The sequence below is a fragment of the Cydia fagiglandana genome, chromosome 13 (genome assembly GCF_963556715.1).
Source record: "Cydia fagiglandana chromosome 13, ilCydFagi1.1, whole genome shotgun sequence".
In the NCBI taxonomy this organism is placed as follows: Eukaryota; Metazoa; Arthropoda; class Insecta; order Lepidoptera; family Tortricidae; genus Cydia; species Cydia fagiglandana.
The window spans coordinates 17,002,187-17,538,572 of record NC_085944.1 but is presented as its reverse complement, the minus strand read 5'-3'; the positions used below and the strand labels follow the sequence as shown (position 1 = coordinate 17,538,572).

General features: G+C 37.7%; 8 protein-coding genes, 2 long non-coding RNA genes and 1 pseudogene across 14 annotated transcripts; 5 read left to right on the top strand and 6 right to left on the bottom strand.

The window, feature by feature from the left end:
• The first annotated feature begins 311 nt into the window (after positions 1 to 311).
• LOC134670399 (alpha-amylase 4N-like) lies at positions 312 to 11,961 on the top strand. 2 transcript variants are annotated; one of them, XM_063528239.1, is made up of 11 exons: positions 312 to 487; positions 2,304 to 2,483; positions 3,034 to 3,191; positions 3,567 to 3,738; positions 6,232 to 6,347; positions 6,868 to 7,057; positions 8,398 to 8,571; positions 9,229 to 9,360; positions 10,049 to 10,249; positions 10,736 to 10,897; positions 11,822 to 11,961. In XM_063528239.1, the coding sequence occupies exons 2-11, from the start codon at positions 2,307 to 2,309 to the stop codon at positions 11,840 to 11,842; spliced, it is 1,503 nt and encodes a 500-aa protein (XP_063384309.1). In that variant the 5' UTR covers positions 312 to 487; positions 2,304 to 2,306; the 3' UTR covers positions 11,843 to 11,961. The 2 variants fall into 2 exon arrangements, with proteins under 2 accessions (XP_063384309.1, XP_063384310.1); XM_063528240.1 differs by lacking the exon at positions 6,232 to 6,347 and adding an exon at positions 4,914 to 5,029.
• Positions 11,962 to 22,369: 10,408 nt separating this feature from the next.
• On the top strand, positions 22,370 to 28,398 carry LOC134669912 (alpha-amylase 1-like). The gene is made up of 8 exons (XM_063527528.1): positions 22,370 to 22,399; positions 24,186 to 24,361; positions 25,049 to 25,200; positions 25,432 to 25,612; positions 26,175 to 26,290; positions 26,661 to 27,168; positions 27,589 to 27,789; positions 28,207 to 28,398. The coding sequence occupies exons 2-8, from the start codon at positions 24,191 to 24,193 to the stop codon at positions 28,396 to 28,398; spliced, it is 1,521 nt and encodes a 506-aa protein (XP_063383598.1). The 5' UTR covers positions 22,370 to 22,399; positions 24,186 to 24,190.
• A 15,148-nt stretch (positions 28,399 to 43,546) lies between these two features.
• Positions 43,547 to 46,634, bottom strand: LOC134670366 (uncharacterized). Its single transcript, XM_063528184.1, has 2 exons — positions 46,196 to 46,634; positions 43,547 to 45,839 (listed from the first exon to the last, which is right to left on the bottom strand). Exon 2 carries the CDS (start codon positions 44,944 to 44,946, stop codon positions 43,549 to 43,551), a length of 1,398 nt encoding a protein of 465 aa, XP_063384254.1. The 5' UTR covers positions 44,947 to 45,839; positions 46,196 to 46,634; the 3' UTR covers positions 43,547 to 43,548.
• Positions 46,635 to 61,912: 15,278 nt separating this feature from the next.
• On the top strand, positions 61,913 to 73,232 carry LOC134669822 (alpha-amylase 2-like). The gene is made up of 8 exons (XM_063527442.1): positions 61,913 to 61,941; positions 62,945 to 63,122; positions 68,625 to 68,776; positions 69,268 to 69,448; positions 70,610 to 70,725; positions 71,227 to 71,734; positions 72,569 to 72,769; positions 73,058 to 73,232. The coding sequence occupies exons 2-8, from the start codon at positions 62,952 to 62,954 to the stop codon at positions 73,229 to 73,231; spliced, it is 1,503 nt and encodes a 500-aa protein (XP_063383512.1). The 5' UTR covers positions 61,913 to 61,941; positions 62,945 to 62,951; the 3' UTR covers position 73,232.
• Positions 73,233 to 74,511: 1,279 nt separating this feature from the next.
• On the bottom strand, positions 74,512 to 438,205 carry LOC134670424 (uncharacterized). Its single transcript, XR_010099056.1, has 2 exons — positions 438,070 to 438,205; positions 74,512 to 74,636 (listed from the first exon to the last, which is right to left on the bottom strand). It is a non-coding gene; the product is annotated as an uncharacterized LOC134670424 (long non-coding RNA).
• On the top strand, positions 85,790 to 263,369 carry LOC134670405 (fibronectin type III domain-containing protein 5). 2 transcript variants are annotated; one of them, XM_063528248.1, is made up of 9 exons: positions 85,790 to 86,206; positions 172,292 to 172,402; positions 179,786 to 179,918; positions 201,891 to 202,030; positions 219,172 to 219,266; positions 220,567 to 220,704; positions 224,982 to 225,056; positions 258,116 to 258,303; positions 258,586 to 263,369. In XM_063528248.1, the coding sequence occupies exons 2-9, from the start codon at positions 172,327 to 172,329 to the stop codon at positions 258,797 to 258,799; spliced, it is 1,059 nt and encodes a 352-aa protein (XP_063384318.1). In that variant the 5' UTR covers positions 85,790 to 86,206; positions 172,292 to 172,326; the 3' UTR covers positions 258,800 to 263,369. The 2 variants fall into 2 exon arrangements, with proteins under 2 accessions (XP_063384318.1, XP_063384317.1); XM_063528247.1 differs by having other exon boundaries at positions 85,791 to 86,206; positions 201,885 to 202,030.
• Positions 117,125 to 128,042, bottom strand: LOC134669855 (uncharacterized). Its single transcript, XM_063527473.1, has 4 exons — positions 127,753 to 128,042; positions 125,443 to 125,864; positions 124,265 to 124,875; positions 117,125 to 118,540 (listed from the first exon to the last, which is right to left on the bottom strand). The coding sequence occupies exons 1-4, from the start codon at positions 128,040 to 128,042 to the stop codon at positions 117,125 to 117,127; spliced, it is 2,739 nt and encodes a 912-aa protein (XP_063383543.1).
• LOC134669854 (tryptophan 5-hydroxylase 1-like) lies at positions 265,565 to 283,032 on the bottom strand (annotated as a pseudogene).
• On the bottom strand, positions 317,953 to 355,073 carry LOC134670403 (serine-enriched protein). 3 transcript variants are annotated; one of them, XM_063528244.1, is made up of 9 exons: positions 354,750 to 355,067; positions 344,939 to 345,132; positions 338,683 to 338,818; positions 337,606 to 337,644; positions 336,357 to 336,474; positions 325,357 to 325,514; positions 323,178 to 323,309; positions 322,552 to 322,734; positions 317,953 to 321,843 (listed from the first exon to the last, which is right to left on the bottom strand). In XM_063528244.1, the coding sequence occupies exons 2-9, from the start codon at positions 345,124 to 345,126 to the stop codon at positions 321,679 to 321,681; spliced, it is 1,119 nt and encodes a 372-aa protein (XP_063384314.1). In that variant the 5' UTR covers positions 345,127 to 345,132; positions 354,750 to 355,067; the 3' UTR covers positions 317,953 to 321,678. The 3 variants fall into 3 exon arrangements, with proteins under 3 accessions (XP_063384314.1, XP_063384315.1, XP_063384316.1); XM_063528246.1 differs by having other exon boundaries at positions 321,676 to 321,839; positions 354,750 to 355,073; XM_063528245.1 differs by lacking the exon at positions 337,606 to 337,644.
• On the bottom strand, positions 409,695 to 421,207 carry LOC134669853 (putative polypeptide N-acetylgalactosaminyltransferase 9). Its single transcript, XM_063527472.1, has 11 exons — positions 420,991 to 421,207; positions 420,209 to 420,292; positions 419,946 to 420,096; positions 418,875 to 419,041; positions 416,672 to 416,836; positions 415,946 to 416,233; positions 414,107 to 414,273; positions 413,474 to 413,671; positions 413,104 to 413,211; positions 411,655 to 411,780; positions 409,695 to 409,880 (listed from the first exon to the last, which is right to left on the bottom strand). Exons 1-11 carry the CDS (start codon positions 421,205 to 421,207, stop codon positions 409,695 to 409,697), a joined length of 1,857 nt encoding a protein of 618 aa, XP_063383542.1.
• An 89,868-nt stretch (positions 438,206 to 528,073) lies between the features above and the next one.
• LOC134670365 (uncharacterized) lies at positions 528,074 to 529,506 on the top strand. Its single transcript, XR_010099046.1, has 2 exons — positions 528,074 to 528,574; positions 529,296 to 529,506. It is a non-coding gene; the product is annotated as an uncharacterized LOC134670365 (long non-coding RNA).
• The last annotated feature ends 6,880 nt before the right edge of the window (positions 529,507 to 536,386 follow it).

Sequence of the window (536,386 nt, the reverse complement as noted above, 5' to 3'; positions counted from 1 at the left end):
AAAATATTAACTAACTTCACTTCAGTAAAATGTATCAACCTCGTAAAAAATAAGTCGTAATTAAACCTCAGTGAACAAAACGTCGGTTTCTTCGACCGCGACCAATTGAAGATAAGTTCGAGATAAACCATCTGACCCTCACAGAATCACCTACCTATTCTTAATTTTATAGTGTATAGCTGTCAACATCACGCGTTCGGAGCGGTAGTGAATCATTCTTAAGTAACTGTAGGTATAACATTGTATTGCAAGTAACAATCACAGGTACTTACCTACAATAATTGTGTTCTATTCAGTGTAGGAAGTGTGGTAAACAGTGATTGAAACAGTAGTTTTGCATTTGAACTAGATCGACTTGTATTGTTTACAGTTGTATATTGATCATTGTATTTGAAAACCGGTTGCAAGGGGCACGTACGTAAACAAACTATTATGATATAAATTGTTATGTGACTTGGTTTGTGGGAGAACTTGACGGATATTGAAGGTAAGTGGTTTATTATTGTATCATTGCTCACTAATTTCATCCAACTCATGTTTTAGGTACCTAAGTACCTATTTCATTTGTCAAAGTCTATGCAAACCGGGCAAGTGCGAGTCGGACTCGCGCACGAAGGATTCCGTACCATAATGCAAAAAAAGGCAAAAAAAAACGGTCACCCATCCAAGTACTGACCCCGCCCGACGTTGCTTAACTTCGGTCAAACCACCAGTGGCGGCGCGTCCATAAAAGCCGATTCCCACCGACTTGCCTGTTTTTGGACGTTTGAGTAGAGTTGTAAAGGAAATATGTAAGCCAAATTAGCCCCGGCTTGCCTATGGATATGTTTGACGCGCCGCCACTGAGCCCCACTTAAATCTTTATTTTATTCTGTTTTTAGTACCTATTTTTTGTTATAGCGGCAACAGAAATACATCATCTGTGAAAATTTCAACTGTCTAACTATCACGGTTCGTGCGATACAGCCTGGTGACAGACGGACGGACGGACAGCAGAGTCTTAGTAATAGGGTCCCGTTTTACCCTTTGGGTACGGAACCCTAAAAATCGATATTAATACCAATAATATTTTTTTAGCTAAATATGCAAGGTAGGTATATAGTTAAGGCCATAATTAATGCATTGCAACTAAATCAATGTGCAAAAATTTTGTAAATAAAATTAATCGATTTGCAAGATTGGACCAAGAAACGTCAATAAACTTTATATCTTAGGTAATTTTTTGTAGGTAATAAAGAAATATCTAATGAGTAGGACATACAAATAAACAATATAATAGAAATACCTAAGATATATGCTGCCGGCTGGGTAAAGCTCGTTATACTTACGTAGACAGATATTGGGCAATTAAAAACAATAAGTCTTCTAGTTCGATGAATCATTAGCAATAGATTAGAAATAACCATTGTGACCGACTTGGCTCCCTCCGCTGAATACGTAATTATACTCGGGTTTCCTATAAGATACTTAACGACTGTTTAGAAAGTAAATGCTACCTATCTCTAAAATACTTCTATGAAAGTTTCTTGCAGTTGCCAATTATGTGAATCAATTTCAATTGCATAATATCGTCTTTTACAAGCTTTTATTTACTTTCACCTAACCGTTGTCTGTCGGTCTGTAATCAAATCTTGCCAGTTAAATTTGATCCACGTCCCGGTTTGCGATTGAGCTGAAATTTTGCATACATACGTAAGTCGGGTGACAATGCAATATTATGGTGTCATTGAGCTGATCTGATGATGGAGACCGGAGGTGGCCATAGGAACTCTGTGATAAAACAACGAAACCTTATTGTGTTTGAGGTTTTTAGAATTGTCTCGATGAGTATTAGTTGCCTGTGGGAAGAAAAGTAGTCAGCGATAAAAGCTTGTACCAAAAATGAAATTTTTGCCAAAAACTTATTTATTAGAATTTCAAGCAATGAATAGCGAAGACTGAGATATTACTGGTTATATTGTTACGTTGAGTTAGAAAACCGGTACCCTTACCAAGAGTTTGACACAATTGACACTGACATACTTATATACCTACCTATTCGCTAGCTCCTACGTAAACTAACTCACAATGCATTTCCCTCTTACTAACAGCGGCGCAAGAGAGATGCATTGCGTTTGAGTTAACGCAGTCGCTAGCGTTTAAGGACGCGGAAAGCTCTAGTGCAACTTGGACCATGGTATCCATCCAATGTGTAACGTTGATTTTGCCTCTGATGATTCGTCTATAGTAGGTAGTGATTTTTGGAAGTAGCTACCGACCAGAGGCTACCTTGTTGTTTTCTACATACACCTGTTTTTTTTCAGGAGATGTACATCCGACTAATATTGCTGGCCCTGTTCGGAGCAGTGGTCTGCGACCACCATAGCAGGACCAACCAGCTTCCAGACCGCTCTACTATAGTGCATCTATTTGAATGGAAGTACAAAGATATAGCGGATGAGTGCGAGCGGTTCCTCGCTCCGAAGGGGTTTGGAGGTGTTCAGGTATACCTACCTGAGTTTGTATGAAACATTTCTCGTTACCAATACTTGATCGATAGCCAACCTCGATTTAGGAGTGAGTTCTCTGGTATGAACATGAGCCTACTAAATATTCCGGTATGGGTTTGGTATAAGGTCGGGTCTTCAGTGCGAAACGAAGGTGCGCAAAATTTGAAGACTGTAGGTACCTTATTAGTCTGGTGTGGTTTCTCAAGTACGTAGTTACGTAATTTTGGGAGAATTTCGTTCAACAGGATGCGTCTCACAGGAGTTTTCTGGTTAAAACATGATGATCATCTTCCTCGCGTTATTACGGAATTTTCTCACGGCTCCTGGGAGCCTGGGGACCGCTAGGCAACCGATGTTTTTCTACACAGAAAAGCGACTGGTAAATATGTAATGATAATTCGTACATTAAGTTCCGAAAAACTCCGGTTCGTAAGCCGGAGTTTGAACTCGCAACTTCCGGATTGAAAGTCGCACGCTCTTACCGCTAGGCCACCAGCGCTTCTGGTTAAAACATGATAGGTATTCGTAAATTGTGGACTTCCAGATATCACCGCCGTCTGAGAACCTGATCATACATCTGGACAACGGCAAGAGGACTTGGTATGAACGCTACCAAGTGATGTCCTATAAGCTTACGACTCGCTCCGGCAACGTTGAGGATTTCCTCAACATGACTCGCAGATGCAATAAAGTGGGAGTAAGGTACAGCTTCAATACAAGTATATTACGAAGGTTTAATGAAGAAGCTTCAAACAGCTGATGTCCCGAACAACATCATCATACTATTAGAGAATTACCTGATTGATCGCAAAACCTACGGACGCTTCAGAACTACCAGCGGTGACGAGAAACCTGTGTCAATAGACTACTAGATGTGAACTATACATCAATAACATAGTTAGACAAAGACGAGTAGGTAGTCTATCTCGCCGCGAGATACTGTCACGCCAATCGTGTGCTAAGGCCTACCTACAGTTTTTTTTAAATTCGAAATAGCGCAATCATGGGCTTTTGCGAGGTACACATCAGCTCACAGAGCCACTATTAGTATATTGTCATTTTCTGTAAATCCCACAGAATTTACGCTGACGTGGTAGTAAACCACATGACAGGCGACAACCCGAACAACGTGGGCACAGCGGGCAGCACGGCCGACTTTAAGAATTACTCATATCCCGCTGTTCCGTACAGAAGGGAGCATTTCCATTACCCGTATTGTTCTGTTGAGGATTACAATGATGCTTCGCAGGTGAGTCAGTAATTCCATAGAGAAAAATATAGTAAGAATAGAGTGCTCACTCCATATACATATCAGTTTTGGTACCAAAACGTCTATTATTTTCGCTGTCGACATCTAGCATCGAGTAGCTGAATTATCAGTACCGCTACTTGATACTAGATATCTCTAGTGTCGCGACTCACAAAAATTGTATTGAACAACAATTTACAACTAATATTAAAAGCAGAAGGCATTGAAAATAGAGTTCCGGTTAATCCGGTTATAATATTAGCTGAAAATTGTTGATTGTTGAGCATTAGATTATTCGGTCGTCGGGCAGTACTGCCAAATACCGCTACCTGACGCTAGATGTCGACTATGAAATAACCCACATTTTATTAAGTAAACTGATGTAGGTAAGTATGGAGTTATCACTCTCTCTTTACCTATATATATTACTCTATGCTCAGAGTAATTAACAACGGAGACGCCAAGTCTAAAATTTTCGGTACAAAATAGTCTGCCGTTTTTTGCGGGGGAGGGGCACATCAAATGTATAGTTACGTCATGTCAGATAAACCTCAGTCCATACATATGGTTGACATGTGGTTGACCATTGGCCGCCTATTTTCGACAGAGGGGAACGCCTGTTAATGGCGGCTCCATTGTTAATTACTCCGAGACTCTATGCTACTATTACCTACCTTACCTACCCTACTTAGTTCCATATTTTTATACCTAATAATGTAGGTACCTACAAATAAGCACGTCCTGATACCGCCCGATTGCGATATGATACTTAATGAGATTTAAAATTGCACAACAAGTATTATTTTAATGTATGAATCAGTCTTTCTGCCGTCAAGCGATTAATGAGACAGCTAAGTAGGTACCTACACCGTCTGACCACAATAACGGTACAGTCAGGCGTGGCTCACTCCGCGAATTCGTCATCCGTTCTACACCAATTTTGGTGGCTAGCCATAAGCCGCGCGTGGCGCTGTCGCCACCTAGCGGCCATATCTGTCCATATCTGTCTTTCTGTACCTAGTACTATTATTTATTCTGTCGTACAGTCAGCAAAAGTAACGCATGAAACAACGCACTAAAAATACTAATAAAAACTTACAAAGAGTGACAATAGTTAGCGTAATCAAAATAATGCAATTTGTGCAAAACTAAGTTATTTATATACGTACCTACAGGTCCGCAATTGTCAACTGGTAGGGCTCAAAGACCTGAACCAAACAATACCGTACGTTCAAAGAAGGATTAGACGGTTCTTTAATCGACTTATCCACTACGGTGTCGCCGGTTTAAGGTAGTACTAGCGATAAATAGCCTATTCGACTCGTCAAATTGATGTTTAAGCGTCACTTGCACCATCCCACTAGCCGGGGTTAACCGGTCAAACCGTTAACCCAATGTCAAATTGTAACCATGGTAACTCCAGTTTTAACCGATTAATCCCGGATTAGTGAATGGTGCAAGTGGCCCTTACACGTCATTCCACTTAGTCCACTTACCCGGGGTTAATCGGTCAAACCGTTAACCTAATGTCAAATTGTAACCATGGTAACTCCAGGGTTTAACCGATTAATCCCGGATTAGCGAATGGTGCAAGTGGTCCTGAGTATCCACTGATATGAATATGACACAAAGCTAATCTACTGCGTTGAGCGAATACCTACAATTTTTCTCCTTTTTGAAGTCGGTTAAATACAGAATAGTCCGCAGCAGATCAACTATCTCAGTGTTTTTCATTTTAGACGCAATACGTTCAACGCCAACCAATAATAATACGTTAACTTTTCTGATAATATTCAAAAGTAGAAATTTGTAGCTGCGTCACAAAATGTTATTCGAGCGAGTCGAATAGGCAACTAGATTACTTACTTGTATTGTTGTTTTGTTTCGTGTTTTGTGCTAATATTTTCTTAAAAACAAAATGCTGTGTGTATGGTTTGGTTTGCAATGGCTTCGCTGTAGGCTGCTGCACTATTATCTTCTTTTCTCTTGTTCTTACATTTTTATGTCGCTTTCTTCACACTACCATACTTAGCACACCAACTGGAAATAATAATATCTTTATTTTACTAGTCTGTGCGGAAAGAGAAAAGTGTATGGGACACAATACCAGGGGTGCGAAACTCCTGAGATCGGCCAAACTCGGCTCCGCTCGGTTCAGCATTGCTCCGATCAATTATTTTATTAGGGTTGGCACCACTTGACTTCCTTTTGCGTGCACGACCACAGATAACACTTCACCCTCTTCTCCTTTCTTTTTTTTCTTCTTTCTTTTTTTTCACTTCACTTCACTTCACTTGAATTTTGACAACTCTAAATAGCCGAAATGGATAGTGCCATATAGAAAGGGATAGCAAGATTCGACCCTGAACCGCTGTCAAACTTCGGTATTGTAGGAAGTTTCCTTTCTGTACGATAGTACTATTATTTATTCTGTGACAATACATTCTTCAACTCTTCTCTTTCCGCACAGACTACCCTATCTAAACTTTCTAGGTGAGGTATTGTAACCTAGTCGGCTTAAAGGATCTGAACCACGCACTTCCTTACGTTGTTGAAAAACTATCTTCGTTCCTCAATCACCTCATTTCTCTTGGTGTGGCGGGATTCAGGTTGGTTTTTATCATTTTTCATATTTTATTGCACGTTCTCTGGTATGCTAAAAAAATTACGTATTGGTAGGTACTAGTTATTTAAGCTGAATGTAGAACAAAATTTCATTATACATAGTTGTATAAAAGTAAAGAGCTAATGTAGATGGCTCCTTATATTATGTGGTAATAATTGAGTTACCACAAAACATATGACGTCGACTGACGTCGTACTAGCACCATCTTTGTCCGTCAAACAGGGCATGATTATTCTTTAGATTAATTAGTTTAGATTAGAGACTTATCTCATACAATCATTGAATTTGACTTAGGACGCATAGTTGACTGAAGACCTTAACTAACTTATTTATATTTACATAAACTTCACGTCTTTTTTTGCTTTCGTTAACAAAACATAAAATAGGTAAATCTTTAATAATTATCGCACCTTCCTTTATAGAACAGATAGCACATTTATTCACCTGCGAATTTCAGCACAATACGCCTTTGTTCCATTACTTCCATTCAAAATTGCTTACAGAGTCGACGCGGCCAAGCATATGTGGCCGAACGATTTAAAGGAAATATACAAAAGACTGCACAATTTGAATACCGATTTCGGATTCGAGCGTGATTCGAAACCGTACATTTTTCAAGAGGTTATATATTATGGCAACGAAGCCATTCAACCGAATGAGTACACTAGTTTGGGTGACGTCACTGAGTTCAGAGTAAGTATTTGAAACCTTTCAACGACATTGGTATTGTATGATATGAATACTAATCTATTTAAATCGAACTATTAGGTACGTATTCAAAATGGCAACTACTTTCTTTCCATACAAGCTTATTTCACAGAACTCTGACGTAGCAACTTCTTTAATGTATTAGGTATTCAATTGTTCAAGTTAATCGCGTATTTAAGTTCAAGTTGATAAACAAGACCCAAGTGCGGGTAGTTCGATAAACTCTAGCTCTAAGATGTTGATGTCAACTTTAGCCAGTCTTCTCCGAGACCACGGGGACAACGCCGTACTAGAAACGTCGGAGGTAAAACTTAAAACTTAAATACGCGATTAAGTCCCGTTACACAATTTAATATTGAGTAAAAATCGTGAAGTCGTTGGTAAGTATAATAGAAAAACATTACACATTTTCCAGTAGCATTCGAATAAATAAATGTCTATAATGTGTAAGGCCAAGGGATGGCGCCTCGACTGTCGTTAACAGATTTTACGATAACGGAGTGTTGTATAAAATACAATAGGCAAGTTTATTAGTCCATGAAATCTAAGTATCATTGGACTAAAGGGAAATCACTATTTAACAACAACATCGTTAAGAAACACCTTTTGATAACGGCATCAATGTGCCCTAGTGGAGGTCTTTGATATGTTAGGTATTTGATCTTAATGCACCTGAACCCGGGCTTGATTAATTTGTGATTTAAAAAAATGTATCAATAGAGCAACTTGTATTGCACCGACGCCGACGGTCCATTTGCCATTCAATGAGCCGGTATATAAAATTATAACGTATTATGACCTAATATACATATGGAAGTCTCTGTTCTTCCTGAGACCCAGGGGTAATTGTTTTGTTTTTGAATTTGGAATCCTTAGTACCTCAGCGTACGAGACGTAGGCGTAAGCGTCGCGTAATAAGGCTTACGCCACGCTTACGCCTACGCCTCGTGTGCTAAGGGCTTTAGTTGCATAATAAAAGTTCAAAATAAATTATGGAATACGTACAAAGATTTAGTACCTACGTATGGTCTTAGGAGGCTATAACGCGGCTCCTAGGTATATTGACAATGGGGAGTTGATTTATGCTCAAATTATTCATTGGAATAAATATACCTAGCCAAAACGTAGGTACCGCTTTGATTTTCCATCCCTTACATGGCTCCCTGCTTCAGCTGCCATAAATGCGGTCGCAGATGCCGGTCCCGCATTGGCTTATACAGCCACGAGAGACGTTCCTCGCTTACAGACGCTGCATAAATCATCAGTCAAGATGTTAAAGGAATGATGTGATATCAATACAATAGTTACTAATGGAACTTTCACAGGTAGGCTCAGAACTGAAGAACTGCTTCCGCGGCCAAAACCCGCTGAAATGGCTAGTGTCCTGGGGCCCACAGTGGGGCTTGTCACCCAGTGACACGGCATTGGTGTTTATAGACAATCACGACACACAACGGAGCAATGATGTGCTGACTTACAAGGAATCAAGGGCTTATAAGGTACATAAGTACATCAACATCATAATATTGAAGAGCATGGCTCTTGTCGGTGGAGTATGCGCCAGTTTTCGCGGTCCTCGGCTAGGTTCTTTGGGTCCAGTGGTGGTAGCTGCGAAATTACATGGAGAAATTTTGAATGAATTCATTAATAAAGTCGCCATGCACTTTTGGAGCTGATGGTACCTACATTTTCGTAGAAAAGTGGAAGTGAACATAAGATGTAGGTTTAAAAGATTTCCGGATTCTGAGAAATTGTAGGTTTTTAGAAAGATTACTAGGGAGTAAAATGAATAGTACCTGCCTACTCACGATTCTGGGAATACTTCACGGTTATTATTTAATTAGGTGTTTGCTATAGCCCAAACCCTCTCGCGCATGAGAGGAGGCCTGTGCTCAGCTGTGGGACGTAAATAGGCTGGAATGATGATGATGATGAGGTGTTTGCAGAATGGAGTGTGAGAGCGTTTCCATACTCCGATAATGGATGTCTAAAGTTTTAAAGTTTTGGCTGTTCGCATATTATGGCAATTCCAGGTGCATGCTCTTATATACTAGGTATTTCAGCTTAGGTTCTATCAAGCTAGCAGTATCATAGATTGCCATCGTCACTGTAAGCCAATGGAGATTATAAAATGATACATTTTTGTTTTTTATTAGGCAGCAATAGCGTTTATGCTGGCACATCCTTACGGTGAACCTCGTGTGATGAGCAGCTACTTTTTCGACTCCAGCGACCAGGGGCCTCCTGATGACTCCAATGAGAACATTGTTTCTCCCAGCATCAATAGCGTGAGTAGAATTTTATGTTCTTGCTTGTCGTAACCTCATGGCTGAGGGACGTGACAATTGCAGACACTTCACCAGTGCTCTCCAAGCCGGCGTCTTGGGCCAAGTGCGTGCTAGCCTGCAATGTGGCGTTTGTCTCTGACGTTATTCTGTCCGTCAAACGCGTGACCATCGTCCATCCCTACGCTTCATTGCCATGCGGCCAGTAATTATCAGCTTATCCAGGCTATCATAGCCCTGTCCTGCTCAGATAGCAGGATTCGTCGTTATGGATATCGTAAGCTGTATAAAATTCTGCATGCTCTAAGTAGTTCACCCGTTCCTAATCCTTTAAATCACCGATGCAAATAGATGAACCAATTTGAGAACCGAAAAAAGTAGGTAGGTATTCTTTTTTTTCGACTAGAGGATGACTCACATTAGACCGGGCCGGGTCCGGGCCGGAGCTTCCGGCGCTTACTTTTCTATGGCAGATGACCGGTGGTCACGTGATGCTTTCCGTAGAAAACGAAGCGCCGGAAGCTCCGGCCAGTTCTAACGTGAGTCATCCTTTACTCGCTTTTGCTCGGTTTGAAAAAGCACCTCGGATGTTCTACAATCTATACCATTGTTGATTTAGGTACCTCTGCAATCCAACTTTTCAAATCGGTGAAACAGTCTTTAATATCAAACTGCTTTCTTACTAATCCAGGATGATACCTGCGGCAACGGCTGGGTGTGTGAGCACCGCTGGCGACAGATCTACCAGATGGTGGCCTTCAGGAACGCCGTAAAAGACACACAGATCCAAAACTGGTGGGATAACGGGAACAACCAGATCGCTTTTAGCAGGGGGAACAGAGGATTCATCGCTTTTAATGTGGAAGGAAAGGATTTGAATCAGACTTTACAAGTAAGTTGTCAATATCTTTGAGTTGCTAATAGTTTAGTTAGACTCTATGCTAGCACGGTTGGCGACAGATCTACCAGATGGTAGCCTTCAGGAACGCCGTAAAAGACACACAGAGCTAGAACTGGTGGGATAACGGGAACAACCAGATCGCATTCAGCAGGGGAAACAAAGGTTTTATCGCATTTAATGTGGAAGGAAAGGATTTGAATCAGACTTTACAAGTGTGTTGTCAATATCTTAAACTTGACGTTAAAAAAAAACAATGCGGTCTTGTGCCCGTTGTTCCGAACGTTATTTGAGCAACTAGACCGACGTGTGTAAATCAAAATAGTTACTATTAAATATGTACGAAGCTACCCGTGCAATAGGGAAACTATGGTCAATATTAATTTATATCTGAAAAAGGATGTGGCAAAATATGATGCCTGACACCCACATCCTGACTCTCCTCTTCTCTCTGACTGGCCTCTTGAATTGTTTTTGTAGACTGGTCTGCCTGCTGGTGAATACTGTGACGTCATCACAGGAAAGAGACAGGGCAGCGAATGTTCCGGCAAGAAGGTGACAGTAGACAACAATGGTAACGCCCTAATATATGTAGCGGCGAATGGCGAGGATATGCACTTGGCTATACATGTTGGGAAAGAGGTGAGAATCTACCCAGGCCATCGTTTACGAGTTATTTACGAAAAATTATAAAAAGGGACCTTTAACTCCCCTCTACCCGTCAGCTTCACTTCTACCCTCCGGTACTTTTAGTATGCTGTTTAATACACCTTTCCCTACAGCCGGTAAAGGTTTATTTGACGTTCATAAGCGCATTGTAATATGCCTACTTGAATAAACTATTTTTTATCTTTATCTTTTACAACTATGCCAAAATACGCTTATACACGAATTATTTCCCCCGATTGGCAATATTTGGTTTTCGTTTAGTGTACTAATAGAGGCCGCTGTACGATTCTAGTCATTCTGGTTGTCAAAAGTTGTCGTCTGAATCCATCGCTTTTCATAAGAGCGGACGCCCGATACTTAAGAGCCCTTCAACGTGAACACTAGCGCCACAGCTAAATAATCGTGATTATTTAAATTTAACGAAATATATTGAAAAAAGGGGGCTGCTACGTACTCTATTGTGTATTTACGTACCTTTTGAATACTTACATCAAACTAGTTTTTATGTTGCTGGTTTCATCGATCTAGGAACTTAAATCAAAAACGGCCGTTTTAACTTTGGACGCATAAATTGACAAATCCAGCAACATAAAAACTAGTTTGATGTATTCAAAAGGTACTTAAATACACAATACAGTACGTATAGCGGCCCTCTTTTTTCAATATCTTTCGTTAAATTTAAATAATCACGATTATTTAGCTGTGGCGCTAGTGTGCACGTTGAAGGGCTCTGAATATGTATGGCGAGAACCGGGAATTCCCGGTTCTGGGACTAATCTTGTATAAAAATCGGTACCGGGGGTATACTCTACTTTTTAGGGAATGGTCCGAAAAAAAACATCATATTAAGTAGGTACTTATGAGTTTTATAAACCACTATTTTTTATTTTGTTTCAGTCTCAGTTGCTGTCATTGTGATTGCCTGTGATTGTAATCAAGTAATCAAACATCGTACCTAAAGTAAAACTGAATCGCGAGCCAAAATTGTGTGATAACAACTATGTATACCTACCAATAAAACACATTTGTAAACTTTATTATTTCGTTTTATTTATACAATAAGAGGCAGTAGGTACTATACTTACCTAACCATCTTAAATAAGTTATTACCTTAACATAAACATAAAATAACATTTAAATTCATTCTGTGTCCACATTAAGAATACGTTAGTCCGGGCCGGAGCTTACTTTATTTTATTTTATTGGGAATCCAAAAGCTTACAATAATACAGGATATAGGTAGATATTATAGTTGGTCAAACCAAATTTGTCAGTAAATAATAACAATAAAACTATACTCATCCTTTTCTTTTGGGTGCTAGTACTAGTTTAAGACAAATACATGATTTTCTCTGTCTATGTTTGAAATGAGACAGTCCTTTGACAAACTATATAATATATGACTAATATACATGAAACAGTTTCCACTAATGGAATAAGCTCAAAAGGAACTTTGAGGAGTGAAAATACGTGACGTTTAATCAATGACCTTTTATTTATGTAGACGGGTGACGTTCATAGTTGACAAAACTAAAATTTGATCCAACGATTTTGACATCTTGACAGGTTGGCGTCACCCATACGACTAACTAAATATAGGTTCCGGAACCTATATTTAATGGCTCACGATCGTGCGCCTGGTACCATATCTACCTCAATTTACTTACATCTATGCGTTTAATATGAGATTTCAGAAAACTATCTGTGGAAGGTTGGAAACCAAATATCAATAATCTCTATTTTGCTTAAAATATGGTACAAAAGATGGACTTCCAGCAACTGGCATGCAAAAACACAAATCCTAGCTATGCTATGCTACATCTATTAATGCTAATAAATCGAATATAATACGACCAACACATAACATGAAATTAAACCGATTCAATAAATTCAATTGCAACCATTTCATTTGAATTTGGACAAATCTCGCTTACCTTTAAAATATGATATTTTTATTACAGAAAATAGTTGAGGCACGGATATTGCCAAATGGAAATTGGTTAATTGCAAAAAAAAATTAACTGATTCCATTGCAGTCATTGTGCTACCAAAAGTTCCTACTTATGTACTGGGTTAAACAAGGTTGACGTGAAATATGTGTGAAATTAATACTGTTCGGTATGTGACAGGGGACGAGTGAAACTAACGGCGGCTGATATCACACTACCTTTATTCAAGTAAAGTGTTAACTTAAGTACGGGGTCGAGGCACCGAACCCACTATAGCTATGTATACATATACAACATCTCCCCCTAATAGTTTTACAATGCGTAGTTGATTTAACAATTAAGAACTACCACCTAAATTACATAATACAAAAGAACGGTTTATAATCGACCCTAGGGACAGGACGCAACGACATTTGTCCAGCCGTTCTACTCGGACTTACGGCTTCGAGTTGAGTCTCTGCATCTTGTGCACCTTCTGTGCCGTGGCTCTGTTCTCGTGCTTCGAAGAACTCGTCGTGATCCGCGTCAGCTGTCGCGGCCGGCGGCGCGACCTCCGCTGTCTGCAGGTCTCGTAGCGTCGTCGCAGTAGATGTCGGCGTGGTTCCGCTCCCCTCCACAGTGGGGGACTGTGGTGACTGTGGTGTGATCCCTGGAGGAGTCATCTCGGGTTCCTCACCGCATAGCTCAGACAGAGAAAGGTCAATTTCGTCACCCGATGTCGATTCAATGGAAGTATCTATAGTGCCACTATTGTTTTTGTTGTTTGTCACTGTCCCTCTAAAAGCTACCAATTGATTTTTATGTTTTTTTAATTGCAATGCAGTTACACTGTCTTGCACAATATATACAGTTTTACCCAATCTCTTAATTACTACACCCCTATTCCATGTAAATTTACTGTTACTTAAATATTTTTTAAACATAACTTTATCACCCGGCTTGAAACATTGCTTATTGGTGCCACCATATGCTTTAGTCTGCAAACACTGTTTATAATTTACAACGTCAGCGAGAGTGTCAGGTGAGGGCGGCGCGGCGGCGGCAGGTACATTAGGTACAATTAAATCCAGGCGCGAACGAAGTTTCCGCCCGAATACCAGCTGCGCAGGCGAAACGCCCGTAGTGGTATGAACTGAGTTTCTATAGTCGAATAGGTATTTTAATAAATTTTGATCGACTTCCTTCGCACTACTACTCAGTAAACATGCCCGTATACCTTTTTTTACCACCTTTACGAAGCTTTCCGCCTGCCCGTTACTGGCCGGGTTATAAGCGGGAGAAGTTATATGGGAAATCCCATTTACCGCACAAAAACGCGCCAACTCATTTGACGAGAAACAAGTGCCATTATCACTAACCAGAGTATGCATAAGACCGAATCTTGACATGAAGTCATATAATTTAGCTATAACTGCATTCGAAGTTGTATTGTTCAAAAAATACACTTCTACCCATTTAGAATAGGCGTCTACGACAACTAAGTACGACTTATAGTGAGGATGTTAAGTGCAAACACCTTTTTTTTCTTGATTAAAGCATGAAACTTGGCACAGTTGTTCCTTATATCAAATAAAGCCGATTTCGATCGGTAGCCCGAAGGAGCCCCCCCTCTGGGGCCCGAGAGGGGGGGTCAAAGTACCGCTCCGCCCGGCTTCATTCTTAAAATTCTAACAGGCCCCGTTAAGCTAATAGGTCATATTTGGTATCAATTTCGGATAAATCAATAATGTAGAATTCATTTCTGATATAAAAAAATTGCAATTTGTAGAAAAAAATTAAAAAAAAATTAAAAAATCTAATTTTTCAAGTGTAATATTTATTTTTTATTTAGTATCAAAATTAAACTGCCTGGTTTTTCTACATATAAAAAATATGACAATAAAGCCTATTTAATGCAGATTTTAAAAACGTAACTTTTCCTTACCTTTATTAAAAGAAAATTGCATAAAAAAAATCTTATATCGTCTCGCGCGGTGAATATCTTTTTACCGACATCGGCATCGTTATGGACAACATCCGAAGTACACACTCTGGAGACCGATTAAATGTATTGTTTGTTGTTGTAGATCCTTTATAGATCCTATTATAAAGATAGAAAAGTGTACAAATACTATTTTTTATGTGTCGTTCAGTAAAAAAAGGGACCTAGGAATAAATTATCATAGAGCCTCGCGTTTGTATAGAAGCATACTCGTATTTAATTAGTGTAAACCACTCCATGGACTACATGGTCGCTATTCTCAATGAATAAGAAGTAAACTGTAAGTATTATTAAATATTTTTATTACATTATGATCATCATCATCATCTCAGCCATAAGACGTCCACTGCTGAACATAGGCCTCCCCCTTGGACCTCCATACGTGCCGGTTGGAAGCGACCCGCATCCAGCGTCTTCCGGCGACCTTAACAAGATCGTCTGTCCATCTTGTGGGTGGACGTCCTACGCTGCGCTTGCTAGTCCGTGGTCTCCACTCGAGCACTTTTCGACCCCATCGGCCATCTTCTCTGCGTGCAATGTGGCCTGCCCATTGCCACTTCAGCTTGCTAATCCGGTGGGCTATGTCGGTGACTTTAGTTCGTCTACGGATCTCCTCATTTCTGATTCGATCACGTAGAGAAACTCCGAGCATAGCCCTCTCCATAGCTCGTTGAGCGACTTTGAGTTTTGAGATGAGGCCGATAGTGAAAGACCACGTTTCGGAGCCGTAAGTCATCACTGGTAACACACATTGATTAAAGACTTTCGTCTTGAGGCACTGAGGTATGTCGGACGAAAAGACATTACGTAGTTTCCCGAACGCTGCCCAACCGAGTTGGATACGGCGGTTGACCTCTTTCTCGAAGTTGGACCTACCTAATTGGACTACTTGTCCTAGGTAGATGTACGAGTCAACAACTTCGAGTACCGATTTCCCAACAGAGACTGGGATGGGCACAACATTGGCATTTGACATAAGTTTCGTCTTGTCCATGTTCATTTTCAAGCCCACCCGTTGTGAAACTCGGTTGAGGTCATCGAGCATCATGCTGAGTTCCTCCATCGACTTTGCCATGACTACGATATCGTCGGCAAACCGAAGGTGAGTGATGTATTCGCCGTTGATGTTGATGCCAAGTCCTTCCCATTCCAGGAGCTTGAAGGCGTCTTCCATTACGGCAGTAAACAGTTTCGGAGAGATAACGTCTCCCTGCCTTACGCCTCTTCGCAATGGAATCGCCCTCGTGCTCTGCTCCTGTACTCGGACCGACATGGTGGCGTTACTATACAAACACTTCAACACTTCGATGTACCGATAGTCAATATGGCATCGCTGAAGAGACTCAAGCACCGCCCATGTTTCCACCGAATCGAAGGCTTTCTCATAGTCCACAAACGCTAAGCATAATGGCAAGTTATACTCTTCGGTCTTCTGTATAACTTGCCGCAGCGTATGGATGTGGTCTATGGTACTATAGCCTTTTCGGAAACCGGCTTGTTCGGGAGGCTGGAAGTCATCAAGTCTGTGTTCGAGACGGTTCGTGATGACCCTTGAAAACAGCTTATAGACATGGCTCAGAAGCGTGATGGGTCTGTAGTTCTTCAATAGGTTATTATCACCTTTTTTGAAGAACAGCACCACCTCGCCTCTATTCCATGTTTCAGGCGTTATGCCCTCGGACAAGACGGAATTAAAGAGCTTCTGGAGGACTTTAAGTACCGGTGTTCCACCCGCTCTCAGAAGCTCTGAAGTGATTCCGTCTTTGCCCGGCGCCTTGTTGTTCTTAAGCTGCTTCAGGGCCATCCTAATCTCGTACAGACTGATGTCCGGGATATCTTCGGTATAATGTCGGGACAGCTTGGCTCTTGGATCTCCTACCAAGCTGTCAACGGGCTTTGCGATCGAAGAGAAACGAGATAGACTTCATCATGACCGACAAGAAACGGATATTCAGTGATGTCTCTGTGATCAACAGGGTAAAGACCGGTAGTGATCACCGAATCGTAAGAGGCACACTGAATATCAATATTAAACTTGAAAGGTCCAGCCTGATGAAGTCTACGCTCCGACCTACTCGAGCCCATGTTCAAAACCCCGAAAGCTTTCAACTCGAGCTCTCTAACCGCTTTGCTTGCCTAGAGATCTTGGCTTCAGTGGACGAAATCAACGACGGGCTAGTGGAAACTGTCCACACAGTAGGGTTTAAGTTTTTTAGACCCCGCCGTAAAGATAGACCTCAGAAATTGACCGAGCAAACCTTAAACCTCATGGCTGAACGACGCTCGCTACAGTTGCAGTCTCCCGATGACGCGGAGTCATATAGGCAGCTCAATAGACGTATATCTAAGTCCTTGCGACATGATCTGCGTCTCTTTAATACTAACCGTATTAAAGAGACTATTGAGCGAAACCAAGGCTCCAAAGTGTTCGCAAAGGACAAGTCTATTGGGCAAAGCCAGCTGACAAAGTTGAAACGGGAAGATGGCAGCATAGCGTCGAGCAAAGCGGAGGTTTTAGGTGAGATCGAGAGGTTCTATGGACAGTTATACACTTCGATCGCAAAGCCCGTTGACAGAGAAGCAGCCTTATCAGGATAGAATTATATGTTTGGGGCTTGGGGGTCAGACGTTAGTTCCTCTTTAAAGTTGCTCAGTCCGTCTTCTTGGGAATGGAAGCAAGGAGCAGATGACTGTTTCCAAACTGTTCTGACAACCCTGCTGTGGCCAGAATATGGTTGAAACTGACATATATACGTGAATTATGAAATGTATCCATTCATGTGTCGGGGGAAGGAATTGCATTAATACACAAGACGCAACATTAAAGTGTGGTATAATGTAATAAGTAAGCAGATTAAATAATACTTATAGTTTACTTCTTATTAATAGGGAATATTACGCAAAGCTCTGCGTAGGTAGCGCCACTACCACTATCTGTCAATCACTAACAATCTGGGGGTCTGCCGCGAAACAAGAAAATCGAAGTTTCGTTGTCTAATCCCTCTATCACTCTTGCATATTCGATAAAGAGGCAGATAACTTAATTTCGATTTTCGCTTTTACCGATAGGCCCTGGTTAACAAACCGCCTTGATGCATCAATGTCATATTTTATTGTCTGTGAAAACTTATCAAAAAACAGTTTAACCCTTAAATTGGCATTGTGCATCACAGTGTACGTTAGTTAGTAAAAATTCCTGTCGTAAACATATCTAATTCCCTAAGCTTTTATTAACAGAAACTACTTAATAATGATGTTATCAATAGTAATTAAATATGTGATATGGCATAAAATTAAAATTAACGTCGCTATCAAAAAATCTGTTCGAAGCGGCGACGCTCGCCAGTACCTCTAATAAGTTTTATTAAATTTTAACAACTTTTCTGTAGGCAAGTTATGATTATTATGTTTTGTGTTTCATAAGAAAATGGTAAAGTATATGAATAATTGGTCATTTTGTGTGCATAAGGCATAATAATAAAGATAATCACTGGTAAATTGGAATGTACACCACGGTTACCGTTGACAAGTTTGTAAAGATGTAACTACGGTAACCACCGTGTACGTTGCCAACCTATCTGTACTTAACTTTTGTTTTGAATCTATCGATTTTACGTATCCTTGTTTATTTAAAATATTTTTAAACAGAATGGTTTCCTTTCTTTGTCTGTAGTATTTAACACTATGTAGATCGCATAAGATTTTAGCTTTAATTCACGTAAAAAATGTATGTTCTGATTATTAATCAGATTCCGATGAGGAACCAACGCGCATTCAAACAATACTATTCTGACGATAGCCCTGATCCACCTTCTTTAAATTCTTCTTTGGAGCGATTAAATTTGCTAGACAGCTTGTCGGACGAGGATGAGGTCGATAAATATAATCAAGCACGATTTAATTCCGAAAGCACGTTGATTCTCTTTCGAGCGTATTAGAGTTCTGTAATCTCCATCTACAGTTATTTATGATTTATTGATATTATTTGCCTACATTACACTTGAACACTCATCGCCATTAACTACATACTAGGGCAACAAGAGGTTCATATAAACACGTGAAATGTACCAGCCTGAAAAAAAAACAGAATTAGATACAGCTTTAGGTTACTTTTAGAACTTCCGGTTTGAGCTATTCGAAGGACATTGTAAAGCGACGAAGATTGGTAACCGATGAAATGAAAGTTGAGAAACTGTGCCATAAGAAAAAAAATACAAAAGGCTCTGAAATAGCGTCCTAGAGTTACAGACTTTCTTTGGTTTAACAACATGGGGCATTTTCCTGAGAGTGGACCGTAAAATGTACACTACTACAGGGATAGACAAAATTTTATAGCGTCAAATGCAATATGCTCCTTTGTTTAATTGTCGGAGGAACAAAAAAACTAAATTGCTTTTAACAATTTCACACTAAATTATGTTTTTTCATAATAATTTACGTTAATTTTTATATAATATTTTACTGGCTTCTTGGCAGCGGTAACCAGCGTGTACATAGAACAATGTTACTTTTCTTGTTATAAAATTGGCAACGTGCATGGTGATGTACATAGATTTTCTGAAAAACCGATAATACTGGATTTTTTCAAACATTTTTCTGTAGACCCCCAGACGGTATTAAATAAAGGTATGCTACTATATTACTTGTTTTTACAAATTTTTACTCTTGCCAATTTAAGGGTTAAGGTACAGTATGTATAAGTTAGTTTATGAATTTACTAGAGTCGGTAGTGCTGCACTTTGGCGGCAGAACATTGCAGTAATATCCCCTATTGAGAACAGCGACCATGGAGTCCATGGAGTGGTTGGCACTAACTAAATACCTACGAGTATGCTTCTATACAAACGCGAGGCTCTGTGATAATTTTTTCCAAGGTCCCTTTTTTCACTGAACGACACATAAGAAAATATTTGTACGCTTTTCTATATTTATCTATCTACAACAATAAACAATACTTTTAATCGGTCTCCAGAGTGTGTACTTCGGATGTTGTCTATATCGATTCCGATGTCGGTAAAAAGATATTCACCGGCGCGAGACGATATAAGTTTTTTTTTATGCAATTTCCTCTTAATGAAGATATGTAAAAGTTATGTTTTTAAAATCTGCATTAAATAGGCTTTATCATCATATTTTTTCAATGTAGAAAAACCAGGCAGTTTAATTCTGACAATAAATAAGAAACAAAAATTAAACTTAAAAAATTAGATATTTTGAGTTTTTTTTATTTTTTTCTACAAATTGCTAATTTTTTATACCAGAAATGAATTCTACGTTATTGATTTATCCGAAATTGATACCAAATATGACCTATTAGCTAAACGGGGCCTGTTAGAATTTTAAGAATGAAGCCGGGCGAGCGGTACTTTGACCCCCCCCTCTCCGGCCCCAGAGGGGGGGCTCCTTCGGGCTACCGATCGAAATCGGCTTGGTTTGATATAAGGAACAACTGTGCCAAGTTTCATGCTTTAATCAAGAAAAAAAAGGTTCGACCTTTTTTTGTCACTTAGAACCCTAGCTATTATTATTTACCGGTCCGAGTATATCTGTGTGTATTCTGTAGAAAACCTGCTGAGGGTAGGGCCACACAGCCAACGGCGCACGGGGAGGTGTTGGCCGGAGCTGGGAACATACAAGGCAACTCCCAATAGTACTTTCAATTGCCTTATCTATGCCTGGGAACCATAACCTACTCCGTGCTTCCGCTTTGCACTTTACGATACCTAAATGTGATTTATGAAGTTCAGCTAATATTTTTGTCTGCAATCTTGTCGGTATCACTATTTTATGGCCTCGCATAAGACATCCGTTCTCAACTGAAAGTTGGTTCCTACATAAAAAATAAGGCCGTATATCTGAATCAGACACTTTCCTAGGCCACCCGTCTTGAACATATTTTATCACTTTCCTTAAAGTTACGTCACTAATACATTCCTCACGCAATGTGTCGAATGTGACCGGCAATGTATCATCAACGACGAAGTTAATATATGAAGCCCGATCGTCAATAAACTCCGACTGCGAACCGGTGCATGAGTCATCGGGTAGGGTTGCGCGGGAGAGGTAGTCAGCGCTGTTATCAGCACTACGTATGTATTCTATTTTATAATTATAAGCACTTAGAAACATAGCGTAGCGTTGTAATCTGTTTGCTGACACCTCTGGAATTCCTTTGTATGGACCGAATATTGATATTAGGGGCTTATGATCAGTGCGCAAAACAAAAGGAATCGTCCTGCCATATAAATATTGATGAAAACGACGGACTCCGAAAATTATTGACGTGGCCTCTTTCTGTAGTTGGGAATAACGTTTTTCGGCTGCATTTAACGTTCGAGAAGCATACGACACTGGACGTTCGACGCCATCAGCATCAATAAGTGATAAAATAGCCCCAAGGCCGTACGGGGATGCATCCGTGGTCAAAATTATGGTCGCGTTTGGATTAAAGTGGGCCAACAGCTGATCTGAACTTAAATGTTTTTTTATGGCCATAAAGGCGTTGTTATGTTCAGTATTCCAAACCCATTTACTCCCCTTCTGTAACAGTTGGTATAACGTCACTAAATTAAAAAAAAATCGGCCGTTTTGATTTTTTTTAATGCAGTTTTTTTTTGTCTCGAGGCCCTCTATGAGATTTGGTCGAGCACCCCCCACCTATCACGCACCGTTTAGAAGTTGCTATACAAAATAAAAGTGAGTAGTTTTCCCGCAATTGTAGCATTTTTCCAAAAAAAAAAATTCATAGGTATCTAAGGGATTCCGCGACCAAAATTTCAGCGCGCTAGGACAAACTTGAAAAAATTGTAAAAAAAGTCGGCCATATTGAAAAAAAAATGGGGGCGTTAAAAACTACCAGGGTCCCTCTATGACATTTGGTCGAGCACCCCTCACCTAGGTCTGACCGTTTGGCCGGACCGTCATACATTTTTCTGACCGGAACGTGTAGACCAAAAGTCGGAATTTTCTGGGGGTAAGGACTACACCTTAACTATCGAATATTCATGGTATAAACTACGATAAATAAATAAATTCTCGTTCTCGAGAACATTCTCAGAAGTTACCGAGAAATTCTCATGTGGAAAGTTTCGCAACTTTGGAAAGTTCTCGTGAGTGCATTGTTAGATGCGTTTAGAATAGTACTATCTAAAAGTGTCAAACTCAAAACATGATTCTCAAAAAAATGGAGTTACGAGGTATGCGATTTAGGCCGACGTTATGATTTTGAATCAATGATGGCTAGAACTGAAATTTCCGTCCATAACAATGGTCCTACCAATCTCATTATAAACTTAACTTCCGTTATAGGGATTACGTAGGTACCTTAACTACGTATTAAAATACTCGTAAATAGGATACAATGAAAATCAATCTCAATCAATCATTTTTATTATTGTTATTAATAAACAATTTTAACCTACTGGAGATTTGCACTGATTAATTACCGATTATTGATCTATTGATATGACGATATGTCGTATAAATTGAATATCTCGGCGGGTGGGCATCAGATTCGCGACTGCCGTGGGGTATAGCAGTCTGGAAGTAAGTACCTACCTATTGATTATAACATTATCAGTGATAATAGTCATTTTACTTCAAAATTTCGATTGTTCATTATTCGAGTTATCGATTAAGTACAAGTAAATTTTATAGCATTTTCGGTGCAGCGGAGTGGTGTTAACGGAATTGGTAAAAACAATTTCAACCATAATGATTAATTTGGGTTAAATAAGTTAATATTAACGTAATGCCGTGAGTATTATGGGCACTTTTGCACCGGAAGCGATAAAGAACGGGTTTGACTAATAGTTACTGTGTAATTATTTTTCAAAATGTAAAATTCCTATGTATGAAAATTTAAATAAACATTTCTAGACATAAACAGTTATTGATATTAACGTTAATTTACTACTTTAGTTGGAATTATCTATTATACCTGCTATAAAGTACTATAAAATTTACGATATCAGCTAATTACTTTAGCGTCCTATGGCCTAGCCATACAAGAAACTAACTCAAAATTTGGCAGGGATTGAAATAATTAATAGAATCAGGTGTTACTTTATTCAAGGAAATCCAATATTACTTACCTAATAAGCGAAAGAAATGACGCGCTATTCAATTAGTGCTAACCCATTAAACTTACTGGCGTCTTTTTATATGTAATTCACCCTCGAAAATAAATACGCAAATACATATAACATACCATCGCCGAAAGAACGAAACTCAAAACACGTGTCGAGTTTAATTAGTGAAATTTGAACCTATATTGTAAGATATAGAGTTGATTTTGGTTAGGCTCAAATTAAACGAAACAAAACAGATGCAAAACTCTATTCCGAATGAAAATGATTTAAATTTTATCGAATTAAGTGTATGTACTATAGGCACTAATAGGTAGGACCGAACCTTACGAAGGCTAGTATTCACATAGCTTGGGTACCTACTATAGGAATTTCATATTTTTGTGGTATCGTCTTGGGTCGTCCTATTCGTTTTTCGTCAAGTTCTTAAATTAGTCCTATTCTGCTTTCGTCACCCATTCTACATTCGTCACAATCGTCGGTGGCTTTCAATGTAGAATGAGTGAAGAAAGCAGAATAGGACTAATTTAAGAACTTGACGAAAAACGAATGGGACGACCCAAGACGATACCATTTTTGTCATTGTGACAAGGCACAAAGTGGCACAGAAATCATATTTCTATACCGTACATTGTGCAACTAACAAGAAAGTTTTTTTTCTACAAGTGCTGAGCAGCACTATAGATTCTCGAGCAAACAAATACTCTATTACATATACCTTATCGTACTAACTGATTTCAGATAAGATAAAAATAAGTATGTTTATTTAACAGAATAAACATTAAATAAATTACATAATTGCTATTATAATTTAGGTACCAACAACTAGTTGGTTTTAGTTAAAATTCTTGGGGGTCTGTAATATAAAGCAAAGTTTACTGGAGCCCTAATGTTACGAACTGGTTTTGATACGACCTACGTACACCATTTTATTTCTCATGTACCTACCAATCAATCAGAGGGCCTACCGCGAACCACCTTCGATGTGTTGCCTCTCTGTTCCACTTGTACATTCGTACGTAAGTGTAACTGAGAGGCAACACGTCGAACGTGGTTCATAGGCTCTCAGCGTGAGCAATCTTCAAGAGTGTATCAAAATAAGACTAAAACAACAAATACAACAACAACAAATAGTTAAATTGTTAATTGTTAAACATTTAATGCAAATAAAGAATTTACTTTACTTTAAATCTAAATCGGATTCCTGGCCGTCATGGAACCCTTTAACATTTTTCCTATTTCAGGCAAGATGATGCGCCTCATCGTTCTGTTGTTCGGCCTGGGCCTGGCCGTGGCATACAAGAACCCGCACTATGCCGCGGGCCGCACCACCATGGTGCATCTGTTCGAATGGAAGTGGGACGACATCGCGGCCGAGTGCGAGAGATTCCTTGGGCCTAGGGGCTTCGGTGGTGTTCAGGTAAAGTTTTAGATAAAAAACACGGAAATATTTGGCTCCAAGGCATTCAGGAAAGCTAGGGCTCATATTGTACGAGAACTCAGCAATTAATCCATAGAATTTAACGCTGTACTCGTGTCGGTACGGCGTCGTAAAACCGAGGTCTCAGTATTTTGATACAGTGTATTCCATAAGAGCTGCAGTTGAGGCCTAACATTGATTTCATTTCACAGTTTCATTCATTCATGCATCAAAAATTAATAATGCCTTTTGTCTGGTAAAATTTTAACTAATTTTAAAATAATTATAAATGTTATAATTATGATCATCATGCCTTAAATATTATCCCATTATCTAAAGTCCGCTATCCAGACTCCTTGTTTGCCTATTTAATTCCAAGGTTCCGTTTTGAGGTACAATATTACATATATAGCCATATCTTTATCAAAACCTTCAGTGGGCCGCTTTATGAATTTCGATCTCCGCTTAAATACTACTAGGCATTTAAATTCTACTAATAGAATTGAAAACGAAAGATCAACACCACTAGATTCCCGAATCTATCATTCGTATTCTCAAAAATAACAGTTTTCCACAGTTTTCTAGTGACGAAATCGAGCGTTCGAAATTCAAAAATCATCCTCGTCGTCGTCTTCTGGCTGGTCGTGCAAGTTCTGGGACCCTAAAATTTGCTGATTTTTTTTACAGATTTCCCCGCCTAATGAGAACCTTGTGATCTGGTCTCATAACCGGCCGTGGTGGGAGCGCTATCAGCCTATGTCGTACCGTCTCATTACTCGCTCCGGTAACGAACAACAGTTCGAGAGTATGGTCCGCCGATGCAACAATGTTGGCGTCAGGTTGGTTTCTCCTCCTACGACTATACTTAGATGTGCCAGTTGCTTTATTGAAAGTGCTAATTCTCCACTTAAAGGACCCGTTTAACTACCCATACGATTGTCAGTTTTGTGTCTTCATAAGTTCGACTTACCGCTCATCAATCCGTTAAGCTATCCTTTCCTCCATGCTGATTGCGGTTTCTTGTCAACTTCCCTTTACCAATTGTCTTACTAAAATATTGTAAATAACAGGATTTACGTCGACGCCATCATCAACCACATGTCAGGCTCGTGGAACGAAAACGTTGGCACTGGTGGAAGCACAGCCAACTTCGGCCAGTGGCACTATCCTGCGGTCCCTTATGGCGGCAACGATTTCAACTGGCCCCACTGTGTCATCTCAGGAAATGATTATGGCTGCTGTGCGGAGAGAGTGAGTGAAACTGTTTTTCTTAATAATGCTAATGTTGATATTAGAAGCACGTAGAAAAATAAAGAACGACCAAGCTTAGTTCCTTGTACCAAATTACTAATAGAAAAAACGTGCGTTCAAGAGAAATACGTCTGATAATATGTCCAAGAAAAGTGAAGAGGGAATTTTAGCAATAAATTTAATCTGCATCCGTGTTGATCCGCTTACTCTCTTTTGCATCCGAGTGAAGCTTAGAAGTCTCCTAGACACGGATCTCATCCATGTTTAGTCGTATACAGATACCTTACAACTTTAATGATTGCCAAATTTTTGTCATTGATAGGTACATAGCCAAATCCTCAACAAGTTTTATATTAACTACTTTTTAACCGGGGTATATTTTACGGGGTGGATAATGGTATATAGTATTTTTATATGATTTAGTTGAATTACCATGTCATGTACTTATTGCTGGATTGAAATTTACATTGTGTTTTAAACAAGATGTTCCACTAGTATTAGTCCAGTCGTTGTAAATGTTAATGACAATGACTCAACTGATTTATAATGATAAATATTTTAGGTCCGCAACTGCGAGCTATCAGGCCTGAAGGATTTGAATCAGGGCACCGAATACGTGCGTCAGATGATTACCGGCTATATGAACAGACTTATTGATATGGGTGTTGCCGGATTCAGGTGCAGTGCATTTTATTATTAATCATTATGCAAAAATTATCTAAGATCTATTTGTTTTGATTGAATATAATCTTTGATCGATTTATTTATCTTTTGTTAATTATCTAATGGTTTTTATTTACGTTGGTATTCATGGAAACGTAGGTAGTTAAAAATTTTATTGATTAATATAAAGATTAATTTTATTTCTAGATAGTCCGTACCTACTACTATAACATTAATAAAATACCTACATAATCTCCACAACGCTACGTCACGTTCGCAAATATTTTTTCCAGTGATTAACTTTCTTTGAAATAACTAACTAAAGAAGTAAGATGTGCAGTGCAATCAACATCAAATATAAATTCCTTGAATGTTTTTCGTACAGAATTGACGCAGCCAAGCACATGTGGCCTGGGGATCTCCGTATCATCTACGACAGACTAAACAACCTGAACACTGCTCACGGCTTCCCATCCGGGGCCCGTCCCTACATCTACCAAGAAGTCATCGATTTAGGAGGCGAGGCTATCTCTAGAGACGAATACACCAGTTTAGCAGCGGTCACAGAGTTTAGATTCGGGATGGAGCTGAGTCGTGCCTTCCAAGGTGGTAACCAACTTAGATGGCTGGTTAACTGGGGACCACAATGGGCTTTATTAGCTCATGAAGATGCTTTAACCTTCATTGATAACCACGATAACCAGAGAGGGCATGGCGCTGGCGGTAGTATTTTGACTTACAAGACCGCTAAACAGTACAAAGCCGCGATTGCTTTCATGTTGGCGCATCCGTATGGCGAGCCGCAGCTGATGAGCAGTTTTGATTTCACTAATACTGAAGCTGGACCGCCTATGGACAACTCTGGGAACATTATTTCTCCATCTATCAATGCTGTAAGTGCTTACATTTATTTCTCATCAATCAATTCATTTTATAGTTTCTCCATGCAATTTTGCAGCTTATTGTACATCGATTTTTGATCTCGGTGAAAGAGTTTCCTTAACTGGAAGATGGAAATTAATGACAACATTTCACTCTAATAGTCAATTTAGGTATTCATTGTTTATTGACAATTTGCACAAAAATATTTAGTCTAGGCTATTTGATCGGGGACATAACAAGAAAAGAAAGCGAAAAGGGAGGAAGCTGTAGGTATTATACATATACTGTTGAATTGAAAGCTAAGTTATCAAACTTTATCATGCTTAATATCAGTTTCTTAGCTTTATCAGAAGTATTACGTGCCAACGTACCCGACACTTTTTTGGGATGCGTCTATTTCGGCAGTGAACTTTAGGATATTTTTTATTCAGGATGGCACTTGTGGAAACGGTTGGGTCTGCGAGCACCGCTGGCGTCAAATCTTCTCAATGGTTGACTTCAGAAACGTTGCTGGTAACACCGGCCTTAACGACTGGTGGGATAACGGCAGCAACCAGATTGCCTTCTGCCGTGGTGGACAGGGTTTCATCGCATTCAACAATGATAATTGGGATTTGAACCAGAGTCTACAGGTAAAATATTCAGGTCTTGGATTATAAATTGTTGGTTTTATGTAGGGTAAGATATTAAGGTCTTCTTCGATTCTAAATTGCAGCCTTTAACTAGCAACTACGTAGCAAACAATGATGTCAACGGCTGGTAGTTTAACAGCAACCATCGTTCTTTACCGCGGAAGATAGGCTATTACTGCATATAGCTAAAACACGGAGAACTACGGATGTGCCGCTGTAAACTTTCCCAAATTGCGAAACTTCTCGGAGATTGAAACTTTCCGTTTCAAAATTTAAAAGTTCTATGAAATTTTCCTGCTATTTCTGAGAACATTTCCAACTTTTAGGAAATATTTTGCAACATGCACCTTTGAATTTTTGTAACTTTACGTGTTTTGTGGAAACTATCAGGAAATTAACCGTCTTTCTTTTGTACAGACTTGCCTACCAGCAGGCACGTACTGCGACGTGATCAGCGGTTCCAAGAGCGGCAACAGCTGCACTGGCAAATCCGTGACGGTTGGCAACGATGGCCGCGCTAACATCTACCTCGGAGCGCACGAGTTCGACATGATACTGGCTATACACAGAGGAGATCAAGTAAGTACAGAACGGCGTAGCGGTTTGTAAAGTATAACCCCCTTAGGGCCACTTGCGCCATCCCACTAACTCAGAGTTAAGTGATTAAACCGTTAACCCAGTCAAATTGTACTGGTAACCACATGGTAACGCTAAGGAGTAGTTATCTCACCTAGAGACATGTGATGAAAGTATACTGTATAGTCAGCATCAGCAGCAATAGTTGCTAAGCGGACGAGGTGTTCAAAATGATCTTGACTCTTTTTTTTTTGTGCTCTTCACGGGTCTTTAAATCCCGGTCTTTTGATTGGCTTGCGTGGGGATATAAATCCAACACGTAGAGGCCCCTTGGAGAACTTTAATGTCATGTAGAACGCCCGAGGTGTTCAAAATGATCTTGACGCGACTTTATTGTTAAGAGAATAAGAGCGCGTCAAGGTAATTTTGAACACCTCGCTCGCAGTAACTTCTCCTGCTGACTATATCAATGCAAATAAATTATTTATGTTTAAAAAAACATGAAAAAAAGATACATTTGCTGATATCGTCTAGAATATACTATTTCGCTACTACTAATATTTCGACGACCGGTCTGGCCTAGTGGGTAGTGACCCTGCCTGCGAAGCCGATGGTCCTGGGTTCGAATCCTAGTAAGGGCACTTATTTGTATGATGATACAGATATGTGTGAGGGGGCAGGTAGAGGAGCCTCACAGGGATGATGGGAATGAAAAGGCAGGATCCAGAGCGATGAGGGGTATTTATTATTTAAATAAAAAGGCACCTGTAACAATACAGGTTACGTGTTAACAGATAGGTATGTATAAAAACACTTTCGTAATTCAGAAGGTTAGAAATCAAATAACTTACAATATGTGCCTTGGTGATGATGTAGATATATATCTGGAAGGTGTGCAGGGCCACAAAACGAGCACTATACTGAACTGCACGCACTTATGAATTATTACGTTTACTAATAAAAATCACACTTAAACGGTCGTGTTTAGAAACTTGGGAAGTACAGTCCGTTAGATAAAATGATGTTTATCGATCAAAGTATGTGATCGAACTGAAAATAAAAATCATTGAATGGAATTTGGAATAGGATTTGAATTTCAAAAAGGAATTTAGAATTTGTATGGTGCCAGAAATAGTATGAAGGTCGATAGTGTAACGCTTCGTTACACGCACCGTTACACTACCGGGGTCGCCCTGGAAGGGAAAATCCTGGGGCTTATGGCCGAAGGATTTTTCCGTAATGTAAATATAATGTAATGAATATGGGTATGAGTGATAAATTTAGAAGGTGGGGATGTTATATACAATGTTTATCATACAAGAGAGGCGATTTAAACATGCATACCAAAGGTCATTCATACATCATCTTATAAAATTTTGGTTAATTGTTTAACCAAAATAAGTTTCAATAGAGTACTCCTTTAAGTAGAGGACGTACTCATTAAATCGCTCTCCATTAGTATTAAGGCTTATTAATCAGTAACCACCCGCTGAATATTAATGAATCTAAATATAATATCTACAATAATGTGTACCTACAAAGAGTACGATTGTTGAAATTTATTCAACAAAATAATGCCGTATGGAATGTAGGATTACTACAAAATATCATAAGATAATTCCTTAATGGAATTAATAAATGTACTGTACGGTACGTATGTACCTAAGTACGTAAATATGAACGTTATGTCAAGGGAAGAAATATATAAATAAGTATTGTTCTAACTCTGGTAGAGTTAGCTTTGAATAACGTTATATGAATGTAATATAACGTTATATAAATTAAATAGTATAAATGAACGTATAAATTCGTACTAAGTAGGTATGTACGAAATGTAATGAGTCCGAAATGTATAATGGGGATGAGATATAATTATAAATGTATAACATTATATACAATATTTTACAAGTTAGGAGCTTAGGAGAAAAGTAGCTAAGTTTGAGCCAAATAAGAATCTAATTAAGACTGCGTCGTGCAAAATCAGCGAAAAAGGCAGTCACCGTTTAGTCGCTAGCGTCCACATCGTTTGATAAAAAAAATTATAATAAATATCATTATTATCCCAAAGAGTGTGTTTACAACGAATCACCCTTGAAAATTTGAAATCTTTTACAATATAATAAATACACTCATGCAAAGTTGTACCTAAAACGTGATGAACGAGTGTCAGCGTTTAGTAAAATTTGTATAAAAAAATCGATGCTCATGCTACAAAATCGAGTGATTTCGAAAGCCAGATAACTAGACTACAACGAATCAGGCTTTTCCTATTTTTCCTCTTAAAGGCTACAGAGAAATTCAATCGTAAACGTAAACTTTCGTAAAATTTCCATACATCCGCCATATCTGTCAAATTCTCCTTCTCCTCAGATGCCCGCTGTGGGCCGTTGGAAGCGGACGCGTACATGCTTTTTCCAAATTGACAGTTCAATTTGGCATATATATTGACAGAAATTCATGTCCGTATACGAATGATGATACCAGTGAAAAACTGTGTTCAAAATAAATAGGGTAAATGAATAATGTCACACGGAGATCCAGAGTCATTAAAATTTTGATTTGTTTTTATTCATAAGTCATAATACTTTAAAAATATAACAAATTATTTAAAATATATACAAACACAACCAAATCAGCGTAATTAGTTTCTTCCTAATACACTAAAAATTAAAAAAGTTTGAAGATTTGTTTTATCTTATTGGAATAAATTTTCATTGTGCTGGCATTCATATTACGTCATTTTAAAAACATATATGACATAATGTCAATATACTAGATAGACAATTTATCAACAAATTTCTTCACATTTTAACGTAAACAATATAAATTATTAAAATTTTATTTATGAAGACGAAGCAATGTTGTTCACATAATATCAGCAATAAAAATTTTAGTTTCATCCAGTTTTGTTGCTATTCTGAGCTATCACGTGCTTTGAAAGTTAATTCAATGATATATCATCAAGAAATTGAAACCAAGACTCGACCTGCAGTCTCAGCGAGTTTTTGTGGCTATATTATCAGTTGAAAGAACGATATTTCCATCGCAGTGGTATGGTTTACGAGTACCTATATTGGTTTCATGTGACGATGTTTATATAAATGTATCTATCAAATAACAACGTGCTTTTATTTCATTGATATTCGGTGCAAACGATAACTCAGTAACGAAAAATAATTACTTTTCAGAAATGCCTTAAAGTTTTTTCAGTGAACGTTTATTTATAGGTATTTATGAGGTCTTATGTCTTATCAGCGTGGCTTTGGCCTTTGGACATTTTTGTAATGCTTTGTAATAAGGTAGGTGAGGTATCTATATCCCTCATTTAATAACCTTTTTTTGAATGAATTACAATTTAATTATTTAAATAAATAAGTGGTCTACAAACATACATATCCGCTCGGTCCGCTAAAATAATTTAAGTGCCCTACATAATAGGTATATTTAAGATTAACAATCAATAAACATCATTAATTACGCTCAAATGCTTGTTTCAGTACAAATTGGCTGAAATACTTCCGACATAAAACCTAAAGGTATAAAAGTACAATTTGCTAAGTAAACTGTCAATCTACATTAATTATAATAGATAGACTCTTAGAAGTCAGCTTACTGAAGATTATGAACAACATATAAGTACTTTCTAAATAAAATACAATTTGTTTTTCCATTACTCATGTAGGCCGTATTTTACTATAGACCATTTTAAATTGAAGATGAAATTAATTCATGATAAAAGCTAATAAGGCCCGGTAATATTTTCTGTTATTCTTGAACTTCTGTTCAAGTCAGTGTTCAACTGTCAGTGCAAGTAACAAGGCCCGGTTCCGAACCAACATGGTATGGTTTTTAGGGTTCCGTACCCAAAGGGTAAAACGGGACCCTATTACTAAGACTTCGCTGTCCGTCCGTCCGTCCGTCCGTCTATCTGTCACCAGGCTGTATCTCACGAACCGTGATAGCTAGTGACAGTTGAAATTTTCACAGATGATATATTTCTGTTGCCGCTATAACAACAAATACTAAAAACAGAATAAAATAAAGATTTAAATGGGGCTCCCATACAACAAACGTGATTTTAGACCAAAGTTATGCAACGTCGGGAGTGGTCAGTACTTGGATGGGTGACCGTTTTTTTTTTTTGCTTTTTTTTTGTTTTTTTTTGCATTATGGTACGGAACCCTTCGTGCGCGAGTCCGACTCGCATTTGCCCGGTTTTTTTTATAAAACGTGTATTTTTCAAAAGCGCTGGAATATTTATATAACTATTTTGGTATATGAAGAAACATGAACAAATGAGAAATCTATATTGAATTGATTTGTTAATAATATCCTGATTATTAATATAACTATTTCAGTTAAAATAAAGGTGGGCCTTATATGCTTCACCTGGCCTTATTCGTCCACATTTAGATCCTATAGCTATATTTGGTCACTTTGGCCGTCACTATCTATTTGATGCCGATTGTACTAACAATTAAAAGTACAGCTCATATGTACTTTTACCTGTACTGAAACTTAAGCATTTGAGCGTAATTAAAGATGTTCACTGATTATTAACATTACCTGTTAAAGAACAGTGTCCCGATGGTGCGTCCATTAATGAATCGCATACTAACGGATAGAGGTTTACGAGTACATTCACGGAAAAATGATCATAGGCAACCCAATACTAGTGGCTTAGTTGCCGTTTATAAATCGTTTGTGTCGAGCAAAATCAGCGGAAAAGGCAGTCACCGTTTAGTCGCTAGCGTTCACATCTCTTGATAAAAAAAATTATAATAAATGTCATTATTATCCCAAAGAGTGTATTTACAACGAATCACCCTTGAAAATCTGAAATCTTTTACAATATAATAAATACACTTATGCAAAGTTGTACCTAAAATGAGATGAACGAGTGTCAGCGTTTAGTAAAATTTATATAAAAAAATCGATGCTCAAGCTATAAAACCGAGTGATTTCGAAAGCCAGATAACTAGACTACAACGAATCAGGCTTTTCCTATTTTTCCTCTTAAAGGCAACAGAGAAATTTAAGGTTAAAGTTAGGTGAGGAATATAAGGCCCGACGGGTAACAAGGCCCAGCATTCAAGAATAGTAGTTAACATAACAATTAAATAGCTGTAAGCAGTACTGTAAAATACTGATAAGTGTTTGAGGCCTCCTCACTGAGGAGATTTTGTAATGTCATGACCGAACTGGACCAAACGTTGGAATGTTATGATAAGTCTTGTCATTCATGATAGTGTCGGGCCCGTATAAAGTAGTATGAACGACAGCCTTACTGCCATCCCAACTCTGTAGGTTTATAACATTAAAAATGTTTATCAGATCGTTTTCGTGGGAGACTGTACATTTTCAAAAGTTACAACGATAACAAAAGGCAGTGGTATTAAAAGATGCAGGAGTTTGCGGAGCATCGTAAGGTAGGTAAGGTATTAACACTATTAACACAATTATCGTTACGAAACACAAACTAAGCTTTTGCGATGTAGTACAATTTAAATCAATTCTAAAAGTGAAGTTTGTATAGGTATGTATATTCTTCTGAGAATAAATTGTCTTATACCTGGAATCGATTGTTTCAGTAAGTTAGGTAACAAACACTCTATATTACAATCTTGTACCTATTACAAATGCAAAGTATAGATCGTGTCATTCACGAAAACGCGTGCCTTGACTTGTATTGCCATGTTATTAAAGGTTAGATTTACCAAATCAGCGCGTCATCGTGGATCACATGAAACTATAAAACAAAATGCCAACAATCAAATGAATCTAGGCCTTAATTTAATATACAGGGTGGAAAGATAAGTCGGGCCCTGGAGGGAAATTACCTTAATTATACCTTATTTTTAAAAAGAAACAAAACTGCATTCAAAGATTTTCTAAAACTCGCTTGCCTCGCCCGGGACTCGAACTCGAAAAATTCCAAAAAATAAAAACTCGCAAGTTTATTCTACTAGTCGATACAGTTAATGTTAATGATAACATTTCTCCAAGAAACATTAGGTCTTACACTCGTCTGTCGTACAAAATATCCATAAAATCTAATATTTAGTACTTAAGATTTCGTTTGACAAGCCAAATTGAATAAAAAAAGAAAAATACTTTTAATGCAGTTTTGTTTCTTTTTAAAAATAAAGGAATGTCTCCTTTAAGTAAAATGAGCCAGCTTAAGGATTTAAGGCTCCCTCCAGGGCCCGACTTATCTTTCCACCCTGTATACCATTTTAAATTTAAGGCGTAATTAATTCCAGATAAAGGATAATAAGGCCTAAAGGGAAATTTTGTAGGCCTTATTACCCACGAACAATGTATGTGAACTGAATAGGATAAAAAGGAACTAGATTATAACATATTGTTCTCATGTTTACCACAGTGTAATAAATAAATATTTTTTTATAACAAAAACGATCGTTATATGATAAGTACCTACACGCTGAAATGTATGTACATTTTACCTGTGTGAAAATTGTATAATTGAGATAGATAAACTAAATTATCCTTACTATATTCTCTGTTATTCTTGAACTTGTACTTGGGCTAAAAAGGCCCTCTGTCTGTGCGGGTGACAAGGCCCGGCCCCGGGCCTTATTGAACGTGAGACGAAATAGTAAATTTAATTATTTTTATATAGGTAATTATGAGTTCTTTGATTTCCCGATAAGCATCACTTACTGACTTACAAAAGTATAAATGTAGTACATATAGATGGTCAAGCAAATCTTGTCAGTAGAAAAAGGCGCGAAATTTAAATTTTCTATGAGACGCTATCCCTTCGCGCCTACATTTTTCAAATTTGCCGCCTTTTTCTACTGACAAGATCTGCTTGACCAAGTATATGTAGTACCTGAATTTTATTAGAGGTTTTTAAAGCCTTATTATCAATTAAGTTATAAGTGAAATATAATAAGCGTCTTTAGTTGTAAAAAAATATTACAAGCCCTATAACTAATGAGGGGATCATTTTAGATATAGTCCACTTTTTTCGAGTAGGTAAATTCGGACTATGTTTACAAACCGCATACCATCGCCCATGACCACACTGTTAACTGACAGTTCGTAAACCTTATTACAAAAGGCATAAGGTCCACCGATGGACAGTTAAGAGCATCGCCGTTTGTACCTATCTTAATACAAATAAAAGTCAACAACGAAAATAATTAATTACCTAATACGTCACATACCTATGACATGACATGAACAAACAAGGAAAGCTATATATAAAAAGTGATTTTTCTCTGTCTTCTCACAAAGGAAAGCTTTGACAGTTTAAATTCCTCAAAGAAGGTCCGTAGATAACACTAAACTCGAAACAGCACCTTTAAAAAAACATTAGGGGTCACTGACCTGTCCCAGTAAATTGAGGTAGTGTGTGTGAGCTGCGTTTGTGTGTGAAATGGGGTAATTTGACAGAATCTGAAAATTTACCCTCCTCGACGCCCTCTTAAGGAAAAACAGTATATTATTTATTTTAGAATTTTGGGGAGAGGTTTAAGGTCTCTAATATGCCATCGTCCGAGCATTTTGCCGGACATGTCTTGTAGGACATATACTAAGGGTGATATTTTTTTTTGGATAGAACATTTAATAAACTTGGGTGCAAGTTTAGCAGAATAGTGTTTAGGAGAATTACTAATTGCGTAATTTCGTTTCCAGACGATGTCATTTTCGTTGAATTCGAAATGTTGGTGATGTTTATTATACGATGAAGAATTGGTTTGGTGCGCTCTCCAAAGACGGGCTTGTACTTCGGAGAAGACAGGCTGGAGAAGACCAAGATTATCAGCGTATTCGTCTCTGGGCGCGAATATAATATCATCTGTGAGATCAGATTTATCGTATGCTGATCCACATGTGACTAATTCGCGACCAAATACAAGGAAAGAAGGAGTATAATTTGTTGTTTCATTTACGGAAGTATTAATAGCAAATTGTATCTTATGTAGGTTGATATCCCAATTCCTGTGGTCATCCTGTATGAATGAGGATATTGCTGTGGTAACAACTTTATTATATCTCTCCACGGGATTTGGTTGGGCGCATTTAATTGCGCAATAGTGTATTTTTGGGATCTGATAGGAGTGGAGTAAATCCGTTGTCTCTTGACTAACGAATTGAGGACCATGGTCAAGAATTATGGTCTGTGGGATTCCGTACACTAGGAAAACTAGGTTTTCTAGAATATGAACGATTACTGATGACGTAGCACGTTTAATCGCAAAGAGGAGGCAGTATTTTGAAAAACAGCAAGTAACGACAAAGATGAATCTGTTGTGTTTTAGTGTAGTAGGCAAGGGGCCGATCAAATCTATTGAAATGCATTGAAAGGGTCGAGAGCATTGCTTAGGTTTACCCATTAGGCCAAGTTTTAGTTGGGTTTGGTGTTTGCAAGCTAAGCAAGTCTCGCATTTGGCAATAAAATTTGAAATATCTTTGTACATTCCTGGCCAAAAATATTTCAATTTAACTTTATTGTATGTTTTAAATGTTCCGAAATGAGCGCAAGTTGGGGTGGAATGATTTTCTGTGATAATGGGTATTCTGTACTCTAGTGGGATAACTTCTTTCCAATTATACTCAGATTGGAGTAACGAAGGGGTTTTTGAGTATCGGTATAATTTATTATTATGTATTATGTAATCTGGAGTGGTGTTGGGGTTAGAACTGCATTTAGCGTAGATATTATTATACCAGTCGTCATTGGTATTAGAACTATTGTAGTTAATAACGTCTACTGAAGGTAAGCGTGATAAAGCGTCAGGGATTAGATGATCTTTACCACGTTTATGTTTAATTTCGAAGTTAAATGTAGATAGACGAATACTCCAGCGGGCTAGACGTCCGGTTGGATTATCTAGATGGAGAAACCATTGTAATGCGGAATGGTCTGTGTAGATTGTGAACTTTAAGCCGTTGTCAAGATAGCAACGCCAATGTTCTAGGGCTAGTAAGACACTTAAGAGTTCTCTTTCTGTAATTGAGTAATTTCTTTGGGGACCAGTTAGGGATTTGCTCATATAAGCAATGGGTTTCTCAACGCCATCAAATTCTTGGGTCAGCATGGCACCGATGCCGAAGCTGGATGCATCACAGTGGACTGCGAAGGGTTTTGAGAAGTCTGGGCAAGCAAGAACAGGGGTAGAGACTAGAGCTTCTTTAATGGATTTAAAGGCATTGTCTTCTAGTGATGTCCATTTAAATGGTGGTGCTTTTTTGGAAGTGGAGGTAAGTTTAGTTAGTGGTGCAACCTTTGTGCTTAAATCGGGGATAAAGCGTCTATACCAACTTGCTGTACCTAGGAACTTTTTAACTTCTCGAGGAGTTGTGGGAGGTGGGATGTTAAGTATTGCCTTAACCTTGTCAGGATCTGTTTGAAAGCCGTGTTCATTAACTATGTAACCAAGATATTTAAGTTCTTTTTTGAAAAATGAACACTTGGGGAAGTTTATAGTAATGTTGGCTTGTACTAGCCTTTGGTAAACTTTATTAAGTAAAGTGATGTGTTCATCGAAAGTATTACTTATGATGATAATATCATCTAAGTAGGTAAATACTGAGTTATCAAGGTTTTCAGAAGGGAATAACGCATCCATAAAGCGTTGTTGGGTAGCAGGGGCATTAGTCAATCCAAAAGGCATTACGCGAAACATGTACATGCCTTTTGAGGGTACATGGAAACTAGTTTTAGGTCTATCAGAAGGGCGTAGGGGTATTTCCCAAAATGCTTTTGCTATGTCTATCGATGATAGATATTTAGCATTTTTTAGATTATCTAGAATGTCAGAAATGAGTGGGAGTTTGTAGGCATCTTTGCGCGTAATCGAATTTAGTTTACGGCTGTCGATGCAAAAACGCCACGTTCCATCTTTTTTAGGAGTTATTATGACAGGGTTTAGCCATGGGCTTTCACAGGGTTCGATGACATTAAGCTTTAGCATTTCATCAACTTCTTTGCATAAAGCTTTTTGTTTCTCTGGAGAAAGCCTATAGCATCGCTGTTTGATTGGTGGATGGTCACCGGTATCTATGTGATGTTCAATGAGGTGGGTTCGTCCTAAGGGTTTGGTTTCTGTTGAAATATTTTTAAATTTTTCAATAATAGTATCTGAAATTAACTGTTGAGTTTCAGAAAGGTTGTCATAATTAGTGATGTGTTGGTCGCAGGTGGAAATAACTAGGGTATCTATATGTTTATCAGAATATGACGTTATGTCAGGTAATATGTGGGGAGCTATATTGAATTTTCTCCAAAAATTTGTGCCTAGAATCAAGGGTTGCTTTACAGTAGGGATAACATGAGCGGTAATAATAGCCACAATATTTTTGTACGAAATTGGTAGTTGAATTGTACCAATAGAGTATATAGGGTAGCCGTCGGCTACAGAGCCTACGACTTTATGGTCGTAATTTATGGTAAAATTGTGGGATAAGAGAATTTTATGGGAATTATTTCCGAAAATAGTTAAAGCACTGCCACTGTCTAAGAGGCCACATAAAGTTAAATTATTTGTCTGGATGTTGACATAAGGTCGTTCATCGTATGGATCTTGAGTGAAAAGTGCTGATGTAGTATTGTATGATGACATTGTCACGATTAGGATCTTAATTACCTTTTAGAAGAGAGAAATGAGTAATCTCGATTCGTGCAAAAGAATATTTAATTTAACTAAAAAAAACTAAAAAAAACTAAATGGCCAAGTGGGTCGTAAGTTTGGTTTTATAAATCCACACAATATCCCTTTACTCTGCGGTTAGGTACTCTCGCCTGGGTGTGCGCGGGCGCTGAACTGTGGCCGACTGTACTCAGGGCCGCCCGGTGTTTGAGACGGGGTGGTCTTCCGACTGACGAGAGAAGTGTAGCGTAGTGTAGGTGTGGCTGCGGCGAGTGTACTACCCAACGTAGTAGTAGGCTGCGGTGGATCCTCCACCACAAAATTCAGCCCGTACTTTGGACCCTGGAACGCGTCATCCAAACGCATGAGATTACAGTCCGGCTACGTAATTTGTGAGCATCCCCGGCGAGCGGCAGGAAAAGAAAGCACCTAAAATGTAGCAGTGATGCCGTGGATGTTCACAATCAGAGTCGGAGATTACAATTTGTAAAGATGATGCAATAATTTACTATTTCAAAATGAGGGTGGAAATAATTTCTGATGCAATATCGTTACAGCAGCATGATCGAGCAAAATCATTATACACTTAGTATTTAATTGTGAAATGGTTTGATGAAGTAAAGTAAAAGCACTAAAATTATCTTAATATCTAATTAGCATGGAAAATCTACATTTGCGTTAATAAATTTACCACTTACCCAATTTGGGGTTTACTTTCACTCGCGATAGTACAAGTTAACGTATTACGACGTTAAGGAAAAACATTTCGAGGAACGTTAGGGACGACAACATATTAAGTTATATCGGTTACATTTTTATAAATTGATGTACGTATCAGAGACCGATGATTAGTGTGACGTGCGTTCTATTTCGAATGAAGATCGGGAATGGTGGACGGGCGATCCGCTAATGCAACTGACCATACGACAAACAAAAGAACTTGTTTCCGTGAGCTCTAAAATGTTGCATTCACAAATCTATCGGAGCGCTAAGACGGCGCTGACGAATACTTGTTGCATTTTTTATGTTTTAATATAGTTTTAATTGTAAATATTAGCTCGTAAAATTAGTTTTAAGTGGTATTTTTATCTATATTTGTATTTTATTTTAATAATAATAGTTCGTGTAACGCATAACGTTACATATACCCGCCTCGTCTGGGTAAGGATTTTGGTCTTAAACAAAATCCGTCTCAGTATCCCTAGCATTTACAAATTCATTCTATCATCTTCTATACAATCTTTCAAATTTCACTTTCACTAAAACAGCAACAACTTTTAAAACGCTGTTGATGCACACATTTATGAGATTCGAGGCATCAGCTGGCATAGCTTTTGACTCATGCTAGAAACTAGATGTTCTTGGGGTCGTACCTATCTATACTACCTATTATTATAAAGTTTAAAATCTTTTATATGCCAGGCTCCAATATTCTTGCCTGCCATATCCTCCAAGATATACACTAATGGTGAACGCTTCTCAACTACTCTGCATTGCAAATATTTTGGTGCTAATTTCTTACTAAAATATTTATCCTTATCACTAAGAACGTAAGTTCGCTTAAACACTATATCGCCTACGTTATATTCTGCTGGTTTTCTACGCAAATTGTAATGCATGGTATTCTTTACATGTGCATTCCACAATGAGGCTTGTACATCATTGAATACCGAAGCGAGACATCCTAAGTTCTCAGCATAAATATCACGCGGCAAGAACAAAACTTCATCACCTAGGTCCGTATCAGTGTAGTGCGATCCACATGTGACCAGCTCCCTACCATGTACTAAGAAAGACGGAGAGTAATTAGTCACTTCATTTACGGAGTTGTTCATCGCAAATTGAATCTTTGGGATAAAAGTGTCCCAGGATCTGTGGTCATTACCTACAAACGTGGACAAACAAGTGACAAGAGTCTTGTTAAAACGTTCCACTAAATTTATTTGTGGACAGTACTTTGGTGTATAATACACGTTTGGCACCTTGTATTTCTTAAATAACGCGTCTGTGACAGAGCTAACAAATTGACTTCCGTTGTCTAAGAAAATTGTTTGTGGTATACCGTATACCAAAAAAATTGAGTCTTCTAAGACTTTAACAACTGCGTCGGCAGTAGCGCGACGAAGAGGAAATATGTTACAATACTTTGTGAAACAGCAGGTCACGACAAGTATATAGCTATTCTGTTTTCGAGAGACTGGAAGTGGACCTACAAAATCAATGGAGATCATTTGATGGGGGCGGCTGCACTGCTTGGGACGTCCCATTTCTCCCAAAGTAGTGTGATTTTGTGACTTATATGACAGGCAAACGGAACAAGAGTTAACAAACTGAACGACGTCCTGATGCATCCCGGGCCAGTAATATGATAATGCCAGACGCTTGTACGTTTTGAAAATGCCGAGATGTCCAGCAGTCGGTTCAGAGTGGCTTTCGGTTATGACCTTCTCACGATATTCGCTGGGAACAACCTCCTTCCAAGCGAACTCTGAGGCGAGTTGTGATTGTGATACAGTTTTGGAGAGCCTATATAAAGAATTATTTTTAATTATAAAATTTGGAAAATTATTTGGACTGTTTAGACAACCGTTATACATTTTAATGAACCAATCGTCCTTAGTATTGGCTACCGCGTTTGCAAGGGAGATGGCAGACATGGGGACAGCACGTGACAGAGCATCTGGGATCACATTGTCAACGCCACGACGATGCTTGATTTCGAAGTTGAATGAACTTAGACGGACTCCCCAGCGTGCAAGTCTACCGGTTGGATTCTCCAAGGAAAGAAACCATTTCAACGCGGAATGGTCTGTATACAGTGTAAACTTTTGGCCATTCTCTAAGTAACAGCGCCAGTGCTCGAGCGCTACTATTGCACTGAGTGTTTCCCTCTCAGTAATGCTGTAGTTTTTCTCGGCACCGGTGAGAGCTCGGCTCATGTAGGCTACTGGGTGTTCCTTTCCATCTATGGTCTGGGTCAGCATGCCACCAAGACCATAGTTGCTAGCGTCAACGTGAACCTCAAAGGGCTTAGAATAGTCCGGGCAAGCGAGGACCGGCGCGGAAACTAAACAATCCTTCAACGCATTAAAAGCCGCTTCAGCTTCGGGCGTCCACTTGAACGGCGGTGCTTTCTTGCCATTCGAAGTCAAACTATTGAGCGGCCCGGCCACGGTGCTGAAGTTTGGAACGAAACGTCGGTACCAGGTTGCCGTACCGAGAAAGCGTTTCAGTTCAGTTTTGCTTGTCGGAGCAGGAAAATTTAAAATGGCGTCTACTTTATTTGGGTCCGTACGCAAACCACGAGAATCTACAATATAGCCTAAATATTTTAATTCGCTACGGAAGAATTGACATTTCTCGAAATTAACTGTTAAGTTAGCAGACTTAAGCTTATCTAGAACGCGCAAAAGACGAGACACGTGTTCTTCAAAGGTCGAGCTAATAATGATAATATCGTCTAAGTATGCAAAAGTCTTAAGTTCCATGTCGCCAAACAACAAATCTACTAGGCGTTGCTGCGTCGCAGGCGCATTGGTGAGGCCAAAAGCGGTGGTTTTAAACCTTAATGTTCCGCGACCTGGCACATAAAAAGCAGTTTTATCGCGATCTGAAGGTTCTATGGGGATCTGCCAGAACGCCTTAGAAAGGTCAACGCTGGACAGGTACTTTGCGTCTCGAAGATTATCGAGAATTTCCGAAACGTATGGCAAATTGTACGCGTCACGTTTAGTCACAGCGTTGAGCTTCCTACTATCGAGGCAGAACCTAGGCTGTCCATTCTTCTTAGTCACTATTAGTACTGGAGAAGACCACGCGCTCTCACATGTTTCAACAACGTCTAAAGACAGCATTTCGTCGACCTGCTCCACTAGAATACGCTGTTTTTCAGGCGACATCCTGTAATAACGCTGCCTAATAGGTTGAGCGTCACCTGTATCTATTTTGTGCGTTATCAAGTTCGTCCTACCTAAACCTTTTTCTTCCATAGATATGGATTTGAATTGAGCTATAACATTATCAGCAATTGACTTCTGCGATTCGACTAGGTTTTCATAGGAGTTAATGAAAGAATCTGGGTTGTCAACGTTTACCTTGTCAAGAGGGCTCTCAGATAATGTTATACTTCCTACATATTTGGGACAAATGTTAAATGCACGCCAAAAGTCAACACCTAATATTATGTTAGTGGGGTCCTCAGGGACCACATAAGCTGTTATTACATGGAACTGACCTTCAAAAGTGATGGGTAGATTCATGTACCCGATACAGTTTAGAGGGTGATTGCCAGCTGCTGTTAAAGGAGGACGGACATTCTGTTGCAAGGTGCAGTCTATTAAATTGAGATGGGCATTGTTACCGATTACAGTTACTGCAGCACCAGAATCTAGCAAAGCACAAGCATCCATATTGTTAATTTTAATATTTACATAAGGCCTAGTATCAAAGAGAGGCTTATTCTGCAGAATTGTAGATATTTGATAAGATGTAGAGAATGTTTTGATGAATTTAAGCCAAGAGTCCCAATCTTGCTTATCAAAATGACTACAATTCCGCTTATCTAGTTTTTTGTATCTGCCTTTTTATTACAAACCGGACAATCAGGTGTTTTGACATCTTTCTTGCCACATTTAAAACAAAACACGTCCCTACTAGCCGTACATTGCCGAATATGATGATTATTACTACGGCACCTTGGGCAATACGGTTGTTGTTTATTGTTTTGAGCAGCATTGGACACAGAATGTATATAATTTTGTTGTTGAGACTTGTTTTGATTTTGATTCTGGCTATAATTTGTGGTGTTTTTAGAATATTGCCCTTTATTATAATTATTGTTATATGTGTAATTTTGTTTATTATATGTATTGTTGTTAAATTTATTTGTACTTTTATTTGATTCCCTAGAGTACGCAAATTCGGGTGCAACAGTGTCAGCAGTCACTCTTGGTGGCTCCTGAAATTGTGAGTGTCGAGAATGATAAGTCTCGTAATTGCGACACAATGAGCGTAAAGAATCAATTGTCCTAATTTCGGTAGATGATGCTGCTAGTGTACTTGCGTAACACGGCCTAATATTGTGAAGTAAGGTTTCGAGCTGCTCCGCTTCGCTTGGGGGTGTCGAAAGACGAGAAAACATACCACTCATAATGGAAAGATAAACAGTTATGTTTTCATGTTCACCCTGAGTCCGAGAGCGAATCTCCGTCGTAAGTCGGTAATCATAATTAGATTGATCGAAGTCCTCTTTCAATTTAGCAGCGAGTTCTGGCCAGGAAGAAATATTGTCCCGTACCGAACGGAACCAATGCAGAGCGTTGTCTTGAAAAATTTCGGTGGCGAAAGCTAATACTTTTGTTGATGCAATGTTACGTGCAACAATAAATTCGTCGACGCGCTGTATAAATGAGCGGACACAAGTTTTGCCATTAAATTTTAATTTACTCAAGTCAGCTACAGTGCGATCGCATGTCACCGAAATCAAGTTCTGGACCTCTGGGGCCGCCGTCGAGGTCTCACTAGAGGGACCCGCGCCTAAATTAGAAGAAGTTGTCGCTATTTGTGTAGGCCTCTTAGCTTGAAGAGCCGCGAGCTTCTGGGAGGCGACTTTATGCCCCTCTAGGATATCCTTATATTCTTTTCTGTCGTCACCGCACGTTATCCTCGCTAAACGATTATGAAGGTGATTTAGCATATTTTGCGTTCTCATAATAGTAGGTACACTTGGTTCAGAAATATCAAGATTCAATTGTATTTTTGTAAGAACTTCTACGCAACCCCTAAGATCCTGTCGAATATCTAGCGGAGACTCTAATATGTGTTCAGCTGGGTGCTCCGCGGCTAATTTTACAATTTGTCTTCGCAATTCCTCTACTGAAGAACCGGCAGTAGCACCTCGGATCTGAACCTCATATTCCAGCTCCGATTTTTGAAGAGAAAGATATTTGACAGGCAGCATCGTGAATTTAAATTTAATTAGAGGGTAAGTGGTAAGAAGCAGAAACTAATAAGCTTATATTAAAAATTCTCCGATCTGTTACAAAAGTTGATGAATGATGAACGTTTGGTTTTCCCAATTAGTAGAAATAAAAATAAAAAGAGGTTAGTTGCAAATAAAAAGAAGAAAAGCGTGCTACTAATGTGTACTTTCCACTCGATAGAAACAATTAAATAAATAATAAATAAATAAATAAATAAATTACTTATTTCACTTACTAATTTCACTATATTTGTGATACTAAGCGTAATTTAACACTAACATAAAATAAATTATAGAATTTGACCATATGTGGGTAGAAATCAATTTACGAAACACCTTACAAAATTACCAAATTACTTTCTACTAATAGTACACCTTAGTAGCAAATGAAACCAAAAAAAAACGTTGCACAGAAAAAAGAATAAGCCACAAACATACACTAACTACAAAAGCCGAGAAATAAATAGGATTTGTGTGAATTTAACCACGTTAGAGGGCGCCAGTGTCACGATTAGGATCTTAATTACCTTTTAGAAGAGAGAAATGAGTAATCTCGATTCGTGCAAAAGAATATTTAATTTAACTAAAAAAAACTAAAAAAAACTAAATGGCCAAGTGGGTCGTAAGTTTGGTTTTATAAATCCACACAATATCCCTTTACTCTGCGGTTAGGTACTCTCGCCTGGGTGTGCGCGGGCGCTGAACTGTGGCCGACTGTACTCAGGGCCGCCCGGTGTTTGAGACGGGGTGGTCTTCCGACTGACGAGAGAAGTGTAGCGTAGTGTAGGTGTGGCTGCGGCGAGTGTACTACCCAACGTAGTAGTAGGCTGCGGTGGATCCTCCACCACAAAATTCAGCCCGTACTTTGGACCCTGGAACGCGTCATCCAAACGCATGAGATTACAGTCCGGCTACGTAATTTGTGAGCATCCCCGGCGAGCGGCAGGAAAAGAAAGCACCTAAAATGTAGCAGTGATGCCGTGGATGTTCACAATCAGAGTCGGAGATTACAATTTGTAAAGATGATGCAATAATTTACTATTTCAAAATGAGGGTGGAAATAATTTCTGATGCAATATCGTTACAGCAGCATGATCGAGCAAAATCATTATACACTTAGTATTTAATTGTGAAATGGTTTGATGAAGTAAAGTAAAAGCACTAAAATTATCTTAATATCTAATTAGCATGGAAAATCTACATTTGCGTTAATAAATTTACCACTTACCCAATTTGGGGTTTACTTTCACTCGCGATAGTACAAGTTAACGTATTACGACGTTAAGGAAAAACATTTCGAGGAACGTTAGGGACGACAACATATTAAGTTATATCGGTTACATTTTTATAAATTGATGTACGTATCAGAGACCGATGATTAGTGTGACGTGCGTTCTATTTCGAATGAAGATCGGGAATGGTGGACGGGCGATCCGCTAATGCAACTGACCATACGACAAACAAAAGAACTTGTTTCCGTGAGCTCTAAAATGTTGCATTCACAAATCTATCGGAGCGCTAAGACGGCGCTGACGAATACTTGTTGCATTTTTTATGTTTTAATATAGTTTTAATTGTAAATATTAGCTCGTAAAATTAGTTTTAAGTGGTATTTTTATCTATATTTGTATTTTATTTTAATAATAATAGTTCGTGTAACGCATAACGTTACAACATAAATAATTTAATGGTATCTAACCATTGGTTCCATTCTGTAGCAGTAGTTTTATTTAAGTTACTTTTCTCCTTTATGCGTTTTTTGGAAATTTATGGCAAACTGTACATTTTGCAAAAGTGACATTTTGTTTGCCACAGCGGAAGCATACTATATTTTTACTTGTACAAATATCTAAAGAATGATCGTTTGTTCTGCAACGCGGACAGGAGTAACGTAACGTAGAAGGTGGTGCTGTTACAGTATGGACCGGTTTATTAAATGGGAATGGTGGTATGTACGGTTGGGAAGGGGGGGTATGGTTAGAATCTTGTTGAATGTTGGTATAGTTGCTAGAGCTATAAGTAGAGGTAGTATTACAGCTTTCGTACCATTTGCACGATTGGAATAATGTGTCTATAGACGTAACATCTGTAGGAACTAATCTGGAACTGTAATAAGGGCTCATGTTTCTACGGAGGATATCTATTTTGTGTTTTTCAGAAAGGGGTTCATGTAATTTGGAAAAGAGGGCCATGGCTGAAAAATACATTATTATTCGTTCATGTTGTTTTTGTTTACGGGAATGTATATTTTGTAGTAAGTTGTGGTCATGGTCATGCAATTCGAAATCTTTTAAGAAGTGGGTTTTAAATGATTTCCAATCTGTAAGGGTTGTTTTCTTTGACCTATACCAATCTAAAGGAGTGCCTGATAAAAAATCGTATATATATTTGTGTAAGCGTTTGTCGTCAATGTTACGCGCAATTGCAAACTCTTCGATGTTTCGAATAAAATCATAAGGGCAACTATCGCCTTTATAGTTGAATTTTTTAAAATCGCTTGGTTTTGCTTCAGAGAGGTTGGTTAATTTTCGAGCAAGTAGGTCTAAATTTGTGGAATCATCTATCAAAGAGGTTGCTGACGCGTAAGTTGACGTTGTTGTTGACGGTTGTGACATGTTAAATTTTGTTTGACATTTTGACAAAAATTCGCATATTTTCGAATAGTTGTCAATAATTTCTGGAGATAATTCAGTGGTAATATGGAGACGTTCTATTCTGTTATATAAATGAAATAAGAAAACTGCTATTCTATCGTGCTTCGCTTGGTTGGTGGTCGCAAGCTGTAGCTGAGAAGAAACTATTGTGAGGCATCTGCTAATTTCGGTGATATCCTGTTCAAGATCATATGGGCTGGAGAGATTCGAACACGGGTCTGCGAATAAATTTGGAGTGAGGAGCTGTCTTAAATCATCAGCCTGCGCGGTGGCTGGGAACTGAATGTTCCTGAGTTTGAGCTCATAGATGAGTTCAGGTTTATTTAATAGTGCTGGATTCATTGTTTATTAAAGTGGATACCTATCACGAAGAGAATAATTGATGTTATCAATATAAATAAAATATGTAGTTATTAAATTTTATTTTTTATTGAATCGAAAGGAGAAGTTTATTGTGATATTAGGCTTAGTTGTGTATATTTATTTAATCGGGTGAAGGATAAGCTATCGGATTATCTCCAACAGTACTGCCGTAAGTCAGGATTGGTTCGCACTTCAGTGACTCCAAGGAGTTTTAAAAACACTTAGGATTGAAACCAATTTGTGAGATTTCAGTGGAAATCTTGGATTGTGTAATTGTATGTGATAGATGTTTTGTGTAATCACTATGTTAAGAGTTTTGTTACGTGGCGCGACAAAAAGCGTAGGACGTTGGCATAATAGGGATTAGAAAATAGATATAGATAAATTGGTATAAGATGATGAATGATGATAGATGTATATGTAATTGGTTATTTAAGGGGGGAATTTTGGTTAAACGGTTGAGGATTAGATAAAGGTTGGTTGTAAAATAGAAAATTAAATAAAATGATGTTAGGCCGAGAGATATTGCGAAAATTTGAGTTGGGTCGACTATAACCTTTTAGAATTTTGAAAAGATCTTAAAGCTAGCAATTACAAACAATATATAAAAAAAAAAATTGTTAGAAAAAGGAAAAATGTAGGACTGGAACAGCTCGTTGTGGTTGTTGGGTAGGAGCTGGTGCTGGCACGGAGGTACTGGAACGGGCTGCTCAGCGTCGTAGGGCGGGTGGGTGTCTTGTCAGGTCCGGGTTTGAGCACGTTGATGGCGCCAGTGTGAGGGGGCAGGTAGAGGAGCCTCACAGGGATGATGGGAATGAAAAGGCAGGATCCAGAGCGATGAGGGGTATTTATTATTTAAATAAAAAGGCACCTGTAACAATACAGGTTACGTGTTAACAGATAGGTATGTATAAAAACACTTTCGTAATTCAGAAGGTTAGAAATCAAATAACTTACAATATGTGCCTTGGTGATGATGTAGATATATATCTGGAAGGTGTGCAGGGCCACAAAACGAGCACTATACTGAACTGCACGCACTTATGAATTATTACGTTTACTAATAAAAATCACACTTAAACGGTCGTGTTTAGAAACTTGGGAAGTACAGTCCGTTAGATAAAATGATGTTTATCGATCAAAGTATGTGATCGAACTGAAAATAAAAATCATTGAATGGAATTTGGAATAGGATTTGAATTTCAAAAAGGAATTTAGAATTTGTATGGTGCCAGAAATAGTATGAAGGTCGATAGTGTAACGCTTCGTTACACGCACCGTTACAATATTTGTTCCTGACGCTACGTCTTACGTAGGCGAACAACGCGTGAACGCGGCGCGGCGCGGCGCGGCGAAAGCGGCCGCCGCCGCGCCGCGCCGCGCCGCGCCGCCTGACATTCGCGTGCAAATCGCGCCGCACCGCGTTCGCAACGAGATCGCTTACGTAGGACACTTCTATGGGCATCAAAGGATTGATTTCGCCGCGCCGCGCCGCGCCGCGTTCGCGCGTTGTTCGCCTACGTAAGACGTAGCGTTAGTCATGGGTGTTTTCTATGTATTTAAGTATTTGTATATTATATATATCGTTGTCTGAGTACCTACAACATACAAGCCTTCTTGAGCTTACTGTGGGACTTAGTCAATCTGTGTAAGAATGTCCTATAATATTTATTTTTATTTTATTTATTTATTATTTATTATATACCTTGGTGTCGTGTTATAATTATGAGTTCGCTTTAAGGCGTGCTTTTTCCGTAGGAGCTAAGCGAACCAGTTTTTTGAATCCATTAGAAATATAAGAAACAATGTTTTAAAATTGTGAAAAAAATATATCTTATACTTAAGGATCTGGCAGATACGTTTTGGATCTCAAAAACATGATTAGATAAACTTTGCTCGATAGAAAAAAATTCCAAAGTTACGCCTTTTTTTAACAATAAATCCAAACTATATCTACAATACAAACTTTTTTGACTTGTTTTTTACACAAATGTATAGGTAATAAGATGATCTAGACGTTTTGGATCACTTTGTCTCGGTAACATCATTAAAATAATTTCTATGTTTCAATACCTACTAAATCCGCAAGCGCAATCACTCGCGAACGCACTTACGCCCTCTTCAGTCGCGCGGCAGCGCTTGTAGAGGACGGACCTGCGTCAGTGTGTTCCACGCGGTCACGTGATTTTACCATTTACAAACAATGGGAAACAAAGCATATGAAACGTAAGAAAAAGTCACTAAGTGCTATAAAAACACACTTTCTGATAACAGAAGCATCTAATACTTTACGAGGTGGTTGAAAGCGCCTAGCTTTACTACATCAACAGTTAAAATATTTCAGTATTTTCACTAGGTCAGCAACCAATTTCAATGTAGGTAAATAATATTATATTCCTAGATAATATAATTGTGAGTATGTAAGTATGATATATTTACAGTATTTCACTTTTACTGATATACCTACGTCCGATCTGCAAAATGATTATATTCCTTCGTGCTCTTTGACTCCTTTGAAAATCAGAAATTATTTATTTGGATTGACACGGTATGGGGATGTTACAATATATGTATAGTGTTACGCTTTTAGTATGAGGATGCCGAAGGCGCCCGGCTTTGGATCGCATGTAACGTGCCAGGCCCGTCAAGCGTGCAAATTCATCATCATAATCATAAATTTATATAAATATAAAATGTCAAATTGAAATAATTTAAAAAATTACCATAATAGGCATATCGCAATACAATTATTTAAGAACTAAATACATATCACTAATTTTAATATTTGACCACGGTCGACATGAATTAAATATAATTGAGAGTTCCAAGTGCCTACAGGCAGTTCATCTTGTGCTTGGTTGTATTAGTCTTGTTCGAGAAACTGAACACGGTGAAAAATAGAGATAATACTCCTAAAAATACGTGTGATACCTCATTAGATTCGTCATAATGCCTAGAAAAATGTCTTCGAAGCGTGTAGTAGCACACACAAAATATCAAAAGTTATAAGCAAAAAAAGGGGGGAAAAGTAGAAATCTTTAATTTCCACAATATCTCAAAAAGTATTCATATTACGGTGCGAGATGGGTGGGGGGTGCTCGACCAAATGTCATAGAGGGCCCCAAGACAAATAAAAAATACATTTAAATTTTTTCAAAATGGCCGACTTTTTTTATTTTTTTTTCAATTTGGTCCGAGCGCGCTGAGATTTGGCATGGCGGAAGATAGAGGCCCCTAAATTCCTATGAAAAAAATTTTTTGGAAAAAATCCAAGATGGCGGAAATAATGGTCATTTTAATTTGTATGGCAACTTTTAAACGGTGCGAGATGGGTGGGGGGTGCTCGACCAAATGTCATAGAGGGCCCCAAGACAAAACAAACTGCATTAAAAAAAATTCACACAGGGCGACTTTTTTTTTAATTTTTTTCATGTTGGTCCGAGTGCGCTGAGATTTGGCATGCGGCGAGCTTGGAGGCCCAAGATTACTATGTGAAAAAAAAAACTTGGAAAAATCCAAAATGGCGGCGGACACAGGCCAAATTCAAATTTCCAAGTAGGTTAGGCGAGCCCGAAGGAGGCTGAAGGCCGACCCCGCGGAGGGTCGTCAGGCCCGGAGCTTTATCTCGAATGTCCAAGCATGCTCCACCCCCAGTAATTTTGGGCGAGGCCGAAAGTCGAGCTGCGGGAATGACGAACAAAGCAAAATCCTATACAAAAGTTTATAGGATTATTAAGCGATTTGTTAACCCGCGCGAGGCCGGGGCGGGTCGATAGTAATAAATAAACATAAAGCATACGCTAGACTGAATAAAAATATAAAAGTTTTACTAAAATTTACTGGATTGTACAGTCAGCAGCAGAAATAGCTACGGGGCCTAGTAATCAAAATGATGACACGGAAATGTCAAGATAATAAGGTCTGTGTCGATCATTTTGAACATGTTATTCTGCTTATCTATTTCTGCTGCTGCCTGTACTGGTTTTAGAGTCTGGCTAATTTAGGTAGAACTAGAGTTTAGCTAAGAAAGGTAGAAGAAATTAATTTGACTGAACCATATCTGGTAGAAAAAGAAAGTGATTAATGTTTTAAACCTGTTCAAGGACGTGGAATAGTAGATATTAATTCGGCGTCCTTGAACAGGTTTTCAACAACAATCAGTTAATTATTTAATAGATATTTGGAAGAAACAAAACATAATATTGAAAATAATTTGTTACATTACGGTATGCACGTGTGGCGTAAAGCCAGTGGACTGTAGTTTTTAAGTTAGTTCCTTCGCTACACTATACTGCTTTACCAGATTGTAGAAGGGCTTACCGGGATTTTGTGGTCTGCAGCTGGCAGAGGCCTCGGCGGGTGGATTGCTCGCTGCTGGCTTCCTCGTTATTTCAAGGCACTGTTTTATGGTATATTTTGCGAATTCAGATATCCTTTCTGTCGCGATGTTTTGGTGACTCTGACACCGTTAGTTATTACTTTTTAGACTATTGCTTGTGTGTCGCCGGCCAGTAGCCTCGCTACCTCAAGTAAATCAGTATAGCAGTAGGTATTAAGGATGAATACTAAACACCCCCCACCGAAAGCACAGTGGCGTGCCTAGGGTTTCGGAGTAAGGCAAGCCGAAAGATATGTTTTCGTAATAAATGTCCAATCTGACTCTTTGGACTCAAATGAATTTGCTAGCATATCGCGGCGAGCTATTATAGCGCACAGCACAGGGCATACTAGGTACTACCATAACTACTAGATAGAATTTTACAAACATATCAGAGGGCCCACAAGGTGGACTGATGACCTGGTGAAGGTCGCGGGAGTCCGCTGGATACGGGTGGCGCAAGACCGGTCATTGTGGCACTCTTTGGGGGAGGCCTATGTCCAGCAGTGGACGTCCTCTGGCTGATATGATGATGATGATGATGATCAGAGGGCCTACCGCGTACACTGAAATTTGCAAATTGCATGCTTCTTTCTCTGTCACTCTAATTACGCCTTAATTGGAGTAAACCAACAATCCTTGTGTTTTGTAAACGGCCGTACAGAATTTTCTCTTAATGCGACTGACTTATCTGAGAATATACAAGTCGGGTGTTGGTTTTGACGCGGAAATGATATATATCCCGTTTTTTTACAAAGTTTAACGATTTTACCTTGCTTTCGTTGAGTAATACGTGGACGCATCTCATACCGTCACAAGGAACAACTTCATCCATTGTTAACACTTATAAACGTCACAACAAACGAACAAATCCACATTCACTACTTAATTCAAATTCACTTAAATAAATTGACCTTTCGTGACTTTCGACTCGACTAAACAATAATACGCTTGAAGTAAACGCGTGCCCGTGTGAACTTATGCAGCTAACTTTACACCAAAAGCTCGGCTTAAATCGCCTTATAAAATTGCTATACATACCAACAAATAATTACATCGTTCTATGGCGTTTGTAGGCTTAGACCGCCTAGAGCGGGACGAAAAAGCAAGCTCGCACTCGTCGGCTTGCAACCGCAATCCGACGTGTGCGAGCAGGATAGCTAAATTCTCAGCAGATATTCATCCTACGCCTGATTTCTTTCGCGCGGAGGAGGCGCCACGGCAAAATTTTGCAACACGCTGGCGCCGCGGTCCGCGCGCTGTGGCTTGAATTTAATAATACGGGTTCATTTGGCGCGCGGTTTAAAAATAATCTATATTGATTATTGATCTTATCACTACGTAATTTCGGTAAGGCAACTAAGGCAAGCCCGGCTTTTGGGCTTGTATGGAAGTACCGCCACTGCGAAAGCACTATGTGGCTTTCTCATAATATGAAAAAAGAGAGAACAGAACTTGCGCATGTATAGGCGCGAAAAAAATAAAATATATGCAATTAATGCGATAAAAGAAGGGGATTTAGTGAGTATAAGGCAGAGGACACAGTTTATTAACAGGTCTCAAAAAGGAATTGTTAGCTCTTGTGCGCAGAGTAACCTTGCGCACAATGCCGTCTAAACCGGGATGTGTTTGTTGGACAATTGCAAGTGGCCAACTGCAAGGAGAAACTCGGTCGTCCTTGACCAACACTAAGTCTCCTACATTAATATTGGGAGGCGAGGTAAACCATTTTGACCTTTGTTGTAAGGTATGTAAATAATCTTGGCTCCATTTCTTCCAAAACAGTTGAGAGCAATTTTGCAAATATTGCCAACGCGATAGATGATTTACAGGTACGGACAAGTGATTGTTAAATAATTAGACTGTTTCTGTACTTTGTGTTTTCTTTTGTAGGTTTCTATACCCACGGGTGCCAAACGGAACCTGTTACAAATATGTTATAAATACTAAGCCTATAGAGTTAGACCAAATCGAAATCGTTGCAGACTTATCTTTGTCTAGCTCTGCCAATCAATTCAATTCCATCATCCACTCCTCCATCTGACCTTTAACTGAGTTTTCCCTAAACCCGATAAAAAAAAAATTTTTTTTTGTGAGTACCTCTTATAATGAAGGATATTTTTGCTGAGTATCAACATCCTACTAGTGACAGTTTTTGACTTATGATTTTATTATTATTTTTCTTTAATGTATTGTTTTTCGGGATGTATTCAAGCGATTTGCTGAAATTTATTGAATAGTGTTCTTTATTTAGGTATGCCTTGATACTCAAAAACCGAATACCATTTGTCATATAAAAAAAAATTACTCTCTACTCAACCGGTGTTTTACAATGTAGTATACAAACTCTTCGATTATGTTTGCGTTTTCTTATCAGGTTGTCGTATTTAAGAGTAAAATGCTAATCTTTCACCCCGATTGATTAAGGTTCTACCTACCTACCTACCTACCTACCTACCTACCTACCTACCTACCTACCTACCTACCTACCTACCTACCTACCTACCTACCTACCTACCTACCTACCTTACCTACCTACCTACCTACCTTACCTACCTACCTACCTACCTATACCTTACCTTTATATGAACAATACCTTACCTTAATTGACCTTCACCTTAAAATGTTTATTTCCTTTCGGTACTTTAATTCTACTACGCTGCCATTAAATTAAAACGTTGTTACCGATCACTAAATAATAAGTACACATGGCTCTGTAAAAATAATAATTCTAAATATAATGATCAGAAACACGTAATGCAAAAAATATATATGTACATATACAATAAAAACTATAAAAACGTGACCCTTGCACGGTATGGTTAAAATACTGCCATCATAAGATCCTTATACTGTGACCCGTTTGCTATCGCCGCCGCGCACAGCGCGCGCTCACGAGCTCGTCGAGCGGGTCGGGACGCGCGGGCGGGGCTTCACGGTTTGCCGCGCACCTCACCCCCTCAGATTCGTTGATGAGTCGAATCATATCGCCTTAATGATTTTAAAATATTTCTTTTTTTTTTCAGTCGAGGCTGTAGAGAAAGATAATACAGCAAGATATCATCAGACTACGCTACCCGATGAATCATTTATTTTTGTCTATTATTTACTTACATAACTATATACTTACTAATGTTTGTTGTTAAATAAATAATAAACTTCATATACATTGTTTGGAAATTACATTACCTACTACCTTCCCTACATTCTTACTTATTGCACTCTTGTACCTAAGACAGCATACCATACCTTCTAAGATAGCATACCTTCTGGGCGAGCTCGCTCCATCGTAGGCCACGTCTACGCCTCGGCTAGTCTGTGGCCATGAGTAAGCCCATTCATAATAAAAAAAAAAAAATATAGGCCGTGTCTGTTAGATTAGTGTAAGACTGCGTTTCCACCAGAGATGTGCGAGGGTGTGTTGCAAGGGATGTTTGTCAATTAATCCTTAAATGCATGATTTTTTCTTTTTGTCCGAAATTAATATATGTATCACATAATTATTTGCTGATTCTAGGAAAAATAGTAAAAAAAATATAACTTTGATTTTCACTGCGAAATCAGTGTTAGAAGTTGAATTAGCTAAATCATATTTATGTAAATATGTAATTTTCAGTAATAGATATATAATTTTTTAACTACCATTAGAAAGGTACACTATTTGTGATAAACCTAAGATAAAGTTTTTAAATATAAATAAAATAAGTAATTACAAACCCCGAAAACACCGTTCACAATCACATACTAAACAATGTTTTGTACGGAACACTAAAAATCAATATCTGGACTTTTCCAAGCTTTCCGACTTTTCGTCGTAAAACGAATGTAATTTTTATAAATTAAAAATATTGCGTAAATTTAACCCTTAAATCTATGACCCTACTACTTGAGGTTTGGTATGAAAAGGGAATACGAAGGGATACGGTGGTATTCAGGTAAGATAGTTTGTATTATAACACGTTTTAAATAATAATACAATCTGATGTAGGTACCTGTATTCCTCTCTTCCGTACAATAAAGTGTTACTTACTTACTTACTTAAATAAAGTTGTTTTTAAAAACAGTAGCATTATAGTATTAAAACAAAATCATTCAAGAATTATTTGCAATTAAAATCTCAAATGGTTTGCTCCCTCTCTTTTAAAATCCAGGCTGACAGTTTTCATGCTCGATCTTAGACCGACAGTGCAGGTCGATTTGATGACATTGGAAAATGATCAGATGATGAGAATTGATCACATATATACAGGGTGTAAGCGTTAAGTGTAGCCAGGCTATAATTCCGTAAATATAACAGATATCAGAAAACTTCAAATTGATATCGAAAGTGCGTGCGTGCGTGCCCAATGAGTAAAATTACATTAATAGCTTTTTTAAATAAAAGCTGAAATGTCCCAAAAATTAACTTCAAACCCTCCCATACATTTAGTACGACGACTCAACCCTCAAAGAACGTTGGTGTCGTAAGAGATAAAACTCACAGCCAAGGGTCACATAGTAGTTATCGAAGTTGACGCGGGCCGCACTTTGTCAGACATTGTAGTTAGACAATATTACATACAGAATAGCCAGGGGGCTCGCAGGCCGCAAGTGTGAGGTTCGTCGGGCCGCCTGTTGCCGACCGCTGCTAACTACCTACATGATTAAGTCGCATGTATGTATGTATGGCGGCCTCATAAACAGTAGGTAAGTATTGGGATACTTTATGCGCATATTTTATACGCCGAATCTAAGACCCTTATTTTCAATAAGGGGTCATCCATTAATTACATCACACGTTTAGGGAGGGGGTCAAGAAAATGTGACATATTGTGACATGGGGGAGGGGGGAGACACAAACTTTGTGACGTCACTTTAAATAACTTAAATTCATCAGTAACCGAAAATTTATTTAAATTATTTTATTCGCTGTACATTTAAATAACAAGTTTTTAAAACGATAATCGTTTTTATTCGTTTAATTTTCTTTCCTAAGCAGTTTTGGGTTATAAAATTACTAATAAGTATTTATATCATCAAAATATTTTGATAAAATACTAATAATACTTAGGTACTTATAGTGATAGAGCTTAGCGAAAAGAAACTGCATTTTTGGCAGAAAGCAAGCCGCTTTGCCCAGTGATACTAGGGACCAATCTGAATGATTTCATCCGAGGAAACACAAATTTCATTCACTAGAATTCAAGATGGCGGACATTTTCCAAAATGGCGGCTGCAATATTTTTAAAAATTATAGACACAAAACGGCTGCACCGATTTTGGTGATTTATATAACGATCAATTCGTATTGACACCTGTAATCGAATAAAAAATATGGCATTTAAGAAATTAAAGATGGCGGCCGAATATTAAGAAAATTGTGTTTTTTTTCTTTAATTTTTTTCCTTCTAATTAAAATAACAACTAAATACTCTATAATATGATCACATATTCTTTAATTTAAATGAAACCTGATAATATTATCTGCAAAATAAAAAAATAATCTTAACAATCCGTTGAGTAGTTTTTGAACTATACGCATTTCAAAAAGCGCGTAACTCATACTTGGACCATTGCGGCTCTAAAAAAGGCTGCGAAACAATGCGCTGCACGTGTCAGAGGGTGGGTCTACCCTGCACAGTGCAATGCAGCACTTGCAAAGGCAACTGCAAAAACGGAAGGTACTTATACATAAATCACGCCAAACTGTCCCGCCCTCCATTACTATTTCAATACTACACACATTGAAATAGTAATGGAGGGGCGGGACAGTTTGGCGTAGTTCATCTCTATATATTTAATTTAATTATATTAGGTATATTTTGTTCTGATTTCATATGAATTTTCTTTTCTTTCTGTTCAAACACATCGGACGAAGATGATAAAGAGGAATAAATTTGAACCCACGGGTGTAGGTACCTTAGGGCGGATAGCGCTTATGCTATTATTAACGCTGCTCCAATACTATTCCGGTGCTAAGCGACGTAAGCGCCAGCCTCCATACCTTTTCCCGTGAAGGTCACAAATAATTAGCGGAAATACAATTTATTTATTAATTTATAGCTCAATAAATATAGTAAACATGTTTTCAGTTCTTTTTTTGCCTTTAAATCATCAAAGTTCTCAGTTTTGACGCGAGCCGCGCGAGCGGGCCGTTTCGGACGGCAGTTACGCGCTTTTTGAAATGCGTATAGTTCAAAAACTACTCAACGGATTGTTAAGATTATTTTTTTATTTTGCAGATAATATTATCAGGTTTCATTAAAATTAAAGATTATGTGATCATATTATAGAATATTTAGTTGTTATTTTAATTAGAAGGAAAAAAATTAAAGAAAAAAAACACAATTTTCTTAATATTCGGCCGCCATCTTTAATTTCTTAAATGCCATATTTTTTATTCGATTACAGGTGTCAATACAAATTGATCGTTATATAAATCACCAAAATCGGTGCAGCCGTTTTGTGTCTATAATTTTTTAAAATATTGCAGCCGCCATTTTGGAAAAGGTCCGCCATCTTGAATTATAGTGAATGAAATTTGTGTTTCCTCGGATGAAATCATTCAGGTTGGTCCCTAGTATCACTGGGCAAAGCGGCTTGCTTTCTGCCAAAAATGCAGCTTTCGATGTAAATATCGCCGTAAGCCCTACTACTATTACTTAATTCGATTTGGCGATTTCGTAGAAAAAATGTGACGTCACACTAGGGGGGAGGGGTTTGCCAAATGTGACCAAGTGTGACAAGGAGGGGGGAAGGGGTCAAAAAACCTAGAAATTCGTGTGACGTAATTAATGGATGACCCCTAACATATAACACAGCAATTACTATTATTTTCAATAACAGTAGTAATTGTTATCAGATAATTAAAAATTAGGTGTTTGAAAACTGATTGAAAATATTTACTAACGCTCCTTTTTTGGACAATCGTAAAACCAAAACAAATTACTAATTAGCGATCACTTAACGTCACTATGAATAATATTTAATTACCTACGTTTCTTGTCAAAATCCGTGATCAGCGAGTAGATAAGTAGGACTATAGGTATACGTGTATAATCTTTTCATGTCGATAAGTACTTTGACAGAAAGAAACAAACAAACGAAAGTAATCAATCAAACCAAGACCACAAGCAACTGTGAATTTATACCGGGTGTGGCCTATAACACGAGCAAATATTTAAAACATAAATTGTGCTCCTCAAAGGGTGACGCTTTTGTTCAACAACTTTTAAAAATTATGAACTATTTAGAATTCCTATTTTTCATACAAAATAAATATTATCTTCAATGGACGCCATCGCCATGCCATATCATTTGTGATTGTCGTTGCTTGTCATAGTTGTCATGCCTTAAACATAACAAAATTCGCAATACATTGCGTCTTAGAATAAACTTCAATGTGTATTAAAAATCAAACCACAAGTTATTTTTAAAAGTTGCTGTACAAATGTTGGTCAGTATGAGGAGTACAGCCTACAGTTAAATTTTTTGCTCGTATTACAGGCCACACCCGGTATATGATAGGTACAGTCAGCCAAGAAAGTGGTCTACCACTTTTCGACTCTGTTTGATAGAGTAGAAAAGTGGTAGACCACTTTCTTGGCTGAACGTACCTACTCGAGAAGATAGGAACTAAAGCTTAAAAGTTTGTTGATGATACTGACCAACTGTAGCCTATCCTTGCCTAATGATCTGACATTGTTATACTCGTATGTTAGAGCAGTGAAGAACCTATTTTTGGCACTCAACTTTCCATCCAGAGAAAACCTAAAAACCGGCACACCGGCAGACGAGCCGATATTCCTTTCTGTGCCCTGTTTATCAAAAGCTTGTAACTTGTAATACAAGTGGAAGTCCCTTTTTGACAGTTTTTGTTAGAAAGGGACTTCCACTTGTATTACAAGTTACAAGCTTTTGATAAACAGGGCACTGGACGTATGCCGTTCTCCCGCTGCTACCAGTGCCCTGTTTATCAAAAGTTTGTAACTTGTAATACAAGTGGAAGTCCATTTCTAACAAAAGCTGTCAAAAAGGGACTTCCACTTGTATTACAAGTTACAAGCTTTTGATAAAGAGGGCACAGATATATGTGCAAAATGGCGTCTGCCACACGAGGGTTTATTTGATATATTATGAAGATATTCTAGATTTGACTAGGAAGTAATTGAATATTAACTAATTTTAGCAACTCATATATATCTCTCTCTCTCTCTTATGATTTATGATAGATTTACCTAAAGTGTCATTGTATGGAACTTGCTAGCTATGTAAACAAACCGCCATATTGAAATTGTCTCTGAATGATGAATTTACTAGTGTTTTTGTTTACATAGTTAGCATGTTCAATAGAATGACACTTTACGTGGAGTAGATTACTTTACGTGACACACGTAAATTGTTTGTGGATTTTTAGGGTTCCGTACCCAAAGCGTAAAACGGGACCCTATTACTAAGACTTCGCTGTCCGTCCGTCCGTCCGCCCGTCCGTCCGTCTGTCACCAGGCTGTATCTCACGAACCGTGATAGCTAGACAGTTGAAATTTTCACAGATGATGTATTTCTGTTGCCGCTATAACAACAAATACTAAAAACAGAATAAAATAAAGATTTAAATGGGGCTCCCATAAAACAAACGTGATTTTTAGGGTTCCGTACCCAAAGCGTAAAACGGGACCTTATTACTAAGACTTCGCTGTCCGTCCGTCCGTCCGTCCGTCCGTCTGTCACCAGGCTGTATCTCACGAACCGTGATAGCTAGACAGTTGAAATTTTCACAGATGATGTATTTCTGTTGCCGCTATAACAACAAATACTAAAAACAGAATAAAATAAAGATTTAAATGGGGCTCCCATACAACAAACGTGATTTTTGACCAAAGTTAAGCAACGTCGGGATTGGTCAGTACTTGGATGGGTGACCGTTTTTTTTTGTTTTTTTTGCATTATGGTACGGAACCCTTCGTGCGCGAGTCCGACTCGCACTTGCCCGGTTTCTTTGACACATGCGTTTACACCATTATATTTTACGAGTAGACGGAGCTTGCGTTATTGCGGTCTCATACCACCGTCTAATGCGCAATCTTTCTATACTAGTGTCTGTGTGATCTGTAAACCTTGCAAGCACACCTTATAACTAAATAAATGTATAGCTCCGCCATTTAAAAACAAACCGATGTTTAACTGAGTCGAAAATAAAAATTTTTTGATCATCAAACCTGATCACTATACGAGAATTGGTTGAGAATTGTGACCTGTCTCCTCTTCAGTCCGGACATACAAAAGAAATTTTGCCCAAGCTGAAACGTATACCTTCGCTAACGCTCGGTCAATAAATGTCATACATATGACCTAAGGCACATCCGTAAACACTGATAAAGTTGACATTACCTAAAAAATCTATAGTTTTAAAATATTCAGGTGCAGCGAGAGCTTAACATACGTCACGGTGCAATAGTCAATAATTAGTAGATAAGATATAATGTTAAAATCCGTGATGCACGTATAGATTACTACATATAAAAACAAGCCGATAAGCCATCCAGGAGGTAACAAAACAAACAGATAGATTAGTATCAAACATACTGGGGCTACAAGCAGGTGTGTATTTGTGGAAAACAATTGACTGTAATATGAACCGAATATTTTATGAAAACTGTTAGGATTTATGTATCTGAGTGTTCACTTTTTATGTATGTGCAGGAAACATTACAAAACAATAGAAGTGTCTTCTTGTACAGTCACCACACGGGATTGTTATGCCATTTAGGGTTCTTGCTAAATTGGAAATTCTATAGCCTAAGTATTGAATAACCAATTTAGCTAGGATCCTAAATGGTGCAACAATCGCGGAGCGTGATGGTATTTAAAATTTTCCCCAAAATACGTATTATCCTGGGTGAAGTCGACGTAGCACAAAAAACAAGTCCCATAGTAAAAGATGTTCAAAGACCAATAATTATAATAATAATCTGGAGGATATAAAGAGGGAACCGTTGACAGATTTCGCCGAATTCGTAGTTTAAAATATTCATTTAATTTGGTACTAATCTGACTACTGTTTTTACTGAGCGCTGATAAATTGCATACTCAGGTTAACAAGTGTAACTGTGATTTTCTTCTCCGTCTTCTTCGTTAGGTACACTCTTTATAGAGTGATCGTAAACTTTTGAGCGATTTGTGAACTGATTTTATGGGTACATAAATCCGTGCTCTCACCAAATGCACTTATCAGTGGGCACGCTTAGTAAAAGATTGATTAGACCTAACACCGATAGTCTCAGGGAAACAAATATTATTTCGCTTAGCTGTTCACAAGGTTCTTGTTTCTCTTTACAATAAACCAATGCGATTCTTCGAAAATGTAAATTGCCCTGTTTATCAAAAGCTTATTGTAACTTGTAATACAAGTGGAAGTCCCTTTCTAACAAAAACTGTCAAAAAGGGACTTCCACTTGTATTACAAGTTACAAGCTTTTGATAAACAGGGCACAGAGAGATACATAGATTTAGAGAAATTTAGAGTAGGGCGCCAAAAATCCAGTAAAAGAGGATATTGAAGTACACATGCCTTAAAAAAACTTAATAATGTCAAATGTTCTAGGTCCGGAATGTTCCGTATAGCCGTCCTTCTCCTGGGCCTAAGCCAAACATTGGCCTACAAGAATCCGTACTATGCGGAAGGCCATTCCACCATGGTGCACCTATTCGAGTGGAAATGGGATGACATCGCTGACGAGTGCGAGCGATTCCTCGGCCCGAAGGGATACGGTGGTATTCAGGTAAGATAGTTTGTATTATAACACGTTTTAAATAATAATACAATCTGATGTAGCTACCTGTATTCCTCTCATCCGTACAATAAAGTGTTACTTACTTACTTACTTAAATAAAGTTGTTTTTAAAAATAGTAGCATTATAGTATTAAAACAAATCATTCAAGAATTATTTGCTATTAAAATCTCAGATGGTTTGCCCCCTCTCTTTTAAAATCCAGGCTGACAGTTTTCATGGTCGATCTTAGACCGACAGTGGAGATCGACAGTGCAGGTCGATTTTATGACATTGGAAAATGATCAGATGATGAGAATTGATCAGATATATACAGGGTGTAAGCGTTAAGTGTAGCCAGGCTATAATTCCGTAAATATAACAGATATCAGAAAACTTCAAATTGATATCGAAAGTGCGTGCGTGCGTGCCCAATGAGTAAAATTACATTAATAGCTTTTTTTTAAATAAAAGCTGAAATGTCCCAAACATTAACTTCAAACCCTCCCATACATTTAGTACGACGACTCAACCCTCAAAGAACGTTGGTGTCGTAAGAGATAAAACTGCTTGAGATTCATTTTTTGCGATAATAAACTGTAATAAAATAATAAAACTACCGTTTATGAAATAATAAATCTAACATTTATTTTGCGATATTTCTGCTTTTATTTAAAAAAAGTTATTAATGTAATTTTACTCATTGGGTAACGCACTTTCGATATCAATTTGAAGTTTTCTGATATCTGTTACATTTACGGAATTATAGCCTGGCTACACTTAAGAGCGCTCTTACAAGAAAAGTCTAAATAATGCAAAATTGATGATAATAGTCGACGAAATTCAGGACTTTGTGCTCATTATTAGAAACAATGAGTACTTGTTCCAGTAAAAGCGTTTTCTTATCTTTTTAAATATCGTTGTAAATATTAGAAAAAGGACTTATTAAATTAGTAATGAATTTTTTTCTGATGGTCGTTTCCGAAAAACCCCGTGAAGCACTGAACGGCAAGCTCTTATTTGGAAATGTTGAGAAGTTTACTCTGCTAAACCTGGCTATTTTGTATTACTAATACCCTGTACTTTAGGCATATCAAACGATATTTTTCCTACATACCTTTGAGAAAGAGAAAATCAAAGTAAAACGAACTCAATTTTCTCTCCGAAACAAGTATCAATTTCTACGAAAATCTACTTAATATTGAAGTCATTTTCATACTCAAGCAATCTGCAACGTTTGCTTATACTGTTGGTATACATTAGTGTTTATGAAATTCTACTATAATTTTTTGGCAATTTTTTGAAAACTACTCTATATTACTGATGACGCGCGCTCGCCAGCTCAGTGCCGCGGCAGAGCTTGTACAGGCAGGACGTGTGTCGGTCGGCTCCGCACATTTTCAACGGCGACGACGAGGTTTTTTATCATTGTGTGCGGCGGGCGCCGTGTAAAACGCTATACTGTGTGCGTGAAAACCGCAACGAGAGACTTTGATCCTAGCACTGTTTTTATAGTATTATAATTTATAATGGTACAGTTTAATAAACTACCGGACAGGATTAAAAATATTTGAAACGACCTGACATTCTATATGTATTTATTTGACTCAAGATAGTACTCAGGGTCTGATGATGGAGCCGGAAGGTGGTCACCGGTACCAATCAACCATGCAACTAAACCACTTCGTGTTTGGGCACGTTTGATTCGGCTCAACAAGATCTTTGACTTAAGATAGTACTCAGGGTCTGATGATGGAGCCGGAAGGTGGTCACCAGTACCAGTCAACCATGCAACTAAACCACTTCGTGTTTAGGCTCGTTTTATTCGTCTCAACAAGATCTTTGACACAAGATAGTACTCAGGGTCTGATGATGGAGCCGGAAGGTGGTCACCGGTAGCAATCAATCATGCAACTAAACCACTTCGTGTTTGGGCTCGTTAGATTCGCATTCGTCTCAACAAGATCTTTGACACAAGATAGTACTCAGGGTCTGATGATGGAGCCGGAAGGTGGTCACCGGTACCAATCAACCATGCAACTAAACCACTTCGTGTTTAGGCTCGTTTTATTCGTCTCAACAAGATCTTTGACACAAGATAGTACTCAGGGTCTGATGATGGAGCCGGAAGGTGGTCACCGGTAGCAATCAATCATGCAACTAAACCACTTCGTGTTTGGGCTCGTTAGATTCGCATTCGTCTCAACAAGATCTTTGACACAAGATAGTACTCAGGGTCTGATGATGGAGCCGGAAGGTGGTCACCGGTACCAATCAACCATGCAACTAAACCACTTCGTGTTTAGGCTCGTTTTATTCGTCTTAACAAGATCTTTGACACAAAATAGTACTCAGGGTCTGATGATGGAGCCGGAAGGTGGTCACCGGTACCAATCAACCATGCAACTAAACCACTTCGTGTTTGGGCTCGTTTGATTCGGCTCAACAAGATCTTTGACTTAAGATAGTACTCAGGGTCTGATGATGGAGCCGGAAGGTGGTCACCAGTACCAATCAACCATGCAACTAAACCACTTCGTGTTTAGGCTCGTTTTATTCGTCTCAACAAGATCTTTGACACAAGATAGTACTCAGGGTCTGATGATGGAGCCGGAAGGTGGTCACCGGTACCAATCAACCGTGCAACGAAACCACTTCGTGTTTAGGCTCGTTTTATTCGTCTCAACAAGATCTTTGACACAAGATAGTACTCAGGGTCTGATGATGGAGCTGGAAGGTGGTCACCGGTACCAATCAACCATGCAACTAAACCACTTCGTGTTTGGGCTCGTTTGATTAGTCTCAACAAGATCTTTGACACTTAAGATACACAAGGTTTGATTATGGAGCTGAAAGGTGGCCACGGGTACCAGTCTATCATGTAACTGAACCACTTCGTGTTTAAGCACGTTTTATTCATCTCAACAAACTCTTTGACACAAGATAGTACTCAGGATCTGATGATGGAGCTCGAAGGTGGCGACGGGTACCTGTCTATCATGCAGTGTTGGCATCAATCTGAACTAAATCAATCCGGATTGATCAATCGAATTGACGCGTCAATCCGAATTGATCAATTCGAATTGATTTAATTCTGATTGACGCGTCAATCCGATTGAATCAATTGGAATTAACGCATCAATCCTCAATTCGGATTAAATCAATTCTCAATCTAGATTAACCTAGGGTCCCTTTCCCTTCCCTAAGATTAGTTTTCAAAGGTGTCCTTTTTAGGGACTTACTTACTGGACTTAAAGTCGATATCTGAGGTTCCCAGAGGTTCGAAAACATGTTCCTGATGTCAGTATTGACTTATAGGGACATTTTTCGAAATTCGCCAATTACGTTCATATTCGTAATCGATGTCGACCATAGGTCGCGAAAAATGTTTCTGACGTCAGTATTGAAGGATGTCCCTTCCATTTCGGGACATTTTTTTAAATTGATCGTTGGCACTTTAAAACGATATCTGAGATTTCCAAAGGTTCCGTAACATGTTTCCGACGGCAATACAGACGGAGTTTCCTTTTTTTTCTGGACATTTATGGGACATTTCTTCCAATTAACCGATTGCGTTCAAAATCGATATCTGAGGTGCCCAAAGGTTTCGAAACATGTTTCTGACGGCAATACCGAGAAATGACCTTTTTTTAGCAGGGTGGCGTAATGCAGGTAGTAAAGTAAGTACGCGGCTAAAGTGTAGAATCTAAATATTGCCGTTGAAACCATATTTTGCACCTCAGATATCGATGCAATATTGCAGTTGAAAAAATGTTTAGAAACCTCTGTTTACCTCAGATATCGATTTTAAACGCAATCGGGTAATTTCTAGAAATGTCCCAAAAAAGGACATCTCTCAATATTTCCCTCGGAAACAAGTTGATTTTTGAAACGAATTGATTTTTTGCCAACACTGCTATCATGTAACTGAACCACTTCATGTTTGGGCTCATTTGATTCGTCTCAACAAGACCTTGGACACAAGTTAGTACTCAGGGTCTGATGATGGAGCTGGACTGTGGCCACGGGTACCAGTCTACCATGTAACTGAACCACTTCGTGTTTGGGCTCGTTAGATTCGTCGCAACAAGATCTTTGACACAAGATACTACTCAGGGTCTGATGATGGAGCTTGAAGGTGGCGACGGGTACCAGTCTATCACATAACTGAACCACTTCGTGTTTGGGCTTCGTGTTTGGTTTATCACCTAGTGTCAAAGATCTTGTTGAGACGAATCAAACGAGCCTAAACACGAAGTGGTTTAGTTGCATGGTTGATTGGTACCGGTGACCACCTTCCAGCTCCATCATCAGACTCTGAGTATCACCTAGTGTCAAAGATCTTGTTGAGACTAATCAAACGAGCCTAAACATGAAGTGGTTTAGTTGCATGGTTGATTGGTACCGATGACCACCTTCCGGCTCCATCATCAGACTCTGAGTATCACCTAGTGTCAAAGATCTTGTTGAGACTAGTCAAACGAGCCTAAACATGAAGTGGTTTAGTTGCATGGTTGATTGGTACCGGTAACCAACTTCCACCTCCATCATCAGACTCTGAGTATCACCTAGTGTCAAAGATCTTGTTTAGATGAATAAAACGAGCCTAAACACGATGTGGTTTAGTTGTATGGTTGATTGGTAATGGTGACCACCTTCCAGCTCCATCATCAGACCCTGAGTACTGTCTTGTGTCAAAGATCTTGTTGAGACGAATCAAACGAGCCCAAACACGAAATTGTTTAGTTACATGAGAGACTGGTACCCGTGGCCACCTTCCAGCTCCATCATCAGACCCTGTGTATCTTCAGTTTCTTGTAACTTGTTTCTTGTAAATAAGCGAGTACCTATAATTTCTTTCGAGTAATATACGTTCATAAGTACGAGTATGGGGCTATTCATAAATTACGTCGTTTCAAATGGGAGGAGGGGGGGTCTGGACATCGGATGATGGTAGCATGACGTAGGAGGAAACAGTGTCATCCGAAGCATGATTTTTGGATGATTTGAGGGATGGGGGGGGGGTCAAAAATAGATGACGTAATTTATGAACAGCCCCTATGTACATTTGCACTGCATTTAGTATTTTCGTACTTATCAAATAACAGTTTTAGGACTTTACAAGTTAAGTACAGTTAGTGTTGTTATGGTTGATTTCAATATGCTTCGCGAAGGATCAAGAATGTTTAATCCATCATTGTAGTGCGAGTGTGGTAGAAGGGATCGGAATACTGAGCTCTCACGGCCTGCCGCAGCGCGTAAAATACCTAAACTCGCTCAACCCCGAAATGTAATAGCACTCTTAACGATTACAACCTGTATATCACGTATTATACAAAAAATTAAAGGAGCTTTCCTATAAAATAAATAAAATATAAAATTAATAATGTAAATAAATGATTTTAGTTGATAATGACCATGATTTACCAAAGGTTAATACTAGGTAGTAGGTACACGCAGGACACATTCATGAGGTACCTACTTTTAAACTCATGATGCAATTATAATTTCAGATTTCTCCACCCAACGAAAACGTAATAATCTGGGCCCAAAACCGCCCTTGGTGGGAGCGATATCAGCCAATTTCCTACAAATTAGTAACTCGATCTGGTGACGAGCAGCAATTCTCGGACATGGTCCGCCGATGCAACAATGCTGGAGTAAGGTGAGTCTTAACTCACTTCTTCTTCTCTTCTCTGTCGTATCCATAGACAGAGCGAGATGTCACGTTGAGGCGTCCGCATCAGTAGTATAGGCGGACACAGCTCTTCGCACGATCTCCCGCCATCTCTCCCTGTTGGCAGACTGTCTGGCACAGTCAGATACGCGGTTTCCCTTTGTGGATTTTATTTGGTCAGTCCTGCACATAGCTGATCTGCCGCGCGATCTGGTTCCCTCCACTCTTCCTTGTACTACCAGTCACTCTATGGAGTCGTTATCTCGCCTAGAGGCTCACTTAGGTAATTGTTGTACTACGGAGGCCGGGAAATTAGGGATTGCCGGCCTAGTTGTTAACCGGTTAAACCGTTAATTCAATTAAATTGTATTGGTAACCATAATAACTCCAGGTTTAGCCCTGGGTTAGAGGAATGGTGCAAGTGGCCCTAAATAAAACTACAATAGTTATTCATAGGCTGAACGTTTTTCTGTTTCTAGAATTTACGTCGACGCTGTCATCAACCACATGACAGGCGAGCCTCCAGACAACGTAGGCACTGGAGGCAGTACTGCCACCTTCCAGGAATGGGATTATCCAGCTGTACCGTATTCTGCTCAGGACTTCAACTGGCCAATTTGTGGCATTGATTGGTGGGATTATGGGTGCTGTGCTGATAGAGTAAGTACAAAGACATTGGTTAAAATTGCAGTACCGTAAAATGGGGTGAGTTGGGTGAAATTTGACTTTCAAACCTCGATAAAATTTTATTTTTACATGTGAAAACTGAATGGTGTATATAATAAGTGGTTCGGACGTTTGTATTTTAGTTTGTGTTTTATTTTGGGTAGTTCCATTTCATAACTTTGACGATAAAGAGGAAAACCCACCTCACCTTGTAGTGCCTCGTATTTGGGGTGAGAGGGTTTTTCATACAAAGGTGATTTTGGAGGATTGTTGGATCGATTTTTTTTTATTATGCGTATCTATAGCCCCATTTTAAATTGGAATACATTATTTTTGTAGCAGTAGCCTTAAAATCCCTTCTCACCCCCCTCTCAAACCTTCTCTCCCCATTCATAAGCCATCTCTCCCCGCGAAACCTACTCACCCCGTTTTACGGTATGGGGTAGATGAATCGCTAAATTTAAGTGGCAGTGAACGAGGCACATTGCCCGTAGAACTAATCGCCATTTGAATGGGGGATTGGGTGAATTTTTCATTTTACTTGTCATATCCTTAGAGTATTTAGTAACTGGAGACGTCATCGCTGTCATTTTCTGTACGAAACAGTCCACCGATTTTTGCGGGGGAGGGGACGTCAAACGTATTGCTATTTCTACATGAATTGTACGTAACGTACAAATAGCCATGTCAGTCCATACAAATGTTTCCACAATTGTGCAAGATTTTCGGCAGAGGGGTAAGCTCTTAAATACGACTCTAGTTATTAAATGCTCTAAGGTCATATCGCATGCAGACGTGTCTGCTAAGAACAAAAATAATTAATGATTAGACTTTTATCTACTTACTTTTTATCATAATTCCTTAATCTATCTCAATTAGTTTAAGTACTTAAATTTCCCCGATGGGGGACATACAACAAAGGATGACTCACGCTAGACCGGTCCGGGCCCGGATCGAGGCGTCCGACATGTCATTCTCTATGACGGCTGATCGGTGATCACATGATGCTTTCCATAGAAAATGAAGCGCCGCGCCGGAAGCTTCGGCCCGGATTAGCGTGTGTTATCCCTTAGATTATCTTTAATATTAATATTGATTGATTTTGTACCTATCATACACTTCATGGTGATACGATAAAATAATTTTACATTTCAGGTGCGGAATTGCGAGTTGGTGGGACTAAAGGATTTGAATCAGAAATCAGAACATGTGCGTCAAATGATACTTGGTTTCATGAACAAACTTATCGATTTGGGCGTTGCTGGGTTCAGGTAAATTTCGAATGCAAAGAAAATGAAAGAAAGAGGAATCTCGCTAGAACGGTCTGTTTGCTATAGAAAACATCATAGGCCAAATTCGACATGTGCAACTGTCAGATTTCGCATCCACGTCAAATCAACAGTTGATTTTATCGCATACTGAGTGTTGATTCCATCAACGGTGGATAATATCATTTGGTACAACGAAAACTCAACTCTAAACTAAGGGTGGTTCGGTTTGGTTTGCTTATCACCCTAACTGTGGATTGTTAATGTCAAATTTTGACATTGTACGTATTCGAGAACTTATGATTTTTCCCACATCAGCGGGAGATCAACACGATACGTCAAACGTCGCTTGTCGAATAGGGGTCCATGTGATCATCGATCATCTATCTTAGAAAACAAAACCTACCTCTACCTGGATCCAGACTGTTCTAACGTGACGTGAGTGATCAATTACTGATCTACTAATTTGACTTTAAGTATTCATAATTAATTATTTTGTTACAGAATTGATGCAGCCAAACATATGTGGCCAGAAGACCTCCGCATTATCTACGACGGACTTCACGACTTAAACACAGACCACGGTTTTCCATCAGGAGCTCGTCCTTACATCTACCAAGAAGTCATCGATTTCGGAGGAGAAGCTATTTCACGATACGAATACACCAGCTTAGCTGCTGTAACTGAGTTTAAGTTTGGACTTGAACTGGGCAGATTATTCACAGGGTTGAACCAGCTGAGATGGTTGGATAGCTGGGGCCCTGTTTGGGGCCTTCTTGAACACGAAGATTCACTTGTTTTTATTGACAACCATGATAATCAAAGAGGCCATGGAGGGGGTGGTGAAATCCTGACGTATAAAAGACCTAAAGAGTATAAAGGGGCTACTGCGTTCATGTTGGCTCACCCGTATGGGGAGCCGCAGCTGATGAGCAGCTTCGACTTCACTGATAGTGAAATTGGGCCGCCTGCGGACTCTGATTGGAATATTATTTCACCTTCCATTAATCCAGTAAGTATTTTTCTAATTGAGTCGACAAGGCTTGCGGATCTAAAATATTTGTTCGCTAGTTAAGCGTGAGTTGGGTTTACCTATTTGTTTTTAGCTCAAAAAAGTAGACTAAGAGAAAGAATTGTTTTTGACGATGTACTTATTAGGTGTATTATTGTGGTATGAAATAGGTATGTAATAACAAATAGCATGACAAGAGACAATTACGTAGAGATTGAAAATTATACAGCTAGAATTAATAAAGTACCCGAAGTTAAATGTTTCAACGAAAGAAAAAAATATCTACGAGAGTAATTGTAAATAATGAATGGCCACCCGAATCATGAATAGAAGCCCGAGGAGGCAATTGTTGATAAGAGTACGTGGAAATTCGTGATTTCTGTCTCACTTTGAACAACTATATTTTTAATAAATAGTAATTTTGTAAACTGGCAGAAAAAACCACTGCTTCACATGCTTCGCTTCCACTCACCGCTATGCTTAAATGAAAAAACGGTCACCCATCCAAGTACTGACCACGCCCGACGTTGCTTAACTTTGGTCAAAAATCACGTTTGTTGTATGGGAGCCCCATTCAAATCTTTATTTTATTCTGTTTTTAGTATTTGTTGTTATAGCGGCAACAGAAATACATCATCTGTGAAAATTTCAACTGTCTATCACGGTTCGTGAGATACAGCCTGGTGACAGACAGACGGACGGACGGACAGCAAAGTCTTAGTAATAGGGTCCCGTTTTACCCTTTGGGTACGGAACCCTAAAAATTGACACAACATTGCCGGTTCCTTGAGATTAAAATTATCCAGGTTTCACTGTATTTTGTGTGCGTTTTAGGATGGCACTTGTGGAAACGGCTGGGTATGCGAGCACCGCTGGCGTCAGATGTACAACATGGTCGGGTTCAGGAACGTCGCCGCCGGAACCAACGTCAATTACTGGTGGGACAACGGTAGCAACCAGATCGCCTTCTGCCGAGGAAACCGGGCTTTCATCGCTTTCAACAACGATAGTTGGGATCTGAGCCATACTATACAGGTACCTAAATAATTTAAATCTGTTTAAAATGGTTGAGTACCTAATGGTATTAAAACTAGATAAGTGGTCAAAAAATGATGCATCCATTAGGTATATTCTTATTTCATACGCTCACAAACTGAGTAAAACCTTTAATATATCGGTGTTTCCGCGTAAATCCCTCCCAAAAAATGTTCTGTCACCGAAGTGATTATTTGTTTCTAATAATATACTTAGTTTCTATGTTACCTATTTGTCTAGATGTAATGTATTATTATTGGTTTGATTCTGACATCATAATTTCCACAGACATGCTTGCCACCCGGCATATACTGCGACGTGATCTCGGGATCCAGGACAGAGGATAACCGCTGCTCGGGCAAACTCGTGGCCGTGGCCAGTGACGGCCGGGCGTATATTTACGTCGGCACGCACGAGATGGACATGATGCTGGCCATACATGTTGGCAGTGAAGTGAGTTAACTAATTCAAAAGTCAAAAAATCAAAATATACTTTATTCATGTAGGCTTATAGTCGCACCAAGAAAAGTCTGCAGCGGATTTGATAGCCCACGCAGTGTAAGTGTTATTTATACGTCATAATTTCATAGAAGTTTGACGTTTAAAATGATACTTGCACTGCGTGGGCTATCAAAATCACTGCAGACTTTTCACGGTCACTTATGAACGTTCTATGAGGTTTTTAAAGTTCATCATTTCAGCCTATATACGTCCCACTGCTGAGCACAGGCCTCCTCTCATGCGTGAGAGGGCTTGGGCTATAGTCCCCACGCTAGCCCAATGCGGATTGGGGACTTTTAAAGTTACATACCATAAAAGGAAAAATAACCTAGAATCACTCGTGCGTCTGTCTGTCCGCCAGTCACAGCTTGTTTGCTCCGAAACTACTGGACCAATTAAGTCGAAATTTAAACACGTACCCTGTCGTTAGTCAGTAAAACAATCTCCATGTATGTATGATCATATTTCTTTCATTAACCATCTCCTTGTCAGTGATACGACAACACTACGTTAACTTTTTGTTTCACTTCATGCATGTTTGCCTCTCTCGGCTTCCATTTCTTCTCTATTTTTATTAGGCAATAGTTACAAACTATTTTAGTGCCGTCTTAAAAGTACGGAAAACGTAAGTAACTTAAAAGTAATTTTTTATTTGAATAAAGGATGACTCGCGCTAGAACTGACAGAGTCTGAGCCAATGCGTCCGACAATTCGTTTTCTATGACGGGTCATCGGTGATCCCGTGATGCTTTCTATAGAAAACGAAATGTGACGAAACGCCACGGCCCGAACCCAGATCGTTCTAGCGTTGGTCATCCTTAAGGCAAAGCAAATAGAATGATTTTAGAAGTGTGTACCTATTCTAATTTTGAGTACCTATTCCAGATTAGCGTATAAACTAGTGACCCGATATTTTAATTGTTTTTATTTATTTTTTTCAGTCGCGCATAACCAATGAACAGTAGCCGTGGGACCTCTCAATGTACCTAAATAAAACATTTTTACTTTTATCCATGTGTATTATTTTTCTAAGTATGGGGTTGCCATTAGAAAAAAAAGCGGCCAAGTGCGAGTCGGACTCGCCCATGAAGGGTTCCGTAACAGCAAGTAACACAATAAAATTGCTGTTTACGGTTTATGACGTATTAAAAAAAAACTACTTACCAAATCTTGTTCAAACCAATTTTCGGTGGAAGTTTGCATGGTAATGTACATCATATATTTTTTTTAGTTTTATCATACTCTTATTTTAGAAGTTACAGGGGGGGGGGGGACACACATTTTACAACTTTGGAAGTGTCTCTCGCGCAAACTATTCAGTTTAGAAGAAAATAATATTAGAAACCTCAATATCATTTTTGAAGACCTATCCATAGATACCCCACACGTATGGGTTTGATGAAAAAAAAAATTTTGAGTTTCAGTTCTATGTATGGGGAACCCTAAAAATTTATTGTTTTTTTTCTATTTTTGTATGAAATCTTAATGCGGTTCACAGAATACATCTACTTACCAAGTTTCAACAGTATAGTGCTTATAGTTTCGGAACAAAGTGGCTGTGACATACGGACGGACAGACAGACAGACAGACAGACAGACAGACATGACGAATCTATAAGGGTTCCGTTTTTTGCCATTTGGCTACGGAACCCTAAAAATGGACATCACAAACAAACATCACCTTAAAAATCCTGACATTTCCTGGACGGTCATATCCCAAAGATCCCGAAGGATAGGTTCGTTAGGTTGCTTCAGATGCCCGAAGGGAAAACTGCCCAGAAATAGGAGCCCCGCGTAGCGGGGCTCCGTCGACTTAGGGAACGAGTCAAAGATTTTCACGTTTCACGATAGGAATTTCACGATATGCCTGATCTTACGATCGGCCGCCGACAGATATACTCTCTGGTATTAGAAAAAATGGTAGGCAACTTTCATTACTTTATCGAGTATCGTGTCAAATACGGTATCAAATTCCTTGCTTCAGCTTACAGATGTTTTACTCAAATTAAACTATAGTTATATACGATACAAGTGCGGAAAAGAGGAACGACCGAAGGGAGTGTTTTAAATCGACACGAGTTGCGAATTACCTATTCGCACGTGTACCTATCATACAACGTTTTACAGGATATATTTATGGCCCTTTAAACTTTTGATATACGCACGAAAAGTGCTATTTTACGCACTAGTGCGGGAAAATAGGACCATATGTACTGTAATAGTACATTTCGATGCTAGTGCGGAAGGTATGTCATTACTTCACGAGTACCGAGATATCTTGCCACGAGCCGCTGGCGAGTGGCAAGACTCGGGACGAGTGAAGAATGACATTTCCGCACGTGTATCGAACGACGTTTTTTAATACAGTTGCGAAAAAATAAGAAAAACATTGTTAATCGTACACTAAACAAAAGTGGTAACAGTGACAGCTCGGTTAGACGTCGTCTTTAAGTATATTATATCTATGGGCGTTTGGCAGCTATTCCGTTCCATTCAGTCAACTTATTAAGAACGGAATTTTCAATATTGAATATTAAAAAATAAACGTGTTATAATGATGAAGAGGTAAGTAATTAAATATGAAATATGTAATATTTTTCGTATTCTTACATTAACAGTAGGTTTTTATGCTGATTACGACGTTTAAAGGAAACTAATATTAACACTCATCAATAAGTAGTCGTGAATTGGAACAAGTATAAATTTAAAAAAATTGGAAAAGTAAAAAGCACTAGTTCGAGATAACCAACTTTCCGCACGCTAAACAGCTACGTAAAGTAGCACTTTTTGAGCAACTGTATTAAAAATTCCTTTTCAATGAGAACACCGCTTCCAAAACCGACAAAACAAACGTGGGAGGAAATAATGGAATTTATTATGAAACCCGATATCACAGGAAACCCATTCTTAGCCATAAATAGCTCTTATATCCTTGTAATAAAGGTTACAAAAGGTCAGTTAACAATGTCGACGGTGGTAGTATTGCCTTGACCCAATGTATTGGGTTTTTCTTGGTAGCGGCTAATTACAGTAGGTAGGTTTAATTCGAAGATAGAATGGGAATAAATGGTATCGATTGGGTAATAGTAAATTATTGGCATCCGTACCCTTTTGATGGTGGTCTGAAACAGGAATAAGGTGTATTATAATATATATAATATAACCAAGACGGCGGTGGATCCTTGATTATTTTGTTTCGTATTTTGGTGCTCGAACGGAGTAAACCAATAGTTCATTTTTGGAGAAGAATCAACATATTATCAGCCCTTTCCCGCCCACTGCTGAGCATAGGCCTCTCTTCTAGTACGCCACTTGTCCCGGTCCTCAGCTAACTAATCTCATCCAGAAATGACCCGTGACCCGATGTCATCCACCCAACGAGCCAACGAAGAATACTCATTGCTAATTGTTAAAAATAAATGTACCTACCGTGAAATGAAATAACTCCCCAGAGCCGAAATCACTTTCAACCCGCTTTCTAGATATAGAATGACCCACTTTCAGAGCATAAGAAATGAAAAGTGAATGAATAGACTTGCATCAAGATTAATAGCTACGAGTATTACTTAATAAGTAAAGGAGTGTTGCTGTTGTAACAAATGGGGGTCGGTGTTCTGCTGACCCGCCTGCAACATTAATGAGACAGTGTAATCCCACCAAAAACATTCTGTAAAAAACTAGCCAAGTCTCGATGGAGCTGCTTGTTTATCTCTAAAAAGTAATGAAATCTAGACAAAGTCGTGCCAAGTCTAAGGTTCCTTACTGCGATTTCTTTATTATTATAGTTAATGTTGTGTGACTTGGCCGTAGAAGGGTACACAAGGGTACAAAACCAGGTGCTCCATGACACCATTGCACCAATCTGCCATTGCACCAAAAAGAAGTGTTTGTTTCAGGCTCGCCCATACATAAGTATTATTGAAATACGCAGCTTTATCAAGCCTACAATTGACTGGTTATTGAATCAACGTTTTCCAAGTGGCAATTTTCCATCGTCAATGGGTAGCGGTTCTGGCGACAGATTGGTGCAATGGTGTCATGGAGCACCTGGTTTTGTACCCTTGTGTACCCTTCAACGGCCAAGTCACACAACATTAACTATAATAATAAAGAAATCGCAGTAAGGAACCTTAGACTTGGCACGACTTTGTCTAGATTTCATTACTTTTTAGAGATAAACAAGCAGCTCCATCGAGACTTGGCTAGTTTTTTACAGAATGTTTTTGGTGGGATTTCACTTCTTTTTGTAGAAACGTGGGCATATTGATTTATTTGATTAGATTTTCTTATTTAACACATTTTTTTCTTTTTAGGAGTAGTTTTTTTATTATTACAAATCTTTCTTTTCTTTTTTTCCGGTTCTGATTCTTGTACAGTAGCAACAGTTTTTCGTATTGCCCATTCATTAAATCTAATAATTAAATAATAATCAGTAATCCGTCACTAATCATCATATAATGACTTGGCAATCGCACATAATGCTTTACTCGTACCGTACTCGTAAATATGTGTAATGCTCAAACTGCAATTAGCGCTAGCGTTATGTTCAATTAGAATTATTTTTAATAGGTGACGATGATCCTTTTGTCATTATGCAGCCGTGCGATGGCCAAGTCATTACATACGTATTACAAATTAAAGATATCTTATTGATACGGTTTTAACACCCCCTGGCACTGATTAAAATAATCGACTTGGTTTCACATTACATCTCAAAACTTTTTTGTAGTAAAAGCGTTGCGAGACTTGCACCTTTTTACATGTAATGTTTTTGATGGGATCTCATCTCTTTTTGTAGGCAGTCCTTCTTTTCGGGTACTCATACCCATACTATGTATACACATATCATAACTAAACATATCTTCTTTCATACTCACATCGTACATCGTAGTGTACCTTTACTTTACCTACTATTTGTAGGAACTGCAACAGTAACTTTGTAATATCATATATTTATATGGGATTACAAACTTACTTATGCAGTTCTTAGATCTTTAAAACGTGACTGATATTGCAATATTTTTAGGTTTTCCCTTTATGTGGCCATTAAACCCTAACTCTGTACCAAATTTCAGCTCTCTGAGTTTATGGGAAGTACTAGTTCTATTCTGATGATCATGAGTGAGTTTCATAAATGGGGCATTTCACGCCAAGCGGGCAGCGAAAAAAGTGTCAGGTCATAGAATTTGCTGAAATTTGGAATAATTATACTACTCGATATTCTAAAAATACGCATTCTTTTATTTTTTTTTTATTTGGCACCGTTTCCGGTTTGGAAGCATTTAAAAAATGGACGAAAATTGAGGAGAGCATTTTACAAAAGCTGATGCAGCTATTATTTAATAAACTGAAAAATAAGTTTAATATTGGTTTGTATACAATTTTAATTGCTTTATCTTGCAGTTATAACAATTTTGATATTTTTTAATTTTTTCATACAAAAAACCGGAAATGAAAATTTCAAGTCAAATTTATATAAAGTTCGGTATTTTTGAAATTTTTTATTTTTGCCTCAAAATGTAGCTTATAGTCCATCAAAAATACATGGAAAGTTTGAGAGTGGGATCTGCATTAGTTTCGGAGATACATGAACTAAAGTGCAAACGTGCCGGTCTGAGCGTCGTACTGGCGATTCCTTAGTTACCCAGTCAAATAAAGGTTTTGTCCCTGGAATGACAAATAATAAGCTGGAAACTCGTATAACCACACCTTCGTTTCGGCGGTCTTTAAGTTACGATAAAAGTCATAGAAAACCTCGTGTTCGCGCCGGAGTTTATTCAAGGTCAAAGGTCACAAAAATTGCTTTATCACGAATATCAAGGTTTCTATACCTCCAACGATGTTTACATATAAATGAAGATTGTAGAGCATACAATTTTTCCCGATCCTCAACCGTTTTGTAGGAATTGTCGGATAATTCGGATATAGACGGCGCAAAACGCGTAGCGGTCAGCCATACGCTCCGTAATGCAAGTTCACCGTGAATTCCGGTTAATAATAACTTCTATAAAGTTATTTATTTCATAAGATGCTATTTACGGATCATACGCTGATTTAAGAACAAAAGTTGTCTCTCCTGTGGACAATAGTTAACAGCTTGTGTGATTTGATTTGATTTTGATGAAGCTTTTATCGCGGACTGTACTTTTTTTCAGTTATCTGCTCAATTCTGCGAATATATTTTATGGCCATGATGATGGGCTGATGTCATTATATATTCTTATTTATACATTAAAAACGACCAGCTTCGCACGGGTTAATAAAATTATACATAAACCGTCCTCTTGAATCACTCTGTCTATTTAAAATACACAGGGACAAACAACGGGAAGCGACTTTATTTTAACTTATGTAGTAATGTCATTAAAATATTGCATTGTCATTGGTTTTTCATAAATATGCCAAATTTTAACTCAATGTAAAACCAACAAATAGTCAACGTTTGCAAATGTTGAAGACAGATCGAAAAGATACATATTTCCATCGCCAGTTAAATAAAATATTGTGGAAATGTTAACTTGTATTATTTGTACTTCAACTTTACCTCTTTTCTGTGGACACTAGAGGCAACAAACCCTAATTTTCTAATTAATCCTAATGAAGGGGTACTTCTTTTACATATTAGCCTATTTCATAAAATGAATGCATAAATGCACAAAAGCTGTTAACTATTGTCCACAGAAGAGACAACTTTTGTTCTAAAATCAGCGTATGATCCGTAAATAGCATCTTATGAAATAAATAACTTCATAGAAGTTGTTATTCACCGGAATTCACGGTAAACTTGCATTACGGAGCGTATGGCTGACCGCTACGCGTTCTATGCCGTCTATATCCGACAATTCCTACAAAACGGTTGAGGATCTGAAAAAATGCCCGAAATATGACTTGTCACAAATTGTATGCTCTACAATTTTCATTTATATAAAAACATAATTGGAGCTATAGAAACCTTGATATTCGTGATAAAGCAATTTTTGTGACCTTTGACCTTGAATAAACTCCGGTGCGAACACGAGGTTTTCTATGACTTTTATCGTAATTTAAAGACCGCCGAAACGAAGGTGTAGTTATACGAGTTTCCAGCTTATTATTTGTCATTCCAGGGTCAAAACCTTTATTTGACTGGGTAACTAAGGAATCGCCAGTACGACGCTCAGACCGGCACGTTTGCACTTTAGTTCATGTATCTCCGAAACTAATGCAGATCCCACTCTCAAACTTTCCATGTATTTTTGATGGACTATAAGCTACATTTTGAGGCAAAAATAAAAAATTTCAAAAATACCGAACTTTATATAAATTTGACTTAAAATTTTCATTTCCGGTTTTTTGTATGAAAAAATTAAAAAATATCAAAATTGTTATAACTGCAAGATAAAGCAATTAAAATTGTATACAAACCAATATTAAACTTATTTTTCAGTTTATTAAATAATAGCTGCATCAGCTTTTGTAAAATGCTCTCCTCAATTTTCGTCCATTTTTTAAATGCCTCCAAACCGGAAACGGTGCCAAATAAAAAAAAAATAAAAGAATGCGTATTTTTAGAATATCGAGTAGTATAATTATTCCAAATTTCAGCAAATTCTATGACCTGACACTTTTTTCGCTGCCCGCTTGGCGTGAAATGCCCCAAATGCGAAACTTTGCTTTCGCTTAACTTCGGAAGTAAATGACCTACAAACTTGAAATTTTGGATTTTAAGTATGTGATTATAGCTTACTGGATGACCAAAATTTCTGCGTTCTGGTCTTATCCAGAGGTTCTCAAATAGGGTCCTGAAAATGCGGCGAAATGGTTCCAGTAAAGGATGGTACGGCAGTGTTTGCTTCGCGCTCGACTTGGCGGGGGCACTGCCGTGCCCCCCGATTTATACTGCAATTGGCCCGGCGTGAACCTGATAGCCTGGAAAAGGCCTGTTGAAGGCCATCGAAAACAGGGATACCCACACGCTGGTTCAACGCCATTCAAGAGGTTACGCGCGAGGGGTTCCAGGGTTCCTTAAGGAAGGCAATGAATCGGCCAGGATGGAGAGCACTACAGCACAGAGCGACTTATGGTGGTCACGACCCTCAGACATGAGGATTCGACTAGGAAGAATACTGCAATTACATTAAATTGTAAATTGATCGCTGTCCGCAAGTGACACGAAAATTCTCATAGGGGCAGGAGGATTAATTTACCTACTTGTATGGATAGTCTTGGAGGGTTTTTTTTTTGAAAACATAGAAAGCAATACGCCGGAAGCTCTGGCCCGCACACAGCCCGGTCGTGAGTGACAGTGTTGCCAACTTGGCATAAATTATGCCAGATCTGGCATATTTTCACTGGCTTTGGCACCAAAATTTTCCATTTAGCATCTGGCATATTTTTTAGCATAATTTAGTCTAAGCCAAGTTTACACCAACTTGGCAGCAAATATATGCGCGTTCATATTTTCATATGAATTTTGACTTTTGTGGACGGATGGACGTCGACGGACTAGGTATATAAAGTTGGTCAAGCAGATCTTGTCAGTAGAAAAAGGCGGCAAATTTTAAAAATGTGTGTGTTTTAAAGTGTCTAATTTCATGTGACATTTTGGCATTTTCTTAGCATGTTTCAAAAAACTTTGGCATAATTTTGGCATAATCTAGACATTAGTCTATCATTTTTTCAAAATCCGAGTTGGCAACACCTCAGAGTGATGCTTGAGCTTAAGACGCCAACTCGAATCCAACCTCTGTTACTGGAGGGCTTGGTTACTTTTCTTTACAAGGTATATGACATACACACACACACACACACACACACACACACACACGCACACGCACACGCGCGAGCGTTTTTCATGCATTTACATTTATTATTATATTTAAGCTACTTACAATAAAATAAATCTGTTAAAATTTAACACCTAATTATAAGCGTCTAACGTGTAAGCTAAAAATGGTCATTGTTGTTATTTTAGTTTTAGAAATTATATTTTAGGTATTTATGTTTAGATAAAAAGTTTGTTGTTAACGTAGGGAAGAGCGGTGCCTCCCAACACAGGCAATTCTTTGCTTACCGGGCGGCTCCATCCCCTAAACCATGGCCACGTGTATTTAAAAGAAATAAAGGATTTTGTATTTGTTTTTTGTATATGTAATATTTCAGTTTACAAGTAAATCATCCTAAATAAAACTTTCTTCGAATTTCACAGTTGCATCCACAATCAGTGTTTTCAAACACCGTATCGCAAATACTATGAAATCCGTCTTCCTCAATCAACAAAACGCTGCGCAAAATAAACATGGATCCCGTTGCAGCAGTAAATTGTACATTATCGCAAACAGACCGACGCCCGTGTAAACATAGCTTTATTGAGTGACTTGCGTAAACTTTATTCTTTTCTAGATGCGTGTACAGCTGCGGTTTTTTAAGTCATGTGACTGATTGGCGTGTCTACATTTCTCTTAGAGCATTTAATAACCGGAGTTGCTTTTAAGAGCTTACCCCTCTGCCGAAAACCTTGCACATTATGTAAACTTTTGTATGGACTGAAGTTTATCTGACATGGCTATTTGTGTTCCAATAGTCATAATTTGACGTGAGTGGCACGCAAAAATCGGCAGGGTGTTTTGTACAGAAAATGACAGCTAAGGCGTCTCCAGTTATTAAATGCTCTAAGCATGTGACTGATTGGCGTGTCTACATTACTTCATGTCTACAAAACGTCTACGTTTGTAAATTATATAAACAGTGTTTTCACGGTCTTGTCAACGTCATCGTCAACACAATCAAACTATGAAACTACAATCTTTAACGACGGTGAGCGACAGTCCGGTGCAAATGATTTTAATTTTTTAATATCACAATTTCAAACCCAACCCATACGCTAACCTAACGGTAATCATTAATGTACTTACAGCTATATTAGTCTTTTACATTTCAGGCAACAACCTTACATTTCAATTTGCTCATACGAAACTGCCGACCCATTCATTTAGGTTATACCTACAACGAAGGTAGAAGCCAGCTAAACACCATGCAAAATTAATCACCCATGCGCTCACTTGGCGTTCAGTAACGCACAGCGAACATACATTCTTGGCTCCTAAACAACCTAAGTTCGGTACACAAGTTAAATGTTTGTAGCATTTCACATTACATCGGTGTAAATGGGACGAGGACGTGTCTATGTCAACGAACACGTTAGGTGAAGCGTAAATAAAAATTGAATATTTCAGCCCTTCGACGAAGGCTTCAGTTGACGTAGGCTTTCCATTTTTGAGTTTGGTTGTGACGTAAAACGGCAAATCTTGAATCGAATGGTGACGTTGGATTCCAAGGGTTTTACCGAATTTATTTTTATATCGAGTTGGTTCAAGGTAGTTCTTTCCATATGGCAAACATACATGCTCTATACCCCAGACTTTAATATGGTGTCTTCTTCTTCCTTGTCGTATCCTTATGGCTGAGGATCGTGACGAATGTGGACACTCTTCACCGGTGCTTTCCAGGTCGCTCTGTCCTGGGCTCAGAGCATGCTGCCTGGCTGCGGGTACGGGACAGTCCCAACACCATCTTGAGAATGATAGCGGAAAAACCAGACTGTCCCATAATGCTCCCCTGTGAGGGACTACATTCCCCTACAAGTGTGATACAGTGATAGCAAAAATTAAGAGTTTGGCTATCACTGTATATCTATTTGTCAATTTTAATGTGTATACGGTGTGTTTATGTGTAATTCTTGTATGTTTATTGTTGTGTATGTGCTAAATCTAAAGCTATGTGTGTAAATCACATGCAAATAAATAATTTTGCATTTGTATTATTTTGAATATGGCGTTTGTCTCTGACGTTATTCTGTCCGCCCAACGCGTGGCCATACGTCCCTACGCTTCCTTGCCATGTGGCCAGTAATATGAGCTTTTCCAGGCTGTCTGGCCCTGTATACTGCTCAGAATATGGTGTCAAAAGCTACCAAAGTAACGAGGAATCTCGCTCATTTCTCCATTTCAAAGCTTGTCCTATTTTCAGATTAACATTTTGTCGAAAGTAAGGCGCTGCTAGTTTTGAATTCTTGAGCAAAAAGTAATCCATTGTTTCCATTTTATTGTCTGCGAGCCCGTTGTTCTTCTTTAGAAAGAATCTTTTACTACTATATTGCACTGAAATATTGAATTTAAGTAGCTACCAAAAAGATTTAGTAATGCCAAATAATAGGCACATCTACTAATTAAGAAATCGTCCTTTGCTTAAGTAGGTAAGTACATATTTAAATCTTAAATAAGTAAACATAATGATGATCAAAAATCGAATTTAAACTGTTGTGAGACATACTAACATTGAATAATTTTACGGTTTAGATTCACTTGTTTTTTGTCACTCGCGCGACCACAACAACAACAATGTGTGAAACGTGTCGCGCGAGTGACTAAAAACAATTGAGTCTAAACCGTAAAATTATTCAATGATCAAAAATACTCAATTTTCTATTGATATAAAATTTAAAATGTTTTCGCGAACGTCTTAAGTGTGCTCGTAGCTCGTCATGGCATGCCATGACATGGCCATGGCGTTGTTCAGTAGAACAGTTGCTTTTAGTAAAAAGTGATAGCTGGCCTTTACAAATAGCAACGATGGATTGCCGGGTATCGATTAAAGAATGGTTAAACGCGTTCTGAGGCTAATTCGTCATTGATTGGACACTTCATCAAAACAAAATAAATACACTTTAAACAAAATAAATGCGCAAAAGACAAAAAATATTCTAGAGGCGACTTCGTCATTTTGAGGTTCAACTGGAAATCAATTTAGTCAAAAGGTATCGTAATGTTATTTGTCATTTATAGTTACTTGACATTTTACTATTACGGTGACAGTCCATTTCCAACGACAGCTGCAATACTGTTCATTTTACTATGGAAACGCGTCGCTGTCATTGTCAATTTCCATAGAAAATGAACAGTATTGCAGCTGCAGTTGGAAATGGAATGTCACTGTTACGGTGACAGTCCATTTCCAACGACAGCTGCAATACTGTTCATTTTACTATGGAAATTGACAATGACAGCGACGCGTTCAGTACCGGTAGTGCAGCTGCGGTTAGAAATGGAATGTTACCATTAGTTGTAATTAATTAGGTACTAATTTGTATCCTTAATGTAGCAGATAAAAGTCCTAGTAGAGGGCACTACTATCGATTGTGGATAAAACAATGCACCAAAAGTGTTTGCCAATCTGGAATTCTTTCCAAATAAATACTATATATCTACAGTTTGCGTTCAAGAATATCTGTTACAATATAATGTTTCTACACATACAGACATATCACTTTTTGGTAAGATATTAGAGAATGGCAGGTACTTTTGACGTGTAGTCTGATCCACTATTTGTGATGCTAACTGTACTCGCTGTAGATAGCTGGAGAAATCTATTTTCCACATAATGTAGCTTTACATGAGAAAATCAAGGTACTCGTAGTAAAAGCTTTCTGTAAACTAAAGCTCAAGACTATTGTTTCATCACTTTACTTACGATTACCTGAATCGTGTACTAACATCGTATAACTGACCAATTTTAGACCTTAACCAGTCGCAATAACGTTGAAGAGTGTTCAGGCAATTGCGTCGACGAGACAAGTAGACTGCCTCACTTGTTCAGGCAATTTCAGTCTCTCGCTGTGTGTCGTGGCGAGCACGCGTGTCGCCCTCCCGTCGCCGCGTCGTGAATAATTAAAACCCCGACCGATATTCTTAAGGTTACAGCCTATTTCCACACGAAAATCTATTATACTTAAAAATTATACTTTAATTAACTTGTGATTGTGTAGTGGAAACTTATGGGCTACTGATGTGTGTGAGCGTGCGTCGTTCGCCTGTCGATTCGGTGTGTTAAGTAAGTTTTTTGAAGTGTTCGCGAGTGTGTACTTGTGGGTGAGCAACCTGGTATTTAGTCTGTGGAAAGGTGAGTTAGTTTTAAACGGCTTGGCTGTGTTTGTGAACTTTACAGGTGGAGCCATTAATTGTAATGAGGGGTTAACGATTTTCGGAAACCTGTCGTTTTTACCTACATTAGCAGGAGTTACTTATTACCTACATTTGAAGTCTATTTATTTAGTACTTAACGATCTTCACTGTTACCTATCTATTTATTATGTAGCTGCCTACGTAAATCGATAAATCATAATTATTTTTTACACTGTAAGCAACTAACTTATTTTAAGATAAAAAACTTTTATTCGTGATAGATATAAAACATGTACAAACATGTACAGACAACAAGAACAGAGAAATAATAAGATTATTAGGTGCGCATCACGAAATGGACCCATCTCAGCATAAGCTTATTCATTAAGCCAGCGCTGGTGTTCCGTAGGGCCCATTCGGTGATGCCACGACAGATAAAACATAAAGGTTTTTTTTTTTTTTAAAGTGAAAACAATATAAGATGTTTTACTATCAGAAAATGGTTTTCCGACTCGAAATGTCAAGAATAAGAATATGACAGCGTGTTGTACTAATAACCATCGATAACATGGATATTACGTATTTAAAATTTGAAGCTTTCATAATTAAATTAGAATAAATACAAAACCTATATCCAGAAGATCTTTGAATTTCACGTACCTAGCATATTGTGTATTAAGGGCGGTAAACAAGAATTCACGAACGAGTGTGAATTGAAGACCGAAGCCCAAGGCGAGGGCTTAATCAACACGAGTTCATATTTCCTGTACCGCCCGTGGCACACACAATGCTTTTCATCACATTTATCAAGAAAAAAAGGGAAATAAAACGTGTGCTAGGCTCATACTTACATTACATGAAATTTAGGATTTATGCACCGCATCTCCTAGTGAGTGTGATGAAAAATAGAACAGTAGAAATACTAAGGGCCTACCGCGAACCACGTTCGACGTGTTACCTCCCTGTCACACTTACCTACGAATACAAGTTCGACAGAGAGGCAACACATCGAACGTGGTTCGCGGTAGGCCTTCTGTTCCTTATTCTGTCACAATCTAGGGTTGCTGAGATCCGCACAAAGGGTTAATACGGAATATAATATCAATACCATATTAGTTCCGCGTAATTGAAGATTACGAGACATAAATCGAAGGTATTAGCAACCGTCAGTCTCGTTAGTGAAGCTATATGTATCTTTAATCTTTAGGTATTTAAATAAAAGTAAGTAAACAAAAAATTTGTAAATTTTCGGGGAGTTATAACATTTATTGGATAATCAACCAAATACAAAACCACCTGCTTCAGACACTGAACGACTTGACTTTAACATACTTTAGGGTCAAACAGCAAACCGTGTTACGTCTTTCCTGTAGACATACACAAGAAAAATGTACATTTCGCGCGAAGATACTAGGTTTCTCTCCTGTGGGCAATAGTTAACAGCTTGTGGGCATGTAAGTAATGATTTTATCATAGTTCTCTAAATAAAAGGAGGACCTTTTCACGTGGATAAGGGTTAAATAAGAAAATTAACCTTTATAGCCCTTAACTATTGTGTATGTCTACAGGAAAGACGTAACACAGTTTTCTGTTTGACCCATTATTTTGATCATGTAATGTTTCCATCTACCCTCAACTGCCTTAAGGAGCCATTTGAGGGTAGACTTTGTTTACTCTTTTTTAAATACCTAAAGATACAGACTATAATTGAAGTACTATTTAAAGGTAAATATTGATTTAAACATTCACGATTTCTACTCATTATTATTTACTAAAATGGGTCTTACTCGTTTTAGTAAATACTCGCATAGTAAAAAAGCATTATTTTATTGATTTTTGAAAATTCTGTTAAAAAATTAGATATTCGTTATTTTTATATTTATTTAATCATAATACTATAAAAAAGAAGAATAATTCGTTTCACTTCCATCGTGCAATCAGCCAAGAAAGTGGTCTAACACTTTTCGACTCTATTATCTGATTGATAGAGTCGAAAAGTGGTAGACCACTTTCTTGGCTGACCGTACCTATCAATAATACCTAAGGTAATAATTCCTACTAATATCTGCAGGTGTTAGTAGGAATATTTTATTTAAAATGTGACGTTCCACGGAAAAAGGTACCTTATGGCGGCTGGCGCTTACGTCGCATAGCGCCGCAATAATATTGGAGCGGCGTTAATAATAGCGTACGCGCCAAGCGCCATAAGGTACCTTTATCCGTGGGACATCACAAAAAACTTTATACCTAGATACTTACTTACTTAAATCTTTCTTACTTTCCATCAAAACTTAAAAAAAAAACCATCAGAGATAAACAAAGAAAGCTGATAAATCAAAATGTTCTCATGTAATTGGTAAGCCAATAATATTCCCAATCGGGAGCCAATAACTCTTACACGAGGCCAATTCTAATTTTTCAATTGGAAATGGTTTTCGTTTAGTTTAAGTTTTTGGCAAAAATTTCATTTTTGTTACAAGCTTTTATCGCGGACTGTACTTTTCTTTCCACAGGCAACTAATACTCATCAAGACAATTTTAAAAACCCCAAACACAATTAGGTTTCGTTGTTTTATCACAGAGTTCCTATCCGTTCTCCATCATCAGATCAGCTCGATGACACCATAATATTGCATTGTCACCCGACTTACGTATGTATGCAAAATTTCAACTCAATCGGACACCGGGAAATGGATCAAATTTAACTTGCAAGATTTGATTACAGACAGACAACAGTCAGGTGAAAGTAAATAAAAGCTTGTAAAAAGTACTCACACTTGGCCGATATTTTTATCAACGTTTGTCATTTTGACTAGAGCCCCTGATTGCATTTTGTAAGCACCAATCAGAGAAAGCGTAGCGGTGATTGGTGCGTGAACTCGAGGTCGTATCAAAATATGAAATCCATATCAAATTCTTACAATAGAATTGGCCTCCTTGTTAATACCTACCTCAATGCTCTCGCTAAATTATTTATTGCCGAGATATTTTAAACGCGTATTACGCCATTGTCTTGGTAAACGTTTGTGCAGGTATATATTTATACAGGGTGTTTCATCCAATTGAAACAGAGAAGGAAAATTAGGAACTATTTTTAGGAGCTCAAGGCTTAATTAGGCATAGTAAAAATTGTGTTCACTGATTTTGGAAAAATCCGCATATTCTAATTATTAGTCGGGAATAAGTCCAGGTACAATGTGTAAAAATCAGTAGTCATTTTATAGCTATCCAATAATATCATCTTAAACAGTCATATTTTTTTAGGAAATTAGTTTCTATGAACAGTGGACTGTGTGAACTGCAAAATTTCTTCAACCTTTTCGTAGTGGCAGCAGATTATAATATACAAAATATTTTTTGTTGTTTAAAATACCTAAGGTATCTATTTTACGAACAAGAGCTATCTTATTGTTCCTGTTTTCTCTAAACACTATCCCATTTGGCTAACCCTGCATAGTTAGTTTATGTTTATAGGATTGAAGCAATCATTGCGTCTACGATATTTCTGAACTCAATCTTAACTCAAATATAAACTTAAATACTTGATATATATAACTTTCATCACGTTTTACTATCTTACGGCATTCGGCAATGACGTATTTGATGTTGTATGTTTGTTAATGGATATGAGGCAGTCAGCGCATCTGTTATATTTTATAACAAAAATAGATACACGTTTTTATGCACTTGTAGAGTGAATAAGTATTAACTATGTGAGTGTTTAAAATATACACGGTGACTAAAAAATAACTGTTGTTATTAAAAAGTTTTGGGATTATACTGAGCAAAAATTACCCTCCCATAGAAAATGGACCCATAGTAAAAATTGCTCAGCAAAATCCCAAAACCTCCTTGGCAAGGGGAATGCAGTTATTTTAATGCCACCCTGTATAATCCTGCCATTATGAATGTGTAAGTATGTATGTTTGGGTGTGTAAATGTTTGGATGTTTATCCTCAGTCATACAAAAACTGGAGAGTTATTTCTTCCGTTACTATTACCGTTGACGATATTGACCGTTTACGTTTAGCGTATTATACAATTTATAAGCAGAAGTAGGCCGGGTAGATTTTTAAATAAAATGAAGTACCGACTACGTCATATAAATGTGTGAGCAATTTTCAACTCTATTTCTTAGCAATAAGGCTGTGTAAACTTTATCTTTGACGTAGTCTGTAAATAGGTACCTATTTACAGACTACGTCAAAGATAAAGTGGGCGGGAATCCATACGTTAAACTACGGCCATTATATTAAATATTTACATAGTTTGGTAAGTTCCGATTTAATATGTCACGGCTCGGAAGTACGGAAACGATGAGGAAATGAGGTTTTATTACATTGTTGTTGAAATTTAATAAATGGTTGTGCAATATCTAACAAACTCGCAGTAGATTGGTATTTTTTGTCTTACGTTTTCTAATAATTAGTAAGACCAAGTAGTAAAAATTATACAGGGTTACTTTATTACCGGTACAATAAATTTTACCACATCATTGGTATCGATAATAGATCACATTGCACAAATAAAAAAAATTTTTTCTTTATTTCGCATCAATTAATTTATCCTTCACCAATTTAGTAACTTCTGGTTGCACTAAGCCGCTCGCTAAATCGCACGCGATGACGTAAACAAACAGTTGCCAGTTCTTGCGTTTGCTAATTGATGCGTACAAGGCATTCACATTTTCTAGTACTTTAGCGGATAAGTTCGGGCATTGGTATTTTTGTTTTTTGTTCCCAAATAGTAGTAACAAAGAATGCTGGTATTTTTTATTTTTGGCAACGATTACGTATGTTGATTTATTGTACTGGTAAAAAAGTAACCCTGTATAGTACCTATGTAAAAATATATTTGTATAATACTCACAAAGTCCTTTCATTTGATACCACACTCCGAGCTTGTCATCACATGAATACGAGTAAATGTTCAAGACATTACTGAATATACTGGTACGGAACCCTTCGTGCGCGTGTCCGACTCGCATTTGGCCGGTTTTTGAGTTTATCGCGAACATACATAGTTACATACAGACGCGGCGGGGGACTTTGTTTTATAAGATGTACCTATGCCTATAAGTAGATAAGACTACGGGTAGACTGTACGGACATGATGGTCGTTTTTATCTACCTACGTGACAGCGTGATAAAACGGTGTCCGTCACTTTCTATCCCATGATGTTAAAAAGTGACAGTTATTTTATCACGTGGATAAATGTGGATTAAGCGATCCAAACAGCTGTCAGACAGGCTTTTAATCCGTCTACGGGAAGGCAAATAAACGTCTTCGTTTGTAAGTTGTGGCGTTTATGTTAACTTTAGTACCTATTTGTTTATTTATTTTAGAGCGTCACCCTATAAAAAGTCTTGTAATAGACATACCAGTTATCTAGTAATTAATGGACAACCTTGAAACCACCGACACCTTAGGCTGGTTCAGAATAACTACAACCCTATTCACATTACCTATATAAGTTTTTGGCAAAAATTTCATTTTTGGTGCAAGCTTTTATCGCTGACTGTACTTTTCTTACGACAGACATAAAAGCTTGTTAAAATGGACTTATAGGTCTACTAGCGACCCTTAGCCTTCCTCAAGAATCCCTCTATTGATAGGTGAAAAGCGCATAAAAATCCGTTCAGTAGTTTTTGAGTTTATCGCGAACAAACACACAAACAGACAGACGCGGCGGGGGATTTTGTTTTATAAGGTGTAGTGATAGTAGGTCTACAATGATACTTTGAAAAGAAATCGAGAAAAGAGATAGAAGAGATATAATAGGTGTAAAAGCATTTGTATTTATTGTCCCTATTTTAATGAAAATGACTTAATTACTTCTTTAAAGTTTTATTACTTTTACAAAGGAGTTCACTTTATGACCTACGTTTCTAATTCCACCGCTTAAAACTCAAATAATTACTTAAGAACTAACTAAACATAAAATTCAGTTGCAATTAGTCACAAAAATAAAACACGAACCGTGTTTAATTTACTTTCGCACCCTTAATGAATAAACATAAATCTAAAATAAATTTAAATTTAAATTGGATAATAAAAAGTTCAATTTCAAATAACCTTTGTTTATTTGGAATAAAGCTAGAAGTCATAAATGGGGTCCCTTAACAAGGGATTGCTACTGTTATTGTGATCGGAACATCGGGCGTGACACCGTGACAACCAATAAATGTCTGTCAGAACTTAATGGGATCTCTCAATATGTTTTGTGTGACTTTTCAAGCAATAAAATGTATTTTCTGAATTTCGATTTAGATTGAGATAATAGGTTGAGCTGGTTCAAAGATACGTTGATTGAGTAAGATGCGTAAAATCTAAGACAGTTTCGTGCTTCGAATTTGACAGGTAAACGAGATGGCGCTGTACAGCACCATGCATTTTTCGGAAACTCTGATTGTCAAAAGCTGACGTTTGAGTTTTGACAATTCAGTGACCACAATATATGGCGCAGTACAGCGCCATCTGTTTTGGATGTCAAACAAAGGGGTACGTTTTTGTCTTAGACTTTACCTCTCTATCACAATCAATTCTCTTTGGTAGGTATCTACATAGAAATCTGCCACATAGGTATAATACAACACAGTTACATTTTTAAGTACATTTAAATTTTTTATTCTTGTCTTTATAATTTATATAGGTACTATTTTTACATCTGTTAGTAATTTGGTTCATTGCATTCGCCACTCTCTGACTAACAATATATAGTAGTACAGTTGCCATCAGATATATCGGAGCGGCCAAGGTATTCACAATATCTGAACACGCACTCTAACGCCTTGACAATAGAGGCGTGCTCAGATATTTGTGAACACCTTGGCCGCTCCGGTATATCTGATGGCGACTGTACATACATTAGGTACCTACGGGCAAATGTTTAAGATATAAAAATATAAATAGTTGAATACGGCCTCAGGTAAACCTCAAGACTTACTGTATTCCGGAGCGAGTTAAGAGCACTTCGATAAGTCCAAGTTATAAGTTTCGTAACTTGAGCGCGTTTCGAAACTCCTCCTGCATATTAATATTCCTTTAGAATAGATTTTACACTAAGGGCCCAATTCGGATTTTGAAATAGACATCTATTAGATATCTTTTAGACATCACCAAGATACGATAACGATATGTTTAAGATCTAACCTGTCAAATTTGACATTTGCGCGATTCTGGAGATCGGGGGGCACGGCAGTGCCCCCGCCAAGTCGAGCGCGAAGCAAACACTGCCGTACCATCCTTTACTGGAACCATTTCGCCGCATTTTCAGGCCCCTATTTGAGAACCTCTGGATAAGACCAGAACGCAGAAATTTTGGTCATCCAGTAAGCTATAATCACATACTTAAAATCCAAAATTTCTAGTCTGTAGGTCATTTAGTTAAACAAGCAGCTCCATCGAGACTTGGCTAGTTTTTTACAGAATGTTTTTGGTGGGATACTCTTGAACGATTTCCACAGGATATGACTTAGAGATCCAATTCACATCTAATAGATAGGTATCTTACTCTATCTAACGTAAAAGTGACATTGGTTGCCCGAATGGCGCTGCAAAAGAGAACTAGTTGATAATATCTAAACTATAACGTATCTAGAATGGATCTAGTACGTGTCGTCTATTGTTAATATCTTGAAGTTCGAATACGGCAATAAAGCTAAGTATAATATACAATAAGGTCAATGTGGCTAATTCCGTCATAGGGACTATTCCGTCTACGAGCGTATATTTCTTTGATTTTCTATCGTAGAAAAAAACCAATTGCTTTTGATTGTTGAAACTAAAAGCAATTGCTGCTTTGTCAATGAAATTATCAATTTTGTTTATTGTTCGAGAAAAACGCTCGTAGACAGAATAATACCATCAAACATCAACATTTATTCAGCAAATAGGCCACAAGGGTACTTTTACACGTCAACATTGAATTTACATAAAAGCAAAAATAATAACATCAACAATTTTATAAAATAAAACTAACAATTCAATCTAACGTATTACAATTACTAAGAGATGTATATGGTCTCTTAATGTCGAATTACATACAAAATACAGATAAAAAAACACACGAAAAAAAATTTATAATATTTAGAGGTGTAAATGTCTCTAGGTGTCAGAACTATAAGATTATATAGTTTATCAAGTTATCCTTAGAGATTTATAGGGTCTCCAAGAGTCAATATCCTGTATAATTAATACATTCATTAAGAGAAAAGAAACATACGAGAACAGAATGAGGCGTCTCAATGTAATTAATTAATAAAAATTAAGTTACTAAGTATAATAGCTCGTGTTAGCTTAAACAGACCAGTCTCCACAAACAGCACCCGTTCACGAGTATGACGCGTATCTCAGCCATCGCCTCCCTCAACCTTCATTCGGGAAAGTGGCGACCCGATCTTTGACTTCATATTAACTCACATTTATAGGCGCCTATCGCGAATTTCTTTTATTACTTTTATTTACCGACGTTTACGTGAGTTAATATTATTATGCGTTCCAAATGCGAACGTGTTAAATTTAAATTCTTTGGCTTGTTCCTAAAAAAATTTAACTGCACTATCTAATATTATATGCTAAGTACCATCTAATATTTCCTTATGCAAATATGCACATTACTTTCTATAGTAAACCTTCATTCTTCAGCACTATATTTAGAAGCACCCTTTCAATATTCGATAATCTTCGACATGAAAAAGCAATATACAAGCATCGATAAAAGACCGGCCAGCAACTCCACCTGGCTTGCTATTCTGTACATATTTATGTTTAAACCTGTTTATAGTCATGACCTAGAGATCTATGATTGCGAATAACCAAAGACCACACTATACTGGTTTTTATATTGCATTTCTGCGCTCAAATTACAATCTCGATATTACCGACTTCAATATTGCAAAATCATCATTTCCCCTTCACAGCGCACATTTCCAAGTCAAATTCCAGTGTTTACTTCTAGTTTACATCTAACTTTCTACAGCTCGTATGTTTCGAACTTTGCAATAAGAAAATCAGTCTTATGTTATTCAGTTTAAAGTTTATATTTCGAAACAAGGTGAGCTAAGGTAAGAGTGAGTTTCTTAGCGATGGTTATCCTGAGTGCTACGATAACTGACTTTGATTCGTGACATGAAAACGTGTAATGTGCTGTAAGAGTTCATAGAGGTCAAGGGTTAAATGATATTGGAAATGCTGTTTTATTTTATGGAGTTGAGGAAATTTTTGCACATTTATTCGATTAAGCTGAAGATGTGAATGAATATTATAAAATGCTGTACGAAGAATTAGACGCAAGAATAAGGGATACAATATCTACGTAAATAACGATAATGAAGATTGATTTTGTATCCCCAAAGTTGAAGTGAAAGGTAGGGATGAATGAATGACTCAATTATTTATAATTATGCCTTCTGCCTTTTGCTATAAGTATATTAAGTATTTAAAAACAACAGCCGCTTTGGAATTACTTTCTATACAAAATTACTTGTTTTCATTGGTTTTGTGTGTTAAAATATAAAATCATTGAAATATTTTATTGCGTTGGTGGTGGTTTTAAATATCACTAAGTACCCAAATCAAGTTCAAATTATTACAAAGTATAAGTCGTGAAGTCAGCCAGTTATCGTTTTCGGGACAGGAATATTTTAGGCCATCCTGTATGAGACCGTCTAAAGCCGGATACTCATTAGCGAGCCGTAACCGTAACCGTTGCATGTACTGTAACCAAAAAAAAAAATTCTTATACATCATCTGTGAAAATTTCAACTCTCTAGCTATCACGGTTCGTGAGATACAGCCTGGTGACAGACGGACGGACGGACGGACAGCGAAGTCTTAGTAATAGGGTCCCGTTTTACCCTTTGGGTACGGAACCCTAAAAACATAGTGTTTTTTGTTGTTAATGTTTTTTTGGTTACAGTACATGCAATGGTTACGGTTACGGCTCGCTAATGAGTATCCGGCTTTAGGTACGCTGGACATGTAAGCTAAAGTTCATTAGACAATTCTTAGTGAAAGCCAATTAAATTACTTTATTGCAATACATAAGTTGAGAAAACCTTTGTAAGTAGCCAAACTTTATCTTTGATTCCTCCCAACTCAGAATAAACTCCATCAACGTTTTCAACTCGATAAACCTTTCCCCTTCCAACTTATCAAACTTGTCTGATCAAAGCGAAACACTTAATAAATTGTCCAAGTGGCTGAACTGACGCTTTGTGACTATTGTGCTTTTGACGTAAGTCACGTCGGAACGGAAATTGGGCGACCGAACGAAAACGCCATAATGATATCTGCATGCTCGATCTACTAAACTTTAATATCACTGATTGATTAACGTGGAAACCTTACGTGTGGTTTCCACGGAAATTTACTTCCATTTCAATCAAATTATAAACATGTCGCCGCCAGATATATTGGAGCTGCTTAGGTACTAAAAATATCTGAACACGCACTCTAACACCTTGACAATAGACGCGTGTTCAGATGTTTATGAGCACCTTGGTCGCTCGTACCATAGGCGTACCACGGTGTGGCAAGGTGGGGCAGTTGCCCCACCCTGGTCTCTGACCATAAGCTAAGAATTTCTGTTTCAACCGTACCCTGTTACAACGTGCCCGGACTCCCCTACTTCTGCCCCACCCCAAAAATGCTGCGTACGCCCATAGCTCGTACATATCTGATGCAATAGCAACGATAATCCGCACCGGTTTTCGTATTACCCTGTATCTGCTAAATTAATCTAGTTTATGTACAGTTTACAGTGTACTTAACTGTAGGTTGTAACATACTTGTTAAAACACATTAATATTACTAGTTAATAAATAACTGGAAATGATACACAGCTATATACAATACCGTGTAAATTCTTTACCTACTGCATTGCATAAATCAAGATAAATAGCTCTCAACGACCGTAGTAGCGGGCTGAAAAATGCCTCTAATACGACCGCATAAAAACGGATGTTGGAGCAATTTGAAAAACACCCAATTACTAGCGAGGAAAGCGAATTAGAAACACGCAATTTGAACCGTTCATTAGAACTCACAAGACCTTATAACGTATAAATTTTCAGACGAATATAACACTTGTTTTTAAAAGAATAAAGACGATTTTTGATGTATCTTTAGAGGATCAGATTAAGGTGGAGATGCCTTTGAAAAATAAGTAGGACGAAACGAGAAACGTTATTGTGAATTTAAGTAAAATGGCTTCATTTTGATGTAAGACGATCTCAAGGTGATTAGGGAATGTTTAATTAAGTATGCTTAGGATTTTTTGCTAATGAATCATGATAATGGTTCAAGATTTTTTGCAAATTTATTTTTACGTGGAAGCTATGTTTAATACATACCCCATCTGTTTCGTTCTGTGCTTTCACAGTGTTATTTAGCACTACTTCAATGTCTAAATAAATAATAATTAAAAACATATAAAACGGCAGATATCATTGTGATTTCAGTGAAGATATTTTAATTAAATATAATTATGTTATTGCTTACCAAGCTGTTAGGTATTTATTTTTTAAATTAGTTATAATGTGGCGGCGGATCTGCTTCAGCTTCGCGTCAGTAACTGGCAGGAAGTTGCGCAGGATCGGGACAGGTGGCACGCTCTCGTTTCGGAGGCCAAGATTTTCTTTGGATCGCTGAGCCAAAATAGTTAGTTATAGTTAGTTAGTTATAATGTACTTTTGACGATTTAAAAGAGATTGTAAAACACTACTTTATTAAATGAAATTTTGCTCTATTCGTCTGCTCGTTGCTATACTTAGCATAAAAATTAGCTTAATGTCGCTCAAAGTGAATGTTTCTAAAAATTCGCTAAAATGCCAGTAAATGTCGAAAATTGGGTTAATCTCAGATACTTACCGCTACATTTGTATCTAAAGCGACTGAGCTTTTAGCAAAGCTAACCAAGTTGTCTCTGGTAAATAATTAAGCACACAGTTTGCATGCTGCCATGCTAACATTAAATATCTACGTGTATGAATCTGTGTTGAATCTAAACAACAACGAATGTAAACTACGATACAAGTGTGAATAGTAGGAAATTCGCAACGAGTGACAATAAATTGAAACACGACCGAAGGGACTGTTTTAAGTCGAAACGAAATGCGAATTACCTTTTCGCACGTGTTTTGTATAACGTTTTTAGGGTTCCGTACCCAAAGGGTAAAACGGGACCCTATTACTAAGACTTCGCTGTCCGTCCGTCCGTCCGTCGGTCTGTCACCAGGCTGTATCTCACGAACCGTGATAGCTAGACAGTTGAAATTTTCACAGATGATGTATTTCTGTTGCCGCTATAACAACAAATACTAAAAACAGCAAATGGGGCTCCCATACAACAAACGTGGTGACCGTTTTTTTTTTGCTTTTTTTTGTTTTTTTTTTTGCATTATGGTACGGAACCCTTCGTGCGCGAGTCCAACTCGCACTTGCCCGGTTTTTTATTTTCAGTACATATGGCCCTTTAAATTTTTGGCATAGGCACTTCTTCTCTGTCGTATCGCTCTTGACAGAGCGGTCGTGGTCACGTTGAGGCGTCCGCATCGGTAGTAGAGGCGGACACAGCTCTTCGCACGATCTCCCGCCATCTCTCCCTGTTGGCAGACTGTCTGGCACAGTCAGATACGCGGTTTAGGCACGTATTGTCCTTAATCCCGCCTTAGGGCGGTAAAGTAGCATTATACTGTAAAATTATTAATTATTTTTATGTTAATAATAATAATCCTTGGGTGCATTACTATAGTGCATACAGGGATAATCGACGGGTGGTGTCACATCACCTTTTAGAGTAAATTTGTCTTTTTACAAGGGGCCTCTGCGTGTTGGCTTTGGCTCCACGCACGCCTTCCAAATGTCCGGGACCCCATGGTCCCGAGATTATGTAAAGGACGAACATAATAATAATAAAGCCTTTCAGCTTGGGCCCTGCCCCGCTGCTGGCGGCACCCTAGGTTAGGTTTTTTATAATGTGTTTATACTTATTTTTTGTTGTTTTTTATGTGTTTTTGTATTTTACTTTTATATTCATGTTATAAATGACCTAGCCTAAGAAGAAAAATAAATAAATGGAATATAAAGCCTTTTATTTCCAGTAGATTACACATATTCAGATTGCATTTCATGCGTAATATACATAATATATTAATTACACTAAGATAATATCATAACTAAATTTATCATTAACTTAACGTATCATTAATTAGATGGAAGTTTAGTATTAGTACAATATTTATAAATATTGTACTAAATATAAATTTTTATGTTACTGTATCTAAAGTCCGTAGGAATCGCGCGCATCATTTGACATCTTTGGCGGTTAAAAGGTTAAAATTAAATAATAATGATGTACTTCATCATCATCATCATCATCATCTCAGCCTATATACGTCCCACTGCTGGGCACAGGCCTCCTCTCGAGCGCGAGAGGGCTTGGGCTATAGTCCCCACGCCAGCCCAATGCGGATTGGGGACTTCACATACACCTTTGAATTTCTTCGCAGATGTATGCAGGTTTCCTCACGATGTTTTCCTTCACCGAAAAGCGACTGGTAAATATCAAATGATATTTCGTACATAAGTTCCGAAAAACTCATTGGTACGAGCCGGGGTTTGAACCCGCGACCTCCGGATTGCAAGTCGCACGCTCTTACCGCTAGGCCACCAGCGCTTGATGTACTTAATTTCATGAAAAACGCGTTATAGGTATGTAAATTATTTTAGAATGATTTCACTATTCAAGTTATGTATTTTAAGTGAACTGCATAAGCGTAAAGTTAGGTTGCGATTGATCATCTAGTAGAATTAATTTTAGTACCTAGATATATTTTGTTTAGGATAATTTGCCCTTAGAGTTGGCCACCTACGAAACCTATAAACAATGCCATTAGTTACTGCTTTTGTAAGTACCTATTTTGAATTGTTACTTTTAATAAATAATGTTCGCTTCAAAGGGATTTATTTATGTTTTTAAAGTTCTTGAATGTTATAATTAATTAGTAAATGAAAACTGTCATGATTGCTCAATCTTAGAAAAATGACATCCTATTTATTTATTTATTAGCCTGAGGCATTGTTCCCAGGACACTGGCTGCGTTCCCACTCTGCACAGTGAGGCTGAGTTTTTGCGCAAAAAATGCGTTTGCTCGTAGGCCGCCAGACACCCACGGCCCAATTCGAACTTTAAGATACGTCAGTTGAAAGATCTAGAAAAGATATGGATTAGATATGTCAGTGTCAAATGTGACAATTCTTCAAACAAAAACGTCACTTTTGACACTGACATATCTAATCCATACCTTTTCTAGATCAATGGGCCGTCAGACTAGTTTGGTAGAAATTTCTTTTACTACCTATAGTTTTTTGGTGTCTGACGACCAAGGACCGAAACTTTCAAATTGCCTCTTGAAATTTTACAAAAGCTACAAAACAAGTAAAGCAAACAAGCATTTGTAAACTGTCTAAGTGGAGCTGTGTGGAAAATGTAGTCCGTTTCAAGTTCCTAGAATATGCATGGAACTCCGTTATACTTTATATTCGCTGCAGAATGAATAAATACATGTTAATGATACCTACCTTTTCAAATAAAATTTACACCTGGAATGAAGGTTTCAAAGATAAGCGTTTTTTGCAACAAATATAAATTTACTTGGTCTGAAATGCTAAAATGTTTTATAGCGACAATTTTGGACATGGACATATTTAAAAATCAAAATAAAATGAAGCAATTGAAGAAATAGAAACAATTACGGTTGAAAACATGTACTTACTGTGTAATATTTCTTTAAATATCCACAAAAATGTAATTTGATTTCAACATAAACCACATAATATAAAATAAAATAAAAACTAACACAGGTAACAAATAAAAAAAAAATAGGCACTTATCCGAAAACCTATGTCCTGAAAAGTGCCAAAAACGATACCTGCGTAGCCGCGTTGCGCGACAAGCGAGATTTGCTGGACCAAAACGAAACTTTTGATGAGTGTTTCAGACAAATTGATTTTTCTCTGATCTGTAATAAGCTTGAATTGAAATTATTGGACTTGAATCAGCAGTATTGCTTTTCGGTAAAAGACGCAAATCAGATCATGATAATGAACAAATAAGTCAACGAAAAATATTTAACTATCTCATGTATGGAATAACCCGGGATTAAATTATTATGGCAAATTACTGGATATTTCCGATTCACACCCTGATCTCATTTCATTAAGAATCCAATGAGAGAAACTGACAGCGGGCATAGATATTTGTTATATTTGACGACCGGTCTGGCCTAGTGGCTAGTGACCCTGCCTGCGAAGCCGATGGTCCTGGGTTCGAATCCCAGTAAGGGCATTTATTTGTATGATGATACAGATATTTGTTCCTGAGTCATGGGTGTTTTCTATGTATTTAAGTATTTGTATATTATATATATCGTTGTCTGAGTACCCACAACACAAGCCTTCTTGAGCTTACTGTGGGACATAGTCAATCTGTGTAAGAATGTCCTATAATAATATTTTTTTTTTATATATAAAGGTGCAATTCTCAATCCTTTATAAAATTTAATAAGAAACGTTGCAGCGGTGCGTCGCCAGGGATCCTTCGTAAATTGCGAAAATCTTTAATATCGTTCACATCATAAAGAGATTTTCTCAAAGATAAGCTCGAGAGAAAATTCTTGCGACGCTCGACGGAAGAATAGTCGTGGAATATAGCAAGTACTAAATTTACCGTATTACGTGACTTAAAGTCGCTTCATATTTTAAGTTTATAATATGCATTTCGGACTAACGTCTCCATATTGCGGGAACTCAAAATCTCGTCCCGACTGTCATTCGAATGTCTACGCAGAGCCCTTGAATACTTCGCTCATATTTATCTCAAGAAAAGACGGTGGCTACCTCGAAAAGCTCATTGTGACCGGCAAAGTAGATGTGAAAAGGTCTGGACGTGGACGCAGTCCAATACGTTGGTCTGACCATTGCGATCCGCACCGCTCTTGAGTCTTGACTCCACAGTTCAGGCTCTCCACACCGCCAAAGACAGAAACAGATGGAGTAAGATGAAAAGAGAGAAAGTGAAACAAAAGGGAGATCACGAGCCTCAATATTGAGGAAAAAAAATGCAAGGAGGAGATCATATGCTTGGCAATACATAGTTACATACAGTTTGCCGCGACCACGACCAGCGAAACCTGTTGTTAAATGTTGGTAAATAAAAGTAATAAAATAAATTCACGATATACCTGTCTATAAATATGAGTTAATACATACATAATTTGACATAGATATTTTATTAGTTTGATGGACATAAAATGAGCAATATCATAAGCGTCACAACAAAGAGGAAGACTGATGCCGTATCAAGAAATTCATGAACCTCTTCAATGTATGAAAATGCATACAAACTGAGCTGCCAATAAATTGCACAACTTTGGCTACGTAATACCAAAAGTTTAAAGTTACAAGTAAGAAGGAAATCCAATACTTTATTAAATGCAATAAAATCTACATACCTACTCGAATTCTAAGGCAGCTGGAAATAATTTCACAAAGTTGGGCGAGAAATTAATGAGGTAGGTATGTAAAGCTCGCAAAATTAGAAACGAACTGCGACGTGATTTGTTTGGCAATGTTACTTGATTAAAATCACCCGCTCTGAACCCCTAGTGTAAATTTAATTTGATAGCGTGACGGACGTATACGCGTTTGCGTTAAAGTGACATTCCATTTCCAACTGCAGCTGCAATACTGTTCATATTACTATGGAAACGCGTCGCTGTCATTGTCAATTTCCATAGTAAAATGAACAGTATTGCAACTGCAGTTGGAAATGGAATGTCACTCTTAATACTAGAGGAGTTGTATGAAAACTTGTAGGTGAGGGTCAAAATAATTCCCACAAAGACGGGGTTTGATTTTTTTAGTTCTTTGTGTGTATCTTTATGACATACTAAAAATATATCAAAATATATGCATGCAAAACGCATTTATTGACATTTGAAATTTGAAAAATCAAAAAAAATATTAAAAAGCATGGTACAATTCGGACTGTGCTCGAGCCGAGTCCCTTAAGCAGTCTGCATACCAGGCTTGGGTATTAGCCCGCGATACCAAAGCTGGAGCACAGAGGGTTCGCGCGAGGAAAAAAGCCTTTAACTCAGCTGCCAAGTCCTGCAAACGGGTGCTTCGAAAGGCTCGATTCGACCACGTCAGTCGAATAGGGGCCAAACTCGCCTCCTACCCTCCTGGTAGCAAGCGGTTCTGGTCCCTGTCGAAAGCGGTCGAATCCAACTTCTGCCGACCCACATTGCCACCTCTGCAGAAACCTGATGGGACACTGGCCCACTCCGCGACAGAGAAAGCAAACTTGTTTGCTTCTCTGTTTGCGAGCAATTCACGTCTAGACGCAGGCTCAAAACTTCCACCTACGCTACCTCAATGCAGTTCCTCTATGCAGAGAATTGCTATTCATCAAAAAGAGGTACGCCGAGCTCTGCAGAATCTTGACGTGAATAAGGCCAGTGGACCAGACGGTATACCTGCACGTGTACTAAAGCAGTGTGCGCCTGAGTTGTCTTCTGTACTGACACGCCTGTACCGCCTCTCTCTCCAAACAAGAACGGTGCCGAAATCCTGAAGGCTTGCAAACGTGCAGCCAGTACCCAAGAAGGGTAGTCGTGCTGATCCCTGCAATTACCGACCAATCGCCATTACCTCCATGCTCTGTAAAGTCATGGAAAGGGTACTTAACGGCAAGCTGCTGGCATACCTCGAAGCAAATGATCTGCTCAGTGACCGTCAATATGGCTTTCGCCGAGGTCGGTCTACTGGGGATCTTTTAGCGTATGTCACACACTGCTGCGGCGAGGCCATCGAGAGGAACGGTGAAGCGCTTGCTGTTTCACTGGACATCTCGAAGGCCTTTGACAGGGTTTGGCACGCAAGTCTCCTTAGCAAGCTTCCTGCATACGGCATCCCTGCTGACTTTTGTAGCTGGCTATCTGATTTCTTGAGTGAACGGTCGATCAGAGTAGTTATTGATGGCTGCTCTTCAGACCTCATGGCCATTGACGCCGGTGTTCCTCAGGGGTCTGTTCTCTCCGCAACCCTTTTCCTGCTCCACATTAACGACAGTATGCTGCAACCCAGCATTGTAGGTTATGCAGATGACAGTACGGTTGTTGAGAGATATTTGGCTAGTGCAGGGGACAGCAGGGAGGATATACGTTCACAGAGAGAGGCCATGGTTGAGCGAATGAACTTGACCCTTAGTCTCGTTTCCCAGTGGGGTGATGACAATCTGGTCACGTTCAATGCCTCCAAAACGCAGACGTGTCTATTTTCCGCAAAACGGAGTCCATTCGACCTGACTCCTTCTTTCCGGGGTGCATCTGTACCTATTGCCGACAGCCTGGAACTCCTCGGCATGGAGCTGAGTTCAGTCCTCAGCTTCGGCAGCTTCATTGAGTCTAAAGCACAAACTGCGGCCAGAAAGCTGGGCGTCCTAAATAAGGTGAAGCGATACTTCACACCTGGACAGCTTCTAACACTTTACAAAGCTCAAGTCCGGTCGTGTATGGAGTATTGCAGCCACCTGTGGGATGGCTCAGCTAAATACCAACTCGCCGCTTTGGACTCAGTGGAGCGCAGAGCCAGGAGGATGATTGGCGACAAGAAGCTAACGGCTAAGCTTCAGTCTTTGGCCCATCGGCGGAAAGTCGCCAGCCTGTCGGTATTCTACAGGTTGCACTTCGGGGAGTGTGCCCAAGAGCTACACGAGCTTATTCCACCGTCCCCATTCTACCATCGGACTTTTAGACGCACGGCCGGTTTCCATCCTTACTTGGTAGATATTCCACCAATTCGCACGAAGCGCTTTGCTTCTACTTTCCTTATGCGCACTGCCAAGGAATGGAATTCCTTGCCGGCGTCTATATTTCCGTGTTCTTATAACCCGGCAACATTCAAATCAAGAGTGAACAGGCACCTTCTGGGCGAGCTCGCTCCATCGTAGGCCACGTCTACGCCTCGGCTAGTCTGTGGCCATGAGTAAGCCCATTCATAATAAAAAAAAAAAGTCAATAAATGCGTTTTGCATGCATATATTTTGATATATTTTTAGTATGTCATAAAGATACACACAAAGAACTAAAAACATCAAACCCCGTCTTTGTGGGAATTATTTTGACCCCAAAGGCTATATCCTCTCTACTATAATGGTAACATTCCATTTCTAACCGCAGCTGCACTACCGGTACTGAACACGTCGCTGTCATTGTCAATTTCCATAGTAAAATTGGCATGCAAAGTTAGCCCGGCCCGTCTCTAAATAAATTTTAAGAAACCATACCTATTCAATTTAGTTTTATTTTTGTCGAGGGAATCATTTTATTAACACTAGCTGTTGCCCATGACTTGGATTTTATGTTGGTGGTTGTAATTCTACGTTGCAGAAAGAATTTCAGTTGGGTTAGGGCCACTTGCGCCACGCAGGGCTAGCCACTAACCCGGAGTTAACTGGTTAAGCCCGGAGTTACTAGTACATACAATTTCAGTTGGGTTAGGGCCACTTGAGCTACGCAGGGTTAGCCACTAACTCGGAGTTAACCGTTGTTGCTCATTATAATAATATTCTGTTTTCGTACCTAGTTGCAAATATTCTACAGGCATATTCTATCCTAAGCAAATTTACCAGTGAGATTGAGTTTACGAGAATGTTCAGAATAATTCAGCATCTAACGTAAGACCGACTTTACATAATCTAGAACTTAAGTAGATATTTAAGGTACTCTATGAATAAGTGACAAGTCAAGACAAGTCTAGCGCATCGAAGTTCGAAGCACTAAGCTTGTTAGGCAACTGCAAGATGGAGCTTTGCACTGAGTTAATCTTAGGTTTAGAATGCTTGTTAATAATTTATATTGAAATGGCTATAGACTAACGGATTCATCTATAATCTAGGTACCTATTTCAAAGTCAAAGGCAAGAAGTAGTATGAATGGAAACGCGAGAATTAATTTTGTTCCTATTAACTATATATACGGTTTGCTTTTATCGTTAAAATTAAACCGAAAGATAACGGGATAACCAGTAGGTATTTATTAACCATATAATTTACAAAAAGTAAAATCAAATCTGGCAGTTTTTGATATCAGTGTGAAATGTGACCTTTCTTGAAACAAAAACGTCACCTTTGACACTGACACATCTAATCCATATCGTTTCTAGATCTATTAATTGACGTATCTTAAAGTTCGAATCGGGCAGTAGGAATATCTGTGTATACTGAATAGTATACGTAATAATAAACATGGAATGGAGTATCTGTGGAAAATTGTTCAACCACTTGGAAATCAGTGAACTGTGAAATTTCTGTGATCAAGAATTATGTACAGTGACCATCAAAAGTAGCGGATAAGATTATAATCGTCAAAAGAACTTTATGAAAACATATCTTTGTACATAGGTACAGTCGCTATCAGATATATCGGAGCGGCCAAGGTGTTCACAAATATCTGAACACGCCTCTATTGTCAGGGCGTTAGAGTGCGTGTTCAGATATTGTGAACACTTTGGCCGCTCCTATATATCTGATGGCGACTGTACAAAGATAAGATCTATTTACATATATAGGTAGATCTTTAGAAGATACTTTTGAATGGAAACTGTAGAGATCTCTCTATGTATTTGGTAAACTATTTAGGTATCCCCTTATTCATAAACGGGCTACAAACCTTAGTAATTAACTAATAATCGTTTGTCCTTATCTGTCATTTTCAGTTATGTATTCGTAAGATTTGACATTTGACAACCGGTCTGGCCTAGTGGGTAGTGACACTGCCTATGAAGCCGATGGTCCCGGGTTCGAATCCTGGTAAGGGCATTTATTTGTATGATCATACAGATATTTGTTCCTGAGTCATGGTTGTTTTCTATGTAATTAAATATTTATATATATTATATACATCGTTGTCTGAGTACCCACAACACAAGCTTTCTTGAGTTTACCGTGGGGCTTAGTTAATTTGTGTAAAAAATGTCCTATAATATTTATTTATTTATTTATTATAATATAACTAAATCAGGCCCGTAAATTTTTTATGAATATGAGGGGTGGAGGGTGGAGGGTATTCGTTGTTATAAAACGCCAATTAAAACGTAATTTTTCTATGGAAACTATCACGTGATATTTCGTAGTATCTGTCATTCTCATACATTCTTTTCTTTTCGTTTAGGGTTCGGCGATATAGGTATGAATGTCACCTTGGCTAGGTCCCTCGATTGGAACCTTATTCTATCCGTTTTAGGGTTCCGTACCCAAAGGGTAAAACGGGACCCTATTACTAAGACTTCGCTGTCCGTCCGTCCGTCCGTCCGTCCGTCTGTCACCAGGCTGTATCTCACGAACCGTGATAGCTAAACAGTTGAAATTTTCACAGATGATGTATTTCTGTTGCCGCTATAACAACAAATACTAAAAACAGAATAAAATAAAGATTTAAATGGGGCTCCCATACAACAAACGTGATTTTTGACCAAAGTTAAGCAACGTCGGGCGTGGTCAGTACTTGGATGGGTGACCGTTATTTTTTTCATTTTTTTTTGTTTTCTTTTTGCTTTATGGTACGGAACCCTTAGTGCGCGAGTCCGACTCGCACTTGCCCGGTTTTTATTAATGCTGACTGTATGTACTCTACACCCAATTTAATATTCTCTTAACATGAATCCCTATGAAAGAAAACGTAATATTCTTCATGTAGGTATTTAATCAAGCCCGTTTTCTTATTTTTCTATAATTTACAAAAGCAGCAGTACAATGTGTTTCTTTATTACGTTATTGCGTTTTTGAAGGCCTTCTTACCTACATTAGTAACATTTAATTTAGATCCTACATTTACTGTTTATATTGTTAATATATTTTTCTGAAAATCGCTGCCTTACCTATAGTTTTTCACGAAACGAAAAAAGACTAGATATAGAAAATTTTGGTAAAAATGGCAATTCGACGACCGGTCTGGTCTAGTGGGACGACCGGTCTGGTCTGGTCAAGTGAGACGACCGGTCTGGCCTAGTGGCACGACCGGTCTGGCCTAGTGGATAGTGACCCTGCCTGTGAAGCCGATGGTCCTGGGTTCGAATACTAATATTTGTTCCTGAGTCATGGGTTTTTTCTATCTATATAAGTATGTAAAATCATTGCCTAGCACCCATAATACAAGCTTTGCTTAGTTTGGGGCTAGGTTGATCTGTTTAAGTTGTTTCCTGATACTTATTTCATTTAATATTTTGATGAACAAAGACCGCAAGACACATCTACCACTTATCTCAAGCGGTTAATAAAGTAGTTACATGGTGGTTTTCTAGTAGAAAGTAGCTTAGTTTTGTAACTAAACCCAGTTTAAGTACCGTAAAAGTAAGTATATAACTATGCCCTTTAACATAACTTTGCCCACCGCGTCACATTCGGGTAAATGCGAAATAACTTTTAAAATTTGTTTTACTTACAGCTACCTAATAGACTTTCAGAAGAAAAGTAAAGTAAAAAGAAAAAAGTAAGTTAAAAATAGTTACAGATAGGTACACTTTCTGAAGTGAAGACAGTGTATGTGTAAGTATGTAACTACTTTTAAGTTATCTCGCTTTTACTGAACTTTGACGCGGTGGGCAAATTTATGTTACAGACCCAAGTTTTATACTTTTACTACGGTATTTAAGGATGATTCAGAACGTGTTCGTGATTCCAAAAGCCGTCTCTCGACGAGTTCTCCTCTTTAAGAACCTATTTTCTCATCGATAATGGCGGACTATCGAATTTTAATTAGAACATTGATCGCCTTTGTTCTGCCCATTTATAATTAAGAAGCTCTTTGATCAACAAGATACGTCAGTTCTATTTATTAATTATGTCCTGTTTATAATTAATTTGGTGTAATTAATTATAAACTAAGGTTCTAGTTGTACGCCTGATATAAATTCGAACTTGTTGGGTTTTTCGATTTCTATTATGATAGTCCTAAGTATTTGAACTTGGCGGCGGTCTCAGCTACGTTCTATATTCCAGTGGAACGCACTGATGTATTTTAATGCTATATTAACTTAAAGCTAAGAATAAGACACCTCATGGCTCGCTGAAAAATTTTGAGTTTGAATTTCTGAACAAATACTTAAGAATGACTCACGCTAGGCCAGACCGAGCCCGATCCGAGGCCACCAACAACATGTTATTTTCTATGACAGCTGAAGGGCCACTGGTGACAGTCCATTCCCAACAACAGCAGCACTACCATTCATTTTAATATGGAAATTGACAATAACACCGACCCGTTAGTACTAGTAGTGCAGCTGCGGTTAGAAATGGAATGTTACCATAATGGTACTAATTCCATTTCTAACCGCAGCTGCACTACCGGTACTGAACGCGTCGCTGTCATTGTCAATTTCCATAGTAAAATGAACAGTAGTGCAGCTCTCGTTGGAAATGGACTGTCAGCTTAAGCACAATGCTACAGCGGAGCCGGCCTTTACTCTTAAAAGGAAACGTTAAAACTTTCCAGCAATTAATTATAAAAATAAAAACCACGGTCTTTTTCATAAATACAACTAGAAGTTAGCAAATGGAGGCGGATTAAGAATTCCACAGCGAGCACTCCAGTTCCGCGATTATATTTCCTAGCAAAAGTAATTCTGCCGCGACCTTTCGTTTGTGGTATCTTATTTATCTAGAAAACTTCTTTACACTTATTCTTTTCCTTTATTTCCTTGGATTCAATTGTGTGAAGTTTGTATTTATATTTAGTCACTGTGTATTTGTGTATAAATAAGCATTTCGCCATTGAAAAATCAGATTAAACTTGGAATTTACTACGAAAGAATCGTCATCATCTTCCTTGCGCTTTCCCGGCTTTTTTGCCACGGCTCATGGGAGCCTCATGGGGTCTGCTTGGCAACTTATCACAAAAATTTGCGTAGTGATTTTAAGAGACTGCCACTGCCTTATTGGGAGTCCAGTTTCCTCGCGAAATATTCCTTCATCAAAAAGCGACTGGCACCTAAATATAAAATGATGTAGGTACGGAAGTTCCGAAAAACTCATTGGCATTGGATGAGCTGAGGTTTGAACTGGCCACCTCCGGATTGAAAGTCGCACGCTTTTGCCGCAAGGCTATCAGGCATCTTAATCTACGAAGCTAAATTGAGTTCAATCAGTTTAAGACAAGTTTTGAGACCAAAGTTGCAAGAGTACCTTAAAGCCTACTAATAGACACATACATACGTAAGAGCTTAACTGTACTACGTTTATAGTAAAATATTTGGACGTAGGTAAAAAGCCTCTTCGGTCATTTATATGGGTCATGTCTCTTAGCTGATTGCTATTGATCGTGCACTGTTTATACATCTAAATACAATACCAATGGTCTGCCGGTGACACGGCCGAGTGAAATCGATAGCTTATTCGTAACTTACGTTGCGTACCGTGAGTATGTTTGTTATAAATGACTTGTACTTACGGTAGCTGAATTTTGAACGGTTCAAAAATATTACGGAAATCTGACGCTTTTCTTAATGACAATATTAGTATAATATTTAGTTACATTTTACTGAGGGTTTCATATTAGATTTTGAGAAGTAGTATCGATAATGCTCCAGTAAGAAAAAAGGGACTAAGATCCGTTTACAGTATCCTCCTAAGGCCCAGCCAAAACCCAAATTTTGCCACTGAAATTTAAACATATAGTGCACGTAATAGAGTTGATTTTTAATAGTTTAAATATTTAACGAAACAAAAGAAATGCAATTCTGTTTCACTTGAATATGGTTTTTTCATCGAACTGAAGATGTACTTATAGGTAGGACTTTCGGCCTTAGGGCGGTATGATGTCCGTAAGAAAGACGCATAACTCATTCCTACTAAAAAGTGTGTAAGAAAATACTAAGGAATGTAGTCGTGTTTCAAAGGACGTTTAAGTTAAAGAAAGTTTTTATTGTAAACATTAAGTTTTAGAGTGATAGTCATTGAGTGATAGTAAGTGAGCCGGGTGACTCAAATAATACATACGCAAACTTGAGAAATTTGGAGGGTGAAAACAGCACGTGTATTCGCTTAGGGAGGGACAACATTCATGACCTTCCGCTACCAAATGTCGGTATTGTTAGACAATGAGAATTCTGTACAAAGCATTGAGATATTATTACTTTAGAGAAGCGATACTAAACAATGAAATTGTCTCAATCAGAACTTGTACTACGCGACCAAAACATCGTAAAGCGCCGTGAACATTCATGGCGCTTATGTATACATTTAGGTCGCAAGATTCACGCTCCGCTTCTATGGTTTGTTGTCAAAACAACAACAACTCATGCTGGTTCTGCGGCGTACTTAATAATAGTTCAATGGTACGTACAGTGGCGTTCAAAAGTGCATGGATAGATGTCGACCGACCTTAATATTACGGTTGAAACATCTCCATGCACTTTTGAACGCCAGTGTACGTATACTGACGTGAAACAGCTTATTTAACTAATAACAACATTGTAATAATGGTATATACAGGAACACGTGTTTCTGTAAACAGAAACAAAAGTTTTGTCTGTTTACCTGTTACGCTCGATGTACAGTCAGCATCAGTAGTAGCGGATATAACAACGTCCTAAAAATATAGCCATTATCTAATAGATTTTCATATAAAGACGTATCCCTACGGTTTGGGTTCAAAAGTATCTGCCGGTCTAATTTATACACTATATATCATATCATCATCATCATCACTGGCCTGTCCATCAATAAAATGATGGTTCAAACAGCGTCCATAAGAGTGCGGCACTTGCGCAAATGAGTAGTAAATCCAATGCGAAAGCGGCAGCAGCGTCCGCATAGCTAGCAGGAGAATGCCGCGGCTGGTGATGAAGGGTATGTCATATAGAGTACTAAAGAAAATGTAATCAAGCACTCCAGTAGCCGATAGGCCGGAATCGAACCGGCGTCTTCAGTTTACGCGGCTAACGCCCTGACCACGGATCTTTTCATAGCGAGAGAGATGGTGCTGCCATCTATACAACTAGGGAGCAAATTCTAAAAAAAACTTGAATTATTCCTTAGTCGTACAGTCTCACATGTTCTACATACAAAGACATCTATCACTTTACAAAGCTAGTAGATAATGATGATGTGATGGCCAGTCTCAGACGATAATTTTACGGTTACAACCAGACAGTTATGGAGAGGGCTATGCTCGAAGTTTCTCTACGTGATCGAATCAGAAATGAGGAGATCCGTAGACGAACTAAAGTCACCGACATAGCCCACCGGATTAGCAAGCTGAAGTGGCAATGGGCAGGCCACATTGCACGCAGACAAGATGGCCGATGGGGTCGAAAAGTGCTCGAGTGGAGACCACGGACTAGCAAACGCAGCGTAGGACGTCCACCCACAAGATGGACAGACGACCTTGTTAAGGCCGCCGGAAGACGCTGGATACGGGTCGCTTCCAACCGGCGCGTATGGAGGTCCAAGGGGGAGGCCTATGTTCAGCAGTGGACGTCTATAAAAAGTTGACATGATGATGATGATGATGAACCAGACATCGTACATTTTCTAGCATTTCTGGTGCAGCGGAGTGGTGTTAGCGGAATTGGTATAAATAATTTCAACCCTAATGATTAATTAGCGTTAACTACGTTAATATTAACCTTAATGGGTCAAACAGATCACTGTGTTACGTTCTTTCCTGTGGACACACACAAAGTTAAGGGCTATAAAGGTTAATTTTCTTATTTAACCCTAACCCACATAAAAACGTCCTCCTTTTATTTACAGAACTATGATAAAATCATTACTTACATGCCCACAAGCTGTTAACTATTGCCCACAGGGGAGAAAAATGTGCAGTTCGCGCGAACACGCTAGTTTTCTCTCCTGTGGGCAATAGTTAACAGCTTGTGGGCATGTAAGTAATGATTTTATCATAGTTCTGTAAATAAAAGGAGGACCTTTTTACGTGGGTTAGGGTTAAATAAGAAAATTAACCTTTATAGCCCTTAACTTTGTGTGTGTCCACAGGAAAGAACGTAACACAGTGATCTGTTTGACCCTAATTTACTATTTCAGTTGAAATTATCTATACCAATTCGGTTAACACCATTTTTCTGCACCAAAAATGCTGGAAAATGTACGATGTCTCGTTATAACTCACGTGTTTTACTGCCGTATTCGAGCTTCAAGATATTCACAAGAGACGACACGTAGTAGATTAGATACGTTATAGTTTAGATATCAACTAGTTCTCTTTTGCAGCGCAATTCGGGCAACCAATGTCACTTTAACGTTAGATACCTAGAGTAAGATATCTATTAGATGTGAATTGGATCTCTAAGTCATATCCTGTGGAAATCGTTCAAGAGTATCTCCAGAATCGCGTAAATATCAAATTTGACAGGTTAGATCTTAAACATATCGTTATTGTATCTTGGTGATGTCTAAAAGATATCTAGGATATGTCTATTTCAAAATCCGAATCGGGCCCCTAGTCACACGCGCGGCTAGAAGAGATCTGCCATTTCCAGACTTCGATCATATTATTTTTAAGATCTGAATACGCCTCTTGTCCTGTCACGACCAAGCGAAGAGTAAACAAAGCCCTTAATACCCCAACTCAAATTAAACAACAGTTACACTAACAAATAATATCATTCCATTTTAGAACTTACGACTGTCTAATAAGAATCAAATTTGAATAAGTATTTAAGTAATCTACCTTGATGAAGATTGTACTGCGAAATTGGGCATCTGAAGGCTTACCGCGAACCACGTTCGACGTGTTGCCTCTCTGTCGCACTTGTTAATTCGTATGTAAGTGTGATAGAGCAACACGTTGAACGTGGTTCGCAGTAGGCCTTCAGAAAAAGGTCATTAAGGTTTCGCAAACAGGAACGTTTGAAACGGGTTTATTGCCTGGTATTCGCTTTTGACAAATATTTGATTGGTTTTACATGGGATTGGAAAATGTGTTGTTTCTTAAGACTTAAGACTGTTTTCTTAAATCCAATTAGTTTACTCCAAAATCAAGCAATGTTACTATCCGGTATCCGGCCGGATAGTAGGTCCCTATCCGGTATCCGGTTTACGGTCGGTATTCGTGAGAAGAGGTATAAAGTAGAAGCACAGACAAAACATCCTCCAGGCTGAGCATAGTCGCGCTACCCCCTCTGCCACGACGTCCGTGTCTTTGAACCGACCAATCACGGCATGGGACTTCGCTCACCTCGTCCCGCGCACCCCAGCATTTTTGGCATCACCGGTTGCATGAAATAATTGCTCTAAACTCGGTCTAGAGAATTCCTAGTCTATGAGTAGAAGAGATATATCTATAAAACTTGATTTCCACCGGCTTGCGGCTTGCTTTAGGCCAACTGAGAAGAAATACCTGATTATTCTCGATACAAACTCCATAAGAAGATGCCAGGAGTCCCAAAATCATCAATCTTCATGTGGGAATCTTCCTTAGAGGTTTTGACGTCCTAGTGTCACCCGAGTCTACTCAACGGTGTCTTTATGTAACTTTTAGCGTCGATAATGTAGACAAACTATTGAGAGCAAATAAAAAAAGTGACGAAGAAGAGCCTAGATAATATTTATCTTTAGTATTTATCCCAAATGCGAAGCGCTGGTGGCCTAGCGGTAAAAGCTACTTTCAATCCGGAGGTCGCGGGTTCAAACCCCAGCTCGTATGAGATTTTTCGGAACTTATGTACCTACGATATATAATTTTATATTTACCAGTTGCTTTTCGGTGAAGAAAAACATCGTGAGGAAATCGGATTAATCAAAATAAGGCCTATTAGTTTACCATCTGGGTTGGAAGGTCAGTTTGATTTCCCACAATGTTTTTACCTATACAAAAACAAATTAAATTTATATACCCATTACAAAAAGAAAACGCAAATTGGTAGTTCTTTATTAAACTAAACAAACGAATTGTTTTCTTTTCAGATTTTTTCTAATAAATGCAAATAATAGGTTTTTTATAAAGCTATTGACACTTTGACCCGCAAATTGAACACTTTGTCAAAAACAGCAATCCATCAAATTAATAACCCATGAAAGGTAATTGCACCGTTCGTTGATTTGATCGATTTCTTCGTTTTACATGAAATTGGTTTTAGCTCACACCACCGGTGATCGTCGAGCTGGCAGCTTCTTCGCACAAAGAATCAGTATTGCGATACAGGGAGGAAATGCTGCCAGCATGTACGGTAACATGGCGCAGGGCAATAGTTTTTAGTTAATTTTTAAGATGTTTGATTTATTTTTAGACTTAGTTTTTAAGTTTTATAAGTAGGTTAGTTACTGAATTCTGTTTTATTTGTAGGTATATTAAGTTTGTAAGTAGTTTTACTTTAATTATATTTGCCAGTCGCTTTTCGGTCAATGAAAACATCGTAAGGAAACCGGACTAATCCCAATGAAGTTTCCCAATGGGTTGGAAGGTCAGACGGCAGTCGCTTTCGTAAAAACTAGCGCCCACGTCAAATCATGGGATTAGTTGTCAAGCGGACCCCAGGCCGATGAGCCGTGGCAAAATGCCGGGATAACGCGAGGAAGAAGTAGTTTACGTCTAAGTCTATTTCAAACCTAGTTACATACTGAATTCGACATTTATTGAAAGTTGATGCTTTGACAAATTTGACACAAAAATTATGAGATCTACCTATATTGAACATTTTTCATAATTCTAAAAAGCTGGTGATGCTGAAGCTTATGATACTGATAAGTTTCTAAAGGTAACTGGATATATACAATTTTGTAAACAATCACTATCACAAAGCACCTTCGTCAAGTCGAAGTCGAACCAACCTCACTTAGCAAACTTTTGATCTGTCACAGTCCTCTATCCGCTGTCGTACCCCGTTGTAAATAAATTAGAGTCACCTGCCGGAACTTACATTATAACTGATATTTGAGGTATTTTCCTTATTTACACTGTGAACACTATGTTAATATTCGTTTCGGAGGCCAAGATTCTCTTTGGATCACTGAGACAAAATAGTTAGTTATGTTAATATTAATTATCGACTACAATTTCTTCTACATGGATAATTAAAACAGAAATAAAACTTTTGCCTTATTTCGGACATATGTACATTAGAGCCTTAGATCTACAATTAAGATTTACGAGACAAGTCACAATAACACATTTTAAAAGCAAGTGTGATGAAAAAAGTTTTTCACGTTTGCTCGTAAAGCATTTCCGCATACAGTCAGCAGCAGAAGTTGCTAAGCGGGTGAGGTGTTCAAAATGATCTTGACGCGATTTTATTGTTAAGAGAATAAGAGCGTGTCAAAGTAATTTTGAGCACCTCGCCCACTTAGCAACTTCAGCTACTGACTGTACCTAGCGTACTCTATAGGCATCGGGTTTCTATAGGCTCTTGTAACTGATTTTATCCATACCCCCTTATTTCATAGTGTACGTTCTTTTGCCTATTCTTACCAAATACCCTTGTATCCTTAATAGTTATGTCAAGGATCTTTGGGGTGTCGGTGGCACGGTAACTTTATAATGATAACTACATTATATTGGTTTAATTCACTATTTAATTTAATACAACTTTCTTTTACATGCTCTCGTCGAGTCCGTTTTACAACTCTCTCCGTAGTGTTGCCAACAACACCCTCTTCTTTTTCCTCGACATGAGTCTCTTCGGATGCGTGGCGATTCGCCACACCACCCCCCCACGGAGACAATAAAACCACATAAAATTATATAACACACAAACAAAAATATTACATACCATCACGTGATAATTTTTGGACCAGACAGTATTACACTTAAAATTTTGGTGCGTGGCGATTCGCCGCACCACCCCCCCACGGAGACAATTGAACCATCTAATCTTTTATAATCGACAAACAAAAATATTATAAATCTAACCTATTCTTGTGCTTTACTATCCTCCCTGCCCTAGTGACTATAGGTATAGGAGCGGGAGTTGGAGAATGGGTAGTAGGACCTGGAACGGGCACTGGCGCTGGAGAAGCATCTGGTGCAGGTGCTGCAGCAGGTAATGGCAGAACAGAAGTTTGACTGGGCTCCGAGCTATCTATGTGTGCTGGTTTTACTCTGTCAATACTGACGGTAGCCTCTCTGCCATTTATATCTATGGTCAGGGTTTTGCCCTGCCTCTGTTTGACTAGATACGGTCCAGTGTAAGGTGGTTGCAGAGAGCGCCGCACTGAATCGTCTCGAAGAAATACGTGTGTCGCGATATTCAGGTCTTTAAAAACAAATGAAGATGGTTGGATATGATGGGCAGCGGGTGTGGCTCGTAGTCCTTTCATATGGTTTCTCAATCGAGTAACAAAATCCATCATTACCTCAGAACCTGCTGTTTTCTCTGGAGCAACGATGAGCTCGCCGGGGAGACGAAGAGGCTCACCGTACAGTAGCTCGGCGGCAGACGTTTTCAAGTCTTCTTTAAGTGCGGTTCTCATGCCTAATAATACCAGAGGCAATGCTGTTAACCAGGTCTCTCCGTGGCACATGACAGCCGCTTTTAATTGACGGTGCATGCGCTCCACCATTCCATTCGCTTGTGGGTGATACCCAGTCGTCCGAACGCGATTAGTACCGCAAACGTCCATGAGGCGATGAAAAAGGTTTGATTCAAACTGACGTCCTTGGTCAGTGGTTACCACAGAGGGTACCCCGTATCGGGATATCCATTCCCGGGTGAACGTTTCTGCTACTTCTTCTGCCGTGATCCCGACCATTGGCCAAGCCTCTGGCCACCGGGTAAATCTGTCGACAGCTGTCAAACAGTACTGGTAACCTTTACTGTGGGGCAAGGGGCCGATGATATCGAGATGTACATGGCGTAGGCGAAGGGAAGGGCTAGTAAACTTCTCCAATGGTGCGTTTACGTGTCTGGTAACTTTACAGCGTTGGCAAGCAAGGCAGCTACGTGCCCATTGTCGACATTCCTTCCTTATGTTAGGCCAGACAAAACGATCAGCCATCAAACGGGCCGAAGCTCGAGCGCCAGGGTGGCTGAGATTGTGGATCTTCTCAAAGTACTTCCGACGGAAGGCTGGAGTTAGGTATGGACGAGGTTTACCTGTCGATACGTCGCAAAAAATTTTCACATTGATGCCTGGTAAATTTATCTTTTCGATTTTTAAAGAGGAATTAGTTTGTACCTTACGGAGCTCTTCATCAGTATCTTGAGACTTTGCCAATTCCGCGTAATCGTCCTCGATCCGAATCGCCTCAATTCTTGACATCGTATCCGCCACGACGTTCTCCTTTCCTTGGACATGCACTATATCCGTCGTAAACTGCGAAATGAAAGAGAGCTGATTGAGCTCGGCTGCCCTAAGCAGAAAACAAGTAACCCAGTTTTGGCAAATTTTTGAGGAGAGTAAAAAAACGTAATTTGTCTGTTTTGTTAGGTATTTGGTCTAAAATGTAACATTTTTTTATACCATTATGTTAAGGGCGATAAAATGAAGCTTATACGGACTTTATTTTTTTATATTCTTGTATACAAAACTTTGTACAGGCATAAAATGTTTTTTGTGTAGTTTACTGCCCGAAAATCTCAGAAACATTCTACACAAATTCAAGTATCTTGTGTTTAGCTTTGACATAGCAAGCACTTTAGCTTCTTAAATACTAAACATATTTGGCTCTCCGCTCAATAACTTTTCAAATTTTCATGCAATTCTGAAGGAAATGGTATCAAATAAAAGCTAATGACATAAGCTACCGAAAACCCATTTTTATTTCTTTCAGGTTTGTCGACTTCAAAATTTCTGTTAGATAATAAAACGCTTGAAAAAAAATTTTTTTTTTTATATACCTATTTAAAACTCATTTTCTCTTGGAAAATATACTTTTTTTCATTAGTAATGGATGTTCCCATCCTCAGACCTTCTGACACATGGTTATTGGTACCTATTTCATCGATTTTATTTATTGCCAGCGGTTATTTTGTGATACAATGTCCCATTCCTTCAACAAACCTTCTGTCTTCGTGGATGGGTGGTATATAAGATACGGTCGTTTATGCCAAAATACACAGGTATTCGACACTCTCACGGGAATCAAAATTTAAAGGGTACCTAAGTAGGTAGAACTATGAAATTTGGCAAGTAATATTGTCTTACACTATATGTAGAGGGAATAATCTGAAAACTATAAAGTACAAAAAAAGGAATAATTTTAATTTGTAAGGTGGGCGAGTCCGACTTGTTGCATTTTTTATAGTCCTATTTGACAGATGTCTTTGATAGGAATGAGGCTGGTGCATGGCATGGTGAGAGCTGGTGAGTCCATTTAAATCAATATTTGGGGACAATCTTTCACCGGTTGACCTAGCCCCAAATTAAGCAAAGTTTGTACTATGAGTACTAGGCGACGATATACATACTTGCATAGATAAATACTTAGGTACATAGTTACTTTATTTACTATTTAACTTTACTTATGTAACAAAGTAAAAATCTAATTAAATCCTTCAAGTCAGTATTACCTATTTCTTATAAAGCAATATCGATTCTTGGCTATGTTACCTATTAATATGGTAAGTAGCTAGAGTTAAACCAAGAAAAGTCTGCAGAGATTTTGACAGCACACGCAGTGCAGGTGTTATTTTAAACGTCAAACTTCTACGAAATTATGATATAAATAACACTGACACTGAGTGTGCTCTCAACATCTCTGCAGACTTTTCTTGGTCTAACTCTACTAATAGACTCCTCGAATGATTCACTTTACCACATAATATAATATCTTTATAAAAAATCAATTGTTGGCATTATTTCTGGATTAAATATTTTCCTTTTGGTCAATTGAATCCATTGAGTTATTGTTTGTTTCTATTTTTTCCAAAACCTTTGGCATGGATACGGCATGATTATGATTTTTGTTTTCATTACTTTTAACAACATTTTTTCTTTATACTTAAATCTCACAGACTCTTCACGTGTTAGCCTTTGACACGAATATTGCTAAGCAAATTTGTTTTATATATATATGTTTAAACAAGGTACCTTCTGTATAACTATGTAACTAATTTCTAACCTAAATTGCAGATTCTGTTGGGAGATACTTGTTTTACCATTGTAATAAACTGATTCGCAGTTACGAACATCTACGCTAAACTCAAGTATCTCGGTCATCTATATGAATTACAAGTATCTCTGTTTAGTTACTTGAATTTAGCGTAGAAATGGGACATATACTTGAATTTAGCGTAGAATACAAGGTCAAAAAAAGATACTTGGATTTTAAAAACATGAATATTTTAAAAACTACGCATTCTTTTACAATTATTTTTTTGGTGAAAGATGCGCCTGAAATTGTAGATTCCGAAAATCCAAAAAACCCGTTTTTGAAAATTTCCGAGATACTTGTTTTCTGCTTAGGGCAGCCGAGCTGTACCGGAGGCAGTTTCTCTCGACGCTGAGAAAAGGCATAGATTAATGGTTTGTGATCTGTGTATATGGTGACGTTGTGACTGGCCATATGCCTATTACATAGTATTAAGCTTAATTATCAATATAAAACTTATCAATATAAAGCTTTCGGGAGCTTTCTTGCCGGTCGTGTGTTTACGTTCACGATTTTGATTGAATTTCTAAACAAAGGTAACTAAAAGCACTTATTTTCATAGTCTAGTCCTTATCACATGTATCCACAATAAAATTAATTGCTAATTGACTAAGTAAAAACAAAATAACAACAAGGGTTTGTTTACGAAAACATTTGACAGTAAGAGAGGTCATTGACATTGACGGGTGTTGGCGCGGTGACGTCTTGGTATCGTTTTAAACCGCAAAATTCAAAAAGCGTGAGGTAGATAACAAGTTACAATAATTAAATAATTAACTTCTATTATATGCTTAATACATTATTATAAAAATAAACATGAAATATTTAGGTACGGATGCAATATTTGGAATCATAAAGGGAAAAATGTTAACTTAAACATACTTTTGGTTGTTTTATTATTGAGAATGTGCGCGTATCGTTGAAAAAATAACTTCATCAGCATTAATCGATTATGAGCGTTAATATGTAGGACATATGGCTTAAGTAAACAAAATAGGAATTAAAATCTTTCTCGTATGGGTTCAGTCGCCATTTTTGTGATCTTATTGTTCGGGAACGGTTCCATTGGTTTTGGCAGATTATGAGCTTTAATGGGTAGGACATATAGCTTAGTAAACAAACAAGGATTTAAGATCTTTACTTCTAAGAGGATCGTGTCGCTACTTTTATGACTGCGGTGATAGCCTCAACCTTGCTAGCATTAAACGATTATGGGTATTAATATGCAGGGAATAAGCATTTTCAGATAGTAAACAAACGGGGATATATGACATTTTTACTTGAAACTTAGAAACGTTTGTCGCCATTTGGATATTATATAAGGCTGAGCGGGCGTTGCTGGCGGACTTATTCATTCTCCGATCTTGGGCTAACAGTGTCCCTGGCTTTGGGCGTACTTAATACGGTTTTTTTTTATACTGTGTTTCTGGGTTCAGCTTTGGGGGTACAAGACCGTTACAAAGCATGGATTCAGAATGGCAGTTGTTTGAGGGAATTTCATATTTTGCGTGGGGTTATTTTTGTAAAAGTAAACTTAGATATTCTCGTAGCTTTTATAAGGTATCTTTTTGCTATTTTTAAAGCCAGATCATTGTTTGGACTGACAGTTTGTCCGGCTAAGCATTCACTCCGCCTAACGGTGTCAAAGGATTGGATGGTTAGAGGAGTCTTTAGTTCCAAGTGTGAGAGAGCTTGGCATTCCTTTTATACTTGCACAAGGGATGAGCATCTCACTGGTCTCAAAGTCCAGCTGTTTAGATGGATGTGGGGACGTCACGTGCGCGTCATTGGGTGTAAATCCTGCCCACTGAAGTCGACAGTAATTGAGACCAGGTCTCCTATTAAATTTATTTATATATTTCGGTGCTCCGGTTCATGCTAGTGCTGGTTGCGGGGAAAGGCTTCTGTCGTGACTGATATTACACTTACAATCTTTGTCTCGGCAGTGTTTTCCACGTGATTGGTATGTGTGTGTGCTAGGGTACTGATCCAATTATATACACGGATAGGGCCGGCTTACTTTCTGCATCCTAGCTTGCGAGCGCAGAAGGGGGAGCTACACACTACACTGGCCTGTAGGTTGCCTTCTCGGTTTCGCCTGCCGAATGATTACAGTTTATCGTAGGGTCACACATTTGTGTATATTACAAAGCATTAGGTCAATGGTAAGTGCGATCTGTGCTTTGAATATACTAGATTAGGGCCAATGTGTAGGTATAGGGTAGAATCACACACTAAAATATAGAGTTTCTTTTAGGTTGGTATATATTTCTCTTTTAAGGGCTTCAAATATGGTATCAATATTTTAAATCATGCGGTATAAGGTGGTTAATAATCTAAATCTCCTACTTATTTGGGTAAAAGGTATTATTTTAATTTTATCTATCACGATTCTGGTCTTCTGGAGTAGAAATGAAGTACTGGGTATTGTAATCAGGTTTCTAAGGTATTTACAAATCAAGTTCTTTAATATCAAGCAGGGTTTAGGAACACAGACTTTTCTGAGATAGAAAATCGAAGAATGGTTTGTTTTAGGGAACCTCTGGCAGGCAGAAGTAATCCAGAGAGTATTTCGAGCTAAATATATCTACTCGTCTTGATAGCTTCAATTTTAACAAATAAACTTAGTACTTCGTTTATACCTCTAAAAATCAGATTTACTGTTTATACTCTTATCTCTGAGAAATGGGATTATTAAAGGATTCGTATCCTTAGCTTTTGAATGTAAAAAAGATTAACTTTTGATGATTGTTGGATACTTTGACACTTCTTTTCATCATCATCTAGGTGCGCTTAGGTTGCGGAAGTGTTGGTCATAGCCCTTCCGGCTAAAATGGTAGGCTAGGTGATTCGATTGATTTTGTAATCGGACTAAGAGCTTTCCGACCTGCATCGGCCGTTTGGAAGCAGCACGTGTGATTAATCACCCATCGTTTAGAAGATGATAGTTAATTTTAATTAACCTTGAAATGCTAGGGAGTAAATGAGCTTAACTCAGGAGTGCTGCTCCGACGTTATCCCGAAAGCTTAATAGGCGTAGCAGGATTCTATCAACAAATATTTTTTTTTTATATTTATTTTATCATATATGCGGCATTCTTCAATATAATAGTTTTGGTTTTATTAATGACACTTACATTACGCTATAAAACTGGTAGAATTTTATATTTTTATAATAAAATAAATGGTTACAATTATTCCTTAGTTACGTAATAAATTATTTTAGTATTTTAAATATTCTTTCAATAAAATCTAGATAGGTCATTATATCGATTAAAACCAGTCTCCCAAAATTAGCATCACTCATTAAAGGATCTAGGTTTCCGCGGTCCACTTCGAGGGGTCCTAACTGTTAGCTAGACGATTACGAGGCCAAATTGTAGGGGTAGTTATTAAGGGGGTATATATATATATATATATAGGGGGAGGGTACAACGTGCTGTACTTCTAGCACGTGACGAAAGTGCTGCACCGCCTCATACACTGCCAGCAACTCGCGATAGTAGGCTAGCCAGCTCGTATATCGAGTTGGAAGCTTCCTGCTAAAGAAGGCGAGAGGTTGCCAGTTCTCATTGATTTTCTGTTGTAAGCAAGCCCCCACATGGGTTGATGACGCGTCAGTAAAGAGTCCCAATTGAGCATCATCAATAGGATGGGCTAACAAAGTAGCGGTGGCAAGATGTTCTTTACATTTGTTGAACGCGAGCTCCAGCTCAGGCGTCCAAGGCACCGGCTTTGGCCCTTTTAGTTGTGAGGATGCCAACACATTTGTGAGTGGTGCTTGGAGTTCAGCCGCTTTTGGGAGGAACCGGCGGTAAAAATTTACCATGCCTAAGAATCTACGAAGGCCTTCAACCGTCTTTGGTAGAGGAAAAATTCGTAGTGATTCTATTCTCTGAGGGCGGAAATGTGCCGTTTTTATTAATACGATACCCAAGAAAAGTCACCTCGTCTGCGGCTAACACGCACTTCGAGGAGTTGACGACGACTCCATACTTGGACAACCTCTGGAACAGAGCTCGAAGATGTCGAGCATGCTCTGCAGGGTCCCTGGAAAACACAAGGATATCATCAATGTACGGGTAGCAGAAATCAAGTCCCCTCACTACTTCATCCCTAAAGCGCTGGAAAGACTGTCCAGCATTGCGCAACCCGAAGGTCATGAAGGGAAACTCGAATAGTCCAAAGGGGGTCGTTATCGCGGTTTTACTGATATCGGCCTCATGTACTGGTATTTGCTGATAGGCTTTTACTAAATCTATTGTGCTAAAAATTGTTGAGCCTGCCAGATTGTGCGCAAAGTCACCTATATGACGCACCGGATATCGATCTGGAACTGTTCTAGAATTTAGTATACGGTAGTCGCCACACGGACGCCATCCATGCTCACCTTTTCTTGCCATGTGTAAGGGTGAAGCCCAGGGGCTGCTTGATAGGCGAGCAGTTCCACACTTCACCATATCATCAAACTCTTTCTTTGCTGCCTGTAGTTTTTGAGGTGCAAGTCTTCGTGGACGGCATGACACAGGCGGCCCTTCTGTTGTGATGATGTGGTGTACTGTTGAGTCGCAAAATATCAGGAAATTCCAACAGGATTTTTGAAAATGGTGACTCTGCAACGATTGCCTTGATGCTTTGTTGATTAATTTGGGCAATGGTAGCCGGAGCAAAGTTCCTTGTGTTGCCATCTATCAGCCGTTGGTTGTGACAGTCAGGTATCAGGTAATATTCAGCCAATAAGTCTGAGCCGATGATAGGTGCGCTAACGTCTGCAATCACAAAATTCCATTTGTAAAATCGACTCAACCCTAGATCTAACTGCAAGGGAAGTGTACCATAAGTTTTTATAGCACTGCCATTGGCTGCTCGAACGTCAAAAGTTGTGGCAATATATCTTCCCTTAAGCAGGTTGCGTGGGAAGCAGCTGATATCAGACCCAGTATCGATTAAAAATAGGTGACCTGTCTTGGAATCCCTGACAAATAAACGGCGGCTGAATGTTGAGCAATCAGAAGCCGCCTCTACTGATTGCTTGGAAAGTTTCCCTCTTGACGGGGTTTCCAGGTACAAGGAGAGATACATTTTGTGGCATTTTTGCCATAGCGTTTGTGATACCAGCACCAACGTCCTCCGGATCTAGATTGCGACTGTGAATTAGGCTGGGAGCGGAAACGAGATGGCTGCGAGTCCCTGGTACTGAGGGCTTCAACTCTCATTGTTAAGTCGTCAATGCACTTCATGAGAGCAGTCATTTCCGACGGCCCAGGAGTATTATTATTGTTGACTGCACATGTAGCAGGTGTAACAGCCGGAGGTGATGCCTCCAAGAGCGCATCAGCTATTTCAGCTACGCTGTCCAACTCCAGGTCTTTATGTCCAATAATAATCCTCTGTACCTCTAATGGTAGGCGGCGTAGCCACAATTCTCGCAGAATCCCTTCATCTCCCATGGAAGTTCCTGCCAGCGAACGGAGATGTTGCAGGAACACTGTAGGTTTCCGGTCACCCAGCTCCTCTCCATTAAGCAGTTGACGTATTTCCTGAGGTCTAGAAATAGAAAGCTTCTTTATTAATTCTGCTTTTATTTTTATGTATTTATTCTCAGCAGGTGGGTTTAGAATACATTCTTCAACTAACTTGGCTGTTGTTGTATCGAGCATGGACAAAACATAGCCATATTTAGCTCCATCTGACTTTATGCCTCCTGTGTCAAATTGGGATTCTGCCTGGGCAAACCAAAGTTTAGGTTGATGAGTCCAAAAGCTAGGAAGTTTAACCTTAATAGCATTAACCTGTGGAGTAGGAGTTACTCCAAGAAGCGACACACGTTGCTGGAGTTCTTCAAACTTCTGTAAAAGTTCTGCATTTGCCTCTGTCCCCATGATTATAATTACACCAACGGATATAAGGTAATTTTTTCCTAGCCAATACAATATACAGGCCTACTAGTTGACAAGTCAATGATATTTACAGTTACCGAAACAAATTAATTTATATAACTGTGTTATTGTTGTTGTACAAAAGTTATTTTCCAGATCAATATACACGGGAGGTGTAAATAGAAACTTTAGAATAAGTCATTAAATGGTTACATTAAACTTATAAGATTAATTTTTACAAAGTTAGCGATTGTAACTACGAAAGTTCCAAGTAAATAGTATGAACACGGGTTAATATTAGTCCGATCACCAAAATATGAAGATAAACTTACAATTGTCCAGCTTTAAAGCAAAAATACTTGCGGCAAGGACATAACATTACTGGATCCACTGACAGTTCTGACACTGACTTTGACGTTTGAAGACTCTTCGCGCTTGAAATTGAATTTCCCGCCGTTGAACCACGGGAAAAGTATGGCTGACAAAGTTTATAATCGAAATTATTACAGCTTATTATGTTACTTCGAAATGCACTTCACCACTGTATTTCACTTTTATTTTGCTCGTAAACCCTTTGCACTATGTTCCGTACGGCGATGCTGACGATATGGACGATATGAGTAGGCAGCTTTTCTTGGAAATGCTGCCGCCGGGTCCGCCCAAGGTCAATGCAAAATTGGAGTCTCGTTCCGCGAATTCGGCGTGGCCTTCGCTTGGAGCGGCTTATTGGAATATCTGGCGTCTGTTCCTAACTTCCTAACGCCTCAGACCTATTCTTGCCGGCTTCTACAGCGTGAGAGATCGAAGTATCACGTATCAGCGTATCACTTCGGGGTCACCACTTTGGGGTGTCGGTGGCACGGTAACTTTATAATGATAACTACATTATATTGGTTTAATTCACTATTTAATTTAATACAACTTTCTTTTACATGCTCTCGTCGAGTCCGTTTTACAACTCTCTCCGTAGTGTTGCCAACAACACCCTCTTCTTTTTCCTCGACATGAGTCTCTTCGGATGCGTGGCGATTCGCCACAGATCCAAGATTGCATAGCGCAATATATAAAATATTTCTTTTACCGAAGGTACTACCCTTTTACTGAACCAATTCATCTTATTAAATGTGATACACATAACTGACTTGGATAACTAAAGTTAAATTATACCTGTTGTGTAAGTTTCCTAGCCGCCGGTTGAAATTCTACCTTTTTTTTTTTTTTTAGAGGGGAAATGCTTTACGCATACCACCCGGCGCGGGGACGGGCCGGGATGGTTATGTGGGACTCCCTGTTGTGGGCTAATGAGACCCCAGGTTTACCCACTAAAACCCCTCTGTTGCCGCCTCGCTGCTATATGGCGAGGTCCCAGGAACGCCGAAGTACTCTTCCGCAACCTCGCCAGCGGCTGTCCGGACTCGGACCCGACTCTAGGGGAAATCACCCCTTCACCTCAGTGGGCGCGTTGATTACCCATCGCGCCCGCCCACGCAGGGACCTTTGTGTGGGCGACCGACGTCCCCGAGCCTGGCGCCCACAAGCGCCCTTATGGGGGTAACCGGCGGTCATATGCCAACCGCCCCACGCGCTTGCGGCGCATTGGCTGAGAGGCCGGATCTTCCTCCCTGCTACGCTCCGCTGCCTCCTTCTGCACCATCACGTCCTCGCAGAAGGAGGCCACCGCCTTCCATCGACTCTCCCCACCAAGCATGGCTTTTACCACTGCTGGCAAGGACAGGTCTCTCCCCACTACGGCCACGAGTGCGGCCCTCTCATCAGCCCACGCTGGGCAAATGGCCAGCGTGTGTAGCGCCGTGTCTTCGGCATTGCCGCAGTCGTGGCATTGCATCGTTGGTTCCCGTCCCGCCCTCCTACACAGGTATCTCCCGAAGCAACCATGCCCCGACAGGACCTGAGTAAGGTGGAAGGAGAGGAACCCCCCCTTTCTTCTGATCCATCGCTCCAGAACGGGTCGGATGGCTTCGACGGTCCAGTGGCCGGCATTTGGCGCCTCCAATCTCTCTTTCCACTTCTAGAGGAGCACTCGACGGGAATCAAGTCTCCAGCGTCTGACCTCCTCCAGAGGTGGTTGGACCCCCCTGGCCCGCGCCTCAGAGACACGCCAATAAACATCAGCGAGCGCTGCTGCGTCGAGGTCCCAGGGCGGGTGAAATTCTACCTGAGTTAACCTGAATAAGCCTGAATCAATTCTGTTCAACTGTCATAACCAGACGTTCAATTGCTACTGCTGTAACTGATGTTACTGTTACCATGGTAAATAACGACGGTCAGTATATCATTGTATTTTGTATGATGTAGTGCATATTTATTTTCCATCGTATTTTCAGGGAAACGTACGAACGTGTCTTGGTATTTCAGTCAGTCTCTGTACAAAAAGTACTGACGTTGTCTGAAGTAGCATGACAAATACGAAGTATCTGTGGGCCCGATTGGACTCAAATCTAGGATCAAAATAGTATAAATGTTACCTATTTTGTCGTCGCTACAACGAATAAAAAAGTTGAAATTGCAATAAGCTATACTAAATTAAAATTGACTTAATCTTATAAACTTATTATAACAATTGTTTACGTCGAAATAAATCTCCTTCTATGTACAAAGCTTTGAAAACTATCAAAATTCGTAAACTTGTTATCTTTTTTGCATATTTCAAAGATACATTTTAGGATATTTATAAGTCTTGAAAGTGAAGTACTTATTCATTTTTACGTAGACATTATTTAAATTTATTCATAAACGATTTGGTAAGGGTTAAAGAAGTAGATTCTTTTGTCATTTTAACAGACGTTTATTTAAATGTAAAAGTCATTTGTACCTCGTAAAAGACAGATTTCGAAATACAAAGACACAGAAAGAAATCGTATTTTTTATTACTATTTAACCCTCTTAGCCCGACGGGGTGTTATAACACCGATTTTTTTTGGTTTTTTGTAGCGGCTAGTTGACAATAAATATGTTGATATTCGTAAATAAACGGGGGGTAAGATTTTTTGATTTAGGGTTATCTGGGTGAACTCAAAAATTGTTAGTTTTACACAGAACATAGTCAATATGTAATGCTTCATTCATATTTCAATACCTATCTAAGTTAGTTTAAGTGTTCATAGAGCTATCAATATTTTTTATTAGATAATAATTTTGACCAAACTAGTCAGTAACTGAGACATTTATTTATCTTTTTATTACTTTGTTCGGTAAAATCATCTTTAATTCGTGAAATATTTAAATTGATATAATTTGGCTTCACATTGTCATTATCATTTATCACAAGAATGTCCATGTTGATTAAAACCTTATATTTTTATCGACAATCGAATTTCCTACACATATACAATTACATATACATGTTAGAAGGTACCGTGATGATAGAAGATAAGCGATAAAGGTCAACCTTGCATGCAACTAGGCCCGGTAGTCTAGTTACTGATTCTTACCAATCCATATAATTACGAGGGCTACAAATTTGTCACTAAATGAATCCAATAGTCCCCTTGAAAGCCAAAATCTTAATTAAGGACTCGGATTCGTGTCGCCAAATGAACCACTTGTTGCCTCTACTACGACTTAGATTATCTTTATTCGTGGCGAAGTTTTCTTACGCTGTTCTTTCTTCATTTTCTTTAACTATGTTTTATGGGAATTGGAGTCTAGATGTCATTTAAGATGACACTGTCAATACTGGAGACAATGTTCGTAATAGGAGATAAGTAAAAGTATAATTTAGCTATATTGTTTTTATTCCTTTGAAAATGGTACAGATGTAGTGCATAATTATTTTCCATCGTATTTTCACGGAAAGGTACGAACGTGTCTTGATATTTCAGTCAGTCTCTGTACAAAAAGTACTGACGTTGTCTGAAGTAGCATGACACATACAAACGTTTCCGAGTAAATACGATGGAAAACAATTATGCACATCTGTAATTTATGTAGGTACTTTGACATTGTTGAAACAATTTATTTTTACGCGCAAACTAAAACCAAACTAATTATTTGCGTTTTTATTAATTCATGGTAATAGAAATTAGGAAGTCGACGTCAAAAATATGTTTACATGCAATACTGTAAACGTCGTCAGCCTGTAAGTATATATTGTACATGTTTCATGGACACTCAAACAAACAGAAAAAATGTCTAATCACTTGCATAGTCTCTTTGGGAATTCCAGATACATACGAAGCGTCCTCATAATTATTCACAAAGTCGATGAGTTCGACGAATAGGTACGAAGTTTGCCGATCAATGTCGGAGGCCGAAAACTGGTATTATTTAAGTTTTGTTTGGCGTTTACTATCAAAGATTGCCATTTCGGCTAGCATATTTACATTACGTTAGGTTACATATAATTCACGTAATATTTCACCACCATTTGTAATAATAATAATTAATAATTCACTTTAATATAATTATACTTTGGACGTTAATTGTACAATAATGAATGTGATTATCGGTTTAATTATGAGTTGCGGCACACAATATTCGATTATTGTCCCATATTGAACTTGATATTACATGCCCCGAGGCTCTTTTTTCGCAAATTGAATAACAAATGAAAGCGGATATTAGAATCAAATGTTGTTTGATGTGTTTGACTCTTTATATATAGGGATGTCCGTATCAAACTGTCATTAAAATTAGATGTATTAGGCGAAAACAAAAAACAAATTGTTTTGTTTTTAAGTTACAATACAATATCTATTTTTATTAATATTATATACATTTTTTTTATTTTAATCTAGGTGATCATGATCAAGTCAACCTATTTCATCATCATCAGCATGGGCCTTGGTTGCCTGATTTACATACAGTAGAACCCGCTTAAGACGATTCTGAGGGGACCTAGCAAAATACGCGTCTTAAACGGGAAATCGTATCAAACGTGAAATAAAAACTAGTATTATTTCATGTACAAACACCGCAGCGGTGATAATGAGCGAATGATATCTAAGTGTGGGTAGGTTCACACGCGGTTAAATTAATCTAGATTAGGTACACTAACAATAGGCCCAACTATAAAGTCGTGGAGTAACTAACTGCAAATAAAAAGCGATAGCTTGCACTCCGTGGTCCACAACCGTCAAGCAGATGGCATAGCATTCTCACGCCGACAAAGACCCGACAAAAGATATTAAAGACAAAACAAAAAACCTAAGGTAGGTAATAAACACATTAAAAAATATTAACTAGCGGCGTATTGCATAACAATACGACCGTACGATGGTTATAGCAATAACACAAACGTGCAGATGGTGCGTAACGGGAATTTTAGATGGCGTATTAAGCGGGACGCGAGTCGTATTAGCCGTGAAAAAATGTATGAAAACAGGCCTAAAATTGCAGGGACCGGCGTAAAATGGCGTATTATGCGGGAAATCGTTTTAAACGTGATCGTATTAACCGGGTTCTACTGTATCTAAATAAATAAAATAGGTATATTTTACCAAGACTCCGCTGTCCGTCCGTCCGTCCGTCCGTCTGTCACCAGGCTGTATCTCACGAACCGTGATAGCTAGACATTTGAAATTTTCACAGATGATGTCTTTTTGTTGCCGCTATAACAACAAATACTAAAAAGTACGGAACCCTCGGTGGGCGAGTCCGACTCGCACTTGTCCGGTTTTTTTACTTTTTACTAATAGTTAAACGAGTAACGTTTTAGCTAAACCAGCATGGTTCAGAGTTAACAATATTATCTGTGGTTTAGTTAAACTGAAATATTATTAAATACACGGTAACGAATATAATACGTGGCGTTGGATTCAATTACTGGCTTATTGTCGGAGGGCCTACCGCGAACCTCATTCGACGTGTTGCCTCTGTGTTGCACTTGTAAACTCGAACGTAAGTGTGATAGGGAGGCTGGGCTGATGATGATTTTTTTTTTATTATGACGAGTGCTCGCAAAATTTCTTTAGTCGCAATATTTACTATTAAAGGTCGTCGCTCGTTCTTTATAAAGCGATGGCAAAATTACTTAGACACACATGAGATATATGTAATCTAATTGTATCATAAAAGATAAGAAATACAAAAGGTATTTTTCTTGTGAATATCGAAAAAGGAAAACTAATTTCGCCCAGGCTGATTTTATGTATTGCTGCAAACGAAAATGAATTACTTATCATATCATTAACCGACTTCCAAATCCCAAAGGAGGAGGTTATCAATTCGGTTGTATGTTTTTTATTTTTTTTATTTTTTTTATTTTTTTTTTTATTTTTTATGTTTGTTACTCCATATCTCCGTCATTACTGGACCGATTTCGAAAATTATTTTTTTGATTGTATGTATATGCATACAGATTGGTCCCGTTTTTGTCAAAATCCAGTTCTGATGATGGGATCCATGAGGAATCGACGGAACTCCTCAAATCTTAAAGGCATACATATGGTGATTTTTGTGTTTTTATCAACAAATCAAGCATATACATTCAAAAACGTGACATTTGATGAAGTGCAACTGCTGATGATGATCAGAACGGAACTCTTCAACGACGCATAGTTCACCTTTGGCGATTTGTCCTCTTCGTTATGTTTGTTAAGCAAGTTAAGTTTTTAAGCCACAATTTTATCAAGCTTGAGTTCTGATGATGGGATCCATGAGAAATCGAGGGAACTCCTCAAATTTTAAAGGCATGCGTATAGAGATTTTTGTATTTTCATCAGAAAATCAAGCATTTTCAATAAAAACTGTCGCATTTGATGAAGTGGAACTGCTGATGATTATCAGAACGGAACTCTTCAACGACGCATAGTTCACCTTTAGCGATTTGTCCTCTTCGTTATGTTTGTTAAGCAAGTTTAGTTTTTAAGCCACATTTCTGTCAAGCTCGAGTTCTGATGATGGGATCCATAAGGAATCGAGGGAACTCCTCAAATCTTAAAGGCATACGTATATAATTTTTTGTATTTTCATCATAAAATCAAGCATTTACATTAAAAACTGTCGCATTTGATGAAGTGGAACTGCTGATGATGATCAGAACAGAACTCTTCAACGACGCATAGTACATGTTTGGTGATTTCGAATTTCGATTTTGACTTGGACTGGGACCCGAACTCATACCCGGATCCGGTTCGGACCCGGACTCGGACTCGGACCCGGACTCGGACCCGGACTCGGACCCGGACTCGGACCCGGACTCGGACCCGGACCCGGACTTGGACCGGGACTCGGACCCGGACTCTGACTCAGAGACCCGGACCTTGACCCGGAAAACCCCTATGATACCTAAACTAAATAAACCGCTATGATTACCTACCATAAAATGTAGGTATAAAGTATGATGATGCCAAACCCCTCCCGCTCCCGCCGGTTAGGTTAGGTTTGAACTGCGATCCTCACAGAACCGAACAAAAGTGGGTTAGGTTTGGTTAGAACTGCGAGCCTTACAGAAACGAAATGCTACTAGAAAAATGGGTTTGATTAGGCTCGAACTGCGATCCTCACAGAACCGAACTGCTATCAGAGAAGTGGGTTAGGTTAGGCTAGAACTACGACCCTTACGGACACGAAATGCTACTAGAAAGTACTGTTTTTACCTCCTTTTCTACATAGTGCACCATCTACCATAATCTTTCACCGGGCCCCATAGAAGTCGGTTTTTTTTTTCTTAAAAATTATTTTAATACTTACCTTGCAAATGTTTTGAATCTAAATCGCTCGCTTTTTTTATATGTTGTAGTGTTTAATATGTTGTGTCAATGGTAGTTACCAATAGCATGGATAGCCTCAATAGACGTCGAATTCAATTTGTAGCTCACATGGATATTACCGAGCATGTCGACGTCGTGTCGCAAATTGCTACACGGAACCCCGATATGGAATGTTAATTAAAACAACTTCCATGCACTTCTTATATGAAATATAAGGTGGTGATACCAGTGCTCGACATGATAATGCCCATAGATGACACCCTGCTGTCACCTCTATTGACAATGACTTAAAGTTTCAAGATGACATGTACTGGGACCGCGTCGATCACCAGTACCACCACCTTATTATTTCAATATTTACATAGTTTGATTTTAAAGCAAAAAGCAAAGCAAGCAAGCAAGCAAGCAAAAAAAAAGCAAAAGCAAGGCGGACAGTTTCTGCGGTTCAAAGATGTGTTGAAGCGGCATATGAAGAGAGCTCATATAGAGCCATCAACATGGGAGACACTAGCTGGTGACCGTTCACAGTGGAGGCATATTGTGCAGACGCAGGTGCGTGAGTTTGAAGCCAGGCGACGCACAGGGGGCCGATTTTTGAAATTCGAACGCTCGATTTCGTGTATTTCGTTCAATAATATCTCCAGTATCCGGCATCTAAATTCTACTAATAGAATTGAAAACGAGTGGTCAATACCACTCGATTCTTAATTTCTATCACTCGTATTTCAAAAATTAGCATTTCGCCGTTTTCCACCGATTTCCGAGTGACGAAATCGAGCGATCGAAATTCAAAAATCGGCCCCCTGAGCTCGACGTTAAGCGTGATGAGCTAAAGGCCAGACTACCTGTGGCCATCACGTACAACTACGTCGGAGGGGTGCTGACATGCAGCGAATGTGGCCGCACATTTGCTGCAAGGATTGGCTATGTCAGTCACCTGAGAGCGCACCAGCGACGCTCTCAGCTGTAGCACAGCAGTCGCTGTAGCCGAAAACAGCTAGGAGGAGATGATGATAATGAGTTTGATCTTACACATGTAGTTTTTGAACAAAGTAAGTGTTAACACTATCTCGCTCGAAAGTTATGTCTCAATACCTACTACACGTCGCATTCAATTTGTAGCTCACATCGATATTACCAAGCATGTCAACGCCGCCTCGCAAATTGCTACAATGGAAGCCCGACATGACATGTTAATCAAAGTAACTTTGATGCACTTAAAATAAAATAATTTATCTTAATGCATACTTATTACCCTTATTAGTACCTACCCTTATTTTTTACAGTAGTTATAATATATATGTCGGCGGCCGATCGTAAGATCAGGCAGATCGTAATGTTCCTGTGTATTGTTTTGAGGATAGTCACATTAAACCAATATAAAGGTAAGATATAGGTTCGTTAGGTTGCTTCAGATGCCCGAAGGGCAAACTGCCCAGAAATAGGAGCCCCGCGTAGCAGGGCTTCGTCGACTCAGGGAACGAGTCAAAGATTTTCACGTTTCACGATTTGCCTAGGAACTTCACGATATGCCTGATCTTACGATCGGCTGCCGACAACGACATATATAACAAGTTTGTAAAAAATATTATCATTCCGGGACGGACGACCTAAATCACTAGAATTCAGCCTTGTTTATTTCGGTTATACCTATTTAAATTGCTTGGAATAAATTGAAATCGTGCTTTTCACGATAAAGTTTTACGACCGAATAATTATGATTTCTGTTCCAAAAATACGCGCAGCCATTATTAAAATTCGCAGTTTAACAAACTACAGTTGCTTTAAAATTGATGATAACAATAACAAATTATTGAAATAATAATTTCGTTTTATTTTAGCAGGCCAATTCGAACATGCACCTGACATCAAACCGATATTTGAATTATATTGTAATCATATCAGTTTGTTTAATTGTCATTCGCGCGTTCATTTCATACATGTACCAGTGCGAGCAAGACTTCAGCCGAGCACGTGACGAGCAACACGAGAGATTTCAGCCTCCATACGTCCCACTGCTGGGCATAGGCCTCCTTTCATGCACGAGAGGGCTTGGGCTATAGTCCATACGCTAGCCCAATGCGGTTTGGGGACTTCACATACACCTAATTTCTTTAAATTTTGATGATGACGATGATGTCATTGTGGACACAGGCCGATTCACGAGTTAAAACAAATGATAAAACGCCAGTTCCAGTCATCTCTGCCTATTTTATAGTCTACTCCAGCAAAAAAGCGTCAGCAATGTGGCATTTTACCGCTTAGCCAGCTCGCGTGAGCACCACTTATGCAGACGAATCATATTCCAGTCATCTCTGCCTATTTTGTAGTCTACCCAGCAAAAAAGCGTCAGCAATGTGGCATTTTACCGCTTAGCCAGCTCGCGTGAGCACCACTTATGCAGACGAATCATATTCCAGTCATCTCTGCCTATTTTATAGTCTACTCCAGCAAAAAAGCGTCAGCAATGTGGCATTTTACCGCTTAGCCAGCTCGCGTGAGCACCACTTATGCAGACGAATCATATTCCAGTCATCTCTGCCTATTTTATAGTCTACTCCAGCAAAAAAGCGTCAGCAATGTGGCATTTTACCGCTTAGCCAGCTCGCGTGAGCACCACTTGTGCAGACGAATCATATTCCAGTCATCTCTGCCTATTTTGTAGTCTACTCCAGCAAAAAAGCGTCAGCAATGTGGCATTTTACCGCTTAGCCAGCTCGCGTGAGCACCACTTATGCATGTTTGATGCGCGGGCACTAACGCCTCCTAATGTTTTATTATTTTTAGGCCACGAAAGCCGTATTTAGTGCAATAGGTCGCTATCGATCGATTACGGAAATAGACGCTGATAGTTTTTACTGTTGACCTCATTTGGGGGACGTTAAAGTGTGGTGTAAAATGATTGGAGAGTCAATACATTTCAATATCAACAAAAAATCTTTCATTATTTTAAAGTAATTCCGAATTTATTTGTACATACAAACTTAATATAATACATAGGTACAGTCACGCTCCGCGATTGTTGCGCCATTTAGGGTCCTAGTTAAATTGGTTGTTCAATACTTACGCTATAGAATTTTCAATTTAGCAAGAACCCTAAATGGCATAACATTCCCGTGTGGTGACTGTACCTACGTACTAGAAACAAAATAATACCATACCGAAAACACAATTACTTAAATAATTTCATTTACCCTACACACATCATTTCATTTCGTTTACCCTACATTTTGGCCTACAAAACTTAAAAACTAAAACTAAATATAAATAAAACTAATCTAAAATAAATAGTTACAAACTAATAAATAATTAATAATTACTCTTTCAGTTTAAGTAAACGTATTATGTTTAACGTTTCATGTCAAAAAGTTCCGCGTTGCGTTGCGTTGCGAGACGAGCCAATGTCGTCGTACAATCGCCATCAGATATATCAGAGCGGCCAAGTTGCTCACAAATATCTGAACATGCCTCTTACTCATATTGTCAAAGCGCTATAATAAAGGTATGTTCAAATAGTTTTGAGCACCTCGGTCTCTCCGATGTTCTGATGGCGACTGTACAGTCAAAGTTACTCTTATTGTTAATAGTCAATACCCACTTCTCGTAAGTCAAGTGGGATAAAATGAGAAGTGGGTAAAAATCCCGAATGTCACCATTTGATTGACATTTTGCTACTGCTGCGCACTTGACGCAAGTGATGTATCTGTCAAATATTCCTCTAGTCTAAATTCTCTTTGCTACTATAATGCTGCTGCAGTTATACGAATGTCACATTTAGGTATAAAAACGTTTTTTGTTTTATTATGAATGGGCTTACTCATGGCCACAGACTAGCCGAGGCGTAGACGTGGCCTACGATGGAGCGAGCTCGCCCAGAAGGTGCCTGTTCACTCTTGATTTGAAGGTTGCCGGGTTATAAGAACACGGAAATACAGACGCCGGTAAGGAATTCCATTCCTTGGCAGTGCGCATAAGGAAAGAAGAAGCAAAGCGCTTCGTGCGAATTGGTGGAATATCTAGGTACCAAGTAAGGATGGAAACCGGCCGTGCGTCTAAATGACCATGACTGAATGAATCTTATTTATGAGAAAATATGTTAAATACTAAAACTATTTAAATATTAATTGAATCGAAGCCAAAACAAAACACCAATTTGAAATGCACCAAACCGACTTTCATTTCAACCATTTGCTGGTACATAATTAATTGGAACGTTTAAATATTTACCCCCAAACTGGGAATATAGCGTTAATGCACAATACGGACTCAGTGATTAAATATTTCAACGTGATGATTTATTAGGAGGCTGTGGGGATTGCCACAGATACAGATAGAAAATCATATTCAAATATTTCCGTTTATTTTAATTATGTTGTCCGACACTGACAGCCGTATTCGAAGAATGAGATACCTCATATACTAGATATTGAAACGATATGGATCGGATATGTCAGTGTCAAACAAGTGTCAAAAGTGACGTTTTTGTTTGAAGAAACGTCAATTTTGACACTTGTTTGACACTGATAATATATCCGATCCATATCGTTTCAATATCTAGTATTTGACGTATATGATTGTTCGAATACGGCTGTGACTTACTAATACTTACAGTCAGCAGCAGAAGTTGCTAAGCGGGCGAGGTGTTCAAAATGATGTTGACGCGGCTTTATTGTTAAGAGAATAAGAGCGTGTGAAAGTAATTTTGAGCACCTCGCCCGCTTAGCAATTTCTGCTGCTGACTGTACTGTACTGATTGATACCTATTCAGAATTATAGAATAGTAAAGGATGACTAGACCGGGCCCGGGCCGAGGTGTCCGACATTGTCATTTTCTATGACGGCTGATCGGTGATCACGTGGTGCTTGTCATAGAAAACGAAGCGTCGGAAGCACCGGCCCGGTCCCAGCCCGGTCTAGCGTGAGTCATCCTTAAGATTATTTATTTATTATTATTTATTATTTTATTTGATACACTCTTAGAGCTGATGCGTGTATATTGAAGCACTTAGCTTAGTGTCATCGAAAATGGCAAAAGTTTGATGACAATAACTGCCGTATTCGAACTTCAAGATATTCACAAGAGACGACCGACACGTACGAGATCCATTCTAGATACGTTATAGTTTAGATATCAACTAGTTCTCTTTTGCAGCGCAATTCGGGCAACCAATGTCACTTTTACGTTAGATAGAGTAAGATATCTATTAGATGTGAATTAGCTCTCTAAGTCATATCCTGTGGAAATCGTTCAAGAGTATCCCCAGTATCGAGCAAATGTCAAATTTGACAGGTTAGATCTTAAACATCGTTATCGTATCTTGGTGGTGTCTAAAAGATATGTAATAGATGTCTTTTTCAAAATCCGAATCAGGCCCTTTATTTAGATGTAATATTGACTTCGACAGTTACCACGAGAGAAAGTTACTCATGAAATAAAACTAAAAGGATTTATCACGTACCGTAGAGTGGATTTACGAGTCACCCCATAATAGAGTTTTTAGGGTTCCGTACCCAAATGGTAAAAACGGGACCCTATTATTAAGACTCCACTGTCCATCTGTCCGTCTCTCCGTCCGTCCATCCGTCTGCTTGTCACCTAGCTGTATCTCATGAACCGTGATAGCTAGACAGTTGAAATTTTCACAGATGATGTACTTCTGTTGCCACTGTAACAACAAATACTAAAAAGTACGGAACCTTCGGTGGGCGAGTCCGACTCGGCCTTTGTCCAGTTTTTAGAGTGTCGGCGTCTTGTTTGTGCTATGGAAAATAGCGCCAATGCGCAGTTGCGCCAACGTTGCGTCTAGCAGCAGCCATAGAGTTGACTAGACGCCGATACCCGGGATACGCTAGTGTGGCGTGGCCCTAAAATACATCCATAGGTACGTTTCAAACCCTTCACAACATTCAAATTCTTCCATTGGGACTGATGAAAAATATATTTGACTGTTGTTATCTTTGAATTTTAAGACATATTTAAGTTGATAATTCCAGGACTGTTATTAGGTAAATAGGGCATAATGACAGGTCGGTTTCGTTGGCCAGCTGTTATTTGAAACGAGGCCTCTGCATAATATATTACGGACAAAGTGTACCGCGGCTTTACACGCGGGGCAGCTTTGTGTGTTTTGGGTTGGTATATTTTTTTGACAAATAAGGTTAGGTGAGGTAAATATTAGTTTGTTATACACTAAAAGCGAGGAACAATTTGAACCACCTGTGAATATTTATAAAAAGTCATCAGAAACAATTGGCTAGAGACACAACAAACAAAGTCTGCAGCGGATTTGATAGCCCACAAAGTGTAAGTGTTATGTAAACGTCATAATTTCATAGAAGTTTGACGTTTAAAATGACACTTGCACAGCGTGGGGCTATCAAAATCGCTGCTGACTTTGTTTGGTGCGTCTCTAGCCAATTGTGTCTGATGACTTTATATAAATACGCAGACTTTTTACGGTCTGACTATATTCCATAAAAACAATTTTTTTGTAGAGCCACGTTACGACATCAAATCATGTCCAAGTGCTATCACTATTGTCACTTTGACAAAAACGGGCAGAATAACAACACATAAATTGAATCCATTCAAAAACTTGAAGCACTTGACTATTTCAAAATGGCCTCCACTTTAAACAGCATTTAAAATTGTATCAATTTAACCCGTCAAACTTGTGTAAAGCGAGCTCAACAAAACAGCGGCAATGGGTTAAATGAGAAGTTTCGAAGTTACTTTGTGTTATGGACGCCGACTTTGTTTTAAAAGTTTGATACGGTTTTCGTCATATTTCGAAACGACCTTGATCATACTGGTTCTGCCGGCCTAGCCAAGGCTACAATCGCTATCTCTTCGACAACGAAAAGCATGTCTCTCTATCACTCTTCCTAATTAGTGCGACACTGACAGTTGCGTTTCGTTCGCTACGGAGCGTACCTAATGGCTCCTCTACATGATGGGCCAGCGCCGGCCACTCCAAGGGACGCAGCCATGCGGTAGAATGAGATAGCAATATCACTTACTCCCTCTAACGCATAAATGCGTCCCTTGAAGTGGCCGGCGCTGGCCCATCGTGTAGAGGAGCCATAAGCGTTTGTCATCTTGGCTACGCGGCCTGACCAGTTAGCGTATTAGCGGCTCACATTGATTGGTGGTCCCTCGGGGTGGTCCCGAAATGCAACATGGATTATGCATCTCTTTTAATTTTATTAAGCATTAAGCATCTCGCTCGCACTTATTGGCGCGCGTGATATGTCTGATGAACACAACTTAAGGTCGTGTCAAAATGAGATGAAACCAAATCAAATTGTTGAAACAGAATTGGCCTCCTTGTATAGTTATTCCGTTTTTCAATTAGTACCCGTCGGAAACAGACCGTAGTTTATTTACGAATTTTTACCACAGACGGTCATAACATAGATTATTACTAATAATCTACACCGTGTTTTTATTGAATTCCGTTAACTTCGGGGTATGGTTAAGTACGTTTAAGAGAACTAAATGGCATAGTTAATTTAAAAAAAAATTATATAATAAAAAATTATTATAAAAAAAATTTTGTTTAAAAAGGGGCCCCTTTCGGAGAAGCAACATTGGGCGAACCGTTCTTCTGGCCTTCTGTAGACTCTTCCTCTTCGGTCACATCCATTCAAGCATATTCTGCACACGTCCGAGAAGAGAACTGGGGTCCATTGCTCAATGGTCCAGTCCATATGATTTTCTGCAAACTCTCTTCGGGCTGTACGGTGTCGCGCCAGCAATCTGGGCCCCGTTGCAGGCCTCCTGGGTGTCAAGTCCGCTTTCTTAAGTCTTCTTCTTATTGTCCACTCACTGGCAGCCACTCCTCGTATCTCACGCAGACGCTGCTGGATGGCAACGCTTGTCAGGTGTCGATCTCGGAGAGATGTTGTGACAATGAAGCGGTCGTCCCTCTCTGATGTACACTTTTTGCGGCCGCTTCTTGGTCTTGAAGTAAAGGATCCAGTCCGTTGGAACCTCTGGTAAACTCTGCAAACTGTAGATTGACTTAAATTCAGCGTGGCAGCTACTGAACGTTGGCTACGCCCATCTTGCAGGAGCTGAGCTGGACGACTTGGCGGACTTCAGCTTCAGCGGTTTCCATTTTTCACAGGTCTTCTTTACGGGAAAATATGCGGATATGTGTACCGGTCAACTTCTGATAAGTGACTGATAACAACCCCTCCCCTACCCCCCGTTTTATAGGGGTCAAGGGCAACTCATGCGCGTGATAACACGAAACCACTCACAAATCGGGAAAATGCCGATAATTTGAAAAATACAGCCGGCCTAGCCAAGGTTACAATCGCTATCGCTTCGACAACGAAAAGCATTATGTCTCTCTATCACTCTTCCATATAAGTGCGACAGTGACAGTTGCGTTTCGATCGCTACGGAGCGTAAGCGATCGGCATCTTGGCTACGCGGCCTGGGCCGTTTTCCATGTTTTTTAACTTTTCGTAAAGCTAAAACTTCAAGGGACATGATCCCATTAAAATAATTGATCAAAATTAATCGGTTTACAAAATTATTGGGTGCAGTTGAAAAAAAATTGTATTTCTGTGTTTACCTGTGACTTCGTAACGCCGAAACGGATGAACCGATTTTGATGTAGTTTCTTTTATTTGATAGCTGGCTTCACTGCGGTGATTTTTTAGGTATATTTTATTAAAATCGGTCTAGCCGTTTTGAAGATATTCTGCATTTCGTCATACTAGTATGGTTATTTCGTTATTTTAAGTTTATACAAGTACTTATAACTTGAATACCGTCCAACTTATAATAAAACACATAAGACCATTTTTGTTCTAAATTTAATGAGGATTAATTCTGTCCTTGACACTTTTTTGATATCTATTATAGTTTTCGTGAGAATGCCAAAAAACTACCAACAGGGACACATTTCAAGGTGGGGGGGGGTCGAGCGTCAGGTGGAGGGGGGGGGAGAGTGGTGCATTTTAAACAGTACACCTAGACGTATCACGTCACACAGGTTTGAAAACTATATTAATTTGTTTGTCTGAAAACATATAATGACTGTATTAATTGGTTTCGTATCGCACGGAAAATTAATGTAGGTACAGAGGGGCTACCGCAAAAACCGAAATCCGCAAATTGCGGGGATCTTTCTCTTTTACTCCAATGAACGCGTAATAAGACTGACAGAGAAAAATGCCCGCAATTTGCGAACTTCGATTTTCGCGATTATAGTCCAGTACAGTAAGAAGAAGGAGCTATTATGGTATCTGATAATTGTACCCTCTGAGACTGGACTGCCTTTTTTGATGATGTCAGAATGCGCGTTGTTTTCCCGGGCTTGAGGTGGGTCCATTTTGGGTGGTATATGGGACTCTTATCTCCCAGCTCCTTCTACTGAGAAAGAGGAGAAGTCTACCAAAAAATCCCACACCAGCGTTTCCCATAACCAGCCGGCGTGTGCTGTATTATGGCTCCTCTACACGATGGGCCAACGCCGGCCACTTCAAGGGACGCATTTATGCGTTAGAGGGAGCAAGTGATATTGCTATCTCATTCTACCGCATGGCTGCGTCCCTTGCAGTGGCCGGCGTTGGCGTTAGATACCACGACGCACCCCCACGCCTAGACTCCCTATAGTCCATTAAGCCACGATCACTATATAGGAACGACTACAAAACAATGGTTGGTCCTACGAATACGAATTAGCATTTTAGTATTAGTTACAATTTTTTCTCACCGGGTATGGTTTAGGGTTGAATTGAAAACCAATCGTTGGGTGAGAATACGTTTGTGCCATACGCCACTTACATGATTTGCAGGAGAGCGAAAACAAGCAAAAAGAAATATTTTTCGGAAAGTTTTACATTTAGGAAATATTGAACGTATTTATCATTTAGGCACATATGTTTACTATTTATAGTACCAAACAAATATTATGAATACAGTGGTAATCATGAAATAAAAGCATTTTTATGATTGCCATATCCGTTTTTAGGGTTCCGTACCCAAAGGGTAAAACGGGACCCTATTACTAAGACTTCGCTGTCCGTCCGTCCGTCCGTCCGTCCGTCCGTCTGTCACCAGGCTGTATCTCACGAACCGTGATAGCTAGACAGTTGAAATTTTCACAGATGATGTATTTCTGTTGTCGCTATAACAACAAATACTAAAAACAGAATAAAATAAAGATTTAAATGGGGCTCCCATACAACAAACGTGATTTTTGACCAAAGTTAAGCAACGTCGGGAGTGGTCAGTACTTGGATGGGTGACCGTTTTTTTTTTCCTTTTTTTTTTGCATTATGGTACGGAACCCTTCGTGCGCGAGTCCGACTCGCACTTGCCCGGTTTTTTTGATGAGTAAATGTTAAACACAAAAGTTTTGGATATGTCACACTTTTGTGATATTTTTTTGTTAACAAAGTGTAATTATTCTATAGTAAAATGCGGATATGGCACAACAGTTTTCAAAAATAGTTTTTTTCATAAACCGATTAGTGTCAATTATAGCAAATTTTTTGGTATTTTAGGAATCACTTAAAACGATTTTCTCATAATTGGATATGGCACAAACGTATTCTCTCCGACGACATCGACATAGGAACGACTACAAAACAATGGTTGGTCCTACTGGTATACGAATTACATTTTAGTATTACCTACAATTTTTTCTCACCGGATATGGCTGAGGGTTGAATTAAAAACCAATATTTGTAAAAAACTCATGAATAATTAACTCTCTCGTCGTCTCGTCTTGTCTACGATAAAACATCATCCATCAACTCATTTCCATTAGCCACCAACAAAACAAAATATTAATCTTTTACCTGGAGTTATTCAAATATAAATCCCCACGCTCGCGATTGCTACGTTCGCATACATAAATGATAAGCACCAGATGGGCACGATCCAAGTTATTGAAAGTTATGAGCGAGACGGGATGTTATTCTCATGTATTGTCGCCTCAGAACCAGAATAAGCTTGAACTGTATGGATATGATGGTCGTTCTTGTTGACGTGACAGCGTGATGAAACGTTGTCCGTCACTGTCTAGTTATCCCGCGGTGTTAAAAAGTGACAGTTATTTTATCACATGGATAAAACCATCCATAATACGCCAGCTGCAGCGGTATCATGCGCACATTTTTATCAGTTGTCATGCAATGCGTCACATTCTCACTTACATATTTGTTAGAACGTGACAGGCATGTTGACAAATGACAAAGAGCCGACCATCTTAACCCTATTGTCCGTAGCTATACTTTAGGTGTATAAAAGTAACCAAATAATACATTTTCGGGTAGATCTGGCCTAGTGGGTAGTGACCCTGCCTGCGAAGCCGATGGTCCTGGGTTCGAATCCCGTTAAGTGCATTTATTTGTCTGATAAGCACAGATATCCTGAGTCATGGATGTTTTCTATGCATTTAAGTATAAATATGTCGTTGTCTGAGTTGAGTACCCACAACACAAGCCTTCTTGAGCTTACCGTGGGACTTACCGTGTCATTTTTTTGTAAGAATGTCCCTATAATATTTATTTATTTATTTTACAGTTGACATCCGAATATCACCTTTAAACTGGATTGCTTGAATTGATATAAGTATTAGCTGCGGTAATAGCATGTTCGCAGTTGTATCAGTTGTATGTGGCCCTGGGGTATAATCTTTTACCTTGTAACGTAAGCAGGAGGGTCACTTCTTTTAGTACCGGCATTTATTAGGCGCGGATGAAGTGTGAATAAGATATTACGAATGTATACACTGTGAGGATGAATAGCTTGGCAACTTTACGTTTAGATGATTTATTAGAGTATACAAAGTACTCATAGTAAGTAGTAAGTAGTATTCATATTCGTACATAATTATAGTAATTGCTATAACGTTGGCTGTTTAATCTCAGCTAAAAGGCATAATAATATTAAACAGCATGGATTATACAGTATCACTCACAATGACAACGAAACCTCAGCTTTAATGCTGTCAGACTATAAATGGGGCATATGTCTCCTGAGAGACAGTGGGTGACTGAGCATGTATAGATGCCGCAAGTACGTGATGTAAAGAGATATACAATTCTAGAATGGAAACTCCTGGGAATTTACGAGTAGGTATAGCCAGGGGAAAGAGATTGTTGAGGAATGACCCTTGATCGCCATCGTTTAGGTGATAAAACTGATAAAAGATATTTAGGTTATCTGTCATAGCTATTCAGCTCTTTCAAAATGGCTCTCTTGAATGATACCTCAAATATATGTTTAACAACAAATCAATAGTCATGAGATTTAACAAACATCTTTGAAAGAACAACTTGCTTACATTACGAGCTTTATTGACCTGCTTACTGTAAGACTTAGTCGATTTCTGTAAAAATATCGCGTTACACACACGCGTTACATTTTTCACACTTTTACGAATTACAGGCCTATTCGGATTTCGAGATAATCACAAGATCTAGAGACGATTTAGAGATCAACTAGATCTAAATTAGATATCGACTAGATGTGACTTGGATATCTAAGTGATAACTTGTCGAAATCGTTCAAGAGGACCTCCAGAATCATATCTATCTTACAAATATCTTTAAATTATCCATATCGTCACTTGTTGAAGTCTAGTAGAAATCTAATTCATTTTCCGAATCGAGCCGTTATTATGTATTCGTTTCGTCACTTAGTTACACAAATCTCTTTTTGTCATTTGGCTGGGACATCAGTTATCTACTCCACGACCGGTATAACCTGCGTCGAAAACTTGGAAATAAAGGTAAAAAAATAAACTCTCGATAGACCCGTTATAATTGTGCTTTTATTATTTTTGAAACTGATTTGACTCGCGCAGTCTAGTCGCTGTAAATCTATGGAGCTAGTGGAATGCACAGCCTGCAAGCAGGCGATACCAGCGTGCCGAGTCAGCTGTGGTAAGCTGCCATTCTCATCGCTTAGCGAGATGGCAGGCGTGGCTCACTCCGCGATTTCGTCGCTTTGCTACAGGTAGCTAAGACTCCATCCGTTCGACCCCAATTTTGGGGTTTGCTATAAGCCGCGCGTGGCGCTGTCGCCACCTAGCGGCCATATCTGTGCTGATCGTGACAGACGCGTTTTGTTAGAGAGTGAGTCTTCTGTACCTAGTACTATTATTTATTCTGTGGAGATGGTGACGAGAACGTGAAGCTTTACGGTGACAGTCTTTACTATGGAAATTGACAATGACAGCGACGCGTTCAGTACCGGTAGTGCAGCTGCGGTTAGAAATGGAATGTTACCATTAAGGTGACAGTCCATTTCCAACGACAGCTGCACTACTGTCAATTTTACTATGGAAATTGACAATGACAGCGACGCGTTCAGTACCGGTAGTGCAGCTGCGGTTAGAAATGGAATGTTACCCTTAAGGTGATAGTCCATTTCCAACGACAGCTGCACTACTGTCAATTTTACTATGGAAATTGACAATGACAGCTACGCGTTCAGTACCGGTAGTGCAGCTGCGGTTAGAAATGGAATGTTACCATTACGGTGACAGTCTATTTCCAACGACAGCAGCATAACCATTCATTTGAAGAAGAAGAAAGACATTTATTCCATAAAACACACATACACAGGACAATAATATGAAAGAAATAAGATAACTAGAACAACAAAACAAAGAAATTATGTACACATTAAAAAAACAAAACGGAAAAAAAAAATACACACTTGGGTCCAGCAATGTGTGGCGTAGGGAAAAGGCCCTGTCTCAGCATATTGTTGCAATTTGCAAACGAGGCAAATTCCAACGCTGTTATTCTGCCAAGGCCTTAGGGAGTGACATTAAATATTAGTAATATATAAAAAAATGATATAATATATATATATACAGAAAAATAAAAACCATAATAATAAAGTAAGTGAAAAAATAAATTAATAGTTATTTTGAGTTTAAAAGCAGCATAAAAGAAAAAAGTGGCGTAAAGAAAAAAAAATACGAAAGCGGCATAAAAATAAAGAATTAAAATGTTTGTGATTTATTTACCGATATTTTGATAATGTGCAGCGGGTCCAGATTCAATTTGAGTGTTAATAAGTATTTCACGCAGTTTCCGTTTGAAACCGAATTTGGAACCACAGTTTCTAATAGGAGGTGGCAAGTCATTCCAGCACTTGGTAGCTTGGAACCGGAAGCTGCCACGGAATGCAGCACATTTATATTTCGGTGCGATGAGCGGCTTCAGGTTAGCTGTAATACGATCGGTCCGCCTTTGTTGTCGCCAAAGTAATTTCTCCAAAAGATAGGTAGGCTTGCCGCATTTAATTACACCAAACAGAAGAGAAGCTAAGTGAAGGTGTCGCCTATGTTCCATCTTAAGCAGCCTTATTATTTATTTCCAAATATGCAAGTTTACAGTTCTAAACCAAAGCACTTGCCTTGCACTAGATAGGTAAGGTGAAACCGATGTTCGAGGAGGAATGTTGAAACAATAACGGGCACAGGCATTTTGAACCCTTTGGATCAGCTTTTGAGTTTTCTTGTACAAACACGGGCCGATAACTGTGTCACAGTAATTAAATTTGGACAGTACCAGAGCTTCACAAAGTTTTATTCTCAGGTCTACAGAAATGAATTGACGCAACCCGTAAAGCACTTTCAGCCTATAGAAACAGTTGCGGACCGTGTCCATAACATGCTCCTCGAAACTAAGGTGACAATCCATTAAAATACCAAGATTACGAGCTTTATATACTCGCTCAATTGGAATACCAGTAATTTGAACATTATCGTCACACTGCACAAAACTAGAAATTTGTTTTTTACTCCCAAGGACGAGGAATTTGGATTTAGCTGGGTTTAAGGCTAGGGAATTTTTCGCAGACCTTTTCTCAGCAATCGACAACAAAGCACTAGCGTTCTTGGCGTGAAGTCGAACCTCGAACCCGTAGGGGCTTGTGCGGTACCGCAGGGATCGATGATGGGCAATAACCTTTTTTTGATACTAGTTAACGACATTATGACGGCGTGCCCTGAGCCTGAATATATTATGTTCGCAGATGACACGTGCATAATAGTTAATGCAGATAATTTTAACAACTTAAAAATAAAAACTCATAAAGTAATTAATAACATTGCCAAGTGGTTCTCGTCTAACGGCATGCTTCTTAATATTGAAAAAACAAATATTATGCATTTTCGACTTCGTAAAACTGGTATATGTCCACTAGATATAGTCGTAAACAATGTAAAACTCCCCCAGGTCGAGAAAGCAAAATATCTGGGTTTTACTATAGACTCGGGACTAACCTGGACCCCCCATATAGATGTGGTCTCTGACAGGCTAGCGTCGGCGTGCTTCGCCCTTTCTAGACTCGCGCCATCTCTAACGCCTCAAAACCTCAGAATAGCATACTATGGGTACTTCCACTCAATTTTAACTCAAGGTGTAGAACTATGGGCTACTGCAGCTGAATGCAATAGACTATTTAGATTACAAAAACGTGCCCTTAGGATAATTTCAAAGAAACCCTATGATTATCCAGCGCAGTCATTATTTATAGAACACAAAATACTTACGCTGCCATGTGTTTATATACTATATAACAGCCTGCAAATATGTAAGGTCTAATCTGGGGCTATATACAACTCGTGGGCAGAACCACGGTCGCAACACGCGCGGCGAGCACCTCCTGCTGGTCCCGCGCTGCCGACTGGCTAAGGCTCGGAAGTCACTCGGTGTCATGGGTGTAAAAATTTACAACACACTTCCGAAAGAGGTCATTAACTCAGCTAGTGAGGCAATATTTGTAAGTAAACTTAAGAAAATGTTAATTAGTTTAGCTTGTTATACAATAAGTGAATTTATGTTGAGAACTGCTGATGTCATTGTAACTAATAACTTAAATAAGTGATAACTATGCATATATTCTGCTGTGTGACGTGTAAAATTATTTATAATTTTATCAATAAATATCTCAATCTCAATCTCAATCTCATCAAGCAGGCCAGTGGGTTCTTTTATTTTATAGTTCTAAGGGCCTAAGTAGCCAAGCTGCCAATAGTAAATCGACAAACGCAGATTGAAAAAAAAATGTATCTACACTAATCTACAGGCGTATCATGGATGGTTTTTTCCACGTGATAAAATAACTGTCACTTTTTAACACCGCAGGATAGAAAGTGACGGACACAGTTTTATCGCCCTGTCACGTAGTCAAGAACGACCATCATATCCGTACTGGATGACAGGGGGACTACCGCGAACCACATTCGACGTGTTGCCTCTCTGTCGCACTTGTAATTTCGTATTAAGTGTGAAAACGAGGCAACACGTCGAATGTTGTCGTTCGCGGTAGTCCCTCAGATGCTACAAGAACTCACGTGCCCACGCCCATGCAATGAATGGGAATATTGGGAATACACAACCACTACGGGCAGTACAAATCAGCATTTGCACTATACCAACTACACTGCAGCCAGTATAGTGTCAACTGGACGTTTCAGACGAAGTTCACAATTGTATTTTAGAACTTATGACGTTGAGTTTAGAGTAGAATTTTGTACAAACTTTTTCAGTTTCTAAGTTTACTCTTGTGTAGTTTGCATTGTTATGCTGGACCTGCAGTTTTGAGCACGCTTACACTTAGATGATTTATGTTTAACACGAGCTTGGATGTTTTGTGGATCGTGACTTTTTATTAAAATAAACACGTGAATATATGACAGAATTTATTTTCTTCGAAAACTTTATTCGACATAATTTTATCTTATTTTATTTTATCTTCAAATACCGTGAAATAGTGCACCTTTTGCAGCGTCTACGGCACCTTGCCGAGGGGTGATTTTTAGGGTTCCGTACCTCAAAAGGAAAAAACGGAACCCTTATAGGATCACTCGTGCGTCTGTCTGTCTGTCCGTCTGTCACAGCCTATTTTCTCGGAAACTACTGGACCAATTAAGTTGAAATTTGGTACACATATGTAAATTAGTGACCCAAAGATGCACATGTTTTTATTTTATTTTTAAAATACATAGGTTTGAAGTTATTTAAGAAAATAGCCAAAAAATGACTATTCCCCTTATCTCCGAAACTACTGGGTCTAAAATTTTGAAAAAAATACACAAAATAGTGCTTTACCTGTAGATGACAGGAAAACCTATTAGAAATGTGCAGTCAAGCGTGAGTCGGACTTATGTACGGAACCCTAGGAACGCGAGTCCGACTCGCACTTGGCCGGTTTTCTTTTTATTGTAAGTACCTATTTTACGTTTAGGGATGTTTATATATATATATTACGGGGATCATGGAAACGGCTCTAACGATTTCGATGAGTTTTGGTATATGGGGGTTTTCGGGGCCGAAAAATCGATCTAGCTAAGTCTTATCTCTGGGGAAACGCGCATTTTTGAGTTATTATGTTTTCCTAGAAGATCGGTCTCCCAGATATTTTACATTACTTTGGTTAATGCTCAGTAGGTACTTATGCGTATGCTTTTTAGGGTTCCGTACCCAAAGGGTAAAATGGGACCCTATTACTAAGACTTCGCTGTCCGTCCGTCCGTCCGTCCGTCCGTCCGTCTGTCACCAGGCTGTATCTCACGAACCGTGATAGCTAGACAGTTGAAATTTTCACAGATGATGTATTTCTGTTGCCGCTATAACAACAAATACTAAAAACAGAATAAAATAAAGATTTAAATGGGGCTCCCATACAACAAACGTGATTTTTGACCAAAGTTAAGCAACGTCGGGAGTGGTCAGTACTTGGATGGGTGACCGTTTTTTTTTGTTTTTTTTGTTTTTTTTTGCATTATGGTACGGAACCCTTCGTGCGCGAGTCCGACTCGCACTTGCCCGGTTTTTATCGATAAGACCGCCTGTTGTTGTGACGTGGTTCTATTTTCTTTTAAAACTTCTTTGTAGTTTTACATGTATGTAAAATATATAATTATTGGTGCAACAAAGAATATTTACTTCCTTAGGTACTTACTTATTTTCTTTAGGGTAGAAAGTCAGATAGCAGTTGCTTACGTAGAAAATAATACCTACGACAAATAATTTCATCGAGCATGTTCGGGTACAGTCGCCTGCAATAATATGTTACTCAACGAAGGCCGCAAAAATATCTGACACGATCTTATTTGTGGAGCCATAAGGCATGTATCATTCATATTTTTGCAGCCTTCGAAGAGTAACATATAGTTCGTTTTTTTAGCATTAGAAAGAACTCCACAGAAGCAAGCGTGCAGTTTTTATCAGGCTCTTTAATTGTTAATAATTATTGAATTATCTAATGTAGCATGGTCAATACATATAATTTACTTCAAATGATTACCGCTAAAAGTGCCGGATTTGGAACCACAAGCTTAGTTACTTCTGCGAAGTTCTTTCTAATGCTAAAAAAAACGGACTGTAGGTATTATTGCAGGTAACTGTAGGTACCTACACTTAAAATTCACCTTGGAGCTTAGATGGCGAAAAAAAATAAAAGGAGAAATACTCTTATTTTTACTGAGGATCGAATCCGTATAGGTTACATCACACAAAAAAGGTTTCGATGCGTAAAAGTCTTGTATTTACGTATGTTACTTTTATCAGTGACTAGTAAAAAATTAAGACTGTCATCCTATATATTGATAAGAATAGAAGTAATTTTATTTGAATAATATTTCTTCCGTCATAATTATTCTATTCCATTCTATACAGTGTTTTCTTTATTTTTTAAATTATGTAGATATTTACGAGCCCCGATGCAAATTATTTCGTCTAGTTCCACGCAACAATTTTGTTTATTTTAAAAATTTTTACACATGAACATAAAATGACTCAGTAATGGGAACCATAATAGCAATGTTTAATGTAGTTTATTTTGATCGTATAATAAAATTGCATGAGACTTATATTGCTGAAAAAAAAAAGACTTTTCAAAAACGTCCAAATCATATTATCCTCTCCTATAGCACTGCTGCATGCGTGGGCTCGAAATAAAATTGTCAGTACATTGGCAGAGCCCTATTGCTTTCCCTAGTAATAGCCCTTTTCACATAATATGTTGTAATCCTACCCGTCAATAAAAAAATTAAAAAAACGTTAGTTTTGTCCTTTCAGTACAAACGGTATTTCTTGTATTTGGATTTAGTTATTGCAGAGTATTACCATATAAAAGAAAAGGTAGCTGTAATGTCGTATAAGGAAATCAAGGAGGCGGCCCTGGATAGAGTCAAATGGAGAGAGCTACACCGACAAGAGTCCAACTCTTAAATTTACGACGACGACCATATAAAATTAAATTACATTAGTATAAGCATTAAATATTAGTAATTTTTAAACAAAAACATTATTTTTGAACAAACGCGAAAACCTCAAAAAATGGTCTCACTAGACGAAAACATGTGCATCGGGGCTCGTATATACCTACCACTAACAGCGTATCCGTACAGAACTATAATATCTAGACACGCGGCAGCGTGTCAAGCCAAGTTCAAGCAAAGGAACTGGCTAGCCAGCGCCAAGTGTAATATTACACGAACCACTTGGTGCCACTTTTGACCCTTCTATAACTCAAAACATCTTTAACGTAAACACATAAAACTACGTGTGTTTAATTATATCCATAAGGACATCTAGAAGCCCAAATTTCATGAAGCTAGCTCAAACGGTTATAAAGATATGAAGGTCAAAAAGTCGTAAATTTTAAGACTGACTGACATACCTATAGTACCTAAACCTAACCTACTTCCAGATGACCTAGAAGGATGAAATTTGGAATCCAGCTCAGTTATTGTGTGAAAGCGTAGGAAAAAATCTAAAAATTAAAAAAAGTTATAAAATAGGGGGGGTCCCCATACAAAAAAACCATTTTTTATTGTGACTGACATATAAGTACCTAAACCTAACCTACTTCCAGATGACCTAGAAGGATGAAATTTGGAATCCAGCTCGGTTATTGTGTGTAAGCGTAGGAAAAAATCTAAAAACAAAAAAAAGTTAATAAATAGGGGGGGGGTTCCCATACAAATTTCTTTTTTATTGTGACTGACATATAGTACCTAAACCTAACCCACTTCCAGATGACCTAGAAGGATGAAATTTGGAATCCAGCTCGGTAATTGTGTGTAAGCGTAGGAAAAAATCTAAAAATAAAAAAAGTTAAAAAATAGGGGGGGTCTCCATACAAAAAACCTGTAATACGCGCTAAACAACCGGCCAACGGTGTGTCGTTGGCGGCGCGCGGCACCACATAATTAATACAAAGAACAGAAGTAAAAAACATGCAGCGGAAACACAAGAAAAAACATTAAATCTCAATACCTGCCTAGTTTTCTTTACAAAAAGTATTGATATCCCATCAAAAACATAAATGTAAAAAAGGAGAGCCAAGTTCAATACAAAAATTATGCTTGGCTGTGGGGTTCGCCGCAAAAAGAATGGAGATTTAAATGAGTGCCAAGTTCTATGCAAAATCCAAATATGTATTTATAGGAACAAAATAACATTATAAACAAGTATTAAACTCTATTTCTTTGCTTTATTGGATACCTATAACAATTGCTGTTATTTAAAAAAAATGTGAGATCTTAAAGTAGGTTAGATTTGGCTTGGCCAGTTTTTATCAGAATTACAAAATATATATGTTGAATAACTTTATAAAATGACTGGTGTAATGAAAACTGGCCAAGTCAAATCTAACCTGCTTTAATATCTCGCATTTTATTTAAATAACAGCAATTGTTATAGGTATCCAATAAAGCAAAGAAATAGAGTTTAATACTTGTTTATAATGTTATTTTGTTCCTATAAATACATATTTGGATTTTGCATAGAACTTGGCACTCATTTAAATCTCCATTCTTTTTGCGGCGAACCCCACAGCCAAGCATAATTTTTGTATTGAACTTGGCTCTCCTTTTTTACATTTATGTTTTTGATGGGATTATATTTACAGGTAGGACCAAAAATTCTTTGATATAGAATTTTTAAGAATATTTTTCTTACTTACGTACTTGTTAACTCACATTATAGACTGGTCTAACGCGAATTTTATTAAATTAGATCCGTCTATAACTTGAGTTAATATGTGTTCAAAACGCGAAAGTTTAAAATATTATATTACGTACTTGTCTTTTATAAAGGGTCACTAACAATTAAAATAACAATCATTTAACAAAATGTATGACATCGTTTCAAATGTAATTCAAAGCACCTTCTAAAATATTACACACTTTAAACTCAATACTACCAGTCGATATTGTTACTCTCTCTTTGTACATGTATAAGGTTTTACGATAAAAGGTCTGGGTCGCTCAAGGGTGTGAAGGGCTCAATCATTGTTGCTTTACTTTACAATCTTGACATTCTTAAGAAGATTATTCTATATAAAAATAGATATATGTTTTAATAAAAATGAAGCAAGTACGTATCAGTGCGTTTATACAGGGTGGCCAAATAATAAGTGCATTCCCGTTGCCAGGGAGGTTTTGGGATTATACTGAGCGAGTTTTTCTATTGGACCCAACCCCGATATCAGGCAAAATGGACCAGCCAAATTGTATGAAACAGCCAATTTTTTTTCGGGGTTGGTTGGTTTGCTTCTTGGAGTATTTAAATGTTTGCTTGCTATTTTTCATACAATTTAAATATATTATTGAGGCGTGTCTGGGTACCTAACGGCTTTTCATATAATTAGTAACTCGCACGAAATCGAGGGCAGAGGTTAAATATAAGGTCAATTCAATGTGGCTAATTCCGTCATAGGGACTATTCCGTGCACTAGCGTTTTTCTGCCAACAAAATTGATAATTTCATGGACAAAGCAGCGATTGCTTTTAGTTTCGGCTATCAAAAGCTTTTTGTCCTACTATTAAAAATCAAAGAAATATACGCTCGTGGACGGAATGACGAAATTAGCCACGTTAACCTTAGTTATTTCAAAGGTTCTACCACTGCCATACACGTTAAAAGGAAAGAGCATCTTAAAGCTTTTATAAGTGAGGAACAAACATTATATATAAGAGGAGGAAGTTTGAAAGTAGCTCCAGTAACGGAGAAAATGAGGAGTGCTAGGTTGTCGTGGTATGGGCATGTAATGAGGAGGGATGAATGCCATATAGGCAAAAGAATGTTAGGGATGAATGTTGATGGACGGAGAGCGTATGGTAGACCCAAAAAACGATGGATGGATTGTGTGAAAGAGGATATGATAAAGAAAGGAGTGAGTGCTGAAGACACGAAAGACAGAGGAGAATGGAAGAGAAAAACATGTTGTGCCGACCCCACATGACGTGGGATAAGGGCAGGGGAAAGAAGAGAAGTGAAGAACAAACATTTTCTTGAAATCGCAATCACTTCATCAAATATTTGCAGACGGTTTTACAAGATGAATGAGATTAAATTGAAAATGTCTCGCTCGAGGAAGTGAGGTTTGGTTAAGTACTACTATAAACAGAGTTTAACTGCCTGATTCGAACTTTAAGATGCGTCAATTAAAGGATCTAGAAACGATATGGGTTAGATGTGTCAGTTTCAAAAGTGACGTTTTTGTTTGAAGAAACGTCACATTTGACACTGACATATGTAATCCATGCATCTTGAAGTTCAAATCGGGCTGTAACTCAAAGATATAACTGTAAGTTGCCAGTAATAAAAGTCACACGTACTCATCGCGAAAAAGCCGCTTCCATGCAATAAAAAAATCGGCCTTCATTTTAAAACGATAAGCTTAAATTACATGAGACTTTGCTTGAAAATTCACTGGTACAGTCGCCATCAGATATATCGGAGCGGCCAAGGTGTTCAAAAATATCTGAACACGCACTCTAACGCCTTGACAATAGAGGCGTGTTCAGATATTTGTGAGCACCTTGGCCGCTCCGATATATCTGATGGCGACTGTTCTAAATGGTAATTTGTTCGTAAAAATAGTTTTCTGTGAAAAACTACTGCTTTCTACTTTGTTAGTATTACGATGTCTGGCAATTATTCTCGTATATGTTACTTGAATGTGATTTATGCAAAACTCTATGAAACCTCTCATACAATAAAATGTATGCGAACGATAGGTATTTTAAAACGTTTTTTATACTGTTTAACTGTACCTGTGCAACGCGGCTTGAACCTCCTATTTGCCTAAAATCGATTTGAGGAAAGTAAATAAACGGCGTATTTGCTCGATTTATTTAATGTACCGCGAGTAGGCAATGTACTTTTAATGTATTTACGGGTGAAATCGAGTTTAGGAGTTTCCGACATGGTTTTTAGCGCATTAAAATATAGGAAAATTGTATAAGGAGCGGAAGTAAATAATATGTACTCATATTCTACTCTTAGGGCTCATTTAGACGGTGCGAGAACTATACTTATTTGGTTTGTATAAACGTAGCCTAATGGGGGACTTCGCCATCAAATATATCTAATCGGGTAAATCTAATCTAAGTGTTCACAAATACCAAACAAACATCTTTATAAATACAAAAACCATTTTCAACTTTGAGTCCAGAATTTGTTATTTGAGCAAATACGAGTAGGTTAAAGAAACTGACATATCAAAAAAAATCACTAAAGAATTCATTGTCTATCTCAAGATTTAGACGAAAAATTACAGGATACTGAAAATTAGAATTGATTATATTCACTTTTATCTCAGATTTTCCGGCTAAGACAAAGAACAAAGTATTTTTAGGCAAGCAGAAGTTTGCTCATTTCCACGAAAAATAATATGGTTCAACTTTGCCGGTGTTGGAAATAATCTTTAAAAATGTTTACATGACAAAGAAAGCAAACTTGAAAAGTTTTCTTCCAAGAAAAGTATTTGGCTTAAAAGGTTTTGATTTTGTGACATTTCGAACGCACCTATCCGATCCGCGCTCTTATTTATCCGTAAAAGTACGTGGATGAACGTTGGAAGGCTTTGATTAATTAAATGTTATTCAAAATACAGTAAATCAATACACCACAATTCCGCCTGTAATTCTCGTAAACGTAAAATTCTATTATCCAGCCTTTAAATTCGTTATAAATCTCTAATTGGAATAAAAGTAAGGGGGATAAAATGATTTCCAAACCAGAGGATTGCTTTATATTCCGTCAACTTCGTTTTCTTTCGGGTTTTTCTTGTTAATTAATGTCGAGAAGTGATGGACATTCGTGAGAAAAGTGCGTGGAAAATTGCCGACAACGTGAGCGAACAACTCGCGAATGCGACGCGGCGCGGCGCGGCGGGCCCAAGGCGTTCGCGTTCGCAACGATATCGCCCACGTAGGACACTTCTCACTCTCTCTATCTCCTCAGCATTATTATTCCCATCACTTGTGGGGTCTGCTTTTCTGGTCTTTTGTCTCCACTTCGCGCGATCAGACGCGTCGTCTACTGAAACGTCGCAGGCCCAGGTCTTTTGCTATGGTGTCTGCCCATCTCATCTTCGGTCTTCCTCTATTATAGGTATCAAAGAATTGATTCACCCCGCGCCGCATCGCTTCACTTCGCCTTCGCGTGTTGTTGGTCTTCGTAGTACGCTGCGTAAGGGATTGGCATGCATATACTTTAGAAAATTCGACTCGCCTCTGTGACCCGGGTGAATGAGCGGTTTTAGGCGTCTACCGCGATTGGAGAGGACGCTGGTTCGATTCCAGCCTTGGGCACTCGAGGCTTTGGGAACTTTTTCTTTCGTAATATGATATATAAACTTAGGCTACGGCAATATTATCACAGCGCAGGCTTATAAACAAATTTCGTAAAGTTTTAAGATTTATTTTGCAGTATTTTTACGTTAAAGATTTCATACCCAATTCCAACTGAAATCATAAATTAGAGTTCATAACTCTAAAATATGAATCATAACTAACATTCCTCTTTGAAATGATTGTACTTAAAATTTCTACCGTATAAACAAGGACGTGGAAGCTACTAGTAAATGTAAAGTTTGCATAGGTACTAGTATTTAGTAAACACTAACTTTAGAGGTCGTGACACTGTATCCCTTGAATTATGCAATCCCCAGGAGACCTATTACGGTTACTAAAAACTTTAAAATTGTTAGTAAGTATCTACAAAGTGTATATAATATAAATTTATTATCTTAACTAAATTGCATAAAGATAAAGCATTTATTCCTTTCTCCAACTTGAAACTAATGGATTAGGTAATCACCGCAAACTAAGTCTTCTCGCAACAAATCAGAACTTGTCAAAGTGATTAAAATTTCGTCGAGAATCAGGGCCAGTAAATTTCATCTTGGTGAAATTCAGTGATCAGCAAATTTAGGCGCGAAATACTAATGGAATGAAAACTTCTTTATTGTTAGGCAACTATTAACCCATGGTTATCAACACACTACCACATACCTACCTACTACAAACCGCATACCTAGGTAGGTAGGTAGATAGGTAGGTAGGTAAAATTGTCAGATGTCGTGAACGTTGATTGTAGACTGAGATACATACACTATTTTACGCACAATAAAATAATACAGCAACTCAAAAAAGTCCTATAATATAATGAAAAAGCACGAATATCTAGAATTATGAATTATGAGCCTAAAAGCTGTTCTATAACTTCCACGTTACGAGCAAGTGTGTTGAAAAAGTATATTTATGTACTTACATGATTCAGTTCATTCTATTTTGAATGAAAAGCGAAAGTCGTGAAAATTAATCACTTCTAAATCTGTGAACCAACAGTAACATATAGCCTGAAGACAAGGAAACTTTCTAAACTGCAAATATAGTAATTTACACAGTAAACACTAAGAATAATCTATAAAGGTCATGACCCTGCTGCCCTCATATACAATGCGACCCCAAGACACCTATTACGGCCCTTGACAAACAAGAACTGGGCAAATACCTGTTCGCCACATAATAGGTACATTTCAGCGTTAATAATATATGAGTTTCGTGCAGTGTGATACCACTTTTATACCATACTTACTCATTACCAACTAGAGTCTTAAGGGTATAAATTAGATGTCTACTGATTAGGAAACTGCATTATTGAGTCGCGAAGCGAGTAGGGAGCCTGGGGCTTAATGTAACAGGGGTAAGTAGTAACGCTCGATTTTGACGGGGAATTAAAAACATTTTAATTTTTTTGCTATGACTTTCTTATAACTCGAGGAATGACGTAGACATCTCCATTACCCCGCCACACATCGAAGCGAGTGGATGTGTATACGAGCTCTGTTTCGCTTTCTATTGAAAAACTTTAGTTCCGAAATTGCTGGCCAGTGAGCTTAAATTTGTAGTGTTCATTGTTAAAAATTCGAATAGAAATTGTAAAGTTACCTTGCAGACCTCTCATCTAAATATATAGGTCAAGATCTTTTGAGTTTTATTCACCAGTACTAGAGTTCACTTTTATTAGCGATTTCATCAAGATGTACCTTTATTGAATTATATTTGAGTGATATTATAAAGTTAGAATGTAACTGTGAGATCCTCGTATTTCAGCCCGTACAAGATTAGAACATTGAGCTTTATTGCTTAATATAAAAGTCCAGTTTTAAATAATTGACCTGATTATGATACGTTATGACCAGGGGTCGTACAAAAAGTGCGGATGACGTCAAACCACTTATAGGATGATTTCAAATAGTATTTTTGATTTTCATAAACAATTATCACTTATCATTTATCAACCTCTTTATTAAACGATATCGCCACTTGAAATGAGTAAGTACGTTTTTGACTGACACATTGTCAATCAGATGAACAATAAATTGACTTCGTTATTGTTTAGCTATTGTATCTTCACGATTATATTTAGCTAAAATTTATATTTACTAATGTATAAGAAAACGCTCTAAAATGTCATCTTTACTCGAATATTGTGGCAATTTTCCGTTTTTGGAGGTACGTGACAAACACGTATACTGATCTTGCTGTAATCAAGATATACCAACGAAGGTAGGCAATATTAAAAGACATTTGTTCGTGAAATTTATTTTATTCACTACATTACCCTACCACCTGTATTATTAATTCCATGGATTTATTTACGATTATTTTGTTACTACATTAATACTACTTTGTTACTACATGTCACACGGAAGTTTAAATACAAACTCAAACATCACCTGTGTGCAAGATTACGTCATTTTTACGTCATCCGCACTTTTTGTCCGACCCCTGGTTATGACTAAAGTTCTTTGGTGAATAACATTGTCCGTGACACATGACGTCAGCGTTACGTTACGCGTTACGCTAAATCGATTTTATCATTTTTTCCCCACCTCAAAAAGTGCTCAGCGCCGCTAAAGAAGTTTTCACTTCAAAAAGTGACTGGTGTAAAAGATGCATATACTTTAAAAATTATTTTGTAATCTTAATTAGCGCTTAGATAAATACTTCACAAACCCTCATACTCAGAATCATAAAATTATATGTATAGGGCGAAAAATAGATCCTAATATAAATAGACCTAGCTGGTCTTATCTCGAGGAAAACGCAATTTTTTGAGTTTTTACTCGTATATATTTTCCGAGATATCATGTAATAATATACTTTGATTTGTTTGTAATTCTCAATTTCTCTTAATTCACAATCTGTTCACAATTCAGAACCATTTAGCTTTATAAGCCGGTCCTTTCAAACAAAAGGGACACGACCTTTGATGTTCGATTGAGAAGTTTCGTCCTTTACAATGGACAGTTTGTTGTTCGAAAAGGATTGTTCAACCGATGTCCCCGCAAGTGGGTTATATTCGATTTAATCTTATATGACCTAATCTTATGATAGAGAGGATCTAGAACTTTTATACAACTTTATTTTATTATAAGTAGATATGAAATTGCTTTGACTACTAAAACGTTTTAGCTACCGTAAAAGTCCCAAGTATAGTCCAAAAACTAGGTGCGACTAATTATAGTAGAGATTGAACTTGTGAACCATTAGTGGTAAAGTACGGTCAAGGAATTTAATTTCAGTAAGTACCATTTCACAGTGACTAGCATGAGTTCCCTAGCGATTTGTATCTCGATTGACACTGTGACATGGTACGAAATGGTACTGATAATAATTCTATGATTAATAAAGATAAAGATAAAAAGATAAAAAAATGTTTATTCAAGTAGGCATATTACAATGCGCTTATGAACGTCAAATAAACCTTTACCGGCTCCAACCGTACACCTCTGCCCCGAGAAGATTTAAATCCCCCCCTCAATTGGAGGAGGGTATCTCGATATGGGACCGGCAACAAACTCGGCGGGACTAGAGATGGGTAGTGAGTAAATACTCACGGGTAAATACCGAGTAAATACTCAGTATTTACTCAATATACCCGTATTTACTCGTTTATACCCAAATTGGTGGGTATAAACTATTTAGAGTGCTGAAAGGGGCATATAAATTTGAAATATAGGTGTATTTTGTAAGCCGCTACTGGATTGAGTACTCAAAATTGTAAGAAATGTATTTTTAAGAGGGGCACTCGATACATGTAACTAATTGTCACAAAAAAAAATCTCAGAAACCACCAACATGTTGCACATCATTAAATGGGTCTTTAAAAATAACTGGAATGTTTCTAAGAACATTTTTGGATAAGTTGAATATTTTTGGGAAAAAATCATTTCGAAAGGCCAAAATAATGTTTATCTCTCTATAACTTTAGAACCAAAGTTCAGAAAAAATATGAAAACATATTGGGAGATTAGCCGTATAATAGAGTACAAAAAAACAATATTTTGAACATCCTCGGCTGAGCCATTTTTGAGTTTTCTTTAAAAAACCCCTAATAAAAGGTCGTAAGTGCCGCGTAAACACGCACTTTTGCGCGACATGCACTTATCTAGAACATCGGTAGAATTTAAGTTCTCATATTTTTAAAGTAAATACCTTCTTATTTAAAACAAAATTGTTAACAAAATTTGCCTCTCACTAATAATTACCTTTTTTTCCTAAATTAAGCGTCCTCTATGCTTTTTATTTTATAGATATTGTTAATGCTATTGCTATATATATTTATATTATAGCTATTGCTATTTTTATATTATAGCTATTGTTAATGCGGTTAAAAAGCTAAATCCGAAAACTAATTTGCCTAACAGTATAGAAAACTGTCAAAATTCTTTAGAAATTGCCAATTTATTTGCTCAACATTTTAAAACCGACCCATTGCCCACAGTATGTGATGCGCACCACACTGCAGACCAACCTCATGGGAGCTCTGATTTGACATTCACCCCTGAACAGATCCTGAAGACCGTAAGATCAATGAAACGTGGTAAATCACCGGGTTTTGATGGTCTCAGTGTGGAGCACATTATTTACGCGGGGGACGAAATATTTAACGTACTCTCTGTATTTTTTAATCTTTGCATTAAATATAGCTACCTGCCCAGTGACTTAATGCGTACTGTTGTGACGCCGGTGCCTAAAAACAAGACGGGTGACTTATCCAGCCTTAAAAACTATAGGCCAATATCTCTTGGTACCGTCGTCGGTAAGATCTTGGAGAGATTGTTGCAACCCGAACTGATGAGGAATGTAAAAATAAGTGATGCACAATTTGGTTTTCGGCCCCAACTCTCGACAGATTCCGCCATATTTACACTTAAACACTGTGTAAATTATTATACCCAAAGAAGTACATCGGTGTACGCGTGCTTCCTAGATCTAAGCAGGGCTTTCGACCTGGTTAATTATAACCTACTGTGGAAGAAACTGCTTGGGTCTGGGGTAGCATCGGATGTCGTGAGGATCTTGAGATTTTGGTACGAGAACCAATTAAATAACGTAAGATGGGGAGACGTGCTTTCTAACGATTATAGGTTAGAATGTGGCGTGCGCCAAGGTGGGCTAACCTCTCCGGACCTGTTCAACATCTATGTCAACAGCCTGATCGAGGAGCTGAGAAGTACCAGAATAGGCTGTCACATAGGTAATGTTTGCTTAAATAACCTTAGCTATGCAGACGATATGGTGCTTCTCAGCCCCTCGATCCATGGTATCAGTGACCTACTAGCGATTTGTGAGCGTTATGCAGCCAATCATGGATTGGTGTATAATGTAAACAAATCTGACCTGCTAGTTTTTAGGTGTGGAAGGGGTCCGGACAGGGTCCCACGAGTGTTTTTGAATGGACAACCAGTTCGGGTTGCAACATCGGTCAAATATCTTGGTCATATTGTGACGGAGACCTTAAACGATGACGCAGATATCGAAAGAGAGAGAAGAGCTCTGTCCGTTCGTTGCAATATGCTGGCACGTAAATTCGGTCGTTGCTCAGACGAAGTAAAGATCACGTTATTTAAAGCATATTGCCAAAGCTTTTATACGTGCCAGTTATGGACTAGGTACACGAGGAGGGCGTACAGTAGCATCAGGGTACAATATAATGATGCATATCGTATCCTGATGCACAAGCCTAGATACTGTAGTGCATCAGACATGTTTGCGGCGGCCAGAGTACCTGACTTCTTCGCTATCCTCAGAGCCAGAGTAGCCTCCTTTTGGGAAGCTATTAGAAGCTCCAAAAACGAAATTTTGAGGACGATAAGTGAGAATCCAAATAGTCATGTTTTTAGGCACTGGCTATCTGTTCACCAGAGCGAGAACCGGAAATAATATTGAATTTTATTTTAATACTTATTATTAGAATTTTAGTTAAAGTTAAGCTAGTCTATAGTTAATTTTGTAAGATGTGTATGGGTTTTTTTAATGCCTGCAATAAAACATTTTATTATTATTTGTTTGTCCTTTCCGGATCTCGGGACCATGGGGTCCCGGACTTTTGGGAGGCGTGCGTGGGGCCGAAGCCAACAGCGCAGAGGCCCTTTAAGACAATTTAATCTAAAAGCAAGGGATACACGTGGCGGATACCATCCCCGAGCGCACAATATGATACATCCGGAGATGGTCCCCGCCAGGTGCAAAGACTATTGCAGTGCAGCACTTTTGTGCTGCGATGGGAACTAAGGTCATCGGCTATAGATTTGAAAGTTGGATGGACTGGATAATGGGCTATGGGAGAGACTAGCGGACACCTGCCGTGACAATCAGTCTCAAAATTGTATCAGACAGGTGGTGACTCGCCAACTCATTGAGTGGGCCCCGCAATGGCCGCACGCACAGTGCGACAACAGGGCAACACTTTGGAGTGGCTGTAAAGTTGTCGAGAGGTGAGTCTGCGGTGTGCCAGATCCCGGTAATCCGTTCAGCAGGCCGCCGGCGTTATGACATTTTACACTTCCAACCTGGAGCATAGGTCCCGCTCTTGCGACTCCACTCTGGCCGGCCGGTCAAGGCAAGCACAGAGGCGAGGGCCAGATGAAAGTGCCCTCTGGAATAGGGGTCCGCGGTGTCGCCACTCACCGTCAGCTCGCCACAAGCTGCCCCCGCGGGGTTATTATTATTATTATTATTTTGTGTCTCCTTTTGGATTGCACGGGCCTATAAATCCCGGTCTTTTGATAGGCTTGCGTGGGGATATAGATCCAACACGTAGAGGCCCCTTGGAGAGCTTTAATGTCATGTAGAACGCCTGCTGGAACCCGTTCACAGGCGCAACAATAGACACCCATGAACCGGTCGCAGCAGGCATTGGGACTATTGTAGAAAAAGTGAACAGTATTCCGGTCTATGGATTGATGTTTGGGTGGACAATGAGACTGGGCTATTGTATAAGAGGTCCGGACACCTGCCATAACAATGTAAACACCGTCATCGAGGCAGGCGGTGACTCGCCGCTGACTAGATGGGCCCCTGAAACTGCCGTCGCGAAGACAACCAGGAGCAACATCGGTGTGAGCGGCTCAGGGGTGTCGAGAGGTGTGCGCCGCTTTCTACCCAGTGGCTGTTACCAGCCACTGTGCCAACTCGCGTCTTATGCATCTTTCACTTCCACCCCTGGAGCATATAGCTCTAACGACTCCTCTCTGGACGGCCAATAAAGGCAAGCCAGAGCTGAGAGTCCTGCGGGTCCCCTTGGGGTCCACTCCGACCGACGAAGACACGCCGGAGACGGAGACCCTGACCGACTCTCGGGAGCACTCGGGTCCGTGGGGTCGTTACTCCCCAACAGCTCGCCACAAGCTGCCCTGCGGGCTTATTATTATTATTATTATTAATACACGTTAGCACTCTTCAATAAAAGACAATTTTGTTCTTAAATCTCACTTTTTGAATAATTTATAAGCAATCGTTTTTACCCACCTAAATGCGTAAATACGGGTATTTATCGGGTGCTTTGAGTAAATACCGAGTAAATACTCAGTATTTACTCACCCCTACCCATCTCTAGGCGGGACACATCTTTTCAAAACATTATTACATCTTATAATTCACATGCATTACGAGTAATTAAGAAAAATACAATTTAAATTACTATAGAATTCATGCAATTATACTCAGTGAGTACATAACTTTATACAAATACGTAGTTCTTTCAGAAAACATATCAAATTCTTACAAAAGGAAAAGAAAATAAAATCAATAAAAGAACTACCTTCTTAGATTATACCTTCTGGGGCTCATTTCTCGAACGGTATTAGACTAATAATATTAGGTAGGCCACGAACTATCAAGTAGTAACACACTAATAATATTGGACTAACACCGTTTGAGAAATGTTCCCCAGTACGGATATGGTCGTTCTTGTCTACGCCACAGCGTGATAAAACGGTGTCCGTCACTTTCTATCCCGCGGTGTTAAAAAGTGACAGTTACTTTATCACGTGGATAAAGCCATACACAATACGCCTACTGAACTATATTTGGGTGCTTTTACGGTACTAGAACGCTTAAAATGTATAGTATTCCACTGTTTTACGTCCTCATTTACCTAAATGATTTACCTTAGTTCGTCTGTGACAATCAATAGTGTTTATACCTATAAACACTATTGATTGTCACAGACGAACTAATTACAAGGAACCGCGTAAAATCGATTTGTTCACCACTTTCATGTATGGCTTCGTAATACCCGCCGAGTAAGTTTACGTCGTAATCCATATTGTATCGTATTTTCATTAGTCGAACAATCGTCACGATATTAGTGCAGATTAAGGCGATATTTTTAGATAACAGATCCACATCAGTAATAAGTATTTTATAATGCATTTCTACCCACTATGAATTTATAAACATGTCTTTTGTGTACACTGTATGCTTAGTCTTAGTTTTAACATGTAAATTTTCTTATGTAAGTGGATTTTGTAATCTTTATGACAAATAAAGTTCTTTGCTAGAGTCCTATGCTCCTTTGTAAGAGTGGGACAACACAATTAAAAAAATCAATATAAAAACTTCAATATTACATTAGCCTCCTGTTAATATTAAATTTTTAACTTGAATACGTATCAAAGCATTTACCATGTTTATTTATTAATTATCATGACTTTATGACCTATCCATGCAAGGCTGACTTGGGAAGTCCCCGGAAAAAGAGGGCAAGGTCGCCCACGTACCACATGGAGGCGCACAGTAAAAATGTAGGCTGCACCAGTTGCACCAAGATACGATAACGATATGTTTAAGATCTAACCTGTAAAATTTGACATTTGCGCGAATCTGGAGATACTCTTGAACGATTTCCACAGGATATGACTTAGAGATCCAATTCACATCTAATAGATATCTTACTCTATCTAACGTAAAAGTGACGTTGGTTGCCCGAATTGCGCTGCAAAAGAGAACTAGTTGATATCTAAACTATAACGTATCTAGAATGGATCTAGTACGTGTCGTCTCTTGTGAATATCTTGAAGTTCGATTACGGCAGTTGGCCTCGGCTGAGCGGAGCTGGAGGAAGCCGCGCTGGACCACGAAAAAGGGAAATCCCTTCTGAGAGCCCTATGTCCCTGATGAGGGATACAAGGAATACCATCATCATCATTATGACTTTGTATAATAACAAAAAATCCCCAGTCCCTGGAACTTCTTAGAAATACATATTCACAGCGTATTTATTCCATGCCTACATTACCTACCCTAATTTATAAATACTGTACCCCCATTAATTTTGTAGGGCTCTTTTAGGCTTTGTTCGTTCTCAATTTCAAACCTTTTCGTTGTTTTCAAACTTTGTTAAAACAAGATCTAACGTTGATTCGAAAGTTGAGACGTCTAACCGCGAAATTTCAGAGTTATAAAACTTTAAAAGCTTTTTATTGTTATTACTCGGCGTTCTTTGTTTTTGATTATTACATAAATTATAAATTCGTTACCTATGTAATGTAATGTAATACATAATATGATTCGAATACCTGTACATATAATGATCATCAATACTCCAGCAGGAGACAGGAGTGTGGCTATAAGATTTCTGTGATAAAACAAAGCAACCAACTGTGTCCGATGTTGTTACAATAAAATTGTCTCGATGAGTATTAGTTGCCTGTGGAAAGAAAAATCCTGTCAGACAGAAAAAACACTTACAACAAATGAAATGAAATGACTTGAAACAATGACTTATGACTTGTAACTTGTGTCCTGTGACCTGTGACTTGTGACTTATGAAGGTTGTACTTACAACTAAAAACTTATTTGAAAATTATCTTAGGCACATTGCTAGGCAGAAGTATAAACTGTTACTAGTTAATAATATTATTCAGGGTTTATGTAGTGTCCCTGTAGCATTAATAGACCTAACTTCGTATTTATTTGCCCTTGATTGACCCCACACTTTCGCGTGCCCATGCCATGACCAATTTGATTTTATTACCTCCGTAATATTGGGCTAAAATAAAATGTGCGATTATTGCGTCATATTACAGGGTAATGCCGTGCTTTTGGGCTATTTTTACCAAATTGGGCGATATTGTGCCTAATATTGCTTTTTTTGTGTAATCCCTTTTTTATTTCTTCTAGGTATATTATTCAGGGCCCGAAAGTTATTAATACAACTTGAATTATCACTAAATAGACGTTCAAATTCAATATAATATCAATTACCTGCGTGAATTATGAGAAAGGAATGTTTATGTCAAAGTAAATGTAAAATCCTTACCTAAACATTTTCTTTATAAAAATAGGTCCATATATTTCGTATTGAAAGACAGAGAAATGTACTTTGGGTTTTTATCTAAAGCAGCAATTTTATTGTATTGGTGACTATTGTAACCTAGTTGTGACCAAGATCAGGAAATTATAAACCAGTTCGTCAAAAAAATGTGTTAACTTCTCTCTGAAGAACTGAGGAAAATTTACCTACCTTTGACGATTTAGACTGTCTTTTCCGTTTTTTGATATCGCCCTGTATACAAGGATAGGTATTATATAGGCACCTGCAGTCAAAATAAAAAGGAGCGGATCAGTGTACGCGTCAAAAATGTACACTATCCTCTAACAGCATAGTAAAAATAGATCGGTATGTCTCTATATGTGCTTAGAACAATTAGGCTGTAACAGATACTTTTCAATGCAAACTGTACACATTTATATGTATCTAGTCTAGTTGGATATGAGTATGACTGTATTGACAGATGGCAGATACTTTAGGCACGTTTTTGTACGCTCTATTGACGCTGACTGTACCCTAACTTCTGACTAAACTATGTTAATGTATCCTATCAACGACATAATTGCTATGGTATCATCGTGTTCAAGGCTAAACCTAATTATATAAGTTTGATGGATAAAGTTTCGACATAGCATTTGCGTTGACTGGAGACGCTGAATAAAATTTTTGTGAATTACCACATTCAGGGCCAAGAACCCGACTGTCGGGTACACTGTTCGTAGCGACTACGCGCTACATACGGCGAATCCGTGGCTACGCGCTACGAGCGTAACCCGTACCAGTTAGTAGCAATGAATGTGTGAAAAAAAATCCTCAGTTTGCCCGAGACGTTAAGTATAACAATAATATCACTTTCCTAATCCCAAGATCTTGCTTGCATACATGTGACATGGTTTCGTGTGTGTGATTTATACCTATACTTCGTTTTTTTTAGCATTAGAAATTAAGTAAACAATCTTGATGTGCCTTTTAATTGAAAAACACATTTTAAAAATAAGTTACGGCAAATATGTAACAATTATGAATCTAATATGATCATTTATATTCTTCTGCTTTCATAAGTAATAGTTTTATATTTTTCTAAAGCGTTTTTTCAATTAAAAGACATGTTAAGATCGCTTACCTTCTTGCAAGTTCTTTCTAATGCTAAAAAAACGAACTATAGCCTGGTTCCAACAACGACATTACGAGTAAATATTATTTATCTTATTTTTAAGAAACCATAATACCTTCGTAACTGCGAAATAGTTTATTTTTACAGTTAGCTTTGCAACCTTGAAAATGTACAATTCAAGCTGTGTAAAACGATTTATCGGACCAATCTGTGTGGAAACTATTCACAGCGAAACAAAAGCTGGCGAGGGACACACGATAGCGAGCTATTGAGTTCGCTTTGTCCGCTCTCGCTGCAGGTGATTCCGTCCGTAAACAGAGTGGTACTGGGTTTTAGTGTCTGTGTATTTGGAATACGTAAATTCATTTTATGGACAGTTGTCAATATTTCCACTAGATTATCCTTCGGTTCCGGTAGCGTTAAATATACTTAGATACCTACCTACTCGTAATATTTGGTTTACGTTACGTTTAACTACATTTTATGGTGCATATTATCATTTTAAACCAAGATATAGTATGTATAGTACCAATGCCGTTTAAGGTATCTAGCTGTAATTGGAATTGGGCGTATTTTTGCCGTTTGTGACACAAACTATAACGTCGTGGGTACAGTCGCTATTATATATATCGAAGTGGCCAAACAAATATCTGAACAAAGCCTCTATACTATGTGTATATTCAATTCCGAAGATATATCTTATGTCGAATGTACAACAAGCATTCAATATAATTTGCGTTGCAAAACTGTGTTAATTTTTTTATAGAAATATACTTAGCAGGCTTAAGGCCAAAAACATTTTAGAGCTTAAATAGATTATAGCCAAAAACGTTTCCGCGTGATTGTAACAGGAGAAATTAGAATGATAATTATTTCGTTATTTTAATCAAACCATACAACCATAAAACCCTGTCCGTTAAGGATGACTCACGCTAGACCGGGCCGTAGCCGGACCGCTTCGTTTTCTAGGGAAAGCACTACCGGCGCAATTCGGGAAATAAATTAAAGATGCACTAGATATGAAATAGTAAAGATATGTGACGTTCCACGGCAAAAGGTACCATTGCCCCGGCTGAATATTGGAGCGCCGTTAATAATAGCATACCAGCTGCCATAAGGTACCTTTTTCCGTGGAACGTCACATATCTTTACTATTTCATATCTAGTGTATCTCTAATTCATTTCCCGAATCGCGCCGTACGTGATCACCCGTCAGCCATCATAGAAAATGACATGTCGGCCGCCTGGGCACGGGCCCGGCCCGGTCTAGCGTGAGTCATCCTACTCCGGTCACACCCACTACACGAACACGAGGGTATTCGTTGAATTAATTACGAGTAGAAAATTAATTTCACAAAGCCATGCTGTTTGACTTACTTTAATTAACCTTTAAAAGTGACATTCCATTTCCAACTGCAGCTGCAATACTGTTCATTTTACTATGGAAACGCGTCGCTGTCATTGTCAATTTCCATAGTAAAATGAACAGTATTGCAGCTGCAGTTGGAAATGGAATGTCACTCTTACTCGGTCAGCTGACGCGGACCGGATTGAAATGTTTCCCTGTTTTGTTGGGTGTTTGAAGAAGGCTGGAGGCTTGTTTACAGATTCATCATCATCATTATCTCAGCCATAAGACGTCCACTGCTGAACATACGCAGTGGAACTACGGCCTCCCCCTTATGGGGGGTGAATGCCATAATCGCCACGCTTGGCAGGCGGGTTGGCGATCGCAGTCGAGTACACCGAATTTGAGGGACGCTGCTGCCCGTCCACCGGTGGTCTTGGACGTAGTTTGAGGACATACCCGGGTCCATTATGTTTACAGATTACATTAAATTAATTTGTTTTATGTACTTAATTGGAACATTCTTACTTGCGATGACTTGAAAAGGGTCGGCTGGATTTTTTATACGTTAATAGTGACAAAATGCTATTGTTAAATTCAACTTCCTGACTTAACGACTCTGGGGTGCATAAAACCCGTTTTTATTAATTGAGTCTCAAATAATGGAAAAAAGGCAGGGTTTTCTGGCAGCTACCCCAATTATGGGCGCGGCGTTGATTCCCTCAACTTTGCAATGTCTACAGGAAAGGAGTTAAGCGTACTTACTTTAAAATCTGTATGACCCTCCTTTTAGGAAATAATCTCAGAGAATCGCGACTCTACTGTCTTTCCTGCTTATTCATAAAACTGATTAGGCCTGATTTAGTTAAATTATGTCTTATCTCTTCTTTACAATACATAAGTCAAAATGTCAGAAGACAAACGATTATTAGTTAATCGAAGTTACTAGCGCATCTATAGGGGGTTTGTAAAAACCTGTTACTTAGGTATAAAGATTTGGTTGAGACTCTTACGATGTACCTAATCCATTGCTCTCTTTCCAGAAACGGCATGGCATGAGCAGTGCGGTGGGCGCGCAATGCGGCGCGCGCCGCTCGCGCATCCCGCCGCCCTTGCCGTTGCGCTATCCATATTGCTACGACTTGTTAACGCTGGTATGTATACTGTATTATTTGTTAGTTCTAGTTTCTAGTGAAACTAATATTGGTTTCTGCGAGTAGGGGCCTAGCCAAGATGACATCGTCGATATAAAACGCCAATCGAAACTAAAACGATGTATGGAAATATGTCACTTTTCCTAGCACCTGTAATCTGATTCACTTTTTTCCTTTTGTTTGGTGTTTTTCCATGGAAAACTCTCATCTTGGTCTCAACAGTAAAGTTAAAAAAACCGGGCAAGTGCGAGTCGGACTCGCGCACGAAGGGTTCCGTACCATAATGCCAAAAAAAAAAAAAACGGTCACCCATCCAAGTACTGACCACTCCCGACGTTGCTTAACTTTGGTCAAAAATCACGTTTGTTGTATGGGAGCCCCATTTAAATCTTTATTTTATTCTGTTTTTAGTATTTGTTGTTATAGCGGCAACAGAAATACATCATCTGTGAAAATTTCAACTGTCTAGCTATCACGGTTCGTGAGATACAGCCTGGTGACAGACAGACGGACAGACGGACGGACGGACCGACAGCGAAATCTTAGTAATAGGGTCCCGTTTTACCCTTTGGGTACGGAACCCTAAAAAGATACACTACGAAAACCTGAAGGCACAGTAACTTTTTAATATTGTGATTTTGTTTTGTGATCTAAGAACGATCTTGCATGCTTTATGCTTTTTTGCAGCAAAGCACTAAGGTGATGGTACTAGTGCTCGATCCCAGCGCGGTCCCAGTACATGTCATCTTGAAACTTAAGTCATTGTCAATTGAGGTGACCGCAGGGTGTCATCCAGAGATGTGAAAAATACTTTATAAAAAGTATTTAAATACAAAATACAAATACTTCCTTGATAATACTATTTCAAATGCAAAATACAAAATAGTTTTTGAATTTGTATTTAAATACAAAATACGAAATAGGTATTTTCAAAATGCTTTTTTAAAATACAAATACTTTGCGATAAAAGGTACTCTGAGTAGTGAATACCTAGTCTGAATTAAAAAGTATTACTCGGAATTTCCGAGTTGAAAAGACTTTCTTTACTCTTTGAAATCAATCCTCTATCTAAAGTGCAAATTTCTAGTTGTTTGCTCATATTAACCGGTAGGATGTAGGTGTGGATGATGATTTTTAACGGCCAACTTTTAAAGCATTAATTTGTAATGTTTTACAACTATTATAATGCCTCTCGTTAGTGTGATGAAAACGTCTCGTTTGTGTTTCACCAGGGCAAAAAGTTTGTTCTCCTCTCGTGCCTTGAAACCCTCGCAACACTCAAGATTCCACTTTTTTAACCACTCGCTACGCTTGTGGTCATGTGTGATGTTACTAAACAGATTCAACAGTTCCATGTTAAAAGAATGAGAGAGTTGCCAGGATTGTAACATCAGAAGAGATTGTAACTCCTACCTACCTACTATAAAGTATGTTGTATTTTGAAAATAGAAAATAGGTCCCAAAAACTATTTCAAATAAAATACAAAATAGTTTTCTTCAAAAGGTATTTAAATACAAAATACGAAATAGGTATTTTGCATTTTGTATTTGTATTTTAAATACAAGTATTTCAAATAAGTTACATCTCTGTTGTCATCTTTTGGGCTTTAGCATGTCGAGCACTAGTACCTCCACCACCTTATGAGTTAAGCTGCCTAGGTGAAAATAATACTTCCTCTCGAACAGATTATCGAAGAAAGTTCGTCCGTTACGTTACCATAAAATATTGCTCCCTTTCTGCGGTAAAAGCACCCGAGAGCCGTGGCCGGGTTTTCTCCAAAATGAGTATACCTAATTTAAAAGCACTTTGTAAACAAAAGGCAATTTAGGTGAAATGTATACGAGTATATAACATCTCCTGTATCTCTGCATATAGGGGAGAGCGGGGAGAAAAATGTGAATTATCTTGGTAAGTAACTATATTTTCGGGGTGATTTTTTGATGACACAAGATTATGTACGAGACTTTACTCATTATCGTGAGCAAAGTGTATTCTCAGAGCAATAAAAAAAATAGGTGTTCTATGCTAAATTTACTTAAATTTTCCACAATGTTTGAGGACCAGAACTTTTTTGTGATTTCAGAGTAGCTGCTATAGATAGGTAGTATAAATATTTATTATGGGACAATCTTACACATATCGACCTAGCCTCACAGTAAGTTCCGTCGCCCATTCACACCTGAAACACCTAAGTGGTTGCAAATGCATTGCTGGCTTTTATTTAAAATAAGGTTTGAAGGTCGTATCGGTCCGGAAATACCGCGAGCGACAGTTCATTCCATAGCCTGTGCGAGGCAGGAAGTTTCTGAAGAAACGCACACTATTTAAATTATCGAGTTCTCTAGTTAATCTACAGTGAAATTATTCTAACATCCCATATTTGACAGTTACAAATTGACCTTTATGTATATGACTTTAAGGCTATCAGTTAAACGGTAGATCTTAGCATCATATCTATAAGGGTATTCACCCTTATAACTGTCAAATATGTGACGTAAGAATAATCCCATCAAAAACATAAATGTAAAAAAGGAGAGCCAAGTTCAATACAAAAATTATGCTTGGCTGTGGGGTTCGCCGCAAAAAGAATGGAGATTTAAATGAGTGCCAAGTTCTATGCAAAATCCAAATATGTATTTATAGGAACAAAATAACATTATAAACAAGTATTAAACTCTATTTCTTTGCTTTATTGGATACCTATAACAATTGCTGTTATTTAAAAAAAATGCGAGATCTTAAAGCAGGTTAGATTTGACTTGGCCAGTTTTCATTACATCAATCATTTTATAAAGTTATTCAACATATATATTTTGTAATTCTGATAAAAACTGGCCAAGCCAAATCTAACCTACTTTAAGATCTCACATTTTTTTTAAATAACAGCAATTGTTATAGGTATCCAATAAAGCAAAGAAATAGAGTTTAATACTTGTTTATAATGTTATTTTGTTCCTATAAATACATATTTGGATTTTGCATAGAACTTGGCACTCATTTAAATCTCCATTCTTTTTGCGGCGAACCCCACAGCCAAGCATAATTTTTGTATTGAACTTGGCTCTCCTTTTTTACATTTATGTTTTTGATGGGATATCAATACTTTTTGTAAAGAAAACTAGGCAGGTATTGAGATTTAATGTTTTTTCTTGTGTTTCCGCTGCATGTTTTTTACTTCTGTTCTTTGTATTAATTATGTGGTGCCGCGCGCCGCCAACGACACACCGTTGGCCGGTTGTTTAGCGCGTATTACAGGTTTTTTGTATGGGGACCACCCCTATTTTTTAACTTTTTTTATTTTTAGATTTTTTCCTACGCTTACACACAATTACCGAGCTGGATTCCAAATTTCATCCTTCTAGGTCATCTGGAAGTAGGTTAGGTTTAGGTACTATATGCCAGTCACAATAAAAAAGAAATTTGTATGGGAACCCCCCCTATTTATTAACTTTTTTTTTGTTTTTAGATTTTTTCCTACGCTTACACACAATAACCGAGCTGGATTCCAAATTTCATCCTTCTAGGTCATCTGGAAGTAGGTTAGGTTTAGGTACTTATATGTCAGTCACAATAAAAAATGTTTTTTTTGTATGGGGACCCCCCCTATTTTATAACTTTTTTTAATTTTTAGATTTTTTCCTACGATTTCACACCATAACTGAGCTGGATTCCAAATTTCATCCTTCTAGGTCATCTGGAAGTAGGTTAGGTTTAGGTACTTATATGTCAGTCACAATAAAAAATGGTTTTTTTTGTATGGGGACCCCCCCTATTTTATAACTTTTTTTAATTTTTAGATTTTTTCCTACGCTTTCACACAATAACTGAGCTGGATTCCAAATTTCATCCTTCTAGGTCATCTGGAAGTAGGTTAGGTTTAGGTACTATAGGTATGTCAGTCAGTCTTAAAATTTACGACTTTTTGACCTTCATATCTTTATAACCGTTTGAGCTAGCTTCATGAAATTTGGGCTTCTAGATGTCCTTATGGATATAATTAAACACACGTAGTTTTATGTGTTTACGTTAAAGATGTTTTGAGTTATAGAAGGGTCAAAAGTGGCACCAAGTGGTTCGTGTAATATTACACTTGGCGCTGGCTAGCCAGTTCCTTTGCTTTAACTTGGCTTGACACGCTGCCGCGTGTCTAGATTTCACTGTAGTTTTTCCCTATCCCTAGTGCGCAAAACGTTCAAACTGATAAACAAGACCAGGTGCGGGTAGTTCGAAAAACTCGCGCGGTAGAAGATGTTGATGTCAACCTTAGCCAGTTTTCAGACCACGGGGACAACGCCGTCCTCGAAACGTCGTAGGTAAATCTTAAAACTTAAATAAGCAATTAAGTCCCGTTGTACAATTTAAACATCTTCGCCAAATATGGCAGACAAACTTGGGGCCCGATTCGGATTTTGAAATAGACATCTATTAGATATCTTTTAGACATCACCAAGATACGATAACGATATGTTTAAGATCTAACCTGTCAAATTTGACATTTGCGTGATTCTGGAGATACTCTTGAACGATTTCCATAGGATATGACTTAGAGATCCAATTCACATCTAATAGATATCTTACTCTATGTAACGTAAAAGTGACATTGGTTGCCCGTATTGCGCTGCAAAAGAGAACTAGTTGATATCTAAACTATAACGTATCTAGAAGGGATCTAGTACGTGTTGTCTCTTGTGAATATCTTGAAGTTCGAATACGGCAGTTAGTCCTTGCCATGAAGTTATAACCGCTTTCAATCAGTTATTATTCAGATTTATGTAAATCAGTCCTGTGAGGGTTTCTTGGGAGCACGTGTTGGTACGTACGAGTAACTAGCTGAACCCTTGGGGTAGGATAAGCTGGGGGTCTACCGCGAAAACCGAAATTCGCGAATTGCGGGGATCTTTCTCTTTTACTCCAATGAAGGCGTAATTCGAGTGACAGAGAAAGAGGGCCGCAATTCGCGAACTTCGAGTTTCGAGGTTATAGCCCTGAGTCCTAATTTAGTTTTCGAAGTAATTATATTGAGTTCTAATTCTAACTTTATTAGAAGGTCCCTAATGACAAATTCATTTATGATGGAATCTTTTTAGTATATTCTTAGGTACTAATACACTTTGCCGATGGAAATTGTTAAAACGAATCAATATGAGTTATACGAGTCTAATCTCGAAGGGGCTGAAGCCATCATGAATTCCCGTATTTGCAATGGATATTATATTATTATATTTGATAGAACTGTGAATATTTCTCATACTAATAATACTTTTCTCTCGGTATTATTTCGTTTATTTTTGACAATGTGCGTACAGTCAAGTGTAAAATATGGGTGCATATAACTTCTCACATATATGTCCCATAGTTCTTAATTTGCTGATATAAGAGCTACCTATGTAATGGGATATATTTTTAAGCATGATGTATGCACACATATTTTTACACTTGACTGTACTAAAATCAAACCAAAAACTAGCCTCGGGGCAAATACTCGTTTATAAATAAATATGTGTTTTTTCCATTTATTTTGTACGAAACAGTTCGAATGTCTAAATGAACATTCAATAAAAACTGTATTTAATGTCGTGGATTGAGCTTGTTTATTTTGTCCCGTTTTATTTGTTTTTCATTGCGATGGTCGTTTGATGGAAATAAATAGGAAGACAATTTAACAAGCGGGTGTTGCGTATTTTGTGGACTGTACAGAGTTCGACTACTACGAACTGGTTAATGGCTTGACCGTATGAAGCTAATTTATACTATGTTAAGTAAGTAAAGAAAGGGAGACTGAAGATCGATACTACTACTGGAGGAATACCCTGGGTGAAGGTGTAGTCACACGATGAAGCGTGGTTTAACCTTCTTCACACTAGGCGAGAACTGAGACACTGGCATCGGCATTCTCCTGCCAGCTATGCGGTCGCGGCTGCCGCTCTTACAAGTCAGTTGCGGAAGTGCCGCACTTTTATGTTGCGGAAGGGCGCTGTTTAAACCATATTTTTTTTAAAGAAAGAAACTAGTGTGAAGCCATATTTTTAAAAGAATGAATGAATAGTTTAAAAAACTAGCGTTCTTATGCGACACTTTTCTGAAACGCTCCACCTATAAATTAAGAAACTTGAAACTTTTACAGTTTCCCGTAAGAAAAACAGGGCTTTTTCTTAGTTTTTCAGTTATGAAACGTTAGCCAGACAGCTTATTTATTTAAGTAAATTTAACAAACATTAATTTTCTTGGTAAAGCTAATTAGTACAACATTTTTGAAGTTCTAAACTTATTAGTTTACAGACTAAGTAGTTTAGATTATATTTAAAATCAGACTAAATTATGTTTATAAACAAGGATTTAAAAGATTGTGGTATATTTATTTATAGGTAATTGATTTATTTAGTAGATAATTTTGACCTCATTTAATCAACTTTGAAAAAACTACACAAATCCAACTCAACTCAACCCAACTCAAAATATACTTTATTCATGTAGGCCTAGCAACAAGCTCTTATGAATAGTAATTAATCTTAATCTAATTATCAGAGCAATTTATTGATGTTAATATTATTCCATAATAACATTGGATTATTATACGGATCAAATTTAACACTAAGAATTTCACAAAAGGATCGTCAACTTGATCTAAAAACCTTTTAAATTTTCACAGACGAGTTTTAATACAATTCCTTTCACCTGAGTTGTGAAAACATACCAAGAAAATGTCGAAAGATATTTTATTACGAACACTATTAGCCGTTTCAATTTAAAGCCTTTTTCTATTTTGCTGCTAGAAAAATACGTGGTATTTTCTGTTCTTTTGAATTCTGCGAAACCTTTGACAATTTGTTATAAGTTTTCTGCGCTATGCGACGTGTTTCTTGGAATCATTAGTTTGTTTTGTTCACATTTGTGACTTCTTGTGGTGAAATTCGCTCAGACTTTTTAAATTAAAATATAGAATGGTAGCAAGCGAGTTTGTCTGATTAATCTGATGGTGTGTTATAATTTATAATTACAAAATTGAGTTCTAGAATGGGTTAATTACTTATTACGGGAATCTGATGATACACTAAACAGAAAATACTTATTGAAATATATTACGATGAAATAGTTTCAGTGTATATAAATACTTATAACTTATAACGAATAAATTTTAGAGTGTGGGTAGTTTTCTTCAAAGGTTTTTTAAATATTTAATAAGCTATTTTGCGATTTACCTATCTTTTGCTAAGCGGTTATCTTAGTTTCTATCCGTAAACTAAGTAAATACTTACCTATATACAGTTCATGTATTAGGAGATTTAGGGAATTTCGGAAGAAGTTAGAGTGATATCCAGCAACACTTACGACTCCTGATTCTGATTGTAAGATAAAAATATAAAAATGATAATTTATTTCAGGTTCAATGGGTCCCGGGGTACCTGAGAACATCACAGTGACTTTCCTAAACCCCACCACGGTGCGAGTGTCGTGGTCCACCACGGCGGACTTGGTGGAGAAGTATGACGTCACGTATAAGCCTTCTGACGCGAGGTAAGGATCGGCTTCCTAAGAAACCTGTGGGCTTAGCACGAGTACGCCACGACAGTATCGCGTGGGTGAAACCCATTCTAATTAATACTATGGCGATCAGCAAAATATAATCAGCGCGTGCCGATAACCTAATATAGGTTGGAGCACGCGCTGAGCCAGTTGAGATAATGTACCTATGTATTGCCGCAGATTAGAAATGTGATGTCAAGATAACATGATGTAGAAAACGCTTAGGCCCACTTGCACCAACCCACAAACCCGGGGTTAAGCCGTTAACCTAATGTCAAATTGTACTGGTAACCATGTCAACTCCAGGTTTAACCGGTTAACCCTGGATTAGTAGAATGGTGCAAGTGGCCCTTAGTTATGATGGAATAAATTAGTCTAAGGGTCGGTTGCACCAAACTGTTCGTATCGTTAAAGAGTTCGCTAAATTTTTATGTATGGAAAGTTTCATAGTAAAGCGCCGGGGCGCGCCGGCTGACGTTGATCAGTCTGTCAAATGTGGTTGGTGCAACTGGTCCTAAGTCTACCAGTCAACTGTGTCTTTTACTCACCCAACCATGTTCATCTAAAAATACAAAGACAGGTATAATCTATCTTGCGTGCGAAATACTGTCGCGGTGCACTCGTGCTAGACCTCCTGCTGTCTGTGCTCTGTCTTATTCTTTGCAAAGCTTCGGTTCGATTATACAATTTAATGTTGAAAATTATTAAATTTCGTTTAGTAGTACCACTGTATATATCGTTGCTTATCATGAACAGTGGTACAGCTAAAAATGAAATGCTATTGCATTTAATATTCTATCTTTTACTGGTAAGATTTAAAGTCGAATGGCATTTTCTTTTGTTTTGTGTCACTATTCATGATAAGCGTCGATATATTGTATGTAAATAAATGATTTAAAATGTTGAAAGATGATTAATAATCATGTAATAGATATGAAGAACAATGCGATTATCCACTTTGGTTTTGTACAGCCTAATCTATTTCTATCTAAACATCTATTTCTAAGATTTTGAAATTCGATATTTTAAATATATGATGTTACGAGTGGACTATTGTTCGTATGTATAAAGGGCGTCTCAGGACTATGGGACATCAAGGGAATGTACCTTAAAATATTGTAGATGGAACATTTTACTGAAAGAAGACATTATTTTAATTTAAAAACAATTTAAACTGCATTCATAGATTTGTAAATAATTACATGGTTGAACCGGGAATTGAACCCGCTACAGGAAAAAAAAATACCCTGTATCTTTATCATACCGATCGAAAGGCTTCATCATAAGGATTATTTTTTGCTAAACAAAAGTGTCAGAAAAAAAAGGAAGACAATGAATTTTAAGTTTTAAATTTTTCATATCGTATCAAAAATGAATGGGGTCGGTTTTTTTAAATTTTAAGATACATACCTACTTAATAACACTACAAAACTACACTAAAAACTAGTTATAATAGCGATAATAAATCGTTTTCATGTACCTAACTTTCGGGTTTCTGTACCTACTGAAAAGTTAGTCAAGAGTCGTTTGTCCATTAAGGCTCACTTGCACCATTCCACTAACCTGGGGTTAACCGGTTAAACCTGGAGTTACCATGATTACCAGTACAATTTGACACTGGGTTAACGGGTTGACCGCTTAGCCCCGGGTTATTGAGATGGTGCAAGAAGTGGGCCTTAGTAGTCTATCGTAAAAACTAATTGTGTATCAAACGATACCAAAACTGTACCAATAAAACAGATAATTTTAAATACGAGTAAACAAATAAAGAACGATTCTAGGCAATAAAACGGTCGTCAAAGAAAAAAGTAATAGCCGTGTTTCACAAGAAAGTTTCACGTAACAAAACTTGCAACGCTACTAGTGACCAACAATACGCTAGTTATGAGCAACTGCGGCCCAAAGTGGAACTTTGTCTGCTTATTGTTTCCGGCCTTGTGCGGAAAATGTGCTAATTACGAGCCGGACGTTGTGTTAAAGAGATTGTACACTAGCCTGAAAACTGAGTAAATTTTTATTTTATCTCTCAGTGACTGAAAAATAAAAAAAAAAACATATACATAAATACATACATATATATACCTTCTGTGCGGAGTGGCGGGAGTGTGCATTGGACAGAGCCAAGTGGCGGGAAAGAGGGGAGGCCTTTGCCCAACAGTGGGACACACTAAATAAAATAAAATATTTCTGTCAACAATTATGGTACGACGTGTATAATTATATACAGAGCTGAGACTCGTATATTTTATATGTTAAAATTAATTTGAATTAACAAACTGATGATATAATCCCGTTATCAACCGGTGTTTACTTTGTCCTCGGTTACCGCGATAGTTACTCATAAAATAAAACTATGTAAACGGATTATATCGCATATAATGAATTTAAAATACATCCCGACGTCTCGTTATCATTTTGCATGTAAAAAACAGCTTTAACATTTTCTATGTGTGTAATATGGCATCTTGTAACAATTTTCCCCAGCCTCCCGTTGACCATAAGCGCTAGGGATGTATTTTAAATTCATTATACGCCATATAATCCGTTTACTAAGTTTTATTTCAGAACTATTTTCGAACCCTGGTGTAGTGTATAATCTCTTTAATACCGACGAAAGTAATGGAAATATCCTTTTTGTAACGCCAAGCGACGTGGCTCGGACCAGAGTTTTGATGAACAATGAAACATTATGCTCCGTTAATTAATAATGCTTTATATTGCCAAATCACGCTAATTGAACCGTATAATTAATGTAAAATAAAATTTTCAAGCTTTGTATTGCCGAATCCATTTTTTCCATTATCCTTTACACCTAATTAATTATCTGTATCTGGCATTTTAAATAGGATGATTTAGATGTAGTGTAAAGATTTTCTATCCTCCAAAGTCCTGAGTTCCTTTAAAAAGAACAATTTAAAATCGAATCTGAACTAAAATGGAATAAAAGAAGGTTCCAAATTCAAATTTACAGAAATGACTCTTGCAGCCGTATTCGAACAATGAGATACGTCAAATACTAGATATTGAAACTACTACTACTCTAAACTCACTTCTGGACACCGCGACAGGCAGGGACCGAGCGAGGCTTCTGGCATCATCTAGGCCAGAATCAGGTCAGTGGCTACACGCGTATCCCTCGCCTAACACCGGCACCTTTATAGACCCAGAGACGCTTGGCATAGCCACTGGTCTCCGGCTAGGTGTTGCTGTCTGTGCCGACCACAACTGCGCCTCATGTGGATCTGAAGTGGATAGCCTCGGCCACCACGGGCTCGCCTGCTCTTCGGGTGCCGGCCGCCTGTCTCGCCATTCCGCCCTCAATGACATCCTGAGAAGGGCGCTCGTCAGTGCCGGCGTTCCCGCCGCTCTGGAGCCCCAAATAGTGCGGAACGACGGTAAGCGCCCTGACGGGATGTCACTGATTCCCTGGAGATGGGTCGTGCGTTGGTATGGGACGCCACTTGCGCTGACACGCTAGCGGCGTCCTACGTCCCATCGACCAGCAGGCGTGCTGGCGCGGCGGCGGACACTCGGGAGCGTCTAAAGGTAGCCAAGTACAGCTGTCTCGGCGCCCAATACGAATTCGTCGCATTTGGCGTCGAGACACTTGGTTCGTGGGGCAGAGGCGCACATATGCTCATTAAGGCGCTTGGGAAAAGGTTGAGGGAGGCAACGGGTGACCCCCGCGCGGGCACCTTTCTCGCGCAGCGAATTGCCATCGCAATCCAGCGCGGGAACGCTGCCTGCGTGTTGGGCACCCTCCCGAGGGCACCAAATTTTGATATGTATTTTTAATTTTTAGTTTTAGTTATTTTAATTGTAGTTAGTTTTAGTTTTATATTCCTATTTATGTCTTATAGTAATTTATGTAATATTGAGTCGAGTTTGTATCTAAATTCATGAAATAAGATATTGAAACGATATGGAATAGATATGTCAGTGTCAAACAAGTGTCAAAATTGACGTTTTTGTTTGAAGAAATGTCAATTTTGACACTTGTTTGACACTGACATATCTAATCTATATCGTTTCATTATCTAGTATTTGACGTATCTCATTGTTGAAATACGGCTTTTGGTCTTAGGAGGCTATTGATACCAAATTAAATTTTCGCCATAAGTCTGGCACAGAATATTACTGTAAGTGAAAATTACAGTAACGTCTGCCTAATCAGCGATGTCAAAATATTTCTTCTTCCCTCCAGAGATTTACTCTTAGGAATACAGACCTGATAAATTGCTACAATTTAACATACAGGGGTAAACACAAATGATATAATACCTACATATAATGTACCTACTTACACCTAAATAGGTTTATCATATGGAAATGCTTATTCAAAGTTGAATTAATTGTTACTAATTTTACGTTTCTATTTAAAGGGGCCCACTGATTACCAGTCCGCCTGCAGTCTCTGGCCTTATCGGGCGACCTGCCGTCCTAGACCAATAACGTCCACAAACATAAGCGATTATTGCCGGCCGGCAATGGTCTGCTGCCACCTCTGCGACTACAGACGAGTCGTCATTTTCCCACCGTACGGCCGCCTGCCGGCAATAGTCTGATATAATTTTGACAGATCCCTACAAATTGACAGTTCGCCGGACGATCTTAGCCTGTCAGTTAACCGCAGCAGGCCACACATTAACAGTTCTATTTCAGATTTTGGACTGACGGCTATTCGGACTACGGCTCGTCGATTCCGGTCAGCGTCGACAGATATCTGCCGGACAGTCCGTGGCCTGCAGGCCAATTTACACACACATTATCAGATAGCCGGCCGGTGGCCTGTTGGCCGTCATCTGTTGTCAGTCGAGGGCCTTCAGTTTCGTGTTTTTCAACTAGTTTAATTTTTTCCTCAAAATGGACTGTCGACGTCAAAGATAATGTTTACACTTTTGGAGCTTATTCCTTTGTAATAAGGCAAAAAATGTAAACCTATATTTTACTACTACAGTGAAACCTGGTTAATTGGTTACTTGGATAAATGGAAAACCTCAATAGTTGCAACCAAAGCTCTGGTTCTGGTCCTTTGGAACCAAAGGTCCTCTATAATTGAAATTATGAAACTTTTTTAGTTATTTTATTAGTTACATGAAATTTGATTTTGATGTTTTTCTTATGTTTGCCTCCGTAATTAAACAGATTGCATAAAGTAGTTACTTACTCTATAATTGTAACAGTTCCATTGTTTGGTCCTATTTATTATTTCTACTAGTAAAATAGGATGTACTTTAAATATTTATTTATTTCATTATTTTATACTTTATTGCACAAAACAAGTTAAAGGTACAAAAGGTGGACTTAATGTTTTAAGTTATTCTTTACCAGTCAATTACTGGCCCAACCAGAAACTATTTTACAAGCTTTTATTATCTAACTGACTTTCAAATCTGAGAAGGACGAAGGTTATCAATAGGGAATATTACGCGAAACTCTGCGTAAGGGGGCGCCAGACCGTTACAGAAACGAAATACTACCAGAAAAAGGTGACGAAGTGGATTACTATATCTGGTGATGTACGTAATTTTTTTGTTTGATTTCTTGTAAATTATAAAAATCTATTACAAGGTATCAAACAAAAAAATCACTCGTAAACCGCCCAAGTGGACCTAATATTATGTAGAAAAGGTTTTAAAGAGTAGAATGAATAAAACAAAAACATAACAGTAAAGTATTTTCATTTCTTTCAATTTGGTATACAAAGATAGCACCTAAATAAGAGCCGGTGTAAGTAAAAGTAGGTTGAATCCACCGCTTGCAGCTTCTAACTCCATATCCTTTTTTTGTAATAATAGTCACATAGTAGGAGAATTGCAGGTAGGTAATATCGCCACGCCACGCTCTGTAACGCCGAACACAGTTTGCTCCAGATATTATTTTAACTTAAAACGGAATGAATTAATGTTGTCATAATTCGGATCCAACTTGTAGCTGAAGAATTTCAGGCATAGATCTTATCTCTTGTCTAAGCAGGTACTTCGGTTAGGTTAGGTGAGGTATCTCCATACTTGCGCTAGTGTTCCTACCACGTGTCTTTATAGCGTACTTTATAGAATCAAATCGCACAATTTTTGCAGAATGTCAGTCATGAAAAAAATCTGAATTGTGATATTATGTTTTCGATTTTCTTATAAAGGTATTTTTCATAGCTAGTCTTTTCATTGCAAGCTGCCGTGAACGCCAACTATGGTATACCTCCCGGCGTTATCTTGAGAACTATTAAAATTTTAACCAGTGTTTTAGGTAATATTGGGAGGCTAATTTCCCTATTTGAATCTTTGAATGCTTGCTCCTTCTTTTCTCGGTTACACTTCCAGCAATCAATAATCATGTCTGTATTTTCGAATATATAAGCCACGCAAATACAATATGTCACATTTAAAATTAATAGAGAAAAAATAAGGTTTATGTATTAATTCTCTTTACGACATTTATTTTTGACTGACAGTAAACAACAGTTGCGAGGTAACAACATGATAAATAAAGAAAAGTCTTGACAAACTAGATACATGCAACCTTCGCATTGTTGTATTCAGGCCTTAAAATAGTATAAATTTTATACTGACATCTGGTGACGTAGTTTGCACATTCGGAATAATTTTATTTCAATTTGACAGAAGCCCTACCGTATTTAAGATTAATAAGGTCTACTGGCCGTAAATTGTGTATGAAATTACAAGCAAATATCAGCCTCAAAGAATTAAGTATTGGATCCGTGATGTTCGAAGACAAAAAGTCGTATGCTTATATTGCTTATTAGGGACTATGAACTCTTAAGTATTAGGAATAAAATAGAATTTACTAATGCTGTAACGTGTGTCGATCGCCGGCCGGCTACCTCATGATGTGTGTTTGACTGGACTCGAGGCCACGGACTGTCCGGCGGATATCTGTCGGCGCTGACTGGAATCGTCAGGCGGCCACACACGATCAGTTCGTGTAAGTCGTCAGGCCGAAAACTGACAGAAAACTGTTAGTGTGTGGCCTTTTGCGGTCAACTGACAGGCGGATATCGTCCGGCGGACTGGTAATCAGTGGGCCCCTTAAAATATTTCAAATACATATAAGGCAGGTTGGTTTTTTTTTTTCTACTTTATTTTATTCCACATCAGTGGCAAATACCTATTAACGGCGTCCGCTTTCAACTCCATAGGACTCTCATATAAGTTGCCGATCATTTAAAAAAAAGGTTGTTATTTAATTGAACATCCTAAACCAGCGGTTCTTAACCTTTTTCTATCCACGGACCCCAAGGAAATAAAGCACAAGTCCAAGGACCCCTTAATAAAAAAAAATCAGTAATACTTCAGACCGGTGAGAATAGGTGAGACTGCGGCGGACCCCCGTACTTATACTCGCGGACCCCCAGGGGTCCGCGGACCACAGGTTAAGGATAACAGTCAATTTGAAATTCAATAACGACCAATATCAGTTTCAAACAACATATAAGTAGCAATAGAATATGTAGCTACATTATAATTGTTATTCCCTTTCATATAACCAGTATAGCTTGGTCTTTACTTACGTATATTTACTACAGATCTCAAGGTCACACGTATACTGGTCATTACCAAGGTCCACGTTCAGCAGGACAGAACCATTTAATTATAGTTTGCCTGAGGCGGACATGTAGTTAGTAGTTAGCTAACCTTTGTCAAACTACTGGAATATTGTTAGTAACTCGAATTGTGCTGTTGTGATGCAATGAGGGTGAGAATGATTGGTACGAGCCCCGATGCACATTTTTTCGTCTAGTGAGACCATTTTTTCTCTCTAGGTTCTCGCGTTTGTTCAAAAATAATGTTTTTGTTTAAAAAATACTCATATTGAATGCTTATACTAATGTAATTTAATTTTATATGGTAATACTCTGCAATAACTAAATCCAAATACAAGAAATACCGTTTGTACTGAAAGAAAAAAAAAATATGTATTTTTATTTTTTTATTGACGGGTAGGATTACAACATATGTGAAAAGGCTATCACTGGGGAAAGCAATAGGGCTCTGCCAATGTACTGACAATTTTGTTTCGAGTCCATGCATGCAGCAGTGTTGTAAGAGAGGAGAATATGATTTGGACAACGTTTTTGAAAAGTCCTTTTTTTCAGCAATAAAAGTCTCATGAAATTTTATTATACGATCAAAATAAACTACATTAAACATTGCTATTATGGTTCCCATTACTGGGTCATTTTATGTTCGTGTGTAAAATTTATTAAAATAAACAAAATTGTTGCGCGGAACTAGACGAAATAATTTGCATCGGGGTTCGTATTCGATTTTGGATGTACATTAGCTGCCTGTAGAATTCGCTCGCAGACATAGGGTACTCGTATCTGCTTAAAATAATTGACGGCCCGATTCGAACTTAAAGATACGTCAAATAATACGGCAAGATACCAACGGTGTTCAAACAAAAACGTCCCTTTTGACACTGACATATCTACCTAATCTATGTATATCTTCGAGCAACACGGAAGGGAGGCGGCATTCGCACTATTTCCCCTCTGCCGAGGTACAAGATTAGCGCGTCAAAATAATCTAGCGCGGGTAATAAAACTAGTTGCACTTGGATTTTTCACTAGACCGAGTCCAGACGCGCGCGGGGACACTGCTGCACAAAAATGCCTGTTTGCTCGGTTTTTTGTTATAAAAAGAGGTCGGGGACATCAAATTTACAAAAAGAAAGTGTTACATTTCATATGTAATTTTTTTTTACATATCATACGTTAAATTACATTTAAATACAATTATTATATTTTAGTCTCAAGTAATTGTTGGATTTATCGATTTTGCTCGCTCAGTACAAATTGCGGATCGGTCGAGCGACAAATCCGACTTCTCATCTCTCAGAATACAATGACATACTTCAACGAAAATGTGTTAGTGTGCGTGTTGTGACACTAGTCACTCGTCCGTACATAAAAAGAGATCGAGGTTTGCAAGATTTGTCTTTGACGTGTGTCATTTTCTATGTATTTGTGTCGTCATTACAGATTGGATCTGTCAAGTGACATTACTGTCAACAGCACGTATAACTAGCCTGCTCCCTCATTTTAATGGAAAGTAGCCAAAAAACCAATAAATTGCTTACCAAATAGTGTTTAAAACATGTGCACACTTCCAAGGAAAAGGACGAAGCAAAAATCAACATTCTGGTGAGCTGTATCGAAGTAAGAACTTAAAAAATGGAAAACAAACAATAACGGTTGAATTTAAACGACACTCACACTAAGACACTTTGAAACTTTCACATTATTTTAATAAAAACTAAGTAAAATAAACAAGGGTATATAAACAGCTGATACCAACAAAGTGACAACTAAACTGACATCTGACGGCTGTCATTGGGACAATCACGTATCTACGCTTCGTTCAGAAACGCTGTTAATAAGTTGCGTTCGGAAACTAGAAAAGATCCATCTTCAACATAGAAAAATACACTTCATAAGAAAAATTGTTTTTTAATTTATAAATAATACCTTGACATAAAAAATGGCTGAAAAATGTCCAAAATGCGACAGATATATCAGGGGCAAAGAAAAATTAACCTGTGCTCACTGCAAACTAACATATCATATAAAATGTACTGTAGTCTCGAAAAATCGATACTATCTAATGACTCCTAAAAATAAATCGAATTGGACTTGCGATTCGTGTCTATCTAAAAGTCCTAAAACCCCAGGAAAAGTCGTATCCACACCAACTCATACACCAGGCCAGATCAATAAAATGGTGGAAACAAAGCAGCAATACAATGTGTCTACAGAAAATTCGTTTGACTCTCTCTCTAATTTAGATGATTCCGAAAGTGCAGGCGGAAAAAGCAGTACATCACCAGCAACAAATGAAGTAAATCGTAGCTGTCCGGGTATTCAATCTCAGCTTCATAACTATGAACTTGATGAATTGAAACTAAAACTAACAACAGCAGAAGTAAAATTAGTGTCAGCTGAAGAGGAAATTGACAGAATTTCTCTGGAGAATTCAGCACTGAAAACTAAAATAAAGGAACTTGAAAACAAAATCAACCAACTAACACACATATGTAAGTCGACAGTTAAAAAGAGGAAACCCATAGTTAGGAAAAATATATTTGATGAAAATAGTTTGAATCTAACTGATCCAGATGGAAACATGGGAATGGATAGTGAAATGGGACAAACCCTAACACTGCCAATTACGAACATTGAGAAAACTAATAGGTCAGGCTCCAATGGATTACACACAAAAACCGGTATCGATAAAACACCGACAAGCCTTGAACATATTAGTCAGAAGAACAATACTCAGAACTCTCAGAAATCAGAACGCAAAACACACAACATATTCATCATCGGTGGGAAACAATGTTCCGGCCTGGCGTCACAACTGACTCTTTCAAGACAAGTAGAAAAGTGTAAACAATACAATATATCCGCGTTCACAAAACCAAATGCGGACTCCTGTGAACTACTAAAAATGTGTTATGACTTAGATTTAACCACTTCAGACTATGTAATACTATGTGTTGGCGAGAACGATAATAATCAAATTAAATTTAGCTACGAAATTAGTGCAGCACTAAAACACTTAGAGGAAACAAATGTAATTTTACTAAATATTAACAAAAACAATCATTTGAATGAGCTGAAACTTAATGAAATGCTTAAAATGTTATGTAATTACACCAGTCACTGTAAATTTTTACAAGTTACTCATGCACAAACACTAAATAAGAAGCAATATTTGAAAAGACTTTGTAGTGCAATTAACCTGCATGTAGACTCAATAGATTATAACAATATGTATCTGCCTATGTTCAATCGAAATAGACCTGTTACAAAAAGCTCGGCGGCAGCAGCCTTAAAGCAATATCCTATGCCACACGCAATAGCCAATCCAACGTATAAACGAAAGGGTACAATACCGTATTATTTTTCGGCTATAGGAAAAGTTAAGGGTGAAAAATCTCATAAGCCTACACCCACACCATGTGAGCAAAAGGGAACAATACCGTTCTACTTTCCTATTATACAAAAACGTCAAGGCGCAAACCAACTCAGCTCCACACCAACAAGCAAAAAATGTTTTCGTCCCTAATATAGATGAATATAGGATTTGTATCTCACCATTACATCAAACAGAAAATCCTAAAAAGAAAAATTATTTAAATGATAAATCAAAGGTCTCAATGTTAAACGTATTTCACCAAAATGTTCAAGGCCTAAAATCAAAAATTGGTCAGTTAGAAATTTTAGCAGACGCAAATAATGTCGATGTTTTCTGTTTCTCAGAAACGTTCTTGAAGTCTAATGAGGTATCTATTCTACAACTTGAAAATTATACAATAGCAGCAAATTACTGTCGAACTCGTAAGACTCGAGGAGGTGTATGTATTTATACGAAAACAAACTTAAACTGCATTAACCTACAATGGATTTCAAATATGGCAATGGAATCACATTTTGAAGTTTGTGGAATTTTAATACCAGAACTTAACATCATTGTTGTGTGTGTATATAGAACACCTGATAGTGACCTCGACATCTTTATGAGCAACTTTGAACTACTCTTGGGAAAATTAGTACTGAGATCTCGGACCTTAAAAAGGAAATTAGTTATTGCCGGCGATTTTAACATAAATATCCTCAGCGACGATAAGGCAAAACAAACATTTGTAACGGCTCTAGGTAATTTTAATCTAATATGTACGATTAATGAACCAACTAGAATAACTCCTGGGTCAAAAACTTGCATTGACAACATATTAACCAATTTACATCAATATACTTCTAAAATTATGAATTTGGGTATCTCAGATCATACGGGACAAATAATAGAAATACCTACAAGTTTTAGTTTTGGTGAGAAGTTTTGGTATGTGAGGAAACGTAAAATAGACTATTATCTGGATGTTTTTATGAAATACATAGCTATGGTTAGCTTTGCAGACGTGTATTTGAAAACAGATGCAAATGAGGCATACAAAGTTTTCATTGACAATTTCAGCATGATTTTCGAACTTTGTGTCCCACGGCAAAGAATAAAAATGTCGTACAAAAAAAGGCCAAATTGGAAAACTAAAGGTATACTACAATCCTGTAAGCATAAACGTCAAATACATTGGTCAACACAAAAAAAGAAAATGGGTACTAAACATTTAAATAGCTATTTAAATTACTGCAAGTTACTAAAAAAAGTTATAAAAGCATCTAAAATAATATCCAATGATGAATTTGTAAAAAGTAGTGCAAATAAACCCAAAGCAACCTGGGGTCTAATTAAACAGACGACAAGTTCATATAATTCTATTCCAGATTCAATTGACAAGATAGTTGAAAACGGGATAACTTATACAAATTCAAACGAAATAGTAAATATTTTTAACAAATACTACGTAAATCTAAATAAGATCGATACTTTTCAACTAAATAACTATAAATCTACGTCCAAACGGATTTGTAACAGTATTTTCTTGACTCCTGTTGATTGTCTTGAAATTAAAAAGGTTGTAAATAGCTTAAAAAATAAAAAAAGTTCAGGATACGATGAAGTACCAACACAAATTGTAAAAGCATGTATACATTATATAGTTGAACCTCTCGTGTACATAATAAACTTAACGCTCGAAACTGGATGTTACCCGGATGACTTAAAAAAAGCTATTATAAAACCATTGCACAAGCAGGGCGCAAAAACCGAAATGGGAAACTTTAGGCCAATAGCTTTATTACCAACGTTCAGTAAGATATTTGAAAAGGTCATACATGAACGTCTGACACGGTTCCTATTAAAGAATGATATATTAAACCAATCACAGTTCGGTTTTCAAAAAGGAAAATCAACAACATTAGCCATCTTTTCAATATTTAAAAATATATGGGAGCAAATAGATTCTGGAAACGCCTGCGTTGCCTTAATGCTTGATATGTCAAAAGCGTTCGATTGTGTTGTACATGACATAATGTTACAACAGCTAGAGCATATTGGCATTAGGGGAAATGCCCTAAAATTATTCCAGAGTTACTTGTGTGGTAGAAAGCAGGCTCTACAATTGGATAGATACAACAAGCAAAATAAAACTATAGAGCAATTGTTGTCATGTTATGAGGAAGTAGTTGTTGGCGTACCGCAAGGAAGCGTACTTGGGCCGCTTCTATTCCTTATTTATTTAAATGACTTTCCCACTATAGCGGACAAATTGTGTGTTCTGTTTGCCGACGACGCCACCATATTTTTCTCTTGTGATCGTTCGAATATTACTTTTCAAAGGGATATAAATGTAGCTCTCACGAAAATTATAAATTGGCTTAACCAATTAAATCTTAAATTAAACCTAAATAAAACCAAGCTTATTCAGTTTAGGAACTATGGGACCTCTCCTGTCTGTCTAAGTATATCGGAATCAGGAACCACTATAGAGGAAGTAAGCAGTATAAAATTTCTAGGTGTACACGTTGATTCTCATTTAAATTGGAAGGCTCACATCGAACAAATAAACAAAAAAATATCTAAAAACTGTTACGCACTATCCATACTATCAGAAAATTGCTCTGAAAATATAGTAATTAGTGCCTACTATGGTAACGTGTATCCTCTATTAACCTACGGAGTTATTTTCTGGGGTAATTCTGTGGATGTGAATAAAACATTCATCCTGCAAAAAAGATGCCTAAAAATAATATATCGCATGAATTTTAGAGACTCACTTCGAGACGTTTTCCGAGGGAAACGCTTCCTTACACTGACCGGAATCTACATCCTAGAAGTATGCTTATTTGTAAAAAAACAGCCTAATTATTTTACAGCTCACTCTTCAACTAAGTGCAATGCTAGGACCCAATATAAATATAACATTATACTACCAAAAACAAACACGTCTATATACAAAAAGAGCACTTTTGTAACAGCTATTCGAGTATTTAATCACCTTCCAGCTGATATTAAGGCACTTGAAGACAACCGATTCAGGGTAAGGTTGAAAAACTGGCTATTAGATAAAACATTTTATAGTCTGAAAGAATATTTTGAGCATTGGTATGTAATTATCTTTGCAATGTTATTTAAGTTTAGTTCATAAGTTATTTAAGTATTGCATACCCGAAATGGGTAACTGTTGAAACTAATTGTATTATGATTACCATCCACAAAATTTAATGTACACAGTACTGCAATAAATCATTCTTATTCTTATTCTTATTCTTATTCTTATTGGATTTTGTACGTAAGTGTGTGAAAAATGGCAGAAAGATTTGTACGGCGAGATATCGCTTGGGCCCCTCCCTTCCGACGTGTCGGAAGCCGGTGTTGCTCGAAGATGTATATCGTAGCTAACCGTAATATTTGACGATCATAAAGTTCTAACAGGGCCGCAAGTAAGTCATAAATTGATCATCATCATTGTTCTTAAGAGCCTAGCTCTTGTCGGTGGAGCATTCGCCATTCCGTTCTCTTCTCTGCTACTGTTTTGAGTTCCTGATACGTCACTACATTAATTTTCTCTTTGGCCTGGTCAATATATGCACGTCTCGGTCTTCCTCTGCCTCTCTGTTCTTCTATTCTGCCTTCAATTATGGACTTTATGTAATTATCGTGACGTATCAGGTGCCCCAACATGTTTCCCCTTCTGTTTTCAATTGTTTTTAGCAGAGATCTCTTCTCACCTACCGAATTTAATACTTCCGTATTTGTTTTCCTCTCTTTCCAGCTTATTCCTTCCATTCTTCTCCATGTCCACATTTCAAAAGCGTTCAATCTGTCTCTATCACGCTGGGTTAATGTCCACGTCTCGCTTGCATAATAAATTGATAATAGTCCAAAAAATCTAAAAGCATAGTTTGTTCGCTATCTGCTTACCTATTACAAAAATTCTACACGCTCAAAAGTAACATCTGAAAGAAAATCACATGCTTGTTTTACGAGATGGGATTTTAAAATGCGAAAGCGTAGTGCAGTTTCGTATTTGCATTGAGTTAGAACTCGGAACGTTGTAGCACGTAGATAGCTAGGTACCATCGCCCACACTTTTAACCTTACATCGGTAGACCTTATGGCTTTTGTAATAAGGTCCACCGATGTACAGTTCTGTTGCTATTTGTACATGAAGTTTTACTGCAATTCCGTTGCTTAGCAGGGTTTTTAAAATGCAAAGATAAACTGATAATGCTTGTCAAATTAGTTTCTATCGAACTACAGTAGAATTCGTATAAGATCATGTTAAAGATTTCCCGTGTAATACGTCATTTAACAATCAAGGAGCTTGGAAATCTTCTCAGGACAATCCCTTTTACGATTCTTTCTCGACGTCATAAAAAGTTCACTAGATATAAACCGTGATTACTTTTTGTATTGTTTTCGAGCTCCCGATATTTCGACGCAGTTACATGCATCTTGTGAACCCGAGAACAAGATGCATGACAAAACAATACAAAAGGTAATCACGGTTCATATCCCGGTCGCTAGTGAAAATAACCGTGAATCATTCAAAACTGTTGTGATAAAAAGTTTTCATCGAAAAATAGAAAATTCTCATAACTAATGTCCAATCACAAGTATGGCGTAATTCCATGCAGCGCCGGTAAATACATAACAGATTAATTATAATACAATATAGCTAATCTAGCTCATTAGCTTATAATCGGCCAGGAACCAGGCTAGAGCGTGTCAGAAGATTAGCAGTGATTATCAAATCAGGGGTATCGATTAAACAAACCGCACTAATGGAATTACCGCCTCTAATTTTGATGCCCATTTGCCCACGCGATACAAGCTTCATAATGATTTGAATTTTTATTCATGAAGAACATCACAATTTGGAAATAAAAAATAAAATGAAAACTTGTAGATCTGAGACCTGTAGACCTGGTGCACCCCCACTAAAGACATTATGATAAAAATAAATAAAATAAAACTGAATCAAACCTGCTCACAAAACTTCACGAGAATAGGTTGAGAAATTCGTCTTGTAGAGTAAAACTAGGCAAATAGATATACGAATTAATTTTATCCAAGAAACAGTAACGATTTGCGCGAGCTTCGCGTTTGCTCGCTCAATAAATAAGCAATTCTGACTTAAAATCTATCTCAGTTCTGTTCCAAATGTTACTTTCTACGTAAAACATAAGCAGTCTCTAAGAGAAACATGCTTGTAACCCATAGTCTAATAAAACATGGTTTTCTCTTCCCAGAGTGACACAAGCCTACATCACAATAACATTAACACTATATAGCGCTATCGCATACGAGTATTATCATATAGCGTTGTCGCATGATGACGTAGCTTGTGTCAGTCACGTGACCACGAAAAGACGGGAAGAGAGTACCAGGCAGAGTATATTATTATACCATGCTTGTAACCAGTTTTACAGCACGCAAGTGATTCCATAAGTGCTCTGTAAACAAAGTTTTGTACGGAGCTACGAGCAAACCTTGTGGAGGCAATAAGCTATAAAATGCAAACTTTGACAAACTAAAAATATGAGTTTTAACCCACGGGGTATTTTTTAATACTGGCATTTCGAATACCTTTTCGCGGTGTCGCCGAAATGATACTTAATACTGGTATAACTAAATACTGGTAACATGACGATTAAGTATAAATTAGAAAGACCAATACGGAAGGATAAAAGAAAACATAAACGTCGTGTAGTATCAGGTGGGTAAGGAGAATACAGAGATACTTGGAAATTGCTACACCGACAAGAGCCCAGCTCTTAAATACATGATTATGATGATGATGTATTATTTGGCTTTAGCTTTCCTTCTACATTTGGTAGGTATTGCAACTGACCGATGTTACCTTATCCTTTTCTTGGTAAATATGAAAAAAAAAATCGTGAGTTCAGGCCAAGGTTGCACCTAATAGAGCAAAAAAATATTTGTCAAAAATCTCAAAAAGATGGTGAAAAAATGTTGTGCCTTTTCAGATATATTGTCAAGAACGAGGATTAATGTTTCACGTCAAAATTAAAACACCGTAACCTCGTTTCACAGTAACGCACTTTGACACGGTTTCGAATCTGACTTGTGAATTCTTATTCATATTTCATTGTAGACAAAAAGCCCTGGTCACGGAAAAAAGAACGGACGGAAATGGCGGGGCTGGTACCGGATGTGGTTTTACCAATAGCTTCCGGCGGAAATCGCGACGGCTTTGTGGCACGACACCCCAACTTTGGCTTTATTTCAAATAAATCAGCTGAATTGTATCGAAATTTTATTGGTTGGAGACCAGAGAGAGACACAAGAATAAAATCTGACACGAAGTATCCTGCTGAAGGTTGCAAGACTATTAATAACGCTAGGAGAGTAACGTAGGGAACGTCAAATAATTGGGCTGAAAGCTTGTGACAAACGATTGAAATCTCTTCTGTTTGAAGGGGTATTTCTAATGGCTGTAAAAGGAAGTAAGGAGGGCCGAGCTTCTTTTGTTACTAGCCGTGGAAATAGGACAGCCGTTATAGTGTGATCAATGATCATTTCGTTAACGATCCGTTTCGTGCCATCGCAGGGCGCACACGCACGAAATTTTAATATTGAATTGGTATTACATTGATGTCGTATATAGTGTTGTCGTATTTCGGAACTCGGTTGTTGTGATGGATTCGGAAATAAACTTTGTTCCCCCGTCAAATGTATGAAGCAAAAGTTACTGATTGATTCTTTGATTTTTCTTCTGACTTTAGTTTTTGATTAAAATGAATTACAGATACACGCTGACTTACGAAATGTGATAAAACGGAATTGTTTCTTTATTTCCACGGACAGAAAAAAAAGAAAAAACAACTAATCGGACGTTGATTTATAACTTGTCACTTGAAGTATAACAACATATGTATTGTCGTTAAAGGTCTTTTAAACTTGAAAATAATGTAGGTAGGTATTCAATTTTGAAATAAAAATCCAAGAAAATTATATACTTCTCAATTATAAAATAAAAATAGAGGTTAAAATATATTTTTCAAGATTCTGAGATTACATTTTCTCCTTCTTTCCTATATGATAATGGGTACTAAATTCTAAACCAATTAAAAAACGCTACAACAGTTTATGTTGATTTACAAATATTTGTTAAGAGCCAACAGGAGTGATCATTTCTCCATACAAACGCCTTCGACTGTTTCCTCCGTGGGTTTTGATGCTAGAGCAATGATTTTTTCAACACAGATAATATTGTCAATATGTGTCGGACCGTTTTGCTTTTTTTGATATTTTTGTTTTTTAAGGCGCTAGAGCCCTTCAAAAATGGCCAAAATGGCGTAATTGACTATGCCACAATGAGAGGCGTAGTATTCATAACTAATATTAATTAGCCAAAAAAGCAAAACGGTCCGACACAGATAATTTCACAATCATTTACATTTGCAAGTTTGGTTAGTATTGGTTAAGTTTTGGAGGAGGAAACAGTCGAGTTTGAAACGATTTTTGAGATTTTTACGCGGAATTTTTCGCCTTATCCGTATCGAACTAGTTTTAGGAGCCGCTTCCGTTAGCGAGACGGATATATTTACCTAAAATATTTAAAACTCAGCTCCTGTTTCGTCCTAACTGTCTACGTTTTATGGGACGTTTTGTAAATTCGGCTCGGTAATATTGTTTACTTGCTGGAAATAAGTTTATTATTTATTCGCCACCGTTGAAAAGCCCGTTGGTACCGAATGCGGACGCTTTTTTAGAGTTCCGTAGCCAAATGGCAAAAAACGGAACCCTTATAGATTCTTCATGTCTGTCTGTCTGTCCGTCCGTATGTCACAGCCACTTTTTTCCGAAACTATAAGAACCATACAGTTGAAACTTGGTAAGTAGATGTATTCTGTGAACCGCATTAAGATTTTCACACAAAAATAGAAAAATAAACTATAAATTTTGGGGGTCCCCCATACTTAGAACTGAAACTTAAATTTTTTTTTTCGTCAAGCCCATACGTGTGGGGTGTCTATGGATAGGTCGTCAAAAATGATATTGAGGTTTCTAACATCATTTTTTTCTAGACTGACTAGTTTGCGCGAGAGACACTTCCAAAGTGGTAAAATGTGTCCCCCCCCCCCCGTAACTTCTAAAATAAGAGAATGATAAAACTAAAAAAATATATTATACATTACCATGCAAACTTCCACCGAAAATTGGTTTTAACAATATCCAGTAAGTAAGTAGTTTTTTTTAATCGTCATAAATCGTAAACCTCAATTTCATTTTGTTACTTGCTGCTACGGAATCCTTCATGGGCGAGTCCGACTCGCACTTGGCCGCTTTTTCTCTTTTTAGCTGTAGGCAGGAGAAATTGAATAGGATACATCTCCATCCCACCGTCCATTAGCAAAACGGCTCTACGATTTCATAGTGCATTTTATAGTTCAAAATATACAACCGACTATCGCGAATTTATTGTATATATTACATAACTTTATTTGCCGACGGTTTGACACAGGTTTCACTGGTCGTGACAGCAAAATGTCTAAATTGAGATAATAGTAATAGCGGTACACCGTCAAATTCGGGAATCAGCTGCAAATGGTGTTAGAGGTATGAAAATCGGCACGATTCATCTGTAGCACCAAAAACAAAAAACAAACTGAAAGGGGTTATGACGTCATCTTTTTTTTGTATGGAAAAAGAAAAAAAAATGTTCAGAAACCTATCGTATTGGATATTACTTGAGGTATATTTTACAAAAAATAATTCAACGGTTTCGTATCTGGAGGAGCCCAAACTTGGTATGTTTTGAAAATTATTTTTATTTTAATTGAATGCAAGTGACGGGAATATAATAATGTGATATATTTTTAGAACCGGCTCAAAATGCCCTTTCATTTAATACCACACACAATAGGTTTCTGACCAATTTTTTTTCGTTTTCCATACAAAAAAAAGATTACGTCATAACTCCTTTCCGTTTTTTTTTTTGGTGCTACGGGTCAAATTGATTCAAATGGCCTAAAGATGAATCGTGCCGATTTTCATACCTTTAACACCATTTGCAGCTGATTTTGGTCAACCGCTAGCACTATAAGTGTAACTATTACCCGACGAAAACTGTATGAAAAAAATTCTGTGTTCAAAACGCGAAAGTTTTAAATATTACATTTTATAGTTTACTGTAAACAATGGAAAATTAAAGAAAAAGTCACTAGTTGGAGTAGAAACTTTAGAATAAGTACAATTTTTAATGGTTAGAAAATAGAAATACGAAATGGTCCTTAAAAACATTTTTGTTTTTTCTGAGATAAAGGTAGGTATTGTAAATAGAATTTTATTTATAATAATTTGTTTGCTGTAAGGTTTACTCGGGTAATTCCGAATGCCGAAAACTGTCGGTTAATTCCGAAAAGAGACTTTTATTATGATGGAATTAAGGGTGATTTTCATCTGAATTTCGGAATTATCCGACATTCGGTATTACCCGAATACACCTTACGAATTTGTATCTTTTTTTTGGTAAACTCGTAAGTTTTAAGTAGGTTTTCATTGCAAGTCGATCATTCACCGTATGTATAATTTTTTAAGAAGATCTAAAAGCGATTTTACTTTAGTAACCATATATAGTAGCTATAATTGTTAACCCAGTCACGTTTATTTCGAAGGTTTATTTCCATTTTAAACTATCCTATTAATAGTAATAGTTTTATGGTTAATTGTAGCGCATACGTCATTTGAAACTGTCTGCGTCATACTTACACATCAGTCACAGTGCAAGACTTATTAAAAGTGTGCTGGAAGTGGATTGGAAAATGCTACTCTTTTTAAAAGCTTAACCCTAACCATCAGCCACGTGGACAATTAGGATATAGTTAAAAACCAAACAAATGAAAGGCGATGTTTTTCGAGGCTCTTTAAATATATGGAGTTGGTTAAATTCAAAACCGTTGAATTATATGATTTGGACTGAATTTGTTGGTACGTACATGGAATTCGGGATGCAGTCGGAAAATCGCTTAGACGAGGAGGACTCAGTTGCACTTTAAATTTTAGTAGTTGGCGACTCCATGGGACCTTAAACCCATTAATGTTAACTTATTAACTTTCAAAGAATTATTAGCGACTAAAAAGGCGACGTCACATTTGCCCCATTCCATCGTAAAATGTTTCGTATCCGCGAATGATGTATTTGATTTGATCTTTCGTGCCAAAGGACAAGGATGCTATTTCAAAAACTAGCATCGATTGTTCCAAACTTTTATTAAATAATCACTAACTGTTAGTTATCAATGCCCTGCTATAGGTATTTTAAAATGAATTTATAATTAAACTAAATATTTTAAAAAGAAGCTAGTTGCTTTTCTTATTCAAACACATGCTGATGACACTTAAGACTTGTATTTCTAAGTAGATTATGTAGTAAACAAATTATCTAATTGTCTTTGTCTCTTTGCTTTAATTGTACGTGTAACTTTTCTTCCTTCTCACTCGTTTCCGTGGCTATTACTGGGGTTGACTTAGACGACAATATTGATACTGAAATAAGTCAAGTGCAAAGGCTTTGTTATTTCGATACAAATTCTTAATTTAAAGTGAATTTGCTTGTCACCATTGACGTATAATATCTAAGGACGGGCCTTACGGGCACTTAAAATGGGTAGCGGTGTTACTCACAAATTCTAACCAATCGTGCAGTCTAACGCAACTAGTTGCGACCAATAGCGCGCATAATGCGAACTCATCAACCATTCGCGCGCGTGATGCGAACTCATCGACTAATCGCATCGTAGCGGTGTCACACCGCTGTACTGGGTCCAGGACCGGAGGCAGGTGTCATGCTTCATTATTATTGCCCGTATAGCTAGTCCCTAGATATCTATGTCAATGCTTGTCACTAGGTTTAAGTATGAATATTGATACTTCATGGCTCTGGCAAGGTTTAAATGAGAATCGAGTAAATCAGACAATCCCAGTAGATGCCGCGTTTTCTTCTTCACTCTTCCTTCTTCCATACCTTGCTGGTAGAATACAACGAAATTGACTGATTGCACGTTAGTTACAGAGTGGTTCTGGAGGTGGCCGGGAACTCAGACGCGGTCATCTTGAGCGGACTGGAGGCTGACACGCAGTATCAGGTCACCGTCGCCGCGTTGTGGGGTGGCCACAAGTATAGAAGTAGACCTATTGTCTTCCGCACGCTGGGTGAGTACCGTATTTTAAAAGATGATTATATATAGTCCTCCACATCGATTTCGATGACGGCGACCTCAACAATCAAGGGTTTTTCCTCTTATGAGCTATTATGTGGCTGGCCAGGCCAAAAAGATTATAGGTGATATACAGCACTTTAATTGTAGTTTATGTGACTGCTACATTATGAAAGGTATTAATATACGAATGTGGGTTTAAAAAACGGCCTGAAAGTGTATTAATAGATGAAAATCATTTAATCCTAGAACGGTTCTTACGAGGAGTTTCCCCAGAATACGATACCATATCGCAATGTTGAAGATATGCAACTGTGATATGCCGTCAAACCTGTGATACGGTCAGACGTTGGATAATTTATGCAGATGTTGGTTTACGAGTCATCCTTTCTCTCGGCTTTTGACAATCTAATCCGAAAAACTATCACAGCCTCTACTTTTTTTGAAACCTTTATTTAATGCCCACTTATTTTTTAAGTTTTGAAAGCTTTTGACCTATATTTGGTATAATTTTCTATTTATGAAAGCTTTTAGACCTAGATTTGGTTTCATCTTTTATAGTCCGATAGCAATAACTTTTGAAGTTATAAGATTATTAATGTTGCCTATTTTTTACATATAGTTTTCAGACCACACACTAAACCTAATAATAATAATTTGTGTCATCCTAGGTATTTGCTTAGGTAGAAATTTAGGTATTTCTTTTTTTAAACAGCATTCGGTAAAAAGAATATTCGAGATGAAATTCTTTGTTTCCCTGTAAAAGCAAAGTGGCTTCCGACGTACACACGCATTTTGTGTCATTTTCATCCACGGGTATAATGACATTTAATAAATACCTAATAGTGAACCTAAAATGCCTAAAATAAAATTATAGTCGGTAAGTGAAGTGTTGTACTTCACAGGATATTATAATATGTTATTCAAACAAATGTGTGTCAAATTCATCCACCGCTTTTATTTTTAATCTTTTTTTTCTTATAAACATCATGTATCTGCCACAAAAAAAAATTCATGTTATTAAGTTTACGTCTACATTATTATAATGCCACATCGAGACAACATTCATAATTTGGGTCATTTTCAACAACGGTTTTTTTACTATTTGGCAAAATTAAACTTTGCATGAACGGCGTACGCGGGGAAGGCTACCTACGCGGGTAGGGTGCTTGTTAGATGAACATTATGGCTCCTCTACACGATGGGCCAACGCCGGCTACTTGCTCCCTCTAACACATAAATGCGTCCCTTGGAGTGGCCGGCGTTGGCCCATCGTGTAGAGGAGCCATTACAGTGTATTTATTTCATTCGGAGGCATAATTATTATATTAAGTCTTTTCATAGTGTGGGAGTAGGTATGTTGTAAGTATATTTAAAAATAAAATGTAGGCTCCTCATACTGACCATTCTTGACGTTCGCAATCAAAAGGTACCACTTTACCCTTGCCATAAGGACTCTCTGACAGGTTATTTGTATAAAGAAACAATAAAATTTCGTCTTTATGGTAAAGGACAAAGTGGTCCCTACCTTTTGAATGAGAATGTCACATCAGCGACTGTTAAAAATAACTTTTATTTGATATTTAGTACACTTTTTAAGGTTATTTTAAGACGCAATGTATTGCTAATTTTGTGATTTATAGAGCGTGTAATTTTTTTTTATAAATTTGGTCGGACTGCAAAAACTGCCAGGTTAAGGTGAGGCCGACCAAGACATACGTCAACAGGCTTATTTTAGCTATTATAATCCGTTTGTTTCATTCTATTTTTCGATGAGGTAAATTGTAGCTCTCACGTGACCCAATAAATCTGGTCAGACTGCAAAAACTGCCAGGCTAAGGTGAGGCCGACCACTTTTTTTTTACTGTCCTGAAGGTCAGGTATCCTACCAATCCTACCATACAAGTTTCATTCTATTTTTCGATGAGGTTTTTTTTGATGAATTTTTGTCCAACTTTTTTCCATTTGTACAAAATCTGCCACGTTAAGCCTAGGCCGATCAAGTGCGTTGGAAGCTACTAAATGTCAGGTACCTCTACAGGGTAGGTATATTCTATTTTTTGATGAGGTTTGTTTCATGCAGCCGGCCACCGGACTATATTTATTTGTTATTATACACCGCTAAGTCCATGTTATTTGTTTTAAATGTAGAGTTTAGAAACTAATTCGTGGTAGTAAACGATACAAATATTAGAAAAGTCCTTTACAACCTTGTTCGCTTCATATACTTATGGTAAAACTAAAAACATTTTAGGGCGGGTCATAAAGGGCAAGTAAAATAATAATTGTCAATAGTAAAATATGTCCTTTACGACCATATTGACCATACAAGATACGATATGAAAAATCATCAAGACAAATTGAAGGGCTTAAAGGACGACAAAAGACATGTAAGTCATTTACAATCATATTTATATTTAGCGGTAACCTTAACGATAATATCTATGAATTTATAATTTATCCCAGTAAGGGCATTTATTTGTGTGATGAACACTAATATTTGTTCCTGAGTCATGGGTGTTATCTATGTATGTAAGCATGTATTTATCTATATAAGTATGTATATCGTCGCCTAGCACCCATAGTACAAGTTTTGCTTAGTTTGGGGCTAGGTTGATCTGTGTAAGATGTCCCCAATATTTATTTATAATTATTTATTTATTTATTTATAATTGGTCATTTACGCCCCTTGAGATAAGCTGTTTTTGCAAGCTCATAGTGCAAAAATTGGGTCGTAAAGGCTTTTTAAGAGATATAAAAATTTTCACTATACAGAACGAAAGCGCTTGGAATTCTGAACAAAACTGTATATAACGACTACCGTAGGCTCAAAGGGCGTAAGGGACAAAATTGCAAAAATGCTGTTATACTCAGTATTTTTTTCTACTTAGTATATTTAACATATCGATAACATGAAAAAATGTCCGTTAAGCCCTATGAAAAATCAATGCTTCAACACAGTTTTCCAACGCATTTGGCCGTATCTGCCAATTCAAAAAAATTTTGTGAGACATTTTGGCGTAACTCCCAACTTTGTGTACGATACGCCCCTTTGCATCGGAAATTTTTGAGTGCTAAATGTACGTTACGCCCACAACTAATGTACAAAAAATGTACAACTATTGTATATTTATGCGAGAGAGAGATTAAATGTAAGAGATACGCCCGCGCCCCCATATTATGTATAATTTCGGGTTTATAATTGTTGCTTTTTTGTGTTTAAGTGGGATGACCTAGTTATACCTACTTTCCTTGTCAATTTTTTTGTTAAGTAGGTACTTGCATTACCTGCTCATGTGCTCATTGCTTTATTTATAGGGTTACAAAATTTTGACAATTTAAACTGAACTAGTGGGTACTTTTTAGAGATGCACCGGATATCCGGTTACTATCCGGTATTGGCCTATCCGGCTATTATTTTACTATCCGGCCGGATACCGGATAGTAACATTGCTTGATTTCGGAGTAATAAAATTGGATTTAAGAAACAGACACGGTCATAATCGTACTTATTTATTATTATAAAACAATTTAATCATTCCACTGACTTGTACGCGCACTCATTTCGAACCTAGAAATGAGTGTGCGCGAACGTTTACTAGGAAACAGTTCAAACCTTCAGAATGCGCACCTGAAAAACCGAAACGTAGGTATAGTTCCTCTGACCGGATATTCGGCGGCCGGATACCGGATATTCGGCTGATGGTCAGGCCGAATATCCGGTATCCGGTATCCGGCCAAACAAAGGCATCAGTTAATTCAAACAAACAAAAAAGGTCTGATTTTTTTCTCAAAATAAAACTGATTTTTGGCTCTCCTGGAAAGATATCCTGGCGTTTTGTCAGTTAAGCCCTTTGAGGCTACGGTAGTGGATATAACTCATTTTCGCCAAAATGTCCTTTACGCCAATTGAACCCAAAGGTAATTATTATCCAAGAAGCTTGAACTATCAAAAGTGTTGGTAATTATTATTTAAGGTAAATGTATTCAAAACATCAGAATAAACAGGCATTAAATAACCTCAATACGTGTACATAATTAATAATATCTATTATAAAAAAATGCTAAGAACAAAAAATACATTAAAAAAATAATGTGCATAATTTACATTAAGTATGGAAAGACTGGTTTGTGCTATTTATAATGAAAAAAAAAAAGATTATATTAAAATTTATTAGTCCATATAATTAAGATATATTGAAGTTAGACTTGATTAGATATTAGATATAGAAATCAAAATATTGATAACATTAATATAAATTAAGTTCAAGAAGTAATATTTTTAGCAAAGAATGAAAGTTACCTCAAGTCACGGTATTAATAAGCAAATTTTACTCAAGTGGTACCTTTTCCCTATCATTGTCACAAGTATATGATGCGTAACCGTAATGTGTATAGATATAAACAGACCTTAATTCTCGCAATAAGATGTACTTACTTACAGTTCTTTTGCTAAATGGTGACATTGTACAATATTTATAAGTTCTCTTTGTAGTAGTATAACTTTGCATAAGTTGCGTTAATTTGGCACGCAGGCGAAGTAAACATGCGTTGCGTACGCAACGTGTGGTTTTTAGAGAGAGGCCCTTACCCGCCGTCTCGCCAAGGTCGCGCCGCGCCCGCCGCGCCCGCTCCCCGTGCATGGCCCGCGTTGCCCGTTAAGAGCCACCCGCTAGCGTCGTATGAACGCGAACATTATTTTTGTATTATTTGTTTATGCAGTGGATGAAACTGACACAACTTCATATTTCTTATTTATCCCGCCTTTTATATTAATAAGATGTGAACTCTAGTAACCTTAATATTCTTTTGTTATGGTAATAGCTTGTTAGAACAAAATTATCAAAAATCTTATGAAGCTATGCCTCAATAAGACACAAAAACATGTAATGTACATATTGACACGATTAAATGCGACGTCAGCAATTTTTTTTAACTTTAATTATTTTTTGAGTAATTTTGAATAGTATGACATACTATCCGATTGCAATGGACGTAATTGACACAAACTATGTTTTCACATTAAAAAAACTATTCTAAATGCGACTCAGTTACATGTTTTCTCTCGAATATTCTTTTCTCCAAAATAATTAAAAATAAAAATAATTACCACAAATTATTAAATAACTTAAAAAGTAAATAATATCTGTGACACAAAACAAAATGTAAGATTAACATCTTAAAACAGCATTCGTAAGAGAAAAAAAAATTGACTTTAATATTACTTTAAGTTAGGGCTCAAAATATAGCCAGCGCTGCAGGACTATTAGAGAAACCACCATTCGTTGGGTTTAATCTAGCATTCTCCAAATGTTTTCCTTCACCGAGAAGCGATTAAATACTAACTGCTTTTGATTTTTGTATCGATCAACAGTTCACAGGGCCTACCATGATGAGTCATACCGTACCACAGTGTTGACGTCATATCACACTTGATGACAATCGCTCATAGAATACGCCAATCGAATCAATGTATGGAAATACCTATAGTCACGTATCTAACTTTAAAGTGTCTGTCATCCCGAATCCCGATACATGTTTTCTTTTCGTTTTGTGTTTGCCATTGTCATTTTAGGACGTTATACACATATTTGTGTTGGTACGTTATACTAAACATAGGTACGATATAATGAAGATAATATAACCACACCCACATCCCCTTTGTACGTACCATTACAAAGTTCATAATTAGATTTCCGTAGCTCATTACATTACCTTTGTCAATGTCAGAAACGAAACGTTTTTAAGAAAGAATAAAGGCATAAGCGAATTAGGGAAGTTAATTACACTTAGACGGGAAACATAAAACATAACTTAGTGAATATTTAAAATAACATTAGAATGAAGACGAATGGCCTGAGATAAGATCCTCTTATATTTCACCATTATGTATATCGTTTTACTCAGGATGAAACACGTAAGGTCTTGTGGGCTAAAATAGACATAGTTTATTTTATTCGGGTCAGGGAGGAGTGGAGGCGAGCCGTCAAACGTGTCACAAAGGGAGACTTCCAATGATGACCACGACCGCTCTGTCAAGAGTGTCCCGATCAAGCAGAGAGATTTTATTCGGGGCAAGAGTAACAGTATGGGGAATCCCTACTAGTGTTACTATTGCCCCAGTGCAGTACTTGTCTTACCCCATCTGACCTCACGTCTTTTGTTCGTCGTCGTCATTAGTAATTATATTAAGAAGAAAGTGGTCTACCGCTTCTATCAAATCAACATCAACATTTATTCAGCAAATAGGCCACAAGGACACTTTTACACGTCAACATTGAATTTACATACAAGCAAAAATAATAACATCAACAATTTTATAAAATAAAAGTAACAATTCAATCTAACGTATTACAATTACTAAGAGATGTATACCATATACATCTTATCTCTTGAAGTCGAATTATGTACATACAAAATACAGATACAAAACCTACAAAAAAAATCTATAATATTTAGAGGTGTAAAATTGAAAATGTCTCTAGATGTCAGAACTATAAGATTATATAGTTTATCAAGTTATCGTTAGATAAAAGAGATGTATAGGGTCTCCAAGTATCAATATCCTGTATAATTAATACATTCATTAAGAGAAAAGAAACATACGAGAGCAGAATGAGGCGTCTCACTGTAATTAATTAATAAAAATAAAGTTACTAAGTATAATAGCTCGTGTTAGCTTAAACAGACCAGTCTCCACAAACAGCACCCGTATCTCTATTCAAAGGTCCCTATTTTTCTCTTTGGACGTTGGCATTACTGAAAATATTTTGCTATAATGTAAACCAGAGATGATATAGGTAGCGTTTATATCTAGAAACGGGGGTCAACTTTCCCCTTAATTCTAGCGTATCCAATCCGAAATAACTCTTAATTTCCTAATAACATATTTAATTTACAAACTACTAAAGAAGTGGAAAATTCGTTAAATATCGAGTTTAAGGTACCGTTCTGAATCAGACTAGGTATATCAGCAACACTGCTGCGGTATTGCAGTACGACATTGCTGTCACAAATGTCAAAAATCCGGGCAGCAGCATAGATTAAAAAAAAATCTCTACAGTTCTACAAATTTTCAGTCTTCTCTATAAATTACTTGAGTGTCTGTCTAAAATTATTACAGAAGACACAAGTATTCTAACAAGGTTTTGAAGTTTCTACATAATGATGCTCTTGACATTCTAGAAAACCGAGTCAACTTTAAAATAAAATAATCCCAAAGACATCATTAGAAAATAATCTCTTTTGTGCATTATAAATATTATGATTAATGACTATTAGTCTTGCAAAATAACTAATGGCTTACACACAAGAAGGCTTCATTAATTATCTTGTATAGAAAACATTATGAAAGGCACATGTATTAACAAAATATTTACATTCTGTCCAAACAGTCGTGTAAACATACGGCAGCAAATAGCAAAGTACTCCTTTGTAGCTGAAAACAAAATAGTAAATATATTAATAATTATTATTATTTAACCCTAGAAATGTCAAGTTACGAGCAATAACCCCCGTGAAGAGTGTGGTAGTTTGTTAATTCATTTACATAACTGTAATACAGGGTGGATTAAGGAAGCCAATTCCAACATATTATATTTTGACATAAAATTGAGAGCTAAATGGTGTCAGTTAACATTCGCGCGTGCATTTCGCTCGTACCTGTCCCGTACACGTATTAAGGCATATTCAGTTAAAAGTGTAGCATTTACTTTTTTTCGAAAATCCATCAAATTTTGGTTTCTTCAGAATCACGAGGATTATCGATTTAAAAAGAAAAAAAAGCGTTCATTTAAAAAAGTTATCTATAACGACACACCTTTCCCTGTACAATTGGGGACAAAGCCCGTCATGTCAACGTTGCTAATTTTAAATGGCGTACCGAATCAGGTCAATGAACCTACACAATACACGAGGGGTCAAGTGTCGCATCGTTGGTGTTACCAATTTAAATATATAATGTAGGTAATTTCTATTCGTATTATAAATGTTTACGGGGGTTTTCAGAAAAAATGATCATTTACTTTTTCGAAAATCTGTTGATTTAAAAAGAAAAATAAATATCAGTTTTGTGACGCATTTTCACATACAATTTGTATGGGCCGCCACAAAACTGACTGAATTTGTATGAAAAACTGATACCATTAGGCATACACCATACACGTGTGTTTTGCAATATTTAAATTATAGATCTGCTGTCTAATATATTTTACTATATTGAGTAATTAATAAGTTTGTACATTTCCTCAGCAAAATTTCGTCTCATATTTTATCTCCAAATGACTCATATTTCCGCGATTTCAACAATATTTTTTCAACTCCATTACTCGGAGCTAAGTAAAAAAAGTAAACATATCCACATGCATGCATGACAAGTCACGTATTCATTTTACAACTCTATCTCAAGGTAATACGGTATACAATCGTTTGCACTCGCTGTTGTCAGACAACGGTGCTCAAACGTTAACGAGTGGCTTGCATGATGTCCCCACTTGGGGCGTTAGCACGGAACAGAGCCCGAGTGGCACCGTTGACTCGAATTAGGCTAGGGTGGGACATGACATGGCAGTTTTAATACTAGATAGTGGAAAGGTTAGACACCCTTACTACCTTCTTGGTTTACTGAACACAGGTAGGTAGTATTTTAAATTCAGAATTCGCTACGCCTCTTTCAAATAGAATTATGTAGATGTTAGAATCAAATCATTCAGTTGAATTAGGTTAGGTGCGTGTGGTTAGCAGTTTTAATACCTACTAGATTACTGTAAATATCGGATACAACCATCTGAGTTTATCAGCCTCAAATTAAGCGCAATGTCCACATCAGCGGAAATAATTGGTGTAGTTTTAAAATTGGTATAGTTATACCTTGTGGTGTCTAGACATCATCATCATCATCATCATATCAGCCCTTTATCGCCCACTGCTGAGCATAGGCCTCTCTTCTAGTACGCCACTTGTCCCGGTTCTGAGCTAATCTCATCCAGACAAACATACTAAAAGTCCTCGAGGGTAGTGGTGGTGCTTAAGTATTTTTAATATTTTTACTGCGCAGTAATAATACGATTTTCTTCAAAACAATTTCACAACTGAAGCTCCTGCCTTCCAAATCCAAATGTCGTAGCAGCCGTGTTATTTAATCTGCAATTTAACGAAGTTTAATGAACCAAGTGAAATCGAATTTCGAGAAGAAAGTAATCTCAAAACTCTTCGGGTCCTTGAGAGTGGAATTAATCAAAATCTTGATGTTGGGACTCCGGTATACAGGGTGTGTCTGACCATGGGGCTTTAAATTCAGGGCTCGATTCTACTCGCTAAGCTGAGCTACTTTTATTATGGCACCAACCCCGAAATTCCGAAAAAAATTTTTACTTTTTCATTTTGGCTGATCAAATGTCGACGTTTTCTATGGAAAAGCCAAAAATTTTTCCCCGACTTTAGGGTTGGTCCCATAGTAAAAGTAGCTCAGTTTAGCGCCCTGGATTTAAAGCCCCATGGTCAGACACACCATGTATAAAATCAATTTACGTTTGAAATTCTATTGATAGCACAATTTGGTTCAGCAGTAATCTTCGCACGTATGGCACAGAATACGATATGAGGATTAATATCTTCGTATGTATTATTATTAGATACAGAGAGTGTAGATTTAGTTAAGTGATCTTTGATGACTAAAACATTATTATTGGGGTGACTGCTATTAGTTATTGGCCACTACATAGTAATTAGCCACTCCTAACAAATCAGAAAGAATACAGAATAGAGACCTTTAGTGGTAAAAGCAAATTTTACAGGTCACTTTTTATACATATTTACAAAAAATATATGCTAGTAGGTACATACATATTTTCTTTAATTAAATTAATTATATCATAACATTTTTTAAACAAAAACATTATTCTTGTTACGTTATTATTGTTAACATTAATACAATTAATTATGGTGCAGTAGTCAATGACCTCATCGAATATTTATAAATTCGTCAATGCTGTAGAATGCTTTTTCTATTAGCAGCAGTTTAAGTTTAGTTTTAAATACTTGGTCACTATTTAAGTTAAGTATATCTTATTAATTATAGCCTTATTATTAAGAGTGGCAAATTATCTACTATGTTATAGCAGTCACCCTACCTTTGTGACGGTATGAACTTATAAATACTTTATTGAACAATTTTGAAAAAAAGTTACGTGAATAACTAACTTTTTCTTCTTTAAAACAGAGTAATAAGTAAATACAAGTAAAGCTAATTAAGTTTTAATTAAATGTAACAGAAACAATGGCTACAAAATATTAATTAATCTTACACAGAAAAATTCGACGTTGAAAGTTAGGTACCTAACTAACTGATAGAAACTTATTGGATTTTATCTCAGAAAAGAAAAGTTTAGGAAATAAAGTTTATCTAGGAGTTAAAATAATTATGGAAGGGAAAAATACGTGTTAATAAAATTGCCACTCAAAAATGCAGAATATGAATGCGTAAAATTGCTAATTATGTTTGCCTTTAAAAAAAATACCTAAATTAATTGTTGACAATTTTATTATATGGCTCAAGTTTCCAATTTTAATTTAATGTTTATTTAATACAAAAAGTCTCCAATCAAAACCACAAGAAATTAGCTTGCTGCCGGCTCGACTGTGGCTGGTGTGTAACTTTTTGCTGTGGCAACACTCGTATGTTTACGTAACAAATACCTATGGGCCCGATTCGGATTTTGAAATAGACATCTATTAGATATCTTTTAGACGGGTCTCTATTATTTGCCAAATAGTTTTAAGTCATAATGTATTGTTTGTCCGAATTTTCGTTAGTCATAATTGGTTTTTCTCAGAAACGCGTAACTTTTCAGGATTGCCATAAAACAAACCTAACCTAACCTATCTATAGAATAACCCAGGTGGAACTTTTTGAAGGCTGACTGGAAAGCGTATTCAGACTGCCTAGATGATTCTATCAGATGGATACCACCTCTCCCAGAAAACTACGAGCGATTCCAGAAGCTAATAATAACAACGGCCAAAAAACATATACCTCGCGGCTATCGCAAACAGTACATCCCATGCTGGAATGACAACGCCGAAAGACTGTGGAATGAGTTTAATGAGACTGGTGACCGAAATACTGCCCATGAACTGATCAGATCCCTGAACGAAGCACGCCAAACGAAATGGGAGAGCACCGTCAGCAACATGAATTTCACGCATTCAAGCCGCAAGGCCTGGCACGTCCTCAAGCGCCTCACTTCTGGGACCAACAGTCCAGCTAACCACACCAAAATCAACCCAAGTGCCATCGCCAACAGGATGGTGAAGCTATCAAAGATGCCTAGCGAAAAAGTGCATACCCGCCTTATCCTGAAGCAATTGAAGGAAATGAAGTCTCAAGCTACTCCTGATTGTAATTACAGTGGCCCTATCACTAAATCTGAAGTGGCAGCGGCGATCAAAAATATTAAAACAAATAAGGCTTGTGGGCAGGACAACATTTTCCCGGAGTTTATAAAATATTGTGGCCCCCGCACGCAGCAATGGCTGGCATCATTCTTCATGAAGATGATTGAGTCAGGAAAAATCCCTGCCCCGCTTAAATATGCCAAAATAACCACAATACTGAAACCGGCAAAACCAGCGGATAATCCTGAAAGTTACCGACCCATTGCACTCCTGAGTGTGACATACAAACTCTTCGAGAGAGTCCTCTTCAACCGAATCGCGCCAGCAATTGAAGCGCAAATCCCTCAGGAACAGGCGGGATTCCGCCCTGGCCGCAGCTGTAACGATCAAGTCCTGGCGTTAACCACGCACATAGAAAAGGGCTTTGACGAAAATCTCAAGTCCTCCGCGGCCTTCGTAGACCTCACCGCCGCATATGATACTGTCTGGCGCCAAGGACTGCTGTTTAAACTACTGAAGGTCGTCCCCTGTATCAGGATATACAAAATAATAGAAGACGCCCTCACCAACAGACCCTTTCAAGTATTCTTGGGTGACAAAGCCAGCCGAGCTAGAATTCTCAACAACGGATTACCTCAAGGATCGGTGTTAGCCCCCATATTATTCAATCTTTATATACATGACATCCCAGACACCCGGTCGAGAAAATTTGCCTACGCAGACGACCTTGCCCTCGTCTCACAAGATCGATGTATAGAGGAGACAGAACGCACCTTGCAACAGGATCTTTCCACTATGAAGGAGTACTTTGCCCGATGGCGCCTACGCCCAAATGGATCCAAAACCGAAGTGTGCTGCTTCCACCTCAGCAACCGCCTAGCCAGCAGAGAACTCAACATCCGATTTGGTGACACAGTCTTGACCCACAACCCTCACCCAAAATATCTTGGAGTCACACTGGACCGAAGTCTGACATATAAAGCCCACATGCAGAATGTCGCAGCCAAACTGAGGACCCGAAACAGCATACTTCGGAACTTAACGGGCACCACATGGGGAGCGTCAGCGGACTGCTTAAGAACGACCGCTTTGGCTCTAGTCTACTCTACAGCAGAATACTGTGCCCCTACGTGGATAAACAGTGCCCACACCCAAAACGTGGACAGCCAACTTAACCACACTATGAGACTAATTACCGGGTGCATGAAACCAACTCCTGGACACTGGTTACCGGCTCTCAGCAGCATTGCCCCACCACACCTCCGACGTCGACAACACCTCCAAAAAGAAGTCGACAAAATTCGTGCAAGGCCCGATCTGCCCATTAATACAGACTTAAGAACTTTCAGATCGCCAAGACTTAAGTCCCGAAATCCACCAGCCTTACTCGTGCACGAGCCCTCGACTGATTGGAACGTCCAAACCGCCTGGATAGAGGAGTGGGCAGCAAAAGACGAAACCACAGATCTATTTCACCTCGATCCCCGTAAATTCCCGCGTGGTTTCAAAGAGGCCCGTCGTATCTGGTGTTCCTTAAACCGTATAAGAACCGGAATAGGTCACTGCGCTTACCTGCGTAAAAAATGGGGCTGGACTGACGCTGAGAAATGCGACTGTGGAGACCCTAAACAAACCGTGCACCACATGGTTTTCGAATGCCCCATAACCAAGTATGACGGGTCACCCATGGATTTCAAAGACCTCGCGAGCGACGCTATCGACTACTTACGGAATGCTAAATTTAAGCTATGATATGCATGTTAATGTTTAAAAACACAGTGTATAATGCCATACGATAAATAAATAACCTTAGGAAAATCCTGAAAAGTTAACGGTTTCAGTTTTATGACTAACGATTATATGACAAACAATACATCGCACCTTTAGAATTATACTGACCTTATCCAAATGTCATTATGACTTAAAACTTTATGGGAAACAAAGGGACCCCCTTTTAGACATCACCAAGATACGATAACGATATGTTTAAGATCTAACCTGTCAAATTTGTCATTTGCGCGATTCTGGAGATACTCTTGAACGATTTCCACAGGATATGACTTAGAGATCTAATTCACATCTAATAGATATCTTACTCTATCTAACGTAAAAGTGACATTGGTTGCCCGAATTGCGCTGCAAAAGAGAACTAGTCGATATCTAAACTATAACGTATCTAGAATGGATCTAGTATGTGTCGTCTGTTGTGAATATCTTGAAGTTCGAATACGGCAGTATGTTTATACTGCACTACACACTAGCGAAAGTCCCGTTTCACTTTTCACTTCGCCGTTCTATTTGGGCGGCAAGTTGGCATCAATCCAGCCGGTTCATTTGCCCGCTCCGTCTGATCTTACGGATGCATGCAAGTACATTCGAAAGCAGTGAGTATTCTCCTTGTTTATAAATAACTGGGGCCGTAGCCAAGATGTCAATCTATGTTGACAAACGCCAGAACGTAAAAAAATAATTCTGTTTCATTTTGTTGATGAAATTATAAATATCGCTATATACATAAGAGACCTTCCTCAATTTCTGGATTTGGTCGTATCAAAATAAGACCGAACCGTAACAAGTTATTGAATCTGAATCGGGCCCCACCTCTCTCTCTCTCCCCATCTCTCTCTCTCTTTCTCTCTCTCTCTCTCTCTCTCTCTCTCTCTCTCTATATTTAGCCCTTCTCTACCCTTCGGGTTTGGCCTCCTTCATTTTACGCCCCTCGTCACGGTTCTGTGCCACCTGGAACCACTTCTTCCCTGCAGTCCTTTTGATGTCATCATCCACCGCTCCACCAGGAGGTGTAAATCAACGCAATGGCAGGCGTGTCTCACTTCGCGATTTCGTCGCTTTGCTACAGGTAGCTAAAAGTACATCCGTTCGGCCCCAATTTTGGGGTTTGCCATAAGCCGCGCGTGGCGCTGTCGCCACCTAGCGGCCATATCTGTGCTGATCGTAACAGACGCGTTTTGTTAGAGAGTGAGTCTTCTGTACTTAGTACTATTATTTATTCTGTGGCAATGGGTCGCAAGAACAAAGTTGATCCACCTAGAGGTCTAAGATCCGGGATATATGGTGACCTTCACCAATACGTCTGACGGATGAAAATATGTTCCAGAACATAAATAAGTATGGTTGCCTAAAGAAATATGGTCAAAGTTATTTATTTATACATGATGATTTATTAAATTCTATTCTCTTTCATTAAAAAACAAAAAAAATATGTTAAGCTACTGATAAATTTGCGCTTTTTGATAGAGACGATACGAGTACAATAATTCAGTCCATTAAGTATCAGCCAGACTTTGTAAAGACAAGACAATAGAAAGAGCAGTTGTCTTTAAAAGCACACTCAACTTAAATGACGATGCAACTGAAATGTGAGTGAAAAACAGAAAGAAGTCCCATTTTAGGTTTTGCGATATGTCGTTGATTTTTTTCCCGTATTTTTTTTTTACGAAACAGTACTTAGTCGATCTCTTATTTATTTTATGTTTATTGTTTTTTGGTACTTATTCCACGACGTTTTAAACGGAGTATTTAAACTATACATTAAATACTCCGCCTACCTCTTCCCGCTAATATTTTAGCACATTTAAAGAGCGAAGACGAAGCTTGCGTTGCGGATATAAAAGTTTGGTCTCTGAATAAAACATTATTTTTTTAGTTTTGGTTTAAAGAATATTATACACATTGATAAAATTCCATCGAAAATATTTCATTAACGGTGCCTGACCTATTACGAATTGAATGACACTAAATTGAAAAGCTGTACAGAACTTTGTAAGAAGTTTTGCACAGGAAAAATGTGTAATAAAATTTATCAAAGGGTAAATTCGCATAACGTAATACTCCTAATTGAACTTGGCATGGTGTATATTATGCATAATTTTTAAACCGCATAACATTATTCCGCATAACTGAGTACGAATAATGTTAATGCACATTGCACAACACGTGAATTATCATAACGATGACTTGGCATAAAATAAAACTTTTTTAATGTTTAATATCGACACTATCATATTCATCATAAATCTTTAATCTTATTTTATTAATTACTTACTACAAAAATTATCATTCAAAATATACAATTCAACAATCTTACAAAACTAATTACAAATGTACCTAAACTAACAACACATAAACTATTTGCATTATGCAAATAGTTTGTGTGTTTATGCAAATAGTTTGTGTGTGTGCAAGGAGGGGCGCGGGGCGAATTACCTATCATAGTAGTAATAAATGTAATAAGCATAAAGTTACCTTGCATAATTATTAAATGGTACAATAAATGTGTTATGCTTTTTTATTATTATGCCTGTTCAATCTTATGCACAATTATGTTATGCCAAATCTGTTATGCGAATTCAAATTATGACAATTAATGTTAGGCATAAGCAACACCATCCTAAGGGGCATCCTCTACCTGTCCATTAGTTTAGTTGGTTCTCTAAAGGGGCCCACTGATTAACAGTCCGCCGGACAGTATCGGCCTGTCAGTTAGAACAAAATTTTGACAGTTCCGAACAACTGACAGACCGATACCGTCGGGCGGACTGTTAATCAGTGGGCCCCTTTGTTTAGTAAGATTAATCATCTCTGAATACCGACATGCAGCCGGTACAAACACTTGTATTATACCGCTCCGACCGACTTCTAAAATTGGCAACGGCTTGTTTTGTTTGAACTTTGTAGTTCTCTCTTTTGTCTTCACTCTCGGCGTAAAAAACTTCAGGTGTTGTTCAGTTTTCACTATTACTAAGCAATTGAAAAACATAATCGTTATGTATATTGACGCAACTTATTTGTAGTTTCTATGGTCAAATTACATTGCACAATTTAACACTTTAAAATTCAGTAGTTAGCGTGTCATGTAATCGGACGTTGGTATTTTATTCGGTGCCTGATTCTGAAGTGTACCTCTATATGTTTTGCATTTTAATAGTGTGCTTAAAAAACTTACAGGCTAATTCGAACGTATTTACAGTGACATGTGGATGATATTTGAATCATGTTATTTGGTTATCGTGTGTTACGCTCAACGGACAAATGCGAGCTAAAAATCTACGATAACTGGATGATATCAGTTAGATGTCGTACTGATATCAGTGAGATGTCATACTGATTTCAGTTAGATGTCATACTGATATCAGTGAGATGTCATACTGATATCAGTGTGCGTTCAAATTGGCCTGATTGTCGTTAATTTCTTCAAAGCGGTGTCATACATTCATGCAATATGTTTACTCATTTATTTTTAGAATCGGTGTCGGTTTGAGTGACATGATGTCTTAATAAAATCTTTTTGTAATTGATTTGGGCGCAGGCCAAGAAATCTCTCGCTAATCTTGGACGCCATCTATCGGAAATTAACTGATGCGCCAAAATGGAAATGCTATATTGTGGTACTGGAAACTGGAAGTATTTAATCTGGCATAATCTGGATTATGATATTTATATTTATAAACATAAACACTTTCACTTATAAATTACCTATAAGACCTATTTAACCGACTCATGTCTTTATACTTAGTTGGATAGTTGCGCATCAGTCATTTAATAAGAATTCTTACGTTTAATGTTGTAGCTTTAATAATAATTAGGTATATAATATATTCTGTTAAAATAATAGCCGCGGTATGTCGGTACTCTGTATTTCGCTAAGATCCCCACGTCACAGGCTGAGCCTAGTGTGGGGATTTTAATATCTGAAATAAATATATTAATTTTTTTTGTCGACAGAGCCGCCGCGGACATCACCGCAGCAGGACGGGGGGTTGGCTGGCACGGCGAGGTCTTCGGTGGCCCCGCCCGACCCCTCACCAACCTTCCCTACGGTACGTCTAATGTCATGTCCTCAGAGCCGCCGCGGACATCACTGCAGCAGGACGGGGGGTTGGCTGGCACGGCGAGGTCTTCGGTGGCCTCGCCCGACCCCTCACCAACCTTCCCTACGGTACGTCTAATGTCATGTCCTCAGAGCCACCGCGGACATTACTGCAGCAGGACGGGGGGTTGGCTGGCACGGCGAGGTCTTCGGTGGCCCCACCCGATCCCTTACCAACCTTCCTTACGGTACGTCTAATGTCATGTCCTCAAAGCCGCTGCGGATATCACGGCATCAGGACGGGGGGTTGGCTGGCACGGCGAGGTCTTCGGTGGCCTCGCCCGACCCCTCACCAACCTTCCCTACGTTACGTCAAATGTCATGTCCTCAGAGCCGCCGCGGACATCACCGCAGCAGGACGGGGGGTTGGCTGGCACGGCGAGGTCTTCGGTGGCCTCGCCCGAACCCTCACCAACCTTCGCTACGGTACATCTAATGTCATGTCCTCAGAGCCGCCGCGGACATCACCGCAGCAGGACGGGGGGTTGGCTGGCACGGCGAGGTCTTCGGTGGCCCCACCCGATCCCTTACCAACCTTCCCTACGGTACGTCTAATGTCATGTCCTCAGAGCCGCCGCGGACATCACCGCAGCAGGACGGGGGGTTGGCTGGCACGTCGAGGTCTTCGGTGGCCTCGCCCGACCCCTCACCAACCTTCCCTACGGTACGTCTAATGTCATGTCCTCAGAGCCGCCGCGGACATCACCACAGCAGGACGGGGGGTTGGCTGGCACGGCGAGGTCTTCGGTGGCCTCGCCCGACCCCTCACCAACCTTCCCTACGGTACGTCTAATGTCATGTCCTCAGAGCCGCCGCGGACATCACCGCAGCAGGACGGGGGGTTGGCTGGCACGACGAGGTCTTCGGTGGCCCCGCATGACTCCTCACCAACCTTCCCTACGGTATGTCTAACTGTACTGTACGGTAACTTTATTGACTGACTAAAATATACGTTTGAACCTAACATCATTCTCTTGCCCTTGTCCCATTCACTTGGGGTCGGCGCAGCATGTCTTTTTTCTTCCATAAGTACCTCTTCTCGCCCGTCACCTCATCATTCACTTGCGTTCGTTTCATATCGTCTCTCACACAGTCCATCCACCTTTTCCTCTCCCGTTACTTTCCTCCACATTCATTCGAACCTAATATTTTAAACTTATATGTAGTAACAAAGCAATGAAGTTTCATAAGTATGAGTGGAACCATGCGATATTACAATCACTAAAATATATGTTTCATTACCTAAACAGATACGAGGGGTAGAGATCGGCATAGTAGTGCTGGTCCTTCTGGTGTGGATCGGCGCCATTGCACTGTTCTTCAACCGCTGGGGCAAGATACGCATGCTTCTGCCGTATCAGCCCGACTATAAGCAGGAGCAGTTGAAGGTACATACATCACTAGTTTATGCTTAAGCTTCGGCCACGAAACGTACGCTTGACGCTAACGCCAGCCGCCATTGGTTAAAACAAAATGGCGGTAGGCGGCGGCGTCAGAGTTGAGTGCGCACGCTCGGTGCGTTCGTTCGTGTGATCCTTTAGCACGAAACCCACGCTTGACGCTGACGCCAGCCGCCATACATTGGTTAAAACAAATATGGCGGTCGGCGGCGGCGTCAGAGTTGAGTGTGCACGCTCGGAGCGTTCGTGTGGGCCTTAGGTTAGAGTGATGGTACAGTCAGGCCGCGGACAAGATGTCAAGGCCATTCATTGCGCTCGACTAAATGTATCAATAAACGGCTGTGATTTGCCGTCTCCGCGCCGTGCGCCGTTTACATCCAATCCGCGGTCTTGCGGTCTTTAGTTGTTGAGCCCTCTAAGTAACTTAACTCTTCTATGAAATTTTCAATGGGAAGAAACCCCTAAATAGCTTAACAATTAAAAGTATCTGTCTGGATTTTGGAATCATTTTAAAACATATGCTTGATTTAATATTTTTTAAAGGTTTATTTTTAACTTAGCCTTAATTTTAAATGCTTTGATAGTATGTAAAATTAGTCAAATAAGAAAATACCTAGTTCAACTTTTATTCGTGCCAATGATTTTTAATGTTTTGTGTGTTTAGTATTTCGTGATAATTTTATTATTAACCTAAGACTGTTTAACCTTTTTTTACCGCAAGAACTGACTTTAATTGATTGATAGGTAAATACTCTTCTTCAGTTTGATAATTAGATTAATTTTGTTTATTTCGCTACCTATATGCACAATTCACGTAACTAAAATATTAGTTGTGTTTTTTTACATAGTTGGTACAATCAGCAAGAGTAAAAATGTGGGTGAATCAACTTTTCCTTGTCACTAGTTGCCATGGTTACGGTCTGGGTCACTCTTAAAATACTAGTTTATTCGTATTTAAATGAACCAAACTTGATTTTTGGTAGTTATAAAGCCTTTCCCGCAAACCTCGCAAAGCGGCAGACCTCGTCGGAGATGGCGGGACGAGCTTGACACCTATGAGAGAGACTGGTGGGAGACTTCAGGTGATAGGGATACGTGGAGAAATAAGAGGGAGGCCTTTGCCCAGCAGTGGGACAATATAGGCTCATAATAATAATAATAATAACGGAGGGTCCGACAGCTGCTCACCACACACCGAATGCTGCACCCACGCTCGTCTGTTATGAGATTGTATATCCCACGGAAATGTGGAGGTCGCGGCTTTCTAAACGCCAAAAATCTCCACAACCGTGAGGTGTACAATCTCAGGAATTATTTCCTCAACAACGAGTGTGGGATGCATCGTGATGTGGTGGCAGCTGACAGGGGCCTCACGCCGCTCTCCTTGGCGAACGAGAACTGGCGCAAACCTGTAGTACTAAGCACCGAGGACCGCAAGGCGGTATGGAAGGATAAGCAGCTACACGGGCGGTTCTACAAGGCCCTCATGGGACCCGATGTAGACCTACCCGCGTCGGTGAACTGGCTACGATTCGGGGACCTCTTCGGAGAAACCGAGGGTTTTGCCTGTGCAATTGCGGACGAAGTTATCATGACGAATAACTACCGGAGATATATCCTGAAGGACGGTACGGTCGACATTTGTCGGGCATGCCGCCGTCCCGGAGAGTCACTCAGGCATATTATCTCCGGTTGTTCTCATCTTGCTAACGGCGAGTACTTGCACAGACATAATCTCGTAGCCAGAATTATTCACCAGCAACTTGCCCTCCTATACGGCCTTGTGGACCGTGAAGTGCCGTACTACAAGTACTCACCTGCGCCAGTTCTCGAAAATGGTCGTGCCACGCTCTATTGGGATCGATCTATCATCACTGACAGGACTATTGTAGCCAATAAGCCTGACATCGTGCTGATAGATCGATCGCAGCGCCGGGCCGTGCTCGTCGACGTCACCATCCCCCATGATGAGAATCTCGTGAAGGCCGAGAAGGACAAGTCCAGCAAGTACCTAGACTTAGCTCACGAGATAACCGCCATGTGGGATGTTGACTCGACGATCATTGTTCCTATAGTCGTGTCAGCGAACGGTCTCATAGCGAAGAGTCTCGACCAACACCTAGAGAGACTCTCGCTAGGTGGTTGGATCAAGGGTCAGATGCAGAAGGCGGTAATTTTGGACACGGCGCGTATAGTACGTCGATTCCTCACTCTGCGGCCCTGACCACCGGCAGCTTGGGCCCTGCCCCGCTGCCGGCGGCACCCTAGGTTAGGTTTTTTATAATGTGTTTATAATTTTCTTTTTTATTGTTTTGTAAGTGTTTTTATATTTTACTTTTATATGCATATTATAATTAACCTACGTTTTGAGAACATGGTACAGCAGCTCTTCTAACTATGCTAATATTGTCTCCTGGCTGATTTATTTATTTATTCGTATGGCATTCATTATGAGTCGTTCCACAGTTTTATTTACAAATTAATGTCTAGGTTCTTCACCCATTGGGCTGCGTTATCACTAAACGCTATCCTGGCTGATGGGACAGAATAACAACAAGAAATAGTTGATCGACCCATGTACTACCACATATTAGAAAATGCTCAAAGATATCTAGACATACAAGTGATTGCCAAGAGCTGTGTAGGTCATTTTGAGCGTAGCTGCTTTGGCCGTTATTGTACTGATAAATAAACAGCCACGTTAGCTTCAAACAGTGAACAAAAATAACTATGACCTCTGACCTATAAAAGCAGACAGACGAGCGGAAATTATTGATCAATATGTGGTATTATCAAGTCTTATTTCATAAGTATTATGTAAAAAAGATAGGTCTAAATGAAGAAGCCTAATGTTATAACGATGTTTTTTTTTAAAGAATATATCGTCATATTAAAAAAAAAACTTTATTACTTATTTTCGTAATTAATTGAAATCTATGTGATAATTAACTTTTTAAATAAAGTTAGGTTTATTTTATCTTGTCGTACTTTTTAACAGGTGTCACAGTGTCATTTACCAACTTCGCTATAGGACGATGGTGTGTTACAAAAAAATACCCAGAATCCCCTAAAATACCCATAAAAGCTAACCTATGCATTACTCCATAACTCATGTCCTTGTAGGTCAAAGGTATCTAGTTTTAGTTAAAGAAATCTGTAGAAAATTATGTACTTTAAGTAGGTAAATAGGCGTAGCTGGATTCTTGAAGGTTGCATATTTTATGCTTCTGTAAGCTATAAGTAGGTTGAACAGAATTATTTAGCGGTCCTAGTAGGTATTGAGTTACCGTTTGTATTCAGGTTGTTCATTGACTCATTCATTCATATCTACTGTAATTTAACTTTCATTGTAATAACCCTTATAAGTTATAATTACAGTTTCATTGACCTTGATATTTAAAACATTTTTAAAAATCCTTGATATGTTACTCAAACCTATTACCTATAAGGTTTCTTTTAATGTCGATCTTTTGATTTTAGTAACTTAATTCTTGTCACCTTAACCCGTAGTGTAAATTTAGTTCGATAACTATCGGCTAACTGAAATACTCCTGTAACTTAAAAATGTGCAGCAAATAGTAAAAAATAAAACTATTAAAACTGATCTACAGATAACCAAAAATATGCCTATTACTGATGCGCCTCTGAAAAATTCTCAAAATTTTGTGGTTTTCACATGTGATCTTGGAAATTTCCTAAAATGTCTTATGTTATGGGTTTTTGACACCGACATTTCTCGACAATTTTCCCCACTTTCTGCTACATGTACATCTATAGTTCCATTTTCTGTTAACTGTGTACCATTAACGGCCGGTTAGCAATCGTCACAAAACTGCCCTCAATGTCAAACCCCATTACATTTTGTCAGGAATGTGACAGTTAAGGCGACAGTCCATTTCCAACGACAGCTGCATTACTGTTCATTTTACTATGGAAATTGACAATGACAGCGACGCGTTCAGTACCGGTAGTGCAGCTGCGGTTAGAAATGGAATGTTACCATTAACAATCCATTTCTGACCGCAGCTGCACTAACTGCTCCGACACGTCGATGTTATTGTCAATTTCCATAGTAAAATTAATGACAAAGCAATGAATGACAGTAACGTCGCAACAGTAGTGCAGCTGTCGTTGGAAATGGACTCTCACCTTTAAATAGACGTTACTGACACACGACTTAAGACGCGCTTAAAGTGCAAGTTAAAATGAAAATGCCCTTATACAGTAAACTTTATATTAAAGTATTAATTGATCTTGTGTATCAGGTGCCCGGCAGCAGCGCGCTGGCAGCGGCGGCGGCAGGCGGGCAGTGTGCCCATTCTGCACCATCGGCCTGTTCGGTAACTAAATCACCTAAGACGAGACTACAGAATAACCAACCTTCTTCCAACCATACGCGGTTCAAATTAAAATGACGAGAGTTTTAATCACACGTATTAAGAATTCTGTATGCTTTTCGGGAACAGTCTGGACTGTTTGAAACTGTATTTTGTAATTTTGCGGTTTGTAGAAATGTGGCTTGAAATTAAAATTGCACTGGTTTAAGTTGACATTGGCTTGTATTTCGTGTATAACATTTCTAAACTGTACTTTGGTCATGCATGTTATTTAGTTGAAAGAATCGTTTTTTTTTCTGCTTATTATACATTTTCGTAATAGAATGGCTGCCAAACCCTTTTAAGCAGGAAGCTACCTCTTAAGATACTACCCGCCGCTTAGATGTGAATTTTGAGACCGTTATTCCAATACTATTTTTGAAATACAACCGACAATAAGCACCCTTTTCGTCGAAAACGGCACAAGTAATGGGGCCTGTGGTATAAATGCTTGTAAACTATAATACACGCGGATGTATCTTCTCGACTCTTTTTTTTGGCTTCCGCTTGTATTTTAAGGGTTTACAAAACCTTGTAACTTGCAATACAAGTAGAAGTCCCTTTCTAACAAAAGCTGTCAAAAAGGGACTTCCACTTGTATTACAAGTTACAAGCTTTTGACAAACAGGGCACTGATCTCAAATATTTTATTCTAAACGGCGCGGTGTTCAACTAAATGCATACTTTCAAACATGTCAGGAACATGTTAAGCTTAAAGCAGTTAATTTCAAGCACATCTATTTAAGTAGTTAACACATTCACTGCCAAGAAAACGTGTTCAAGAAACCCCGGCACCGAAAGCGTTAACAGAATATAAAGGTAAAACAAGTTGGTTAAATTCTGTAGTCTCGTCAAATTCCATTTTGTGACGTCTCTCGTACCCACTATAGTAACTGTAATGCCACGGTCGTGCCACCCTACAGTTAATCCTAGCTTCCCCTGTATTTAGAACTAAAAATACTTAATTATATAGTAGATAGCATTTTTATGTTCCATATATCTTATTTATCTTATGTAGATTCGATTTGTTACCCTCTTTACCAATTACGAGGAAATTTGATAGGTACCTACTTTAACTTCGTATAAAGTCTTTTATATAATATACAAAGGAATCTTACCTAATTCGGTATTTAGAGTAAAAGCGCGTTTTATCAAATACCCAAGTAATATTGCTTTTCTCAAATTTTATGAACAATGTTAGGATAAGATGGAATTAGATCAAATCTGGAGGATTCTTTCTAAACTATACTTTCGATTGCTGGTGACACATCTATCCTGCCGATAATATTCATGGAAAATACTTCGTATTTTTGACAGATTTTGATTCGTTAAATCATTGAACAAAACAAGTTGCTATTGAATGCGAGCTTAAAGTATAAATAATTATGTGGTTAAGTAACTTTAAGAATAACAATGAAAAGAAGTAATAAAAATTATAAACGCGTTCTTGAGATTTTTTTTTTATTCGTACGTAAATAACAGATTGGAATTTATTGTCATACGTTGTTTATTGTGTGTTTGTTTATTGTTAAATAAGAGTAGTCGTAAAGCCATTAAAGTTACTTCTAAAACAAAATCTTTCGTCCCATGACAAAGTATTCAAAAAACAAAGGTACAGGAAAAGAACAAAATAAGTTTAAATACAGCTAATATTGCAAAATCTACAACTCTAAGAACAAAATACAGGTATATACTAAGTATAAATTATATTTTGTTAGCTAGGAGTCGAAGTCGAAGTTATAAGTAACTAGGAGTCGAAGTGGTCGCCATGGCCGACTTCGGCCGAAAGAATCATCATCATCAGCTATTTATTCCAATTTTCATTATTGAAGTAGATAGTTTATAATTATAAATAACATTATTCGAGTATTTTTAATCGTATTTCAATTACAACATAGTTAGTTAGTTTCAAATAGTTAAAGAAAAACAAAAGTTTTACAAAAGTTTTAAATGTCTCCAAGAAATTTAAATTCTTGTTTTGCTTAGCAGCATCCTTTATTATAATTCTGTTTTAAATTTAAACCATTATAATGGAATTATCTCCTGTATATTTTATTATTATAAGCGCATCATTAAAAACTCTATGTTGCTTGTTTTAATTAGGTGTCTAGTTACGGGAACTTTAATATATACCGGGTGTGGCCTGTAACACGAGCAAATAATTAAAACATAGATTGTACTCCTCAAACGGTGACACTTTTGTTCAACAACTTTTAAAAATTATGAAGTATTTAGACTCCCTATTTTTCATACAAAATAAATATTATCTTCAATGGACGTCATCGCTACGCCATATCATTGTGATTGACGTTGCTTGTCACGCCTTAAACATAACAAAATTTGCAATACATTGCGTCTTAGAATAAACTTTAAAGTGTATTGAAAATCAAGCCTCAAGTTATTTTTAAAAGTGTCTGAACAAATGTTGGTCAGTATGAGGAGTACAGCCTACAGTTTAATTTTTTGCTCATATTATTGGCCACACCCGGTATTACGCTTCAGTTAAAAACAGCAGTTGAACATTAATTTCAAGCTAAAACTTTAGTAAAATCAGCTAGATTTCCGTGACGTGCAACGAAACTTTGAATTTAGAAAAACTAGAGATAGACGCGGGTAAACAACAAAAAGCGAAATGAAAAAAAAGTTTAATTCAAAGTATTCGTGGAATTATTATTCAAATCCAGACGAATTATTAGACAAATTAATAATATGGGATGTCAATATATATAGACAAAGTCTTCAGACCCATGTGTTGAATTGATTATGTGCGAAGTCTGTAGTGTGAATATTAAAGTGACAACCCCAACATTAACCGTTTCGAGGGACACAAGTAGTCATCTACGGATTTATCTCATAGAGCGGAACTAAAACCCCACTAACGTAGCATCATCAACAAAAATGAGGCTAGGCACTGGCCCAAACGGACCTCGTAAATGTGGCTAAAACTGCGTAATAATATTTTTATCGTGGTTTTACTCGTAATGGTAAAGGTGCATTCAAATAAAGAAAAACAAAAATTTAATCTCAGGACTAGTGATCGTATTAGACTTGCTACTATTATGTTTAAATCTTAATAATAGGGCTTCTACATGTCCATACATACGTTTTTTTTTAATTATTTATATAATACCTACCTATTGTACAAACTCGAAGGGTAGGATGACACTTGTTATTTCAATACAATTTTGCGAGGATTGGCATTTTTAGGCTATAAATTAAATGGAGATGACAGGTGTGATCCTACCCTTAAAATATTATAATTAGGAACACAACTGTATAATTGTCAGTCTTAATTATTTACGTGTCAGTTAAAAGTCGTAACAAAGTGTGAAACTAATTTATGGCTAAGCCATGGCCAGAATAACCATGACCTTCCACTTGCTGCAATGCGGTAGAAGGAATCACGCCAAGGCACGGTTTACTGCAATGTTGTCTTTTACCTGGAGGCCGATTCGAACGTACATTTTGACATCAAAAAAACATTCGCGCGTGCATTTCGCTCTTACTTGTCTGACCATGTAAATGTCTGAATTAACTTCAGAACACTGTACGGCTAAATACCATCAGTTTGGCATTGACATAAACGCTATCGTGAACGTAATTTCCCCGTAATTATTTCACCGTGTCGCCGAAATAATTTTTTTATCTTGTAAGATTTGACTATTGTATGTATGTTAGTTTGTAAGGTATGTATCTATGGGCCTTAGTTGCCTGATAATAAATGATATTTGATTTGATTTGATTTGTAATTTACTTTCTATGGATCTCGCTCGTACTGACATAATTAGTGCGAACGAGATATATAGAAAGTAAATTACGTTCACGATAGCGTTTATGTCAATGCCAAACTGATGGTAGCCGTACTGATTTCGTGTCCCTAGATTCCCTAGCAAAGAAAAAATTATTTTTCTAAAACCATGTTGATTTTTTACTTTTTGTTTACACGGGTATTGTTTGATTCATAAGTATTTAATAAACACATTAAAATTAACAACTTGATCAGATACAAGTTACATTTTGTACGGTAACGCAACATGGCAAAAACAACATGGTTTAAAAAAATATCAATTTTTCTGTGCACACGATAATTAGACCGGGAGATAGTGACACATTTTACTGGGTCATTTGTACCCGTATGGCGGTTCGTCAGGGGTCTAAGTACGTAATGAACGAAATAAAAATGATGGTCATAGCGCTGGTACCGGCGGCCCAATCGCGTGGGCGTTAGTCGAACGTGTCGGATAAAATACGAGTGTCGAACGATTTGTTCCACAAAAATCCTCGTATTTTTCGATAGTCCATAAAAAAGAAGTAGACGGTACCGTAATGCCATACTTCTCCGGTGTGACTTACAGCCCGCCATACTGAGGCGAACAGTCGAACACATTAATTAAAAAAAACCAATTAAATCATTTGTGCCAATTAAATTTTTGCACAGGTGATCATCGTCGAGCAGCCATTCATGGACATCACCATGCCATACTTTTCGAATGGTTCCAAATGGCCGCCATACCGCCGCAAAGGAGTTAATTTTTTTTTATTGCTAAACGATTTGTACCATCTTGTAATTTTTTTTCAAGACTTTCTGTGTGATCATAAATGGAAATCTCATAATGCCATACCTGTAGGCGGTGGCAAATGTGTACAATATTTTTTTTTATTTCAAGTATGGTGCCCCTTTTTCCCCCTATTAGAAGTATGGCAAATATAATAATGGTCACATTGCATCATATAATTTCCAAAAATCCAAATGCCATACTGGTACAAATCGTCAAAAAATTGTTTTTTGTTTTAAGTCTTGGCTTAAGTCTCACAGTCGTCCGCCCCGTAGTTATAATCTGAAATATTTTTTTTTAGGTATAATTGTATCCAAACAAACAGAATATGATGATGCCATGCTGTAAAAAATTATTTAACGTATACATAGTCGTATTTTTGAAACGTGTCGATTAAATAAAATTTTCAAGTATGGCAGCACTTTTTCCCCCTACTATAAGTATGGCAATTATAATAACGGTCACATTTTATCAAATACTTTCCAAAAATTTAAATGCAATACTGGTACAAATCGTTTAGCAAAAAAAAAATTAACTCCCATGCGGCGGTATGGCGGCCATTTGGAACCGTCCGAAGAGTATGGCATGGTGATGTCCATGAATGGCTGCTCAACGATGATCACCTGTGCAAAAATTAGCTTGGCACAAATGGTTGAATTGTTTTTTTTTAATTAATGTGTTCGCCTCAGTATGGCGGGCTGTAAGTCACACCGGAGAAGTGTGGCATTACGCAACCGCCTACTTCTTTTTTATGGACTATCGGAAAATACGAGGATTTTTGTGGAACAAATCGTTCGACACTCGTATTTTATCCGACACGTTCGACTAACGCCCACGCGATTGGGCCGCCGGTACCAGCGCTATGACCATCATTTTTCTTTCCTTCATTACGTCCTTAGACCCCTGACGAACCGCCATACTGGTACAAATGATCCAGTAAAATGTGTCACTATCTCCCGGTCATATATCAAGTGTTCTAAAACTTGATTCACCCAAATAGATAGATAGATAGATAGATAGATAAATCATTTATTTATCAGCTACAAAAACAATATAATTTTACAAACCCCATAACAGAAAAAAACCTATAACACTAACAAAGAAAATTACACTATTTACAAAGAATATAGCCCAATAAAAATAAGACGGAAATGAGTACGAAAGTTATTTTTTTTAATAAATGTGGGCAGAAACTGTGTGCGCTGCACTAAGACAAACGGGTCACGGCTCAGTGATACGCGTAGCTCTTTCGAGCAAACCGCTGTTTTTATCTTTATAGTAAAACTTGATAGTTTCTTAGTTTTTATGAATTTTCCATTAAGCAATAACAGTTTCTATCAGAATGATGAGCACTTTAGCTAAAGCCATAACTTTTAAGTATCGTTCAAGGTTTTCATCTCAGTAAATAAGTTTAAGCAGACTACAGATACCTATATTTACGGTCGACGTGTTTATAGCCATAATTTTACATATAAAAAAACTTTTGAAGAAAGTCTTTGGCCATCTAGTTATGTACTTATACATATACCGCGTGTGGCCTGTAATATGAGCAAAAAATTAAACTGTAGGCTGTACTCCTCATACTGACCAACATTTGTTCAGAGACTTTTAAAAGTAACTTGTGATTTGATTTTTAATACACTTTAAAGTTTATTCTAAGACGCAATGTATTGCGAATTTTGTTATGTTTAAGGCGTGACAAGCAACGTCAATCACAATGAAATGGCATGGCGATGACGTCCATTGAAGATAATATTTATTTTGTATGAAAAATAGAGTCTAAATACTTTATAATTTTTAAAAGTTGTTGAACAAAAGTGTCACAGTAACAGTTTGAGGAGTACAATCTATGTTTTAATTATTTGCTCGTGTTACACCCGGTATAGGTACAAAAACGTAAGTCAGTTTTAAACGATGTTCTCGGCATGTTAATATCACGAATTTGGAGGTGCGCATTAAATAAGTAGTGCTTAAAATTCCACGTGATATTTTAAGCACTAGTTATCTTGAGTGCCCACAAATTTGGCGTGGAGTACATTCTGATTGAATAAACAGTTATTATTATGTTAGGTTCTGCAACTTTCATGAAACATCCGAACATCAATTAGCGTTTGTTCGCTTAAACTAGTTAGTGCCGACTTTTGACGTATATTTTAGTTAGTATAACTAGAATAATTAGAAAATTGTATGATTTTACGTAAGGTTGCAACAATTACTGAAATGAAAATGATGTGTTGTGTAGGTATTTCTTACAAAATATTGTTAGTCGAATCAGGCTACCTATGCATGACGTTTGCTAAAACAAAGTGTGGAAATGTCATCATAGACGTCAAAATTCTATGAAAAAGGTCGTTTATGTATCCCTGACAATTCCATACTTAGTTCTTTTAAAATCGGTGCCAAGTTTATTACTTATAAATTAAAAATTGCAATGTCACATTTTCTTTTATGGGCGTATTCAGCCAGCCATTTTCTATTACATTTCCTGTATAAATACATAATAACAATAAAAAAAGGAAGTGACCTTATCGACATTAAAGAATCTCTTCCGCTCTGATATCGTAAAATCCAACGTCAAACGTAACGTGAATTAAAATCGCAAAGATCTCAACAAGAGAGCACACATTTCGCCATTTTATTACCACGATAAAGTGTCCAGTAAAACGGTTTTTATTCCACATTATATAGCACCACAAAGTTACCAGTTCTAATCAAAACAAAACATCTGCAGTCTGGATTCTTTTTATGTATTCTTGTGATAACATTTTTATAGCTAAATCATCTGTCTCACACTTTTTATAGATGCGGTCAGTATCTTTATCTGAGAGCTATGATTTAGGAACCTACCTAAATAATAGTAGTATCTTAACCTAATATATTAAATTGGAGAACTATAATTAGGTATTATTTATTACAAACACAAATATCAACGCAAGGGATTCAAATAACAAGAGGAACTTGTTATATTATACGTTTCGAGCAGATGATGGAAGTAGTAGTTAAACACCTTATGCGTGATAGTATAAGAACGTATATTCTGCCTGCCTGACACGTTAGGTTGCGCTGACACAATATGCAGAGCAATATGCGTTTATGTCACAGTAATCTAGAGTGCTTCTGTTAAACACTGAAAGTAGTTAATGCCATATTACAAGATACGGATAAAAGTTGTTTTACAAAAAAAATTTTCCGGCTGACCTAAAAAGGCTATTGCAACACCTGTCATATTCTTTGACTGGGTGCATCGTAAATCTGCACTTCAAGCTCGTAAATGCGACTAAAAGCTTTCTAAAAATGGCTGACGACTGTTAAACGCCAAGTCTTTACGAAAGGGATAATAAAACGCCTGATGTATTCAAATGGTGTCATGCTTACTTTGTACTCGAGATAACTTGTTTAGCACTTACGATTAAATAGTTTCATGAAAATCCTTAGTTACATTTCCTTACAATCTATAAATCTTATATATAGAACGGGTTATATATATAAAGCGGGTTTGACTAACAGTTCATTTAAGTTGTGTAAAATTCCTGTGTAATACATACTGTAAAATTCAAAAATTTAATTAAATTAACTCTCATCAATAAATTGTAAATACAGATGTCAATCACGATGAAAAAATCAACGATGATCAACTCTAGCCAACGTGGGAATCGAATCCACATCCTTGGATTTATAGATTGTAACAATAAAAAAGGAAAAATATATTTACATCTTCTTACTTATTTTAATTTAAATTTATTCTTTGTCCACTCCAAATGTAATTTTAGGTATGACTTTTATAAAATAGAAATAACTTTTAGAAAATAGATTGAGTCAAGTAAAACTAATTTCAGAGATTTCAATATTACCTACTTGTTTGTTCAATGGACATTAGACTGACATAGTCATCATCATCATCCTGGCGTCAATCCCGGCTGTGCCCCCGCGCGGGGCGCGAGGACCCGGGGTCCGCCTTCCGACTCCTTCGTGACCACTTTGCCCGATCTTCGGCATCCCTGGTAGTGAGTCCGTTGGCACGCATGTCCTCCTTGACGACATCAAGCCATCGCTTCTTGGGCCGGCCTCTTCTTCCCGTACCGGGAGGAGGCGGCATGGCCAGGCATTTGTTACCCACGTAACTTGCCGGTCTGCCATAGTAATATGTAGTAATTTATCACAATGATATTTCTAGCTTTAATTCTTTATATTAAATTTAATCTTAAACATAAATAGCTTCACTCCCGTTGCATGTTATTTCAACTTCTTAAGAACTCGCTAGTTTTCTTAGAGTTTTTTTTATTTATTGTTTTGTATGTGGTGATTTTTCCCTTGTTGAATTTTTGAATATTATAAATTTCATTTTAGTTAAAGACAAATAACCTGTGGGGTCTCCTCTAGCTGTCACTGTCGCGCGTCGTGCCACAATAATCTAACAGATGGCGTTAGGGAGCTAGAACGCAATTAGTTAGAAACCTGCATCGCGCTTACGGAGTTTCAAATGTCACTACTATATACGGGGTGTCCTATAAGTGACACGTCACAGTGACACTGAAGGTAGACCAGGCCACGAGGACCCAAACCAACATACCATGTCCCCAGTAAAAGTGGCACGGTTTTCGAGTTATTGACAAATTAAGGTTTTTCATTAATTTTCACCGTTTTCAATATTTTTTATTTTTTTATGTGTACGGCATAATGAATACTCCTTCTGCCTACCTCTCAGTGGACTTCGGTCCCCAGGCACAACACCCACCTGGAGAGTGTACTCTCTATTGGCCCTCTGTACTAATTTTCTACAAACCTAATTTGCTATTTCTGTCATAAAATAAACTAATCTAATCTCCCAGCGTGCAGAGACACGGTTTTAGCATTAAACGACTAATTCACTTATAAACTTGCCAAATTCAAGCAATCAGCACTTCAGTCTGTTTCCAGCGTCTGTCATAGAGATCTCAATCAATTATGCTTGAAATATCACTTTACTGACAGACCAGTTCGAATGTGCACTGAATCAAACCGATATTAGAATGATATTGGAATCATATCAGTTAGCTGTCATACGCACAGGTGTCTCGCTCGCACTAATACATGTGCGGACAAGTCTGAGTGAAATGAACGCGCGAATGTCAGCTGATATGTTTCCCATATGATTCAAATATCGGTTTCATGTCAGATGCACAGTTCGAATTGACTTGAGAATCACTGTGCCAAACTGTTATTTCCATATTCGGCTTCAATTGATTATGTTATGTTAATTCAGTCTATAGTTTGTACATTTCATGTGTACGAGTTAAATCATTAGGAAAGCATTAACTTTGTTAAACCTCAGAAGGCCCAATGTGCATTACAATGAACACTCAGTTTCAATCTAATTAGGACCTTACATAAACCGAATAAAGTAGTTTATTTAGTTTCATTGCGTTCTTTAACAAACGAAATTCGTTCCAATTGACTATAGAAAACAATGTTCAAATTAAAAATGGGAAAATTTTGTACGGTGGGTCTTTACAAGGTATTTTTTTTACAATTTCACAAACACAAAAGATACAAAATACAACGAAACTCGTCGGATCGCGCCAAATCATTAGAAATACATGCGTAGATCTTTATTACATGCGAAAAACTAATCCATCTAGCCAAGTCACCTTCAATTCTCTTTGGCTATAGTAAAAAAAAATACACGGCACGTGTATGGCTGGGACGCTTATTTAATGTGTAAATAGATCCTAAAACTTAATATAACTTATCTCGGGAAATCTCTTTTTATCCGGAAAATGAGTAACTTGATCCCTACTGTCTACAACACACCAAGTACGCAATTTGCAATTTCGTGGGAAGGCCAATCTGTCGTTACCAGAGTTCGCAAATTGCGGGCATTTTTCTCTGTCACTCTTATTACGCCTTCATTGGAGTAAAAGAGAAAGATCCCCGCAATTTGCGAATTTCGGTTTTCGCGGTAGCCCCTCAGATTTGACGGTAAGCGAGATGACTATCGATAAGCGGTCGTCATTACTGCTGGTCGGCCCACGAGACAAGCGACTAGCGAATTATTTTAATATTTACTATGAAAAAACTTGGATTATGTTTGCATATATTCTACCAAAAATACTAACAAAACCGGCCAAGTGCGAGTCAAACTCGCGCACGAAGGGTTCCGTACTATTCCGCAAAACACGGCAAAAAAGTCACGTTTGTTTTATGGGACCCCACTTAAATATTTATTTTATTCTTTTTTTAGTATTTGTTGTTATCTGTGAAAATTTCAACTGCCTAGCTATCGCTATCACAGTTCAGTTGAGATGCAGCCTGGTGACAGATAGATGGACAGACGGACAGCGAAGTCTTAGTAATAGGGTCCCGTTCTTACCCTTTGGGTATGGAACCCTAAAAATGAGATCACTGTTATCTTAAATAGTTAATAAACGAATTGAATTGAATATTGGTTTAGGCTAATATTATAAATACCTATTGACTTAGTCCCAGAGTAAATAACCTCAGTAAGCATTGGGCTAAAAATTCAATATAAACACAGAATAAAGGTGATGTTTGGATTCAGACTGCACCAGCTTTCCTGTTGCAGTATTGCAGCGCGAGTTTGTCAAACTCCGCAAACGTCACAAAAATGATAACGGACAAAATTTCGGGCAGTGACAGTCGGCAGTAATGTCGCTGATATCGTCTAACGAACTGTTAATCCCCCAGAATGTTAATCCCCCCTTAAGTTTCTGATTTAGGCCACAAGATGGCAGTTTCTCCAACGCGTTCCTAGAAAAAATGCGCGGAATAAAGAAACTGTTCCATTCGAATTCAGATAACTACTAAAGACTAATGTGGATTCTCCTAATGAAAGTAAGTAAGTAGCTAAACAAACAAACAGAAGCTAGGAAACTATAATGAAAGTTTGATAGATAATGGAAAAGTTGTGTGCATCAAGTCCGTATCAATCAATGTTTTATGACGTTCTTTTGTTTTTATCTGGTAATGTTATGATTGATTTCTTGCTAATGGATATTTACGAAATACATATTACTATACCTATGCTAACTCGGGGCATGAACTCTAGAGTGATGGCAAAGATATATGTAACTTCGTATAAGATGAATAAAGTGTAAGAAAAAAACGTGCCTCGGAAATCAAGAAAGTCATTCCCGGATAGATGGCGCTCACACCTTTAGCCTATTCTCGGCTAGATGGCGTGACGACACCGTTTCATATATTTTAACTATTTTAACACATAAATATCAGTGAATGAACATGGGTCAAAATGATATAAAAATAATATAATCATTTATCCATAGGTATATATTCATTTTTTTGATAATTTTATACGTGTTTATTTTGAGTTATAGTCGTGTGTCGATAGACGGCAGTAAATTTACAGTGACTACAACATTTACTATGACAGGACCCCTCTACACTATCTATTCTGTTTGCTTATTATCAATATGTATATTCGTATAAGCATGAATTTCATTTTTATACACATAATCCTAGTTTTTAGGTGTTCGTAGTATTTTGTGCGTATAGAACTTATTTATTTACATGAAAGCCTTATTTATGCGATACATCATTATAATTAAGATACCTATTTTTTTTGGATAGTTTTATGTAAGACCTAGGAAACTGATTCATCGATTCATTCAGTCGTTTGTCTGTCTTGTTTGGGTATTACCAATTTGACTTCCCAATTTCTCTTGCCTTGTACCATTCCGCATGACATGCTTGTCAAGCTAACGGGTACTTCCTTTTAGTATTCATAAAGAATCCAATAATGCTTTTCTTTTCCATTTTATGTAAATCACAGGTCGTTTCATTCGACTGTTCTTACAGTGAGCGTGTTGGGTGATTTAGGGAGCAATTTAATTTCAAACACGGTTCAATTTAATCTCAGAAATCCTTTTGAATTTAGGGTAGTGACTTTGCAAATAATCTGATTGTTCCCTATCTTGGTTAGGTATAGTATTCAGACTGGTTACACGTGCAACATTGGACAATGCAAATGCCTCCAAAAATCGATACACAATAAAATAAAACTATTGAAACGGATTATATCACGTATATTGAATTCGTACTACATCCCGACGTTTCGAACCTTTAGCGTTCGTGGTCTACGGGTGACTGAGGAAAAAAAAAACACACAAACAGTACACACTGCACACACAGTATATACAGTTTTTGCATACCTATTATAGTTTTTCCTTAGTCACCCGTTGACCACGAACGCTGTAGAGGGTTCGAAACGTCGGGATGTAGTATGAATTCAATATAAGGCGGCAAACTATGGCGGTAACCCAAGACAATGTTTGGTTACAAAATAGTGAAAATAGCCCATATTATAATAGTATCCTATCATGAAATAAATTTAACTGCAATTCACACACAAACAATTTGCAAAGAAATTAATTTAAGCCTATTTCCGTGTTTCTATCGTCTTCTAGTGATTTATCGACAGTAACGACTATACCATTTATCTTCGACGCAATTGCATCGAAAAATCTACTCTATGCCATAGTAATAAGATTGATAGTTCAATGTGCGTAGACTGCAATTACTGCATGACTGGCTAATTGAAACGTTGCCTTAAACGACAGGTCGCGGCTTTCTTAGCAATTTGCTTGACTTAAATTTTTTGATTAATTGGAATATGGTTTTTGGATGATAAATGAGTTAAATTATGTTGTTAGTGTAAATTAATATTATCGCTTAAATTGTTTACGTATTTATTGGAGTTAATGTTGCTATAGTATTCTTATTTACAGTACAGATACAGTGGTATTAAAGCGGAGCGGCCAAGGTGTTCACAATATCTAAACACGCACTCTAACGCCCTGACAATAGAGGTGTGTTCAGATATTTGTGAGCGCCTTAGCCGCTCCGATATATCAATGGTGAATGTACCTAGTTATTAAAGATAATGATATTCCGATCAAACATTTTTGATTCGTTCACGTATTAAATCGCTATCAGGGTGTAAAAATATTTGTTATTTTCGACTTCAAATACGATGAGGTTTCGTGAATTTTAAAACAATTTTTACACACGAGTAGTCTCGTTGGAAATTCTCGTCACAGTGAACGTGGCGGTTTGTGGGCAGAACCGGATTTACATTTCAGTGAAATTCGAAAATGTTATATATTTGGGAAACTGGAACGTAGTTCAGTTTACTAAGGAGAGGTATATATTATAGGTACGAGTATATACCCTGACAATATTTTATTTGGCTTTCACCATATTGTGGAGTTTTAGTGGAATACCTACTATTTTTTTTACTGGCAAGGAGACTCTTTGAAAACAGACGTTGAAAGAAATTGAATATTACAGATGGAAACAAGTAGGCATTTCGCAATTATAATGATTTTACCACAAAAAGGCCACAAAAGATTGTCTCATATGCGAGATTTTTTTTTTCGAAAAGTACAATAAACCATTAACAACTTTAAAAATACGATAGTTACGTAGCATTCCAATAAACCATATTTTTAAATTAATTATTGACAAAACCGGCCATTGCCATATTTAAGCTACTTGTAGCGATACTATCTCAGGGCACAAAATAAATAATACAAGCTGAAGTACTAGATACAAGCTCAACCGCGAGGGGCCCGTCCCAAATGCTTGTAACTTGTAATACAAGTGGAAGTCCGTTTCTAACAAAAGCTTTAAAAAAGGGACTTCCACTTGTATTACAAGTTACAAGCTTTTGATAAACAGGGCACCGGTTGTATTACGACTATTACAAGTCACAAGATTTTGAGAAACGGGCCCCAGACGTCCGTTCCATAGCGGTGTGCGGCAACCACTACCGCTAGACATAAAAACTGGTGTGACCACATGTACTTGTGCAGTGACGCGACGAAATCGCAGAATGAGCCACGCTTATTCAGGGTTGATGGAAAGATGTTAGTCTTTACTTTAACTACAATTCTATAGTATAGTTAGTCTTTTGAATCCCTTTGTCTACTGTTATCTTAGATTTAGGAATTTAATGGTTTCAGCTCTATTTCAATAGGAACGATCCCTTCAGCGTATTCAAACGCTTAACCGTTATGTTTACGAGGCAATAACAATAGAATACTATTTACAAAGCGGTTTCCTGTCAGACTTTTACAACCTCATATCCTCCTTTTATCGTTTTCAATTTTGATCCTTATCCTGTATACAACATGATTGGTTTTTAACTGGGGGAGTTTATGCGAGTTTGTGGAATTAAATTCCCGTAATATTCACGTTAACAGAGAAGGAAACCTATTGAGAGTTGTAATGAAAAGCAAATGAAAAGCAAGTGACGTAGCGCTTGTTGTTACTGGCTTTGCGAATGGTTAATTCTCAGTTAATGTTAGACATAAATCAAGTTTTGATATAAAACGTGGTCGTAATACTCGTAATTCAATGGTAAGCGAGCTTAAGTGCCGGCATTATGTAAAAGTGAATTTTATTTTTAAGCGTGGCTAAAATGGTATACTTAATGGCTGTAACAAAAATCCATGAGTAGGAAATTATAATATTTATTAATTTTATCTTGTGAAAATGTATAAGTATACAAAATTTAAATCAATACAACCAGTGCATATTACATGGCGTGAGAACTGCCACATTTAATAATATAAAAGTAAAAACACTTGAACCAGGCAACCCAGAGTCGGACGGCAACCCAGTTTGCATCGAATTTGCAATGACAAAGTGTGGCAATGTCATTATTAATGTCACCCTAGTTTCCCCACCCCACCCCCCTGTTCAAATTGATGCAAAATTAGTCTAGACGGAGTCTAGAAAACAAACCTCTAAAGTTCGTTTTTTTAGCATTAGATACAAGGTAAACAATAATGACGTGTATTTTTATTGAAAAGAACTTTTAAAAATAAGTCACGGCAAATATGTAACAATTACGAATCATATACGATTATTTACATTATTTTGCTTTCATAAAGAATAGTTACTGATTTTTGAAAACGGTTTTCAATTAACAGACACGTCAAGATCGCGTAGTCTTGTTGTTCAAATGATAAAAAAACGAACTATAGTAAATATTTGTCGTCTACTCGTTCACATATCAAATCGTAATTGTATTTCGAAACATAAACGGTTTCGTATTTGTTTTATAAGTCATATACCTATAGTTGGTCACCAATTTGTCAGTCAGTAAGAACCGGGAAAACTATACTTACTCATTCTTTTCTTTTGGGTGCCAGTACTAGTGTAAGACAAAGATAGTATGATTCTCTATATCTATGATGGAAATGAGACAGTCCTTTGAAAAACTATATTTTGCAATAGCATCAGTGTCTTAGTGCCTTTTAGCTGTGAAGCCGTCATAAGCAGGGCTCGAAACCGGTATTTTTAAAAAACCCCCAAATACACCAATATTTTGAATTATTTTATGCTCTTTACGTAAGACTGGATCATGTATTTAGGTAACGAATTTGTGTTATCAGATTGTCCAATTAAAAAAGAAATAATAAACCAAAGAACGAAAAATAACGTAATAACACCGGTATTTTTGTATGGCGCAAAAACCGGTTTCCGAGCCCTGGTCATAAGTATATTATCGTGTAAGCACTTGTAATGCTACAGGATTAGCTAGTATCTATCACGCTTGACTGGGAACACATTACGCTCTTCAGTCCAGTGAATACACTTGTCTATCTAGATAGTTGCTTTATATTGAGAACGATGTCTGTGTTTTATCAGTAAACTGTAGTTATTTCAAGAAAAGTATAAACTTTCGCCACATAATAAATATTGACGATAGCTATTCAAACTTTTGCGACATTAAACACTGTATGTAAGTCATATTCAGAATTCGACGGACTAGAATTATGAAAATAAAAGTAACTTTAGCTCATATATAAAGTGCGACTACCGCATTATGATAACGAATTAATATATCGAAATATTTATACCTTTAAACGAGCAATTCCAGTATTTATATTTATTTATATATATATTCAAATCAAGAGTGAACAGGCACCTTCTGGGCGAGCTCGCTCCATCGTAGGCCACGTCTACGCCTCGGCTAGTCTGTGGCCATGAGTAAGCCCATTCATAATAAAAAAAAAAAAATGGAGGATTTTTGCCATGAAACGGCTCTAACGATTTCGATGAAATTTGCTATATGGGGGTTTTCGGGGGCAAAATTCGATCTAGCTATGAGTAGGTCTTATATCTGGGAAAACGCGCATTTTTGAGTTTTTATATATAATATATGTTTTCCGAGCAAAGCTCGGTCTCCCAGATATTATAATATATCTTGATGCAGTATTCTCATTAAATACACGATCGCAGATGTCAAATTACTCCTTCCAATTCAAAATTTCAGTATAGCACGGATAGATTGAGCCGCATTCTCTGAATAGAAACTATTAAACTTTCCTAAGGACTGTATCGTTTATTATAAATACAACTTTACTTAGCCGTTTTTTCTGGTATTATGTTTTTATTAAAAAATTACACATATAGTTTAATTAGTGCTTTAATAATAAGTAACATTTCGTCCTGGGAGATCACGTAAAGCATATGGTTTGGACAATATTTACCCAATCCTCCCGAGTAACTACAACGATTTCGGACAAATACTACAAGAAAATTTACGGTTTGCGAACAAGATAAGTATTACACAAAAAAAATCGTACTATGTAAACAGCAATTACATATGATTCGTAAAGCGAAACATCTGGGCATAGTCTAATCATTTCTTTTAGTTGGAAAAAAAGTTTTGGATCTGTGCTTGGTGGCCTTTTTGAAAATATGGCATGTTACTTACGACAACCCCGACTTTGGTATACAATATAACCATCATGGAGCGTTTCTATCGACCTGTTCTAGCCATGGTTCAACGCCATGAATGTCCGTTAGGCTTTGGATTTCGGTAGATTCTTTTAGCTGTTTCCGTCATTTCCCTGGCGTCAGAAATTGACGGGAATCCAAAATGTTGCATAAAAAGTCGTTTTCATGTAAAGATAAAATACACCACATTTATTCTGTGGATGTTCAATTGAGCAATCATGAAAAGGACACTTAGATGGCATATTTTGGCAGCATATTAACCTTTTGTTTCTTTAAATCGTACTAAGGAATCGGTGAAATAGTCTCAAATTAAGCTCGATAGGCTTGTCCGAATTACATTTGCTAGAAGGTATTAAAATCATCATAAAGTCCCTAAAATAAAATAAATGTAAAACATTCTTATATCAGATATGTCTTAAAAATACCCCCAGATTATACCTTAAGAACATAGTAATACAAAATAATACACACGTCAACAGTTTTAGACCAGGTTTTATCTGTATTTATAATAAACGATACAGTCCTTAATGAAACAAAGGTAATCCTAATGTGTGATTGATCAAAGTACATCAACATCGAGCAACGTGTTGCTAACGAATCGATACGGATATCGGGATAACATTATATTTGTGTTCTTTTGTTGTTGGATTACTATATAGAATGTAATTTAGCGAAAAGGTTCCCTCTACAAAAATGTATCAGTCAAATGAATTACTTTTCTTTTTGACAAAGTGATATTTTATTGGCAGATTTGTATGGGTTGGATCCTTTTCCATAAATTATATTCACGTGCAAACCTCTCGTCCGTCTTCTACTTTAGGTATATATTCCGTTGTATTTTACATATTTATTGTTCTAAATTCTACTCAAATAAATTGTTTTTAAAAAGGAGTAAAATTGTATAAAAATTATTTAATAGAGTTAGACCACGAAAAGTCTGCAGCGATTTTGACAGTCCACGCAGTGCAAATATTTTAAACGTCAAACTTCTATTAAATTATGACGTATAAATAACACTTGCATTGCGTGTGCTGTCAAAATCGCTGCAGACTTTTCTTGGTCTAACTCTACTTATGCATTGTTGGTGCTGTATTTTCTAATGTATTATATTCTCTATATATTTCATACTTCTTCTATAAACATATTATGATATTAAGTAAACTATTAAATAAATTACACATACACAAAAACAAATTGACTTTAAAGCTGCATAAACGAACGACATAATAGTTGAAAACCGCAAAACATCAAAGTTTTATACCATTTTCTAAATAAAGCTAGCTAACAGTTTCTAAATTATACCTTTTTGACAATTACATTTAGTTATTACTTCGTGTTTGAATAATTGCTCGCGTGACATAAAATTGCCTTTACACTCATAACATAGGCATAATTCTATAATTACTTTGACCTACCTTCATAGTTTCAGTAACAATGCATCCACTTGAAAAATGGCTATGTTGAGCTCATGTTACACAATTATATAAAAGCATTGTGTACCTATCACATCACATGCAATGCCACGCTATTAATACACCGTATTTAACTTTACTGTATTTCTACGGTTATTTAAACTCCAACTATGATCACGATAGGGTGTGGCGTGTAATATACAAGCGTAATCAGAATTACGTAATCAACTTAATTGGTTTTAATGAAGATTTCAGTCCCCGACTAATCGATTTTTGCTAATGTGGTCAGACAATTAAACTATAAGTAGAAATCCAAATTATGTAAGGTGCAAGGAGGGCCATTTCGACTGCGGGGTAATTTCAACTAATCGAAATATCTTCCATGTTTAGCATTATTAACGTTACACACACACAACGCCTTTTTCGCTATCTGGACATATATCATTATTAACTAGAGTTACAGCAAATATTTTTCGCTATCTGGACATATTTGGCATTCTAGTTAATAATGTAAACTATGGAAGATATTTCGATTAGTTGAAATTACCCCGCAGTCGAATTTGTCCCCTGCATCTTAAGTAGATCGCTTGAACCATGGCGCTACCTTTAGCGAAATAAAGCCATATAAGTTAATAAATGTGTACATGCTAGAGCTTTCTTAATATCAGACTGTCAATCTGCAATTTTCTCTGCTAAAAGTTAAAATAAATAGATTCCAAAACTTAAAATCCTTCGTAGAGCGCTTGAGACCTTTTAGTTCATTATAAACCCAGTATTTATGCAATTTGATCCATGAGATGCGTCCAAGCTTGTTCTAGATCAAAAGTAGCTAGATTACTAAAAAGCCATCTCAAATTGGAATGTTCTGTAGGGACACAGACCTCGGCCGTGGCTGTCCGTGTTGCTTAAATGGTGTGGTGCGCAGGATGTATGCTGCCTCCTGGATCGATGCTTCCAATACCCACGGCGGAGTGCCCGAGACTGCGGCTGTCAATTTGCATTGCTTCATGCAGCGCCCGAGGACCAAGCCCCGCAGGGTAGCTAGCGCAACCCTGCCCGCGAACCCTCGCGGGCTTGCCCTCACTGTGAATGCCAGTGCTCCGGTTGTGACCACCAAGTAAGCCACACGCTTACAACGCGCAAGCTGGTTCACGCACGACGATCAGTAGGGCTAGTATGGTCGGCTCTTTATCATTTGTCACTGCTTTTATGCTTGTCACGTTCTCATATGTAAGTGCGAAAGTGACGTATGGCATGACATGTGATAAAAATGCGACCATGATACCGCTACAGGGGCGATCATTTTCCAAAAGTCCAACAGGCGGCCTAGCCAATCTGACAATCGCTTGCACTACGCCATCGAATCGCTTTGTGTCTCTCTATCACTCTTCCATCTTAGTGTGACAGTGACAGTTGCGTTTCGTTCGCTACGGAGCGTTAGCGATTGGCATGTTGTCTACGGGGCTTGGCTTTCCACTGAGGCGGAGGAATGAAGGGGAAAGGGGATTTGAAGATTTCAACAGTCTTAATTTTGTGGACACATTTTTGGAAAATTGACTGTAGATTGTATTCCATTTTGGGTTATATGTTAGAAAAAATGTACTTCTGGCAGATAACCCGATCAAACATCAAAATCTGTTGTCATTTCTACAAAAATATGTCCACGAAAATGACCAGGAACCAACTAAATACTCCTCCATCTCCGCTTCATTATGGGCCATGATGTCTACGTTAATTGCTTGATAATGACATAATAAATCAACCGTCTATTTTTTCCTTACTATTAAGACGGATGCTTTTTTGTTATTAACCACGTGATTAATAGCCATCATCGCGATGTAAGCGGAGCATGAAAACACGCAGAATTTGACCAAAACACAATACTGCACGTCACTTTAAACTAAATGTCACTGGTCAAACCCTGAATGTCCTTTAACCAATCTACTCTTTCGCCTCAGAGGAAACCCTTAGGTACACTTCCGTTGGTTATAAACCTGATAAGTGTAGTGCGCCACGAAATAACCTTTGACCTTTTTGTCACACCCAGACGGAGGAGTGTAGTGTTTCACACATTTATTAAACACACGTATGGAACAGTGCATCGTCTCGTCTGTATAACAATAGCAATATAACTGGTCAAATATGCACCGTATTTCAATGGAAGTAGGGCTTATTAATGATCATTTATGTTGCTGTTCGTGGCGTGTGATTTAAATGTCAAAAAGCTTGTATTAATAAGTTAAATATCATGAGGCTAAAAAATTTTGCTTTCATAATACTTATTAACACAAGCTTCTCCAGGCGCCATTTTGGATTTTTCGAAACTGATTGCGCAAATCCGTCTTCCATCAAGCACTCGTGTGTCACGTATTTGCTACTTGTTTGCGCACTGTCATTTGAAGGAGTCCTGGTTCGACGGATCTGTAGGCCAAGCACATGATTGCCGCGACAGTATCTCGCCGCGACATAGACTACCCGTCTTTTTCTAACTGTATTAATTAAAGAGGGACGGGTAGTCTATCTCGCGGCGAGATACTGTAGCGCCAATCATGTGCTAGCCCGTCTGGATCCAATCACAATTGAGCGTGTTTCACATCCTGGCACCTTCACTATTTGCACTTGAGGAGATTTAAGCCAGAGTTCGACCGCTGCTATGTTGCATAGACAAATGTTAACTTAAGCACTTGAGAAATGTTTCGTTGAGTGTTTGTGAGCTGAATTTAATGGCGCTACAAGGTAGCAAGGTAGGTGGTGGTAGGTGGCAAGCAAAATAATTTTAATATCTTATCACTAAATTGACCGAAAATCGGGCTTTGAATTAAATAGCGTTGTAAAGTGTTATTAATTTTGTGGTGATAGGATTCCCAAACGTTAGCAATAAGCGATAGACAACCACAGCTACCACATAATGTACATAATACAAAGCCGCACAGCGCCATACTTCAACAAGTCTGTCAAGTTTATCTTTGTTTTACAGTTTCTAGATTGTAAAGTGCTAAAATTTTCTGTTTTAGAAAATACTAAATCTGGCATTGTGCAAAAGAAATGTAACAATCGGGCGATGTTGTTAACTTCTTTGAAAGATTGCAACGCTTACGCTGCTACAGTCGTAATCCGATTGTAACCTTAAAATCAGCTACCTCAGCAATGTTTACGTGCGTCTATTATTTTTCAATTGTCTATGAATGTCGGTAAATTAAAATGGGGCCGACAAGCAGGAATTTAGTACGTTGACCTATCTGAGGTATAGGCTCTTTATGGCCGTCACACACGCACTTCATTGAACACATGGCGACGCAATAAAAATGTATACAGGGTGTTAATTCAGGGTGAAATATTAGTATAAAGGTTGAGCAACTTTTACTATGCAACCAACCCAGATATCACGAAAAAAATAGTTCCCTATTCCTTCTGGTGAATTTAAATCCAAGTCAAATATCTTAATCAATAAGGTAAGCTCACTGTAAAGGTTGCATGTTACTGAAATGCATTTGTTATACAATAAATATACTGTTACGTAAAAACTATGTTAAAATTCCCATTTACTTACCCACTAACATAAATTCTCATGTTTGACAAACGTAATAATATGGCGTTAACATGAAACACATAACTAGGCCAGACAATATTGTTGCCATAGCTCTGGACTCATAAATAATAATAATAAATAAATAAATATTATAGGATATTTTTACACAAATTTTCCTAAGCCCCACGGTAAGCTCAAGAAGGCTTGTGTTGTGGGTAATACTAAGACAACGATATATATAATATATAAATACCTACATATGTATATAGAAAACAACCACCACTCGGGAACAAATATCTGTATCATCATACAAATAAATGCCCTTACCAGGATTCGAACCCGGGACCATCGGCTTCATAGGCAGGGTCGCTACCCTTTAGGCCAGACTAGCTCATGCGCTCTGCATTGTCATAAGTAGGTCATAGTTCTGGCATAATGACTTTAAAAACTGACGCAGGACCTACAGATAAATGATATTAGTTCTATTTATTTAACTTGGGTCTTAGGCTTAGGTTCGGGTTTAACAATATGAGTATAAAAGTATTAAATAAAAACACTTATAAAACATTGCAAACCTAACCTAGGGTGCCGCCGGTAGCGGGGCAAGGCCCAAGCTGCTGGTGGTCAGGGCCGCAGAGTGAGGAACCGACGTACTATAGGTACGCGCCGTGTCCAGAAGTACAAAATTAGGTACCGCGAATGAATAGTTCTATTATCGTTAAACGCGCTGTTTAAAAATGTTAAATAAAGACGTTAATAGACAGGTAACGTGATATAACGTGAGCATAGCGTGATATATATTATGCGGCGTATATTAGCACAATCATTGCAGGTGTGGTTCTGGGCATTAAATTTCCACGAGGCGGAATCATAGACTTGTAGGTATCATTAGTCGACCAATAACAACCTCGATGTACACTATAGGTAGATAGATATTAGCATACTCTTTATTGGCACACCTCAGGAAAAAGATACAAAAGATTATAATTATAAACAATCGATTATAGGTACAGTAAAGGAATTTGATAATTTTGTGCCACTTTGTACATTTGCACAGTGATAATGATAAAGGCCTGTGCACACCGGATGCGTGTGCGTGACGTGTACGTGCGCGTGCGGTGTTGTAGTATACAGATTCTTATGAGAGACGGCACACCGCTTGCGTGACGTGTGCGTGTGCGGCTCCAACATTTTAGCGCACGCACACGTGCACGTCACGCACACGCAAGCCGGTGTGCACAGGCCTTAAACATGAAAGTCGCCAGCGATAAATGACATAACCTAAAGTTACGTACCTTTATTGTGGAGTTTTTCTGACCCAACAATCTCAAGATGTTTTACAAAAAAAAAACACTATATTTTAAAAAGTCGCTGAACAAATGTCAGTCAATATGAAGGCTATACTCCTCAGTTTAATTTTTTGCTCATATTACAGGCCACAGCCGGTATAAAGAATTCACCAGTAACCATATCCTAACCCTTACTAAACTATTTTTTATCAAGCACATACGACTGCGAGCGTGCCTAAAGTTACAAATATATCTTACACAATAAATCGCTCGTTTGTATCACTTTGTTATGCTACGATATGCTCCCGGCGTACTGGGATCAATATGGGTTGATTTCAATACAATTACTAGTACGGACATGTCGGGTAATTCGTAGCTTAACATTTCAGTGAGTCCCGTATGAAATATTCATAACAAAATATGTGCAGGAATTTGGATAAAGGTGGAAAATACCGTATCAAATTGAATGTACTGTTGGGCAATAAATAATGTTTCAACTTGTACATGTTAAATACTAACAATCCGTTTCGAGTAAATATGCAGGAAAACTATCATCATCATCATCATCTCAGCCTATATACGTCCCACTGCTGGGCACAGGCCTCCTCTCGAGCGCGAGAGGGCTTGGGATATAGTCCCCACGCTAGCCCAATGCGGATTGGGGACTTCACATACACATTTGAATTTCTTCGCAGATGTATGCAGGTTTCCTCACGATGTTTTCCTTCATGACTGTTATTGGCCTTATTTTTATGTAAGCATTAATATGTCTTAGTTATATTTACGGCTGTTGTTATCCTGAATACCAATAAATAAATAAATAAAATTCATCGAAAAGCGACTGGTAAATATCAAATGATATTTCGTACATAAGTTTCGAAAAACTCATTGGTACGAGCCGGGGTTTGAACCCGCGACCTCCGGATTGCCAGTCGCACGCTCTTACCGCTAAGCCACTAGCGCAGTTAAAAAGTTAGGAAAACGCAGAAGCTAATAGCGCAGTTAGGAAAACTATAATAGTGTAGATTTGTAGAAATTTAACTCTAGAGAAATAGTTAAAATGTTTGGCAAAGACATGTCATTGTAACCCATTCAATTTCTACATTCGGTCTTGCATTATATAAGGGTTAGCTGGTTTTTATATATTTGGAAGTGACAAAATCCTCTTGTTAAATTATAATTTGTGACCTTGAAAATTACCAGGTGGTTGTCAAATACTTGAAGCCATGAAATTTTTGGATATTTTCACCAGCCCTATTTTCCAACGCTTTCAATGGGCTACAAATATCTATAAACATGGTAATTCCTAAAAAACGAATAGGAACAACTTAGAAGGATATCATGTAGTAAAGTATAGAAAAAGCGCTGTATCATAATGAGCATAGCAGAATAAAGAATCGCTTGAAACCACCGACAAGCCAAGCTGTTAAATATATGATGACATGACTAAACAAGTTTATGTAGCTAACGTTGACGCCAATTCCCAGTGGCGTACTTGAGAACTAAGTACACTAGCTGGCGACGTTTGTGAACTTTACACTGGAAATTATTCCAGTAGCCTCCTGAGTTTGAGCGAGTCCAAGGTTCAGCCAAAATTCAATAAAAATACTTTTAAATAACGGGTCACTCACGTATGATGACATGGCTCGACATGATTCGCTCCATAAGGAGAAGCTTCAGCGGCAGCACGCGTTGGCGTTGTCAGGCTGTGTGTATCAAGATACGCGGTAGCGTGTCAAGCCAAGTTCTTATTTTCATTATCCTGTATGCTGGTTTCCATAAATATGCTCGCGGTAACAAATGAGAATACTTAGCCCGACTACCGAATTACTCATTCCAGTCACGTATTTACTATTTGAACACGCATGTCGTGGAATACTCGTAGAATATTGAAGTTCTTGTTTTATACTACCTTCTTTTTAAAATCGTACCTTTCGGAGTTTAAGCGGCTTTTACGATTAACCCCTTGTCTGCATATGACAAGGAGCCTGACCGAATTTTCAGTAATCTTTTTGCATTTTTCCCGATTAAGATTTTTTGACCAGTTTAAAGTAAGCCTTTAGGGTTCGGTACGGTCTTATCTTGAAGGTTTGATTGGTATAGCCAAAAGACAGATATTTGTACTCTAACGTGCGCACAAAATCTATAAGAGATATAGGTTAAATACCGTAAATTATTTGTAAAGGTGGCTCAAAAAATAACTGCATTCCCGTTTCCAGGGAGGTTTTGGGATTATACTGAGCACTTACTACGGGACCAACCCCGAAATGGGGATCAAAAAAATTTGACTGTTTCATAAATTTTGGCTGGTCCATATTCTATGGGAGAGTAATTTTTTTTCGCGATTTCGGAGTTGGTCTGTAATGGAAAAATATTTAGATAACAAAATACTTCTATGAAGCCGGGCGATTAAATCTGTGTCTCGAATAGTGTCGATGGACTGTCAAGTTGGCAGCGATTCCGTGTTGCCAGGGAGATAGGTCTGAATCCCTTCGAAACCAGTTCGATCGCCAACTAGTTCTTACCAAAATAATTATTATCATTCTCCATGAACGGGTAGGAATGTATAGATTGTCGAGTCTTCCTTTCCCTTTCTTAAAAATATCATACCGTGCTTGTCCAGCAGCGTTTACCACGCTCTGTTCTAATTTCCGTATTTAGAATTTCACGTCAGTTTTGTTAAATGCCTTGGGATTGTAACCCTGGCAACATCGAAGAGGAGGCACCGAGGGAGAATGATTCGGCCATTTTGGGGACTTGGATTTTCTTCCCCGACCTAGCCGGGCTCGGCTTTATATTAAATAATTGGGACAACGTTCTCATCTTTGCCTGCCCTCAGGTGTACCTTGAGGTTAACCCGTTTCCCGAAAGGGCGAACCAGGAGCGTCCTGGGCACTTCGGAGTTGATATTCGATCACTCATAAACCCCGGCAAGACGATTTTCCTCCGACAGGAGGTGTCTACTAGGGGCGCGGCCTTTGGTAGGCCAGATTCTGTGCCAGTCGACCTGTGCAGCTGGCCCCGCCAGAGTCGGAGCTATTGGAACCTCCGGCCATCTGGTCGAGAGAGAGCCGTCGACTGTCGCTACAGTGCAGCTAAGCCTTTCACTACTTTTTCCTAAACTGCGATTTTGGACTATTCACCTTTTAGTATTAACTATCCAATAGCGCAATCGACCAAGTATCACCAACAATAATTAAAACCCGGTTAGATAAATATAAATTTAGTTTACTATCAATAAGTCGTTAAGTAGTGTTTAAGCTCAAAAGTGTAAACTTAACCAGGCCGGCAATTAAATTGTACCTGTCCACTATCGGGTCGCTTGTTTTATCCCCTTCAGGACCCTTAGTTTAAAAATAAAGTATTACAGCAGCACCCAAATATGACAAATGTCGCGTCATTCGGAAAATATCCCGTTTAGTCTACGAGTTGGAAGATGAGAATGGGAAGCGTCTGGGTAAATGGCACATAAAAGACTGCAAGCCAAGTTCTGTCCACACCACTTGACTCCTGTAACGAGACGTACCAATACTCCACAATCCGGGTAGTCTATTATCTTTTGGGAAAGCGCTTTATTTATTTATTTTTTTTATTTTGTTTGTCCATTGAAGCGACGTTGGCTTCAATTTTTTTTTGTTTTCTCTTTGTTTTGTCCCGTAGGCCTAGATGCGATTGTTTCCAGCGACGGCCCCGCGGACTCAATTGATGCCAAGGGACAAATCGACGTGCGATTGTGGGCCGTAATCCACGTCCTAGGGAAGTCCTTAGATTCCCTTCTCCTTACACCGTTCGGCTGGTGACACAGCTCGAGGGCGAGCTGGAATTTTACTCCTTCGTCTTTTGCCTCTGTCGTAAAATTCTCCTGGTTAGGGGGGTGTGTAATGGAAAAATATTTAGATAACAAAATACTTCTATGAAGCCGGACGGGCGATTAAATCTGTGTCTCGAATAGTGTCGATGGACTGTCAAGTTGGCAGCGATTCCGTGTTGCCAGGGAGATAGGTCTGAATCCCTTCGAAACCAGTTCGATCGCCAACTAGTTCTTACCAAAATAATTATTATCATTCTCCATGAACGGGTAGGAATGTATAGATTGTCGAGTCTTCCTTTCCCTTTCTTAAAAATATCATACCGTGCTTGTCCAGCAGCGTTTACCACGCTCTGTTCTAATTTCCGTATTTAGAATTTCACGTCAGTTTTGTTAAATGCCTTGGGATTGTAACCCTGGCAACATCGAAGAGGAGGCACCGAGGGAGAATGATTCGGCCATTTTGGGGACTTGGATTTTCTTCCCCGACCTAGCCGGGCTCGGCTTTATATTAAATAATTGGGACAACGTTCTCATCTTTGCCTGCCCTCAGGTGTACCTTGAGGTTAACCCGTTTCCCGAAAGGGCGAACCAGGAGCGTCCTGGGCACTTCGGAGTTGATATTCGATCACTCATAAACCCCGGCAAGACGATTTTCCTCCGACAGGAGGTGTCTACTAGGGGCGCGGCCTTTGGTAGGCCAGATTCTGTGCCAGTCGACCTGTGCAGCTGGCCCCGCCAGAGTCGGAGCTATTGGAACCTCCGGCCATCTGGTCGAGAGAGAGCCGTCGACTGTCGCTACAGTGCAGCTAAGCCTTTCACTACTTTTTCCTAAACTGCGATTTTGGACTATTCACCTTTTAGTATTAACTATCCAATAGCGCAATCGACCAAGTATCACCAACAATAATTAAAACCCGGTTAGATAAATATAAATTTAGTTTACTATCAATAAGTCGTTAAGTAGTGTTTAAGCTCAAAAGTGTAAACTTAACCAGGCCGGCAATTAAATTGTACCTGTCCACTATCGGGTCGCTTGTTTTATCCCCTTCAGGACCCTTAGTTTAAAAATAAAGTATTACAGGTCCCATAGTAAAAGTTGCTCAATATTATCCCATAACCGCCCTGGCGTTGCGGAAATGCAGTTATTTTTGAGCGACCGTGTATACTTAACTTTTATTTCAGGAACCCACAGTAGGTATATTTAAGTTAACGCTTCAAAAGCCCTTTAAAACGAATAACTTCCGTCGAGTAAACCCTAACAATCTCGACAAAGTACGTCATGGGTTATTAACCATGCAATGGTCACCATTAACATTAACCCTCACAACGCTTCTGGATAGTTAAATAAAGATTCTACCGCATGTGGCGTAGGTACATTAAAACGACTGTTCCATGAAAAAGGAAATGGGTTGAAAATCAAGATGACATAATGCATGTTCAAGTTAAATGGTTTCTGAACTACATATTTGTAAAAAATATAGTTTTTTGTGTTATCTATTTCTTAAACGTATACAATTGCTTTATAAAATTAAATAGAAACTAACTTAATTAAAATATTACAACTAGAATTAAACCTAAAAATTAAATTAATCATAACGAACTATCTGTATAACAAAAGACCTATGTCCCGTTCCGACTGTCACCTGATCCAAACGTGCCAAAAATGCTAGCGGCATATTGTGGCTAAGGGCCCGATTCGGATTTTGAAATAGACATCTATTAGACATCTTTTAGACATCACCAAGATACGATAACGATATGTTTAAGATCTAACCTGTCAAATTTGACATTGCGTGATTCTGGAGATACTCTTGAACGATTTCCACAGGATCCAATCACTTAGAGATCCAATTCACATCTAATAGTAATTTATGTCCAAAACGTTCCTAACCAAACCGCGTCTCTCTAAATCTTCCTGTAGCGTGTGCAAATGTCCAAAATCCGATCCTATTTAAAAAAAAAATTAAAGTCTTGATTTTTTTATGATACGACCTACACGGCTTGCAGTGCATCTCACACGCACTAGTACCTATAATGACATCTACAAACGTTATTGATTATCGCATACGATATGCAATAGATTGCGGCATTTGATTGATCGATTGATTTCGTTGCTTCTACTTATCTAAAATTGCATGCCATTTATTGCAAGTCTGTATAAGTTTTAAATGCGAGCGAAATTCTTATTGACACGACTCCACAACGTGTACGTGGCGACCAATGAGCGAAAGCGATTGTTAAACGTATCAAAACCAGATCAAAAACAACAAATTGTTAAGCCAAAATCGGCCTATTTACAAGCAAAAACCAAAATGGCTCCGTTTTATTTCCTTATAAACTAAACTCGCAAATCGCGTGCTTGTCAATGACAGTTCTATCAAAGATTGAGAACGTAGACACGTGTTACACAAATATAAACTCTAATATCTTTAAAATAAGGGTTTTTTGGATGTTTTCGTGTTTGCGGTTGGAGTGCCTCCAATATGTCGTTGTCAGAAATATTGTGCGCGTGACATGAGTGTGACACTTGTGCGACACGCGAACAACAAAAGCTTCAAAACGATTTCCGTCACGTTGATAAAAATATTGTGACGGATTTTCTTCTTTCTATGGGTTCTATTTGATGAGATCATTTTTGGAATATATGAAAAGCGTTGCAGCTCTGTTACGTCTTTAACGAATTATTGGAGGCAATAGTACATTTCGATGCTAGTGCGGAAGGTATGTCATTACTTCACGAGTACCGAGATATCTTGCCACGAGCCGCAGGCGAGTGGCAAGACTCGGGACGAGTGAAGAATGACATTTCCGCACGTGTATCGAACGACGTTTTTTAATACAGTTGCGAAAAAATAAGAAAAACATTGTTAATCGTACACTAAACAAAAGTGGTAACAGTGACAGCTCGGTTAGACGTCGTCTTTAAGTATATTATATCTATGGGCGTTTGACAGCTATTCCGTTCCATTCAGTCAACTTATTAAGAACGGAATTTTCAATATTGAATATTAAAAATTAAACGTGTTATAATGATGAAGAGGTAAGTAATTAAATATGAAATATGTAATATTTTTCGTATTCTTACATTAACGGTAGGTTTTTATGCTGATTACGACGTTTAAAGGAAACTAATATTAACACTCATCAATAAGTAGTCGTGAATTGGAACAAGTATAAATTTAAAAAAATTGGAAAAGTAAAAAGCACTAGTTCGAGATAACCAACTTTCCGCACGCTAAACAGCTACGTAAAGTAGCACTTTTTGAGCAACTGTATTAAAAAAATTAATAAGTAACATATAGGGTTTGCACGACGGATCCGAAATGTATGGGAATATCCGCGGATCCGGATCCAGATCCGGATAATTTCATACATTTCGGATCCGGATTGCAAACCCTAGTAACATAAAATTATAAAACATTACACAAAGCTTACAGTAATATCCAGAATTGGAAAAAAAATCAGTTTTGTGGATGTGTTTTTAAATTTATTGAGATCACCGCGCCAGTCATTGTAAATATCCAGTATTTTAATAATGCAATGATTTTTTTCTTTTATTTTTAATAATGTAGAACATTATTTATATAATTAAACAGTTTTTGCGAAAATAAGTCTCAACTGCAAAGTTTTCTTACACTGCTGTCGAAATATTTATTATTCTCTCTACTTCTGGAAATCACTGTAAAAATACTACTTAATATTTTTTATGCCTTAATAAACTAATCATTATAATAAGGCGACAAGCCCCAATAAGGCCTAGATTCCCCTCGGAACTGGAAGGTCAGATGGAAATCGCTTTTGTAAAAAAAATGCCTACGCCATTTCTTGGGATCCCAGGGTCCCATACTATTATGACTGTACACTAAATTCCTTGATAGGTATTTTATAAACGAACTTCAACAATTCGTTAGGGGATTTGTGTAACACAATACCAAAACTGGTTTCAAACCGTACCGTGAAGTTATTTGCCAGTAATTTTGAGGAATAGTTTTAGTTCGACCGTTGAAACTTCGTTTTATCCCTGTTGTAGCGCCATCTGTGCAACGAAACAATAACAAGTTTAGAACTCAGTTTTACAGCGCGTACGCGGGTAGTTTGAAACTTTTTGCTTGTATGTCGCTGCTACCAATCACCTAATTGTTTTTATATAGGCACGAATTATCAAGGACAATCTCAAGAGACAGATAGGGTACCTGCTTTACTATTTGTATACCACAGATTATTCGAGGCTTATTATTTTCAATGATATCTCTTTAATCTTGTATGAAGGATAACTAACGCTATAACGGTGCAGGAGTAGCTAGATCAGTGCCCCAAACGCGTTAGTTCCGCGTAGCATTATTCCCGATCGCATTTTTCCCCACTCGCGTTAATTCCGCGTAGCTTTATTCCCGGTCGCTTTTTTCCCCACTTTTCATAGACGTCGCACTAAATTATTAATAGGTTAGGTAGGTTAGGTAGGTTAGGTTCGTTAGATAACTTCAGATGCCCGAAGGGCAAACCGCCCAGAAATAGGAGCCCCGCTAGCGGGGCTCCGTCTAGCAAAGTTGTGAACAAACGATACGCGGAACGCGGAATTAACGCGAGTGGGGAAAAATGCGACCGGGAATAATGCTACCCGGAACTAACGCGAGTGGGGAAAAATGCGATCGAGAATAATGCTACGCGGAACTAACGCATTTGGGGCACTGATCTAGCTACTAGCTACTCCGGTGCAGGTCGTCTGAGGCGTCTGACACTTCATTTACTAGGAGGATGAAGTTGTCTATAGAAAACGCGTCGGACATCTCGGCTTGGACGCGGACCGTGTTAGCGTGATAATCCTTTATACAACAAACATTGTAAAATATGTACACTTTCATCAATATTAGTGAATAATCGTGCAAAACACTTCGACAAAATTAATTTTATACTAACACGCTAGCTGAACAGTTCAGTGCCCCTTTAAACAAACTGAATTTTATCTTTACAATAAAATTTAAATTTCTATACCGACGGTTCTTCAAAAACCTTTAGAACTTCGGTGCACAACTGCACATCAACACGAGATTTTCGTAATGCAAGCTTTTTATCACTTTGTCCATAATGCATTTTTGTTACACTGCAAAATTTTCATAAGATTTAAAATGTCTAGTGATTTAGAAAGAAAAGTTGTAAAGTTGGACTGGACCATCCAAATTCCAATAACCAACTGAATCTGTAGGTATACCCGTCACTGACAGTCTCAAAACTGACATGTACGCTAACTTCTACGTAATTTACTTTATATACATCTCGCTCGTACTAATATGCAAGTACCTATAATTGAGATGCATAGAAAGTAAGTTCAGTTCTCGATTAGCGTTTAAATATGTCAGTGCTAAACTGGTGGTAGCCACACTGACCTCTCAAATCAGTCGGGGAAAATATTTCATATAGAACGATTACGGACTCACCCCAAAAGTAATTAAAGGGTTTGTGATCCTTCCACTCTGACTACCTCTTCTTTTCCTTTCCTTACTGGAAAAAAGTGAAAAAGGCCGGTTGGTATTGGCCACACCTACTGCCTCCAAGCTTCTTTACCCTCCCGTACAGAAACATCTGACGAGCGAAATTATTTAAACGTTGAGACAATTCCAGAAAGCCAATTTCCAAAGTTACTCAATATCTTTCTCTTTCCAGCACATGCGTTGGTCGCACACTCACACGCAGAGTTTGGAGTGTGAGGAGCGTCTGCTGGCGCGCTGCAGTCGGCCTCGGGTCAACTCGGCTATCTTCGTGTCGGCCGAGCCTGCGGGCTTCGCTGGCTTTGATGCGAGCGAGTTCTTGAGGAGGCACGGCTCGCAGTCCAAATTGTGTCGGAAGGCTAGGTGAGCAGGATTATACCAACCGCAATACCAAAATCATATTGCTGTCTCGTTAATGCTTGTTCAGAGCCAGCGCTATTGAAAGGAATGGCATTAATTTAGCACTTCAGTCGCCAGCACTTGGTACCGCGACTGTAATTAATTAGGTGGAGAAGGGAAGTAGTAGTTATGATAAATTCTATCTCTCTATACATTGTTGAAAAGACTAGAAATCGTCAATGGATGGATGAGTTAGTTGGAGAGAAAAAAAAGGTAGTCCATCTTTATTCAACTCTGTATTTGCAGATCCGCCGACAACATCCCTCTAACATCAATGAGTGACTCATCAGAACGCCTTTGCAAAGCCAAGGCGCCCCGCGAAGAAACCATCAGCGAGGAAGCAAAATCCGATGACACAGGCAGCGTAGAAACTGTCAAACACTTCGGCTTGCCCATCCTCTCCGTCTCCGGACCCTCACCTCCCGATGAAGACTACGACCAGATAGATGAGTATCTGTAGCATTTCCACACCAGCTTCCAGCTCAAATATGTGCTGGAAAAGCTGAGGCCACCCTGGCCTAGCCCCGCACAAAGTCCTTGAGACTTCTGCACTGGACTTCTTGTGTTTCGTTTTGTGATAGCTGCCTTTAGACGGACGGATTGTCTAGTGGGACCATAGTCTTTAGTATGGTGCGTGTTTCCAGTTTTTATCCTGTGGTATTTTCCCCTCCTTTACATTGTATTTATTGTACCTATCCAATGTGTGTTTAACATAAGTAAAACGATTTTAATGTTCACTTTAAATATTATAGGGTAGACTAATTCGAATTTTAAAATAATTGTAATGATGTCAGTGTAGTAAGTAATATAACGAGGTTTATAATTTAAGGGCGGTGCAATGTTGCGCCCCGGGCGCGGCTAGGGTTTGTACGACGGATCCGAAATGTATGGGAAGATCCGCGGATCCGGATCCAGATCCGGATAATTTCATACATTTCGGATCCGGATTGCAAACCCTAGGCGCGGCATATGAAATGACGCAACTATGCTCTTTGTGGTAAAATTTCAAGTCTCTCTGGGACCTGTTTGTAAAATATGTCAAATACCCTATTTTAGATAAGGAATGCACAATAATTACTATTAAATAATATTACTATTAACTAACAGTGCCACTCTAAATTTAATTGCATGTGAAAACATGTAAGTATATAACGATTTATAAGCAATTTTGGTGTAAGCTGTTTGTACTGTACGCTTTGTAAATAGCTTTAGTTCTTATTTATTTTATGGGCTATCATTTTATTTGTCGTTGATTTTTTTCGTCAGATTTTGATAAAATTTGGTAAACTATAAGTCCTCATTCTGCGCGGAATGAACAAAAAAATGTACCTATGCAATTTTTTGTTGAGTTACCATAGGATTTTTGTAACTCATAGGAAGAGTTGTTGGTGAAATAGCGCGTATATTGTTATGTACAGGATAGTAAACTCTATTTATTCACCAAATTTTAACATTATCCGGCGAAAAAACTTAACAACAAGGAAACAAATTGCCCTTATTTTTTAGAACACTGTAAAAAATGTAGTATTCATTGTACTAAAATCTGGCTTGCATCGTATTTACGGAATATGAGAATAAATTACGTCTTATTAGAAACTTAGGGATATACAGATGTAGTGCATAATTGTTTTCCATCGTATTTTCTCGGAAACGATCGTATTTGTCACGCTACTTCAGAGAACCTCAGTACTTTTTGTACCGAGACTGACTGAAATAGCAAGACAGGTTCGTAGGTTTCCGTGAAAATACGATGGAAAATAACTATGCGCTAAATCTGTAGATGATTTGAAGGTTGAACTTTGGTCCAAAGAAATGTATTATCTGCACATGACTGTGTTTTAGAATGTAAGAAATACTTTTTTGATTGTAAGGAGAACAGCGAGGTGGTTTTACCCCTGGAAGGGCTAGGATAAGAACTGATGTGACCTTTGGTTTTGAACTGTAAGGTCACGTTTCAATTAGCGTATTTTAACATCAAGGGGTTAGGGTGATGTAGGAAAATATTTTATCAAATGACTTTAAATTAAATATTTAATTAAAGTAAGAAACAATTGATACGGTTTTATGCTAGAAATAAAGTATGGACATTTCAATACGTAACTATGATATAAATAACTCATTCATGAGTTATTTTTGTGATATCATTAACTCATTCATGAGGTTATATATGATATAAATAACTCATCCATGATTTATGTTATACGTATTGAAATAAATAACTCATACTGACCCCCGTTCTGAGTCATGGCTTGTCCAACAGGTCTCCATCGCCATACAGCGGGGTAACGCTGCTAGTGTGATGGGGACCTTCGGACCCGGCATGGCTCAGAACGGGTGTTAGTTTCTTAAGTTTTATACATATGCATGTATACATAATATGTAAAATATTTTGAACAAATAAAAATATTTTATTGTAAAAAAAAACTCATACTTATTTAAGAAAATAAGATTTAATTTAGGTACTTTAATTTTATTTATTGAATAATTTATAAATGTGTCATTTGATAAGGTATTATCCTAAATATGAGAAATGACGGAAATTAGGAAAGTTACAAAATGGTGTAGCAGATGTTTTTAAAAATGTAAATTTAAATTTGTAATTTTCGATTCACTCCGTAGACAGTTTACATAATTATTTTTATACAATTAAAAGAATATAAATATACATTTTTCAAAAGAATTCGCCATGTCAATTAACTATTCTTTGAACAATGCCTAGTAGTGAATTTATCAATTAATGAAATTTATCACAGCGAGTATAATGTAAGGCGGTGTTCATACTGGCACAGAGCGGACACGCATGTGAGAACGGCACATCTGTACACGTCTCATATGTCATTATGTAAGTTGCTTAAAAATCGAACTGAGCGTTCGCCAAAAGCTCGTCAATCTGCTGTCGCGGGGCGAGGTAATTCAAATCGGGGCGGGGCGGTGCGTGCCCGTTCTGTATATTAATATGTACTATTATGTATTCTGTGCCTCTGGTGCTGGGAGCGTCAGTGTGACAACCGCGCAAAACACTTAATTAGAATTAAATATCTTGAAGATATATGAACGAAATACTGGTGTTAGGGGACCAGGGGACGAGACATGTCAATGCTAGCCTTACAAAATAAGCCCTTTCCATTCAATGTACGTTTTACCTGTACCAGGGAAATTTGAAAAAAGTGATCCTTTTATCAGAAAAAAAAACAGCTCAAAAATAGGAGATTAATATCAGTTCTTATGCGATGCTCGAAGTGTTGCATTTTCTTCTAAAACATTACGATATTTTTGTTGGGTATTTCTAAAGGGGCCCACTGATTACCAGTTCGCCGGACGATATCTGCCTGTCAAACGCAAAATTGGACAGCTCCAAACAACTGACAGACGATACTTATCGTCCGGCTAACTGGTAATCTGCGAGCCCCTTTTAGAGATGAGAGTGATTTTTGAGTGTTCTTTAAAAGGTCTCCCTAAGATGATTCGATTCCATACATTTGTGAAAATCAAAGTATCAAAAGGTCGGTAGTGGTTATTTAACCTTCTCCTAATTCTAAGAAGTCTAAAACTAAAAAATTGAAAAGTTCACTTTTTTCAACATTCCCCACGAACCTAATTTTAAGCTAAGACTATAATATTCCCTCCACTTGACTATTATAGAATTTACCCTCAATTTTAGATAGATTGTGTGTCACAAACGTAGGTGAAATTCAGATCTCTGATTTGACCTAAATAAAATGAGGTCATAATAAAAATGCAGTTCAAGAATATCTTTAATTATATTTCCTTAATAAAACTGATCTGACGAATAATAAAACTTAAAATCCATTGTCATAAAAATCAGTTGGCATCTAGGTAGGTTCGAATTGTCTTGTGCCAATTTTATTTTATTCTATCTTCGTTTATTTAAAAAATAAACTAAAAGGTACGTCCACACTGAGGTGTTCTCTCATGTTTTTGTCTTTAAGCACTAAATTTGAATGTCAGGTAGGGTGGTAAAGGGTTATGAAATCTGTATGCCTTTGCGGAGTGCATATGAGAAAAACATATTTTTGACCGCCGCTTAAAGTAAAAAAAACCTGTAGCAGGTTATTTCATCATAAAAAATAAAACGTTATCTAGGGCAAAATATATTGATCCTGTGGACACCATGCTTAATATGCGCGGCGCATCTTTGGGAACCCTGTATACACGAAGGTAGAGTCTGTGCGAAAAGAGAAGAGTCGTAGAATGTATTGGATCCCATACATTTCACGACTCTTCTCTTTCCGCACAGACTCTATTGAGCTGTAGCCGCGTATATCACTTGACATCTAAACTTCATTAGGGGCCCGATTCGGATTTTTAAATAGACATCTATTAGACATCTTTTAGACATCACCAAGATACGATAACGATATGTTTAAGATCTAACCTGTCAAATTTGACATTTGCGCGATTCTGAAGATACTCTTGAACGATTTCCACAGGATATGACTTAGAGATCCAATTCACATCTAATAGATATCTTACTCTATCCAACGTAAAAGTGATATTGGTTGCCCGAATTGCGCTGGAAAAGAGAACTAGTTGATATCTAAACTATAACGTATCTAGAATGGATCTAGTACGTGTCGTCTCATGTGAATATCTTGAAGTTCGAAGATATGTTTGTGTACATTTTGAGCATGATAATACACCGGTGTGGACGTGTCTATTGTAATAAAATCTTATTCGAATATTAATATTTATACTTAGACTTAATTATAAAATGATTTGTAGATTCCTTATTCTTTAGTGGATAAATTTGGCGTGAGAGAAGAATACTTTAGTATGTATTGAATATCAGTCACCGTTTTCACATTGTATTTTAGTATAGCTTTTACAAGGATTATACCTACCTATCGCTAAAATAGATTTATTAATGAAGTTGTACATATCTATAAAGAACACTATAAATTATATTAATGCTCATAAGTGTAATGTAAATTTATTAAATATACTGTAAAAATATTATTTACATCCTTACGTCTATTTACTATCACGATCCAATAAAGTATGAAATTCTTTTGGCGTGTTTTATTGAAAACATCGACACAATGACATAATATAATTATATTTATCTACTGTAGTACTTCAATCTGACAATTATTTATTTAAATCAAATTCTGATCATGTGTACTACATATTATAAGATATATCTATAACATAACACACCTGTGTTATTCATACAAAGGTAGGCCAGGAAATAAATGTATAAGTTAGAAACTGTTTTTTTTACAAATATGGACTCCTCAGCAAAAACTATTTACTATTTATTTAAAAACAATTGGACAAATTTTGCACTATACAGCATCAAACGGGTTAAGATAAAATAAAAATAAAAGCGCAAACGTTCTCCATAACTCATAATTACTTAAAACTGGCATGGCGGTTTAAAGTTAACGAAGAGTTATGCTCCACAAATTATCTCCGTTCTTTTCATAGCATGTTCATTAAGAATTTTACTGTTTTTTAGAAAGGGGTCTGTAAAAATAAAACAAAGTGTGACATTTTCATGGTAGAATTTCAATATTGTCAATGCATTTTTATGTTTTTATTTATTTATTTTGTGCACAAACAATCCCCAATTCAAACAACGAACTAACTTCCGTAAAACGGGGTCAACAGAAATCGCGGGGTGAATAGAGAAGTTTTGAACTTTTTCTTTCAAGTTGTTATATTTACAAACGTAAATCTTTAAAATCAGATTTTTTGGAATACGTATATAGTAGACTATTTATTCTCTACATTGATACCAAAAGAAGTTAATCAAACTGCCTAAAAGTTAGATTTTTTTGACTCTAAAGGAAGGCCTCACCGAGGTAAGACATGAAGACTGTCTGAACTTTGTTCTAGCGGTAAATGTAGTTACATTAACGTAGTTTAAGTTAGCTAACCTGGTAATATAGTATCTGTAGTACCTAAATAATAAATAATATCACCAATTTTCTCTATAATTAAGCATTTTTTTGCAAAAAACTATCAACAAGCACTTTTACGTGAAAAAGGGGTCAGTGGACACGCATGTGGGGTGAATAGTTACGTCATAGGGGGTGAATAGTTACGCCATAGGGGGTGATTAGATACCACAAAGAGGTGAAAAAACACGCCTTGGGGGTTAAAAGACACGAAAAAATATTTTTGTATCAAATAACTGTTTAACAGATACAGGGTGATTCATGAGACGTGAGCAGGACTAATGCTGCACACTCAGTAACTGATAATTGATCAATCACCGTCGAATTAAGGTGAAACAAGCACACTCTTTCCTATTTTTTTAATTTTTGGCGAGGGCAAATTTAATTCTCTGCAATCATGGTCACCCTACAAGATCTAATTAATAAACATAAAACCTCTTTAACCGCAATGACAGCATATTGATTACGAAGAAAATAAACCGTCAAACTTAAATGACATACGAGTTTTCAAAAGTAACCAGACCGTGATGACATTCAATTTGACACAGAATATCGGTAGTTTAGTATTCTAACTGTAGGGTGACCATGCATGTCGAAAATAAATTAATAACTTTTTTTTTCAACACGAATAGAAAATTAACGTTAACCGCACTAATACTGATACGAATCAGTTGCTTATAATTTACGAAATGCGCAGTGTTAGTCCTGCTCACGTCTCCTGAATCACCCTGTATATATACTATTTGCCAATAGAGTATTAACATAATAATGACCAAATTCGATGCCTATGACAACTAAAACTTCATATTTGTATTCACCCCTTTCGTGTGTCTATCGACCCCGTTTTAAGGATATGGAGAAAACAGACAGTTTTCTTTGATTTTCTCTGAATTGGGTGGGTCAAAATTGATTTTACAAATGCAAAATTGAAGAACTAACCAAGACTCATAAAATGATGTCTAAATGTTCACTTTTATCATTTGGTTTATTGGTGAAAATCGTCCTTGAAGTTGAAAATCGTGTCTTTTCACCCCGTTTTACGGTTCAAAAATAGAAACAGTTATATTTCTTTTTATCAGATGTCCAGACTATTTAATTTAGTATTTTTAGCTTGTTGTTAATAGTGAAAACTTATGGGACGGTTTTTAGAACTTCGATATTCTGGTTTAGTAGAACACCCAGATCAGTTGATAGATCATTTGTCCTTATATTCCTCTGTCTTTAATTGCGCAAAAGAAGTACCTAAGTAAGCTGCGCCCTCCTTCCTCCTCCTCCTTTCTCCTTAATCTCCTTCATTTTAACTATCACAAACATGATATGATTGGGGGTGTGTGTAATTTTTCGAGTTGTTCAATAAATTTCTGTAACAAATAAAATAACGTTATTAGCTATAACCTAAAGTGCCAAGCAAATCAGTTTGATGTCACTTGTGCAGTTTTCGTATAAATTAGGTACATATTGGCAAATCGTTCTGCTAAAGGACCGACGATCTGGTGAAGGTCACCAGAAACTTGATGCGAATAGCGCAGGACCGGACATTGAGATCCTTGGGGAACGCTTTCGTCCAGCAGTGGACGTCTTTTGGCTGATGATGACGATGATGATGATGATACTCTACTGACCGATTTCGGACACAGCGACTGTATGCTCTGGAGTAGGCAATTTTTTTATCGCGTTATTAGAGTGTAGTTCTGTTGATCAACTCTTTGGTGCGCCCTTAGATGGCTCACGTACCCTATCATTTTGGGCATAACAGTACATACACCACCTACATCGTTGTAGGTAAATGACGTGGCGGACGAGCCTTAAGCTCATCGTTTTCTGTCGAGCTCATTGAGGCGTTCAGTCTGAAAATCACTGTCTCGATCATGAATGACGCGCCGCTGATGATGATAATACCTGTAAGCCGGTCTGCATCATGCTGGCGATGTTCTCAACATCGAGCGTGGAGTCCTGGGCTCTTCCTGAGATCTTCTTGACGGCGGAGGACAAAATGCTGATGTCGCCTCGCAACTCACGCACGAGCGCTGCGCTGTTATCTTTTGAGCGTTGCTTAGCACCTCCATGCTCTGCGTGTACGGGTTTTATCGCACGACGAACGGACGCTGGATACCTTCAGCGAATACACTGGAATAAACATTTGCTTGCATATAAATATACAAATATGGATGTCACAAGTTTTAAACCGAAAACAATGTCATTTTTTATAACGGCTGATCGGTGATCACGTGGTGCTTTCCATAGAAAACGAAGCAACGGAAGCTCGGCCCGGCCCGGTATAGGTCATCTTTTGCGGTACATTCATTATTCTGTGCTATATGGGAGTCGGGTCTACACGGATACCTCAATAAATCAAAGAAAGATGTCTATTTGTTTAGAAATTAACACCCCAGTGGGACTTAATCGGGTAAACGTGTTTCAATCCCGTTTTCATAATTAATAATGTGCAAAAATCGTGATAGTTTAAATGTAACACCCTAGTGGAAACGTGATTTCGCACACGATTCAGTACAGAACCGCCGCTAATAAAATTTCTATTCATAAAATATTTCTACGATACTGACCGAATTTTTTCTTTAGCCTCTTCGAACGTGTCCGTATAGTACCTAATAAGCATTCTGGTATGAAGTGATGATGCAGCATTCATTAACGGCGACTTCGGGGTCGAAGCGCTTGTGTTTGGCGCTCGAGGTTAGTGCATGCTTCAGCTCCGCCACTGAGGAAAGCAGGCCAGCACCGTAAACGCGGAACGAGCCGTCCGGAGAGCGGCAAAGACCGAACTCCACGGTGAAAAAATAAAGCTGAAATGAACGTATAGTTAGGCCCAGGACTGTCTCATTTCCAACATAGACAGAGATAATCATACTATCTTTGTCTTACCTACTAGGATCCAAAAGAAAGTTTTACTTAGTTAAAGATCTCCCTACTTAAAATATTTAATTGTCACCGGTCTTAAATATATCATTTATATCAGATTTGAGCCCGTTTTAGCTTCCATCATTTGGCCCACGCTATACAATAATCGAATTTCAATGAAAAAATAGAAAAATCCAATATCCGAAGCAGATCCAGAGGCAGTTCATGTCTCACTCAGGGCAGTAAATTTTTCACTTTTAATTTATTCTAAGCTCATTCAATGAAATTGCATTACCGTGGCCAATTTCTCAATGTCCTCATCAGATGCGCCCAGAGAAGCTAGTCCCAGCTCCTGAGAGAATTGTGCGAAGGATGTGTTGGCGAGCATCGGCATGTGCCCTAGCAGTTCGTGGCAGCAGTCACTGGAATAACATGCAAGTATGTATATTTATTTAAAAATGTCCCCTAAAAAAAAAAGTAGGTATGTTTATTTATTTAAAAGAAGCACTCCATTTCAATACAGGGGGCTGGAGTAACCACGCATTCCTGAGGTTGTAACCAACAAAAAATGTTAAGTACATGAGTTTTTGTCTACTTCGACAAAAAATATTGCCTTATATTTTTTTGCGTTTTCTGCACACGACACGTTATTTCTTTTTACATCTTGGCAAAAATACAACGAAAAAAGGATGACCAAGCTGCAAGGGTGCTTCGTTTTCTATGGAAAGCATCACGTGATAACCGATCATCCGTCATAGAAAATTACATGTCGGACGCTATGGCCGTGAGCGGCGTGATATAGCGTGAGTCACCCTTATGTTTTTTTATTTGCAAGTCACATACTGGCAGCGTCGCAGCTAAAAATTTCACAATTCTTAGTGCTCGTAAGGCCCTTCCTCAGATATATGTCAATGATTTAGGTGCATAAACCTTACGGCTCCGGAGTGTAAAACGGATCGGAATAATGGCGAATGTACTGGCTGCAGTGGAAGACACGAAAGGCGAGACCGGAGAGGAAGTCGCGGGGTGAGAGGTATCCGGGTGGGCGGAGCTGGAAGCCCGTCTTCCTCTTCAGGAACGCGCTGACGTCCTCCAGCTGAAAGAAACTTTGACAATTTGACATGTATTGGATATATTTCAACCAGTGTGTGCATACTGTTGAAATATGTATATCCAATACAACCTGTGGGTTGTACACCTTTTTCTATCAAATCAAATCAACATCTACTTCTTCCGGCCTTGTCCTATTTCTAATTCTCACAGGTTGTATTGGATATATTTCAACCAGTATGTGTGCATACTGGTTGAAATATATCCAATACAGCCTGTGGGTTGTACACCTTTTTCTATCAAATCAAATCAACATCTTATACTTCTTCCGGCCAAGTCCTATTTCTAATTGAGGGCTCTTCTTTCCCTCCTTCTCCAGAGACATTGTTTCGTCATCGGGTCGTCGCTGGGTATAAATTGTTATTCGAACGCAAATCAAATCATTTATTTTCAGGCAATTAGGGCCCATAGATATACATACCTTACAAAGTAACATAATATAGGTACAATAATAAAAAAATTAAAATCATTTTCATGACGTAGTTTACTGTTGCGGCGTTAAAAACTCAGGACTCAAATCGATTCAGGGACGAATCCTGTTGTCCCTTTCTATCTATCTATCCCTTTCGGCTATTTAGGGTTGTCAAAATTCAAGTCTTTATCCTTATCAGTGGTTGTGCACGCAAAGGAACCTCAAGTTTTGCCAACCCTAATAATTGCTGATAGCAACGCTGAGCCGAACGGAGCCGAGTACGCCCGAACGCTGCAGTTTCCCCCCAGTGATGGTATTGGGTAAGTAAGGTAGGCTGTAGGTTAAGGTGACAGTCCATTTCCAACGACAGCTGCATTACTGTTCATTTTACTATGGAAATTGACAATGACAGCGACGCGTTCAGTACCGGTAGTGCAGCTGCGGTTAGAAATGGAATGTTACCATTAAGCGCATTTGTTTCGTACATACCTGGGGTACGTTGTCTTCCCTATAGCCACAGTGCTTGGCCAATTGCAGCCAGTTCTCCAGGTACTCCTCGCAGGCGTGCAACCGGTACAGCTTGTGCAGCTCTCGGAAGACTATCCCCCTGTGCACATTATATAACTATTGATAGGTTATAGTCATACGGAGCACAAAAATTACTTCCATATTAATTTCTGTATTTACGAATAAATCTGTTATTTTTTATTCATCTTTATCAAGCTCGTAAACATTTTAAGCTTGTCTCTTTCGATGTGTGGGAGCTCGTTAGCACGTGCAAATTTTCTTGCTTGCCTAGGCGTGACTAAAGGCAACGTGTACAATTTGTACAAGGTAAGCGCTTCAATTTTAGAACTCCATCGCTATACGAAATCTATAAATCATCGCCTTGATTACAACCACTACACGCACACAATTAGGAGGGGGAGAGGGAACTTACTTAATTGATATATAGGAGCTGTAAATTGGCAAAAGTCACTTTTCTTTATTAAGAAAATTATTTTGCCCTTTTATTATTATTGTGTACTCTACAAAAAACTTAGTTAACTTACCACGTTTTTATTTTAACTTAAATAACACTTGTACTCACAATTGTAGTTTAGTCGATAAGAGAAAGGTGCATCCAATCCATGCAATTTTCAAGTAGGTACATAAGGCATGATTAAGATATTTCGACACGGGTTTCGGACGAGCGTGCGAAGCGAAGTTCTTACATTCGACTGATTCAACTTGGAACACATCTTTTTTGACTGAACTATCAGAGGATGGTTTATTACGCAACCACTTTAGTAAATTTGTTTTATCTAATTTAAATAAAAGTAGATAAACGTGTAATATAATTTTTAAAGTTCTATTATGAGCAATACGGATATCATAGTCGTTCTTTTCAACGTGACAGTGTGATAAAACGGTCTCCGACACTTTCTATCCAGTGGAGTTAAAAAGTGACAGTTATTTTATCACGTGGATAAACCGACCCATAATACGCCTGCAGAATCGATCCAGCGGTTATGGAGCTAGAAAAGACTAGATTCCCCAAAAGCTATTTGTGAGGAGTCTTGCTATACTACTCAACTCCTTTGCAAGACAATATGCGTGTCGCGTGGCCATAGGTGGGCCATTACACTTTCTGTTGTACATTTAAGTTTCTGACACTTTTTCATAAAATGCACAATTATTTTAAAATACTTCGTCATTATTGTCATTATCTGTTTTATGACGGAGAAAGAGGCTTAAAGGCTATCGATCCCGATAGTTTTGTTCAATAAATAATTACTGAAAATATACTTAATTACAATAACTCAGTGGTTATTGATTGTCTACCGATCGAAGATACGCTCTATTAACTCACATTTATAGACGCTATCGCGAGTTAATTTTATTACCTTTATTTATCGACCACGAAATGTCGGTAAATAAAGGTAATGAAATAAATTCTCGATAGACCCGTCTATAAATATGAGTTAATATGTGTTCAAAACGCGAAATAGACACCGGGTTGAGCATGTTTGAGCCGTTCGGTGTGGAGACGCTTGGGCCGTGGGGTCAAGGCGCGCACAGCGTATATAAGGAGCTGGCCAAGCGCCTTATAGACGCAACGGGTGACCGGAAGGCTGGAGTTTACCTCGCCCAACGCATCGGCGTTGCCGTACAGCGTGGTAACGCCGCCAGCCTTTTGGGCACCCTACCGGTGGGCACGGACCTGGGGCCAATATTTTATTTGTAGGTTTTTTACTTTTTAGGAACTTTTAGTTATTTAGTTTAATTCTTTTTTCTTTGTCTATATTATTTTGCTTATATTTAAGTTTATTTTTTAATTAGTTTTATGTTTAGATTATGTAGTGTATTTTTAATTGTATTATTGTTTATGAATAAAATCTAACTAGTTTTGAAGATACGCTCTTACTTTAATGTGCTAAAATGAAAGATAAAAACTTTTTAATCATAACAAAAAAAAACACACAGGTCGTTAATCTTACTGACAACACCAATCCTTCCATAGTAACCGAAATAATCAATACCGATAAAATATGGAGAGACTAATAAAACAGCCCGAACAAAGGTAAAACTGAAATTGCTTTGGAAATTTATTATGTATGTTACATATGAATGGGTAATGAATGATACTGTAATTGTTTGATGAATATGAATAAAGTTACTTGCAAATCATGCAGTGCAAATATTGGCTCCCAGAACTTAGAGCTCAATTCTAATTAAAAAAATTGTTCTGGTTTTGATGTGGTTTTGACATGCCCTTGAAGTTCATGCTGATCACTGCATGCGAAATGAAGTCGTGCATGAGATACACCGTGCTAATCACCAAGGGGTCGCGGGTTTGTCGAACCTTCTAGTAACTCATGAGGCCCTGGTACTTGCTCCTTGCTCAATTCAATTTTTGACAGTTTTTTTCTCGATTTTGGCCACCGTAGCTTATGGAGACTAACAAGCTAAGCTAAGTGGTTTTCGCAGCCTATGGATGTTGCTATATTATGGGTGTCACGTGCACGTTTCTAACTTATGAAGAAATTGTTTCTACTTTACACCCTGAAATAAATAAATAATTTGAGGTATGGTCTTGTTTTGTCTTCTTGACTGCTGCGGCGAGCTGTGATTGGTCAATTTCAGTATAGTTGTCTTAGCCGTTTCGAATTGAATATTATAGTTGAGTTGGGAGCCCATAAATAAAAAGTATTCGCCCAATTATAGTTTGGTATACGAAATCTTAATTCAACAATTACAGTCGACGAGAAGAAAACCAATATTTAAATCTGATTCGGGCTGCTAGCTGCTGGTATATGTACAATCGAAATTCTCTCATTTTAATACGCTGAAATGACGTGAAATTTGCTATGAACATTCAAGTAACATTTATTATATCTGTAAATTATTTAGTTAGTTTGCCTAGTTTGGAGTCTGATGGATCTATCTCTGCACGTGTACCTACAACATTTATGGTAATAAATTATTTGTGTTATTTATGTAAGTGAAAGTGACAGGCATAGTGACAGGCGATCAAAATGCAATCATGTTGCCGCCACAGGTTTTAAGCACATAGCTAGTATTTATTTCAACTTCCGACCGAAGACTGAGGCCGAGAAAATCGGTGTACCATTACCTACACTGAACTGACAGTTCTTAAACTTTATTACAAAAGGAATAAGGTCCACCGATGGACATTTAAGAATGTTGCTACTTAGTCGGATTTGGCTCGTCGCATATTTCCGGCGTATTTTCCAGCTATTACCCGTAAAACAATATTCATGGCTCTTTAATGAGCGCATGGTAAGCGGGCAGGGCTGCCTCGCATGCCAAATCTTCTTCCTGGCGTTATCCCGGCATTTTGCCACGGCTCATGGGAGCCTGGGGTCCGCTTGACAACTAATCCCATGATTTGACGTAGGCACTAGTTTTTACGAAAGAGACTGCCATCTGACCTTCCAACCCAGAGGGGAAACTAGGCCTTATTGGGATTAGTCCGGTTTCCTCACGATGTTTTCCTTCACCGAAAAGCGACTGGAAAATATCAAATGATAATTCGTACATAAGTTCCGAAAAACTCATTGGTACGAGCCGGGGTTTGAACCCGCGACCTCCGGATTGAAAGTCGCACGCTCTTACCGCTAGGCCACCAGCGCTTGCCAAATAAATTAGATAATAAATACAGCCTTTTAAAGAAATACATATTAAAAATATTATAAGTGGTTGAGCACCCCCTTGTAGTTGAGATAAAGTTACAAGACTTGGTGTACATTATCAGCATAATATGTGTAACCAAATAAGCGGGTGCCGCTTCTTCTATCTAGAGTTTGAATTTTTCCCATACAAACGTGAACCACCCTAAAGCACAGATTATATAATAGTTCTCACGAACAGATACTTATCTCTCAAACAAAACGCAAATACCTACTGTTTTGATACCTACACAAAAATACAATGGAGTGACCTTCAACGCGCCGCTCCCCGCACCGCGCGCACCGGCACAACGCTAGGGTTGCTGACGCTTAGAAATGATAAATTAATACCTACTTAAACAGCGGAGTGAAATTAAAGGAAAGCTAAATCTTAAATTATACCTAATATTCCGATTATGCGTGTTTGCGAAATAGTCATTTTAAAAGGTCATATGTCTCTGCAGTAACCGCAGTGTTTACGCTGTTTTATAAACCGCGCAATAATCCCAGCAAGAATTAGTTTTAAAACTTCGTGTAATTTAAAACCAGATAGAGATTAATGTTACACAAAAAGAAAAATAATAAAAACCCCATGAATACAGGTCCTAATTAATTATAAGTTAACCACAGCAAAGATGAGTAGGCACTTTCTGGTGTAAAGTTAACTTACTGTCGTTAAAATAAACATTTACCAAAATAAATTAAACATTTGCTACCTATTTCAAATAGATAGATATCTAAAACTATACATTTGTCATACATAATAAACATTACATGTTTAATTAAAGAAATTCAATAGTAGGTAGGTACCTACTACGTAGCTTGTAACTATCGTAAAAATTTACAGTGCGGCGCGCGGTGACGTGCGTACGTGAGCGCGTGTGGCAACCAACTGGCTTGCTTTTCTACCGTGAACGGGAGCAGACTCGTAGGTATTAATCCGAGCTCGCGCGGAGAGTTCCATAGGCCTGCCTAAAGTACGTAAGAAGGACGGCCTGTATGCATTAGTAAGACATTTTTACCTTGTTGCCACAAATGGATTTATTTACAAAAAATATATTTTATGCAATAGTATATTCTGCAATAAATAACAAAAAATTGAGGTTGTCGCTATCTCACAAGTATTTAAAAAAAAGTTTAAAAAATTTAAAATATATTTTTAAGCCTTTATAAACAAGTTACAAGTCTGTCGCGGAGGCTTCGAAAGGAGCTGCTCCGGCTTATAACTGGGGCAATAACTGGACACGCCTCATTTAACAAGCACTTATTAACCCTATGTGTTACAGATAGCCCCCTCTGCAGAGCATGCATGGAGGACGAGGAGACAGCCGCCCACGTCGTTCTCGAATGCCCAGGGCTGGCAAAATACCGGGCACAACACCTCGGCTCACCAGGGTCTCTCCCAGAAGTCGTCGGCAACATTAAGGGTCTGCTAGGCTTCTTGGTGGAGTTGGGTTGGCAGGAATAGTGCCGCCATCCCATCACGCAAAATAGGCGCAATAATAGACGTCGAGTTGCGGAAAATAAGCCCGCGAAAACCTATATAACAAGTTACAATCTTGATTTTTTTTGAAAATAAACTACTATTAGGTGCATATAATATTCAAATTTCAAAATAATAGAGCCACTAGTTTAGCTCCAAAAAAACAAAAACGATTAAAAAAAATATTTTGCCAGACCAAGGGGATTCTAGGGTTGAAAATTGGTAAAACGGTATCTTATAATAAGACAAATAAACGCGCCTAAGAAAAGTATACACTTCAGCCAGAGGCAGTTTCACTATAGGATTCCGGCTAGACCCTTTTGAAAAGAAGTCTGTAGTTACCTTTACATTTGAGTTTAGTTTTATGGTTGACAAGTAATTTTAAAAATCTGATCTGCATATTCTCTAACTTATCGATATTGGTCTTAGTTGTGAGCCCATAGCTGTCAAGAGCATAACTCAGTATCGAATCTACAAGTGACATGTATAAACATTTAAGTGTGCTAATAGGAACTTTGAATTTTAAGTGATAGAACTTACCTAATAATACTCTAAGTTTTTCATAAATAAAATTAACATGATATGACCAGGAGAGGTGCTCGTCTACTTTGACTCCAAGGTAAGTAATACATTCTGCTTGTTGTATAGGTTCACAGTTATAGTATTTATACCTTACTTTGTCCCACACGTGTATGTGTATAAAGTCTTTAAAGGAGGTATCGTCTAGCAAATTAAGCTACAGAACGTTTCAACTCCCACAAATACTAGTTATTACTGTCTCAATTGCTTGTCTGAGAGTTCTCACATCTGTTAGTCTCTATTAAACGCTACACAGACGAAATATTCTATTTTGATTTTCCAACGACTACGTGGAGTCGTTGTTTCTAAACTTCGCTTTCTAAACATGTATGCAAAAACTAACTTTGATATTAGATGGAAAGCTTTTATGTTGTATTACAAACGTTATTTACCATTATTTTAATTAAAAGTAATGTTTCTAATGTTTACGCCCTTGTTTGTAGGGCAATAGACAAAAATTTTAAGTTACATTTAAAACTTTCGCGTTTTGAATAAATACACTTTAGCTAGACAAAGAATCAATAGCTGCTTAATATCGAAAAGAAGCCAATACAGAAGTACATAATTTATTAAATGTTTATTAGTGATAACCCTAACACAAATATAACGCAGATACAGACTGTTTGCATCATTAATATCCGAGCACGCGTAGCTTTAACGAAATAAATTCATTGTTCCTTATTCTACGAGAAAACAAAGGAAACAGTTTCGTTAACCTGTATAATATAATTATATTCCTTGAAAATTGATGTTAGTCGTTGTTTTTTTAAATATGTAGGTAGTGAGTTAGGCTTTTGATTCAAGCATCGATCTACGTATTGCCCATTTTATGTCATACGTTTTTGCGTATTTTCTAGAGTTAGACCAAGAAACATCCGCAACGAATTTGATAACAAACGCAGTGCAAGTGTTAATTTAAACGTCAAACTTCTATGAAATTATGACATAAATAGATAACACTTTTGCTGCCTATTACGCTATCAAAATCGTTGCAGACTTTTCTCTAAGTCAGGAGTCTTTCTCGTCAAAATTTTTCATCATGCGCTTAGTTTTCTGAGACTTGAAGTTACCTTCAATCTCAGTTCAACTAATAATAGAGGTGACATAACAGACTAACAAGCTGTAGGATGTTTACCTAATCTTGATAACAAACGAATATCTGTTGTTTTCATAAAACCTTTATTACGCAAAATAGGTTTAGAACAATATAACTTTTGACCCTCTTTTGTTTTTTTTCCTGACCAGAATCATCAGGACAATTTGAGCGTCGGGCAGGCTTGAACTCACGTTACGACTGCAATTTATTTGTTTTTTTTTAACCTCGTAAGTCCCCGCGTACTTGAACAAGTACAAATTAAATTCGAGTTGTGATCTCTTCGAGAAATAAAAGAAAGTTCCAAATTCAAGTGCGTAAAATTTGGCTTGGATCATTTTTATACCTACAATATATATCCGAAATATATAAACGACGATAATGGATACCTTCCACACACTTCACAAAACCGGATATTCCGGATATAGCAATCGAAATCCACCAACATAACAGGAAATCCTCTCCGATATCCGTGTGACTGGACAAGCGGTATAATAACCATTGCTTGCCGAGTCATGCGTTCAGGGGAATTGGTGTTACTATAAACACAAGATCTGTAACAACTATGATTAACCAAATAAATATCATAGGAAAGTATTACAATAAGACTAAGTCTCACAGTAATCACAATAATATCACCTGTGTAAAGAATGTCAAGACTTCTTTGACCCCGTAGTAGCTTGTCAACATCCATGTTTCCTTCCTTCCTTCCTTCCTTCCTTCCTACCATCCTTTTGCCAAGTACCCAAAGCTTTTTGCTCCAACCAGAGTCTCTTTGTAGAAAGAGCTTTGAGAGCTTTAGATCCTACAAGCCATTCACATTGCACATTGCTATAGAAGCTGATTGTAGTTGAAAACCCATCACCCGCACTTGACAATTGATTAGAAAACCCAATGCCATTCCTACTGATTGCCAAAAAACAGACAAGTTAATCGCCCACACCAACCAGTATAACACCAACTTCTGACCACACATGTCTGTAGCGGATCCCAAGCTCACCCTTCACTGGTTCTCCCAAGAAAATGACTCAAGCAGCCTCGAAACCAATGAGAATTTCCGCGATCTGAAATGCAATTTCGCGATGTCCAGTGCGACGGAGCGAAATGTACTGTAAGCGACAACATACACTGCAACTCTATTACTTGGGTGCAACAAGTTTTCAATTTGTTTGTTCAACGGAGCGTACATTATATGCTTAACAGAGTTTCTGTTTGGAACGAACCGTGGTATACATACTAATATTTCGCTAGAGGTGACAAATTATTAAGCGATTCGCATTTCAATAAAAAATTAACGCCTGAACCACTAGACAGACTTAGATTAATTTATGGTACGGAGAAAGATTAACGTCATAGCCAAGGATAATTTTTATCAATCATTATCATCATCAGTCGCGATGAAGCAAGTGATTACATATTATGTTGATGAAAATGAAAATGAAAATGAAAATGAAAAATATGAAAATGAAAAATATCTTTATTATCTATTACATACATTATAATCGGGGGGCACGGCAGTGCCCCCGCCAAGTCGAGCGCGAAGCAAACACTGCCGTACCATCCTTTACTGGAACCATTTCGCCGCATTTTCAGGCCCCTATTTGAGAACCTCTGGATAAGACCAGAACGCAGAAATTTTGGTCATCCAGTAAGCTATAATCACATACTTAAAATCCAAACTTTCAAGTCTGTAGGTCATTTAGTTCCGAAGTTAAGCGAAAGCAAAGTTTCGCATTTATGAAACTCACTCATGATCATCAGAATAGAACTAGTACTTCCCATAAACTCAGAGAGCTGAAATTTGGTACAGAATTAGGGTTTAATGGCCACATAAAGGGAAAACCTAAAAATATTGCAATATCAGTCACGTTTTAAAGATCTAAGAACTGCATAAGTAAGTTTGTAATCCCATATAAATATATGATATTACAAAGTTACTGTTGCAGTTCCTACAAATAGTAGGTAAAGTAAAGGTACACTACGATGTACGATGTGAGTATCAATGAAGATATGTTTAGTTATGATATGTGTATACATAGTATGTGTATGAGTACCCGAAAAGAAGGACTGCCTACAAAAAGAGATGAGATCCCATCAAAAACATTACATGTAAAAAGGTGCAAGTCTCGGTGTGTGTGTGTGTGTGTGTGTGTGTGTGTGTGTGTGTGTGTGTAAACGTTCGTGCGCTTGGGAACTCACTCTTTGTTTCTTACAGTTGAAGTAGTCGCTCAGTCTCATAATATTTTTTTCCTTGAAGCCATTTTGGAATAACTGTTTTACAGTGATGGTAATGTTTTCCATATATATTGAGATACCTATTAATTACATTATACAGGTGATTTGATAATTTGAAAAATTGTCTTCTTGCAAAGATAGTTCTAGTCTTATTATTCACAACAACATCTTTCCTTCTTCTATTTTCTATACTAGAATCATATGGCAAGGACCTATGTACTTTTAAAACCGTGGAAGTTATATATAGTTGCCTAACAGTTAGGAGGTTGGATATGGTGTACAGTCTTTCAGTGGAGAATCTTCGTTTTTTAAAATACATCACTTTAATCAAGCCACGTTGTGACCGTTCCACCTGTAGATATTTGGTTTTTGCTGCCCCTCCCCAAACCGGTATGCAATATCTCAACACTGATTGAACCAAAGATATATAAATTTCTTTCAAAAGATCTCGACTGGAGTCGAGATAATATCAAAATATCCTAACCCCTTGATTTACATTATTATCCTCTCAGAAAGGGTTCATACTCTGTAGTATAACACCGGAATATAATATTGCGGTAGGTATCTGGGTCAAATAGTTGTAAAACAATATACCTACAGAGAAGAGAATTTCTGGAAACCTCACAAGTATTTATAATATACTTGGGTATTCAACATTTTAAATCAGGCAACAAGTCCCATATTACAAATACCTTACAGACTAACATGTATATGCATTTTTATAAACTTATAAAACTAAACACTTTGGGTTAAATTTATGCGTTGAGACTTACTGCCGTATTCGAACTTCAAGATATTCACAAGAGACGACACGTACTAGATCCATTCTAGATAAGTTATAGTTTAGATATCAATTAGTTCTCTTTTGCAGCGCAATTCGGGCAACCAATGTCGCTTTTACGTTAGATAGAGTAAGATATCTATTAGATGTGAATTGGATCTCTAAGTCATATCCTGTGGAAATCGCCAGAATCGCGCAAATGTCAAATTTGACAGGTTAGATCTTAAACATATCGTTATCGTATCTTGGTGATGTCTAAAAGATATCTAATAGATGTCTATTTCAAATTCCGAATCGGCCCCTTAGAAGCCGAGTAATATCGAATCTTTTCAATTCCAAAACCTACCGCTCTGATTCAGACATAGTGCCCGCTAATATCAAAAATCCGGGTAGCGCGATCGATCAAAATTGTATTCATGCTTTCTTATCCTATCATGTAAACAAACACTTCTCGAAATCATTATCACACTTTTCTCTGGAATTAAACAATAATCATCACTTAAAATATCGCTGTATACTTAAAGAAACTCGCAAAGTATTGACATCAACCACGTACCTAACTATTGAAATTCATAATTTCTAATAAGATTTTCATCAATAAACGCAGTAACGAAAGGATCACCGCAAAAACATCTGACAATACGATGTCTAGATTGTCTTTGAATTATATTGTTGGAATGACACTAACTATGACTTCACGTTTGTATACATAATTGATAAGACATGTAAGGATGAATACACTTTATTTGAATTTTGGTAAGTCTGGTTTAATTCAAATATTAATCTGATAATCTGGATTAGATACCTACTAACAGAGCAGCTGTGGTAGACAAGTATTAATATGTATAGCTTCGCTCTGACCCATTGACCTCGGGCTCAAAGCTTCAAGTTACCTCACTGGAGCTTATAATTAGCAATTCGATTAGCGGTCTGCTCTGTCAGCTCTGTCATTTAAAAAGAAAACTAACCACTTCACTTCAAATAGACCAGTATACGTTGACCTACGATAAGATACAGTTGGTAAGAACCTTGGAAACAAGGTGAAATGAAAACGCGGTGACAGACGGGTATACAATGATTTGTGAATAAGGTTTAACTGCTCAAAGAGCGGGAGCTGTTTGTAACATCTGAGAGTCAAATCTGAGAACGGAATTGATTTATCAAATAAAACGAGAAAGTTTTTATTAGAATGTAGGTAGGTCATCATTATCATTTTCCTAGCGATGTCCTGGCTTAATGCACGAGTAAAAAATTATGTCCGTGTGAAAAATAGGAGATTATACATACCTATTCCATTTAATTTGGAAAAAAAAAACATGCAATGTTTCTTTCCGTTAATTTTTTTATAGTTTTACATGTATGTAAAATGTATAATTATTGGTGCAAAAAAGAATATTTACTTACTGTTTTTTATGGTCAAAACTAATTTTTAGTTACCCTACTAAGTAGTTCGTCGTTCGTCTCATCATTTTCATTACCAGGTATTTGTGATTCTTGAATTCTGGCGTTTTTGTTTAAAGGCTTCATTGTATTAATATTTATTTTGTGGAACATCAAATATCTCAACCTTTTTCAATGTCCAAGCAAATTTTAAAGTAGAATCATAATTATCATAAAAGAAAACGATGTTTCAAGTCGTAATCTCTAAGTAAATTGTTCATTTTAATGACTGAAGTTGAAAAGCGCAAGCTTATAAAAGAAAATTACAAAGGATCCGGAAATTAATGGAAATGAAACGTCAACAGTTGTAAAACCCATCTCAAAACATGCTTTGTAAAGCAATATAACTGTACGTTATGCCAGGTAAAAGTACTAGTGCTGGACGCTGCACTAGTATTCGACATGGGCACGTTATGTCAAAGTGACAAGGATGAAATTTGAATGCAGAAAAATCTTCGCCGTTCAAATTTAACCTATATTACTTTGACATAAAGTGCCCATGTCGAATACTAGTGCAGCGTCGAGCACTAGTACTTTTACCTTACGTATCTCTCAAACGCGTATATATCGTTTTACATGAACAAAAGTAAACACGCCCATTAAGATAATGAGAAGGACTTTAGTTTAAAATATATATTCATTTGTGTTTCTGTTTTCATTTATTCAGGTGTGCAATAAAGAGTATTTGTATTAAATTGTATTTATTTATTCGTTACCATCTTATCTTATCTTATCTTTTATCTTATCTTATCTTAATAAAAAGAAATGATTTCAAGCACGATCACAAGTTAATCGTTGTAAATGTACTTTTGTGAATTACAATATCAAAATATATTACCACCCAATCAAGGAAATACATATGTGTTCTACATGTTCAAAGAGGGTTTTATTTCAGTTTCTTATTAAACATAGGTGAGTAAATGAATGATTAATTTAATCAATCATTCGTTTCTTATAATCTAAACTATACGCCGTAATGCTATGTAAATAAAATAAGCAAGTAACCTTTGATTTTTACCTCATAAAACCAAGATTTTCACTTAGCCACCTAAACCGATTTTTTTACCGCCAAAGTCTCGTTAAAAATATTCTATCTCCATAAATTTTCAAGCAATGAACGTCTTCCTTTAACTATAAACGGACACCATAAAACGCGAGAAAAGCTCTGAAAGTCCAAGAAGCTGTTTAATTGCTGGGCCAGCATGAGTTTCCAATTGCACGGGCGAGTCGATGACTCAGGGCCCGATTCGGATTTTGAAATAGACATCTATTAGATATCTTTTAGACATCACCAAGATACGATAACGATACGTTTAAGAACTAACCTGTCAAATTTGACATTTGCGCAATTCTGGAGATACTCTTGAACGATTTCCACAGAATATAACTTAGAGATCCAATTCACATCTAATAGATATCTTACTCTATCTAACGTAAAAGTGACATTGGTTGTCCGAATTGCGCTGCAAAAGAGAACTAGTTGATATCTAAACTATAACGTATTTAGAATGGATCTAGGTAGTACGTGTCGTCTCTTGTGAATTATCTTGAAGTTCGAATACGGCAGTCAGGCATTTGTTATGCTTTTGGTACGACTATTTAAGATCTTCTTCTTCTTAAACCTTTTCTCAGCCTAGCGCCAGGGTCCCCTTTCCTACTCATTCTTCTCCACTTTGGTCTTTAACCTCAGGTGTGAGATTTTTCTATTCCATGTCATCTTCCATGGCGACTTTGAAGATCGCTTACGATAATGGTGCATACGAAATTAAGTGAAAGTTGTGTAAGAGATGCGTGCTAATCACCAAGGCTATCGTTAATGCCGTATCAAAGCCATAACAATTTATTTAATGTGAATCGGGCTTCTCGTCTCTCTACGCTCTTTATATCAACATGGCACTTTGGGCAGCGATTTTGTGATATTATTGTATTTTATTGAAATCAGTCTGCTTTTGGGGTGTTATTTGGGACATAGGGATTACAGCGTTAAAGTGGCGCCCAACGTGGGGCTGCCTATAATGTGCAACGATAACAGAAAGCTACGACGACCATGCGATCACCATTATTTCTACTCTGAATCCCGTGTTCTTTTGATTCTAATAGGAGGAAGAATAGTCTCCTATGTAGGTATCAGTTTTTCTTATTAAGATCGAAAGAGCTTGAAATTCTGAGTAGAAATTACATTGAAATTTATTTTAAGAAAACGTGTAACGTAAAATGGGGTGAGTTGGGTGAAATTTGACTTTCAAACCTCGATAAAATTTTATTTTTACATGTGGAAACTGAATGGTGTATATAATAAGTGGTTCGGACGTTTGTATTTTAGTTTGTATTTTATTTTGGGTAGTTCCATTTCATAACTTTGACGATAAAGAGGAAAACCCACCTCACCCCGTAGTGCCTCGTATTTGGGGTGAGAGGGTTTTTCATACAAAGGTGATTTTGGAAGATTGTTGGATCGTTTTTTTTTACCATGCGTATAACTATAGACCCATTTTAAATTGGAATACATTATTTTTGTAGCAGTAGCCTTAAAATCCCTTCTCACCCCCCCTCTCAAACCTTCTCTCCCCATTCATAACCCAACTCTCCCCGCGAAACCTACTCACCCCATTTTACGGTATTGTACAACTTTTAATAAAATAGCCCAGATAAGTCTTTGTGATGAAATGTCGTATTACTCTAGGTCGGCGGAAAACCCGCCTCGCCAATGTTGCCCCAAAGGGAATTACTCGGCCAGTTCATAAAACTGGTTTTACACCACTCCAGTTTACGAGACAGCTGTAAACAAAACGAGCTCCGTGATATACAGCTTACGTTCGAGCTTTTTCTACGAGCTTTCGTTGTACGTAATGGACCGGCTGGTCAATATTGCTTGACGTTTGATGAAGTTGAACGGTGTATTGCCAAAGGACTTTAATTTGAGCAACACGAATATGAAATTTCTTGTTTTAAAATTCGTATTCGTTTTGAAAATAAGAATAAGGTTCTAAAATGTATCTGTAAATTGAGTTGTATGTTGACTTTGAAATGTGACGTTGATTCGAACAGAGGTCTAAAAAAGAAATAATTAAAAAAAATACTCTTTTTTTTAAAAACGAATTTGGTCCTGTAAAAACTTTAATTTTGTCGAATAAAAAGTATGCAAACAAAATTATCTTAATAAAGTTAATCATAGATTTAAATGAGCATTTATTTGAGGCAGCATATTTGGCCATCAACAAAATATTATTGACCTACATATTTTAATGATGGCTGCTGAATAAGTTCTTCAACTCGACCTCTCATCGTCGAGTTTAACAATAAAGTCCGTTGCCACAAAATGCTCTTAAACCCAAACTCTTGTTTGCGGGTCGTGACCTTTTTGACGAAGGGTGTGTTGTACCCGTATACCCTGGGTGGAAATAAGACCGGGAATATTCAGTGTTTGTAGAAATATCGGGTATCCTTATCTATCTATCATCATCATCATCATATCAGCCTTTTATCGCCCACTGCTGAGAAGTGGCCGATAAAAGGCCACTTTTTATTTAAGTATAATTGTTGACATTTTAATGTATATTTAACATTTGTGTAAACGAATATCTAAATTTAAAATTATTGGTATTTCAAATTATTAGTGGTAGCTATTAATTTATTTATTTGATAAGTGGAAATTTCTAATAAGTATGTAGGTACATTATAAATTTTGATATTTCAAAGAATCTATGAAGGATATAAATGTACTTAACTTGGTGACCCAAAGACGGACGAATAACGTAAATAATTGAACTTTAACTTTGCGGCCATTTTTATGGGGGTAAATAAAAAAATGCAAACTATGTATTTGTATAAGGGCTTCAGTCAAACGTAAGGGCTTGTTGCAATGACTTTAAATATATGAATTTTTTATATATTTTCGGGACCGAGAAGGCTAGGGCAACATCACTAAACAAGACCCTTTCGATACGAGAACCCAAAAAATAAGTGATTGAAAAATTGAACAATGTTTGCATTGAGCCCGCCCCGGTTTGATATTCAAACAGCGTATCATAATAAAAGTTAAAATTGAGAACTCATTTTTTAAGGGAAATCGATGGCTACATTATACAAGACAAAACAAATATTATTGATGATGCGTAAACCTCACTTATCCTCCAGCCGCCCAGAGACCTATAAAAAGGTCTCCTGTTCTATTCTAATTTGAACTTTGTGGTGACAGAATAAAATTTCATTTTGCTTGGCAAGGTTTGACATATGGGCGGCTAGAGGTTATCAATGTTGTTCATTGAAAATAAGTGCTGGCAAAACTATTTACGTACCTACCCTAAACTCGCTTTTTAACCGACTTCCATTTCATAGAAGGAGGAGGTTCTGTATTCGGTTGTGGCTATTTTTTTTTCTATGTACGTTCACCGATTACTCCGACATCCGTAGTCCGATTTGAGTAATTCTTTTTTGTTTGAAAGGAGCTACCTCCGAGTTGGTCCCATTTTAATTTGGTTCTGTTCTGATGATGGGATCCATGAGGAATTGAGGGAACTCCTCAATTTTTAAAGGCACATGCATGGTGATTTGGGTGATTTCTTAAGCAACTCGAGCATTTTCTCCCGAAAACCACCACTTTGATGAAGTAGACTTGGATGAGGGATGATGATTGTTTTGATGATAATGATGATGATTTATTAAATGTAGTATGTTCAGCGATTACTCCGGGCACCTGTGATCCGATTTGAGTAATTCTTTTTTTGTTTGGAAGGAGTTTCCTCCAAGGTGTTTCCGTATTATTTTTGGTTCTGGTCTGATGATGGAATCCATGAGGAATTGAGGGAACTCCTCAGTTTTTAAAGGCACGTGTAAAGTGATTTCGGTGTTTTCTAAAGTAACTCGAGCATTTGCTTCCGAACACCGCCAAATTGATGTAGTGCAAGTGTAGCCTTACCACGAGTTTGACATTGACATATTCGCTAAGTTAGCGACGCTAACGTCTTCGTAACTTACTTTTTATGCATCTCGCTCGCACTAATATGCCAGTACGAGCGAGATGCAAAGAAAATAAGTTACACACACGCTAGCGAATAAATCAATGTCAAACTCTTGGTAAGCTGGTAAGAGTGGTAAGGCTACTGATCGGGGGTTAGGGTTAGGAGTTAAGGGGTCGGGTAGTGGTGGTTGAAGAGGGGGGGGGGTTGAGGGATTGGGTCAGTGGCGGGGCGGAGGATGGATTTAGTGTAGTGACAGGAATTATAATTTCCCAGACGGACTCGAGAAAATTCCAGATTACATATTTATTAAAGTAGATACACGAATTTAGTGTTAATCATGATGTTGTTTTTCATTCACGCGTCGCGCTATTTACAATGCGTTAAAACTAAAAATGGAAAAATAAAAACTTTTTACAAAAAAAAGAAAACCGACTTCAAAAAGGATGAAATAAAATATTATCCTTTTTAAGTCTATGCGTTACCAACTGATATGTTTGAAGTCGGTGCCAAGCCAAGTAGTAAAGAATACCCGTCAAAAATAATCAGCTTTATGACTATAAATCCCATTAGAACTGTACCATTAGAACTATTATAAATGTGTAAGTAATTCTGTCTGCCTCTTTGTCGCCTTTTCATGGCTAAACAACTGAACCGCTTTAGGTGAAATTTGGCAAGAACGTAAATTCCTTGAATTGTTTTATATTTTGAAATGTAGTCCTCTAAATAAGGGACGGGAAATAACTTCAGTCCCAATCCACACAGTGTTTCGTCTAGAACAAGCTAGGTGGACAAAAGTCGTTATCAAATTATCTCTAATGAGTCATTAGATATGATAAACAACATGTTGAAACCCCCAGACCCATTAATAGATTATGTCTAACTTTCTAATTTTATGAGTTATAGGGTGCAGAAGTCAGCTAATGAGGTAAGTGCAATTACACAACTAAATCAGTTGCAATTTTGTGATGCGTTCAACAACATCTCTTACAAGTAAAAGGTTATTTTATGAAAAGTTTTGGTGATAGATCTTATAACTGAAGGTAAGCACTTTATATTTTTCATAAAAACATGTTCATATCAGTTGTAATAATGCTCGTATAGAGCAATAAATATGCACTTAAAAACTTGGTATTTTTTTCTTCATTTTAGAACTTTGATAGACTAGCAAATACTTGACACCGCTTGACACCGGTCTAGATTTTTGATATTATTTACTTGCATAATTCTAGTTTATGATGGTGTATATTTCATTTTGCAGAAATTTGCAGAACATTTTTTTTTCTTTTTTTTTTGCAGAACACGTTTTCTCTATTTTAAGGAAGGGGTTTTTGATGAATGGACAAATAAGGGGAAAAACGACGAAAATTTCCACCTTTATCAGTTTATATTGGTAAAATATGACTTACGAGATTTCAAAGAAGAGTCTGAGAGACGGTTGAAAAATATTTTAAGCATTTATTCATCAAAACTGAATACCAAGTGGAATAGTGCGTCAAGATTTAAAGAAACAATTTGTGGAAAAGTTTAAAAGTGTTATGGATGGCCAAACAAGTGTTCATAACTAGACCAAGTGCATCAACGTCGTCTGAAAATGTTAATCCTGCAGGAAGACCCAAATTAAACTTCAAAAGTTCCCCTTTTAAAACGAAAAAAACGCTGAATTAAAGACCTGGTACAATTAAGTACCTATGTTTTAACTGCTGCCGAAATCCCGATTGATTCGTGATCGGCAGAAAATAGAACACGGCAAAAATGTTAAAAAAAATTAGAGAAAGTCCATATAAGCCAACGTAGTCTTGTTCTTACGACAGCAGTAGGTACTTCAATGAATTCTAGGCAGCTAAGTGTTAATGAGGCATTAGCATATTATATTGAGTCAAAATCGACAAATACAAACTTACAAGCAGACTAAAATGTGATCAATGAAGGCTGATTATCATAAATATTCATCATATCATTATTTGCCAAATGCAAAAGGTACAAGCGTGTTATATCCTTTAGAAAAACTTTAAAAAACTTACGCAAAACAAGGAAAACAATTATTATTCTGATATAATACATGAGTTAGAACAGATTATTAGGTTATTAATAATTAACAGATTAATTATTAATAATAAGTTAAGTTTTAATTATTTTTCTGTATTATATTTCTATTTTTTTGTATATTTTTAAGTAAATAGTATGAAAATAATGTATCTAATGAACTGTAAAATTTTGTTTATTATTTTGTTAATAAATTATTTGCAAAAAATATATAATTAATTTAAATATATATTTTATTTTAATTTTTTACGTTTTTTTCATGGTATTTTAAAATTTTTAGTAAATTATATTTAATTTAACAATACTAACCATAATACTACCCAAAAACACAAAAAAAATATTTTGTCCACCTAGCTTGTTCTAGACGAAACACTGTGCGCTTGCGTGCCGACAAACATGGTACGGACTGTGCCAAGAAGGTTTGATCATGTGTTCTGAGGTGTGTTCTTAGGTACAATCGACGTCAAAGATATGTATTATACACTTTTGCACCTTACTCCTTTGTAATAAGACGAAAAGTGTAAACATATTTTTAACGTCGACTGTACCTACAGAAAGTACGTTCATTGTAAGGCAATCCAACGTACATCCTTATCGAATCGCACCAAAATCATGGTATGCTTCAAAAGTTGGCTTGGCACCGACTTCAAACATATCAGTTGGTAACGCATAGACTTAAAAAGGATAATATTTTATTTCATCCTTTTTGAAGTCGGTTTTCTTTTTTTTGTAAAAAGTTTTTATAATTTATGAACTCGCCTTACCAAGCCTATCATTATTTCACGACTCAAATCTTAGCTCTATTTTTGTAGAATAATTAAAAAACTGTTTTGTAAAAAATATGTGTTCAACAATTAAAGCCTATCATAATTCGACTCTAAATTGTACCTATCATGGGCGTTAAGTGATTGAACATTTAGGATTTGGAATAAGTTATAGTATAATTTTCATAAAAAAAATGATAAGATGAAGTTGGGGATGGGAAGTGAAGTTAGGCTCTTTTTAATTTATATTTATAGCTATTTCATATTTTCAATGTATAAAATACATAACAAATTGATAAACCCAAGCGGGAGCTCCTGGAATTAAACGTAAAACTCGAGCATATTAAAAATCAATATTTCTCTGAACGCAGATAACGTTGTTATAGACCACTCTCCGTTGTAATAGATTTGTCGATTCCTGGGAAATGCAATTAGTTCGGCGGTGTAGCCTGAATGAGGCGGTGTAGCTTGGTTACTTATTACATACCATGCAATATTACTATGCACTTAGACGGCGCGAGAACTCTCATCATCATCATCAATATTTAAGAGCTGCTCTTGTCGGTGGAGTAATCCACTCTTTTCCTTGCTGTACCTTTTAACCTTCCTTTCTTTTAACTTTCCTTTCCTTGTCCTTTTCTCCTTGTTGCTTTTTAACTCCCTTGTACGACACGACAGAAACTCTATCTTTTATTTGGCTGAAATATGACAGTCTGGACCTTCCTCTGCGTCTTTTCCCCTCAATCTTGCCCTCCAGGATGTTTAAAAAGAATCTGTCGTGTCGTATCAGGTGGCAAATTATCATGCCTCTTCTGTTAGCTATTGTGTCTAACAGGCATCTCTTCTCTCTGCCATGCTTAGTACCTCTGTTTTCGTCTTACTTTCTATCCAGCTAATTCTTAGCATCCACCGCCAACACTCGCATGAGAGTTTAATTACATTGCAGTACCTATTTGATCAGTCGACTGAAATCGATACACACAAACAAAATAAAGATAAGATAAGATAAGATATATTTATTTCATTATAAAATACATTATAAATTTGCCTTAAATCAAACCTAAAACGTATTACTATAATGATCGTCAAAGATTACGTTCATGCAAAGGAATACAATTATGTATAATTATTATTCTTATAGCATAGTATAGTGCGTCAAGCAAATCTTGTCAGTAGCAATGTAAAGCAAACTAAAGTAGGGCAACACTCAAAGAGTAGTATTGCGCTAAGAAAAGCAGCAATGTACAATGTACAAGTACATCGAACCTAAACTTTTTTTCCGCTGAGCGCGCCCGTCAATTCAAATTGTCACTCGCGGATTCGCTATTGAAAATGTTTGAAATTGTTATTAATAGGTATGGACGGACAATTTAAAAGCGGTGTGTGATGTTGATAAAAATGATTAACTAATTTGAAGATCTCAAAATAAAATTAGAAGTGGACTATGCCGTTAGACAAGAATGTATGAATAAAATCATTGCTTCAGCAGGTAGATGTCCTACTACTGGATTTTAATATTTTATTAGATTTCTCAGTTGCCATCGTAGGCATTGTAGGCATCTTAGCTTTGATTAAGCACAATCTTATTTAATATATTGGTATTTAATGGTGACACAGCAGAAATATCTCTTGAAATAGAATCGATTCAGAATGTAAACAAAGATGATGGCTGTCATTCGCGATCCACATTCCACAGATAAAGCACAGATGACACGCGATTTTCGAATTATTCGAACACAGTGTTGCTAACCCGCGATTTTTCAAATTTACCGCCGTTTGCTACTGACAAGATTTGCTTGACCCAGTATATATTACAATTATTATTAAGATCAGTTCTATACAATGAAGAATTAAGTTTCAACAAATACGACTAATATGGGTCATAGCTCAATTATTGTGGTCAAATTCATAATTTATTGTTTGAAATACAGTGAAACCTGTTTAAGTGAGACCTGGATAAGTGAGAAACCTCTATAGCTGGGACTCATGGTGCGGTTCCAACAGTTTAGCACTGAATTACCTCTGTTAGTGAGATAAAACGAACCTCTATAACTGAGATGAGTTGTTGTGATTTTATAGTCACATTTACCTCTATAATTGAGACAGAGAGTGTATTTTACCTCTTTTATTGAGACTATATTTATAACTTTATAAGATTAGGTACATTTTCCTAATTGTTTTTTTAGAATGTTATACGAATTACCTCTGTATCTGAGATAACGTCAATGTATGACCTCTCTAACTTGGACTTTATTGATCTATTTCCGTATTCTTACTTATTCTTAGTCTATCCACTAATTCCGCATTTTGCTTGTGTCTAAAGGACTTCAAGTTTCATTTAGTTACTTTATGTAGTTAAAACTATCGAAACGAAAGCTGAAATCTTGATAAGTAACAAGAATAAACAAATTTTCATTTAATAAATTTCTAAGACACAATGAAGTCCGTATCAAAAATTGAAAAAAATCTATCATGTGGAAAATCATTCAAAATAAATTCAAAGAAATATTTAAAGACTTAAAAAATATTTAGGGACAGGGATTATTTTACCTCAACATTTAAAGATAATTACAAAATACCTTATTAACCACCTCTATAACTGAGATATATCCTCTATTCTCACCTCTGTTAATGGGACCCTCTATAAATGAGACAGAAATTTATTTGTACCTGGCTAACTGAGAGCCTGGTAAGTAAGTGAAAAACCTCTTTAAGTGAGACAAATCTGCTCGTCCCTTGAAGTTTCACTTATCCAGGTTTCACTGTATTATCAAATTCGGAATAATCATTAGTCATGTACTCTTTAACGCTATACAATGTGCGAGACAATAGAAGTGTTTTCACTCGTAAACGGAATAAACTTTCGCTTTCTATGTTTTTAATATTGTATGGTAACTTATTATAGAGTTCAAATCCCATGGGGTCGGGTAAGCGCCTACGCATCTACTCAATTAAACATTATTGTTTTGTGAGCGGAAAATTAAATATTATGTAACGTAAAAAATATTGTTTTAGAATGTTCGAAACGTATCGTTAAAAAAAATTTTTTTTGGTATCCTTTTTATCCAAATAAATCCCACTGTAGATTTATATTTCCATGTTGATCACGGAGTATAAGGAGCTTATTCCTTACCTTCTCCTTAGCTATTTACCTTTAAAGCCGTCCTTTGTATCTTATAATAAAAGTGAACAAAGGATCTTCATAAAGGTCTTCATGATCGCAAACTATTTTCTCCGACGCTTGGAAACCGTACTACAAAGATATTTCATATACCTAAAGTAAGAGCAATGAAGTAAGGTAATCTTCTATTGAAAATCTTCACAAAGTGACCAAGTTTCTTCGCTTTTAAGTGAGCTATTATACACATTGTTGTTCACAACATTACATTTGTCTTAGTGTTAATAGGCTATTAGAAGCATAGCCGAGACGCCGTTCTGAATGGCATGTATTAATCAAGCGCAGCTAATCACCATGGATTTACTCTCACCAGATCGCGCAGCGGTCAAAAACGTTTGGGAAAATCAGCTTCTTACTGTGGAAATTGAATGTACCGAGTTGTAAACATTAACGTCCCGAGCCGCAACATTTATTTACTCCAACTCCAACTTGTGCAAGTCATACGTCCATATACGTTCAGCCTATATATAGGTACATATATAAATATGTAGGTACAGTCAGCTGCATAGAAAATGTACCCCCCTTGCATAGAAGTTTGTATGCAAAGGTGCTAACTATTCAGTATAGGTGACTGTACGTTCAGCCTATAACGACCCAACTGCTAGGCAAAGGCCTCCTCTCACGCGTGAAAGGGCTTGGGTTATAATCCCCACGCTGGTCAAACGCGGGTAGGGAACTTCATATACACTTTTGAATTTATTCTCGTATGGACGGGCTGGACGTCGTGATAGCGGACATGGAAAAGAACAATCTCACACGTGAGGATGCCGAAGACCGGCCAAAATGGAGAAAAATGAGCAGGAAAGCGGACCCTGGCTCTAGGCCGGAAAAATGCTAGGTTGAAGAAGAAGAAGATGGATGTGCTATTTTTTAAGCGCTCCTTCTTGTACCGTTAATCTGTGGTAATCACAGATCACGTCTAGCTATTCAGAGAACGTTGGTTCGCGTTTATTACACATTCAGCTTCAGACTATACAGGGTGATTCATGAGACGTGAGCAGGACTAATCCTGCACACTCAGTAACTGATAATTGATCGATCACCATCGTGTTTAGGTGAAACAACCACATTTTTTCCTATTTTTTAACTTTTTGGTGAGAGCAAATTTCATTCTCTACAATCATGGTCATCCTACAAGACCTAATTAATTAACATAAAACCTCATTAACCGTAATGACAGCATTTTGTTACGAAGAAAATAAACTGTCAAACTTGAGTGAGATACGAGTTTTCAAAAGTAACCAGTCCGTAATGACAGTGATGACATTCAATTTGACACAGAATATCGGTAGTTTAGTATTCTAATTTTAGGGTGACCATGCATGTCGTAAATAAATTAATAACTTTTTTTTTCAACATGACTAGAAAATTAACTTTAACCTCACTAATACTGATACGAGACAGTTGCTTATAGTTTACGAAATGCGCAGTGTTAGTCCTGCTCACGTCTCCTGAATCACCCTGTATATTATTCGGCGCTTTAACCCATTGAACGCCGGCAACCCGTGAAGGCTTAAGTGCTTAAGTTATAGCGTTAAACGCCAAAAAAATATTCTAAGCAGGTGTTTATTAGGTGAGTATTAAAGTGACATTCCATTTCCAACTGCAGTTGCAATACTGTTCATTTTCTATGGAAATTGACAATGACAGCGACGCGTTTCCATAGTAAAATGAACATCAGTATTGCAGCTGCAGTTGGAAATGGAATGTCACTCTTAAAGTGACATTCTATTTCCAACTGCAGCTGCAATACTGTTCATTTTACTATGGAAAAGCGTCGCTGTCACTGTCAATTTCCATAGTAAAATGAACAGTATTGCAGCTGCAGTTGGAAATGGAATGACACTCTTAAGATACGCCCTGTAGCCCGGGCGTAAGAATACCGCTACGGTATCCCCTGCCTGTCGTAAAAGGCGACTAAAAGGGGTTCTCGGGATCGGGGACGGTCGTATCTAGGGACTGCAACTGAAAAAACCGGACAAGTGCGAGTCGGACTCGCCCACCGAGGGTTCCGTACTTTTTAGTATTTGTTGTAATAGCGGCAACAGAAATACATCATCTGTGAAAATTTCAGCTAGAGCTATCACGGTTCGTGAGATACAGCCTGGTGACAGACGGACGGACGGATGGACGGACGGACAGATGGACAGTGGAGTCTTAGTACTAGGGTCCCGTTTTACCCTTTGGGTACGGAACCCTAAAAAGAGGGGACCTACAAAGGAGCATAGCGCTAGGACTACACTGGCGCATTCATTGGAGATCCGAAATGCGCCGAGAAGGACAACTGGGAGGTTTTTAGTCGGTGAAAGTCCGACATAATCCATAACGGATTGTCTTCCCAATAAAAAAAAGGTGAGTATTAAGGTACCTCTCAGATTCTGACTGCTGCAGTAAAGCGGTTCGATGTTATTGCCATATGTTTTTCAGCTGCAACAACAATACTTTTAATTTATAAATGCTTTCATATATTTGTAATGCATTAATATTCAATATTCATTCTCGAATATCGAACGAAACTTTTAAAAGAGCAATGTTAATTTTATTTATATCTATTATATCTACTGACGTACAAACCGTTGATGCGTTTATTTTACGTTAAACACTTCAGCTATTTTTTCTGCTCTAATATTTTGCACTTCAAATTACTCACAGTAGCATGGTGCGTGTCCGAGCCAAGGCGTAGAAAATTTCCTTTTAGTCATCCTTTAGGAGTCTTAGTATTGCTGTAGGCAAGATATAAATTTTATTATGCTTCCTCTAGCTTTATATCTATAAACCTTTGTATTTAGGTCAAAAACCTAAAATTATCGATTGTACACCAGAAAAACAAACACAAACTCCTAAACGCTTAAATCAAGGTTTCGATCCATACTTGATGAAGCCCTAATGGAGCGGCATTCGGCTTTCAAAAATCCATTTTGGTCGGATTTTGATATGATATGTGATGGTGGCTTAGCGGTGAGGCGTGTGACTTTCAAACCGAAATTCCCTGGTTCGAACCCCCCCGGCATCTATAAAATAGCTAGCGAGAAGCATTGAGATTGATATGATATCAAAATCAAATCAATAATTTACTTAATTACTTTCTCCTCTGGCGCAGCAAGCCAGAGTGTGTCTTAGCGTCCAACGACACGACTGCTCGCCACTGATTCCGGTCCTGTGCCCATTCTCGCCAGTCTTCAACCCGGAGCTCGTGCAGATCAGCGTCCACCACATCCGCCAATCGATACCTAGGTCGACCTACCGGGAGGCGTGCTGTCGCTTTTACCTCAAACACTCTTTTCACCGCCCGATCGCCTCCCATTCGCTCAAGATGGCTGAGCCACCGAAGCCTTTGCGCCTTTGTCGCACCGATGATGTTTAGTTCAGCAACTAGTTGTTCAACTTCGGCGTTTTTGCGGATTCTCCAACTGCCATCGGGTTGCGGGCGCCGAGAGCGTTGCGCCGATGACAAATCAATAACGGTTTATTAAAATTGGAATGCCGCTATGGTCGACGCGATATGTATACGTTGCATGTTATCGTTTGGGTTTTAATTATTTATTGTGGACACGTGTTATTTTCTCTGACTATTTTCGACTCATGGGGAAATAAAATGGTGATATTGATATTATTTACTCATCAAATGTAAAAAGTCAAAACGTAATAAGATATACATAGTTTAAATATTTTAAAATGTTCGATTGTTAACTAACTTCCTTTAAGTAGGTCTGATTCTATTTTTACAAGCTTTTATTTACTTTCACCTGACCGTTGTCTGTAATCAAATCTTGCAAGTTAAATTTGATCCACTTCCCGGTGTCCGATTGAGCTTAAATTTTGCATACATACGTAAGTCGGGTGACAATGCAATATTATGGTATCATCGAGCTGATCTGATGATGGAGACAGGAGGTGGCCATAGGAACTATGTGATAAAACAACGAAACCTAATTGTGTTTGGGGTTTTTAGAATTGTCTCGATGAGCAGTAGTTGCCTGTGGAAAGAAAAGTACAGTCAGCGGTAAAAGTCTGTACCAAAAATGAAATTTTTGCCAAAAACTTATTACAAGCTGTTATTTACTTTCACCTGACCATTGTCTGTCTGTCTGTGTGTAATCAAATCTTGCAAGTTAAATTTGATCCACTTCCCGATTTCCGATTGAGCTGAAATTTTGCATACATATGTAAGTCGGGTGACAATGCAATATTATGGTGTCATCGAGCTGATCTGTTGATGGAGACCGGAGGTGGGCATAGGATCTCTGTGATAAAACAACGAAACCTAATTGTGTTTGGAGTTCTTAGAATTTTCTCGATGAGTATTAGTTGCCTGTGGAAAAAAAGTACAGTCTGCGATAAAAGCTTGCACCAAAAATGAAATTTTTCACGAAAATACAGTGTGACCAAAATTCTAACTTAGTTTGCCTTTATGTATCAAAGCTAAAGGAGTAGGTACATTCATATTTGAAGGTAATATTTTTTGTTTTAGTTAAATTATTGTAGTTTTAATTTTTAATAACATTTTGTAAGAGATGTGTAACTGTGTGGGTTGGATTGGTTGATGGAACAATGTTCCAAAAAAATATTATGTTGGACCAATTTGTTACTAATTCAAAAAATGTAACAAATTAGAATCGTCTATTACGTTGATTATTGATCCTTTTTTTTGGTAAACGTATATAATAATCTTGAATTCAGCAAGTCACATGACTAATTATCTTATTAAAATATTAGTAAGAGATTTACAATTTTATTTTTGGTTGTATCTATACCACACGTTCTTTCTTTAGAGGGAGGAATAGCTTTGCGATCCTAACGAAATAACGGTATTTACTTTTCTATGAAATCCCATTTCGGGAGAAAACGGTTTCCACTAACTAAATCTTACCAAATTACTATTTTGATGTCGATCGCTTCGGCGGCATAATATTTTAGGTTTGTAGGTTTCGCTTTAAAAAAAATGGTATTTTTTATTTGTACCTATTCCTAATTTTGAAAAAGGAAAACCTATAAAACTAGTTTTTCATTGTGTCAAAAATATAATAAAACATCATGGAAAATGGAAAATATTTAGAAGTGGAAAAACATTTTCTCTTTTTGTACAGATGAGTACGTGGTATACTTCCCTCTTAAATTTATAACATGTCTTTTATTCTTGTATCATGAATTTCCCGAGCTCAGCGCAACCCCGTGAGTGTCAGTCGAGAGGTCGTTAGATACTCCATACCCTCTTGACTCCCCTAGTCAAGGTCTCACAAATGCGGTCTCACGTAGTACTTTCGAGCTATCTAGGAAAGTTGTTCTTCCTTATTAAAAAAAAATTTAAATGGGCTATAACCTGTCTCTCGTGAGTAAAGTTACTCACGAGGAGGTCCGCTCATTCAAATGAAATATTTAAATTAATTGTGTATAAATATTTACAGATAAATTAATATATGATGCATGATGCCGGATCATGATGCCAGATGGAACAAAATAGCCACTAGCTGGCATCCCCAGGGTAGTCGAGGCAGAGGCAGACCGAAAAAGAGATAGCGGGACGATCTGGATGCATTCCAGAGGGATTGGCGGGATCTTGCTCAGCACAGGGAGGATTGGAAAGGGAGAGGGGAGGCCTTTGCCCAGCAATGGAACACACACATAGGCTAATAAAATAATTAAATGTTAGATTTAACCTTAGACTGTAAAGTTTAATGATGAGTTGGAATAAAATTCGCGTTCGCGTGTGTGCGTGAATGTTGACAGTCGTGTCTACGTATTCATCCAGTCAAAATTGTAAATAAATAATGCTTAAAGTACTAAAAACAGTGTCTACGATGTGTAAAAACTTACGAGAAGTTGCAAGTTGCATATTAAAGAAGTCTGGCACATCCTGGTGAGCTGCATTTTACATATTACGACACAAAATCTATATTAAGACATAACGGCACTTTGGAAAACACACTCACACAAAGAAACATTTCAAATTAACAGATATTCTGCTTAAATTATTAAATTAAACAGCGGTACCTATCAGGTGGTTTTGACGCTATGAAGCACGGACACCTGACATCTGTCATCTAAGTCACACTGACGTCTGGGTGCGTTCCGATATCACATATTTTCATACCGTCAGCTGGGTGCGTTCCGGTATCACATATTTTCATACCGTTACCCTGATTTGACTATAAACCAAGGACTGTTCCATCATAACATCACACCGATCCTGAGCATTTTTTAAATATTATATAAGCCACTAGAACCGCCATAATGAACTGTTTCGAGTGTAAAAGACGTATTGAAAGAGGAGAACTCATACATTGTACCCAATGCAAGGAAATTTACCATTACTCGTGCTGTAATATGACATCAGCATTTATTAGAGAGCATAGTGCTCAGCTACGACAGCATTGGAACTGCCCATATTGTATAAAAGCAACCCCTAAGCAACGAAACGATGACACGCCCATATCACCAGCAGGATTAAATAGAAATATAGCTCCGAGGGAAGCAATATACGACGAAAATAACATGTCATGCGAGGACAGCGATATTCTAAATGACTGTTCAGGCAATACAATATTATCAACACCCCAACCGGCATCTACCCAGAGTCCCTATACTGGCATTGCAAGCGCAGCCTTGCCTTCGGTAACAGTAACAGATGGTAGTCAAGAACACCAGCTCACAATGTCAAACAATATGATGGAGCAAATTGGACGATTAATAGAATCTAAGCTAGTAAAAAACAACAGTAACATTTTAAACGATTTAAAAACCTTGATTCAATCGGAAATACAAACGGCGCTACACAATTTCAAACAAGAAGTTATAGAAAAAAATAACAGGATTCTCTCTGAAGAACAGCGGACCTTCTCTAAACAACTGGAAAATACCAACAATAAAATCCAGGCACTCGAGAAGGACAACCAAAAAATTAAATCTCAGCTACAGCAGCTTCAGTCATATATCACAGAATTCTCAAAAACACAGGTAACTGAACATAGTGAAAACAGTACAGAAGTAAATGAAATCCCATTGCCGGCTCCATCTATACTACAGGACGACAGCTCTACTAGATCAAAAAGCAAACTTTGCATTATTAGCTCTAATAACTCTAATAAAATACTGTCGATTGCTGATATCCTGCCAGAAACATACGAAATCTGTCATTACCTTACCCCAGGTGTTGGGATCAGGCACTTAATAAAAAATTTAGATAAGAAACTTACTGGCTATACGATGCATGACCAATGTCTTATTTTCATAGGTGAACATGATTTCAAGACATCTCAAAACTATAGTAAGTTGATTGAATATATTAGAAATGAAATTATGAAATGTAACTATACAAATGTAATATTGTGTGTGCCAACTTTTAATTGCGGTCAATTTTCGAACATGTTTAATAGAAGAGTGGAGCTATTCAATAACTTACTGTACTTAGATGTGACAAAGTACGAATATGCCTATGTATTAGATAGTAATCTCAACCTTAGTTACGACTCTCAAATGTTCTCAAAACATAGTGGACACATAAATAATCATGGAATGAAAATTATTTTTTATGATATAGCAAATTATTTAGCAATTTTACAACAAAACCAGGCATTTTTTCGTTGATACCAGCACTGACATCATTCAAACCATGAATACAATACCTGACCACTGTGAAATCACTCATAGAAATAGGAATCTACAGTTGTACTTGAACAGTCTAGATATAAAAGACCATTCTTTAAAGATATTGCATCAAAATATCGCGGGATTGATTAATAAAACTGATACTATCATCTTGTCTCTAGAGCAACTTCAGGACTGTGGATATGGTCCAGACGTGGCCTGTTTTACAGAACATTTTATGCTAAAAGAAGAAAGCAAATTATTTTTTCTTAACAATTATGTACTAGGTTCTATTTTTTCGCGACAAAACCGCAGAGGAGGTGCAGCGATTTATCTCAAACGAGGAATTGCTTTCCAGGAACTAACTGAAATAAGTGACATTTCTGTAGAGCTTTATTTCGAATGTTGCGCAGTAGAATTGACTAACACGAATATAATAATTATGTGTGTGTATAGAGTACCTAATTCTGATTTACATACTTTCATTGAACGATTGGAACTCGCCTTAGCTATATTGACAAGTAAAAAACGAAAACAAATAATTCTCTGTGGCGATTTCAACATTAACATATTGAAAATAGACAAATCTGTAACTTTGTTTGAAAATACTCTTGCGAACTATAACCTAAAATTACAGATAAAAATTGCAACTCGTCCGTGTAGCGGAACTTGTTTGGACAATTTTGCAGTCAACATACCTGGGACGAAAACGTGCTCTCTAGATCTAGGCTTGTCAGATCATAGTACCATAATTCTAAACTGTCCTTTAAAAAAGAAATGCTTGCATTCGTTTTGGTATACAAAAAAAAGGGAGTATTCAACTGCTAATCTAGAAAAATTTAATAATTATCTTCTAAGCCTCAGTTTTACGGATGTCTACAAAAGCATGAATCCAAATGAGGCATATAATAACTTTAAAGAATTATTTACACTATTATACGACCAATGTTTTCCGTATAAACGGATCAAGCTGTTTTTCAAAAATAAACCACGATGGATTTCTAAAGGTATCAAGATATCCTGTAAAAAAAAACGGGAAATGCTGTGGAACTATAGATCCAATCCAAGTGCTTCGAATAAGACAGAGCTGCAAGCGTATTCTTATAAACTGAAAAAGATAATTCAACTTACACAAAAATTACAAAATAGGCGCCACATACAAAAATCAAATAACAAAAATCGTGCTGCTTGGCAAATAATTAATAATAAGAATGAAAACCAACCTATAGAATCAATACATAAAATTGTTAACAAAAACAATGAAATGCTTACAGATCCCATCACTATTGCGAATGCTTTCAACGATTTCTATATAGGCGAGACTAATGTTGATCAAAACCGCCTACCTAATACTGATGAGAAATTACCGACAAATACCCTTAATACAATTTTTTTACATCCTGTGACACCTATCGACATTATTAGAATAATAAAAACATTGAAAAATACTAGAAGTACCGGGATCGACGAGATTACAACAAATGTGATAAAATATTGTGCTGAGGCAATATCGTATCCTTTAGCATTTATTTGTAACCAAATGCTTGAAAAAGGGATATTCCCAGATAACTTAAAAATCGCGGTAGTGAAGCCGCTATTCAAAAAAAATGACAAAGAGCAGCTAGAAAATTATAGACCTATAGCTTTATTATCCATCTTCTCTAAAATAGCTGAAAAAATCATTTATGAACGGATTTATAATTTTCTAGAACGAGAACAAATACTTGTACAAGAGCAAAATGGATTTCGAAAAAAAAAATCGACGACCACAGCCATCTACGAATTGATAAAAACTGCCACTCATTATGTCGACAAAGGGGTGCCGATTTGTGCGATATATATGGATCTATCGAAAGCATTCGATTTCGTCGACCATAACCGTTTGCTGAAAAAGTTAGAACGGTACGGAATCCGAGGTAACGCCCTAGACTTACTAAATTCATATTTAAGTAATAGAATGCAGTGTACTGAAATAAAAAGGCTATGTCCTGAGACAAAAGAAGAAACTGCTTACTATTCTAAATTAACACCTTTGATTCGTGGGGTTCCACAAGGGAGCATCCTAGGCCCGTTGCTTTTCTTAGTTTATATAAACGACTTGCCAACACACGTTCAACATCCCATGATACTATTCGCAGATGACAGCACAGTTTTAATAAAATCAAACGACCCGACTACATATGAATCTGACATAAACAATACACTTAAGACTATCATAAACTGGCTGGAAACGAACAGACTAAAAATAAACATTGATAAAACAAAAATTATGCAATTCCATCAATCAAAATCAAAACCATTATATCTTGACGTAAAATATAATGATCATAATGTTGAACACACAGACGTAACTAAGTTTCTAGGCATTGACATAGATAATCATATAAGCTGGAAAACGCATACCTTAACGTTATGTAAGCGATTAAATAGTTTTGTATTTGCCCTTAAAAGAATCGCTAAAATTTCGGATCGAAAAACTGCGTTATTAGCCTATCATGGATATGTTGGATCAATTCTTCGTTATGGTATGGTTTTCTGGGGCAACTCTACAAACAAAAAACTAGTTTTCGGTGCTCAAAAAAATTGTGTTCGCGCCATCTGTGGTGTAAAACGAACTGAAAGCTGTAGACCTTATTTCAAAGATCTTAATATAATGTCAATGACCGGTCTTTATATTTATGAAGTGTCAGTTTTTGTTAAATCAAACCCCGATTTATTCCCATTAGTATCAGAAAACTCCAGGAACAGGCGTTTCAAGTACAAAATTAACCCAGTAGCTGGCAAAACTGCGTTATTGCGAAACGGCATACTGGGTATGGCCTCTAAAGTATATAATCATTTACCAGAAGAGTTAAAAGAGTTACACCTAAATCTATTTAAAAGAAAATTAAAGGCAGAGCTAATTGAAAAAACATATTATAAAATAGAAAATTTTTTTAATTATAAATTTTAATGTAATCCTATTTAAAATAATAATTCAATAATGTATTATAACGACATGTAAGATGGAAGTCTATTTTGTATTAACTCTCTTCCTGTTTCATTATTTTTTTTTACTATATAACATTATGCCTAATTATTTTTATTACTTATTTAAATCAGTAATAATATGCATGCACTAGATTAAGTAGTTAACTAGGTTAAACATACTTTAATTTTCACATGCCTAACGGCCGAATGTATTAAGGTTCAATATCATTATTGTAACATCTCATGTACCATATGTTCTTGTGAATAAATGACAATACAATACAATACAATACAATACAAAAGGCATATTTAACCGACTTCCAAATCTCAAAGAAGGAGGTTATCAATTCGGTTGTATGTTTTTTTTTAGTTAATAAATAACCTGTAATTGCAGTTATTATATAACCTACAAGTAATAGAACTCCGACAAACTGTAAAAATAATAAAAATAGAGTCGTACTCGTAAAATAATACCGATGACAATTTTATTTTCCCATTTCTAACCCGCACAATAAAATAACACCTAGCGAAGAATAGCCCAGTTTTCTCCATTGTGGGTAGACATAAAAAAAGGGATGATATTCGGCACCTGAACAACGTTATTGATACCGACCCTTTTCCGATTCGTTAAACAATTCTTTTCCACCTTTCCTTGGCTTTATTCTCTAATAATATATAACTTACGCATTGATATTAGATTGAAATTGTATAAGTACCTACTTACTGGTTAATCAGTCTACATAGTTTCTGTCCCGCGACTTTCAAACTGGGTGTAAATAAAATATACACATTTTATTGTATCTATAACTAGTCAGCGCCTTTCCTATAGATATCGTATTTAAAGTTTGGAGAATTAATATCTAATTTAAACTACACCATTACAGGCGGGTTACATCATGTTTTCAGTTGGCTGCACTTGAGACACAACCAAAAACTTGATTGATATGTCGGCGGCGATCGTAAGATCAGGCAGATCGTAATGTTCCTGTGTAATGTTTTGACGATAGTCACATTAAACCAATATATACCTATAGGCAGGATAGGTTCGTTAGGTTGCTTCACATCCCGTACACGCCGAAGATGCCCGAAGAGCAAATTGCCCAGAAATAGGAGCCCCGCGTAGCGGGGCTCCGTCGACTCAGCGAACGAGTCAAAGGTTTTCACGTTTCACGATATGCCTAGGAATTTCACGATATGCCTGATCTTACGATCGGCCGCCGACAGATATATAAGTATTAAGTATTGATATTAAGGTACGGTCAGCCAAGAAAGTTTCGACTCTATCATCTGATTGATCTTGGCTTACAAAAATAAAATTGACAGTGTATAAGAATATTAATTTTCAATGTAGAATATATCAATGTAAACCAATATCGTGTATTTTTCTTTTATATGTTCGCAATATTATAATTGAAAGCTACCCATAATATGAACCGAGAGCTGATTTGTCACGGTATAGTAGTATTAAAAAATAGATTAGTTTTATATTATTTAGCGCCGAATAGAACTCCTCATATATCAGACAAATTGAATCGCGCGAGGGAATTCCATAGTCGCATGGATTGAAATCAATTTACATTAGGGGAGGCGGCACTCGATGATTTTCATAAGTTCACCAAATTTAATATAAGAAACGGTGAAAGGTTGTCTGGTATAAAGATAGGATCAATAAGGCAAATAAAATGCTATTAGTACCTATGCCTGTGTACTATGGAGCGCTGGAGATGGCCATGCGATTGTTATGGCTGATGCGAGAGGCCGTGTGATGGTCGAGAGCACGCACTATGGAATGGGCCACGTGTAGATGAATATATGCTCCATCACCGGCCCACCACCTTTGATGTGCGGATAAAAATAAACACCGCGTGGCCATCCCATCGCCATCCCGCCGCGCCATAAGCCATCCAACACCACTACACTCTCATACACGCTCATCTCAGTGGGCCAGTATGACGGCCCATCGTGTAAAGGAGTCATCAGACTAAGGCTATGAAAATTCTAAGCAAACTCTGTAAAATGAACTGAGTATAAATTCTCCTGGACATTTTGTAGCCTCTTGGTTTTGCATTCGACTGCGGCTGGACGTGACTGCATTGCCACTTGACACAGAAACAAATGCACACGAATCCACTTTCTAAAGTACTCGACCCGTCTAGCTTTGTTAGACTTTTAATTTAACGTCTCATTATAAATTGTAACAGTTGAAATCAGCTCCACTGGTACTTCACCGGGTCGCAACAACGTAGGCATGAAACTGTTAATATTTAACCTCAGGGCGCCTTTACTGGGTTGTAATGTAAATGAAAAGAAGTAGAAATTCTGGAGAAAGTCTTTATTCACACTGGGTCACACAGCTACACTTTTATTGTCCACTGACGTTGAGTTAAAGTTCAAATTAAGTTTTTAACTAACCTGGATTGTTCCTAAAGCACTTGCGAACACTCTTTATTTATTACACATACGGAATCCACTACGCAGACGCCGATGCCTCCAGGAAGCAGGTCCAGGGTTAAGTGGTGACGTGGATGACCAGCTCGGACACCAGATGCCGGCCGGAGCTCATCCCTCGAAATCGTTGTCAGGTCAACCTAAGGACCCCTACAACAAGGCAAAACCCAGCTGTAGAACCAAAGAAATCTTGCAAAGCCAACGTGCTAGACATTTGAGGTTATATAACAGTACTTACAGTTTTGGGATTTTAAGTGTTCATGAATGCGACGACTTCTCCAGTTTTATTTTATATTTAACATGATTAACGTAGAGATGACTTTAGTTACCAGAATTGTGGCCTATAGCTATCTTTTAACTTCATTTTGGAATTTTATAATTCAGCACTCTTCTGGTCACCTCGCCGTTCGTATCGAAAAAGGCAGCATCCTCTGTGATGCGCCCCTATCACGGTTGCGGATTACACCTGAACTAATTACTTATCTAATTCGCTAAATTCGCTTGCGCACGAGTTGGGTTCATAGGTGAGCCTAACCGTTTTGTGAAGCACACAGAGAGGGCGTTGTTATCAATAACTAAATTTCTTTATATTTATTTAATTTATGTATTTATCTTAAAGATTGTAATATTTATGTTACAAAATGAGTCCTTTCGATCTTTTTTTTGTCAACTTCCGCATTTCTCTAAGATAACTAATCTGATTTGGATGTTTTTTTGTTTAAAAGACTATTTGTTCCTGTCGCCATAGTATGGTGGCGACATCCTTGAGGCGTCGAAGTCACTCGAATGATTTCTTCCATTCCCTGAAAATTCCGTAATCGCAGACACAGACGTGTACGGATCTCTTCTCAATAACAATATTTTATCGAAGAAATTTGTTTTTGAATCGAAGAAACCAGATACAAATCTGTCCCGAAGAAAAAAGGTAAGAACCGGGGTTGTAACATAATTCCTCCGAATTTTAAAACACTTGCTTTACTGTTGGCCTATCAGTGCTTCATAAAACATTCAAAGGAAAGATCTTTAATCTCATTAATTTTCTCGATGCATAATAAGTAAATAGATAGTACTTAATACATACTTAGTGTTGAGTTTGAGAGAATCACTAAAAGTAAACATATTATAAACTAAAAATTCATGATATTGAAGTTGACATTGTATAAAACCTATAATATAGCCTTTACACCCTTCAGCCTAGCTCTCAGGTTCTATTTGGCAGGGTTCCAACAAGGCCAAGGAGAAAACTTGAAAATTATTACATTGTTAGATTTTATAATCTTGTTTTATGGTCAGTCAGTGTAAGAGGGGAAAATTTTACTTTTGTCAATTATTTTATACTTATTTCTAGGATAATAGAAAAAACACTTTGAAGCTCTAGCCAAAACAGTCGTATTTGCTATCATATTATTTTGTATGACTCAAAATACGGTCTTATAAAACCGGTAATTTAGAAATATCTGTCATCATTAGATTTTTGTTTAATTTAACAAGAAAATCGAGAAATGATTATTAATTGGATGACAAAAATAAAATATTAAAAATAATCCAGTTTATAAGTTAGATATCCGCGATACAGGATTCGTCAAGTGGTAAACTATGAATAATCGATTATTATTTTAACATTAAATAAGAATAAATAGAAACAACAGGCAGTCTAGAATAAAATTATATCCTTCAAAGAACTTATTAAGCTTCGTGCGTTTTTTTGCAGTAGAAACGACGAGTCTCATCTCAAACGGGAAAAGCATCACGCGAACAAAATGAGGTTTTTGTTCAACAAAATTAAGTCGGCATATAAACTTTACAGTAAGAAAGGTGATCGTAATTTTTAAACTGAATGAGCTATTTGGTTAAAGTATTCTCTTAGTTGAAGTATCCGACTTTAAAAATATTACGTATGTACAGCAGCACAGGAAGACGTATACGTAAAAGTAGTAATATAACTACAGTGTTACATCGAATACAAACTTATTTCATTCGGCGTAGAAGAAGATGCGCTGGTGGCCTAGCGGTAAGAGCGAGCGACTTTCAATCCGGAGGTGAGGAAACCAGACTAATCTCAATAAGGCCTAGTTTACCCTCTGGGTTGGAAGGTTGGATGGCAGTCGCTTCCGTAAAAACAAGTGCCTACGCCAATTCTCGGGATCAGTTGCCAAGGGGACCCCAGCAGGCTTCCATGAGCTGTGACAAAGAGGGATAATGCGAGGAAGATGATGAAGACGACGACTACTGTTCTAACTTAGTACACTGTGTAATAAATGACAAATGTAGCTGTTAGATCCCTCAGAAAGGAATTTTAAACGGCCACGGGCATGTAAAGTGCTTTTTGCTTTTCCAGTATGTTGAAGTAGGCATTTAAACTCCATTAAGTTAATTAATTTGCTACATTAAAATTCACTTACGATGGTACGGTACAGAATAATACAAAGTAAATAGACGTTTTCATGCTTGTATGTACATACTTTATTAGATATAAAAGCGTTGTAGTATAAATTAAATATTTAATTTTTTTCATTTAAAAAATGATGTATTTTTTCACGATGTCGGTGCCACTAAATGGCTCTACTTTACGCCAAATTAAGGGTATTAAAATGAAGAATGAATAAGTTTTACAGTATTTAACGGTACTTTAAGAGGGCCTGGTATTCCTTGATTCTTTATATTATGTATAGCACGTTTCTGTAAAACAAAAATTGAATTTATGTCAGTGAATTTGCCCCATGATAAAATCCCGTAAGACATAACGCTATATACGTATCCAAAATACACGTTTGGTATTATTTAGAAATAGTTGAGCACCTGTGCATATTAATATATATATATAGGGTGTCTCTAATGTATCTGTGATGATATTGGAGATTATTATTATTTGTTGTATCCATTAAGGAGTAGAGCACATAAAGTATTAATCATAGCCATGAACTATACCAGTACGTAGTAAGAAAATAATACCTATCTTTTACGACTCGTCGGTAATCAAAACCACCACCTTTTATAACCCTTCAGCAATAAATCCTGCACAAGATCTGGTTGTGAATGGAATTGGTCTTTAACGCGTTTTACTACCTATAATGCATAATGTATAAAGGGCGCAAGCGACGTCATGGATGGATTTTATTTCTTAACGAAGAACTGCCTTGGAGAAATATTAAAAATATGTCAGTATCCACGTCTCAGAGTAGATGTAGATGTAGATATGTAAACTTAAGTAAGTTTAATGATAAGAAAATTTAAGTTTTTATGGAATTATAATTCTGATTAAATTCTTCTTTATGTCTCTGAGCTGTATCGTAATAAACCAGCTGGATTTATTACCAAGTCTGGACTTGGCTATAAACCATTAATAAAAAGGATACGAGTCTAAGGATATTGGCATTTAAGCGCGTCTTTATTCGATATTTATTTTGCTTTCTTCCTGATATCAATATCAAATCAAATTATGACCAAAAACGCCTTTGAATACTTTATCACCAATATTTTAGGTTTTAGGTGTTTGCAACTTTATCTTTTAAATACTTATGATGAGGCACCTAATTAACACCAGTGTCCTGTTTATCAAAAGCTTGTAACTTGTAATACAAGTGGAAGTCCCTTTTTGACAGCTTTTGTTAGAAAGGGACTTCCACTTGTATTACAAGTTACAAGCTTTTGATAAACTGGGCACTGATCTACTAAAATCCCTTCCAAAGCTAACGTAAATTAAAGTAAATGTTACTAAATTCACTTTGAAATGTAGCTGAATTATTAACTCTGTGCACAAAGTTAATTAAATGAAAATACATTTTATCTCCGTAGGGAAAGCTAATCATTGTGTCGATAACACAATTACGTCCATGTTTAATTTATAATTAAGTTTAATAGCGTGCAACGGAGCCTATAAAATTATTAAGGTTGTATTTGAATAGCTATTGCTTTGGTAGCGGTATTGTTGCTGCAGATTTGACGCGAGCGATGTTAAGGTGACTTTTGGATTTCAACTGCATCTGCATTAAGGTGGCGGTACTGGTGCTCGACGCGGTCCCACTACATTTCATCTTGAAACTTATGTCAGCAGGGTGTCATCTATTGGGCATTAGCATGTCGAGCACTAGTACCACCACCACCACCATAGGTACTGTTGCGGCGTCGTTATTTCTACCACTGTCTCCGTCAATATTCTTCATAAATGAGTGACGGAATGAACGCCATAACCGAGCAATGCGTATAAATAAATATGCAAGAAGGGCTTCACTTAAGTCTGACTATCCTTATAAATCCTGATGTCCTTTTAAAAGTACCTCAAATCGAATTTTGATCTCTCAAAGAACTAAAGGAAATTCAACATTCAAAACTATAAAAATGACTCTGATTTAAAGATCAATCAGTCTAATTATGCCTAAATACATCGCTGCTGCATGAATGCATCGCTACTGGTCAATTTCCAATATGATATGGAACTCCGGTAGCCGTTCTTTTACTGTAGATGTCGCTAGGGCCTCCCTAAGGCTCATGTTGGAAATATTTGCTGTATAGGTCTTTATAGTTCAGATGGTAGAGCACTGGGCTAGCGAATCAATTGGTTTAAATCCCACCCAAGACGGTGATGTTTTCCGCTTTTATTTATTTGTATGCCAGAACGGTATTTAGCTTAAAAATATAGATTTTACCTTGTAGCGAAAGCCACTTTGATGGTAAAATATTGTTTATGTTCTAATTTTACATCCACGATGAATAATATACTATTAAAATCTTGTTGATGCTTGCATAAATTATATTTCATTTGCGCGTGGAGCTTTTACAGCTTACGTTATATCCTGAATACTGTAAAATTTATCCCACCAAAAACATTCTGTAAAAAACTAGCCAAGTCTCGATGGAGCTGCTTGTTTATCTCTAAAAAGTAATGAAATCTAGACAAAGTCGTGCCAAGTCTAAGGTTCCTTACTGCGATTTCTTTATTATTATAGTTAATGTTGTGTGACTTGGCCGTTGAAGGGTACACAAGGGTACAAAACCAGGTGCTCCATGACACCATTGCACCAATCTGTCGCCAGAACCGCTACCCATTGACGATGGAAAATTGCCACTTGGAAAACGTTGATTCAATAACCAGTCAATTGTAGGCTTGATAAAGCTGCGTATTTCAATAATACTTATGTATGGGCGAGCCTGAAACAAACACTTCTTCTTGGTGCAATGGCAGATTGGTGCAATGGTGTCATGGAGCACCTGGTTTTGTACCCTTGTGTACCCTTCAACGGCCAAGTCACACAACATTAACTATAATAATAAAGAAATCGCAGTAAGGAACCTTAGACTTGGCACGACTTTGTCTAGATTTCATTACTTTTTAGAGATAAACAAGCAGCTCCATCGAGACTTGGCTAGTTTTTTACAGAATGTTTTTGGTGGGATTTCACTTCTTTTTGTAGAAACGTGGGCATATTGATTTATTTTATTAGATTTTCTTATTTAACACGTTTTTTTTCTTTTTAGGAGTAGTTTTTTTATTATTACAAATCTTTCTTTTCTTTTTTTCCGGTTCTGATTCTACTGTACAAGTAGCAACAGTTTTTCGTATTGCCCATTCATTAAATCTAATAATTAAATAATAATCAGTAATCCGTCACTAATCATCATATAATGACTTGGCAATCGCACATAATGCTTTACTCGTACCGTACTCGTAAATATGTGTAATGCTCAAACTGAAATTAGCGCTAGCGTTATGTTCAATTAGAATTATTTTTAATAGGTGACGATGATCCTTTTGTCATTACGCAGCCGTGCGATGGCCAAGTCATTATACGTATTACAAATTAAAGATATCTTATTGATAAAGTTTTAACACCCCCTGGCACTGATTAAAATAACCGACTTGGTTTCACATTACATCTCAAAACTTTTTTGTAGTAAAAGCGTTGCGAGACTTGCACCTTTTTACATGTAATGTTTTTGATGGGATCTCATCTCTTTTTGTAGGCAGTCCTTCTTTTCGGGTACTCATACCCATACTATGTATACACATATCATAACTAAACATATCTTCATTCATACTCACATCGTACATCGTAGTGTACCTTTACTTTACCTACTATTTGTAGGAAGTGCAACAGTAACTTTGTAATATCATATATTTATATGGGATTACAAACTTACTTATGCAGTTCTTAGATCTTTAAAACGTGACTGATATTGCAATATTTTTAGGTTTTCCCTTTATGTGGCCTTTAAACCCTAACTCTGTACCAAATTTCAGCTCTCTGAGTTTATGGGAAGTACTAGTTCTATTCTGATGATCATGAGTGAGTTTCATAAATGCGAAACTTTGCTTTCGCTTAACTTCGGAACTAAATGACCTACAGACTTGAAATTTTGGATTTTAAGTATGTGATTATAGCTTACTGGATGACCAAAATTTCTGCGTTCTGGTCTTATCCAGAGGTTCTCAAATAGGGGCCTGAAAATGCGGCGAAATGGTTCCAGTAAAGGATGGTACGGCAGTGTTTGCTTCGCGCTCGACTTGGCGGGGGCACTGCCGTGCCCCCCGATTATAATAAGCGCGGGATGTTCATGGACATATACTAGAAGTTATTAAAAAATTGTGGTTAAATAAATAGACAAATAAATACCCTATCCGGGATTATAGTTCGTTTTTTTTAGCATTAGAAAGAACTCCACAGAAGCAAGCGTGCAGTTTTTATCAGGCTCGTTATTTGTTAATGATTATTGAATTATCTAATGTATGCTACATTAGATAATCAATCTCAATACATATAATTTACTTCAAAGTATTACCGCTAAAAGTGCCGGATTTGGAACCACAAGCTTACTTCTGCGAAGTTCTTTCTAATGCTAAAAAACGGACTATAGATCCCAAGACCTCCAGTTAATAATTGAAAATAGTATACCTACTAACTATACATAATATATTATATTCTTTGCTGTTATTAGGTATCAAGTTATCAACGCCTCCCACTACAAATAGGCTTCAGTAGAGGCCGGTCCATTAATTATGCAGGCCCCTACAAATTTTGTACAGCACTTCTTTCCGAGTCGAGTCCGTTGTAGAAAGTATAATTACGAAATGTCAAAGGCTTTTTCACAAAGCAGTAATTGTTTGTTAACTGTTGGCAATGGAATTTATTTTTACAAGGAAATTAAATTCTCGAGCTCTATTTTGTTTAGAGTCCTGTTACTAGAGTAATTGTGTTATTTGGAGCAGAAAGGTTTTTAAGAAGAATTCAACGAATCAGTCTGAAAATACAATAGGTGTATCAGTACGGATATGATGGTCGTCTTGATAGGTGAAAACCGCTTACGCTATTATTAACGCCGCTCCAATATTCAGCCGGTGAAATGGTACCTTTTACTGTGGAACGTCACAATCATAATATCTTATACTTATCTTACTATCTTATCTTACTATTTCATATCTAGTGGATCTCTAATTCATTTCCCGAATCGCGCCGCCAGTGTAAATTTCATTCGATAGCGTGACGTGACGTACGCGTTTGCGTTAACCCGTGGAGCGCCTTAGTATCACATGCGTGATACTAACTCAATTTAGGCTGTAGCGACTCAGTATCAGACTACGTATGTTAAATAACCCAGATAAATATGGGTCAAATTGTTTTTCATCATTTTGTGGTAGGTATGATAGTCGCTCGACGGGTTACCTGTCATTTTGTGTGGGATTTTGATTCTCCAAAATGCCTCGCTTGGGGCGCTGGTCTAAATCCCATACAAAAATAGGCATAACGCAAACGCGAACGCTCGATTGAAATTTACACTAGGGGTTCAGAACCGTTCGAAAATCCGCGTTACGGACCCCACGCTTTATGCGGTCTATATCTTCTCATATTTAACTTTCAAAAAGGAATTGTGTCATGGCACAACTTCATGTGCCCTGTTCAAGTGTTCATTGTGCCATGACAGCAGATGGTTAGAATCATCAAGTTGGTCAGAATGAGTACCCATCGTCCACACTGCTGCCTGATAATTCGTCAACCTTATTGTAAGGACATAAGTCCCATTGATGATTAGTTACATTAGTTAGTGCTCTGACCATGACCTTCACAAAATGTCGTTGGTTAGTGGGCAGATAATTGTAGGGACGACCTTTACTTGTGTAAAATAAATCAATACGTTCACTTATTAGTTATTTACTGCATATTTCACGTGTTTAATATGTTTTAAAAATTAGAAAATAGCAAAAAAATTCTGCGACAACAATACCGGGGCACAAAAGTCCGCGGGCAGATCTCCTGAATAATCGTCAGTGGATTTGCGTCGGGACGCGTTTGAACGCGTGCACGTTTCGTCTTAATACCGTCAGACAGCCGGTCGGCAGAATTTACGTATAAATTTTATAGTATTTATTAGCGAAGTTGAACAAGCAGTTTCAAAACAACAACAACAACAAGGATTTCAGTTAGAAAGGAAGGACTTCACTTCTGCTCTACCGGGTCTACCGATTTTTTGTAAGTGGAGTTTATTTACAAACGCAAGAGTTTAGACGGTCTGCTCCATATCAAATCATAAAATCAAAATACATTTATTTCAGATAACTACGATCCATACATGATAAATTTAAATAAAATTACAAATAAAAAAAAAACACTAAAAATCATACATCACAATATTACCAATAAGTGTTAAAATACAATTCAAATTAATATTAAAACTGCACACAGTTAAAATTAATATATAACATATAAATAAATAAAATAAATAAATAAATATTATAGGACATTTTTACATAAATTGCCCTAAGCCCCACGGTAAGCTCAAGAAGGCTTGAGTTGTGGGTACTCAGACAACGATATATATAATATATAAATACTTACATAATATGTATATAGAAAACAACCACGACTCGGGAACAAATATCTGTATCATCATACAAATAAATGCCCAGGATTCGAACCCGGGACCATCGGCTTCATAGGCAGGGTCACTACCCTTTAGGCCAGAGTAGTCGTTAAATATCATATTGACCTTAGTTTGTTCACTTCAGCAAGTGCTCAGCTATTGCGAATTTGTTTACATGGCGATTTTAACCGCTGCTATGTGTTCCTTCACCCTCTCTTGAACGCTGCGCTTAGTTCGGCCAATGTACGCACTTCCACAACTGCATTCTATCTTGTAGACACCCGGATTCTGGTACGGAATGACATCCTTTGGGCTGCGTAATCTTAAGGGGCCCACTGATTAACAGTTCGCCGGACGGTATCGGCCTGTAAGTTGTTCGAAACTGTCAAAATTTGTTCTGACAGGCCGATACCGTCCGGCGGTCTGTTAATCAGTGGGCCCCTTTAGTGGAACGAATCACTGCATTTGTTGTCTCTGTTCCGCAACAGCGGCAAAAAGGTTGGGAAAAGAGGGAAATGAAATGCAAGTGTTTCAAATAATGGTTTTCATTGCCACTTATCTTTATTTATATAGATATCAAACAATTTCATGCAACAGCCAATCAACACCAATGTTACTGTATATAAACATATTTTGTAAGTATTATTATACCGGGTGTGGCCTGTAACATGAGCATATAATTAAAACATAGATATATCCTCAAACGGTGACACTTTTGTTCAACAACTTTTAAAAATTATGAAGTATTTAGACTCCCTATTCTTCATACAAAATAAATATTATCTTCAATGGACGCCATCGCCACGCCATTATCATTGTGATTGACGTTGCTTGTCACGCCTTAAACATAACCAAATTCGCAATACATTGCGTCTTAGAATAAACTTTAAAGTGTATTAAAAATCAAACCACAAGTAATTTTTAAAAGTCGCTGAACAAATGTTGGTCAATATGAGGAGTACAGCCTACGGTTTAATTTCTTGCTCATATTACAGGCCACACCCGGTATACTGGTTCGAAGGAAATCAGTAGTTTTGGCAACCCACATACTATACAGTCGCTTCTATGAGGAGCTATCAAAGCGCCTCATAGAGGCTTCTGGTGAACAGAGGGCTGGCCAATATTTTGCCCAACGGATAGCATTGCCATCCAGTGGAGCAATGTGGCCAGCCTTCTGGGCACTACCGAGCGTCTACGACTTCGGTAAAATTTTCTATTTAGAAGTTTTTAGTGTTTTATTATCTCATAAAAATTTTATTATATACCATAAAAATATTATTTTATATATTGAAATGTGCTTCAAAATAAAAATGTATATGCTATGCCATAAGACTACAGCAAGGGCGTAAAGTAACCCATATTACCCGAGGCAATTTATCGGTCCGAGCATAAGCGAGGGCCAATATAGGTTGAGGATAATATACTGCTAATATCATAAGATCATAACCCTTTTGGCTTTTAATTTGCCAAATATATAACCATCACAAATAAATAACAGAGAAAATTAAAAGTCATACCAAATATCTTCGCTCTAGTTAGTACCTAGGTTGCCCAAATAACTGAAAACAGTTCCTTAAGAAAACCTTTATAATAAAGTAAGTTATGAAGGTATGGTCATAAAACAGAAATAATTTTAAGTTTACCTTTTTAAATGATCCTTAACAAAATAACTTTGTAAATAAATAAATAATAAATATTTTGAAATTACAGCGGCAGTAATTATATATCGGAAATCAAGCGTAAAGAAGAAGTAGAAGAAATAAAGAAAATAGCTGGAATTTATAATATATTGATGATATAATTATATTATCACTCCACAAATTACAACAGCGATTGTGGTTTGGAATCAATATAAATATACTCCGATAACATTGACTGATAAATAAAGCACATCGAACTATTAATTAATTTTCAAAACTTTGATTTTCTAACACGCCGATTTCTTGCGATAGGCATACATTGCATAGGTACACCTTGAAGGTAACAGGCTAACTAAAGGATAACTCGCGTTAGACCGGGCCGTGTCCGGGCCGGAGCTTCCGGCGCATCGTTTTCTATTGAAAGCATCACGTGAGCGCCTGTTATGTCATAGAGTAGGCCCCGTAAGCTCCGGCCCGGACACGACCCGGCCTAATGTGACTCACATTCCTTAATGGCCTTAGCTGCAATGGATGCAGGCGAAATCGATTTGTTTGATGTCTCCTCTTCCTCTGTTTAAACATGTTTTTTTCTAGCAGGTACGTCTGCATTGCAAACTGCAGACTCTGCAAGCGATAGTACTTATATAAAATTTTAAATTTGCGACCTTTTGGAATACCGATCCTCACTGACTCTTAACCAATGGAACTGCCGAAGCTTACCAGAAGCGTGCGATTTTTCATTTCATCCTTTTGTTTAAATGCCTTAGGCAGGCGCATTGCGACATCTACCGGTAAACTGTTCTGGAGTCTCAAACTATATTCAAAAATTTACCAGCAACGATATGCGATCCTATCTCATCGCATAATAATTGATTGTCATAATGTACCTAAAGTTACCCATAAATCTGTTTTCGCATATTTTTTCTCCAGCTGAAACAGAAAGTATTTTTGAAAATATTTTGCATAGGTTGTGTAGAATAGGGTAGGTTAGGTTAGATTTGTGTTATAATTTTTCAGAAATGTTAATATTTCCAGCACAATAACAATTATACGAAATGACTTTTATGCGTAACATCACATTAGGACAATCAATTATTAGGTATGCGACCCGATATGGACCCACGATATGCTAACCCCATACTAAATAATTGATAGATTAGACCGGTATGCTAAACGCCGCATGTTCAATTTGCTCAGAGCGCTCATTTTTTTCAATTATTTCATTAATTCAAAAATTCCTACCTGTTTGTCAACTCCGTGGTAAAATCAGTTACTGTCATAAAAAATACGTGAATATAATTTATTTCCGTATTTTATTTTTGATTGCACACCGATCCGCTTTTAAATCCAGAAAAAGAAATCAGTAATTCACATGTTATCGAAGTATCGTCACACGCTATACGTATATTTATATACAACATTACAAAAATACTTTCAGGTCAGACAATTTTTGTATAACATCGAAAATACATGGTAACCCGTTCATTAACCGTATAAAAGTACAATGAGTGTTCCTAACACTCGAGATTATGTTCATAGGCCAATTTATTGAAAGTTGTACAAGTCGTATACTTTTTTTTTTCGAATTTGGAATTTTATAGAATATACTGCTAGCCTATAGCCAAGATTACAATCGCTATCGCTTCGACAACGAAACGCTTCGTGTCTCTATCACTCTTCCATATTAGTGCGACAGTGACAGTTGCGTTTAGATCGCTACGGAGCGTAAGCGATTGGCATGTTGGCTACGCGGCCTGATCAGAATCATGAACTCTTTCTGTCTTAATAGATGAAAAAAGTATTCCAAATATTCCATATTATTTTGGTTCCTTCCATTCCGTAACCGTTATATGGAGTCTATGGAGAATGGTAGGTAACGGAATGGAAATTAACATCTTATGACACTTTTTATTCTACTAGTATCGAAAGAGTTCGTGATTTTGAGCAGGACTAACATAAAAATACCCAATTTGAAAAAAAAGGGTATTGTACAACATTAAATAGAATGGCCCTTATATCCAAAACGACATCAAATGTGGAGAAACGAGACAACAGGCACATTCAATCCATAATATAGTTTGGATTTATATCAATACAATGTATAAATAACAACAGATATATTTAATTTAATCAACTTTGTCGGCAAGCGTCAAAATCTAGTTGTGTAAAAAATTTGCAAGTAAATTAGGGAGTAAATTTAAGTTCAATTTGAACTACACTCAAGAGGAATGAATACGGGTCACTTTCATACGAAGTGACCGGTTGCCATTGTTTTTAACACTTTGAATGCCAAAGACGTCAAGTGACGCGCTGCCACAGTTCAATATCAACCTTCGGACATACCGGCAAGGTGATGACAACGACGACAAAATGGCGATGACGCGCCAGCGCGACACACGATAGGCGTAGCATTCAAAGGGCAAATAATACATTAATGTTTGGATTCCCGGCCTATATATTTTTTTAAAAATGGCGCCTGCCGATTTAGATGTGGTCTGTCATGGACCGATAGTTTTTTTGTAAGACTAGTGACTGTTTTTTCAATTGATTATACAGAACTGTAAAAATAAAATTATATAAAAAATTAAGTACCTATCATTATTTCATTATACAAATATAAACAGTCGATTAGAAATTAATGAGCCTTTTTTAATGAAAAATATTATTCTATTTCAACATCGATCATTAAGTTACTCCTTATTCCTTAAATTCAAACTTAGTGAATATACATACGGTGTAAAAAAAAAAGTAAATTATTTTTTCAAAAGATAACAGACTGACTATTCACAGATTTACACTGACAATGTGTTCTTAAAATTATGTTGAATTGTAATAATCAGACTTGAAAGCCACATGGAATAACAACCGAAACAAATATATTATCTAGATATTAACAGTAAATATAATGTATTAGGGCTGATTTAGACGGCGCGCGAAATCGCATGTGATTTTAGTTACATTGCGGACTGTTGGTTACGTCCAATTCAACCGACCAATCAAAACCCGTAATGGTATGAAACTCGCATGCGAGTTCTCGCATCGTCTAAATCGGGCTTTAAGTTGCACAAATTAATCCATAAGCAGGCACATTAGTAAATTATTTTATTTGAATACAATATTTGTTAAAAAAGGGTGTCGCATAATCTATAAATTTTAAATACAGATGTCTACCACAATGAAAAAATCAACGAATAAATTGTACCTAAAAATGTGGTACGTCCCACAGTAAAAAAGGAAAATTATATTAACATTAAGGTATCGCATAGGGTCAGCCAGGGAAATTAATTGTTACTATGGGACAAATGCAACTACTTACTCTAAAAAAACGAGTCTCAAGTCTAGAGAGCTAGAGCTTATACCATAATGGATGAACTATCTTTTGTGACTGTGACGAATTTGTGCTATAAATATATAAGTGACTCTTGATAGTCTTGATAATATACTCATTTGTATTTTTATAGTAGTTTGCATTTGCCCCATAAGCGAAATTGCCCTGGCAGACCAAATTTAAATCGAGTTTACTCTTTTTCCATGCAGTCTTCAAATTTTAATTGGTATTCCTTATTTCAGAATATGGCATGAGCTTGCAAGAGTGATTATAATATACAACTCTTAAAAAACATTAACTTATATAATAATTAAGGCAGTAGTAAAAAATAATTATATTTTCTCCAATATGCTCGGAAATGTACACCTTACTGTAGCAAAAATAGTACGGGAAGTTCTTCGTTAATGTCAAACTCTAACTAAAAAACATCAAACTATCGCTGTCCTGTTCTAGCGGACGGGAAGTAAAAAAACACTACAGTAATAACTTATTACTGTAGTGTTTTTTACTTTTTAATAATAAAAAACGCAAACAGCCAATTATTATTGCCGCGAGCCGCTTCTACACGACCCGATCAGCTATCATTTCACGTGTATGATCGTGCGAATACTGCTTAATAAAATCAAAGATTATTTATATATTTTTTTTAAATCTCATCCGTTTTCATAAAGCTTACATAGTTTGTCAAAGGACTTTCTCATTTCAAACATAGACAAAGAGAATCATACTATCTTTGTCTTACACTAGTACTAGCAACCAAAGGAAAAGGATGGGTGTAGTTTTCCTGGTTCTTACTGACTGATAAGTTGGTTTGACAAACTATATTGCGCAATTATATTGAATGAACGAATATTGAATGGTACTGAATGGCAGAATAAGTTTGTGCCTTTAACTTTTAAAAATTAATTAAAGAGGGAAATTGTTTTTGACATTTTGGATGTGAAGGTTTGATTTGAGTGATGCTTAAATAATAATTATTTTAGCTTATTTCCTCGCATGTTTGGAGAAAAGCACTATATATGCCTCGGCAGGAATAGCAATTCGTGGATTCGTCTTCTTTGTCGGACTCCGCTTCGCGTCGTCCGACAAAATCGAAACTCATCCACGAATTGCCCTTTCCCGGCCTCTGCAATAATGTACTATTAATTGATTTCTAATATGATAAAAAATAAGTCCGCCATTTGTACATTTTATTTGTATTTTGTGCAATAAAGTTTAAATAAATTAAATAAAAAATAATTTGTTTGTATCTAACTCATCAGGTTTTGCATAAGGTACATTTTGATAGTAGGAACTGATGGAATTTTATACTTGATTAGATACTGTTTTATTATGAATTATCAACAGCATGTTTAAAACCAGAGTATTACAAAGTTTGTAAAATATCATACTACTTCTTTTAGTTTAACATAGGTTATGCGTAAAATAATTATTCCCGTTTAACCCTTTGATCGCCCAATACGTCAACAAAGACAACAACTTTCGTACATTCCGACAAAATTCACGGTCAAGGCTCGGAACCGGTTTTTACTTCATACAAAAAATACCGGTATTACAAACATATATACATAATCACGCTATTTCCCGGAGGGGTACGCAGAAACCACGGATTTCCACTTGCTACGATCCTGACATACCTCTTTCGCTTCCGACCGATACCGGTTACCGGTATTATTACGTTCATTTTCGTTCTTTGGTTTATTATATCATTTTAAATGGGACAATCTTATAATACGAATTTGTTAACTGAATACATGATTCAGTCCTGCGTAAAAACCGATATTTTTGGTTTCACAAAAAAAAACCGGTTCCGAGCCCTGTTCACGATGACACGCCGTCCACTATAGGCGTGGCGTTCAAAGGGTTAACTAAAGCTGAGATGCATTTATATTGTAAAATTTACTTACATTGATATGCCATTCACAAATAATTAACACTGACGGATTTAAATTCACAACAAATGGAAACATATTATATTGAGAGTTGTTCTATAAATAATATATACATATACGTTTTAAAAGCTTTACAGTACAATACATTCATGTCATTTTGTTTAAGTAACGTTATCTTTAAGCTAATTTTATTGTTTCACTCACGTATTTTTATTCACTCGTTTCGTGTCACGACCGCTACTAACAGTACATGAGCTGATAGTGCTTCAAAATGGAGACCTAGGCTCTCCAAAATATATCGCATGAGTGACTAAAAATACGTGAGTAAAATTAGCTTAAAGTCTTATGTCTCACGATAGTTTAAATTCAACTAACGTTATCATTAAAACAAGTTTGTTTTGGTTTCCTTAGATCTTATTTAATTCTTATTCAATACCACACAATCTTGACACACACCCTCAAGGAGGACCAGCCCCTGGTTTCATAAGATGAAGATCATTGAAAAGCGTATTCATTGAAGTAATTTTGGCGAACTGTAATGTAGAAACGCCGCTAACTAATCTATGCTAGCCTTTCTATAGTGGAGAAAAGCGCGTTTTAACCTCGAGTACTCCTACCGCATAACAGCGGCCGCGCTTAAAGGAGGTACTCTCATTGGTCGGGTCTGTCAAATGATGTGTTCGGTGTACTTTCCACTTTTTTCATCACTATCCTGAAAGCGAACGTGTGTTTAGGAGAAACAGAGGCTGGACGGGGGGTTTGAGGTGACCTTGGAGGCGGATCGGGAGGCATTTCCGAACGAGTCCGAGTTCGCCGCGGTGGATCGCGGGGTGGTGCTGACGACGGCTGGCTAGATGAAGTTAGCTGACTCATTGAAGATTGTTGACTGGTAGAAGGTATTGCGCTCGCTGAAGATGGCTCTTGCGTTCTTTGCGGCTCTTTCGGAGACAAACTTCGCTGCGGAGATAAGCGATTCGGAGACAGACGCCCTGGAGACGGATCTGGAGTACTCGGAGGCAGCATAAGCGGTGGAAGATTGGCACACGGGGAACCTCGGGAGCCCCGGCGCTCTTTCAAACCCATCGGCGGCGGTGGCGACGCAGGTGTCTCATCCTCAGCAGCCGCCACCACCACAAGCGGCTCAGTACGAAGCGACAACGGCTTAGTTTCCCCAGACTCAGCAACCGATTTTCTAAAGTAATTCAAGCCGTTCTCTATCTCAGCTAACGCACGCCTCACGAACGGGAAGCTTTCGGAAATCTCAGAAGTCGACTTGCGTACAGGGAATTCGGTCTCGCTGTCTCTCTTCTTAGGTCTGCATCGTTCGAAAGTCGGATCACCTGAGGCAGCGGCTTCCGAAACTTGTCGCGTGAGCGCCGCATGTTTTATAGAGTCCGATTTAGATCGCGGTTCCCTGGTTTTGGGGGTAGGAGAGCGGCGGTCCCCGAATTTCTTGCTCGCAGCTCTTTTGATAGAAGAGAAGAGCCCGAGCTTTTCGGGGGGCTTGTCTGGGGGTTTGTCAGAGAGAGGAGCGGTGGGGGCGTTGGAAGGGCCAGGGATGGGTTCAGGCGCGGGACGGGGGAGGTTCCCCTCGCGTTAGTTGTGCCGAGAGTCAGACGACGGGACGTCGCTCGAGCCGGTGGAGGACAGGGTGGTGTTGGACCCGTAGGGGTCGAGCGAGGACTGCACGGACATGGAGCGTCCCGCGCGCCGGACTCGCGCTGGGGACAGCTTGCCTGGGTCTATGCTGGCCGGGTCTGCCTGCAACAAGAGCGTTTTCAGCACTCTAATAAATTTCCTACTTCTAATGTAGACTATTATGCATTATCTATAAACGCAAATAAAAAAAAGTCCGGCATAATACTTAACAAAAGCATAACAAACCAAGCGTAATAAAAATCAAACATCACTAACTAGTAAGCAGATGGTTTACTCTAATTTTAATTAACACTAATGGGTCTCTTATTTATCCTGCTTTAGAGAAAAAAGACAAGCTATTTCTTACATTATTTACAACAAAAGTGTCATATTTCCTAAGTGCCTTATTGCTAAATATCCTGGTTGAGCCAAGCTCAAGAGACTCCAATGAAGCAAACATGCATATGGCTCGCCTGATTACAACGGATAAAAGCTTGATTCCAGGTGTGGCATTATGCGCGTTGTTATTTGAAGCTTTTTCACTCTTTTTGTTGCCCTTAAATAATAACTCGAGAAAAACACAACCATAGATTCAACCTGGAAGACATGCATTGTAACACACAAAAAAGTCTTACTTATTTAGCGAGCGAGGTTTTATCAAGAGATTAAAAGGTTGCAGACGTAGTCTACGCACGTTTTCAACTCCATAGGCCCTTTAAAAACTGTGTACCTACTCCTTTTTAAGAGCTTACCTTTGAATTTGTTCGAGGTTTTCCTCAGATAATAAATAGGACATGCGTGGTAAGGTGAAACCAAGGCACAATACCGCACCTGATATGCGAGCGCGTTCATGATGATGGAGTATGGCACCAGCCCCAACGGGTGCACCTCGCGCATCAGCACGTTAGCCGGGATCTTGTGGAACTGGATGTATTCGAGGAAGTTCCCGATTACTTCCTTCAGGTTGATGTTGGGGTCCGTGTCACAGTACTTCTTGCACCACATGAGGGCCGCCTGGAATTAATGGCAATTTATATTAATTATAATAAGGGACACTTTGTATAGGCGGCTAGCAGAAGACCGTTAAACTTCATAAAGCCTGCACGGTGCATACATCTGAAGATAAATTTAAAGGTGGTTGTGAAGTATCATATCCATATATTTGGGGCTATGGATAAATCCTGATTGTGGAATTTATGTTTTACTTAGAGAGTTTAGTCATTCACCTGAAATTGGCCAGGATCAGCCTATCAATACATGAGGCAGGAGGTGAAGAAGCTTAAATAGATTGAGAACTTCGTTTCGAGACCCCTAGGCTACCCGGACAAAAGCCTATAATAGGTCCCGCTTAGTCATGTAAGGCAAAGACGGTTTGTATCCGGCCTCCGCCACTGAAGGGCTTGGACACTTTTTCTAAGGTAAGTATAAGCTATTTTAGTTTATAAAAGAGGATTTACCTGAAATTTAGTAAACTCGTCGGCCCTAAGCTCGTCCCTGGCGAGGATCAGCCTCACGACATGTTGGGGCAGAAGGGTGAAGGAGCCCAGATTGAGAACTTCGTTTCCATGCTCATCCACAAACTCCAGGACCTGGAACCGTTAAAGTATTGCATAACAACATAAAGTCACATATTCGCTAGTAAGTCGAAGAATTAAGAATGACTCACGCTAACTGCCGTATTCGAACTTCAAGATATTCCCAAGAGACGACACGTACGAACGTAGATACGTTATAGTTTATATACCAACTATAACGATACAAAAGTTCTCTTTTGCAGCGCAATTCGGGCAACGAATGTCACTTTTACGTTAGATAGAGTAAGATATCTATTAGATGTGAATTGGATTTCTAAGTCATATCCTGTGGAAATCGTTCAAGAGTATCTCCAGAATCGCGCAAATGTCAAATTTGACAGGTTAGATCTTAAACATGTCGTTATCGTATCTTGGTGATGTATAAAAAATATCTAATAGATGTCTATTTCAAAATCCGAATCGGGCCCTTAGATTTAGCACGACGGATCTTAAATGTATGGGAATATCCGCAGATCCGGATAATTTCATATAAATAAATAAATAAATAAAATAATCTTTATTGCAACTTTGAGTTGTTACATAACATTGGTTCCTGGCTCTCAAAGTAGGTTTCCCTGTGTCTCAAGAGCCAGTTCCTTCCCAATTACAAGCGTAGGTAATGTTACAATGTTAGACATTTTATATTACATATTTAACAATATTAAAATTAATTTTAAAGATACATTTCGGATCCGGATTGAAAACCCTACAGTCACGCTTGAACGGTCCAAGTCCGGGCCGAGGCGTCCGACGCTTCAGTTTTCTATAGAAAGCATCACGTGGTCACCGATCGACCGTCGAGGGTAACGAAGTATTGGTAGCCTTTGCACGGACACAGACCACGGTGAGTCATCGTTTAACCATTCTTAGACTGGTCATCGTCAGCCGGCGCGGCCCGGCGCTTTACTATGAAACTTTCCATACATAAATATTTAGCGAACTCTTTAACGATACGAACAGTTTGGTGCAACAGTTATGCCATTACCAATAAACTTTCTAATAACAATAAATAGTAATCAAATTACTTTTACTAATTACTTTTACTAAGTATCCATACTAATATCAATACGAGTACACATCCCAATTCAATTAAGCTAAGCATATATCCTTTAGTTCATGTGTTAGTGCCATTTACTTTTATAGAGCGTTTATAGTGCCCCGACTGCCATACATTTATTCATGAGCTCCGAGGCTATGAATACTAATGACTGTTAACATAGGGTTCAGATAACTATGTGAGGTTTCTAGCGTTTAGAGATAATCCTGAGAAGCGTTTCACTGGTAAATTAATTTTGTACCAACCAGAAACGTAAAGAAACGATGCTATTAAGCATAGAAACAAATTAAAAGTGGAAAAAATCACTGATTTGGGTGGGACTTGTACCCACGACACACCGGATCGCTAGCCCGGTGCTCTTCCATCTGAGCTAACAACACCTTACCCAATACAGCGAATATTTCCACCATATAGCGGGCCTTAGGGACTAGCGACACCTACCGTAAGAGTGTTATACTTCTTAAACAGCTACGGTTCCACGATTAAGTCCCACCCAAGACTGTGATTTTTTTTTCCAATTTTGTTTCACTGATGATTCGGATTCAGGCTACGCCAGCAATCAGCATTACTGCTGCAGTATTTCTAGGTTTTACTGCTGATGCAGATATTCAACCTGTTCTTAAGGGCCTATGCTGGTGAGGGTCAATGGTGCTACGCGAAAAAATCTTCACCGTCACCATTTAGGTGGTTGGCAGTCTTTAAGAGCGTATCTACAGAACCTTCTGGCTTCAATATCTAAACTATTTTATGAACAGTCGCCTGTGGTACTTCCGAACCGATACGACCTTCAATTAAAAAAAAAAGCGTATTCTCATCTTCCACTAGCAACCCCTCTGATGTTGCAAGAGCCGGTTTCACAAAAGCTTGTAACTTGTTATACAAGAGGAAGTCCCTTTTTGGCAGCTTTTGTTAGAAAGGGACTTCCACATGTAGGTATTACAACTTACAAGCTTTTGAGAGACAGGCCCCTGGTGTCCGACAAAATTCTTTAATTAACAACCATACCTTCTGTACCAAAGACTTGGTGCACTTATACTGGATATAACGCTCAGCAGAGGCCAGCAGAGCGCACACTGTGTCCACGGTGATGCAGCACTGGACAAAGCCAGCGCAGGCGCGGCGGAGCTCGTCCAAGCCGTAGTAGTCTGCTGCGTTCATCACACCTGGAAGAATCGAAAAAATTAAGTTAATACATTTATCTACACACACATCACAAGGTCTCTATGATGCGTTCATAAAATGCAAATACGGCCAGCATAAAGATTTAAGAAACTATTTTATTAGGAGAATTTTCTTCTCTGCCAAAACCTGTTTCTCTCTCTCTCTCAATCTTTTTAATTTTGGTCATTTCCGAAAAAAAAACATTCGTGTGATGTTTTTATGAAACTTGCTTTCAGCTCGTTTCATATCATTGCTGGTCTTTAAGATGAATATAAATAAATAAACTCTTTTCATGAGAGTTTGATAAACGTATCCGTCCGGTAAATACCACGGCCGACATAATGAAATACCTACATAAAACACATTCTTCCTCGTATATATGAGCGACGTCGTAAATAAAGCCATTAGACAACTATATTGAGGCAGAGCCGAGTGGTGCTCAAAATCTGCTCAACTTACACTTCAACTATTGATTGCCCTGCGTAGCAAGTGTAAGAGCGCTCTCAGGCTCGCCTCGATCTTTATTTTGCGAGTGTTGTATAAAATAAAACTCCTTTTATTCGCAACTTGTGTCAATTTGACACAAACCCTTCGATCGTGTTTTTCGCCACTCGTGAATTTCCTATTTTTCACACTTTTTTCGTTAATAACTATTAAAGTTCAGTACCTACCAGTGGCGGCGCGTCCATAAAAGCCGATTCCCACTGGCTTGCCTGTTTTTGGACGTTTGAGCAGAGTTGTAAAGGAAATATGTAAGCCAAATTAGCCCCAGCTTGCCTATGGATATGTTTGACGCGCCGCCACTGGTACCTACTGACATTATTTCAAGAACCTTCATTGATAATACTTGTAGAACTTTTATCGACTTATCAACAACGAAAAAAATAACAAGAAGTATGGATTTCAGTATAACAGATAAACTTCTAAAACTGTTACGCTCGGAGCAAACATTTCCTTTCATTTCAAAAGCAAAATGTTGTTCAGAAGTCAAACAGAATTCGTTATTCTGTTGTTAAGCATATTTGTGTATGTTCTTTTTTAACTAACTAATTATATTGTTGAGTCGGTAAAGAACAAAGGAGTTAAAAGTTTGCAGCTTAGCTTTGTTGTCGTTTTCATTTGTGTGTCGTTTGCAGGCTTATAAATTAAATAGAATATAATAGAAATAACTGCTAAGTAGTGTAGTTAAGATAAAAGCAACCAAACACTACGTTAATAAGATATTGCGACAGAGGAGAACAGTAAAATGTGTGTGCCTTTGAAGAAAAAAAGTGTCTGTAGTTCACAATCCGTATTAAGCTCCCCTGGGGAACACAGCTCAAGCCCTCTTTTAGGATTGTCCAGTAGTGTACGTAAGCAGAGACGCTAGCATGAATAAATGGTGTATACTTATACTTGGACAGTGTTTAGCAAAAATGAGTCATCCAACATCCATTTTACAATAAAATGTCAACCTTAAGTGTATATTTTTAGAGTTCACATCTTATTGAAAAATTAATGTGGGTTGACACATTATTGCTTAACAGCATCCACTTAATGTCGGCTACATTTAAGCCTATATGAAGGTTTTATTGTATAACTATGTTACAGGTCTATCGGTAAAGTCATTTGCGTGGAACAAGAACAGTAAACAACCTCGACTTATGTGGGTAGTACCTAACAGTAAGATGAATTGTCAAGGTTGTTTTTGTTTTCTAATGATACCACGTAAATAATAGCGATATTCGATATTTTAGAAGTATATTGTTTCGTTGAGGCTGAAAGAGGAAGCTAAAAGCTTTTCTTTTATTTCGGCTTACTGAAAAGCGATATAAATACGTTCCGACATGTTGGTGCTGCGTTATCAGTCCCAAAATGACAACCTAAATAATATCATCCGGCCCTTACGTGGAATCCGATATCAGAATGGAATTGAATTGAAATCTAATTTCGATGTTACAGTAGTCCTTCCACTGCATTGTCTATAGTAAGCCTAGACACTTTAAATCCCATTATCTTTTCATTCCGCTCCACGTTAAAATTACGTTCTTATCTATTATTGTCACGGCCAGACAGTGTAATCTCTGTTCAACCTGTGTGATGTTAAAATAATTCTGGTCAGTTTTAATTCTGTATGCGGGTCTCACACATCTACCCTCATCAACTTTAAGTGACTTTGGTGATTTCACGTTCAATGCATAATGTAACAGTTTATAGCACTTTACGAAGGTATCTATTTTTATCAACGTTACAATACTTTTGGAAAGTGGATCTAATTTGATGTTTGTTTTTTAAGGGTTCTTTCATTACTTCGAACATCATTAGTTAATCCATTTTTGCGTTTTGTAAAAACTCCTTTTTAAGGATCCGTAGCGAACATGGCCAAAACTGAATCTTATATTTCGTCATGTTTGTCTGTTCATATACGTCCGTCGTCGCACTTTTGATATTAGACATTCTGAGTGAATCGCTCACGATGTCACGATCATTAAATACCTATATAATTTAACAACATACAATGTTACTACTACCATTGTATAAAATTAACAAATTTTCATTATATTAATTGACCTTACCGTCATGAGCATGAAAATCATTGAAGTGATGACGTGAGTCGTGAAATTGGGTAAATCATTACATTACTGTGTGCGTTCCAATTAAATTACACAGGCTTACAATTAAATACACGGGCTTACAAATTATTCGCTTAGCGAACGAGAATGATTTGACTGTTTCCGATATAACTGTACTCTATTCCAAGTGGCGTACAGTCGCCATCATATATATCGGAGCGGCTAAGGTGTTCACAACATCTGAACACGCACTCTAACGCCTTGACAATAGAGGAGTGCTCAGATATTTGTGAGCACCTTGGCCGCTCCGATATATATGTTGGCGACTGTACTTCGATTCTTCGGATACGTAGCTAGACGCGAAGTTAGTCTAGAGGTATTGATGATGGTCGATCACGTAGAAGGGAAGAGAAGTAGAGGAAGAGCACCTACCCAGTAGATACAGTCCAAATCACTTGAATAGCCTCACCCTTAAATTTTGTAATTTTTATATTACCATGCATAAATATTATATTATACTTTGACATATTTTTACCTCACGTGCAGTGCCTTACGAAACAAGTCACAACTTGCACGAACTTGTACATAAACACCGCGCGTAGTGTCGATGCATCAGATCGCCCGCTCCACATGATTAGCCTCAGTGCCATTTGAACATTATTTGCGTACGGTTATTTGAGTTTTTCATTATCAATCCTTCTCTTGAGCATCGTAAATTACATATATGTCATTTCTGAAGTGTTATTTTATTCATATCCTATCATGGGTCGTGGTCGAAAATTAACTGATATTGAAATTGAAAAAGTGAAATTTTATTTGGAGCAAAAATTATCAAATCGCCAAATTGCCAAAAAAATTGGTCGTAGCCCTAAAATAATTAATAATTATATGAAAAATAAAGAAAATTATGGAAAAAACTACAAAGGTCGAACAAAACTGGACACTTCGTCACGCGAACGTCGACTTATTTTACGTGCAGCATCAAATTCTTCTAAGACAGCGCGACAAATAGCAAACGAAGTAAACACACGCGCATCACTGTCGACGGTGCGACGTATTATAAAGTCATCACCATATCTTAAAAGGACAAAAATCAAGAGAAAACCTCTTCTGCGTGATCAACATAAAAAAGCCCGATTATCGTTTGCTAAAACGCAAATCCTGGACAAGTGAGTGGCATAATGTTGTTTTTAGTGACGAAAAAAATTTAATTTTGATGGTCCAAATGGATATTTATATTATTTTCACGATTTAAGAAAAGAAGAACAAGTGTTGTTACGTATCATTCAAGAGGTGGTTCAATAATGGTGCGGGGTGCCGTTTCTTATCATGGTCCTATTAAAATTTCTATTCTTAAAGGAAAACAAACTTCAAAATTGTATATCAATCTACTAGAAGAGAAGAGATTTGTGAAATTTTTAATAACCAGAATTGGATTTTTCAACAAGACAATGCCCCTATACATGCGTCACGTGAAACTAAAACTTGGTTACAAAAAAAAATTGAAGTTTTAGATTGGCCATCTAACTCTCCGGATCTGAATATTATGGAGAATATTTGGGGCTACTTATCTCGCCAGGTATTTGCCGGTGGACGCCAATTCAATAGTAGCGCAGATCTAATACAAGAAATTCATAAGACTTGGAATAATTTGAACCTAAATTACATTCACTCATTATATGATTCAATTCCTGAACGTATTTTTGAAGTAATTAAGAGTAATGGAAAATATACAAAATATTAAACATCAATTATAATCATATTTATCTGTGTTTCATTTATTGAGGCTATTCAAGTGACTAACCCTTTTGTTCACTAAAGTTTATATTTAATATTTTTTTTATTTTTTGTATTTTTTTTTATTATGAATGGGCTTACTCATGGCCACAGACTAGCCGAGGCGTAGACGTGGCCTACGATGGAGCGAGCTCGCCCAGAAGGTGCCTGTATTATTATTATTTTAGTTTTTTTAATTATACAATAGTACTAAGCTTATAAAGTTTATTAGTAAAATTTATCAGGCAGTAATCAATAAAGAACAGGAGTTATAATTAATTTAGGGGTGAGGCTATTCAAGTGATTCGGACTGTATATAGACACAGTAAAGGCATATGCAGGGCCCAAGGCCCTGACCTGCCTGCAAATGGCGCAGGATAGGAGTGCCTGGAAGAATAGTACATTACTACAGAGGCCGGGACGAAAGGGGTTGCCGGCCGAAGACATATAGACGGCCGAGCGAAGCGAGGCCGGATAGGTCTGAGCGCGGGCAACCCCATTTCCCGCCGAGGTATGTATAGTGCTTTTCTCAAACATGCAATGAAATAAATAAAATAAAAAATCCACGAAACCCAAGTTTTATTTATAGAAAAAACTAAAAGTAAACTACACCCAAAATATAACCAACACGTACCTATATCATTATCACGCGTATGTTTTACACGAGTCGTGTATTTTTACTACCCGTATATTTTCATGTATCTTTGATTTTTTCGCCTTGTATCCGTCTGACTATCGTTTTCGTCACATAAGTTTACATAGCCTTTCATGTTGATATCATGTTTCACATACATCGTTGCTTTATACATGGAGTAAATAGTAATTTCCACAGTGTTGACGAATTTGTAGTTACATTAATTTAAAATATGCCACAAAACTGTTTGTAATAAACTGTAAGCCATTTTTCTTAGTTTCTCAAATAATAAAATTGCCATAAGCATTAAGCAACCATATACATACTTCGTCTTTAACTTGGCGGCAGAGGCAGCAAGTTATTTAAAATCAATTCTGCTTACGCTGCCAATTCCAACACCTACGATTACAATTAATATTAATTTCATTATTTCGTCGGAACTCATATTAAAGTAAAAAAATCAACAACGCACCATAAATCCTATAAAACAGAATGAAATTTTTCAACTTTACCTCCATAACAATTTAAAAAAAAATAACTACGCGTGTTTGAGTAGACCTTTTTACCGCTAACGTTTAGATGAAATATTTTAAATGTTTTTATTTGTGTAGTTAAATTTATAATATAAAACTATTAAATTTGGTTAATAATGTATTATTTATTAAGTATGAACTTTATGTTGATTTTATACAAATAAAACTGCAATTTATAGCAAACATTGTTTTTTGTTTTTTTTTTATAGGCGTAGTGGCAGTGTCATTACGAACCATAAAGCCAATACTGCCTCTAGTTTTTTTTTAATGGATGAATGCCACGATGCTGTGTCACAAATATCTGTGAAATGAAAATTAAAAAAGAGGACTTTGCCGGCCTAGGCCTGCAAGATTTGTATGAAATGCCATTAAATACCTTTTGTCCTAGCCGCACCTGAAACGTCATACTTCGCAGCCTATTATAAGGAACATAACATCAATATTTCATTGCATGTTTGAGAAAAGTGGTATTAAGCGTTGGTAGTCACGACCCTCAGCAATGAGGATACGACTGGAAAGAAGATTCCAAGAGGAAGAGTAGGAGATGACAATCATTGATAGAAAACGCGAATCAACACTTAAATAATGTATGGAACAAGTTATCTAACAATTATGAATCTAATACGATCATTAATATTATTCTGCTTTTATAAGTAATCGTTACTGATTTTTAAAAAGCGTTTTTCAATTAAAAGAAATGTCAAGATCGCTTACCTTCTTGCAAGCTCTTTCTAATGCTAAAAAAACGAACTATACTTACATATATTCTGAGAGATGAATGTGTAATTGTGTACGTCATAATGAATAACTAGCGACCCGCCCTGGCTTCGCACGACCGAAACAACCGAAGACAGTCAAAAGTGACGTTTTTGATACATAAGTATCTAATCGTATCATGATACGATATCACGTCAAGACGTAATATTTAACGTATCTTAAAAATCGAATCGAACAGAGATTAATTCAAGTTGAGTTTAGCCTACCCACATTTTTTGTTTATCAAAATACCTAAAGTCAGTTTAGTAGAAATGAATACTTCAGAGCCCTTCAACGTGCACACTAGCGCCACAGCTAAATAATCGTGATTATTTAAATTTAACGAAATATATTGAAAAAAGGTGGCCGCTACGTACTGTATTGTGTATTTAAGTACCTTTTGAATACATCAAACTAGTTTTTATGTTGCTGGTTTCGTCGATCAAGGAACTCAAAACAAAAACGGCCGTTTTAACTTTGGACGCATAGATTGACGAATCCAGCAACATAAAAACTAGTCTGATGTATTCAAAAGGTACTTAAATACACAATACAGTCCGTAGCGGCCCCCTTTTTTCAATATATTTCGTTAAATTTAAATAATCACGATTATTTAGCTGTGGCGCTAGTGTGCACGTTGAAGGGCTCTTAAACCAATAATAATAATCCATACTTAATTAATTTGGGTAGAAGCCACGTAGTGGCGTTCCGTAAGGTCGATTCTGTTTAAGCAGTTAGATAAGGTTTTGATCTTATTTCAATACGACCTTGAGTTTTGTCAACTGATGGCACCAACAAGTGCAAGCGAGATGCCTAATGAGACAACACCATTTTATTCTACACCTAAAAATGAAGGTACTTACAGTATTAGGGAACGTGTAAGTCTTTGTTTTATAATAAAAAGGTAAAGTAAAAATATGACCTAAACATATACGTCACAGCCAAAATAGGCAGGATTCTGTAGTCCTTAGAATATGAGTATATAGAATTAAAATTATAAATAAATAATCGTAACCAGTTACTCGAGCTTCTAATAATCGGTTACCTATGACATTTTGTGGTTACGGTTATAACCGATTTAAATTCCCTACTCAATAAAGTATCAAAATAAGTTGAAAACCATATTAAATTGTTAAAACAGAATCAGCATCCACAGCTTGTCGTGGCACACCGTAAACTTTAATGAATTTCAGGCTTTAATTAAGGAGAGGCTATAATTACGCTATCGTGTGTTGCCAGGAGAAACGTGGTGTCGGTTAAAACGCGGCTTGGACTACACAATTTCTCGGGGACTATCTACCTATAATGAATATAGTTGAAAGTTTCTTGAATTTTTTGCCATTTTTATATATTCTGACCTTTTTTGCCACGAGCTCTTTCGGTCTTAATGGGGTAAAAAAAATATCCCAGAGTTTTTGTGTCAACATTTCTCTATATACTTTGTATGGCTATAACCAAAAGAAAAGTTTGAAAAATGTACGTATGAAAAATTACACTTTTTTTTCTCCTATAAGGATGAAAACGGCTCGCGATCCTGACTAGAAATAACACAAAAGTGGCAAAAAAAGGGCACAAAATATATAAATGGCAAAAAATAAAAGAAACACTCAGTTATGATCTTATAATAAAACAATACGGATAAATCATTCTGGATCATAGATTAAAGTCAGAGAGATTCAGTAAAAAACCGGGCAAGTGCGAGTCGGACTCGCGCACGAAGGGTTCCGTACCGTAATGAAAAAAAAAAGCAATAAAAAAGCGGTCACCCATCCAAGTACTGACCACTCCCGACGTTGCTTAACTTTGGTCAAAAATCACGTTTGTTGTATGGGAGCCCCATATAAATCTTTATTTTATTCTGTTTTTAGTATTTGTTGTTATAGCGGCATCAGAAATGCATCATCTGTGAAAATTTCAATCTATCACGGTTCGTGAGATACAGCCTGGTGACAGACGGACGGACGAACGGACGGACGGACGGACAGCGAAGTCTTAGTAATAGGGTCCCGTTTTACCCTTTGGGTACGGAACCCTAAAAATAAGTTAGATTTAGACCAAGAAAAGTCTGCAACGATTATGATAGCGTCATACTTTCAGGGAAGTTTGACGTTTAAAATAACGCACTGCGTGTGCTATCAAAATTGTTCCAGAATTATCTAATAATCATGTTCATCGGTTATAACTTTAAGCTATAAAGACATGACAAAAATGAAAGTTCACAGAATACCAAATATTGAATACTAGCCATCATTTAAATTTATTCACAATAAAAACTCTCGGTTTAAAAAATACTTTATGTTGGATCAGAAATTGAATCTTTGGTCCCACTTTACTTCTTTCCGCGCCACTGAACAAATCATTTCGGATTGGCGATGGCTTTATTGGAATTTTTAGTGGTTATTCATGTTCTAAAGTCTCATTTTATTTCGCATTGGACATGTTAATATTATATAGAAAACGTAAGGATAATTTTATAAAAGCAGAAAGCGTCTAAGAGTGTTTCCCTGAGGGGAAACAGGAACTATCTTTTAAATTTTTGACATTTACCTACAATTTAAAAGCAATCGGCCTTCCTTGTGCGACCCTATGTCATATTATAATAAGCTAAATCTTCCTCATTGCATGTCGTTGATTTCATTATCTACCCAACTCCCCAGTCCAGTATGGCGTTTTTTGCCTTCACATCATACTACGTTGTTTGTATCGCACCAGTAGTATGAATTTTTTGTTCTATTTTACTGGAATGTTTTTATCAAAACGTTTTATGAAATATTTTTCCAATAGACATTTTTCAATATAAACTTTATAACTTTTTTAATATCGCCACATTCTTCTAAAAACAACGCGCCAATATTGGAAGCATCAATACCTACCAAATTGAAAACAAAAGTATCAAAACGATTTCCATAAATTTGGAAGCAGATAAATAACCATCACAGAGAAACACTGATTAAACTCGATTCTGTTAACAAATGAATTCATTTCAGAGCGATTGAGCAAAAGGGGCTATACATGTGTATTTGTTTAACAGAAATAATTTCTCAAAGGGACACTGTACAAATATTATATTCTAATATTTGTTTAACCGCTATTTAATTAAACAGTATCAACATTTAATTTTACATTATACGTTATCTTCTTCTTGTTGAATTGTGTTTAAGACCCTTGAGGCCGTATTCGAACAATAAGATACGTCAAATACTAGATATTGAAACGATATGGATTAGATATGTCATTGTCAAACAAGTGTCAAAATTGACATTTCTTCAAACAAAAACGTCACTTTTGGCACTTCTTTGACACTGACATATCTAATCCATATCTTTTCAATATCTAGTATTTGACGTATCTCATTGTTCGAATACGGCTGTACTTCTTTTAGGAAGTCGGGTTAAACTATTTCTGATGTATAAATTTACAGATGTGAATATAGTCGCACCAATAAAAGTCTGCAGCGGATTTGATAGTCCACGCAGCGAAAGTGTTATTTATACGTCATAATTTCATAGAAGTTTGACGTTTAAAATGACACTTGCATTGCGTGGGCTATTAAAATCGCTGCAAACTTTTTACGGTCTGACTCTAAGATATAAGTATGTTTATAATCACTTTATTTTTCGCAGAATAAGATATTTTATTATTTGGAATTTTCATAAAATCTTCATAATTTACAAATAGAAAGCTAGATAGATCTTGGAAAAATATCATAGTCTTTCGTTTGATAGGAATATATCCGTACTGAACGCTAAAACCTGTACATACGAGTAATATATTCGGTTCTAGCATGTATTCGTTTTTTATTTGAAACTATTCCGTTCAATACACAAACGTCTATTTTGCAATCCTCGCCCTCAATGCAAACACCCATCTCCTGTTGATTTTGCTGTTCCCTTTTTAGAAATCAATCAAGTTTCATCACAGTTCTCGATTTTTTAAAACGGAAATCTCTCATAGTGCAACTATTTTCTGTGACTCAGTTCACTAAGTCTAAATAATACTGTAATGTATATCTAATTTATACCGCCAGATTCTGATATAGCTAAAAGCTAAAATTGTACCACAAGGGAGGAAAATTATATACGAGTATTTACGGCGTGGGTCGTAAATAAACATAATAATATTTTACCATAGAATTACGACACTGAAATTTTAGTCACATCTGAATGAAGATATTTTTGAAGAGTAGCGACCCGCCCCGGCTTCTCACGGATTACACAAAACCTTAAAGGCGAAAACCGCATGAAAATCCGTTCAGTAGTTTTTGAGTATGTAGACGCGGTTGAGGACTTTGTTTTATAAGGTGGTACACTGATACTTATGGAATATAGCTGGGAGCTTTACGTTGGGACTATAGTTTGATAGTAAGTATAAATTTACCGAAAATTAAATGGAAAAGTCGAAGACACAAGGCGCGGTAGTTCACCAACGCGTTGGTCAGACCTAGTCAAAAGTTCATTCAATGAACCACTCCATGAATGTACAAGAAGGGCTACAGTACGGGAGGAATGGCGACGGATTGTGAAGCTTGCCTTGATATGACGACCACGACCACTTTGACAAGAGTGTGACGACAAAGAAGAAGAATAAACTTACCAAGCAAAGTCCTGGGCTGCAGGGTAACACACCCAGTGTGAATGTATTCAATGAGCTGACGGAACACATCAGGCTCAAACTCCTCGATGATCAGCGTCTGATGCTGCTGCGACGATGGCTAGATGGACATAAAGAAATACAATCAAATCAACGTAATATAAATGTAACTCAGTAGGTTTCCTTACCACGACTGCCATCGACATAAGGGCTGAGATTTAGACGGCGCGCGAACTCCCGTGCGATTTTAGTTAAATTGCGGACTGTTTGGTTACGTCAAATTCAACCGACCGATCAAAATCCGCAATGTAATGAAACTAGCGTGCGAGCTCTTGCATCGTCTAAATGTCTAACTTCATGTTCATATTCGCTGACGCCTGCATAACTTACTTTATATACATCGCGCTTGCACTAATATGCAAGTACGAGCGAGTTGCATAGAAAGTAAGTTAACATAGTGTCAATTTTATGGTAGCCGTATAGGAGTTATAATCAGATACTTTACAATTTGTTAAAGTTTTGATCTTGATATGATACTATCTTGACACGACTCGCAGTGCGATTCGTGCGCACCAATCGGCTTGAGCGATTGATCAATGTTAAAACCTTAACAAACTTTGAAATTATAATAAATGGATCGGAGTAAATAGATGAACGTATCAATAAAAACGCAATATTTATATACAAGGTTGAGTAATCATTTAAGTAAAATGTAGATTGCTGAGAGACAATACTGTGCGCGATTGTGATATAAAAATGTTTTCCAATAAGTACAATATCGATTGAATCACATGCTAAAATTTCAATTTAGAATACAATAAAATAATTTCAAAGATTAAACACGTAAAAAGTACACATTTCAATAAGTACTTAGACTACATAGGTACCTCATTTATAAATGAAGTTGAACTTATAAATTATGTTTATTCTTTGAACAGTGGTGTTTTAATTCTGTCTTGTGGAAACTAGTAAATAAAATGAAGTGTCTTCCAAAATATTTTACAAAAATCACGACATTTAAATCTTACCTTCACATATTTATATTAAACAGATAAAAAGAAACATGCAACACCGATTACCCTAGTTAATTATCAAATAAATTGCCACGTTGGTAAAGATCCATTTTGCAGAGACGAACCAATCCTAACTACACAAAAACGCAATTAAATTTAAAAATGTGTACCTACAAAGAACATTGAAAAACTTCGAACTGATGAAGTGTCCCTACAACACCGTTTAATTTAGTTTTTACCTCTTGAATTGGAGCCAATTGCTGCGCGAAAGCGGATCTCTGTTGTGAAAATAATAAAAGCGTTTATCCTTATGAATTTTCCTAAAAATAAACCTTCTCAATCAATGTCGGACGGTTGAATAACATCATTAAATATCCAATTTCGATAAAACGCTACCGAGTGAATCCTATGAAACTTTTGCAAAAATTACTGACGGATATGGGAGTCTTCCTCGTTCACTAATGACCAGAGCTCGGATAGGGTGAGCTATTTGCCTTATATATGACATAAGACATGTCAAATTATAAGGCAAATAGCTCACCCTATCCGAGCTCTGCTAATGACGCTTTATGGAAAGATATTCCTTGAGGGAAAATGAGGAAAACTGGTTAGCTTAAGGATATTGATTCTACTTATACTATACCTCATTATATTCAAGCAAAGCCATTAAGGGATTTATTACTATAGGGATGTCTTTAGGTAACTATACCCGTATACGGCGTGTTTCTTCAACTATTAGCCAAATTTTGCGAGATGAATATACACAAACTATACTGAGCGCGATCTTTACTAATGGACCAACCCCGAAATCAAGAAAAGAATTTGACTTTCCCATAGAAAACATCGACATCTGATAAGCTAAAATGTAACAGTTTTTTTTATTGTATTCAAGGTTGGTCCCAAAGTAAAGTTGCTCATTAAGAATGGTATAATTATATCGCAAGATATTGCTGTAGGTTGAAAAAACACCCTGTAGATACAGTATGATTTTAATTTGTTAGGTTAGATCATACTGTGAGGAGCGAATATGTAGAACCTACTGAACAAATTTCACTATGGAGCTAACTCCGAAATTGTTTAAAAAATTTGCTGTTCCACAGGAAGCATTATCATATCGCCGATGTTTAAGACAGAAAATTTTTGCGTTTTCGGTGTTTGCTACATAGTAAAAGTTGTTCATTGTGACCCACAAATTGACCCATCAAGGTATGATCACAACAAAATCACTGCTTATATTATATTATATACTTATTTATCGCAAGGGTCACATAAAACATTCACACACTTGCATTTAAAGAAACTGCCACGATAAATACCTGCTGTGCTGCATTCTGAAGGTTAAGAAGCGGTTCCGAAGATCGTTTCAGGAATAGCCGCAGCTTATTTTCACGAGGGGCAGGCTCCTTCTTCCTTTGAGGGCTCGGCGCTTGGTATAGCATTTTTTGGAATACCCTGAAACAAATAATAATGGTAATAACCCATTGAGGTCCAATTCTGCGGGATCGGCTTTTTACATGTTTTTTACTAGATCCCGTAAAAATCATTCGTGTGTTCACACACATTCGTTTGCATCTTAATGCGGTACAGCAATAAGAATGAGAATACTGGGTACAGTCGCCACCGGATATATCGAAGCGGTTAAGGTGGTCATTAATATTTGAGCACGCCTCTATTGTCAAGGCGTTAGAGTGCGTGTTCAGATATTGTGAACACCTTGGACGCTCCGATATATCTGATGGCGACTGTACATTCAGAGAAAGCGGGTATGCAGGGAGCTAATGGGAACACTCCTATTTTCTCACTTCCTGTTTTTTTACTGGACAATATCATCTAGTTTGTAGTGGCAAAGCAGAATAAAAAAATTCGAACGGAACTATCAAAAAGTCAAAGAACTGGCGCAAGATAGGGAAAGCTGGAAGATACTCCACCGACAAGACAATAACTCTTAAGTTAATGATGATGATGATTATGGAACTATACTCAAGCACACACACTATATCAGAAGAAAAAGGCACGAAATTCAAAATTTTCTACGGGAGGTCGACCCTTCGCGCCCTTATTTTTTTGATTTTCCACTGAAAAGGTGGGTGTGCCAGAGTATACCTACTAAACTGGATCCTGCAGAAGACCGTACCTGCTAAAAACGGATAGATTCCATGAAAAAGAGACCTTACTTCAATAAATTCCACACTAGCAATATTCACATATTACAATGCTCAAACGTGTGAGACATTTGGGGGTACTTAGTTAATAAATAGTCAGATTGAATATATTCTGCCTAGTGACTGTTGTGTTTCAGGCAATAAATTCCACCGAGGACATACCATAATAATTTGCCGTCCTAGAGCAATTTAATAACCATCTTTGTTAAACAACTTTCCATGAAAATGTAATAAAGACCCTCAGAAGAGCCGTATTACTCTTTGTTTTAGATTTAAAAGCAGTAAATTAACATATATTTTATGTCTCGGCTTTTGTGGACCGCTGAGAGGGCGTGGGACGGACGGGTAGCCGCATTTAGTACGGTCGAGTCATGTTAAGAATGATGTCCATCGCTTTTATGACTGAATACTTGACATTGCTCTAGCGCGTTTGGTAATTTTGGACAAGGGGTATTGTTGATAGGGACTCGAGTCTTTTGAGTCTATTATTAACTAGACTAGTTTTCACGAGGTAAACTCTCTAAAAACGGAGTCTTAATCCCGAGTCGAGTCGTTTGTTGAGTCTTTTTTTAGCTCCAACTCATAAGGATCGTCCGAATAAAGACCATGTCAAAAATTTGACAGCTTCTATCTAAATTAACAGTAAAAAAACTGGGCTAAAGAAAATTAAGAGGTCTCTGAAAATAATAATTCAAGTTTCTAAATGATGCTACGGGTGACCAGAGGGCTGGGTACTTCCTTGCCCAACGAATTGGCATTGCCATTCAGCGCGGCAATGCCACCAGCCTTCTGGGCACCCTACCATCCGGCGCCGAGCTAGCTCCCATTTTTTATCTGTAAATATGTGTATATAGTTGTTAGAGTTTAGTTTTAGTTTTAATTTTAATTTTTAGTTTAATTATTTTGTTAATTCTTTTATTTTTGCTACCTCAGTTTCTAAAATAAACGCGGGTCTCTAATAAGTTGAAAAGAAAGTTTGAAAAGAGTCGATTCTCAAAGCAGAGAACTCAAAAGAGTCAAATGTTAACCAACACTAACAAGCTACATTCGTGTAACCCCCAAACGAGAGATAACGAACATTTTAAAATGGCTGACAACATATAATAAACAATGTATGTCAGTTAGTTGATTATAATTGCAAGCCAAGCTTGGATTCGTGTCAACTATTATGACTTAGAACTAATTTAGTATTTATTACTCTCTCATTATAAGGTAGATAATAAATGTTCGAATTTAACATAGGTAAAAGAAATCATTCTGTTCGATCCTGATAATATTATTTTATTACGTTGTCACGTTCTACATTATGCTTAATCTGTGAGATTTTTCTGCCTTGAAAAGATAAAAGTAGAAATTTTTAATATCCCAACGTCAAAGCGCCGCGGCGCGCCGTGTTCGTCGATGTAAAAAAAAAAGACCCAATTTCCAAAGAAAATCCACGATTTCATGGAAATCCGTCAATCGCAGAAGGGATAAGAGTCCTCAAGTCGACGACGCGTCGCAAAAGGATTTTGAAGAATTTGTAAATAATTATGGTAAACTGGAACTAGGAGACTGATCATATTTACCATTAAATGTATAGGTATTTTCTGTAAATATTGGGAGTAAAAATGATTATAAGTAAATAGGTTTTGATGTCTCCTGCCGCAAAACCTCTCGTAACTATTTCAATCAGTTCAGTTCCGATACCAAGTAGGTATCTTTTCCATGTGTATACGAGTATTTGACAACTTGTGACTTTATAAATTATAATTATCTTTAAACGAGCAATTGTTGTTTATTTATTATATTTCGGGGATCTCGGAAACGGCTCTAACGATTTCGATGAAATTTGCTATATGGGGGTTGTCGGGGGCGATAAATCGATCTAGCTAGATCTTATATCTGGGAAAACGCCTATTTTTGTGTTTTCACATGTTTTCCGAGCAAAGCTCGGAAATCCAGATATTAGCTAAGACGTCCTGGGAACAATGCCTCAGGCTAATTTAGGGCTAGATTTATGATTAATTTATTTTATTATTAGCTAAATACTTCAGATTACAGATATTTTATATAGTAATTATTAAGTGACTTTTCTCTCGACGTGACGATTCTTAGGTACCTAATTCACAATCAAATTTAACGAAAATACGAGCAAAATTTGCACAAAGTACATAACACAGAGAAAATATAATGAATGTGTACAAGGGTGTAACGTCCAAAGGTGAATAAATATTTTTTATACTTACCTTTTATTTTAAATAAGAATATTTTACCAGAACGAGATACCTATATCGTAATTAATTTAAAAAAATCACTTTGAATATTTTTGCATAATGACAACTTAATGGAAGAAAATAATTCATCATAATTTTTATAATAAATATTATAGGACATTCTTACACAGATTGACTAAGTCCCACAGTAAGCTCAAAAAGGCTTGTGTTGTGGGTACTCAGACAACGATATATATAATATATAAATACTTAAATACATAGAAAACAACCATGACTCAGGAACAAATATCTGTGTCATGTCATCACACAAATAAATGCCCTTACTGGGATTCGAACCCAGGACCATCGGCTTCACAGGCAGGGTCACTACCCACTAGGCCAGACCGGTCGTCACCACATCACCAATTATTCCTCGCAAACTTTAATTTGTTACTCGTTTCGTGCTTTAATTAAGAAATTCGGTAATTTTGGAATAACTTGTATTTTCCAAGTTCCCATTGCCTAATTAATCCGGCAATACAAAGCACCTTGTTACGCCAACAACAACTATATAGAATAAGTATAAAAGAGCAGTATTCTGATTTTAGAGTCTGTTACGGTTTGGATACAGACTAAGTAGATACCGCGCCACGCAACGTCTTATTCCAAAAGCTTTCGACTTACCCCTACTCTCTCCACAATACCACACAATACGCTGTACCTACAGCCTTCCCTTTCCTCTATCCAACTCGAAAAATTTAGCTAGCTTCTTTGGTAAATTGCGGTTTCTAAAATACCCTGACGCTCTCCAAGTCCCTCACAATCCTGACAAAATCTGGGCACCATCATCGATTTTGACTTTTGCAGCAGCAATTCAGTCGGCGGTCAGTCGATCGTTCAAGACATTCCTAAAGTCTACGCAAATGTCTAAGTTAAATGTCTACGCAGACTCCTTGAATAATTCTGACATATAGCAAGGAAGGTCATCGTCTGACAACCTCGAAAAGCTTTTTGTGACCGGCAAAGTCGATGGGAAAAGGGCTGGACGTGGACGCAGTCCAATACGTTGGTCTGACCAGATCCACACCGCTTTTGACTCACATGGCTCTCCACACCGCCAACGACAGAATCAGATGGAGAAAGATGCATAGATGTGAGAGAGAAAGTGATTCAAAAGGGAGGTACCCCTCAATATTGTACAGTACGACGCAAGGAGGATACTAAATTTGACTTTTCCTATAATGCAGTTGACATCATTAAAGTGACATTCCATTTGCAACTGCAGCTGCAATACTGTTCATTTTACTATGGAAATTGACAATGACAGCGACGCGTTTCCATAGTAAAATGAACAGTATTGCAGCTGCAGTTGGAAATGGAATGTCACTCTTACTGCACTGCAGTATTGCAGTGCGACATTACTGCTGACTTCACTGCTACAGCAAATGTCAAGACCGATATTACGCCCAGATTTTTTACATTCGCGGCAGTATGGTTGTGGTAGGTAGTCTAAATCGAACGGTAGGTACCTTTAAAGTTGTAGCATAACAATATGAAAACATTAACAAATTGTAAAATCAGAATACGGGTCTAGTGCTCCAATTCTTGGCTAGAGGGAATTTCTTCTTTGGAATTTTCCGCATAAAAATGGATAACAAGCTTTTACAGCGCATTTGTTTGGAATTAAACATTGTTTTTGCGAAAAGCTTTGTTTGTAGTTTTTGATATTTAATAATACAACGGCCATTATGTTTCAAATAAAGAAGAAAATTATGTATATAACTTAACGATGAATATATGTATAATTATTTCTATTATTTATGTGGAACACCCATCCTTGAAGCTTAGATTTCTCTTCTTTCTACCGTACAACTGTTTTTAAATACGTTTAAAATTGTATTATTTAATGTAAAAAATGTGATATCTCCTTTTCAAAATTAAAAAAATTATAAAATAACTATTTCTTGGAATATAAATAATGAAACTTTTCTACAATAATTATTATTGTAAAAATGTCTTTTATTGTAGAAAAGTTTCATTGTATATTCCAAGATATTATTAGAAATATAATTTATTTATTTTTAGATTTAGTTTTTAAGTTTTGTAGGTTAGTTATTTAATAATGTTTTGTTTCTAGGTATGTATATTATATTAAGTTTGTATGCACTATATATAAATCTGCATTTAGATTGTCTCCTGCCTCTACATTTAGAATATCTATATCAATTTACCTTACCTACCAATTTATAATATGGATGACGTTAACTTTATTAGCAAAGAAAATACTTCCATAATAGCTCTTTACTCTAGACATCGGTAAGTACCTACACAATCAATATTGTTTTCACGTTTTTCATATAGCACGATCAATCTTTTCTAAAACCAATCCCAAGACGGAAATAGAGCAATGTATTGAAATGTGAGGCTGAGGCGGTAAAAAAGTAATTAAAGAATATATTTATTATGTCCGGAAAAAAACGATCTACCTACCTATGCTGTACTAACGACTACCATACCTGTATACCGTATGCCAGATAAATCTCAATTAATCTTTTAAGATTTAGAGAGAATCTTACATATTTAATGTACTCGTAATTAGGTTTATGAGACTCAGCAAATACCTTTACGCATTACTAATACAGTCAGGAGGAGAGGTTAAGCGGGTGAGGAGTTCAAAATATTATACGCGAGGTTTTAGTATCTTGTATAATACAATTGTGTTCGCATAATTTTTGGAGCCCTCACCCGCTAAGCTCACCCGCTGTTTTGAATCAAAAATGGCCAACAAGATAATAGTCGATTAATGACTGTCAGAAGATCGATCGAATAATGTCGATTGCAAGTGGAAAATGCTTGGGAGAAAGCTATTCAGCCAGTACGAGAATTTAATTAAGAAAAACGCCTGAGTAAGAAAAACGGAAGTAAGAGAAACGAAGCAACATGGTCACGATCCTCAGCAATCAGGGACCGAGGAAGTAGAAGAGTAAGAAAGGGAGAGAAATACCTGCTCCTCGCAGCCAGCACAGCCTTCCCAGCACACATCGGCTCCCTGATGTCACCCATGAGGAACGTGACGTCACAGAGCTCTAGCATGTCACTTTCTTACTAATTCTCAACTGAGATAGAGGTAGGAGGCATCGCGGATCCTGGGCTACTAAGCAGCAAACGAGGATGCATTTCGGATAAACGTTAAAGTAAAAGAGGGAGAGAAATACCTGCTCCTCGCAGCCAGCACAGCCTTCACAGCACACACCGGTTCCCTGGTGTCTCCGACGAGGAACGTGACGTCACAGAGCTCGGGCATGGACGCGAGAAACTTCATATCCTCGGCCAGCCCCGACTTGTTCTCGAAGGTGCTGAGGTCTGGCTCCGCCTCCATCGCTGCTAACGCTCCGCTTCGCATTGACGACTGGAACAAAATTTTAATTATAGTCATCATCATCATCATCTCCTAGCCGTTTCCGGCTTCAGCTACTGCCTTTCTACCGCTGAGAGCATCGCTGGTGCGCTCTCAGGTGACTGACGTAGCCAATCTTTGCAGCAAATGTGCGGCCACATTCGCTGCAAGTCAGCCCCTCCGACGTAATTATACGTGATGGCCACAGGTGGTCTGGCCTTTACACGCTTAACGTCGAACGCTTAACGTTGAAGCACACAGAGCTCGACGTTTAATTATAGTAGCCGCAACACCAACTCGCGACTGAGGTCATAATGACATCTCTTTCATTCTTGGTTGGTCTTAACAAGGGTAAAGGATATAGCATTTTGATCTCAGCCAGTTGGTATGGCGGTAACTATAGTCACAGATGGAGAAAGAAAATCAGAAGAATGAAGAGTGACGGCCCTTGTATTATCACCTCGAAAGAACCGTCGTGTTAGCATGGAATAATTGGCCAAGGCAAATCAATCCAAAAAACGGATCAACCTCGAAATGAGAGGTAGTAAGTTGTACTTCATTAAATACGAATAAACCAAAAATTATGGCGAACATAAAGATTCTGGAATGAAAGCTTACTGCGCAAAATACGAGAATAATATTTCGTGTTGATATAGTCATCTTCTTAATGAAAGATTTTAAGATTGAAAGAACAAAAAATAATGCATTGTGAAATTATTAAATATTTTTGTTTTTGACTTAACGAACGAAAGAAAAATGATCGATTAGGGATTGAACCGTGCTCAGAATAACTATTTTTATATTAATTAATAAAAGAAAGTTTTAGAAATGTAGATTTTTAATTTAAGTATCTTTTACGCTTATTTTTGTACTCTTTGTGGATATGACCTAATTAAATATCTAATAATAATACAATAGAGACAGTTTCACTAATAAACATGATTAATTACTGACGTATGACGTCAACGCAAATCATTTATTAATAATTATAAACGTCATACTTGCAAATCAATAACATACAAAATAATGAACTTTGTGTGAACAAATGAAGATATTAACATTAAACTAAATAAAACGAAAAACATAAGTATTTCGGCTTTTTAATAAAAAATCAGAAAACCCACTTTCTCTTAAAAATAAGATAATAGATAAAAATATTTTTTTTGTTACTTAAAAACCCTTTAACAATATGTACTAACATCGTCCAAACTAAAATGCCTGGTAATGGTCAAATCCATTTTGCCGCGTTTCCACTGCCCGGTTCTTTCGGAAACGGCCGCCCACCGCGGCGCTCGCGTTTCGACTGCCGCCGCCGACCGGCAGGAGGAAATGGAAACGGTAACTTCGGATGAAATGTCCGGTTGCTGCCCAAGTTACGAGAGCAAAAACGGTAGGTACAGGGCGGAAATCATTTTAGAGCCGACCAATCAACTATGAAACTTCCCATTAAATGAGTTTTAGGTTTTGGTACAAGCTTTATCTCTGACTGTGCTTTTCTTACAACAGACAACTAATACTCATCGAGACAATTCTAAGAACCCCTACCACAATTTTATTAGGTTGCGTTGTTTCATCACAGAGTTCCTATGGCCACCTCCTGTCTCCATCATCAGATCAGCTCTATGACACCATAATATTGCATTGTCATGGGAAGTGGATCAAAACTTGCAAGATTTGATAAAAGAAGAAACTAAATAAAAGCTTGTAAAAAGGGTAGGTACAGGGCGGAACTCATTTTGGAGCCCGTTGCACGTTACTCAGCTGACCAATCAACTATGAAACTTCCCATTACATAAAATGTTATGAACGCTTTTATAACAATGACAAACGGTTAAGTGCAACCAACCCTCAAGTTAGGGTTCATCCACATATTCACAGCAATAGAGGGAAGGGGGGCCATACCACTATAGCCATACCACCGCGCAGATTTAAGACGAAACAGGAGCTGAGGTTTAAATATTTTAGGTAAATATACCCGTCTCACTATAAGCGCTGGTGGCCTAGCGGTAAGAGCGTGCGACTTTCAATCCGGAGGTCGCGGGTTCAAACCCCGGCTCGTGCCAATGAGTTTTTCGGAACTTATGTACGAAATATCATTTGATATTTGCCAGTCGCTTTTCGGTGAAGGAAAACATCGTGAGGAAACCGGACTAATCCCAATAAGGCCTAGTTTCCCCTCAGGGTTGGAAGGTCAGATGGCAGTCGCTTTCGTAAAAACTAGTGCCTACGTCAAATCATGGGATTAGTTGTCAAGCGGACCCCAGGCTCCCATGAGCCGTGGCAAAATGCCGGGATAACGCCAGGAAAAAGAAGATACCCGTCTCACTAACGGAAGCGGCTCCTAAAACTAGTGCAATAAGGACAAGGCCAAAAATCCTGCGTAAAAATCTCAAAAATCGAGGTTTCGTACTCGACTGTTTCCTCCTCCAAAACTTAACCAATCGTAACCAAATTTGGAAATCTAAATGGTTATGAAATGATCTGTGTCGGACCGTTTTGCTTTTTTGGCTAATTGATATCAGTTTTGAATACCACGCCTCTCATTGCGGCATAGTCAATTAGGCCATTTTGGCCATTTTTGAAGGGCTCTAGCGCCTTAAAAAACAAAAATATCAAAAAAAGCTAAACGGTCCGACACAGATATTGACAATATTAATCTGTGTTGAAAAAATCATTGCTCCAGCTTCAAAACCCAAGGAGGAAACAGTCGAGTACGTTTGTATGGAGAAATGACCACTCCTGTTGGCTCTGAAAATGTACTTCTAAAAAAGTTCCAGTATAAAGTAAAATGGCATCATCATTGGCCTTTACGTCTATTGCAGACGATTTATGGTGTAACATACATTACACCGCCTGGGACGGAATTAAGGGAACGCAGGGATGCCCAGCACCTGCATTACCCAAATACACGGCAATACACGGTAAATAAATGGCATAATACACGGGAAATCGTATTAACCGAGATCGTATTAAGTAGCTTCAACTGCATATCCCTGTTAGGTTATCTTGGAGCGCATTCGTACGTCAATATTTGCTACTTATTCATATCTTATTACTTAAAGCGCATCTCAAAACACGAGGAACTGATGTCACAATGAGATCTGATTGACATAACCTAATTAAATTTTTAAGTTAGTTTCAACCTTCTGAGATAAAAGGTAAATGTAACTTTATTTGGAATCGTAGAAGAATGTTTCCTGATCTAGGTCAAAGCGGACTGTTTTAATGAAACTTCGACAAAGCAAACGTCTGAATAAGGTAAAGGCACCTATTACCGTGGTAGTTAAGGAACTTTTCAAAAGAGATCTAAAAGTTAAGGGTATCAATGCTGTCTAACAGCCAGGAATATTTTTTTTACATCAGAGCATTTAATGAACTTTCCGTTTCACACGTTTTTGGATTCATTTTGGCTTATTATATGTATTAAAATATTTTTTGAAGCCAAAATGACCCAATCCTCTATTACCGTGGCAAGGGACAGGCTGTGATTCTATTATCGCGAATTGAGCTTTCATTACCGAGGGTACAATTGGCATGATTTTTCTGCACTCGTTAATAGAAACCAAACTCAAAATTCGAAACCTAATACCGAGGGTTAAAACAATAATAATGATGTGGGTTCTGTATATTATGTTTGTGCCATTAAGTTTAATAATGACACAAAATAAAAAATAAAACTATAGGAGTATGTTTAAAAATACCAAAAATACAATACCAAATAGTCACTCGGTAATAGATAACTCTTTAAGAGCCTATTAGCGACCCATTCGATATTTGTCTGGGTCGGTAATAGATTTCTATACATTTTATCACCGAGGGTAATCTGATCATACCATCGGTAATAGGCTTAATTTGGAGTTTGATTAAACCTAATTCCGACCCATAAAAAGAATTAAACATAGATGGTTCTTCAAATAAAATCAAACACGTATATTACAAGCTTCTTGTAAAGAGAAAATCACATAACCGGCAAGTAAATTTTAGGTTTTATCTCATAATAAGAAAAAGTTGACAGATTAAGGGTTCCCATAGAAACAAGGAAATCGGTGCTGAAGTTTTTGTTAAAAATTAAGGGTTAGTTGAATACTTTCCATACCACGGAAATAGCTCTTTAATAGCGTGAATAGATCAAGATTGGAATAAATAAAAGACATTATAAAACTGATAATTTGTACCAAAACTAAAGAGTAAATAACAAAACTACCACTTTTTCTATTACCGTGGCATACCACGGAATTACTTACCACAGAAGTAATTGGCGCCTATCACCGCTGCATTTTATTTTCCATTTTAAACGTATTTCCCGGTCAAAAACTAAGTTAAAAGTAATTCAAAATCGTGTAGAAAACAATACACAACCTCTTAAAAGGCATTGCACTAGTTTATTTGCCATAACTATTACGTAAAACACTAAGTAAGATTGGAGTGCACTTAACTGTGGCGTCACGCGTCTGTATGGAATAACCGGCTCTTGCGCCGCCGTCGCACAAACTGACAAATCGCGAGTTTTTTGTTACCCTCACACAAATGCTCACTAATGGGCACGATATACCTATGAATGAGCTTGTTTTGTGTATGCTTTATTTCTTAGGGAATAAATCTATTTGCTTGCAAAATGCGTATTTGTAAACACCGCGGTGTTAGACGTCGATTTTGATACCCGCGTTAATAGCCGCCGTTACCTTAAGACATAAAAGATACGCGTTGAAGAACTTTTCTCGAGGTTTTACGTGACTTTCTTGACGTTATTGGCAACGCGTTAAAGAACCGTTCGGATTCAGACTGCATCAGTGTTACTGCTGCAGTATTACGAGACATTACCACAGAATAAATAATAGTACCTACTACCGTACTGAAAGGACACTTCCTAAGTTCCTACAAAGCCGATGTCTGGCAGGGACGAATCATGCTCCCTTTCTAATGTATGGCACTTTCCCTTTTGGCTATTCAGGGTCGTCAAAATTCAAGTCATTATCATATCTGTGGTCGTGCACGCAAAAAGACGTCACGTGGCGCCAACCCTAATCGCTCGGAGCAATGCTGAACCGAACGGAGTCGAGTTTACCCGAAGTCAGGAGTGTCTCCCCACTGACATTACTGCTGTTTTGCTGCCGCAAATGTCAAAATCAATGTCGATAACCGGACTTTCGACATTTGTATCGGCAGTGCAGTCGGCAGCAATTTTACGCGGCAGCAGTAATGCTGGTGTAGTCTAAATCAGAAGGGTACCCTAATACATTCATTGCCAGCGATCCACTAGGCTCTCCTAGGTCCTCTGTTCGTAGGCGCTTTTTGCTACATACCGTTTTTCCCTTATCATCGGCTATTATGCTACGCTCGTAGCTCGTAGTACACGTTGGCACTGAATGTGTTAATGATCATTGGCCTGTCAGAAAACACTGCCGGTGATGTCAGAAATGCAGTCGGCAGCAATACTGCAGCAATATTGCAGCATAGAAACTGTACCTTAATGCTAGAGATGCGTCAGTAAGCGATTTTAATAAAGGTCCGGTCCCTTTTCTTTATGACCAGACGGGTACAGAACGACTTTCATTTCCCGGAGTGTTTTTAATTAAGGTTGGTGCCGAGGTCTAGAGTTGGTGGTAAGGGGTGGTGACCGAGTGGATATGACGTCCGACTTTCAATCCGGAGGTCGTGGGTTCATCTTTTCCTTCGTTATCGTATCCGGCAATGGCGACTCCATCAACAATTCTTATCCGGATTATGAAATGCCCTAATGTGGCTCGCAAAACCAAACTTTGTCTTGAATATGCGGTCACACGACGCGCAATGGAGTTTAATACGTGGGTTCAAATCATGGCTCGCACCAATGAGTTGTTCTGAACTTATGTACGTAATAACATTTGATATCTACCACTAGCTTTTTGGTGAAAGAAAACATCTTGAGGAAACCTGCATCTGCGAAGAAATTCAAAGGTATATGTGGAGTCCCCAATCCGCATTGGGCTATCATGGGGACTATTCTAGCCCAAGCCCTCTCGCGCATGAGAGGAGGCCTGTGCCCAGCAGTGGGACGTATATAGGCTGATATTATTATTCCACCTTTCCAATTTCTGGTCCAATGTGCGTTTTACTCTCACTGAGCAAAATTTGAGACCCAAATACTCATTGGACAATGAAATTGGACAGGTGGAATACCCTAAGAGACTGTGCCGCATGTTTCTGTAGCAATTACGTTAGGATTAAGGATGACTCACGCTGGACCGGGCCGGGCCCAGGACGGGGCGTCGGACATGTCATTTTCTATGACGGCTGATCGATGATCACGTGGTTAACGTGGTGCTTTCCCGGTATATATTTCCAGATATTTATTCAATATCTGGCAGACCTCGGCTTTGCTCGGAAAACATATCGGGTGTGGCCTGTAACATGAGCAAATACTTAATTAAAACATAGATTGTACTCCTCAAACGGTGACACTTTTGTTCCACAACTTTTAAAAATTATGAATTATTTAGACTCCCTATTTTTCATACAAAATAATTATTATCTTCAATGGACGCCATCGCCACGCCATATCATTGTGATTGACGTTGCTTGTCACGCCTTAAACAAAACAAAATTCGCAATACATTGCGTCTTAGAATAAACTTTAAAGTGTATTAAAAATCAAACCACAAGTTATTTTTAAAAGTCGCTGAACAAAATGTTAGTCAGTATGAGGAGTACAGCCTACAGTTTAATTTTTTGCTCATATTACAGGCCACACCCGGTATAAAAACTCAAAAATATATACGAGTACCTATATAAATAAACAAGAATTGCTCGTTTAAAGGTATTAGATAGATATTTTGGGGATCTCGGAAACGATTTCGATGAAATTTGCTATATATGGGTTTGCTATATCGGGGTCGAAAAATCGATCTAGCTAGGTCTTATCTCTGGGAAAACGCGCATTTTTGAGTTATTATGTGTTTTCCGAGCAAAGCTCGGTCTCCCAGATATTTTATTTTAAACGCAATCACATCTTTTCATCGATTTTTTGGGTTCCGTACCCAAAGGGTAAAAACGGGACCCTATTACTAAGACTCCGCTGTCCGTCCGTCCGTCACCAGGCTGTATCTCGTGATCTGTGATAGCTAAACAGCTGAAATTTTCACAGATGACGTATTTCTGTCGCCGACAAATACTAAAAACAGAATAATATAATAATTGCTTGGCCTATAAAGATTTAAGTGGTGCTCCCATACAACAAACGTGATTTTTGACCGAAGTTAAGCAACGTCGGGCGGGGTCAGTATTTGGATGGGTGACCATTTTTATAGATAATGGTACGGAACCCTTCGTTTGCGAGTCCGACTCGCACTTGGCCGGTTTTTATTTTTGTAAACCGATGTACCTAATCTCATCATACTTTATTAGTCATATCAGCTATCAAACCCAAAGGATTATGTATGCGTTACGTTATCTCATAGCCGTTTACCCACACGAAATTAATACCTTTTCCATTCATCCACCCTTCCAAACTCAAACGATGACGATCAACTATCACAACCTCGTATCAACACGCAACAAGTGCTTGCAATTTAAACTTTACATGCACACCGGAAAGTGCAATTTGCAACAACGCTAATGAGCGTAACGGGAGCTTGTTATGACGCACGTGGATATAGGACACGGGGCGCCGACCCAAAAACTGCGCTTCAGGAGAATAATGTAGTAAGCGCCAGGGAAATGCAATGGAGTTAAGACGTTTAGTGAAATAGACTGGAAACCTATCCAATATTGATTTCCGAGCACTAATGAAATTCCTGTGTACTTTGGATGCACTTTGCGTGTTTCATAATGGAGGGTACGAACATGAAAGAGGCAAAGCGTTATCGTCCCACATGAATGGTATTTTTTTATGAATGACCCAAAAAAACAAAACAATTTTTTATTTATTTACGAGAACGCGGTTACAAGTTCAGCAGTCAGAGGCTGCTAAGTCTATGCTGCTAAGTAACAATTATTTAGCCTTTACACGCAGTAGCCTTACCACAAGTTTGACACTGACATATTCGCTAACTTGTACCTAATTTATTAAATAATATATATTGAAACTGGTCACGTATTTTAAGTCGAAAATCTGTCTATGGCTGTGACTCACGGAATTTTTGTTATTAAAAAGTTAGCTGCCTAATCCTAGCTATCGTGTCCTTCATATTCTTCTTCCTCGCGTTATTCCGGCATTTTGCCACGGCACATGGGAGCCTGGGGTCCGCTTGACAATTAATCCCACGAATTGACGTAGGCACTAGTTTTTACGAAAGCGACTGCCACCGGGGCTTCCAACCTGGAAAGGAAACTAGGGCTTATTGGGATTAGGTAGCCCGGTTTTCCCACGATGTTTTCCTTCACCGAAAAGCAACTGGTAAATATCAAATGATATTTTGTACATAAAGTTCCCAAAAACTCATTGGTACAAGCAGGTATTTAAACCCGCGATCTCCGGATTGAAAGTCGCACGCTCTAACCACTAGGCCACCAGCGCTAGGTGTCCGTGCCTTGGTGTCAAATATTTATTACTTTTTAAAAAGTCTGAAGGGCACGGGGCAAGGGGTTTTCCCGAGCACCCAGCTATGAGATATGGATTAGATATATCGGTATCAAAACTGACGTTTCTTCAAACAAAAACGTCACTTTAGACACTGACACATCGAATGCATATCGTTTCTAGATCTATGCCAATTTTTTTATAACGACACTCACTCAGTATGTTCTACTCAAGTTGGTGCAAACTTAGCTTAGACGGACATTATGTGAAATATTTCCAAAAAAAAATCGCACTGGTCTGAGGACGCAGGAGGATGTGCGCTGCGCCCGAAACTGGAGCGAGGTCGTTTAGAGAGTCGAGGACTTATTTCTCCTCCTCAATGTTTATGAACCAACTGTAGTCTAAAGGTCTTATTCTACAAGGACAAATTAAATCATGGACGCGTCTTTACGCACTTGAAAATAAAGGTAGTTTTTACTTGCTTCGTCACTTTATTCGGATCGATATTTACTAATAATATAACTGTTACTCCCAAGCTCCCACAGATGCTTCGAGCTACCTATGATAAAACTCGAAAACATCTCCAGATTGAAAATTTGGCTTGGCTAAGCGTACTAATACTTCATAGAATTTTAAGATATTTTAGGATATTTTGCATCAAATATTATTGTTAGCATTGTTACTTTTTTTAAATCATTTATTTACATATAAAATATATACAGTGGTACTACTAAATTAAATACGAAATTAATAACTAGCTTAAATCTAAAATAGGCCCCTGAGGCATTGTACCAAGGATGCTGGCGGCATTTCCCCGCTGTATCGCAATGCTGATACGTTGTGCGAGGTAGCCGCCAGCTCTTCGGTCACCAGTTACGTTTGTTACTTTATAATCACAAGCAAATATAAATCATACCTACTCTCGAGAAAACCTCACCAGTGTTATAAGATCACCCAAGGTAATTTTCGCCTCCTGGGCCCTTATTTATTCCCAAGCTTTTGCAATTGATTTGGATTCCACCCACGCCAAGTCTACCAGATGTTACGCCCACGCACCCAGTCTGGAGTAACACCCACCCGAACCTAGTAAAATACATCTACATTTGACATTTAAACATAAAATGACACCAACCTGTTGATGTAGATCCTTGCACTATCACTACAAATCTTAAACTCACATAGAAAACTTGAAGATAGAAAAAACACTTAAAAACACTGATATGTTATTTGTTTTTAATTTTTTAACATTTAATTTTCTGGTAATTCGTTATACGCTACGCGATATCTAAATTGATATGGCTAACTAGTATATAGTAACAGCTTAATTAAAAAATCTAGAAAGATATTTGGTACATGAAACTACATAACAGATACACAGTAGGCGCTGAAAGCGCATGCGTTGATATATGCCTTATAACCAAAAGAGTGTAACTTCTTTAAGATTCCTAATGAGATAAGTCCTTTTGGGGTAGCTTTGTACTGCGCATGTTTCATTTTGACATCAATATGACACCGTCCAGGGCTACTATTACTGAGAAATCTTTAATAAAGAACCATTATAAGTGAGATCTTTAAATACCTTTGGTTATTCTGGATAACGGGGTCAGAGATATTCTGGATTTGTTTTTAAAACATGAGAATGGCTACCCAGCGATGGATGGTCCGTTTTCAATGGATGAAGGTGAATGAATGAAAATGGTAGTAAAAGTGAGTTTTGCATATCTGGTTGAGTTCTATATGAATGTAAAAGCATGAATTAGCACGATTGAGACATTCATCGATCCAACCATCTTTGTTGATGTTCAACTGTTTATATGTATATGTATTTTATATTAATATGTATATATTATAGCAAGAATCCGTAATTGACCTAGTTGTACTTGAGTCTGATATTGATTATACCTTGAAGGTTTTCTTTGTATTTTACTGAAGGAGATTTAGTCGCATGATTATAATAATTGTTTTGATTTACGGCGTGACCTTAATTTGCAAAATAACTGAAACATACCTGAATATTTTAATAACATTAAGTGTTTTTAACTTATATTTTATTTATAATACTACTAAGGTCATGTGCGGTATGTGAAACATAGTTTATTTTACCCGGGTCAAGAGAAAAAGTATGAGCTTTCCCTACAAGTGTTTGTCTTGCCCCAGTGGTCTTCTTACCCCATCTAACCTTATCTAGGTATGTTTTGTAAGTAGGTACTTGAAATTTATTTCGTTTGTTATTTCTGCTTTGATCTTAAATCACTGCTCGAATAAAATTGGTGGTATTTTCATAATAATAAATATGAGGTGTAGATCTTACAATTTCTCGACGTCAAATATTCTTAAAACACTACAATTGATTTCAGAGACATCTGCCTTATTAGAATTGGTACTACATGAGCAGTTCAAAAACTTAGCTTTGTTGTGTACAAAGCTTCCATGTTGCAGAGATGTAAATGAAAAGTTCAAGGAAAATTCGGCAGATGGCGCTGTTCTCAACATTTTTGAGGCTTCTAAAATTAGCAGGTTTTATCATTATGATTTCTTATTTTGTACATTTGTGCGTTAAGGGGCTCACAGATTATTATTAGACATCAGCCTGTCAGAGTTGGTCGGAGCTGTCAAATTTACGGTTTAACTGACAGGCTAATTATCGTCCGGCGAACTGGTAATCAGTGGGCCTCTTAAGGCATGCGATTTTAAATGGTTTATAACTAGCTCTAATTTTAAGGTCGATTAAATCCATATTGTTCAATTTACTACGTGAAAGTGATAAAATATATTTTACAGTACATATGGTCCTATTTTCCCGCACTAGTGCGTAAAATAGCACTTTTCGTGCGATGTCAAAAGTTTAAAGGGCCATATGTACTGTAAAACGCTGTACGATACACGTGCGAATAGGTAATTCGCAACTCGTGACGATTTAAAACACTCCCTACGGTCGTGTTTTAATTTATCGCCACTCGTTTCGAATTTCCTCCTTTCCGCACTTGTATCGTAAATAACTATTGTTTTTAATTTCTAATCGGTAAGAATGATATGAATTTTATGAATTATGTATTTTTTTTATCTCTACATCATAAATTGTATGTAGCGTAAAATGTGCTTTGTGCCGTAAAATTAGGTGGCAGCTAAAACCTGGCTGAACGATATTAGAAGGCCATCTAACTGATGATATATAACCATTAACCCTACGTTTGCCCAACGTATCCTTTATTTGATTGTCGCAGAGGGTTACACGCTATTAATGACAGGCATCCGGGCGGAATCCCATACGATTAGTGGTGTAATGGAGCAAAAATAGGGACCAGACGTCTTAAAGGGCGGAGACACTAATGATATATGTCTATTTATATTTTATTTCTTTACAGTATGAGTAAAATTATATATTTTTATACGTAAATATAAATGAGAAAATATGCATTATAAGAAAGTAAAGAAGAAAGTGTCACGAAATGGCCTAATTGCAGCAAGTAAAACAAAGTTACACTTTGAGAGGTTTGACATATAGGTATAATTTTATATAGCCAATAAAAACTTTTATTGACCAATCATTACTTTTATTAATAGCGGAAAATGGTGTATAGGGAAGTATTAAAAGCTGCAGCCGGGGAATATTTATAAATAAATAAATATTATAGGACATTCTTACACAGATTGACTAAGTCCCACAGTAAGCTCAAGAAGGTTTGTGTTGTGGGTACTCAGACAACGATATATATAATATACAAATACTTAAATACATAGAAAACACCCATGACTCAGGAACAAATATCTGTATCATCATACAAATAAATGCCCTTACTGGGATTAGAACCCAGAACCATCGGCTTCGCAGGCAGGGAGGATAAAAACTCGATAACTTTCAGTGATATATACCAGATAAGTGTTAGTCATGTGGTTCGTATATTTTTTCAAGTAAAAAATGTACTAAGGCCTTCGTATTAGTATATATATTCCGTTGCTGTTCTCAGACCTTTATCGTTCCATACTTACAATAAAACGACGAAAATCCCTTTCTGAATTCGGTTAACCCTTATCTTGGCATCGTAACACCCGTGATACATGGAACATAAAAAAATCTAGCAGGTTCACTTTATTACTTAACAAAATAATTCTGCTATAGATATGTCGATCTACCCTCCTTTATTATAGCAAAAAATAATACATACAAGTGTCATTGTAAATTAATTAATAATTATCAACATGGCGCCACGGAAACAACAGATCTTGTTTCGTGCTGTAAGTTTTGCAGTTATTTCTTAGATTAGTATATATTTTTGCATAATCTACATTTTAATACACTTACTATCTGTTAGTGTATTAGGATTCACATAGTGGTCCCATTTAAAAACATTTAACACATAAAATATTTACATAAAACTATTACGTATCATATTTGATACATTGCCAAGAACTCATAAAAGTACATGTGTATTATATTTAATACATTGCCAAGTTGTCGTCAAAATAGCTGTAGATGATTTATTTTATTTTTAATTTTTTTATATTTGTGAGGGGTTGAAATATATGTTTCCAATATTCCATATTAGTCATCATAGTAATTAGTTAGTGAGCTTTGTTTTTTTTTAAGTAATGGATGTTATTTAACAGTATATTAGGACGCCGTAGCCTTTTTGCTACGCCGTAGCACGTAGCACGGAAAAATATATGAATTGCAAAAAATGGCCCCAAAGTAAAAAAACATATTTTTTTTTACTTTCACTCTATTTGTTTACTTTTCATATTTTACTTAACTTTTTGCTGACGACTTTTTTGCAACTTTACGGGATCAAATTTTCCGCCCATGTGATCAGGTATTCGTAGATATAATTCATTTTTACAGGTGCAATAGTCATCTGATGCTATAGATTGCGTTTAATTAGCAATAAATGTAAATTTTTGTTGCATTACATGTTTTATTTTTACTATAATCCACATTTTTCTTTTAAAAAGTAGGTAACTATTTTGTCGAGGGATTGGCATTGTATCAAATATGATACATATGATTTTCCGAAACTGGAAAATCCTGGATTTTTTTCCTTATTTTTTAATAGTCTAGTATGCTCAAAAGGTGTCGAAAAACTAAAAAAATGTTTATATTTAAGATATTTTGAGTCTTGCCAAGATAAGGGTTAAAAATCATCAAATCCCACGCAATTGAGCGTGAAATAGGGCACGGATGGGTCAAGTCATTCGGGGAGACGTTGACGTATACCCGGTCTTAGCCGGGCTTATCTCTGCGATTAATACCCAATGACACAATGACGGACGTCCAATAAGTATTTCAGCAAATTAACGGCGTAGGAAGTTTAATTGGAGTGATTTGGATGTCAAAAGTAATCGGAAATTAAATGATGAATGGAAAGGTAACTGACAATTTGATTGTGCGTAGTCAAATTTCCTAAAAAGCACGCGAGCGTTAAATATGCATTTATAAATGGAAATTGAAGGCTTCACTTATTCCTGCACAAATTTTAACATTTTATAATTTTGTTTGCTATTTATTACTAAAGATTGAAAGCTTTATTTCATAGTAGAATTTTGTTTACACAGCTGAGCATAAAGCTTCTGATTTTTTTTGTACATAGCAGCTAACTAAATAAGCTTAATGATTTATAAAAATAGTAGTTTATGTTACAAGGGATCAAAATTATATATTTCCGTCAAGGGCGTACATTGAATCCTGAATGAAGTGATGGATTCTAAAGTAGAATCCTGAGCGTAATGAGGGATTCAAATGTTAACGCCCAAGACGAAATAATTTTGATATCGTGTGACACAATCTGCTTTTCACATCAACTATGAGGAAAATAAATAAATCTTGTTGACAAAATCTGATGCTTAAACAGATTATTTAAGCTTAAAAAATAATGTGCATAAATATGTAAAAATAGTGTGCTAGACAACAAAAGTGTTACTTTAATCCCTCCTAGCAGGGAAGAAAAGTACCACTTTGATCCCTCCTAGCAAGGAAGAAAAAGCCTTTTTCCGAATAGGTGATGTGAAAAAATGGTTTGCCGTTGAAACAGTATTTTTATAAGTCGTCTCCCAATGCCATGCAAATCGAGGAATAAATTATTACTTAAATTTTTGACGAAAATACAGCTCAAAAGAGTTATGATCAATCTAGACCGGTAAATTATACGTTTGTAAAGTAACAGGGACAGGGACCCGGGTATGTCCTTAAACTGCGTCCAGGACCCCCCAAAAAAGGGGGAGGCCTATGTTCAGCAGTGGACGTCTTATGGCTGAGATGATGATGAAAGTAACAGTGTGTATCTGAAACGTTGTTTGCTAGGCTGATGAGTTGTTTGCTCCCTACCTAACTTATGGTTAATACTGAGAAATGATCTTATTCCTCCACTAACATTGTATTATTTTGCGATTTATTGCTTTAGATTGAAAGCTTATTTATTTGATAAAACTTTTTTTGTTTACACAGCTGAGCATAAAACTTCTGAGATTTTTTTTTGTACCTACATAGCAGCTAACTAAATTAGATTTATAAAAAAATTGTTTGCAGATGGAACAGTACTGTATTTTTCTATAAGTCGTCTCCCAATATAAAGTATTACTTAAAATTTTGTCGAAAATACAGCTCAAAAGAATTATGAACAATCCAGAACGGTAAATTATACGTTTGTAAAGTAACAGTGTGTGCGTGAGTATCTGAAACACTCTGCCGTATTCGAACTTCAAGATATTCACAAGAGACGACACGTACTAAATCCATTCTAGATACGTTATAGTTTATCGTAGATATCAACTAGTTCTCTTTTGCAGCGCAATTCGTGCAACCAATGTCACTTTTACGTTAGATAAGTATCTATTAGATGTGAATTGGATCTCTAAGTCATATCCTGTGGAAATCGTTCAAGAGTATCTCCAGAATCGCGCAAATATCAAATTTGACAGGTTAGATCTTAAACATATCGTTATCGTATCTTGGTGATGTCTAAAAGATATCTAATAGATGTCTATTTCAAAATCCGAATCGGGCCGACTGTTTGCTAGGCTGATGAGTTGTTTGCTCCGCCGACGAGCCCGCAGCGTTCTTTCAGACATATCCAGGGAACTTCCTGATTGTTGACCAATGTTACGTGATACGGGAATATGGAGATTTATTCCCGAACGGGAAAATAAATTTCTACTAGGGTAATTCGTCACTAACTGGCCACCTGCTAGTAACATGGCCACCCTAAATTAAAAATGAATTATATTCATAGATAGAATTCAGTTTAGTATAAGATGGCTAGTTATTGAAGGGTGGCCAGTTGAGTTATACTAAAATGAATTCTGTTTATAAGTTAATAAAATTATTTTTTAGTTTAGGGTGGCCAGTTATTAGCCGGTGCCCACTAATTGACGATTTAGCCTACCTCATTTCTATGGGATTTATAAGTAGTGAATTTCTGTCGTCTCACAAGTCGTCTCCCAACATCAAATTTTTAACCGACTTCAAGATCAAACATATTGGTAAAACATATTTTTAAGTTCTCGAAAGATCCTGGTAACTACATTTTTTTAAATGGAGTAGATACTCAGATTCCGTAAATGTTCCGTTATTTTTCCAATTTTCGTACGGAGCACAAAAGAAAACGAACTAAGAGACTTAGTGAAATGTTCCAGTAAAAATCCATTCTAGATACGTTATAGTTTATCGTAGATATCAACTAGTTCTCTTTTGCAGCGCAATTCGTGCAACCAATGTCACTTTTACGTTAGATAAGTATCTATTAGATGTGAATTGGATCTCTAAGTCATATCCTGTGGAAATCGTTCAAGAGTATCTCCAGAATCGCGCAAATATCAAATTTGACAGGTTAGATCTTAAACATATCGTTATCGTATCTTGGTGATGTCTAAAAGATATCTAATAGATGTCTATTTCAAAATCCGAATCGGGCCGACTGTTTGCTAGGCTGATGAGTTGTTTGCTCCGCCGACGAGCCCGCAGCGTTCTTTCAGACATATCCAGGGAACTTCCTGATTGTTGACCAATGTTACGTGATACGGGAATATGGAGATTTATTCCCGAACGGGAAAATAAATTTCTACTAGGGTAATTCGTCACTAACTGGCCACCTGCTAGTAACATGGCCACCCTAAATTAAAAATGAATTATATTCATAGATAGAATTCAGTTTAGTATAAGATGGCTAGTTATTGAAGGGTGGCCAGTTGAGTTATACTAAAATGAATTCTGTTTATAAGTTAATAAAATTATTTTTTAGTTTAGGGTGGCCAGTTATTAGCCGGTGCCCAGTAATTGACGATTTAGCCTACCTCATTTCTATGGGATTTATAAGTAGTGAATTTCTGTCGTCTCACAAGTCGTCTCCCAACATCAAATTTTTAACCGACTTCAAGATCAAACATATTGGTAAAACATATTTTTAAGTTCTCGAAAGATCCTGGTAACTACATTTTTTTAAATGGAGTAGATACTCAGATTCCGTAAATGTTCCGTTATTTTTCCAATTTTCGTACGGAGCACAAAAGAAAACGAACTAAGAGACTTAGTGAAATGTTCCAGTAAAAAAAGAAGTCTAAAGTCTGTAGTAAGTGTAAGTTGTAAGTAGATTTCGTTGAGAGATTACTCCGAGGAACTAGTCAGAATGTAGGGACACTGCCAAGTCCGCTGCTCATACAAATAATTGCAAAAAATATAAATTTAATAGTATAATTTCCGAAAGCACTTGAGGTCAGGTGATCGTCGTATGAGCATTTAAAAATTTTCATTGCAAATATCACTCCACTCCAGTACGGATATGATGGTCATTCTTGTCTACGTGACAGCGTGATAAAACGGTGTCCGTCAATTTCTAACCCACGGTGTTAAAAAGTGACAGTTATTTTATCACGTGGATAAAGATGGATAAAGCCATCCAAAATACGCCGACAGAACAATTTTAACTTGTATTACCATGAAAATCATCTTCGCTTGTTGCCTATTAAGCGCTGGTAGCCGAGTGGTAATAACATGCGACCTTCAATCCAGATGTTTTGGGTTCTAACCTCGGATCGTAGAGATTGGTTTTTCAGATTTTAAATCTACTATAAAATGTCATTCAATGGAACTTGCTAACTATGTAAACAAAAGTCGCTAGTAAATTCATCATTCAGAGACAATTTCAATATGGCGGTTTGTTTACATAGTTAGCAAGTTCCATAGAATGACACTTTAGGTATATAACTTGATGATTTTGGTGAAAGATAACACCGTGAGGAAGGAAACCGGATTCATTTCAATAAGGCCTCGTTTCCCCTTCGATTTGGAAGGTTATTAGCAGCCCCTTTCGTATAAAATAGTGCCTACGTTAATTATTCGGAATAGTTGCCAAGCGGACCTCAGGCTCTCTTGGTACAAAAAACGTAGTGTAAAAAATCATCAGTCATATTTAATTTTTAGTACCGTTAAAAATAATGTTGAACATACTGAATAAGACATTAAAAAGTTTCTATGGCGTCCTACAAACAATTTCCATCTTAGGGAAACATAAAACGTTAGTACCATCTCTTGTTTTATTGTTTCCTTCTTTACCAAGACACTTGAGAGGGCATAAAACAACGTTCCACTTTATTTATGAGGAACAGAAAGAAAAATACTTTAAGATATCAAAGTAGAGCTGACGCTAGTTTAAATGGAGACAATATTTTAAACGAAGTATGTTGTGACTAAAATTCTGTAACATTCATTTTAGCAACCTTTTTAGATAAATGCTGAACTTAGGTTATGATTTGCACGTCCGTTAATGGCGGCCACGATAGCAAAAAAAAATTGTTTATGTGTTCATGTAACAAGTTGACTGTATTTCTGCCCCGGTAAAACCAGCTGACAATTTTTTTATTCAGAATATCATCTCAACTATTACATGTCAAAGTTTCAACCCATCGACGGAGCGACAGCTGGCATCCACAGGGGTTCACTACTCATTAACATGGTAGGTGTGTATCTATGGGCCTTAGTTGTCTAATAATAAACGATATTTGATATTTGATTTGATTTTGATTAACACATCGCTATTTTAACCACTGTATGCATAATCGCCCGGGATGCGATGACCGACGAAATTTGCGCCTGGCCCGCAATCTATATTTATATTTATGTTTATGATCCATATTATTATGTTTCAAAATTTAAAGATTTAAGCTGTGCGCGCACGATTTTTTTTTAGCAGATACATTTTATTGAAATTGAAGATATCATTTACAGTACCTAAAAGAGATACACGATATTATTAAGCACAGACAGCAAGACTGTTTAATATTCTCTAACGCTGTTTATAATCACGCCGAAGCTACCTAATTCTGTCAAACTAAACCATCTAAGCCTGCACCTTAATTGCTCGAAAGCTCGTCTTGCCCTATTATAATGCTAACTCCACACCAAAGTTCAATTAGTTCTCACAATTATGTCCACAGAGCAGTGTTATTGTCATCGCTTATCTAAGCAGATATCTCGAGAAAGACCTCTGTCTCCTCTGTACAGGATATTGACTCTTAGAGACCCTATACATCTCTAAGGATAACTTGATAAACTATATAATCTTATAGTTCTGACAGCTAGAGACATTTACACCTCTAAATATTATAGATTTTTTGTGTGTTTTTTTTATCTGTATTTTGTATGTAATTCGGCATTAAGAGACCATATACATCTCTTAGTAATTGTAATACGTTAGATTGAATTGTTAGTTTTTATTTTATAAAATTGTTGATGTTATTATTTTTGCTTTTATGTAAATTCAATGTTGACGTGTGAAAGTGCCCTTGTGGCCTATTTGCTGAATAAATGTTGATATTTGATATTAGTTGATATTTGATATTTGGTCTCTTTATTTCTTTGGTCTGACCATTAAATCACAATTTGAATGAATGCTGCCACAACTAAACAAAACATTCTACTTTTTTTTAAAGTGAAAACTTCTTTCGAGGCGCTGTGCACTTTTTGTGATGGGGAAAAAATCCTCAACTCGCGACAGGTCACGTGACCGTAAGATTCGTTAGACGAACACGTGACCTGATCGAAAAACTGTTACAATGTCATTGAGTTTTCACTTCTGCCAGCACTCCAGGAGTGCAACCCGTTGGTTTTTATAAATCACATTATTATCATTACTATCGTATCACGAACAAAATGCGAGTCTCAGCCTCGCGCACGAAGGGTTCCGTACCATTACGCGATAAATATTTATTATATTCTATTTTTAGTATTTGTTGTTGTAGCGGCAACAGAAATACATCATCTGTGAAAATTTCAAATGCCTAGCTATGACGGTTCATGGAGAAACAGAATAAAGATACAGCCTGGTGACAGGCGGAGAAACAGACAGGCAGACAGACAGACAGACAGACAGACAGACAGACAGACAGATAGACAGACAGAGAGACAGACAGACGGGCGGACAGACAGACGCACAGACGAACAGCGGAGTCTTAGTGATAGGGTCCCGTTTTTACCCTTTAGGTAAAGAACCCTAAAAACGACTAACGACTAGGCTAGGAACTATAAATTGTCATTTACTGGTTTGGGAACCCTCAACTTCTATGTAAGTGATTGTAATTGCACTTCTGAAATATATGTTCTAGAAGATAATGCCTGCATTTACACCTAGGAGTACCTAGCCCATTGTTCTGCGGAGTACGCGATATCATGCATGCATGTTGCTTGTGAACTACTGAATAGGTATTTCGTGGAAAGTCCATTTTTAACCCGGACTTTGCATTTTTATTTTTTAATCCCGTCCGTGGCATACAAGCATACGGCCCGCCTGATGGTATGCAATCACCGTAGCCTATGGATGAATTTAACTCCAGTTGCAATTAGTGAAATATGTACCTAAGTAAAACTACATTCTGTAAAATAAATTAATACTCCAGAAGCGGTATCATGGTCGCATTTTTATCACTTGTCATGCCATGCGTCACTTTCGCACTTACATATTTGTTAGAACGTGACAAACGATAAAGAGCCGACCATATTAGCCCTACAGATTACATAAACCATAATTATATCTGATTCACTATACCGACATTCCTTTACTCAATGTCTTGTTTAATCCGTCTGGATTACCTGGCTAAAACCTTGTTAGTGTAGCTGTATTTCACAAGTAGGTCACCTGAATGCCAAGTGAGCTACCTGCTGTATTCTTATATCTTGCCGCGTCGGAAGTTTTAGAAAAACCATCGTGTAGAATTCTCGATGTTTGAGATGAGACAGAAGAAATTGTCCACACGAAAAATTGTTTACGGTGGTATTCCACTTGTCCAAGATTTGTTCAATGTGATTATCCAAGATTTTTGTTCGTTTTGCTTAAAAAATGTGAGACGCAAATACACATTGGACAAAGATGAATACCACCCTTATTGCACGAAATCTATATGTACCTATCTAGACACGCGGCAGCGTGTCAAGCCAAGTTCAAGCAAAGGAACTGGCTAGCCAGCGCCGAGTGTAATATTACACGAACCACTTGGTGCCACTTTTGACCCTTCTATAACTCAAAACATCTTTGACGTAAACACATAAAACTACGTGTGTTTAATTATATCCATAAGGATATCTAGAAGCCCAAATTTCATGAAGCTAGCTCAAACGGTTATAAAGGTATGAAGGTCAAAAAGTCGTAAATTTTAAGACTGACTTATGACTTATAGTACCTAAACCTAACCTACTTCCAGATGACCTAGAAGGATGAAATTTGGAATCCTGCTTGGTTATTGTGTGTAACCGTAGGAAAAAATCTAAAAATAAAATAAAGTTAAAAAATAGGGGGGGTCCCCATACAAAAAAAACACTTTTTATTGGGACTGACATATAAGTACCTAAACCTAACCTACTTCCAGATGACCTAGAAGGATGAAATTTGGAATCCAGCTCGGTTATTGTGTGTAACCGTAGAAAAAAATCTAAAAATAAAATAAAGTTTAAAAATAGGGGGGGTCCCCATACAAAAAAAACATTTTTTATTGGGACTGATATAAGTACCTAAACCTAACCTACTTCCAGATGACCTAGAAGGATGAAATTTGGAATCCAGCTCGGTTATTGTGTGTAAGCGTAGGAAAAAATCTAAAAATAAAAAAAAGTTAAAAAATAGGGGGGGGGGGTCCCCATACAAAAAAATATTTTTTTATTGTAGCGTTGGAACCGTTACAAGCAGATATTTGAAACTACCCCAATATATGTATTATTATATTTGCTATATATATATTAAAATAAAGTTTAGTCAAAAAATAAGTGGTGTCCCCATACAAAAACCTTGTAATACGCTCTAAACAACCGGCCAACGGTGTGTCGTCGGCGGCGCGCGGCACCACATAATTATACAAAGAACAGAAGTAAAAACCATACAGCGGAAACACAAGAAAAAACATTAAATCTCAATACCTGCCTAGTTTTTTTTACAAAAAGTATTGATATCCCACCAAAAACATAAATGTAAAAAAGGAGAGCCAAGTTCAATTCAAAAATTATGCTTGGCTGTGGGGCTCGCCGCAAAAAGAATGGAGATCTAAATGAGTGCCACTGCCAAGTTCTATGCAAAATGCAAATATGTATTTATAGGAACAAAATAACATTATAAACAAGTATTAAACTCTATTTCTTTGCATTATTGGATACCTATAACAAATGCTGTTATTTAAAAAAATGTGAGATCTTAAAGTAGGTTAGATTTGGCTTATATATTTTTTAAATAACAGCAATTGTTATAGGTATCCAATAAAGCAAAGAAATAGAGTTTAATACTTGTTTATAATGTTATTTTGTTCCTATAAATACATATTTGCATTTTGCATAGAACTTGGCAGTGGCACTCATTTAGATCTCCATTCTTTTTGCGGCGAGCCCCACAGCCAAGCATAATTTTTGTATTGAACTTGGCTCTCCTTTTTTACATTTATATTTTTGGTGGTATTGTATGTCCTAAGATACTGGAGCTGGAGCTGTGGTTACCTATAATTGGACAAAAGTCTACCTTTAATGTTATGTAAGCTACTGATTCTTTTTTCATGATGAATTGTCTGTTGGTGATCCTAAATAAATAAAATAAAATAACATAATAAAAATAAATCAAATGACTGACTGAAACACCGAAGTCCCACCGAATCCCATAAGAGTCCCGTGAACCAAATTTGGTACGGGACACAAAAAAACTGAATTTCTTCTCGGGGCCTCTTTTCGACGATGTATTACTAAAATATCGCACTCAATTGTGGAAAAGTTCATTTTAAGCAAAAGTTTGGTACTATCGTATTATAGAGCTATTTCTTGTAAAATACTTAACTTTATAGAACTCCAACTGACTCATAATATTTAAATTATTACAGCATAAGCAGAAGAATGTTTTACCCAATGCTCCGACTTGTCCTTCATTCGCTAAGCTATTGAAATAACTTTCCTGAGCGTCTAATAGATTCTCCGTTGCATAAATATATTTTTATGCAACTGTCTTTAGCATGTTTTTATTGCGTTTCCCGCTTTATTGCATTTTACTCCTCATATTTCATGCACTTTCATAGGTTGTATACGTTTCCTTAGTGCTAAAAATATCTAAATAAAGACCTATTTTTTATGTCAAAAAATACTTAATGCTTAACAAAAAATATATTTTAGCAAATAAAATTACAAAATGACTTCTACAGTTAAAGCGCGAGCTCCAATATTATCGAGAAACCCCATTTACCCTTATTTTGGCACTATATACTCTGTATCTTTAGGTATTTAAATAAAAGTAAACAAAATCTACCCTCAAATGGCTCCTTAAGCCAGTTGAGGGTAGATGAAACCATTACATGATCAAATAATGTACTTACGTTAAAGTCAAGCCGTTCAGTGAATGATCCAGGCGGTTTTGTATTTGGTTGGTTAACCAATAAATGTTATAAGTAACTACCTACCCGAAAATGTACAAATTGTTTGTTTACTTTTATTTAAATACCTCAAAATACAGACTATAGGTGCATGGTGCGACGGATACAGTCACTGTCCCATTGCCTCATCTCGAAAGCATACGGAGCACAAGTGCGAACTGTAGTATAGAAGAATTGGAATAGGTACTTATCACATTACAAAACAGTTTATGACTTGAGTTACTGGGTTAAGTGTATAATTTTCGTTTAAGGCCACCCCCCCACATCTAGCGTCTTTCGAGCGTCGGCGTCTGGTCAGCGCTATGGAAAATGACGTCGCTGCGCAGTTGCGTCGACGTTGCGTCGAGCAGCGGCCATAGAATTGTAGACGCCGACGCTCGAAAGACGCTAGATGTGGGGGGGGCCTAAAAGTTGTAAGTTAAATTTCCGCAAACATAGAATAGGTACGACCACACATGCTTATTTTTATAAATTTGCGTGAAAATATTGCTTGCAGTCTCAGATTACCATTATCATTAGCAATTACAGTAACTCGCCAATTTCGGTATTTTCCAGCGGCACAGCGAAAATGTACGTAAACATCTACGCTGAGAAACAGGCACTGGGGGAATTTCATTTTAATACGTTGCATGTCCGGATTGCGTTAGATTCAAGATGGCGGACATATTATTTTATTAGTCTACTTTACTATAGATGGCTTGTAATTTGAACTATGGTTCGTGGAAAATGAACACAATATCACTACTGATATTGTGTTCATTCCCTACATCTTAGCCCTACGGCTAAGATGGCCGCCTCTTTATCGTCTGTCACAATTTATATCACTTTCTATCGAGTATGTAAGTGCGAAAGTGACGCATGTCACGACATGCGATAAAAACTCGAGAACGGTTTTAAATAGTGATCACATATCGTAAAATAATATAATTATTCCACCTGGAGGTCTATTCAGGTACTAATAAAATAATAATACTTGTTATCAAAATGGTATAATTATGATCATTTCGCTGTAAAGAGTGATATTTCTTGAATCAGAATTTTCACTATTGACAACTGATAGATCATATCCATAACGGTTTGATAACAAAAAAATATCATCCGAATAGACCTGTAAAATTCTCTTTTATAAATTTTTAAGTTCAATTCTTAGTTAAAGTACCTACCAATCCCAAAAGAGATTTAAAATGTTTCACCTAATCATGCCCCCTTCATTATATTTTATAATATATAACTCTTTCTTGCCACCTCATCCCATCGCAGAACTTTATCTATTAATATACTAAAGTTACATAATAAACGGCCAACAAAATGGCGGGCAAACCATCATTAACCGGTCCTTATTCAAGTTTAATTAAAAATAATTCCCCCTCGACGGGTAATGAATGTTTGGGAGTATCCATTTAAGCCTAACTAGCGGTCCGCTTGAGATGCATTAGCATCTGTGTATTCTGATTGGCTAAAGCGAATAAGTAGTACTAGTCCGACAATATATTGTAAAAAAATATTGAGGGCGCCACTTTTTGACGTAAACATGACAACAATTTAAGGCCGAGCCACACCGGCTTGCGTGTGCGTGACGTGCGCGTGTGCGTGCGCTAAAATGTTGGAGCCGCACACGCACACGTCACGCAAGCGGTGTGCCATCTCTCATAAGGATCTGTATACTACAACGCCGCATACGCACGTGCACGTCACGCACACGCAGCCGGTGGGCACAGGCCTTTAGTATGGATTTTTTTGTTCCATTTTATTTACTTTCTACTACTTTATGTTGCACTGTACCATCCTCCACAAATTAAACAACAATTCGTAACAGTACATTTGAGTATTACAATATTATACAAGAAATTACGAACGAGTGTGAATTGAAGCCCGAAGCCGAAGAGTTAATTAACACGAGTTCGTAATTCCTGTACCGTCCGTGGCACTCATGTTTACACCATAAAATATGCTATATAATTGTAACAGCTGTGACTTATTTTTCAAACGTATTTTTTAATAAAGAGGCACCTCAAGATCGTGTAGTATTTTACTAATGCTAAAAAAACGAAGTATAGTACATATAATAGTATTAAATGAATCCGCTGCCACCGGAACTTGCCTATACTTGGCAAGCATTTGAAATTGCACCTTCTTCTTTAGTAAAACTGTTGGAAGTTTTAAATGTGCCTTTTTAATTGCTGGGTAGTAAAGAAATCCCGGTTTAATTTGGCCCTTTACTTGAAATACTTTGTACGTTACGTCGAAAAAACATCCGATATACCAAAATTTTATAAAATTTAAAGTAAACGTTGTTCGACATTCCAATTAAAAAAATAGATGACACCCTAAAAATGTCATGTAGGTACCTATTGGGTCAGTGACGAGCACTCGGACGTTAGGGATGTTTTCTGAGTCTATTATTTTCCTGTGTGTATTATAATGCATATATAATAGGCACAAGTTTTGCTTATTTTGGAAGTAGGTCGATCTATGTAAGATTGAGTCTAAAAAAATTATTTATTTGACTTCTATTTTCGGTGAAGGAAAAAGGTAGGTACATTAAAAACACCCTTTACATTTTACTCAACCGTTTTTGGCATTCAAAAGTTTCAAAGGTTGTGTGTGCTTAGTGGAAATTACTTATATGAAAAAATTTAAACATGTTTTCCCGTTTTCATTTTCCTTGTATGTTATGTCACGTATCGCTTAATATTCTGGTGCGCGCTTACTATCACCCTATCGCCCTCGTGACACGAGATAACGGGGGAGTGACAAATTTACTTACTCTGTGACACCATACGACATGTCGCATACATTTGCTAGGTTGGGCACCGTGGCTTGACCAGCAGGCGTATCGGATGTTGTTCTACGTGATAAAATAGTACCTAGTAAGTATGTTTTCAGCAGATCATCCGCTCCAGATGCAACTCTGATACTGACACGATCCTCAGACATGAGGGACCGACCAGAGAGAGAGAGAGAAGTATGTTTTATGTACAGTAGTAGCGCATAATTATTTTCCATAGTTTGTCCAACGGAAACGTTCGAACGTGTCTTGCTATTTCAGTTAGTCTTGATACAAAAAGTACTGAAGTTGACTGAAGTAGCATGACAAATACGAAAGTTTCCAAGAAAATACGATGGAAAACAATTATGCACTACATATATAGTAGCATCGATATACGCCACTTCGATCGGTCGCGTACAAACATACGAGATGTCGGAGGAGTGATAAATGTACTTCACTCTCTGTCCAATGTATGTACGTTGTGTTCAACGCTTGAACTAAATAACACTGTTTAGCATCCGACGTGTTTGAAATACATCTGCATTAGTGAGATTTTACAATAGCGGGTTATATTTTCAGTTAGACATTTTGTGTTTTTTGATGAGTGCGCATAAAGCGCTTTAACCCTTCTTGGCAAAAAAAAATCGTGAGTGCAAGCCTCGTTTGCGCCTGACAGAGAAAAATCAAAAGCTTTTAGAAAAAAACAACAAAAAGGGGTCGAAAAATGTGTGGAATTAAATAAGCTTCAATGTTGTTTTACACAACATTTTCATAGCGAACGCAGATTCAGAGTAAAACGTGAAATTATCTAAGATCGTACAAATTTTCCATGATGGCGGCGATTCCTCAAGTTCCACAAATGTCAAATAGTGTGGACACCATTTCTCAGGACTGTTCCAGAGGTTTCCAGGTCTGTCATATTACAATTGTGCTAGTAATATTTACACTGCAAAGAAAGGGTTAAAACCAATAACTTAACGTATCATTTATGAAAATCAAAAGATAGTTAAAGTGTATCAAACTTGTGTATATTCTTAATTAATAAAATGAATACATCTGTAACAAGATTTAAACACAGGATCACAGGCAAATTCTACAAACTATAATAAATTAATAAATACCGGGTGTGGCCTGTAACATGAGAAAATAATTAAAACATAGATTGTACTCCTCAAACGGTGACACTTTTGTTCTACAACTTTTAAAAATTATGAATTATTTTGACTCTCTATTTTTCATACAAAATAAATATTATCTTCAATGGACGCGTCTTAGAATAAACTTTTAAGTGTATTAAAAATCAAACCACAAGTTATTATTAAAAGTCGCTGAACAAATGTCGGTCAGTATGAGGAGTACAGGCTACAGTTTAATTTTATGCTCATATTACACGCCACACCCAGTATATAGGCTAAAGCGATCAGAGATGAAACATTACTCAATTTACTTCGTCAATATTTTCGGTGGCTATCAATACGAAACTGTAATGTTTTATTCCACAAACGTACGACCCAAATGAAGGCAATGCGTTACTCATGTAACGAAAACCTTCACTCAATTTTAACCTTTATTACCCACATAATAAGTTTCATATTGAGCCAATATTCGCGTGGCGTCGTCAGGCAATTGGTAAATTAAATAAGACCACGGAAATCATATAAAATAAAATGTTTTCGGGATGATCGTAAATGTTTATTGAGCAATGAAATGTGGGCTATATTTCAATATTTGCTGATGAATATTTGGTATTTCAACTGTAAGTAAGAAAATATGCAACAGTTTAAGACAAATTTACAAATAAATAAAAATTACGTAAAAAAATATTCGATTATTTGGGTTTTACAACCAAACCAAAAGTCGGACGATAAAGCAATGTACTACAACATTAAAGATGACGTCTCAAGCCATACACTGATATCAATAAAATCAAAATTGGACCAAATATGTGGAAATTATGCATCAAAATGTACATATTTGTAAGTAAGTAGAACCTACAAGATAGAGTGGTATTTATTTCATAATAATTTCTGCAGCTACTCGGCAGTATCATGGTCGCACTTTTATCGCTTGTCATGTCATGCGCCATTTTCGCACTTGCATACCTACTTGTTAGAACGTGACAGGCATGATGACAGATAATAAAAATCAGACCACTTTAGCCTTTCAGGGGAAAATTTTAAAACCATCAGGAACAAAAACAAGCTACTGACAAAATGCAGCGCAGCAATCCTATTTTATAAAAAAAGCGAGAAAACAACGTGTTTTTTCCGCACCCAATTTGATTACTCTGTGCAAATTTCATCAACGACATCTGAAAAATAGAATGGGTGGCACCTTAGACTCCCAACAGACCCTCCAACTGTTTCTCAAACTTTGTTATTGGATTGCTTTAGCGGTCAGGAGTTACTGTGCGGAAAACAATGACTACCGTGTAATTGTCCTATTTTAATTAATGTCATTAACCCTAACGCGATTAAATTTCATTATGTTACCTTTTTTCTGAAGTTTCAGCCAGGTTGCACTAGCTGTGGTCACGAAAGACTGACGTCCCAGCAAAATGTCAATTGAGATATTGATAAACAACACTAAACCACCCGACATTAGTGTATAATATATAAAAACAATTACAATAATTAATATAGATATTGCACCGATTATAGATGTACAATAAGTTGTGAAAAAAAAATCGAGTACTACATTTTCGTTTTACCTTTGCCTGTGATTTTATTTATTATTCATAATAATATTCTATATGTTGGCCTCTTCTTTAAATTCGAGATTTTGTAAGAGTTATATCGGGTCCCGAAAGATATCTCGGAAAACTTCAATAAAAAGTATAAGTAATAATAAATAAGTAATTAATAAAAATTATGCATGCTTAGGTAGGGTAGGGTATAATAATTAGTATATTACATTGCGATATGGGAATGTGTTTCGTGGTTTTGCAGTATTAGATATTTTATATCCATAAGCTTATAATAGCAGCTGGGTTTAAATGACATAAAATAAACCACAAAGTTTGTCGCAGTACATTTTTCCCCAGAAACTAAATTTATAAACTCAAAGCACCCATAGGAATGAGACCGTCGTAAAGTTTGAGAACGCCTGACCAAACCGAATCGGCAGCGCTCGAATTTGTCCTGGAAGTTTCCGACGAGTTTAAGCCAAGTTTGCAGAAAATTTTACCGCCTTATCTATTCGATTGTGCCCTTCGCGTCGCAAACTGGGCTGTCATTCCCATAGCCGAGGCATTTGCATAAGCGAACTAGTATAAATTGTTCAATTTTTATTCTAGATTGCTGCAGGGTAGGTATCTTCGTTTGTATCTGGTATTATACAGTTATTGTTATGTATAGTTTCGCAGTTAGAGCGGTTTCGCACTACGTCCGATCCTAATCTGATCTGAACACGTAAAAATATGGTCCGTAGTAGCCGTAGAACTATTTCTATGGTAAGTTACACACTAGGTTCGATCTCCGTCATCCGATTTCTTTCCGTCATTCAACGTGTGCGGTGCGTAACTTACCATATTTTCATGGGTTCGGATCGGATTCGGATCGGACGTAGTGCGAAACCGCTCTAAAACTCAACTTTTTTATGAAGGAAAAACACATAACTTTATCCTAATAAGGCACAAATTTTTAACAAAAATAAAATATATCTCTTTTAATGTAATCAGATTTCGAGGTCAAAACACAGAATAAATAATAGTACTGTACCTAACAGAAGACTCACTCTCTAACAAAACGCGTCTGTCACGATCAGCACAGATATGGCCGCTAGGTGGCGACAGCGCCACGCGCGGCTTATGGCAAACCCCAAAATTGGGGTCGAACGGATGTACTTTTAGCTACCTGTAGCAAAGCGATGAAATCGCGGAGTAAGCCACGCCTGGTCAAAGTAATATTGGTTCACCCGAAGCAAAGTGTTTGGTTGTCAGTGAGAACATTACGCCTCCCTGCATACTATTTGCGAATAAGGGCAACAATATTAAACGGAAGGAAAGTTTCTTAAAGTTTCTTTGGTGTTTTTTAGGTTAAATTGTTCTTGTGGGTGTGATAAAGTCTTGTACCTACAAACGGCTGCAAAATTATGGGCCTGATTCGGATTTTGACATAGACATCTATTAGATATCTTTTAGACATCACCAAGATACGATAACGATATGGATATTTAGGATCTAACCTGTCAAATTTGACATTTGCGCGATTTTGGAGATACTCTTGAACGATTTCCACAGGATATGACTTAGAGATCCAATTCACATCTAATAGATATCTTACTCTATCTAACGTAAAAGTAACATTGGTTGCCCGAATTGCGCTGCAAATGAGAACTAGTTGATATCTTAACTATAACATATCTAGAATGGATCTAGTACGTGTCGTCTCTTGTGAATATCTTGAAGTTCGAATACTGCAGTATTATATATCACTACGCTACACTTGTCTAAGAAATCGCAATTTTAAGACACCTGTATGTAACTCAGGTGTTACATTCTGGAGAGCATTTAGGTTATAGTCCCAATTACAATTTTAAGAGTCTAACGGCCCTATTCTAACTTTAACACTAGAGAGACATCTAGAGATGAATAAGATACGATATCGAGATATAGTCATTTGTAAGTTAGATATGTCAAATATGACGTTTCCGCGATTCTGGAGGTCCTTTTGAACGATTTCGACAAGTTATGACTTAGATATCCAAGTCACATCTAGTCGATATCTATTGTAAATCTAGTTGATCTCTATATCGTCTCTAGATCTTGTGATTATCTCGTTTCCCGAATACGCGTGTAAAGCAGCAACAGCGACTAAATGGCGCCTCGCTATTGGTCAAATGCGTGTCAAACGTCGTTTTATACTTTAAAACTAGTACCTTATTTATAACTACCAGCTATCACCCTTATTTTATTATAATAATAAATAAGTAATGCAATACTTCACAACAAATATTTTCTATGGTCGTACATAATTTTAATGGCATTTCAAACAGTTTTGTTTTTTTTTTTTTCATTAAAGAAAAATTAAATGCTTCTATTACGCTACAGCCAAATCTCGCAAGACGAACTAGCCCTGTCAGTACTGACGCGTACAAAATTGTTTCCCCGCATTTGGGTGGGTCGTGACGCGAATAGCGATCACTTGTGTCCTTGGCAGTACATCTCGGCGGCATACGCTTACGTGTTCTCTGATGGCCTACCGCAAACCACGTTCGACGTGTTTCCTCTCTGTCTCACTTGTAAATTCGTACGTAAGTGTGACAGGGAGGCAACACGTCGAACGTGGTTCGCGGTAGACCCTCTGTCGATATTAAACTTTCGTGAGACATATTTTAAATTGTTTATACGACAACGGTTTCACTCACTTGAATTTTTAGTCGCTATTGGCGACATGTTTCGGGCCCGTCGGGGGTCCTTCCTCAGGCTCGAGTGCTCGCGGCGGCTGCAACTCGTGCACTGATCGCGCTTTAAAAATTCAAGTGAGTGAAACCGTTGTCGTATGAACAATTTAGACCCTCTGTGTCGTAATTTTATATGACATTGAGTTGACATGAGAGGAATATGTTTGTACTTTGTGTTGACCTGTTGCGTGATCTTTCCGCATTTTTTCACACATAATAATTATAATAATAGTCCGTTTATAAGGTAATTTTTAAAAGGAGTAATTTCATCGATCTTGAACATCGGTCATGTCTACCATACCAGAAACACTTGATAGGTATTTTGGCAATACTTACATCTACTGCGAATTCATTCGTCCTGAAATGTATTGTGCGCCTGAAAAGGAGTAGTATGTACTACAGTAGCAATTTAACCTTAACCCACTCTCCATATTCATTAATAAATTTCATTTTAAAATTTCATTTGAATTCATTTTCAAATTTAATTTAATTTATTTTTCAAATTTTATTTCACTTCATTTTCAAATTTCATTTCATTCTCAGATTTAATTTCATTTCATTTTCAAATTTTATTTCATTTCACTGCAACGATCACCAACAACTGTTTTTGCTTACTTGCTTGACCCCTTCCAATACTAAAATTTACCCAAAGCTTAAATTTCTACTACTTTATCTTCTCATTCCTTTATCGAACTTGGCACATAATTAGATATCAATTCTTTTGTCGGTGTGAAACTCGGCTCATATCTAGCCATTTATGTTTTTGATGGGATTTTGATTACAAAACAATACCTATTTCATCAGATCATGGTATTTTCAACGAATCAGTGTATCCTAAACATTTCAAACACAACAAAACTCGGTTTTCGCAAATATCCTCCACGTAAACAATCCGTTGATTCAAGTGCTCCACCACATTCAACCAATTTGAGAACTAACCGAGAACTATCAAATCATGCTCCAAGTTATTAAAATTATGTTGAAATCCCAAAAACTCCGATCGAAGCCAATTTTCTGCACAAATTGCACGGCCCGGCATTTTATGGATCTCATTTACTCGCCACAAACGTATGCATGCACAAATGTATGCATTTTTGGTACGCAGCGGTTTTGGCCGAATTATAATAATTATCGTTATGCGTCGGCTTTAATTTTGGTCGACTGAAATTTAATCTTATTACCGGAATTTTCATTAGTGCTCTAATTTCTAGTTTAGCTGGCTATATTTAGCTGCTGCGAGTTAAATACCCCTGCAGCGGTATCGTGGTCGCATTTTTATCACTTGTCATTGTCATGCCATGCGTCACTTTCGCACGTACATATTTGTTAGAACGTGACAGGCATGGTGACAAATGATAAAGAGCCGACCATTTTAGCCCTACCAAGCGCTACTCCAGATTTATACCCATATCTTAAGGCACATTAATTTGTAAGTTTTTAGTAATATCTAAGTCATTTACGAAAGTGTTTTATACATATGTGTAACTGCATCGCAGGGCTAACTCTTGACCTGTATTGTTACAGGCGCCTTTTTATTTTATACATATGTGTAACAACCGCATCGCAGCTCTAACTCTTGACCTGTATTGTTACAGGCGCCTTTTTATTTTATACATATGTGTAACAACCGCATCGCAGCGCTAACTCTTGACCTGTATTGTTACAGGCGCCTTTTTATTTTATACATATGTGTAACAACTGCATCGCAGGGCTAACTTTTGACCTGTATTGTTACAGGTGCCTTTTTATTTTCATCAATAAATACCTATCATCATCGTCGTCATCCCAAGTGAGGCTCTACCACCTGCCCCCTCACACTTTTAGGTTAAAGGTGACAGTCCATTTCCAAGGACAGCTGCAATACTGTTCATTTTACTATGGAAATTGACAATAACAGCGACGCGTTCAGTACCAGTCGTGCAGCTGCGGTCAGAAATGGAATGTTACCATAAAGCAACACAATGCCGCGCGATTATACATATACATATGCGTTACTTTGTTGCGTGACAAGTGACAATTATAGGCCTGACCTATCCCGACCTTTCACTTCATTCCCATTCTAATCGCGAATAGGTCATGTAAGTCATGTTAGAATAAATTGTAGGGTAGTTGGAAATAATTTGCAAACGCGCCGAAAGTTAAGCCGTAGTATACATCACTGTCGCAGAACTATTTTGGTCAATCCGGCAGAGGTACGTGAGTGAAATTATATATCCTCTACGAGATTACTTTCTGAGCGAGCGGCGACCACTGACACTTTCAACTAAAGCTTTTGTAGCCATATTTTCATACTTACTTACTTACTTTGTTGGCGCGGCGACCCAAAATGAGTCCTGGCCTCCAACACAAGAGCACGCCACTTTGATCGGTCGAGAGCGGTATTTTAATATTATTTAGAGGACAAATTTCTTACAAGTAAATAAACAAAAAAAGATGAATAAGTAAATAAAGAATGGGTGGATCAACTAGCTTTTGTTGTTATTTAGTTCTGTCAACTGTTGGTATTATTTCATTCAATTTCAAATAGAAATGTCCCGATGCGAGAATTTCTCACGGGCTATCTGCTTTGCAAAAATTCTTTTAAAGTTTTCTTGTAAAAGATATTTATGTTTTTTAAGAAATTTCTAGCATATCAAATGATTAGAATAATAATAAATATGATAATTTATTGTGTTTTACTGTGGATACCGTATTTCTTCTGAAGTCTCTTCCTTCCCTGTAGGATAGATTTAAAAAAATAAAGTTACCTACTTATGACTATAAAGAATTTATTTATATTGAAACTTAAGATTCTTCCAAATGATTTGATTTTAATTTTTACTTTTACGATATTTTGTTTCAATGATATAAGAAATTATTTACTCTTTTTTTGCAATACTATTTTTATAATAATATATATTTTTGGGGCTCCGTACGTTAAAACGAAAAAAACGGAAACATGTTCATCGTTTGTATCTCTATCTGTCAGTCTGTATTGGCGTACGTCGGTCACAGCCAACTTGTTTTCAGTTCAGGCGCAAGACTTTATTTGATTTGAGAAGGATAATTCAGTATACTTATATTTCTTAACTCACTAGTTTACGTAGTTTTACTGAAAGTTGTTTATTGTGCTCACAGCGGGGTCTCACAAAATGAGTTCTATCCCATTTTAACTACACTAGCGATCTCAGGCATTCAGGGCATATTGGAATTTGTATTTGGGTTAAAATAGAACTTTAGTAGGAATCACGTTTCTGAAGAAAAATATATGGATGTGTTATTTCGACTAAACGGACACTAAACGTTATAATTTATTTATAGTTTAATTATACTACAAAAAACGAAAAAAATTATTTTAACATATCACAGTCATTTAAAACTATTATTACTGAAATAAATATTTCTAGTATATATTACCCCGGTTGCAATGTAAATTTCACACCATTTGCAATATTTCGTTAAAAAGTTAAGCCGCTTATACATTTTGTAAAAACCATTAAAAAGTGGCACAAAACAAAGTTACGCATAAACGATGGGTCCCCGGGGTGACGCTGCGTCATCGTTGAATTTAAAGTTACTTAACAATTTACTGTAACAAAATTCAAGCTAATGAGGTTTTTTGGCAACATTAAATAGGTACCTAATTTTACTTCGGCGAGATTCGGATAGGTACCTACTTACTTTCAATAAGGTAGCAATCAGAGTTCATTTTTCACGAATATTAGGCAGTTAGTGGCAGCTTAGGGCCACTTGCGCCATTCGACTAACCCGGGGTTAACCGGTTAAACATTGAGTTTACATGGTTACCAGTACATTTTGACACTGGATTAACAGTTTAACCGCTTAACCCCAGGTTAATGAGCAGGTGCAAGTGGCCCTTAGTAGTTTATTAACGCAAAATGAGCTTCTCATACTGACATTTACGGCCCAATTCGAACTTTAAGATACGTCAATTAATAGATGTAGAAACAATATGGATTAGATATGTCAGTGTCAAATGTGACGTTTATTTCAAACAAAAAACGTAACTTTTGACAGTGACACTTCTCATCCATATCGTTTCTAGATCTATTAATTGACGTTATCTTAAAGTTCGAATCGGGCAGTTAGGCGTTAGCTAAGTGCGCTCTGTTTAAATAAGCATAAAAAGACGACGACGACGACGACGACGATTTTCTGAAATTTATTATCATACGTGAAACAAACCTAAATGTAAATTTTATATACATTATAATCCGTGAGTTGAAAGATTTTTGGATAAAAAAATATATATTCCAGGCAATTCACAAACTTAATGCTAACTTTCACCCATATTTCATTATTTATGGTTATCGCTTAATTGACTATTATACAGAATACATTAGCGTACAGAAGTATATTAAATAAAAATAAAACAATCACAACATTACCACCAACGCAGCATTACGTGCGGAAACTATTTCTCCCTAATGCGGAAAAAGGGCATTATCGCACGACGCGTAGAGATTAATCGGCTTGAGGTTCGGACTCCATCTATTATTTCATAGCGATAAGAGTAGTGTGGAGGCCTTTAGTTCTTTGCCAATTTCGACATAGAAAGTTCCCAAATAGTGAATAGATTCAGGTGTTACTTTGCGGAAATTCATATTACTTAATTAAAACCATTTGCTTTGCTAATCCGCGAAAAAATAACGTCGAAAATCAGTGCTAACTAGTGTTTATATTTATTTGCGTATTTATTTTTGCGGTGGGAGGGTGGGAACATTAATGCATGTAAAAATACGCAAGTAAGTATAACGGGTTAGCACTGATTGACTAAGCACGTTATCTTTTCGCGGATTACCAAAGTAATATTTTGGTTTTATTAGAAAGTTCCCGTTTAGATTATGCTCAATGTTCTTAACTGTTTTCGACTATCAGTCCACCAGGTCAGAAAACCAGAAAACATGACAGTTTCAACTAGTAATTTTCGACTAAATCGTGCAAAATCCATAACCCGCCTAGCCACCACGCTCACCCGCCAGATATTTGTACAAAATACCTAGATAAACACAAACAAAACTCATAATTAGACAGTCTATCCTCTGAATTGGATTACACATAATAACGACCTCAAAAAAGGAAAAATATTATGTATCTGTTAAAACAAAACACGTAACTCATTAGCATTTTTTTCATGAACGCGTATCTTGTTAAGATTCATTCTGAATTTTGTAACACAAAACGTGATATACGATTTCAAGCTAACGTGAATATTTACATTATTAACTACTATCAAAACGGGGTATTTACCATGTTTATTTGTTTTTATGAGCTTCCGATATTTCGGCACATCGATATTCGATCAGGTTTGTTTGTAGTATCAAATGTCTAACTATAATAAAAAATAAGTTCAAAAACTAAAACCCGACTACTGCAAATCGCGCTCTAAAAAATAAGTTCAAAAACTAAAACCCGACTACTGCAAATCGCGCTCTAAAAAGTATGAAACAAGATAGAATTCTTATCTAAAATTATCAAGCAGGAAATATTATAAATGTTAACATTTTTTTTATATAAAATACAACGTAATATAATTTACTGAATTTTTTATATATTTACAGAGATTCAGAGGATAGCCGTGGTCGTATGCCACATTACTTTTAAGTTTATAATCGTGGCATACGACCACGGCGATCCTCTGAATCTCTGTAAATATATAAAAAATTCAGTAAATTATATTACGTTGTATTTTATATAAAAAAAATGGTAACATTTATAATATTTCCTGCTTGATAATTTTAGATAAGAATTCTATCTTGTTTCATACTTTTTAGAGCGCGATTTGCAGTAGTCGGGTTTTAGTTTTTGAACTTATTTTTTATTTAATTAATTTTGGGGTCATGATTTCGTTACTAACTTTTTGAAGTCACTTTATATTACTTTTGCGAGGGCGTCCTCAGTACAGAAATGTACGCAGAGCGCCGCCTATATCGGGCTACGCCCGACTCCTTTAGTGCCTATGAGGGCGCCGATGGCGGCCGTCTTTGGAACGCGTACGTCGGGCTACGCTCGACCCTTTTAGCAGAGGGCGCCGAAGGCGCCCGTCTTTGGAACGCGTACGTCGGGTTACGCTCGACGCTTTTAGTATGAGGGCGCCGAAGGCGCCCGGTTTTGGAACGCGTGCGTCGGGCTACGCCCGACTCTTTTAGTATGAGGGCGCCGAAGGCGCCCGGCTTTGGAACGCGTATGTCGGGCTACGCTCGACTCTTTTAGCAGAGGGCGCCGAAGGCGCCCGGCTTTGGAACGCGTACGTCGGGTTACGCTCGAAACTTTTAGTATGAGGGCGCCGAAGGCGCCCGGCTTTGGAACGCGTATGTTGGGCTACGCCCAACTCTTTTAGTATGAGGGCGCCGAAGGCGCCCGGCTTTGGAACGCGTACGTCGGGCTACGCCCGACACTTTTAGCATGAGGGCGCCGAAGGCGCCCGACTTTGCCACGCGTACGTCGGGCTCCGCCCGACTCTTTTAGTATGAGAGCGCCGAAGGCGCCCGGCTTTGGAACGCGTATGTCGGGCTACGCCCGACACTTTTAGTATGAGGGCGCTGAAGGCGCCCGACTTTTCAAAGCGTACGTTGGCTTTGGAACGCGTATGTCGGGCTCCGCCCGACTCTTTTAGTATGAGGGCGCCGAAAGCGCCCAGATTTGAAACACGTATGTCGGGCTACGCCCGACACTTTTAGTATGAGGGCGCCGAAGGCGCCCGACTTTTCAAAGCGTACGTCGGGCTCCGCCCGACTCTTTTAGTATGAGGGCGCCGAAAGCGCCCAGATTTGAAACACGTATGTCGGGCTACGCCCGACACTTTTAGTATGAGGGCGCCGAAGGCGCCCGACTTTTCAAAGCGTACGTCGGGCTCCGCCCGACTCTTTTAGTATGAGGGCGCCGAAAGCGCCCAGATTTGAAACGCGTACGTCGGGCTCCGCCCGACTCTTTTAGTATGAGGGCGCCGAAGGCGCCCGGCTTTGCAACGCGTACGTCGGGCTCCGCCCGACTCTTTTAGTATGAGGGCGCCGAAGGCGCCCGGCTTTGGAACGCGTACGTCGGGCTCCGCCTGACTCTTTTAGTATGAGGGCGCCGAAGGCGCCCGGCTCTGGAACGCGTACGTCGGGCTACGCCCGACAATTTTAGAACTACGAGGGCGCCGAAGGCGCCCGGCTTCGGAACGCGTACGTATCTTGTAAAAAATGGACTGTTTCATACATTTTGGCTGATCTGACTTCTATACCTATTCACGTTATAAAATGTTGCAGGACATAAAAAAAAACACCATGTATAGCGGCCAAACAAATTTCTTTTGCAAAAACCTTCTTGTATCGCCGTAGTCGCGTAACACGCGGATATAATCCAGAGCGCTTGTAGATTCATAGTTCGAATCACCTAACCGAAAATTTAATGTTTTATCGGGCGCATGCAAGCAAAGCCGGGTGCAAACGCTAACAATATTTATATATTTGAAATGTGCTAATTGAGCTCTTTCCAATGATGTATAACACATCATCATTACTAAATTTTAGTTTTTTGGTTCGTGACTTTATGACCTCTAGTGGGCGCAATGTTCATTTTTTTGTGACGCCATATAGCCTATAACCAGCGGACGATTAAGACGATTCGAATGACACGTCGTTTATTAAATTATAATAAGTACTTTAGAAGTTATGAGGGAACAGATGAACATACATACATACATACATACCCACATACATACCGGTCAAAATCATACATACCCTCCTTTTGCGTTGCCGTAGTCGGGTAATAAACCATTGCATTAAAAGCAATACAAAACTAAGAAACGACAGTCTAGCAGCCGTATTCGAACAATGAGATACGTCAAGTACTAGATATTCAAACGATATGGATTAGAGTGTCAAACAATTGTCAAAATTGACATTTCTTCAAACAAAAACGTCACTTTTGACACTTGTTCGACACTGACATATCTAATCCATATCGTTTCAATATCTAGTATTTGACGTATCTCATTGTTCGAATACGGCTGAGTGTCTATGTGACCACGAAAGTAACGTCACGTTCAAAACGTCGGGCCGTAAATAAACAAAAGTTTTACGCGATTAAGTCCCGTGTTAGTTTTAAAATTACGACGGTCAACATTCAACAATCATACACAACGCGTGGAACACCCGTTATACGATACTGTAACCGACCACTGACTAACAGTCCGCCGGACGATATCGGCCGGTCAGTTGTTCGGAACTGACAGGCCGATATCGTCCGGCGGACTGTTAGTCAGTGGTCGTCTTTAGGCACTTGATCGTGACGTCACTTCGATTTCAATACGTCACATATTTTCATACGTCATTTTAATTCTGAATGCTTTGAAACAATTTGTATTCAAAACGGTAGTTCAGTAAACAATAATTGCTTATTTTATCGCCTGCGCTCGCCTGCAATGGTAATTATATTGGTAAATCCTGGCAAGAAAATAAAAGTTATGTGTTTATTATATACCAATTTACTTAGTATTTGTTCTGAAAGTGTTTCCTTAATGTGGATTATAACTTTATTAAACTGCAAGACCGAGTGAGGAATGTCGAAATCCGACGCCGCACCAAGGTGCGAGACGTGGGTGACGTCATCTCCAAGCTTAAATGGAGTTGGGCGGGACATGTTGCTAGGCAGAGTGATGGCAGGTGGACCAAAAGGTTGACGGATTGGTGGCCGCTACGCGCTATCGGATGAAAGAAGCGCCCGGCGTCCGTTAGCTCGTTGGGTGGATGACATTCGGAAAATTGCGGGGCACTTTTGGATGAGACTAGCCCAGGACCGGGATAAGTGGCATACACGAAGAGAGGCCTATGCTCAGCAGTGGGCGACTGAAGGCTAGAATGATGATGATGATTATGTCGCTATGGTGGGAAAATGCCGATGACATGGTCGAGTGGAGTGGGGAGGACTTCTCCCAGCAGTGGGACACCAAAGTAGGCTAATATAAATGTCTCTATTATGTAGAACAGTAATACTGTGTCAGATTCTTTTGAACGCGAACTGTAGAGATATCTCTATTTGTATGAGATGAGTAATCCATAAGTATTTTACGAAAATGACTGCCTCTGAACTCCCAACACAGAAACTAGCCCTTTTTGGTATTAGCCCGGTTTCCTAACAATGTTTTCCTTTAAAGAAAAACTGGTACATAAATATCGAATGATATATCGTACATAGGTAAGTTCAAAAACTCATTGGTACTGACTGTAAAAATATGGGTGCACAAATATCTCAAAAATATGTCCCATAGCTCTTAAGTCAGCGAATTAAGAACTATGGGACATATTTTTGAATAAGTTGGCTGCACCCATAATTTTTCAGTTGACTGTACGTGCCAGGGTTTGAACCTGCGACCTCCGGATTGAAAGCTCGCACGCTCTTACCGAAAACTTCTTCCAAATATGATCCATCTTTTTTGAAAATGTATTATAACCTATAGCTATATAGGTAGGTAGTTTGTTAGAGCTGAAATACACGGAAAAATATTAAAACACATTAAACGTTTTAAATTAGAGAAACTGTACATTATTACACGAAATAAACTCGGAAACAAGCTTGTACGTATTTAATCGGAAAATGTTTTTCGCCGCCATAATCAGATTACGACCGAATACAGAACGTTCGAAACGCTCCCGGGTAAATTTCCGCCATTTCCAATTTAGTATTTCATTCTTTACTTCCCAGCAACATTGACATGGTTGTAAAAGTAAAGAAAGAAATGTAAGGAACGACGCAAACCTCGACTTTGGACTCTTTCGCATTTTCATACTACAGTCTGTATCTTTAGGCATTTAAATAAAAGTTAAAAAAATCTATCCCCAAGTAGCTCCTTATGCCAGTTGAAGGTAGATGAAAACATTACATGATCAAATAATGTAGGTTAAAATCAGGTCGGTCGGTGACGGATACAGGCGGTTTTGATAACTGTTATAACTACCCGAAAATGTACAAATTGTTTGTTCACTTTCATTTAATAGGTACATACAGATGTTTTAATGTTTATTTGGGCACAAACGGTACAATAATGCTTACAGATATTAATATTATTCAACATAATATGTTGAATAATATTAATACCGTTTGTGCTCATATTATGAGCCATTGAAGTTGCCACTAACTAGTAACACGTATACAAAAATAAACTACGGTATATTTACAGAGCATAAGCGTTTTACAGCGCGTGTAAACGCGTATACGTAAATGAAATAACTAGAGTTGGTGAAATATGTAAAGATGATGTTCGAATGTGACCGCAGGAGTAATACGTATGTATATTGTTAAGGTATCATTCGAATTCAGGCTGTAACAACATTACTGCTACGTGCAGTCTGAATCCAATCGGAACATTTACAAATGACTTACAGCCGTATTCGAACAATGAGATATGTCAAATACTAGATATTGAAACGATTTCAATATCTAGTATTTGACGTATCTCATTGTTCCAATACGGCTGTACTGCTACAGCCCAGGCGCGCAATTTCACTGTCAAATTTCCTTGTGAAAATTATGTGAATTCGGCTTAAAGGAAGACTCACGCTAGACCGGGCCGTGCCCAGGCCGAGGCGTCCGACATGTCAATTTCTATAGGCCCGATTCGGATTTTGAAATAGACATCAATTAGGTATCTTTTAGACATCACCAAGATACGATAACGATATTTTTAAGATCTAACCTGTCAAATTTGACATTTGCGCGATTCTGGAGATACTTTTGAACGATTTCAACAGGATATGACTTAGAGATCCAATTCACATCTAATGCATATCTTACTCTATCTAACGTAAAAGTGACATTGGTTGCCCGAATTGCGCTGCAAAAGAAAACTAGTTGATATCTAAACTATAACGTATCTAGAATGGATCTACTACGTGTCGTCTCTTGTGAATATCTTGAAGTTCGAATACGGCTGTATGACGGCTGATCCTTGATCACGTGGTGCTTTCCATAGACGAAGCTCCGGAAGCTCCGGCCCGGCCCCGGCCCGGTCTAGCGTGGGTCATCCTTAAGTCGCTATCTGGATTTAGCCATTAGCACGTGGTCTAAGAAACTGTGGAACTGTAGATGCAAATTGCACTACGCCATTGGTATTTATTGCCTCGTAAATTCGAATCGGGGTGCGGCGGAGGACGCCAATGATTTAGTTTACTTAGAGACACGCCCGACCGCCGGTCTGTTTACTGTTTTAATTACTAAGGGGCCCATTGATTAACAGTCCGCCAGACGGTATCGGCCTTTCAGTTAGAACATAATATTGACAGTTCCGAACAACTGACAGGAATTTTCGTAGCATCTGTCATCCCGATACATTTTCAGGGTTCCGTACCCAAAGGGTAAAATGGGACCCTTTTACCAAGACTCCGCTGTCCGTCCGTCCGTCCGTCCGTCTGTCACCAGGGTGATCACGGGGCTGTCACGAACCGTGATACCTAGACAGTTGAAATTTTCACAGATGATGTATTTCTGTTGCCGCTATAACAACAAATACTAAAAAGTACGGACCCTCGGTGGGCGAGTCCGACTAGCACTTAAAAATAAACCGGACGGTTTTTTTATTACGTATGGTTAATAACCTACGAAAAATTTCACTTAAAATTACTCTTCTATTTAATGAAATGAATATTCTAGAATTGTCGCATGGCATTTACCGTTAGTTACTTTAAACTAATTGTGTCAATGAACTTTGACACGTGATGGATACAAGCCCTTATTTCAAGATAATATCATACATAATCTCTCCCCACGGCGACACTAACGGGACCCCATAATAATTTCATGGACCAAATTAGAAAGTTGAGAAAACTTATTACGAGGCCCAAACTTCTAAAAGGTGACATTTACTAAGGTCAGGTTAGTATTCCAAACGCTGGTAAAGTAAGGACGCTATGCATGAAGAATTTCGTACATTGACACCCCATTTTCTATCTCTATCACGCGTAATTATTATTGATGTCCCACCCGTGATGCTGGCGGTCGATGCCACTGTGCGAGCGAGTAAAAATAACTTGTAGTTTTTGTATGATGTATTTTTTTATTATACTGGGTGGCTAAGAAATAACTGCATTTCCGTTGCCAGGGAGGTTTTGGGATTAAACCGAGCACCTTTTACTGTGGGACCAACTCCGAAATCGCGAAAAAACTTACCCTCCCATAGAATATATGGACCAGTCAAAATGTATGAAACAGCCAAATATTTTTTTCGCAATTTCGGGGTTGGTCCTATAGTAAAAGTTGCTCAGTATAATCCCAAAAGCTCCCTGGCAACGGGAACGTAGTTATTTTTCAGCCAGCCTGTATACAGTCAACAACCCTATTGTGCTTTATTTATTTTGTTCGTTGCTGTACGTTTTGTTTTCGACTATAGGTACTTAAATAACTTTTTTTATCATGAGGCCGGTCTACTGGTGCGCCCTTAAACTCGATTCCTCGCGTAACCAATAGCAACAAGAGCAGGATTAGCCCAAAGGGCATGCATAAAGCTGGGCTCGAAACTTTTCCATTTAACTTGCGCCGTGACATCGTGATTACTTATCTTTGCTTATATTTAAGGCAAAGAACTTTGATTCGCCGGGTGGCAGTGATTATGAGAAAAAGTTAACGCTGGTATTCGCCTGGTGATCCCGGAATCACCTGAGTTGATTCGGATGGGAGATACGAATCATACTACCTTAGAATTGGCCAGATGCACCGTAAGCCACATGTTTTTACACCGCCTACAACTTATCTGCTTTGCCTAAAGGTTGACTGGTAGAAAATGCCTTATAGCATTAAGTTCGCCTTTTGTACAGTGTATTTTCTTATGTGCAATAAATATTTAATAAAATAAAATAAGCCTTTAAGGCCCCGAAGGATCCTGTTGTAGTGTGTCACTAGTGCAGTACGTGGCCGCACTGGCGGGATCGCCATGTGAGGTGTGGCGTCTGTTGAGACAACTTGTTGGTTGGAAGTATAGTTTATTTATGATATATGATCCTTAACCTGCAGAATATATATAGACAGATTATATGAAGGTGTGTGTAACGTACAGTACACACTGCAGTATTCTTCTCTCACTTTCACTGAGCGTAAGCCTATGTGCGTACTCGGGACTGCGGATATCGTACTTTTGAATTTACCTATAATTTGTTGTAAGGTTTAGCAAGAAAAAGTAATCGATGAGTTCCCATAAAAATAAAGTTGCGCATTTTTAGAAGCAGTTTTTGTATTTTTAGGTTTTTATGCATAAATTGTTACAAATTAAAGTGCGTTTTAGACCTTTGTTCCTGTAATATTTTTTTTATGGAGCGAATATCAAAAAATCAGGATTCGAATCGAAAAAGTCACTAGAGATAATCCTTAAGATTGCTAATTAAATTACAAAACTAAAGCGGTACGATTTTTCAAGAACTCTGTCTGCAGGTGAACATTGAACTAAAACAGCACAATCCAATTATACAAAAAAAACGAAAGTCAATAATAACACTCAATTATTATTCAGATTCGCAATTTCCACAAAAGCAACATTCGATTCGAAAACGGTTCCATCGTCCAAAGAAAAATATTTCCTTGGAAAGTTGAAACGAAAACTTTTGTTGTTTTCCCAGAACTAAGTTAACGGCAGCAGACAGAATCAATACGAGAAATCTATTGGACAATTTTTATTTGCTATTGGAGTGTCTAAATTGAGCTCGATCCAGTTGGGTTACATTTAAAAAGTCTAAGGGACGCAGTTATGCGTTAGAGAGAGCAAGCTTTATTATGATGGTTCTCAGAAAACATAAGTCACAGATAGCGCATATAATTTTAGTAAAGTTACTTTACTGTGTGCTCCCGTACTACCAATAGTACAGGAGAACTAATAAAAGTACGGGAGCACATTAGTGTCCCACACTGGGTGTTATATAATATTATATCTATATACCTATACCTATAATATTGTGTGGCAGGGACAGCAAAAAAAAATCATTATCAATATTATTTAATCAAGATGTTATTTAAAATTTTATAACGTCCAGTGTGGGACCACCATAAATTTGTATAGGAGCGTGACCGGTTTTTTTTCAGTTGTGTCCGCGTTTAGTCGTTTACAGGCTGTAATGTAAATTATGACTACCTAAATAAATATAACCTTTGAACCTACTACATTACCTTAACCTCAAGCCCATACGTCAAACCTTGCCAAGCAAAACGAATTTTATTTTGTCAACACAAAGTTCAAATTAGAATGGAACGGAAACCTTTTTATAGGTCTCTGGGCGGCCAGAGGTGACAGACAGAGATATTTAGGCAGTATCACCAACATTATAGAAGAGATACGGTAATATTTGTCTTAATAAGCCAAGTTTGCGCTCACTTAAAAGCAATGGCCTCAATTTTAGGAGCTCTTAAGGACCTTATTTCTACTCTATTAACGCCTAAAATGTCATAATTCTGAAGCTACTCCAAATATTTCTTAAAATTCTAACGTTGGCACGAATATGAACTTTTTAAACACAGTTTCATTTTTAACTTGGGAGTGTTTTCGCTAGCTCGTTGATTTTAGAGTGAAAATGTTAACTAGCAGTTTATTTTTGAATGCTTTTATAAATTCACTTTGTAATTATATGTTTTCGAGAATTTTCTTTGGTTTTGTTCTAAACACATCCTGCTCATACTTAAGGTGACGTTCAGATGTGAACTTGCTGCAGCTGCGTTACTGCTGCAGCGTCGTTGCCACCGTCGTTGTCATTAAGGTGACAGTCCATTTCCAACGACAGCGGCACTACCATTCATTTTACTATGGAAATTGACAATAACACCGACGCGTTCATACTAGTAGTGCAGCTGCGGTCAGAAATGGAATGTTACCTTTACTCAGTTTATCCCGGAAATTGACAGATACAGCGCCATTGTCGAGCCAGTAGCAGTAATGTCGTAAAATCAGACCGAGAAAAGTCTGCAGCGATATTGATAGCACAGGCAGTGTATACAAGTGTTATTTATAGGTTACGTCATGATCTAAAATAACACTTTCACTGCGTGTGCTATCAAAATCGCTGTAGGCTTTTCTTGGTCTAACTCTAACAGTAATTCCGCTGCAGTTGCCATCCGAATGTTAGCTCGACGCGACTACCTAGCCGCGGTTGATGTAAATGATGTACACAGTATGAAATCGCTTTTGACAGGGCATTCTATGACGTAATAATGATTGTAACCATAAAGGTGACATTCCATTTCCAACTGCAACTGCAATACTGTTAATTTTACTATGGAAACGCGTCGCTGTCATTGTCAATTTCCATAGAAAATGAACAGTATTGCAGCTGCAGTTGGAAATGGAATGTCACTTTAAAGGTGACAGTCCATTTCCAACGACAGCTGCACTACTGTTCATTTTACTATGGAAATTGACAATGATAGTGAGGCGTTCAGTACCGGTAATGCAGCTGCTGTTAGAAATGGAATGTTACCATAAAGGTGACAGTCCATTTTCAATGACAGCTGCACTACTGCTCATTTTACTATGGAAATTGACAATGACAGCGACGCGTTCAGTACCGGTAGTGCAGCTGCGGTTAGAAATGGAATGTTACCATAAAACTGTTAATTAATTAACCATTAACACCTTAACAATTGTCCCGACATCCCGACTGTACTACAAAATATTAAAAATGACGATAGAACTGGTAGCAGCAGTTGTTACATGATAAATGAACCGTCGATAGACGTATCATCGACGGTGAAAAACGACGCGTTACGGCCGTACGACCGGCGACAGGCGCCATTGTATTAGCTTACCGAACACACTGCCGGATTCGAACTTTAAGATACGTCAATTAATAGATCTAGAAACGATATGGATTAGATGTGTCAGTGTCAAAAGTGACGTATTTATTTGAAGAAACGTCACATTTGACACTGACGTAAGTATCTAATCCATATCGTTTCTAAATCTATTAGTTAACGTATCTTAAAGATAGAATCGGGCCGACAGGCTAGTAGCAAAGACATATGTAACTTCGTATAAGATGAATAAAGTCTAAGAAAAAAACGTGCCTCGGAAATCAAGAAAAAGTCACTCTCGGATAGATGGCGCACACACCTTTGACCTATGCTCGGCTAGATGGCGTGACGACACTGTTTCATATTTAAGAATTTAAACACATAGATATCAGTGAATGAACATGGGTCAAAATGATATAAAAATAATAAAATCATTTATCCATGTATACATTATTTTGATAATTTTATACGTCTTTATTTTGAGTTTTAGTCGTGTGTTGATAGATGGCAGTCAATTTACAGTGACTACAAAATTTACTATAACAGGACCCCTCTATACTATCTATTCTCTTTGCTAGTAGAAAGAAGAAGGCTTAGGTGAATAACTATGAAATATTTTTTTAAACAATCTATTTCTATGCCTTAAATGCCTTACATCTTCTTCTTTCCAGCCTTATCCCATTTACTTGGGGTCGGCTCTCCTATGGCGTCGCCAGGAGCGTCTGTCCTGGGTCATCTCTGGTGGTATTCTTTTTTCTTTAAAGTTCTTTTTTACATGACCTGTCCATGTTATATTGGGCTTCCCGCTTCCCCTAAGCTTTTGACACATCTTCTTCTTCTTCTTCCTCGCGTTATCCCGGCATTTCGGCTCATGAGAGCCTGGGGTCCGCTTGACAACTAATCCCATGATTTGACGTAGGCACTAGTTTTTACGAAAGCGACTGTCATCTGACCTTCCAACCCAGAGGGTAGACTAGACCTTATTGGGATTACCCGGTTTCCTCACGATGTTTTCCTTCACCGAAAAGCGACTGGTAAATATCAAATGATATTTCGTACATAAGTTCCGAAAAACTCATTGGTACGAGCCACATCTCTAGCACCTTTCTCGTCATGTGGTCTGGTGGGCGCCTCTAGACGTGGCCATACCATCGGAGTCGATTTTCGGTGAGTTTTTCTTCGATTGGCCTTTCTCTGAAACTGCCTCTAATGTGGAAAAATGCCTTACATCATTTTTGGAAAAGTAGTAGTGTAGTCATTCGGCACCCTTTTGAGGGGGTGCGAGAGGCCTCTTCCGCCTTCCGGCTGCGGAGGCTGTCTCGGGTCGCGCCCCACCTTGTGGGGCGGTCAGTCGCGCGTCATTTTGGGGACGGCTGTGTGTCCATTGTGGGCCAGCTTTCTCGCTACCGGCCGTTTATCCAACCCCGCGACCCCTAGCCCGGTGATACCGTTTGAGCGGGGCCGGGCGTCGGGGAAGCAGGGAAGGCGACCGGCAGCTTAGGCTGGCGTGTGCGTCGTGCCTACGGTTGTGTAGGCGGCATCCGGTGTGGTGAGTGCGTGTTTTCTTCTTCTTCTTCTTCTGAAGAGCTGATACCGTAAAACGGGGTGAGTAGGTTTCGCGGGGAGTGGTGGGTTATGAATGGAGAGAGAAGGTTTGAGAGGGGGGTGATAAGGGATTTTAAGGCTACTGCTATAAAAATAATGTATTCCAATGTAAAATGGAGCTATAGTAATACGCATAATAAAAAAAAATCGTTCCAACAATCTTCCAAAATCACCTTTGTATGAAAACCCCTCTCACCCCAAATACGAGGCACTATGAAGTGAGGTGGATTTTCCTCTTTATCGTCAAAGTTATGAAATGGAACTACCCAAAATAAAATAAAAACTAAAATACAAACGTCCGGAACACTTATTATATACACCATTCAGTTTTCATATGTAAAAATAAAATGTTATCAAGGTTTGAATTTCAGTTTTGACCCTACTCACCCCATTTTACGGTACTGAATCGATTTTCATCAAACATAGTTAAGATTTTACTGTCCCGGGCTCGCACAACCCACGGGAATACGCAGCCGGGGCGTGGGACCATTATTTACGATAAAACTGTTATCTGGGGCAGTGGGTTCCGATTTGAAACGAACATGCAAAATGTTATAATTAACAATATAACACTTTAAACTCTCGCGTACACATATTTAATTACACAAATGGGTCTACCGCGATATAATTTCATTGTTTTTACCTTTAATTCCGACGTTTCAGCTGAGTTGCACCAGCTGTGGTCACGGAAAGACTGACGTCCCAACAAATGTCAACGGAGATATTAATAAAACACCACTAAACTACCCGAAATTAGTTTATAAAAATGTTCGGGGTAGACAAAGAAAGGGGTTCGGGGTTTCTTTCCGTGACCACAGCTGGTGCAACTCAGCTGAAACGTCGGAATTAAAGGTAAAAACAATGAAATTATAATTAACAATTATACGAGTGTAGAATACCTATTGTTGTACAGTCATACTCCATGATTGTTATGCCATATAGGGTTCTAGCTAAATTGGATATTGTATAGAGTAAGTTTAGCCACCGTTAACCGTTTAGCTAGGACCAGCCTGAATGGCTCAACAATCGCGGAGCACGCTGTTTTTAAGGGGCTACCCGAGGTTTTCATCGATTTTTGACAAGTTTTGAATCGTATCTCCTTTTTTTGTACTACAGATAAAATTATAAGACAAACGGTTATCGGTTCTTCAATCTTTTATCTCCGGTTTTGTCCACCGGATTTAAAAAAAAATGTATACTTATTTTTTTATGAATTTTTTAAACATTGTCTAAAAAAACACTTTTTTCGTATCTAGTTTGCAGTGAAGGATCTTACATGTACGAAATCTACATATTTGGGTTCGTCTTTGAAGTCTCAAAAATCGTGTCCAAGGTTTTCATTTTAAACTAATTAACACAAAAGTTATGGCCAGAAAACCAGTTTCTTGGCCTAAAATTGTTCAACTTTGATGCCAAATATCTCGAAGACGATGAACTTTAAAGTAAATATGGGATACTATATTGCTTAAAGCCGTTGCTGTTAATATGATAACCTACAAAAAACATTAGAAAACTAAGGGATTCAAATCGAAGGTCATTGGCGTGGGGGAGCCCCTTAAGTAACTTCAACAATAGAAATTCTATTTTCTTTGCTATGTGGTCATATTGTCACTAAGTACCTATTCATTTATTTTATATCAGCTTAACAATAGGCTGACGAAGCGTACGACAATTTTCTTCACTTATCTGTTTGCTTTCGGGTATGAGATTTAATACAACGTCAAATAATCACTGTTTAGTTTTTCCACTACCTGATGTCCTCTCTTCGTTTTTATTCGCACGCAACTCACCGAACACGAGTATGTTTATCCAACAATGGCTTCCCTTACATACCCATGTCTTTGTTTCTTCTTTCTGTTGTTTTAAACAAACTCCACTTCTTTATTATTTTTAAGACTTCTTCTTTTTGTTTTCTTATTACAATTATATTTGTACCGTATCCGAATTTTCTTTCATCCATTCAACCCACATCAGTACGTTCCAACTTTTATACAGGTAAGAGAAACTTTGATTGAATATTTTGACAGCTAACAAACTTTTTCGTTTTCGGTCCGTATCTCGATTGCAATGGATTTGATTAAATTACTCAATTTCGTGGGGTTATACATTATTTATGTTGTTTTACTTAACCACGTACACTTTGTTATTTGTTTTGGAGTTATTTGATGAAAATCTGTAATTGGAAATTTACTATGATTTAAAAATAACCTTTTCGTCCGCTTTGTTTTTGTCTACTAGATAATTTATTTCATAGGAAAAAGACAGTAGAAAAACAAATAAAATAACTTATGAACTAAATAACTACATCTATAAATAATACTACTACTTACTGTCTACTTGTTTTGTTTTTGTTACTAAGAATTTTTGTTTTGATTAAGGCTCAAAATGCCCAAATTATAATTAGCCTACAATACGAGTAATCATGTTAAACATAACTCCTACCAACAAATTATGTCTACCAAATCCGGAAGGAGCAATAACACTTCACATGTATTTTTATTTTAAATTAAATGTACGAAAATAGAAGTAGGGAACTCCCAAGTGATGACGTCATCAAAATAACCTACAGCTCTTTCTCTGAAACGTTCGTATTTGTCATGCTACTTCTGTCAATTTCCGTACTTTTTGTAACGAGACTAACTGTAATAGCATAACACGTTCGTACGTTTCCGTGAAAATACGAAGGAAAATAATTAGGCACTACATATGTATCTTGATCGCTTGAAGTGTATTTTTTTAGTAAATGGCTCTTAGTAAGATATTACATTACATAAATTACGGATTTTATTTTATAATTCTAAAACACCGTTTATTTATTTAAATACGTCGTTTTATCAATGGAAATGTCGGCGTGAGTTACGATCTAAGTTGGCTCATCAGCAATTAATCTTTGCTTAAGCTTCCGAAAGGATTTCGCAAACATTGACTCGAAATTAATTACTTCTCGAGTGATGAACTCATGCTTGAGCGCTGCGGCTGCTATTTGGAATTTACATATTTAATGGCTTAAGCTGTTTAATACTAAAGCTGTTATTTGAGTTGATTAATGAAATATATATAAATATTTGGAGACAAGCTCATACAGCTCGACTTAAACTTATGGGACGTGATTATACATATAAAACATAAAACGTTTACAAAGAGCACGAGGTTACCGCAAGTTGGCGTGATTTTACTTGTAAAATGCTACGATTTGAGCAGCACTATTGAAATATTCTATACCATTTTATACTGGCTTAATTTTTGATAATATTTTTAATTTACACTACTTAACTGGTCGTAATTGTGGGTGCAATTGAAATAAGAGGTCACGTACTAAATAATTATGTAACGGGAAAGTATATGTGTGGTGACCTCGAATACAGGCGTAGTGCAAAATTATTTTCCGTCGTATTTTCACGGAAACGTACAAACGTGTCTTGCTATTTCAGTCAGTCTCTTGTTGTTACAAAATGTACTGACTAGTTTGACTGAAGTAGCATGACAAATACGAACGCTTAGAAAATACGATGGAAAACAATTATGCACATTTTATGTGCTCCGTCTAGTAGTTGAGGTGGTCTGTGTCCAAACGGATCGTAGAACACAAGAACAAATTCACGTTCAGTCATTCAACTTCACGTCATAATTCATCTTTTCCCCATAGTCCCAAGGGTGAGAATCGCGCGTAGCCCACGTCACAATGAATCGGACGTAATGGCAACCGTGAATTGAAGAGGGCCAACAAAACGTTATGTTACGGAAATTTATGGTAATACCCGCGTTTCATTCATGTCATGTCGTATGATTGGCATATTGTATCAAACGTATTTTCACAAGTAATGTAATTGTTTGGGCTTATAACGTGTTTTGTATTTTTTGGGCGTTTCCTGACAGTTTTATTCTGCCTTAGGGATGTACGACTAGTCGGGAAAGCCGAATCCGGCCTCATTTGTAGGCGATTAGTCGGCGACTAGTCGGCAAAAATGGCCGATTACTCGGCATTTTATAAGTGACAGAAAAACAGGCAAAAATTAAAAAAACAGTACATATTTACATAATATAAGCTTTTATAATATATAAGCCATAAGCTTTTCACCTATTTCATACAAATTACTATTTAGTGTGCTTACTAAAACTTTTGTTCGAATTATTGAACGTTTAGTCGCTTTCTCGTCCGATTGTCCGGTTGTCGTATGAAACTATTTATAATATGACGAATACCGCGACGGAAGGGGTAAAACGGTTGATTTTTTAAATGCATATATTATGAACCGAACTTAGACGAAACTAATGATCCGGCCCACTAGTCGGCCAAATTAATAGTCGGTACATCACTACTATATACCTATTTCATTCATATTGTAATGTTCTCAGTACGGTTTTCTCAGCATAGTTGCCCGGAATTTTGACATTTGCGGCAGTAATGCTGGTATAGTTTGAATTGACATTACACTATGTAAGTATAATTCGTAAAGAGAAGGAGAAAGTTCCTATATACGGCTGATATCTAAATTCTCATGGCGTATAGAAACTTAGTTGAGAAAACTCGAGCAAGTTTCAGAAATAAAACAAGTTTGCACACGGCAGCGAAACCTGACAAAGTTTAAAGTTGGTGTCACGTGTCAATGTGAAATTGCAAATTGGGGACAATAACTTTGCGAAGTCTAACAAGTGTGCGCATTTTTTCAAAAATATTTAAGATTTTTTTTTATTCAACTCCTGTGAAAGAGAATTTGTTTTTTTTTTAATTACGAGTACTTCTAAGAGTTAGTTAATAATTAACTTATTATGTGGAGCTATAACTATTACTGTTTTAAGTCATAATCTTATCGACATCGACTTAAGGTGACAGTCCATTTCCAACGACAGCTGCACGACTGTTCATTTTACTATGGAAATTGACAATGACAGCGACGCGTTCAGTACCAGGTAGTGCAGCTGCGGTTAGAAATGGAATGTTACCATTATAGTAAGTTTCACTTACCCTCGCACTTTAAACGTCAAACCAAACCAAATTGTACCCGTCAAACTGTAAAGTTAGCAGCAATAATTGCTAAGCGGGCGAGTTGTTCAAAATGTTCTTGACGCGACTTTATTGTTAAAAGTATAAGAGCGCGTCAAGGTAATTTTGAATACCTCGCCCGCTTAGCAACTTCTTCTGCCGATTGTACATGCGTCAGTTTTCAAGCCACGATCCCAGAGCCATTTTTCTCCATCCACCCTTTCAATATGTTGCGGGAATGTTAAATTCTATGTTGCCAACTTGGCATAATGGATGCCAGATCTGGCATATGTCAGTAATGTGTTATAGATTTAAATCGAATGTAGTTACTTATAATATATTCACTCATTTATTCGAATAATGCATGTTGCTAGCTATTAAGTAATGTAATTCCAATTAGCACGTAAGGTTGAACTGTAAGTGTTAATTGTATGCAACAAATAAACAACAATAAACAACAATATTTTCACTTGCTTTGGCACCAAAATTTTCCATATAGCCTCTGGCATATTTTTTAGCATAATTTAGTCTAAGCCAAGTTTGCACCAACTTGGCAGCAACAATATTCGCCATCGCCTTATGTGGTTCATATTTTCATATGAATTTTGACTTTTGGGGACGGATGGACGTCGACGGACTATATAAAGTTGGTCAAGCAGATCTTGTCAGTAGAAAAAAGCAGCAAATTTGAAAAATGTATGTGTTTTAAGTATCTAATTTCAAGTTTACATTTTAGCATTTTTTTTAGCATTTTTCAAAAAAACTTTGGCATAATTTTGGCATAATCTAGACATTGGTCTAGCATTTTTTCAAAATCAGAGTTGGCAACACTGGTTAAATTCGCTATTTATCTTCCTTCGGCCATTATGCTAAACAGCTGAGCGCCCAGTAGGAAACCTTAGATGAGGATCCTATGAATAGATTTGCTTGTAACCGTTTTAGATGGCACTACCCACTTGTATAGGGGTTTAAGCAGAAAACTCCCATAACACATTTCGTTGTTATTGACAACAAGAATAACGTTAAAAGCTTTTAATCGCACTAATAAATACGTATGCACTGTAGGTACCTAATACCATGTCACCATCGCATCGATAACGTCCTATGTAGTATCACCTACTATTACCAACATTAACCTTAAATAATTATAGTCAGACCGTAAAAAGTCTGCAGTGATTTTGATAGCCCACGCAGTGCAAGTGTCATTTTAAACGTCAAACTTCTATGAAATTATGACGTATAAATAACACTTACGCTGCGTGGGCTATCAAATCCGCTGCAGACTTTTATTGGTGCGACTATATTCTCACCTTATAATTATAGTAACTTTAGGTACTGTTTGTAATGAAGCAATCACCTTGATTGAGTCGGAGCTATACAGGGTGTGCATGCATGAAATGTCCAAATAACAAAATATAACTAAATTTGTAAAAATATACATTATACTATGTTGTAGCTTGTAGTTTAAGGACGCGGTATGTGCCTCACTTTCATAGGCTACGTCCGTCATCCGACTATTGGGTGCAAATCATGCCACGAATGTCGGACTACGTCTAACTTTTAATATCAATAAAATAGTTACGAGTAAGTAGTTCGAAGAAGGATATCAATAAAATAGTCGAGTAGTTCTATTAAGGAAGGGCACAAATCACATGAGATATAATTTTTATCTAGTAAACAAATCCCGAATAGAGTAAGTACCTACGCAAAAGATTTATGATAAGTCACTGCAATTTTAATATTGAATTTATTTAAGCTGTATATTTTATGTATCGTATTTCCCTTGCGATACAGAGAGGTAACGCCGCCAGTGTCATGGGGTCCATGCCACAGTCCGACCTGTTGGACGGGGTGTTCTTTTTATAGTTTGGTGTTTGGTAGGTAAGTATATTTTATAGTTTGTATTTTTATTTTATTTCTAGGTTTAACTTTAGTTTTAATATTGTTTCCGTCATATGTTTTTTCTTCATTTAAGCTGTTCCCAACAATAGGTATACAGCACTTACCAAATTAATTTATTACCTATCGAATATTGGTATTATTTCGCTTGACCAAAATGTCAATACGAATTTAACAAAGCAGATGCGGGTGCGAACTGATAATGTATAAAACGAATTGGTTTTTCAACGAAAATTCGTTCGCAATATATTACCGTTATCATTTTCGTGTCCTTTTTCATAATGATAGCTGTAAAATCAGGTAAACTCTATGGTCACATACATTTATTAACGGCTCGATTCGGGAAATGAATTAGAGATTCACTAGATATGAAATAGTAAAGTTATGTGACGTTCCACGATAAAAGGTACCTTATGGCGGCTGGCGCTTACAATAATATTGGAGCGACGTTAATAATCGTAAACACCAACCGCCATAAGGTACCTTTATCCGTGGGACGTCACATATCTTTACTATATCTTCTTCTTCTTTCCATCCTGTTACCCCCTGCTGGGGTGTAGGGCTCGAATCTTTTTCTTCCACTGACTCCGGTCCTGGGCAGCTTGGGTAGCCTCCTCCCACCCCATCCCCAATACACCCAGCTCTTGCTCCACAGAACGGCGCCAAGTCGATTTAGGGCGACCATGTTTCCGTTTGCCGGGCATCTTCCAGGTCAGGGCCACTTTGGATAGGTGGGTGTCAGGTTTCCTGAGGATATGTCCAATCCAATGCCATTTCCGCGTCTGGATCTCCTTGTGTACGGGGGCTTGTCCGGTTATTCTCCATAAGTGAGCGTTTGTGATCCAGTTAGGCCAAAAGATATGTAGGATTTGCCTTAAGCATTTGTTCACAAATACTTGGAGTTTTGTCATTAGGTCTTTGCGGACAAACCAGGTTTCGCACCCGTACAGTAGCACGGCCTTTACATTGGAGTTGAAGATCCTCACTTTAGTTCTTCTCGTTAGGATAGAGGAGTTCCACACAGGTTTAAGCTGGCTGAATGCAGCTCGGGCTTTGTTTATTCGAGTTTCAATGTCAGCCTCCGTTCCTCCATTCTGGTCGACAATACTGCCCAAATAGCAAAAGCTCGCCACTTGTTCGATCTGGTTTCCCTTAATCAGCAGCGGAGTTGAATCGGTGGTATTCTGGCGCATTTCCTTTGTTTTCTTGTAGTTAATGCGCAACCCTTCCTTTTCAGCCTCCTCTGCTAGATCTTCCGCTTTATCTTGGAGTTGCTCACGCGTGGTTGCTATAAGACAGAGGTCATCTGCAAAGTCGATATCCTCGAGGTCTTTTTCAGATGTCCAAGGCAAGCCTCTTCGACCTTTGCTGGTAACCCTGCACATCACGTCGTCGAGCACCATCAAAAATAGCAGTGGGGAGAGCAAACAACCCTGTTTGACGCCTGCTGTGACATCTATACTCTCAGTGAGTTTACCCTTGTGGAGCACTCTACATGACGATCCATGATAGAGTGCTTTGATAATGTTGATCAGCTTATCTGGCACACCGTTAAGCTTCAGGACCCTCCATATGCTTGCCCATTTTACCCTATCAAATGCTCCGTCTTTACTATATCGTATCTAGTTAATCTCTAATTCACTTTCCGAATCGCGCCGTAAGTTTTATTATATTATTCATTTCAGTCATTCATTTAGGTCAAGATCACGTTATAAAAGTTTTAATAAAGTTACTACTCTGTTTAAAATAAGTTTTAGAAAAACACAGAAAATTTACAAAAATCGAAAAAACAAGGTAAAATTGTAAAACTTAAAACAACATTATAGTCAAACTATTATTTTTTTTAGAATTTTTAACTATACCGTAATCATATTAAGCATGTATATGAGAAGAGCTCTAGAAGGCGACAAAATTTTATAATTCTTATTCATACATTTTTTTCGTTTTCAATAAAGAAGGAAGTTTGAGAAAATTTTGCCAGTTAACAATTGCCTAACTTGTTGAAAAAAATATTTTAAGATGAATTTCTACAAGAAGTACATTTGTTGACATGTTTTAAATACACCTTTTATTATTATTTTTTATGAATATTTAATGCCTTTAAAATTATATTTAATGTTACGTAACTGCTTTTTCACGCCCCGCGCGTTTCCTGAAAATGGAGCGCGGAGGGCTGTGTTCAGCGTTGAATAAAGAGTATAAATAATGGAGATACAGTTCCACAAGTGTAAAATGTTTTATTGGAAATATCCTCCTCTTTAATCATGTTAATTTTCGTTTCTTAAATATAAATACTTTTTGAGATATTGGGGAAATAAAAGATATCTACTTTTTTCCCCCCTTTTTTTGCTTATAGCTTTTGATATTTTTATGTGCTAATACACGCTTTGGATACATTTTTTTAGGCATCATGACGAATCTAATGAGGTATCACACGTATTTTTAGGAGTATTATCTCTATTTTTCACCGTTTTCAGGATCTCGAACAGACTAAATATTGTGTTTAAATCTAAAATCAATGGTAGATGATTTATATAAGTATATTTAATTGCCGTACCTATGTAGTTAGTGTTGTAATGACTGATGACAGCAAAGTTACCAATCTGTGCAGTCACATTCAAATATGAATTGTAACTACTGTGGACAAGTTTGAAATTCCTTTGGCAATATATGCGCTCCGACCCAGCTTCGTGTTCGCCCAGTAAGGTCGATTCAGGGTTATAACAGCGAAAATCCAAGATCGCAAATTGCGGGCATTTTTCTCTGTCACTCTAATTACGCCTTTATTTGTGTAAAAGAGAAAGGAGCAATTTGCGAATTTCGGTTTTCGCGGTAGCCCCTCAGAATCGTACATAATCCTTATGTGATTAAGTAAGGGTTCCAGTAACGTTAAGGATGTTACCAAATAAATGGGAACATTAAACGGGATCCTTAACGTGGTGTTTTAAAGTTAACTTAGCGAGGGTTTTATTCGTATTTATGTATCTGAATAAATATGTTTGCGAGTGAAATTCTCGGGTAAACCAGTACATCTTGATACAAAATCAATAATAAATAAAGTCATATTTCAATTACGACTGCGGCAGCGTTAAGGATGACTCAGTTTGTCATAATGACGTTTAAATAACACTTGCACTGCCCAGAGGCGACGAAGTCGCTGCCAACTCAGCTTGGTCTAATGGCTCCTCTACACGATGGGCCAACGCCGGCCACTCCAAGGGACGCAGCCATGCGGTAGAATGAGATAGCAATATCACTTGCTCCCTCTAACGCATAAATGCGTCCCTTGGAGTGACCGGCGGCGTTGGCCCATCGTGTAGAGCAGCCATAATATAACTGTATACTGCTCCGTGCAAACGATCATCGCGCGTTCACTTGGCAAGTTACTAGAATACCTGCCGTATTCGAACTTCAAGATATTCACAAGAGACGACACGTGCTAGATCCATTCTAGATACGTTATAGTTTAGATATCAACTAGTTCTCTTTTGCAGCGCAATTCGGGCAACCAATGTCACTTTTACGTTAGATAGAGTAAGATATCTATTAGATGTGAATTGGATCTGTAAGTCATATCCTGTGGAAATCGTTCAAAAGTATCTCCAGAATCGCGCAAATGTCAAATTTGACAGGTCAGATCTTAAACATATCGTTATCGTATCGTGGTGATGTCTAAAGATATCTAATAGATGTCTATTTCAAAATCCGAATCGGGCCCTAGCACTCAGTTTGTAAGTCGACCGCAATTTATTACTTGTGTAGTAAACTTCTTATAAAATTCAACGACAAAGCAGAGCTCAGTTTACATGACTTTTTTAGGGTTTCGAAGTCCACTACCCTGACTGACCAAATCTTTCCTAGCCTAATTTAAAAAGATTTATTAACGTAATAACACCATTCATCTTTAGTAGCAAAGATAATAATAATATTTTCCCAGAACATTCATTTTACTGCAAACTTTTAAATTCAGGTGTCCTTTAATTAGCATATTTGTCAAGAAGCGATTATGACGCTCAGTAAAATCTGTCGGACTTACAGCTTGCGGCGTAACAAATAGGGGTTGTTAATAATAATTTTTTGAAATTATTATTACCGTTTGCGATGTAGACTGAGAGCGATATAGACAAAATATTACACTAGTCATTTTGCGTTATAGACCATCCGCGAATAACCCAAATTGCTTTGTAGCTATTTTGTTTATGAATAAAGAAAATGCTGTATTTACACGATCGAGTTCTGAAAGCAATTCAATTTCGCTGTGTAATCAGTCAATTTAGTACCTAAAATGGCTGTTTATTTTCTAGTTTGCTTGACTTTACTATTTGTTTACTAAACAAGGCATTATTAGGCACTAAATTACCAGGCGTACCTCCTACTCGTAACAACTAATTTCCATCAACATAAAACAAATATGATAATTATGTTCTCATATTTTCTCTTCCTATTTAGCTTTTATCATCTTGCTGTTAGCTTAAATTTTGTTTAGGATTAGAAGAAACTTTGTAGATTAAGACACACAATTCTGATATACTTAATCTAAATAGGAAAACACGCTTTAGAATATACTGACTGCTTAACAAAAAACCGGTCAAGTGCGAGTCGAACTCGCGCACGGGTTCCGTATCATTACGCAAAAAAGGGCAAAAAATCACGTTTGTTGTATGGGAGCCCCACTCAAATATTAATTTATATTGTTTTTTAGGATTTTTTGTTATAGCGGCAACAGAAATACATCATCTGTGAAAATTTCAACTGTCTATATAGCTATCACGGTTCATGAGTTACAGCCCGGTAACAGACAGACGGACGGACGGACAGACGGACAGACGGACAGACGGACAGACGGACAGCGGAGTCATAGTAATAGGGTTCCGTTTTTACCCTTTGGGTACGGAACCCTAAAAAAGAAAGCAAGTACTTATGGCGCGTTGGTTCATACGCTACTACTGAAGCTGACTACACGACCGAGCTCAAAAACCCGCCCGCGATTCGGATTTTGGAATAGACATCTATTAGATATCTTTTAGACATCACTAAGATACGATAACTATATGTTTAAGATATAACCTGTCAAATTAGACATTTGCGCGATTCTGGAGATACTCTTGAACGATTTCCACAGGATATGACTTAGAGATCCAATTCACATCTAATAGATATCTTACTCTATCTAACGTAAAAGTGCCCGAATTGGGCTGCAAAAGAGAAATAGTTGATATCTAAACTATAACGTATCTAGAATGGATCTAGTACGTGTCGTCTCTTGTGAATATCTTGAAGTTAGAATACGGCAGCATTTCACTAACACCACAAGTTAATGACACAACTCTCACCTCACCTCTATTTGACTTTATTGTTTCACATTTCGAAATTTGACTATAAGTCATTGACCATAAACAATAGACTGTGCATCATGAAAATTTTACAAACATTGCGAGAACATAACACTTTAACATAGGACATAGGTGCTTTAAGGTCTGAGCGGAAAGAGAAGAGTCGTAGAATCTATGGAGCCCAATACAATCCACGACTCTTCTCTTTCCGCACATACTCTAACTTGTAATACATACTGAGCCTTTTCATTCTCACCACTCGATTTAATCCTTCGCAATCTATTACTGCATGTACTGTATTCTGGGTGGGAGGTTGTTGCTTAGTACGAATGAATATTTTACTAAGTATTTATTAGAGATGTAACGGATAGTTGTTTGGCCGGATACCGGATACCGGATATCTGGCCTGGACACTGGCCGAATATCCGGTATCCGGCCGCCGGATATTCGGCTGGCGGAACTATACCTACTTTTCGGTTTTCAGGTGCGCATTCTGCAGGTTTTACCTGTTTCCTAGTAAACGTTCGCGCGGTCTCATTTCTGGGTTCGAAATGAGTGCGCGTGCAAGTCAATGGAATGATTAAATTGTTTTAAAATAATAAACAAGTACGATTATGACCGTGTCTGTTTCTTAAATCCAATTTGTTTACTCCGAAATCAGGCAATGTTACTATCCGGTATCCGGCCGGATAGAAGGTCACTATCCGGTATCCGGCCGGATTGTAAAATAATGGCCGGATAGGCCGGATACCGGATAGTAACCGGATATCCGGTGCATCTCTAGTATTTATCTTTAGAATCAAGCAACTGATTTAGTTGCGGTTACTTTTAAAGGAATTGTTATTCCCCAGAGATTTTTCTTAGACCTCTCTACGTAATTCCCCGCTGTTTTAATATTGGCAGAACGTTGTCAACGTAGAGTTGTTTACTTACACTGGTAAATTTTTAATAGAGTTTTAATTACCTTAGAGTTATTTATCTACATACATTCATAAATGTCGTGGACGCACTGAAAGCACACTCGAACTAAATTTGTATAACTATAAGCGCTTTGTGGTGACTGCGAGTCATCCTAAATCCTTCATCTATTATGCAAGTGATCTGTTTTCCAGGTAAAACTTTCGGGACATAGAAGGTTCTATTTACTGTAGGGAACGTATGCTTTTTACTCGAAACCGCAATAATGTTCATGGGATCATTCCGTCCCTTTCTGCGGTGGAGGGTCACAGCAAAAGGTCGTTAACACGTTCGCGGACGCGGATTGCATAGCATCCGTTTTTGTACTCCTCCTGGTGACGCGCCTGCTATTGCATCCGTTATTCTTTTTAAATTTCTTCGTTGAAATGCTTATCAATCCGCTTAACCACAGTATAATATTATTCATCAACTTTTCCTCTACCAGTCACCAGAGTCAAATAATGCATACTGCCATATTACATAGTTTTATCGAAGTTAAAAATTATCCTGTGACGTCTCCAAATTAGCCCCCCTTTCTGTGACGCAGATGCTATAGCATTCGTCTTTGTATGGCAGCTCCCTTAGTAGCCCGGCAGGTGCGTCTGGGAGTGGACTCATGTAATTTGGGTCAATTTCGTGCGCGATAGCGATTTTGACGTATTTTTATAAAATCGTAATTAATGTTTTTCTTACAATTTCTTTAAGTTTTTCATTGTGTTTTAATAAACAAACGTGTTTACTTGCTGTTAATTACACTACAGTAAAATTTTGATAACGATTAATGTGAAAAAGTGAGGCATGAATGTGTATACCTATTATTGAAATAATTACGTTACTAGTCATAGTTTTGGTCATATAATTGTGAATTATAGCCTGTTGGCGCTCGATGGTCACCTCCCACAAGGTAAGCACCTTATGACACGCATTTGTGGTATCATTCTGTGTATATTTCATGCCTTGTATTTGGTGCAGATGCATCCGAAAAAGAATATAAAGTCGGGTGAATCATCGCTTGGCAGGAAAAGTGGTGGACGCTTTACGTCCAGAACTTAACGCGGCGGTGCGTTACAGGGAACTGAAAAAGTGTAATGCGGTACATATTGACACTTTTGAGAAGTAGTGTTGGCGTAAAATGCTGCGTATACCTTGGACAGCTAGAAGAACAAACCTCTCATTTTAAGAGAGCTCAACATTGCAACTCGGCTCTCTACAACATGCTATGAGACCCATGACTGGGCCTTTAGATTAGAGCCGGTCTCCAACGCATAATTTGTAGGTAGTATCACATAATTTGAGGTCGAATGAACAGCGAACGTGCTTGGCATGGGGCATGTATGAGATGGACTCAATATTACAATGATAAGCAAATAGGGAACAAAACAGAAGAAGAAAATTGTTTGAAGAGGTCAGCAAATGAGTCTTTAGAGCAAAAATCGCGCCCTTAGGAAGTCAGAAGTCTCAGCCATCAAGTCCATCGAGCACGATGTATGAATGCTATAACATGCGATGTCATATAAAATCCCATCTTGACTACGTCATGTGACAGACATGCTTATGCATCCGAATTGTATAGCATTTGTTGTCACATAGCGTATAAAAAATATACTTCATATTGACGCGGATTGCATAGCATTCGCCTTGCATAGCATTACGCGTCATATACAAACCTAAAAGATATATTTGTAGTGACAGGAATGCTATAACAGTCCCAATATTTCCATACAAAATTTAGGTGTCCAACTGGTGTGACTGAGCGTCCGCGAACGTGTTAATGGAATGTTTTAAGTGTAAAAAGTGTTTTGTGTCTAACGTTTCGCTTTAAAGTTCTGCATGACTAAATTTTGTGGAGTTAAGTAAAAAGGATAGGTACTTAGGGTCTGAAAGAGGATAGGTACCTCGTTAGGTATCGGTCTAGGAGACCTAACTAAACTATTTCTCTACTAATAAGTGCCTTGAAATTTTTCGAATCTTTATCAAAGAGACGTGTGGATGTGACTGGGGACCGTAGGGCTTGCAGCTTCCTCGCACAGCGCATCAGCAGTGCAAAAAAAAAACACGAGAGACAATGTTTAACACCACACATTCTGTCTTATTTTTTAACTAATCCTCGAGAGTCGCTGGCAGCTTTCGTAAAAACTAAGTGCCTACGCCAATTCTCGGGATAAGTTGCCAGGCGGACCCAGGCTCCTTTGAGCTGTGGCTTGTTTCTGCCTTATTTTTAGGGTTCCCTGCCTCAAAAGAAAAAAAGTAAACCTTATAGGATCACTCGTGCGACTGTCTGTCGGACTGACCATTCCCCCCTTTATCACGGAAAATACTGGTTCTAAAATTACAATGATACAAAAACCTATTAAAAATGTGCAGCCAAGCGTGAGTCGGACTTAATTACTTAGTTTGTGATCCGACCACTATAAAGACATTTCATGCACGTTCCACATAAAAATATACCTACGGAACCCTTGGAACGCGAGTCCGACTCGCACTTGACCGGTTTTTTAACAAAATCGACTACAATAGCATATTCTTTCTGGCATAACTCTGCAGTTCGGGTGTCAGTCTGTCCACGGTGAAGTTTTCCAGTACCCATTTCTGATTCAAATCTCTGGAACATGGTAGCAGTAGGATCTTCAGGCCATCAGCATACTGCTTTACTGTGAGACATTTCTGTGTTTGCATGTGCCTTATGTTTTGCGTCTGAAAAAGAATAGGAACATGATTTTTTAGGTTTTACATTAATCGACTTGTTTTTTAAAAAGGTCTAAAATTTTGCAACTAGACGATGAGAGGGAGACAAAATTGTAGCTCCAAAGCTACAACTTTATTTCACCACTAGCTCATTATTCGCTTTAACCAACTGAGGTAGGTACCGAAACTTGCTTGATACCGGTAATTATTGCCACCATCTCCTTTGTAGACATGCCTTCTTTGTTGACATGCTTGCTTTTGATCTCATAGCAATATCCGCAGTTAGATTGCGACATTGTGATTATTTGTCACATTGTTTTATTTATTAATTTTATATTGACATTGACATGCCTTTTTTGTTGACATGCTTGCTTTTGAGCTCATAGATTGCAGTCCGCAGTTATATTGCTATATTTGTGACATTGTTTTATTTATTTATTTTATATTCTTTTATATTTTCTTTTCTGTTTTTAATGTAAATGTTAAGTTGACGATCTTTTAGTGAAAGCCTTTGTTTTATCTTTTGTAAGTAAGTAGTAAGTAGTAAGTAAGCTCTTTATTTGCATTAAATGTGGTAACAAAAGGTCTAAAATATTATAGTTGAAAAAGCATCACACATTTAGCTGAATTGCAGCATGCAAAATGTACACCTATATCTAAAGTCTCTTACAAGTCTTACAACATGCAACATGCAAACAATCTTATATACAATTAAGAGTTGAGAGCAAAAGAAAATTAATTTTAATCATTAATAATTTGGCTATTTTGAAATCTAAATTTATATGAATTGTAAAAATAAGGCAATAATTAATACTAAATGTCAGAATACGTAATAAATATGTCAATTTCTATAAATTGTTATTATTAAAGAAATCATTTAATGAATAGTAACATTCTTCAATTAGCCATGTCTTAAGATTTGTATAAAATTTATGTCCAACTAAACTAGTAATAGATTTCGGCACTGCATTATAAATTTTGCTTAACATATAATAGGCATTCTTTTTAAATAGGCTCAAATTTGCTACTGGCATGTTCAAAGGTTTTTGTGTAATTATTCGCTTATTATTATTGTCTTTAATTAGAAATAGATCCATGTGTTTTTTTACAAAGGTACATGCCTCCAGGATGTATAAACATGTGAGCGTTAGAATCCTTTGTTGTCTAAATATAGGTCTACATGAGTCTAAAGGTTTTAAACCGAATATCGCTCGTATGCAGCGCTTTTGAGCTATGAAAACCTTCGATATGTCAGATGAGTTACCCCACAATACAATTCCATATCTGAGAGCAGAACACACGTATCCGTAATATACTGACAGGGCAGTTTTATGTGATGTTACAAGTCTAATTTTTTTTATTGCAAATACAAATTTATTAATTTTGTTGCAGACTGCCTGAGCTTGCTCTTTCCATTCACAGTGCTCGTCCACATAAAGACCCAACAAGTTTTGACACTCTACTTTCTCTATTGGTTTCCCATTACATTTTATATTAAGCTTCAGATCTTTTCCCTGCCTAGTACGAAAGTAAACATATTTGGTTTTATCAGTATTTATAGTAAGGTTATTTCTTGTTTTGTGTAAAATTATGTGCCTTTTTCTTTAAGAAATAAATATATCTAATCTAATCTAATCTATACTCTATAACAGTTAGACAGTTGGTTATATCGCCTGGTCTGGTGTCGGAGGAGGTCGCAATCGCAAGATTGCATGTCATATGAGGATCTCCCCACACTTCAACACTAAATCAGCAAAATTAAAGCCAATAGAAAAAAAACTACCTTTGAATCGTAGAGCCAGATTTGTGAGGCCGACCGCTTGCAGTAGAAAAGAATGACGGTGCCAAACATGTAATCTAAGCAGTAGTCATCTCGACGCAGTTCCCCTTCCTTTTCATAAATCCAGTACTAAAAAAATATAATACAGTGAAACCTGGTTAATTGGCACCTGGATAAATGGAAAACCTCAATAATTGCAACCAAAAGTCCGGTCCCGGTCCCTTGAGACCAAAAGGCCTCTATAATTGAAATTTTGGAACCTCTATAATTGCAATTTAGATTTTAGTGCTTTTCGCAATTTTGCCTCTGTAATTGACCCCATCGCAACTAAGACCTCTATAATTGACACTGTGCTAAAAAATCCGTTATTTTTGCTCTTCTTTTTACCTCCATTATTGAAACGAGTCTTACTTATTACCTCTGTAATTGAAATAATGTAGTTGTAGACAGCAGAAACAAAAAGTATGCTTTTTACATTCTAATAAAACTTTCTTCTACAATTCAAGGGATTTTTTAAAACCCAAATAATTAATAAGAAAATAAAGTAGTAATTAATGTAGTGTAAAAGTACAAGTATAGACATAAGCAATATAAAGACCAAAAACCCAGAACGTAAGTTCTCCATAAAATAAATTTGTCAGAACGCAACCTCTATTAATGAGGACCTCTATAATTGACACAACGATTTTTTGAACCTCGTTAATTGACATGACCTGCTTAAATGAAAAACCTGGTTAATTGACCAAAAATGGCCGGTCCCTTGAGATTGCAATTATCCAGGTTCCACTGTACCTTTTATTGAGGCATGAAGTCGCTCAAATGATTTGTGAATGTGGATTTTAATATGAAGACGATGCAAAGCATTTCAATTCGGGTAAAGGGACACATAGCTGGTGTCAAGCACCGTCGACCGAAGTCTGCAGTCTGGAACCATGTTATGGACAAAGTCAATCAAAGAGATGCGATTTCTCAGAATGTCACGTGAGGCCATTGAGATTAAGAAGTATCCAAACTTTAATAGGGTAGATATCCTTTCGCTACCACCACCTTGGGATTCAGTAATCCATCTAATAAAGGAACAAGACAGACAGAACTGTGAGACCGTAGTGTTGAATGGTGTAGACGTTTCAGTACAGTCATGTTACTTAAAATAATTGTAATGTGTAACTATAACAATATTGCGTGTATAACTAGCCCCAAAACTTATAGTTTTTGTTTGATAATTCTGTATGTAAGTAGATTTGCACATTGTAATTTTGAAAGAGGTGAATATTTTTCCTTAGTCATCCATTGACCATGAACGCTGTTAAGTGTTCTAAACGTCGTGATGTATTCAACTAACTTAACTTGTGTAACTTCATTATACGCGATATAATCCGCCTAAATAGTTTTATTACACGTTTGACACTTGTTATAAATGCAAGTCTCATTCTGTTAAATTTAATTTAATACCTGATTTCCACCTTCATGGTGACATTTGGCAATCTTCACGTCCTGCTGCGGCTTACGAATGCGATTCGGTGCGTCGAGGCAATGTCCGTATTTACCGATGTGAAGTATCTATAACGATACAAAAGTATGTTTTAAATGCATAAGTCATTTATAGCAAGCAACTAAAAATGTGAGTGCTATGGTAGCGAGTTATTTCACCTGGCTACTGGTTACCAAAGTAAAAGTTCAGGTTTTACAAGAAAGTAGGTTTTAAATAAGAATAAGTAGAAAAAGAAGTAGGCAATTATAATGTGGTTAACTTTCTTCCACTAAGTAGAGAATATTCAACTAAGTAGAGAATGTGTCTTATATTTTCCTTCTTCCTTTAAGTATATTTCAAACTTACTTTCCCACTGGCCACTAAGTCATCAGGAACTTCAATTTCAGGATAAACGTTTTTCAAATACCAATCAAAAGACTTGCAGTTCAGTTGTTTCCTTAATTCCTTCCTTTCTGTCAAATCGCCAAAATCTCCCTTCTTGAAGTTGATTCTCTCGTAGTAATATTTGGCATAGTCGTCCATCCACACCTAAACAATGTAATGCAGGAATTATTACGATTACTCAAGACACTTTTGATATTTAACTGAACTTGATGAATGGAAGTCCATACACCCAGCGAAATAAATAGGTAGGTAGAGTTAGACCAAGATAGGTAAGTTGCAGCGATTTTGATAGCGCAGACAGGGAAAGTGTTATTCTAAACGTCAAACTTCTATGAAATTGTTGATATATAAATAACACTTGCGCAGTCTATGCTGTCAAAATCGTTGCCGAGTTAATAAAATCTCCAACACATATAATTATTTATGACATCAGATATAAACAGAATTTAGATGAAGACGATTTTCTTTATAGATACCTTTTAAAAATATGCTCTAGAGTGCAGTAATGTTAAGTTAGGCAACAACACGGAAACTCTAAATAAGCAAAAAAATATTTTTACAGTATTCAATGTTCCACACCTCTGCGACTCTCACTAAGTTCCTCTTGATATTGCCTCTTCCTTCGTAAGGGAACCTCTTTCTGAAGACATGTCCGACGTGTGAGCACGGCACCATCTCTAGACTCCCTCCGCACATCCACACTTTGAACGACAGTTCCAAATTGTCTCCTCCCCAGATCTCCATTCCTGATCAATATGTTAATGAAAGTGTAAGTCATTATTCTTTAATTTAGGCATATTACAATGCATGTCAACTATTTACCACCAGGACTACCAGAAGGTTTATTATGGGTGACTTTATACACTTGACAAAATATCCTTAACGTTTTAACAGAGCGCGATTGAAAGTGACGGCTACCGTTTTATCACCCTGCTGTCACGAAGACAAGAACGACCATCATATCCTTTTAACTACACTACTACAAGTTCGAGATGATACTCGGCGGGACTCGTTTTTTCAAATAATTACACAAAACTTAAAAATATACGTAAGAATAATCTGTTAATAACAAGTACTGGTAGTACTGGAGTCAGTTATGTAACGCTGCCATACATGACCCAAAAAAATTTTATTAAGCTATGAGCTTCATCACATCTGATATTTGAGTAATTCTAAGCATTTCTAGCCTGAAGTGGGGGGGGAGGGTGGGGTACAAAGACGGCCGCCATCCGTCATCTTTAAAAAAAATCTACTCTGATCCTGGTGGGTACTAGGGCAAGTTTGGTATCATTTTCGTATAAACCAAAGACGTAGAATTCATTGCTGATATTTGTTTTTTCAATTTCATAGTAATTTTACAAGAAAAACGTAAAAAGGTGAAAAATTTGGTTGGAGATTTTTGCTACGCGGAGCCGAAACTACAAAAGATAGAAAGTTGAAATTTGCACACTAGATTACATTTATAAAGTGTACAAGAGATAAGAAGCGATTTTGAGAAATTCAACTCCTAAGGGGGTTAAAAAGGGGATGAAAGTTTGTATGGGGTTCAAGTTTTATTTTAAGCTAGGAATTTGAAACTTCGTAAAACGATATATTATTAAAATACAAGAAAACTAATTTCAGCGTTTTTGAAAATTCATCCCCTAAGGTGGTGAAAAAGGAGTTGAAAGTTTGTATGGATATCAAAAAAATTTTCGAACGCGGGACTTGAATCTTTGTATTTGGGGATATTATTAAAAGACAGGAAAAGTAATTTCAGCGTTTTGTAAAATTCATCCCCTAACAGGGTTAAAAAGGCGTTGAAAGTTTGAATCCATTACAAATCCGAGTAGACACACATTTCTTATTGCCTCCCAGGCTTGAAATGCTTAGAATTACTCAAGGAACATATGTGATGAAGCTCATAGCTTAATAAAAAATTTTTGGGTCAACTTTATAACTGCTTCCGCTATAGTAAAACTCGCGTAGCTAAAAAATATTAATACAATTCCTCGACAATCTGTCTGCAACCAACGACGTGATGTCACGTTCGAAACATCAGGCCAAATAATAAAAGTGCACTCCGCAGCAGACATGCCATCTGCATTACTTCAAGAAACGTTAGAAAGGTAATTTTTGAAGTTTTCTGCAGCAATACAGTCAGCAGCATTACTTCAGCAGTATTACTGCGTGACATGACATGACTGCATCAGTAAATAATGCTGGCATAGACTGAATCCTAACGGTACCTTTATGGTTTGGTAACAAAATGTCACACAAATATCAGGATCTAAACCAAATAAGGTAAGGTGGGGTGAGACTCACCAGGGTAAGACTATCACTTGTATGGAATCATCATACTGTTTGTCTTGCCCCGAGTAAGATAAACTATGCTTGTGTCTTACCCCACTTTACCTTTGCTTTTCTAGCAATACTTACCTTCATCATAATACCCAATCTTCTCAAAATACTTCTTATTTATCGCGAACAGTCCCCCCGATATTGTTGGCGTTTTAACGGCAGACACCATTCCTGTTCTCTTTTCTTCTATGGAATCTGGTATTCCGATCCAAATAAATTTGAGGTCCCAAGTAAAGCCTCCTACTCTGAGGTCGAAAATGTCTTGCGCTATGTACTCGAAGGTGGTGTCGACGATAATATCGACTAGGGGACTGACGACGATTTCAGGGTCCGCATTAACGCGGTCTAGTAAAGGTTCTAGCCATCCTAAAAAAACATAAGTTTTATAAATATGCCATGCTTTTCCTGTTGAAGCACCTCAAAGCTCTATCAACAAAATGAAATGTTATTCATTTGTATCGTGCCATTAATGGGTTTTGTGTCATTAATTTCATTGAATGCTTAACTCTTTTGCTTCTTTTCTGTAGACATCGCAAAGTTATGAAAATCCAAAGCCAATTTATTCCGTCCTCAAATAAGAACAACGTGATCTTGTCTCACTCTCACCGCTTGGTCAGTTGGTCACCTACCCCTATCACCCCAAACACATAACATTTTTAGGGCTTTCATATTCAGGAACAGAAAAGACCTGTTGGAGTTTCTATACTACCAAATACTCGGTATACTAGGTAAAGTACCTACATCTTCGACACATACCCACAAGCTTCAAATACTAGGTACTCATTGCAAATAAATTAAACTTACCTACAGCACACTCACAATGGCTATCCAGAAATACCACAACCTCACTGACAGCATGTTTCACTCCTATCATCCGAGCTCTGATCAATCCCTCGCGGCGCTCCGTCCGTATCAATTTCACCTTAGGGAACTTCTGCGCGTACGATTGCAGACGTGCTTTTAGATGCGCTGGAATTATCCGGTCAGTATCTTAACCACTATCCGACCACACATCAATGCTAGCCAAGACATTCCATTTCGATATGTCAAAATAAAGATTCAAAATGAAATGGGAAATCTTTTTATAAGCCTCTAGGCGGCTAGAACATAAGGATAGGTATACCTAGTCTAAAGGTAATGTTCTGATTTTCGACTGAAATAGCGTTTCTCCAACAGCGCTGCAGCAGCGGAAAATGGGTATTGTATTGTCAATTTCCTTTAAAAATGAACTGTTGAAGCATTGTCGACGCGATCAGTGGCCTATTTTATAAAGCTACAAGTTACAATTTACAAGCGGAAGTCTCGTTCTAACACATAGGGTTAGAAAGAGACTTCCACTTGTAAATTGTAACTTGTAGCTTTATAAAATAGGCCACAGGAGTCTATCAGCGTTATCGAAAAAGTTGACAGACATCGCTAGTTTGCCGCTAATTTTTTAACAATGTATCAGCAATCAGAATAAAAAGTTTACGAATTGTCACTATATATATTAATATATGTAGATATGCGTAAAAAATAAACATTCAGACGTCAGAATGTTTTTTTTTTTATTACATACATGGAAAACCAACAGCTATAAACATTTCTAAAAACTAAAATAGATTCACAGAGCCAATTACAGGTTCTCACTTATAAAAATTAAGTAGGTAAATAAAGAACAAATATAATCACAAATCAGTTACACACACAAGTTAAGCTACAGCACAAGCCAAGGTTCCTGTGTACAACTAGCTGCAAAACTGCATAGGCACATTAGGAATGGAAAACATTCATAAAGTGGCCATGCACTTCCACCGCCGACTGCACAAAACTTCAAGAAAAAACCGAAATACAGAAAATACAAATATATATATATATATATATATATATATATATATATATATATATAAATACAAGTGTACCCATGTAGTACTCGTATAACTTCAGTAAGCCAAGCCCGAACCCGCGCTAGAAGTATCACCCATAAAAAATGCAATTAATTTATTTCTTATTACCGATATGCTATCACTAAATACATCGAAGTCTAAATTCAGTAAAACTTTATTTAAACTCATGCCTGCCCTGCACAAGAAACAGTTTTTTCTATATTTAGTGGAAGCCTGGTTAATACTAATGGGACGAAAGTGCCTTAACCTTCTTAAGGGAACAGTGAAAGAAATTTTACTGAGTAAACTAGGACAATCGACATGGCCTTTAATAATATTTATTAAATACAAAATGTCAGCAATTTCAGCAATTTAAACCCTAGTTTAAAACCTGTCTTGGAATTTTATTTCAGATGTACCTACTCGTAATGTAATACCAGATTGGACGTATTTTTTAAGTTTCATTTACAATAAGAGAATGCAAGAACAAATTTAAGAGAGAAAATAAATATACTTGTAACAAATAAACAAAGCCTAATGCTAACAATTTAATTACATCTGTTAGATCTGTATCAAGTTATTGGAAAGCAGATTTGTTATTTCAAAAGCGAGTGCCAATTTATAATACTCTTTTGTCTGTTTTAACAAGTAGTAATACTTACCAGTCAGTCACCGAAATTCATAATTTCAATGAAATCAAAGCCATACTCGTACTAGTTAATTGGGGATCAAGCCAATTTAGATGTAAAGAGCAGTTTGAAGCTAGTCTGAAGTTTGTGCATAAATTTATATGTGAAATATGATTTCTACTAGTTTGAAATTGTTTTGTTGGATGGTCATTTGCAATGCTAATGTTATTTATAACCATCTGGCTTGAACTTTAATTGGACATTCGAATTTATTTAGTCTAATGAATTTACTCAAACAAAAGTTTCCTTTCATTTTAGTATGAAATTATTTATAATATATGAAAAAAAAAATCCAAGTTTTCTAAAACTCTCACATCTGCAGACATTTTGATAATTTAAACCAATATAATGACAAAATGTGGAATCTAAACCAACTTGAATTTAAGAAAGGACTGGAACTTACTGCCCGAAAAATGATAATATCCTAATGTTAATAAAATAATAAAGACTTACTCATGGTAGAAAAGTCGTCAATCAAAATAATTTCATTGAGTAGTTCATCTGGTGATCGGTCGAGCACCGAGTGTATGGTCCTCAAAAGCGTAGACCAGGCTTCGTTGTGGAAACAAATGATCACTGAGGCTGAAGGCAGATCTTTGGGATAGCTTATTTCCTTACACCTGTAAAATTATTGTGATGTTGGAAAATGTATTCATTTTAAATAATACTTGTCTTCCCTAACTTGCAGATTTGCATATCACTCATATTTGGCGAAGATACAACGGTCTACGTTTTAACTTTTAAGTATTTCTGATCGCCAAATCCCATGAAAACAAATTCCCCTGTCCCTAAATCTTGTTGAATTCTGATGCTTTCAACTTTGAATTGCTGTGCCTATTTTCTTTCTAGTAGAAACGTTACGTTGACAGGACTTTGGACTGTGAACCTAAAACCAGTGTTTTGAATAGTTAAAACTTTTTCAACTGAAACAGATTTTCGTGATGATTTCTGACCACAGTAAATTTCTTAACGGTCTTCGTAATTTTCCCAGTATAAGAAACATACTTACGTACACGTGCACCCAAACTAATATTTGATAGGACTTGCCCAGTGTTGTAATATATAAAATATATTATAATATATGTTTATAATGATTAATTTTGCCTAACCTATTTTGTTTAATATTTTAACCTCTAGCCGCCCAGATGCCTATAAAAAGGTCCCCCGTTACATTCTAATTTGAATATTTATTTTTAGAAATCAAAGTAGCATTTGACTTGGCAAGTTTTGATGTCTGGGCGGCTATAGGCCCTTTAGCCCCTGAGGCTATAGTTAAATAATGGGTCATGTATCGGCGCGATTCGGGAAATGATTTAGAGATTCACTAGTTATGAAATAGTAAAGATATGTGACGTTCCACGGCAAAAGGTACCTTATGGCGGCTGGCGCTTACCCTTTTTTTATTAACGCCGCTCCAATATTTAGCCGGGGCAATGGTACCTTTTACCATATAACGTTACATATCTTTACTATTTCATATCTAGTGAATCTCTAATTCCTTTCCCGAATTACGCCGTATGTCACCTGTGATCTCTCACGTCAGGTAGCGACCGGTTCACAGGAATAACCTCACTGACGAACTCGTTGAAGGCATGGTCTTCCCACCCTTTGGCCACTAGGGCTCTAATGCTGCCCTTTATTTTATCCTTTATTCGAACTGGCGTTCCGTTGTTGCCTGAATAAAACTTAGAATTAGGCATGTGTTGCATTTTGACTAATAGTTTCACATTCACGGCGCAGTGGTGCCACGCCGCTACGCGGGTACTCGCCTGTTTTTAAGTTTTTACCTGGTGGGTAATCATATCCATTTAGTTCTGCCAGTTTATCTTCATACGACAAAGTTGGGGAATAGGCATTGAGCATGTCCCAAGCTGCAACGAAAAGTGTTTGCATTTTATAATGAGGCCAATTCAAACTATGGGTCGCGACCCAGCAGTGTGTAGATATTTTGGGAAATGCTAGTATAATGCATAGAAAATGTAGATATTTCACTTTTACTGCAATTTGCAGACTATACAAAAGTTCTTTTTTTATTTGCTTTAAAAATAATTAACTCTCTAAATCGCGCATACGATACTAATGCACGTGGGAAATGCACTATAAACGAATTCAAGATAATCACAAATTAAACAGAGATAGGGTACATCGCCAATTATTAGCCAGTTTTCAATTACTGGCCACCTATACTAAAATGAATTCTGTGTATAGGTGAATAGAACTCATTTTTGTAAGAGGCGGCCAGTTATTGAACGAGTGGGTTGTGGATAAATTTCAGTTACTGGCCATTTTCCTTATACTGAAAATGAGTTTTATTTATCTGTAAATAGAATTCATTTTTGGAATAGGTGGCCAGTAATTGAAAACTGGCTAATAATTGGATTTTCGTACCTTATATACTAAAATGAACTTTGTTCACCTATAAATAGAAATCAAATTAAGTGGCCAGTAATTGGGGGGTGGCTAGTAATTGGCGATGTACCCTACAATGTTACCACACTGACTTTTAAGACTGACTGACTTTTTACATTTTAGGCGAGAAAATCTTGTGTGCTTTTGTATTAATGAACTTAATTGTATTCTGTTGAATTATACCTACATTCAAATCTAGATAGAGACTCGTTCCCGAAGCCGTACCGAATCCTATATTTATAAAAAGCATGCTCTCTCATCTTGCTTTCATCTAGAACCACTAAATTCCCATTTCGAAACTCCCTCCATATTGTGACAAGTGACACTAACCACGCTAAAACTAACACTAGAAATAGCTTCAACACTTTTTTTAACATTGACATAGCGTCAACACTTTGTGACACTAGAAATAGCTTCAACACTTTTTTAAGTGTGGCCAGTAGACGCTCGAAATGGAAAGTGGGAAATCTCGAAGACAGTTTGTCGTTTGTATACTAAAATACAAAAGGTTGTTTAGTAAATAATCTTTGTGTCTGTTGATTAAAAGTTCTGGGAACGAATCGGTTTGGTGATTGTGAGATCCTCATAACTATCGACGGTCCATATGAAATTCAACTATTATCTATGTAGTATCTGTCGAATTGTTATTAGGTATTTCTATAACGGTACAATCTTGACGTCTTTCGAAAAGATTGGCGTAATAATGCCGACAGAGATGCATGGAAGAAAGAGGAAGGCCTTAGCCAAGCAGTGGGGCACAATAGGCTAACAAAGAAATAAATAAAATAACAATATTTTCTAAGCCAAAGCAGTAAAATACTGTTTATTGTAAATTTGTCACCTACTAGTATCCTCCGTGCATAAGTACATATTTAATTTCTACCAGCCCTACATAAAATAATAATGTGCAATTAAATAATTAATGGTATTACAAAATGAATTTGTTTAAAAATCTAATGAAATAAAACAAAAGCAAATCTGTTTTTAGTGTTCCGTACAAAACTTTGTTTACGGAACACTTATGGGATCACTTGCGTTGCGTTTTTCTCAGAGACCGTTTGACGTAGGTACCTAAGGCCCCCAAATTTCATTCCAAATTTTAGGGCCCCCCCACATCTAGCGTCTTTCGAGCGTCGACGTCTATCGGCGTCTGGTCAGCGCTATGGAAAATGACGTCGCTGCGCAGTTGCGGCGACGCTGCGTCGACGTTGCGTCGAGCAGCGGCCATAGAATTGTAGACGCCGACGCTCGAAAGACGCCAGATGTGGGGAGGGCCTTATAGCAATTACCACCACTCATATTGTAAATAAGTCAAAACTGCTTATTTCTTATTTAAGGGGGAAATTTAGGGGGTTGAGAGGGGTAGGCTGAATTTTCTTTATTATGGTTAAATTTTCATTGTAGATCATTAGTGCTAGTTTTAGGACGGTCCGGTATCCACGGTTCACTCACGGATGTCAACATTCTATATTTTCCGACGAAAATTTCTGAGTCCTTCTTAATTAAATGGCACAATGTAAACCTTACCCTTTGGAAAAACCTTCATTACACTCATTATGATCATAAAACCTTGCTGTTCATACTAAAATTACCTAGCAAAAGATTTTGAACACTAACACCTTGTTTTAAAGACTATGAGGTGTATTTGAAAGTAGGAAGGAAATGCAAAATGTATGTTGGCAGTTTTATATTAGGAGGACGACAAAAAAGGTCTCTTTAGATTTACTTTACAAGAGCGTCGTTAAGGTAGATTGGGGTTAAACAGAATAGACATTAAAATCATGGTCTACCTACCATCCCCTTTTCCTACATTTTTGTGTGATAATACAAAATATCTGCTTTTGAATGTCACTTTTGTCGTAATTGCCCATACGAAAATGTGTTAGTTCGTACACACGTGAAACTGTAACGTAAATATCATTAAAACCTACTAATGTATAAATCTATGTCCTCTTTTGTATTATATGTACATCTGCCTATGTCTGTTTTTTCCCCAATAAAGAAAAAAAATCGTAGGATCCGATTTCTAGGACACATCTGTAGGGGAGACCGAGACGAGTTGAAACAGAGGTAAGTTGAAATAACGTGAATTTTGCGGTATTGATAATCGTCTTGGGGCAAGGACGCATATTGAAGAATTTAGCGGGTTACTAGGACGCGGCTAATAATCGTTTTTCCACCACGATATCAGTTACATATGTCTCAAAAATTACGTTGTTTCAACTTACCTCTGTTTTAAGTAACCTCGGTCTCCCCTAATGTTTATTTCGATAGTCTCTAACCGCCCAGAAGCCTATAAAAAGGTCTTCAATTCAATTGTATTTTGAATATTTAGTTTGATGCTAAATGCCCATCTTTCAATGTTCTCAGTTCCCGTTGTGGTTAATGTATAGGTGGTAAACAGAGCGTAGTTATTCATTTGCTGTTATTGTTTGCATTTGCGAGTTATACCTTTGAATTGAAGCTGTGGGAACGGGAGAATACGTAGTAGCTTTAAAAATAAGCATTAAATAATGATTTTAGAGTTAGGAGTCTGAGTTTACGTGGTTCAATTATACATAGCTCCTGAGTTTCTTCTGCGTTTTGACTTGGGCTTTGGAGGCGACGGGTGACAAGAGGGCTGGCTCCTACCTTGCGCAACGCATTGGTATTGCCGTCCAGCGCGGCAATGCCGCCAGCCTTCTTGGCACCCTGCCCTAAGGCACAGAACGAGCCAGTTTTTTATTTATAGGTTACTAGCTGTGCCCGCGGCTCCGCCCGCGTGGAATTCGGTTTGTGTCAGTAAGCTGCTAAATACATGTATATAAAAAATATATAAAAAATATGTATATGAAAAAACATGTATATAAAAAATAGTACATTATATTACGCTGTATTTTTTTTATTTAAAAAATAATAACATTTATAATTTCCTGCATGATAATTTCTGATAAGAATTCTATCTTATTGTTTCATACTTTTTAGAGCGCGATTTGTAGTAGTCCGACTACGCCCGACTTTTTTAGTATGAGAAAGTCTAAGTCGCCTAGCTTTGGACCGCGTGCAGTGCGCCACATACGCAGGGCAAAGACGCCCGACTCTTTTAGTTTGAGGGCGCCGAAGGCGCCCGGCTTTGGAACGCGTACAGCGTGCCACGTGCGTCGGTCTACGCCCGTTACTTTTAGTACGAGGGCGCCGAAGGCACGGGTGCCTTTGGAATGCGTACAGCGCGCCACGTACGTGGGGCTACTCCCGACGCTTTGAGTATGAGGGCGCCGGAGGCGCCCCGCTTTGGAACGCGTACAGCGCGCCACGTGCGTCGGGCTTAGCCTGACGCTTTGAGTATGAGGGTGCCTTCGGCGCCCATATTGACAAGCGTACAGCACGCCACGTACGTCGGGTTACGCCCGACGCTTTGAGTATGAGGGCGCAGGCGCCGGAGGCGCCCGGCTTTGGAACGCGTACAGCGTGTCACGTACGTCGATCTACGCCTTACTCTTAGTATGAGGGCGCCGAAGGTGCCCAGCTTTGGAACCCGTACAGCGTGTCACGTACGTCGGTCTACGCCCGAAACATGTAGTATGAGGGAGCCGAAGGCGCCCGGTTTTGGAACGCGTACAGTGTGTCACGTACTACGTCGGTCTACGCCCGACTCTTTTAGTATGAGGGCGTACGTCGGGTTACGTCCGAAGGTTTGACTATGAGGGCGCCTTCGGCGCCGGGCTTTGGTAAGCGTACCGCGTGTCACGTACGTCGGGCTACGCCCGACATTTTTGTATGAGAAAGTCGAGGTCGCCTGGCTTTAGACCGGGTGCAGCGCGCCATATACCTACGTCGGGCTATGCTCTTTTAGTATGAGGGCGCCGAAGGCGCCCGGCTTTGGAACGCGTACAGCGAGCCACGTACGTCGGGCTACGCCCGACTCTTTTAGTATGAGGAAGTCGAAGTCGCCTAGCTTTTGGACCGCGTGCAGCGCGCCACATACATCGGGCTATGCCCGACTCTTTTAGTATGGGGGCGCCGCAGGCGCCCGGCTTCGGACCTGGTACAGCGCGCCAAGTACGTCGGGTTACGCCCGACTCTTTGAGTATGAGGGCGCCTGCGTACAGCGTGTCACGGACATCGGGCTACGCCCAACACTTTCAGTACCTATGAAAAAGTCGAATTCACCCGGCTTTGGAACGCGAACAGCGCGTCACGTACATCGGGCTACGCCCGACACTTTAATATGAGAGGGTCGCAGGCGCCTGGCTTAGAACCGCGTGCAGCGTGCCACGTACATTGGGCCTTCTTTGTATTTTAATTAGTATCCCATTCAAATATTATTATTGAATAATTTTTTGTCAATTCGTACTTTCTCAAACTCAAATTTAAACCCACATGTTGGATATATTATATTATTAATCGGCCTTCACAACCCTTCATTTTGATACCCTACTCGATAGGTTTGCACGATATTTTTTTCTAAAGGTTGCGTAATATGGCGTATTAAGTCCGCCATATTGGTTTGATAATGACGTCACATAGCCTATGTCACCCGGGATGACGTAAGGATTCTAATGATGTAACGTACGTCTAAATCGGTTAAGGCATTCAGAAGTTAAGGTGGAATAAAGAAACTCACACAAATAAAATATATATGTATATACCTACATTTTGTATGTCACGAACGCTGAAAACACAATACACTAACTCTCTCTTTTTTTTTTTGGCCGTCGTGAAAAAGACGGCACTGTGCAATGAGGGGCAATCAATTTTCTGTCGTTTAATTTTGTTGTATTTATTATTATTCAACATAATTATTCAAGTTGTTGATATCCGTAGCCTCTCATCTAAACTTAGATTAGAGTTAATTTGGCAAAATCCTTCCTCGGTGGCCTATTCATGTCACTACGTATTAAATTCAGCGCCATCTTTTAGTTTACCAGGGTACTCAATAGTGGTAGCACATATTTAAAAAAAGTTTGCCCCTCCTTCCTAAGTAGCGCCATAAGATTGGGGGGCAAACTTAAATCAAGTGGGTGTTGTGGCTACCCTCCCTTTTAGGGGTTGAATTTTTATAGCCTATAACCTGGCCGGAGATTTTCTCGACAGATTAGTAAAGTTTGCATCAAAATCCGTTCAGCCGTTTTCACGTGATGCGCGTTCAAATAAACAGACAAACAGATAAACAGATAAATAGACAAACAGACAAAAATTCTAAAAACTGTTGGAACGTGTTCTGTTATCGATTCTAAGTATCCCCAGCCAACTTTTTTTCAAATATCTTCCATGTACAGACTTTCGACCCTCTACAGCTTTATTATATGTATGTATAGATGTATAGATAGATAGATTGTACGAAACGCATATCGGAACTGGTTTACCCAATGTCCCGGTAGATGGCGCTGTTACCTCCGTCAAACTAGCGAACGTTAGTTCAACGTAGTTTTATAAGATGTTAAACTTTTTTTGTATTGCTTCTGAGAATTTGTGTGGAGATTGTTAATTATAGAATAAATATACGTCTGTTTATTACTAAACACGGTATTTATTCTTGCTTCCCCTTCGAGACCCTGGTGCAAAATTGTACATGGTCCCTCGAATCGGATAGCCTTTTGAAGCCAAATTGGAGTGGCGTTTTTGGGAGACGGTGCGGACTACACTTCGCGTCCCGTGCTTAGCAGTGGTTCGCTGCTTCAAAGGCCGGGAAAAGTTGCAGCTAACTGAGGTTGCCAACGCCATCTAGCGTTGGATAGCTGGCGGTTTCCTGTAATTAAGACTTGGATCATCGAAAGGCGTGAGTGGCGCCATCTAGCGACGAGTAGCTGGAAGCATCCAAAGTAGCAGATACAGGAGACGAGCAAGTGGCGCCATCTGGGATTAGCAGACGGCACCAAGAGTTCAACGAAGTGTGACGACACGTATCAGTGAGTGAGAAGTGCAAAATCGTGAGTACTTTTAAATTTATATTTCACGCGAGTTTCAACTTTATTTGCAAGAGCATTTTTAATTAGAAGAATCAGTTGTTTACATCGACTTAGAAAATTTCATCAGCGATTTATATGGACTTTCAACTTAGAATAATTGCCTTAGTTATTTGTATTGAATATTAACATAGAATAATTTGTAGTTAGTATTAACTTAGAATTATAAGCGAAATCCTATTGGAACGGGGAACCTATGCCCGATTTTTTCCCAAGTCTAACTAAGTTCCAAACACTTGTAAAATTTTACGGATTTGGCTTGTAATTTATTCTAAGTGTTTTCTGTGTCACAATTATTGCTAAGTCTTTTAGATTGTTGTGGTACATTGCTAGTTTGTTTACATTATGGACGTGTTACTTAACTATCAAGATGACTTGTGTACTCGTATTTTTAAAGCAAGAGTTAACTTTAAAAAGTCGCCTAAAGAGCGCATAACCCAGCATTACTTGGAGAGTAGGTTAGAAACCTTAGAACAGCTTTGGTCCGATTTTAGAAAAGGACACAAAGAATTAATGCGATTGCCCGACGTTGCAGCTTTAAAATCAAGGTCTTATGTTACGGGAGATACATACGATAAAACGGAAGAAGAGTATACTGATTACAAATGCGAATTAAAAGAAGGATTAGCTCACTGTACTCGTTCGTTGGTTAGTCAGTCAAGGGGTAATGACAGTCAAGATAACACTTCCTTTAGGCCAAATGTAGTGAAACTTCCTAAGTTGAGTATTCCTAGCTTTTCGGGGAAATATCATGAGTGGACGACGTTCAGAGATTTATTTGTGTCAATGATACATAATAATGACTCGCTAGACAGTGTTCAAAAATTACAGTATTTAAAAAGTTATTTAACTGGGGAGGCGGAGCAGTTGCTTCGCAATATACCTGTTTCCGACACAAATTATACTAGATGTTGGACACAATTACAGCAACGATATAATAACAAAAAGTATTTGTCGCATTGTATACTTAAACGATTGTTAAGTCAAAAGAGTGCAACGGCGGAGTCCCCAGGGTTCCTTAAGGATCTGATGGACACGTCGAACGATTGTTTAAGCGCACTGTCGAATTTAGGCATCGATGTGTCCACGTGGGACATTATAGTCATTCATTTGCTGTCGTTAAAACTAGACCCCGAATCGCGCAGGCAATGGGAACTTAACGTGGCGACTAACTCGGCTTCAGACGCTTTACCTACGTTTAGCCAATTTAAAGAGTTCTTAACGAGTCGATACAGAGCACTGGAATTTCTTAACCCTTATCTTGGCAAGGCTCAAAATATCTCGAATATAAAAAAAATTTTAGTTTTTTGTCACCTATTGAGCATACTAGATTATTAAAAAATAAGAAATAAAATCCAGGATTTTCCAGTTTCGGAAAATCATATGTATCATATTTGATACAATGCCAATAACTCGACAAAATAGTTACCTACTTTTTAGAAGAAAAATGAAGATTTAAAAAAAAAAAAAACATTTAATGCAACAGAAATTAGCATTTACTGCTAATTAAACGCAATCTAAAGCATCAGATGGCTATTAAACCTGTAAAAATAAATTATATCTACGAATACCTGATCACATGGGCGGAAAATTAGATCCCGTAAAGTTTCAAAAAAGTCGTCAGCAAAAAGTTGAGTAAAATATGAAAAGTAAACAAATAATGAAAAGTAAAAAAAAAAATTTTTTTTTACTTTGGGACCATTTTTTGCCATACACATATTTTTCCGTGCTACGGGCTACGGCGTAGCAATAATGCTACAGCGTACGAATATATAGTTATAAATAACATGTAGTACTTAAAAAAATCAAAGTTTAATAACTAAATAATACGACAACTAATATTAAATAATTGAAGCATGTTTTGTAACCCCACAAAAATAAAAAAATAAAAAAATCATGTAAAAATATTTTGACGATAACTTGGCAATGTATTAAATGTAATACAATACTTTCGATATGTACATTTCTGAGTTCTTGGCAGTGCATCAAATATAATACATAACAGTTTCATGTAAGGTTTTGTATATTAAATGTTTTTAAATTCGAAGGCATTGTAAATATGTATGGACTAAGAGACAGTAAAGATATCAAAATGTAGATTATGGAAAAATATATACTAACATAAGAAATAAATGCAAAACTTCCAGTACGAACCCAAATCTATTGTTTCCGCGGCGCAATGTTGATTATTACTAATTAATTTACAATGACACTCCTGTCAATTATTTTTTTCTATAAGTAAGGAGGGTAGCTCGACATATTGATGGCAGAATTATTGTGTTAGGTAATAAAGTGAACCTGCTAGATTTTTTTTAGTTCCATGTATCACGGGTGTTACGATGCCAAGATAAGGGTTAAACCGAGAAGCGTCAATAAGACCCCAAGTGCTTACGGGAAGTCGTCCAATACTAATAATAGTAGTCACAACAAATCAAATGTACTCCATGTCGCAAGTGTCGCAACCGCACCTTCACTCGCGTGTGAATTTTGTACCGAGCCTCACAAGCTTTGCTTCTGTAAAAAGTTTGCTGGTGAGGATTATGCCAAAAGACATGACTTTGTTACTAAAAATAAAATTTGTTACAATTGTCTAGGCGGTAACCACAATGTAAGATTTTGCCAAAAGGCCACTAGTTGTAGGATTTGTAAGAGAAAACATCACTCCTTGCTTCACCCAAAAGATGTATCCACTTCAACTGCCAATCCGAAGAGCGTAGTTCAGGCAGCTGAAACTGGGTCTGGGGAAGCCGCACATATCGTGACAGAGAACACACAAAATGAGTCCACACCGATAGTCAACTGTTTTGCGACAGGGATAGTGAAAGATGAAGTATTGTTAGCCACAGCCCTCGTAAAGGCTGAGTCCAAAACAGGAGACTATCAGGTGATTCGTGCATTCATAGATCCAGGCTCACAGTCTTCCTTTGTCACGGAAGCTGTGGTACAAGCCTTAGGGTTAAAGAAAGTGCCCACCAAGAGTTCAATTACGGGATTAGGAGGCGAGCCAACATCTGCTGTGCCTAAGTACACAGTAGACTTAACCATCCAATCGCTCGTTGATCCAACATTTAATATTGTAGTAAAGCCATATGTTTTAAACAAGGTCACCAATTACCTTCCTGGTAAACAAGCAACAGTTCCAGAATGGTTGAAACAGAAACAGCTTACCTTGGCCGATCCGACTTATAATAGACCCAATAAAATCGATGTACTATTCGGAGGCTAAGTCTACTGCAAGATAATTACAGATGGAGTACTCAAAGGTCCAAAAGGGTTTCCTCTATTACAGTGCACCACTCTCGGGTGGATTATATCTGGCCCAGACGGTTCAACGAGTACAAATAATAATGTGACAGTCTTACATACGCATACGCAGGTGAATGAAGATGATGTGCTGAAAAGATTTTGGGAGATGGAAGCAGAACCAAAGGTTCACTCCAGACTGTTTACAACAGAAGAACAAAGGTGCGAAGATTTCTTTGCATCTACAACAGTGAGAGACCAACAGGGCAGATATGTCGTGAAGTTGCCGTTTCGCGACAATCCTACCTGCAAGGGCAATTCAAGGAAGATTGCAGTTAAAAGACTACACAGTTTAGAGAGGAAATTTGAAAAAGATAGTACACTTAAAGCTAGATATACTGAAGTCATAAAAGAGTATGAGCAACTAGGTCATATGACACCTGTGACAGAACAGGATCATAAAAAGAAAGAAGCAATCTACTTACCTCACCACGCCGTGATCCGCGAGGACAAAAGCACCACGAAGGTCAGAGTCGTATTTGACGCTTCCTGTAAATATGAGGACGGGATATCACTAAACGATCAGCTTATGACTGGACCTACCTTGCAACCAGAACTTCGTCACCTCATTTTGCGTTGGAGACAGTACCCCGTCTGTCTAGTGGCGGATAAAGTAAAAATGTACAGGATGGTAAGAGTAGCCAACGAGGACACCGACTTTCAGCGCATAGTGTGGCGCGACAATGCTGAAAATGAAATCAAGGATTACAAGTTGCTGACCGTCACTTTCGGAACTGCTTCAGCGCCCTACTTGGCAGTAAAGGCACTCAATCAGGTAGCATGCGACCACAGAGAGCAGTACCCTATAGCTGCACCACGGGTCCAGCAAGAGTTCTACATGGACGATTTGATGACCGGATGTCAGACAGAAGACGAAGGTCTACAGCTGTACCACGAAATGAAAAGCTTATTGAATCAGGGAGGGTTCGTGCTACAGAAATGGGCCAGCAACAAAAAAGAGTTGTCAAAGCAGATCAATAGAAGAGAAGGAGATAACGTAGAAAACAAAGAAGAAAAGAACAACCTGGAAATAAAGATAGATAATATAACTAAAATACTCGGACTTACCTGGAATCGGGATGACGACGAATTTCAGTACTCGGTGAAACTACCGCCGCTATCGCCACCTGCAACAAAAAGAAAAATAATATCTGATGTTTCACGTTTGTTCGACCCATTAGGATGGTTAGCACCATGTGTCATTGCAGCAAAAATGTTTATCCAGCGTCTATGGCTAGCAGGGATCGGATGGGATGAGGAACCACCATCTGACATATTACAGGATTGGTTAACTTACCGTGAACAGCTAGCTCACCTTATAGACTTCCGGATTCCAAGATGGCTTCACACGCACGCGGATGACACACTTCATGAACTGCACGGCTTTTGCGACGCATCCAACGCCGCTTACGCCGCTGTCGTTTATCTTCGAGTAGTTGACTCAACAGGGAACATACATGTAGCGTTAGTGACAGCCAAAACAAGAGTATCACCTGTCAAACAAGTTAGCATACCCAGATTAGAACTTTGTGGGGCTGTACTTGTGGCTAAGTTGCTGGCAGAAGTAGCAGAAGTCATGAAAATACCCAAACCAAACATAAGAGCGTGGACGGATTCCACAGTGGTTCTTGCGTGGCTCAACAAGCACCCAAGCAGCTGGAAAACCTTTGTAGCTAACAGGGTATCTGAGATATTAAACACCATGGATTCTGCGCAATGGTCTCACATCCGCACAAAAGAAAACCCGGCGGATTGTGCTTCACGGGGTATGCAACCAGCAGAGTTAAAGGAACACGACCTGTGGAAGTTTGGGCCTAAACTTCTACACGACCAGATCATTCAGTATGCAAAGCCTAAAAACAATGATACTAATTTAGAACAGGCTGCAAGAGTTCACGTAGGAATAGTAGAAGAAGAATTCTGGATCAAATATTCATCTCTAAACAGACTTATACGTGTTGTTGCTTATTGCCGACGGTTTTTAAGAAAGCGTGACAGTACACAAAACAACCAAGTCAACACACGATATCTGCAAAAGTGGGAATTGGACGAGGCAGCCTTAATATGCGTTAAAAAGTGTCAAAACGCTGAGTTCAAGAACGAAATTGAGGAGATCAACAAAAGCGGGTACATTAGTTCAAAAACCTCGAAGATTCGTTCTTTAACGCCGTTTCTTGAAAACGGTATTTTGCGAGTGGGCGGCCGATTGCAGAACGCTTCAGAATTAGAAATAGCAAAACATCCTATTATTTTGCCCTACGACTCGCATCTGACCAAACTGATTGTGGCAGATGCCCATGAACGTACTCTTCATGGCGACCAGCGAGCTATGCTGAACTACTTAAAGTCAGCTTACTGGATAGTACGAGCAAAGGACTTAGTGAAACAACACATTCACAAATGTGTGCGCTGCATTCGCCACAAAGCTAAGATCCAAACTCAATTGATGGGAGCCTTACCTTCGGCTAGAGTTACTCCAGGTAGAGCGTTTATCCGCAGCGGAGTTGATTATGCAGGACCCATCAATTTAAGAACTTCAAAAGGCCGAGGACATCACTCATACAAGGGATATGTGTGCTTGTTCATTTGTATGGTTACCAAAGCCATACACCTAGAGGTAGTAAGTGAACTTACCTCACGTGGATTTCTTGAGGCTTTCAAGAGATTCACATCCAGACGCGGCCGCTGCTTAGAAATCTACAGCGACAACGGCACAAACTTCGTCGGAGCTGCTAAAGAATTAAAGGACCTCTTCAATGCAGAGAAGTCAGCTATGGTCCAAGAAATAGCGGAAAGTCTGGCTTTAAATGGTACCACGTGGCACTTCATCCCTCCTAAAAGCCCGAACTTCGGTGGATTATGGGAAGCAGGGATTAAGTCCACCAAATACCACATCAAACGGGTTATTGGAGAGTCGACACTTACGTATGAGGAAATGGCGACTCTACTCAGCCAGATCGAGGCCTGTTTGAATTCACGGCCTATCTCCATTATACCCAATGACCCAAATGAGCCCAATCCTTTAACCCCGGGTCACTTTCTGATAGGAGAGCCTCTAGTTACGGTTCCAGAAGTGAACTATGAATGCTCGAATATAAGCACTCTTAAGCGATGGCAACTGTCCCAGCGTATGCTACAAAATTTTTGGCGTCGTTGGTCTAACGAATACTTAACCCATTATTTACAGCGGTACAAGTGGGCGCATCAAGTTCCCGAACCTAACGTCGGGGACGTGGTTTTGGTGAAGGAGGATGATCTCCCTCCTTCTAAGTGGCTTTTCGGCAGAATCATGCAGAAACACCCTGGCTCAGATCAACTGACCAGAGTGGTAACTCTTAAATGCAAAAATACTTTAATAAAGCGACCAACGTCTAAACTTTGTATCCTGCCGGTAGCTAATTAGTTGTTAATATTTTTGTATCTTTAAGATCATTATGTCATTAGTGTAAGAAATGATCCCCCACCAGTTTCTTTTTGAATTCTTGAAATTAGATTAGTTTTTTAACACAGTCAAGCCTAATATTTCAGACACTTCACGGTGGGCGGTCATGATGAAGGACATGTTGTCCTTGGTGGGCGGCATGTACGAAACGCATATCGGAACTGGTTTACCCAATGTCCCGGTAGATGGCGCTGTTACCTCCGTCAAACTAGCGAACGTTAGTTCAACGTAGTTTTATAAGATGTTAAACTTTTTTTGTATTGCTTCTGAGAATTTGTGTGGAGATTGTTAATTATAGAATAAATATACGTCTGTTTATTACTAAACACGGTATTTATTCTTGCTTCCCCTTCGAGACCCTGGTGCAAAATTGTACATAGATAGATTTTAGTTTAGTAGTTATTTTAGTTGTATAGCTTTATGTAGTTTTTAATTTTAGTTTATAATTGTTTTTTTTTGTTTATATTACATGTATTCCTTGGGTTTTGAAGTGAGTATTCAGAGGTCTCAAAAATAGGTATAACACATACCTATGTTATCGTTGCTTTTATATCTATAGGTCAAGATAGCCGCGTGCATCATGCGGCTTGTTTGGCACAAATTTTGTGAATAATAATGAACGGAGTTCGTAAAAATATTTTGAAAACCTCCTTCGTAAGTCCCGTAAAAACTCGGGGAAAATTTGTAACCAGCCTATTTAAATAAGTAACGAAGTCACTTCACTTCATCGGACCTTTTTCAACTTTTCCCGCCAAAAAGTTACATTGTAATTTATTGCCAACCTAACATTTAATGAAATCAAATGGTAATTTGGTCGCGTTTCAAAAACTTCCGGCGGGACCCTAACGATCTCCATTGTGGGGTTCCGTAGTTCTTTCCATTAACGCTTCTTAATTGAAAATAAAAAGTCGTCCAGACAAGTTTCTCGGCGAAGCGCACTGGAATCTGAGGGAATTAGAAGAGTTACTTACTTGAGCTGCATTTCGCGAGGCTTTTTGCGATTTTACTGAAACTTTAGAAAATCCTGTTGAAGTTAAGTAAGACCGTATTTAAATGCGGGATCGTTTCCAGTTAATTCGCTCTTGTAAATATTAATCTAACTAATTGTGGTTTTAAAGGAAGTCCTTCGAAGACGGAAAATGCTATGGTTGGTTTTACACTTTAGGTAAAAACTGGGAGTATTTTTTCAGACAAATTTGTCCGTAATTAATCAAGCTGAGTTTTCTTTTATTGTCCCTTCTGTACTTATTTATGTTTCATGTGTTTTTGTAGTTTCATCACCCCTACTTCATTTTGGTTAAGTGCCTAATTATACATTATATTATCAATTTTTTTTTTCGTTGCAGAGTATCTGACACATTTTGTACGCTTAGGGAAGATGGCTGATAAGAAAAAATAACGTAACAAATGTATTGAAGCAAAATAATGTGTTTGGAAAATTGATTTGAAACAATGAAACAATAACATGTGAGAGAACCTGTTAGGCTACTCTATAGGCTCTGTAAATCTCTGTAACTTTTAGAAATGTTTATAGCTAATGGTTTTCTACGTAAGTATGTAATAAAAACAAAACTTATTATTTCCGTAAGTATCTCCTAATCCTAACCCAGTGGCTGACATTACGTTAGCGTTCAGTTATCTCTTCTCTTGTAACTAATCTGCTTTTGATACTTAATTATTGTCAAAATTCTGTCTTTACTGTGTACTTTGTGCCACAACAACTTACTTAGTTACTAAAGCCAAGTCTCAGACAGCCAAGTGTATGATTAATGCCCGCATCGTTAGCACTGCGAATGGCGCCCGAGTGACGGCTTTATTCGTCTTAAACGGCGCCATCACTCTACGTGACGAGTGACGTCATCAGGTTACTTTTAGAAGGGTTAAATGAAGAGGCTTTTGGTGTGTCGCAGTTATTTATTGAAGTATTACACCGACATAATGACGAACACTTTTAATTTTTAGGGTTCCGTACCCAAAGGGTAAAGCGGGACCCTACTATTACTAAGACTCCGCTGTCCGTCCTCCGTCCGTCCGTCCGTCCGTCTGTCACTAGGCTGTATCTCACGAACCGTGATAGAATGTTTTCACAGATGATGTATTTCTGTTGCCGCTATAACAACAAATACTAAAAACTGTAAAAACAGAATAAAATAAAGATTTAAATGGGGCTCCCATACAACAAACGTGATTTTTGACCGAAGTTAAGCAACGTCGGGCGGGGTCAGTACTTGGATGGGTGACCGTTTTTTTTGCCATTTTTTGCATTATTGTACGGAACCCTTCGAGCGCGAGTTGACTCGCACTTGCCCCGTTTTTCTAATAATATTTTGTTATAATTTTTGCATGACCAATTTTATTGTGAGTAGAGCACACTGTACTTCTAATTTTATGTCACCATCTACATATCCACTGTATTCTGGAAAATAAAATAATTTGTATTTATATTTTGTATTATTTTCTTGGTCAGTCATGTAAAAAAAGCAGCCAAGTGCGAGTCGAACTCGCCCATGAAGGGTTCCGCAACAGCAAGTAACATAATAAAATAGCGGTTTACGATTTATGACGTATTAAAAAAAACTATTTACTAGATCTCGTTCAAACCAATTTTCGGTGGAAGTTTGCATGGTAATAATGTACATCGTATATTTTTTTAGGTTTATCATTCTCTTATTTTAGAAGTTACAGGGGGGGACACATTTTACCACTTTGGAAGTGTCTCTCGCGCAAACTATTCAGTTTAGAAAAAAACTGGTCAAGTGCGAGTCGGCCTCGCGTTTCAAGGGTTCCAATTCAGGGTACATCATACAATTTTCAACATTTTTGAAACGTGACGTGAGTGAAACGTCTTGAAAAACCCGAATAGGTCAATCAATAACCAGATGTAACATGAAGTTTTCTGGCGTGGTGGCTTATATCTCTACAACTCTGAAGATTAAATGCTGAACAATAGTACAAGTGTCCAAATGCGAAGACTGAAGACCGAGCTCCGCATAGAGCTGAAAACTCGGAGCGTCCGACGGGTCGTGCTTCCTACAACTTCCAAAAGTGTTATAAAAGCGAGGGCCGAAGAGAGATAATACCTACAGGTTGGCCAAAAAATAAGTGCATTCCCGTAGCCAAGGAGGTTTTGAGATTATACTAAGCAACTTTTAGTATGGGACCAACCCCGAAATCGCGAAAAAAATGTATGCTCCCATAGAAAACGGACCAGCCAAAATGTATAAAACAGCCAAATTTTTCTTCGCGATTTCGGGGTTGCACGTTGGCAACGGGAATACACTTTTTTTTGGCCACCCTGTATAAGGCTTTTTAAAACACGTAACAATAGTAACATAATCAATCAGTACTACAAGTACCATTGCGGCTGTGTGCTAGATACAGCCTAGTCGCATTTTTTGTCTTAAGTCCAACTCACGCATGAAGCAAAAGGGCGCCTATTCGGGACGCTTCGGGCCTTCGGCCTTATGCGGATATCGGCTTAGGACCTTCGCAATAGCTGTCTACATCACGTTTCACTTAAACCATTGCGGCTCTGTCCCTAAAAAAACGTAACTGCATTTTTGTTCTTAAATCCGACTCACGCTTGACTCTAGCTTTCTAATAGGTTTTCCTGTCATCTATAGGTAAAGGACTATTTTGTGTATTTTTTTCAGAATTTTAGACCCAGTAGTTTCGGAGATAAAGGGGGGGGGGGGGGAATGGCCATTTTTTGTCTATTTTATTGAATAACTTCTAAACTTTTTATTGTAAATTTATAAGAAATTGATATGTAACATGTCGGATTTAGAAGTAAATATTATAGGGGAAAGCGAGCCGTCCGGCTCGCCCTGGCCCTCCATGTTGTAGCCGAATTAATTTCACAACAATTTACTAATACGGTTTATTTATTTATAAGGAAACCATACACTTATTTAATCGAACACATAAACACAAATAAGCACATAATCAGAATAATAAACAAAGTGATTCAGGTGTGATACAGCTCACCCTTAGGACGTGTAAACAGGCCGGCGGCTCGAGCGAAAGTGAAGTTCGCCTCCGTTCAAAAACAAGCCAACCGGTCTGCCAACGGTCACCTGATTCACGGAATGGTTAATAAAGTCGCCAACAGATGGCGCGCAAACACCAGTAATCAGTTAAGCCGCTTGTCAAAGTAAATCATCTACCATTCGTTTCACCGACCGCCACTAGATGGCGCAGAAAAACAATAAAATAAATCAATTAAAGATGGCGCTAATATCAATAACGCCGACAAACACGATACTGTTTACAAAACTTTGTTTTTTAATTTAATAGTTTACTCCCCAAAAGTAGCCCCTGTGTTTAAAATTCATTTGTTGACGTTACATATCCGTCTTTGGGTCACAGACTTCCATATGTGTACCAGATTTCAACTTAATTGGTCCAGTAGTTTCGGAGCAAATTGGCTGTGACAGACGGACAGACGGACAGACAGACGCACGAGTGATCCTATAAGGGTTCCGTTTTTCCTTTTGAGGTACGGAACCCTAAAAATGATATTAGTAACCTCAACATCATTTTTGAAGACCTATCCATACCCCACACGTATGGGTTTGATGAAAAAAAAATTTTTTGAGTTTCAGTTCTAAGTATGGGGGACCCCCAAAATTTATCGTTTTTTTCTATTTTTGTGTAAAAATCTTAATGCGGTTCACAGAATATCTACTTACGAAGTTTCAACAGTATAATAGTTCTTATAATAGTTTCGGAAAAAAGTGGCTGTGGCCATATGGGTTCTGTTTTTTGCCATTTGGCTACGGAACCCTAAAAATGCCGAAATGTCAAAAGTGAAGTCAAAACAGAACTTCCTCAATCTTGTGCAAATTATCTCTATTGTTATGTAATAACAATGAAACCTTTGATAATTATCTCAATTGGCGGCCTGAGCCTGCACATGAAATCAATGGCAAGATTAATTACTTATGCATGTCAAATTAGACAATATATTCAGTCGGCATTGTAGTAACATGCACGTCGTCTTGAATATCTATTAGCGATACAGTGGCGTAACTAGGGGGGGGGTTGGAGGGGGCACGTGCCCCGGGCGCCGTCCAAGGGGGGGCGCCAAAATGGGCAAAAGACTACCTCTCCGCCTTGCCAAAGGCACAGCAGGGATACTTTCGTCAGTCGTATTTACCACCACTGTAAAGTGTGAAATGCGGATGGTAATCTGGCCCTCCGGCAAATTTGGTGCCTGCCCCGGGCGCCATATCCTCCAGCTACGCCACTGTAGCGATACAATACCTAAACTCAAGAGGCACAAATTTAATATGGTGTTGAGTTTAATATGTGATTTGTCCAGGATCCTTATCACACAAAGACAAGAGGTTAGATTTAGCAACATAATTCGTTAGGTACCTAATACAAAGAGAATAAGATAGTATAGAGGGCTGTTGCCATAGTAAATTTTGTAGCCACGGTACATTTACTGCCATCTATCGACACACCATTCAAACTTAAAATAAAATTGAAAATGTATAGATTGATCAAAATATGTATACATACGGATAAATGATTTTTAATTTTTATTGTTCCATACTGACCCTGTTCTTTCATTGATATGTGTTAAAATTATTAAATATCAAACGGTGTTGCTAACACCATCTAGCCGAGAATAGGCCAAAGGTAATAGCGCCATCTAACTTTATTTATCTTATACGGAGTTATATATATCTCTGCCTAATATTGTTTGTTGTATATGAAGTTTTCCTACTAAGTAAAGTATTTTTTCCAAGAATTGTGTTTCCTCCGTTTTTTTGCACAAAACTATCTCTAATCACAGAGCCCATAAATCATTTCCCCTCCCCATCTTCTTGCTCTAAATTGATAACACCTGCCGTAATCTCGTGTCGCAGTTTACAACAATAGTCTACTTGAAGGCAATCATTCGCATTGCTAACCGAAAATTCGCTTCATACGACAGTATTATGGCTTTATTCTACCGGGTGTGGCCTGTAATATGAGCAAAAAATTTATCTGTAGGCTGTACTCCTCTTACTGACCAACATTTGTTCAGCGACTTTTAAAAATAACTTGTGGTTTGATTTTTAATACACGTTAAAGTTTATTTTAAGACGCAATGTATTACGAATTTTGTTATATTTAAGGCGTGACAAGCAACGTCAATCACAATGATATGGCGTGGCGATGGCGTCCATTGAAGACAATAAATAAAAGTGTCACCGTTTGAGGAGTACAATCTATGTTTTAATTATTTGCTCATGTTACAGGCCACACCCGGTATAGTAGCCTTAGCCAAACTGAGGACCGGGGTCATATCACTATCTCTCTCACTCTTACCACGATCTAGCAAGTGTAAATGACAAGTTTTCCCCGGTTGTCAGTTTGGTTTGTGGATACTATAGCTGGCTGATGGTGGCCCCGGTCTTATCGCTAAAGGGCTACCTATACGAGTATGTAGGTATTTCTTCTAAACTGCAAAACGTAATTCAAGACCAAAAAAAGTAAGAAATGTTGCCACTTTTTTACTAGCGTGTCTTGTATTTATGTACAAATAAGTAAATAATAGTACATTATTGTCGAGGCTCGGAAGTAGCTACTTGCAGGCTGAGGATTCGTTTTAAACGGACGACCTTGGGAGTCCGTTTAATTGAATCCGAAGCCAGCAAGTAGCCTTCCAGCCGAGTCATATATAGTGCTTTTCTCAAAAATGGTGCAAGAAATATAAATATCATAGAAATATTTTACAAAACCAACGTTCGTACATATATATTTTGACAAAAAAAGCCCTTCCCGCCTTTTTACTTTTTTTAATACAAAAATAGAAGTGTATTTTTCTGCCAAAAATACGCCAACCTATTTGAGCCATCTAAATAGTCGCGGTACTAATCATCTGTTTGGCTGTTTAATGGACCTGTGCCTTCATTTGGTATGATCATTTCAACTTTTAAAAAGTTTGGAACTCGACAAATAATGGAATTTGTATGCAACATTGCAGTCCCAAAATCGAGACTGCAATGTTTTTAACTTTTTAATTTTTGACTGACCATAAACTACGCGCTTCGCGACCTATTTTTTAGACGGCAGAGTCGACTTTGCCGTCCATTTTTGAGAAAAAGTACTTTTTTAAATAGTAGGAGTAAAATTACTAATGAATAAATTATCTGAGCGTGATTATTTATCAAAAGTAATTTACTATTTTACAAACAAATTATTGCAGTGGCAACATTGTCTTACTTTTTCTTGGTCTTGAATTACGTTTTGCAGTATAGAGAACCCTGATATGGTTATTACGTTATTAGGTACCTACTTTCGCCGTAGTTTACTTTGTGTAAGCAAAACACGGCACTGGAGCGGTATGTCCGCCCAATTCTGTATGGCCTAGCTGATTACTCAGTTATATTATAGTTCCTATGTTAGTACTTTGTGTTAGTGTCTACTTTGGACACGTGGCGTGGCGTGGTTTGGTGGTTCGGCGTGGACACGGGAGCCGGGCAACTTTGAAAAGCGCATTATGGTTGCCATAGTAGATGGAGGACGGAGTAGTGGAAACCAACCAGCTGCTGGGTGGACACTGTAAAGAAGGCCTGCCAGGGTTCTACACAGGCGCCTATTATTAGGAAGGCGGAAAATCATGTAGAATGGAGAGCCTTGATGCACAAAATAACCTCATGTGGTCGCGACCCTCAGTCATGAGAAACCGAGGAAGAAGAAGACCCTTCTTCTTCCTCGCGTTATCCCGGCATTTTGCCACGGCTCGCATAGGAGCCTGGGGTCCGCTTGACAACTAATCCCATGATTTGACGCAGGCACTAGTTTTTACGAAAGCGACTGCCATCTGACCTTCCAACCCAGAGGCGAAACTAGGTCTTATTGGGATTAGTCCGGTTTCCTCAGTTTTCCTTCACCGAAAAGCGACTAATAAATATCAAATGATATTTCGTACATAAGTTCCGAAAACCTTATTGGTACGAGCCGGGGTTTGAACCCGCGACCTCCGGATTGCAAATCGCACGCTCTTACTGCTAGGCCACCAGCGCTTCAAGGAAGAAGCTTCGCTTGCGAGGAAGAAGAAGACTCTGAGGCAAAAACTCGGGAAGCATTCAAAATAGCACCCTTTTCACCAAAAGCTTTTCGGCGCGAATCAGTCGCATTGTTCGGGACAAAAGCTCCGAAATAAGTTCCAGGAAGCAAGCTTTCTTTGGGAAATTACTTCCTAACTGAAGCTTCGCACTTGGCAAACTTGGCTTTTTTAGAAGACTAATTGCAGTCTTGTTAGTAACGTAAATACCCGTATGGTGGAGCTGTTGAGCGTCTTAATTCTAAATAAGACGTTTACTCTTTTATTTACTTTAGGAGTGCAGCTATTTGAGTTTAAAAGTGAAACAATTGCATCAAACTCCGATCTTTTTCTATGAAATAAATGTTTAATTTTTATTATACCACGTCGGTGGCAAACAAGCATACGGCCGGCCTGATGATAAGCGGTCACCGTAGCCCATGAACGCATGCAACTCCAGGGGTGTAACATGTGCTTGGCCGAACCCCATACTGTAGTCCCACGAGAAAAGCTCGGCCCATCCCACAGCCAAATTTCAGACTATTCAAATTTTAAAACACCTTTGACTTAAAAATACAAATTCTAATTTTTGAAGCTCTTTTAGCTAACGTAGAAAAAACTATGCTTTTAAAAATTCAGAGTCAGTTTAACATCTAATTCTTGCAAACTTGTTCTGAAACTGTGCCAAATTTCTCCAAGAGGTCATTCCATACTTTAAGTAGGTGAGCATCTACTTAATAGGTAATTATTATTTCAAAACGTTTAAAAATAACGTGATAAGTAAACTGTGATATGTAGTAAAGTAGGTATATTGGATTATAATCAAATGGGTGGCCCATGTAAATATGTTGATGAATTTTTTTAATGGACATTTTCTTGCTTGCATGTCTTTCACAAGATGTCAAAAAATTAAAACTACGATTATTTAACTGGAGCTAAATTATATTATATTCCCAAAATTATCCTTTAGCTTTGATACACATAGTTACGCAAACGTTTGTTAAAATAATCAACAGTAAACGAAATCTGCCGAAATCGAATCTTCTGTAGACAATTTGTGTTGTCTTTGTCTTATGTAGGTATTTTATTCTGTTGTTCTTCTGTCTTGCGTGTGTGTTATCTTGTCATAACTAAATTTGATCCTAGTTCAAATTATGAACTGAATGGATCTATGATCCAATTACCTAGGACATGTATTGTCTGTCTCTGACATGACGTCTGCTTCAGGCAATCCCGGCTTGATACAATTTGGCGTTCAGATCTATCGTGTTGGAAATTTAATTACAAGTCAAAGGAGCCAATGACTATCTCGGTTGACGACTGGTTTAGTGAACCTACTAATGGTCCTGAGAGCCAAGATGACAATCGTACATCGAGAAACGTCTAACGAAAATCAAAAATCTAGCGGGATATTTTTTATATATTAGAGTAATTGATTTGAGTCAATCGGTCCTCGCTAGAAATACGGGCCGCCGTTTGCTCTTTGTTTCAATAAGAGCTGTTTTGATAGTGGATTGCGGTGTCTGCTTAGTGGTTTGGGGCAGGTTCCCACAATGGTACGGGCGTATTTGCCCCCGGGATAGCAATGTACAAATTGCAGAACATTCCCAAAAAGCGGAAACGTTCTCGAGAATGTTCTCAGAACTTTCCTGCAACATGGAAATTATTGTTTAAACAAGAGAATATACTTGAAATAAAATTTAAATAGGCATAACTTAAAACTAAATGTTATTATGCATATATTACTGTCTATTACAGTTAGCTATTTTGTTGATGTGATAAATTTACCAATAAGTTGCTTAAATTCTCACTTTATATCAGAGAACATTTCGACTTTAGACAAATTTTTCCAAAAAATTTTTTTAGTTTCATTAGAATCTAGAGGCCTCTATCTCCCGCCATGCCAAATCTCAGCGCGCTCGGACCAACTTGAAAAAATTAAAAAAAAAAGTCGGCCATTTTGTTTTTTTTTAATGCACTTTGTTTTGTCTCGAGGCCCTCTATGACATTTGGTCGAGCACCCCCCACCTATCACGCACCGTTTAAAAGTTGCCATACAAAATAAAAGTGGCCATTTTCCCGCAATTGTAGTATTTTTCCAAAAAAAAATTTTTCATAGGTATCTAGGGGACCCCGAGATTCCGTGACCAAAATTTCAGCGCGCTAGGACAAAATTCAAAATGTTTAAAAAAAATGTCGGGCATATTGAAAAAAAATGGCGGCGTCAAAAACTGCCAGGGTCCCTCTATGACATTTGGTCGAGCACCCCCCACCTAAGTCTGACCGTTTGGCCGGGCCGTCATACATTTTTCTGACCGGAAGCGGACGACCAAAAGTCGGAATTTTCTGGGGGTAAGGACTACACCTAAACTATCGTGAATATTCATGGTATAAACTACGAAAAATAATTCTCGTTCTCGAGAACATTCTCAGAAGTTACCGAGAATTTCTCATGTGGAAAGTTTCGCAACTTTGGAAAGTTCTCGTGCGTGCATTGCTACCCCGGGATCACAGATGCTGCGAATAGATGATTCAAGTTGTGATTGGCATTTTTTTCTCAACCATTGTCGTCTTGGCTATGCCCCTAGGGGGATTAAATTTAAATAATCTTCACCAAATTCTTTAATACTTTAATCCCCAGAATCCCCATTTTCTTAATTAATTCAAGTTTATACCGAAGTTGTAACCACACCATTAGTTGAGTTTCAACCGAGAATTTAGTCGTTCTTGCACCCAAACTTAAGGCGGGTACACATAGATATAGACGTTTTACCGAAACGGGCATGCTAGTGATGGGAGCATTGTTACTATAAATATTAGTACTTACTTTGCCTGAATGCAGTTAATGTTGCCGGAAATATTGCCTGAGTACTCGTGAAACAGATTTGTTACTAATATATTAGAATTATAATGAAGTTATGTTTATCTACATGAATGTCACGAACTCACGAACTGATACTTGATTAAAATTTTAGATTCTCTTCGTCAATATTTTATCCTTATTCATATGTAGAAGCCTGACTGTTTCAGAGAAATTTTATATTGCTTTAAAATTAAATAAAAAACAAGCGAATCCAGTTAACAAATGTTATTGTTACCAAAAACAAAAGCCCTAGATTAAAAAGTTCCCATCATTATCTACAAGAACCGCAATTTTTCTTTCATGGTGGGCCGCTAGAGGAGAATGTCAGACAACTTTGAAACAGCGATTCGACTAAAAATATACCACAGCTACAATATAAGTAGTATCAAAATATAATTCTAGTGGCAATATTCCCAAGACTCAGATTATCGGTAACAGCACATCACTAGGCATTACCGACTAATCCAGGGATAACTTGAAGTGTGACGCTGAATATTAAACGGGGTTTAGGTAGGTCACCCTAGATTAAATGGTTCCCAACTTTGGCAACAGGAACTGTAATTATACAGGGTAAGAATATTTAGGGCTCACTCTTAAGGATCAATGTGATCCTTCAAACTCACCCCTATGTGGGATGAGTTTGAAAATAGGTTATAGCAAAATTTAAAGTGTACTTAATGAATTTTCTGAGCGTTATTCACAATAAAAGTTCTAATTAAATTGTGCTAGTTTTGTACATTTTCGGTAAATGTCCTAGGAGATAATTGAAAAAAAATGTGAAATGCCTAATTCTTCATCTTAGGACGTTTACCTTATACACGATTTGTGCAAAATTGCAGTATTAACAATTGCAGGTTCTATACTTGAAAGTGTTACATAGAATACTGTTCGAATGCGTATTCAGAGATTCTACTTTCCGTGTTTCCAGCCCTTTATGGTTGTTTAGACACTCTCGTGTTCAAAACCGCGGAACAGTAAATCTAATCATAGTTAGGATTCTCTACATATTTTACAACGGGCACCGGCAAATTGCTAAACTACCGCCGACTCACAAAAGGGTGTTCTCTGTTTTCAACAATAATTGGTTCCCGGAGTGCGGTGGACTCAAATTAACTGTTATAACAGTTGCTGGGAAGTTCTGTTTACTGAAAGCGACAATGCTTTTAGATTACAGAATTTGCGTGAATATTTACTATGCAGTACCTGTTATTTTAAAGCAGAATTTCCTAGTTCCAAAGTTTCATATACCTAAACGCACTGAGAGAAAAGTACAACAAAAACACACTTAGAATTACAAAAATAAACTTAATCCGGGGACAAGGAGAGTTAACTAATAGGAACAATTGACTTTTGCAATTTCTATTAGTTCTTGTAATTTCTATTATCTGTTTCTTGAAATTATATTTGGGATTACTAAGCTGTTTGTAGAAATAAATAAACTTTACAGAAATAGTGCCACGTCCATAATTTTAAATCTAACTTTTAAATCCTTCAATTTAGTCAATTTATTTTGTGAACCCACTCGAGTCACAGCAACCAGTGCTACATGTATAGATAACATCTTTAGTAATAATGACGCGATTAGTAAATCTGTTATTAACAACCTAAGTTCTGACCACTGTGGACTAAAAGCTTCTTTCAGCGGGAAAACTGAAGAAATTCCTCAAGATACTTTGTGCAGGCCGATTTCCGAAAGTCGCCTAGGTTTATTCAATCGTAATATTACTAAACAATTATGTTGTCTTTCATGTACCCAGGAAAACCCTGACTGTTTGAGTTCCGAGTTGTTTAATTGTATTAAAAAGGAATTTGATGCCTGTTTCATTCAGAAAAAGGTGCAAGGCAAGGCTAAGACTAAATTTAGCGACTGGGCTACACCGGATATTCACGAGAAAAGACGCCGGCTCTACGACTTATATGATTTAAAGGCAACTGATAAAAGCCCGGAATTTCTAGAGTACGTCAAAAATTATTCTAAATCTTTTAAAATGTTGTGTGTCGCCGCTAAAGCCGATTATTTGTCGAAAAAGATCCTAAATTCCAGCGATAAAGTCAAAACTGTATGGCAAGTTATCAGTAATGAAACTGGAAAACGTAAACTGAAGGATCCGCACTACAACCTACGAATTGCTGACACTTTAGTAAGTTCCGACCGTGAAGTAGCAGATCATTTTGAGCGGTTTTTCTCGAATATCCCGGTAGAAACAACAAGATCCCTTAATTCATCGCCAGACGTCGCTGAAGAAATTTTGAAGACAAATGTGGCAGAATGTACAGAAATCTTCAAATTTTCGTATGTCTCATCGAATATAGTTCTTAAGACTTTTAGGTCTTTAAATTTAAAGAAAACAGAAGATCTTTGGGGCCTGTCTGTCAAAGTATTAGATTCCATCATTGAGTCAATTACACCATACTTAGCTGAGATTTTCAACAGATGCATTGATGCTGGAATTTTTCCAGATATTATGAAACATAGCAAAATTATCCCTCTGTTTAAATCAGGAACGAGAACAGATCCCACGAACTTTAGACCGATTTCAATACTACCGGCATTAAGCAAAGTGTTCGAGAAACTTATTCTGAATCAACTATTGTCACATTTCAACAGAAACAAACTGCTTGATAGCAATCAATTTGGTTTCACCAAAGGTCGATCAACTACTGACGCCGGTGCGGTACTTCTAAAACACATCTTTGATGCTTGGGAAAAAGCTCAAGATGCTGTTGGAATTTTCTGTGATCTGTCAAAGGCATTTGATTGCGTTGATCACGAAAATTTAAAGAGAAAATTAAGCCGCTATGGGATAAAAGCTAGTGCCCTTGACCTGGTCTCATCGTACCTTTCGGATAGAACTCAGCGAGTAGTTATTAATGGAACTCAATCGGCGGGGTCCCCGGTAGCCCTCGGAGTGCCTCAAGGTTCAATTCTTGGTCCCTTCCTGTTTTTGGTATACATTAATGACTTACCAAAAGTTGTGCAAGATAGACATGATATAGTGTTATTTGCAGATGACACTTCCCTTATATTTAAAGTGGACAGAAAGGAAAATAGCTTCGAGAGCATTAATGACGCGCTATCTACCATTGTAAACTGGTTTACGGCAAACAATTTGCTTTTGAACGCCAAGAAAACCAAATGCATCAAGTTTACGCTACCTAACGTCAAGCAGGTAAATAACGGCAAGATTAAAATAAAAGGTGATACGCTGGAATTTGAGGACCGAACTTTCCTGGGAGTCACTTTAGACTCCAAACTGCAATGGCATGCACATATAGGCACTCTAGCCGGAAAACTTAGTTCAGCAGCCTATGCAGTGAGGAGAATCAAACAGCTGACAAACGTAGAGACGGCCAGGCTGGTATACTATAGTTACTTCCATAGTGTTATGTCTTATGGAATTCTGTTGTGGGGAAAAGCGGCAGATATTCAGACAATATTTGTGCTGCAAAAACGAGCTGTACGTTCCATCTATGGACTGGGCGCTCGAGTATCCCTAAGAGAGAAATTCAAAGAAGTTAACATTCTTACCGTTGCATCTCAATACATACTAGAGAATATTATGTATGTTCGGAAAAACATCCACGAATTCAAGGTTAACAGTGATATCCATAACTATAACACTAGAAACAAACATAAACTTGCCGTGCCCGCCCACCGCCTCCGTAAGGTTAGTACGTCTTTCGTCGGGAACTGTACACGTTTTTATAACAAAGTCCCCACTGATGTAGTGAATTTACCACTTCACAAATTTAAGTCGCACATTAAGCACTCCTTGTTATGTAAGGCGTACTACACTGTAAATGATTTTATAAACGATAGAGATGCTTTTAAGCCGGTAGCTTGATTGGTTTCATTAGTATAATAAGAATTAAATAAATATTGTTTTTTTTTTACACTGAATTAAATATGCTAGTGTCCAGTAGAATTGACACATGAGACAATGATGTTCTCGCTTGATTATATTGTTTAATTTAATTTTAGTTTTGGACACTTGGAGACCTTATACATCTCTAAGTACATATTTATTTATTTGATTTTTATTTTTGATTGTACATACTTACCTATATTTTTAATGTTTCTGACACTTAGAGACCTTTACATCTCTAAGTCAACTTAGGCTAGTAATTATGTGAAGCTATATTACTGTCTTTTTATGTAACATATGAGCACAAAATGCCGTGTCTTACAGCTACATGTTATTACTATTTTAATATTAATATAGGCCGGTAGCTTGAATATGTCATGCTCGCTTAAAAGTCTTTGCTTACGGTGGCGTTGTTGATCGGGTCGCCACTTTCCCGAATGAAGGTTGAGGGAGGCGATGGCTGAGAACGCGTCATACTCGTGAACGGGTGCTGTTTGTGGAGACTGGTCTGTTAAGCTAACACGAGCTATTATACTTAGTAACTTTTATTAATTAATTACAGTGAGACGCCTCATTCTGTTCTCGTATGTTTCTTTTCTTTTAATGAATGTATTAATTATACAGGATATTGACTCTTGGAGACCCTATACATCTCTAAGGATAACTTGATAAACTATATAATCTTATAGTTCTGACACCTAGAGACATTTACACCTCTAAATATTATAGATTTTTTGTGTGTGTTTTTTTATCTGTATTTTGTATGTAATTCGACATTAAGAGACCATATACATCTCTTAGTAATCGTAATACGTTAGATTGAATTGTTAGTTTTAATTTATAAAATTGTTGATGTTATTATTTTTGCTTTTATGTAAATTCAATGTTGACGTGTAAAAGTGCCCTTGTGGCCTATTTGCTGAATAAATGTTGATATTTGATATTTGATATTTGATAATTATTACTAAACCTTCATTTTTTCCCCCAGTACAGAACTGTTTTTTAATTCCTGGTGATGATTTTTCTCTCAGTGCGGTATTGTTGAAATTAATGTGTCTGTTTACTGCAAATAAAGGCGGCGTACTTTATTTCCATTGGCTTTGTTTAGTTTCGGATACAATGAAGTTCGTTATCTTCTACAAGTCTTACAGGTTTAATATTAAATTAGGCCCAATTTCCTCAAGAATATGTATGTTGAACAACCGCTAACTGAAAGAAATAAAAAAAATAGTTGCTTCCTGTGACTTGGAACTAATTAACACCATATAGCTTCAGTGGAAAATATCAAAGAAGAAATAACTATCTAAACATTACAATATGAGCGAGTAATGAACTAAACATCACAAATGAAACAAACATAGAAGGTTAAGGCAGATGTCATCAGTCAGTGCATGAGAAGATTGACAGTCGCTTTGGTAAAAACTAGTGTCTACGCCAATTCTTGGGATTAGTTGCCAAGCGGACCCCAGGAGCCGTGGCAAAAACCGCGATAACGCGAGAAAGATCACTAAGATAAGATCAGAATGATAAGATTTTATACTTATAATTAGGCATCCTATTAAAAAGCTTAAATACCAGGCTTCTCAATTCCAATTAGTATTTTATTAAAACGAAATAGCCAACATTCAAGCTGCTGATATCTCAAAGCTGAAATAACATTATATTAATTCGTTCAAAGAATTTAATACTACAAATTCTGTGTTGTAATTATGTCGTCCGTTACAAGAAGGGAAAAGTGCGGAGCAGCTTGTTGAAATCGGTTACTTTGTAAACAGGCAAATTATTAGAAATACATGTTGTTTTCACTGTTTTCAGGTTGATTCAGATTATGTTTCACTATAGTAAATATCTGTTTTACTTTAAAATTATTATAATCCAAATTAAAAAAAAAACAATACTATCAACAGTCAGTTTTTGTTTGGTAATGTTTGGAATCCCACAATGAAGTATTTTGGGATTATATTAAATTATAATTAACAATTATCGTGAATACTTCTTTATTCAAAGGCTAGATAGATCAGAAGAAGCTAGAGAAAGAAGTGAAAACGATAGAGAAGTAACTGGCGTTGTTCTGTAAGAAACGAGTTTTTCAAGTAAAGTGATGGACCCTGATTTATGCACATTGAATTTTTTAACATTTTTTTCTGTGTAGACACGCTGGCGCCGTCCCACCTCCAACGGACTACTGAAAAAGCGGGCGGGGCGGCGGAAAGCGCCGAAATTCTAAAACGCAACAAATATAAAAGCCTCGGTAGAGAGTACCATTTTGTACCATTTGGAGTTGAAACTCTAGGTCCATGGGGTCCCAGCGCGCGTAAGTTGTTCGCAGAAATCGCGAAGCGTCTGGTTGACGTAACTGGTGACCGAAGAGCTGGCGGCTACCTCGCACAACGTATCAGTATTGCGATACAGCGGGGAAATGCCGCCAGCATCCTTGGTACAATGCCTCAGGGGCCTATTTTAGATTTAAGCTAGTTATTAATTTCGTTTAGTTGTACCACTGTATATATATTGTTTTTAACAATTGCATTTATTACTTATCATTGTTTTGTTAAAAAAAGACAAACAACATAAGCAAAGAAGTAATACATAAAATTACCATTAAATGTAAAAAATGTAAAAGGCTGTATTCAACTGAAAAAAAAACTTTCTCTCGTAAGACAAATATATTCACATTTCTCATAGAATCTCCCAATCCTTCCCCACTGCACGACGCTCCCCGATGAAATTTATAAAGTGAAATTTCTCGACCCGATTCCCGAGACAGCCAGGGAGACAAAGGCCGCTGCCGGCGCCAGCAAATTGGATTCCAGGCTGCATCCCCATCGGAACTGATGTTGTTATTAAATGCAATATCAGGTGACTGACAAACTGTCTAAGCTACAATGTCAGAATATAGAAATCCGTGACACGGAAATTAATTTGAGGTTTGTAAACGCAGGGTACAGTCAAAAATACGTTTGTACGAACGCGACTGCCATCTGACCTTTCAACCCAGATGGGAAAGTAGGTCTCATTGGCTTTAGTCGTAGTAGTTAGATATATCAACAAAATAATTAATAATTTCAGCTGAGCAACTGTCTAAAGTTAATGGTTGACTGGTAGAGAAAGCCTCAAGGCATTAAGTCCGCCAATTGTACTCTTTTTTGTAAATTTGTGCAATAAAGTGTAAATAAATGAAATAATAAAGTTTTTTCTGCATAATCATTATCCACGTTCATTAATTTATTTACCTTTAAAAAAATTACCTGTTTATTATGAATAAAAATTAAAAAGTTCACGGACAGACCTACCTAAAATATTAAAAAGCTCAGAAAGTCTTTTAACAAATCCAATTTATTTAAGTAAAATTCAATTCCATAAGGCTGGAAGCTACGAGTATCTATTGTGCAACGAACAATGTTACGAGGTCAGGTAAACCAGACGACCTGAAAAGATAGAATATTAGAACAGGGTACCGATTTTTGAAATTCGAACGCTCGATATCGTGTGGCTCCTTTCAATACTATCTTCACTATTATCATTTGCTTGCCCTTATCCCGTTCATTTGGGGTAGGCATAGCATGTCATTCTTCTGTACCTCTCTCTCACCTGTCATCTTGCCTGTCACGTCATCTGCGTTCGTTTCATGTCATCTCTCACACAGTCCATCCACCTTTTCCTCAGTTGTCCTTTCCTCGTACATCCCTCCACATTCATTCACGTAATACCTTTCTCGTCACATCCACTACTAGGCATTTAAATTAAACGAGTGGTCAATACCACTAGATTCCCATTTCTATCGCTCGTATTTCAAAAAAAGCATTTCACCGTTTCCTACAATTTTTCGAGTGACCAAATCGAGCGCTCGAAATTAAAAAAATCGGCTCCCAGTAATGCCAGGGGTAGTAAAATGGCTGTGTGACATTTGGCCAACTTTTTTGTTTGGAGCTCTAGGGAGTTAAGTAATGTTGGGTTCCTCGGTAAGTTTGTCAATGTTTTCTAAATAGATCGCGACTGCGGATATGATGGTCGTATTTGCCTACGTGACAGCGTGATAAAGATAGTGTTCATCTCTTTCAAACGCACGGTGTTAAAAAGTGACATCCATAATTCGCCTGTTGCAGTTTTGAGTATTTAACATGACAGCTGAAAACTGTCGAATTTTTCATACAAGCTAATTTTTACGAAGTACGATGACAGTGATCGACTATTTACTGTGTAGATATTAAAGGTATTATAATAAAGTAGCCCGAGGAGATGAACAATTGTAGGTACCTAAGTATGAAATAACTTTTTTATAATAAACATTAGTGAAAAATAAATAAATCAATAAATAAATAAACCATTAGTAACGGAAAAGCATATTTTTACATAATCGGTACAACCTCCGCTAAACTGTATAACAGTTTGTTGGCAGAAATAGGCTCCTCTCTTTACATACTGTTTTTAGGCTAATTTACTTAATTTAGGTATTTAAACTATTTTCTAAGTTATTCATAAACGCGTGTCTGGCCTGAATTAGCTATGAATCGTTTGTCTTTATCTGTCATTTTGACTTATGTATCTGTAAGAAAGGGTAAAATATAATTTAACTAAATCACCCGTAAAGTTTTATGAATAAGGGGGTTCTTCTTTAGAAACGCTGGTGGCCTAGCGGTGAGAGCGTGCGACTTGCAATCTGGAGGTCGCGGGTTCAAACCCCGGCTCGTACCAATGAGTTTTTCGGAACTTATGTACGAAATATCATTTGATATTTACCAGTCGCTTTTCGGTGAAGGAAAACATCGTGAGGAAACCGGACTAATCCCAATAAGGCCTAGTTTACCCTCTGGGTTGGAAGGTCAGATGGCAGTCGCTTTCGTAAAAACTAGTGCCTACGTCAAATCGTGGGATTAGTTGTCAAGCGGACCCCAGGCTCCCATGGGCCGTGGCGAAATGCCGGGATAACGCCAGGAAGAAGAAGGGGTTCTTCTTTAATGAAACTTACGTATATTAGCGGAACTTAGGTAAAAATTAAATTAGAACGTCAAACCTCAGCCGATTAATTATGTACTGAGGCCCGTTTATCACAAGCTTGAAACTTGTAATACGAGTGGAAGTCCCTTTCTAACAAAAGCTGTCAAAAAGTGACATCCGCTTGTATTACAAGTTACAAGCTTTTGATAAACAGGGCAATGGTCTCTATCAAATTCATCAAATGCCACAGGAGGTGTTAAAATATAATATCTGAAAAGATAAAAGTCTCGGCTTGACATAAATCCTTGATAGAACTAGTACACAGTTGCAACGGAGCAGCTAGGGTGCTATTAAAATTTGTTTTTTTAAGGGTTCCGTAATACCTCAAGAGAAAAAAGGAACTCTTATAGGATCACTTTGTTGTCCGTCCGTCCGACCGACTGTCTGTCTGTCAAGATCCTTTATCTCCGGAACGCGTGGAGATATCGAGTTGAAATTAAAACCATATACTAATGTCTACAGTCCCTTGAAGCTGTGATAAAATCAAACTTCTAAGTTAACGTTAAGCAGGCCACTGACGAGCCTTCCAAATGGATGCCGTTACAATGGATTCATCCAAATGGACGGCATCCTAATATTAAACATTGTACGTTTTTGACATTCTCGGACCGATTTTGGATTGCAGCCACGCGATTTGGACTGTTGGAAGGCTCGTCAGTGGCCACCTTTAAAAAAAGATACGACCGTTTATGCCACAAAAAACGTACCTATATTGGCTATATTTCGACACTCTCAAGGGAATCAAAATATATAGGGCACTTCCCGTTGACCTAGAACTATGAAAGATGGCAAGTAATACCGTCTTACACTACAAGTACCAATACAGGGAAAAATCTGAAAACTATAAATTTGTAATAAAAAAGTTTAATTTGTACGGAACTCTCAGTGTGCGAGTCCGACTCGCACTTTGCCGGTTTTTTACATAGTTGCCTTTTGTGGTTGTTTGTTTTTTCACTTACTAGTAAATCAACATCATCATCATCATTTCAGCCTATATACGTCCCACTGCTGAGCACAGGCCTCCTCTCACGCGCGGGAGGGCTTGGGCTATAGTCCCCACGCTAGCCCAATGCGGATTGGGTACTCGTAAATACGATGCTAAAAACAATCGACCCGATTCGAACTTTTTAACACTGACATTATCTAATCCATATCGTATCTTGTTGTAATATTTGACGTATCTTAAAGTTCGAATCGGACCGATTGACTGTGGGTGTAGGGTCCTGCTCACGGCTCATAAATCAACCTGTATTATTAGGCCCCCCCCCACATCTGGCGTCTTTCGAGCGTCGGCGTCTGTCGGCGTCGGTCCAGCGCTATGGAAAATGACGTCGCTGCGCAGTTGCGTCGACGCTGCGTCGACGTTGCGTCGACGTCGGCCATAGAATTGTAGACGCCGACGCTCGAAAGACGCCAGATGTGGGGGGGCCCTTAAGTTAAGATACCCTTTTGATACTGTGTGTTCACAATATAAAGTGACACAGCTGTCCCTACCCCCTGCCCCGGCCTGCGAGTGACGGGGCGCGGGTTAAAAATGCAAAAGCTCTTTACTTGAGTAAACAACTCTTTTGTGCGGCGGCCATTGCGGCGGCGGCTTGGTGCACAAGGAATACTAGGAGCTATATTAATAGTGAACACCGGGAAATTAGCGGTTATAAGAGTGAATTGCAAAAAAGTTGTTCGTAGTTAAGCCTAAGCCTAAGTCTCCCAAAAGCCAGGAAGCAGGACAGACCAGCACCCAAAAAAAGTAGCTCTACGACAGCAACAAAAACAAATGAACTACATATTTTACATCAAAACATAAACAGGCTTGAAAATAAGACTTATAGACTTGAAAGTGAACTTCAAACACAAACGTCTGTTGATATAATCTGCCTTACGGAGCATTGGATGCAGTGCAATCAAATAAATTTAATTAACATACTTAACTACAACCTGAGAGCCCAGTACTCAAGACAAACAAAAAAAGGAGGAGGATTTACGCCAAGTCGGACATGATTACAATAGAACGCAAGGAGATCACAGACATGTCAGTGGAAGCCCACTTCGAAGCCTGTGCAATTGAGTGTGTTGGATTAGACCTCGTGATTGTGTGTATTTATCGGCCTCCCAACGGTGATGTACCCCTATACTTTTCTAAATTAAATCAACTACTAAGTCTACAAGCAATTCAAAACTATAATGTTGTAATTGTAGGTGACATTAACATTGATTTGATGGCTAAATGTTCTAACTGTAAGTACCTTATTAACACTATTAAACAATATAACTTTAGGCAGCTTGTCGTTACACCTACGAGGGTAACAGACACCTCTAAAACATGCATAGATCACATATATACAAACTCACATATAAGTAGAATTAAAAAAGTGTTTTGTGAAGATATGCACCTATCCGATCACATGAGTGTTAATGTCATCATAAACATTCAAAATAGTATATCTCCTGTGATGCACACATTAAAAAGAACATTTTCCAAACATAATATTTCTAGTTTTATATTAAGTCTCGAGTCATACGACTGGGACAATATACTTGCTAAAAATCAATGTCCAAACAATAGAACCTCATCTGTAATAAACGTGATCAAACATTTTTATGATGTTCATTTTCCTGTTAAAAGACAACCGATTAAAAACACTGTTAGCACATGGGTCAATGACCGTGTACGGCAGTTGCGATACATTATACGTAGGACTAAAGTGAAATTATCGAAACAACCATACGACAGCGAGTTACGTTCGAGCTTGTCTAAACTTGAAATAGCATTCTGGGCAACATTGCGAAGCGAGCGTAAGGACTATGTGAATAATAAGATAGCGTGCTGTGCTGAAGGCAATGTGAGTCGAGCTATATGGAATGTTATTTCTTCTGAGACATGCAAGCGCAGCAACAGCAAAAGCGGCCCGATCAATGTGCTCGTTAGCCGGTCGGCGATCAGCTGAACCACTACTACATTCAAGCAAATAACATTGCTACACAACCGTGCGCTGATGATGCGCTTGCATATTTGGAACAATACTTAACTAGTTTCCCACCTACATTTGTTTTTGATCAGTTTACGTTAAATGATATGATCAGTGCATGCAAAAACATAAAACGCAAACAGTCAAAGGACATAAATGACATGTCAACGCATATATTAGACCTTTTATCTACGTACATATCATTACTGCTCTAAAATGCATTCAGAAACCGTAGGAAATGACCAGCATTATCACAACCAATTTTACTATGAGAACTTTCTTATCTGTGGTAGTAGGTAAAATTTGTACTTTAAAGTTATAACTTTACAGATTTTTGTAAGGTTATGAGTTTTAAATTTGGAACAGCTGTCAAAACTCAAGTGAGTGTCTATTCTAGTATCCATAGATATTAAAACAATTATCGATACGAAACGTCAATTCGGTATATTTTTTTAATATAAACCGTACGACATTTGATGTCGAGTGGCATGAGAATAGGGACTTCATTCTTTTGTCTATTAACTAAAAAAAACTACGGATGCGTGACATTTGTGAAAAAAAGTTTTCATTTACCGCCATTTGACTTACAGTTTCATCTTTTAATTACTTTTAGGTTATAATATTGATTTGATAGTTGTTTTTAAACAAACTTTAAGCAAAAGTATCGTGTAAAATGAGTGATAAAAAGATATTTAGGAGCCGCCACCTCTCAAATCTGCGAGTTAAGTCAGACAGCAACGATGGATGTCGGTTGAAATATGAGGTTAGTGAATATATAATAGAAGGTAATAATATGTGTGTAGATAAAGTAGTGTATGTAACTGTACATAATTAGGCATTAAAACACTCGTGTGATCCTTTTAAGAAACTCACTTCGTTCGTTTCTTAAACCCACACTCGTATTTTAATGCCTTTCATTATGTAGCAGTCACATAAACTACTATTTCCACCTGTAGTAATATCATTGCTCCTTTTCTTGCTGAACGAGTGCATTAGCGCCGGTGTGTACCCAGACATCCTTAAGGGTCAATTTCATCAAACGAGCATTTTTGTCTATTTTCCATGGAATTTTGAAATACCAACATTACACAAAAAAAAATATGCTGAGAATTTGATAAAAAATATAATAAATATTAATTTTCTTATGGGATAAAAATATTCATAAAACTATAAAAGTTATTTAAATTTAAAATTCTGGTCAGGGCACGGGAATTAGTGTGTCCATGGAAATTAGATTTTACTAGGACGGAAATTAGAACACGGCACGGGAATTGTTTTCTTAACTTATTTTGGTACTTAAAACTATTATATATGTATATTTTAATCTACAATAATATACTGCAACCATACTGAAGTGGCATCGGACATATTTACCTTCTTTAATTTTAGTTTCGAACGACAAATCTACGAAAGTATGTTACACTAAAAACTACGTATTTGACTAATCCTTTCCTTTATTTTAATGGCAACTAATCTCTCTTTCTTAGTAAAATGTACATATTTCAAAACAATACTTTGAGTAGTTTCGTAAACTTGTCCGCCTTTACATACAAAACTATTCATTAAAAAGTGTCATTATGTATCTGCATGTAGATAGGTACAAGGTGTATGATCTGGTATATTGTCTTATAGGAAATGATACTAAGAAATAAATAGGGGCACAGTGAGAAGAAGTTATTGTGTAAGTTAATCTGAAGAAATCGAATATGCTGCCTTCATAAATTAATAACCCAAAAAATAGTTTGAACACATATGAGGTAAGGTGGGGTAAGACTATCACCGGGGTAAGACTATCACTTGTATGGAATCCTCATACTGTTAGTCTTGCCCCGATCAAAATAAACTAAGTTAGTCTTACCCCGCCTTACTTTACACATAGGTATACGGGGTGTCCCTGCCCTGCGGGAAAATCTTCAAAGTGTAGGTTGGTTAAGTAATTTCTCAAAAATATCATAATCTTCCTAAACAAAACTTGCTTACAAAATACCCCCTGGCACTGACTAAAATAACCGACTTGGTTTCACATTACATCCCAAAACTTTTTTGTAGTAGAGTAGAAGAACTGCGTTGCGAGATTTGCATCTTTTTACATGAATTGACATGATCCCATCTCTTTTTGTAGGCTGTCCTTCTTTTCGGGTAAACATACCCATACCATACTGATACTATGTATATACATATCATAATACATTTTATTCATACTCACATCGTCCATCGTAGTGTACCTTTACTTTCCCTACTAATTGTAAGAACTAAAAGGTTAACGTTGTTATCGCATATATTTCTATAGGATTACAAACTTAATTATGCAGTTATCTTTAGAACGTGACTAATATTGCAGTATTATTAGATTTTTATTGGCTTAAAAAGCTAAAACCTAATTACGTTTCAAATTTAGAACTTGTGGGTATGCTAGAAGTACCTTAAAATAATATTGATTGAGAGTGATTGTGCCAGTGACAAAACTAAAGGATTTTAAAGTGTATTAATTCTTAGACTACATGCTCAAATTAAATGTTATTTAGATAGATTGTTATTGAGATTTGATGATACGGCCGTGCCACTTTGTTTTGCTCGACTTGGCGGCGGCACTGCCGTGCCCCCAGATCCTTTGTCCTTCTTCAGGCCTCAAACTATCTCCATGCCAAATATGTATTATCAAGATGATATTGTTTCAGCGGCTTAAGCGTGACGAGATAACAGGCAGACAGACAGAGATACTGTCGCATTTATAATATAGTAAGAATAGGATATATTTAATTTTTCTTGTACCTATTAGAAAAGCTAATTTATAACAACTAATCTATTAAATGAGCAATTCTTGTATATATTTCGGGGATCTCGGAAACAGCTCTAACGATTTCGATGAAATTTGATCATATATGGGCGTTTTCTGGGATGAAAAATCGATCTAGCTAGGTGTCTCTGGGAACACGCGCATTTTTAAGTTTTTAGGCAGGTATATGTTTTCTGAGCAAAGCTCGGTCTCCCAGATATTTAAACTTTATACGGCTTACGCTGTCAGCTGTCAAATTTACAAAATAAACCATTGTAAATTTGATTCATTTTGTTTCATGTAACCTTAGGTACAGGTATTATAATATGTAATAATTCCAAAAATAGTTTTATGTTCATATAATATTTTAATATTATAATATGATAAATGAATAAGGTAAGGTGGCGCAAGACTAACAGTACGAGGATTCCATACAAGTGATAGTCTTACCCCAGTGTCGTCTTACCGCACCTTACCTTACGTATTAAAATTGCCCGGGTTATTCGGGTCCACCCTGTAAGTATGTACTATAGTACTTATACTAAAAAACCGTTCATAGATTTTTGTGCATTCTCTGAGATTTCCTTAAATGTAAAATAGAAAGATATACGTCATATTATTATTACATATAATATATATTCAATGCCAATATATATATATATATATATATATATATATATATATATATATATATATATATATATATATATATATATATATATATATATATATATATATATATATATGTAATAATAATATGACGTAAACATTGCCAATTAACTTACAGTGCCCCCAATTAAAAATTTGTTGACAATAAATGTAATACTTTCTAATTCCCGTGCCACTTAATCAGCTGTTTTAGGTAAATATTCTATGGGAATTAGGGCACGGAAATTAGAATTCGTAATAAAAAAATTCGCCAAAAATTTAAATCGTGTTTAACCAAACTGTTATGTTATCGCTTACATAAAGATACATAAAGGGCTCCTACATATGACAATTGTTTTTGAAAAGCTATGTGGGAAATAAAATTTATAAGGGGCATCGAAATTAGAAAAAAATTGTCGCCCACCCGGATTCCGAAATACTTATGCGATTTGCTCGAACACGCCGTGGCTTGACGTACATCCGCTTGCTTTGAGAATCAGCCGAATACTGCCAGTACAGGTGAGGCGGGACACGAGGCGGTTTAGATACAGACGTCGGCTGTGAGAGCCCTTTGAGTTTTGCCGACGAAATTTTACTCGCGCGCTCGGACAAAATTTAAACTTCGATCACGAGTTATTTACCACAATGAAGTTAATAGTGTATGTGCTCAGTGATAGTAAATATCATCTAGTTTAAGTATTTGACACTAAATTAGTGATACTAATGTAGAATTTTTCGTAGGATTTTTCATTATGCTCAAAAGTAGATTCCGGACAGGGCACGGGAGTAGTAATTTGAGCCTTTAGGTATTTTTAAGTGTACTCTAAAAACCAATTAATCAGTGAATTCATATGGAACCCGGTGTGAAAGTGTGGCTTCTTTATGTAAAAAAAAAATGGTAAGTATTATTTGATACCAACCCGCGATTTTCATCACGGACAGAAAAAAAATCGTGTTCAGAAATTGACCCTTAAGTTGGTGAAAGTGCAGCCTGTTTACAAAGGAAAAGGAGAAATGCATTTACCAAAGTTCTACAGACCAATATCGCTCATTCCTGTAGTATCAAAAGTTTTTGAGCGTTTATTGAGTGCAAGACTGATGCAGCATTTCACCTCAAATAACCTTTTAAACAGGCAGCAATACGCCTATCAGGCGGGCCGGTCAACGAGGGATGCGGCACCCTGTATTCACCCGGGTGATGACGCACCTCGAGGGCGGGCGGCAGGTAGCAGCGATATTCTGCGACCTGTCGCGCGCCTTCGAAATGATCGATCATGCCCTACTCTTAAAAAAACTAAATCGCTATGGCTTCGAAGGACATTTTTTGAACACAATTGCGTCATTCTTGTCTAATCGACAGCAGAGTACTTCTGTTCTGGGTGCAAAATCAAATCTCGAGCCTATCGGGGGTTGTTCTGTCCCCCAGGGATCCGTTATGGGGAATAACCTATTTTTAACGTTGGTTAATGACATAACAACTGCATGTTCGGAACCTGAATACATTATGTTTGCTGACGACACATGCATAATAATTAACGCAGACAATTTTATTAATTTAAAAATAAAAGCCAACAAAGCTATGCATAAGATTGCCCAATGGTTCTTATCTAATGGCATGCAACTGAACATTGACAAAACTAATATTATGCACTTCCAACTGCGTAAAAATTTCGAAAGTCAATTTAATATTGTTATAAATGACGTTAACCTACCTCAAGTTGATCAGGTGAAATATTTAGGTTTCACGATGGACTCAGGTCTAACATGGTCACCCCATATAGACGCAATTTGTGACAAGCTAGCATCTGCCTGTTTTGCTTTATCTAGACTTGCACCCACCCTCACACCTGACAACCTCAGAACCGCCTATTTTGGGTACTTTCACTCAATATTAACCCAAGGTGTTGAGCTATGGGGTACGTCAGCAGACTGTGACAGACCATTTAAACTACAGAAGCGGGCTCTTAGAATAATATCTGGTAAGGCCTACGATCACCCAGCTCAAGCATTATTTAAGGAGCATAAAATCCTCACTCTGCCTTGTATCTTCATCTTAATGGCCTGCCAGCATGTGAGGTCTAATTTGGACCAGTACACAACGCGCGGTCAGTGTCATGGTAGAAATACCCGGGCCGGGGTGCACACCTGCTACTTGTCCCGCACCGCAGACTCGCTAAAGCCCGAAAGTCACTCGCTGTCCTAGGTGTTAAGATCTATAATACCCTACCTACTGAAATAATTACCTCAGCGAGCGATATTATATTCCATAATAAACTTAAAAAAATGTTGGTTGACCTGTGTTGCTACAGTGTGAATGAATTTATTTTAAGGAAGTGTGAATGAGCCTGAAAGAATAATATTATATAAAAAAACGGAGATATTAAATGAGTAAATATAAATAATAATTGTAGTTCATGATAATAAAAACTGTATTTATTTAATAAACTACAGAGACAAATCTAACATTGTAATTTATATTTAACCGACGTGTAAAATTTGTAAAATTTTATCAATAAATGTATCTTATCTTATCTTATCTTATCTTAAGCACCTGTAATTAGTAGTAGTAGTATTAGTAGTAGTAGTAATCACTTTATTGTACACAACACAGGTTTACATAATATTTACAGAAATAAAGGTACAAAGGCGAGCTCTATTAGTCTAAAGATAGTTGATTCCATTTTGTTACCAGTTAAGCCATTTCTATTTAAGTTAGATGCATGAAAGTGTGTTAACGTATTATGCTATAGACTTATACGTGTATGAATTAAGTACAAAGCGGTTATAAGAGTCAATTGCAAAAAAATTGTTCGTAGTTAAGCACCTGTAATTAGTCTATAGTTAATTGATTCCATTTTGTTACCAGTTAAGCCATTTCTATTTAAGTTAGATGCATGAAAGTGTGTTAACGCATTATGCTATAGACTTATACGTGTATGAATTAAGTACAAAGCGGTTATAAGAGTGAATTGCAAAAAAATTGTACGTAGTTAAGCACCTGTAATTAGTCTAAAGTTAATTGATTCCATTTTGTTACCAGTTAAGCCATTTCTATTTAAGTTAGATGCATGAAAGTGTGTTAACGTATTAAGCTATAGACTTATACGTGTATGAATTAAGTACAATAAATACAATACAGTAATACAACTTACATAGTTAATTTACGTAACACAAATGAATCAATGAAGACTAATCGCAGCTTCTTAACTGCGCTTAATTACGTACAATTTTTTTGCAATTCATTCACAAATGCCTGTTTCTGTTGTATGCATGTATCATCGCGGGCTCTGTTACTGTTAATTTTTATGGCTGTTATGGTATAGTGTGGCAGAATAGCTCTGCCCCTGCACCAATGGCGGTAGCACGGTCGCATTTTTATCGCCTGACAGTGTGGCTGTCACGTTCTAACAACTATGTAAGTGCGACAGTGACAGGCATAGTGACAGGTGTTTGTTTACATGATAGGACAAGTAAGGACGAATACACTTTACAGGTAGGTACGGTTAGGTTATAGACTTGTTTCCACCTAGGATTTAGGATAAACACTACTAGCAGCTAAAGAATCTGAAAATTGCCGGACCGGAAGCTAGTTGTCGGGGACCACTTCCGCCCTTAACTATCCGCCGGCTCCGCTTTACCAAATGAGCCTGCAGACAATGTAGGGTTGTCTCAGATTATGTATATGTATACATTATTTATTTTTAAGTGCATATCACAAATGTTGATAGAAACATTGACTTATACATATATAACTTCGTAAAGACGGACTTACGGGCACTACGAAGTGGGCCAGTACATCGGTGCGCACATTTCGTTGGTGCGCAACTTCGCTCGGCATTATATGAGATGGCCTTTCTTTACTTTTGAAATCCTTGCAAATAATAAATCTGTCAAATTTTTTCAGAAATAATTGGGATCAGATGCACATTTACCTACAGCTTCTCACGGTCTCCAACCGCGATGTGTATCTCCGTTTTAACGGTTTGTCAAAACACCTGTTAAAATTGTTGATAGATTATTGATTGTTGTAGATTTTTTATAGTTATATCAGAGATCAGTTTCTGATAGGATGTTTATGTCTTTTTTTAACAAACTTTATCAATTCCAGCTAATTTGGCTTTGTCGCATGAGTCATTGTCGTGCAAAATGTTGTTTACGAGTTAGTAACACGTGAGTGTTACTAACTCGTAATTAAAAGTGATTTTAATAAGATAAAAAGATAAGATAAAGATAAAAAATAGTTTATTCAAGTAGGCATATTACAATGCGCTTATGAACGTCAAATAAACCTTTACCGGCTCCAACCGTACACCTCTGCCCCGAGAAGATTTAAATCCCCCCTCAATTGGAGGAGGGTATCCCAATATGGGACCGGCAACAAACTCGGCGGGACACATCTTTTCAAAACATTATTACATCTTATAATTAACATGCATTACGAGTAATTAAGAAAAATACAATCGGGGGGCACGGCAGTGCCCCCGCCAAGTCGAGCGCGAAGCAAACACTGCCGTACCATCCTTTACTGGAACCATTTCGCCGCATTTTCAGGCCCCTATTTGAGAACCTCTGGATAAGACCAGAACGCAGAAATTTTGGTCATCCAGTAAGCTATAATCACATACTTAAAATCCAAAATTTCAAGTCTGTAGGTCATTTAGTTTCGAAGTTAAGCGAAAGCAAAGTTTCGCATTTATGAAACTCACTCATGATCATCAGAATAGAACTAGTACTTCCCATAAACTCAGAGAGCTGAAATTTGGTACAGAGTTAGGGTTTAATGGCCACATAAAGGGAAAACCTAAAAATATTGCAATATCAGTCACGTTTTAAAGATCTAAGAACTGCATAAGTAAGTTTGTAATCCCATATAAATATATGATATTACAAAGTTACTGTTGCAGTTCCTACAAATAGTAGGTAAAGTAAAGTAAAGGTACACTACGATGTACGATGTGAGTATGAATGAAGATATGTTTAGTTATGATATGTGTATACATAGTATGGGTATGAGTACCCGAAAAGAAGGCCTGCCTACAAAAAGAGATGAGATCCCATCAAAAACATTACATGTAAAAAGGTGCAAGTCTCGCAACGCTTTTACTACAAAAAAGTTTTGAGATGTAATGTGAAACCAAGTCGGTTATTTTAATCAGTGCCAGGGGGTGTTAAAACCGTATCAATAAGATATCTTTAATTTGTAATACGTATAATGACTTGGCCATCGCACGGCTGCATAATGACAAAAGGATCATCGTCACCTATTAAAAATAATTCTAATTGAACATAACGCTAGCGCTAATTGCAGTTTGAGCATTACACATATTTAAGAGTACGGTACGAGTAAAGCATTATGTGTGATTGCCAAGTCATTATATGATGATTAGTGACGGATTACTGATTATTATTTAATTATTAGATTTAATGAATGGGCAATACGAAAAACTGTTGCTACTGTACAAGAATCAGAACCGGAAAAAAATAAAAGAAAGATTTGTAATAATAAAAAAACTACTCCTAAAAAGAAAAAAAATGTGTTAAATAAGAAAATCTAATAAAATAAATCATATCAAATATGCCCACGTTTCTACAAAAAGAAGTGAAATCCCACCAAAAACATTCTGTAAAAAACTAGCCAAGTCTCGATGGAGCTGCTTGTTTATCTCTAAAAAGTAATGAAATCTAGACAAAGTCGTGCCAAGTCTAAGGTTCCTTACTGCGATTTCTTTATTATTATAGTTAATGTTGTGTGACTTGGCCGTTGAAGGGTACACAAGGGTACAAAACCAGGTGCTCCTTGACACCATTGCACCAATCTGCCATTGCACCAAAAAGAAGTGTTTGTTTCAGGCTCGCCATACATAAGTATTATTGAAATACGCAGCTTTATCAAGCCTACAATTGACTGGTTATTGAATCAACGTTTTCCAAGTGGCAATTTTCCATCGTCAATGGGTAGCGGTTCTGGCGACAGATTGGTGCAATGATGTCATGGAGCACCTGGTTTTGTACCCTTGTGTACCCTTCAACGGCCAAGTCACACAACATTAACTATAATAATAAAGAAATCGCAGTAAGGAACCTTAGACTTGGCACGACTTTGTCTAGATTTCATTACTTTTTAGAGATAAACAAGCAGCTCCATCGAGACTTGGCTAGTTTTTTACAGAATTTAAATTACTATAGAATTAATGCAATTATACTCAGTGAGTACCTACATAACTTTATAGAATTTGATATAAAAAATAAACATGTACATGAAATCACAAATACGTAGCTCTTTCAGAAAACATATCAAATCTTACAAAAGGAAAAGAAAATAAAATCAATAAAAGAAATGAGAATACATATTATATGAATCTGACTGATTGTTATGAGATGCTTTCATACAATTTGATGTGGTTTCTTACCTGAGCTGAGTCACCTAAAATATTTCCAAAGAACCGAATTTTAACCGTGTTTAATTTTTACGTCAGAAATAATCAGATAAACTATGGGCTTCAGAGCGTTAAAACATTATTTAAGGGGCCCATTGATCCTGGCAGAGGCCTGTCAGTTGTTCGGAACTGTCAAATTTCTGTTCTAATTGACAGGCCAATTCTGTCCGGCCGGACTGTTAATCAGTGGGCCCATTAAAGTAGCGTTGCATAAAACCGACGTTAAATAATAATAATAAACAACTTTGGTTTAGCAGCCCTAACCCAAACGAACCTAATTTCGTTCTCGAATACTCTAAAACATCCCACGTTATATTTCGCTACGGCTTATTCTTTCTAGAGAGCTCCATTTAGAACTGTTTGCATTTTGTTGAGAGCTTGCACAAACATTTAGGAGCTAGCTAATGAATCGTTTAAGTTAAACGGTATATTCTAAACTACGACTTAGTTTAATTTGGGTATTATTTTTTCATACTTATGCAAAACGGGAAGGGAAATATTGAGAATAACTATTTCACCACACCAACTAAGTCTTATTTTGCCCTTCAAAAACGGAGAGCAAAGTTGCACTTTGCTATCAGTAATTCACATGTGAGGCAAAGTAATCAAATGCAAATGTTGAGTTGTTTCCTTATGTTTGCTGGTAGATTTGACTTTTAAATGATGATTTTGAATGATAAATGTTTAATAACATTCATTTGAATTTGATTTGGTTTGATTTTGTTTGATATTTTACATTTAATATTTGCTTCGGGTTGGTGTGGTCATGTGGTGAAAAATGTTGTTTCACTCGGGGGCAAATTTTGTTTAACCTTCGTGCTTTAAAACCACGTTTCAATACATATTAGCACGAGCGGTTTAACAACAACTTTGCCCCCTTGTAAAACAAATAACTATTATTTAGACAAAAAACTTAGTTTACAAAAGGCGAAGTTAATGGCATGAGTATCATTAATTCCTTCCAGAATATATTTCTTATTTTGTCACAATGCTGGTCAACTTTAATTGGTTGAACAGTGAGAGTTGATTTGTAGAAAGCCTTGGGCATGACCAGGTATTGCTCATGGTATTAAATGTGTATGGCGAGAACCGAGAATTCTTAGCTGAATTTGTAAAGAAAACTAGCACAGGAAGCACACCCTAGCTTTCGGGAACAAAGAATTCCTAGTCTCTAGGCGAATCGTAAATTCGCGCTCGGACACCGATAGCCGTGACATGCGGAGTGGCGGGAAATGGCTCATTTAAAATACAGCAGGACAGGACTAAGCAAAGCACGGATGTGTCGCTTTATACTGGGGAGAATTTTAGCTTTAAATACACGGTTAGGTTGGTTTTGTTATGTCTGACCTAACTCTGAGGAGTTAATATGTGGATCATACGGAACACTATCTTTCCTACAACTAGGTAATCATTGCAAACCTCAAAGTCGTTTAGAGAATTTGTAAACCGGCTCTTCTATTTAGTGATGATACACAATCTATTTTGTGGCAAAAACTTGCATATAAGAACAAAACTAACCCAGGCAATCGTAATCAATGAACACACTGTCAAAACACAATCTCGTGGACAGTTGAACAATCCAGCAATTTGTCATAGCCGCGGCAGCTGCGCTGGTCGGCGGGTGTTGCGCTGCATTGTTCGCGTTTGATGTTTCCTAGTTGTTTGATTCGATTTAACAATGGCGAATATGTATTCGGCATGTTGATAATACCTACTAAGTACTGACATTTGTCTACATTTGGTCATTATGTATAGTAAAATATGGGTTTGGTATTTCTTAAAGAACATTTAACTTATTAAATGTTTTGTATTGACCTAACTAATCTTTGTTTGTTCAGATATTTAGAGACAAAGGCACAAAAAAATTTAATTTTAGAACGCCAGTAAAGCGAGACACTATTGGGACACGTTTCTGATTTTTTTGTATAATATGCAAAAATAACTGAAAGTTGGAAGCAATTAAAGGAAGAAAGTATACTTCTGAGAGAGTAGTACCCATGCAAACAAATAAACGAGAGCCATGAATCTACATCATACTAATATTTCTTGGGATTTGACTGAAACCACTTTTCCTTATGTTTGCTGGGACCGGAAGGACCCCTTTCAAATCATAAGCAAAACTGTCAACAAATCAACAACTGTTGATTTCGACCAAAAATCGGATATTATAATCACGAGACCTCGGTTATATTGCTCGGTTTTATCATGCTGTCACGTAGACAAGAACGACTATCATATCCGTACTGCTTATCATTGTTTATGCAGACTGAGGCACAAAAAGTTTCAATCTTAGAACGTCATTAAAGGAAGACACTAATTTTACTGGGACATATTTCTGATTTATAATGTGCAAAAATAGCTGTAAGCTTCAAATCAATTTAGAATCATAAGTAAAACTGTCAACAATCAAAAGTTGTATAATATAAACAAGAAAGCTAGGTTATTTACAATCAATAAACCATGTAGATTCACAATCAAAACACAGGCATTTCGTGTTAACATAAACATGGACAGTTGAACAATCCAGCAATTTGTCATAGCCGCGGCAGCTGCGATGGTCGGCGAGTGTTGAACTGTTCAACACTTGAATTGCATTGTTCGCGTTTGATGTTTCGTAGTTGTTTGTTGCGATTGAACAATGGCGAATAATGTATTCGGCATGTTGATAATACCTATAAGCACTAATTTTGCTGTCGACATTTGCTAATTTTGTGTAGTAAAATACGGGTTTTGTATTTCTTAAACAACATTTAACTTAGTAAATGTTTTGTATTGACCTGCTAATCATTGTTTATGCAGATATTTAGAGACTGAGGCACAAAAAGTTTCAATCTTAGAACATCATTAAAGGAAGACACTAATTATACTGGGACATGTTTCCGATTTTATCTTATAATGTGCAAAAATAGCTGTAAGCTTCAAATCAATTTAGAATCATAAGTAAAGCTGTCAACAATCAAAAGTTGTATAATATAAACAAGAAAGCTAGGTTATTTACAATCAATAAACCATGTAGATTCACTATCAAAACACAGGCATCTCGTGTTAGCATAAACATGGACAGTTGAACAATCCAGCAATTTGTCATAGCCGCGGCAGCTGCGCTGATCGGCGAGTGTTGAACTGTTCAACACTTGAATTGCATTGTTCGCGTTTGATGTTTCGTAGTTGTTTGTTGCGATTGAACAATGGGTATTTTCGGCATGTTGATAATACCTACTAAGTACTAACTTTGCTGTCGACATTTTGATTATTACGTAGATGCTTGTCTTCTTTAAATTGATCGTTACGTAGAGATAAGGGTAGATGGTTTACTTCTTTAAGAACCTTATAACTCAATAAATGTTTTTATTTACCTTCCAATTCATGATTTGTGTAGACGTTTAGTGTCTGAGGTACAAAATTTTCAATTTTAGAACGTTTTAAAGCGAGACAGTAATTCTACTGGGACACATTTCTGATTTGATTGTCTAATGTGATAGTGGATAGCCGACGACTGCTCCTTCATAAAAACGTAGTATTCATTTTTCTCCCTGGCTATTGATATTATGGACAATATTTTTACACATTTTATTGTTTTTCCTAAAAAATAACACTTTTCTCGAGGCATTTCCTAAACTATTATTTATAGGCTAAGTGCCTTCTGATATGCCGATGACGACTGATGTTAATATCCTCCTGTACCCACTGACTATACCCACTGTGACTGTGTGTGTGTGTGACTGTGTCCACTGAGTATATACGTAAATATCCTCATCATTTAACGCTATGACTGAGTATAGCCCCACGGTCTTAAAATCTGTCAGTTAAAAATGTCCTGTGGGAAATGTCCGTCAATATAAACGCACGCTCCCAAATCAACTATCAACCACTTTTCTCGAGGCATTCCCTAAACTAGGCTAAGTGCCCCCTGAGATTTCTTCCTCGGATGATTAATGGCGGTATCAATAGATCGGCAGTGGATAATCCGACACGAGTGATGTATTGCTCGAGGTTGTGGTTAATCTTGGATTGGCCGATGCTTGGCGATTTTCGACTGTAAGGGTTTGTTCAACAAAAAAATGTGAACTATTAGAAATATTTGAGATCTCTCTATCTCTCTTTCTTAGACGTATTCTGTTCTGTTCTGTTTTTATCTGATCTCTTTCTGTTTATTAGTTTTTAATTTTAGTTTTTAATTTTGGGTGCGCTGAAGACCAGCGCCGTGTCTTACAGACACTGCTTATGCTAAGCGGCGTCCTATTTGGTGTACGTTTCTTTATTTAACTTGATGTACCTTATATATATTTTTACGCCAGATAAATATTTTCTATTTCTAAATGTAAAAGAAGTTGTAAAGAAGTTGAGTTCTCTGAATCAATCACTTGCTTATTTAAAGTGTATTCATCGTTACGTGTCTTAACATGTAAACAAACGTGACGTCAAAGTGTCATTACAACAAAACGATTCATAGACAATCTAGACACCGTAACGTTAGATGTTTTTAAGGGGATCCGTTCGTTACTGTAATTATTGATGAAAATCTTATTAGAAATGATTTTTTTCAGTAGTTACGAGTATTTAGTTATTTCAATACTTCGTAAGTTTCTTTAAGTATAAAACAAAATCTTAATTGTAGGTATTGTGTAGAGTATCATCACGCTCCGTGATTGTTGTGCCATTTAGGGTCCTAGCCTGCTTGTTCAATACTTACGCTATAGAATATCCAATTTAGCTAGAACCCATAACTATCCCGTGTTAACTAACTGTACAAGTACATCTCAATTAATGGGACTAACTAGCTCCAACAAAATTCAATGCCCATCAAGGCTTAGTCTATTCTAGTGCCAGAAATGTAAACATTACCTAACTCTGTTTGCGAAAACGGCAGTAGGCCTATCCTCTTTCATATGCAAATTGGTAGTGTCAGTCAATATGACACCAACCACCACTCTTACTTGATCCCCCGTGCCTCTCGCTTCTAAAGCTAGGGCCGTATAACATGGGGATTTAGTATGGGGAATTAGGGGTCTAGCTAACTGGTCATGCTAGTTGGTGTTCGTCTAGGTAATTTATACAAAGCCTGGCTTTTGAACGGTGTTTGAACGATGTGTGACATCGTCATTGCTATTGAGTTAGTCCTCCTACGCATGCTATTCAATTTTAGTGTTAAAATTGCAGGGACCGCGCTACTACCGGTATACTCTCGTTAATTCGAAACTCAAGGGACTTCTAAAATATTACGAACTATCGAGAGTTTGAAATATCAAATGATTCGAAATTTTTGAGAGAAAAAATATGAACGTTCTAATTATTGAGTAATAATCAATTATGATTTATTAACTGCTAATTTTTTAATTTATTAGATGTGAATTGGATCTCTAAGTCATATCCTGTGGAAATCGTTCATCTCCAGAATCGCGCAAATGTCAAATTTGACAGGTTAGATCTTAAACATATCGTTATCGTATCTTAGTGATGTATAAAGATATCTAATAGATGTCCATATTGTCCATTTCCAAATCCGAATCGGGCCCTATGTAAGTATGTTCGCGATAAACTCAAAAAATACTGAACGGAATTTCATGCAGTTTTCACCATACAATAGTGATTATTGAGGGTTTAGAGGTGTTTAATAATTTCAGTAATACTATATACACTTACTTGACGTATAAATCCAAATCAAGACATTATGGGGCCCGATTCGGATTTTGAAATAGACATCTATTAGATATCTTTTAGACATCACCAAGATACGATAACGATATGTTTAAGATCTAACCTGTTAAATTTGATATTTGCGCGATTCTGGAGATACTCTTGAACGATTTCCACAGGATATGACTTAGAGATACAATTCACATCTAATAGATATCTTACTCTATCTAACGTAAAAGTGACATTGGTTGCCCGAATTGCGCTGCAAAAGAGAACTAGTTGATATCTAAACTATAACGTATCTAGAATGGATCTAGTACGTGTCGTCTCTTGTGAATATCTTGAAGTGTGAATACGGCAGTATGAAACGTAGGCGTTTCTTTGAGAAAAGATTTCAGCATTTGTTAAATGTTTTTTATTTGAATTACTGTTGAGTCGTCAACTTTTACGGTTCAAAGCCAGATTTATTATTAGAAAATGAAAATAAAATAATTGTACAAGAACGTCTTTTCGGAAATGCCTACTTACTCATCCCGTTCCAAGAATAATTTCTTGTTGGGATAATTCACGATTCTTCATCGTCATCATCTTTTCACGCAGATAAAGTTGCGGATAGAAACTAGTTCAAAATATTTTTCTGTTCTGTTTTGAACTGCCATCGGTCGGTATCGACTATAATCAGTTTTGCTGTATATAGGTATTAATTTGGGTTTTGGAGACCATCGTCTCACTTAACCACTACTTTCATATCATACCAGTTCAAAATATATTAGTAGGTTTTAATTTTACTTTTTTTTTATTATAACCTTTTCACTTAGAGCATTTTAATAATTGGAGTCGTCTTTAAGAGCTTACTCCTCTGCCGGTAACTTGCACAATTGTGCAAAGTTTTGTATGGACATGGCTATTTGTACGTTACGTACAAATCATGTAGAAATAGCAATACATTTGAAATCCCCTCCCCCGCAAAAATCGGCAGACTGTTTCGTATAGAAAATGACAGCCATGACGTCTCCAGTTACTAAATAAGCCTTTTCATGTCTGTATCGAATTGTAATCCCCGATTTTTCACAAAGTATTCGCAGAAAATATTCACGAACGGAATGGAAGCCATTTGAGAACGAGCACAGTGGTATTTACGGGTGTACGGGGATCCAGCACACGGAGTGCTGGCAACACTGAACTTTTGATGGCATCGGGTCTTTTACACCCGACGACTTTTTTGTTTGTTCAAATATTTAATTACACAAACGGGTCCACCGCGATATAATTTCATTATTTTTACCTTAAATTCCGACGTTTCAGCCGAGTTGCACCAGCTGTGGTCACGGAAAGACTGACGTCCCGGGAAATGTCAACGGTGATATAAATAAAACACCACCAAACTACCCGAAATTAGTTTATAAAAACGCGAGAATTTAAAGTATTTTTGTTACTTTCTGGTGACAGAAAAAAAGAGAGCAGGTTGCTGCTTCGTCTTGTTGTGCAGCACAATCGGATTTAGGTGGTCTTCAAGCTATCGCCACAGAATAACTAATAGTACTATGCTATCGCCGTGTCCGGTTGGCCAGTGCGATAGTTGCCTGACATAAATTTGTACTGCAGCATTTCTCCGCTATATCAAAACGCTAAAACATTGAGCGAGGAAATAGTATTATTACATTTAATTAATACACAAGTTTATTTTTACATGTGTAAGTGTTTATCATCTGTCTGGTCCCAAGTTACGAATATCCTAGACATTAGGTATTAGGGCCCCCCCACATCTAGCGTCTTTCGAGCGTCGGCGTCTGTCGGCGTCTGGTCAGCGCTATGGAAAATGACGTCGCTGCGCAGTTGCGTCGACGCTGCGTCGACGTTGCGTCGAGCAGCGGCCATAGAATTGTAGACGCCGACGCTCGAAAGACGCCAGATGTGGGGGGGCCCTTAGTGTCAAGTGCGACTCCGTAAGTCGCGCCGCCGTGTAAAAAGCTCCAAAGCACGACAATCTGCTCCCAAGATTTCCCTCGTTATTGTTTCAGCCTTCCACATCGTGCACTTTTAAGCACTGCTACATCACCAGCTCCAAAACGCCTTGTCTCATCAGTCGTGAATTCGACTTGTGACATTTTGTCACAGAACATGTTGACACTTTTAAGAAGCTTGATCAATATTTCCATCGCTAAACGAGCACACGTTTTGGGTGAATCAGTGAAAAGTGATTTCCGATGTTTCGCGTCGAAAGCTTTAGGCAAGCTCTTAAATTTAAAATAGGTATAGAAGAATCGAAAAAAATAACAAATGAAGTGGCACATCAATTTTCATAAAAATATTTTCTTACTAATATCCAGAGAGGAAAATTGGGACTACGTTTGTATAGAGAAGGCATCGTCCCTTTCGTCTTAAGACATTGCTGGAACGTCTGAAGCTTAACATTGTAGTACCTATTAGTTTAGTATTAATAATTTTAGTTTTTAATTTTAAATGTAATTTTAGTTTATATTTGTTATTTTAAGTACGCACTAACAATACTATGGACCTTGTCGTCTGAAAATAAACGCATTTTATTTATTATTTATTATAACTCGGTAAGCTCGTGAAAATAACACTACGGATGGCGTTATCGAACTGCGGAATGTTTCTATTAGAACATACGTGTATGGAGCGTACGTGTAAAAGAGTCAATTTTTTTTTTTTTTTTATTATGAATGGGCTTACTCATGGCCACAGACTAGCCGAGGCGTAGACGTGGCCTACGATGGAGCGAGCTCGCCCAGAAGGTGCCTGTTCACTCTTGATTTCAATGGGTTCTTGAGACGTTTTTAAGGTGAGTGTTGCAGCGAGCGATGTACAGGCAAATACATCAGTTCCGATATAGGTAGCACTACCTTACAAAAGTTCAGTGGCGGATTTGCCCTAAGGCACAGTAGGCCCGGGCCTAGGGCGGCAAAATATTTAAGGGCGGAAAATTGTGACAAAAAATTCGCTGATGGTAACAAGAAATAACTCAAAATGTAGTCAATATTATGGGTGCCTTGAAAGGGGCGGCTACAGGGTCTGGAGCCTAGGGCGGCAAAGACTGCAAATCCGCCGCTGCAGAAGTTGGTTGTGTTGATTGGTTCTATTGTAGTAGAGTGTGCGGAAAGAGTGTGTGTGTGTATTGGGCCCCATACATTCCACGACTCTTCTCTTTTAGCACAGACTCTAAATATTTTAACTGCACATTTATTTAGAAGCAAAACTTTTGATGAAAGATGTCAAATTCTCCAGAATTTGACGCTGTCCAGCGTAATGCATCACAGCCGTAAGGTACATTACTTTTAAGTAATAATTAAGTTTTCACCACACCAGCTCGGAAAGGCTTACTTTGCACTTCAAAAACTGATAGCAAAGTTGCATTTTATTCACATGTGAGGCAAAGTAATCAAATGAAAATTTTGAGTTGTTTTCTCATGTTTGCTGGTAGAATTGACTTTTAAATGATGATTTTGGATGATAAATATTTAATAACATTCATTTGGATTTGATTTTGTTTGATATTATACATTTAATATATGCTTCGGGTTGGTGTGGTGAAAAATTTTGTGTTTCACTCGGGGGTAAATTTTGTTTAACCCTCGTGCTTTGAAATCCTCTCAACGCTCAAGATTCCATTTTTCGAACCACTCGCTAAGCTCGTGGTTCAATTTTTGAATCATTCGCTTGCTCGGCTATCCATATTAGAACGAGCGGTTAAACAACAACTTTGCCCCCTTGTAAAACAATGTATTACAAATAGGTGCCTACGTAAGGTTTCATTCGTGACATTCACAAATAGTACACCTACTTTACAACAGTCTTTCAAAAACCAAATATCTGTGAAAATACCGGAATTAAAAGGCACCAAAAATAATCCAATAGTACCTAATAAAACCCAGATTCCTGTGAAACATCCCACGCTAATCTCCAGAAAGATAGAAACGTGGATTTGATACATTTTTCCCTTTGGAACTCCTCTTGTTCGTATTTTAATTTCCTGCCTATACGAAGTTGGATTCTCAGTCGGAACGCCATTTTCGTATTACATGCATGCTGAATTTTCGGACTTCACAGAATAATCCTAACGGAATTTGGAAATGATTTTATGAACGTCACTGTTTAGTGATAACTCGAGATATTTGAACGACTTCTAGTCTAGCTGGAGGTCCCGGGTTCGAATCCTGATAAGGCCGTTTATTTGTGTGTTTATCACGAATATTTGGTCCAGAATTATGGATGTTTTTTTCTCTATTTAAGTATGTATTTATGTATATTTATTAGTAAGGTGTACCCATAGTACCTACATAAACGTTGCTTAGTTTGGCCAAGCCCTAAATATTTCTTGATTGATTTTCTTTGAAACCAGAATAAACCATCCATTTTTTTTTTCACCTCAGCAGCTCGAACAAGGGTACTTTGCTTCTTAAAAACAGTGAGCAAAATGCGATTTTGCTCACTGAGTCATTTTGTCTCACTCAGTGAGCAAAATGCGATTTTGCTCACTGAGTAAGACAAAATGACATTCAAGTGACCTTTATAGTCAAATGTCATTTCAACATGCGGGGTCTAATACAAGTTCGATATAGGTACTTGGGTTCTATTATCTCTGTCCCTCTAGGTATGTTCTCACTGCTTAGGGTGAAAAATTTTGTGTACTACACGAGATCAAAGTTATTTACATCTCGTGCGCTTTTGAATCCCTTACTACGCTCAAGATTCTAAATTAGATTCACTCGCTACGCTCGTGAATCTATTATAGAATCTTTCGCTTGCACGGGACTCAAAATAAGCACTCGAAGAAATATCAAACTTTGATCTCTTGTTGTACAAATAACTATTTATGCTATATCAATTCATTACATTTCATTTGATGCTTAGTGGCTATTTGGAACTATTAAATACCATGGGACGTAAATTAATTTATAAACGAAATATGTATATTTTTTCAATATTTGAAGCTACATAAAAAAGGTTTTAGCTTGACACATATAATAATTTGATGATTTAAAAATAGTTTAATTCAACGGCAGAACGTTTAACTTGATACCTTTATCAGAAAATATATTTACTTCGTGATAAATTCAGCAAACTTTAATCCATCAAAATTTTGATAGGTACAGTCAGATGTAATATCAAAAACAGATCAAAATACTCGTAGCATTGTGATTGCTGATTGTGTATGCATTTGTAAAATAAAGAAAATGACATTTCATTTCTAATACAATAACAAGCCAACAGACTGTAAACAAGGGATCGCAGTAAAAGCATCGAATCAGATATGTACGTAGTTATTATTTTATACTCAGCTAGTGATGTACCTACGGGAAAAGTTCCTTTAACGGGAATTTGCCTTTTTTTTTTTTTTGCAAATTATGGCGCTGAACATAGATTCATTCTCTGATAATATGTCTGCGGTCGCGTCTAATTGCCACGACCCTTTCCATACATTTTGTATGGGTCTCGGCAATAAGACAGCAGACATATGTTTTCTCACGACGTTTTCCTTCAATGAAAAGTGACTGGCAAATATCAAATGATATTTTTTACATAAGTTCTGAAACATTGACCGAAAACCAGGCGGGATTTGAACTAGCTATCTCAGGTATGAAAGTCACATGCTCTTACCGCTATGCTACATCTAAAAAATTCTCTTACAGTGATCATCATAGTCAAAGAGCCCCTAGCTCTTGCCGCGGTTCTCTACCAAGTTTTTTAGGTCTCTGTAAGACACATTTCCTTTCTCTTTTGCTTTTTTTACCGGGACCGATACCGAAAATGTTTCCGTAATATTACCGAAAATATTTCTGTAAGACACAACAATTGACTGATATTACCAGGAACGATACCGAAAATATTCAACAAGACACAACTTTTTATTACCAGGAACGATACCGAAAATATTCAACAAGACACAACTTTTTATTACCGGGAACGATACCCAAAATATTCCAGTAAGACACATTTTTGCTTTTTATTACTATGAACGATACCGAATTGTTTTCCATATTACCGAAAATATTCCTGTAAGAGATTTTCTTACCGGAACCGATACCGAAAATATCCGTAATGCCCACCACTATACCTGTAGCAATCACAATAACACTTGCTATTTCTGTTTGTGCATCGATTGATTTTACCCGCGGCCGCTTCCAATTTAGATGGACTGATATAGTTTAAACCCGACGCTAAGCAAACAGCCGGCAGTGTTTCTATTTTAAGCTGATGTTCGCAGGTCAATTTCCAATCTAGTTTTAGCATGGTTTTAACCAAAATGGTAAAAAACGGAAGCCTTAGGCTGCCTGTCCACTGGAGCGGAGCTAGGCAGCGGGGAGATGAGCGAGATTAATATCCTCCAATAGAATTGCATAAAACCTCCGCTTTAGCCTTTTGGATTTTTATCTCGCTGCTAAGTTTAAGTAGGTAGTTTATGCTTAAGTAGCCGTATAGTTTCGACAACGGATAGACCGTACACAATCATTAAAAACATTTCTACAGTACATATGGTCCTATTTTTCTGCACTAGTGCGTAAAATAGCACTTTTCGTGCGATGTCAAAAGTTTAAAGGGCCATAATTATGTACTGTAAGGGTCGGTTGCACCAAACTGTTCGTATCGTTAAAGAGTTCGCTAAATTTTTATGTATGGAAAGTTTCATAGTAAAGCGCCGGGGCGCGCCGGCTGACGTTGATCAGTCTGTCAAAGGTGGTTGGTGCAACTGGCCCTAAAACGTTGTACGATACACGTGCGAATAGATAATTCGCAACTCGTGTCGATTTAAAACACTTCCTTCGGTCGTGTTTTAATTTATCGCCACTCGTTTCGATTTTCCTCTTTTCCGCACTTGTATCGTAAATAACTATTACAGTACATATGGTACTACTTTACCGCCCTACCTTACAATACGTGCCTATGTCAAAAATGTAAAGGGCCATGTACTGTAAAACGTTGTACAATACACGAGCGAAAAGGTAATAACAGATGCCTGCCCACAAGGCAGAAATGTGTTCTCTGTAAAATATGACGTAATAAGAATAAAACCTTAAAAAAGTGGGAAAAATAAAACACAGACCAAGTTTTCCCTTAGAGAATATAACCAACGGAGTGGTCATTAACAGGCGTTCCCCTCTGTCGAAAATAGGCGGCCAATGGTCAACGACATGTCAACCACATGTATGGACTGTCGTTTATCTGACATGGCTATGTTTACGTTACGTATACATTTGATGTACCCCTCCCCGCAAAAAACGGCAGACTATTTTGTACCGAAAATTATAGACATGGCATCTCCGTTGGTTATATCCTCTAAGAGTTTTCCTCACAAACTCAAAACAATAGAATCAATAAATTAAACATGAACCGTTATTCGAACGCGTTCCAAACTTTTTGAATTTCGAATTAAACACGTCGATAGTCAGAAAAGCGTTCCGTTCAACCGCACTTAGGAAAACCATAACTACATTTTAAAACTCATTCAATTTTGTACCTTGTCCGATGTTAATAAGGTGCAAATTTAAACGGAATTTCAAATGGAGCTACTACTATTGTCGCAATCGTAGTTAAGTCTACAAGAAACAATCTGTGACTGGGAAGTCTTAACTTGCAGCAAACTTCAGACATGTGGATGGAAGTTTCCTTGTTTCTGAGATTTCAAGGCAAATATACATTTTAAAGCTATGTTCGAGCGGTGCAGTCTGTAGGTATTAAAGGTCTTAAAGGATTACATATTAATAGAAGAAGATATTAATAGAAGAAGTTATTAATAGATGTTTAAACTTTGATCCTTGATTGTTGGAGCGAAAAAGGGTTTTCAATCGCGCGTGAAATAATGAAAACACCTTCAATAACATTCCACATACTGGGATAAAACAAAAATGAACTCGCTTAACACTGAAATAGTTATTTACGATACAAGTGCGGATAAGAGGAAATTCGAAACGAGTGGCGATAAATTAAAACACGACCGGAGTGTTTTAAATCTACGAGTTGCGAATTACCTATTCGCACGTGTATCGTACAAAGTTTTACAGTACATATGGTCCTTTAAACTTTTGGCATCGCACGAAAAGTGCTATTTTACGCACCATAGGGAAAATAGGACCATAATTATATGTATTATAATTTTTTAGGGTTCCGTACCCAAAAGGTAAAACGGGACCCTATTACTAAGACTTCGCTGTCCGTCCGTCCGTCCGTCTGTCACCAGGCTGTATCTCACGAACCGTGATAGCTAGACAGTTGAAATTTTCACAGATGATGTATTTCTGTTGCCGCTATAACAACAAATACTAAAAACAGAATAAAACTAGCTGTTGCCCGCGACTTCGTCCGCGTGGAATCTTATCTTCAACATTTTACATCTTTAGTACCTATAATTTTCATATCGAAGCAATGTTGAAATTAAGTACTTTTCTTTTTTAGCAAGTTGTATGAAGTTATAAGTTTAGTGGATTTTGATGTTGGACGCTGAAATGACTTTTCTTGTATTCTCATAATAGGTACCTATGCCCTTATACAAAGATTCAAGTTCCGCACTCACAAAATATCTGATCTCCATACAAACTTACAACCCCTTTCTCATCACCTTGGGGGATTATTTTCAAAAATGCTTGAATTAGTTTTCATGTTTTGTAATTTAACACCTTTTTTTTTGCAAAAAGTTCAAGTTCCTAGCTTAAAATTAAATTTACACCCCAAGACGAACTTTCATCCCCTTTTTAACCCCCTTAGGGGTTGAATTTTTAAGAACGTTGCAATTACTTTTTTTTGAAATCGGCTATTATGTTTTTCTAAGAATTTTCAAAGCCTTTGTAATGGATTCAAACTTTCAACCCCTTTTTAACCCTGTTAGGGGATGAATTTTGCAATACGCTGAAATTACTTTTCCTGTCGTCTAATAATATCTCTAAATACAAAGATTCAAATCCCACACTCGAAAAAATTTTTGATATCCATACAAACTTTCAACCCCTTTTTCACCACCTTAGGAAATGAATTTTTAAAAACGCTGATATTAATTTTCTTGTATTTTAATAATATATCTTTTAACGAAGTTTCAAATTCCTAGCTCAAAAGAAAACTTTAACCCCATACAAACTTTCATCCCCTTTTTAACTCTGTTAAAGGTTGAATTTTACAAAACGCTGAAAATACTTTTATTGTCTTCTAATTATATCCCCAAATACAAAGATTCAAGTCCCGCGCTCGAAAAAATTTTTGATATCCATACAAACTTTCAACCCCTTTTTCACCACCTTGGGGGATGAATTTTCTAAAATGCTGAAATTAGTTTTCTTGTATTTTAATTTAATACCTTTTTACAAAGTTTCAAGTTCCTAGCTTCAAATAAAATTTGCACCTGAAGACGAACTTTCATCCCCTTTTTAACCCCCTTAGGGATTGAATTTCCAAGAACGTTGCAATTGCTTTTTTTGGTATCGGCTTTTATGCCTTTCTAAGAACTTTTAAAGCATTTGTAATGGATTCAAACTTTGAAACCCATTTTAACCCTGTTAGGGGATGAATTTTACAAAACGCTGAAATTACTTTTATTGTCTTCTAATAATATCCCTAAATACAAAGATTCAAGTCCCACACTCGAAAAAATGTTTGATATCCATACAAACTTTCAACCCCTTTTTCACCACCTTAGGGGATGAATTTTCAAAAACGCTGAAATTAGTTTTCTTGTATTTTAATAATATATCTTTTAACGAAGTTTCAAATTCCTAGCTCAAAAGAAAACTTTAACCCCATACAAACTTTCATCCCCTTTTTAACCCTGTTAAAGGTTGAATTTTACAAAACGCTGAAATTACTTTTATTGCCTTCTAATTATATCCCCAAATACAAAGATTCAAGTCCCGCGCTCGAAAAAATTTTTGATATCCATACAAACTTTCAACCCCTTTTTCACCACCTTGGGGGATGGATTTTCTAAAACGCTGAAATTAGTTTTCTTGTATTTAAATTTGATACTTTTTTACAAAGTTTCAAGTTCCTAGCTTAAAATAAAACTTGCACCCGAAGACGAACTTTCATCCCCTTTTTAACCCCCTTAGGGGTTGAATTTCCAAAAACGTTGCAATCACTTTTTTTTGTAATTGGCTATTATGACTTTCTAAGAAGTTTCAAAGCATTTGTAATGGATTAAAATTTTCAACCCCTTTTTAACCCTGTTAGGGGATGAATTTTACAAAACGCTGAAATTACTTTTCCTGTCTTCTAATAATATCCCTAAATACAAAGATTCAAGTCCACCACTCGAAAAATTTTTTGATATCCTTACAAACTTTCAACCCCTTTTTCACCACCTTAGGGGATGAATTTTCAAAAACGCTGAAATTAGTTTTCTTGTATTTTAATAATATATCTTTTTACGAAGTTTCAAATTCCTAGCTTAAAAGAAAATTTTAACCCCATACAAACTTTCATCCCCTTTTTAACCCCCTTAGGGGTTGAATTTCTCAAAATCGCTTCTTATCTCTTGTACACTTTATAAATGCAATCTGGTGTGCAAATTTCAACTTTCTGGCTTTTGTAGTTTCGGCTCTGCGTTGATGAATCAGTCAGTCAGGACACTTGCATTTATATATATAGAGATAGATAAAGATTTAAACGGGGCTCCCATACAACAAACGTGATTGTTGACCAAAGTTAAGCAACGTCGGGAGTGGTCAGTACTTGGATGGGTGACCGTTTTCTTTTGCTTTTTTTTTGTTTTTTTTTTGTATTATGGTACGGAACCCTTCGTGCGCGAGTCCGACTCGCACTTGCCCGGTTTTTTTTATACTTTATTTTACGAATATGTTGACCTTTTTAATGTCAACCTAGCTAAAATTCGCTTTTTTAACTAATCCGCGTGCAGATAGACCCAGACGGATAGACGATTATGACGAAATCATTTCTAAGATTTCTAAGAATCCATATAAAGTGCATTTTAAATGACCAATACCTACCACAGAATAAATAATAGTACTAGGTACAGAAGACTCACTCTCTAACAAAACGCGTCTGTCACGATCAGCACAGATATGGCCGCTAGGTGGCGACAGCGCCACGCGCGGCTTATGGCAAACCCCAAAATTGGGGTCGAACGGATGTACTTTTAGCTACCTGTAGCAACGCGACGAAATCGCGGAGTGAGCCACGCCTGCCAATACTACAAATACCAGCAACAATGAAAACCTATAGAAAAACAGTATCAATCAAATACGTAAAACAAAATACGGCGCAAAGGTTTTTCCAACACGCCTTACTTCCACTAGACATCATCCATTCACTACATAGATTACCCTCTTTAGAAAGTGCATTTTGAATTTTGAATCATCGAGATAATGCGTCCTCACAACTATAGACGCTGGTATACTGTACAGTAAACTTAAAGAAATATTTATTTATAATTGAACTGCATCTTACACCATTTCATATTACTGGTCACAGCCCCGGAACTGTTATTGTTATATTTATGTAATCTGACATAGTTTTTTATTTCTTTTGCAAACAAGTCGTGAATTCGGAAGCAAAGGAACTGGAGTGATATTGGTTGTTTAAAACACTCATTTTAATATGATATTGATTTTGGTACTAGGATAATGAAATTAGATTCAAAACAAGCTTTGAGGAATTAATGCCCAGCAAGCTGGAAATCGTTTTAACATTTCGATTTGGACCTTTATTGAATTAATTCTTCGAACAATTCTAATTTGATTTGCACATTGATGAGAGCGAACTGTGAACTGAGAGTATTAAAACATGATCAAAATTTCAACTTCTATAAGCAGCGCAAGTGGTCGGTAGTATCAACACACATTACGATAGTCACAATTCACTGTAAAGTTAAAAACTCCATCTAGTGGATAAATGAATAGTGATTCAGTATGAAAAACGAACGGAACCCACTGAGCCATGTACGAGATATGTACGACTCTACTCGGACAGTATTGTACTATGTTCTTTCGGCTGTTTTCAAGATAAAACTGAATGATCCCTCTAGTTTGTAGTGATCTGTGATTCAGTATGAAAAACGAACGGAACCCACTGAGCCATGTACGAGATATGTACGACTCCACTCGGACAGTATTGTGCTATGTTCTTTCGGCTGTTTCCAAGATAACACATAATGCGAGAAGCTTTGTGAATGTGTTTTCTGACACGGGATCTTTTACTGTTGATGTTCTATGATGTTTAATTTCTTTAGGGTTCTATTTTGGTGTTATGTTTGTCTATTATTTATATTTTATGTCGATTTTCGCGTTTTTATATTTCTATATAATTACTAGTAAATAGGGAAGATTAGTTTAAAACCAGAAACTAGACAATACTCGTATTTCCGAGGGCAGACTCTAAGCAAAACCTAAAGTTGGGTCGATAAAAAAATATTAAAAACCATGTGTAATTTTCATTTATTTTCAATCGTTACCCTGCTTACTATAGTAGTATTAATTTTAGTACAAAATTAGCTAATTAAGCCCAAGGATTTGACTAGAAATTTTTTAAACAAGTAGGTATACTTACTTTGAGATATTGAGAAAAAACGTCAAACCAGCGCGATTGCGAAATCTTCCGTCGCATATTTCACGCCGCGTGCCTAATCTTTCCTTACTTTCTAATATCCTGGTTTTACGCTCTTAACTGACTATTACCAGCTCTTATTTCGTTGCAGTAAGGCTTTTAATAGGTCAACTGTAAGACTACGGCTGCTTATTTCCGCCTCAACCACCAGCTTTTATAAATAAGAATAAATTTGACGTTAGAAACGTGACGTAAGTTGCAGTGACGGGTATATTTCCCTTGACTGCTCTTTTATTTTCACCGAGTGCTTATGCTTACGGATTGCTTGTGGAATAGTGTTGGTAGGAACTCGACTCTTGAGTCTCATCATCATCATCTCAGCCATTAGACGTCCACTGCTTAACATAGGCCTCCCCCTTTTTTGGGGGGTGAATGCCATAATCGCCACGCTTGGCAGGCGGGTTGGCGATCGCAGTCGAGTACACCGAATTTGAGGGACGCCGCTGCCCGTCCACCGGTGGTCTTGGACGTGGTTTAAGGACATACCCGGGTCCTGGACATAGTTTAAGGACTTAGCCGGGTCCCCCGGGTACTCTTGAGACTAAATGTGAAGAACTCGACTCGTTTTTACGCGACTCAGCGCTTAAAAACTTCCGAGTCTTTTAAGCCCCGAGTCAAGTTCTTTATTGAGTCTTTTGAGCGCACTTTAAAAGGACTCGAGCCTTCGGATAAAGACTTCGTCAAAAAAATGTATAGGTTTTATCTAAATAAACACTAACCTCCTTATTAATAAAACATTACGGGCCTGAATTTGTTAAATTATGTTTTAACCCTTTCTTACAAATACATAAGTCAAAATGACAGATAAAGGCAAACGATTATAGCAATTGAGGTTTGTAGCGCATTTATGAATAACGGGGTAAGGAAATAGGCGTTATTGAATGATGATGTGTATTTTACCCTTGAATTTCATGTATTGTGAAGACAATGCGTTTTCACAAATATTTCATAAAGAGATATCTTTAAAAGCTTGTTAGGACTCAAGTCTTTACAGAAGACTCCTGTCTAGATAATGAAACGAACCCCAGTCTGAACTCTACTTATCTAGACGATGACGGCCCAATATTACCCCAACATTCACCCCTAAAATAAAACACTTGAAGGTTTCCCTAAACTGAATACTTACCATAATTGAAGATCCTAAATCTAACCTTATCAGGACCAGGGCTCCATGCATGTGTGGCTTATCTTACAAACTAAATTGGCCAGGCTTGTGATCAAGTGGTAGGACTCTACATTGCGAAGAGAAGTAACTCAGGTTCTTTAGAGAGAGAGAGGCATATTATTAAAGCAAACAACAGAATAGATTTTAAGGCATTTATTAAATGAAAAATTTATTTTATATTATTTTGATTGAGAGGATTTGTTTTTAGTTTAAATGTTTTAGTCCCTAAGAAGTTACCTGCCTAGCCTTACCCTAAAGCCTCGACCATGGGTTCGTAACCTACTTAAGCTGGAAAAAGTACCCATAAGAAAAAACCAGCGAGCCTATCAACGCGATTTGTTTTAGGACGAAACGAAAATCTAAATCTCATACTAAAAGACTAAAATCTCTGAATAAATTCAAAGCTATTGTACAAAAATTTGCAAAGCTGTGTCCCTACTAAAAATGAATATAAACAGAATCAATTCATTTGAATTTCTTTGACGTGAAGTCTTGCAGAAGCGAAGGTTCCATGACGGCATAGACCCTGTAAATTATCTAAGCAGTAGTATTCTGACAGACATTGCCTAAGTCTTACATGCTTCCTTTTACAAATTTTACCCGCAAACAAAACCAGATTAAAGCCCATATATAAATACATTCAAATAAATTATATACTGTTCAAGTTTCAATCATTATATATAAATGGTTTTGAACACAGAGTGCAGGAGAGGTTCTCTTACTCCTGCAAACCTTCGGCTTCGCTCAGCTATCCGATGTTCACCATATCATGAAATCTGAACAGGATTTTGGCATACTTTCTTACGCCAGGCCTTATTCTCTTGTCACAACACCGTCCATTATATCAAAACCATTCCTGGACCACCTGTCTCATCGTCCCCACGACGCCTAGCCCCGGACAAACTGGTAATTGCCAAAAAAGAGTTCGAAGCCATGCTTAAAGACGGAACTGCTAGGCCATCAAAAAGTCCATGGGCATCACCTCTACATCTAGCTCCAAAAAAGGATAACGGCTGGCGCCCTTGTGGGGATTACCGTATGTTAAATGCGCGGACCATACCCGATAAATACCCAATACGCCATATTCATGACTTTGCTCAGGGCATTGCAGGCTGTACCGTTTTCTCTAAACTAGACCTCGTTAAGGCATATAATCAAATCCCTGTCAGTGAAGAGGACATCCCAAAGACCGCCATAACGACCCCGTTCTGATTGTTTGAATTTCCCTACATGACGTTTGGATTACGCAACGCCGGACAGACTTTCCAACGTTTTGTGGATGAGATGACGAGGGGTCTGGATTTCTGTTATACCTATCTCGACGACTTCTTGATATTTTCTAAAAATATCGAAGAACACGAGGTACACCTTCGTTCTGTTTTTTCCAGACTTAAAGAATACGGAATGATAATTAATACGGCTAAATGTATATTCGCAGTTCCAGAAATCACCTTTCTAGGATATTCCATCTCAGCTAACGGAACGAAGCCACTGGATACGAAGGTAGAAGCGATTAAGAACTTCCCAGCACCCAAGACCATTAAGGAGCTCAGAAGATTCTTAGGAATGCTCAATTTCTATCGACGATTCATTCCTAGCGCCGCGCGTATTCAAGCTCCCTTAAATGCTTTGCTCGGAGGTCCTGTTAAAAACTCGCAGCCTGTAGATATATCAAGTAGCAAACTGGAAGCATTCAACAAGTGTAAGGAGGCGCTTTGCAACGCCGCCATGCTAGCCCATCCAGTCTGCCAAGCAAAGCTCGCACTTGTATGTGACGCATCTGACACCGCCTTAGGCGCGGTTTTACAACAACAGCAACATGGTTTATGGCAACCTCTAGCCTTCTTCTCTAAAAAGCTCAGCCCTGCTCAACAGAAATACTCGCCATATGACAGGGAACTCCTTGCAGTGTACGAAGCTGTAAAATACTTCCGATATATGGTCGAGGCTAGAGATTTCACAATTTACACTGATCATAAGCCGCTAAGTTTCGCATTCCACAATAGAAAAGAAAAGTGCTCTCCCCGCCAGTTCCGACATTTAGATTATGTGTCTCAATTTACCACTGATATACGCCACATTGCTGGCCAAGACAATGTAGTGGCAGATACCCTATCGCGCATAGAAGAAATTCATGCACCAATTGATTTTACGCAACTAGCTAAAGCTCAACACGAAGATCTAGAAATTAAAGAACTTCTCAATAATAGCACATCGCTGCGACTAACAAAAGTGATGCTTCCTGGTTCCAATACTGAAGTGTACTGTGACGTCAGTACATCGAAGCCTAGACCCTTCGTTACGCAAGCGATGCGAAAACAAGTTTTTGACAGCCTGCATATGTTGAGTCACCCCGGGGCAAACGCATCAGCGCAACTAGTCGCAACACGCTACGTGTGGCCAGGGATTCGAAAAGATTGTCGTGATTGGGCACGCGCCTGTATTCCTTGCCAACGCGCGAAGATAACGAGGCACGTCACAGCACCTCTAAGCACTTTCGAACTGCCACGCGCAAGATTCGCGCACGTCCATATAGATCTCATAGGACCCCTTCCTCCGTCCAATGAGTTCCGTTATTGCCTAACTGCCGTGGACCGATTCTCAAGATGGCCTGAAGCGATACCAATCGTCGACGCAACGGCTGAAACGGTTGCAAAGGCTCTATTGTGTGGATGGATAGCAAGATTTGGATGTCCTTTATCAATCGTCACAGATCGCGGACGACAATTCGAATCAAACTTATTTCAACACCTTGCTAAAATATCTGGATTCCATCACAAAAAGACGACAGCATATCACCCAGCCTGTAACGGTCTTGTGGAACGCTTTCACAGGCAACTTAAAGCCGCTATTACCTGCCACTCATCGGAGAACTGGACTGAATCACTTCCTTTAGTCCTGCTAGGGATCAGGAGTGCTTTTAAGGAAGATCTGCAAACTTCGTCGGCTGAGATCGTTTATGGAGAGAGTCTCAGACTACCTGGCATTGCCAAAATATTCTAAAGTAAAGACCAGTATTAAGTTTTTCAAATTAAAAGAAAACACAACTTTATGAATTTATAAACACTCACCCGGAGAATTGAAGGCTTTTTTGAGGTGAGGAGCTCAGGATTCCCTGGACCCTGCTCTGATGCTCGGCTACCTGGCCCTTGTAGCTCTGCAAGCAGCTCCCGTTGCTCGAGGTTGTTCGGAGAATGCCCGCTAGGGCTCAGCTGATGCCCCTAGGGCTCCCCTGAACTTCAGAGGCTCCGCCGTAGATCTTCGGAGACCACTCCGCTGAAGGTCTTCTGTCTTCGGAGGCTGGCGTCCCGGGCTGCGCAGGGCTCCTCTAGGGCTCCGCTTCGGTCCCTGGGGCTTCTCTGGAACTCTTCTTTCTTCTTAGTTCTTCTTCTGGAACTCTTCCTGGTTTGGCTGCTGTAGACTGAATGAATCTCCTAGGCTATTGGTCTGTCTATTTATACCCCTTAAATTATGGTATTATTTTGTTTTGTTCGTAACCTTGGTTACCATCGTCGCCTAAAATCTCTTTGTACTCTTCTATCAATATCAACATGAATTTTTTAGCTATGGCGTGCAAGCAAATTTGAACTTAATGTATATGAAATTAAGGTCCATTTTTGATGACCACGTATACTGCAAATTTTCCTATGAGAATTGTTTTTCTTATTTTTTACAATAATTACTTGTTATTAGATGATTTTTTAAGCAAAATTGAATGTATTTATTTTTTATCTACGAATTTCAATAAATTTCTTCCATCAAAACTCTATACTTTTGAAGTAATGGACAAAAACAATCTAACATTTTATTTGCATGTTTATGTGGAGTTTTTTAGTATTTCCACTCTTATTTGTGGCTAACACTAATTTTTAAGCTTATAATCTAATTTTCTATTGCATCATTTAACATTACAAACACTATTTTCATGTTTTTTTTTACATCTGAACTTTCCTTGCAAAATTCCATTAGTACTAGTAAAAATGTGATCTTTTATTATTTAAATGTCCCATTTTTATATACAATATACTTTATAAATTGACTAGAATACACTACTCTTATACTTCCAAATCCTCCTGGTCTCACAATGGCATATAAAATTAGATTTTCTTGGTCTATATTCATACATAAATACACTCAAGAATTGTATGCAAATTTTAGCTTATAATATATTATAAAGTGTCAATGCCTTACTTAATTACATTCTTCATAAATGAATCATGATATGCTTCTATAATTTTAACGATTATTAGCAAGAACAGGTTCTCATTTTTCAATTTATTTGCTTATTCCATATATGTATATTGAAAATATTTATTTTAATGGATCGACTAATTATTAAATTCCTATGTATTATGCACATATAATGACTCATTTTACAATGAAATTATGTATTTTAGTTCTCTAATTTTGTAGTAATTAACAAAATTAAGTTTTTTATTTTATTAAGCGAACACTAATATTGTCTTACTTAGTCATGAGTGATGTCTACAATGACTTATGTAAACCATATATCTTTCTATCAATTTATTTATGTTTACAGTTTATATAAAACATCTCTACATACAATTAAGCTTATAATTAATTAGTTTAATGATGACAGAGAACATTTTTATGAATAAATTTATTTTTCCCAATAATTCTTTTCTATGTAAAAACATCTTTATATGTAACTAAATGCCCATAACTTTGATGAACAAGCACAGAGGTCATCTGTTCTGTTTCAATAAGAACTAAAGTTTCGACTTAATGACTCGAGTCTGTAAGACCGAGTCGTTTTTTAAAGCAGAGGACTCAAAAGACTTGAGTTAATCAACACTATTGTGAAGCGAGTTGGCGTGAGGATTTGTGTCAAATTACGTTATGTTATTCCTGTTAGACTGACGTTTTTTTCTGCGAGTATTATATTCGTCTTTTTAGCGTGTGACATATCACGCGTGTGTCACTCCCCTGTCAGCAGAAGCGATGAATGACATATTTTGCTTGTTCAGAATGTGTCAGGAAAATTTGTAGGGAAGTGACTTTTCTTGTGTAATTTTTATTTGTACCTACATTCTGTTCTGTGTTATCCTGTATAAATAATTTATACAGGATAATTATTATTCTTGTCCGCGAGCGAAGTGTCTCCGTTTCAGCTTAGGTAAAAATGATTTCGTAAGACCGGCTGTCCTTTACTAATCACATATGTAGTTTACATATTCTTGTGATAATTTGTGAGCAGTTTTGAGATTATCATAATCCATGCGGTTTCGCGAGGTCTACAGGTCACCTCTATAGTCTCTGTGAAAAAAAAACCCTAGCTAAGTTCGTAAATCTCCCGATATAAAACGAAATTGGCAAAAGCTATGAAGCTTAACTTTTCTTTAAAAAAAACTGTCACATGCCAGACTTTGTATCGCACCCGCTCCGAGCATCGGACACTTAGCAAAAAGTAATAAATCGCAGCCGTATATTCCTGTAGCTCTCTTTAACACGTTCATATGATCGAGACAGATTTATTTTTACCGGGCTAGAATCCAGACTGAAAAAAAAAAACAATTTGTACATCGCACAGTTTTGCCATGATTTCGAATATTTTTATCAAATACATAGCGGTTAAAATGTAGTTTGTGGAATTGTGCCCTATCAGAGTATCAGCTCTGCCCTAATGAACTGTAAGATCTTTTCTAGTAATCTCTTTCTTCTTTATGTTTAAGAGTTGTGCACTTGTTGTTTGTGCAATCTCCAAATCGTCCGGTCCTCTGCCAACTTCTAAACCTTTTGGTATGACACGACCTAAACCTTTTCTTTTATTAGGTTGAAATAATGTATTCTCGGTCTTCCTCTTCTTCTTGTTCCTTCTATTTTTCCTTCTGTGATGTTCTTTAGGAATTTGTCGTGTCGTAGCAGATGTCCAATTGGTATTCCTCTTCTATTCTAGTAATGATAACCTTAAAACATTTATGAGTTTATGGATTAATTACCTTACAATTTAGTAGTTGGGAAAAATTACTGAAATTTTGGAGTTATGGTAACCTACCGCGGATTGAACTTGCCTAAGAAGCGTTGCTAGATGTTTTCTAGATTAGGTACTTACATTATGAGTGAATTGCAAAAAAAAATTACATAGTTAAGCACCTGTAATTAGTCTATGTTAATTGATTCCATTGTGTTACGACAGTTAAGCCATTTCTATTTAAGTTAGATACATGAAAGTGTGTTAGCGTATGCTATACTAAATAAATACAATAAACACAATACAATACAATTTAGATACTATAATATCGTAACACAAATGAATCAATTAAGTTAAGACTAATCACAGCTTAACTGCGCTTAATTACGTAACATTTTTTTGCAATTGACTCTTATATCGTTTTTACACTGTCAGTTTTACAAGTGAAGTTTTAAGCTGCAATCCATTACAAGTTGTATATATCCCCTGAGAAACAATACAAACTCCAACAGCAAACCTCAAGCTTCCCGCAGATTATGTTTTTTACAACAATCTGGGTTGTTATTCCCGTTTAGCCAGTCGAAGATTCGGGTGAACCATTATAAAGGTATTGCAGCGTAAAGAAAGTGTAGTCTGAATCCAAACGATACTGCTCTCCGGATTCTGGTGCGGCAGTAATGACGCACTGGAATAATGCTCCAATAATTTTGCCGACTGCATTACTGCAAGAAAATAAACGTTTTTTGACGTTGCCGAAGCAATGCATTAGGCAGCATTATTAATTATTTATAGGTACAGAGCATCTATCTTGGAACCGTAATGGTCACGCAACTTGTGGTTCGATAGGAATTCCTTTCTCACGCTACGGTTGTGGATTGGATGCCCTGCCGAAGACGCAGCAAGAGAAAGAGAGAGAGGATGGTACTGTTCAAAAAAGAAATGTAGAGTTAGTGTCGAGCATAGTCCAGCGGGTCGAGTGATATCCTTAGAGTTGCAAGCTCCATAAACCTTATCTGCTTGCCCTCAGGCTGCCTGTAGGTATGTTTGGCAACTACTTGGAGTTCCTCCGCTCTCTCTTTCTCTTGGTGGATGGTACTCTTCAAAAAAGAAATGTAGAGTTAGTGTCGAGCACAGTCCAGCGGGTCAAGTGATATCCCAAGAGTTGCAAGCGTCCATAAACCTTATCTGCTTGCCCTCAGGCTGCCTGTAGGTATTTTTGGCAACTACTTGGAGTTCCTCCGCTCTCTCTTTCTCTTGGTGGATGGTACTCTTCAAAAAAGAAATGTAGAGTTAGTGTCGAGCACAGTCCAGCGGGTCAAGTGATATCCCAAGAGTTGCAAGCGTCCATAAACCTTATCTGCTTGCCCTCAGGCTGCCTGTAGGTATTTTTGGCAACTACTTGGAGTTACTCCGCTCTCTCTTTCTCTTGGTGGATGGTACTCTTCAAAAAAGAAATGTAGAGTTAGTGTCGAGCACAGTCCAGCGGGTCAAGTGATATCACTAGAGTTGCAAGCGTCCATAAACCTTATCTGCTTGCCCTCAGGCTGCCTGTAGGTATGTTTGGCAACTACTTGGAGTTCCTACGCTCTCTCTTTCTCTTGGTGGATGGTACTGATCTTCAAAAAAGATATGTAGAGTTAGTTTCGAGCTCAGTCCAACGGGTCGAGTGATATCACTAGAGTTGCAAGCGTCCATAAACCTTATCTGCTTGCCCTCAGGCTGCCTGTAGGTATGTTTGGCAACTACTTGGAGTTCCTACGCTCTCTCTTTCTCTTGGTGGATGGTACTGATCTTCAAAAAAGATATGTAGAGTTAGTTTCGAGCTCAGTCCAACGGGTCGAGTGATATCACTAGAGTTGCAAGCGTCCATAAACCTTATCTGCTTGCCCTCAGGCTGCCTGTAGGTATGTTTGGCAACTACTTGGGGCCCGATTCGGATTTTGAAATAGATACCTATTAGATATCTTTTAGACATCACCAAGATACGATAACGATATGTTTAAGATCTAACCTGTCAAATTTGACATTTGCGCGATTCTGGAGATACTCTTAAACGATTTCCACAGGATATGACTAAGAGATCCAATTCACATAAACGTCAATACAACAATATATATAAAAAAAAAACTAAAACTAAAACTTATTAAATAATTATAATAATAAAATTAAATAATTATTGAATAATGAATAAAATGTTTATTTCGACAAAAAAAAATTATAAGTATAACATTAAAATATTCACATAATATCTAATAGATATCTTACTCTATCTAACGTAAAAGTGACATTGGTTGCCCGAATTGCGCTGCAAAAGAGAACTAGTTGATATCTAAACTAGAATGGATCTAGTACGTGTCGTCTCTTGTGAATATCTTGAAGTTCGAATACGGCAGTTGGTCTTGGAGATCACAATTCCCTGGATCGCGCGTGACCTCGACTCGCTCGTTCGCGCAACTCGTGCGAACACAATGTCTTGTCGCAATTCGCGTCGAACGCTATCGCGGTCCCGTGCGACTTATCGCGTCGAGTTTATCACCGCGGAACAATGCCGAAGATGCCACGCTTCCGGTACAGTCAGCCGCAGAAGTGGTTAAAATTAGATGCAGAAGTGGTTAAAATGTGACCTGTAAAATTTGCTTTTACCAATAAAGATACAGCAGCAGCTGCTTTCTGCAGTAGCTGAAGTAGGTAATTATAATAATTATTATTACAATTTTTTTTTCCATTATTGGGCTGTTTAGGTGTATTTTTTTTTTTTTTTTAATCGTATGGCTACAAACTAGTCGCTTGATAATTAATTGCTTATTGAATAGGTACTATAGTTTAACATCTAGTTTCTTCACCCATTGGGTTGCGTTCACATCAGGGCGGAGCAGGTCCAGGGAAACTCCGGTATATTTCCTCTTTGGGCAGTCGTAGATGATGTGATTAATAGTCTGCACTGGAGCCCCGCAATCACACGCCGGTGAATTTCGCCAGCCACACTTAAACATGTAATCCCCACAGAGTCCATGTTCGGTTCTGAGCCTATTCAGCTGGCACAAGTCCCGTCTAGAGCCCGAGAAGCCAAATGGCTTTTGCGTGGGGTCATAGTTAGAGACATCAGCCCTGGGTGGGTTTGCTATCCATTCGTCTTTCCATCTTGTTTTTATATTGAACGGCTTTTCCATCAGGTACTGTGCTGTCTGGTAGGGCGGATGTCGGGATTTCAGACGATGTCGAGGCGGGCACATAAACTCCTGGTGAACCGGTAGATTTGAGTTTCGAGCTATTTTGTTGGCTTCATTTAGTAAAGCCTGTTGCCTTCTAAGATGCGGAGGCGGTATGTGGCTCAGTGCTGGCAACCATTGTAGGGGGGTTGATTGTATCGTGCCAGATATACAGCGCATAGTTTTATGCAACTGGACGTCGATCTTGTCTGTGTGGGCACTGTTCAACCAAACCGGGGCGCAGTATTCTCCTGCTGAATACACCAGGCTAAGCCCACTTGTGCGCAGTACTTCCGCGCTAGCTCCCCAAGACGTGCCTGTAAGCTTATGCAAGATGTTGTTGCGAGTTACGAGTTTCTTATTTAACTTGCTCAGGTGAGATCGGTATGTCAGCGAACGATCAAGAGTGACGCCAAGATATTTAGGCTGTGGGTTGTATTCCAGGATTTTACCGTCAAAAGTGACTTTGGGGCAGTATGTGGCCAGTTGGTTGTGTAGGTGGAATGTTGATACTTCAGTTTTACTAGCGTTTGGTACTAATCTCCACGTTTTGAAGTAGTTGTTTATTGTAACCAAGTCACTTGTGAGTTGTTCCTCAGAGGCCTTAAACGTTTTGTGCTGGTAAGTTAGGGCAATATCGTCAGCATACATAAATTTTCTAGAGGCCGTGCTCGGTAAATCGTATGTGTAGAGGTTAAACAGTAGCGGCGCTAATGTTGAACCTTGTGGGAGGCCATTTTGTAGTTTTCTGACACGGCTTCGTTTGTCCCCTAGGTACACAACGAACTCCCGATTGCTGAGCATGTTGTTTACTAGATTTGTGATTCGTCGGCAGGGCACCGCCTTCATTAGCTTAAAGAGCATCCCTTGTCTCCACACAGTGTCATAAGCTGCGGATAGGTCCACGAGGACGGCCACAGTTTTTAGTTGCTTTTGAAACCCAGCTTCTATATGTGATGTAAGAGACAGGACTTGATCAACACAATTACGACCACTTCTGAATCCCGCTTGCTCCACAGGGACAATTTTATCGATAAGCGGGCTTATCCTGAACGCCAGTAGCTTTTCCAGTAGCTTGTACGTGCAGCTAAGTAAGGCAATTGGTCTGTAGCTCTTTGCATCACAAGCAGGTTTTTCGGGTTTGAGTACAGCAATTACTTTGGCGAAGTTAAACGCTGGGGGTAGTTTGTTTCTAGCTAGAATGTCGGAAAAGAAAGCTGCTAACCATTTTACACATTTAGGGCCGAGGTTCTTAATAAATTCATTGTAGATACCATCCTGCCCTGCTGCTTTACCTAGAGCAAGTTGATTAATAGCGGCAGATGTTTCATCAATTGAAAACGGCCTGGACAGATTTGCGTCATCTGGGAGTGTATCTTTGAGTTTATTGGCCAGCATCTTAATGTTTCTAGTAGTGGCACGGTCTCCTCGTACACGTGATGTTTCTACAATGCGTTTTCCTATGGAGTCCGTAAGCTTTTGAGAAACATTGTGATTTTTTGACCCAGTTTTGCCTGTAAGTTTATTGAGTACCTTCCACGCTTTTCTGCTTGATGTTTTGAAGTTAAGCTTTTCAACAGTGGCTACCCATTTGTTCTTCCGTTCGATATCCAGAGATTGTAGTAAGTCACGTCCTACTTCCTGATCGCCTGATTCTTTGTACTGTTGGTAAAGTTGCTCGCTTTCCTTGGTCCACCCGGGTATGTACGTTTTTCGGAAGCCTCGGGGGACGTACTTTTTGGCAGCTGAAATGACTAAACCAACCAATCTCTCGTAGTTTTCGGCTTTCGGCGGAATCCATCTGATGGAGTTGTCAATGTATGTTGCAAATCCATCCCACTGTGCCTTTTGGAAATTCCATCTTGGTAGAGGCATGGACTGTACTAATGGGATTTGGTTCCAAGTTATTAAAATAGATTCCAAGTTTTCAAAAACACAAACCGATAAGGAAAGTGAATTGTTGTTTCACATATGTGTGTGTGTGTGTGCTTATTGCAACTGAAATAATGCTTTGTTAGTATGTTTTTGAGTTGTGTAATTTCCAGAAATTTGACAGCAATGATTCTTGAAGTGAATTACCATACCGTTGAAGGCACTAGAGCGGTTATCAGCTCAGACCTCTATAATGAACCCGGACATGGATAATATTTCAAAGTTAGTTGGTTATGGATGCCAGTTATATTATGTTCAAGTAATTCATTATATGCAGAAAATGTTGATAAGTGACTAATCTCTGATGCCATGGAAAATGAGGTATTTATTTGGAAAAAAAATGATTGTTCATGTTTTACATGCATACTAATGGTTAGTATGTGTTACATGGACTGTGGGTTGGTAAAATGCGCTTTGTGAATAAGCAAAAGGAATTATTGGCATCTATTTTATAGCTGGTTAGTATTGTCTGTGACAGGTTTATTCGCTCCATGTTTCCGGAGCCTCCTCGGGCTGAATATTTAAAAAGATGTTCCATATCTCATATAACCTCATACATCCTTACAATTCATATTAAGTTGGAGACAAACTGATATATATTATAAGGTAGTATCTCAGTAGAAGTGTCAAAAAAATTAACAAGGATAATTTCTGTCTGTACATAATAAATATAGATTATGAATTTATGAATAAAAGGTCTATCCAACCATTGCATACAACATATAGTGTGTTGACATGTTGTGATTGTTGTTTTGTTCATGGGGATGTTGGTTTAAGTTGAAATTGCAAATATTTTTCACAAAATGTCATGTTATAAAATTAACCAAAGACATATATTTAAACAGACTTACCAAACTAATGAAAATTATATTGGCATGATATTGTCAAGTGTTTGAGTTATTGACAATGATAATCATTTGTGTTCTAACAGTATTTTTCAGATGCATTTCCTTATAACAAAACTTGATTGCTGGTGAAGTTTTGACCATAATTGTTTTGTTCATATGGGGATGTTGGTTTAAGTTGAAATTGCAAATATTTTTCACAAAATGTCATGTTATAAAATTAACCAAAGACATATATTTAAACAGACTTACCAAACTAATGAAAATTTTATTGGCATGATATTGTCAAGTGTTTGAGTTATTGACAATGAAATCATTTGTGTTCTAACAGTATTTTTCAGATGCATTTCCTTATAACAAAACTTGATTGCTGGTGAAGTTTTGACCATAATTGTTTTGTTCATATGGGGATGTTGGTTTAAGTTGAAATTGCAAATATTTTTCACAAAATGTCATGTTATAAAATTAACCAAAGACATATATTTAAACAGACTTACCAAACTAATGAAAATTTTATTGGCATGATATTGTCAAGTGTTTGAGTTATTGACAATGAAATCATTTGTGTTCTAACAGTATTTTTCAGATGCATTTCCTTATAACAAAACTTGATTGCTGGTGAAGTTTTGACCATAAGGTGTAATCATATACTTGCACTGATGAATTATGATTACAGGAGATTCCAATGTTTAAATCTTGTCAAAAAGGACATATTGTATTAGATATTAATTGCGCTGATTGGTAAAGCAGGTTGCTGCTAATGGTAAGCAAGGTGAATTCTTTCAGGAGTCAATATAGACTTTGACGGTCTACATGATGTACATGTCTTTTACATACAATTGCTACTGGACTCTAAACGTACCGGTCAGTTAAATGTTAAATGGATGAATATTAAACGAAGGTAAATAGCTTGGTTAAAGCTTTCTAAGTAACTATTTTAACCCGTTCACTGCTGCTGAACATTGACCGAAGGATATCATGTCATCATGAGTTACTGTTTGAAGTTATTAATGGTTTTCGTCTGAACTTGTAGTGTGTTATGGTACTGTTTGCATTATAAAACAGTACACTTATTGCTTCTGGGTTTCATAAATCAGAAGTAAAAAAAAATAAAAATAAACAATAATAATTATAATGTTTCTTGTTTTGCAAACTGCATAAACTGTGGTTTATTATGTTATGAACTCATTTACCTTTAAATGTGTGCTTGCATGGCATTTAACAAAATTATTTAGTTTTGTGCAGGTATAAGATGATGTGATGAGTTACCTACACATAAAATGCACATATACAGCTGAAGAAAATCAACCATGTGTCTTGGGATTGAAAGCTTTATGGTTTAAGCATATGTGCCATTGATTCAGCTGATTGATCATTATCAATATACACTTTCATGATGGTTGAAAATACAAATTTGTGAAACCTCGGTAAGGCGAACCTGGGTAACAGAGGAACCTCGATAACATGAACTTCTGTTCAGGCTCTACTGTAGTTCAACCGTGGTATAGTAAGAGTGTTGCCTTTATTTAGGGGCACGGAAGAGGCACGCCAAGTTGCACATGATCATTTACATTGGTTGCATAGTAGCAACTGCTTATTATCTTATATTTTCCATATTAACGCCAAATGCTGCTATTTCAGGTACCGTTTTCAGATTAAGAACTGACGACAAGTATATTCTCAGATTAAGAACTGAGATATAATTTTATTAGACACTCGGATTGAGAACTGAGTTATTATTTTATTTATATTACTTACTCTCGGATTAGGAACCGAGTTGTGACTTTGTTTTATTTCAGATTTAGAACTGGGTTACTGTTGTCATATTAATGTATTTTGTTAGCGGGTTTGCCGACTAATGAAGGCAAATGCTGTTATTTGAGGTACCGTTTACAGATTAAGAACTGACTATATTTTCAGACTAAGACTGAGTTATACTTTTATTAAAAACTCGGATTGAGAACTGAGTTTTGATTTTATTTATATTACTTACTCTCGGATTAGGAACCGAGTTGTGATTTTGTTTTATTCCAGATTTAGAACTGGGTTACTGTTATCATACTAATGTGTTTTGTTAACGGGTTTGCCGACTAAACCTAGAAAATAAACACATTGTGCTTGATTAAATATTGTAGTAACCATGGTAATGCTTGCGGTATGTTATTTATGCCACCCCACTGTTAGCCATTTTACTCTAAAGGCTGGTTCATAATTCTACCGGTTGCTTCAATGTCTGCTATAGAGCTTTAATTATTGTGTGCTCTTTAAGAAGTGCTATTACTTTTGTCTTGGCAAGGGATGCTATCCTCAAGAGGCTAGTTCCTGGCGCCGGTAATCGCAACAAAGGCTTAAAGGAGCGGTCTGTTGCTTGTCACTATCCTTAAGAGGCTAGTTTGTTCCTGGTATCTGCAGTGCAGGCCTAAAGGGGCGGACCGCTGTATGTGATATAATACTATCCTTAAGAGGCTAGTTTGTCCCTGGTATCTGCAGTGCAGGCCTCAAGGGGCGGACCGCTGTATGTGATATAATACTATCCTTAAGAGGCTAGTTTGTTCCGGGTATCTGCAGTGCAGGTCTTAAGGGGCGGACCGCTGTATGTGATATAATACTATCCTTAAGAGGCTAGTTTTTTCCTGGTATCTGCAGTGCAGGCCTCAAGGGGCGGACCGCTGTATGTGATATAATACTATCCTTAAGAGGCTAGTTTGTTCCGGGTATCTGCAGTGCAGGTCTTAAGGGGCGGACCGCTGTATGTGATATAATACTATCCTTAAGAGGCTAGTTTTTTCCTGGTATCTGCAGTGCAGGCCCTAAGGGGCGGACCACTGTATGTGATATAATACTACCCTTAAGGGGTTAGTTTGTTCCTGGTATCTGCAGTGCAGGCCTAAAGGGGCGGACCACTGTATGTGATATAATACTATCCTTAAGAGGCTAGTTTGTTCCTGGTATCTGCAGTGCAGGCCTTAAGGGGCGGACCGCTGTATGTGATATAATACTATCCTTAAGAGGCGGTCCATTGTATGTGATATGAGATTATCCTTAAGAGGACCATTATTTCTACTACCGATAACTGTTTTATCTATATCGTACTATTTGTTGTTGACCTTGAGAGGTTGGCTTGAGACTTTGTTTACAAAAGGATATTTAAATGACCTTAAGACTGATGATCTCAAGGTTACCTTGAAAGGGTTGCTTGCACTAATACCTTCTAGAGATCGCTGGCGCAGTTCCGGATCCAGTAGACGTTGAGGTAGTGCCAGTTCAAGATGCCCAGTAGAACGAGTGCGTGCAATGGGCTCCGTGACAGCCTTATCGTGAAGGGCTGACTTCTACGGTCGTTGCCTCTACAATGGCAGTGATATTCTAGCCTGCATGTGGTATTTTAACACGGTAATGTTTTCTTTTTGTCCAATAATCAAATCTGTGGTAATATGCCATTAGTCACGATGCTAGAAAGCGGTGACATGAAGTACCTACTTGATTACGTCGCCATTAAGGGTGATTATGTAATTTATTAACAATGTTGCTAAAGAGTGCTCATGAGTTCTGTCCAATCATAACTGCATCTTTCTCATGTATTTACAGAAGTAGACCTTTTGACTGTGATGGTTATTACGGTATAATTTTATGGCTATCAAGCCGGACCTGTGAACAAAGGGTCTAACTGTGCCATTTGCGCATTAATATATCGTCGAAACCTTATCATGATTATTTTGAACAACATTGTGGTATGCTAATGTCAAAGCCTGTCGATGGCGCTAGGGTGAATTATAACGCCTTGTTATATTAAGGAACTGAGGCTTTTCACATGTATGTTATAGAGTTTCGTGAATAAGAGTTTGTACTGTTTACATGTGCTGTATTGGAGGGCACCTATGCACAAGCATGAGACGTGTCCCACGTTAGCCTCCCACCAGTTGAGGAGCCAACTCAACGGAGGAGCCAACTACCGCCACCTGGTGAAGGCCCAGCTTGCTGCGACTGCGTTGGCTGCGGTAGTCTTCAGTGGCGGCCTTGGTAACGGTGACCTGACGGGACGTAGGTCGGGTCAGAAGATGGCCGAGCTATACGGCGAGATCGTCATCCGTCGGTGTTTGACATCACTACGATGACCGACAATGTCACATCACTAGAGGTGGTCGTCCATCTTAGATTGGTTTTACGCGAGAGCGTCCTCGCATATTATTTTCAGATCTATACTCTCATATTGTGATTCCCTAATAAATCTTGTTAATAAGTGGTGCTCTGGTGTTTTTACTCTTACACTACTCATATTAAATATATTAAAAACGGGTCACTCACGTATTTTAAGTCGAAAAACGCTCGACATGTTGTCGACATGTTGTGTCTACCTACTCATGTGGTACATTTTATGGTGGTTTCCTTCACTGTAGAAAAATACAAGTGAGGTCTCTTTTACACTTATCAGTAGACAATTCTGTTTTTGATACTGTATAACGTACCGAGGTCTTTGTCGCTTACTTTATCATCATCATCATCATCATCATCATCATCATCTCAGCCATAAGACGTCCACTGCTGAACATAAGCCTCCCCCTTGGACCTCCATACGTGCCGGTTGGAAGCGCCCCGCAGCCAGCGTCTTCCGGCGACCTTAACAAGGTCGTCTGTCCATCTTGTGGGTGGACGTCCTACGCTGCGCTTGCTAGTCCGTACTTTTCGACCCCATCGGCCATTTCCTTACTTTATAGCCATGGTATAATAATATACTCCGCCTGGTACTCTCTTCCCGTCTTTTCGTGGTCACGTGACTGACGTGCCTACGTCATCATGCGACAGCGCTATATGATAATACGCGATAGCGCTATATATGGCGGCCATGTTATTGTGACGTAGGCTTGTGTCACTCTGGGAAGAGAAGACTGTTGTAGTTTATAGTAACCTCTTTTGTGTAGACAAACATTAAGTTTTCTATTTTCTATTTTTGATATATTTTAAAATATTTTAAATATGCTTAGTTACCACCAACCGGAAACCGGGTGTAGTGGAAACCGGACTGATCCCAATAAGGCCTAGGTTACCCTCTGGGTTGAAAGGTCAGATGGCAGTCGCTTTCGTAAAAACTAGTGCCTACGTCAAATCATGGGATTAGTTGTCAAGCGGACCCCAGGCTCTCATGAGCCGTGGCGAAATGCCGGGATAACGCGAGGAAGAAGAAGAAGATTTTAAATATGCTTAGTTACCTTACTTCGAATAAAACACTCGTGTCATAAACATCTCTTTTTTACATTATTTTACAAATACCTAATTTTTACAACAAAGACCACGGTTTATTAGACTATACTTTATAGCAATTTGTCCTTATGAATGAACTGTCAAAGCGTCCTTATGGCACTCTACAGTTAGATGTTTTGATTTCCCCCTTGCTACTTTATTTCTTCAATTGCTTCTGCTATCTGTACGTCTTGTTTAGTATCAAACACAGAGGGGCGTATTGTGACGCATTGTTAATCTGATAGTTGAATTTATGGGCCCGATTTGTTGGTCATTTATCTGGGTGAGACGAGAATCAAAGATTGTGAAGGAACTGCCAACTGGTGGTCGACGCGGTCCCAGTACATGTCATCTTGAAACTTAAGTAATTGTCAAAAGAGGTGGTGACAGGAAAGTGTCATCTATTGGGCATTATAGTGTTTATTATTGTGTGTTTCATTATAGTGTTATTATAGTGTTTAGTTTTAAGTTTATAAAATACATTATGTATGTTATATAATATTTTAAACTTTCGCGTTTTGAATACATATTAACTCACATTATAGACGGGTCTAACGCGAATTATATTCACAGGACCTGTGTCGAAACGTCGGTAAATCAAGGTAATTGAATATAATTCGCGTTAGACCCGTCTATAATGTGAGTTATTATGTATGTTAGTCTGTAAGGTATTTGTAATATGGGCCTTGTTGCCTGAATTAAATTTCTAAATAAATAAATTAGCATGTCGATCACTAGTACGTTTACCTTACAGGGTGAAATAATAACCGTTCATACCCTGCGTACTGACTTTGTAGGTCATACTAAACAACTTTTATTATGGGGGCATTTATTAAAAAAAATTGGCAGTCCCATAGAAAGCAGCGGCAACACGTCAGCCGGAATGTATGAAACAGCCAATATTTTTCGTGATTCCGGCATTGGTCCCGTAGTAAAAGTTGTTCAGTATGACCAAAGACATATGTAACTTCGTATAAGATGAATAAAGTCTAAGGAAAAAACGTGCCTCGGAAATCAAGAAAATGTCATTCTCGGATAGATGCCGCACACACCTTTAGCCTATTCTCGGCTAGATGGCGTGACGACACCGTTTCATATTTAACAATTTTAACACATAGATATGAGTGAATGAACATGGATCAAAATGATATAAAAATAATAAAATCATTCATCCACATATACATTTTTTGATAATTTTATACGTTTTCATTTTGAGTTTTAGTCGTGTGTCGATAGATGGCAGTAAATTTACTGTGACTACAAAATTCACAATGACAGGACCCCTCTACTATCTATTCTTTTTGGTATGACCTAGAAAGTTACTACGTAGAGTATGAACGGTGATTAAAATTCCAGCCTGTAAGTATCTTAATATTATGGTATGGTATTATGGTGGTAGCTAACTTTACAGACTTTGCAGGGACAAAAAGTGCAAAAGCCACGGCACAGAGACTCAGCCTAGATAGATGGGCTCCTATCACACACTACTAGGTACAATAATATCTGGGAGACCGAGCTTTGCTCAGAAAACATATAAAAACTCAAAAATGCGTTTCCAAAGATAATTAGAGCCGTTTTCGAGATCCCCGAAATATATATATACCTAAATAAAGAAATATGTATACAAGAATTGCTTGCTTAAAGGTATAAGATAACTAGTTACTGCACATATGGGATATAGTATTTTCCAGAAGAAGGCATCAAAAATATAGTATTTCAAAAAATATAGCACTTTTAGATAAAATACTAAACATGTGTGTAATATACGTTTAATCGGAAATATAGTATTTTAGCGTACAATATATTTATCGAAAAGTATATAGTACAGAGAGCCAAAATGCAGTACAATACTATATAATACAGTACGGTTGGCAACCCTAGCTACTACACAGGGTAGCCCTCCTCATTTCGCTTCCTCTCTTACTTTATACCAAAATTATTTAGCGCATAAACTTGCCGCCTATGATAAGATGGGAGATACATCTTTCAGTGGTGCTTTTGTGTTCCCGTTTTATGACTGGAAATTCGGGACGTGGGACGTGCTACAACATACTACAACTTGTGAAAAGATGCCTTTATGTTGGCTAAGTTGGTGTTCTGCCTTTTCGCAGAACTATTTTTGGCGGAATTTCATTTGCCAACCAACATTTCGCCGACGTTTCACTTGGACAACTAACGATTAGCAAATTTTTGTATGACAACGTTTCAATTGGCCGAATTATTGTAAAGCAGATTATTATAACGCCTCTAAACTTTTGGGAGACTTATCATTTGTCAAATCTTTCATTGGGAAATGAAAATTCGGCGAAATAAAATTCCGCCTAACGTGAGTTGGGAAGTGATAATCGGCCATACCATTTTCGGCGATAAATAAGAGAAACGGCTAAGTTAGGTGGACATAAAAAACTACATAAAAAATTATAAGAATTAAATAGACTATTTGGTTTGAAATATTATAATCGAAAACTGTTTATGTAAGGTATTAAGATATTAAAATTAAAGCAATCTCATCCTCGTTCCCAATGTTAAATTTGGAATTTTTGGTTAAAGGAAACGCCCGCAATCAAGTGAAAAGCAGAGTATATACCTAATAACTCTGGCATATTTGCCCATTATAGCCTCGACCTAAATTTTCCCGCAGTATATCGGCCGATACATTTGCCTAAATAAATAAAATGGCTTACTTTATGCCCTTATTGTATAATCTACTATTGCTCTCCTTAATTTTAATTTCGGTATCGGAATATGTAAACTCGTCATGATAAGTTTATAAAAATATTTGCAGCCGTTTTCGAAAATTTATTTTACTTATATTCAAATATACGTATATTATCTTAAATAAATAAGTGTGTAATATTATATGAGCAACATTGTAATGAATGATATAATAATACTGAATATACTAACTGAATACAATATTGAGTTCACAAAAATAGAACCGCAGATTCATTTCTACTTACAAAACGATCCAGCGTATTACTGCTTAATAAGTAATGTGCAGTCAGATTCTCTAAAGCCAAATGGAAGCCACGAACCGTGAATTGCTGTGGAGCTGTTTCATAATGCAGACTCCAGGTTTCCTGAATTTCCTGACTTCTGTGTGGGAAGAAACCAGAATATTAAATGAGGGTTACTATAGGACGATGGAAAATGGCATTTCTTTGGATAGTTTAATTTAGGTAAATGAAAAAACATTGATGTGTGTTGCAGCATACATATTTAAAAAGATATTTTATAGTTTTAATACTAATACCGATGTGAATTATTCATATCATTTATACGATACTGTCTAATACCTTTGCTTAATACTCGCACTAATGAATATGTCGCAGTACGATAGATAAAGCCGTTATATAGATTTACTACGTTACGACATATAATTATATCCCTAGAGTTATAATTATATAACGGCTTTCGGCTCGATTCGGAAAATGAATTAGATTTCTACTAGACTTCAACATGTTACAATACGGATAAGATATTTGTAAGATAGATATGTCAAATTTGACGTTTCCGCGATTCTGGAGGTCCTCTTGAACGATTTCGACAAGTTATGACTAATGACTTAGATATCCAAGTCACATCTAGTCGATATCTAATGAAGATCTAGTTGATCTCTAAATCGTCTCAAGATCTTGTGATTATCTCGAAATCCGAATAGGCCTGTTAATCTGTACTGCGACAAATATATAGCGCGAGCAAAGTGAACTGATAATCTCTATCGTTTAGTACCTAAGGGGAGTTTCGTACTTGAGTACTCTAGTCGATCGAGTACGATTGACACACTTGGACTGTCATTTCGGACTTTTGTATTGCTTTAATGGGTCCCAAATAGACATTTAATCCTCAAAACAAAACTGATCCACTGATACAATTAAGAATTAAGAATATACTATACTATTGAGACCCTAATGATAAAGCAAACATGTTTGAAAACGTCGACAATATGGAACTTTAGACGTCATTATCCATAGGCTACCCAAACCGCTTACGCCTCCTTTGCGTCCCATTAAATATCCCGTAAATACCAACAAGATTTATCTTTGTACTTGACTTGAGATAAAAGCCATTTCTGAGCCTTTTTTCCTCGAGACCATTAAAACCGCGTTACCTGTTGTCTGCTTGTATAATATTAAATCCCCCGACTAACATTTGCCTGGGGTTCAGGACACACAGCTCTGAAGGAAAGCATTTAGAATAAACTGAATTTATAAATGTTAAATAAAATAATCACTGGTTACTTGGTTAGACACCAATTATGATGTTATGAGTAACTAGCTTCTCTAGCTAGCTTTCATTAATGTTTAGGTCATACTGTGCAACTTTTACTATAGGACCAACCCCGAAAACGCGGAAAAAAAATTGGTTGTTATTTTGCTGGTCTGATGTTGAAATTTCCTATGTGTGAGTAAATTTTTTTTTCGCGATTTCGTGGTTGGTCCCATAGTTAAAAGTTGCTCAGTATGACCTAAACATTAGTGGGTCTCTTCCTTTGCCTTTCGTTCTGATACATTCTGTATGTCGTTTTGGCCTGGCGCTGCGCAAAGCGCTTAGCGGTTAGAGCGTGCGACTTGCAATCCGGAGGTTGCGGGTTCAAACCCCGGCTCGTACCAATGAGTTTTCGGAACTTATGTACGAAATATCATTTTATATTTAGGTACTAGTCGCTTTTCGGTGAAGGAAAACATCGTGAGGAAACCGGACTAATCCCAATAAGGGCTAGTTTCCCCTCTGGGTTGGAAGGTCAGATGGCAGCCGCTTTCGTAAAAACTAGTGCCTACGTCAAATCATGGGATTAGTTGTCAAGCGGGCCCCAGGCTCCTATGTGAGCCGTGGCAAAATGCCGGGATAACGCGTGGAAGAAGAGACATTCTGTATGTCGTTTTACAAGACAGTGCGTCCATCATGTCCGTTCGTGATACATCGCGGTCCGACACGCACCGGTCTCCTGTTGATGCTACAACGAAATAAACGTTACGGGTTATTTGCGGACATTTTGTCTTACATGACCTTCTTTCAAGGGAAACCTGTAGAAAGATGAATGGACGAAATTAAGAAAATAACAGGCAATAACTGGACGACCACGGCAAACAATAGAAGTACATGGAGAAATATAGAGGATGCCTTCACTTGCTGAGAGGCCCTTGATAATCCCTATACGTTTAATTAGCATGTCCTTTTTTTTAATGTAACTTATATTATTAAGGTATAAAAGGCTAATATACTATAATATACCAAGTAAACGCTTTTAAGAAAATCACAATGATATAATTTACAAATTGTTAGATATTTTTACATTCTGTGTGCGGAGAAATATATTTTGAACGCGAATTCAAAGTCTTGTTTGCTGTCTGAACGTAAAGTTAGAAAAATCCACTCAAGTCACGACTTTCTTTATTCAGTTATGATGCGAATGCTCCAAGAGCAAAGAAAAATGATTTCTGTATATCTTACCAATAAAAAATCTTTGATGTAAAAAGTAGAGCAAAGCGGACAAAATACATTAGTCATAGAAACAACCTATAGTGCAAGGAATAGAGTTGATTTTGGTTTTGTTTGAAAATTGAACGAAACAAAAAAAACGACTCTATTCCAATTGAGTATGATTTAAATTTCATCGAACTGAATAGGTACTATAGGAAGGACCCTGGGCCTTAGGAGACTAGGACTCTGTCCCACGATTTGACAACCTTACCTCAATACTTAAAAGGAAATAGACCGGGAGATAGTGACACATTTTACTGGGTCATTTGTACCAGTATGGCGGTTCGTCAGGGGTCTAAGTACGTAATGAAGGAAAGAAAAATGATGGTCATAGCGCTGGCACCGGCGGCCCAATCGCGTGAGCGTAAGAGTGACATTCCATTTCCAACTGCAGCTGCAATACTGTTCATTTTACTATGGAAACGCGTCGCTGTCATTGTCAATTTCCATAGTAAAATGAACAGTATTGCAGCTGCAGTTGGAAATGGAATGTCACTTTTAGTCGAACGTGTCGGATAAAATACGAGTGTCGAACGATTTGTTCCACAAAAATCCTGGTATTTTCCGATAGTCCATAAAAAAGAAGTAGGCGGTAGCATAATGCCATACTTCTCCGGTGTGACTTACAGCCCGCCATACTGAGGCGAACACATTAATTTAAAAAAAACAATTCAACCATTTGTGCCAAGCTAATTTTTGCACAGGTGATCATCGTCGAGCAGCCATTCATGGACATCACCATGCCATACTTTTCGGATGGTTCCAAATGGCCGCCATACCGCCGCAAGGGAGTAAATTTTTTTTTATTGCTAAACGATTTGTACCATCTTGAAATTTTTTTTCGACTTTCTGTGTGATCATAAATGGAAATTTCATAATGCCATACCTGTAGGAGGTGGCAAATGTGTACAATATATTTTTTTTATTTCAAGTATGGTGCCCCTTTTTCCCCCTATTAGAAGTATGGCAAATATAATAATGGTCACATTGCATCATATAATTTCCAAAAATCCAAATGCCATACTGGTACAAATCGTCAAAATATTTTTTTTTGTTTTAAGTCTTGGCTTAAGTCTCACAGTCGTCCGCCCCGTAGTTATAATCTGCAATAAATTTTTTTAGGTATAATTGTATCCAAACAAACAGAATATGATGATGCCATGCTGTAAAAAATTATTTTAAGTATACGTAGTCGTATTTTTGAAACGTGTCGATTAAATAAGTTTTTCAAGTATGGCAGCACTTTTTCCCCCTACTATAAGTATGGCAATTATAATAACGGTCACATTTTATCAAATACTTTCCAAAAATTTAAATGCAATACTGGTACAAATCGTTTAGCAAAACAAAAATAATTAACTCCCTTGCGGCGGTATGGCGGCCATTTGGAACCGTCCGAAGAGTATGGCATGGTGATGTCCATGAATGGCTGCTCGACGATGATCACCTGTGCAAAAATTAGCTTGGCACAAATGGTTGAATTGTTTTTTTTAATTAATGTGTTCGCCTCAGTATGGCGGGCTGTAAGTCACACCGGAGAAGTATGGCATTATGCTACCGCCTACTTCTTTTTTATGGACTATCTGAAAATACCAGGATTTTTGTGGAACAAATCGTTCGACACTCGTATTTTATCCGACACGTTCGACTAACGCCCACGCGATTGGGCCGCCGGTACCAGCGCTATGACCATCATTTTTCTTTCCTTCATTACGTACTTAGACCCCTGACGAACCGCCATACTGGTACAAATGATCCAGTAAAATGTGTCACTATCTCCCGGTCTAATAAGAATAATTCAATGCCTCGGACGAGACTCGAACTGATGACTCCGTGATAATAGCCAACCACTAAGCTACCTAGACTTACCCTTCGACAGGGAATATTTCCACTAGATCCACCTTAGGGCTCCTAGCGACATCTATCTCTCTTACAACTGAGCAAAGCAAACGGGAGACTGTTTCTGAAGGCAAATTTAAACATAAATAAATGGGAAGTAAAAGTCAAGCAAATTCTACCAAACTAGTGTCATTTAATTGTAAATCGCTTAAGCGATCCGTCGAGTGTGTACGATCATTATGCGAGTTCGCCGATGTCGTAGCTCTCCAAGAAACGTGGTTGTTAAAACACGACCTAGGATACCTAGGATCCATTCATAAGGACTTCGGTTACACGGGTACCTCAGCGGTGGACACATCGGCGGGAATCTTGCGCGTGCGGCCCTACGGAGGAGTGGCGCTTCTGTGGCGTAATAACCTGTTTGATTCAGTGTCAGTGATTGAGTGCGGTAATCCACGTATAGCTGCGATCAAAGCGTGCGTTAAAGATCACCACCTAGTTATTATGAGTGTTTACATGCCAGTTGACGTAAGTGACAATCTACCGGAGTTTATACAGTGTCTCGGCGAAGTAAGTGCAATAATAGAGAATTACGATGTGGAATCTGTTTTCGTGCTGGGTGATTATAATGCACATCCAGGGGAAAAATTCGGTAAGGAACTTTTGACTTTTTGTGCGGAGCAAAGCCTATACTGTGCGGATATTAAGTATAACGTTAGGACTAGGCTCGGACAGTTACACGTTTATGAGTGATGCTCACGGGTCGAAACGGTGGTTGGACCACTGTTTAGTATCAGAAAGTGTCCTCAATACTATACGAGGGGTAAAAATACATAACGACGTTTTCTGGTCGGACCATTTTCCAATTGAGTTAGAATGTGTTTTGGACGTAAATATGCAAAAAGTTGTAATTAGTGAATCAAAGTGTAATAATGTAAAGTGGGGTGTTAGGCAGCCCGATCAAATAGCCAATAGTCCGGGAGCCGGCTGCATGAAACAAACCTCATCAAAAAATAGAATATACCTACCCTGTAGAGGTACCTGACATTTAGTAGATTCCAACGCACTTGGTCGGCCTAGGCTTAACCTGGCAGATTTTGTACAAATGGCAAAAACGTTGGACAAAAATTCATCAATAAAACCTCATCGAAAAATAGAATGAAACTTGTATGGTAGGATACCTGACCTTGAGGACAGTAAAAAAAAAGTGGTCGGCCTCACCTTAGCCTGGCAGTTTTTGCAGTCCGACCAGATTTATTGGGTCACGTGAGAGCTACAATTTACCTCATCGAAAAATAGAATGAAACAAACGGATTATAATAGCTAAAATAAGCCTGTCGACGTATGTCTTGGTCGGCCTCACCTTAACCTGGCAGTTTTTGCAGTCCGACCAGATTTATAAAAAAATCATCAAAAATTTTTTATCGAAAAATCGTATGAAACTTGTATGGTACGATAGCTGCCTTTGAGAACAGTAAAAAAAAGTGGTCGGCCAAATCCTGTGTTGGCAGGTTCCTGTGTCCGACCAATTTTGTGGTACCACGTGAGAGCTACAATTTACCTCATCGAAAAATAAAATGAAACAAACGGATTATAATAGCAAAATAAGCCTGTTGACGTATGTCTTGGTCGGCCTCACCTTAACCTGGCAGTTTTTGCAGTCCGACCAAATTTATGAAAAAATCATCAAAATTTTTTTATCGAAAAATCGTATGAAACTTGTATGGTACGATAGCTGCCTTTGAGGACAGTAAAAAAAAAATGGTCGGCCAAATCCTGTGTTTGCAGGTTCCTGTGTCCGACCAATTTTGTGGTACCACGTGAGAGCTACAATTTACCTCATCGAAAAATAGAATGAAACAAACGGATTATAATAGCTTAAATAAGCCTGTTGACGTATGTCTTGGTCGGCCTCACCTTAACCTGGCAGTTTTTGCAGTCCGGCCAAATTTATAAAAAAATCATCAAAAAAATTTTATCGAAAAATCGTGTGAAACTTGTATGGTACGATAGCTGCCTTTGAGGACAGTAATAAAAAAGTGGTTGGCCAAATCCTGTGTTGGCAGGTTCCTGTGTCCGACCAATTTTGTGGTATCACGTGAGAGCTACAATTTACCTCATCGAAAAATAGAATGAAACAAACGGATTATAATACCTAAAATAAACCTGTTGACGTATGGCTTGGTCGGCCTCACCGTAGCCTGGCAGTTTTTGCAGTCCGACCAAATTTGTGATACCACGTGACAGCTAGAATAGGACCACACATGCTGTATTCCATACGCATCATGACTTTGTGTACCTATCTGATGGGCGGGCGTATATGAAACGCCTTCTTGTACGTGCAGGTGATCCAGGTATACACCAAAGCTTAGTTTTCAATCGAACACTTGTAATATAAGAGGAAAAACTGCACGTGATCCTTCCAAAATTTAAATAAATGGTAAAATGTTCCTCCACGATGTTCTCAACGGGCATCTAGACTGCGTTGGATTGCTGTCACAGTTAGGGCTCCGCGCTCCCACGCGCCGAACTCGTCACACCACACTATTCCATATTCCCTGTCATCGTACCAATTATGGCCAAAATTCTATCCTGAGTAGAATCGCACGTACCTATAATAAATCGTTCCAAAACATTGACCCTTTCTTCTCCTCCAGACGTGTTTTCAAATCACAAATTGCAAAGCAACTTTCCTGGTAGTCACGCACTATCACACCCACTTACACACATACACCCACCCACACACACTACACACACACACACACACACACACACACACACACACACACACACACACACACACACACACGAACACATAAATTCCAATTAATGCATACAAACTAATAGATTCGCTCGTTTATGTAGGTACTGTATGTATTTTTATTTTACTATTTTTTATTTATTGTTTACGCAAAATTAGAGCTATACCTACTATTTTAGGATTTTTTTTCCAGTTTACAGTTATTATTAATTTTTTCTCTTTTTCCTTGTACCGTAAAGACTTACAAATTAAGTTATATTTACGATTCTTGTACAGCACAAGTTACAAGTCTACCCACAGATGATTTTTTATTATGTATAAATTACAGGAAGTTCTGTTATTGGCTATGCTATAAGTTCTCATGTTTTTTGTATATTATTTAATGTAAACGCTGTTGAACTTCTCAATAAATATAAATAAATAAAAATACACAAGATAACCTCACATATATTAAGTGATTATCTTATTGTTATTTCTTCGACTCGCAAAGGCGTTATGTGTCCTTCAAACCATTTGATCTTACACATTTCATCTCTTAATGTCCAGCCACAATGTGTTGCATCAAATTTGATGCAAGTGGATTCTGCCGCACACTGCCACATTGAATTTATGAAAGCCGCCCGTAACAAGCCATACGTCAACAGGGTTATTTTAACTATCCGTTTGTTTCATTCTATTTTTCGATGTGGTAAATTGTAACTCTCACGTGGTACCACAAAATTGGTCGGAGACAGGAACCTGCCAACACAGGATTTGGCCGACCATTTTTTTTTACTGTTCTCAAAGGCAGCTATCGTACCATACAAGTTTCATACGATTTTTCGATAAAAAAAATTTGGTGATTTTTTTATAAATTTGGTCGGACTGCAAATACTGCCAGGTTAAGGTGAGGCCGACCAAGACATACGTCAACAGGCTTATTTTAGCTATTATAATCCGTTTGTTTCATTCTATTTTTCGATGAGGTAAATTGTAGCTCTTACGTGGTACCACAAAATTGGTGGGACACAGGAACCTGCCAACACAGGATTTGGCCGACCACTTTTTTTTTACTGTCCTCAAAGGCAGCTATCGTACCATACAAGTTTCATACCATTTTTCGATAAAAAAAATTTGATGATTTTTTCATAAATTTGGTCGGACTGCAAAAACTGCCAGGTTAAGGTGAGGCCGACCAAGACATACGTCAACAGGCTTATTTTAGCTATTATAATCCGTTTGTTTCATTCTATTTTTCGATGAGGTAAATTGTAGCTCTCACGTGGTACCACAAAATTGGTCGGACACAGGAACCTGCCAACACAGGATTTGGCCGACCATTTTTTTTTACTGTCCTCAAAGGCAGCTATCGTACCATACAAGTTTCATACGATTTTTCGATAAAATTTTTTTGAATTTTTTTTATATATTTGGTCGGACCGCAAAAACTGCCAGGTTAAGGTGAGGCCGACCAAGACATACGTCAACAGGCTTATTTTAGCTATTATAATCCGTTTGTTTCATTCTATTTTTCGATGAGGTAAATTGTAGCTCTTACGTGGTACCACAAAATTGGTCGGACACAGGAACCTGCAAACACAGGATTTGGCCGACCATTTTTTTATTACTGTCCTCAAAGGCAGCTATCGTACCATACAAGTTTCATACGATTTTTCGATAAAAAAATTTTGATGATTTTTTCATAAATTTGGTCGGACTGCAAAAACTGCCAGGTTAAGGTGAGGCCGACCAAGACATACGTCAACAGGCTTATTTAAGCTATTATAATCCGTTTGTTTCATTCTATTTTTCGATGAGGTAAATTGTAGCTCTCACGTGGTACCACAAAATTGGTCGGACACAGGAACCTGCAAACACAGGATTTAGCCGACCATTTTTTAGAGCACCGTACAAAACTTTGTTCACGGTGCTCTTATGGGATCACTTCGGTCTTGGAAATCGGTTAAATGCGTTTTTCTCAAAGACCGTTTGATGTAGGTACCTGAAATTTGGAATAGTTATGGAACGTACCATCACTAACACTGTGAATAAATCGAAACTGCTTATTTCTGATTTTAGGGGGAAATTTAGGGGTTAAGAGGGGTAGGCTGAATTTTATTTTCAATTGTAAGAATCGTGTGAGGTACCATTAGAAAGCTTGCAAAAAACTGAGTCGATGGACTGATTTTAACTTCATTTTAGAATGCAATAGTTTCGATAAAAAATGCATTTAAAGTTGCAAGTTTTCATACAAAAATTTTCACCTCTGTCCTGGCGATTTTCGGGAAAACTATAGCTAACAGGCAGCTGACCAGTCAATATCGAACTAAAACGAGTATGGAGACGGCGGGAAAATTATCAGGTTAACTCTAACTTTATTAGTTTTTAAACTGCAGCCTGACCTTTGGTTGCTTAGGGCTAGCTAACTGATGCTTACACTGGTCATTCATATTAAGAAGTAATTTAGTAAGAAAGATCCTTACTTAAAACTTTGACATTGAAATTTATGACTTATGTCTTTGATACAAAGTTTAATTCTACTTACTTACTTTTGAGATATTTCATTTTTTTTTCTGAATAGCCTACTATAAGTATGAGAGAGTAAAAGATCTGCAAAATGCAACCTTATTATAAAGCAAATAAGTTTAAATTTCGAACGGGCTTTCCAACCAATGGACTATCGCAGTGTGCTCAGTAAGAATCATATTTATTATTGGAGTTTATCAGTTCAAATTTAAATTAAGAATTCCGTTCTTCACTGTCGTTGTGTTTTTTTTTCACATTAGAGCACATAGAGTTAGTAAGAGATAATAAAGTCTTCAATATTTATTAACAGCTATGGCGTCATCTACCTATAGATTTTACTGAGAGTGTCTGATTCGTCGAAACAGTACCTATTCCTTTTCATTAAGTACCATTACATTTATGTATTAATTGTATAAAGTATGTATATTTTTGAACCGATCGGTGAGAGCAGCAACTAGATACTATTCTGTTACGAAAAAAAAATTAAAATTCACAAATCACAGTTTTTGGAAACAAAGGTAAAGTTGACGAAATATAAAGTAAGCCGATCTTGATCAAACTTGTTTGAGTAACAAAAATGTCAGTTAAGATTTGGTACTCATGAATTCCAGTTCTACTAAAATATTTTTGCTTTTAAAAACTGATTTACAATAAGTTCAAAATTGTCCGGTAAGTTAGGTTTATATTCAAATTATACCATTAACGTATATATCTATGGACTGGCCTTACGGGCACTAAAACTGGTACTAGTTTAGCGGTGTGACTCACGAATTCCAGCCAACCGTGCAGTCTAACGTAACTAGTTGCGACCAATAGCGCGCGTGATGCGAACTCGTCAACCAATCGCGCGGGTTATGCGAACTCATCAACCAATCGCGTTGTAGCAGTGTCACACCGCTGTACTGGCCCCTGTCATGCCTTATTATTATTGCCTGTAAGGCCAGTCCTGAGATATCTATGTCAATGAATTATACGCAATTCTTTGTAGCAACTCCGCCAAGTGGACGGAAACAGGTACTGGACGGCAACCTGACGCAGTTACCCTACTTGTACTAAAACTTAGACATTTATTATTAGGTACTTATTTCTGTGACTTATATGAAACATGAGCAAATTGATTAATACTTTACGTTAATTATATTTTGAGTCAGAAACAAGCCTAACGTCAAAAACCGAGAAATGCCGAATCACAGACTTAATTGTAATATTATTCCTTTTTGAGTCGTGCCTGCCCAGTCTACAAGTTTAAAATACAACAATTGCGACTATATCAAAGATTATGAGGTTGTATGTATACCCAGTATTTTTGACGGATTTAGTTTTTCATGCTCGAAGTTGCCTGTCAACTCTGACGTATATTAAATTGTCAACTATTTTGGTGTTTGAAAGAATCAATAATTGGCAAAGTGCCGTGGCAGAAAAAGCCATTCTCACAAAAAAGTATCAATAATAATAAAAATGTTCAGACAAGTGGAAGAATATCATACTTCAATATGTTATGGATGCTAGTAAGATGTAAAAACAACAGTTTAGCGGAATATCAGTTTACGAAATGGTTTGTACAAATTACAGAGAAATTCATAATAATTTGTTTCTACTAGAAATGTGCCTTCACCAAACGTTTTAGATAAACAGTATTAGGCCTATATTATATAAACGTTCTTGATTTCGGTTGGCCGAAATGGGACTTACGATTTTTCCTCTTTTCACCTCCAAGATGAGGTTGATTGTTAGTGTTAGAAAGCTGTAATCTGGTATGGATATACAATCAACCCGACAAGGTGGTAAATAAAATCTTTAATCTCTAAAAAATATATCTAAGGTAGAAGCTTTGTAACTTCTACATTACCTATACTAGCCCAGAGGACTTTAATAAAAGTCCAAACTCCAAGGTCCCAGAGCTCCCAGACATTACCTTCTTATTTCCTAGTGAATAAAATGTACTTATGGGATAAATTAGTATTAGTATCCAAACTTAAAACCACCTAGGGATGTGTCGTACGGTGCTCTGAACACCGTAGTCTTGACTTCGTGCTTGGCCAATTATTTATTACTGTCCTCAAAGGCAGCTATCGTACCATACAAGTTTCACACGATTTTTCGATAAAATTTTTTTGATGATTTTTTTTATAAATTTGGCCGGACTGCAAAATCTGCCAGGTTAAGGTGAAGCCGACCAAGACATACGTCAACAGGCTTATTTAAGCTATTATAATCCGTTTGTTTCATTCTATTTTTCGATGAGGTAAATTGTAGCTCTCACGTGGTACCACAAAATTGGTCGGACACAGGAACCTGCAAATACAGGATTTGGCCGACCATTTTTTTTACTGTCCTCAAAGGCAGCTATCGTACCATACAAGTTTCATACGATTTATCGATAAAAATGTTTTGATGATTTTTTTATAAATCTGGTCGGACTGCAAAAACTGCCAGGTTAAGGTGAGGCCGACCAAGACATACGTCAACAGGCTTATTTTAGCTATTATAATCCGTTTGTTTCATTCTATTTTTCGATGAGGTAAATTGTAGCTCTCACGTGACCCAATAAATCTGGTCGGACTGCAAAAACTGCCAGGCTAAGGTGAGGCCGACCACTTTTTTTTTACTGTCCTCAAGGTCAGGTATCCTACCATACAAGTTTCATTCTATTTTTCGATGAGGTTTTTTTTGATGAATTTTTGTCCAACGTTTTTGCCATTTGTACAAAATCTGCCAGGTTAAGCCTAGGCCGACCAAGTGCGTTGGAATCTACTAAATGTCAGGTACCTCTACAGGGTAGGTATATTCTATTTTTTGATGAGGTTTGTTTCATGCAGCCGGCTCCCGGACTACAAATATCGTGAAATATGTAATACAAAATTGAAAGATATAAATTTTCCTCCAGAATTTACTAATTGTTGTGATATTTTTGTAGTAATAATGGACATCGTTTGATAATAGACCGGTTATATAAACAAATAACAGATATATTAACTGATGCCTCAAAAAGTACTTCCAAAAAGACGGTCAATAGAAAAAAGGGGTATATAACTGGTTGGAACAAACACGTTAGCGATGCCCACAGGTGGGCCAGGTTGAAGTTCCAGTCGTGGGTACTTCATGGAAGACCTATGACAGGTTATGTGCATAAAGAAATGTGTGAAAGTCGGAAGCTATTCAAATCTAGGTTGAGATGGTGTCAAAACCATCAAGACCAAATTAAGATGGACACAATAGCCTTACATCGGTCAAAAAATGATTTTAAAACATTTTGGAAATGTACAAACGACCTAAATATTCGACCTGGCTTGCCGGCGGCTGTTGACGGAAATAGTGATGCTGAAACTATTGCGGATATGTTTAAAAACCACTTTATGGTGCAATCGCCGTTGGGGCATACGCTGCCGGCGCTCGATGCTGAGGTTCCTCCGGAGGCCAAGGTGACAAGTTTTACTGTCAAAGAAGTGTCAAATATAATTTCTCATATGACTAGAGGTAAGTCACCTGGGCATGATGGTCTCAGCATCGAGCATCTGCAGATGGCTGGTGCGCACATGCCGAGAGTCTTAGCCATGTTCTATTCGATGTGTATTAGTCACTCGTATTTGCCGCATGATATGTTAAAAACGATCGTTGTGCCAATAGTTAAGAACAAAACCGGTGATCTCTCTGATAAAGGAAACTATAGACCCATTTCATTGGCCACGATTATAGCAAAGGTGCTGGACGGTCTGCTTGACTGCCGTCTCGGTAAATACCTAGACTTGCACGATGCACAGTTTGGGTTCAGGCAGGGGGTGTCAACCGAGACGGCCATTCTGAGTCTAAAGCATACCGTCAAGTACTATACCGACAGAAGTACACCGGTGTACGCATGCTTCCTGGATCTCTCCAAGGCCTTTGATCTGGTGTCATATGGTATCCTGTGGGATAAGCTAGCTAGCACGAGTGTACCACGTGAGCTCATAGGTGTTCTTAAGTATTGGTACAATAATCAGTTTAACTACGTTAAATGGAATGACTCACTGTCGGGAGCATACAGGTTGGAGTGCGGGGTGAGGCAGGGGGGGTTGACCTCCCCTAAGCTCTTCAACTTGTATGTTAACGGTCTGATCGAGGAGCTCAGCAACATGCATGTGGGTTGTCATGTAGATGGAGTTAGCGTCAATAATATTAGCTACGCGGACGACATGGTGTTGCTGAGCCCCTCGGTATGTGCTCTCAGGCAAATGCTGAAAACGTGTGAGTCATATGCGAAAAAACATGGACTTATTTACAATGCCTGTAAAAGTGAATACATGGTTTTCAGGTCACACAGGATGAATCCCAATGTGTACCACAAAATACAACTGAATGGTAAATCACTGGAAAGAGTTACACAATTTAAATACTTGGGACACATCCTGTGTGAAAATTTGAAAGATGACCTCGACATTGAAAGGGAAAGGAGGGCGCTGGCGGTGCAGAGTAACATGTTGGCCCGTAGATTTGCTCGCTGTTCGAAACAAGTCAAAATTACCCTTTTCAAGGCGTACTGTCAAGTATTTTACACGAGCAGTCTATGGGTCAACTATACTCAAAAGGCATACAACGCCCTCCGAATCCAATACAACGACGCCTTCAGGATGCTGTTGGGACTGCCCCGTTACTGCAGCGCTTCAGGGATGTTCGCCGCGGAACGAACTGATGACTTCTATGCCATCCGGCGTAAACGAATAGCGTCTCTGTTGTGTCGGGTGCGGGGCAGTCACAACAGTATACTTAAGGTCATAGCAGAGAGGGTGGATTGTACCTTCCTGAAATTTTGGGTTGACCTAATAATAATTAAATAGTTATTTAATGTAGTAGTAGTAAGTAAATAACGTAGTCATAAGCCAAACTAACAATTGTATGGATAAAATTTATCTGAAATAAAGAATTAATAATAATAATAATAATAAGCCCGCAGGGCAGCTTGTGGCGAGCTGTTGGGGAGTAACGACCCCACGGACCCGAGTGCTCCCGAGAGTCGGTCAGGGTCTCCGTCTCCGGCGTGCTTTCGTCGGTCGGAGTGGACCCCAAGGGGACCCGCAGGACTCTCAGCTCTGGCTTGCCTTCATTGGCCGTCCAGAGAGGAGTCGTTAGAGCTATATGCTCCAGGGGTGGAAGTGAAAGATGCATAAGACGCGAGTTGGCACAGTGGCTATTAACAGCCACTGGGTAGAAAGCGGCGCACACCTCTCGACACCCCTGAGCCGCTCACACCGATGTTGCTCCTGGTCGTCTTTACGACGGCAGTTTCAGGGGCCCATCTAGTCAGCGGCGAGTCACCGCCTGCCTCGATGACGGTGTTAACATTGTTATGGCAGGTGTCCGGACCTCTTTTACAATAGCCCAGTCTCATAGTCCACCCAAACTTCAATCCATAGACCGGTATACTGTTCTCTTTTTCTACAATAGTCCCAATGCCTGCTGAGACCGGTTCACGGGTGTCTATTGTTGCACCTGTGAACGGGTTCCAGCAGGCGTTCTACATGACATAAAAGCTCTCCAAGGGGCCTCTACGTGTTGGATCTGTGTCCCCACGCAAGCCTATCAAAAAACCGGGATTATAGGCCCGTGATATCCAAGGAGATACAAATAATAATAATAAAAGCTAAATTAAAAGGTAGTTAAAACTTAAAACCTGTCGTACTTATTCATAAAAAGTGCCGAATGCCAAAAATCATGATTCATTATTCATAATCACCAATTAGCGCTAATCAGTCACTTAACCTCTAGCCGCCCAGAGACCTACAAAAAGGTCTCCTGATCCATTCTAAATTGAACTTTGTGTTGACTAAATCAAAGTTTCATTTTGCTTGTCAAGGTTTGACGTATGGGCGGCGTACCGCAAAAGCTCGAAAAGTCAGGGAATTAAGCAAAAAAGCTTACACTATCCATTCTTCCACCCTCTTTGTACCCAGAACCCAGAACCGAGCTTTTGAATAAAAATCGCGGGCAAGTTAGCAAAGCCCGGAAGCTTCGGACTCTTCGGAGGCCGATGCTGTGTTAACGTTTTGATCCGGCTTTCGACCTTGATTACGACCCTGCTAAGAGCGTTTTCACATTGTCCGATCCGATATCGGATGTCGGAAGGAAGTAAAATGTAAGAAATATGTGGTTTTCTGTACTTATTTATACATTTATTCAATCACTATTTCAAAAAAAAAAAACAATAGACAACACAAAAGCGGACTTAATGCCAATGGCCCTCTATTGCAGCTGTTTTTGTCATAGGCACCTTCCGACATCCGATATCGGAAAGGCGCTTCCGATAAATTTTGCTGTCGGAGCCACCGTCAGCTGTCGGACCGATAATATTTGTTTGTGTTCGTATATGTAGGCATAATGTTTATTGTAGTGTGCGTGACCGCTAAAGACGGCGACAGGGCGCGCCCCCGCGGCCTTACTACAGGGATAGGATGGGATCCTAATACATCCAATATCGGATCATTATCATCATCATCATCATCATTTCAGCCTATTTATGTGAGGGGGCAGGTAGAGGAGCCTCACAGGGATGATGGGAATGAAAAGGCAGGATCCAGAGCGATGAGGGGTATTTATTATTTAAATAAAAAGGCACCTGTAACAATACAGGTTACGTGTTAACAGATAGGTATGTATAAAAACACTTTCGTAATTCAGAAGGTTAGAAATCAAATAACTTACAATATGTGCCTTGGTGATGATGTAGATATATATCTGGAAGGTGTGCAGGGCCACAAAACGAGCACTATACTGAACTGCACGCACTTATGAATTATTACGTTTACTAATAAAAATCACACTTAAACGGTCGTGTTTAGAAACTTGGGAAGTACAGTCTGTTAGATAAAATGATGTTTATCGATCAAAGTATGTGATCGAACTGAAAATAAAAATCATTGAATGGAATTTGGAATAGGATTTGAATTTCAAAAGGGGAATTTAGAATTTGTATGGTGCCAGAAATAGTATGAAGGTCGATAGTGTAACGCTTCGTTACACGCACCGTTACACTACCGGGGTCGCCCTGGAAGGGAAAATCCTGGGGCTTATGGTCAAAGGATTTTTCCGTAATGTAAATATAATGTAATGAATATGGGTATGAGTGATAAATTTAGAAGGTGGGGATGTTATATACAATGTTTATCATACAAGAGAGGCGATTTAAACATGCATACCAAAGGTCATTCATACATCATCTTATAAAATTTTGGTTAATTGTTTAACCAAAATAAGTTTCAATAGAGTACTCCTTTAAGTAGAGGACGTACTCATTAAATCGCTCTCCATTAGTATTAAGGCTTATTAATCAGTAACCACCCGCTGAATATTAATGAATCTAAATATAATATCTACAATAATGTGTACCTACAAAGAGTACGATTGTTGGAATTTATTCAACAAAATAATGCCGTATGGAATGTAGGATTACTACAAAATATCATAAGATAATTCCTTAATGGAATTAATAAATGTACTGTACGGTACGTATGTACCTAAGTACGTAAATATGAACGTTATGTCAAGGGAAGAAATATATAAATAAGTATTGTTCTAACTCTGGTAGAGTTAGCTTTGAATAACGTTATATGAACGTAATATAACGTTATATAAATTAAATAGTATAAATGAACGTATAAATTCGTACTAAGTAGGTATGTACGAAATGTAATGAGTCCGAAATGTATAATGGGGATGAGATATAATTATAAATGTATAACATTATATACAATATTTTACAAGTTAGGAGCTTAGGAGAAAAGTAGCTAAGTTTGAGCCAAATAAGAATCTAATTAAGGAAAAACAGTATATTATTTATTTTAGAATTTTGGGGAGAGGTTTAAGGTCTCTAATATGCCATCGTCCGAGCATTTTGCCGGACATGTCTTGTAGGACATATACTAAGGGTGATATTTTTTTTAGGATAGAACATTTAATAAACTTGGGTGCAAGTTTAGCAGAATAGTGTTTAGGAGAATTACTAATTGCGTAATTTCGTTTCCAGACGATGTCATTTTCGTTGAATTCGAAATGTTGGTGATGTTTATTATACGATGAAGAATTGGTTTGGTGCGCTCTCCAAAGACGGGCTTGTACTTCGGAGAAGACAGGCTGGAGAAGACCAAGATTATCAGCGTATTCGTCTCTGGGCGCGAATATAATATCATCTGTGAGATCAGATTTATCGTATGCTGATCCACATGTGACTAATTCGCGACCAAATACAAGGAAAGAAGGAGTATAATTTGTTGTTTCATTTACGGAAGTATTAATAGCAAATTGTATCTTATGTAGGTTGATATCCCAATTCCTGTGGTCATCCTGTATGAATGAGGATATTGCTGTGGTAACAACTTTATTATATCTCTCCACGGGATTTGGTTGGGCGCATTTAATTGCGCAATAGTGTATTTTTGGGATCTGATAGGAGTGGAATAAATCCGTTGTCTCTTGACTAACGAATTGAGGACCATGGTCAAGAATTATGGTCTGTGGGATTCCGTACACTAGGAAAACTAGGTTTTCTAGAATATGAACGATTACTGATGACGTAGCACGTTTAATCGCAAAGAGGAGGCAGTATTTTGAAAAACAGCAAGTAACGACAAAGATGAATCTGTTGTGTTTTAGTGTAGTAGGCAAGGGGCCGATCAAATCTATTGAAATGCATTGAAAGGGTCGAGAGCATTGCTTAGGTTTACCCATTAGGCCAAGTTTTAGTTGGGTTTGGTGTTTGCAAGCTAAGCAAGTCTCGCATTTGGCAATAAAATTTGAAATATCTTTGTACATTCCTGGCCAAAAATATTTCAATTTAACTTTATTGTATGTTTTAAATGTTCCGAAATGAGCGCAAGTTGGGGTGGAATGATTTTCTGTGATAATGGGTATTCTGTACTCTAGTGGGATAACTTCTTTCCAATTATACTCAGATTGGAGTAACGAAGGGGTTTTTGAGTATCGGTATAATTTATTATTATGTATTATGTAATCTGGAGTGGTGTTGGGGTTAGAACTGCATTTAGCGTAGATATTATTATACCAGTCGTCATTGGTATTAGAACTATTGTAGTTAATAACGTCTACTGAAGGTAAGCGTGATAAAGCGTCAGGGATTAGATGATCTTTACTACGTTTATGTTTAATTTCGAAGTTAAATGTAGATAGACGAATACTCCAGCGGGCTAGACGTCCGGTTGGATTATCTAGATGGAGAAACCATTGTAATGCGGAATGGTCTGTGTAGATTGTGAACTTTAAGCCGTTGTCAAGATAGCAACGCCAATGTTCTAGGGCTAGTAAGACACTTAAGAGTTCTCTTTCTGTAATTGAGTAATTTCTTTGGGGACCAGTTAGGGATTTGCTCATATAAGCAATGGGTTTCTCAACGCCATCAAATTCTTGGGTCAGCATGGCACCGATGCCGAAGCTGGATGCATCACAGTGGACTGCGAAGGGTTTTGAGAAGTCTGGGCAAGCAAGAACAGGGGTAGAGACTAGAGCTTCTTTAATGGATTTAAAGGCATTGTCTTCTAGTGATGTCCATTTAAATGGTGGTGCTTTTTTGGAAGTGGAGGTAAGTTTAGTTAGTGGTGCAACCTTTGTGCTGAAATCGGGGATAAAGCGTCTATACCAACTTGCTGTACCTAGGAACTTTTTAACTTCTCGAGGAGTTGTGGGAGGTGGGATGTTAAGTATTGCCTTAACCTTGTCAGGATCTGTTTGAAAGCCGTGTTCATTAACTATGTAACCAAGATATTTAAGTTCTTTTTTGAAAAATGAACACTTGGGGAAGTTTATAGTAATGTTGGCTTGTACTAGCCTTTGGTAAACTTTATTAAGTAAAGTGATGTGTTCATCGAAAGTATTACTTATGATGATAATATCATCTAAGTAGGTAAATACTGAGTTATCAAGGTTTTCAGAAGGGAATAACGCATCCATAAAGCGTTGTTGGGTAGCAGGGGCATTAGTCAATCCAAAAGGCATTACGCGAAACATGTACATGCCTTTTGAGGGTACGTGGAAACTAGTTTTAGGTCTATCAGAGGGGCGTAGGGGTATTTCCCAAAATGCTTTTGCTATGTCTATCGATGATAGATATTTAGCATTTTTTAGATTATCTAAAATGTCAGAAATGAGTGGGAGTTTGTAGGCATCTTTGCGCGTAATCGAATTTAGTTTACGGCTGTCGATGCAAAAACGCCACGTTCCATCTTTTTTAGGAGTTATTATGACAGGGTTTAGCCATGGGCTTTCACAGGGTTCGATAACATTAAGTTTTAGCATTTCATCAACTTCTTTGCATAAAGCTTTTTGTTTCTCTGGAGAAAGCCTATAGCATCGCTGTTTCATTGGTGGATGGTCACCGGTATCTATGTGATGTTCAATGAGGTGGGTTCGTCCTAAGGGTTTGGTTTCTGTTGAAATATTTTTAAATTTTTCAATAATAGTGTCTGAAATTAACTGTTGAGTTTCAGAAAGGTTGTCATAATTAGTGATGTGTTGGTCGCAGGTGGAAATAACTAGGGTATCTATATGTTTATCAGAATATGACGTTATGTCAGGTAATATGTGGGGAGCTATATTGAATTTTCTCCAAAAATTTGTGCCTAGAATCAAGGGTTGCTTTACAGTAGGGATAACATGAGCGGTAATAATAGCCACAATATTTTTGTACGAAATTGGTAGTTGAATTGTACCAATAGAGTATATAGGGTAGCCGTCGGCTACAGAGCCTACGACTTTATGGTCGTAATTTATGGTAAAATTGTGGGATAAGAGAATTTTATGGGAATTATTTCCGAAAATAGTTAAAGCACTGCCACTGTCTAAGAGGCCACATAAAGTTAAATTATTTGTCTGGATGTTGACATAAGGTCGTTCATCGTATGGATCTTGAGTGAAAAGTGCTGATGTAGTATTGTATGATGACATAAATAATTTAATGGTATCTAACCATTGGTTCCATTCTGTAGCAGTAGTTTTATTTAAGTTACTTTTCTCCTTTATGCGTTTTTTGGAAATTTATGGCAAACTGTACATTTTGCAAAAGTGACATTTTGTTTGCCACAGCGGAAGCATACTATATTTTTACTTGTACAAATATCTAAAGAATGATCGTTTGTTCTGCAACGCGGACAGGAGTAACGTAACGTAGAAGGTGGTGCTGTTACAGTATGGACCGGTTTATTAAATGGGAATGGTGGTATGTACGGTTGGGAAGGGGGGGTATGGTTAGAATCTTGTTGAATGTTGGTATAGTTGCTAGAGCTATAAGTAGAGGTAGTATTACAGCTTTCGTACCATTTGCACGATTGGAATAATGTGTCTATAGACGTAACATCTGTAGGAACTAATCTGGAACTGTAATAAGGGCTCATGTTTCTACGGAGGATATCTATTTTTTGTTTTTCAGAAAGGGGTTCATGTAATTTGGAAAAGAGGGCTTCCATGGCTGAAAAATACATTATTATTCGTTCATGTTGTTTTTGTTTACGGGAATGTATATTTTGTAGTAAGTTGTGGTCATGGTCATGCAATTCGAAATCTTTTAAGAAGTGGGTTTTAAATGATTTCCAATCTGTAAGGGTTGTTTTCTTTGACCTATACCAATCTAAAGGAGTGCCTGATAAAAAATCGTATATATATTTGTGTAAGCGTTTGTCGTCAATGTTACGCGCAATTGCAAACTCTTCGATGTTTCGAATAAAATCATAAGGGCAACTATCGCCTTTATAGTTGAATTTTTTTAAATCGCTTGGTTTTGCTTCAGAGAGGTTGGTTAATTTTCGAGCAAGTAGGTCTAAATTTGTGGAATCATCTATCAAAGAGGTTGCTGACGCGTAAGTTGACGTTGTTGTTGACGGTTGTGACATGTTAAATTTTGTTTGACATTTTGACAAAAATTCGCATATTTTCGAATAGTTGTCAATAATTTCTGGAGATAATTCAGTGGTAATATGGAGACGTTCTATTCTGTTATATAAATGAAATAAGAAAACCGCTATTCTATCGTGCTTCGCTTGGTTGGTGGTCGCAAGCTGTAGCTGAGAAGAAACTATTGTGAGGCATCTGCTAATTTCGGTGATATCCTGTTCAAGATCATATGGGCTGGAGAGATTCGAACACGGGTCCGCGAATAAATTTGGAGTGAGGAGCTGTCTTAAATCATCAGCCTGCGCGGTGGCTGGGAACTGAATGTTCCTGAGTTTGAGCTCATAGATGAGTTCAGGTTTATTTAATAGTGCTGGATTCATTGTTTATTAAAGTGGATACCTATCACGAAGAGAATAATTGATGTTATCAATATAAATAAAATATGTAGTTATTAAATTTTATTTTTTATTGAATCGAAAGGAGAAGTTTATTGTGATATTAGGCTTAGTTGTGTATATTTATTTAATCGGGTGAAGGATAAGCTATCGGATTATCTCCAACAGTACTGCCGTAAGTCAGGATTGGTTCGCACTTCAGTGACTCCAAGGAGTTTTAAAAACACTTAGGATTGAAACCAACTTGTGAGATTTCAGTGGAAATCTTGGATTGTGTAATTGTATGTGATAGATGTTTTGTGTAATCACTATGTTAAGAGTTTTGTTACGTGGCGCGACAAAAAGCGTAGGACGCTGGCATAATAGGGATTAGAAAATAGATATAGATAAATTGGTATAAGATGATGAATGATGATAGATGCGTGATTATGTATATGTAATTGGTTATTTAAGGGGGGAATTTTGGTTAAACGGTTGAGGATTAGATAAAAGGTTGGTTGTAAAATAGAAAATTAAATAAAATGATGTTAGGCCGAGAGATATTGCGAAAATTTGAGTTGGGTCGACTATAACCTTTTAGAATTTTGAAAAGATCTTAACCCTTTACCAGGCCAAGGGAAATATTCCACCCACATCTTATATCGGTTACCGTAGTCAGGTTTTAACTCCAAACCACCTACAAAATATTTTGTCAATCCCTGAAAATATTATTTTATGATCTTCATTCACAACACGCTTCTAAATTGCGTAATATATCTTTGGCAGCCATTTCAATTCACTTGAACGCTAATTTCAGCAAACTACGGAGAAATTCGAACACTTTCCATAATTTCTATGAAACAGAAGTACATAGATCGAACAATTTTTTGATATTTTGTAGATTTTGAGTGTTGAAAGCAAATGTAATCGTAAACATTGCTAAATATTCATGCATTATTGTGTATGACCAGAATTAGGATGTGGGTTGACATTATCCCATGGCCTTATTAGAGTTTAACTGTGTGGGAGCTATTTTTCCCATGGCCCGGTAAATTGTCTTGTCATGTCATAAAAACTCACGTAAGTAATAAAACAGTTTTTGTGTTCAACCTAGAGCGAATTCATGTACCTAGCTATAAAATCTCCTTTTAAAGGCTTTCCCTGAAGAATTTCTTCTTGTAGATAGTATCATAAAATTGAATAATTGAGTTGCTTTTAACCAAAAAGTAATGAGGTAAGTATTTAGTATCAGCATTGCACCCGTGCGAAGCGGGGGCGGGTCGCTAGTAATAATATATAAGACGGCGACATACCCGACAAATGTCGACCGTACCGTCCCTCAGGATATATTATCGGTAGTTATTTTATTATACTTACAAAAAATAAATACGTACCGAGAATGCCCTTAAACGAATTAGGTACCTACTCGTATTTTTGATACAGCCTGTATACTTAAAAATAAATAACAAAAACCAAAGAGCCCCAAAATCTAATCGGGTCATGGGAAGAATAGTTCCCACACAGGCAAATTCTAGCCAGGCAATGGGATAGAGTCATCCCACATCCTAATTCTGGTCATATCACAAGGACGCAGGAGTATTTAGCAAAATATATGATTATATTACCTTACAATCATTAAAATCATGAAAATAACAAAAAATGGTTCTATATATCTGCTTGTGTTTTTCTTAAATTCAGTAAAGTGTTCGAATTTGTAAACAAACCACTAACATCACTGGTCAAGTGGATTTAAATGGCTGCTAAAGATATATTATTGGATTTTGAAGCGTGCCATGAATGAAGATCATAAAATAATGTTTTCAGTGATTGATATAATGGTTCGTAGGAGATTTGGAGTTAAACCTTGACTATTATAACCGATATAAGATGTGGGTGGAATATATCCCTTGGCCTGATCAAGAATATAATAAGACAAAATCTAGTATGACAGTTCATTACTTAGACAGGCGATGGGATAACCGTAACCCACATTTTTATTTCTGGTTTAGAGGAAGATCTCCGACTTTCATAAATACATTTTTTACAAGGCGTTCAATACGGTTGCAACAGCATATAAAGTACGTATTAAGACACGCTGGTTCTTCGGGGCCTGGTAAAGGGTTAAAGCTAGCAATTACAAACAATATAAAAAAAAAATTGTTAGAAAACTGGTTGCGGTTGTTGGGTAGGAGCAGGTGCTGGCACGGAGGTACTGGAACGGGCTGCTCAGCGTCGTAGGGCGGGTGGGTGTCTTGTCAGGTCCGGGTTTGAGCACGTTGGTGGCGCCAGTGTGAGGGGGCAGGTAGAGGAGCCTCACAGGGATGATGGGAATGAAAAGGCAGGATCCAGAGCGATGAGGGGTATTTATTATTTAAATAAAAAGGCACCTGTAACAATACAGGTTACGTGTTAACAGATAGGTATGTATAAAAACACTTTCGTAATTCAGAAGGTTAGAAATCAAATAACTTACAATATGTGCCTTGGTGATGATGTAGATATATATCTGGAAGGTGTGCAGGGCCACAAAACGAGCACTATACTGAACTGCACGCACTTATGAATTATTACGTTTACTAATAAAAATCACACTTAAACGGTCGTGTTTAGAAACTTGGGAAGTACAGTCTGTTAGATAAAATGATGTTTATCGATCAAAGTATGTGATCGAACTGAAAATAAAAATCATTGAATGGAATTTGGAATAGGATTTGAATTTCAAAAGGGGAATTTAGAATTTGTATGGTGCCAGAAATAGTATGAAGGTCGATAGTGTAACGCTTCGTTACACGCACCGTTACAATTTACGTCCCACTGCTGAGCACAGGCCTCCTCTCATGCGCGAGAGGGCTTGGGTTATAGTCCTCACGCTAGCCCAATGCGGATTGGGGACTTCACATACACCTATGAATTTCTTCGCAGATGTATATGCAGGTTTCCTCACGATGTTTTCCTTCACCGAAAAGCAAGTGGTAAATATCAAATGATATTTCGTACATAAGTTCCGAAAAACTCATTTGAAGATTTGAACCCGCGACCTCCGGATTGAAAGTCAGACGTGATATCCACTCGGCCACCACTGCTTATCGGATAATATCGGATCGACAATTTGAATGTGAAAACGCTCTATGACGCCACCTGAATTCATTTCGTGATGACCAATCAGCGTAAGCCGCTAAAGGATGACTCGTGCTAGACCGGGCCGAGGTGTCCGACATGATTTTCAGTGACGGCTGATCGCACGTGGCACGCACGTGGTGCTTTCCATAGAAAACCAAGTGCCGGAAGCTCCAGCCCGGTCTAGCGTGAGTCATCCTTAACGCTCATCGAATCACGGCTCAAGGTCGTATCAAAACAAATTCAGAACCTATATCAAATCGTTAAAATTGAATCGGCCTCTCTGGAGTAGACACCATAGCTTCAGGTCAAAGTCCGCATTAGCTTGAAGCTTTAAGCTAAAAAGCTCGGTTAATGCCCGAGTCGGTTTAATGCAGATAGATGTGTGGTTAAGATGTTCAGTGTGCCAAGATGTAAGATCTGACAGATTTTAACCGCGTATTTCTTTTTAATACTAGTATTTGTTGTTAAAAATTTAACATCTCTACATTCTCTACTAAGTTTTATAGCAGAATATTTTACAAATACAAATATAATGCATTTATTACTTTTATAGCTGTTCTTATTAGGTATAAGGGTTAGGTAACTAGTAGGTTAGGTAATTACACTTAGGCAGCCATGGCTCACGCCGCAATTTCGTCGCTTTGCTACAGGTAGCTAAAAGTACATCCGTTCCACACCAATTTTGGTGGCTGTCCTGATCGTAACAGACGCGTTTTGTTAGAGAGTCTTCTTATTTATTCCCAATTTTTCTTTAATTTGAATTCGTAATCTCGCTCGGAGACAAATTTCCTTGGTACAAAACAAACACGAAAATAAATACTACTGAGAGTCAAACCCTGGGGTTTCGAAGGCAGGGTCACTACCGAATAGGCTAGTAGGCCGTTCTAGCGATTTTTCAATTTTGTAATTTTAGTCTAACTTCTGCCTCACGAACTTTTTAAGAACTTCCCCCGAAAAGAAAGTCCCCCGCCGTGTTTGTCTGAACGCTACTGAAAGGATTTTTTATGCGGTGTGCATCTTACGATAGAGTGATTCATGAGGAAGGTTTAAGTGTATAATTTGTAGATAAAGAAGTTCATTACAACCTCCCGCTTTTAAGAGAAATGATAAGAAGCCTTTGTTTATCATCCCAGAAAGCAACAAAACACCAAGAGGGATAAATTCAGCTTAGCAACAACAATTTTATGTGCGTGCATCAACTGGTGAGTCGTAAACGTAACATTGTTCGTTTCTCATTAAAATTGTATGCCTTATCGATAAGGGTTTGTGCAGACTTGAGTGCCTACGAGTTGCGCACTTTGCACAGTACACTTATGTCATGAAGTAACATAATATATATAACATTGTACCGCATACATACACATATTATAATATGTATGTATACTTGTGCTGAGACGAAACTTTAAATTTCAGTGCGTCAGAGTGCGATGTTTTCCGAAACACATTCCTACTATTTACCCATTACTTAAATAGGATGGAAAACTCGTCATTCTGAGCGGAATAATATCTAATTTCATATAAAAAGGAAGCTATTTAACTTCAACTAAAATACTTTGTAACTAGTAAACTAAGCGTTTTGTATTCATATACGTATTATTATAATGGAATGCACATGCACAAGCCGTAAACTTTACCTCTCTTAAAATTACAATGCGCAAATAATAATGATACAAGAATGTTAAGGCTGGTTATACAAGCTGACTACTGGCTAATTGTACAACGAATACTTTGTTATATTTCATGAGTAACTATTGCGGTAAATGAAAACAATAACAGATATTGTAATGTTTAAATACCTAGTACATGTTTAAGGTATTCTGAACCACAGGGCTAAACAGAAGTTTGTCCCAGATGGTGCAACGGCAGTTGGGAACTTGGTTAGAAGTTAAAGCGCTGTCAAACGCTGTTTCTGCACTTTCAGAATATTTAGATACTATGTTATGATGTTAGCTTGGTTATTCAATGGTTGAATCCCGATAACTAAATATCATTTGGCGAATTATGACTAAAAATATTCCAAGTTTGGTAAATTTTGATTAAATAAATACCGTTGATTTTCGACCACAAAAGTATATGAAAATTCACAGTGGGTTAATAAGATTCGAGACCGTCTAAACTAAATATGCAGCAGCTCCAAAATAAAAATAATATTTCTATTAAAAAAATACAATTATGGTAATGCTTCTACACTTTGTCGCTTACCAAGTTGATGCAGACAGACAGACTATATTATTCGTGATATAAGTAGGACGTGACAAATTCATGCGGTTCAAAAAAGATATAGGCAAAGATACGCAGTAAAGAAGACAGACAAGTAAAGAAGAGGGAATTTCGATAGCTAAAGTGGAAAATAATCAATAAACCAGGCAATCGACTAGTTTCGATGGATTTATTTTGCGAACTGACGTACAAAAATATAAACAGTCAAAATAACATTAGAATTTAAATATGGAATTAAAAAAGAACTTAAGACTAGACATAGATAATAGTGTAAACGTATCAAAACCTATTTACATATACACCCTTAACATCCCACCCCCTTGTGTGCGAAAGCACACAAAACTAGCCAGACTAGATATAAACTGAGACTTTATGCCTCTAATCTGACCAATTTTTTAGAAGGTCGACGAAGAATTCCACCTGATGTGGCCACGTCCACCACCCTGACCACTCCGTCTCTGCCAGGGAATGTAGCAACGACGCGGCCGCGTGGCCAGGTTCCTCGGGGTAGGTTCTGGTCTACAATGATGACTAAGTCGCCAACAGTCAAGTCGTGCTCTCTGTTCTCCGCTATCTGGCGAGGTTGCATGGTTGGCAGAATTTCTTTTACCCATCGGTTCCAAAAGTGGTCGGCCAATCTCAACGCCTTCCTCCAGTCAGCACGTCTTAAAAGGTCTCGGTCGTCAAGGGTTGCAGGCAGAACCTGGTTAGAAGATGAGCCAATTAGAAAGTGGAAGGGCGTTAGGGTTTCCTGGTCTTCAGGGCCAATAGGGACATGGGTCAGAGGTCGAGAATTTACAATTGCCTCAGCTTCTAGAAGGAGAGTTACTAGGACTTCGGGATTAGGTTCTCTTTCTCGTAATGTGGCATTCAGCGCGACTTTGACGGTGCGAATCAGTCTCTCCCAGCATCCGCCGAAAAAAGGAGCAGCGGCAGGGATAAAGCTCCACTTTATTCCTCTATTGGCAGCAAAATCGTAGACCTCGTGCTGATAAAATTCGCGTAGAATTCGGTCTGCACCAACAAAACATGTACCGTTGTCAGAATATACAGTATTGGGAGCACCTCTTCTAGCAATAAACCGTCGCAGGCTCATTATTGCGGAGTCAGCAGAAAGGGAATGTACAAGCTCCAGGTGAACGGCTCTGGATGTCATGCAGGTGTACAGGGCCACATAACGTTTCTCTTGTCTTCGACCGATCTTGGTATTTAACGGGCCGAAATAATCCAAGCCAGTGTACGTGAATGGGCGGCGGTGGTGGGCAAGCCGCTGAGGAGGAAGGTTACCGGTCATCGGATTCATTGGCTTTGCTCTTTTGATGCGACAGAACAAACATTTGCTGGTGACGCTTCGAACAGTACTGCGCAGATGAAGAAGCCAATATTTTTGTCGAACCTCATTGACCACCATTTCATTGTTTGCATGTCCAGCCTTGCGATGGTAGAAATTGACCAATAAGCGCACTACTGGGTGTCGTCCATCTAGAATGATTGGAAACTTGATCTCGGAACCGACGTCTTGTACGGCAACGATTCTGCCAGCTAGGTGCAACAAGTTGTCTGGCCCCATTCTGGGAGAAAGCTTGGCCAGGCGACTACTCTTTGGTATCAATTCTCCACGTTCTATTATTGGGATTTCGTCACTAAATGATTCAGACTGTACTTTCTTCAGGACGTGCCTTTCTGCGGCTTCCATAAGTTCCGCTGTCAGGGGGATTAGAGTGGTGGACGTAGGTGTATTCGTACGTTGACGAAGCCTAACATCGGTGCTAGGAGCAACGCGACCTACGCGATCTAAAGCCGAGCGAAATTTAGACGCAGCTTGCAAAACGCGAGCAGTAGCACGAAGTAATCGTAGCCAGTCACTAAAACGACTGAAATCCGCGGTAATTGTCAGATGACCAACCACAAGTCCAGAAGTCTGCTTCCGCTCTTCCTGGACTATAGGCTGACCAGCTGGTTCAACAGGCCAATTCTCCGGAGGATCGAGGAGGAACGAGGGACCTGTAAACCATCGGTGGTTTGGATTAAGATGAAGCGGCTTAATCCTAGTGGCATCGTCCGCAACGTTCAAATCAGTTGGGACCCATTTCCAATCTTGCACGCGCGTATTTTCTGTAATTTCTCCTACACGATGGGCCACAAAGGGTTTGTACGTTCGTGCGTCACTTCTGAGCCAACCGAGGACAGTTCTTGAATCTGTCCACAGGAAAGTTCGTAAAGGTTTTTTTCTTATGAAATTCCTTAATAGTGACAGCAAGGCGAGAAGCTATCAAAGCGCCCTGCAATTCTAGGCGAGGAATTGAAGTGGGCTTCAAAGGTGAGACTCTCGTCTTACTGGTGATGAGTGCGAGCTTGACTGTACCATCTGCATACAATAAGCGCCAATAAGCGACGGTGGCAAAGGCAAGCTCGCTTGCGTCCGCGAAAATGTGTAACTCCCTGTGTAGAGGTTCTCCATTCAGCTTGGCGTACCATCGTGGAATCCTAATTGTAGATACGTCAGACAGTTCCTTAAACCACTCGTTCCACTTTAAAATCTGTGATGGTGGAAATGGTGTGTCCCAGTCAATATTGGATCTCCACGCCTCCTGAAGTAGTATACGCCCTTTGACCACTATTGGGCCCAACAAACCTAGTGGGTCGTATACTTTCATGAGGTGGGACAACACTTTGCGTTTATTAAAACTGCCCTGTAGTATGAGACCTTCTAAACCGGTCCTAAATCCGATAGTGTCTGATATAGGATCCCATGAAACACCTAAGGCTCTGACGCTACTTGACTCACTACCAAGTGACATCTCACTAGGCTGGGCGGCGCGCAGTTCAGTCGGTACAAGACGCAATGCTCCTTGATCGTTAGAAATCCAGCCACACATTTCGAAACATGCGTTACGATGAATAGTCACAACATCGGATGCCATCTGTGCAGCTTCGTCAACATCGTCCAGGCTATCCAGGAAATCGTCCATATAAGAACTATGGATACTTGCGTTGGCTGCCGCTGGATACGAATCTTGGTGAGACATAGCGTTTTTATGTTTAATGTACAACGCAGTAAAAGGACTGGACGATGCTCCAAAAATGACAGCTGTCATCCGATATTCTTTTAGAGGCGTTGTTTTCCTTGACTGAACGTCGCGCCATAAAAAACGTAGTGCGTCACGATCTTGTTCACGGATTTTTATTTGAGGAAACATTTCCTTAATATCAGCTGTTATGGCAACAGCGCCCTCTCTGAACCGAAATAAAATACCTAATAAATTTTCTAAAAGATCAGGTCCTTGAAGCAGCAACGAATTTAATGAAACACCCTGATTAGTCGCGGCTGCGTCGTGGACAACACGAAGTTTACGTTTTTGTGGATGGTACACGCCAAAATGAGGCAAATACCACCTTATTCTTGCATTAATGTCACTTTGGTTAGGTTCAGGATCGGTTTTTAATTTATTTTTATTGTTGTTCACACTTGACAGCTTAATGTCAAAATTTGTGTCTGCTTTATTCGGACTGACTGTACTAGGTTGTAAGTTATCAGATACGGTGTGAATTTTATTTGGATAATCGCTTAAATT

Excerpts from the sequence above, each read along its gene's own strand:
- LOC134669912 (XM_063527528.1), top strand. The coding sequence starts at position 24,191 with ATGATGCGCCTCATCGTTCTGTTGTTCGGCCTGGGCCTGGCCGTGGCA. Across the intron at positions 25,613-26,174 it reads ATGGCTGCTGTGCGGAGAGA|GTCCGCAACTGCGAGCTATC; the intron begins GTGAGTGAAACT and ends TAAATATTTTAG. Across the intron at positions 26,291-26,660 it reads ATGGGTGTTGCCGGATTCAG|AATTGACGCAGCCAAGCACA; the intron begins GTGCAGTGCATT and ends TTTTTCGTACAG.
- LOC134669855 (XM_063527473.1), bottom strand. The coding sequence starts at position 128,042 with ATGCAATGCCACGACTGCGGCAATGCCGAAGACACGGCGCTACACACG. Across the intron at positions 124,876-125,442 it reads GCAATCTAGATCCGGAGGAC|TACACCACATCATCACAACA; the intron begins GTTGGTGCTGGT and ends GCGACTCAACAG. Across the intron at positions 118,541-124,264 it reads GCGTGTTAGCCGCAGACGAG|TTTACGACGGATATAGTGCA; the intron begins GTGACTTTTCTT and ends TTCATTTCGCAG.
- LOC134669853 (XM_063527472.1), bottom strand. The coding sequence starts at position 421,207 with ATGTTAAAAAAAGTGTTGAAGCTATTTCTAGTGTTAGTTTTAGCGTGG. Across the intron at positions 411,781-413,103 it reads ACCATGAAGGTGGAAATCAG|TACTGGATTTATGAAAAGGA; the intron begins GTATTAAATTAA and ends ATATTTTTTTAG. Across the intron at positions 409,881-411,654 it reads TCTGGCTCTACGATTCAAAG|ACGCAAAACATAAGGCACAT; the intron begins GTAGTTTTTTTT and ends ATTCTTTTTCAG.
- LOC134670405 (XM_063528247.1), top strand. The coding sequence starts at position 172,327 with ATGCGGCGCGCGCCGCTCGCGCATCCCGCCGCCCTTGCCGTTGCGCTA. Across the intron at positions 172,403-179,785 it reads GCTACGACTTGTTAACGCTG|GTTCAATGGGTCCCGGGGTA; the intron begins GTATGTATACTG and ends AATTTATTTCAG. Across the intron at positions 202,031-219,171 it reads TATTGTCTTCCGCACGCTGG|AGCCGCCGCGGACATCACCG; the intron begins GTGAGTACCGTA and ends TTTTGTCGACAG.
- LOC134669822 (XM_063527442.1), top strand. The coding sequence starts at position 62,952 with ATGTTCCGTATAGCCGTCCTTCTCCTGGGCCTAAGCCAAACATTGGCC. Across the intron at positions 68,777-69,267 it reads TGCAACAATGCTGGAGTAAG|AATTTACGTCGACGCTGTCA; the intron begins GTGAGTCTTAAC and ends TTCTGTTTCTAG. Across the intron at positions 70,726-71,226 it reads TTGGGCGTTGCTGGGTTCAG|AATTGATGCAGCCAAACATA; the intron begins GTAAATTTCGAA and ends ATTTTGTTACAG.
- LOC134670399 (XM_063528239.1), top strand. The coding sequence starts at position 2,307 with ATGTACATCCGACTAATATTGCTGGCCCTGTTCGGAGCAGTGGTCTGC. Across the intron at positions 9,361-10,048 it reads TTTCTCCCAGCATCAATAGC|GATGATACCTGCGGCAACGG; the intron begins GTGAGTAGAATT and ends TTACTAATCCAG. Across the intron at positions 10,250-10,735 it reads ATTTGAATCAGACTTTACAA|ACTGGTCTGCCTGCTGGTGA; the intron begins GTAAGTTGTCAA and ends TTGTTTTTGTAG.
- LOC134670366 (XM_063528184.1), bottom strand. The coding sequence starts at position 44,946 with ATGCTGCCTGTCAAATATCTTTCTCTTCAAAAATCGGAGCTGGAATAT.
- LOC134670403 (XM_063528244.1), bottom strand. The coding sequence starts at position 345,126 with ATGCGAAGCGGAGCGTTAGCAGCGATGGAGGCGGAGCCAGACCTCAGC. Across the intron at positions 325,515-336,356 it reads GCAGCCCAGGACTTTGCTTG|GTGTGATGAACGCAGCAGAC; the intron begins GTAAGTTTATTC and ends CGATTCTTCCAG. Across the intron at positions 322,735-323,177 it reads ACGAGTTTACTAAATTTCAG|GCGGCCCTCATGTGGTGCAA; the intron begins GTAAATCCTCTT and ends CATTAATTCCAG.